This window comes from Ursus americanus, chromosome 33 (genome assembly GCF_024610735.1).
Source record: "Ursus americanus isolate L20-20 chromosome 33, mUrsAme1.1.p, whole genome shotgun sequence".
In the NCBI taxonomy this organism is placed as follows: domain Eukaryota; kingdom Metazoa; phylum Chordata; class Mammalia; order Carnivora; family Ursidae; genus Ursus; species Ursus americanus.
Window position 1 is genome coordinate 9,018,329 of NC_142159.1, and position 565,365 is coordinate 9,583,693.

The 565,365-nt window shown below is 47.2% G+C and overlaps 7 protein-coding genes, 2 non-coding genes and 1 pseudogene across 24 annotated transcripts; 5 read left to right on the forward strand and 5 right to left on the reverse strand.

Annotated features, from left to right (window-relative positions):
* Nucleotides 1-107,304: 107,304 nt before the first annotated feature.
* Nucleotides 107,305-184,508, reverse strand: PTPRU (protein tyrosine phosphatase receptor type U). 4 transcript variants are annotated; one of them, XM_087858608.1, is made up of 31 exons: nt 184,331-184,508; nt 168,842-168,973; nt 165,711-165,982; nt 165,124-165,205; nt 164,905-165,020; nt 164,318-164,492; nt 163,489-163,782; nt 153,797-154,105; nt 149,282-149,391; nt 148,745-148,946; nt 148,280-148,382; nt 145,513-145,786; nt 144,811-144,847; nt 143,905-144,043; nt 137,580-137,737; nt 127,176-127,366; nt 126,357-126,432; nt 125,785-125,861; nt 124,092-124,109; nt 120,076-120,112; nt 119,370-119,458; nt 119,160-119,276; nt 118,241-118,395; nt 116,008-116,143; nt 115,366-115,515; nt 113,724-113,897; nt 112,724-112,864; nt 110,555-110,680; nt 110,247-110,404; nt 108,786-108,921; nt 107,305-108,523 (listed from the first exon to the last, which is right to left on the reverse strand). In XM_087858608.1, exons 1-31 carry the CDS (start codon nt 184,401-184,403, stop codon nt 108,461-108,463), a joined length of 4,320 nt encoding a protein of 1,439 aa, XP_087714734.1. In that variant the 5' UTR covers nt 184,404-184,508; the 3' UTR covers nt 107,305-108,460. The 4 variants fall into 4 exon arrangements, with proteins under 4 accessions (XP_087714734.1, XP_087714733.1, XP_045638183.1 ...); XM_087858607.1 differs by having other exon boundaries at nt 119,361-119,458; XM_045782227.2 differs by lacking the exon at nt 124,092-124,109.
* Nucleotides 184,509-191,439: 6,931 nt separating this feature from the next.
* On the forward strand, nt 191,440-225,234 carry MECR (mitochondrial trans-2-enoyl-CoA reductase). 2 transcript variants are annotated; one of them, XM_045782243.2, is made up of 10 exons: nt 191,440-191,660; nt 203,765-203,862; nt 204,319-204,450; nt 209,990-210,133; nt 212,788-212,890; nt 213,961-214,063; nt 215,032-215,105; nt 217,395-217,455; nt 217,608-217,680; nt 219,064-225,234. In XM_045782243.2, exons 1-10 carry the CDS (start codon nt 191,485-191,487, stop codon nt 219,222-219,224), a joined length of 1,125 nt encoding a protein of 374 aa, XP_045638199.1. In that variant the 5' UTR covers nt 191,440-191,484; the 3' UTR covers nt 219,225-225,234. The 2 variants fall into 2 exon arrangements, with proteins under 2 accessions (XP_045638199.1, XP_087714505.1); XM_087858379.1 differs by lacking the exons at nt 213,961-214,063; nt 215,032-215,105.
* LOC123782504 (U6 spliceosomal RNA) lies at nt 193,539-193,645 on the forward strand. Its single transcript, XR_006776998.1, has one exon. It is a non-coding gene; the product is annotated as a U6 spliceosomal RNA (small nuclear RNA).
* Nucleotides 225,235-226,361: 1,127 nt separating the features above from the next.
* SRSF4 (serine and arginine rich splicing factor 4) lies at nt 226,362-266,206 on the forward strand. Its single transcript, XM_045782680.2, has 7 exons — nt 226,362-226,659; nt 243,060-243,202; nt 244,105-244,217; nt 247,671-247,885; nt 251,076-251,165; nt 251,430-254,482; nt 265,456-266,206. Exons 1-6 carry the CDS (start codon nt 226,553-226,555, stop codon nt 252,253-252,255), a joined length of 1,494 nt encoding a protein of 497 aa, XP_045638636.1. The 5' UTR covers nt 226,362-226,552; the 3' UTR covers nt 252,256-254,482; nt 265,456-266,206.
* LOC123782464 (uncharacterized) lies at nt 247,623-286,969 on the reverse strand. Its single transcript, XM_087858711.1, has 4 exons — nt 286,569-286,969; nt 284,768-286,369; nt 255,296-255,428; nt 247,623-255,119 (listed from the first exon to the last, which is right to left on the reverse strand). The coding sequence occupies exons 1-2, from the start codon at nt 286,967-286,969 to the stop codon at nt 286,285-286,287; spliced, it is 486 nt and encodes a 161-aa protein (XP_087714837.1). The 3' UTR covers nt 247,623-255,119; nt 255,296-255,428; nt 284,768-286,284.
* On the reverse strand, nt 268,327-277,907 carry LOC123782462 (DNA helicase MCM8-like; annotated as a pseudogene).
* TMEM200B (transmembrane protein 200B) lies at nt 284,879-288,626 on the forward strand. Of its 2 annotated transcripts, none has more exons than XM_045782682.2 (2): nt 284,879-284,992; nt 286,948-288,626. In XM_045782682.2, exon 2 carries the CDS (start codon nt 286,968-286,970, stop codon nt 287,889-287,891), a length of 924 nt encoding a protein of 307 aa, XP_045638638.1. In that variant the 5' UTR covers nt 284,879-284,992; nt 286,948-286,967; the 3' UTR covers nt 287,892-288,626. The 2 variants fall into 2 exon arrangements, with proteins under 2 accessions (XP_045638638.1, XP_045638637.1); XM_045782681.2 differs by lacking the exon at nt 284,879-284,992 and adding an exon at nt 286,563-286,675.
* A 148-nt stretch (nt 288,627-288,774) lies between these two features.
* On the reverse strand, nt 288,775-478,617 carry EPB41 (erythrocyte membrane protein band 4.1). Of its 11 annotated transcripts, XM_087858376.1 has the most exons (25): nt 464,232-464,527; nt 393,477-393,954; nt 387,686-387,898; nt 385,289-385,393; nt 373,819-373,861; nt 366,734-366,809; nt 363,990-364,208; nt 356,301-356,388; nt 353,076-353,228; nt 350,916-351,013; nt 348,387-348,559; nt 338,346-338,515; nt 334,809-334,865; nt 334,595-334,636; nt 333,554-333,616; nt 328,536-328,712; nt 326,714-326,764; nt 325,221-325,386; nt 321,443-321,522; nt 304,636-305,085; nt 303,290-303,418; nt 296,330-296,431; nt 295,102-295,182; nt 292,293-292,397; nt 288,775-291,808 (listed from the first exon to the last, which is right to left on the reverse strand). In XM_087858376.1, the coding sequence occupies exons 2-24, from the start codon at nt 393,945-393,947 to the stop codon at nt 292,299-292,301; spliced, it is 3,306 nt and encodes a 1,101-aa protein (XP_087714502.1). In that variant the 5' UTR covers nt 393,948-393,954; nt 464,232-464,527; the 3' UTR covers nt 288,775-291,808; nt 292,293-292,298. The 11 variants fall into 11 exon arrangements, with proteins under 11 accessions (XP_087714502.1, XP_045638624.1, XP_045638618.1 ...); XM_045782668.2 differs by lacking the exons at nt 304,636-305,085; nt 464,232-464,527 and adding an exon at nt 478,371-478,616; XM_045782662.2 differs by lacking the exons at nt 321,443-321,522; nt 325,221-325,386; nt 326,714-326,764; nt 464,232-464,527 and adding an exon at nt 478,371-478,617.
* LOC123782502 (U6 spliceosomal RNA) lies at nt 378,151-378,257 on the forward strand. The gene has a single exon (XR_006776996.1). It is a non-coding gene; the product is annotated as a U6 spliceosomal RNA (small nuclear RNA).
* A 20,010-nt stretch (nt 478,618-498,627) lies between the features above and the next one.
* OPRD1 (opioid receptor delta 1) lies at nt 498,628-530,680 on the reverse strand. The gene is made up of 3 exons (XM_045782341.2): nt 530,454-530,680; nt 501,644-501,993; nt 498,628-499,252 (listed from the first exon to the last, which is right to left on the reverse strand). Exons 1-3 carry the CDS (start codon nt 530,678-530,680, stop codon nt 498,711-498,713), a joined length of 1,119 nt encoding a protein of 372 aa, XP_045638297.1. The 3' UTR covers nt 498,628-498,710.
* Between the last annotated feature and the right edge of the window lie 34,685 nt (nt 530,681-565,365).

Sequence of the window (565,365 nt, forward strand, 5' to 3'; positions counted from 1 at the left end):
AACTCCATCATCATACCGCAGGTGACGGGAAAGACTCCACATGAATAAAGTTGGTGTGGTGTTTTTTTGTGTGTGTGTGGTTTGCATTTTTTAAGTAGATAACTTTGACAAGAAACACTGTCTACATTTAAGGTATACATCTTGTTGCTTTGACACATTTATATATTGTAATATGGTTGCCATTGTAATGATACTTATCACACTTCATATTTATGGTATGATATTGTTGTCTGTGTTCAAAAAACTGTACATGAAATCTCTGGCTATTTTAGTAACTCATTATGGTTTTGTAACCGTAAACACCATCCACGCTGGACCCGCAGCCCCAAGCCCCAGGAGCCACCATTTCACTCCCTGCTCTTGTTCTGGTTTTCACGTTTGATTTTTTTTCTTTTTTCTTTTCTTTTTTTTTTTTTTTTTTTATTTCAAATATAAGTGATACCGTTCAGTACTTGGCTATCTATCTCTGGCTTATCTCCCATAAACATAATGTGCTCAGGTCCATCCACGTGGCCGCAAGGGGCACACAGCCTCCTTTCTCGCGGCTGATTAATATTCCTCCGCGCATCTGTACCGCGTCTTTTGTAGCCATTACCCCCCCGCCCCCCGCCCCGGCCACTGGGTGTTCGGGCTACTTCCCCAGCTCGGCTATTGTGAATAACGCTGCGATAACCGTGGGGGGCGCGTACTGCTCGTCGGATTCCTGTCTTCATTCTCTTTGGGTACATTCCCAGAAGGGGAATTGCTGGATCATATGTATGGTAGATCTATTTTTAATTTTTTTTTTTTTTTTTTTGAGAAAACTCCATATTGTTTTCCATGGTGGTGGGACTGATTTGCATTCCCACCAACAGTACACGAGGGCTCCCTTTGCTCCACAGCCTGGCCAACCTTAGGTATTTCTCATCTTTTTGCTACTGGCCATTCTGACGGGTGGGAGGTGCGATCTCGCGGTGGTTTTGGTTTTCCTTTCCTCCACCGATGGTAACAGGTGTTGAGCCTCTTCTGTGGAACACCACCTGTTGACCCTGGTGATGTCCTTTTTGGGAAAATGTGCAGAACTCCTTAAAACCCCTCCGCTGGGGCAGGGTTGGTCCTGGCACCTGGATCTATCTGGTCATACAGATGGGGGTCAGGTGGCCACAGCGGCACAGAGAAGGGGGGAACACAGAGCAGCAAGGCAGGGTCCCTTGAAAGGACCAGGATGGGGAGTTCAAACTTTTAAGGGGGTGCTCACTCTCAGGGCATGCAAGGGCCAGCCTGCTTCTCATTGTCACCCCTCTGTAGGCTCTCCAGTAACCCACCAGGGATTCCAGGCCCCCTGGCTGTAGACTTGCCTGTCCCCTTTCTCCAAACTGTCTCCAGGACCTATCTGTAGCCACAGGACAGGATTAACCTGTCTTTAGGCTTCGGGTTCCAGACCTTCTTTTCTCTCGCCTTCCTGGGCTGGTCCCCCTCACCAGCGAATTTTTCAGAGAAATACTAAAGGAACAGATGCAGAGGGTGGTCATTGATCCCAGGTGGTGGGAGGGCCAGGCCTGGCTCCAGGCCTGGCTCTGGATGGTAAATCCCATCGCTTGGAGAAGGTCATGACTTTTCCCACAGATGTGTCCCAGCGTGAGAGCAGAGCGCGCTCGTGCGTCTGTGTGCGCGCATGCAGGGGCAGTAAAGCGCGCTCGTGCGTCTGTGTGCACGCGCGTCTGTGTGCGCGCATGCAGGGGCAGTAAAGCCCTGAGCTCGCAGACCCGGACTCTGTCTCAGGCTCTGTCCTGGGGCTCCTAGGGTGAGCGGCCAGTTTGCTGATGAAGGCTAATCATGACTGACAGCTTATGACCCCACTCTGTGCTGCCCCTGGGTGAGAGAGAGAGAGATGAAAGAGAAAATTAAACCCCAAGATGCCACAGGCAGAAGGGTCCCAAAGAAACAGAATCTAACTCCCTTGTTCAGATGGGGAAAGTGAAGGCGCCCAGATATTTGCACATCTGGGCAGTGCTGGGATTAGCACGCAGGGCTCCTGAGTGTCGGTGCATCTGTGTGGGATGGTGTGCGTGCGCGTGCACACGTGGCTGCCCTCTGCGTGTGTGTTCAGGCTTTATTAGACATGTGCGTGTACTGTCTCAAGTTGTGTGTATGTGACAGTGTCTAGGTACACGTGTGTGGGTCACTAACAAGGATGTGTGTGCACTGGTGTCGGGGTGTGTTACACATGAGCATGACGGTGTGAGCAAGAGGCAGGACCGTGCGGTCCCTGCAGTGAAAGTGTGGTCTCGGGATAGCAAGACTCTTTCGGAGCATGTGGGTGCTTGTCTCAGCGGGGCCGCACAGAGTGGGATGCAGTGAGCATTTGCAGGACGCTGGGAAAACTACAAGGGGGAGATCAGTGACAGTGCGTGTAAGCTGCCTGGCACGGAGGCCGAAGCCCCAAGTCCAGGACTTGGTGCTGAGCCGCAGGGGTGCAGCTGACCCCCACCCTCTCCTGCTACCCAGAGCCTATTCAGGGCTTGGACATTGAGCCTCCAAGTGGGGCCAAGTGACCCCAGCTCTAGTGAGGTCGGGGACCAGCCTGCCGAGCTCAGGGGGAAGCAGCTCAAATGGCTCAGGTGGTGACCAACATGCCCAGAGGCAGATCGCAGGTGCCCAGGGTGAGTGGGAGCAAGGGCCAGGTGCCTCCCGGCATCTCTCTCAGTTCCTTGGCCAGCAACTCCGCAGCACTCTTGCACTCTCCCTGGCATTTTGCCTTCTCTGGTTTCCTAGGATCATTCCCCATCCTTGTGTGTGGTGAAAGGGACTCGGTGATTTAGGACATAGACGGGACCCACCATCAGAGAGATGTGAGGAAGGGTTTGTCCAGGAGACCAGCACAGGGAGGCCTAACCTGACCCCAGCTCTGAACGCCTCCCTGGGACCCGTGATGCTGGGGAGGGTACAGCCCACTGATCCCAAACCCAGGAGGGAAGAAAAGGGCAGATGGTCTAGGTGAGACCAATAGTGTGATGGTTAAGAGTTAGGGTTCCAGAATCAGACCCGGGTTCAACTTGCTTATGGTGTGACCTTGGGCAAGTCCCTCCACCACTCAGAGGACAGACATCGTATCTGAGCAGCACCCCCCCACCAGGCTCTGGGGCATTGGGGCTGTTCCATTCACATTCCCAGAGAAAAGAAATTATTCTCCATCTAATTAATCTAATTAGAAGTAATCAAGTTCTGGAGACGTGTGCAGCAGGGTAAGTGATTAGGAAAAATTACCTCCCTGCAAACAGTTTAAATGTAATTTTTTTGGTTCCACAATCTAAAAACCAAATAAAGAAGAATAAGCTCTCTGTCCCAAAACCCTCTGGCAGAGAGCTCCCTGAGTGGAAGCACCAGCCCAGGGAGAGGGCGAAGTTACCACCAGATTGGCAGGGGGCGTGTTAGACCAGCTGAGACAGTCCCCCACACCCTCTGGAAGAGCTGTACCATCTTAAGACCACCACCCACACCTTTGGGGACAACCCCAGTCACGCCTCAGGTCAGGCCTCTCCCATACACCCAGTCATGTTCATACACACTCATATCCTGAGACAAATGACACTTTTGTCCTTGAGTTTCAAAGTATTGTTATATTCTACTTCAAACCAGAATTCTTAGGAGCCAGAGAGAGATGGTTATATCATGTGTGTGTGTGTGTGTGTGTGTGTGTGTGTGTGTGTGTGTGTGTGTGTGTTGGGGGAAGAATTGCATTAACTTTACTGCCTCCTGTCTCTGTTGGGTTTTTCTCAGATGGAACAAAGTGTGTAGGCAGCAGTACCAGTGGCCTTCATCAGAAGAAGCTGGGGACAGCAGCCTGAGGGACGACACCAGGGTAGGGCAATGCTTAATCCAAAGGGGTAACTCCCTGACAGTGGGCAGTGCCTTTAAGGGTCCCTTAAATCACACTGCCTCCTTCTCCTTCTTCACTAAGGAGTAAGTCCTCAGGTTACTTCAGGACTCGGGACCTCTTTACTGAGAGCAGCACCCTGTCCTGGCCATCCATCACTTAGGGAAGAGCAGAGCCTAGAGATAATTATTTTTAGCCCTGCTGAGTCAGGTAGACTGGCCCTTCCATCCACACCTTTCTCAACCTGCCCCAATCTACATAGGGAACCTCATTAGGAGCAGACAAACTGGGAAGAGGACTGTAGAGCAGGGTGGGAAGGGGGGGGTTCTCTTGGCCAGTTGTCTTTTGGTGGGGAGAGGGAGACAACAACATTCTTCAGAGGAGCTGGAAGGATGTCAGGACCTCGTCTTCCCCAACGTGTGCCTTTGGGTTTAAAGAAGAATAATCATGACAGTACTAAGAACCATAAAGCCCAGAACCCAGAATCCAGAAATATATAAATCAGAACCAAGACTGTAGAATCCTAGACCCCAGAGCTACAGATTGTAAAACCTAGAACCACAGAACCTAGAGGCAGAGATCCCAGATTCACAGAATTCTAAACCCAGAAATTTAGAACCTAGAGTCACAGAATCCAAAGCCATGGAATCCAGAATCACAGAACCCATGGCCCAGAATCACAGACCCTAGAGCACTAGAACTAGGACTTTTATTCTCTCTAAAATGCTCTCTGCATCCAGTACCATCTAAAATTCTTCAGTGCCCCACTCAAATTCTCTTTCCCATGGGAAGCCTCTCTAGTGCCCTCAGCTTTGGCAGGTCCTCCTTCCTCTGAGTTGTCCAGGCCTCTCTGATCCTGTGATGCCATCCTTGCCTATCCTTTCCTCAGGTCTGATTCTGCTCTGCATCCATTCCATCCCTACACTGGATCTGACCCCACTCCTGGCTCATGGTAGACACTCTAGGCATGTTTGTGGAAAGAGTGAATTCTTGAACCACTTGGCCTGAACTCCCTCATGTTCCAGAGGAAATGCCTGAAGCCCAGAGAGAATATATTTTCCCGTGGTCACTATATTTGGGAAATCCCAGGGAAGATCCTAGTTTTCTTCATTCTAAGCCTAGGACTCCTTCTCTTCCCCAGATTGGATCTAAAGGACTGGAGTGTTGGCATGGAATTCCACCATATTTAATTGCTTTTTAATATCCCACTGTTGTTAGTTTCACCCTCAAAAGTTTAGGATAAACTACTTAGTCTAGTGGAGGTGGCGATGGTGGTAGGGATGACAGTAGGCTTCCTGGAGGAGGTGGCACCTGAGCTCAGCAAGCATGTGGGAAACTATGCCCGTCAAAGAGCAGTATGTGAAAAGGTCCAGTGGTGGGAGATGCATCCTGTGCTCAGAGACTATATGTGGAAAGCAGTCACAGAAACAAAAAGTCTTGTTAAAGGAGACACTGTAGGGTTGTCTGCCATCCTAGGATGTTTAGGCCTTACCTAATGTATATCTTATATACATTATATCCCTAGATTGCCTATGGCTCCTTGAGGGCAGGAACTTCTTCCCTAAAGCCCAAGCATAAACACAGATTTGACCAAGAGAAAAAAGCAAAAACCGTTGTAGCTTGGGAATACCACTTGCCTAAGGTTCAGCTTGGCAGCTTATAAGAAAAGGAATGAACCAAGTTAAACCAAGTGGGTGTAATCAAGAATAGCCTGAACATGCTGGAGAGTGGGAGATGAGTCAGAGAGTGAGAGAAGGTGGGTGGAGGTCAGGAGAGTGAACAGAAGGTGAAGAAGAGTCCCATATCTGTTATTTTCCACATACGCTTCAGAACCACGGACAGGTCCCAGGGCAGCTAGATGGCTTTTCTCTTCAGACTCCTGGGATCACTTACCTCTGTCTTTTAGAGGGAATTATCTGGATTGCTACCAAGAACAAAGGGATGGGCTCTAGAGCCAAACTGCCTGAATTCATATCATGGTCTGCCCCTTGCTAATTAGATAATCTTGGACAATTTTCTTAACTTCTCTGGGCCATGGCTGCCTTATCTGTCAAATAAGGATAATATGGTACCTACCTCATAGGGCTGTGGTGAAGAATAAATAAAAAATAATGAAAGTAATAGCTTCGCATTGTGGTTGGACATAGGTGGTGCTAAAAGAAATGTGTCACTATTATCCTAAGATATCTCAGCACAAGATGGGGATTCTTGGACTTGGTTTCCATTCTTTAAAATGAGGCCATTTGCTTCATCCGTATTATTAGACTTTTTTACCATAATGATATATTTTTACATTATTTGGTCAATTATTTAAAATAAAACAATATAAGGATACTGGACTAAGAAGTACTTATGTTCCATAACTGTCCAGTCATAATGGTCCCTGGGTCTTTGATTCATGACTTCCCAAGTGGATAAAGAGTTGAGCATGAGCCATAATGAGAAGTGAAGCCTTCGGAACAGGTCATGGGGTACACCAGTTGTAAAGAATTAGAAGTTCTTACTAATATTTTTAGCCTCTACATTGTCCCTCTCCACTTTCCTCAGTGTATGCTCAGGTTTCTTGGCACTCTGAGCCATGATATGTACGTGTTCACCACTCTCCCCTCACATACCACACTTCAGTCCCACTGGCATTCTTTGGATTTCTTGAATAGACTGTGACCCTTCTCTCCTCTAAGGCTTCTCACATGCTTTTTCCTTTGTCAGGAAGCTGTGCAAAATATACAGGATTCTTTGCAAGTCGCAAAACCCCAATTCAAACTCAACTCAGCCTGGCTTCAACAAACTAACAAAAAAGGGAAATTAATTAGGACATTTCCCTGAAAACTCCAGGAATTGATGGCTTCAGGCATAGCTGGATCCAGGAACTTAAATGATGTCATCAGGATGTTGTATTTCTACCAACTGCATTGGTGTCATTCACAATCACGCTTTCCACTCTAAGTGAGAAATGAGAATTGTTAGCATTAGAATTACATGACACTATTTTAACGTCTCTCCTGATTAGCAGAAGTTCCTATATGATTCTCATTGGTCTGGTTTAGGTCATCTTCCCATGACTGAAGTGATTATTACAACCAGGAAGTAAAATTAACTTAGTGGCCGGGCCTTAGTAGCAGGAGTCAGGAGATGGGTCAGCCCCACCTGGATGGGCTGAAAGCAACACTGGGGAGTTGTCCTACCAGAAGAGGAATGAGCTCTAGACAGGCAAAAAAAGGGGGGGGCTATTACCACATTGTCTCCTTCTTCTTGACATATAGATCACCTTTCAGATCTCAGCTTAAGACACATCCCTTCAGAAAAGACTGTCCTGACCCCTGAGCTAAACCACAGCCATCCAATCCTTTGCTTTACTTTTTAGCTCTTTTATATTCAAAGTTGGAATTTTTTAAGTACTGTCAGAGAACCAGAGCCAAACACAAAGTGGTACAGACAGATGTTATTCAGAAACTACAGCAATAGGGAAAAAGAGACTTCACTATAGAACTGAGCACAATTCCAAAGACAACCAGGACAGGTGGGGATTTATATAGCCAAGGAGCTGGGTGAGGGTGTCGTGGAGACACCAACCTTAGGGGAATTTTTGCTAAACTGACCGAATAAGATTCTTACTGATCAGATATCAAGGATGAGAGATGCTCTCGAAACTGACTTAGCAGGATTCTTGCTAAAATTGAACTTGGGGAGGATGAATATGCAAGTTCAAGGTCAAGATCTGGTGAGAAGAGGGCTTAGAGAAACCTGTCCAAAGTTCAGTCAAGGGGAATCTGTCATTACTTCCTAGGCACCAAGCACTTTCTAAGTGATTTAGACACATTACCTAATTTAATCCTCTCAACTTCCCTATGAAATACATACCCTAATCTCCATTTTAAAAATGAGGAAACTGAGGCCCAGAGGTTAAGTAACTTGCTCAAGCTCCCACAGTCAGAATGTGACAAGGCTGGGATGCAAACCCGGCCATTCGTTCTTCAGAGCCCACTTCCTCAACTACTCCGCCACAGTCCTTCTTCTAAACATAGTCACGCAAATAATCACAAGCTCAACAGTCCTTCCATGTATTCTTGATGTGATTATTTACTGTTTAATCCACTAGACTGGGAACCCCACAGAGGAAGAGACATTATCTGCCTTGTCCATTTTTGGATCCTGACCGAATTGTCCATCTCCTAACACAGTGTGTAATACATAGGAGAACTCTGGTGTCCTCACTTTTCCAGTGGGAATCATGAGCCCACCCAATGTTCTCCTCCCTACAAGGGGGATTTGGAGAGTCAAATCCAAACTGAGATCCCATCTTGCCTCTTCCCCCTTCTTAGCTTACCCCTTTCCTTCCCTCACCCTCTTCCCTCTTTTCTGCCTTACCTCATCCTCTCTGCCCCTCCCCTACACCTGTCTCCCAGACCCTCAAGTTCTCCCCTTCCTCTGTCTTTGTCCCATACTTTCTCCTCCCTCTCCTCATTGCTGCCCCCAGCTAGTTAAATAATACTGTGGAATGTGTTTCATTTGCATTTGGCTCTGGGGCCTATGAGGAGGGTGGGCAGCCATGTGTTCATTAAGCAACTGTGTAGAGGAGTGTGATGTACCAGTTTTACTGAAACTGTTGTCTCATCTTGGCTTATCCTATGAGACAACTACATATCCATTGGGGGGTAGAGGACCCACAAACCTCAGCCATGACTTGGGAATGAACTGAGGAGAGGAGGGCCCAGCTGTGAATCCAGGAAGGATTCACCAGCTTGCAGGGCAGAGTGGGGGAGGGATGCAGGGGAGGAGACTAAGCTGGACCCAGAAGACTCCCAAACTTGTTATTGCAACACTGTCATCACTAAGCAGGTCAGAGATCCCCCTTGGCTTTGACTTGATCCAGGTCAAAATGTAGTTATTAAATTCCTGGGGGTGGTTATTGCAAGGTGTCCCCAAATCCATCTGTTGTGTACCTACCACCCAACAGCACCAAGCACTGCATGTACATGGAATACATGGCTTAGCACACAGCAAACCACATATTTTATTGTACTGTGTGCTACTGCTATTATAGTAATGGAGAAATTCATGGAAAGCATTTCTGAATTCCTGGTAGCTTTTGCGCATTCTGCATTCCCTCAGTCACTGGTATTGAACAGTAGCAGTTGTAGTGGTGACAAAGGCAGCCACCATCTATTGAGCACTTAGTGAATACAGGCATTGGCCTTAGTGATTTAGTAGACTATCTCATTTATCCCCACAGCCTGGTTGGGGGGGGGGTAGTTATTGTTATCATTCCCCTTTTGTGGTTAAGTAAACTGAGGCTCAGCAGTAAAGTACCAAGACGAAAATGATGAACATTAGACAATGGAAGACAGTGATCCCTGAGAGATGGGGCACAAAACGGTGAGACCAGGGAGTCCCCAGCTTCCCATCTAGAGAGAATTCTAGGCCATGATGGAGGAGAAGGAACCAGGTGGAGCTAAGGTGAAGAGACAGAGATGAGAAAACAGGAAGAACAAATAAGACAGAGTTCATACGACAGAGTGGCAAGAGGAGAGAGAGGAAAACAGAAAGAACTCTGAAGATCTGCAGAGGGTCCCTCTCAAGTATTCAGCTGAGTAGTGATGAATGCCCCCATTTCAGGAAACTGTCAATACTGGGGAAAGAACCACCTAAAAGGATGAAGTTAAGACTGCCAACATGCACATAGCGCTGGAAATAGAGTCTGTTCCCACTAGCCAGACTGGAAAACCTCACGGTTCACAGGGCTTTGAGAAAAGTACACAGAAGGGTCTTTGCCTAGACAATGGGCAGTAAATAGCCCTAGATTAAAGACTACTTCAGTTCCTCCTTGCTTTTAATTCTTTAAAAGCAAGACCTGAAAAGATCAAAACTGTTAACGAATAACGACACCCCAAAATATAGCTTGAGAAATTTTATAGAAATACGAAACTATCCAGCATCCAGCAAGGTAGAAGTCGAGATGCCTTGGATTCAAATACAAATTAGCAGGCATTCAAAGAAGTGGGGAAATGTAACCCATAATGAGGAGATAAATGAATCAATCAAAACCAACTCAGAAGTGACACAGATAATAGAATTTGCAGACGAGTTATTATAATTGTATTCCATATGTTTGCAAAATGAAGTAGAGACATGGAAGATATTAAAAAGATCAAGTGGAACATTGAGAGGTGAAAACTATAATGTGTGAAATGGAATACACACTGGATGGAATTGATAGCAGATTAGAAATTGCAGAAGAAAAGATTAATGAACTTGACACCATAGTGGTCGAAACTGCTCACACTGAAGCAGAAGAAAAGAATTTTTTTTTTTAAATGAACAGAGCAGCGGTGAGTTGTGGAACAAATTCAAACTCTCTAATGTACATATAGAATTGGGTCCCCAAAGGAGGGCAGGGGGAGGCAAAATATTCGAAACAATAATAGCAGAAAATTTTCCAAATTTAATGAGAACTATAATCCCACAGATCAAAGGAGTGCCACAAAACTAAGCACCAGAATTATGAAGAAAGCTATAGGCTTTTTTGTAGAAATTGACAAATCGATTCTGAAATTCATAGGGAAACAAAAAGAATCTATAATAACTAAAACAACCTTGAAAAAAAAGAACAACATTAGAGGATTAACACTCCGTGATGTCGAGACTTATCATAAAACAACAGTAATTAGGACAATGCGCTGTTGGCATAAAAAGAAATAAAAAATAGATCAGTGGAACAGAATGAAAAAGTCCAGAAATAGATCCACAAACATACAAAGACAATTGATCTTTGACAAAAGAGCAAAGGCAATTCAGTGGAGAATGGACAGTCTTTTCATCAAAGGGTGCTGGAGCAACTCAATGTCTACACGCAAAAAAACAAACTTCAATCCATATCTCACACCGTACATAAAAATTAACTTTAAATGGACCATAGACCTAAATGTAAAACCCGAAACTATAGAACTTCCTTAAGAAAACATACGAGAAAACTTCCGTGATCTTGGCTTAGGCAAAATATTTCTTAGATGTAACATCAAAAGCAAAATCTATCAAAGAACTAATTGATAAGTTGACCAACAACATTACGCATTTCTGCTTTTCAAAAGACCCTGGTAAGAGAATAAAAAGACAAGCCACTTCTGGGAGAGAATATTTGTAAATCATACTCTGATAAAGATTATATAGAACTCTTATAACTCCATAATTCAAAGAACCCAATTTATAAATAGGCAAAATACAAAAAAAAAAAAAAGACATTTATCCAATGATATACAAATGGCCAGTAAATACAGGAAAAGATGCTCAACACCATTAGTCATTAGGTAAATGGGAAACGCAGACCAAAACCACAATGAGCTATCATCCCGCACCTATTAGGAGGACAAAAAGTCAAAAGACTGACCTTAACAAGTGTTGCAAGAGTGTAGGGGAACAGGGGCTCTCACACTGCTGATGGAGTGTGAAATGGTGCACGCACTTGGAAAACAATTTCCGAGCATCTGTTAAGCATACGATCCAGCCATTCCACGCCTAGGAATTTGCCGAGAGAAATGAAAATCTATGTCTATGCAAAGACTTGTACACAGATGTCCATAGCAGCTTTATATGGAATACCCCAAAACCGGGAACAACCCAAATGTCCATCCACAGGTGACTGCATTAACAAATTCTGCTATATCCATACAGAATACGCCCCAGCAGTAAAAACGAATGAACTACTGTACTGATACAGGCAACACCATGGAAGAATCTCGAGATAATTACATAGAGTGAAAGAGGGCAGACAAAAACAAGTAAATACTATGTGTTTCCATTTACATACAAATCTAGAAGATTTTTGGCAACATCAAGCAGATCAGTTGTTGCTTGAGGATAGAGCAGGGAGTGTGAGGATGGGTTGGGAGGGAAGGATTAAAAAGGGGCACAAGAGAACTTTTGGGGTGATGGGTATGTTCTTTATCTTGATTTTGATGAAGGTGGTATGCACATGTCGACTCATCAAAATACACATTTTAAGTACAGTTGACCCTTGAGCAACATGGCTTTGAACAGGACGGGTCCGCTTACATGTGGATTTTTTTTCCCGATATATACAGTACTGTAAATGTACTTTCTCTTCCCTATGATTTTCTCAAGAATATTTTCTTTTCCCTAGCTTACTTTATTGTAAAAATTCAGTATATATCACATATAACATACAAAATATGTGTTACTCAACTGTTTACGTTGTTGGTAAGACTTCCCATCAATAGTAGGCTTTAGTAAGGTTTGGGGGAGTCAAACATTATATGCAGATTTTTCACTGGGCCAGGGATTGGTGCCCCTCACCTCTGTGATGTTCAAGGGTCGAGTGTATATGAAGCTTACTATAGGTCAATTATACTTCATTAAAGCTGTTAAAAAAAAAAGATAGCTGATAGCACATTAGGTCCCATATTTTTTTGTTCATGATAAAAGAAATTTTAAACAGCTGTCCTCATACTCAAAATGTCCTGGTGATAAGTGGTCATTTCTGCAGAAGGCTCACCTTCCTCTCCAGGATTAACTTGGAATGAGCTAAAAAGCATCTGAGTTGATTGAGACAATAAACATGAATGTGTATAAAAAAGAGGACATTTGAGGGTCAGGCACCTTGTTTTGGAATCTGATAGTTACAGAAAATCAGCTGAGGCTAGAAGATGTAGGTCTGAGCCCAGGCTTTGCCTCCAACTCACAGAATGACAGCAAATTCAACATGTAGCCAAAGCTTATCGGTCACGTGCCATGTGCCAAACACTATTCTGGACACAGAGGACACTTCGGTGGACCCGGACAAGCAGTTCCTGCCCTGGAGAAGCTGACATTCCAGTGTGGGCAGAGGACATTCCCTGGCCATATGTGGCCTCATTTTACTCATCTGTACAGAGACCAGGCCAGGGTCTCTGGGGCTCAGTCACACACTAAAATGTCATCAGGTACCAAGCAGGTAATGAGCATGACTCACATCGGCCAGCGGGGACCCCAGAGACCCTGGGCCCCCAGCTACGGGGGCAGTTGCTCCTAGCGCCTGCTGATTTCTTTGTGAATGCCAACCCAGTATCTACACTGACTTCCAAGGCAAACCAGAAGTCCGGATTTTTTTTTTATGAAAGCTTCAAATTGTTAGCTATTCACAACTAGTTCAAAATTTTTAGGGGACGCCTGGGTGGCTCAGTCGTTAAGCGTCTGCCTTCGGCTCAGGGCGTGATCCCAGCGTTCTGGGATCAAGCCCCACATCAGGCTCCTCTGCTGGGAGCCTGCTTCTTCCTCTCCCACTCCCTCTGCTTGTCCCTCTCTCACTGGCTGTCTCTCTCACTGGCTGTCTCTGTGTCAAACAAATAAATAAAATCTTAAAAAAAAAATTTTTTTAAAGCCACCATGAATCCCCTCTCCCTTAAGGGCTGGATGCCCTTCGCCGCAGGTCCAAATTCAGTGAAAAGATGAGGAAGCTCCAGGAGAGATGCGCCAGGGGGAGAACCTGCCCCCCCACGCCCCTGTGGATGCCCACGCTGCTGTGAGAATGGGTGCCCTGGCCTGAAGAGGGAGAGGGGCCTCCCTGTACTTTGTCAATGGGATGAACTTGAAAGACAGAGTCCTGGGCCCCCTGAGTCATGTGGTTGAGGGACAGGTATGTGCGCGCACACGGCTAAGAGGCTGGACGGTGACCATTGTCAACACAGCAACCAGACCCTTGACCTGGTGCTGATTTGTGCCCAGCTCTGTCCCAAACTATCTCATTTATTCCTCACAAAGATACTGAGGAGGGTATATTATTATCCTATTTTACGGATGAGGAAACTGAGGCAGGGAAAGACGAGGCCCCTTCCTGAAATGCCAGCACCGGTACAGGCCAGGCAGGGATGGAAGCCAGCGGTTGGACTCCCGAGTCCACACCGGCCCCCCTTCCATGGAGTGGGATATGGCTGCACCCTCATCACGGCTGTCCTCCGTGGAGGACCTACTATAGGTCAACGTCTGTACTCACATGACTTCCTCTGCATGCCCTCGTTACAGCCCCCCACTTCCTGACACTGTACCCCACAGGCTGCAATAGCAACTTTGAGAATGGAAGCCGTGTTTTGGGGTCCCTGGAGATCCCTTCAGAGCGAGTGGAGCTGCCTTCACACCTACCATCTCCAGGGGTCCAACCCCCACCCTGTCAGACCCTGGGTCCTCGGCCCTAATAAGGCCAGTGCCGCCCCTCCCTCCTTCCTGCTCAGAATTCAGACCAGCTAACAAATTCTGCTGACCCCTTAGATCAGCAGAACTTTGGACCCCGGAGGCCCCTTACTCTGCCGAGGGCCCTCTCCAGACAAGATTTGTTAACTCATTAGCAAGGAAACAGCCGCACCACTAATAATCCCAGGACATTGGAACCATCTGTGCCTGGCGCCCTGGCACGGGGCCAGTGCAGTCCTGCCAGTAGGACTGTGTTCTTCTCTCTCCTGAGCCACACGGAGGCAGAACCGGCCAAACTGACAGGGCCTGCTCTCCCTGAGGGCAGAGTCTGCTGGCGGGGTACTTAGAGGAAATCTAGGTGGGAGACCCAGAGGAGGTGATCTAGGCAGGAAAAGGGAGACCTCGAGTGGGCTAGAGGGGAGAATTCAACTTTTCTGAGCACGTACTACGTGCCAGGTATTTATCCAAACCTCCTCACCTTGGGGGCAGATGTCACCAACCCTACTATGTGATTATGCCCGTTTTGCAGATAAGAACATAGAGGGCCAGAGAACTTAAGTGACCTGCCCAAGACACACAGCTTAACCATGGAGAGACAGGGCCCTGGTGACTCCTAAGTTCCATCTTCTCCCTCCTACCCACCATCTAGGTTTGCTCTTCACTGCACGGGGCTCCCCTGGGCTCCTCTACCTCTGTGGCCTCACCAAAGCCTCCTGGGGAAGAGAAGCCTTCAAAGAGGAGGGGCCAAGAAGATCCCTCCTGAGAAGCAAACATTTCCCGGCAGAGTAAATCACCGGGTGCAGCAGCCTCCCTCCCTCCGTCCCCAGCAAGTTTGTAAATCAAACCTTAGACCTGGGTTTGCAGCCTCTGCTTCTGGGAAGTGAGGCCGGAAGCAGGGGGAGAAATGTAGGGAGAAGAGCAGAGCCTCTAGTCAGGCCCTGGGGGGTTTCTGGGCTGGAGGGAGATGCACAGCGTGGCCAGTGAGGGACCATTGCCCTTACCTGTGCCCCAGGGGAATGGACCAGATACCTCCTGGGGCCCCTGCCAGCCCCGACATTCTGTGGGTCCCTGACCCTCTGTCAGGGGCAGCAGGAGCAAAGGGTCTGGGCTCAGGGATAAGGCTGGTCAGGGCACGTGGGGTCAACGGCATCACTGAGCTAAGCCCTGGGTGGGGGCGATTGGGAAGAGGGGGCTGGTGACCGCTGAGGACAGGCCCAGGGGTTGGTGTACCCATCTGGGGTCCTGGGCCAGGGCAGCAGGAAGGAAGCCAGAGGGGCAGGACTCCGCACCCTGGGGCGGGAGTCAGAGCCTGGGTCGGTTCTGGTTCTGGGGCTGACCCATTGTGTGACCTTGAGCAAGTCACATGGCCTCTCTGGGCCTCAGCTGCCTCACCTGCACAGTGGAGATGACTATTCCTGCCCTGGATGAGGGGCGCTGTGGGGACGGACGGAGGTTCCTGGAGGGAAGAGCCAGTCGGGAAGGTCCCTCGTGAGCACATGGGGCCAGGCCCGGCCCTGCTCTACCTGCCTCTGCTCCCAGCCTCCTGGTGATTGGCCAGGCCCTGGAGTCCCCCCCCCCCTCCGTCCCTGAGCGCCCAGCTGATTGGAGGAGGCGGAGCCTTTACGCAAAAGAGGCTGCTCCCTCCCTGCTCCCGTCTCTCCCCCAAGGCCACCACCACTGGGACCTAACACGCGCTGGCTTGACTCCCCAAGAATGGCCAGACCCTGGTAAAATGGTGGCTTTATTGTCTAAATGCAGGATTTCTCTGGCTGTGTTTCCCCAGGACCCATGCTGCTCCCCACCCCCTGCCCCACCATCACCCTCCCCTCCTCTCCCGACCTCCTCACCAGCCCTGTGACTTTGGGCAAGTCCTTCCTGTCTCTGAGCCTCAGTCTCCTCCTCTGTTGAATGGGGATATGCACGCCCACCCCATGGATTTGTGCTGGGCATGGACACAGCCCTGTGGTCCTTAAACACACGTTCCTCTGGAGCCTCCTGGACGCCAGGTCCTGTTCTGGGCGCTGAGGACAGGGAGGGGGGCAGTGGAGTTGAGGCTCTGCTGTCAGAGCTTCCATCATGGTGGGTTGGCAGGAGGCGGTGGGGAGGAGCTGGCCAGGAAATTGTCTGTAGGTGGCCAAGAGCCGGGGCCATGCAGGGTGGGAGGGTGACACACCCAGAGTCACAGGGTGGGTCATGGGCAGAGCCCAGGCCAGGCTGGCAGCAGAGCAGACAGGTGACTCACCCCTGGCAGGGGCCCCGCAGGTGGATTTCCAGACCCGCAACCCAGTGAGGACGCCCCCTAGTGCAGGGACAGCCGGGTCCCAGGGCAAGCATCAGCTCAGGGTGGAGGCTGAGAGGCCTGGGTCCCCTTGCCTCCTCCAGTCCAGACACGGGCTCTCAGGCCGTACAGGGGAGGGTTGTCTGGTCATGTGGGTCCCCCTGGAAGAATGACCCACAGCTTCCCCTTCCTGAACTCTGTCACCCTGTCCAGTAGCACCAGAATGTCCAGCAGTCTTATCTTGGGACTTGAGGAGGTTTGGAACTGGATCTTTTTTTTTTTTAATTTATTCGACAGAGATAGAGACAGCCAGCGAGAGAGGGAACACAAGCAGGGGGAGTGGGAGAGGAAGAAGCAGGCTCCCAGCGGAGGAGCCTGATGTGGGGCTCGATCTCATAATGCCAGGATCATGCCCTGAGCCTAAGGCAGACGCTTAACCGCTATGCCACCCAGGCGCCCCATGGAACTGGATCTTACCAGAACATTCTGCCAGATCATCAAGCCGCAGCTGGCTGTGCGGGCAGCACCTTCCTCCCCACCAACGACAACAGATTTTTTAATTATTATAATTATCACTTGAAATATTGCTTTGTTGGCACTGATAAATGAAATGGAATTTGGCTCCTCTGCCTCTCTCTCTCTTCCTCTTTAAATCTGATGGAGAGTTTCATAACATACCCAGAAACAGGGCTTGGTAAAAGGAGGTTCCTGAGGGGACTTCATGCAGGAAGGAGTCCGGGGTAAGCGGGTGTGAATGTGGACATGGAGACACCTCTGGAGGGGGAGGGGGAGCTCGTGCGTGTGTGAGCGTGCACAAGTGTGCGTGCAAGCATGTGTTCGTGTGCATGGGCACCAATGGGGGGGCCACAAGGGGCAGGAGGCACCTCCCTGGGGGCAGGGCATGGGGAGCGGGGTCAGCTGAAGGTACTGGGGGGGCCAGTGACCAGGCAGGTGCAGGTCTGTGCCTGGGGGTGACAGCCAGGGCCCTGGAGGCACGTGGACCCATGCGCCTGCCCCCTCCTCATTTACCTCCTCTCTGCTCCCCGCTTTTCCTCATCTCCAGCCAGGCACACAGCCGGCTCCTCCCGCGTCGGACCATTAGCTGTCAGAGTTAAGTGTGAGGGGCGCCTGTGTGGCTCAGACGGTTAAGCGTCCAACTCTTGATCTCAGCTCAGGTCTTGATCTCAGGGTCCTGGGTTCAAGCCCCACATTGGGTTCCATGCTGGGAGTGGAGCCTACTTAAAAAATAAAGAAAAGAATGAAATGCGCTCAGTGCACACAGGATGAGTGCTCAGGGAGGGGTAGTTGTATTTCAGGCAGGGTGCAGGGACAGGTGGTGACGGCACAGGTGACAGGGAGTGACCATGGGCAATGAGGACTCAGGTCCGAGGGTCCAGGCGGCAGGGCCCAGGCAGCAGGCTTGCCTTGGTCGGAGACCCAGCTGCCCTCTCTAGAGAGACCTGTCCATCCTCCCAAGAGGTGGCTGGCGGGCTATGGTGGCTTGCAGCCCAGCCTCTTCTCCTGCCCCCAGCATCCCCCAGTGGGAGCTTAGGACCCCACTGAGGGGACCATGAGGCCCCAGTGCTGGGCTCTGCCAGAGCCTCAGTCTCGAGGGGGGGATGGGAAGGCACAGCCATCCCTGAGCACCTACTGTGGGCTAAACTCCTGTGCCTGCCTCGGCCTCCATCTTCCCAACAAGCTGTCACTGCCCCCATTTTACAGAGGAGGAAACTGAGGCCTAGAGCAGCTGAGTGACTGGCCCAGGGCCACAAGCCACTGAGTGGCCAAGGAGGAACAGGAGCCTAGGTCTGCCAGAGAACAGAAACCCACTGCTCTCCCAGGGCTCCCCCCACTCAGGTGGAACCCTGAGCACCCTCTCCCTCTAGGGCTGGAGCGGTAGAGAGACTGCAAAGAGGGCAGGTACCCCTTCCCCATCCGGGGGACTTTCCAGCGTGACCTGGGGTGGGTCCTTCCCCTCCTCTTAGCCTGGATCTCCTCACCTGTCCCACAAGGATGAGGACCCCCACCCTGGGGGACAGAGGGGGCTCCTCGGACACCATAGAGTGCAGTGCTTACCGCCAACAGCCTGGTCTCAGAGCCGGCCCTCAGCACCTGTGGGTAAATTGCTTAACCACACAATTCTCTTGTCCAGAAAGTAGGAGGACCATAATAAAATCATAGACGTCTCGCAGCAGTGTCACGAGGATCAGATCGTCTGGGGGCTTTAGGAAAGCTACAGCAGCGCCCGGCGCAAGGTAAAAGCTCAATGAATGGGAGCCATTTTAATTTGATGCTGGACGATGGTGGAGAGGAAGCATAAAGGTAACAGCAAACACGTAAATAGCATTTGCAAAAGATACCATGCGGGCGAGCATTGTATGCAGAACGAACTCAGTGACTGTCACTGTCGCTGTCACTCCCTGCCCACCTCTGCTGACCTCCTGGCCTCCACGCAGCCCACCCACCAAGCCCGTCACAGGATCCCACCCACACGCCCAGGCTGAAGCTCCGTCCTCCTCCTCCGGGGCCCCACACCCCGAATCCTGGAAACAAGCACCTTTCAGTGTAATCTGCTCTCCAGCCCCACGCGCGTCCCAGAGGTCTAATTACTCAGAACTTCAGGGTTCCTACCGCCTATGGACGGCCGCTCTGCAGCATCTCTGAGCCCTGCGGCGCAGCGGCTGAGGGCTGAGCTTCCTCTCCAGGGCTGACTCCTCTCCCACTGCACAGCCCCCATCAAGGGGGGCGGGGGAGGCCCTGGCTCCCAGAGATGGAATGTTTGCTTTAGAATGAAGCATCTTAGGTGACTGAATTCAGCCCCCACTCGCCTTCCCATTTTTCAGATGGGGAAACTGAGGCCCAGAGAGGGCAAGAAACTCCCCACTCTAAATCAGCTGAAAGCAGAAACCAGAACTCTGGTTCCCTCTCCAGCCAGAGCTCTTCAGACCACTCTGAGAGGGATTAAAAGACTTGTTTAAGGGGGAACAAACAGATCAGTTTGCTGCTGTATGGGGAAGATGACTAGGAAGGGAGGCTTCTAATGTCAGGGCGAGAACATTGGACTGGGTTACGTAGGCAACGGGGAGCCATGGGGGGTTCTTGAGCGGGATAGTGACACAGTCAGAGCTTGCTTTAGGAAGCTGTCTCTGGAAGCACTATTGGAGATGATGAGACTAGAAGCAGGAAGACTGGCAAAGAGCCTGGAACAGTGTCAGGAGGGTAGTGACGAGGTGTGTGATGTCACACGAGCCACCATATATTGAACACTTAGGGAATCCCAGGAAATTCACATGTTCCATCTTATTCAGTCTTCAAAACCGTCCCATCATGATTCCACTTTTCAGAACCTGAAGCTCAGAGAGGTAAGGTTAGTCCCTGAGAGTCACACGTCGATAAAGTGTTGTGCGTAGGCTTGAGTCCAGCACCGCCGGCTCCACAGGGGGCTGGCATGTCTGGGACTGTGGTGGTGGGTGTGGGGAGGAGGGACACTCGCACAGAAAATTGAGATGACAAACTGACAGGGGAGGGAAGTAGCAAAGTTGGATGCAAGTTGGAGAATCAGCCTGGGAGTCTGAGCTTTTGAGGGGATGTTGGGTTGGAGCCTGAGTTTGGGGAGAAGGTAGTGAGCCTGCTGGACTGTGTATAGCAGGAGGCAGAGACCATGAGAGCCATGTGTCTCCCTTCTCTCTCTCACAGTGTCTTCTAATCTGAAGGGGTTTTACATCAATGACTGATGACCCCCAGAATTCCATAAGCACTCCTCTGAGTTCCAGACTCTGAGCTTTTATCAGTCAGGTTAGGCGAGGCTCTGCTGTGTAACAGATATTCCCCTAAATCTCAGGCACTTCTTTTTTTTTTTTTTTAAGATTTTATTTATTTATTTATTTGACAGAGAGACAATGAGAGAGGGAACAAGCGTGAGAGAGAGAAGCAGGCTTCCCGCTGAGCAAGGAGCCCGATGCAGGGCTCGATCCCAGGACCCCGGGATCATGACCTGAGCTGAAGGCAAATGCCTAATGACTGAGCCACCCAGGCTCAGTCTTCCTTGCTCACGCTACCTGTCTTTCTTGTTGGCTGGGCCCTCTGGTCCACATTATTCTCTCTCTCCAAGCTTCAGGCTCATGGGTCCGAATGGGTCTGGTGGGTCTGGCCATTCGGGCAGAGAGAAAAAGGAGCCAAAGGGGAATCCTGCACAGACTCCTAATTCAGTCTGCCCACGTTACTTCCACTCACACTTCACTGAGCAAAGCACTTGCTTGATCCAATTTCGGGTGGGCAGAGAAGTGCAATCCACCACAGGTCTGGGAGGTAAAAAGGAAAATTTGGTGCACAGAACAAGTGTCGATGGCACTTCCATATCCCCAGGTATGCCCCCCGAGAGGCGGCTGAAACTTAGCATATCCAGAAGAGAACTTCCTCTTCCTCAAACCTACCTGCTCCAAGCCTTTCCTGTGCCTACAAATGGCACCTCCCTCTATCCGGTCAATCAATCTGAGCACCCAGAGTCATTCTTGACTCTCCCCTTCTCCCACCACATCAAAGCCACCACCAAGTTCCTTCGATTCAACCACCATCGTGTGTCTGCCTTTCATCTGCTTCTTTCCACCTGCTTGCCCGCACCCTGGTCCTGGCCACCCACTCTCCCTTGGACACCTGCCGTGGCTCCTGCCAGGTCCCCCTGCTCCTTCTTGCCCCTGCACACTCCATTACCCGCAGCAGCAAGTGTGACTTTTAGAAACATACACAAAGGTCACTTTTCTGCTCAAAACCTTCCAGGGGTTCCCGCTGCTCCCAGAATAAACCACAGAGTCCTCACCATGGCCACGGGGTTGTGTGTGAGCCCACAGCCGTCTCCAGCCATGTCTACACCCTCCTCCTGTCCCACAGTCCCTCGGGTACCCTGGCTCACCGCCCCCCCCCCCGGCATTTTGGAACATCCCTAGATCGTGCCGAGGACTTCATATTCACCATCCCGATGCCTGGGATGACCATCTCATCCACAGACCTCAGCCTGGAGTCAAAGCCCTCCCAGACCCCCTGGCAGAAGGACCCCAGCCCCGGGACCCTTCACCTCCTCATCGTGCATTATCTCCGTCACAGCATCTACCACTTTCGGAAATGATCCCTTCACTGGTGGGTTCTGATCCGTCACCCCCAGGAGGCTGCAAGCTCCATGGGATGGGGACCTTGTCTGTGCCGTGCCCTGCTGTGTCCCCAGTGCCCTGCACGGGGCCAGGCACTTAGTCGGTGCTCACCACACTTGTTGGCTGGATGGATGGATGATGGATGGATGATGGATGGATGATGGATGGATGGATGGATGGATAGATGGATGGATGATGGATGATGGATGATGGATGGAGGAGCGAGCTGGACTGGAGCCCAGACTTCCTGCCTCTGGGGCTGGGCTCTCCCTGTTCCACACTTATCTGGAAGAAGGGGTGTAAGCATGGTGAGGGGTGTTCCTGGCCCTGCCTGGTCCATCCTAGGCTGGACAACACAGTGGGGTCCTGTCCACATGATCCCTGAGCCCTAGTCCTCCTGACAAAGACCTTCCCTGTATCCAAAGGGTTTGAGAGTCAGTATGTGGCCCCCCTCCATCTCCAGCTTCCTGCCTATCCCCCCTCCGCAGAGCCAGCCAGCCCAGTGGGGCTTGCCCGGACTGCCCACCCCAGCCCTGTGAAGAGGCCGAGGAGAGGGTGTGCAATGGGGGAGGCCTCAGGCTGGTAGGGGAGGGGCCGTCCTGACTTTAGGTGACCCTAGTCTAGGGAGGGGACACACTCTGTTCTTGGAGAGAAATTTGGAGCCCCCCGTCTAGTGAGGGGAGTCCTGCCCTCAGTCCTGCCTCGACATTCAGTCAAATGGGGGAGTCTTGTTTCTGATGAGAGTCAAGAGCTGTCCTACTAGGAAGCCCCTAGTCCCTGCAGACTCACAGAGGCGTGAGCTCACATTGTATTGACAGAGACCACTGGTAAGTGGCCCCTCGTAGGTAGACACCCCACCCCTGTCCCGAGGCAGAGGAACAGCCTGGGGGCAGACAGAGGCCACCCTCCCCAGATGAGTGGACCCTGGGGCAGAGCTGACAAGAGCATCCCTCTCCTGGGAGGCCAAACTCCCACATCCCCTAGCCTGGTGGAGGGAGGAGAGAGGCTGGACCACAGCCCCATGTGCCCCCAGAAGCCTGTGTCACCATGGACAGGCCCCTGCCCCTCCCCAGGCCCATCTTCTCTTCTGTGACCCGGGCTGGGCCGGGTGACACTGGACGCCGCCTCCACCTCCACGCGGGAATCTCTCTCCTCTCCTCGTTTCGCGTCTCACGTCCCCTTGCACCCAGCCCTCTCACCCCATCTTCCCCGGCTCCTGATCCTGCGACTGTGGGACCACAACTTGGCCAATTTCTGGGGCCCGCGAATTGCCCAATGGGGAGGCCAGTGGGCGGCCCCACTTCCAGTCCATCACCCACACTAATGCATCGTCCAACACTTTCAATTTATTTTTCAATTCCTTTACCATCAGAAGTGACGATTAAATTTCCAGCGTAAATACTGCTTTACCAAACTGAATTAATCACGGGTGAGGAGGGGCAGACAGGCTCCAGCAGCCATGAGAGCAGCTCAGACTTTAACCCTCGGTCCTCACCGAGGCCCTGCAGGGAGGGCCGAGTCTGCCGCGCAGACCTCACTGGGGTCACCTGACCCGGACCCCTCTGCCCTCTTGCAGCCTGTCTCCTGCGGGCAGTCTGGGAGACGAGTCTTGCCCAAGGTCACCTTTCCCATCAGGGCAGAGTCAGGGGACGCCCACCCCTCATCCCCCAGACCTGCTCCTTCCTGAGCCGCCTCCAGCCCGAGCCGGATGGGGCCGCACGGCTGAGCAAGGGCATGACGTGGGGAGGGTCCAGGGCTTGGGATTCTCCAGGCCACCTGTGAGGCGGGGCTCCTGCAGGCATGAGGGTGGGGACCTCAGATGACCGCAGAACCTGGGCTGACAGGGGTCGTGGGGGATGGGGGTGGGGCAGCTTCCAATCCCCTCGCCCACAAACTTCACCATCGCGCCCCTACGATGTGGCCACTGATACCAGCCCAACCAACAGCTGCGTTGACATCCATCTCCCCCTGTCCTCCATCTCCCGACCCCGACCACGGTCTCCTCACTGGCCTCCCCACTTCCACGGCTGCCCCCAAGTCACTCCCCATCCACGGGCAGAGTCATGGTCTCAAAGCGCAAATGTTGCCCCATCGTTTCCTGACCTGGAGCCCTTCTGCACAGCCCTCTGCTCTCGGGTCAGGCCCCCGCCCTCCGTGGCCACCGGGACCAGGAGGACCAGGCTCCTTCCCCCTCAGATGGTCCTCCCACCTGAAGGGTCCCCTCCCTTCCTGACACCAAATTAGATGTCATCACCTCAGATAACCCTCTCTGGCCATCGCTCCCCAATCCAAGTTAGTTTCTACCTCCTACAATTCTTTCTTGAGGTGTCTATTTCCTTCCTTCAGAGCACTTAACACAAATGATAATTAGGTATTTATTTATGGTTTAGTTGTTTAATAGACTCTTCAGTGAAAGGATGCAGTCTGACTCAATGAATGCTGCAGCTGAAGCCCCAGGAACAGGACCTGGAATGTGGCAGGTGCTTGGTGCGGGTGAAATCCCTCCTGCTGGCAGGCTGAGCTCTGATGCTGAGGTGGGCATAACCTCAGCGCTTGCACTCCTCACTGCCTTACAGGCTGTCAAGCATGTAACGACAGCCCAGCCCTGGGGATGCTGATGAGGGCTTCAAAGAGAACCTAAAACCTCACTGGGCTCTGAGGGATGAGTAGGAGTTTGCTTAGCACTGAGGTCATGGAAGGGCATTTCTGGTTAAGGGAACAGAAGAGGCAAAGGGCAGGATTGTTTGGAGAGTAATGGGTTGAGTGAAGCTGAACATTAGGTGGTATGTGGGGGCAGGATAGCGGTCAAGGGTGGCCCCTTCCGTGGTGCTAGAGGGGCTGCAGGGGCCGGACCTAGAAGGACCTGGAGCACCAGGCTGAGGTATGCAGATTCTACCCTGAGGGTGATGGAAGGGGAGAGGTTCTTGGGAGAGTTTTCAACCGGGAAATAGTCAGACAGTGCAGGTGCAATGAATGGTTGTGATAGTCAAGACTACAGATGCAAATGCCTAAAATAGCACCTGACAGAGCAGGGCATCAGGGAATAGCAGCTTCCCCAAATGATGTGCAAGAGGCCATCCCGGCAACTCTAAAGCCCTCAGACACACTCTGCCCCACCTCCGGGCCTTTGCACATGCAGTTCCCTCTGCCTGGAATACTCCTCCCTCCTTATAGCCTTGCTAATGTCTTCGCATATTTCAGGTCCCAGCTCTGCTGTCACGTCCCCAGGAAATCTCTCCTCCATCCCTCCTCCCTGTGACTCCTCTCCCTGCATCCTCTCTATTTCTTGGTGGGCAATGATCTACTTGGGTGATAGTTTCATTCACATCCATCCCCTGCTGGATTCTGACCTCCAGGAGGGCTGTGGTGGTGTCTGCTCTGCTGTCCACACTGTCCAGCACCCAGCACAGTGCCTGGAACACAGAAAAAGATGGTCAGTAAGTATTGGTCCAGTGAGTGGAGCAGAGAGATCAAGAAGCTCCCTTGAGAAAGGGAGGTTCCCAAAGAGCATTGACACACACACACCCCACCCCAGCCAAGGCGGTGAGCAGACCCCAACTCCTGGCTCCTACTGGCACTGCCTCCCACTCCCCATTTGCACACAACTGGCCCTGCTAAGTGACCAGCTGACGCAGGAGTTAATGGCCCAAGTCGCCAGATGCATTCCGAGGGGCCTGCCTGGTGGGCTGAGCCCTGTAATGCATTCTGTGGAGGGCCGGAGCGAGCCTCTTTCCTCCAGGAGCCCCAGCACTGGCACCAAGCGCCCCCTCCTCCCTTGCCTGCCTGCAGCGGGCGTTGGGCTGTTCTGCTCGTGTGCACACATGAAGGCCCAGGGAGGGGAGGTTGCAGGCCGGAGGTCCTGCAGCTGCTTGGTGGTGGAGGTGGGACCAGGTCCTGTTCTCTGAGTCATACTGCATGTTTCACCTTCCCCCCCTACCCAGCACTGCTGGTGGTTGAACCCCGTGATTTCAAGCACTTCCCCCATCCTCCCCACCGCCCTCCAGGGCACCCTGCCTGCCAGTCCCCCAGTCCGCTTCCCAAACTGAACAGCTCATCCCCAGGCCCCACTCCCCGCTCCCCAAAGATTCCTCTAAGAGCTGTCACCTCAGCAAAGCCCCTAGAGAGGAGACATAACTCCTGTCCCAGTTCCTCCACTCAGTAACTTTCGTTAATTCATTCCCATGACTGCCCACCCACCCCCATCCTCCCGCCCTCCCATCACTCGATGGCCAGCTACTCTGGGCACTGCTCGAGGCACAGGAGGGGCAGGCAGTGGACAGAAGACACCCAGCCCCTCCTCACGGCCCACGCGGTCCTGGGGAGAGGTGACAGGCACCCAATGACTGACCAACTCCATGACAGGCCAGCTGGTGAGGAGAGTGTGGGGAGGACTCTGACGGAGAAGAGCCCTGTGGACAGGACGGGGACATGGAATAGTGTGGGGGTCACTGCGTGGCCGGAGGGGCCACGACCTCAGGGAGAGGTCAGGGGGGCCTGGGGGCGGGGCACTGAGCTGAGATGGGAAGTGGAGGAGCCAACCTGCCCGGGAGCCTGGGGCAGTGAGGGGGCATGGGGGTGTCATTATTGACAGAGCCCCTCGCTCTCCCAAGTGTCCCAGGTATGACATAAGTCAGGAGGTCACCTTTGCCAATAGGGTTAGCCGAGCTCATGTGCACAAATTGGACCCTGGGATGGCACGCGGCCAGTTTATGTCAGGACATGAATCTGTGACGTCCTCACTGCTGTCACCGCCACACCTTGCTTCCATCTGTCTGAACACACACGGGCTTCCGGGCCACCTTCTGTTTCAAAGTCTCAGAAACCGGCAACAAGGGGTGTTTGGGGTGAGCACTGCCTCCCCTGGACCGAGCTGCCCCCACCCCGGGCTGTGGGGGAAGCCTGAGCGCCCCGAGCTCCCACCCGCGGGGGTGCCCCCAGGTGCGCGGGGTCCGTCCCCGTCCCCATCCCCGCAGACCAGGCAGGTGGCTCCTGCTGACACACCATCCTGTCGGGAATCTGGGGACGGGCTAATTAATTATGATCACTGACACCTTCGCCAGATGTCTACCATGTGACGCCTGCCCTGATGGTAGAAGGTTCGGGTAATTGTTTGAACAGCACTTTCCAAGAAATACGCTTTCACTCAGCTCGCCAGGAAACTGGGTTTATTTTTGAGGACACTGCCTGGGGTGGGCTGGCCGGCCACTTGCTCACCTCCTAGAGGGGTCAGAGGGTGCCTGGGCATCTGATCTGTCTCACTCAGGGCACAGGGATGTCTGCTGGGAGAAGCACGTTCTGCCCAGGACCTCCGAGCAGCTCAGCTCGGGAACTCTCCCATCTCCCCTCTGCCTTGTTTTTCTCTGGTCTGCAAAATCACGTACCGTGGGGCGGACTTCACCAGCTTTCAACCCCTTTCCTCCGTCCCTTGCCCCCCATCACATGGATCTTGGTCTCTTTTGTTCCTGATGTGCCCCCAAGCTCCTGGAACAGGGCCTGGCACATAGTAGGTGCTCAATCAATGAGCACAACCTTCATAATGACGGCACAGGTGCCCAAGGCTTGCTAGGTTACTAGTCGGGGCTACGTGCTGGCATTTCCATTCGAAGTTCTAAGCACTTCTAATGGATTGACCACATAATCCTCACAAAGCCCCATGGGCAGGGTGCTATGATCAGCTTCCATTCTATACATGAGTTAAGTCCCTTGACCAAAGCCGCATGGCTGCAGAGTGGCAGAGCTGAACCTTGAACGTGATGTCCTCTGGACATGCCGGAGACCGCCTCTGCCCAGCGTGCTGTGTTACTGCCACATTCTACAGATGGAACCCAAGACTCAGTGTTCTGATTCTCTACCACTGTGAAACAACCCACTCTAAGACCTGGTGGCTATAAATAGCCCATTATATTACATTTTGCTCATATCTTCCGAGTTAGGATTTTGGCACATGGAGGACAGTTTGTGTCTGCTCCACAGTGACAGGCCTTAGCAGGGTGGCCCACAGGACTGGCACGGTGATGGCACAATGGGGCCATTTGTTTGGGTCTCAGTTCTAGTTGTTAGCTGGCTCCTGGGTCCTTCCCCCGTCACACCTGCTGGGGCTGTGATGTCCCTCCCATGCATGCCCCCTGGGCTGGCTCAGCTGTCACCACAGCGGTTAGTGGGCATTGCTCTCCCCGTGGCGTCTTGGCTTCCTCGAGGCCAGACAATCTTACCTGTTCCACTGGCCTCCCCCGGGAGACTGGAAGGGGGGGCTGCCACTAGTTGAACTCCCGTCCCCAGAAACCCGCACACCATCATTGCCACCACCTTCTATTGGCCAAAGCCAAAGACCGCCCCCTCCAGATGCAAGGGGACAGACCACGGGACTGCAGCCATGAAAACATGCACCCTGAAGTCCATGCGAATTCTGAGGGACAGACACGACCCAGAGGCAGGTCCCATGTGTCCCCAGAGTCTTGAACACCCATGCTGTCCCATCTGCCTTTCCAATAAAGCCCTCTTCTCCCCACTCTGTGAAATTTCCACACCTTCACCGGTCACCTGCCTTGGTCCTTGGCCACTCAGTGTCCTCCAATTCCAGCCCTAGGCCTGAGATGACCCTCGGGGCCCCCAAAGTGTGGTTGACCGCCTCCTGAATGGGGGAGGGGCTTGTTAACATGCTGACCCCCAGAACCCTCCCCAGACCCCAGAACTAGGACCCTGGAGGCAGGGGGGCGGGGATCTGTATTCAACCTCCTCCCCGGGGAGTCTGATGCTCTCCAGCATCTGGAACCATTGTCTGAGTTTGCTGCCTCCTTGCCCACCTCCCCCCGACCCCCCTGCACCTGTGCCAGGTCCAGGCTGACCTCTGCCCCACGCTGGCCCACACCATCCCCCCAGCAGCGCTGGGCCCAAACCACCACGCCCTTCTGTAGGGTGTCAGATGGGGCTCAGGGCAGAAGGACCCATCCAGTCTCTGCCCTTGGCTCCAGCCCCATCACCCTGTCCCTCCTCCTAGAACTCCAACCCCCAGGCCCGAGGGCACAGGTGGGTGCAGCTTCTGGGGGCCCTGGGTGGGGAGGCCCTGCCAGCTCTCACATCGGCTCCCCAGGAGCCCACCCGGCGCCTCTTCCTCCCATTGTCTCTCCCAGATCTCACTTCAGGCTCCGGATTTGCAGTTCAGTGAGAGACAAAGTTAACTGTCCTATTTGCCTCCGCACTGTCTGCTACCAGAAGACTGGGGTCTCATGGAAAGATCTGGAACTCTTGAGTTTGAGATCCCTGAAAGCTGGCTTTGTGCCAGGTACACAGACTTCCTCTGCCTCCCCTCACCCAACTGTCACAACCACCCCCCCACCCCGGGTATTGCTACCTGCCCACGCTGTAGATGAGGAAACTGAGGCAGGAGAGGTCTGGATCCTGGCATCCCGCCAGCAGGCCCTGGCTCCCGCCCCCCCAGCGCCACCCCGGTGCCACCTCCTCTGTGGGCCTGGAGCCACCAGATCCAGGGCAGTGACTTCAGGGCTCCATCTGGAGCACACCTGCGAACGAGAGATCACGTCCAACAGCCCCATGCAGATGTGACTGCACCTGGGGTCCTGGCGCCGGACAAGCTCGGGTGAACGTCATTTCCGACAGAGCCACTAACTGGGATCCATGAGCGCTGGTCCGAACCGGTAACTTACTCTAAGGCTGAGTCCGGCCCATGGTGTGCTCTGTGAATGTTGAGCGGCCTTTGGCCAAAAGCAATAAAATTCCGACCTAGAAACATGAAAAGGACCTTGAAGTTATGAGCCCCGAGCCAGGACCTGCGGTCTGGCTGAGAACAGGATGAGGTCACAGAAGGGAAAGCAGAAAAGTGTACAGTGATTTCCCCTGTGCTCCTCCCTCCCGGCTTCCAGGAACCTCTGGAATGGAGAACAAAGTAAAGGGCCGCTCAGGAGGGCGCCCACCACGGGGAGGGGCCTGCGCTGGGTCACCTTGCCCTTGAGGACTTCCAGGCCCCTCCAGTGGGGCAGCCCAGGGAGGAGGAGCAAAGGGGCTGCTGTGACCTTGCCAAAGTCACTGTGCCTCCTACACTCTTGGATAGAATTTTCTAGCTTACGCTCAAAGCTGAGATGGGGCCTCCTACTCCAGTCTTATATGAGTTTTGAGATTGGCTCACCTCTGGCTGACCTTAAGGAGGAAAGCATTTCAAGAAGGGAAACAGAGAGCCATAGGGCCGAGCTTGCAGTCTCTGGCCTAACTCGCCCACCCAGTGGTTTTTTTGGACAAAGTGAGAAAGAAGAGGCAAGTCCTGTCTGCATGTGCCCACAATGCAGAAAATGTTAGGGTTTGGAGCCCACAGCCAAGAAAGAATTCTTCAGATGTCTTTGGTGCAAAAAGGTGGTCTTATTAAAGCATGGGGACAGGACCCGTGGGCGGACAGGGCTGCACTGGGCTTGTGACGGGTGACTGACTATATACTTTCAAGTTGGGAGGGGGTCGGGGAGAACAAGCCTCCCAGGTATTTTGCAAACAAGGTTTCCAGGACCTGGAGGGGCTAGTTATTGTTAGGGAAAGGTCATTCATCACTGTCTGGTCCCACCCTAGTCACGGGACCCTTCAGAAGTATATCGGTGGGTCCTATGCTTGGAGGACAATTACCAACATGTATCTTGGGGGTAGAGATAAAGGAAGTTTCCGAAGGAATTTTTATATGTTAAAGACGACTTCCACTTCCGAGATCCTGGAGGTAGGGATAATGTTAAGCTAAGACTGCCTTTAGCCTTTAGCAAACTATTAACATCGAGGTAGCTGAGTTCCTAGAGGAATGTCACTCTTCCCGTTTCAAGGACTTGTCAGTGGGCTGTAAGTAGTAAGGAAATTTAATTTTTTCTTTTGCTTTTGTTTCCCACATCACTGACCGCATGTCAGTGGCAGAAAGCATAGGAGAAAGCCTGTACGGGCTCCGGCCTTATAGCACAGTGACCCTGGCCCCCAGTAACCACGGCTCTGATAAATTAGTTCAGAGTTCCTCCTCCTTTGGGGGCTGGGGCCCGGGAGGGGGGGCGGGGCAGGAAGGCAGAGGTGGGCAAGGTGGGAAACAAGGGAGAAGGCTCCCTCTCCCTCTGTCAATCATACACATGGCAGATACTGTCCAGGTCCCAGGCATAGCACCCCCCCAACACTCCCCATCCCAGACCGTGCCACTAGAATATTCCAGCAAGTGCCCGTGAGTCTCCATCTGAGGCCTCCTTTTGGGCTGCAGGCCGTACAGACAGCCTTCAGCCAATGATGGGGAAGGACCCAGTAAGGACCTGCGGGACACCTACCACAGCTCCCTGGCCCATTGGTGGAATAGCTGGGAGGGGTTTTCTAGAAAGTCTCCTAGCATTCCCCACTGGGAGTGAGCCCCAGTTGCCCTCAGTGGTAAGTGTTCAAAAAACGCACTTTGGCAGGCTGACTTGGAACCCTTCCTCGCTGGGTGGCCTTAGGTCTGTCACCTCAAGTCCTGACTTCAATTTCCTCCTCTGTGAGGTGCTCGCCTACCCGGCAGTTGCTAGGGAGATTTGTGACCATCGGGGTCAGGTGCTCAGACCAGCATCTGTGTGCAGTAGGTGCTCCATCCAGCATGTGTAGTCTGGGGGTTCTTTGCCTCCCCAGTACCCATGTCCTCTTATTTCAGCAACAGCCCTTGATTTGGGAAAGGATCAAAGAAAGATACCCCCAACTCTTCCACCCCTTGTCTGTGGTTCTGGGTGAGGCTTTAGCCCAAGCCCCAGCTAGGCAAGGCATGACATTAACCTGGCCATGGTTACTGGCTCAGGGACGGTCACATAGCCCAATAAGAACAAACAAGGTACAATGAAACACTGGCCGGGAAAGCTGGGACTGAGGTATATACACTTTGCCTCCGGAATTGAACCTGAGGGGACAAAAAGCCTGCAGGTAACCTCTTCCCAGCACGCAGTATCTGAGGATGGAGCCAATGGAACAGAACCAAAGCAAAGAATGAGAGAGACTCAGATCCGGGGACATTGTCTTAGCTCCTTCCTGAACAAGCCATTCCTGAAGCCCCACTCTTCGACTTTTCAGTCACCTAGGCCAATACCTCCCCTTTGCACCAAAGCCAGTTTGATGTGGATTTTCTTCTTATCACCTGCAACTGAAAGTATTGACGTAGACAGTTATTATTACTAATATTATTGTTGCCATCATTTACGGTCAGGCCTGTTTCCCCATCAGGCTGAGCCTGATGACATCCTAGAATCCAGCTCTGACATGCTGGGGTTCTAAGGAACCTGAGGGCCTGACAAGGCTTGGAGCTCCCAGAGGCACGAATGGATTTTCTTTGCTCAGTCTACGGGGAGGACAGCGAGCAGCGGGAGGGATATTGATGAAGACAAGTCAATCATAGCTTTCACTTACTCCCCCGCTGGGGGATATGGTTCAAGAAAAATGCTGTCAGGGAGGGAAGAAGAGCTTCTTGCTGGGTCCCAGGATTGCTAGAAAACAGGAGGAGGCCCTGGTGACAATGATACCCACAGGCTCACCATAGCCTCCCCCACCTCTCCCGTTTGTAAAATGTGTCCATGTCCGTTTGAACCTTCTCATTGCCTCAGAGTCCAGGAGAAAAACGCAGCTCAGAGAGGTTAAGTGGCTTGCCTGAGGTCACACATCCCTCAGAGGGCTAAGGCTTGAACCCATCTCCACATGCTCAGTCCTCAGTCTCCCCAGACAGCTCTACGGCCCCCTGACGCGGGTGTCCAAGTGTGGCTAAGCTGACCGTGGACACTTCCAGCTGACCACACACAGCTGCTGGGTGGACGCTTCCTGCTGTCACTGTATGACCCCCCAGGGGCTTGTTAGGTGGGAGGAGGCAGGAAGAGGGTGACGGTGGTGGCCTTTGCATGCAACAGCGCGGTGGCTTCCTGAGGCTAAGAACTTAGGCATTGGAACCACAGAGATCCTGGCTCCACCACTCAGAACAATAGCACCCAGGACCCGTGACTTACCCTCTCCATACCTTATGCCCCTCCCCTGTAAAGTGGGCACTAAGAAGAGTCCCCACCTAATCAGTTAGCTCGTATGTACAGAGGGGCTCGGTGGCGCCAGGCCCACGGTGGGTGCTATGTCAGGGTCCATGAGTGACCTATTTGTAGAGAGAACGGGCCCCAGGACAGATAAGTCCCCTCGGGGCTCAGTCATCATCTAAAACCTTGGCCCTGACTCTGAAGCCCCCTCCCTACTCTCGAATACTCTGCACAGCCCAGATGGAAAACAACCTTCTTTTCTCTTGGCCTTTGTACCTGTGCTTGGCTCAGCCCTCAGGTCTGGCCTCCTTTCTCACCAAGCCCCATCCTTCCGGTCCTCTTCAGCCAGCCGCTGGGCCTGCCTCTTTAAGGGAGCCCTCCCTGATTCACCCCTGAGCCTGAGTCCCTTCCTTCAGCTTCTCTCCAGTGTTCAGGAGCTCTGAGGCCAAGCCTCCAGTCCTGCCTCCACCATTAGACCCCCCCTACACACACTGGCTCCAGTTAAGTCACTGCCCCTCTCTGGGCCTCAGTTTCTTCATCTGACCAGTGAACATGACCGTCGCTGCCTGACTCATCTTACAGGATTTGAATGAAAAACAAATGAACGAGTGGCTGGGCGGGAAACTGCTCCGAAATGCCAGGAACATGTGGGGACTGTGGTCGCGGTAAGTTCTTGTGGGGCTGAGGGTCCTGGGAGCAGACCCGCCCCATGGTCAAGGCTGGGTGAGCTTCAGGCTGGTCTGGGGTGCATCTGGCCTCTGGGCTGCAAGACGCTGGGTGAGTCACATCCGTTGCCTCTGAGAGATCATTTCTCATCTGTGCGAGAGGGAGAGGCTGTCACCCGTCTCTCGGGGGAGGTCCAGGGGTGGGGAATGAGGGGAAGTCTGTACTGAACCCATGGAGGGGGACAGGGAAGGGCCTGGGCCGAGCGGCAGAGCAGTGGCATGGGGAGTGTTTGAGGTTTCTGCAGCCAGTCTGGCTGTAGCCAGCACTGTGGGAAGAGAAGCAGGGCCAGAGAGGAAGGTTTAAGTCTGGTTACTCAAGCTCTGAGTGCCAGGACAAGGCATTCGGGCCTGGAGCAGGAAACCGGGAGCCTGGGAAGGGAGCTTTCTGGCACGTTCACTCCATACTCCACCCTGTCCTCCCTCTCCATCTAGGGCAGGAGAGGCAAAGCTGAGGTCAGGGACTAGTGCAATGCAAAGATTTTCATCCAGCTAGCCACCTAGCACCCCTGCGTCTGTGCAAAAGTGACGCGGCTGTCAAGGAGGACATTCCCAGGAGTGCTGGGGACATGTGTTTCTCCCCAGGGCTCCCCACATTTCTGCTTCTCAGGACAGCGCGGCCCCAACTTCCATCTGCCACGGCCTGGGATGGAGGAGGGCCCAGGAGCCGGCTGCCTGGCCTGGATGTGCCAGAGAACATACGGGAAGGTGTGAGGGTGTGCTAGAACCTGCCTGGCCCTGCAGCACCTCAGCACCTCCCACTCACCCGGCTCCGGCCTCCTCTCCAGCCTCCCACCTCCCTCCTCCACCAGGTGGCCAGGGCAATGTCTGAAAACATAGATCAGATCACATCCCTCCCCGCCGCCCCCCCGCCCCCCCCCCCCCCCGGCTCAAAACCCTCCCATGGCTTCTGGCCGCACTTGGGGAAAAAATTGGCCACTTCCGCCTGTCTGCCAGCAGTCTAGAATGCCCTTCCCCAACTCTCCTGCCACTGGCTTGCCCCCATCTTTGATGTCTCCACTGAACTGGAGTCAGCCCCCACGGGGCACCCACTGTTCTCCACCTGTGCCGCTGGGATCTGGCTCCCTGGCTCCCTGGGGGGACAGGGACTCTGTCTACCAGGGAATCTCTGGTGCCCACTGCAGGGCTTAGTGGGTGTTTGATAAAGATTTATTTAATATGCAAGTGAAGGAATGAGTCAAGGGATCCATGCACCAGAGCAATCCTGTTTTACGGAGCCGGCCTTACGGGCCGTCACGGGACGGGGACTCAAATTCCTGTCTCCCAGGCCAGCCTCTGACTCGCAGTTGCTCCTACTTTCACTAGGAACACTGGGGACAGGGTGGTGAGAAAGAGAGGGGCCAGAAGAGAGACACCCAATCCACCGATCTCTTCCTAGGTGAAGCTCCCCCAGCCCAGCCCTCTCCAGCATAAGAAGAGTGGAAGGCCGTCAGACAGATGGAGGGTGGGAGACATGCTGGGGATCTTGGTCTTTGATAAGTAAGCCCACAGCCTCTGGAGCCAGCTGACCAGGTTCAAATGCCTTGTCTTCCAGTTACTAGCTGTGTGACCTGGGGCAAGTCACCCAACCTCTCTGTTAGACTGAGAGCAAGAGGAGCCCAGGGAAGGTCTTCAGCAGGTAGGAGCAGACTGATACAACTGGCTTACAAAGGAATGAACGGGAAGGAGCAAGGTGGATGGAAGGAGCCCAGTTGCCATCAGTAATAATAGTCCAGACCCAAATGGACCTGTAGGGAATGACAGCTAAGTTGGAGTCCGAGAGTCCCATCCCTCGTCCCATACCTGGATGGCCAAGATGGGGGTGTTAGGGCACCCTGCACCCTGCCCTGTTCCTCCCCTCTAAACAACATTTGCTACTCATCCCAGAGGTCCCATCACAGCTTTTCCTCCTTGCGACCCTCTGATATCATCCTGTATTTTTTTGCAAAGATAGCCCCCAGCACCCCACTTTCATCAAAATCCAGATTGGGGCTCATTGAACAAGACACGATCTGAGATCTGACTGACACCACTGAAATAATTTAAAAATAATGAATTTTAATTTTGTAAAAATGAATTTTAGTTTTGTAAAAAATGGCAAATGTGTAGTGTAAAATATTCAAGCAATGCTGAATGTTACCAAGAAAAAGTTCAATATTTGGTGAATCTCATTCTAGGCACCTCTCCACGCACATATGTAGCATAGAAGGAAAGATAGACGAGGAAAAATGAAATTATACATGCTATTTTTAATTAAAAAGTATTGGAAGTAATTTTACTTAAATTTCACAGGATTAAAAATTACAGTGAAATAAAATATTAACTTCAGATAAATGTATTTCCACAAGAGATTTTTTTCTTAAAAAATATAGTTAAGAAGAAAGCTTGTAAAATATTAAGTGTTGTGGTTATGCTTTTAAAAAAAACTGGTTTTATTATTATGTTTTACTTCTAGATTGAATGTATTGACTCCTTGGTAATAAGGTTGGAAATTAGCACACTTACACTGTTCCTTAAAGCATTATTATTACCTTGTCAGGGTTCATAACACTTCATGCTGTTCTGGAAGCACAATTATCATGGCAACTTAGAGCGAGCTCTGCATTTAACGAGAATCCATTCTCACCCCTAGTCCTTCCTTTCTTCTGATTTATCTTAACTTTTAACCTTACCTTTCCCTTTCCTTTGTTCTTTTTTCATTTCAAATTTTTGTTAATAGAATTTTTTTCCCCAAAGACTCATCAGTGTTGTTTCCTGAGCTCTGTACACTTGTGAATGTCTCTGTTGCCTTTTCACTTGAAAGACAACTTGGCTGGGTATAAAATTCAGGGTTGTACTTTCTTTGCTTTGGAACTTTGCAGACATTGTTCCACTGTCTCCTAGCATTACCATGGAGATATTTGTGCCAGCCTGATTTTCTCGTATGTTGTGATTTCAACTTTTTAACCTGGACAACCAGATGAATCTTTTCTTTTTGAAGCCCAGTGATTTCATTCAGACTTGTCACAGAGCTGATACTTCTTTGGCAATTTTTCCTGCAGGACCATGTGCACTTTAGACCTAGAAATTCATATCTTTATATCAAGGCTTTTGTTTTAGTGTGTCTTTGAATATTTTTAGGCCGTTTGTCCCAGACAAGGTTGGCTTGTTGGATAACCTTTGTTTGTCTTTTATGCCTCTCGTCATTCTTATCTTTGACCCAAAAAAAGGTCTTCTTTTCTATGTAATGTTGTATCACTTTCTCTAGCTTATCCACGATGTTCCTTATTGTAGCTTTAGCCCTACTCATTTTATTTGTTGGTTTTTCTAACGTGGTTTTAATCTCTTCTGTTTCTTTTCTCTCTCTGTCTCTCTGTTTCATTCATAAGGACAGCCAGCTTGATTTTCATCTCATGATGGTATTTTATAATCACTTCTTTCAATCCTCTTACTTCTTGTTTGAGTCTTTTTAAAGAAACACTATGTCCTTTGAAATTAAAGAAAAAGGCATTTTCCCCCATTTCTTTGGGCAACTCCTCTTGTGATGTATTTTCTCATCTGCCTTTGCTTATGTTCCCTTTCTCCTTTCCTGCAACATCCATGCACAGTTCCTGTGTCGGTTTCTTCTTAGCTTATTTTGGATGGGACCAGCTTTTTGTGGAAGGGTAGCATGGGAAGGGGTGGGAGGACAGCCTCAAGAAGACTGCAGCTTCCCTTTGGGTTTGTTGTCTTAGACTCTCCCTCACAGTAGCCTGTGTTGTGGGAACACAGCTCAGTGTTTGACACCCAGCAGTCAGTGTGACCCCAGAAAAGCCCCTGGGGAGGCTGTGTCTGCATCTCAGTGCTCTAAGCCAAGGATTTCTGGATAAAGTTCTCAGGTCTGGAATACTTCCTTTGGGATGTGTCCCATAAAGCCTCAACTTTTCCAGTCTACAAAACACACTGGGGAAATTTGCATGGATTCTCAGTTTCCTCTGTGTGCTGGCCTAGATTTCACAGTATTGGGGCAGAAAGCCTTTAGGGTTCATGTTTTGGGGCTGTGATAATTTCTGATTTCAATAAAAATTCAGGGGAAAAAACAGCTTCCCCTATCTACCATTTGTTGTTGGTGACTTTCATGGATTTCAAGAGAGGAATGGGATTCAAATGTCCTTATGTCATCATTTTTACCTGGAAACTAAATATTTTCTCATCCATTCTCTTTCTCAGTCCTGACACCAGCCCTAAGAGGTGAGCAATGCTGTGTCACTCTGGGCTGGATAGCGGTGGCAGCTGGACTGATAGCTAGAGGACCCAGGGCTCAAGCATAAAGCAAGCACGCATGGTCATTTTAGGTAAGAGCAGATGGTGCTCACCATCACCCTGCTCTGCCTCGGTGACAAATCTTGATATGTTAGCCAAAATTCTCTCATACTTTAGGTCTTGGTAGACTCAAGATCTACATGGTAAATGGATAGCACTCACTATGCTGCTCCCACATTCACCACAGATGGCAGACATCACTAATCAACCACAGTACTCTTTTTTGTTCCCCTGCATCTTTTCAGCACCACATTACAAGCAGACATTACCAAGTGAAATAAAACCTATTTGCCACTCCCGTATTAGAGATTCATCAGCCACATGAAACATTGACAGAAAGTCAGAAAGACATGGGTTGAATATTAGCTCTGTGACCTAAGCAAGGTGACCTCAAGCAAGGCTTTACTTCTCTGAGTCTCAGCTTTCCCATCTGTAAAATAGAGAGCCTTGTTATCACATAAAATTACTGAAGTGGGGGCGCCTGGGTGGCTGTCAGTTGAGCATCCAACTCTTGGTTTCTGCTCAGGTCATGATCTCATGGGTGATGGAATCAAGCCCCACAACAGGCTCCAGGCTCCATGCTTGGTGGGGAGTCTGCTTGAGATTCTCTCCCTCTGCCCCTCTTTCCCTAAAATAAATAATTTTTTTACATGATTGAAAGGAATACATTAGCTGTATTAGTCATGGCTGCATTAAAAAAAAAAAACAAAACCTCCAAAAGCTAGCATCTTAAAACCATATGCACTTATTTGGTTCATGAGTCTGCAACATAGCTGGGGGATTCTTTTGGTCTCGACAGACTTGGCTCATCTCACCTGGACTTACTCACCTGTCTGTGGTCAGCTGGCAGGTCAGCTGGCATTGGCCAATCTTTGATGGCCTTACTCAAATGAATGACAGTTCTTTGGCTGTCCTCTGGGGTGATGGAAGTGATTACACCACAGTCTCTCATCTTCCATCAGGCTAGCCCAGGCTTATTCCCAGAGCAGTGGTGGCATTCCATGGGATCAGGTAGAAGAATGCAGGGTCTCTTGGGGCCCAGGCTCTACACTGTCATACTATCAGTTCCATTCTGCTCTATTGGACAAAGGAAGTCACAAAGCCAGCCCAGGTATGGGAAGTAAGGGACAGGAAACAAATTCCACCACTTAATGAAAGGAGCTGCAAAGTCATATTGCAAAGGACTTGATTACCAGACGTGGTGAGGATTGTGGCCATTCTTGTAACAAGTCTGGCGTGGCACTTTTACACACTAACAGCCATGGCTGATACTCCATAGTGGGTTTTAGGAAAAAATTAAAAGTCACAAATTGCCTACTTTTTCTCTTGGTTGATGGAGCTTGTAAAGACTAAGAATGGCAAATAGTTTTCATCTCATGAATTAACTCCAGTATTGAATGAGATGGCAAGGTCCACTCTTGGTGGGAACCGTGCTGAAATCAATCCAGTCTGCCATCAGTCTGTGATGGGGTGTGGTGATAAGTGTGCCACTGTGTGCATGCTGGACAGTGAGACAAGAACTTCGAGGAGCCAGGCCCTGCCTCATCACGCCCTCCCCACTGCTTCTCATGGATCACACAGCACGTGAAAAGACAGATCTTCTTTTGATAACAGAGCATTTTTTGGCGATCCTATGACAATCTGGTTCCCCACATTTTTTTTCACCAAAGCTGATAAGGACCAGGATTAATTCATGCAATGGGAAGGTCACTGAACATAGCATCAGAAAGACTGGATTCTGGTCCTGGGCTGCCAGGGAGCAGCTATGTGATGTCAGGCAAGTCTCTTCCTTCCTGGGGGTGGAAGTAGTAGGGAAGGGATGGTGAGAAGATATGTTGTCTGATCTGGAAAATGAGGTTCACCCAGATGAACTCTGAGATGTATAGAATCAGTTTGTTAAAGAGAAGCTGCCCCCAAATCACCATACTTGGCCTTCACCCCTTCACCTTCTTCTTGGTCTCCTAAACAGACCCCAGAAGGTCGCTGTCTGTCCCCATGCAGTTAATGGGCACAGACCTGCCTCCTAATTTCGTGCAAATCCCAGCCCACCTTATCGTGCAGGGGTTTCGGTTCATCTGTACTTTCTTGGTGACACAATCCATCCCTGTCTCCAGCCGAGTCTCTAATCCCTGCAATTTCCATGGTGCTAGTAATTAGGAAAAAAGTCTGAAGTGCAGAAATTTTTCACCCTGTCTATGAGATTACACACTTTAATGGAGTTTATTAAATTTATTTTGCAGTTACTCAGGAGATTAAGCTCACTGTGGAGCTCCAGAGGGCAAAGCTAGGACCGTTGGGAGAATCTTCCAGGGTGTAGACTAGAATTCAAAGGGAAGAAGCACTTTCTGATGTCAGAGCCAGTTGGCTGCAAGTGAATTGTCCCCAGAAGGCTAGGGACCAAGCCAGCAGGGTAGAGAGCCTGGTGTGGTCAGTGTGGGGGACAGTGAAGGAGAGCAGTGGGTCATATCTGGGTCCATTTCCCAACTTGCCCCTCTCAAGGGTTTGGACCAGTGAGTTCACTTTTCTAAGCCCTGGCTCCCCGTTTCCTCCTCTGTGAGCTGGTGCAGGCGTTCCTAGCACAGGGCGAGGCTCAGCATGTGGTCATGCCATGATTTCGATATTTAGAGTTGGGAGTGGTCTTCTTTCTACTCCAAGTTTCCCTGTTAACAGTTGTGGAAACTGAGGCAGAGAGAGGTTAGGTAAATTACCAAAGGTCACACAGCCATTAAGTGGTGGAACAGGGATTTGAACCGGGCACTCAGGTTCTGGAATCCTAAGTGTCTGTAGCCATTCCACTGTTCTTCAGAGACAGAGCGGTGGGTCACTTGACTTTAGAAAGAGTCCTCTACTGGCTAGTCTAGGAGGTTAATTCAGAGACACAAAACATGAGCGTGGTGATAGATTTAGAAGCATATGACCATCATCCAGTGAAGAATGACCCAGTGACACTGATCACATCTACTGGATTGGGACTAGCTCTGGAGCATTTGCTTGGCACCATCTCAGGACTCACATCAATGTGTCCAATGTCCATACTGGCCTTAGATCAAACTACTGGAGAAATTGGCATGGAAAACCCCCAAGCCAGTGGTTAGTGACAGATAGGTCACAGGGGACCAATGTGCTCCTCGGGACCGCTGTTGACAAAGACTCAGATTTAGGGCAAATGCTAGAAAGGCCTATGTTAGAGGGAAGTGACATCAGGAGACAGAGTAGTATGAGCAGAAGCAGCACGACTCTCAGAAGCGAGGACACATGGAACCTGAGCCAGACAAGAAGAAAGGTAATGGAGACCTTCCTTGGAGGCAGAGCTCAGTGAAGGATTGTCACTGGTTGCCTAGTGAGGAAACATCGGAAATCCGAAGACTTCATCCCGTCATTCATCAGAGAATTCTTTAGCAGCATCTGCACGTTCCTTATGTGCTGATGTCACAGGGGCGAACAAGACAAGACCTTGCCCACAGAGGGTCCAGAGCTTCCATCGTCACGGTAATGAATGCTGGCCGCTGCCATAGACACACCCCAAAATCTCAATGGCTTAACGGAGTAAAAACTTCCTTCTCACTCACATCACAGTCTGATGTGGGTCTTTGGCTCTTCTCCATCTTGTAGCTAAGCTGTCTGGAACACGTGGGCCCTGAGGTTCCCTGAGTGGGAAGAGAAAGATGGAAGAGTCACGTTAGCTCTTCGTCCCTCAGTGACACCTGCTACTTCTGCTCATGATCCCTTGGTCAGAATGAGTCGCGTGGTGTGACCTCAACCACACGGGAGGCTGGGAAATGTAGGACAGCACACAGACTATTTGGTGAATAATGTCTTGGCCACAGGCTCCACTGAGATCATTCAAGTTACATTTCGTCTTAAATCCCCTATACAATGATTGCCAATAGCTCTCTTCTTATAGGTTGATAAGAAGGAATGTTCTCAAGGAAATATCCAGTCAACATCCTAAAGCTGTGAGTCTAGGAGCTTCTGCAGGCAATGCCACACAGCCCAGTGGATGGGGATAGTCCCACAGGACAAGTCAAGGGCCAAGCCAGAAAGACTGCCCCTTAGAGAATTTCCCCTCTGCAAGGCTTAGCATGTCCTCCGGCTAACAGACAACGTGAACGCCACCTTTCTCTGGGATGTGACAGGAAGGGAAAGAGAAACAAGATTGGGGTGAGGACTGGAGTCCCTGAGAAGAGCCTCATTCATGGGAGGGATCCAGGAGCCGGCTCTGAGTGGGAAGTTCGATGACAGTGACTGAGGAGCTAGGCTCAGAGCCTGAGTCAAACGTGACAGCAAACAAACCAAGAGACACAGCCCCTTCATCATGTCCCCTGACGTGCGGGGTGTTCATGTTTCTGAGAGACCAGAGCCACCTTCCCAGGAGGCTTCTGGGCCTGACGGACACCAGAACAGTGGCCCATCCAGGCTCCTCATCTCAACAACGGCCCCCGACTATGCTGTGCTCTCACATTCATTACATCAGGAACCTATGTCAAGGACAAAGGGGTTGGCAGTGGTGGGGTGAGGGGTGGGGTTAGCTCTTGTTGTCCTCACATGTCAGAAGCAAAAACTGAGCCACAGAAAGGGCAGTGCCCAGTCTCAGGCCACATATCTGGTGTGTGGAAGAATGGGCTGTGGCAACCAGGTTCTGTGGGCCTCCACATTGCCATATTCCTCTCCAGGAACCAGAGAAGCGACGAGGCCTGAATTCAAACAGCCACAGCGATTTTGAGGTTGACACGAGAAGAAAGCCTGAGGCCTGAGGTTATTGAACACAACACCAGCACAGACACTGCTCGGGAGAACAAGGAAAGGCTGGGCCCACTGCTCACAGCCCACTAAGGCCCATCTACGGGGCTGGAGGCCTGTGGGGCCAAGCTGTACTGAACACACTCATTAACAAAGATCTAAAGAGAAAGTGTAGGCAGACAAGCCTGGGGACCTACTAAAGCCAAGTGCAGACATCGACCCGAGGAAACAAGGGGAGTCATCTAAACCGGGCAGCAGCCAGAGGGAACGTTCACCAGGACTCACTGGAATAGCCAGAGCAATTGCTGCAATGCAGAAACGTGTCCTTATTGGTTGGTATGGTTTGCCAACCTGAGCTCCAGGTGTTACCACACTGCGTCAGCCCCTCTCCCCATACCCTCCCACCTCCTCAATGTCCAGCCCAGCGGGGGCCTCTGGGGCTCTGCCCACCTCCAACCTGATTGGTTAGTGCCCTTGGTGCACTGGTAGGTAAATATTTTCAGTCCTACCCCTGCTCAAGAGACTATCTTACCCGCTTGAAACCCATATCCTCTTTCACTAGAATACCATCTCCTCCATTTTTCTTTGAAGACCCACCACCACCACCTCCTAGGACCTCAGTGCTTTGGGTTCCAGAAGATGGGCTCATGACATTGGTCTGGTCGATTAGTAATTGGAAATACTGCACATAACGTCTGGCCATAGTAATTAGCTAAAGGATGAGCATATAACTCAGAATTGACCAATGAAATTCTATCCTGAGACTTTTTCTGGAATTACTGGACCAGTGAAGCTGTTTCTTCTGTTGGAACTTCTAGGAGCTTCCAAGAAGAAAGAAGCCATGTAGTAGAGAAGTGAGAAGGAGAAAAACAAAAACCATGTGACTGGGAGAGAAGGATTCCTGAAGATCTCATCTGATCACCTGGATCCGGCCATACCTGAAATTCTCCCAGACTTTGCACTTAACAAACCTATATTCCCTCTTTTGCATTCCTTTCCCTTATAATAAAAAGGGTCCTGACTAACACAATTATTATTCCCATGAAATACTGTTCCCATAACGTAACTTATCTAGTCACACACCTGGTCAAGCACAGGGATTCAAGCCCAAATCCAGTTGTCTCTAACAGCAAAGGTCTTTGAGGAAAGCATTAAGACTTGAAGCCAACGGAAGCAAAGAAACAAGCTCTGTTCAGGATGCAATTTGCAGAGTCTGAAACCACTCAGCAAGGCAATCTAATTTGAGGTGGTCCAAATTGCAGGCAATCTCCACAATTTCCTGGAATTCTCACTGCTTACCTCCCAGGGCCGGGCTATCCACAGACCATGACAGTTCTGTTATCAGGCTTGGCAGGACACAAGCTGTCGCTGTGACTACCAGTCCAAAGAGGTAGTGAGGTGCAGTAGAAAGTAATTTTCCTCCCTCTCCCTTGCTGGGGAGCAGCTCCTCAGTGACCATCAAGACAGTCTGGTGGGGGTTGGGAGAGTCTCCAGGAGGCCAAGGGCTCAAATGAACCTTGACAGGTAATCATTCCCCAGAGTAGCAAGTGAATCGTGATTAGCACTCCTGACAAGAGAAAGAAGTGGCCTTGTCTCCACCAGCTCCCTAGGACTCCAGCCCGGAAGTTGTTCAAACCAGTGCAGCTTGAAGCCTCCAGGTGCTGTGGGAAACTCTTTCTGTTATAGTTCAATATCCACCACCAAAAAAGCCCTTCTCGATTGCTCTCTGCTTGTGGACTGGGGGTTAAAAGTCAAATGAAGCATAGACCATGATCCCTGAATGGTCCCATCACTTCTATACGGTGATGCCCTTGAAGATGGGAAGGGTCCCATGTGCCACCGTTGGCTCACCAAGCCCTGGCATGGTGGCAGCACCTTGAACAGCTTTGTTATCTGTTTGTTGAATGGTCAAGAAATGAAAACATAACTGAACTGAACTGAGCTCACAGCTGGGGAAACCGAGGCCCACAGAGAACTCATAGCTCATTTGTGGTCTGGACTTTGGAGCAGCCACCCCTGGCTAAGAAGCCAACGGGTAGGGTCACCTTATGCCCCACTTTGCCTAGGATGGTACGGTTTATGCCTTTTTCCCTAGTATCATCACTAATAGTACTTCCTCTAGTCTCAGAGGTGTCCCCATTTGGATGATTTTTCAGGATGACCAGGGGGTGGTCTCTGGAGACAAAGGGGAACCACCATCAACTAGTAACCAACAAACATTGACTGGGCTCACCTTCCGTCAGTTAGTCCTCACAACCAGCCTCCACTCTCTGTGGCTCTCCCCACAGCGTGAGCTTTCAGGCATTAATAGTTGCTCCATGACGAGGATGTCTTATGACCACGTAAGTTTTGGAAAGCCTGAGTTAAACAGCAATAAAATGGTTTCCTCACCACAGCGTTCGTCGTGCCCTTGCTATGCTAATAAGAGCAGCAGCAAGAAAGAAAAGTCTCCCCCAACACCACAACTCCAGGAAGGAACTGGTGTGGGATAAATCTTTATACTTTTTCCCTCTGGTTTATTCCTTTACCCAGACAGATAGTTTACTGTGCTTCAGAGTGTTATTGAGTTAACAGGAAGAAAAAAAATATACGCAAGTATTTTATGATGCTAAAGAGAAGCTCAGAATGATGCTTTTTGTTCAGTCAAGCAAGGCAAGGGGTTTAGATTATGCAAACATGAGCTCTAAGCTTAGTGTGGAGAGGTAGAGGAGAGGAGAATGGGCATAGGAAGGCGATGGATAAATTTAGCAGGAAAAGGAAACCAGAAGAAGCAGCAATCAGGAGACCCTCAGACCTGGGGAATTTGTGGATCCCTTAGGAGTCCCCTGGACTTTGCACAGGGCATGGGATGGGGCTCCAGCCAGTTTACAAGACACTAAAGGGGAGGGTGACACCAGTCATCCAGAGGACTTGGGCCAATCCAGCTGGAGCTCTCGGAGGTGTGGGTGTTCTGTGATTCTGAGTCTGCAGTGTTACAATGGTAGGTTGGGTTTTTGTTCCCAACCCTTCACTCCCTTCTGCCTTTGCCATGTGGCCTTGCAGAGCACTGGAACAGGTAGAATGTGTTTGCCAGCCTCACTGATCTTGGGCTCGCCCATACGACTTGCTTTGGCCAACGGAACATGGGTGGCAATGGGAGTGGCAGTTGCAAACTGAGGCCTTAAGAAGTAAGGGGACTCCTGGGAGTCAGAGAGTACAGGAGAAAAGCAGAGGGAAAGGGGAGCTTGAGCCATTCAACAAAGCTGTGAATGAAGTCCTGGACACATCCCCAAGCTGTGCATGTATGACACTGACCCAAAACAACATACTAAAGGCTTTGAGAACTGAATCACAATGGTGTGTGTCTTGGGGAATATTCTAATAGGACTGCAAAGTCTTTGAAAATTTCACTGAAACTGAAACCACAGTCCACAGAAGATGGAAGAACACTTGTGGCCCAGGCCTTACCAAGCTGGCTGCCTACTTAAAGAAAAAAAAAATCTCCACAAAATTTCAAAAGAACCCAAAGTTTCAAAACGCTTAGGATATAATCCAAAATTACTCAATATAAAAAGAGTCAGGAAAATTTCAACAACTTGCAAGAGAAAAGACTATCACTAGATGCCAACTCCAAGATAACAGATATGTTGAAATTATCAAAGATTTTTAAAGCAGCTATGGTAACAATGTTCCATGAAATAAGGGAAAATAATCTTAAAACAAATGGAAAGATAGAAATTCTCAGCAGAGAAATAGAAGCTATAAAAAGAACCAAATTATATTGGCCTTAAAAAGGAAGAAAATTCTGACATATCTACAACATGGATGGACCCTAAGGACTTATGCTAAGCAAGATAAACCAGTCACAAAGAGACAAATACTGTCAATCCACTTACATGGGGTACTTAGAGTAGTTGATATCATAGAGACAGAAAGTAAAATGCTAGGGGCTGGGGGGAGGGAGAAGTGAGCAATTATTATGTAGTGTACAGAGTTCTACAAGATGAAAACAGTTACAGAGGTAGGTGGTGGGGACAGTTCCACAACCTTGTAAGTGTATTTAATTCCACTGATGTACATTTTAAAATGTTACGAGGGTAAATATTAGGTTATGTGTGCTATACAATAAGAAAAATGGGGAGAAAAATAACCAAAGGGCAATTTTAGGAAAAGGGTAACAAGACACAAATTACTGATAATAAATGAAAGCAGGGGCTTCACTACTGGAATAAATAAATACTGCAAACAACTCTATGCCCATAGATGAAATGGACCAATTTCTTGAAAGGGACTACCAAAGCTCACTCAAGAGGAAGTCAACAACCTGAGTAGCCCTACATCTATTAAGAAATGAAATTTGTAGTCAGAAAACCTTCCAAAAAGGAAAATTCCAGGCACAGATGGTTTCACTAGCATATTCTACCAACGTTTAAGGGACATAATAATAACACTTCTACATAATCTTTTCCACAACATAGAATAGGAGGGAATGCTTCCTAACACACTTTATGAGTCAGCATTGCCACAAAAACAGAACCAGATAAAGACCATATAAGAAAACAGAAAATTAATATTCCTTGTGAATATAGATGCAAAAATCCTCAACAATTCAAATCCAAACATATATAATAAAAATAATACATCATGTCCAGTTTTGTTTATTCCAGGGATGTAAGACTGACTGAAATTTGAGAATCAATCAATGGAATCCACTATATCAACAGACTAAAGAAGAAAAAACAATATGATCAGATCAATCTATGTGGAAAAGACATTTCACAAAATTCAATATCTTCTCATGTTTAGAAAGAAAAACTGTTGACAAACTGGGAATAAAAAAGGAACTGCCCTAACTTGGTCAAAGGGCATCTGCAGAAAATGTACAAACTAACATCATACCTGATGGTTAAACACTGATGGCGTTTCTGCTAAGATGCGGAACGAGACAGGGATGTCCTCCCTCACTGGTTTTATTCAGCAACATACCAAAAGCCCTCGCCAGGGCAATAAGAAAAAGGGAAGACACGGGGCGCCTGGGTGGCACAGCGGTTGAGCATCTGCCTTCGGCTCAGGGCGTGATCCCTGCGTTCTGGGATCGAGTCCCACATCAGGCTCCTCCGTTATGAGCCTGCTTCTTCCTCTCCCATTCCCCCTGCTTGTGTTCCCTCTCTCGCTGGCTGTCTCTCTCTCTGTCAAATAAATAAATAAATAAAATCTTTAAAAAAAAAAAAGAAAAGAAAAAGGGAAGACACACAGATTGCATAATTTCACGAGGTATACATATATCAAAGCTTCAGGCAGTACACTTTTAATATACACAATTTCGGTTTGCCAATTATACCTCAATAGAGCTTTAAAAAAGATAAAATTATGCCTATCACAGGTGACATTGCCTATGTTGAAAATCCCAAAGAATCTATAAAAATTGGCTCCTAGAACAAACAAGTTCTATGAAAGCCGTAGGATAGAAAGTCAACATACACAAATCTCTACAAATTACCCTGAACGGCTGGAAATCAAAATCTTAAAAACAGTAAAAAAATAAAATTTACAAAACCTCAAAAAAAATTAAAAATATTTAAGTATAGATGTAACAAAGTATGTATGGGATATATATGCTGAAAACTACCTCCCCCCCCCCAAAAAAAACAGTGAAAGAAATCAAAGAAGACTTAATGAAATGGAAAGACAGATCATACTCATGATGGGAAGGTACTCAACTGTTACCATGTCGATGCTCCCCAAATTAATCTACAGACTTAACACAACTACAATCAGAATTGTAACAAATATGTTGTCAGATATAGACAAAGCAATTCTAAAAGTTACATGAAAAGACAAATGCACTGGAGTAGTCAAAACAACTTTGTAAAGTAAGAACAAAATTCTTAAGGATCCAACCTTGCTGATTTTAAGACTTACTATAAAAGTACAGTAATCGACACTGTGCTCTTGGTGAGAGGATAAGCATCAGATCAATGGAACAGAAGAGACAGTCCAAAAATACACCCACACAAATATGGTCAATTGATTTTTTGACAAAAGTGCAAAGGCGATTCAATGGCTAAAGGATCATCTTTTTAATAAAGGACGCTGGAACAATTAGACATCATGTGCAAAAAAACAAAAAAACGCAAAAAACAAAAAAACCTTAAAAGGTACCTCACACTTTACATAAAAATTAACTCAAAATGCCTCATACACTTACATGTAAAATGTAAACCTATAAACTTTAAAAAAAGACATAAGAGAAAATCTTTGTGAACTTGAATTAGGCAGCGTTCTTAGATGTAACATCAAAAGCACGGTCCCTCAAAGAAAACGTTAATAAATTGGACTTCATCCGGATGAAAAACTCCTGCTCAGAGCCAACGAAGAACCCTGCAAACACAACAGTGTGAAAACCAACAACCCAAAGAAAAAACAGGCAAAGGATTGGAACAGATGCTTCTCCGAGGAAGGCGTAGGGGTGGAAGAGCAGCCCAGGCGCCACGTCCTCAGCCCCTTACTGCAGCGTCCTTAGGGAAATGCGTCCTACACGCACAACAGAGCAGCACCACCCATCTATTAGAACGGCTGTTCACTTTTTAAATCGTGGTACTATCGGGTGCTGACAAGCACGTAGAGCAACCGGACCTCCCCTACAATTCCAGGTGGAATCCAAGTAAATGGAATGCAAAGTGGTTGGAACGCAAAGGGGAAAATAGCTACGCAGGTGTTTCTGGAGTTACACATCCCCTTAGCATGTGACCCAGCAACCCAGCAAAGTGATGCTTTACGTCACTGGCCACGTAAAGACTTGGCTTCACGCAAAACCTGTCTACGACGTCTACGACAGCGTGATTTACAACAGCCCCAAACTGGAAACAACCCAAATGTCCTTCAACAGGTGAGTGGATAGAAAGCCCAGTAGAGGGGCTCCTGGGTGGCACAGCGGTTAAGCGTCTGCCTTCGGCTCAGGGCGTGATCCCGGCGTTATGGGATCGAGCCCCACATCAGGCTCCTCTGCTATGAGCCTGCTTCTTCCTCTCCCACTCCCCCTGCTTGTGTTCCCTCTCTCGCTGGCTGTCTCTATCTCTGTCGAATAAATAAATAAAAAAAAAATCTTTAAAAAAAAAAAGAAAGCCCTGTAGAACCAGTCAGTGGCACAGCGCTCAGGAAGACCAAACCCCTGACCCACGCTCGCCGTGGGTACGGGTCGGACTATGATGAGGGGAAGAAGCCAGACGCAAAGGGCTTCCTGCTGTGTGTGTCCGTGTGAGTGACATGGACAGCAGGCCAGCGGCTGGCAGGCTTAGAGCTGGGACAAGAGGGTGACCACAGAGCGGGGCACAAGGGCGTTTGGGGATGATGGGAGTGTTTTGTCCTGATCATGGTGGTAGGGACATGAATCCCACAGGGATCACACCTCAGAAAGCTGTATACCACAGAAAGGTGGATTTCACTGTATGAAAATTTAAATGAATTTTTAAGACAAAGTGATATTTAAAACAGAGGCATTGAGTTCCTCTTATGCTGTTGTCATTGGTCATGGAAGAGCACGTCCCGGGGGAGCTGCTGGCTCAAGGGGAGATCTGAGGACAGACCCCCTCCCTGAAGAAGGGCTCCCTCACCTGCCACGAGCAAGAAAAATATGTTTGCTATCATAATGAGTTTGAGTTTGAGATGACTAATTATGTAGCAAGAAAACTGACTAATACAGTTATACAATCTGATTTGATTACGGAAAACACCTGTTAGCATCTCTTGGCGCACCGCGTCCCTCGCAGCCGGCTGCTCTGCGAAGAAGAGATTCTTCTTCTGGAATCAGAATGTCTCCGAGCGAGACATAAAGGGGCCTGGTTAACGTCAGATGACATCCCCTCACCCCCCTGAGGAGCCCAGACCCTCACTCCCTGCTCAGGTCTCTCCCATTATCTGTGAGCATCTAGGGGCGCGGGACTCACGCTCAGGCCTCCGTTCACCCTCAGCCGTCCACACTGCCCTCTTCGTGGACCGCCAACTCCTCCAGGCCTTCAGGGGGGCCTGCCAACCCTGCCGCCGATGCCCAGGGCTCTCCCTGTCAGAGAGCGAGGGACCCCAGAAGGCCCAGCCGGTGCTGGATCGGTGGCTTGCTCTGGGGAGAAGTCCCCATCTCTGCCCTGGATGTGACCTGGGCCCCTACGCAGCAGTGCCTGGGTGCTGGGCCTCACACAACGTCTCCCGACACAGCCAGGCTCCGTTCTCACCCTTCTGTCCAGGGGATCGGAACCCTGTCCCGAGGATGGGAAGGGAAAGAGCATGATGCAGACATCCCCGCCCCCATCAGTTCCCTCTTTCCACCCAGGCATCTGCCTCCTGAAATAATCTCCTCTCTCCTTTCATCCCAACCATTTAACTCAGACCAACAAATACTCAGGAGGTTGCCTAACTACGCGCCGAGAGAACCGGGGGCCAGTCCTCTCCACCCAGAACACCTCTGCCCACTTAACAGATGGAGAAACTGATGCTCAGGGAGGTGCCCCAGTTGCCCAAGGCTGCACAGCTGCTGAGGGGTAGAGACCGGGGTGAGCCCCTGCCCCTGAGCTTCCAAAGATCTTTTCCACATGGAAAGCCCAGGGGGTGAGGTCAAGAGGTAGGGGCAGAGCCTAGTGAATCAGGGGCAAGTGGAAAGTCCTTTGCACTCAGGTGTTTATCTTAAAAATGCATGTGACTCCATGATATCTCTATCTTGGTTTTAATAAAAAGTATTTTATATTTGCCATAAAGATAAGTTAGGGTTTATATCTGCTCATTCGTGTTCCTCTCTCACGGTACAGATCCTCAGAGGGGAGCCTCCCCAGAGTACATACCCAACACCCTACCATCCCCCTCTGGGGATGAGGGAGAATGTGCCAGGGGCAGGGGGTGGGGGGCAACTGACCTGCTGTTAGAGGCTCGGGAGGAGGAGGCTTAGGGGGAAGGGAGAGTGTCAGGGTGTCCCCTGCCAGCACCAGGGGCAGAGACCCGGAAATTCAACCTAAAAAAACAAGGAACATATCCTGGATTCTGATGCCTCCATTTTCTAGATGAAGAAACTGAGCCTGAAGGGGGGGGTGACCTGCTCAGTCACCCAGAGAAGTGGCACTTGAATGTGGGCCCGAGTCTTGTCTCCTCATGCCCCCTCCAGGAATCCCGAGTCCACAGAGTCCAGAGTGTGGAAGCCACCCTCCCTTGGCCCCCAGCCCCTGCCCTGTGCCTCGGTGGCCTCGCTGGTGCTGGTGTTGACCCGAGGTGGATGGGTACAGGCTCTGTTCCCCAGGAGCCCGCGGGTGAGGGGCGTGAGGGAGGGGACTGGGCCACTTCCCCAGGCCCTACTCAGCCACCTCCAGGCTGTGTGACCATGGGCAGCAACGACCTCTCTGAGCCTGGGTCGCATCAGCTCTGACACAGGGACAGCAAAAGACGTGTATGGTGAGGAGTGAGTGAGATGAGCCAGAAGGGCCCTGAGCACGGTGCCCAGGGGAGTGACCGCTCTGCCTAGGTCACCCCTTATTTTCCTTCTGATCATGACTGTTGTCATCACGGTCATTCCTGGAGCCAGATTTGGGCTGCAGGGTGTTCCGAACAGAGCTTCAGAGGCAGGCAAGCTCACCTGCTGGGAGCCCGGGGGGCTGTGTCTGAGGCAGGTCCCGGAGCACCGGGGGCAGGAACAGAATCTCAGCGCCAAGGGCAGAGGGGCCCAGCGTGGGCTTTGAACGTGGCAGGCTGGGAACAGACACAGCCAGGGAACCGGCAAAGATGCCGACGTGACCCGGTATGGATACGGGTCCAGCACCTGTCATGTGCAGGCCATGATCCCGCTCCCTGCTGAGAGCAGCTCCTTGAGGCAAGGGTCACATGTGAGAAAACTGAGGCTTCGAGAGGGGAAGTCCATGTATAAACTTGAGCTTGCGTCTGTTTGCCTCCAAATCTTGGCCCTCTCTCTTTGCCCAGAGATTGCAAATCAGCAGCCTTGAGCAGAATCCTGCTCCCAGATGGAATTTGTTTGACACCTACAGTGTAATAAAAATCTGGAAATTTCATAGAAAAAAGAAATCTCTGATTTTTCTTGAAAAAGCAGGAAATCGGGACACTGCATTCCAAAGTCCCAGATGGCAACCATTACTGGGAGCCAAGCTCAGCTTCAAGAATAGCTCAGGCTTTGGAGCCAGAGGCCTGAGTGGCCTTGGGCAAGTGACAACCAGCCTGAGGCCCCAGTAGCATCATCTGTATGATGGGTGTTTCCCTAGCACCTACCTCGAGGGTCACAACAAGCAACAGAAGAGTCTGACACACGTCAAGTACATAGAGCCCCCAGCAAGGGCTATCATTGCATTCGCTCTGGTTCTCCTCTGGAAGCTGCCCTCCCCTGCTGCCCACGGCTTCCTCCTCTGCCTACTATCTGGCCTGCCTTCGCCCACCCCAGCCATTAAAGCTTCTGACCCCTGAACTCCAAGATTTGGGCTGGAAAGGAACAGGACTCAGTTGTGAGTCACAAGTATCCAGAAAATTCTCAATGTGAGTTCCAACCTGGATTCTGCCCTCACTGTGCATATATGAAACTGTCCACCCACCTGCATCCATAGGATGCTGCCCTCACCAGCCCATAAATGTATCCACAGGTGGCATGGAGGCTCCCAGGGCAATGGGATACAGAGAAGAGTCTGAAAGGGGCAGAGACCCTGGAGGACCCACCAGTATCCTGGAGTGACATCAATGTGACCACAAGGACAAATGTATGTCCCCTCCCATGTGCTCCCACTGAGCACCTCTGGGGCTCCCGGCTGCTCTCCCCAAGCAATAGCCAGGCCTTCCCTGAGCTCCCAGCAGGAGCTCCAGGCCAGTGGAGGAAGAAGACCCACCCCTGCTCCACTGTCCTGAAAAACACCTGTCACCACCGACAGGACGGCCTGAACGTTCCATCGGCTCCCACGGACACTGTCAGTGGAGCCAAGCAGGGCGCCTGGGTGAACTTGGAGGCAGAGAGAGAGATTGATTTTCAGATTATCTCCCAATCCATAGTTGTCAAGGAAGAAAAAAGACCTAAACAATCGTGAAATTAAATCAAATGAGTTTCTAGATTCTCTTGCCCGCCCACAGACGCCTTCTACGTGTCCCCAGGGAGGGGACGATGAACGGGTTCACTCTGTGTTTGTTCCCCCAGCAGTCTCTCTGACCATCTATGCATCACTGCGGTCAGCAGGGACTTATTGTGCTCCTACTGTGTGCCCAGCCCTGCTCTTGGTGCCAAGAATCGGGGGTTGAACAGGCAAACAGAGCCCCTTCTTCATGGACCCACTGACCAGGGAGCAGGCAGACCCTCAAAGAGCAGTTACCACCCAGGACTAAGTGCTGTGCTGGGGGGAGCACAGGGTTCTGTGGAACGCTCCAAACTGGCAGGGTTGGGGTGGGTGCAAAGGCAAGGAGAACTTCCTGGAGGAGGCTGAGCTCCGCACTTTGAATGACAGCAAGCCGGGTCAAGGCAGGGCCAGATATTAGGCGGCTCCATTTAGCAATTTATCAAGACTTGGGACTTCGTTCTAAGGGCAGTGGAGGATCGTGGGAAGTTTTAATCAGCCAAGTGACACCTGAGCAGATTCGTGTCAAATCTTCACTCCGGCTGCTGTGAGGAGGATGGATTGGAGGGGAGAGGTGCAGGGGTGGGGGGTCAGACGGGACAGTCTGCATCCTTCAGCCTCGAGGAGATGGAGGCCTGTGTTCACGTGGCAGCGAAGAGTCGCCACGTAGCCAGAAGTGCTCCCTCTCTTCCTGCGAGCGTGCCCCCCAGTCTCGCAGTGAGCCTGCCCCGACCACCCCACTTCACACTGCAGCCCCTCCCCCGGCTCTTCTGACCCTCCCCCTTATCTTTGCTCTTATCATCTTTGAACATATGGTATCATTTCCTTGCTCGTGAACGGTTTGTTGTCTGTAACACACACACACACACACGAATGTAAGCTCTGGGGCAACAAAGCCTTTGCTGGGACTTCTCGGACGCCTCCCCTGCACCACCATGGTGCCTGGCACATAGGAGGGCTCAGTAAATGATTGTTGAATGAATAAATGATCACGGACCTAGACCCCGTTTTTTTTTTAAGATTTTATTTATTTATTTGACAGAGAGAGACAGCCAGCGAGAGAGGGAACACAGGCAAGGGGAGTGGAAGAGGAAGCAGCAGGCTTCCAGGGGAACAGGGAGCCCGATGTGGGGCTCCATCCCAGGACCCTGGGATCGCGCCCTGAGCCGAAGGCAGACGCTTCACGACTGAGCCACCCAGGCGCCCCTAGACCCCATTATTGTTCCCCACCAGCACCATGACAGCCCTGAGACCGGTGGCCTGAGCTCAGCCCAGAAGTGGGTGCCACCTTTCTCAGTTGCCACTGGGGGTCAGTGGTGGATGGAGTTTGCAGCTGCGGGGGGTGGGGGTGAAACCGCAGTGCCAATGCATTAGAATGAGGGTGGGGTGACCCTGGGGCAGAGGTGGAAGAGGAGAGCCCACGTGCTGCACCTGGGGCTCTTGGTCTGTTAGCCCCAGCGTCTTGGAAGCCACAAGGCCAGGATGTTGAAAGGTCTTAGAAGCCACCAAGTCAGGATTTGTGCCCCCGGGGCTTCTAACATGTAACGTCTCTATCACTGCTCTTGCCCCCAGCTCACTTCTAACTCACTGCCTCCTCCATCAGGTCTCCAACAGGTGCTGGCCACGGGCTCCAAACAGCATCCTCGGGCCGCAGATGCTTTAAGTATCATCAGCTCTGTTGTATCATAAAGCCAAAGGCCGAGAGCAGTTTGCACTCAGCCCGGGGTTACTGCAGACCTCTCTTCCTAGGTTCCCACTCAAAGCTGGCAGCTTCACGGGTGACCCTGCTGTTGGGTGGAATTGGACCAGGGTGACGTTTTGTGGCTTGTCAAGGCAGCCGCAACTACATTACGAGTGGTTACGAGCAGGAGACTAGCCATGCCCCTTCGGTAAGATTCTGACAGCATAGTCGGCCCTGCCAGGTCACAGAAAACTGCCTCTGGCAGTCCCTACAAAATTGGTTTAGAGAAAAAGGCACCGGCCAGGTCCCGTTGCCAGGGACCATATTGATTTGCTCCGGTGAAAAGAATACCTCTGGAAAAACAGCTGCAATTGGAGTGAGCACCCGACTGTTCGCAGTAATCCAGTCATTCTCGGAGATCCATCTAACTTCCGGACAATTCATCGGGTTGGCTAGCTGCCCATCTGGAAGCACCCTTGTTGGGGCGCCTGGGGGGCGCAGTCGTGAAGCGTCTGCCTTCGGCTCAGGGCGCAATCCCAGGGTCCCGGGATCGAGCCCCACATCGGGCTCCCTGCTCAGTGGGGAGCCTGCTTCTCCCTCTGCCTCTGCCTGCTGCTCCCCCTGCTTGTGCTCTCTCTCTGTGTCAAATAAACCTTTAAAAATAAGATCTTCAAAAAAAAAAGACGCACCCTTGTTTCTCTCAAGTTTTGATGGTGGCATTAATCCTTATAATCCCCCCCACACACATACACAAATATACCCTTACAAGGAATCATTATCACATTGGCTTCATCACCTTACCAGGGAGGGGGGATTCCAGGGACTTCTCCTTCGCCCTCCCGGGGCCAGAGAGCCCAAGTGGGAATCCTACCAGCTGCTCTTTACGCCCACGCCAATTATACTTTCGGAGCTAGGGAAATAACACGTGGCTCACTGCAAGATGATCCTGAAATAAGACTCCATCTATCCCCTGGCCACGATAGAGCCCCACGTTGGTGGGCCACAGTGGGGTGTTGGGTCCCCAGGATTTTGCATCCATTCATAGCTGGTATCCGGTAGTCTCTACAAGGTCTGGGTCTGGCCTCTTCTCCAGCAGACAGTCCCTCTAGTACAGGGATTGGCAAGCTAGGACCTGTGGGCCAAGTCTGGCCCATGGCCTGTCTCTGCACGGCCCACGAGCTAAAAATGGTTTTTAGATTTTGAAAGGCTGTTCAAAAGAAAATACCATCTTCACTGGCCTCTATCCTGGGACCGGTTCCGGGACCCATTCTCTATCAGCCAGGATCTAGACAGAAAATAGGATCACAGAGTAGTTTTAGCAGGAAAGGTTGACATAAAGAAGGATTGGCTGGTCATGGGATGAACGGCTAAGAAGTAAAGAGAACGTCTAAATTCAACAGAAATCGCTCATATATGGAGTTGAGACGACATACCCTCAGGGAGTAAACAATCGAAAGAGCCGCTGGCCCTTCTGCAGAGATTCAGACCTCGTTGGAGAGGGTGTGGCTGGATGGTTTGGTGGGAAGTCCGCTGGGGTCCCACGGGCTGGGGAAGCAGCAAACAGCCTGCCTTAGGGCCAAACCAACTCGCCAGGCATCTGCTCTCGGAGATGCTACCCAGCCTCGCTGGGAAATCCGCCTCCTAAGCGAGAGGGAGATGAGAGTCAACAAGCTGGTATGTACGGAAATCCTAAAACAGGTGGTGTTCCTCCTCTACGTGTACTGAAGTGTCGGGCAGCCCCCAGGAAGTGTCCGTCCTCACACCGTCACCAGCGTCCATCACCATCATCATCGGCATTACCTTTGTGACCCCTATGCCCGCGGGGAGGAAACTGACCTTCAGAAGTGACTGCCTGAGGCCACCCCAGGACACAGTCACAGCTCTGCATTGGCTACATGGAGAAACAGGTGCAGAGAGGAGAAGGCACGTGGCTGGAGTCCCGCAGCGAGAAGGGCCAGAATCAGGCCCAAGCGCCCCTCAGCCTTCTCTGGGCAGAAGCCAGGTGGCAGCAGTAACTGGGCTCACCTGCACAAACATGCACCCCCTCGGCTAGCATTTCCTGCAGCTCCTGTCCCTCCCCCTCCTCCTCTCTGAAGCTGCTTTAACCTGTGGTTTTATGCTTAATCGTCTCATAGTAAATCTCTGTCTTAATCTCCCATGGGCCACCCAAGCTGTCTTTTTATTAGGAAATAGCGCAGGCAGTCCGAGACACACTGCGGCCAACACAGGGAGCTCGGCAGTGGGAGAAGAGGCTGTGCGAGTCTGGAGGAGCCTGGGGGCCCTGGAGACAAAGAGAATATGAGAATAATTACAAGACGGTAGGTGTGTGGGCATGGTTTGCGCAAGACACAAAAGCTGTAATAAAATCGGCTTTGGCTCCAAAGCTCTAGGTGAGGTTTTAAATGAGGACCCGGTCAGGGGTGCTGGCTTGGGCTTGGACAGTCTTCGCCTTAAGTCCCTGCACTGTCGCTTCCGTGCTGTGCTACCTGAGGCCAGCCGGGACCTCTCTGGGCTTCAGCCTCCGTGTCCCGGGGGGTGACCCAGCCACGGTAAGAATGGCCCACCTTGGAAGGAAGGCTCCACCCACAGAGCCCTGGGCTTCCTCTCTCAGGGCCTGAGATACTGTGATTGATAAGAAATATACTTTTGGTCTTTATCCACTGTTTCTGGCACAAGGCTACAAAAACCTTTGGAGTTTCCGACTTTGAAAGCAACCGGGGTGTCTTTTGCTGTGTTAATGAGTTGACTTTCAGAAAGCCCCTCGGTTAACCCAAGGACAGGGCTGGTTGCCAGGAGAAGCAATCTTGTGATTACAGGGTTAGAACTTCCAGTCCCTTTCCCAGCCAACCTCCCGGGAGGGGAGAGGGGTGGGGGAGGCAGTGCCGGAATCGAGTTAATTTCTCGGTGATGTGGAAAAACCCCACACCATCGGAGGGCCTCATCTGTCAAAGAGGAATATGCTGGACACCCGTGTTCTTTCCAATGCCCCCGGTTTTGGAGATCTGCCCCAGGCTGGTCCACTCACTCCATGGGAGGAAGGTATGGGGGCCCTGGATGGGGCCTCTCTGCCCAGCTGCCTGCCACCTCACCCCTGCTGCTGCGGCTCCTCCTCCACGCCCCTCCTCTTCCTTCTCTTCTCTCTGGGGGCCCCCATATGGCGCCGTCCTCATTCCTGCTCCCCAGATGCCGATGGAAATATTTCAGTGTGTCTCAGTCGGATGCAGAGAACGGAGTCTCTCCCTCCAGATGGCGATGTCCTCTCCTGCTCCAAGCCCTAAACTTAGCGGTGTTAAAGATGAAAAACAGAGGCTCTAACAACTCCTTCCCATCGCTGTCATCCTGCAAACTGTGCTCCAAAGAGCAGTGCCATCAAAGAACCAAAAGCGGGGTCTGGAAGAAATATCTGCACACCCATGTTCAGAGCAGCATTATCTGCAAGAGCTAAAACGTGGACGCAAGCCAAACATCTATTGACGGATGAATGGATAAGCAAGATGCAGGGTAGACACACCTTGGAATATGATTCAGCCTTATAAGGAAGGAAATTCTGACACACGCTACAGCCTGGATGGACCTTGAAGACATGCTAAGTGAAGTAAGCCAGCCACACCAAGACAAAGAGTGAATGGTTCCACTTAGATGGGCTGCTTAGAGTAGCCATAGTCATAGAGACAAAACGTAGGATGGGGGTTGCCAGGCCTGGGGAGATGCTGTGTAATGGGGATCGAGTTTTGTTTAATGAATGGTTTACCAGATGGTGGTGGTGATGGTTGCAGAACAATAAAAATGTATTCATCACCACTGAATTGTACACTTAAAAATGGTCAAGACGGCAAATATTGTATGTATTGTAGGGGAGGAAAACTTTTCCCTTCCTGCCTTCTAGGTTCTTCCCTTCACTGGTCTAATAACCAAATTAACAGAAGAGAGATTAACAGAAGAAAAACATATTTAATTTCATACGTATAGGAGCCTATAAAAATACAAGACACGAAGATGTGACCAAAGCAGACAGTTTTTATACCTTTTAGACAAAGAAATAATAAATTTGTGAAGGATGGACGAGACAAAGGGTTTGGGCTCGAGTAGCAGATTAGTGAGGGAGGAACAAGTTTTGTTTCCACAGCCTTCTCTGCCTTAAAGTCTCTATTTCTGGTGATAAGGGAAGGCACCTTTCACCTGCAAGATTTATTTCCTGCTTTCGAGGAGGTCAGAGAGTCCTTCTTACGCCAGCTGTTTCTTAAGGAACTTTAATTCAAAATAATCAGTATGCCAAAGTGGCACATTTTGAGATGGCACATTCTGCTCCCCTTCAGTATGTTACCACAATTTTAAAAATTGAAAAGAAAAAGCAGCACCAAATAATAACAGCTTCTACTCTGTTGATTAGTGAACACTTACCCGTAAGTACCAGGCACCGCTTTAAGCTATTCACGTGTGGGAATTCATCTACCACCACTCTCAACAAGCCTCTGAGAAACGATTACCCCCATTTTCCAGATGTGGAAACTGAGGCACAGAGAAGCTAAGTAACTTGTCCAAGGTCACACAGCTGGTAATGGTGAAGCCAGAACTGGACTAGACACACTGGTCTTTGAATGTTCAACACTGTTACACCAAACTGGGTTCACCTCTTGGGGGGTGTGGAGCCAGAAGACGCACCCAAGCCAGAAACAATAGGAGAAGGAAGGGTTTTACTTGCAACAAGTAATAGAGAACACCGGGTGTATTGCCCAAAGCGGTGTCTCCGCAAACAACAAAGCTGGGGGAGTTTGAAGCTAAGGGGGCACACATACTAACGACAGGGCTTGCACAATGGGGATACAGGGTGGAATCAGGGCAGGAGTCACCTTGAGGTGACAGAGCCCAGGTCGACATCACGAGGGTGGCAAGGGTCAGCACCAGGAATTCTCTGGCTTTAGTTGGCCCAGGATCTGAGTGCTCAGATGGAGTTTAAATCCTACGAAGATAACTCACCACAAATGGGCAGCAGGTCAGTCTTTATGTTTGAACCGGCACTGGGAGTTTTACCGCTGATTTGTCGTCCCTGATATGAGGAGGCTGCCTCCTGGCCCCAGAGCAGCTCTTCGTTCTTACCTGCTTTCACAAGGGGCCCAGGGCCCAAGATGACTTTTCTTATGTCAAGAAAGCTACATCCGTCTTTCTTTTCTGGGGACCCCTCTTTCTGCTTACAATAATGACCCATGTGACAGGTCTTATTAGGCCCGATTTCCTGGACTTTTGATGGACTTGCCCAATGAGACCCCAGAGGAAGTCTCTGGGGAGGCCGGGGTTAGCCGAGAGTTCCACTGGAGGGCAAGGACTGTCCCCCATCGGCCCCTTCTGTGCAGACCCCAGAGCCTCCAGAAGGCCATCCCTATGAAGAATGAGCCACACTCGGCCCTTGGGGAGCCACCAGGCCTCCTGCAGTGGGTGCTGGGCTCATCCACGGGTGTAGAAGTGCGTTCTGAACCAGGGGTGGGAGGGCTGGACCAGGAGCAGACTGAAGACTCTGTGACCCCTTGTTACCGAACCGGGCCCTTGGGCTCTCAAGCGATAGAAGTTGACAGGAGGTCGAACGGGAGGTTTGGGCAAGGCTTTACTGGGGCTTATGCTCACACACAAAGGAGACAGCACAAGAGAAAGCATCCTCAAGCTGATGCCCCGTGGAGAAGTCGGGAGAGTTTCTTCAAGAAACTTGAGCGGGGAAAGGGGGACACGTGCCGATGTAGAGGCGAATGTATTAGCACCTGCCCACTTAAAGGTCCTGCTTCTGCATGTGCCACACGTCTAATTGGCAATTAAATCTCCCCCCGCCCCGGCACATGACTGTTAGTAGTTAATGAGGGGGGAAGTGGGGGAAAGGTCAGCCCTGGGGTCCATCATGGCGCAGACTGGTTGGTCTTTACCAGTCTTCCTCCTCCAGTCCCTCCTGTGGGTAAGCATCCTGCCCCCACATTCCCGCCACTCAAGGGCATAGAGTTTTAGCTTTTTTTTTCCTTAGGGAGGCAACCAAAGAATGCTGGACTTTGTGGTCAGGGTAGAGGGGACCCAAGTCCAGTCCCTGCTCTGTCTCACACTGAGAAGCAAAATCACTGAGAGATTCAGAAATTTCCTACTCTCAGCAAAGGGAGCAGCCAGGACTGTCTGGGTAAGAGAAAGTTCTAGAGTTTGCTCACCCTCCAGGAGGCTGGAAACAGCTCTGGCTGAGCCCACGGAAGGCAGAGGTCCACTCTTTATCTTGCCTGTCTTCCTTAGGCGGGTCATGACCCCAGAGCTAGTCACTACCACCTTCCAGAAGTGACCATGGCAGGGACTGGCTGCCTTCCCTGTGCCTGGCTGGTCCCCTGGGGATCTCCCCAACTAGCTTCACAAATTAGCACTGTCCTAAAAGATCAAAAAATGTAGAGCTGATTTTGGAGCTGTCAAGGGACGAAGGGGAAAGAGGATGGGCTGGGGGACAGGCAAGTGTGGGGCACTTATGGGTACAATGCACTTGTGCCCTCACACAATTCACCAGCCACCTCAGAGCCTTGGTTCTCTTGGCAGTAAATGGGGACAATGACCTGAACTCACAGGCCTCTCAGGAGGATTAAGTGTGATTACGTTGGTGGGGTTTGACACTCACAACTGTTCCATCACCTCTTTGCTCTTGATGGAATGGCTTTTCTTTCTGTCCTTGTTGAACTGTCTTTTCTCTGTGCTCTTGATGGAATGTCTTTTAAGTGACCTGGGAAGGGAGGGAGGTACCAGCCAGCGAGAGGGAACAAGAAGACATCTAAAAGTAAAACATTCAGCAAGCCTAAGCTTTGAAAATCAGACCTTCCCTCCAGGCTCAGGCCCAGCCCCTCCTGCTGGGTCCTGCTCTGAGCCCCCTCTTCCCGCCTTCAGGGGCTCCCATTCGGCTTCTGCGCCTGGGCCAGAGCGAAACCGACACCCCGGCAGTCATCCTCAGAGCTGCTGCCCAGAGAAGGGCCCTGAGCCCAGGCAGCGGGAAGGAGCTGGGAGAGAGGCCAGAAGCCAGGGGGGAAGGGAAAGAGAGAGGGAAGGAGGGTGGGAGGGAGGGGGAGAGAGAGAGAGAAAGAGAGAGAGGGAGAGAGAGAGAGTCAGAGATAGGAGGGTGTGCGTCAAAGAGAAAGAAACAGGGAGAGAGACGAGAAGGAAAATGAGCTGTGTGAATCCCTTTGCCTGGAACCCTTCCTCTTCCCCATCGCCTTTGTTCCCTGTCCCTACCGCCCACCCCACCTCTTCTGTGACTCTGCTGCTCTCCAGTAAACGGAGGCTGTGTGATCACAGCCCGGCCCCAGGGGACTCAGTGAGTCTGCACAGTGAAAGCTGGCTCCTACATCCCCTACTCTCAGGGAAAGTTTGATCAGAAGGAACGTGGTCTGTGCCCAGTGGGGCCTGAGGGAAGCATCCAGAGGAATCAGGGTCCATCTGACAGCTCCATCAGCTCATCCAGAAAACCGGGACTGCTTTCAGTTGTAATTTCTTATAAACATTTTGATGTTTCATTTATGAAATAGGGTTTTCCCGAGGCCTTTTGAAATACAGAGACCGGAGTGAAGAAGTTAATGAGGACTCAGGCCTGTGGTTCCTGAACAGCACTAAGGACCCTGTGCCCCGGAAGCTGTGTCTGCTCTCAGAGCAGGAATCCCACTCCCGCAGGTCACAGAGGGGAGGGACGGCCCTCAGCTGTGGGATGGGAGCAGGGGTCACGGCCTCACGGCACAGGAGGGCAACGTGAAGTTGCCCCAACGTATATAAACACACACAATAGCTGGAATGGGGATGATCGTTCAGACTTTTCAAAGCGCTTAGTAGGTACGTTATGAAGATTTATGGAATGAATGAAGGACATTCCCTTCACAGATATGACTTGGTGGCAGGGATGGTGAAGGTGATGGTGGTAAGAATGAGGATGAAGATGATGATGATGATGACATTACGATGATGGCGGGGGACAGTGGTGACGATGATGGTGAGGATGAGGATGGCGACAATGACCATGGAGGTGGTGGTGGCGATGGTGAGGACGGTGACGGTGACCGCAGTAGTGCGGACAGCAGCGAGGACGACTGTATCAGGCAGTGACACAGCATGTCCAGGCGGTGTTTGCAGCACTCTACAAACATTAATGCATTCACTCTTCCCAACAACTCTAAAAAGTTGGTAGCAATATTATCCCCATTTTGTAGATGAGAAAACTGAGGCCTTGAGAGGTTAAGTAACCTGCCCAAGGTCATGTGGTTGGTAAGCGATGGTGTTGGGATTCCAACCAATCTGGCTCAAGTCTACATGTTTACCCTCAGCGCTATGGTAATAACGAGAGTAGAGTAAGGGCGTTAGCAAGAGCGCCCAATCACTAGCAGATGCTGACAATGTACCCAGAGCTGTTCTCAGCACTTAGCATCATCTCATTTGATTTTCACTATATTCCTGCAACAAAGATAATATGTCATGACAGATGGAAAATTGAGGCTCAGAGAGGCAAAATAAGTGGTCCAGGGACCCAGCGATGGAGCTGGGACTTGACCATAGCTCTGTCGGACTCCAGAGCCTGTGCTTTTAATAATTGGAGAAGGCATAGGGTGCAGTGGGGCATCCTTCCCTGGATTTGGGACTTGGGATCAGGCTCAGCTTTGCTCCTCACTCACTGTGTGACCTTGGGCCAGCTGCTTGCCCTCTCTGATCCCCATCCCATCCCTCCCAATTGGCACTCTCCCACTTTACAGCTGCCATGTGGATTCTCTCCCCTCCCACTCCCCCATATGCCACAGGTCCCTCGAACCCACTCATCCAAAGCCAACTCCCTGGATGCTTACCCCCACCCCCACTCCAGGAAACTGTCTACCTGAGTCCTCAGGTCCTCAGGTCTTGTGAAACATCCAGCCTCCCTCCCAGTAATCAGAGTAGAAACCATGGTACTGGTACCAGGCCTGCCTTTTTCTCTCTTGTCCTCCCCCGCCCCATATACACAATCATTGAGCCAATTCTTCCAGCATAGCAGAGACCGGAAGCACGGGCGCTGGATAGTAGCAGACCCAGCCTTGAGACTCTCAGCTTTGCTGCTTTCTGCGTGACCTTGGACAAGTTTCTTCACCTCTCTGAGCCTCAGAAATATGCCTACCCATTGTGGATAGCAACACTACCAAACTCATGGAGTGGCTGTAAGGATTAAGTATAATAATGTAGGATGAAGTGCCAGAGTGGGAGAAACTCCCGGTTAATGCTGTCTATAGCATAATTATTGTCTGCCCCTCCGCCACATTCAGCCACCCCCACCCTGGTTCAGGCTCCCATCTCAACTCTGTCCTCGCCTAACGACATGACCCAGGGCCTCTGCCTGAGATGACCCTCCCACCCCGCCCTCTCTTTGTCTGTCTTGCTCAGTGCTGACCTTCCTCTGCTTCAAGACCCAGGGCTCCCACTGCAAAGACTTAACCCGGCGTTTGAGGCCCTGCCTCTTTGCCCCGCCAGCTCCCACCAGCCACGGCTCACATCAATCCTCTCCTGGCCACCAGTGCTCCAAGGGACCATGGCCCCACGATCCCTCACGGGGCTTTCCCACTGCCAACCCTTTGCTCAGCATGTTTCCTGGGCTGAGAATGCTCTTGTCTTATCTCCACAGCCCATGTCAATTTCAAGAGCCAGCTTGAGTCTCCTCCAGGAAGTCTGCTCGGATTTCCTACCTTACTCCTGAGCCCTACCACATTCTCTCACTGAGTCAGAGTCCTTCCTTCCTCGGTTTCCCCATTCCGATGCCCAGAACAATTGCCTGGCCTGTGCTCATTTATAGTAATTATCACAGTCTGTTCAGATTTTCAGTTTATATGCACGCGCTGTATTATTCTCTGCTTCAGATGTCCTTCCAGCAGGACGGGGGCCCTGTGCTCCATCCCCTTGAACGTGGAGTGGCCTGTCCGTGCCTCGACTGTGGAGCATGGCCGAGGTGACGCCATGCCAGTTTAGAGCTGAGCCTGGGAGGGGTCTGGCAGCTTCTGCGCTGGTCTCGTGGAGCCCTGAGCCCCCGTGTCGGAGCTCCGACTAGCGGGATGCCGCCATCCCGGGAGGAAGCCCCGGCGTGTGGAGAGGTTCTGGAGGGGAAGGTGCCGTGGGAGAGAGAAGAGCCGAGAGCACCAGCATGCCAGCCAGGCGGGGAAGAGGCCAGCTGGGAAGGAATGCTGCTACCCAGCAGACACCTAGTGGCCCAGCTGAGTCCTCTCAAATTCCTGACCCACAAGATGGCCAGCAAAGTAAAATGGTTGTTTTAAGCACTAAGTTTTGTGGTAGTCTGTTACGCAGCAATAAAAGCTAGGACAGAATTCTCCTTCCCGCTCAGAAGAGCTCAGCTCCTTCTCATCCTTCACACGCTCATCTCCAACATCACCTCCTCAGGGAAGCCCACCTTGACTTCCAGGTGAGGGCAGACCCAGGGTTCTGTGCGCTCCTCATCCAACTCCTCCCTCATGGTGGGCAGTCACCCACGTGCCCTGTGTGTGTTTGAATCACCTCCGGCTCCCCCTCTAGGCTGAGCTGCCCTGCTGCATCGTGGGGCTGGCACACATCAAGGATCAGTAAATGCTTGTGAAGGGAATGAGCCTGCCTGTCGGAGAGGTGGTGCCCTCTGTCCCAGCCCCACATGCAGGGTGTGGGCAGGATAATGGGCCCAGCCCTGCCTCCCTGTTCCCTCCTAATGACGGCATTCAAGTGGCTTGGTCCCTCTGCCAGCCCTAAGGCTCCACCTCCAGAGCCTGGGGGTGGCCTTTCCGGGGGAGGGCACTGGCGGGACTGGGCTGCCGAGGCTTCAACCTCCAGATGCCCTCCCCGCCAGCCCCCGTTGACTCCGTACCGTCTCCTGGAAGCCTGAGGGCCTTTGAATCTTGCCTCCTGCCCTGTTTATTGTGCCCCCCACGTGCCCTAGGCTTTCAGTTCTACAGCAACTAACTCGTTTCATCTTTGCAACGGCCCCGTTTTACTAATGGGGAAACAGAGGGTCAGAGAGGTTGAGTGACTCACCCAAGGTCACACAAGAAGTTAAAGAGGCAGGACTGAGCCTTGGTCCTCTGGCTCTGGGTCCAGTGTTTCTCCTGTTACAACGAGCAAGGTGACCCAGGGTCCCCCTTGGATTCGCAACATGTCCCATCCCCAAGGATCAGCTGGGAGCTGCCTTCCTGCCAGAAAACTGATTTATCCTTCCTCAGAACTTGGGGACCCCAGATCTGAGTCTCCCTGATCCCCGTGTTGGTATCAGCAGCAAATATGGGGTGGAGGGGAGTGAGCGAGTTTGAGAAATAGAGACTGAGACATCGAGACAGCCTTGGCGAACACGCGGCCAGCAGTCCCGCACACACACAAGCACACGTATGCTCGCAGAAGGAAAGAGAGATGCACACGCACGGTGGGAGATGGGGCGTGGAGACGAGATGGAGAGAGAAAGGAGAGAGGGGAAAGAAAAAGGAAGGTGAAGCAAATTCACACAGAGAAGGAAAAACAAAGAACCAGAAATATCCAGAGGGAGATAAGACAGAAAAATACAGAAACAGACTGAAAGACACAAAATCACACACGTGTACAAAGACCCAGGGAGACAGGCGCATGAAGAGAGCCATAGTGAGAGGGGGTGAAATTCAGAAAGAGACAGAGGCTCAGAGAGAGAGAGTTAGAGACGCACACGCCCTGGAGACAGCAAAGGCCGAAGCCAGACGGAGGCGGGGTGGGGGCGGGGAGAAGAGAGAGAGCGAGGGCGACAGGCCACGAGAGAGAGCCGCAGAGACTGGGGCTCGCACCCCTCTCCTCCCACCCCCGCCGCACCCCGCTTTCCTCCACCACCTGCTGACCCGGCTGACGTGCCAGCCCCAGGAGAGGCGAGGGGTCCCAGGCCCAGCCCTCCAGCCGCGGTCCGCCCTCCACCCCGGCGCCCCTGACGCAGAGCGTGTTGAGGCGTCATCTGCACTGAGCGGGGCTGCTTCACCTTGAACCCGACACACGGATGGAAGGAGAGACACCCGCCCACCGCTGATCACCCGACCCAGGCCTCAGAGCCGCTTGGTTCTCCCCACTGACTTCTGAGCCACGGCGGCTGGAGGTGGGCACAACCCGCAAGCCCTCAGCGGGCCTCCGCCAGACACCCCCTGCCCCAGGGAGTACCCACCTGGGAGGCAGGCAGGCCGCCCCCCGCCCCCGCTCAGATGCCCCTTCCTGGCTGCGTGGCTGTGGTGAGTCACCCGGCCTCTCTAAGCCTCAACGTTCACCTCTGTGAAATGGGGATAATCGTGCGTACCTCTCAGGTTGACGAGAAAATAAAAAATGGGTGCTGGTAAAACTTTACACCTGACACAAAATCTGACTACGGAACATGCTCAACAACCACGGGCTTTCTCGCAGTGGGAAAGCCTGCGAAAGACAGAGATAGAGGCAGAAAGTGAGGCCCAGCCAGCAGGGGTCAGAGGGCGTGGGAAGGGCGAGGGCCTTCCAGCTGCATCGGGGCAGACTTTGGGGGCTTTGGAGGAGCACAGGGCGTACTTAGAAGTAGAGACAGAGATGGGCGGAGGGGGCGGGCACTCCTGGCAGCGGGAATGGCACGCGCCAAGGCAGGGAGGCAGGGATTGCCTCCAGAGTAGAGACCCACTCCGCTCGGCCCAAGTGTGGGACATGGGTGGGGCATGGCACGATCGCCTGGTGCAGTACTCACATTTCACAGATGGGGAAACCGAGGCTACCAAGGTTAGGTGACCTCTCTAAGCTCACATAGCTGGTGAGTGACAGACCCAGCATGTGACACCAGGCCTGGGCAACTCGGGAATTCTCCCTTTGCCAGGACACAGGTCAGCCCCGTGCAGGTGAAAGCAGAGACTTGGCTGAGGACATCTTAGGGCTTCAGGAGGTCGGTGTCTTCCTACCAGCTGAAGTCCCCAAAACCAAACCTCAGGTAGGAGAGTAAGTTCCCAACTACAAGGGTCCATGTCCGCTGGAGAAACAGGTGGAAGTCATAGTGAAAAGCCCAAGATTTGGCTGTCAATGTCACTGGGGTGGGTAAGGGGGTCCCATCAGGCCTGGGGGCTTGAGGGTGAGGCCCAGCCCGTGACTGTGAAATCCTCTCCGTGTCCTGCAGGAGGCATGTGGGAGGTCCTGGGAAATCCCAGAGCCCTGGGGAATCATCTGGCCTTAGAGCTGGCGTTATTAACCTCCGGTTTGAGAATGAGAGGGTGAGGCTTAGGAGACCAACCCCCCCTGAAATTTGGTCAAACTTAACACAACAAATACAGACACAGACAATTCCAAACTCTATAACCCTAATTATGTACCCATGTGCCACCTACAGGGGGTAGATGCTGATAAACCAGGGGCTCCAGTCTCCTGACCAGCTGGCTGCGTTTGGACCCACACAGGCGGGGCAGAAGCAGGGAGCTGGATTGTTCTGCCTGAGGAAGAGAGAACTGGAGGCTGCCAACAGCCACCAGTGAAGGGGGGCAGGGGAAAGCAGGAGGGATAGGAGGGGAAGGCCGCCACTGTCACAAATCAGGTCACAGAGCATGCCACGGGCAGGGACTTGAGCCAATCGTTTGTAGAGCTGAGGGGGAAAACGGGACCCTGGAAAGGTAGCCCAAATCTTGTAATTATACAAGTGTACATTTTCCTAAGGAGAAAATCCATAATTTCGAGCAGATTCTCAAAGGGGTCTGCATTCGTCAGGATAGGCTAGAAGGATGCTTAGTAACAAACATCCCCAAATCTCTCCAGCTAGGAGTTTCTCTCTGTCTCTTTATCTCTCACAAACTGCACTGAGGGCCAGACGACGCCAACACCACCGTCTCCCATGTGTTGCCCTACACTGGTCCAGGCTGCTTGGAGCCTATGTCTCAACCATCTCGACGTGCTGCCTCCATGATCTCCGACAAAGAAGAAAGAGCTGGAAAATCTTGCAGGGGCTCTTCACTGCTGCGGCCCGCAAGTGACACACATCACTTCCACTGACCGTTCACCAGCCATAAACAGTTGTGTGGTGCGCTTACCCGTGAGGAAAGCTGGGAAGCCTTCCACATGCCCAGAAAGGGGAGGAGAACTGGCTATTGATGAGTCCCAGTCATGTTGGGGAGCCCCCAAAATGTTAGAACATCAGGATTAGAGCAGTGAGTCCCAAACTCTGATTTATAGACCCCCTTTATCAGCTCTCTCCTGAAAGCTTTCGGGAAATGCAGATCCCGGACCACCATCTCAGTTACATTCTAGTGTCCCAGAATCTGTATTTTTAACAAATCTCACAGGTACAGAACAGGTGCAGAACGGGTTTGGTAATGCCTGCAGTGGAGGGTCTTCTGACCACAGGGCTGGGCGTTGCCTCCGAGGTCACCCCAATTTGCATCTTAAAAAACCTCCAGCAGGGGTGCCTGGGTGGCTCAGTCATTGGGCGTCTGCCTTCGGCTCAGGGCGTGATCCCGGAGTCCTGGGATCGAGCCCCACATCGGGCTCCTCCACTGGGAGCCTGCTTCTCCCTCTCCCACTCCCCCTGCCTGTGTTCCCTCTTTTGCTGGCTGTCTCTCTGTCAAATAAATAAATAAAATCTTTAAAAAAAAAAAAAAAACCTCCAGCTGACTTGCTTTCCTCTCTCTACATCCTTCATCCTGCCATGGAATTACAAAATGGAATTACAAAGCTCTCTGCAAGGATGACACCAGCTATCACTTGAAATTCCAGAACCTAGGCCTACGTTCCTCCTACCAACACTAGGATTGGGCCCATTTTATTGGTGGGACAACTGAGGCACAGAATGCTGTACTAGGCCTGAGATTGGCTGACTCTCATCCATGTCTGGTTGAAGGAAGAAGCAAATCTCTTGCCCTGAATGCCCCGAAGTCCATCCCCAGGAGATCTGTTTGCCTGGTATTTTCCAGGGCGGTGGTCCTTTAAGACAGAGGTGCTCAAAAGCTCTCAAATATCCCCTATTCTGGCTGGTCCTCTCTTTGCGGTTGTTGTTTAATTCCTCTGGAGAACAAGATTGGAAAGACAGTGCTAATTTAATTTCCCAGAATGAATAAAGATAAGACAGTAACAGAGGGTGATGAAGCCCTGGGAGCACGTAATTCACATCCCGAGACCAGGCTCCTCGCATCACGACGGCCCTCCCCGCGCTGGAGCTGATTAAGCCGGAATGACTGCAGCTAATTATCTTCCTCTGTCTCCAAGGGAGGCTGGCTTCCCCTCCTCGCAGTGGGCATGAGCGGGTTAGTTTGCAACTGGGTGAATGAGGTTAAGGGAAGGAGGGAGCCGGGGTTTGTAGACCCCTCCGGGGTTCACAGATCACCATCAGGGTGGGGGTGCAGGTGGGCATATGGAGAACACGTTCATTAGTCCATGGGTCACCAATGAACCTCCACCACTTGGCATCCAGTATTCCTGGAGGTTGTTTATGGGTCTCCCTGAAAGTGGGTTCACCACTGAGCCCAACGAGAGGCCATCAGGCTGGGCTGGATCCAGACAGCAGGCAGCAATATCTGCTGTGTTCACAGGACAGCATCACTGTGCACGTGGGGGCATTCATCTCCCTGAGCACAGGAGGCTTTCATGCCTGCACACAGGAAAGTCACCCATCAGCAAAGCGAGGAGTCTTTCCATGATACCTGTTGGGGTACACGCTGGTGGAGGGGCATGCGGGAATACTTAGGGGCTGGTTTAGCTCTATACACATGGGTGTGACGTAGTTCGAAGCACCCATATTCATACAGCCCAGGGGGTAATTCCCTGCCCCACAGCTAACTAGTTGTGTGACCTTGACAAAGTTTCTTCTCTAAGGGGGACAGTAATAGCGCCCCCGTTAGAGAGTTCTGGTGAGGACTTGACAGATAGTGCCTGGAAAGAGCCCAGCCAGGCCCCCCGGCCCACAGGAAGGGCTCCCTGATCACGAACTGCTATCAACGTCAATACGGTGAGGATCCCACGGCTCCCTCCCGGGCGAACACAGGGGGTGCCTTTACCCACGATCGCAGAGAGTGGGCTCACGGTGCCGGTTCATCACCACAGCGGCATCTGCGGCCACAGGGAGAGACCTTTCTGTTGCATCCCAGGCCCCGTCCCACCTCCCTTTGTGGCCCCAACGATGAGGACTCGGTCTCTGGCCGGGAGGGAGGGAAAGCAGGTGGAAAGCTGCTCCTCCAGGGCCAGAGACTCTGGACGTTTTGCAAAGCCAGAGACACTTTGCTGGAACTGAGAATGGTTTGTGACAACAGGAAAGGAGGCATCAGGGAGAGAGCAGGAGTCCCAGCACTGACGGGGGCTGACGGTGGAAAGTGATTGAAAGGCAGCCGAAGCCTGAACACACCTGCCGGGGAGCGGGCTGCCCTTCTCACAGATGAAGAATCTGCTGGCGGGGAGGGAGGCAAGTCCCCACCGTCCTGAGACGTCCTGGCTGGCTTTTAATGTCCTTTTTTGTGGAGACTAAAATGAAGACAGCTGGTCTGGGGGCCTGGAAGGGAGGGATCCCGGGCTCTGGGTCATACAGAGCTGGAATTTTTCTGGGGGTGAGGGAAAGGATGGAATCACGAAGATGAAAAGGATTTGGGGCTAGGAAGGCTGGACCAGGTTTGGGCTCAAGAAGTGACCTTGGCCATGAGGGGGGGGTTTCGGGGAGCAGGAGCAGGTGGGACTGAGGAGAGCAAGGTGGTGCTAAGCAAAGGCTCAGGGTCAGACTATGAACAGGGGACAGTGGAAGGTGGTGCAACCGTGTGAGGGGCCCAACCCCAGGGTCACTGTTGGGTTCCATGGCCCCTCGGAAGTCTGGGCAGTTCTGGATTGAGGAGATGGGATGAAAATGTACCGTCTCGGAGTCAGAGAATCACAGAGAGTTGGGGATGAGAAAGGTCCTGAGAAGAGCCAGCCCCATCAGTGGATAGAAGGATTCCCAGGTCTAAAGACGGGAGTGATGGGCCCAACACCTCTTGAACCGTTGGATTCTTTCCAGCAAATATTCGCAGACCTCAGTCCTTAGGCAGAGTGCCGTTCTCCACCCCGCTGATGTAAAGCTTGGCCACGTGGCTTGTGCTGGCCAAGACAGTGAGAGGGGACATGACGTCACTGAGTCTGAGCCAAGTCCTTAAGAAGGCGTCCTGTGCTTCTGCTTACCCTCTTGTGTTTGTGCCATTTTGGATAAGAGCGCGTCTCAGGAGCCACCGATCCACGGAGGATGAGAGACACATGGAGCAGACCGGAGCCCCACCCAAGCACATCCGACTCGTGCCCTGGAACAGGCTGCTCCACTGAGTCCCCAGGCCCAAGAATAGGACAGACAACCGCCTGGTGCTCTAAGTGACTGCACTTCGGGTGGTTGCACATGTCATCACGCTGGCGATAGCTGTGGGGTATTTTGATTTATGATGTATATCTTTTTGGTCTTCAGCCCCATTCCTGGCACAAAACTCCTAAAACTCTTGAAATCGCATAAGCAAAAGATAAATGTGACTTTTGTTATGCTTCAGGTGACTTTGGGAACACATCTCAGGATGGGGGCTGGTGGCCAAGAGAGCCAACCACGTGACGAGAGGATTGACACTGTCAGTCCCACCCTCCTGACCTCTGCGAGTAAAGAGGGCCTGAAGGTTGAGTCAGTCGCCCATGATTTAATCAAGTATGCCTAGATCGTGAAGGCTCCGTGAAAACCCGGAAGAACAGGCTCTGGAGAGCTTCCAGGTTGGTGAACGCCCTGACAGCTGGGGACAGGGCGTGGAAGCTCCGTGTCCTTCCCACACACCTTGCTCTCTGCGTCTCTTCCAGCCGGCTGTCCCTGAGTTATATCCTCTTACGATAAGCCAGGACTCGAGTAGTACGATGTTTCCGATGAGTTCTGCGAGCCGCTCTAGCAGATGAAGTGAACCCGCAGAGGGGGTCACGGGAAGCTCTAATCTACAGCAGTTTGGCCAGAAGCTCAGGTGACAACCTGTACTTGAGACAGCATCGGAGGTGGGGGGCGGGGAGCAGGGCTGTGGACGCCATGTCCAGATAAAGCCGAGTTGCAGGACATCCGGCAGGTATTGGGGAATTGCTTACAGTGGGGACAACACCACACGCGTCGGAACGGGGAGCAGAAGCTGACAGACAGCTCGCGCAGCAAGGCAGGGGCTGAGCTGGACCAAACCGCAGGCCCCCCACAGGAACAAAGGACACCTCTGACACCTCGGTCCCACCAGGACATTAGCCTCTGACAACATCATAGCTCAGGTCTCACCCCTAAGAGGCGGTGTTGGCCAATCATGTGAGGTGTGTCGTCTCAGGAGGCCCCCGCTGAAGGCTCAGTGCTCCCTGGAAGGGTGTGTGCTGGCCGCTCCCCATTAGCCCCTGTGGGAGTCCCGCTCAGACCCGGGGCCGCGACCTTGCATGACGGTGGCAGGGCCAGCAGGCCACTGGGAGGCAGTGCAAGCCCGGGGGGAGGGCTGGGCAGCAGCACGGGATGAGGGGCGCCCGAGGGCTGGTAGGTCACGTGAGCGAGAGAGGGGCAGGTGTGTGGTGGCCACTGCCCCCTCAGGACCACTCCTCTGCGGGGACAAGCTCTGATGTAGAGTGAGCAGTGGGAACCGCTCTGCTGCACGCACACTTCTCCGTGACCCCGGGCGGGTTGTCTCACTGCTCTGAGCCGGGGAGAGTGACACGGCTCCCAGGGCCGCAGTGCGGAGGGACACCGCCTGAATCATGCCCCGTGCCTGGCCCAGAGCCTGGCGTATGAAGGTCCCAGGTAGACGGGGCTCCCTCCTGCCCTCCCTCCACCCCAGGCCCAGACACCCCAGACCAGGAACAGGGGCTCCACAGTCACATTCGTGTTCTGCTCCACTGCCCCCTGTCTATGGGACCCTGGGCAAGCCCCTGCCTTCCCCCGGACCTCAGTTTCCCCATCAGCAAAGTGAGGATAATCACAGCACCCCCTTCCAAATCAAGGTGAAGACAGAAAATCCTCATGAAGTCCCTGGCACAGGGATCGAAGACTGCATCAGAGGGAGCAGGCGTCACCCCGAGCTGGGGGGTCTGCAGGGGCCCTTTAAACAGTGAAGCCCTGAACCCACGAAAGGGCTGTTATTCCCACAACTATGGTTCACCCCAAGTGCCCCCTCCAGAATTTCACATGGGAGGTTTGTGGCTGCCCAGCTCCTGCCGCTGACACCGTCTCTCTCCCACCTCATCCAGCTTTGACAGAGCGGGTCTAGCTCTCTGTGGAAATGGATTCTCTGCTCATACAAAAATCTCATGGAAAACAGTAGTATCTTCAACCTGATTAATGACAAAAACCAAAAAACTTCAGTATTCTTCCACTGTGTCTTTGCAAACAAGCTGTCCCTCTGTGTAAGAAGCTCATTAAAAACTATTTGGCAAGGGGCAGCCGGGTGGCTCAGTGGGTCGAGCATCTGACTCTTGATCTCAACTCAAGTCTTGGTCTTGGGGTGGTGAGTTCAAGCCCCTGCTCTGGGTGTGGAGCCTGCTTTAATAAACAAAACAAAACTGTTTGGCAACACGTCTCCTCCTTTTAAGCCACATTATGTTAAAAGCAGTTTCCTCTCCGCTACCTGTTACCTTCTGCCTTTCTCTTCTTTTAAATGAGAGAAGAGAGACACCCGGCTCTCTTCGGGGGTAAAGTCTCTGGTCCTTTGCTCTGCAAGCTGGGGGCTAGCGTCTTTCTCCCCACGAGCACACACACACACACACACACACACACCTGTGGCACAGATGTGGCGGCAGCCCTCAGAAGTCCTGCAGGGAGACACAGGAAACAAGATGGCCCGGGAGCCAAGGACCTGGAAGTGGGGCTTTCAGGATGAGAGTCCCGGTACCCAGCGGCCTCCATCTCTGCTCTGAGCAGAAGCAGGTGCTGGCATCCCCGCTTGTCTGGTGGTCAGGCTTGGCTCATGGCTGTAGAGTTGGAAGCAGCTGAGAGGCATTGGCTGGGAGGCATGGCTTTTAGCTCCTCCCCGCTCCCCTGAGGTCTGACATCTTAAAATTCATGGCATCCCAGCATCTCAGGGCTGCTGGGACTTCCCTAGGCACTTACCGATAACCTGCCGTGGCAGGAACAGGATTTATTACGGTGTGTGTACTTGCGACCATTCACACACACACACACACACACACACACACACACACACACGAGAATGTTATCTTTACCCAGCCAGCTTCTCCCCTTCCCCTGCCCTCCAAACAAGAATGTTCTCTGTGCGAGACGGTTTCTGATGTGTGTGTACACGCGTGTGCATGACGCCCCGTCAGGAGAATCGGCAACGGAGAGAGAAACAAAGGGGAAACCAAGAAGACTGTAGTGATCGTTCCCATAATGAAATCGGGGTGGCGACAGGGAGCAGAACACAGGGCACGGCTCCGCAAGTCTGTGGTCCGGGGAGATTTGTGCGAGGCTCCGCAGCACCCTGATGCCGGGGGACAGGGTCCCGATGCCCGGGGACGGGCCCTGAGAAACTATTGTGCGCGATGCACACGGCGTCTCCGTCTGTTCTTTTCAGCCAATGGAAGCAAAACATGAATTCCTTTTTAAATGACTGCTGGTTACCGGACCGTTGGTTTGGCGACGCCCCTGAGTTGAGACTGGGCCGCCCAGAACCCCTTAGCCCTCTATGAGGTCATGAACGATCCAGAGCTTTCCCCAAGTGCGCGTTGGGGCTGGGTGCTGGATGTGTCACCCCGGTGCCCAGGACCTGGCCTGTGCAGTTGGGGGAGGGGGAGGGGGAGGGGGCCACTCAGCCAGGAATCGCCCAACAAACGGAGAAAGGGGAACAAAGAAGAGTCTACTTTTAGGAGTTCATTTTCTAGTCGGAGAGTGTGGGGGACAGAAGTGATGAATAAAAGACGGTCCTGAGGGGAGTGAGCAAGTTCACGCTCCCTGGGCGCCGCACCGACAGCCTGGCCTGAAGAGGACTCGCTCCACCTCCATTTTGACCTCAGACTTTCTAACTGACTCAAGTTCTTGCCAGCCCATCTTTTAACTCCGGGGGGGGGGGGGATGACAACCCCGCAGGCAAAGCATCCTGTGAAGGGAACCGAAACTCCCCCCTAGAGCAATAAGGATGAGCCTGACCCCCGCAAGACCCCACGTGACTGACCCCAAGCCAGTGAACAACTTGACCTTGACTGTCCACCGGCTCGGACCCACTGGCCTCTGTCCCACGTTCGCCTAATATAAACCTGGAGGCCTTCTCAGCACTTTGGAGACAGTCTTTGGGACACTAGTCCCCTGTCCTCCCAGTGTCGGCCTCACTGAAATAAATCCCTCTCTTGTCCCACCACCGCTTGTCCCTCTGCCTTTGGATTTTGTCAGCGGCGAGTGGCCAAACCTGGTCTGTTTGGGACCCTGGAGCCACCCTTGGGCCACAGTTACGTGGCTGCAGTCTGGTCAGTGGATGTCACCTCCCCCACCCCACAAATGAAAAAACAGACTCACCCAAGGTCACGCAGCCAGGCAGGCTGGAGCGGGGGTGCGCACTCCACCGGCTCTACAGCCAGGTCTCTCTACCCACCCTTGGGGGCAGAGGACGGAGAGGTAATGTCCAGCTCCGGGGGGTCTGGGCAGGCTTGACGGGAAGGTCACATGAGCTGAACTTGGAAGGAAGCTAAGGATTCTGACAGGCAGAGGTGACAGGACTCAGGTCATAGGGGAGGGAGGGACATTCCAGGTGGAAGAAGCCAGGAAGTGAGGAAGCCTAGAGCGGCTTGGGGCATAGACAGGATCGGCTTGGCAGGGTCAGCAAGGGGAGACTTAACTGGAAAAGCAGGGAGGGGACAAGTCCCTCCAAGGTCAAGGCCCTACACAACTCCCCGCCTTAGTCAAATGTACTGACTCAGTTTGAATCTGAATGCTCAGATCTGTCCTTTCAGCCCTTCAGACTCTAGTTACTTCCCCTGCTCTGTCAACTAGTAACCAACTCTAGGCTCTCCCCTGGGGCCCTGACTTCTCCTCTAGGCCCCGAAACGGGCACATCCAACCTTCGCAGGCCCTGCAGACTCCACCTGGGCCTCCCTTAAGCCTATCACTCAGCCTCCTCTGGCTCTGCGCCCTGGACTGCTCTGAGCCAAGGCAGGGCTGGGGTCAGTGACAACAGTGGCTATTTTCAATTTTTTTTTCATTTTTTCAAATATTTTTTTTAAAGATTTTATTTATTTATTTGACAGAGAGACAGCCAGCAGCAGGGGAGTGGGAGAGGAAGTAGCAGGCTCCCAGCAGAGGAGCCCGATGTGGGACTTGATCCCGGTATGCCGGGATCACACCCTGAGCCAAAGGCAGACGCTTAACGACTGCGCTACCCAGGCACCCCAAGAGTGGCTATTTTCAGATGCTCACCCCTCCTGCCCATTGTCCAGATTAAAGCCACATCTTCCCACACACCAACAGAACGAGTCACTTCCCTGCTCCCCATCCACCAACGGCTTGCCATCCCACCATCCGCGGCCAGCAAAGCTGTCCATGCTTCCCTACCGCCCACCACCACCACGTCTCTCCTGGCATTTCCACCACAGGAAGAAACACAGTTCAAGCTGTGTGGGCGTTGACCTACCACGCCTAAGCTACCCACCAGCCCCCACCACTGGGCACAGGCTGAGGCTGCAAACAAACCTGGGCATGTCCTCATCTGCTCCCCCAGCCACAGCCCGTGTCGCCGTCATTTGCTCGCAGCCTACGCTCTCTCATGGAAGTAGGGCCTCGTGCTTTCCTTTAGAGCACCCACTGGGCATGACCAGTACTCCCGCTCTGAGACCCAGCTCAGGGCACTCCATCTCTGTCTGTGCCTGAGTGAGAGGGAGCACCCATGTCCGTGAGGGGGCACGCTCAGCACGTCTGGGAGGAGGAGGGCGGTTTCCGGCTGGCTGGCAGCCAGCACCGGCCAGACGCCTGGGTTTCCACCATGAGCCCGCTGAGCCGTGGGGTCAGCATTGCCCTGGGCAGAGCAGCGCTTCTGGAATGGAGATCCCCGTGAAAGGAAGCACATCGTGCTTCCAACATTCTCCAGTTTCCTTCCCAATCACCTGGGGGTGCTGAGCCCTGGCCTCAGGCCTTGTCACCGGGCTCAGGTGCTGACGTTACACACCGCACAGACTCCGGATCCAGAGGGGCCTGAGTTCAAGTCCTGTCTCTGCCACTCACACCCTGAGTGAGCTGGAGCACGTCCTTGATCGCTCTGGACCTCGGCCTCCCACGTGTTCCTGGGGCAAAAGACGGGAGCGAAAAACGGTCTCCTGGGAGGGAGAAGAGGATTCAGCTACTGTTTCCTGAGGGCCTACTATGTGCCAGGCACTGTGATAAAGGCTTTCTGTGCATCCTCTTATTTCCGTCTCACTAGAGAGGGAGCCCAGCGCTACGATGGGCCTCAATCTGCAGATGAACAAGGGGGTCAGATAGTGGCGCGGAGGAGAGGAGTCAGGCTCCATAGTCAGGCTGACATGCAGCTGGAATCCCTGCTCCGGCCCTGGACAGTTGCGAGGGTCCAAGTGAGTTCTTCAGTCGCTCAGAGGCTTGGTTTCCTCATTTATAAAATGGGGAGTAGCGATCTTGCCGAGCTCTTCTGAGAATCCCAAGAACAAATGGGTCGGTGTCTGGCATATAGTAACTACCCAGCAAGTGGTGGCCTTGGTTATCCACGGTCTCAAGGGTTAAGCATTATTCCTACATCATTTCCTTGCCCTGTGCTGTGGAGAGCCATGGAGCCGAAACCAGCCAGAAAAAGAGCCCTGGGGTCCTCATGAACTTCAGGTGGTTACAGAGAGTCAAGACTTCCCCGCCGAGGGTCAACCCACAGACACATGGTCACAGTCACATACACACACATGCACATACTTTCCCTCCTGCCGGAAGAGGTGAGGTGCGAGCTCTTTGCCAACGGTCACACACCCAGGTTCCTGGTGTGTTGCTCTGTCTGGGCATGGGACCCTATTTGCTGGCACTGGGAAGAGGGCGCATGAAGCCTGGGCAGGCAGGGGGTCCTCACTCAGCCTGAGAGGCCTGCCTGGCTATAGCCTCCTCTTCCTGTTCTTCTGGCCTCCACTCCAGCCCATTCTCACCCTGACAGCTAAGAACCCTCTCAGCACAGGGCCTGGCACGAAGGGGACATGCAGAAGTACTTACTGAACGAATGTACAGATACAAAGATTCTGTCATTCTAGGTGTCTAAGACTGTGAATTCTAAGATTCCATGGCTCAGCAATTCGAGAATCTTAAGCTGCTATTACTTTTAACCAGGGTCGCCATCCTGAATGCCCACAGAGGCCAGGCAGGGAACGTGCGTGAGTGACCAGAGCCGGATGTAATGTAAACACACACACCGTGTGAGTGGGACAGGCTAGGAGGGCCTGGGGGCCCAACCCCCATCACATCTGCGGCCTGTTCAGAGCCCAATGTGGCCGAATCTTCAAGTTTTCAGGACATGACGGATATCTAGATTTTTTTTTTACTTTCTTTTTTTTCTTTCTTTCTTTTCCTTCTTTTTTTCTTTCTTTCTTTCTTTTAATTGTTGTTGAATGCCTTCATTTTTAAAAACGGGCATATTTTTTAAAGATTTATTTATTTTAGAGAGAGAGAGCATGGGCAAGCAGGGGGGGGGGGGGAGGGACAGGAAGAGAGAGAATTTCAAGCAGACTCTCGCTGAGCATGGAGCCTGACTCAGGGCTGGATCTCACGACCCGGAGATCATGACCTGAGCCTAAGTCAAGAGTCTGATACTTAGCCGACTGAGCCACTCCGGTGTCCCAAAGCTGGCATGTTTTTAGAAATAATAATAGGGAAAACTATATGTGGGGTTTATGGGAACTTTCTGGACCATCTTTGCAATTTTCTGCAGATCTAATTCTCTTTTAAAATAAAAATTTTTGGTAAAGAAAAAAACCCACTAGGGCCAAAGAAAGAGAAAGGAGCTCAATCGGCATAGCGGGCAGCTGTTCGCAAGCTCTGTTCTCAATCCCATAGACACTAAGGCTGCGCACAGCCAATGCCCAGGGTCTGAGCACCTGCTCCCTCACACTTCCTGGTCCAGCGGGTGGAGGAGGGGCCCACGCCTGGAGGCGGGGCTGCAGAAGACCGAGGGGGAAAGCAGAGCAGAGCAGAAGTGCCGTGGTGTGCAGCAGGGTGGTTCTGGGCAGACATGCTAGGTTGACTGGCTTACAGACTAGGAGAAACAGGAGCCCCAGTACACTATACATGGGAATGTAAATTGGTTCAGCAGTCACTGAAAACAGGATGGACGGGCATCTGGGTGGCTCAGTTGGTTAAGTGTCCAACTTTTGGTTTTGGCTCCGGTCATGATCTCAGAGTCATGAGATCCAGCCCTGCCTCAGGCTCTGTGCTCATCGGGGAGTCTGCCCTTCCCCCCACCCATACTCTCTCTCTCTCTCTCAAATAAGTAAATAAATCTTTAAAAGAAAGGAAGAAAGAAAGCAAATAAGCAGGATGGAGTTTCCTCAACAACTTAAAAATAGAGCTACCCTACGATCCAGCCATCCTACCTCTGGGTGTATGTCTGAAGGAAATAAAATCGCTATCTTCAAGAGCTCTCTGCACACCCATGTTCGCAGCAGCATTCTTCACAATAGCCAAGACAAAAACACCACCTACGTGTCCACGAATGGTTGAATGGATAAAGAAAATGGGGTATATATATATCACAAGGCATATAACGAATATTATTCAGCTATAAAAATTTTAAAAAAGGAAATCCTGCCCTTTGCAACAATATGGATGGACCTTGAGGACATTATGCTAAGTGAAATAAGTCAGACAGAGACAAAGACTGTATGATCTCATTTATGAGTAGAATCTAAAAAGAAACAAACAAACCAAACTCATCGCAATAGAGTAACATTGTGGTTGCCAGGGGGTGGGGGGTGCAGGAATGGGGAGATGTTGGCCAAAGTGTACAGACTTCTACTTAGGAGATGAGTAAGTCTGGGGATCTAAGGTACCCACCCGGTGACTATAGTTAATTATATGCTTGAAAGTTGAGAGGAGAATAGATCTTAAATATTCTCACTGTGCAGGCAAAAAAAAAAAAACAAAACAAAACACCCTGTAATTATGTGAGGTGATGGACGTGTTAACTAACCTTATTGTGGTAATCATTTTGAAATACATATGGTTTATCAAATCATCCCATTGTACACCTTAAGGTTACACGGTGTTACATGTCAATTGCATCTCAATGAAGCTGGGGGGGGCGGTGGGGACAGAAGGTTGAGGCCTATCGGGCATCCAAGTGGAGAAGTACAGTTGGCAGTTGGTGTATGAGCTGTGTCCAGGGGAGAGGGGCTATTCAGGGAGTCGTCAAAGTGTACGTGGTATTTCTATGGGACTGGATGGTCTCCCTTTAGCGGAAACATCGACAGAGGGGAGCAAAGGGCAAAGCGGAGCCCTGGGCTCTCCGTTATTGAGAGGACAGGAAGGTAGGAAGGATCCAGCTAAGGAGAATTAAAAAGGACAAGTCGGAGGGGTAGTGGGGAAGCCCAGGGTGTGTGCCCTGGACACACAGGTGACGGTGTGGGGTAGATTTTGCCATCCTGGGACCCTCTTTTATCAGATGAGCACGAATTCTGAGATTATTCTGAGTCTCTGACTCCAGAGACTAGAGAGCAATGATTAGGGCCTTGGGCTTAGAGTCAGACACATCCTGACTCTGCCCCTTTCATAAGCTGTGTGACTTCAGGAAAATCACTTCCCCTCTTTAGAGCTCAGTTTCCTGATCTGTGAGGTAATAATTACTTTGCCTCACCTCACGGACCCCAGAATCTACCTGGTCCCCGTCACGTCAGGACAGAGGGCACACGGCATCTCTGACTCCAGCCCTGCGGACAGCCAGCTGCCCTCAGCGGGGACACGACCCACATTACGGGCGGCTCAGCTCTGCGGCTTCTCTGCTTCTCGGTTCCGGGCCTGGCTTCCCTTCTGCCGTTTGATTCTGCCCCTTGGTTGCAGCTCGTTGTGGGCAGAACGTTTTACTGCAAGGAGCAGAACACAGATAGTTAAAGCAAAAGGTATAATGACTTGTTGGCCCACATAACTGGGAAATCAAGTGGGCGGACTGACTTCAGGGATGGCTGGAGGCAGAGGCTCAAACCGTCCTCCCCAGGATAGATCTTCTTCCTCCTTCTCTTAGCTCTGCATCCCTCTGTTGACGCCCTTCACAGGCTGGCTTTCTCCTCACTGTGGGGAAGATGGCCACCAGCAACTCCAGGTTTAGATGATCCTTATAGCTTTCCACGCCAGAGAAAGAAGGCCTATCTCTCTCCCAGGGTCCATACGAATAATCAGAAGGCTGTGTTAATAAAAGAGAAGGGGAGGGTCTGGACAAACACCTCAGAGGTCCCCTAGGTGACCTGATGCCCCCTTTACCTCATAGGCCCCTGGGAGAACAAGGGTCTCTCCCTGGTGTGACTGTAGCCCCACACAGAACGTGAGAGTGACGTCCGTGGGGTCAGCAAGGCAGGGTGGGGCTACATCAAAAGGCTTAGAAGACACACTGGAAAATTCAAGCAAGCACAAATCTGCTCCTGGGCTGTCTGGTCGGAAGCAGAAGAGATGGGAAGACAGCAAGGACTCGACCCCTTATCACAGTCCCCACTGTCCCCACACTCCCCAAGGCCTTGTTAGAGGCCAGGCTGCCAGTGTTCTCCGGTGTTCTCCGAGGCTGTGGGCCTGGCCAAGCTGCCTCCTGCAGCTGGGGGCAGAGTGAATAAACAACATGGAAGCGGATGCCTTAGAACACGGCAACAGGGCGGAGAAAAGTATTCATCAAGGAAGCAAATCACAAGAGGAACCAATCAGCAGGACCTTCACTCAGCTGGACCAATCAGCAGGGACCCCCAGTGAGGAGGACTAATTAGATGAATTCATCTGTTCGGCCAATCACGTGTTGACTGCTGCTATGGGCTCCTATTAAACGACAGGTGGGCTGGCATTGCCTCCAGGCTCCCAAAGACCTAGGACTTCCGGGGGCGTCTCCCCACCTCCCCCAGCAGGGGGCACACCCTTCCCCCCACAGGAAGGGAAAAAAACGGCCTCGGACTGGGTGGCCGCCTTTAGAGACATGGAGGGAGGGGGACTCTCGCCTGACACTCAGTGACGTGTGGATACCCTGGCATCTCCAGGCTCCTGAAGATGTCACAATGTTATGATCTTCCTGGGAGAAGTAATGAGCGGAACCAGGTGGAAGTAAATATAAGCCTGACTGGAGAGATGGGCTGCTAAATATGTCGCCATGGTGACCGCATCCCTGCTGTCTTCTCTACTCACCAAGGGGGACAGCAGCAGTTAGAGGAGAAGGTGCCTGCCTGGTCCTCCTGGGGGGCCCACTCCCCAATTTCGGTCTCATTCAGGAGACTGAAGACCTTCAACTCTGTTCATTCGTTCCCTCCCTCATCCCATATATTTACCCAGCATTGTTCTGCTTTGAACGTCAGGGGACGTTCCCTGTCCTCAGAGAGCTTAAAGTCGAGGGGAGGAGGGAGACATAAAGAAACAATTGAATATAATTTGAAGTCAGGATGCTTATTGTGAAGCGAAAGAATGAGAAAACACGAGGGAGGAGAAAAAAAAGAGGACACGATTTGGGGGTCCAGGGAGGTTCCCCTGATGAACCATTTGAACCAAGACCAGAGGCGTCAGGAGCCAATCAGGCTAAAAGGAAGGAGAGGAGCTTTCTCCGTGGCAGGAACTGCCCGTGCAGAGGCCCTGAGGCAGGAAGGAGCTTGGGCCTCCCAGGAGCAGAGGCTACTGGCGTGGCTAGAGGGAAGCTAGAAACGGACAAGGACCCAGTCAGGTGGGACCCCGCGGCTGTACCAAGGTCTAGTGGCTTATCCCAGGGCGGTAGGGACCGTGGGAGAGATTTAAGTGGGTTGTGATGCCACTGGCAAGTTTATTTTTTTTTTTTAAAGATTTTATTTATTTATTCGACAGAGATAGAGACAGCCAGCGAGAGAGGGAACACAAGCAGGGCGAGTGGGAGAGGAAGAAGCAGGCTCATAGCGGAGGAGCCTGATGTGGGGCTCGATCCCATAACGCCGGGATCACGCCCTGAGCCGAAGGCAGACGCTTAACCGCTATGCCACCCAGGCGCCCCGACTGGCAAGTTTTTAAAGCTCTTTTGTCTGCACTGTGGGGAGTGGACTGGGGGAGGAGAAGGAAGGGAGAAGAACGTTCTAAGAAGGAGGAGAAGCTCAAAAGTAGACCAGACCTCAAGAACCAGACATGTTCTAGGAACTGCCAGAAACTGGTGGCAGGCAGCATGGAGGGAGGGAGAGATGCTGAAGATGAGGGTGGGGATTTGGGGCATGATGGCCGCAGCTCTGTCCTTCCCAGCTATGTGGCCTTGGGGAGCTCCTGAACCTCTCTGAGCCTCAGAGCTCCAAAGAAGGGAAGTGACTCTCCCAAGTGTGGCAGATGGTGGCGGCACACGGCACCTGGGAGACTGAGAGCTGAGGATGGTGGGCATGAGGGTTGGCGCTCTCTGGAGCCCCATGGGCATGGGTTCGAATCCCATCTCCCACTCATCAGCTGGGTGCCTTGGTCAGGCAGCCTAACCTCCCTGGGCCTCCTGTCACCCCATCTGTAAAACAGGGTTGTCCTCACCCTGCCTCCCTCGTGGGGTCACTGTGAGAGTTGCGGCAGATGGTACTGGTGAGGCCGCATTGTTTCTGGCACCTTCATTTCGTGCTCAGTAAATGGTGATGGTGGCGCTGGAATCTGGGACTTTCTCGGCCAGGCAGTGGGTTTGGAGTGACTGAGCCCACCCCACGTGTGGAGTCCAGGACTGCACAGATGCTGCTTAATGAACTGGCCGAAAAGAAGAGCATTAGGGCAAGATGGTGAGGCACTACCTGGGGAGAATCACTGCCTCTCTGACTTCATCCCCTTCCTTGCCCAACTCACAAAGCAACAACCACAGTGACCTCCTGCCATTCCTCAAACAAGCTATGCCTATCCCAGCCTCAGGACCTTTGCACGTGCTATTCCCTCTGCTTCTGCTTCTCTCAGCTGTAACTAGGTTCTTCCCTTCATTTCACTCAAGTCTCAGCTTAGACATCCTCCCAGCATTACCCACCCCAGCCTATCACTCTCTGACCCCCTGAATTTGTCCCCCCAAAATTCATGTGTGGAAACCCAAATCTCCAGTACCTCAGAATGTGACTATATTTGGAGATAGTGTCTTCAAAGAGGTAAGAAAATTAAAATGAGGCTATTAAGTGGCCCAAACCCAATCTGATGGGTGTCCTTTTAAGAAGAGGAGATGAGGACACGGAGAGACCCCAGGGTATGCACATGCAGAGAAAAGTCCTTTGAGGACACAGCAGGATGGCAGTCGTCTGCACGCCAAGGAGACAGGCCTCAAAGAAACCACATCTGCCAGCACTGTGATCTTGGATTTCTAGCCTCCAGAACTGTGAGAAACATGATGCTTGAGGTTTAGTGGGGGAGACAGACCAGGGGATCCGTAACTAAGGGTCACGGGCTTCCCAGAAAAATGGATGTTGGCTGGTGTCTCCTGGCTCATGCCCATGCTCCACATGGCTGGTGCAGAGCTGAGTTTGGATCATGACTTAAGGACACTGTGAAGCCTGGGAAGGGTTTCTTGGGTGAAGAGGGGTGGGGGGACCCAACCAGTTTTGTGCTACTTAGGATCATTCCGGGGCAGAGTGGTGAGTGGGCTGGAAGGGACTGGCTTGAGAATAGAGAGGCTGATGGTGCATTGAGCTGGGGCACTGCAGGGCTCGGCCAGAGGACCAGGGCAGGACCCAGTGGTCAGGACAGGCCCCAGGTCAGCTTAGAAGAACCAGCCAGGTGAGTAGGCTTGACATGGAAATGTCTGAGCTTCGCAGTGGGTTTCCACTGCCATGCAGAGCAGACCTGATGGGTAGGCCTTGGTGGCTGTGGGGTCAGAGAGCTGAAGAGGGTCAATCAAGGCATCATTTTCACAATTCACAAAGATGTCAGGAAGGAGTGTTCTGTCAACCAGAACCAGGGCAGAAAACCTGACAGGACTAGAGACGTTTCCTCCCACCTGAAAGCCAAAGAGAAACACATTTGTTTCCATGACACACTTACGTTTTCAGGAGACCACATGATTGTTTTTGCACTGGAAAGCTGTGAATGGAAAATTCCACTTGCCGTTCCTCCTCCAGGCGCTAAACAATGGAGGAAGTTTCTGTCCCCAGTTTACTGGTGCCTGAAATTTTACCACTGGAGCTTCATTCCTATGGCTTGAGGCTTTGTCCTTTATTTAAATGCAAACAACTGCACGGAAGTCATGTCTGCAACACAGACTTATTTTCATTAATTCAACAAATATTTATCGACTCTTTGGTCTAAACCAGGCAGTACCTAGAGGCTGGAAATAAAGAGATTAATTAAGGCTTGTCCAGTTTTTTACCTTTGTTTAAAAATGATTATAAAGAGGACAATTTAGGTGATACAAACTTTATTTAACACTTCATGAAGCAGGGAGTCTCTGTTCCCAAGGGTCCACAGAACTGCAAAATAGGGCAGAAGGCAGGAAGCTTTTATAGGATCAAGGATAAGGAATAAGAAAAAGAAAAAACAAAAAGTGAATAAGGAACAAGAAAATGAATGTAGAGCCCAGAGATGACTTGGCATTTGAGGCTTGGCTGACTGAACATACTGTATTTCCAGTCAAGGAAAGCTCTTACAGGCACATGAAAGTTTTCTGAGTTTCTGTTTGCTGACCTGGCATCCTGGTCTGGAACAGCTCCATCTTGGACCTGGAAATTCATTTCGACACCTTCAAGGAACTGGCAAACTCTGTGTATGGGGGCCGGGGTGGAGGATAATAGGAACCTTGACCTTGACAGTAATGGGGCAGTGCATGATGGTGTTGGGAGCCAGGTGCTGTGGGAGCCCCCAGCACAGGTGACCCAGTTCATTGTTGCAAAAGGTGGAGCTTGAGCTGCAATCTAACGGATGGAGGGCGGGTTGGGGGTGATTAAGAATCCCAGCGGAAGGGCACAGCCAGGGCAAATGAATAGGGTCATGAGCCAGTACGGTGGGGTACGGGGACTACGTGCCATTCAGCAGGCTTGGACATAAGGTAGGACATGGCAGGTGGGACCGGAGTGGCAGGGAGGGCTTCTCATTGATTGGATGCTACTTGTCATCTCAGGGGTGGCCTCTGTCACAACACTTTGCTGCCACCTCCGCTTCCCCCTCACCTCCTCCCACTAAGCCCACCAGACTCTCCTTTGGGGAACTGCCCTGTGCCCCTCTCAGTCACATATTCCGAATGACCCACTCCCAGCTCTAGGGGCGGGGCCTGATTGGTTTAAGTAGTCAGCCTACTCCCATCCTGCTGCTACCTGATTGGTTAAGGAAAGGGCACGTGGCCCAGCTCAGGCCAATGAAAGGCCAGATGTTTGCCAGGGGTTCTGGGAAAGGGATCCTCCCCTCTCCTTCAAGGGAGCTCCCAGATAACACTTGCACTTTTCGTCTGGCTCCGTGGAGCGAGGTGTTGGAGGCCAGGGGTTGAAGGTGACATGGGAGGAGGGCAGAAAGGAGAGAATGTCAAGAAATGGGGTCTGGGTAGACCTACCCCTGCTGTTCTCAGCTGAGCCAGCAAATTCCCATTTGCTCAGCCCATTTGTTGTTACTTTCAAGTGGAAAGTTCCTCACTGGTGCAGGGCCTTTCTGGGGGACTCTAGCACTGGGCGGAGCTGGAAAAGGAGCAGCCAGCAGATCCCTGGCCCTGGATGGAGCGGGGCTGGCCTGATACCTTTCCTGTGGATTCCACCTCCATGTACAGTTCTTATCACGAGGGAAGATCTTCCCCCAGGAAACATCTCCTGACCCCTAACACTGGCGTGACATTGGATGCAAGTCCCAGGTGGACAGCCCAGCGTTAGAGATCCTGTGTTCTATCCTAACCCAGCCCCCATCTGACTGTAAGGCCCAGAGGAATCACACACCCTTTCTGAGCCTCCGTTGGTGATCCACCCACCAGCCCCCAAACTGCGTTCCCCCAGGGCAGGGGTGATGACCATGCCAGCCCTGCAGCCCCAGAATCCAGGACAGGCCTGGCACAGAGCAAGTGTAGTAAGGCTGTTGACCAATTAATGCAGGAACTGTACCTTCCTGCCCTAACCTCCTATGGTCAGGACCATTTGTGATGCTGACAGGGACAAGCTGCTATCCACCCCAAGGGCCTCCTGGAGACCCGGCTCCATGTTCGTGCAGTAGGAGGAAGATATTTAGCATTTGGGGTGCATGGTGGAGGCCTCAGCTCACACAGAATCTCTAGTGCTTTTGAAGGTTCACTAAGCCACAATTATACTGCAGGGTAAGAAAAAAATTCCCCCCAAAGCTCAACTCTACTTTCCAACTGCAGCTGATCTGGACAGTCATGCTCTCCTCAGTCTGCTCATCACAAGCAATGATGAAGAGCCCATGCCTGAAGATAAGACTCAAAGAATAAAATAAATCAATTGGGGCCAGCCCAGGTTTAGTCCTTAAAATCAGCAGAGCCAGTGCCCTGCCGTGCTGGCTGGCATGAGCTGGCATGGGCTTCATCTCAGAGTGCAGGACACATGTCTGCATTCACAAGTAGAATCAGGGAAGGCAGTGGCTGAGGGACTCACCTCCCATGGAGATATGATACAACCCAGCGCACTGAAGGGTGAATCAAGGGCTCAGAAGGATGTATGTGTGGGATGTGTGTATATGTGTGTAGTTCTTGTGTGAGATGTAAGGTGGGTCAGCAGTGAAAGTGGGGAAGGAAAAGGGGGAAATGGATGATTATATGAATTCCAAGCTAAAGATTTGAACTTCGCCCCGTTGGCAGGGTACCCCACTGCACGCACCCGCAAACACACACACACACACACACACACACACACACACACACACACATCCCAGAGGAAACTGGCAGTGTGCCTAGCAGTACAAGAAGCCATATAATAGGCATAAAGCTTCCGTCCTCTGTGCCAATTTTACTCCAAAAACATGGAAAATATCTATTATTTTGTATTTCATGGATATATGATAGAAGACAAAATATGCATGGATTTGAAATATTAAATTGAAAAATTCAAAGAACTTGTGAACTTGTGGCCAGCGTTTAGATGAAGCATTGTCTGGATTCAGGTCGTTAGGTAACTTGGGTGTCCCCATGTCCTGACGCCATTAGCAGGAAGCTCCCATTTCTCCTTCCCTTTTTAAAAAAATTTTTATTTAAATTCAATTTAGTTAGCATATACTATACTATTAGTTTCAGGGGTAGAATTTAGTGATTTATCAGTTGCATATAACACCCAGTGCTCATTACATCAAGTGCCCTCCTTAATGCCCATCACCCAATTACCCCATCCCCCTACCCACCTCCCTTCCAGCAGCCCTCAGTTTGTTTCCTAGAGTTAAGAGTCTCTTATGATTTGTCTCCCTCTCTGTTTTCGTCTTATTTTATTTTTCCTTCCCTTCCTAAACTTACCAAAATCAAACTTGAGGCTCTTCCAAGATTGGATGTGCTCTGTCCGTGGTGCTGAACTAGGACAAAATCATCTCAACAGGTGAGTTCAGACCCTAGTGTTTCTATTCTGTCCCCATCTCTTGGGAGGATATGAAAGAGGTAGGCTCAGAGAAGACCCCAAGAAGCTAAGCACCTAAGAGTCAGGAGTGAATATTCCTTATTAGCTCCTCTTCAGTTCACGAGACAGAATCCTCTGGGCAGTCGGTTAAGCGTCTGCTTTTGGCTCAGGTCATGATCCCCAGGTCCTGGGATCGAATCCTATATCAGGTTCCCTGCTCAGCGGGGAGCCTGCTTCTCCTTCTGCCCCTCCCCCCCACTTGTGCACGCTCTTTCTCTCTCTCTCAAAAATAAATAAATAAGTACAATCTTTTAAAAAAATAGCCTCCCTTTGTGAGCATGTGTGTGTGTGTGTGTGTGTGTGTGCCTATGCATGCAATAGATTCTGTGGGTGATAATACGTCTCTCATATTTAAAAAACTATCATCTCATAATTCAATTACTCAAGAGGGAAAATCTAGGACAAATATTTAGCTGGCATTCTATCCCACTTCAAAAAGGTGTGCGTCCTAAGTTATTTCATCTCCACCCACAGCTCTGTGGTCAGAGCCACCGGGGCAAATATGTGAAGAAAAGAAACCTCTGGCATCCATGTGGAGGGGCTGTGCCCCTACTGAGGGTAACTGAGGGGAAACCTGCAAGGATTTCATAATCCCAGAGAGCTAGAAAGCCCATAGCTTGGCGCATCCATCCATCTGGCCTTACAGACATGGTCTATGGTTATACTTCCTATCCAGCCCACCAGGGCTGCAGGGAAGGTTTCCTCACCTCAGTCATGAAACTCCTCAGTTTATGGCTGCTCTGTCTCCCAATTCTGCTGGGCCACTTTCAAAGGTCTGGTAAGGTCCCGTCCAAAGACAGGGTGTTGGCCAACTTTGATGGCTGGTCAGAGCCTCAGCTTTAGACAGCTGGGTTGGAGTCTGGGCTCCATTCACCCATTGAGTGATTTGGGGGATGTTATTTCACCTGCTGTGCCCCATTTGATATCAGTTACCAATCCCAGTGAGCACCCCAGAGTGGCTGCTCACAGTCAGTGCCCCATCACTCCCTCTCCATCTCTCTAATGCCACACCCATTGCTTATACGCATGACAGTCACTTGATCATGGTTCTCCACTGACATTTCTTTGCAATTGATCTAGTGACATGAAGTTTGCCTTAATATTTTTTTTAAGTAGGCCCCACACCCAGCGTGGAGCTCAAAGTGAGGCTTGAGCTCACGATCCTGAGATCAAGACCTGCACTGAGATCAAGTGTAGGATGCTTAACCAACTGAGCGACCCAGGCACCCCTGGGTACCTTATTATTATAATCAATTTAACCACCATTAGCATGTGAATTGTGTACCTCACTAGCATAATTGCTGTTAGCCAGATAAGAATAATTTCTACTATAATCAACATAATAAAAATTTGTTAACTCTGTTCCTTTGTGTGATCTAAGTTTCCATGCCTCTCCAGGCTTCTCTCAACTTGGACAAACCCACCTTCTCTTCTGCATGAATAAGCCATCCCCCTCTAGATGTTCTTTCACCTCTTCCTTGTCCTGCTCTTCCTTTTCTTCCCCTCCCCTCACCCTCCTTTTTTTCCTCTCCATCCCCTTGTAAATCACCTCCTTCTCCCCTTCGCTCCCTCGGCTCTTACCCACAGCCTAGCTCTGCCAAGGTCCCTTCAGACAGGCAGCCTGAGATTTGACATTCCATGTCACTTGCTGGGACTGAAAGGGAGATATGGCTTCAGAGACACCCTCCCTTATGCGAAGGAAGTTCAGGATCTCTAGACTTAAACCTACCCTGAGACCCCTCCCCTGGCTCCAAAGTCACTTGGCTAGGAGATGACACACTGGTTTTCCCTTTACTCAAATATGCACGTAGGGCAACCCTGAGCATCACCTCGCTGCAGAGGCGTGAGCGATGACAACACTGTTTGCGGGGTAACTTTCACGGTTGTACCAAGGAGCATCTTTGGCCCTCACGTGACCCTCAGGGCATCATGAGAAGTAGAGCATTAGGCCCCTTGAATGGGGAAAGAGTCTCAGAGTGATTTTTGAAGCCAAAGGACGCTAGAGATCCTTCCTCCTCTCACTTACAGATAAAGAAGCTGAAACCCAGAGAGCAGAGCCCAGTGAGCACATGGCAGAACCAGTCCCCGATCCCAGGGACCCTCGTTCCCAGCCTGCAGCCTACACAGAATGGCAGGCACGACCCGCGAGTCAGTCTGGGATGTTGGTGATTTTTTATTTGGTTTTGTTTTTAGCTTGGGCACAGTTCCCAGTCTGCGAGCTCTTCTGAGAAGTTGGAGGGGTGGGGGCAGACCTGTCGGATTCCGCTCCAGGTCCGCCACGGCCTCGGGCTGTGTGACCTTGGGCAGCCCCTCCTTTGCCCCCACAGGCCGTGGTTTCCGGTCCGTGAAACCTCTCACAGAAGCAGGGAGCTGAGTTTGCGTCACTGGCGTCCTGGATGGGCCCTGAGCCTCCCGTTCCCCCAGGGCTTTCAAAGCTGGACGTGATCGACACAACTGCTTGGCTTGACAGCGACTGCCTCACTTCCCCAGCCATGAGTTTAATTCCTCCTGCTGGAAACTTTGGCTCTGCACACTTGGGCTGAATAAGTTGATTTGTAGAAATTACCATTTCCTGAGCTGCTCACCTCGGAAGCAGCAGGTGGGTGCGCCGAGTGCTTCTGAATGAGCCCCGGAGTCCAGCTGGGACAAATCTATCCCTCCAAAGCGACATCTGCTGGAAGGTGGCATTGAATTATGTCACATGGTAAAAGCATTTCACTCGGTTCCGGTAAGCTCTCTTTAACTGAAGGCGGATCTCCCCTCGAGAGGCCCACTCTCCTGTCTGGGCACTTTTCCTGGTAGAAGGGGTCCTGGGAGCCCTCGGGGTTAGAGGGGACAGAATGGGGGAGGATGGCAGTGAGGGGCCTCAGAGTGAGGGCAGGGAGCAGGGACTGGCTGAGAGGGCCACGCCGATGGGATGACGGGCTTTGCCGGGCCTGTCACCCAGTGTAGACACCCTGGAGATTGCTTGTTCTTCATGCATTCACTTCTTCACACACACACTCAACAAACACTTGTTGGCCAGGCATGGGCCAAGGACTGTGCCAGGTGAAGGGGATACAGAGGTGAATAAAACCTGGATTTTACCTTCAAGAGATTCACAGTCTGACACAAAAGACAGACTCTGTGTCAAGAACTACAATAACAGACACCAGGGCGCAGGAGGAAGGAGCATGAATTCCCTCGGGGCAGGAGTGGTGCAAGTGTGGGGCAGGTGGGACAGGTGTGAGGTACATGGGAAAGGTGTGGGGCAGGTGTGGGGCAGAAGGGAAAGGAGTGGGGCAGGTGGGAAAGGTGTAGGACAGGTAGGGAAGGCATGCACCTGAAGGTGGGTACCGAAAAGCAGACCCTGAGATGAGGGCTCTGGGGCTATAGTTTATCTGGGAGCTGAGCCCAGGGGAGGGCATGGAGAGACTGAGCAGGGAAGAGAGAAAAGCCAACAACACCTGGATCAATGAGTGAGTCAGAGCACTGGACAATTGGGCCTCAGTCCTGCTGGGGATGCTCTGAGGGCCATGTGGAAGACGATTCAGAACCAGCCTCCTGGATGAGGGGAAATGGCATTTATCCCCTGGGTCAGGGTATTAACTCCTCCTGTCCCCTGTACTTCTAGGTGGGACCTACTACACACACCTGTCACCCAGAAGAGCAAGTTCTCCAGGTGCTAGAGAAGGAAGAAAAGAAATGCAGGCATGTGAGGTGGGGAGCTGTCCGCATGCCCCGAGTCATCTGTAGTTATAGGAAAACTCAGAAAGTTGAGGGCAGATGGGGTAGGACATGAAAGCATCTGCTGTAGCATCTTAGAAAAGCTGACATTTGAGCTGGGTTGAAAAGTGGGTAGGAGTTTTCTAGCTGCAGTGGGCATGGGGATGGGCTAACCCAGGCAATTGGAACAGTATATGGACAGGAGGGGAAGAAAGGAAAGTGGCTCAAAGGGCCCAAGGATTTCGAGAAAATAATTTCGTTTAGAATTAATTAGCGGGGGGGCGCCTGGGTGGCACAGTCGTTAAGCGTCTGCCTTCGGCTCAGGGCGTGATCCCGGCGTTCTGGGATCGAGCCTCACATCAGGCTCCTCTGCTGGGAGCCTGCTTCTTCCTCTCCCACTCCCCCTGCTTGTGTTCCCTCTCTCGCTGGCTGTCTCTGTCAAATAAATAAATAAAATCTTTAAAAAAAAAAAAAAAGAATTAATTAGCGGGGAGATTTGAGCAGCCTTTATGCAGGGAAATCTTAGGTGGTAGAGTTGGAGGAGCTGACAAGTGGAAGAGAGATTGAGAGACAGAAAGAGAGAGAGAGAGGGTACTCATTAGGGACAGACCCCTGGACAGGCAGAAAGGAGTGGATCCAGAGGACAGGAAGAAGTTGGCCTTCCACCAGGAGAGAAGAATTCTATTCCTGAGCTGGTTGACGAGAGGTTTAACTGTAGGAGAAAAGGGAGTACTCAAGGAAATCAGTTACCTATTGAGAGTGAAGGAGTTGATGGTTGGTGGGAGAGGGCTTGGGGAGGGTGGAGGACTGGAATAGTCCTTGAAGGCAAGGGGAGAGGGAGCAGACTGCGGGAAGGTCAGAGGAAGGATGGACGATGGTGGAGACAGCTTAGGTTGGCACTTACTCCTTGGCAGTGCTGCCAGGACTCACTGAGCGCAGTGTTCTCAGCGGCTTCCCAGCAGCTCAGAACAGGAGTTGAGAAAGCAGATGGTTGTATTGGGAAATGGCCGGGGTTTGGCAGGACAGGTGTGGCAAGAGGAGAATGCCGTCCGCCTGCCAGCACAGTATTTCTGGGGGCAGGAAGCCTCATTGGCTTCCTCTCTCTTTTCTTACCCTTGCACCAGGGAGAAGAATGAGTGAGGGTAAGAGTTGAAAAGACCCCATCCCCGAGTTAAGGGACCTAGGCTCTCATCCAAGCTCTGATGCTCACTTTCTGTGTAACCCTGGGCAAGTCACTTCTGTCTTGCCCTTCTCTCTAAACCTACGAATTCAGGATGGCTCAACCACAGCGCTGCTGGTATCTGGAGCCAGATAATTCTCTAGTGTGGGGAGCTGCCCTGGGCAGTTTAGGGCATTTAGCAGCATGCCTGGCCTCTACCCACTAAATGCTAGTAGCACATAGACACACCCATTATGACAACCAAATGACCCCCAAGAAGCAAAATTGCTCCAAGCCAAGAACCACTGTATTAATTGGAATAATAGTAAGAAGCAGACCTACCCAGCCAACCCGGGAGAAAAAGGGGTCTCATGAGGAACGCATAAAAGAATGGGAACTAAGGCAGAGGGGACATTTGACCGCTGATTAGAGCAGTTTGGATATGAGTAGTTATTAATCACAACTTCTCTTCCATTTTCCCACTTGTAAAATACATGGGTCAGTGGCTGAGCGGGGTCTAGAATCCAGGCACCTGCTCTCAAGGTGCAGGCTCTTTCCACTCTACAAGCTTCATGAAATCCCAACTTTTTGCAAGACATCCTGAGAGGATGCCCCATCCTTGTCTTTGCCCAGTAACTGGATTGTTCCCAAGATGGATCTGAAGAGCAGAGGTGAGGAGAAAGGTCAAGATGAGAAGAACAAGAGGGAGCCCAAATCTTCCAAGCAAAAAGATGGAGTCTACAAAGGAGCCCAGACATCAATATGGAGAGTACTGAGTCAGGGTCCACTCAGGAAACAGCACACCAGTAAGTTGACCGTGGAACACTTAATATAAAGAAGTGATCATTAATAAAAAGGGGGTTAATTACTAAAGGGAGTAAAAGAGGACTCTAAAAAACACAAGAATAGCAAACGAAGGGAAAACTCACAACCCCTAGATATGCCTGAGGTTGTGGCTGAAGCTGGTCTGTAAAAGTGGCCGCTAGGTGAGGAGGGAATAGCCAGAGGGTACAGCAGAGCTTGTCCCTGATGGCTGCAGAGCTGAATGTCACTGGACAGCTCCCACACTGAATAAAAGAAAACAGGAGGTCCAACACCAGAAAGAAATGTGCCTTACGAGGCTTATCACCTTGCAGTATCCCTCCGGTGCCCTCTGTTGACAGATATCAACATTGCACCAGCTGGTGAGGAAGAAATGTTTGCAGGGTCCAGCTCCAGTATGGCTAAGCAAGGCAAAGAAGGGTAGACTGCGAGCTGAGAGACAATGAAGTGACAGTCGCCACAGTCCTTGCCTTTGGCTAATCAGCTTCCACGTACACCTTCTACACACTTTTGAACTTCCATTCACAACACAGCAACTCTAGTTTCCACCTGACAAGACACAGTTGTCCTTTGTACAAATAAAGAAGCTCTTGCACTTGCCTCGAAACGAGATACGTAGTTCCAACATCACTGTATCCATCACTGGCTATGTGAATGACTCCTCAAGTTCAGTAAAGTCAGGCTGACTATCTTGTCTACAAAGTTAACCTCGAATAACCTGTATATAAATAATAATGGGAAGGAGGACAGAGAAGAAAATGGTGAACATACAAATATAAATTTAAGAACGTAACAGAGAAAATATGCGAAGCTACTATAGTCCTCACTTCTGTAATTGGTCACAAAGCCGTTATTTCTATCTATGGCTTCCTTCCTCCACTCCCCATTCCACATTTCCCCCACTCTCAACCAGAGCCTCAGCTAGTTGGGGTTGTTTTGTTTTGTTTTGTTTTTTTTAACCAGGAACAGTGAGCCAAACCTTTACTCCTGAATCACACGAATCATCAACTATCCTGCTTTGTTGGGTTGCTGAAGTTTTCCACTAACCTTTACGATTGGACATGGAAGCACTAAGAGGTGCCCCAAAGAATCCTAAGTTCTAAACAAAGTCCTCTGGGCCCGCATTGTGCAGAAGCAGCCCAATTTCCCCTTGGCAAATCAGAGTCAATCATTCCATCCAGTAGAGTAACCCTTTTTTTCAGCTTCAATGTTTGTTCAATGAGACAGGGGCCTTAAATGACTAGATGGTAGTCTCATCCTTCCATTCATTGGAACCATCGTTGTGTCCTCTCATATGCCCCCCTTGGGAACAAAGGTCTCCAAGACAGCAGAGCTCAAATTTACTGAGACAAGAAGCTGAAATTCTGCAAGTGGGTGATAGAGAACAATAATGAGAGGGGCTTATGCCGTTTGTCATCTCTTGCTTCCCAGCTCCAAGCCCACCCTGCAGGGCCTGCTCGTGGTCCTGGAACATTTTTCCCTTGCAAGCTTGATGCTAATCTTTGTCAGTAGGTGGCAGTGGTGGACACTCGAGCTGATTCCAGAGTCCTTCTCTTCTGGCTCCTGCATTACTAGGTGTGTGCAGGGCACTCGGTGGAGCACACAGCTGGCTTCCCAAAGACAAGATCCTTGGGAGCCCTGGCTTCCTTCCAAGCATCTTCCGTATGAGGTCCCCTAGTCCCTGCCCTCCCCCCAACTCGGTGAGAAACTTCTTGAAGCCAGTACTCCAGCTGGCTTCCCAGAAAGTTCAACAGCAACCCCCTGAGCAGTTCCTGAATCTAATCGGCTCCTCGGCAGTTCTCTGCCCACTGACCTTGACCATCTCTGGCCTGGACAACCTAGTGAATTTCTCTGCCAGCCAATAGGCTGCACCCACACCCTCTCCAATGTTCTGTATCTCAACCATGGGGAGGATCCCCGCCTCCCATCCATGTCTCATTTCTTGCATACTCTCCTTCAATTCGTGGTATGCTTGAGAGTTCTCTTTTATTCCCCTCTAGTTGAGTTGATGTGGTTTTTGTCTACTGGTTGGACCTTGACTGACACAGAACCACTCCCATTTCCACATTTTGATTATTGAACCCATGCATTCTAATAATGAGGGAAAGAGCACTATACAATGGTGTCTGAGTCAAGCATATATTGCTAATATAGGGGTTTGTCTTCCAACTGGCACAATAAGGCTTTCCACCTTAAAATAGCCATCCATTTCCAGATAATGTGGTAAAACCAGTTAATTCCATAGCAATGAGCCCACTGCTGCACTTCTTTTGTTATGAAATTAGTTCTTTGAGAAGAGACAATTCTGGGTAAGATACCATAATGGTGGGTGAGGCATTCTGTAAATACATGGATGGTGGAATGGACGAAAGCGTTGCAGGTAGTAATAGCTAATCCATACTCAGAAGATGATTCTATCCCATAAAGGAAGAATCTCTGCCCCGTGCTTGTTGGAAGAGGTACAACGAACTCAACCAGCCACCGGGTAGATGTCTGGTCCATCCAGGGAACGGAGCCATATTGTAGGCTCATGTTGATCTTGTCTGTTGGAAGATTGGGCACCCAGCAGTGGTGGTATCCAAGGAAGCTCTTGGTAAGGGGAAATTCATGTTACTGAGCCCATGACTATCCTGCATCTTCACCACTATGGCCACTTTATTCATGGACCCATTGGATAAACACAAGGACAGCTGGGTGAAGAGGCTAACTGATAACCACAAAGCATGTCATATTGTTCACCTGATTATTGAAAGCCTGCACTGCAAGTGATTCCCTTTAGTGAGCATTCACATGGAACACAAGTCTTCACAGTCTATGATCATTCTGAAGAGTCCATCCACATACCTTTACCCAGACGTCCTTGTCACCAATCTTCTAATTATGTTTCCTTCAATTCCCTAACAATCTAGCCAAACCATCCCATTAATAACTGCTCATAAATAAGCATTGATCCATACTTTTGGCCATCTCTAATTCCAAAATGGACAACCAAATAGACTGCTTAAAATTTGGCCCACTGAAAAGATGTGTCTTTACCATTGTCCTTCAAGGTCACCCCTGATGGGGTTGTAATGCTGCAGTCTTCGATCTGGGGTAGTACTAGCACGTCACGCAGCACCATCTGTAAACCAGGCTTGAGTTTTTATTCCTCAGTCACCTGGTCATAAGGAACTCCTCATGAAGCCACAGGCATGATTTGAGAAATTGAAGGCAGTGAAGCAGGAGTGGCTCAGACAATTTACTCATACCTTCCGGACTTGCCCAAGCATGTTTTCTTTTCTACCACTCCCACCTGATGAGAGACTGCTGCTGCACCAAGATAAATTTATGGCCAGTGGTGTCAAGGGACTCCTAAGTGAAAATCTCAGGCTGCGTGGTCACCTGATGTCCTATAGTTAGGCATTCAGTCTCTACCACAGTCCAATAGCAAGCTAGAAACTGTTTCTCAGGGGGGGAAAGCGTTATCTGCATAAGAAGGAACATATTTACTCCAAAATCCTAGAGGTCTCCACTGTGGTGCCCCTTTGGGGTCTTGTCTGAGACTCTATACAACATTTCTATTTGCTATGAAACCTTCAAGAACCATTGGATCTACTGGATTGTAAGGACCATGTGGTAGGAGTTGTACTGAAACCTTTACTTGCTGCAGAGCCTTCTGGTGCTATGGTCCCCACTCCAAATTGACAGTCTTGTGGAGACTTTGCCAATGGATCAAAGTAGCACACACACAAATGTGAAGTTTCCTCCAAAATTCAAAAAATACCGAACAAGGGTTGTACTTCTTTTTTCAAGGTGGGTAATATACGGTGCAACGACTTGACTTTCCCCTTGAAGGGGATATCTCAACGTGTTCCATACCCTTGAGCCCTCAGAAACTTCACTGGGACAATAGATATGAGATTTTCTGGGATTTATTTCCCACTTCCTTGTTCCCATGTGTTGTAGTTGCTACTTTCTATCCATCAGATGCAATCAGCTTGTCATCATGGAGTACACCAGTGTGGTGCTGTGTAGAATGGCAAGACGATCACGTTATCTGTGGACGCTATAATGGCAGAAAGCAAGAGAACAGATTTAGCTCTGGAGCAAGACTCTGATGGTATACTGTTAGTCCTTCCAGGTAAAAGCAAACTGCTTTTGGTGATCTTTTGGGGTGGAGGCAACGGCAGCAGCTAGGTCAATGGCTACATACCAAGTCCTATACTAGGTTGCTTTGCTAAGGGTGCCATATTTGGGACAGCAGCTGCAACTGGAGTCACCACCTAGTGAGACATACGGTAATCTAGTCATTCCCCAAAGCCCATCCAACCTCTGCACAGGCCAGACAGGTAAACTAAATGAGAATGGGATAGGAATCATCACTTCTGTATACTGCAGCTTTCATCAATATCTGAAATGTCCTCACAGATAGAGAAGTGCTGGTTTACTATCGTGGTAGACAGAGAAAGTTTCAGGAACTTCCATTTAGTGCTTCCTTCCATAATTGTTTTCACTTTGAGAGCCAGAGATGCCAAATGGGGATTCTTCAGGTTGCCAAGTACGTCTCTTTCAATTATGTGTCCAGAAACAGGGTGAATGACCCACTGGACACACTTGGGCTAAATATCTATCCCCTGAATACCTAAGTCATCACTTTGACTGGCGGGCCATGGTGTTATTTTGCATCCCCAAGAATGATCATAAATTCAGAGCAGTGTCTAGTAATCTCCAAAGGTCTGGGTACCTTTTTTCCCCAAGGGCAGTCACTCTAGTAAATAGCCATGGGTCCCTTTGGTGAGGCTTCGAAGAATTTGTGGTGCATACTTACAGCACTGCTGCAGGAAACATCTTCAAGAGGCCTGGCCTCCTCTTCAACCAAGGGGCTCTGATCTGAGAATTGGCTTAGATCTGGAGACTGAAGAGAGGCCACAACTCTCCAGGTCTTGGCCACCGATCCCAGAGGTTGGTTGGTTGGTTGGTTTTTCTGCTCTATAGATCAAGCAATACTCTAGGAGGCTATCCACCTATTTCCTTCCTAGAAACACACTGATCAATTAGTCACCACTAAAGATTCCTATGAGCCAAAGCATTCTGATTTCTAGTACATCCCTGCGGCGTTTATGATACATGCACTCTCCTTGTCTTTGGCTATTAAGTACTGCCACTTAGCCTCTACCACTCCAGGATCCTATCATCCCCATAAAATCAGGGAGCCCATCTTAATGACAACATGCCCTTGGCAATACCTGGGCTACAAAGCTGAACATTAACAGAATATGTTAAGTATGTAATTTCTCATCTCACTAATGTATTTCTCAACACCTTAGTTAGGAAAGTGTCTGCTGGGAATTTTCATGGAACATAGTTTGGGGGGTGGCTGTGCAGGTCACATATGATAAATCCACTCCAATATACTATATGCTCCAGCCTTTGGGTTCCCTCTACCACATTATTCCATAGACGTTCTGGTATCTCCATTCATTAAACAAAAGCCACCTTCAGGTCCAAGTTTCAGTCAACCAACCAAGTAAACTGTTGGATCCACCTTCAGGTGCACAAGCTAACACATTAAATCCCAAATCCACGTCCATGAATTCAAAATAGTCTAGTATTATGTTCCACCCTCAGAATCAACTTCCATATACATTCCCCAGGATTATGTCAAAACTTGCCATTAGCAAAAAACCTTGCCATTCTTCTATTTGCATAAACTATCTCCTGGGTCACAGTGCATACGTGACCTCGTGGAACATGTTGAGATTTGACCTTTGCTATGGGTCTAACAGCAACACAGGGTGCTTGTGGCATGTCTCGAGGACCATGGTCATCCCCTTCAAGACACCTGCCCCATGGAAGGTTATCACAGGGTTTTCAAACAAAAGAAAACTAGTCTCCTCAGATACAAGAGGGAAAATTCTTTCCACGGATAAAAGGAGGCTCAGAGGGATTCTCCATTTCCTCTGACTCCAACCAAATGTCTCTAACTCAAGTTTCAGGATCCCATTCTTTCCTAATTTGTGCCCAAACTCTCGTGGGAGCAGATTGGTGATGCTGTAAACTTAACTGATGTTTAAATTCTGTGACCCACACATTTAAAATTTATGTTTGATTTTTGGCAATATCAGACCTGCAGCTACATGAAATGAGAGATTCTTGTAAGGATGCCGTGGAAGTTCCGTGGTTCTCAAACCATGATTTGAGCTAAGAATTAAGTGACCCGAACTTACCATTTTCTTCCTAGTAAGTGCTCCAGTACATTCAAGAATCCATCCCATGCTGCAGTCCTTGCAGGCATACTTACTGATGTGGTGGTCACCTGGGCCCCCAAGACAGTTGCTGCAGTGGGCGTTGCATCAAAATCCATCACAGGGGATAATATAATTATGATGCCACCATGCCGTGGATTACTAGCATCCCATGTCCAATTGACAAGGAGCTCAGCCCTATGTTCAAGCCCAAGGGCACACCAAGACCAATCAAAATCCTACATTCGAGAGTCTGCTTCCTGGGACTACCCCTACTTAGAATTCTATATCAATTATGACCCAGTCAGGAGAATTCATAATGCATACTTTGAACATGAAAATTTTAATATAAGTAATCGTCAACTAGCAAAGGGTAGTTAAGTACAATCTAAGGGACCCCCAAAGCAGCAAGAAAAGAAGCATCCAGAAGAATGTTCTGGGAGGGGGAGGAGGGACACAGCTACGTCTAGGCTGAGGGAGAGTGAATAACAAACGCACTAAAGACTGAGGAGAAGGTCTCCCCCAAGACTGACATTCAGACCTTTTCAATGAGGGAGTGGTGCCCACAAGAACATTCAGCCTCTAAGTAGCCAAGAAACTTGCCAAAGAGTGGGGGCTAGCGCTGGTCTATAGAAATGGAGAGTGGGGTCTGAGGGTACATCTGGTGCTGGGCCACGAGGGCCACTAAGGTCTTGGCTCTTGAGCTGAGGTTTTTGGGTTTCTGTTTTTTTTTTTTTAAAGAAGGAAGGAGGACCAGAGCTTGGAAGGGAAGGAATCACCTTACAGTGTCCCTCTAGCACCCTCTACTGACAAAGTCTAGCATTGCTCCAGCTGGCAAGAGAACTGTTTACAGGGTCCAGCTCCAGTATCACAAAGCAGGGCAAAGAAGGGCGTGTGTGGAGCTCAGAGACAATACGTCAGTAATTGCCATGGGCGCAAGGCAAGGGAACGAAGGGTTTGTTAGGGAAAGCAGCTAGAGGAGCAGGGGCTTCTCTGTCTGTTGTAGGGGTGGGGTGAGGGCAGGGACTGGAGCCCTGGAGCCCTGGAGAGAGAGATCTGTCCTCAGCTGTCTTCAGAAAGAGAATGCAGTCACATAAATAAACACAGCTCAAGAAAGCCCCATTGTTCAGCATTCAAATGAACAGAAAATAAAATTCCTGGGCAGGTTCCCTCTTCCCACCTCTGGGAATAAGTAGGAAGTGAGTTGAGATGCATTTCATTGTTCTCCAAGAGGCTTTCTCAACTCAGTGGCTCCCTCTGACTCAGGCCACCCCCCCCCCAGATTCAACAGATACTTAAACACTCGTTCAACAGCATTTTCTGCAGACCTACTAGGTGCCTGCCACTAAGTCTGGGAGGCTGTTTGACTGTGGGCCTCCGCCAAGCCAGTCTGCAGCTCTCTGTGGTTGAGCCAGGCGCAGTGTTAGGAAGGCAGACTGATCCACGGACAAGATAAGAGCTGATGTGGTTCAGAGTTGCCAGGATTTCTGTGATGATTAAGGAGCAAAGGCTTTGGAGTCAAGTGACACGGGTTCTAATCTTGTCTTGGTTCTATTCTAGCTGTGTGACCTTAAGCAATTTGCCTCACCTCTCTGAGCCTGTTTCCTCGTATCAAATGGTCTTGGTAATACCTACCTCTTGAGATTGCTGGGAAGATAAGGACAATGTCTACACTAAGTATAATGCAGGAACCTTCCAGCATAGGTGCCCAGACTCATCAGACTAAAGCCCAAACCACACCCAAGCTTTCACCAGACTCAGAGAGTGGAGCCTGGCACCCCTGAGCCATGTCAGCTCCAACATCACTGATGTGGGACTAATGGTGCCCCCTTAGGATGGGCTCTTAGAGAGCAACTAGTCCCTCGTCCTCACTGGACAGATCAGAAGACTGAACTCAGAGAGGGCAGAAGTTTGCTGAAGGCCACACAGCACAGTGAGGCTGAGCCAGGGTTGGAACCTGACTCCATGGCATTGAACCATTTGACCATCTGGAAGACTAAAAATAATATGCTAAGAGTATGGGCTTTGGAGGAAGACAGTTTGAGTGCTGGCTCTGCACCTGTCATTCACTCAACAAATAGTCACTGAATGCCCGGCATGCGAGGCACTGTCTCAGCGCAGGGGACCCAGGGCGACCAGATGCACATGGCCCCCGCCCTCTCACAGGCTGGCAGGGAACAACCCGCCAATGAAGAGCCAGCTAGTCACCCTCGGCGAGAAGGCCACAAGGGGCCTATACGGGGCAGGGCCCTGAGAGTGACACGGACAGTGGGGCGGGAGGCCACCTCAGCGCATTCAGGGAGGGCCTCTCGAGGACACGCCATCTGAGCTGGACCTGGACACCCAGAAGGACCAGCCACACAGAGAGTGGCAAAGGGCATTCAGACAGAGAGCCCGGATGGCTGAGAAGAAATGAGGCCAGCGCGGGGCGCCTGGGTAGCGCAGTCGTTAAGCGTCTGCCTTCGGCTCAGGGTGTGATCCCGGCGTTCCGGGATCGAGTCCCACATTGGGCTCCTCTGCTGGGAGCCTGCTGCTTCCTCTCCCACTCCCCTGCTGTGTTCCCTCTCTGGCTGGCTGTCTCTCTGTCAAATAAATAAATAAAATCTTATAAAAAAAAAAAAAAAAAGAAATGAGGCCAGCGCGAGCAAAGGAGCAGGCAGGAGAGCCACGGGCAGAGGCAGGGCCGGGGCCACGTCGGGCAGGGCCTTGCAGGTCATGACCAGGCGCTCAGCCTTTACTTACAGAGCAATAGGTCACCAGAGGGTGAGTGATCTGGCTTATCTTTTCCCAAATGGTCGTTGTGGCTGCTGCAGTTTGTGTGACACTTGGTGGCTCTGTGACTTTGGGCAAGTCATAGGCTCCCTGAGCCTCAAGTCTCTTCATCTGTAAAATGGGGATGACAGTACCTACCTCACCGGCTTCATTGGAAGCTGAGTCGTGACAGTCCACACGGAGCTCTCGGCAACGCGCCCCAGGCCTGGTGAGTACCCTCACCCTGTCCGAAGCCCCGGTCCGCCACCCCCGGGATGTAGCCCAGCCGACACCCATGGAAACCGTAGCTCCCTGCCCCCGTCCACGCCACCCAGCCTCCCTGGCCCTGGAAGCACCACAGTCCGTGGCTTTTTCTTCTCCCACATCTCAGGTGAGGCACGGAGGCCCCCCAAAGTCAGGACGGCCCCCGTGTCCCCGCGAAGTGGAGACCCTCAGGCCCAGGCCTCAGATGCCAGACCCCTGCTCCCTGCACCATGTGGCAAAGCGGGCTCTGTCCCAGCACTGACACCAGGATTCCGGCCCGACCCTGGGCCCCGGTGCGTCTGCTGAGCTCCAGCGCATCAGAAGAAGTCGGCGGGGGCCATGACGGGCGGCTCTCAGGGAGGGCCTGGCGGTCACCTTCACATCCATCAAAGCCATGGCTCCGTCTCCCCGGCGCCCGGGATGTATAGCATCTTCCAATCAGCGGCCGCCGCAGAGGTCGTGAGAAATAATCATTGCTCGGCCGGCTCGGACAGCTGGATTTACAACGATCCAAGAAGCAAATTCAGCCTCTGGTCTTAGTAGACGGCCGGCCCGTCTGCACTTCTAGAAACCCTTTCTGCGGGGATCTGGGGTGGGGGGTTCTACTGTCCACCGCAAGGCCAGCGGCCCCGGGCAGAGCCAGGCTGGGCCATCCGTCTTCTCCTGCCACGGGTCACCTTGTCTAAGAGGCCACCCACCCTGACATGTTTCTGAGCATTTGAAAATCAGTGTCCAGGCCACAGATTAGCCATTTGGGGCTGCATCAAGGGATCCTCCAGCTTCCAACACCACCCAGGCCTGCCACGGAGCAGAGCAGTGAGAGGGCATGCTTTGGAGTCAGCCTAACGTGGGGCCAAGCTGGAGCCCCAGCTCAGCTGTATAATAGCTGTGACCCTGAATGAGTCCAGTGCCTTCCTGGGCCTCCATTTCCTAGTCCTGGAAGCTCTTGCATGGTTTAAGGAGGAGGTCAGGGTGCTGAATGAAAGGTCAAGCCGGCCGTGTTTATTAGCTGGGAACTTCAGTATCACGTGATCGCATGTACTGAGGGCGAGTCAGGTCGGCACCGGAATATGCTAGTTCTTTTAAACATTTTATCTCTAGACTTCCTACAAGTAGGTATCATTAGGTTGATTTTCTAGACTAGGAAACTGAGCCTGCGGTGGTCCTGAACAGGTGCAAGGTCACCAGCTGGTGGCTATGCAGAGCCGGAGGTGAGACCTTGGCTCATCCTGGAGCTGGCCTTCCTCTAATACACGGTCTGCCTTCCCAGTTCCTCTGAAAAGCCATGTAAGGCCAATGATCAGACAAACAGACCCACACTTTCTCCTTCCTCCCCTCTCTCATGCCAACATTTCCAGAGCACCAGCTACAAGACCAGCCCTTGGCTGGGCAACGCATACAAGAGGATGAATGCAGAAACACTTCCCACCCTTTAGGAGCTCAGTACTTGATGGGGCAAAGAGTAAAGCTGCATCCACACCACCCAGAACATATATGTATCAGTTTGCTTTCACTGCATAAGAAACAATCCTAAAACTTTGGTTTAAAAGAAAGAACTTATCATCTCTTCCAGTTCTGGGGTTGGTTGGGCTGTTTTTGCTAAGCTCAGTCATATGGCTGTACTCACCTGAGAGGTCCGCCAGGCTGGAAGGCCCAAGATGGCCCCATTCGCAGGGCTGGTAGTTGGTATTGCCATTCATAGGATGTGTTCTTTTGGTTCTTCCATGTGCCCTCAAATCTTCCAGTAGGCTAGATAGGCTTCCTTACATGGCAGAGTTCCAAGAGGACAAAAGCAAAAGCCACAATGCCCCTTGAGGCTTAAGATCCAGAACTCACTTGACATCACTTCTGCCATTTTGTGTTGGTCAAAGCAAGTCACATTCTATTGCTTAGCCAGTATCTGACATACACTTGTGATCCATCAGGTAAGGATTAGTAGTCAATGCAGACTGAGTGTGTGGGGTGGGGGGGTCATCATATATCATAATAAGTTTTTAATTCAGATTAAAAGATGTTAGATCCTGAAGTCCTTGGAATAGGTTGTATTCTCTTGCCAATGGAGAAACTGAGGCACAGGAGTCCGCCAGTGTGAGAACAGAATCAGTACATCAAGGGGCCAGCTTCCATATGAAGAAACTGAGGCCCAGAAACACGACTTTTCTTGCCCAAGATGACACAAGTTTATGATAGCCAGGAGTGACTGGGATCCCTACCAGCTAGCCCACTCCTCCTCCCCTCCACCCCTAGCAGAAGCCCGAGGCTGGCAATGGCTGGGCTGACCGACCATCACAGAGACAGGGTGTGTCTCTGTTGTGTTTGTAAACGAAGCCCTTTCAGCACACCTGGTACCATGCAAGGCCCTTAATCATGACCTCTTCTGATCCTACCAGGGTCATCCCCATTTTACAGATGGGAACCGAGGTCCAGAGAGGTTGCTGACTTACCCAGGGTCTCACAGCTGGTGAGGCCCATCCGCCTGATTCCAAAGCCTGAGCCTCCCATGCTGTCCCCAAAAGAGCTCAACCCAGATCCAGGCTCCTGGGGGTGAGAAGCGGCTCTGTGGACCTCAGGGGTCTCAGGATGAAGCCCACTGCCTGAGAAGCTGCTTCAGAGGCCCGGGTGGAGGCAGCAATAGACAGAGTTCTCTAGAATCTGCCCCCGCAAGAAGGCATCTGAGCAATGCTCTGGTCCGCACCCGACCATTTTCTGAGTGGGAAAACCAAGGCCTGACTGGACCCAGGCCTCTGCCTCCCAGCCCAGAGCCCTCCCACTGCACTAAGAGGCTGGGGGCAGGCGGGCAGGCCCTACTCAGGGTGGTCACACACACACACAGGCTGCTCTGTGGCATTCAGAGAGCACATTTATTTACAAAGCGCTTTACAAACATCAGCTTATGCCTCCCCACAGCCCCCTGCGAGGTAGGTCAGTAGTCATATCTACAGTTTACAGATGGGGAAATTGAGGCACGGAATGGGGGTGTGGCCTGCCCCATTTTAAAGAGATTTTCCCACCCACCCATCAAAAAAATCATAAAATTAACAAAAAAAGAATTGCTCCTCCAACCCCAAAATACATGTTCTTCCTCTGAACTGTGGAAGTTGCAAGCACCCCTGATGTAGCAGTGCCCCGTCCCCGGGGAGCAGCCTGACCAGGAGCCACAGAGACCTCAACCCCAAGGGCTGTTGTTCAACCTTGCAGATTGTCACTGGCCTAGGCTGAGCAGGACCCACCAGTGAGGCCTGAAAAGTACAGGAAGAGGGGCTCAGGTGCCTTCACTCTGCAGACATTGGGTCAGGCAGGGAAGAAGCCCCACAGAGAACAGGGCAAGGGATGGGCAGATCCCGCTTCAAGGAAGCTCAGAGCACACATCAAAGAAGTAATAGTGGGAGGGGTCATGAGCAAAATATCCCTGGGGCTGGGGGGGGCAGCAAGGTGGAGGAGGGGGCCATAGCCCCCTCTGGGGAGGACCAGTCTGATGTGCCCAGTCTCCCCAGGATCCTCAGGGGCCAGGCCAGGTGGGATTCCAGATGCCAAGCCCCAGTGCACCCTCTATCCGTGTCAAGAGGAAGCCACACGGGGTGGAAACCTTGGCCAGCCACAGGCTCTGCAGGGGCTCACTCATCCCCGCCCAGGGCTGGGACAGAGTCCGGGGCTTGAGCCTGGAGTCAAGGAGCTTGAGCCTGGGTCCTCCCGAGCTGGCAGTCCTGAGCCCCTGTCACTCCGCCAGGCAGTGCCAGACTCCCAGCTCAGACTTGCAGGACCTGGTGGAGGGGGGCTGGGCTGCCGTCTTGCTAAGCTCCTCCTTGGCCCACAGCCTGCCCGGCAGACAGGGTGAGAGGCCCCGGCCACAGTGGAAGGGGCACCAAGATGGCCCGGCGCCCACTCTAGTGCTTCCCCTGCAGGAGCTGTAGCGGAGCTGAGTCAGGGACCCAGGTCTTCCTCATCCGCGCCGGGCCTGGCCCTGAGTGCACAACGCGTGCCCCAGGCCAGGGGCCCCGCTATCTTGACTCCAGCCCCTCCAGGTACTCCAGCACCACATCATAGCAAAAGTGGTACTGATCCTGGGGAGAGGGAGAGAAGGAATCATGAGCCTGGTCCCTCTCTAGTACCGGGGACGGGGAGAATGGGGCGCCAGAGGGCAAGCATGGGCCCTGGGACATCTCTGGGGGGAAAGGGGCAAACGGATATAACTACCTTGGCACCACCGGATCAGAACCCGAAGCCCAACGGGAGAAAGCAGTTAGAGCACAGTGGTGTGGAGGGACCTGGCCGGGCGTGGCCTGGGACGCTGGAAGTGTTGGGCAGGGGGATGTGGCCTCTCACCAGGGTTTCCACCATATTGGGCTTGTAGTTCCTAAGCGTTTTGGCAGCAAAGAAAACATCCACCAGGCTGTGGCAGCGGATCATCTCCAGGACTGTGGCACAGGCGCAGAAGGTGCCACTGCGGCCGCCCCCGTTCCTAAATGAGACACACAGAAGGTTTGGGGTGGGGCTCAAGAGGGGGAGGCCTGGGGCTGGAACACCGAAAGTGACCGGCAGGACCAGGGAACCAACAGGGAGGAGGGTCACGGCCTGGGAGCCCACAGAAGAGGGGCGGAGCCAGGGAACCCCAGCAGGGAGGGACGGGGCTTAGGGAACCCAGGAGGGAGGGGTCTGGGAGCTCAGAAGGGCGGGGCTTAGGGGGACCCAGGAGGGAGGGGTCTGGGAGTTCAGAAGGGCGGGGCTTAGGGAACCCAGGAGGGAGGGGTCTGGGAGCTCAAAAGGGCGGGGCTTAGGGGACCCAGGAGGGAGGGGTCTGGGAGCTCAGAAGGGCGGGGCTTAGGGAACCCAGGAGGGAGGGGCTGGGAGCTCAGATGCCAAGACTGGCATCCCAAGCCTGTAGGGAACTAGGGAGACAGCCTCCAGGAGGAAGACAGCAGGTTCTGAGGGAAAGCAGGCTAGACACACTCCAAGAGAAAGCCACCGAGACAAAGACAGAGACGGAGGAGGGCAGCAGAGCAGCAAGCAAACCCCAGGCAGCAGGATGGAAAATGAACACTGAGAGCACCAGTCACCCCCAGCAACACAGACACGTGGCGAAAACACACACATACACGCCCACACTCCGAGGCAAACCTGCAGCCAAACACAGAGACGCTTCCTATCCCCTGTCCTCTCCCTCCTCTGTCCCCTGCAACATCGGGGTGTGGGGCTCCCCTGGGGAGGTGGGGGATGGACTAGGCCCTCAGCCCCCATTTGAGGGGTCTCTCCCACTAGAACCAAAGGCCCCGGAGGGCCAGGCCCTGCCCAACTCAACTCCGTATCCCTGTACCCGGAATGGCTAGGGGGGCACTGGAAGGGTCAGTAAGCGCTGAGAGCATGAGAAAGTGGGGGTCAAAGGAGGGACTACACCCAGACAGGAGTGAATACATGCATTTAGGAACGGGGGCATGTGAAGGAACGAATGACAAAAGTTGCATGCGTGCATGCATGAACAAAGACTGGAATTCTTTTGGCTTAAAGTGTGCTGCGGCCTCACGCAGTAAACAATTCTGACAGGACTGTAATTAAATTGGCAAAGTCAGACAGCACACAGAGGGTGCTGGGCAGTTGCCCAGGGTTGAGGCCACACCCTGGAAACGGACTGGGTTCCTCCAGGGAAGATGGGGCCATCCTTGCTTGGCCGTGCAGGGTCCAGGCCACGGCCATCCACAAGCCCCAGGGGGTTTTAGTCTCAGCCTGGGCCACCGCCTCTGGCCCCGAGACTCCCAGACCCTCTCCCCCGGCAGCAGGGCCCGTACTCACAGGCAGTGCACGACAGTGCGCCCGTCCCCACTCTCTGCCTGCCACTTGTCCACCTCGGCCAGCAGGTGCAGGAAGGCCTTCTTGGAGTCAGGCGTGTCCCGGTAAGCAGACCAGCGCAGGAACTGGAAATGCCGCACCAGCAGGTGCCCCTCCTGCAGCTGAGGGCACAGGCGGCCAGCGGCGGGGGGCGGGGGGTGGGGACATGAACCTTGGGGTAACCAGGCCTTGGGGTGACCTCAAGGGGGTCTCATGAGGTTGCCTCCCAGTCATCACCCAGGTTCTCACCATTGGGCACCCAGGTCACTCACCCGTGAGATGTTCTGCACCCGGAAGACACGGGCCACCAAGTCTTCGTCCACAGAGCCTGACACAAACTCCACCTCCATGAGGCCGTACTGCTGCCGGCCCGGCTCTGGCCAGTACTGCAGACAGGGCTAGGGATGCAGACACGGAGGGGAGCGCTGAGCTGAGCCAGGTTGCGGGGGCGGGGGGGACCTGCTGTTCTGCCCATCCCGGACCTCCACTCTGGCCCTGGGGCTCCCACACATCCTGACCCACTCACTCCCAGTCCACCTGCAGAGTCCCCCGAGCCGCCGCCACTCACCCGTCAGAGTGCAGCGCACACCCACCCCAACGTCTTCTGCACTGACCCGCTCAGCTCAGCAGAGACAAACCCTTCACAGGTGCACTGACAATCCTGGCTGGGCAGCTCCACAGCCACACCTAACACGCTCACACACACACACACACACACACACACACACACACACACACAGCCCTGCATGAGGCCACCTTCTTCTAGGGATAGGCCTCGGATCACCCCCACGCACCCCATCACCCCCGCCCCCTGGCCTTCTCTCTCACTGCCTTGCTCTCCAGCATCAGCTCACAGAGGTAGGGTGCCCCTGAAGCTGCAACACAGCTCAGAACCCCCACTCCTGCCCTAGGACCCAACCATGGAGTCAGGGTCCCACGTGCAGCCTCCCCTCCAGGCCAGACTGGAGACAGCGGAGGGATGAAGGGGGTGTCTCCCCCCGACACACACACAGACACACGTCCTCCAGGCCAGTAGGTCCGGAGCCCCAGCTTCTAGCCTCAGCTCTGCCTGGAGTCCAGGCAAAGCTCTTCTCCTCTGGGCCCCCGTTTCTGCATGTGTGAAATGGTCCCCAAGCTCCTCCCAGATGATTCCATGCTCCATTGGCTTCCCTCTCTGACCACGCCCACAAAGAGGGCACTACCTTCCTCTTCTCGCCTGGGGTCCCGGCAATTCCTTGTGTTCAGGCCTTCGCACATGCTGCCCCCTCTCCATGGATCATGCATCCTCCCCCGTCTTCACCTTCCTAGCTCTACCCTCCCTATACAGCTCAGCTCAGATACCACCTCCTCCAGAAGCCCTCCCTGATACACTATCCCCAGGCTTCTCTGCGTCCCAGCGCCAGCTCCATGACAGCCCCTTCCCTCTGTGCTGTCACTGTCGGGTGTTGTACCCTGCTTCCCCCTGGACCACGAGATCTGAGAGGGGTGCTGTGTTGCTTCCTCTGTCCCCCCACCTGCCTACTGCAGGGCCTGGCAGGGAGTGGCCAGTGGAGAAAGTGGCTGAATGACATCTCTGTGAGCCTCCCTCTGGGTCCCCCCCTCCCCCCGCCTTAGCAAGGGCAGGTTCTTCCCACACGGGACTCCTGCCCACATCCCGGGCAAGAGCCCACTACGCCGCAGTCCTTGGTCGTGTATGCCACATGCCTGCCTCGTAAAGGGCCCCGTGAGCAAGTCTTCTCAGCCTTTAAGAGACCATCAGGCTCATTTTACAGCAACTCTTCCCGGCCGCCAAGGACAGGGAAGTGCAGAGAGGCCCAGATCTGGGGGATATGGCCACGAGGGGCTGGAAGGCTGAACCCCTGCACTTCCTGGGAGCGCCAGCTTTGCGGGCCTCAAAAGGAAACGGGGCAGCCCCCAGGCGGAGGTCACTGAGCCAGTGTCCTGACCCACCTCAGGAGCAACTGCATCGTCTTCATCCCCGCCACACACTTAGCCTACTACGTGCTGGGCAGGGGGGAAACTGAGGCTCCAAGAGGCGAATGAACTTACCCAAAATCAGTCAAAAACTAAGGAGGCTGGAATTTTGCTCAGCCTCAAAGGCCCCCATGGTGGGCAGCTGAATCCACCCACAGGCTCTGGAAGAAGGCAGCCTGGGGGAGGGGCACAGCTCTGCCACTTGCCTGCTTTCCAGGTCTTAATCTTTTCACCCGAAGCCCGTGAGTGCAAAGCAGCGTCCTGGGCATACAGCAGGTGCTCAGGAAAAAGCACCTATTTCCCTCCAATCTGACAGCTTCCTTCTTATGGACGAGGAAACCAAGGCTCTGGGAGGGAGTGGGACCCATCTCAGGTCACTCGACAGACAGGGGGCACAGCTGGGATCCAGCCCTGGGCTTCGGGGACATGCCCTGGAGCACACGAGGCCCCGGACAGCGGGGCCTCACCCAGGCGGTGTTGGACTGGTGCAGCTGGTTGAGCATGACGATGGAGGTGCAGCCGTAGTCGTAGACGAGCCGCCAGAAGTCAGGCGTGGTGCTCTGCAGCGGGTGCAAGGTCACGATGAAGGCTGCGCTCCGTGTGTAGCTCTGCGGGGAAACCAGGCCTCAGCGAGGCCCGCGCACCGCCCGACAGGGCTGGAGCTCCCGCCACGGGCCGTCCCCCGCTCTGCCCACCCTGAGCGAGACAGCTCTCCCCTCAGGGCCGGGCTGCCTGCGGGGGTCCACTTCAGAGCTTGGTGGCACACGGAGGCCTGAGTTGGTAGGGGGAGCCCCCCTCCCCAGGCCCATGGTGCCCAAGCCCATGGCCCCTGGGACAAAACACGAAAGGTTCCCAAATGTATGGCTATGGGAAATTGGGCATGGTAGGTAGAGGCTCGCTAAGCTTGCTCCCTGCCTCAGGGCCTTAGCACCTGCTAGTCCTCTTGCCTAGAACAAATTTCCAAACGTTTACACAGTCCTGCCCCTCACTTCTTTCTGCTCTTGGACAGTCACCTCCTCCAAGGGGCCCTCCTTACCACCTCATCAAAAATAGCCACATACACACACTCCAAAGCCCACATTATATATTCCTCCTGCCTGGTCGCTTTCTGTAGAAATTACCAGCGTCTGACATACCACTGTATCGTTGTGTACTGACTGTCCCAACCCGTCACCCACATACAAGGTTCAGGAGAGCAGAGATTTGGGGATATGGCCTGTGCCCAGCACACGGTAGGGGTTCAATAAATATTTGTGAATAAATGCATCTCTCAGTCCCTTCCAGCTCCACAGAGGAAGGGTCTGAGAGCCCAGCCCAGGTCCCAGAGCAGTGACAGACACTGACTCTGCTCCCCGGTCCCAACCTTGTCCCAACCAGAGCCCTCGGCTCTGCCCTCCAGCTCCTGAGCCTTCCCGGATACTGCTGGCTGAGGGAATCCCCGAGCCCAGAGCCGCCCCAAGCCCTCACGTCCGTCAGGGCCGCGTTGATGTAGTTGTTAGGGTCCCCGTCGGTAGAGATGAGGAAAGGCAGGCAGCGGTCGGGCGGCAGGACGTCCATGCTGCGGTTCTTGTCCCGGTTCCGGGGTAGCAGGGCAATGCTGCACTCTTCCACATCCAGGGGCGGTGTGACTGAGTTCAGCGTCTACAGGGAGCAGAAGGAGCAATGGGATGGGGGGTGGGGGTGAGTGTGGACCTCCAGTGTTTGCTGGGTGGGCCTCCTCACGGCCCCATGAAGGACACTGAGCTGGGTTGTTAACCCCATTTCATGGATGGAGAACTGAGGTCCAGAAAGAAGGGGGTGAGGACAGGGACCCCAGGCTCCCTGTCTCCAGATCACACAGGTTCTGAACAGAGCTCTGGAGACTCAAGTCTGCCTCCTCACTCCCTGTGTAACCTTAGACAAGCCACTGTATCTCTCAGCATTATTCTTCTCAACTGTAAGGTGGGAGAATGAGACATCTGGCTCGAGGGGCTATTGGGAGGATTGAGTGAGATACTGCCAAAGTCCGAGCACTGCGCCTGACGCATGCAAGGCTCCATACATAAAACGCACAATGAGGATCCTTACTAACTTATCAGGTGTGTTCAGGCAGACAAGCCCTGAAGCCCCACATTGTCCACAAAGTGGACTCCGGGGGCCTGTGGAGGCGGTCAGCCCTGTCTGAAGAGAATGCAAGTCCAGGGCACGGTCACACCACAAGCCTGGGACTCTGGCCTATCTCCTCCTCCACCTCATGCCTCCTACAGCCTGATCCATGGGGTCTCAGCTTCCTTCTCTTGACCTGGCAGGAACCTGGAGTGTAGAGGACATCTGGAGCCTCTGTCTGCCCTCGGACCACTCTGGGACTTCTCTGGAGAACCAGCCTTCCCCCATCTCCGTCATGTGACATGCGGAGAGCAGCTCCACCCTCAGAACCAAGCCTGGGCTGGTTGATGTGTTCCTACTCTCTGGCCCCCGGGACTGGCTTGAGGATGGTACAGGATGATCTGGTCTAGGACTTCTGTTGGAGCTGCAGGGAGTCCTTTCTCCAGTCTCCTGACAGTAGGGATGACATGAGCCTGGCACTGCTGGGGGCCAGGGTATGGGTCTGAGAAAGATGCCAAAAACAGGAGAGCAGAACCAAAACGACAGAGACTACGTCTTGGCATCATCGTTTAAGCCCCTGGATCCAGCCATAACTGAAGCTGCACCATTCTTGGACTTTTCAGTTACAAGAGTCATTGAGCTGGATTTTTGTCACTTGTGACCCAAAGAATCCCGATGAATACAAACACTACAAGGGCAATATTGACTTTCCTTCCTGGATAAGAAACCCGAAGCTGGGGGAGGTAATGTGAGTGCTCAAGGCTACTCACAGCTCTTCACTGAGCCAGGACTTGACTCCGGGCTTCCTTGACTTCAAAGCATGGGCTCTCAGCCACTTGGAGGGACCACCTCCTCCACTGTCTCCAAGTCCTTCCCAGTAGCCCTACTCTGTCCCTGTGTCTTGACTCTCAATGACTCCTCTAGCACTGAGGACTTCCCAAGACACACACACACACACACACACACACACACACACACTCACAAACCACACCCACACACCTAGACACATGCATTCCTGCCCCACCTGGAACTCTTCCCGCAGCTGGGAGGAATTACTCTGAGGATCAATGCGGATCATCTCCTTGTAGGTGGCCTTGAACTCGCTGACAGGGATGGTGGTCTCCCCACACAGGCAGGCCTCCAGGATTGCATCATGAATGAAGATGTACTGCTCCTAGAACCGGAGGAGAGAATATGAGGAACCAGAAGGGGACTAGAACCTAGAGATTTCAGGGTGATGGCCACAGGAAGCAAGCCCAAAGTTGAGGCAGGGACGCTAGAGTCCAGCTAGGTATTAGTACAGGTCAGACCAACACCACTTGAAACAACCTTCACAGGTATGTTCACATACCTCACGTTTCATCCCTCTAATACCCTGTAAGAAGCTCTGAAGGTGAGGGGAGAGCCCAGGGTCACACATCTAATGAGGATACCAACACCAGTGGATCTTAACCTGCAAAACCTATGACTTTGGCCCCTTGGCTCTTTGACCTCCCCCAACGGAACACAGTGCAGCTGACTTTGGGGAGACCCTCAGAGGTTGGCAGGCCAAGTTCAGGGATCTCAGCTCTAAGGATGCCCCTCGGACACACTCCACCAGCTTTGAGTTCCTCCATGAGGGACCCAAGTCCCGGAGCGGGCAGGGAGGGAGGGCTGCGTCCCCCACCTCCGTCTGGATCATGTTGACGCGCCGGGAGCAGAGGGTCTTCACGCAGTTGTAAATGTCCACGACGCCCTCGCACTCCGCCATGTCCAGCATCACATCCAGAACAATGTAACAGCCTGTGCGGCCAGTGCCCGCGCTGGGGAGAGAGCAGCCAGGGGCCCCATCAGAGCCTGGGGAGGGAGCCCCGGGCCAAGAAAAAGGGAAGAGGGGGCCTGGGGTGCCTGGCCATGTCTACATCACACAGGGGCTGGGGGATGGAGAGATACCCCACCCCAGCGGCGAGGAGGAGCTGGGGAGAAGTCTGCAGCAGGAACTGTGGGAACGTGATGCAAGACCGAGCTGGGGATGGGCCTCGGGAAGGAGAGGTGGGCAAGGGTGACAAGTGAGCTGGGCGGAGGACAAAGGTGATGCTCAGAGCTTCACCCAAGAATGCTCTTGCCTCCTGGGTAGCCCCAAATCCACACAGCCTTCAAAGGCCCCCACACTCATACCTGCTCACATCCTCAGGGGAGCCTCCCGAGCCCTCCCAGCAGATGTCATTCTTCTGAGCTCCCAGAGGAATCCGGGCAGGCTCTTATCAAACACTCTTCCTGCTACATGATCACTGTTCATGTGGCTGTCTCCCTGACCCGACTGGGAGCTCGACCAGAGCTGGGCTGTGTTGGACCCACCTCTGGAACGCTCACGCTCAGCCCCAGGGTGAGCAGGGTCAAGGGGCAGAGAGAGGACCAAAAGGACTCCAAGGTTTCAAGCTTGAAAATGGTGGCAAGAAAGCGTAGTAGCGGGTCTCCCGCCCACCCCTGCCGGGCACTGGAATTACTACCACCACTCGGGGAGACTGGCAGCACCCGCCAAAGCTGGACGTGGTCCGGGCAGCCCTTCCACCCCTCTGTACACACCCCCCAGAAATGCACACACACGTGGCCCACAGACATGCCTTCGAACGTTCTTAGCAGCTCTATTCGTAACAGCTCAAAACTGGACAGAAGCCAAATACCTACCAATAGCAGGACGGATAAACATGCCGTGGTTGACGCATCAGTAGGTTATGGATGGGTCTTACAAACATAAGGTGGAGCGGAAGACACCCCCGCCAAGGAGTGCACGCTGTGTGACTCCGTTTACACAAAGTCCAAAACCACACAAAATGAACTCATGCTTTAGAAGTCAGGGTGGAGATTGCTCGGGGGGCAAGGAGGTGGGTACAGCCTGGAAGGGGGCTCAAGGGGCTTCTGGACGCTGTTCATGTTCTGTTTCTTGATCGGAGCAGTGTTGGTTATTTCACGGGTGTGTTTAATTTATGAAAATTGATAAAGTTCTATATATAGTTATTATGTGTGCACGCTGCTTTATGCATGTCATACCTCAATAAAATCTTATTTTAAAGACAGTATCTTAGGGGCAGCCTGCCTTCAGCTCAGATCATGATCCCAGGATCCTGGCATCGAGCCCCGCATCAGGCTCCCTGCTCAGTGGGAAGCCTGCTTCTCCCTCTCCCTCTGCTCTGCTCATGCTCTCTCTCGCTCTCTCTCTCAAATAAATCAATAAAATCTTTATTAAAAAATAAATAAAGACAGCATCTTAAAGAAGCCTAAAGAAACCAAAGAGAAGTGGTGGGGGAGGGGGCGGCGAGGGAGGGAGGGAGTCTGCCATGCGGCCTTTGGGAAGCTGAGAGGAATCCAAGCAGAGGAGCCAGGACCAGATACAGAAGCCAAGGACTTGTGGGCCCAGGGGAGTCAGTGAAACCCCGGGGTCAGAGGGAAGCTCCCCAGGAGAAGTGGGGGCAGGAACAGGACAGGGCCCTTCAGAGGCAAGAGAAAGCTGTGGAGACAGACAGGAAGGGCAAGTGGGGTTGCAGGAGCCCACCAAGGCAGCACTTGGCAGAGAAAGGGGTGACGGTCAGGAGCTGCTCGCGGTATGAAGGCCACACAGTGAGGAAAGCCCCTGGGTTGGGAGAAGGGAAGGCAAAATCCTTCCCAGCACCCGGGCCGAGCCCAGCACGCAGGGGTGCCATGCACACTTGCTGAACGGAAGCAAATGGAACCCAACCTGCCTGGAGCCTTGCCAACCCCCTCGCCCCCTCTGCCTCCAGTGCCTCCTCGAAGGGCCCTTGGGGGTCAGTCTCTCCTGTCCTCTGGGTCTGAGTAGGATGAACCCAAGCCTCCTCTCCTTCAGGGACCTGGAACCAGCCCCACGCCCAGTCTTCCTCCCCTTGGTATTCCCAGCGCCTCACCTGCAGTGGATGACAACGGGCCCGGCGTCAGGTGGGGTAGAGGCCTTTACGCGCCGGATGAAGGCCAGCAGCCCTGTGGCGTGGTAGGGGACGCCGTGCTCCGGCCACGCGGTGAAGTGGAACTGACGGACCTCGTGCCGGGCAGAGTACCCTCTCTGGGGAGACAGTCAGAGTCACTGCTGGCATCCCTAGACACCTGCAGGGTGCCAAGCAGCCGTGGGGAGGACCTCTTCGCGGGATTTCAATCAATTAATCCCAATCATAAACTGAGGGATGGCTATTAATGACTCATGGCACCTGCAAGAAAACCAGGGCCCAAACAGGAGAAACTGTGGGTCCGAGGTTAGACGAGACAAATACAACAGAGGAGTCGGCCGGGGCCCACCTGACACCTAACCCCGTCTGCCAATCACCTGCTTCTGCCTCCACGAGGCTGTGCAAGCCGAGATCACTGTGACTCTCTGATCTTAGCCTAAAGGGGCAAAGTGTCTCCTTCGAGGATTTTTACAGAGCATCAGATGGGATCACAGACAGGAGGACTGGGCCCGGCCCCAGCCATGTGGCCCCGGCCATGTGGCCTCGTGCGTGATGCCGCCACTCCACCTCGCTTTCTTTATTTGTACAACGGGACCAACAGAAACACCTAATCCCAGCACTTCCCAGGGCTTAACCGACACGTGCCACGGGCCCGGCACAGATGCAGGACTGGCACCGCCAGCCACCGTCTTCCTCTCCACCGTCTCGACGTCCTCTTGGAGTCACCAGCAAAGGCTATCCCCGTCCCATCCTCCCACAGCGCTCCGTGCAGTGATGGAGCCGCTGCCCTGCTGGGGAGGACAGCGGAGGCCTCCTCGCCCCTCCTGCTCCTGCCCTGGCCTCTTCAGGCACCCCTGCAGGGACCAGGTGACAGGAGACTCACCCGCTCCAGGGCGAAGGTGCGCACGACATACTCAGCTAGAGTCTCCGTCTTCACCAGCGTGATCTTGATGTCCCCGTACATGTCTGAGTCCTCCGGCCAGTACCGCGAGCATTTCACCTGGAGTCCCCACGGGCGGGCTCAGTGGGCTCTTTGCTGCCCCCCGTGGCCCGCCTTACCCCCTCACCCCAAGGCCCTGCTTACCCTGCCCACCTCCACCAGCTTGGTGATCATGACAATGCTGGAACAGTGCTCCTGCCACACCATGCGCCAGAAGTCGTAGACCATCTCGGGCTTCGGCCCTGGGGCGCAGAGGGTGCTAGTCTCTGAGGCCAGGTCTCCACCCAGGGCCAGCACACCTGCTGCCCAGCACCCCCACCCCAGGCCAGGAGGCTCCTAAGCCCAGATGAAGTCACCATGCTCACCCCGCACACACCCCACCCAATGCCAACTTGTGCCTGGAGGGCCCCGGGGGTGGGCAGGATCAGAGAGGGCCCAGCTGGAGACCCCAATCATCCCGAGTGGAACCCGGGAGGCACAGAGGGCTAGATCCTCAGTCTATGGCACCAGTCTCCCAGAGGAATGGACACATGAACGGCTGGGGCCAAAGACAGCCAGAGGGACCCAGGGAGCCCCCAGGCCCAGAGGCACAGTCCACACTTGGCAGGACCGAGCCTGCCTCCCCTCCTGCATGCACCACCTCAGAGACAGACAGATGGCCGAGGGAACCACAGACGCACTGAGCACATCGGGGAGACACGAACACAAAGACAGGCAGAGACTGGTGGCCAGATTCCAGACCAGCCAGACAATGGGAGAGAGACACCGGGGAAGCAGAGAGGGAGTCAAGCAGGTGAGAGGGAAGGCGGAGGGCGGACGGCATTCAGCAGCGGGCACACAGGGGCAAAGGTGCAAGTACCTTGAGTGGCTATGAAGTGGTTTGACCTGTGGTAACCCTGGAACAGGAGAAGAGGACTCGGTGAGACCCCAGGAGCGGCCCCTCGCTCCCTCTGATCTCACCTCCTCTGCCCTCCTCTCCCAGGCGCAGCACCCACCCCCACGGCCAGCTGCCCACCCTCTTCCCTGGGGCCTCCTAACCAGGGCGCCCCTGTCCTCCCAGTCCCCCAGTTAGGACGGAAGAGCAGCCGGGACACCAGTATCTCGGGTCCAAACCCATCTTTGCCGTGTGACCCCAGAGAAGACACGACTCCTATATGGGCCTAAAGGGTCTCCCCACCCATAAACTGGGGGGGATTAGACACAATCAGCTTACAGCCCAGCTGTTCGGATACAAATAAAGTCCACAGTGATCCTGCCCAGGTTACCAGGATGTCCCCGGACCCCAGACTGGGTCTCATCAGCCATCCCAGCCCCCTCGGGGCAACCAGGGGGCAGTACCCCCTCCCCACTACATGTCACCCAGAGCTTGGGGGACCCAAGGACCCAGATGAAGGCTTCAGGTTGGAAGCAAGTGAACACACGGGTTACTCACGGCCCTCAGATAAAATGGTTTTTAAATAATAATAATATTTTGAGACCCTATTATGATCCCATACTGTGCTAAGCACTTTACCTGCACCATCTCCCACAAAAGAGAGGGCAAGATCTACTTCACCCTCCATCCCCAGAGCCCTCAGGCTGCGAGGAGGACCCAGCCAGCCCCAACTCCCCCCCCCGGGGCCACAGCCAGGCCTGCCGTCCTGCCCGCACATGACACCCCTGCGGGCACCGCGGCCGGGGTCAAACGCGCTGCAGTACTGACGCAGGATAGAACCATCAAGTTCACGGCCGCAACCCAGCTCCCCACGCCTCGGTCACACTGCCAGGGTTCAAGTCCCAGCTCTACCTCTTGCTAGCCGTGCGCCCTCAGGCAGATTCCTTCATTTCTCTAGGCCTCGATTTTCACATCTACAAAATGGGAACGATGACGGTATTCACCTCCTCGGGCTGTTGTGAGGAGTCAACAAAGTAACACACCGTCAAGGGTCTGTCGCCACGGCCGGCACAGAGTCGGCACCTGATCAATGGTACCTATGATTACTGCTACCACGTTCAAGTTCAAAGAGCAGCCTCCAAGATTCAAACAGTGTGGCTGGCAAGAATTCCTAGGGCAGAGGTGGAGTTCGAGGGCTGAAGAATCCGAGCCTGGGGAGGCAGGTGGATGGGGGCTCCTATCGCAGCTCTACAGAGCAGCTAAGTGACTCCGGCCATGAAACGGGCACTCCTCAGTCTCTCATGTACACCCGCAGCTGCTAGGGATCTTGTTAAAAGGGAGATTCAGACTCAGAAGGTCTGGCGTGGGGCCCAGATTGCGCCTTTCCAACCAGCTCCCGGGAGGGACCAATGCTGGATCTGAAAACACACTGGATTGGCCAGACTCAGCCTCCCGGAGCCTCTGCTCCCTTCTGCAATGGGGGGAGAACAGCGAGAGACACAGACCTGGCAAGTGTGCTGTATACCCGCGTACAATGCCCAAAACCCAGTTCCAGTTACCAGCAGTGACGGGCGTCCCAGAGCCACTGGCCCCTCACTGGCGGAACTACTGCGGGGCTGGCCTAACTCCCCAGCCGCCGTCTCTGCCTCAAGTCCTCAGCTGAACTGCTGGGTGAATGCGGTCCCAGGGGAAGGCCCAGCAAAGGCACTGCCAGGGCGACCCTCCCACCTCCAGCGCCGGTGAAGCCGGGAACGGGCTCCTCCACCTAAAACCAGCTGGCCTGAGAATCCCACGTGAGAACAAGAGTCTCTTCGGATTCATCCAGCTCTGTCCCTCCGGTGCCGGCCCAGGGCCAGCACCCAAGCTAGTCAGCAAGTACAGTCCACCGCTGAACGAGTTTTTGACAGATCACCCTCCCTATCTGCGTATTAACTTCTTCGTGCATAGGGGCGTTCCTGCACAATCAGAGAACACTACAACGGAAAGTGTAACATGGCCAGGTGTTAAAGGAAGGTAAGCAGACCGATCACCTTGACCACACCCGTTTTAGGGCATCTAAGAGCGCACTGGTCCTCACCCCCCGGGCATCGGCTTGTCCCGGGCACCCTATCCTGGGGCACATCCCACATCTGCCTGGAGCCTCCCCTTGGCTGGCACTGGGGGACTGACCACTTGCATCATGGGTGAGCACCCCAGGGCCTCCTGATGCCCCCTACAGGGAGAGAGCCAGAGTCTAGGATGAGGGTCAAGGGCTCACGTGGGGCTTGAGGCCCATCTCCATGCAGCCACGAGCAAGTCACTGAACTTTCCTAAGGCTCCGTCGTCTCATCTGACAAATGCCGGTGCCTGCCTCTTGGAGAATGGGAGGGATGAAATGATGTGCTTAACATGTTGGCACAGAGCCGGGCACCCAGCCAATGACACTTTTGTTAACTGGCATTCGAAGACAGATTAAAGCCAAGTCTTCTATGGGCATCGAAGAGTGCTGACAATGAACCAAGTGGGTGGGATTATACATTGTATGGAGACTGGTATAAAGAAATATACCTGTATTCATCACCTCCTCGTGGGGGCACCAGGGCTGCGTGTATCCACCCATTTCATAGGCTTATTATTCCATTCAAATTTGGGAACTTTACAAACTGTTGAAGCACACTCAAAATAAGGGGGTGGTGATATCTGGGAGCACATCTGGGACAACCAGTCGTCTCCAGCAGCTGTGACTGTGGGGACCTTTCACTTCGTATATAGAGATGTGTATATTTCTGTATTGTCTGAAAGTTTGATAATGAACTGTATTTTTGCAATCTTTAAAAAACAAGAAATACATTGTTTTTTTAAAAAAGGAGATAAAATAGAAAGGAACCCACAAAATAGCAAACAATCCCATCAGACATCAAGTATTATAAAAATAATTTGCAGTACACCCTTGAATAACATGGGAGTTTGGGGTGCTGACCCGCTGGGGAAGTTGAAAATCCACACATAATTTTTGACTCCCCAAAAACGTAACTACTACTAATAGCCTGGTTAACTAGAAGCCTTACCGATAACGTGAGCAGTCAAGTAACACATATTTTCTATGTTATGTGGTATTATATATTGTATTCGCATAACAAAGTGAGCTAGAGAAAATATTATTTATTAAGAAAACCATAAGAGAAAATACAAATATAACTTATAAATAAAAAATAAATTAAATATAAATATAAAAACTATAAATTAAAAAATAAATTTAATAAAATAAAAAATAAATTTATTTTTTAAAAAATCCACAAGAAAGTGGACAGTGCAGTTCAAACCCATGCTGTTCAAACGTCGAATGTATATTAAAAACCAAATTAAAGGATCACTAGATGAATAGGACTTTTTAAAATATTCCTAGAAGGCCCAGGGATGGCACAATTTTAAGAAATAGAATACCCAAACTGCTCCCCCAAAATTAAACATTCAAAGTAGGGCTAAACTGAGGATAAAGTAGTTAGGGTTGAGTTTCAAGCAAACTGAGCACGAAGGGATTTGAACCCCAGAGAAACTAGTTTTCAGGGGACTGGCAGGGCCGTCATTGCTTCCTTGAAGACCCTGACCCCCAAGCAGCAGAGATGGGGACACCCAGAGCAGCTTCTCCCACCCACCCCTCCCCGCGCCCCCCAGAAGGTATGGCTAGTGAGACTCACTGGGCATGGGGAGCTGGGGGACAAAAGTGACAGAAGGTGGTGGCCGGTGAAGGGGGCCTATGGAAGCACCCCAACCCTGATGCCCCATCTCAGGGCAGTGGAGGACAGGAAGGAATTGTTTACAACAGGGGTCGTGTCAAATCTGCAGCCCCGGGTGGCCCCTGGCCAGGCTGCTGAAATGGACAGTTGGCAGTGGGCGCACGAGTGGAGGGGACGGAGGACAGAGACAGAGAGAGAAAGACAGCCAGAGACTATGAGAGAGTCTGAGATACAGCTGGTGAGAAGACAGGAGGAGGAGGAGGAGACGGGGAGAGAGATACTTACTTCACGGTTTATCCGAATCTTAATGATGCCAGTGAGGGAACAGTACAAAGCAAAAGAGACAGATATTAGGCCAGAGGCTGATGGAGGTGGACGGAGCATAGGAGTGGCCAGGATGGGCGATGTGAGGAGGGGAGGCAGAGCAGAGACGGGGGCCGGGCTGGGCCAGAAAGCAGGGAGTGGCATGAGCCTGCTGGGGCCCATGGGGAAGCCAACTGGGACACTGAGGAGACCCAGAAGAGGCCCCTGTCGTCGAAGTTGCCCGAGTCTGAGAGGCCAGGCCCAGCCCGTACCCCAGTCAAGGGAGAGCATGGGAGGTCGGGGAGAAGGTAAGGAATTCTGGAAAATATGGGGTAGCGTATTTTCTCGCCCCCAGGAGGTGAAGAAGGGGGACAGGAGAGGTCTCCTGAGTCCCTGACTATCCCACCTCCCAAGTACACACCTTCCTCCTCCTTCACTCCTGCTGCTCCCTACTATCCCCCCTTTCCTCTCCGGCCACACAAAGCCAGCTCAAGCCCCCGCCTCCACGCAGCCTGCCGCGGCTAAGCCTGGCCGTACCACTAACTTGCTGTGTGACACTGGCAAAGTCAGTCCTCGTTTCTGGCCTGTGCTTTCCCAGCTCATCTGAAATGATCTTACTTGTAGATACGTTTATGTGTCTCCCCGACTAGAATCCATACATTCAAGGAAGGCAGGGATGGTGTCTATGTCGTTCTTTGCTCTATCTCTGGTACCCAGCCTGGCACATGGTAGATGCTCGAAACAGATCCGATGAAGGGATAAATGATTCTCTCCCAAACTTGGCTTGCTGTCAGGGTGGGCGAGTCTGACCGGGGTCCCGGGGCCCGTCCCCTCTCGCCCTCCCTCACACCTGGGAAGCAGGTGATTCGCCACCTCTTCACGCCCCAGCCCGGGCCTCCTGGCTGCCTGCCCTGTCCCTAGCCCCCTCCTCGGCCCATCCGGACCCAGCTGCTGCACTGGCTGGCAGGAGAGCCCTGTGGTTAGCAACAAAGGCTCTGGAGACACAGACAAGCGGAGATCTGAGTCCCTTTGTGCCCACTCGCTAGCTCTGCGGCCTTGGACGAGCAGCTCCCCCTCTCTGAGTCTGCTGCCTCACCTGTAAAGTGAGGTGGCCGTGCTAACTACCTCGCAGCACGATTTCAGGGATTATAGAAGATGAAATCTTTGATATAAAGTGCTTAGCACAGCGCTTGGCACACAGTATCTGCTCAATAAACATGAGCTGTTATTCTTCAAGTACCACTCTGATCACGGTCCAAACACTCGTAGCAACTCCCCGGGACCCCTAGGGAAAAGCCCCACCTCCTCGGCCTGCCATCGGAGGCCTTCGCAGTCCAGCCCCTGCCTGCCTGCAGCCTTCCCGTGAGTCATGTGAATCCCAGCTCCAAGCCTCTTGGGCCCTCAGTGAGAGGGGCTCCTTCCTCAACTCCAGGCCTAGCTGTCTGCCCACTCCCCTTCTTTCTGCTTCACGGAAGCCCCCCATCTGTCCATCCCGCAGGAACTTTTCCTGACAGCTGTCGTCTGCCCTCCCCTCCTCTGAGCTCCCTGGCACTGACTGAAGGAGGTAGGGGCACCGTGAACCCCCACGTATTCCCTGTCAGGTTGCTGGCCTGCCTGGGCAGTGCACCTAGAGCGGGCAGGGCGAGGCCAGCAGAGATGACGGCGAGGCACTCACGTCTATGTAGTTGGCGTTAATGTAGTCGGCATCGGGGCCTCCCATCATCGGGGGCAGTTTCACTCGGTGCCGATCATCTGCAAACACAAAGCAGGGGGCCATGGGGTGGGCAGGCACTGAGCTGGGGAGCGCAGAGCTAGGGCAATGAGGGGAAGCTTCCAGAAGGCCAGAGATACGACACAGGCAGGAGAGCCAGGGAACCTCGAGGCTCAGGGCTGACCAGGAGGCTCTCCGCACCAGAGGGGGCAGGACAGGCCAGGGGTTAGAACTGGGCTGCTGCATCAAGGAGGCCCAAGGTCATGTGCTACTCAGGCGAGTATGAGCTGTGTGATATTGAGCAGGAAGTAAGCTCCCTCCCAAGCCTCAGCTTCCTTATCTGTAAAGTGGGGGTTATAATACATCCCACATCACTGGGCTATTGAGAGGAGTAAGTAAAATAATGGGCGTAATAATGAGCGCATGGCTTGGCACGTGGGAGGCCCTCAATAGGGGGCTCACTCCATCTGTTTTCCAACCCCACCCACGTTCCTCCCACCCACGGCCCCAGACCCAGACCCTTCCCCAGGACTCACAGGCAGGCATGGGCTCTTGCCGGCTGCCCTTGACCTTGTCTTTCTTCTTTGTGGCATCCCAGCCTTCAAAGAAACTCTGCCAGAAGGGAAAGTAAAGGGGTAGTCAGTGAGGGAGGGCAACCCCTCCCCTCATAAGACCCTGTCCCCTAACAGGATGGGAGTGGGACCACAGATAAGGGCTAGATTCAGGGTTCAACTTGGAGCCTGGGATCAAGTCACCATATATCCCTTTATCAGCAAGGGACTAAGTTCAAAACCAAGCAATGTGAGGGGAAGGAAGAGAGAAAAGCAGGGGGGTGGGTGTCAGAGTTCACAGACACTTCAGAGCAAGGGTCAGGTTTAGGGTAAACCCAGGTTTGAGTTGGAAAGAAAGCAAAAGCGAAGGTCAAATTAAGATTAGAATAAGGTGGAGTCAGAGTCCAGATGGACGGGGGATGGAATTCGAATCAGAGTTCCAGTGGAATTTAGAATGAGAGGCAGGGTCAAAGTCAAGACTGGGTGTTAGGGTAGAGGTCAGTGTCACTCTTGGTGGTCAGAGTCATATTAGGGAGAGGACGAGGATCACGATCAGGCTCTAGACGGAGACTGAGAGGAGACTTAAGGTCAGATTTCAAGTCAGGACCAGGAGGAGTGTGAGAAACCAGGTCAATCTGAGATGGGGTCAAAGTCAAGGCCAAAAACAAATTAGGTTGAGTTAGGGACTGTCAGAGCAAAGGTCCATCTAGGGCGAGGCTGAGGGTTGACCGGGGACAGGGTTCACAGCAAGCAGGAGCCAGGCGAGGCGCTGGCGAGGGGTCCTGGCCGGACGGGGCCCCGTACCTCGTACTCCTGCTTGAAGCCATAGCCCTCGGCCGTCTTCATCTGGCTGATGTGCTGCAGGAGGTCAGCCACGCGCACCGCGGGATGCAGCTGCCCCGTGTGATATGGGGAGCCCTTCCGGCCACAGGGACGCCGCGGTGAGCCCCCCAGCAGGCTGCTGGCCTCGGTGACCCCACCACTGCGCTGGTCTCCTGCAGTCAGAGAGAGGAAAGGGGGTTCCTGACGCACACCACCCCCCAGTCTGGGGCGTACCAGACGGACTGGGCCGGAGGGGGAGGGGAGCATGGCCAACAGGGGGGTTGTTCCCTGGACCCAAGCAGCCTGGCTGGGCCCACCTGGTGCACCCCTGGGCAAGTCCCTTCCCTTCTGCATCTGTTTTTCCATCTGTAACACGAACCAGTTGGGTCACGTGGTCTCTGAGGGCCCTTCCGGCCCAGCCCTTCTGGCCCTGCTGTGATCCTGGGGTCCCCTGACTCCATCCTGTTGCTCCCCAGCCTGGACCACCCCTTTGTAACTTTGCCGCACTGCCTGCAGGGGGCAGCGCTCAGCAGAGCCCATGAGAGCCGCTCCCCCTTCTCCCTCTCTTCCAGAGAACAATCTGGAACAATTGGCAACTCCCAGTAATTACCCCCATTCAAAGACAAGCAAATCCCGAAATTAGCTGCTGCCACCACCCCCTCCACAGATTAACGGGAGGCACCTGAATAGTAGCGTTTCTCCTGCGCAAGCATTTCCATTGTCAGCCCGTGCGGCGCCTCAGCCAATGGGGGAGCAGGTCGAGAGGTTCACAGTGACACACACACACACACACACACACACACACACACACACACACACACACGGAAAACTAGCCCCTCCCTCCAGGCGCACCTGCTCCCTGCTCCCCGCTCTTCTGGTCAGCATCCCCACCCTGGTCCCCCAGATCAGGCCCTGGGACAGAGCAAAGTGCCCCACCCAGTCACACCCGCCTCTGGACACTCGCCCTCACACACTTAACACTCATTTCTCTCCTCCTGTCCTGGGTACGATGCAGGGGCTCAGTCAAGGCCAGCCCTCCACATTTCTCAGGGCTCTTCTCTGCCCAGGTCCGAGCTGGCAGGGGCAGGGGGGAAACCCCCAATGGGACCCAGGTGCCAGCCCCCTCCCTTCCACCACCTCCAACACCCTTCTCTTTCTGTGTTTGCCTGGTGAACTCCTATCCATCCTTCAGACCTCAGCTGGAATGAGCCTTCTTAGGGAAACTTCTCCAGTGCCTGGCCTCTGACTCCTACTCATGGCTGACAGAATGAATTCATGACACCAGGACAGACTCCTGTGCTGCTCAACTCCCCAGGACTCCAAGCCCTGGCTCTTCCAATCAGGGGGACTTCTGTACCCTGCTTGGGTTCCCTGTGCCACAGTTTGAAAACCACCTCCAGGCAGACAGGCAGTGCAATGGCACAGCCCACCTCATCTGTTCCTCTTCTCTTGGGAATCAGTCCTGAGCTACCTGTTACCCAAAGTCTGAAGACAGTTCCTTCACAGTTGATCCAGATTTTCTAGTTTCTGACAGCTGGAGGGCCAGTCACGTGTCAGTTACACCACTGTGGCCAGATACCCCAAGCCCTTAATTCTTCACATGGAGAAACTGAGGCCCAAAGAAGAGAGACTTGCCTAATGTAGTGGTTGAGAACGTGCATTCCAGAAAACACCAATCATGACAGATGACTAAGTGCTATTCCATTAAAAAGGAGAAGAGAAGGAAGATGAGGAGGGGTTCTCTGTTTTAAAGGAATCTGTGAAATTCTGGTTGAAACCAAAAGAAGTATGTTTTTTCCCTATTAGACCTCCCAGGGCTTCCTACAAATTAGTGTGCATTTTCAATCTCCAAGAGTTGAGTAGAAACAGCAATGTTTCACCACCGTCTCTCAGCACGGAGAGCTTTTTTCGTTTGTTTCCTGAAACATCCTCAGGGGAAAACAGGGATGATTGTGGTGATTAAGACACAGGCTCTGGAGTCAGACAGGCCTGAGATCAAATCTCAGCTCTGCATGGGACGCTGGGGATGTTACTTACTCTCCCTAAACCTCCCTCTTCATGTGTCAAGGGAAGACAAAAACTGTTATTCTCCCATGTGATGATACAAACATTAAATAAGATAATGTATATAAAGCACCCAGCCCGGTGCCCGGCCCGTGGCGAGCACCTGCAGATGGGGCTGTGGACGTCACCAGTCCCAGAGAGCCAGGGCAGCTGGCTGACCCGAGGGGGCCTTCCTTCCTTGGTCCTTCTCCACTGCAGGATCCTGGTTCAGGACCTGACAATTCTGAAGAACGTGTACAAGAAATGCACAAGCACAAGGGTTTCAACACAGAGGCTATCTGCTGGCTCGACACACTGGGCGACGCAGGGGTCCCAGCGCTCTTTGTGGAAGCCACGCCGACAGCTCCCTGGAGGGCCCTCCACGTGGAGAAAGGGGCAAGGGAGGGTATGGGGAATCCAACAGCCCATCGCTGAGGACCTGAAGGGTCAGCCCTGAGGCAGCCTCACAGTACACACGGAATCAGCTTGCAATGGCTGAACACAAGCAAAAAATCCCACCTGGTCGGGGTCCTGATGGCAAGCCACAGCCGAATCCTGGGCTTCTGTCTGAGCCCAAGAAGGACATAAGATGTTCCACAAAGACCACCGGGAGGGGCCCCTGGGTGGCTCAGTCGGTTAAGTGTCTGCCTTCAGCGCAGGTCACAGTCCTGGGTTCCTGGGATTAAGCCCTGTGTCGGGCTCCCTGCTTGATGGGGAGTCTGCTTCTCCCTCTCCCTCTGCTCCCCTGTACAACACCCCCCCCCCCCGCTCTCTCTCTCTCTAGCGCTCTCTCTCTCAAGTAAGTAAATAAAATCTTTAAAAAAAAAAACCAAAGACCACCAGAAGACAACAGGGTGATGAGCAATGATGTTGCCAAGAGGCTCTTCCACTTCCTGGGCCCAGAGAAGACAGGTCTCTACTCTCCTTGTGCGTGAATTCCCCTGTGGGATGTGAGACACAGCCTCGCCCCCTCCCACGCCCCACCCCCACCCCAAGGACCAGCTTGGAGGAAGAGAGGAAGGAAGGTGAGAGCCAGCTCTCAGCTTCAAGGTTGCCACCTGGGGCTTCTTCCAGACTCTCCCCAGCTCCATCATGATTGTGGGACATCTTCTGCAACCACTGGACAGCTATAGTTTTGGGAGGGAGGGCTGAGGCCCAGAGGGGGGGAAAAGTAACACTGGGTCTGGGGTCAGAGAGACCTGAATTCAAATTCTGAGTCAAGTCACTTGACCTCTCTGGGCCTCAGTTTCCCCATCTGAAAATGAAAATCTTCAGACCTTCCTCAAAGATGGGCCCTTTTCCCAATTCCCATCCACCTCAGATGAAAACAGGCCCCCAGTTATATGATCTAGTAGCACTCCAGACTTTTCCTTCCCCAGTGCAATTAGGAAATTACTTTAAAGAAACATAGCTTGTAATAATAGCTAATAATATCTTACATATCAAGCACTTTCCTATGCGGGGCATGATACTTAGGTCACTTAATCCTTAGACTATTCCTATGATGTAAGCACTGGCCCATCGGACTCTGGGGCCCTGTTGTCTACCCTACCTTCCCTGTATCTTTCTTCCTGATAAAGGAGAAGTTGAGTAGAGGAAAAGAACCTGGCAGTTATTTGACAAACCATTTGGCAGGCGGAACCCACTGGCACCCCCAGGGGTCAAGAGCTCCAGATGGACAGGGCTCAGAAGGGGTTGAGGGTTTTCACAGGCAGAATTTCAGACACAACGGGGGCCCCTTCCCACATGCTGGGAACATCCCAGCCGTCTTCCTCGAGGCCAGCCTGCCACCATTTACTCAGCATGATAAGTCCCCGGTGTAAAATTCGTGGCTTTCTGTTCCCCACCACAAAAATCTGGGCTCCTCTGTTTGGAAAGCAACAAAGGAAGTGGAAGCTGGACCAGCGTGGGGCGTGGGGGGAGATAAAAGGGGCTGACCCGTGGCCCCAGTCTCCTGACCACACCTTCGCCGTACCCCACAGTGTGCCCGTGGTTCCCACTCCCTCCTCACCAGCGCCACATCTTGTCCAGCGCAGCCCAAACCCTGACCGCCTCTGCCCAAAGGCGCATCTTCTCGAACCTCTGGCAGCATTCATTGCTCCCACCATCCCCATGGCAATTAGCCTGGGCCTATCTTCCCTAGGCCATGTCTCCCCAGCTGTCAGCAACTGGGGTAGAGCCCATGCATCCTGCCTCTCTGGATCTTTCCAGACGACTCAGCAGCAGGGCATGCGCCCACACTGTCCCCACCTCCCACTCTCCCCACCGCCCACTGGAGTTTCCCGCCCAATTCACCTGCACAGGCTGTTCCCTCGCCCGTGCATGCCCTTCCTTTCCCATCTCTGCCTGTCCAAATCCTGCCCATGCCTCCCTGGAGGCCTAGCATGAGACAGTAGAAACAGCTGTTTGCAACTCAGTAAGACCTGCCTTTAAGTCTTGGCTCTGCCACTTTCTGCCTGTTTGACAAGTGACTTCCCCTCTCTGAGCCTCTCTGTTTCCTCTCTGCTTCCTCATTTGTAAGATGAGTTGATAATAGCTACCCTGTAGGCGGGGGAGATTATTTAATGAGGGAGGGGAGAAAATTTAATGAGGGAGATCACGAAGATCATGATAAATAAGGGCATGTCGGTGAATTTGAAAACCTAAATGAAACGGACAAATTCCTAGACAACAAATAACTTACTACAAATGGCTTGAAAAAAATTGGAAAGTCTCAATAGTCCTTTACTCTTTTAAGTAAACTGAATTACAAGTTTAAAATTTTTCCATCAAGAAAACAACAGAAAGAGATTGTTTTACAGGTGAATTCCACCAAACTCTCAAGGTGTCAATTATTCCAATCTATCATAATAAGGAAAAAAGAGAAGAGACCTCATTGATACCAGAAACCAGACAAGGATAGCACAAAAAAAGAAAAAATCATGGGCCAATCCCGCTCTTGAACACAGCTTTGAAATCTTGAACAATATTATACCTACACTGAGTCCAACAAGACATAAAAAATATACTGCATCATGACCAAGCTGAATTTACCCCAGGCACTGAAGGTTATTTTAACTTTAGAAAATCTGAAAATGTCACTCACCTTGTTGACAACAACTATATATTAAGTTTAATGCTCATTTAAATAAAACCTCTTAGCAAACTAAAAACTGAAAAGAACTTTGTTAACCAGATAAAACATTTCTACCAAAAACTGTAGCAAACTTCATTCTCAGTGTTTAATGTTAGAAGCATTCCTTTTAAAACCAGGAAAACAAGACAAGGATTTTTGCTATTACCACTTCCATCCAACCCAGTGCTGGAGGTCCGAGCCGGTGCCACGCAGAAAGACAAGGAAAAAAAAAAAAGGGAAATGAAACAGAAGAAACAGAACTGTCCGTATTTATAGATCCTCTGATCATACTTAGAAAACCTGAAAGATTCTACAAACAAACGAAAATTAATAAATAAGGTTATCAAGGACTAGGGATATAAGATCAAAATATACACAAAAAAATCAACTATATTTCTCAATATAAGCAATAATTAGAAATGCAATATTTTAAAAGTGTACCATTTGTGTTGGGAAAACTGGACATCCACATGCAAAAAAATGGAGTTGGACCCTTACCTCACACCATACACAAAAGTTAACTCAATCCAGATCAACGACCTCGATGTAAGACCTAACACTCTAAAACTCTTCGAAGAGGGGCACCTGGGTGGCTCAGTTGGTTGAGTGTCCGTCCAACTCTTGATTTCGGCTCAGGTCATGATCTCAGGGTCATGAGAACGAGCCCCATGTCGGGCTCTGCACTGAGCATGGAGCCTGCTTGAGATTCTCTCTCCCTCTCCCACTGCCCCTCCACCACCCTCACTCACGTGCTCTCTATCTCTAAAAAAATAATAATTGTTTTTAAAAATTAATTTAAAAAAACTTTTAGAAGAAAACACAGGGCAAAAACTCCATGACATAGGATTTGACAGTGATTTCTTGGCTATGATGCCAAAAACACAAGCAACAAGAGAAAAAAATAGACAAATGGGGCCTCATGAAAATTTTTAAAATTTTGTGCATCAAAAGACACAACCCACAGAGTAAAAAGGCAATCCGTAGAAGAGGAGAAAATATTTGCAAATCATGTATCTGATAAGAGATTAATATCTAGAGTCGAGAGAGAACTTCTAAAACTCTACAGCAAAAAACAAAAAAACCAATTCAAAAATGGGCAAAGGGCTTGAATAGATACTTCTCCAAAGACGATACACAAATGGCACCTGGCCAACGTGACATCATTCATCATTAGAGAAATGCAGACCAAACCTTCAGTGAGAGACTCCCTCACGCCCACTGAAATGTTTCCTATCAAAAACAAAAACAAAACAAACAGAAAATAACCACTGTTACAAGGATATCCATGCACTGTTGGAGGGACTGTCAGGCGGTACGGCCACTGTGGAAAACAGTCCGGTGGTTGCTCAAAAGATTAAAAATAGAATTAGCATATGATGCAGCAATTCCACTTATCAGTGTGTACCCAAAAGAACTGAATCAGGGTCTCGAACAGATGTGTGTGCACCCATGTTCACAACAGCATTCTTCACAATAACTAAAACACGGAAGCCACCTATGCGTCCGTGGGTGAATGTATGAATAAGCAAAACGCGGTACATACATGCCATGGAATATTCATCAGCCTTAAAAAGGAAGAAAATTCTGAAAGATGCTCGAGGATGAAAGAAGCTTGAAAATATTCAGCTAAGTGACATAAGCCAGTCACAGAAAGACAAATGCTCTGTGATTCCATGTATATGAGATAATTAGAGTAGTTGAATTCACAGACACGGCAAGGAGAACGGTGGTTGCCAGGGGCTGGGAAGAGGCAGGGATGGGGAGTTACTGCTCTGTGGGACAGAGTTTCAGTTTCGCAAGGGGAACAGCTATGGGGTTGGATGATGGTGATGGTCGCCTGTTATGCATGTGTTTAATACCCCCCCCCACTGCACACTTAAGAACAGTTTAGATGGTAAATTCTACATTACGTGTATTTTACCACACACACCCACACAACGTACCATTTGCAATGGAAATCAAAAATACAAGGGACCCGAGGGTACACCTAACAAAAGATGTGCAAAATTTTATGGAGAAATTTACTGAAAGACACTCAAGACCTAAATACATAGGGTGATAGACATCCCCCCGGGGATGCGAAGACAATTCCTAAGATGTCAGTTCTCCCCAAATTGATCTAAACATTTAATACAAATCCACCCAAAAAGTTTTCCGAGTAACTTGAAAAGATGATTCTGAAATGTATGAGAGAGAGGGGCACCGGGGTGGCTCAGTCGGTTAAGCATCCAACTCTTGATTTTGGCTCAGGTCATGATCTCAGGGTGGTGAGATCAAGCCCCACATCAGGCTCCACGCTGAGCATGGAGCCTGCTTAAGATTCTCTTTCCCGGATTAAGAAGTTGTGGTCCAAATATACAACGGAATATTACTCAGCTATCAGAAAGAACGAGTTCTCAACATTTGCTGCAACATGGACGGCACTGGAGGAGATAATGCTAAGTGAAATAAGTCAAGCAGAGAAAGACAACTATTATATGATTTCTCTCATCTATGGAACATAAGAACTAGGATGATCGGTAGGAGAAGAAAGGGATAAAGAAAGGGGGGGTAATCAGAAGGGGGAATGAAACATGAGAGACTATGGACTATGAGAAACAAACTGAGGGCCTCAGAGGGGAGGGGGAGGGGGGAATGGGATAGACCGGTGATGGGTAGTAAGGAGGGCACGTATTGCATGGTGCACTGGGTGTTATACGCAACTAATGAATCATCGAGCCTTACATCGGAAACCAGGATGTACTGTATGGTGACTAACATAATATAATAAAAAATCATTAATAAAAAAAAAAAAAGATTCTCTTTCCCGGGGCACCTGGGAGGCTCAGTCGGTTGAGCATCTGTCTTCAGCTCAGGTCATGATCTCAGGGTCCTGGGGTCGAGCCCCACATCGGGCCCCCTGCTCAGTGGAGAGCCTGCTTCTCCCTCTGCCCCTTACCCCGCTCATACTCTCTCTCTCTCTCTCAAATACATAAATAAAATCTTAAAAAAAAAAATCCTCTCTTTCCCTGTCCATCTACCCTTTCCCCGCCCCGCTTGCACGCAATCTCTCTCTCTCTAAATAAATAGATAAAATGAAATGAAATAAATGAAATGAAATGAAATGAAATGCATGAGAAGGACAAATACAGTCAAGACACCCCTGAAGAGGAGCAAAGCCGGAAGAACTTGATGTACCAGATACAAGATTTAGATAACTCTACTAATGAGGCAATCAGGTATGGACAGACATCGGAATCACCAAAGTGGCCAATCAAAGAGAACAAGGAGCCAAAAGACAATCCCCAAATAAATGGAAGCATGATCTCTGATGAGGGTGGGTCCACAATCAGTGGTGAAAATACAAACTGTAACAGAAGCTGGGACAGGAGTTACTACAGAAAAAATTTTAAAAAGAAAAGAAAATATAAAAAAAGAAAATCCTTCATTCCCATGACACACAAAAATCAATCACAGACGGGTGAAGATTGAAATGTGCAATGCAAAATATAAAAAGGCTTAGAAAAAAGTAAAAAATATTTTATGACCCTGCAAAGGAAGCATTCTCGAAGAAAACACAAAAAGTAGAAATCAGAAAGGAAAAGACTGATGAACTTGACTAAATTAAAATAAAAACTTGTTCCTTCAAAGACACTAAAAATAACCTGCAGAGATGAGCCAGAAATTGAGAGAAGATATTTGCAATTCATAAGTGAAAAGTGATTATCATCCTAAATATATAAAGAACTCCTAAAAACCACTAAGAAAGCAACAGAAAACCTAATAGAAAATTAGGTAAAAGGCATGAACAGGCATTTCATGGAAGAAGAACGCTGAATGGCCAATAATGATTCGAAAATATGCTCAACCTCATTAGTAATCAGAGAAATGCAAATTAAGACTCTAGAGAATTACCATTTTATACAAACTAGTTTGGCAAAAGTGAAGAAGCCTGGCAAATTCTGAGCTTGCCGGGGAGAGCAGAAGCTCGCACTCGCTGCTGCTGGCCGTGAGCACAGGCAAAGCCACTCTGGGACACAGCTCGTCACTGTCTTCCAAAGGGGAGCAGGCTCGCTCCGCAACCCGGCTGCTCTCCGTCTCTGATCTGCTGTGCGGATGCAGCTGGAGATCCATTCCAGAACATTCAGAGCAGCCTCGTTTGTAATAACCAGAAAAGTGGAAGCAAATCAGATGTCGCTGGATGGCAGGAGGAGAAATCAATCGCGATACATTCATATAACGGAAAACGACAAGTCAGAGAAAACAAAAGAAAACAGCGAACCATCCACCTGGGCAAAGATGAGAAACACAGCGCGGAGCGGAGGAACCGTGTGACCGCATTTGTATAAAGCTCAGACACGAGCCAAGTGACAGAACGCACTGTGTGGGGCTGCATGGACACAGGGTAAAACTACGCCCCGAACGGTAAGGAAATTACAGACACAAATTTCAGGGGGGTGTTGATGCATAAGAGGGGTGCAGGGCATATTCTTTGGGAGGGACACCCAGACAGCATCCCGGTGTTTGTTGTATTATCACTGCATGACTTCCAGAAACACTACATACTTTGTCTTGTACAAATCATCACTAAAGAGAATAAAAAGATGAGTGAGGCAGTGATTTATGACAAGCTCCGAGTACATTCGGCTGATCCACCGCCTTCTGCCGGCATGCGGGCCACGGCACTGACGACACGCATACACGTAATAGCCAACCTAGTCTTCCAGCAGACCTACCAGCAGAGATGATCACTAGCCCCATTTTGTACCTGAGGAAGCAGACATCCAGAGAGGTTAAGCAGCTTGCCCCAGCTCACACAGCTAAGGGGAAACTGAGATGCAAACCCAGGTCTGTCTGACTCCAGAGCCATCCTTCTTAGCCACCGGTCCCCTGCCTCTCCCACAGCAGCTGCTCAACCGGCTGGAGATGGATCTGGTCCCCTCTGATCACACAGCGTCACTCTTTTCTCTGAGTCCCCGGAGCCCTTCCCACAATCAACATGGGACGTCGCATGCCTCCACTATGAGTCTCTGTCGAAGTCCTCCATTTTCCTAAAGGTCCCCCAGGGCAAAAGTAATACCCATGCCTCTCCGGCATTGCCAGCGCCAGGGCTGGCACCCAGCGGGAGCATGACCGATGTTTCGTTTTGGCTCTAGGGTGCTACAGAACTCATCGGAGGGGCTCAGTCCTCCTGGCTCAGGTGTGGAATCCCAGAGCCACGGGGAAGGGCGGGCAGGCCAGGCACTCACCTCGGGGGCTATAGCCATGGGTGTCCATGAAGGAGAGGCCCAGCCGCTCGTCCTCCTGCAGGGTGCTCTGGTCCGTGAAGCTCCGGTCCACGGCACTCATCATGTGGGTCTTCTCCTGGCGGTAGTTGACAGTAGCCTTGGTCATGTTCACCGGCTTCCTGCAGAGAGGGGTCGACAAGAGACATGGATGCTGAGCTGGGCAGGACAATGCCCAGGGGTGGGTGGGGAGGCCCCACCATCAGGGGGCCTTGAGGCCAGGAGGCATTCTAGAAGCATCTCTAAATACTGAGAGGGCTCTGCCTCTATCCTTTGCTCAGCAAACCCAGAGCTGCAGCCTCCCCCACAAGGGACTGGGCAGAGTCCCTGTCCTGGGGACCTTTGCTGAGAACAAGGGATGAAGTCCAGTGGCCTCAGGCTGGGCCCTGGCCCCCGTCACTGGCCTGGAGGGCTCAGGAAATGGGAATGATAGTCGCTCTGGGACTATTTGGGTATCACAGGAGTCACCCCATCCAAACGAGGAAGATGACTGCCCCAGCTCCAGCCCCAGCTCGCCCTCCTCCTTTCCCCCATCCCCCAGAGCCATCCTCCCTTCCCCCGTCCTCACCGAACATATGACCTGAGAACCCCTTTTCCCTACAATGGGGGTGCACTACGCTTCTCCTTCATGGCAGAGAGTCTGGCCGCTGCTCAGCCAGTGCTCTGGAGTCTTCCTCTAGGCAGGGAACGAGCTCCAACTGGCTTCTTCCTATCCGCAGAACCCCCAGATGGTCCCACCATGGGCCACATGAGACGTGTAAAGAGATCCATACAAGGTCCATATTCCTGCCAAGACCCACCAGTCCATCCAGCCACTGGAAGCAGCGGAGGCAGAAAGCAAGAGGCCCAGTCCCTCCTGAGAGGCCTTGGGAAAAGGCCCCTAGACAAGGGCCCTGCACAGCCCAGGCCTCCAGCCCAGCTCTACAGAGGAGGATGGCAGTTTGTGACCCCAGAAGATTTGGAGAGAAGGGGGAAGAAGAGGGGGGACAGCTCCATGACTGAGGGGCTGAGCGAAAGGCAGAGGGAATGACTTGGGACCTGTTTTGAGACGGAAGCAGAGCCAGGGCCCCAATCACAGGGAGGAGGGCTCAGGATAATTTAGTCATTCACCCTGCGGGGCCCTACAGCATGCAGGATGTGGGGTAGTCTCAAGAGAGGACTTGCAGGTTAAGAGGGCTCAGGAACTTTGACCATCGGTGGAGATAAAGAGGCTAAGGAAGGGATCGTCCCAGACTGGCAAATTCTAATCAGTCCGTCCTAGTTCAAGAACTGTCTGGGGCAGGGGAAGACGGGGTGACCCCTACCGCCAAGCTCTGGGCATCACCCTCACCATGGCCCAGGGCACAGCCAAGGACTGCTTTGTGGGCCCATGAAAAGAAGCCTCTGTGGCTGTGGGCTTGACCATCAACATAAGAAAGAAGGGAGGGGGCAGGAGGAAGGAGAGGGAGGTGAGGAGGGAACAAGGGAATCAGGAAGATAAGAGAAGGAGGACAGGGAGAAGGAGAGACAATAAAGGGACCATGACAAGGAGAGATGGGGAAGGGGACAGAGAGGGAGGGACAGGCAGACACCAGCAAGCCACAGAGAGGACAGACAGAGGGCCGTGGACAGAGGACAGCAGTCACGCTGTGCCTAGAAGGCGGTCTCCAGGGGTGCACCCCAGGACTCCGCTCCCTGCCCAGGCCTCCCGGTTCACTTGGAAGAAGAACCACAAACAGCAGCGCCCCAGCTCCACAGAAGACAGAAGCCGGAGGGACGGCGAGCACCGCCGGCCGCCAGCGGACCTCAGGGTGAGAGTCGGCAGACAGCGTGTGAGCGGACACTTGGACAAGTTCTGCATTTAGGGTCAAACATGAACTGCACAGTAGAGAGGGCGGGACAACTGTCTTGTCCACGATTCCTGGAAAAGTCCTGCTGGAGGCCCCCCCTGAGCTGACGGGGGCGCGGTTGCTGGAAAAGCCGGTGCGACACTGGATGACGTGGATGCAAGTAGAGGGTCCAGGAGGACGAGGTGAGAGACCCCCGTCCTCGGGCTGTCCTGGGGCCACCTGAGCCTGGTCTGCGAGGAGGGAGAACGGGCACAGGTGCAGGGAATGTTCTGGAAGGCTTGTAGAATCAGAGAAGGCAGAGGCGGAACACAGAGTACCATCAGGAGACCAGGGAGTCAGACGGGGCCTGGGTGGTAACCCCAGCTCTGGACTTCCTGTGACCTCTGACCAGTCCCTTCACCTCTCTGAGCCTCCGTCTCCTCGTCAGTAACACGGGAGGGATCACAGTGCGTGTTTCTCAGGGTCTGAGCCCAGAGGAAGTGCCCAGAAATGGTGGGTCTGAAAAGCCTGGGGCCGCCCAGCCAGAGAAGGGGCTCCTGCTGACCTGAGAGCTGTATGCACCCGGGGGACAGCTGCCAGGGTGGGGACGGGCCCGCCCCTGACACGCACACACAGTGCACGGCTGTGGACCCCAGAGAGGGTCCTGCGCAAGGTCCTCCACACGAGGAGGACGACACAGGGCCCAAGGGGCTAGGCCGGGGCTACTTACGGGTAGTAGGAGTAGGCGTAGTGGTCCCTCCTGGCAGCGTGCAAAGAGAACAGCACAGTTGGGCCCGTGGTCCTGCCACAAGGTGGGCCGAGGGCAGCACCCAGCCGGCAGGGAGGGGCCTGCTGCTTTCTGTGCTGGGGAGGGCGCTGGCCAGGGGCTGGACAGGTCAGGAGGACCTTCCTTGTCCCAAGGGCTGGCTAGGCTCAGTCGTTGAAAACCAAGACCCGAGGCCCCTTCCAGAACCTTCCCCAAGCCTGCTGCTGGAGGGAGGAGGAGGTGGGGAAAGGGCCTGGGGAAGCAGAGCTTTCGAACAGTCACACACACACACACGGAGAGAGACATACACACACTTGCACATTCACACACAGACACACACGTGTGGATACACACTCACACACAGACACCCTCCCTCACATGCTCACAAGTGACTCGCTCTCCCCTACAGCTCCACCCCCTCAGTCCCAATGCCACTCACCCCTGCAGGCCCCTCTGCCCCTGAGGGGTCAGCCCTCTGCGTACACCTGTGCCTGGGAGGGGACCCTGGCTGGGGGTTGGGGGTGGGGGAGGTGGAGAGGGCTCCAGCTGGACTCCAGGGCAAAGGGGAGGCCTGCCCGCCCCGTCCCAGACTGCCCCCAAGTGTGGGGTCCATCAAAGGAGCCGGGCCACCCCCTCCGGGCACCCAAAGCATAGCTTGAGTCTGACCCCACTTCGCAGGTGGGGAAGCTGAGTCCCAGAGAGTCGTCTCTGCCCCCCACCCCAGCAACCTGTTCTTTTCATAATCTGTAATTACCCATTTGTCCTGTTTCTGGTTTAATGCCAGGCTCCACACTACCTACAAAGGGCAGTATTCTTGTCTCCTTTGCCTCCTGCCGGTTCCCAGGGCCCAGGACAGCGCCCAAGACATGGCAATCCCCCAATAAATATTTCATTGAATTGAGTAATCAATAAAGAGGGAAAATAAATAAAAGAACTCCAGCTCTATGAGCGTCCATATCCTCCTCCAAACGGGTGAGTAATAATGACCCCGCCCAAGGGGCCACTGTCAGCCCAGCTCCACCCTGCCTGCCTCCCCCTGCGGAGCTGGGAGCCGGGGGAGGGGGAGGTGCGGGAGGACCCCACTCCACGGGGCCAGGGCCTGGGGATGCACAGCCAACAGGACAGCAGGGAAGAAAAACAATTGAGCCAAGCACTCCAAGTAAGTAAAAGTGCAGGGAGAAGAAAGTACTACAAAGGAGAAGGATGGGAGTCTGGAAGCAGAACCAGAGCTACACCCGGCCCGGGGGGCCTGGGGGGCCTGGGAGTTCCCCCAGCGCAGAAGCATCCAGGCTCATTGTCCACCCTGGCAAGGCAGGATGGGAAGCCTGACTGCCCTCCGCCTGGCCTGGCCCCCACCCAGCGTCTCCCACAACCGCTCCCGCCCCAGGCCACCTCCTTCCTCCGACAAGGATGCATCGGGTGGCCACTGGGTATCAGCGTCCCTCAGCAACCTCCTGACCTGCCCATGACCTCCATCACTGCCAGACCTGCTCTGTCCCCTAAACCCCGCAATGCAGACCAGGGGAGCCCTGAGGAGCACAGTGGACCCTGAAGGCCAGAACAGGATTTAGGGGGATGCAATGAGGCGCTAGAGAATGGGACTGAATGGCTTTTAGAGGAAGGAAGGAAGGAAGGAAGGAAGGAAGGAAGGAAGGAAGGAAGGAAGGAAGGAAGGAAGGAAGGAAGGAAGGAAGGGAGGGAATGGGTGAGCCTGGGGGGATCCTGGGGGCTTCAGGTTAGCCTGGAAGGGTTTATGGGGTAGCAGTTGTGTAGACTGCAGGCTTTCCTAGCGAGGCTCCAGCAGCATCTCTGGTCCATCTTCTCCTGGGCCCAGTGCTCCCTGCAGAGGTGAGACCCTCCGCTTGGCCAATCCTCTCTCCTTGAGGGCAGATTTCTAAGGCCTCAAATACTACCTGCAACCCCCCAAAATCTGACCACTCCCCTACAGCCCTCACCATCTGCCTCACTCCCCACCCCACCCCATCCCACCCCAGAGTTAACTTCCAGGTCCCCCGCAGGGGAGGAGGACAGGAACTTGCTAATTCTGGGTACTTCCTGTGCGATAGCCGTGGTGAGGCCCTTCACATCCCCAGCCCTAAGGAGCACGGGTTTTGTAGTCAGGACTGGATTCAAACCAGCCCCTGTCACTTACCAGCAGAGTGACATGGTCAAGCCGCTCAGTTACAGTTTCCTCATCTGTGAGAAAAGGCTCAGACCTGCTTCATGGGTCAGGATCCAAGAAGGAAATGTTCGCTGGTGTACCCTGACTGCTAGAACAGTGCCTGGCACACAGTAGGTGCTCAATAACTAATGATCTAATGGATGGTGTGTGTAAAGCCCTGGGCACACAGTAATACTCGTTAAATGATGCAGTTTATCTCAAGTTGTGTGGGGACTAAAGAAGGGAAAAATCAGCTTCATGCCCTGGACAGGCCAACCCCACCTGGCTGGCACATCCTATCCCCAGACCCTCTGGGAGAGTCTCTCTCTGCCAGTGCCTGGCCTCAGGAAAGGCAGCCCTGGCCAGTTCTCTTCATCCCCCTTGATCCTACTTATCTGCTCCTGGCAGCCCTGAGATCCAGCACCAGCCCAGAAGCAGCTGTGCAGAGCCCAGGCAGGGACAGGGCAGGTGCGGACAGGGCTCCCTGGGTGACCTCGGGCAGGTCCATACGCCCCTTGGGGCCTCAACATCTCCATCCTTCAGTTAATGTGCTTGGACCAGTGTCCTGGGGCTGCCCGGTGGGGAATGAAGGGAGGGGGAGGGGAAGAAGGCGTGTGGGGAGCCAGCGTGGTCTCAGAAGCCTCCACCCCTGCTCTAACCAGAGGCTCGGCCTTCGTCTGCTCCATGTGCTGGGCCTCCCAGGGGAGGTTTATTTGGTGTTTTGAAAACAGGTTCTGTTGCTTTAAGACGATTTGAAAACCACTAGACTAGATGCCCTTGAACTACCAGGCAGCTCTCACCTTCTGGGCTCTGAGCCTCTACAATTCTAAACTCTGAGATTCTCAAATCCTGAATTTCTGAAACTCTGAAATTCTAAGTTCTGGATTCTAAGAGGTGCCAGGACGCATGCTGCTCACTGCAAAATGCCCTAGGAAAGGCACCCCTCAGAAACACGCCAGACCTTGGAGGCCAGGGGGGTGGGAGGGGCAGGAGCGAGGTCTCCTCTGAGTCATAGGCCCAGGAGGACTCCACACGGATCAACAGTAACAGGGTCCAGGGCCAGCTGAGCCCCAGGGAAGACAGGGCCCAGGAAGAACCATGGTTCAGGGTCCTTGGCGTGAAGGGGAGTGAGCACCACCCCACTGCTCAGGGTCAGCACCACGACCCCGTGGTCAGGGCAGACAAGTTGGCAGAAGGTCCGCAGGGGGCTGGAGGTTCAAAGTCAGGTTACCTCCACACCCTCCCCCTTGGAACAGCCCAGCAGACGCAGGAGGGCAGTGCCCACTTCCAGCACAGCTCCTTGGCAGCAGGCACGGAGCGCCCTTCCCTGGACAGTGGAACCTGGCACCAGCCAAGCCGCTCCAGCCCAGGTTCATTTGCAGAGGCTCTGGCTTCCCGTTGCCTGGCTTGGGCCCATGCTCAGGCCAGATGCCCAGGCTGGCAGCCCTCCACACTCACCAGGCAGCCGCCCTCCCAGGCCCCAGCCACTGCTCCTCTGTGCCCACCAGGCTTCGGAGGGAGCCTTGGGTGAGTCACGGCACCGGCCTCACTCACCCCTTACGGATGATGATAATGATGGCCCCCAGGAGAAGGATGAGGACAGCAAGTCCCCCCGCACAGATGCCCAGGATGAGCCCCATCTCCTCCGATCTCTGGGACACCTCCAGGGGTCGCTTGCTTTCCTTACAGGCAGCTGGGGAGAATAAAGCGGGACAAACGGTCAGAGGGGAGATAGGGACCACCTACCCACTGCCTGCAAGGGTCTGAGTCCCTAGGAATACACTAACACATGTGCACAAAGACAACGACCCCCACCCCGTCCTCAGCTCAGAGGCAGCCTTTCAGTCTCATCTGCCCCCTCACCATCCTTATAACTTCTGCACCCCCGTGGATCCCACCAGGAAGAGCTCCCCTTTCCTCTCTACTTTCTCAGATCCTCCCATCCTTCAGTGGACAGGGGATGGAGGATGCCTAGGGCCTTCAGACTCACCCTCCTGCCCTCCTGAGAGGCAATGGGGGGAGAGAAGCACACACCTAGGGCCCGCTGAGGGCATCTCAGGATGGGGGACCAACCACACTCCCTATCTACACTGCAGTCCAGCTCTCCCCCACCACAACAAAGGGGGCAGATACAGAACCCAGAACCAGCGCCCAGTGCCATCAGCCCCATGACCCAACCATAATGGCTCGCCCTCCACAGACCTGTCCCAGGCCCCTGCCAAAGCCACTTCTGTGACCATGACAAGAGAAAAAGAGGTTAGCTCTACTGTCCAGGCCGGGAGAAGGAGCCTTTCAGGTGGGACAAGTGGGGACCAGGAAAAGAAATGCTTCCTGACCCCAGGTCTGCCGGACCACCCTCCTCTGCTCCCACAGCTCTGGGAGCTCAGGGCCCACCCCCCAAGTGCCCAGAGGGGAGAAACCCACCGCTGAAGGCCAGGAAGGAACCCAGGGGGGGCTTACCTTTCCTAGCGATGCGGATGCAATTCAGCCGGGTCTCCTGGAGGCAAAGATGGGGGCTCTCAGCACCACCGCAGCCCTGACCTAACCCTCCCCAGGGGCATCCTTGGGGAGCTTGTCTTGGGCCTAGTCAGGGCTTGTCCGGTGCTCTCAGTAACTAGAGACACCCCTCCCGCAGGAAGGCCTAAAGGGGAAGCAGGGAGGGGAGGGAGGGGCCTGCAAAGAGGGCAATGACTTAGGAAAGGGGAATGAGTTCGGGAGAGCAGGGAAAGAAACAGTGTGGGAGGGGGTGGCCAAGGGGCTCACTAAGAGGGGAGCCGGGGGAGGAGAGAGCCCCCCCAAGGGAGGAGCTGGAGAAGGGCAGGGCTTCCAGGAGGAGGTGGGTGGTGGGCCTCAAGGTCTGGGGAAAGCAGAATGGGGAGATGGACCCCTGGGGAGAGAGGAGCCTGACACAGACTCTAGGGCTCAGGGAGGGGGCAGGGATAGATGGGGGGGTGCTTAGATGTCAGAGAGTATGGGGAAAAGGCTCAGAAAGGGAGATGCCCTAAGAGAAGGAACCTGAGGTCAGGAGGCTCAGGGAAGGAGGGTGGGGGTTCTGGAGAGGGGGCGGGGCCAGGGGAGGGTCTCTAGCCTCCGCTGGGGCTGCTCAGATGGCTCCGAGGTGTCCCCCGCCTATCCCCATCACAACCCCGGCCAGTCCCTCACCCCCTTCAGGTGGCTTGCTGCCTGGAAGTAGATGAGGTAGGACTTCCTGGGCTCAAGCGGCGGGTTCCAGAAGCCGCGATAGGTCTGGTTGTCACCCACAGTGAAGGGCATGGCTTCGGGCAGACTGCTGGCCGCCAGTTCTGCCCCGAAGTAGTGCACCAGGCCGCGGGCCAGCGCAGCGTCAAAGGTCAAGGGCACGGGGAAGCAGTCCTGGCTGCCCGGCTCCCGACGCAGCCTCCGCCCTCGCTCCTCCTCCACGATCACCTGGTACACACTGCACGAGGAGGGGACAGAGCGGTGACCCCCGGGCCAGGGACAGGGAGAGCCACCTGGTGGCCAAGGGCATGGGCTTGGGGGTCAGGCCTGGCCTGGGACTAATCACGGCTCTGTCTCGTACTCACTGGGCAACTCTCTTAACCTCCCTGAGCCTCAGTTTCCTCCTCTGTAAAGCAAGCATGATCACAGGACGGTTCCACCAGCTAAATGTAAGCAAGGAGGCAGGTTTCCGAAGCAGCCAGTGCCTTTCAGCTGTTAGGACTGTGACTAAGGCGGAAAGAACGTGGGCCCTGCTCAGTGGCACCAAGCCCTAGAGCCCCACCCGACTCTCCTCAACCCGAGCTCCTGTGCTTGCCACAGGACCTGGGGCCCCGAAGCCTCGGGCTCCACCCCGGCTACCTAAGGCTCCCTTTGGGCCTCCAGGAATGAGGGTCAGACACAAGGTGTTCATTCATTCATTCAGAAAGGGCGTGAGCGCAGACGCTGGGCCCGTGCCACACAGGCACCTGGGGATCCAGGCTTCCTGGAACTGACCTCCAGTGGGGGAGACAGTCACTGAGCAAGCAAGCGAGGCCACAGGAACCCTGCATCCGGGTACCCTCCCAACCTGGAGGTAGCCTCGAGTCTGCAACTCGGAGCCTGTCATCTCCGGGTCCTGACAGCTGATTTGCGCTCCCTCGTCTGCATTCCCTCTGATGTGTCTCCCGGTCCCGACTTGTGTGTTTTATTTATTTTTATCAGTTTACTGAATGGCCTTTTGCTGTGAGCTCCGCCAAACCCTCGGTGGAACAAAGCCGAGAGTAAATAAACGAGTGCTGACAAATTCAAATATTTCTAGTCACAGCCTCGGTCACGTCTTGGCGTGTGACACCCATCCTGACAGCTGCACTCTGGGAAGTAGAGATGCCTTTTCCCGGCTCTCCAGCTGTTTCTTTCGAGCTTCGGAGCTGTGGGGGAATCACCCCAGTGCCCAGGGATTGGGGCCACAGAGGTTCATCCCCTGTCACTAGTGCACTGCAAACACCAGCCCAGGCCCCTCTCGGCCTCCATCTCCCAGGCCAAGGTCAGGCCTCCGCTGGCCCCACGCCCCGCTGGGAGGTGATGACAATCAACACTGAATCTTGACTGGAAGGGTCCCCCTTATGCAGACAAGGAAAAGGAGAGATAAAGGGACATGCCCAAGGTCACACAGCCACTATGCCTTCCCCCTCTCACCATGTTCCAGCCCCCACCTTGTCATCATCATCCCTGAGGGACACTAAATGGGCCTGCTCACAGGATCTCTCAAGAGGACCGGGACAGGAGAAGGCGCTGCTGGGTTTCCCAGCTCCCAGACTCAGCTGCACACGGGCCCTGAGGCTCCTGGAAATGCAAAAGGCCCCTCAAACACCCTGACTTTGTCCTGGGTCTCCCCAGAGAGTCTGGGAAGCAGCCCGGGACAGGCTCTGCCGTAGCAAATACAGGGGAGGCAAAGCAGGAGAAGGGGGGTGGGGACGTGAGGGGGTGTCAAGGGCACATGGGCAACCCACTACCTTCTCAGAGGTTTAGCAGGATCTTCCCACACCCGAATACAGCCGTCACCCTCTCCCGGTGCACACATCTTTGTGGGAGGATGGGATGGACCAGAGGGGCAGGGAGGCTGGCTCTGTGGCTTCAAGAAAAGACACAGGCTGTGCAGCCAGACCTGGGTTCCAAACCCCAGCTCTGTCACCTTCCAGCTGTGTGACCTTGGGGGCAAGGGACTTAAGGCTGCTGAGCCTGTTTCCCAATGTGTGAAATAAGGGTAACTGTCCCCCCGCCACAGGCCACCATGAGGATAAAACGACTCGTGCGGGTGAAGTCAAACACAGCAACTGGCTGATAGCAGGCACGTACACACATCCCACAAACACCCTCACGCTCTCTCACATACACACACTCACACCTCCACACCACACATCGCACGTATGCAGTATGTGTCACACACACACACACACACACACACACCAGCTTGTCTCCAGCACCTTCTCTCCAGCAGAGGCAGCCCCAGCTTCATCTCGGGAGAAGAAAGTGGAGAAGCCAAGCTCTGGGCCCCTCCAGAGAGATGGCCCTGTCTGGTGGCTGCCCCAGCCTTCTAGAAGGCTGTGTCTCCCTGGTCAGGACCTTCTGGGGGAAAAGCTGGGAAGAAATAAGGCCCCAGAGTTTCACTTTTCCAAGATGTCTGAGGGAAGACCCTCAGGAGAGGCCTGGACAGTCACACCTCTCCAGGCTGGACACCGTCCAAGGATCTCATGGCAATCACATCAGACACCCATGGCTTCAGAGGCAAGTGGCTGCAGGCTTTCCACCTGCCCAGGATCACAGAACTCCCTCCTCCAGACACTCTGAGCCCTGAGTGGGAAACTGAGGGAGGATGAGGCTGAGCTGGCCCACGGTGGGGGGGCCCTGGATCAGAGGAGGGGCTTCTTCCCTATGGCCCTGACCTCCCACCTCTCCAACTAGACTTTCCCACCTGATGGGCGCGCCGCGGCCCTGTGCCGGCCTCAGCAGAACGGTGATGGTGTTCTCAGACTCGCCCAGGGGTGACGGCATGTCGGCATAATCAAAGCTGGGAGCTGGGAAAGGGGACAGGGACATAATCACAGAGCCTGGCCACTACACCAGAAAGGTTGGGCCCCTAGCCTCCTTGCCTCCTGTCCTCAGATCTCTTCCCCTTCAGGCTTGTTCCCTCTGACCTGAGCTTCCCCGACTCCTGATTCCTGAACTCCGCCCTCAGATTCCACAGTCTCCTGAACCCTCTGACTTAATCCTCCCTGACCCCTGAACTTAATTCCTAAATGGTACATGCATCTCAGCGGGGGCCCTCTATAAACACCCCTGGGGAGGGCCCCCACCCCTGCCATGCCCCCTCTGCCCACAGAACCCTGGGACTGGGGGCCACCTCTAAAGGGGTCAGGCCAGGGCCAGGTGGGCTTACCTGAGATGTTGGTGGTGATCTCGGTGAGTGCTGCCTGGCCAAAGCCTTTGCCTGTGCGGGCCCGCACGGAGAACAGGTAGGTGGTGCCTGGGTGCAAGTTGGAGAAGACGTGGTAGGTCTCATTGCGGAGCTTGGAGATAGTACGTCGTGGGCCCGGCACGTTCACCGCCGGGTCTGAGGACTCGATGCTCTGGTAGCTGATCTGGGGGCAGGACGGGCAGGAAGGCGGGCACAGGGATGGGGAAGGTCATCACTGGCCCCAGAGCCTCCCACCCATCACAGTTCAGGAGAGCGAGGGAGAAGGCTGGGCAAAGGGGACAGGTTCGGTGGGACTGTGGATGCCCATTAGCCCAGACCTCTGGGCATTTTCACCTCTCTTCTTTTGGGGCCCCTGTCCCCATAACCCACAGGGCACAGACCCTGACCAGTAGAAGGAACCTCAATGATCACTTGTGTCCCCCCATCATGCACCTCCCTCTCCGAGCTGTGTGTCCACCTGCCACCAGGGACCCCCACTGTAATGAAGCCCAAACCCACCTCATACTGAGTGATGAGGCCATTGGGTTCCTGGGGCTCCTCCCACTTGAGGAAGATCATGTCCTCCAGGGGAGTGAAGGTCAGGGACTCGGCCGCAATCCCGCCAGGCACTGCGAGGGGAAGGTGGCACAGGGCAGGGGAAAGGCAGCTTTAGAGCCAGGCACCTGAATTCAGATTCCAACCTTGCTATTTCCTAGCTGGCCTGCTCGGACCACTCACCCTCTCTTAGCCTCGGTTTCCTCGCCTGTGCCATGGGGATGAAAACAGCCCCTCCCTCACCAGAATTAAATGATGTGATGCACATAAAGCCCCAAGGTAAATATCAGGAATTTCCATTTGATTCCACCTGTTCGTTCCTAAGAACTCAAAAGGGGTAGCTGGCATTTTCATTATACTGTGCAGGCTGCATTCAGCCGAGAATGTTCCTATTTTGTTCCAGTTGAGTGGTTTTCAGGAAATATAGACCTTTGTCAGAGAAATGGAAACAATTGCGTTACACTGGCGGGATTATGGGTAGGAAACGTTTTCTTGCCTAAAAATTTCTGATTACACAAAAACGACGTTCAGTGTAGAAAATCGAAACGGGCGCCTACAACTCCATCCCCGGGAGACACCATTCACATTTTAGCATAAACCCTTTCAGGTCTGGCTTTGTTTGGCTCTGTTCTAATGCACCATCTTAACGGCAGTCACCAGGAATTTCCTCTAGGAAGAGAAGGGTCTTTGGGAAAACACCTTGATGAACCATTGGGGGGAAGCCGACATCCTAAGGCAGGGAAAAGCAGAGCCCCAAGGCGACCCTCGATGAGGCTAACGCGCTCTGGGTTAACATGAACAGTTCACAAGACAAGCCCGCCATCCATCTGCCGAACTGATAAAATGAAAAAGACAATTCCAAGTGTTGGTGAGGGTGCAGCGTCACTGAAATTTTCACACACTGCTAGTGGGCGTGTAAACTGTCACGAGCGCTTGGGGAAAACTTTCCGGATAGATCTACTTACCGTGAACACGCATCCTATAACCTCACCATTCTACTCCCAGGCGTTAGCCGATCAGAAATGTGTATATCTACATACCCCCCCCAAAAAAAAGAATCTACAAGGATTTTTCTTTGCAGCGCAATTTAAAAGAGGAAAAATAAACGTGGTAGATTCACGCAATGGACAACTCAGTAGTAAGAATGAATCCCCTGGAACTGTACGCACAACATGGCTAGCTCTCTCAAGCACAGGCAAGAGAAAGAAGCCAGTCATAAAAAGAACACACACTGTATGACCCCATTGACAGAAGGTTCAAGACCAAGCAGAAAAATGGGGCGCCTGGGTGGTACAGTGGTTAAGCGTCTGCCTTCGGCTCAGGGCGTGATCCCGGCGTTCTGGGATCGAGCCCCACATCAGGCTCTTCTGCTATGAGCCTGCTTCGTCCTCTCTCACTGTCCCTGCTTGTGTTCCCTCTCTCGCTGGCTGTCTCTATCTCTGTCAAATAAATAAATAAAATCTTTAAAAAAAAAAAAGAAATTAACATACTGCATTACAGGTTGGGGTAATGGTTACTCTTGGGAGGTTGTGAGAGGGAAGGTACATGAAGGGGGCTTCTGGGGAGCTGCTACTGCTATTTCGTGATCTGCGCAGGGGTTACCCGGGCGTGTCCAGTCTGTGAGAATTCACTGAGCTGCCCGCCCCAGGTAAGCGCGCTTCCTAGAAGAATTATACAAATGCTTCCATGAAAAATTTCAAAAATTTAGTCATGAACAGTTATTGGAGGAAGGAGGAGAGGGACAGAGAAAGAAGGCCAAGGAGCCCAAGCGAGGCCAGGTCAGAGAGGGACAAAGCAGCCACAACAACATACCTGGGGTGGGGGGTGGCAGGGACAGAAGTCACCAGACTTTAACAATGGAGGGCTCTGATGTTGAACTTGAGGCTGACTGTGAAGGGTAGTAGAAAAGGTCACCCCAAAATATACCACTTTGGCATAAGGATTATTTTGAGCTGAATTAAGAAGAAGCAGATACAAGAAAAGTTCTCTGCCCTCCCCATTTGCCTAAAAGCAGGACAGAAGTTTGTAAAAGTGCCCCTCTCCCCTTGCTACCAGGAAGGAAAGAAGGTAAGCACCAAGTCAATGCTAGACCCTTAGCAGCCCGGAAGAATCTACACAAACTTCATGAACTAGCCCTTACCTACCACTGGCTTCCCCATATATTTGCCTTCCCATAATCTGCTGTCCCTAGAATCTCTAAGTCCTTTTCCCGCCATGTTGCTTCCCTACAGATTCATTGTTCTTTTGTTGAGACACTACATAAGCCCACCTCCAGCCACTCCTTTGAGTTACTCATCACTGAGTACTCCCGTGTGTGTGTGTGTGTGTGTGTGTGTGTGTGTGTGTGTGACACACATGGTAATAAATTCCTATCTGTTTTTCTCTTGTTAATGTCTTTTCACAGGCTAATTTATAGAGCCCCAACAAATGAACCTAAGACAAGTAGAAGGGAAAAGATTAAGTTTTCCCCTCTCTGCATTTGCAATGCTTCAGGGTAAATCCAGCCAGTCCTCACTCCCACCCCCAGCAAAACCTCAGCACATCAGCACGGGGCATAGGGCAGACATACTGCCATGGGTAAGGGGGGCTTTGTGGAAATCAAGGAAGGAGCTGAATTTTGTGTCTGGGCCTCTGCTGTGCAGAACAGAAAAGTCCACATGTAGGGAGTCAAGAAAAATTATCAACCAAGGAGCCTAGAGTACCTGGAAATCTTCAGGAATCTGGGGGAAGGCTTTGGACCTGTGCTGGCATTACAGCACTGCTGTTAAGAATGAAAACTCTGAAGCAGATAGCCAGGTCTGAAATCCAGTTCGGCTGCCTATCTCCTAGCTATGTGACCTCACCTATAAAATGGGGATAGTATATAGTCGCCTACCACCTAGGCTTGTCATGGGGATTACAGGAAAAGCATTCACAATAGTCCTTGGCGTGAAACAAGTGCATAATCAGTATTGGTTTGACATAAGTAGAACACTGCCCCCAACAATAACCAAACACAATTTTTTCAGTTACACATGGAACATTTCCCAAAATTTAACCATATGCCGGGCCATAAAACAAGGATCAAATTTCAAAAGGCCAAAATCAGAGTATGTACTCTGACCACAGAGGAATTAAGCTAGAAATCCATCACAAAGAGATAATTATGGAAGTCTTAAAAATCAGGCAATGTGATTCTAACACTTGAGTCAAGAAATGACAACAGAAATTAGAAAATATTTTGAACTGAATAATAACAAAGACAGAACATATCAAATGAACCTAAAGGATGGTTCCCTTAGGAACCATGGGATGCAGCTAAAGCAGGGCTTCAAAGGAAATTTATAGCTTTAAATGCATATATAAGAAATGAAGAAAGGCTCAAAAATCAATGATCTTATAAGCTTCCATCTCAAAAAGCTAAAAGAACAGCTGAACAAATCTAAAGAAAGCATAAAAAAGGAAATAAAGAAAATAAATATACAATAAAGCAAATCAACTAAACCAAAAGTTGGCTGTTTGGGAAGATTAAAAATGTATACACCCCTAGCAAGAAAACAGTGAGAAGATACAAATCACCAAAATCAGGAAAGAAAAGGGGGACATACACTATTGATCCTACAGAAATTAAATAAATATAATCAGAGATTATTATAACCAACTTTATGTCAAGAAATGTGACAATTTAGGTGAAATGATCAAATTCCTTAAAGCCCAGCACACCAAACAGATACTAGAAGAGAAAATCTTAATATTGGGGCGCCTGGGTGGCTCAGTTGGTTAAGCATCTGCCTTCGGCTCAGGTCATGATCCCAGGGTCCTGGGATTGAGCCCCACATCAGGCTCCCTGCTCAGTGGGGAGTCTGCTTCTCTCTCTCCCTCTGCTGCCCCCCCCGCTTGAGCTTTCTCACTCTGTCTGTCAAATAAATAAATAAAATCTTCAAAAATAAATATCTTAAAAAAAAAAAGAAAATTTAATACTGTAATACCTATTTTAAAAAGTAAAACCGTGACTAAAAATCATAGCCACGAAGAAAACTCCAAGTCCAAATGACTTCATTGCTGAATTCTTTCAAACATATAAGGAAGAAATATACCAATCTAACCCAAAGTCTTCCAGAGAATAAATATTACCCATCATTACTTGTTGTTATAGTTGTTTTAATTGTAAGCAAAAAACTTTCCTATAAAAATTTTAGCCTGGGGGCGCCTGCATGGCTCAGTCGGTTGGGTGTCCGCCTCTTGACTTTGGCTCAGGTGGTGATCTTGGGGTTGTGAGATCGACCCCCGAGTTGGGCTCTGCACTGAGTGGGGAGTCTGCTTCAGATTCACTCTCTCCCTCTGCCTCTGCCCCTCCCCACCCCATGCTCTCTGCCCCCCCCCAACTTTCCCTCTCGAAAAAAATAAATAAATAAAATATTTTTAAAAAACATCTCAGCCTCACATAGGGCATCTGTGGGAGGCACTGAGTACGCCAGGAACCAGGGCTGGGACTCTTACCATCCTCGTCGGTCTGGAAAGTGACCTCCTTGCCCTCCTTGCGCCCCTCGGGGTTAGTGAGGATGAGCCGCACGTGAACGTTCCGGTAGGGCAGCAGGTCCTTGATGGTGTAGCGGCTGATGCCCCGCTCCATCTTCACACACTCCCGGACGGTCTGGTTGTGGCTGCTGCCCAGCGTGTAGTGATAACACAGAGACACCGCATACGTGTGGCAACGTGTCACGTTGTAGCCCAGAGGTTCCCACTGCAGGGTCAGCTGGCGGGCCTGGATCTCAGCGAAAGCCAGGCCTTTGGGGGCCCTCATGGGTTCTGAGGAACCCAGGAACCAAAGGGCAGAAGGTAGAGGCAACAGGAAGGGAAGAAGTGGGACAGGACAGAAAATATCAGTCAGCTGCTGAAATCCTCCCTCCTTTGTCCTCAAGGGTTCAAGAGACCACCCAGAACGTTGAACAGGGAGTAGAAGTGCGTGCGCTGGAGTCAGACGGGGCCACATCTGAATCCGAGCTCTGCCCCTTGCCGCTGGCAACCACTGGCTGAGTCCCTTTGCCCCTCGAGCCTTCGTGTCCTCCCCCACAAAATGGGATAATATGCTCTGCCTCACAGGATGGTTGTGAAGTTAAAGGTAATGTGTGCAAAGCACATATGACAATGGCTGATACACAACAGGCCCTCAAAAAAAAAAAAAAATGTTAGCTACAGTTTTTTTTTAAATAACATAGTTCACCTCCTATTTCAAGATCATCCCGGAGGGCATCGGGATAGTCTGAAACAACCAAATACTCTGTTTTTCCTAATTTATTAATGCCAACTTGTTCTAAAACAGCTTATAGTAATATATACAATACGGTAAGATATAGAAATCAGGATGATGGGGGAAATGACAACCAAATAAATAAGGCCAGAAAATGTTAGGGAAACAGAGTGCATTAGGTCCCATGCAGGTCTAAAGATAAGGTTCAGACTGGGTGGTGAGTTCCCTGGCTGCCAAAGCAAAAAGAGAAATACAATCTGTTATAGAAGGGTAATAATAATAGTGGCAGGGGGGCGCCTGGGTGGGTCAGTCAGTTAAGTGTCTGACTCTTGATTTCAGTTCAGGTTGTGATCTCAAGGTCATGGGACTGACTGCAGAGCCTGCTTGAGATTCTCTGTCTCTCCCTCTTCCTCTGCCCCTCCCCCCTGCACGCACTCCCTCTCTCCCTCTCTCTCTCTCTCTCTCTCTCTCAAATAAATAAATAAATCTTAAAATGATAATAACAACAACGACGACGACGACGACGACGGCAGTTAACACTGGGCGCTTTGTATGTGCCAAGCATTGCTCTGGAGGCTTGAAAACGCTTTACCTCATTGAAGCCGCACTGTAATTCCATAGACAGGTGCCATCGTTAGCCCGTGTCAAATAGATGCAGAAAAGGAGGCACAGAGAGATTAAGTTAAGTTGCCTCGAGTCAGTGACACAGTCGCGTGGAGAAGCTGGGGTGCAAACTTGGACAGGCTGGCTCCAAAATCCACACCCTTAACCACCACTACCCACCTCCCCATGCACAAGTGTCCAACAACAATCCCAAAACCACGCCAGTGCCTCAGGAGGGACAGCTCCCCCAACACGAGGGAGGAGCGTGCTGCCGCACTGTACAGATGCTTGATGAGCCTGTGAAGCCACTTACAAAACGGTAAAGAGCCCGAGGCTTCTGCAGCAAAGGCAGGATGGAGCCCAGGTGCTCAGCCTCCAGTCCTACATCTGCACTGACCAGCTGTGTGACCTTCCCATCTCTGGGCCTCAATTTCCTCATCTAGGAAATGAAGGAAGAAGCCAAGATTACTGACGATCTTCTCCTTCTCGTACCCTAACTCTGTGAGATGCAGTTTCATTACCCTCAAGTTCCATGAGCACCTGCAAGGCGTCCCCAGTTAGAGACTCTCAGGACACGCGTTAGGGAACAGACGAGAACGCACTGCAGCTTGGCTCCTTGAGATGATTAAGTATGACCCTATTCTCATTTCTATGTGATTCATTTGCAGGATGCTCTTTACAAAGAAAACGCAAAGGGACACCCCAGCCCAGGCTGCTCTGGACTGGGGACAACGCCGGCCCAAGCACAGCACAATACGAGGTTCATTTCCACCGGAGCTTTCCTTTCTTCCCCGAGCCACGGGCAAGTGGCAGCCTCCAGTCATACAGCAGGCCACCAAAGAGATATGTCAGCACCTGCTAGGAGCAAGGCCCACCTCTTGACTTCTTGCAGAGTCTGGCTCCCTTCTCCCCACAAGCAAGGCAGACCCGATCCCCACCCGCCAAGAACGGTGAGGGTCTGGTCCCATTGCTCACTGCAGTCCGAGGGCTGCTGGCTGCAAGCCCATTTACCACGCTTATGTTTCCTCTCCCACTCCTGGCCCCCAGAGATCTTCCTCGTGCTTCTCTATGTGGTTTTGTTTTAACCCACATTCTTAGGTGTTTGAAGTGGAGGGGGCGGATTTTGTGTGCACGCACTCTGCCATCTTGTTCAGAGATCCTTCCTTTATTCCCTGACTTCCAGGCCCTGGTCCTGGCTGCCCATGTGTACTGTCTGTCCCAGGGTGTCTACGGAGCCAAATGCCACTGCTTTATTTGTTGCCGGCAGCTCTGCTCACATCCCCGCCCCTGGGGACACTAGCCCCTTTCCATCCTTGCTGGGTTGGCTGGCGTGCGCGGCTTCCTTTGCCCTCCTATAGCGTTTAGAGAAAGGCACAAGAAGTTACGTGTCAACTGGGGACACAGGCTGGGCTGGGACTATGACCAACAGGACAGTAAGTGTCCCATCCAAAAGGGACAGCTGCTCCTCAGCTCCAGGCAATGTTCCCATGAAGGACTATAGACTCGGGATGGCCAGATCCTCCCTTTTTTTTTTTTTAAAGATTCTATTTTTAAGTAATCTCTACACCCAATGTGGGGCTCAAACCCACAACCTGGAGATCAAGAGTTGTACACTCCACCGACAGAGCCAATCGGGCGCCCGAGATCCTCCCATTTTTTAAGAAAAGCCAGGAATTCAGATTTTTATGTGAAACCTCCAGATTTTTAAATACTGGCAACCGACTCAGGTTTTGGTAAAAATCACTTCCTGTGGCACAAAATAACAACCTCTAACCTGGAGGATGAAACTGCCACCCTCACACTTGGGTACCTCACCCTTCAAAGCCACGTTAGCCCCCATCGACCTCACTGGATTGAGGGGTCTTTGAAAAGAAAGCTCACTTTCCTCTTCTCTGCCCCCCCCCCCCCGCAACCGATCAAATCTGGGCAGATCTAGAGGCTCAAATAGTTTGTTGACTACAGACTGATATGTTGATTGAGGGGTGTGAATTCATGAGTCTCTCTGTTTCCAAAAACCATCTGGCACCCAGACGTACTCTCTTCAGCTGCCAGCACACACTGGCAAAACAGGACTTGGGGACCTTGAAGGCCCATCCCTCTAAATTCCATAGGGCTGCCAGGCCACTCAGAGATCAAAGGTCAAAATGGGGGGGGAGACATGCGAACAAGGAGGCTCATAGTTAACACCAGTTAGATTACACCAAAATGTGTTGCTTTTAATAATTCTAATAGGATGCAATAACCCTGAACCATTCACCTGTTTCTCCTGGAAGGGGCTTTGGAGTAGGGTCGGGTGCCCCAAAGTTCAAATCCGATGGGCTCTCCAAAGTGCAGATTCTATACAACCATTTGGTAAAGCAATATATGTCAAAGCCCTTTCTTAAGCCGCTCCTGACTATCCTCAAGAAATTACTCAGAGGGGGAAGAAACACTATAAGCACTAAGTTTTTCAATGTAGTCTTACTTATAGTAATAAGGATCTGGAAACATAATAGTTCAGCAATATGGAGACACCCCCTGGACTTCCATAAGCCAATACACATAATTATAAACAACACAACACATGGGACACCACAAAGCAGAGGAAGGAGACTACAGAATGCTTTCTACATCCCAATGACAAGAGTGTAAAATTGTGAACCGAAGGCATATGGGCAGAGATTCGAAGACGGAAAAACTGGGCGAGGATGCAAGGTTTAGAGTGATTTTTTAAAATGCCTTTTCCTGACATTATATTACTGATCTTACAGTAAATCATATTGCAGGAAGGGAGTTTCGGGGAGATGGGGGAGAGGACAACACAACTGGCCAAGAGCAAAACTGCTAGCCAAGGCCCCTAAGCAGGGTGCTGGGGACGGGGCGGGGTACATCAACGAACCAAGAGAAGCATGTTGTTAGGACGGGCAGGAGAAGTCGTTTGGGTTTTGTCTGTCTGGTCCCGGGCACCAGCTTCCATCCTCGCCAGCCTGTGTGAAGTGTTCAGCAATGCCTGGCACAACGTGGCCACATCACCCCATGATGGCACCTGCTGTCCCCGTGGCTGCTGTGGTTTCAAACACTTCCCGGGAAATCGGGATCATCAAACTTTGGTTCTGACTGCTATGGACTCACCGGGTAGATGTGGGCAAGTGACTAACTCTAAATCTCAGTTGACTCATCTGTAAAATGGGAGTTAGCTACCGCTGTTGCCATGTAGCCTGCGGTCCTGACCCACTCTACCATCCCAGGCAAGTGCCTTCCCCATCCGTCCACTCAGAAGAGGAGAAGAGAGATTGTCTGTGGACGCCCCGGCTCCGATTTCTTTTATTCTGAATACCTAAGCAGAACTGGCTTTGAAGAGTTAAAAACACCGTAATAATGACAACTGTCATTTGCTACGTGCTTACTGTATGTCAGGCCCCACCTGCACATGTATTCAGTACGTTTATAGGCCATTATTTGCATTAAACCTGAAACACTGGAAGGCCCGGGGCTGCAGGCCTCACACCTCCTCTCTGTTCCATGTTCACTTATTCCCTAAAATCTCAGGACTGAATCCAGGGTTCTGAACCCTGGCACTAGTAACATTTTGGACTAGATGATTCTCTGTTGTGGGGGCTGTCTGTGCACTGCAGGAAGTTTAGCAGTTTCCCTGGCTTCCTCTACCCTTCAGATGCCATTATCACTCCACCCCCAGTTGTAATAACCCATGTCTCCAGACACTGCAAATGTCTCCCAGGAGACAAAATCACCCCCAGTTGAGAACCACCAGGGTAAAAGATCTCAACTAGTCTCGTGGCTTTAAATACCATCCATGTCTATACTGATGACTTTCGAATTTATATCTGCAGCCCAAACCTCTTCCCTGAGCTCCACTCGTAAATCCATCTGCCTGATGGATATCTCCACTTGAACGTCTAATAGGCATCTCAAAGTCAACTCTTCCAGCACAGAACTCCTGATCTATGGCACCCCGTCACACCTGCCCCTCTGCAGTCGGCTTCTTTCCAGTAAATGACAACTCCATCCTTCCAGCTGCTCAAGCAAAACCCCTTGGAGCCATCCCTGACTTCTCTCTACTTCCCTCTCGCGTATTGCACAGCCGGTCCGTCAGCAAATGCAGTCAGCTCGACCTTCACCATAAACCCGGAAGCGAACCACTTTTCACCACCTCCACCACTTCCTCCAGCTGCCAGCCTCCACATCTCTCAGCCACACTGTTAAAGCAGCCTCCTCACTGATCTGCCCTTCTTGGCCCCTCGCCCTCATTAGAATCTATTCTTTGCAAAAGGGCCAGAGTCATCCTTTTAAACAAAGTAGGTGATGTCACCCTGCTTCCCCCAGCAATTTCTCCAGCTTCCTGCACGGCTCAGTCCTTCACTTCCTTCAGGTCTTGCTCAAAAGTCACCTTCTCAGTAAAACGGTCCCTTGAGTCTTTCTAAAATAACAATCCTCCTACCCTCACGCCCAATCTGCCCCCCCCCCACGGCCTGCCCTGCTTTATTCTTCACAGGCTTAGCATCATCTGACAAACTATATATCTCATTCATTTTACTGTCTCCTCCCACCAGTGTGTGAGTTCCATGCAGAGTTCCCGCAGGGCAGGAGGAACTCACATGTCAATGGCCTTGGTCTGTTGTGGTCACAGTCCTATATCCCTAACCACTACAATAGTGCCTGACACACAACAGGCACTCAATAAACACTGGTGGAACGAACCTTAACACCAACCCTGCGTGGTAAGGATTCATATTCTTCTCATCCTGTAAAACAAGGGGGAAAAAGCTCCAAGAGGTTAAGTAACCTAACCCAGATCCCTCGCTTAGAAAGTAATTCTCACTGGCACACTCCGACCCACCACCCAGGGTCTCTTCCAATATGACATCCAACTGGATTTTTGATGGCTCCCCAGATCAGCTTTTAAAAACACTTAAGAGTATAGACTGGCAAAAAAAAATAAAAACCTTGTAACTTAACAAAAAATGAACTCAAAATGGATTAGAGGTTCAAATGTAAAATGTAAAACTATAACACTTCTAGGAAAAAAAGAACAGGAGAAAATCTTTGAGATCTAAGGCTAGGCAAGGAAGTCTTAAACTTGACACCAAAAGCACAACTCATAAAAGGAAATGTTGACAAACTGGCCCTCATCAAAATTAAAAATGGTTGTTCTATAAAAGCCCAGGTGAAGAGTATGAAAAGATGAGCTAAAGCAAGACGAAAATATTTATACACTGCCTACCCAACAGAGGACTAGTACCTAGAACGTGTAAAGAACTCTCAAAACTCAGAAGGAAAGAATGAATAATCCAATTAGAAAACGAGCAAAGACATGAAGAGTTCACTGAACAGGATGTACAGATGGCAAATAGCACATGGACAGATGTTCAACAACATTAGGCATTAAGGAAATGCAAATTAAGACCAAGATGGGATATCACGACACACCTCTCAGAATGACTAAAAAAAATAACGACCATTCCAAATGTGGACAAGGATACAGAAAATTGGATCACTCATACATTGCTGGTGAGAATGTAAAACAATACAGCCATTTTGACAGTTTCTGATAAAATTAAACATGCAATTATTGTATGACTCATGAGTCGCACCCTTGGGCATTTATCCCAGAAAAACGAAAACTCATGTTCATGCAAAAATCTATACACAAATGTTCACAGCAGCTTTACTTGTAATAGCCCCAAATAGGAGCCAGTTCAGATGTCCCTCAACAGGTGAATAACCATTTACGTGTTAAACAAATTGCAGTGTATCCACACCATGGAATACTACTCAGCAATAAAAAGGAATGACTGATGTACATAACAACTTGGATGAGTCTCCAGGGAATTATCTGAGCAAGATCGCCAGTCTTAGTGCCAAGACAATTCAATGGGAAAAGAATACTCTTTACAACAAATGGTGGTGGGACAACTGGACATCCACATGCAAAAGAATGAGTTTGGTCCCCAAAAACCAACTCAAAACGGATCAAGGGCCTAAATGTAAGAATTAAAACTAAAATAAAAGTCTTAGAAAAAATAGGGATAAATCTTCGTGACTTTGGATTGGGCACTGGTCTCCTAATATGACATCAAAATCAAAAACAACAAAAGAAAAACAAACTGGACTGCCTCGAGATGAAAAACTGTTGTGTTACAAAGGACACTGTTAAGAAAATTAAAAGACAACCCACATAATCAAAGAAAATGTTTGCAAATATACCTGATAAGGGTCTAGTATCCAGAATATATAAAGAACTCTTACAATTCAATAATACAAAGACAAATAACCCAACTTAAAAATGGGTAAAAAATCTGAGAAGACATTTCTCACGGAAGACATACAAATGACCGATGAGCACATAAAAAACTGCTCAATATCATTAACCATCAGTGAAATGCAAGTCAAAATCCCACTAAGATACGATCTCACGCCCACTATGAGGGTTATAATCAAAAGACAGGTAATAACCACTGTTGGTGAGAATGTAGAGAAATCGGAACCTTCATACACTGCTGATGGGAATGTAAACAATGCAATATTGTTCAGCAGTAAAAAAGGATAACGAAAAAAACATGCCGCAACATAGATACACCTTGAAAACATGAGCTAAGTGAAAGGAGCTGGCCAAGAAGACTATCAATTGTATGATTCCATTTATACAAAATGTCCAGAAAGAGGGCAAATCTACAGAGACAGAAAGGAGGGCTGGAGGTGGTAGGAGGAAATGTGAGGAGCAGACTGCTAAAGAGTACAAGCTTTCCTTTAGGAGTGATGAAAATGTTCTAAAACGGATTGCGGTGACGGACGCACAACTCTGAATATACTATAAATCACTGAATCGTACGCTCTAATGAGTGAACTTATGAGACGCGAATTATATCTCAATCACCCTGTAACCAAATTTTTGAAAACTCATTTCAAAAGGTGATATACTATATGATTTCACATTTATATAACATTTTTGAAATGGCAAAATTTTAGAAATGACGGGCAGATTTAGTGGTTACCAGGAGCGGAGGTGGGAGGGAGGGAGGGAGGTGAAAGTAGATAAAAAGAGCCACAGGAAGGAGTCTTAAATTGACTGAACAGCATCTTGACTGCAGCGATAAACACACAAACCTATACATGTGATAAACTGGATAGCACTAAATACACACATGCACACACACAAATGGGGACAAGTGAAATTGGGGAACTCTGAAGAAGATCTGTGGATTATATAAATGTCAATACCTTGGCTGTGATATCACACGACAGGTTTGCAAAATGTTACCATTGCAGGAAACAGGGTAAAAAGTCTGTGGGCAATCTCTGTATCTTTTCCTTTCTTTTTTTTTTTAGGTACTCTCTAAATCCGGGGCGCCTGGGTGGCACAGCGGTTAAGCGTCTGCCTTCGGCTCAGGGCGTGATCCCAGCGTTCTGGGATCGAGCCCCACATCAGGCTCCTCCGCTAGGAGCCTGCTTCTTCCTCTCCCACTCCCCCTGCTTGTGTTCCCTCTCTCGCTGGCTGTCTCTATCTCTGTCAAATAAATAAATGGAATCTTTAAAAAAAAAAAAAAGTACTCTCTAAATCCAACTTGCAGCTGGAACTCATGACCCCGAGATCACAAGTCACATGCTCCATCAACTGAGCCAGCCAGGCCCCCTGCAGTTTTTCTTACAATTGCATGTGAATTTATAATTATCTCAATAAAGTTTCCAATTAAAGAAATACACTGAAATCTGTTCTGTTCTCAGTTTCTCTTCAGATTAAACAAGAGTGTCCTTTGCTGTAGCAGCACCATAGCTCCTAACAGCTGCTTATACCCTTTCGAACAAAGAAGAGCAGACCTCAGGCTCAAAAGACCCCACCAGAGAATCCAGCTGAAATTTAACAACACGCTTTTATTTTACAGTATGTAGTCATTTCTCTAGATCAATGGAGACAATGTAGAGTTAAGAACACAAATTCTGGACCCAGCCAGTCAAGGATGCCAATGCCAGCTCTGCCACTTACTACTATGTGACCTTGTGCCAGTCACATAGTAACATATCTGTACCTCAGATTCCTCCTCTGTAGAATGGGTACGACAATAGTACCTAGATCCTAGTGATGTGAGTTTTAAATCAATGTCTGTGTGTGTGCACGTGTGCTTATACACATACGTGTAAGTGTCTGGCACAAAGTATTAGCGATCATTACTACCTTTACCATAACAAGAACTGGGGGGAAATCACAATGTTTTAGAAAGTTTTAGAGGCACAAGTGCAGGCCATACTACCTTGTGTAATGTGCCCCCTTGGTCCATCCCTGCGTAGCCCTGAGCCCATACCCAGGTGTCCCAAGGGCAGAACTGTGCCAGGAGGCACCCACCTGCGCACTTGGTGCGGCTGATGAGGGGCGGCCCAGGGCGGCCAGTGCCACCGTCTCCAGGGCGCGTGAGCAGCACGCTGATCTCGTACTCGGTGTCCGGGTCAAGATGCCACAGCTTGTAGGTCTGCAGGCTGACGGCGTGCACCTCGGCCCACGGGCCGCGCGACATGCGGTACTCAATCTCCTTGCGCACGATCGGCCCGTCGCCAATGATGGAGTTGGTGTTGAGCTGGATGATGAGGTAGGTGGGCCCCGCGCGCAGCAGCTGTGGGGGCGCGATGGGGGTGGGGGGCTCTGGGAGGGCGTGAGGGAGAGGCGGAGCCGAAAGATGCGCTGTGAGACCCTGCCCCCAACTCTGAATGGCAGCATATCCAAATCCCCAGTAGCCCTCCCTGTCCTCCCAGGACCCTGATGAAAACCCCAGATCCTCAACTAGACTTTCTTGCCCACACCGACTAAATCCCCAGGCCCTAAGGGGCACCTGCTCCAAAGGCTGATCCCACACTTAGCCCTAAGCCTACACCTGTCCCTCATTCCCCTCTGAACCCCCAAGTCCTAGCGTTCAGGGGCTGACCGCATGCAGGTCGGGTCAACCCCAGGTCCCCACAGCCATACCCCGCCTCGCGTAGCTCACACCATAACAGGGGCTACCCGCCCGCCAGCCTCTCAGGCCCGCCCCCTCGATCAGACCTCCTTCCAGGCCCCGCCCCCGGTCGCACCCCGCAGGCCCCACCTTTCTTCGGGTCCCGCCCCCCGACCCGGCCCCGCCCCTCGGAGGGGGCAGCCCCAGCACCCACCCCCCTACGTGAGCGTGCGTAAGCAGGCTGACCCTTGACGATGAGCTCTGCGAAGTTGGAGACGCCCGCGCCTCGCGGGGCCTGGGACACGCAACGGTACAGGTCCTGCTCCGAGCGGCTCACTGAGGCCAGCACGAAGGTAGCCAGGAAGCGCCGGTGGCTGATGTGCCGCACGCCAGCGGCGGGCACCAGCGCCCCGCTCTGCCGCTGCGCAGGGGTAAGGTGGACAGGGTCAGGAGCGCCGGAGAAGGAGGGTCACGATATCGCTCTGACCCGGGAGAGGGGAGTAGTATATGTCCTGGCCCCATTTAGCTGTCCCTAGTACACAGGGGACGTATGGGGTTCCTGGAACTAGCTACGACGCCACAGAAAGGTGCGGGTAAGAAGCTGATTAAGGGAATGTGGTCTCTGCCTCTGATGGAGAGTGGTCTGGGGATCCTGGAGCCACCCTCTGTCCTGGGAGTATAAGGGCACCCAAGAGGGCTGAGCAGAGCCTAGGTGAGGGCAGGGAGGCATGAGTATGGGTGCTGGAATATGCAGGAACGACTCAGCACCCCACAAGGAACCCAGGTCCCAGAAGAAGCCTCCCCCACCCTGATAAGGTCCTTGCCCCCCTCACCTGCAGGAGAAAGCGCTCCGCCTCTGCTGCTCTGCCCGCTGCCATGCACTGGAAGGAGGCGTTCTGGCCAGCGTTGACCTCCACATCGCCCAGGCGGGAGAAGTGTGGGGCCTTCGCTGTGGGAATAGAGCCTCCATGTGAGCTGGGCCTGTGCCCCCCACAGGCAGAAGCCACGGCCACCATACCCCTCACCCTTTACCCCCATGGGCTGGGACTCACCGCAGGGGTAGCTGAGAAGCAGGACGTCATCTAGGCCCATGTAGCCCCTGCGGTCTGGGGAGATGAGGGCCTCAAACAGCACCTGGGGGAGGCGGGAGGGTCCCTGTCATATCCCTCCAGCCCTACCTGGGGAGGTGCCCACAAGGGACCCCTTTAGCTCTGCTCGAGTCCAGGCTCCTCAACCAGCAGAGTTCAGCCCAACTCACAGTGACCTTCCCTACCAAACCAGCTAGTTGTGGGAGGGGGTGTCAGCAGCCAGAGCTACCAAGGTCAAGGCCAGAGGTTCCATCCCAGTCCTGGACAGTTACCTTCAAGCAGGAAAACTTTCCCCAGCCAGACAGGGTTTCCAGGTCAGCACTGTTCCAACTCACGCCTGACTCCAGCCACAGACTATTTCTACTGACAGTGATCTCTGATGCCGAATCTGGACCACAGCAGGCTGACCCCTGACCTTGACCCCATATTGACACCTGATGCTGAACACAGACTAATTTCAACCTCGGTCACTAGCTTACTCTGACCTCAGGCCGACACCTCTCTATCCCCACTCCTAAGCACAGGCTGACCACAGACCAAACCCAGCCTACCTGATATTCATTGGGCCAGAAGGTGCTGACAGCCAGCTCAGCCTGGTGCCACTGACGGCCATGCGATCCAGACATATTCCAGACGGCACTGCCCAGGGGACCCCCATTGACACGCACGTAGATGCCCAAGGTGCCCGGGCTGTGCCCATCCCGGCTGTACAGGAAGTAGCTGAACTGCACGCAGTGGGTATCATTCTCACTCAGGCTCTGGAAGATGACATGGGCCCTCTGGCCTGGAGCATGCTGGGAAGCATTGACCATCAAGTAGGAGCCTAGAAAGAGAGGAGGAAGAGGCAGGAGCTGAGGAGGCTCCGGGAGGACCAAGGTCAGGTAGGCAGAGGAGGGGGGCAGAAACAAAGGACTCCAGGCATTTGGACCCACTGGGAGTCAAGGGTTCTGAGTTCTGGTCCCAGCTCTGACTCACCAGGTTGAGTCCCTTCACCTCCCTGCATCTGCTTCCCAGAGGAGAGAAGTGGAGAAGCAAAAAACACACAAAAGTGACTCTCTTCAAAACCCTTTATGGCCCCTCACCACCTACGATCACAGTCCAAGCTCATGCTGACCCACGACTTTCCCCATGTTCTGAGCTGCCCTTGGAGGCAGGGACTAACTAGGTTATTCATCCTGGAGTCAAGAGTCTGGTACATGACAGGCCCTCAAAAGCTACCTTTTCTGAAGCCCTCCCTCCCTGTCTCTCTACAGGCTTCTCTCCTGGCCCTTGGATCATTAATAAAGTGTAGGTCTGTCTCCCCAGCAGCCTGTGATGCCTCCAGAGCTCCACTGGGTCCCCAGCACAGGTCTGAACCCAAGCTGAATGAGTGTGTAGAACAGAGACTGAATGAAAGGACATTAACTTCCCTTCCAGCCCCCACCCTGGGTCTAAATGCCTGGGATACAATTCTCTTGATTTCCAACATGGAGAAAGGCAGCACTCTCTTTCCCCAGATCCAGATCTGGGCTGTGCACGGGCAGAATGGAGGGGGGCTGGCAGGGGGAGAGTGGGCTGGACTCCTCAGACCTGGCTGGAGGATTACTGCCTTCCCTTTTGTGGGGCAAAGGCCCCACCAGCTGCCAAGAGGGTGCCCACAGCCACCCAGTGCTGCCTCCTCCTGGGCTTGGCTATCAGCCAACACAAGCTCATTCAGATCCCAAAACACGAGGCTCCCTGCTCTGGGAGGGCTCCCCAGGGGACTCCACTGGAGGGGATCTCATTCATCTCTGAGCCAGAGGCCTGTGAAGGCACCTTCTGGATCAGTCCTGGCAGGGTAGTAAACAGAACCCCCAAGTCCCTATCCCCACCCAGAAAGGGGCACATCCTCGCCCCCAACAGTGCCTCCTGTCCCACTCCTCTTCTCTCCTCTCTCCTCTCTCTGTGAGCAGCTGCGTGTCTCTCTCCCCCTTTCAGTCTGACACTTTGTTCTTGCCTCTTCCTCTAGCTTCCTCTGCCCCTCTCCTCTCCTCTTTTTCCCTACTTGGTCCTCACTCTGCATCCCTCTCCTTCTCTTTCATGTCCTCCCTTCATTCCATTGGCTCGTTCTTCTCTTCTCTGTCTCTGAATCTCCCTCCTACCTTCTCCCTCCATCCCCAACTCCCTTCCCTAGAATGTTTAAACCAAGCGAGAAGTGGCCCTCTTACCGACTACTGCAGCCCCAGGATCCAGCACAAGGCCCACACTAAATACTAAATTTCTCTCTCCCCTGTCTCGGCAGGTGTGAGAGAGAGAGAGGCAGAGCCCACACAGGGTCCCTGCCACGGTGGGCACCTTATAGATCACAGTCATACAGGTGAGACTCTGATACCCATTAGCACAGAGGTCAAACAAGTAGCTGAGGACCATTTGCGCAAAGGCACAGAGGAACGCCCCAGGGAGGGCACAGCGTGAGCAAAGGCACAGAAGGGGGAGGCAGGGAGGCCTCCAGGAGGTAAAGTGAGCAGTAGGAGGTGAACCTAAAGGCTGCCTGTGTCAGGCTGTGCAAGGCCCCTCTAGTTGCTTCAAGTCTTGGCCTCACCACTGGGAACTTTTGCTGCCCCTCCCTGAACTCTTGACAGCAGGTGCAACTGCAGCCATATTGTGAGCTGAGTAGCAAAGGGCCTGGCCCACTACTATGACAGGGCAAAGGGGAGGAGGTCCCAAAGCTGTCTACTTCTGGGGTTCCCTCAGCAAGCCCATTTGTTCTCACACTGTGCTATGTCTTCCAACCGAAGCTAATAAAGTTGATAATTTGGCCTCCATCTGTCTTATCCTTTTCTGAACGCCCAGTTGATTCTGTACCCAGTAAAGGGGGTGCTGGTAATTGAGTCCCCTCAGATACCTCCAACGATAGCAACTAAACATTAATTGAACACCTACATGCCATTCCCATGTTATGCACCTTGTAGACAGTATCTAATAACCCTATGAAATGGTTTATTGTGCTCTCCACTTTACAGTTAAGACTGTGGAAGCTCAGAGAAGTTAAGTGACTTGCCCAAAGTCACACAGCTGGTAAAGTGATGAGGCCAGGATTTGAAGCCCAGTCTTCATGATTCTGGAACCAGTACACTAGGGGGCCATCATCAAAGTAGGAGGCCAGTACTACAGTCCACGTAATTAGACTCCTGACTCCCGCTCCAGTGCTCATGATGCCATTTAAGTGTCTCATCCTGAAACAGGGCAGAGCAAGGCAGAAATTGGGAAGGTTCTGGGACTTCCAGGAAGAAGGGGGCAGAGGAAGGAAGATTTTACACACATCCAGCCCCCAGTGCTACTGCTCCATCAGCACCTTCAAGTTCTGAGAGACAAGGATGCAGAGGCTCTCAGGGAGAAGACAGCTTCCCTGAAGGTGAAGGACTTAGGAACACCTGATGGGAGTAGGGTGGACCCCGAACTAAGCTGTAGGGGAAATAACAGGAAGTGGGTTTTAACTTACAGCTGTAAGTGTCTTTGATTGCTTGAACCCGCACCCATTTTGCAGGTAAAACTACCTGATATACACAACTGGACAGTGTCCACAGAGCCCCACATTCACAGTATCATGTATGTCATTACAGATGCAAAAGCAGATGAGACCCAGAGACGTTAAGGAACGTGCCCGAGGTCACACAGCAGGCGGCTAGAACTAGAAGGAGAGAAAGGGGAATGGTAGGCTCACCGTGGGGCAGGTCCGCTGGAGACCGGGTACCAGGGTGGACGTGCACTTCCTCCCACTGGAAGTCGTCATACTGGGCCTGGCTGTACTCGCAGGGCACTGCCGGGTCACTCACCTCCTCGAAAGTGCAGCCGGCTGTGAGGGCAGGGCCTGGTTAGCCAGGGCTAGGGCAGGGCTGCTGGCCAGAGGACTCCTGGGGCTGCCCTCCAGGCGCCCCCGCTGCCCCCTCCCCCCCAGCCCACCCTCCTTCCCTCCCTCTTCAAGGCCTCTCCCCACTGCTCCCTCCCTCCAACAAAACTCTCCGTCCTCCAACCCTTTCCCTCTTTTTACTGTCTCCACACAATACCAAGACCTCCCCACCGCACCCACCCCCCAGAACTCGCCAGGACCCCACACTGCTCAACCACCCACCAAAGACCCTCCCCCAGGAAAACTAGCGAACATCATCACTACATCATTCGAGCCTCACAACTCATGAGATCAGGTCTAGAACTACCCCTCATTTTACGTATGAGGAAACTAAGGCCTTACGGGCACACAGCTCAGGACTGAACCTCGTGAATGCACGAAGCCAGCCCCGATGGTCTCTACAGTAACAACAATGGCCACCAACCATTTCGGGCTTACCACAAGCCCTGCAAGGCTCAAGCGACCCGCTCTCGGCGTGGCATCTCATTCAGGCCTCATGTCCTGAAGCAGGGACCCCTATGATTCCTGCCCAACAGGTGAGCCTGGGGCATTCACTCATCACCCAGTCGCCTAGCCAGGTCTCTGCCTGTGGGCACAGGACGGGCAAAAGCACAGTCCTGCGTGGACGGGCCACACGTACGACTAGTGAAGCAGCGGCCCATGATCCGGACCCAGTATTGACAGTGGAAAGGAAAAGAGGAGGGGGGAAAGAAGGTGGGGCAGAAAGGGATGTAAGTCCTGTACCCGGTAATGAGGTCCATGTTTCTCAGTAGCTCATTGGAGCCCTGAGTCGAGCGCCTAGTAAAGTCCGAACACCACTGATGGGGGAAGAAACTGCAAACTGGGCCCTACTCTCACTCCCAAACCGCGGTGCTGGCGGCCCCGTCGCGGGCAGTCCAAGGCATCAGGGACCCGGGAGAAGGCCTGGCCAAGTGGTGAGGAAGCAGGGACACGTCGGGCCAGGCCCGGTGCAGGGTACCTGCCAGCCACCCCATCTGACAGGGCTCCGTGCACAGTAGCACATGGTGGAGACGTGAGCGGGCTTTGGCATTAGATGGCCTTGAGATTGAATCTTGACTCTGCAATTTTCCACCCATGTTCGAGACCGTAGCCAAGTCACTTCTCCTGTTCCCGAGCCTCAGTTTCCACCTCTGCACAGAGGGTTGTCGGGGATGCTACTCGGGGGTCCACCTATCACCTGGCCTAGCATGTGCAAGCTCTCAGGAAACGGCCCCTCACAGGCGCCACTGGAGCCCACCTGAGCCACAGAATGGGACTCGAACCCGCACCAGCCGGATACGGGAGCCCGTGTTGCCTTCACGATGAGAAGGAGCACAACCGAGCTGCTTTGCAGGCTCAAGAAAAGGAAGGACGAGAAATAAAGAAGAGAAACTCGAGACTGAGGGCCATGTGCCGGGCAGGCACCTGCACCGCAGCAGGGACTCCACTCTGGGGGGCTCTGCTGTGTCACCTGCTGCAAGGACCGCTCTAGGTCGTCATGCAGAGCACATGAAGTAGCCTAGGGAGACACGCCCGGCAGAGTCGGGCATGCAGGGGCTCGCCACAGTTGGGGGGTCTCCCGTTCCTCTTCCTGCACCCCATCGGAGTAGAAAACAATGAGATGTGGGCATGAGGCTGGCACTGAGTGGATGCGATGAAACAACAGAAGCCTCACTCCAGAGCTGGAGCAGGACCTGGGCTGCGCTCTTTGCCTCTTTGTGTGAAAAGCCCAAGTCAGCATCATGCTCTGTGGCCTGTGGGAGGGAAATTTTAACCCAAACTGTGCTGGGGAGGCCTCAAGTCTCCCTCTAGAAAATGACCCACAGCACAGAGGGAGGCCGTGGCCAGTAGGGATGGTCAGGGAGGGCTTCCTGTAGGAGGGGACAGCTGACTTCATTCAGCCTGAGCTGAGTCTGTAGTCTGCTCCCGAGGTTCTTAGCCAAGGCTTCCCTAAGGCAGAGGGATTGCCAGAAAGGGAAGCCCAGGATCTAGAGCCTGGATGGGGCTCAGGCCCTTCCTAGTCCTTTACGAGGCAGGTCCAAGTACAAGGCAGCTGCCCAAGGATGTCTCATCCATGGCCCTGGGACAAGCCTGGGAGTGCCAGCTCTTTGGCTTCCCCCTGTCCATCCTCAGCCAGGCCATGTGAGCTATTAGGACTCCCAGACTGACCTGGTCAGATGGGCCCTAAAGACCATGTGACCTCAGCCAAAGTAACTCCCAGACTGACTGACCTGGGTCAGTGGCCCCCAGACAGACTGACCTCACCCAGAGTGGCCCCCAGCTGATTATCCCTGGCCATAGCGGCCCCAACACCATCCAGACCATCTGACTTCAACCAGAATGACCACCAGATTGCCTGACTGACCCCAGACCAGCTAACCCTGACCTCTGCCAAATGACTCCTACAACTGATCTCAGCCAGGGTAACTCCCCCCTCCACAGTGTCCCCTTAGGTACAATGACTGCCTCTCCCTGGTCCATGTCCACCCTCAGCCCTGTGCCTCTCTGGGCCAGGCCCAATTCCAACCACAACCCTTAGGGGATATCATCTCTGGGTCCAGGCTCCTCAGTGAGAGCCCCATCACCACATTCTCCCCAGCTTACTCCGGGGTGGGAACAATCAGGCCTCCTAGGTCCTGGGGAAAACCCTATCCCCTCCAGTCTGGATGGTTCAGGATCCACAGCCCCAAAGCCAAGCCCCAGCTCCTGCTAGAGACCCAGCTCCTGCAGGAGGCCACCAGCCTCTGTAGGAGGCCACCAGCCTGGGGGGAGGGGAGTGGTTCGATGAGACTTTGGATTCAGAGCAAGCCTGGTAGCAGGGAATCCGTCTTGACTCCATCAGCACAGACCTGGGCCACAGACATGCACACACCCGTCAACACCACCAGGAGACGGCTGCCCCTTGCCATCATGTCCACCTATGCCCATGAAACTCCACAGTAATTCATAAGGTAGGTACTATTATTATTCCTGTTTTACACATGGAAGCTGAGACACAGAGAGATGAGGTGGCTTGCCCAAGGCCACACTCTAAGTCCCAGAAGCTGGGATTTAAGTCACCTATCTTTATTCAAGGAGATCAGGTCCGGACAAAATAAGGCCCTGGTGTCCTGCTAGCCACAGGTGATAATTCAGTTCCATTCCCAGGAAATCTTTCCACTGAAAGTCCAAAGCAGGTCCCAGGCTGATAGTATTGAAGGCACAGGGATGATTAAGATTCTGCCCTGCCCTCAGGGACCTCCCAGTCTGCGTGAGGATGACAGTAAGACAAAGCAGAGAAGGGTCAAGGCCACAAGGGGGATCCAGGAGAAAGACTTTCTGGAGATGGGTGCGTCTGAGCAGAGCCTGGAAAGATGGTTATCATTCTGGCCAGAAGAGATGGGCGGAAGGATATCTCAGGCAAAGGCCCAGCAGAAGCGAAGGAGGGCAGGGAATAAACACACAGTCAGCCCAGAGCACAGAGGGGGGCGCAGACTGACCCAAGCCACGGGAGAGAAGGCTGGAGAAAGGAAGGCTGGGGCCGGAGCAGGGAGGGCCTTACGTGTCCAGGTGAGAAGTCTGGCCTCATTTAGAATTGGGAAGCCAAGTAGGTGTTCGGGCAGGCTGCCGGTGAGACCATGATACACCCTCTGCGCCAGGAGGAGGGCAGGCGGGTTCTCCTGAGGGCACACAGGCTCAGGAGGGAGCTAGCTCAGGGGGACAAGCCCCATGGGGTCCACAGTCAGATGTCAGGAAGGCAAGGAGCCTCCGGTTCCCCTCCTAGATGCAAACGGCACACACTCTAGTCACACCCGGAGAAATGCACAACACGCAGACACCCAGCCCCATGCTCCCTTCCCCCAGCCGAGTCCAAACCTCAGGGACACAGTCTCAGCCAGGCTGGGGCCAGGGAGAACACCAGAGCCCGCCATGGCTACCCCATCTCTGCCCTGGCCTCCCAGAGAGGGTGGGCTCAATCAGCCCAGGACCCCCACCGGTTCCCCCAGCCTCAGCTCAAACTGGCCCAGCTACATTCCTCAGCTAATCTCCCCAATCTGGCAGGCGGTTGCTGAGGCAACCGTCAGCCACAATTTGGGAAGGCAGGAGGATGGCTTATCCACATCCGGCTGGGCTCCGGATGGGGCGATGTAAGGGGCAAAGCAACCTCAGCGGGAAGAGTCAGAGTGTGGGAAAGGGGTCTCCCCAGCATGAGGGTCTCCGCCTCTCCATGTGCATGTGTTTCCATATGTCGAAGTGTGTGTGTGTGTGTGTGTGTGTGTGTGTGTGTGTGCGCGCGCGCGCGCATACATGGCTGTGACGGTGATAGCCTGGTACCGACTCCTGGGCACTCAGCTGGGAGGCAGGAGACCTGGATCTAACTCCTGCTGAGCCTCTAACCCCTGTGGAACCTGCAGCAGGCGACTTGCCCTCTCTGAATCTCTGCTTCACCTATGAAATGAGAATGGGGACCCAGGTGACCTCTACGGCCACTTCCACCTCTAGAATTCTGGTTCCATTTGGGTGATATGCACATGAGCAAGAATAACGAGAGGGCAGAGAGACACTATGGGGCAGAAGCACGTGAGGATGGGCATGGGTCTCCAAGGGTGGGTCCCCCAGGCAGTGTGCTGTGAAGTTGGGGGTGTGGGGGTGTAGATTCCCGTGCAGAGGTATATGGGGATACTCAGTGATGAGCATGTGCCTACAGGGGAGGTGAGTATACACGCTGGGGTGGCAGGGAGTTGTGCGTGTGTGTGCGTGTGTGTGTGTGTGTGTGTGTGGGCACCAGACTCCTCCCCACCAGACAGGGAATGGTGCTCTGTGCCAAGTGTGGCTGCCAGCCACCACCGGTGCTTTCTGAAGGACCCTAGGTAAACAGAATTTGTTTGCAATGAGATCTTTGTTCTCTTTGGTTTGTCAGTAGAGCATCCAGTTCCCAAGGGTGGCCCCAGGAGAAACAAAACTTCTCCCGACAGACTGCAAGCTTGGGGGCTGGGATCATAGCCAATTATAGGCACAGCCCCAACCCTGGCCCAGGGAAACCAAATACAGCCCCAGTGATAGCCCTGGTCTATTGCATCATCTGAAGCCACATCCCTATTCTAGGTAGCCCAGCCCAACCCTGGAACCAACAGTGACCTCACCAGTGGACATGCTTGTCCCACCCAGCCCTATCCTGTGTTCTCCGCCCACACTACAGCTCCATGTCAGGTCCGTCCAACCCCACCTTCTCCTTTCCTAGGGTCAGAGAGACTGGCCTCCGAACCCCATCCCCAAGCCCTGTGTATGGTAGATGGCCAACAGTGGCTAGACTTATCAACCCCCTGATCCCAACTAGGCTGACCCCAACCAACCCTACACAGGCTCAAGCACCATGACTCCAACCCAGACACCTGGCCCAGCCCATTTCACTGCTTTACTTGCCCAGATCGATACATCCAACCTCAGCCCAGGTTTCCTGGAGCTGTTCTCCAGAGCCCTGGATAACCAATGAGTAATTAATTAAGGGCAAGGGGCACCATCTTCTAATCACCCAGGATTCAGCATGACTGCAGCCAGGAAGATCACTCAGGGCAGGACCACAGACCGAAAAAGCTGAGCTGGTACCCCCTCCAGGAGCCAACACGGGGCCCAGCGATGTCAACATCCTTCCACCTTCACTGAGGATAGAAGGAAGCCAACTACAGCAGGGGAAACTTAGGCCAGACGCACTCCCGTCTCCCTGATCACTATGCACGGCAAATCCCAAGGTTCCTGGTAGGGCCACCATGTTGGTGGGAGGAGGGGAAGGCACGGGGCAGGGCCTGGCCCCTGAGAGAGGCAAAGGGCTGAATGGGGAGCTGCACCGCGCAGAGGCACAGGGGGCAAAGAGAACACAGACCCCTGCAGTGCAGATGCTCTGTGCCATATCAAAACAGAATGCGGCCGAGCAGAGAGGCGGAGGGCCACGCACAAACCCAGGTGGTGTGCAAATCTGTCCTTTCATTGCGGTCCATGGAGACAGAGGACTACGTGGTGCCACGGTGTGCTGTGCTGGGGGCGCAGTGCAGCAGCTCTGCACGGTACAGAGGCGGAATGCACTCATACGCCATAGGGGAGCAGAGCACACGGCGTGCCCGGACCCCGGTACTAACCCCCGGAGCGGCACGGTGGAAGCAGCGCAGAGATGCCACATCCATCGTGGGCCGGACCCAGGGCTGCGCGGAGGCCCAGCGCACCAGGCCAGCGCATCCAATGGCACACGGGGCTGGTGCTCGGTGCTATGTGACCGGTGCACGGAAGAATGCCAGGGGCCAAGTTCAAACCCTACCGGTTCTTCTCCCTCTCCAGACACCAGCGCAGGGCCAGGCACATGGCTGGTGCTCCGTGACCTCACCACAAGCATGTGTCCGCTGTAGGCACACAGCACAGAGGCACAGGGGTGGGAAGGGTGTGGTGTGGCACGGAAGGAACCACTGGGTATGGAAGCCTAGTCCAGAATACAAGCTCAATATAGTCCCCAGGAGCGGAGCAGGTGTTGACTCAAGGGTAGGGGTAGAAAGTGGCACAGAAATGCTGGGCAAGAACAGTGAATTCAATGCAAGGGCTCTGGGCTGCTAAAATCCAGTGGAGTGCACAGAACCCAACCGTGAGCACGTGCAGTGCAGGTAAAGGCTCAGCAGTAACCCGTGCTGTGCACAGACATGCAGGTGCAATGCTGGGTACGGCGCAGAGGCACTACCCGCAAAAACCCAAGCCGGTCCCAGAGCCCAACAAAGCAGCTCCAAGCCACAGTGTGAGTCCAGACTCCCTGAGCAGTGTGCAATGCTGGGTACGGCGCAGAGGCACTACCCGCAAAAACCCAAGCCGGTCCCAGAGCCCAACAAAGCGGCTCCAAGCCACAGTGTGAGTCCAGACTCCCTGAGCAGTGTGCAATGTAGGGGAGAGGTGCATGCAGGGCAGGCGCTCGAGGCAAAGATGTTGCTCAACTGTGGCTGCCAGCAGAAACCTGGGGGAAAGGGCACTAGCAGAACTCTGCAGCGGGAATCCCAAGAAAGGCTGAGACGCCATAAGGGGCAGCATGGTGGTGGCCATGGTGCAGCGGCGTGTGAAAGGCTTAGCCAGAGGGCACCTATCCAGCGCGCGCCATGCAGTAAAGCGGGACTGAAGCGCCACGTGAGGCAAAGGGGCGCTGTGTTAGTAGAGTGCCGAGCAGCTGTACCCAGAGACTGGGAAAGGCCACATACCCAGCGCAGTGCAGAGCCATGCCGAGACACCACGTGACGCAGAGGGCCAGTGTGGCGGCTGCATGCCATCTGTTGGCACAGCGCAGTGGTGGAATGCTAGCAGTGAGCCCCAAATCCCCAGAGAGTCCACAAGCCCAGCACCACGCACCCTGCCCCATGAGACAGCGCAGCGCAGAACAGAAATGCTCTACGAGACAAACATGCAGTGTGGCCACAGAAAGCCAAGTGTGGGCTCCAGGCCATGGGGCAGTGTGAGGGGCTCTACCAGAAACTCAGGACAGTCCACCTTCCTGGTGCCACAGTGACATCTGGTAGAGTGATCCAGCACAGACAAGAGTCGCAAAGACACAAATGGCAGGACATGTGCGGGATGGCGGTGCAGGACAAGGGGACGAGGCCGAGGGGGAGCGCACAGACCCACAGGAGGGTTCGCACAGCCAGTGCAATGCAGAATCCCAGCATGGTCTTGCAGGGCAGGGCTGAGATGCGGGGTAGGGCCAGGACGCGATGCGGGGGCCCGGTCCTGAGGTGCTGGGCCCAGGAACCCCGGAGAGCATATGCCCGCAGCAGACCAGCGCCGTGATGCAGAGTAGTTACGAACGTAAGACAAAGACGCGGCACACAGCCAACGCCACGCAGGGAGGTCGCGCCCACTGTGATGCACTGGACAGCAGGGACGCCCAGACTCCTGGAAAACGCTGTGCCTCCAGCGCTGCCGGTCTGGGCTGGCTAATCCACGGGTTGGAGACGAGACCTCGTCTGCCCTGTGGACTTCCCTCCACCCCGTCCCCCAAACCCTAGCATCTTCCGCCCCAGTGACTCTCCAAGGGCACAGGATGAAGCCAGTGCTGTCCATGGGCTGGGCAGCCAGAACTGAGCACATTGTCCAGGTATTTCTATCTGAGCAGGGCCCCGCGTGCTGGCAGGCAGACAATGAATTCTGATTCTGCTGAAAAGCTTTTGGGCAATCAAAGCACATCCCCTGGCCCCCAGCCCAGGGCAGGGCGGTGCGGGGCAGGACAGGGCAGAGACGGAGAGGGAGATCTATTGGACTAGCCCTGGTACAGGGTGAGCAGGAAGTGGGATGAAGAACAGCACGGAGGATGTGAGAGGCGAGCCAGATCCAACCAACCTGGCTTGGTCACCGCAGCCCTCCCCACCACCACCCCCTCCGGGGCCCAGACTTCATCAGAAGCCAGAAACAAACTTTTCTGAGCACACAGGATGCCTGCACACTTACACACACGGGCTTAATAACTGTTAGCACTTACATTCTTACTAGGTGGCAGGTCTGTTCTAACTATACACCTACGTATATAAAATATGTCCTCACGGCAACTCCATGCACTGCATTCTATAACTACCCCAGTGTCACAGATGAAAACACTAAAGACCCAGAAAGGTCAAGTAACTTGCCCGGGTATTAGACAGCTAGTGGTGGAGCTGGAATTAGAACCCAGAGCCCGTGCTCTTAACCACACTGGAGGTAAAACACATGTTTACACACATGTGTGACCCAAGGGTGCACACGTCCACACATGCAGACACATTCTGAGCAACGTATCCCCCACTCTCTCAGCTGAGACCCATCTATCCTTGTCACCCACATAGCTTTCTGACACCTCCCAGTCGTCACCTCTTTTTTTTTTGAAGGAGAAAAAAAAGAGTGCGCATGTGTGCAACCCGGGGTGGGGGGGGTGGTGGCAGGGGAGGAGCAGAGGGAGAGAGAATCTTAAACATGTTCCACACTCAGTGCAGAGACCCACACAGGGCTCGATCTCATGATCCTGAGATCCTAACCTGAGCCAAAATCAAGAGTCGGATGCTCAACCGACTGAGCCACCCAGGTGCCCCCAGTTGTCACCCCTTATCCCTCAACTGCCCCAGGCCCCCCTGTTCTCTCCATCCTCCATCTGTCCCCCAACCTTCAGCTGTCCCCCCAATTCCACCTGTCCCCTCGGCCCCAGCTGTCCCCAGCCTCCAGATATATCTTCATCGCTCATTATCTCCCATCCCCAGTTGTCCCCCATCCCCCAGCTGTTACTCTGCCCCCAACTGTGATCTTGGTCATCAAATATCCCCAGCCACACCCCTTCCCAATTTCCCCATCCCAGTCCTTCCACCCAGCTTCTGTACTCCACTCCAAAACCTCAGGGACCCTTCTGAGTTCCTGGTCTCCACGTCCCTTCTGATTCGCCACTAGGTCCTGGGATCTGCACCCTGGGACTCTGCCCAAGACTTCCTGAGCCGGCCAACAGCCTCTTTTGAGTCGTCCACCTCAGGAGCCCTCCCCCAGCCATTCTGCAGGCACTGGCTGCAATGCCCTGAGCAAGCCCACGGAGCACACTGGCCCCCATCTGTGACAGCCCTCCAGAGCCCAGCTCCATCCTCCACCTGCTCCAGGCCTTCCCTGTGTACCCTGGGTTCACAGCAGTGCAAACACGGAGAGAGCACCAGCCATATACAAACCCCTGGGGACAGGAAATGACAAAGACCCAGCCCAGCCTTCAGGGGGCTTTCTGCCTGGTGGGCAAAGAAAATGGAAAACAACTCAGCAAGCCGTCCTGCCCTATGTGCCTTATGGGAGAAATCTGAAAAACCGTGCAAGGGGGTGGGGAAGTGGGGAGCATCCCTGGAGGAGTGACAGAGCTGGACTCTGAGGCTGGGCCAGTCAGCAGGCCCCCATGAGGTGAGAAGGGCGGGAGAGGCATTCTGGGCAGAAGGCACAGCATGTGCAAGGGCAGAGGGGTGTGAAAGGGCCTGGCGGGTTCTGGGACCAGCACTGGCCTGGTGATCCTGGATCATAAGGTGGACAAGGGGGAGCACGGTCAAGGCAGAACATGCATAAACATGAAGCTGTTTCGGAAAGTGAGGTGCGCATCCTATAGGGTTTGGGTTTTGGGTGCTGGAGAGCCTTGGGCTTGGGGCAAGGGAGTGGCAGCATCCCAGGTCTGCCCTCGAGAGCGCATTCAGGTCACAGGTGCTGGAAGTGCTGCGGAGTTGACGGCAGAGTGGAGACCAAGGAGGGCTACTGCAATGGTCCAGGCAAGAAATGATGGGCTGGGAGGAAGGGGACATGGATTCGACAACACCTTCTTCAGTGGCTGCTGAGTGATAGTTCAATGAGCCCACTTCCACCCCTTGAGGTATCCGGGCCTCACACCTCCAGGACAGCCCTGTCCATAGGATTTCTGCCCAGATCCAAACGTCCGCTACCTGCACCCACCAACACAGCCACTGGCGACACGAGATTCTTGAGGACTTGAGATGTGGCAAGTGTGACTGAGGGACTGGTTTGTATTTTCATGAATTTTAATCAACTTAAATGTAATAATCACACGTGAATCAGTGACCCTATATTGGAAAAATATTTCCATCGTTGTGAGTTCTATTGGTAGGAAGTTCTATCGAGAGTCAGCACTAGACTGGCTAACCATGGAGCAGCAGAACCACTGGGGCCTTCCACAGAGGCTCCTGGCCTTGGGGTCTGAAGGGAGATCGGGAGACAACCCCCCAGGGAAGGGGGCATCAGAAGCTGAGTGGCAGAGGCCCTGGTACGTAGCTGCACACAGTCACCGGACACTCCCTACCCGACACATGCACACCCTAGAGACAGAAACCCCCACCCCAGGGCACCACACACCCAGACTCACACACACCTGGATACTCTAATGCATGGAGACCCTGTTGCTGGATACAGATACCTCCACACTCTGATATCCAGACACTGGGGAACCCCACACCCAGACACCCAAGTACTCAGCCCCACACGTGGACACAACACAGAAACACTCCTGTACTTGTACACCCATGAACCCGAGGACTGCCAGACACCTGGGTACACCCACCTCCGGATCCAGAGACACTAGGCCATCCTTAGGCTGGCACACCCTGAGCCTCCCACAGCCTGGTCCTGGGACACCCACACCTAGTTACTGAGATGCCACCCACCCAAACAGGTCTGCACTCAAACTCCAGGAATTTGACCCTTAGATACCAAGACACCCTAGCAGCAGGCTCCCCAGGGATCCAAACAGCTGGTCACCTCCCTATTCCAGACTCAGATCCTGCCACGCAGGGTAACCAGATGGCCAGACACCCTGACAAGCCACACATATGTCCTGTGCCCCAGGCTACAATCATACAATCACTCTCACACACACACACACACACACACACACACACACACACCCCTCACCCCATTCTGACTGCCCAGATGCCAGGATCACACCGGCACACACCTCAGCCAGCCTCCCACAACCCCACCTGCAGCGGTCACTACAGGGAGCCGCTCCCCTCCCCTCCCTGGAGCTCACAAGCAGTCAGCACCCAGGTTGTGACCCCACCTGCCTACTCCAAGATCTGGGACACAGAACTGAGGGAGTCTCCCCCTCCCAATGCAGGGCCTGCCCTCCCTCCTCCCAAGACGCTCAGCTCAAACTGACGGTTGGGACTGGATGCCTCTCACCACCTGCTGAGGCCTCCAGCACAAAGGCTGAGCCTGGGGGCAGGACAGGCCCTGCCAGCTGCTGGGGGGTCGGGGGTTGGAGGCAGAGGGGAAGCTGGGGTGGGGGAGGGGATGACAGGCAGGAGACCACTCCCTTCAGTCTCCGCCAGGGACTCAACCTCCCCAACTCCTAGCTCAGAGATTACTCTGTACATGGCCTTTTCACACAACACCATCCCCCGGAAGAATTTTCCAGATTCCTGGAGGGAAAACCGAATTCTTTAATCTCTACTTTCAATGGAGTCAGTGCGCCCCCATCTGGCTTCTCAAGCTCAGAACTTGACCCACTGGACCTCATTCATTCTTTCTTGCCACATTTATTCAGCAGCAGTGGGCCAGGACTTGTACCTGACACTAAGGATTCAGACGTGACCTAAATACCCAGTCTCTGTCCTCACAGAGCTCATAGTTTTTAAGGGAGAAAGGACCAATAAACTGTAATTACAATAATTACAACGCTATGAAAAAATCCAATCAACCCCCACTCTCCCTTCCTGAACTAGAACAGGGAGTAACCAAGGAAGGCTTCAAGGAGGAGGTAATGCCAAAGCTGAGACTTGAAGGAAGAACAGGAGTTCACCAGGAGAAGAGGTGGAATTAGAGAGTTCTGGGAAGAAAGTACAGCTTGGAGGATGGAAGGGGGCTGTGGGAGGAAGGGAGGGCACAACGCACCCCTAGCAACTCTAGCTAACGGAGCCCTGCATGAAAAGGCCACCCCCAAAAGTCTGCCTTAGCAGATGACGGCATGGAAGGATGGCAGCATGCCTCAAGCAAGCAGGTGTCCGCCCTGAATTTTCTCTGACACTTGAGCTGGGCAGGGGGCCACCAAGGAGCTCAGCACCCCCATCTGGGCCACTCTCACCACCTCCTGCCGAGTCTCCTCCCCCTGCCCCGGGGAGAAGGGCCAGCTGCTCAGACAAGCCTTTATTGCCCAACCTGAAACCACTGGGCAGCCTCTCCCTCATTCCTGTTGTCCACAGCCCCAGCAACCAAAAGGACAAAATGAGCTAGAACACAGAAGAATAAATTATTACCAGATTTGCATGACTGCAAGACATCGCACACCCACCCTTGGTGGGGCAGGGGACTCAAGAGGCATTCAGGGAGCCGGGCTGATTTTACCCAGATTGGGGGCAAGGATAGATCATACCCCTTCTACAAAGAATTTATTTATGAATGAAGCCCCAAAGATAATAGCTACAAGGGCGCCAGGAACTTTAGAAGTGAAGGGACTTGCCCAAGGTCACAAGGACAGCAAGTGGCAGAGGTAGAATTTGAACCCAGGTCCTCCTGGCTTCAAATCACGGTTTCAGGGGCTCTGTAATAGTCCTCAAAACCATCTTTTGTTCCCTGGCACTCACAGATAGAGCCTTACTTTATAATCTACCAAGTACTATGCACCATTATTATGATGCCCATAAGGCGTATGAGGAAACCGAGACCCCAAAAACGGAAGTAACTTGCTCAGGGTCTCACTCCCATCCCAAACCTCAGTTCTTGACAATCCCCCTGCCGGCAGGAGGTGAAGCACAGGAAGGTTCTCCGAATCAAGGGGCGGGGGTGTATAGTACCCCTCCTGTTTGATCTCAGGGTGGGGGAGGGGACAAAGTTGCTGGGGGAGGGGTTGAGCGGGAGAGGAAGCCAGGCCCCAGCTCCCAGCCAACAGCAGGAGCGACTGCGGGAGCAGGAGAGGAGCCCTGCCTGAGAGGCCCGAAGGGGCGGTGGGGCAGCGAACTCGACTCCGGGGAGGCCAGTTCTCCGAGGCCCGCGGCCAGAAGTCTCTCCCGGGCCGAGGTGGCCCGGCACGTGCCTTGGCTCTGATCTCTGCTTGGGGCGTCTCCCCGTTACTCAGCGCCCTGGGTACCAGGCTGCAGCCACCCAAACGGTGGGGATTGAGAGGATGAGGCTGCGGGAGGGGACCGGGCCACCCCTGCCCCAGGGGACGGGTCGGGCACAACTCTGCTGGAGGCGGCCACAGTCTGGGATCCCAGGCCCCAGGCAAGGATGGGGGGGGGGAGTCAGACACACGCACACAGCCGACACACGGTCCACAGCACACACGGACACACAGACACAAGCTCCCGATACGCACATTCAGATACGCGAACACACACACAGCGCGATCACACAGCAGACAGAAACACGGGGACACACGCTCACACACGTACACACTCGCACACACCGCGGTCCCGGCCGGCAGGGAGGCGGCACAAAGTTGCGGAGTCGACCGAGGGAGTGTCCCGGGAGACCCCGGTGTCCGCGGCGCCTCCTGCCCGCCACGGGAGGGGGCGCCGACCGGCGGCCGAGGGCCAGGCCCTGCCCGCGCCGGGACGTCGCAGCCCCGCCCGGCCACAGCGTCCGCCGCGCGCCCCCCTCCACCGCCCGCCCGGTGCAGCCCTGGCGGAGCCCCGCAGGAGCGCCCGCCCGCCCGGCCCCCGCGCGCCCCGCGCGGCCCCCGGCGACCGCCTCCGGCGCCCGGCCCTCCCCGCCACCGGCCCCGGGCGCCCCGCGGCCCCGGCGCCGCCTCGGAGCAGCCGGCCGCCAGCGCCGCGCAGAACTTGCGAAACAACAAACAGCCCGACATGTCGGAGTCCGCGGCCGCGGGGCCCCCTTTCTCCCTCCCGAGCCTCAGGCCCGGCCCGACCCGGGAGGGGAGGGGGCGCCGCCGCGACAACTTGTTCCGGGCCCGCGCGCCACACACAAACACACGCGGGGCGCACACACATACACACACACACAACCCTGACACCGCCCCCTCGGGCGGCCCCAGGGCCCCCGGGCACACACTCGGCCACCGCCCAGGCGCGCACCACACTCGCAACATTCCTGGACACGCAGCCAGCACGCACGGACACACTCACACACTCACATCCGCTCCAGACACGCTCCTACACACGCATTCCCGGCACACTTGGCATTCACTCGGACCCACGCAACCCCCGGCGGCGCACACCACCAACCCCAGACACTCCCACACGTACACATCGCGCACACAGCGCACGGACACACACGTTCCGGACCCGTTCCCACGCCTTCACACACGTACACGGACCTCACAAGCACACACACCACACACGCGTTCCCCGATCCACACGCGGGCAGAATCCACAGAGCACTCCCGGTCACACGCATAACACAAACACACAGCACATTCGCGGACACACAACAGGCAGCACTCCCTGCCACGACATACAAAATGCAAACAAATGCAACACATTCGCAGATACAACTCCGGCCACACAACCAAACTCAGATGCACACACACACACCCTACTTGGCCGCACAAACACTACACACTGGCAGGCGCACAAGACAGTGCACACCCAATGCCTCGATGCACACAACATTCACCCCAACACACTCGGAGACGCACAACACACACAGCACCTTTTCATGCACACATAACTCATGGACACACAACATTCGCAGACACACAACACCCTGAGCACCGCTCGCACATCTAACACTCGGTCACACACAGGAGGCAGGCTCGGAACGCCCGGCCACCTAATACTTACACTTTCTTGAGAGCTACGCCACGGGCCCCGGGGGCTCCGCGGGGCAAGCTTGGTCCGACCGACGCGCGCTTACCTGCCGGAGTCTCGGTCTCTGGCGCGCAGAGCTGGAAGGTGAGCGCCAGGACCAGAGCCTGGGCGCGGACCATGGTGCGCCGCCGCCTGCCCCGGGGCCGGGCGCAGGGGGTGCCGCCGCCAGAGCCCGAGCCGAGCCCAGCCCGAGGCGAGCCAGAGCCGGAGCGAAGCGGCGCGGCGCTGAGCGGGACTGGCGCCGAGTCCAGAGCGGGAGCCCAAGCAAGCGGGGCGCTGACGTCAGGCCCGGCCGCGGGTTCTGCGGTCTCGTGGCGCCCCCTGCTGGCAGCCGCGCGCGCTGCAGCCGGTCCGATCTCCGACTGCCCGGGCGCGCCCCTCCCCCACTCCTGCACACCCTCTAAGGGGTCCCGGGCGGGGCCTTGAGGCCCACCTGCCTCTACATTCACCCAGCACCGACATTCTCAAGCCAGCACGCTCACTGCCCACACTTAACTCTGGCACAGCACTCTCGGGGACAGAGACCCAAAGACATCCTGCTTCTCTGTCGCCTTCGCTGCTTGAATCCCCTCCTTCCTAGGTCCCTCCAAATACAGTCATGCATACCTCCAAGGACAGAGTGCTCATCACTTACCAAAGCCAAATGGTTGGGTCTTTGGAAACCCTGGGTTTTAAAGTTGTTCATAATATTCCTTTATTGTCCTTTTAATATCCATGGGATCTGTAGTGATGGCCCCTCTTTTATTTCTGCTATTAGTAATTTATGTCTTCTCTCCTTTTCTTAGCCTGATGAGAGGCTTATTGATTTATTGATGTTTTCAAAGAACCAGCTTTTGGTGGAGTTGATTTTTCTCTTCTGATTTCCTGTTTTCAATTCCACTGATTTCTGCTCTAATTTTTTCTTTCTTTTGCTTCCTTTGGATTTAATTTGCTTTCTTTTTTCTAGTTTCCTAAGGTAGAAGCTTAGCTGATTGATTTTAGATATTTCTTCCTTTCTAATATATGCATTCACTGCTATAAATTTCCCTCTAAGCACTGCTTTTGCTGCATCCCATAAATTTTTATAAGTTTTATTTTCATTTTCATTGAGTTTTAAATGTTTTTTTATTTCTCAACATTTTTTCTTTGATCTAGGTGTTATTTTTTAAAACTTTATTTATTTATTTATTTATTTATTTATTTATTTATTTATCTGAGAGAGAGAGAAAGGGTGCACTTGCGGGGGGAGCGACAGAAGGAAAGGAAGGGAGAGAACCCCAAGCACACTCCATACTAAGTGCAGAGCCTAATGAGGGGCTTGATCTCACAACCCTAAAATCATGACCTGAGCCAAAACCAAGAGTCAGACACTCAACCAACTGAGACACGCAGGTGCCCCTGATCCATGTGTTATTTAATCTCTGAGTCATTTGGGGTTTTACAGCTACCTTTCTGTTATAGAGTTCTAGTTTAATTCTACTGGGGTCTGAGGGCAAACATTGTACAAGTTCTAGTCTTTTAAAGTTAAGATGTGTCTTATGGCCAGAATGTGGTCTCTCTTGGTGAATAGCCCACATAAGCTTGAGAGGAATGTGTATTCTGCTGTCGTCGGATGGCATAGTCTACGGGTGTCTATGATTGATGGTGTTGTTGAGTTCAGCTATGTCCCTACTTATTTTCCACCGATTCTGTCTATTTCTGACAGAGGAGTGTTGAAATCTTTAACTATGATAGTGAATTCATGCTGGCTTTTAGAAAATTATTCCTTTTCATGCCACAAAGTCTGCCTTTGTCACTAATTCTCCTCGGTCCTTGGCTACCTCTGGCTACACAGGTTAAGTATATCTGGGCCTCTACCCAATACCGGCCCTTGTACAATGATGTTAAACTTGTTGTCCATTACTATGTCCAGACGCTTTCTATGTGTTTACTCACATGGACTCCTTTAAGCCTCACCACTATTATTTATTACTCCCATTACACAGTTGAGGAAATTGAGGTACAGAGAGGTGACTTTTCCAAGGTTGTGCATTAGTATGTAGTGGTACCAGGTTTTGAGTCAAGGCCATCTGGCTTTACGTGAATGGAGGCTGAGACTGCCTCCCATCTGGAGCAAATTAACAAATACCAGATGGTGATTCATTCATTCAATCATTCCTCTAAGCCAAGGTAGAAATATAAAACAGACCAAAATTCCTACCTTCATGGAGCTTACGTTCCAGTGGGAAAACAAGAACAATAAACAGCCATACAAGCAAATTCTCTGGTACATGAGACAGTGATAAATCACGGCTTCTGTTACCTGGGACAGAGATATGCCAGAGAAATGGAGGGAGAAACAGTGAGGGGTGGGGAAGAGATTATTGCAGTTTTATTTATTTGTTTTGGGTTTTTTTAAGATTTTATTTATTTTTGCGAGAGAAAGCGAGAGAGAATGAGCATGAGCAGAGGGAGAGGCAGAATCCCCTCTGAGCAGGGAGCCCGATAAGGAACTCAATCCCAGGACTCTGGGATCATGACCTGAGCAGAAAGCAGACGCTTAACTGACTGAGCCACCCAGAGGCTTTAAAACAGAGCACCTACCATGTGACATAGTCATTATTTTTCTTACCCACCCACCCAGAACATGGGTTCCCTAAGGGCAAGGATTTCGTCTTGTATCCCAGAGCTTGGTGTCTCACATGTAGTTGATGCTCAAAAAATACCGAATGGATAAATGAATGAATCCAGATAGACACGGTCTTTGCCCTGATGAGGCTTACAGTCTCAGGGAAAAGACCAACAGCAAACATGCAAAATATGTCATATACAACCTGAGTTGTATATGACAGTCTAAAGAAAATGGAAGGAATGTTGTGATAAATAATTAGGGGGGGATCCTACTCAAGTTAAGGAGATCCAGGAGGGATTTCCTGAGTAAGTGATGTGGTATATTTGAGCTGGGACCCGAAGTAAGAGAAGGAGCCAGCAAATCAGTGGGGAGGGACGCTGCGGCCAGAGGGGACAGCCTGTGCAAAAGCAGGAGCTGGTGCTTTTGAGGAACAGCCAGGCCAGGGTGGCTGGAATGGAGTGAGGAGTAAAGGGAAGCCAGGTGCAACCGGAGAGGCCAGCAGGATTTGCAGGGCATGCAAGACACTATGGGGCTTTGGGTTAAACCCTAAGGGCAGAAAGAAGCTATTGGAGTATTAAACAGAAGAGTAAAATCCCTTTTTTTTTTTAAGTCTTCAGATGAGCCAAGTGGAGAACAGACTGTGGAAACAGAGGGACCCATGGGCAGATGGATCTAACTAGTGGCCAGTGACACCGGACAGAGCCTGGGGGGTCCAGGTCTATCTAGGTCCTCCCTGTGCACTGCATCCCTTGCAGGCTGCCCCCTCACCAAGGGTGGCACCCGTGAGGTTGGCCCGTGCCTGGAGGGGGCAGGGTGGAGGGCTTCTGGACTCTTGGTCCTCTCTCTTGTGAGCCCTGATGGGCAACATGCTGAGCTGGGGAAGGGCCAAGGAGACAGAGAATTAGAGTGAGAATCACAGGGAGAAAGTCAGAAGCAAGAAAAAAGGTGATGGAGAAGAAACAGATGTTGGAGAGGGAAAAGACAGGAAGGACCAGCCAGAATAAGAAACTCAAGGAGAGAAATCCAGTGAACAGAAGAAACAACCCAGGGTGATGCTGTTTGCAGACAACTCCTGTGAGAGCTTCCTGACAGTTTACCATTGATTCCATTTTTTGGTATGTGGACACTGGGGCTCAGAATGTGTGCAGCACTTGTCCACTTACCCACAAAACTAGTAAAGGGTGGGCCCAGGATTCAAACCTAGACCTGACCAACTCTACACCCCCTTTGTTCTTTGTGCAGGAGAAGACTACAGGGCAGAGCCGGTCATGGAGGGAGAAGGAGAACACGTGCAACAGGTGCGCAGATGAACAGAGACTGTTCTGCTTCACTTGAAAAAGATCACAGAGTTCTAGTAGCCTTGAGTGGCCTGGAGTGACCCGCCCAAATCTAGGGGGAAAGGAGACAGCACCGCAGACAGGGCCAGGCCGTGAGGAAATTCAATTACTTTCAACTCATGGAATATTTATGACACCTACCCTGGGCCAGGCCCCATATTGGGTGCTGGTGTCATGGAGATGTGCCAAACGTGACCCACTCTTGTCCCAGGGAGGGGGGGGAATTGGACATGTAAATAAATAAGGAACCGTGTCCTAAAGGCCATAACACCAATTCAGAGAAAACACAAAGGCAGCAAAGGTTGACTCAGCCCAGGGAGCTGGAAAACAATATCAAAGAAATGATATCTGAACCTGGAGTTTCCCAGGCAGGCAAGGCTGGAAGAACATTTCAGACAGAAGAAGCAATGTGAATAAAGGCACAAGACGGAATTGCTCGGAAAGGTATCAGGTGCTATTGGATCATGGGCTATGCACAGTCTCATAGCAGGAGATAAAAACAGTGTGGGACTCAGAATACAAGGCCACGAAAACTGGACTTGAACCCCTCAACCAGTCGTTCTCCAACAACGCCCCTGGGGAAACCCGGGTGCTTCTCAAGCGAAGCTGAGGGGTTCTGCCACTGGATTAAAACTACAGCCATCTTTTTCTAACTTGCAAGAAGGTAACTTAATTACACTGAATAGAATTTTCTTTGTTTTAAGGTGCTTTTCCTCCATACACTTTTAGCATGTGGCAGTTGTGCAAGAGAATGGTAAAGTTAGTATAGAATCAGTTTAATTTTGTTTTGTTTTGTTTTTTACACTTTTAAATTTAACACGTCAATAGTTCATGGTGTTCTACAAAGAACTGTGACTACTGGATCTAAGTATTGGAGAGTCACAGAAGGACTTTAAGCAAGGACAAGACAAAATCTGATCTTTCTGTTTAAAAAAAATCATTCTGGAGGTGTCTGGGTGACTTAGTTGGTAAAACATGTGACTCTTGATCTTAAGGTTATAAGTTCCAGCCCCATGTTGAGTATACAGCTTACTTAAAAATAAAATATTTTTTTAAAAAAATCATTCTGGGGGGCGCCTGGGTGGCACAGCGGTTAATCGTCTGCCTTCGGCTCAGGGCGTGATCCCGGCTTTACGGGATCGAGTCCCACATCAGGCTCTTCCGCTATGAGCCTGCTTCTTCCTCTCCCACTCCCCCTGCTTGTGTTCCCTCTCTCGCTGGCTGTCTCTCTCTGTCGAATAAATAAATAAAATCTTTTTTAAAAAAATCATTCTGGAGGCCTGAGAAAGAAGGGAACAGGAGGGAAAGAGAGGGGAGAGGATTTCAGTTAGGAAGAAGGCTGCTAACACAGTTGATATCCTGGACTGAAAGTGGGGGCTATTGGGATGAACAGGGGACTAAGTCCAGCCTCCAGGAGGAACACCTATAAGATGATTCTCCAGGCTTTCCAGCCAGCCTGTCCAGGGACTTCAGAAGAGCCAATTTGGTAGAGAAGATAATGTCAACATCTCAGTGTCACCTAGAGAGTCTTCAACAGAAGTAGATCTGTGTGTCAGAAGGTAAGCAAAACTGGGTAGTGTGTGTGCGTGTGTGTGTGTGTGCACATGCACACGGGCACTCACATCAAGTGTGGGACCAAGTCTTTCCGCCATTGTGGGACATCTACTTTCTCTAATAATAAAAACAGGTATAAACATTTTTTTGAGCACATAGTACGAGCCAGACCCTAGTCTGAGTGTTTTACATATGATATTTCCCATCTAATCATCACAATAACCTAATATTTATCAAATGCTTTCACGTGCCAAGCATTGTGCTAAATGCTTCAAGTGAATAATAGCTCACTTGATTTTCACAACAGCTTTGAAACAAATACCATTATTTCCTTCATTTTAAGGATAAGGAAATGAAGACACAGAGAGTCTGTGACTTGTCCGAAATTAGATGGCTGGAAAATGGCAGAGCCAAGGCTCAAAGCCAGTTTTGCCAAAATCCAACCACCTGCAGCTTTCGTCACAGCACTTTGCTTTCTTCTCTTCCTCAGAGAAAAGGCTTTGAGCTGGCAGGCTTTGGGTCAATAAAATCTAGAGAAAGGAACTCTTCCTTATTCTTCAAAGTCCTGGCTCAGTGTTTATCTAAGCCTGTTTCCTGGGCCACCTGCATTAGAATATTCCTGAAAGCGTGTAGGAATTGTAGATTCCTGGACCTGTCCCCCAAATTCTAATTCAGTAGGCTCGAGATGGGACCTCAGGTGATTTTTATGCACACCGAAGATTTTGAGTGGGGCAGCCTCCAATAGTACCTCCTGCAAGAACCCCCGTCTCCACCCTGGCTCCTTCCAGAGCACCTTTCTCCTTCAGACTCCAACAGTGCCCTCTGTCCTACTCTACCAACTAGGGTTTTAGCTATGTTCATGTCTCACCTCCACTAAAAATATGATCTAGTGTCTTTACTGGGCTACATCTTCTTACAAAGCACTTCCATTGTCCCACTAAATCCCTTCTACACTGTAAACATTTTGAGAGGGGGCCCTCCTCGTGATCCCTCCTTTATATCTGAACATACTTAGCATTTTACAATGTGCTCTTCTGTCCACAACGTTATTCTATTGTTTCATCCAATCCTCGCCACAATTTTGAAGGAGGTATATTGTCCCCCACTGTCCCCATGAGAACAGAGCTTGAAGCTTCAGACACTAGCCCAAGGTGGCCAAGCTAGAAAGCAGCAAGACTAGGAGTTGAACCTAAATCTTCTAGCTCCAAGCCCGGTACTCTTGCCTCCACATCAACTTAAATCTACTCTATTCAGTGGTAGGGAAGTAAACTTTGCTTCCCTATGCTGTTAACAGGATAGCAGGGAATAAATGAGGTGATGTCTTAAAAGGTCTTGCACAGTGAGCATTCAATAAACGGTGGGGAGAAGAAAAAACTGAGGTCAGGGAACGGTAAATGACTTCCCCCAAATCAAACACCAAATCGTAGACTGTAGACACAGCTCTAGCCCGGTCTCAAACGCTCCTACTTGGAAGAACAACTTGACCCGTTCGGATTTTCCGAGACTCCCTCCGGTACTTCCAACTTCCCCATCTCACGCCCCGCCCCGCGCAGTCTCCCGAAGCGCCACCGCGCGGGCAGCGGAGGAAGGGGACGACCTTTTAAAAAGAGCAAGGGGCGTGGTCACGCGACGGGGCGGGGAGGGAGGCGGGGCGCAGGCGCGCGGACGCAGGCCGATGACGTAGGCGCGCTGTCCGGCTCGGAGCTGTCTGGGGGAAGCATGTGGGGCTGCGGCGTGCTGGTGAGGGCGCGAACCCGGTCGCGGCTGCGGCGCGAGCTGTTCCCCGCTTGGGACCGCGGCGGGTTTGCCGCCGCCCCCTACTCCGCATCTGCCGAGCGCTCCCGGGTGCGGGCGCTGGTCTATGGGCACCACGGGGACCCAGCCAAGGTCGTCGAGTAAGAGACGGCGCCGAAACGGGGCCAAGGGCCAGGGGTTCCTGGAGGGGGTTAAAACGCGCTGTTGAGGAAGGGGTCTGATGAAGGAGGGAGCGGGTGGAGGAAGAAGGCAGAGAATAACGAGACCCAAACTGAGCCCAGGGCGCGTTGGGTAGCTTAGAAAGTCGGTACTTCAGGTAGTAAAAGCCGGGGAGGCACAATTATGACGGTAATAGTCGCTAACCTTTTTTTTTTTTTTTTTGAGATACAGTTGACATACAATATTATATTAGATTTAGGTATACAACATGATGAGTCGATATTTGTATATATTGCGAAATGATTGCCACAGTAAGTCCAGTTAATATCTGTCACCACCATACATAGATACAGAATTATTTTTTCTCCTGATGAGAACTTTCCAGATATACTCTCTTAGCAACTCTCAAACATGCAGTACAGTATTACTAACTGTAATTGCCAAGCTGTACGTTAGGTCCCCATGATTTGCTTATTTTATGAAAGGAAGTTTGTACTTTTTGACTCCTTCACCCATTTGGCACCTACGCCGAAACACACACACACAGAGACGCGCACACACACACCCTGTTTGTTTAGATTACACATGGAAGTGAGATCATTCAGTATTGGTCTTTATTTGTCAGACTTACGTAAGGTAGAATAATGCCCTCAGCATCCATCCATGTTGTCTCAAGTGGCAAGATTTCATTCTTTTTTATGGCTGAATAATATTCCATTATTTTATATATCTAATATATAACTTTATTATGGACATTATTCCACTACTTTATATATATACAGGCCACTATACATGTGTATACCACATTTTCTTTATCCATTTATCCCTCAATGACTTTTATTGACCGGGTATTATGTGAGGCACATAATGGATATGTCCAAATGGATGTTCTCATTTAATCATCACTTTTGGGGAATGTACTTGATTTAGCCCCATTTTGCCAATGAGAAAACTGAGGTGTAAGAGAGGTAAGATCACTTGCCCAGGGTTATACAGGCAGTTAGTGGCAGAGTTGAAATTTAAACCCAGGTCTTACTGATTTGCCAGAGTTCCTAGGCTCTATTATTATTATTATTACTATTATTTGGAGAGTATTTTCTGAATGCTTTTATGTCCATTTGAACCTTCACTTCACCAGAAAGTAGGTGGGAGACCATTGTTTTCAGTTTGCAGAAGACGAGAAGGGACTTGTCCAAAGTGATATAGCTAATAAGGATTGGAACAGGGATAGGAATCCATAGTTTCTTCACCTATTTTATGTGATTTCCTCTCTATCACACTACATATATCTTTAGCCAGTTAAAATAGTTCCTGTTTTGGAGCCTTACTAAGATCAAATACAGACTCCAGCTCTTAGTAGCTCTTTGATCTTAGACAAGTCACTCAGCCCCTCTGAGCCCTCATTACTTCTATGAATATTTTCTCCTAAAATTCTGTCGGATCTTAATCCATGATTTTTGCGTGTGGTTGATAAAAACAGTATGTGAATTGTCAACCATTATAAATCTGCACATAAGTGACTGTAACCATTCAGAAGGGCTAGTGGGGTCACTCTATTGGAGCTAAGGCAAAAGCACTAGTCTGGGAATCAGACTTGGAGTCCAGTCCTTACCCCGTCCTAGCTCTCCGTGTTTGGCAAGTTACTGAAGTTCTCTGAGCCTCAGTTATATCATCTTTAAACATGGACACAGTATAGTGCTAAATAGCTGAGATCAATCTAATGCTCTCTACCAAAAAGCACCTGCATACTCTCCCACAGTCCCTTGTTTACACCTCTCTGATTCCCAGCAAATGGTTTGATTGTTTTGCAAAGGATAGGCAAACATGGAATTATTTTTATGGCTGAAATACAGGCCAGAGTGCTCTCTTCAGCAACACATACGCTAAAAGTAGAACAATACAGAGAAGATTAGCATGATCCCTGCTCAGGGATGACATGCAAATTCATGAGGCATTCCATATTTTTCCTTAAAAAAAAAAATTTCAAGCCAGCTGTTTTGACAGCTGGAGGAGATAAGCCTCAGTTAAATTCAGGGTCATGCACTCACCCTAGCCACATCCACTGCGAGAAAATATCGAGAAGACACATCAGTCAGTAACCCTCAACTTGTATGTTAATCATAGGTAATGATCACTGTGTTGGGAAGACCTGTCCCTGAGGACTGTGCTGTAATGAGTTGGTAAAGCTCTGATGAACACCGTTTTCCAGGAATGCACCCCAAATGGGAATGACGTGGTGCCACTCTCAGAGGCTTCTAGTTGATTGGTACAGGAACTGCCACAAAACAAGTGCTCCAAAAATGTTAATTATGAATCTAATTTCTATAAGAAGTGGTTTTTTTTTAATTATTGAGTTCTGTGGTGATGAGGATGGGACCCTTTGGAAAGGCCTGGGAAGGTTAGGCAGCTGAGTGCAGTTGCCTCCTGATTGGTTCCCTCCTCTTGGAGAGCCAGGGAATCTGGAACAGACTGGTATGGTAGCAGATGCCACTTAGGGAAAAAAGAGAGCTCTCTTGTCTCTTTATGTGGAACCCTAGTAATTTCCCAGAAGTTCAAAACATGATACCTTCATGCAGCATTCCTCAACCTTGACTTTACGCCGTGGTCACCTATGGCACTTTTACTCCATATTCCCAGGCACTTCCCCTGCGGTATTTAGTAGGTCTAGGATGGCCCTGAACATCTGTGTTTTTTCAAACTCCCCAAGAGATTCTGATGCCCTGACCAGGGTTGAGAACCATTGCCCTTGTGGATACAGACTGTTAGGCAGGCAGTAATTCTCCCTCTGCCCCAGAAGAGTGGCTTTCCCTCCTGACCCAGATTCAGGCAACTTGACTTGTTTGTGTATGGACTGAAGCCAGAGGCTGGGATTCTCTTTGTACTCATGTCTTCGGAGGTTTAGCGTAACCATGTTCTCACAGAAAGAATCAGGTGTCCTTTAAATATGCCAGTGACTGGGTGTGTGGATCAGGTTACACCAGGCAGGGTCATGGAACCACTCGGAGTCTGAGCAGAGTGTTCCCCAAACTGGCATAGTTTGTGGTACTTGCACTGTGAACAGCAGGGAGGGAACGAGGAACGGTCTGCTCGGGTCTGAGGGGTTGCAGAACTCCTCAGAATGAGACTTCCAGGGATCTCTGAATGTCCTTCTCTTCATTCCTGTTGGCCCCCAAACATTTCAGCTAGTCTCTCTCCTAAACCTTGTTCCCCCATTCCCTAGAGTTTTTTTCTCTTCCCCCCAAAATGAACTCTCCAAATAAGCACTTAGGCCTTTTTCATTTAAAGGATTGAACTACTGATCTAAATGAAGTAGGCCTGCAGGAGAAAACGACAAACTTGGGAGACTTACAAACTAGAAATTTCAGAGGTCCCCATGCCCCTACCCCTTGTGCAGAGTTCTGGATTCTCTATCAGGTAGTTCCTGGAAACTCCAATGGCTTCTTTCCTTTTGTTCCTGGAAGTCCCCTTTGCCATTCTCTGGGTCTTATGGTAAACACAGCTTTCATTTACTGTGCCCCTATTATGTGGCAGGCATTTGGCCAAGTTCTCCACATATATTATGGAATTTAAAAATCACAAAAATCCAGTTTGGTCATTATTATCCCCATTTTACAGATAAGGGAACTGAGGCTTAATAAGCTTGGAAGTCACTTGCCCAAGATCATATAACTAGGAAGTCCCTTCTTTAATAAAAGTCCTTGCTATAGACCTGAAGAAACAATGACAATTATCTCAAATGTTTTTTGAGAATGAGATAGCATATAAAATGGGGAAGAAGATAGGTCAAAAGGAAAGGGAAAATTATAAGCCATTCAGGTGACCCCAAGTCTTTACCCTTCTTAGGAAGGGCAGCCCCACCCTGGGTAAGATGGTAGGAATGTTATTCTCTGTCCGATCCCCTTTTCAAGATCCTGAAGCTTTGATAAAATAGCACCTGGTCATCACGGCTTTCTCACCTGCCTGCTTCTAGCACAAAGTGGAATGAAGCTGTGAAACCCTGGGAGAACCGCATTCTGTCTTAAACAGATGGAATTTGGGAGAGCAGGTAGTGAGGACCCAGGTGGTGTGGGTTGTGAGTCCTCACTGTAGGACACTGTTTACTCTCAGGGGACTTCTTTTTACAGTTGATGTCAGTGTTTACAACCAAAACCCTATGCAGGTGACTTGGTTTTTAAACCAGAATTATTATACTTGAAAAAAAAAAACACAGGATTTTTGTTTGGCACTCTGTTGAGAACTTGGATTTTGTTCATTTGTCTCCTGGAGCCCTTCATTGTGGTCATTAATTGAAGGAGGAGGGAATGGAACTCATTGATTTAGTAAGTTAGCCAGGAGTTATTCTTCGAGGGCCTACTATGTGCAAGGCAGGACTGGGGATGCAGAGGTGAGTAATATGTGGTCTTTGCCCTTAAGGAACTCACACCCACGTCCAGGAGATGGGTGACCATAGCCCAGTGAGACAAGTGCCATATTAGGATATGTTTAGACTGCTTTGGACACCCAGAAGAAGGGTACCTAAACCCCTCAGAGCAGTCAGAATGCTTTCGCTGAAGGCACGAGGTCTAGGTTGAGTCCTCCAGGAGATCAGGTGGGCAGTATATGAGGAAAGTGAGAAATGTTCCAAGCAGAGACCCCTACATGTGTAAAAGCCCAGAGGGAAGAGAAAACCTGGTGTGTCTGATTAGCAAATATTTATCGAGTGCCTACCATGCACTCAGTATGTGATCCTTGAGGGAGGTGTCAGCTGCATCAGGCTCCAAGGGGACTAGCTTGAGATCACATGACTCAAACTCAAGCTGGACTCCACATCCTGTAACATCTGTATGTTACCTTCCCTGTGGACTTCACACTAGGCTGCAGACTTACCCAAAACCTGAGGGTGATACTCTGAGGTATCATACAGCAGATAGGAGTTTCCCCTATGTTGGTAGTGTGTGGGAGGAGAGCTACACCACCCCCCTGAACCAGTGCAACCCCCAGGTTATTATACTTGTCTGGCCCTCCTAGCAGCTGCTGCAGTTCTCTGATGTGACTCCAGACCCTGTCCACTCTGGAGGGAGTGAGAAAGGAAAGCGCAGATGCCATGAGGTTACTCTGTGGCTCGGGATGTGTCACTGAGGACCCACCCACAAGGGCACTGGCCTGGGTTCTGGTCCCCACTCTGCCATTCATTGTTAGAGTGAGGAAATCACTCCAGTCTCCAGTCTTTTCAGTTACTCTTTGAGAAAATGAAGGAGTTGACCAAAGTCAGCAGTGATAAAGATGGGCACACATGCTGTCTCTCCCCCCAACCTGTCTTCTGTGCCAATGACAGATCATCTGGCTTCATTTTCTATATAACTCAAAACCCATACACCTCTTTACCCCATTCTCCCCAAGCGACACTTTTTCCTGCCGAGACAAGGTGAGGCCTTAACATCCTTCTCCACATAATCCTGCAGCCACAGGAGTGGATATGAGACTGAATGCTCTTTGATCTAGCAGTTGTCCAGCTCTGACAGCTGTGAAACTAAGTAGACATTGGACTGCCTGCCTGCCACTGGTGGTTTTAGCTAACTCCAGGGAGCAGTGCTGCGACTAGAAATCAGGGGTCCTGGGTACAAAATTTCACCAAGGGCCCCCTTTGCTCCTGGTTGGTATCATAATTATCAGCCCACCAGGCAGGGGATGCATGGTCATCTTTGCACTTGTCAAAGAGACAAAAGCAGCTGCAGACAGGGACTCGATCCCCCTGCTGTGGCCCAGTCTTGTTCTGTGGATCAACAAGGTTAGGTCTCAGCAAACGAAGCAGCAGACTCTTCAGCTCCCTTCAGGCAAGTTTCCTGCTGTCAGCAGCTGCAGAATATTATAGGGCTTACAAGCTTACTGGTAATCTTAATTGAGAGAAAGCAGGGGATTGAGAATGTAGAGAGAGGGTTTCTTTGCCAACCCTATGTAGAAACTTCCAGAAGTTCCTCTAAGTCTCTAATTCCTTTCTTCAAAATGATTGTACTGAAGTGCCAGCAGTCCTGAATGGTGAGAGGGCAAGATTACTTTGAGGCAGGGAAGCCAGAAGAGGCACAGGGAGGCAAGTGAGTGTGCCTAGCACACCAAGAGACATGGAGTGTTGGAGCTTGGCTTGGGAAAAGGAGCTTTCCCTGAGAGCCCAGGACTCCTTTAGAACCCCACCAACTGAGGCTGCCAACCACCCCTGCTGGGGGGTGAGCTATTACAAAGCTGTGAGCCAAAGAACTTCATTCTTCCACAATTCCCAGTGTGCCCTGCTTATTAATTATTAATCAAATCTCTGGACAATGTACCCAGCACAGGAGGCATTTCACCAAACCACAGAATGAAGCTTGTTCGTGACCATGGGGATTGCAGACAGACTGGAGAGAGCCACATAAGAAGTAGGATACCTTCACCCAGTGCCCTGTGGTGGACACATTCTTGACTCTCTGTAATGAGCAGGGTGAGAAAGTCTCTGTGGCCCATGACAGTCTCTCCCTGCCTGTTCTTTCTGCTCAAAATGGTATTGATCAGTTTGAGGTGATTGAGTGGAAGATGCAAGATAAGTACAAATGGTGGCTAATTAAATACGGAAGGTGGGAAGGAGATCTTCGCAGAGTTGGCTAGTGCCTGCCTTACACAGCAAATAGAATTGAGCCAGTCCCCAGAGTACTGGCCTCTTTTTCCCCCATCTCAAAAGGCTCTTTCTTCTGCCTGCTTTTGTCTCCCTTGTAGTTCATATGGCATCACAGGTGTACAGCCTTGGCCTCAAAGGAGCCATTGTGACCTTATCCAGTCTGGGATCTGTTGAGTGAAGACAGTGGCATCCCTCTGAGTTGCATGGCGCCATTACACTCACAGGGGAAGCCCATGAACAGTCCCGGGGAAGTGACTTGTGATCTAGCCAGACTGTGTTTGGGTGCCTCATTTGCATTCCAGAACACAGCCACCAGTTCCTTTGGTGAGTTTTAAAAAAAAACAAAAACAAGGAAGAAATTGCTATCTTACACCAGAGGTCCAACTCCTGGAATTCAGACTTGGCCCCCGTTTTCCTTCCTGTCTCGGCAGAATGGTATCCTTGACGACGCCTTTAGAACTATGTGCAGGAACAGCAGTGTCTGTGGTGTTAATGGCATTCCACAGGGCAGGCTGGGGCTGGTCTCCCTGGTGAGATGCAGCTGGACCAACACACCTCCCGCCGGGCAAGCAGCATGTGTCAGGGCTGCCCCTGCCTTCTCCCACCTGTATTTGCAGCTTCAGCTTTCCATCTCCTACACCCTCGTCCCTGCCCCACTCTCCTTCCCTCCCACTGCTGTGAATTTCAGCCAGCACGGAGCAGCTAGGCTACCCAGAGGACAGAGAAGAGAACTGGGAGCAGGTTGTAGCCCAGTGCGGCGCTTAAACTGCTGTTTGGAGGCAGGCGTGTATTCAGTGTGCCATGAAAAGTGTTCCCAGCTGAGTGAACTCGAAGCTCTGGATTACACAGAGTCACATGGGCTTTTTCCAGGATGACTTCTCCCAGCCTTTGTGACTCCGATGTACAGTCTGAATCTTAGGAGGGGCAATTAGTAGGCAGCATTTCTCAAACGTATTTTGCCCCAGGGAAATACCTAATATTATCTCTCAGGATGGGAATCACACAAACAGCGTAAAGGAGGCCAGCTTTAGTGTTCAGCTGTCTGAGCTTCAGAGTCAAGCTTAAGATCGAGTTTTGCCACTTACTAACAGTCTTACCTTAGGCAAGTTATTTCTCTGAGCTTCAGTTTCCTGTCTGTAAATTGGGGTGATAACACCCTCCTGATAGGTGTTTTGAGGACTGAACAGCATCATGTATATGAAATGTTAAGCACAATGTCTGGAGCTTAGTAAGCGATCAATATTAGTTGTCGTTTAATTGTTCAGCCAGATCACACGAAGTAAGATGATTTGCCAGCCCAGACTCCAGCTACACACAGCTGACTCACAGCTCTGGATGTCCAGCCTGGAGTGCCTTCTGCCCCATACCATACTGCAGGGTGCCTGCTTCAAGCTCCAAATATAACATCTTCCTCCCCACTCGAAACCACTGTTCCTTCCTCCCTATGTCAGCATCCAGTTGCCCACACCAGAAGCCCGGGAGCCATCAAAGACTTCACCTCCCCCCACATGGAGTTGGTCACCAAATGACATCAATGGCATTTCTCGTTTAAGAGATTCCAGGTTATAAAAATGTCTCTATTCCCGTGGCTTCTTTCTAGACTGCACCTACTGTCTGGCCAGTTACCAAGTCAGATTCTTTGCCATTCTCTCTAGCAAGAAAGCCTGCCTGCCTCCCTCAGTCCACCCAGTAAACTGCTTATCCTTCAAGCCCCAGCTAAGGTACCATTCTTCCAAAGCCCAACTGCTAATCCTGCATTTTCTCCCTCGAGCCACTTAAACACTGGCAGTTAGGGATAGCACCACAGGCGTGCCTCTCACAGTGACCACATCAAGACCGCGGGCAGATTTTATTTTCTCTTTAAACCTCTTGGCAGAGTACCTGACACTGAGTAGGACTGTCAGTAAATATTCGTTGAGTTAAATTGACGAGTTTTACAAAAAGTTACTATCTTCCTTTCAGTGATTCGTGGTTCTATTCAAAGGGACAGGCAGCTAATTGTTCCAAAGGATTCCTTGGATATTTTGCCACTGATAACAGCTGCCATCTTTTCAGCATCTGCTGTGTGTCAGGTACTCTAGTAAATGCTTCGTTTACATTAACTCATTTAATCCTGTGAGCTGGGTTCTAGTATTCTCCCCATTTCACAGATGAGTATTTTGAGGTTTATCTAATTGGTAAATGACCAAGGCAGGATTCAAACCCATGCTTCCCCCTTCATCTGTGAACTGAGGTCCACCAATATGCCCGTCTTGACCATAGTCATGTAGATTTTTAAAGTGTGATTTACTGCAAACCTGATCTGCACTGATATGCCACATTTTCTCAGTAGGGAGGAGAATTGGGTACTTTCATTAGGAAGCATTCTTGAGCGCTGCTTTGGTCCCAGGCACTGTGCTAAACACTGAGTTAACACTAAGAGTTCTCTGCCTTCCAGGAGTTCATAGCCAAGTGGGGAGACAATACACATGCACATTCTGGCTATAAAACTAAGGGTTAGGTAAAAAGAGCCCTGAACTGAGTCCGAAAGACCTGGATCCAAATCCAAATTGGAATCTGCAACTCCAAAATCCGGAAGGTTCTATAAACTGACAGTTCTGTTTTGATTTCTTTTGTTTCACAACTCATTTGGAGGGAAAACCTGATCTGTGAAGTTTTTATTTGGTCATTATTCATCCCACTTAGTGTGAATATTCATACATTTTGCTATAGAAACAATGTGTCTGATCACAGAGTGCTGCCCCAACGCCCACAGGGGGTTGTAGATAATACGGGGTTCTGAACTCTGACATACATCTCACCCACAGAGTTTTGGAAAAGGAATGTGAACTTAGGCCTGTTGTGATCAGTTGAAAGAAATGTATGAAAAGACTTCATAAACTAAACCACGAAAAACTCAACGTAAGTCGGTCTTAAATGGTATAGTCACCCCTTGTGAGTAACGAGAGCACTGAAGATGGAGCAAGTGTTTTTTTTCAGGACCAAGAGGGTCAGAAGATGTCTTAAAGGGTGAACTGAATTTCTCGCTTCGCGGAGAAGCAGTGGAAAATTCTGGGCTGAGGAAAGAGCATGTAGAAAATGTGCATAAAAAAATGTCTTTTAAGTACCTTAAGCACACGGACTGTGTCAGTTTGTAGAAAAACGGATTATTTGTCAGAATGTCAGAGGAAAGCAGTACAGATAATATAAAGGGGCAGCTAGTCTACAGTTCATTTGCTCTGGGCAGGATTTTTCTTTCAAGTGCAGATTTACACATGCGTTCACAGAGACATCACTGTCGGGCTGATGGCTCCCTGCCCCACCTGCTGGGGAGATTGGGGAGCTGCTAACCCCTCTCCAGCTCCCCAGGCAGGTGCAGCAAGGATCACGGCCGCACACCACTCCAGGCTGGTGCTCAGCTTTCCACCCTCTGCTTCGTCTGCTTATCCCCTTACCAGCTGGCTTCTGTGGCGTCAGAGCACCAGGTCCAAATCAGATCAGCCACTTACTGCTTCTGGTGGCCTTCAACAAGTTATTTACCTCTTCTGTGCCTTTGTTCCTCAGCCATAAAATCAGAATAATGGCAGAAAGCTGGCACAGAAAGCACTTCAGCAGAGTGCCTCAGTGGTAAGCACTCAAACAGTAGTTATTATGATTATTGTTATTACAAGGACTCCCCTCCTCCAGCTGTGTCTAAATACATAAATTCCTTAATAGTTACCCAAACAAGAAGGGCCCTTCCTTTATTCTCTCTGCCTTGGTCATAACTCCTTCCGAGTCAACTGTTTTCTGTACAGAGTGTTTCTATTTCAGTTTTTTGCAGCTGTTTCTCAGTCGTGGTGAGGCATGGCCTCCCTTACTTTGGTCATGATCCAGTCCAGGGATTCCCACACTGGGGCCCTGAGATCCCCAGGGGTCCTTGGAGGCAGTCGGGGGGATTCCCAGACTAACCTCAGGTTGCTCGTGCAGAGAGCGGTAAATTAGAGTGCCAGCTTGGAAAGCAGGGAAGCCCTGCCACTGAGCAGTTTTCTTACCCTGCGCAAGTTTCATAATCTCAAGGAGCCTCCATTTCCTACTTGACAGAATGGGATTATCAGTACTTTCCTCACAAGAGAGTTAACAGCTTAGGTCAGAACATGTATTTAAAGCCCTTAGCACAGGACCTGATGTATGACAAATACCTCATAAATACCTGCCACTGTTGTCACTATTAATACAAGACATTTCCTGAAAATCACACTTTTACCCCAAATGGAGCCCCAGGTATAATTAAAAGGTCAGATTTCTGCCAGAAGTGGGTAGAATTACATCAGTTTAGTTCACTGACACTGTGGCCTGATGCTAAGAACCCCTGTGTGGCACTTAAATGTGCCTTTGGTAACTAAAAATGAGGAGAGTTATTACTTAACAAGTACATTTGGGCAGAGGGAAACACTGCACACATGAAGTCTTGGTGTAGAAAAAGACAGGAAAGGAGTCTCTGGTAATTAAAAAGGCAAGAGGACCACAGGTCTGGTATAGCAATCAGTACTTTCTGTTTGGAAGGTCTCCTTTTATAAAAATAACAACGACAACACATAGACTTGTCACCAGGGCTCCCTCAAAAGCCTTCAGCAGGCTTAACCCATTAACCAGAGTTCTAGTGCATAAAGACGTTAGTCCCACGGTGTTTAGGGCCCACTGTGAGCAGAGCCTTACCACATAGAAATCCCACCTGAAATGGGAGAGGCTCTTGGCAATGAGCAAGTCCAAACGACCACCACGGCCCGCCATTTTACAAGTGGGGAAACAGGCCTAGAGCTGGGAAGAAACTTGCCCATGGCAACACAGCCATCGTGTGGTGGGGCTTCACACCTAAGACTCAGCGGTCCCTCCGGCATCCCTTCTGACAGACCAGCATTCTCACCCAGAAGGGGCATCCCCCCAGCGGGCAAATCAGAATCACCGAGGGAGTTCTTTCTGAACTACGTGGGGTGTCTATTTCCCTCACCGGCTCTGCAACGAACAGATACGTAAATAAAATTAAAAAGTGGAGAACAAATAAGCTAGCCCAGGGTGCCCCAGTTATGGCGGTCTGTACCAACTACTTGGGCTGCCCCTTATCTTGAGATTCAGGTTCAGTAGGTCAGAGCTGGGACCTGAGAATCTGCATTAGTAAGCACACCAGGTGATGGTGATAAGCAAGTTTTGGAAACCACAAGGCGAATCCAGGCCAGCAGGTTTCCTAGTTCCTGTCTTAGAATGGGCAGGGGCGTTGCAAGGGCGCTGGAGATTGTCCACATGCAGGTAATGAGAGCGTTAACCCATAGCCTGTGCTAATTCCCTACAGCACCTTTCTCTCGCCTAACAACCCTAATTCCTGGGCACACAGTGGCAACTCAAAAATGCTGCTGCCTGACCTACTTTGGGGAGATGATTTGAGCAAAAGATGCCCTGTCTAGCCTGGGTGACATTAACATCTCTCTTTGGCTTTGTGCTTAGACTGAAGAACCAGGAGCTAGCTGCTGTGGGCGGATCAGACGTCCATGTGAAGATGCTGGCGGCCCCTATCAATCCATCTGACATAAATATGATCCAAGGTAACCTTGGTTTCTGTGGCTTATGTTAATTGGCTTTTTTGCTTAGCCGCCACCTCGTTTTCATCCTTCCTCAGGTGTGGGTGTGAAATTCCTGTGATTAGCAGCAGCTGCTCTCCAGATGAGCCATCTGCAGACTACCAGCCCTCTCTGGCCTCCCCTCTCTGGAATGTGAGGCTTTTCGAGAGCTAGAAAGATTGCAGTGGGGAGTAAACCAACCACTGTGAGTGCCTGCGATATGCTGGGCTCATTTCATACATTATCTAATCCCCATAATAACCATGAACGCTAAAAAATATTCTCCCCTTTACAGATGAAGAAGCTAAGGCTCAGAGAGTCTGGTCCGTTACACAGCAGGTCAAAGGCGGAGCCCAGATCAGGCTTAGATCCGACTCCAAAGTTCATGCTCTTTCACTGCCCAAACTTCAAGGGGTGACCCTCTGCACTCTTCTCCCTTAGGAAATTATGGCCTCCTTCCCAAGCTGCCTGCTGTTGGAGGGAACGAAGGCGTTGGACAGGTGGTAGCAGTGGGCGGCAGTGTGACTGGGGTGAAGCCAGGAGACTGGGTGATTCCAGCCAACGCCGGTTTGGGTGAGTTTCTCCAGGTGTCTGCAGCCTCTCTGTTCCAGATTGTATTTCACTCACACTGGAAATGTTTGCTCATTGGCTCAGTGTGACTAAGCAAGGCAGGGTTTGTTACTGAGTTCATGTACCCACCACCAGTAGCCGTGGGAGCGGAACAGGAGAGCAGAAATTGTGTCTCTTCTGCTCTGGAGGTGGTGGACCTGCTCTCTCATCTCTTTGGGCCTATGTTGATTGGAGCTATGAATCTCTGAATCCCTACATCCCTAAATCCCTGCTGTAAGATACAGTGGGAAACCCAAATAAGACAGCCCCTGCCCTCCAGAAGGTTAAAATCTAATTGAAGAAATCTCCAAACTAGTAACCTTAGTAAAGGATGTGTTACAAGTTCGCAGGAAGCAGAGGGCACTTCTGGCTCCTCTGTGTGCAAATGCAAATGTGTGTGTGTGTGAGAGAGAGAGAGAGAGAGATAGTCTTAAGGAAGGATGAGGGCTTCATGGAGGAGGCTTCTTTGGAATGGACCTTTGGTAGATGGATTATGTTAGATGGTGGTGAGCCAGAAATCCTTGCATTTGGAGAAAACGAAATGAGCAAAGACACAAAGGTGAGTTTGGGAAATGGTGAGAAATCCAGTGTTACACATAGGAGAGGATTGCTTAAATGATAGGAAGGTTACAAAGGTAGTGAGGCCACATGGGGGAGGCCTGCAAAAGCCAAGCTAAGGAACTAGGGTTCTACCTGATATATAGTAAGGAGTCATTGATGAGTTTTGTTCTTTAGCGCTTCAGTTTCTGAGGCACAAACATTATACAAAGGATCCTGACAGCAACCACGAGAGGGGAGCAGGGAAGACAATATCCACCTCTTCAGACATCTAAGGGACTGAAGCTTGGGAAGAAGCCTTTGCCCAAACTCAAACAACAAACTGAAAGAGAGCCCACCAAAAATCTTGTCGCCACTGTTTTTCCTGCTACACTACAGTATCAGGATTCTTTGGGTTATCGCTTACAGAGAGTTGACTCAAACTTGGTTTATAAAAAAAGAAGTTAAAAAAAAAAGAAGTTAGTTGGTTTCTGGAACTGGGAAGTACAAGAGATGGAGGGCTTCAGGCACCACTGGATCCAGGAACCCCATTGATATCAGAACTCATTCTCTTATTCTCACTAGTTCTCAGATGGAATCTCCCCACATAGTGATGTAATAACATCAACAAATATTTATTGTCTACTCCCTTTGCACCAGGCACTGTTCCTAGCACTTTGTATATATTTAACTCAATTATTCCCACAATAGGAGGTAGATATGAGACAAACGTAAAATATTAAGCAACTTGCCCAAGATCACCCAGCCAGTAAGTGGTAGAGCTGAGATTCAAACTGACCTTTCATAGGTGGCCACCAGCATCCTGAGGTTTGCGTCATCCTAAAAACAAACAGATGAACACAATCTGTCCAGCACAGCCATATCCATCTGCTAGCAGGACTCTGACCGACCCTGCCTGGTACTTGCTCATCCACGATCCCCATCATGTCCAGCACTGTCACTGCAGGCATCTTTACTGCAAGCATTTTCGTGGCATGACTAATTGGCCATAAGGCAACTTTGCTATAAAAGATAAAATCGTAAAAAATGAAAGAGGGATGTTTATTAAAAAGGACATCATGAAACATGAAAAATAAGTAACAAAATTAAAGACTTTTGCAAAATACAAAATGTGGGAATACATTCAAAATGTATAGTGTAGATTCATGGCAATACTGCACAAATACTGATTTTATTTCGTGATCCACAAAATGTACCTAAGTGCTTGCCTTTGAAGTCTTTTATTCCTAGTATCATACAATTTTTTGTGCTTGTTGATTCATCTCCCGAATTTGTATCATGCTTTTTTTTTTTTTTTTGCTAAAATTTCTTTCTTGATTAAGAGAAGTATCAGTTTCCAAATGCTAGGATGCACATTTGTAACTGAGCTTTGTATTGTGTTGTGAAAGCCTTTTGTACTGTTGTCTGGTTTTGGCATATTGTCACATTTCTATTGATAGACGTTCCAAAGTTCTCTGGGAAATGTGGGCTCAAAACTCTGTGCTACTGTATAGACCATTATGAGGGCTAAGGTATATACAGTATAAAACAGAAGGACTGTGTCAATGGAGAAATGAAACCAAACTGTCAACCAGAAGATGAAACCAACAAACTGTCAAACCAAACTGTCAACTGTTATTTTTTTACCTTTTTATGGCAAAATTGCATTATGGCTAATGAACTATATAGCAAAAATGCTTGTGGCAAAGATGCTTATGGCCTAAAACCACCAGAGGTGTGGGGTTGGGCCATTCCAGTTGCCCCAGCTGAGTCTCTTGCCCACCCCTGTGGTTCAGAGGATGAAGCTTTGTGATTCATAGCTTCTGAGGTTAGGAGGAACAGTTCTAGAAAGAAAAAGATACCAGGCAGGAAAAAACAGTAAAAGCAGTCTACTAGAAGCTCTTTTCTTCTCTGAGATCAGAAAAGCTGCCAAGAAGGGCGCCTGGGTGGCTCAGTCAGTTAAGCATCCAACTCTTGATTTCGGCTCAGGTTATGATCTCAGGGTGGTGAGATCCAGCCCTGTGTCAGGCTTCGAGCTGGGCATGGAGCCTGCTTGGGATTCCTCTCTCCCTCTCCCTCTGCCCCTCCCCCCCCCAAAAGAAAAGAAAAGCTGCCAAGAATGGCCCCACTCTCCCCTGCAGCCCCACCTGGCAGTGGAAGAGCCTAGCCATCTGAGCAGAGAGCTGCAGGATTCACTGTATTGAGAGGGAGTGGTGCTTTGTGCCAGCCCCTGTCAGACAGTCTCTGCCCTCAAAGTGTTCTTGTCTGGGGATGGGGAACCCAGGAATGGCAAAACAACACTTCACACAATATAAGCTAGTAAGCGCTGTGAAGAGAGGGTGGACACAAAGGCAAGAGTCCCCCATCTTGGGAAGCATGAGGAGAGGCTTAGTGGTGCTTGAGCTCAGTCTAGAAGACTGAGTAGAAGCACAGCCAGTGGGCTAGGTGAGGAAGGGCTTCCAGGCAGGGAGTGCAGTGTGTGCAAAGGTGCGGCGGTGGGAGAAGGCATGGCACTGTCAGAACTGCAGGGTGTGGCTGGGTCCTGGCTGGCCCGAGGGAGACACCAGATGAGGCTGTAGAGGTGGGGGGGCCCTACTCATGGAGGCTCACATCTATGGTCAGAGAGAGCCCAAGGAAGAGTTCAGAAGTGTGAGTGGACCAGACTTGGGCACTGCAGAGAATGTTCTGGAAAGGCAGAGGGTGGAGGCAGGAAGCCAGTAAGGAGGTGGCTAAACAGTTCAGGCTTCACATGAGAAGGGTCTGAACAAGGCAGTGCCATAGAGCCTGAGAAGACAGGATGGAATTAGGGACTAAAGGAACAGAAGTCGGTCACTAGATTTGGAGAGAAGAATGAGGGGTGTCTGCCAGAGGTGCAGGTAATCTTATGGGTGGAGGAGGTGGGTGTCAGCCAGAACGGGGATTTCTCCCTGAACAAAAGGTCAGTCTTTCCCACCAGGTGCCAAAGAGCATGAGGATTTTATAATGGCTGGGACTATAATCGACTCCATTTAGTCAGCAAGCATTTCGTGAGCCTTTGCCGTGTGCGGGGCTCTGGCAGACAGCAGTGAACAGACGTGGTCTTTCTTCTGGTGAAGGCTGCAGGTTAGTAAGAGTGACTGTCATTAAACAGAGCAGTCCTCAACTGGCCAGACCTTGGCCATCCTTCATGGTACTGAGCTATGCCCATAGCCAGCATTTCTCCCACAGGCAGCCAGTCCCCAGGGAGACTGAGCCAGAGAATGTGCGGACTGACTTACTCATTGGAAACGCTCAAAACCCTCCCGAGGCAGCAGTGGCCTGGGAATCCCGTTCCACTGCCATAGGTGACCTTGTTGAAGCCACAGCTACTTTGAGCCTCAGTTTTCTCATCTCTACAATGCAGCTAACAGTCGTTGCTTGGCATATCCCAACTCAATCGTGCAGCTCAACTGAGGGAAGACACAACAATTTTGACAAACTAAGTTTCTGTACGCATTAGATCAGGGTCAGCAAACTTTTTTTTGTGAGGGCCAGTTGTAAATTTTTTAGGGTTTGCAGGCCATACTGCCTCTACTTAGCTCTGCCATCCTAAACAGCCATGGACAATACCTAAGAAGTGAGCATGACTATGATCTGATAAAACTTGGTTTACAAAAACACGTGGTGAACCAGGTTGGGCCCATGGCGGTAGTTTGCCAACCCCTGCATTGGATGGTAGAGATGGTTAAGGGCCAGTTGCGCAAGAGTGAGGAACGGAAGTCCTGAGAACTAGGGCGTGGGACTTAGGATCAGTAAAGAAAACCACGGGACATTCCACATCTATGTACTAGGCACAGTGATCATCTGTACAAATGTCATTGCGTTTAACCTTCACACTATGACATGAGTGTCAAAAAAGGTGCAGTGATAATTCTAAGTTGCACAAATCGTTAATGGCAGAGCTGGGATTTTAAAACAGGTTCCCCACTCCTAAGGTCTAAGGGTTTCTACTTTAAAACCCTGAAAGCCCTTGGTTCTGACCATGGGCACTCCCCTCATCCCACCCAGCTTCTCTTAAGAAGAGGATTAGGGTCTGCCAAGCCCCAGAAATTCATGTCAAGGCTAGATTTCCATTGTCGTGCCATCAAGGGGAATTAGAAAACATGATTTCATGCATAGGGGACCCTACAGTAAGCATCTAGTGCAGAGTAGATACCGTACGTGTTGGCAAGATAAATGGGGGCCATGGTTATGAAGATGGCAATGAAGATTTGAAAACCAGGCTGGGTGGAGAGATTGCCCAGGTACCTCCTAGATTCTAAAGGAACCCTTCAGTTTTCCAGTGTCTTGTCTTCTCAGCCACAGATCTACTCTGGGACTGACGTAACCCTTAACAAAGTGTGTTCCTGCCTCCTTTCTCCACTGCCTGGTCCCTGAAGCCCACATTCTCTCCCTCCCTCCTACAACACAATTACTAGTCACCTAGGCTGTCCCCTCCTCTCCACACCTGACCATGTGGTGCCAGGGTACTGGCACTGCTAGGCGAATCCTAGCAACTGGGTGGGTGCACACACTCCAGAGCTTTGGAGGCATAGGCCAAGGACCCCTGAGGCCCACAGCCACCAGACACTGAGCCAGCAAGGCTCCAAATAGTTTCTCTAAGGTGACCTAATGAGTATGTGGTGGAGCCAAGGCTTGAATCTGTGTCTGTCTGACTCCAGGTCTGTCCTCCTCAGAGCCTCTGTTACTCAGAGTCTGGTAGTTTCAGATCCTTAGGCACCTGCTGGGCAGCATGAGCTACGTCTAATGGTAACTAATGTGGGAAATCTACCTTACGTAACTATCATGAGGACTCACAGAGATTCAAAAGGACTTCACGACCTTCCTTTTTCTCTAAGTGGTACTTGAAAGCTGACATCTTAGGCACCCGTTTACTGAGGAGGGTGACTTGGGGCCAGGTGTGGAGAGGGATCCTGTCTTACTAGCCTGGACTCATCCCCTGACTCAGGAACCTGGAGGACCGAGGCTGTGTTCAGTGAGGAAGCACTGATCAGCGTTCCGAGTGACCTCCCTCTTCAGAGTGCTGCCACCCTGAGCGTCAATCCCTGCACGGCCTACAGGATGTTGATGGACTTTGAGCAGCTGCAGCCAGGTAGGAGCCCACAGGTGCTGGGAGCAGGCTGGGATCTCCTGACTGGGAGGGGACCCAAATCCTGACCCAGAGACCGTGGGGACTTAACCTGTAAGGGGCTGAGAGGAAGCCAGGCCCCCAACCCGAGTGAGTGTGTAGTTGTTGCTTTTGCTTTGTTAGCTTGGTTCCTAGAAAACATGCTGAAACCTCATGAGGAGAACACTCTGGATAACCGCTGAAGGATCGCATTCCCTAGAGCTTGGGATGGAATTCTGTCGTTCAGCAAAAACATGGAGCTTTGCTAAGCTCTGGGATACAAAGCCAGACAAGATAGACACAGTGCCTGTGTTTCCAGTAAAATGCTGAACTTAGTAATTCCACTCAGCATTCATATGACACTTTCCAGTTCACATAAGTGCCTTTACATGCATTAAACCTTCAAAGCAGTGCAGTGAGGTTGGTATGATTGCTAGAGAGCTCGGGCCCCAGGCAGAAAACCTGGGTCTGAACCCCAGCTTCACCTCTCACTGTGAACTGACCTCTCAGATCATCACATGTGTCACCCATAAGATGGAGAGTAAGGGGTTGTGAGGGTTAACGGAGACACTGCAGTGTGACACTCAGCGCAGCGCCTGGCTCACAGCACGGTAACTCTGCACTATTTTAGTATTCTTCCTGTTCAGAAACGAGGAGACTGAGGTCCAGAGAAGGAAATTGCTTACATGAGATCACTCAGCAAGGAAACGACAAAGCCAAGTGTTCTATTCGGGGTTGCCTGAAAGCAGAGCCTGAGACAAGGACTGAGGGTGGACAGTTTGCAGGGGGAGGTGATCCCAGGAAGCAGAAGTGAGGGGATGGGGAGAGCGAGATGGAAGGAGGAAAAGTCAGAGAAGGCTGATTACTACTGTGGGCGAGCAGGGCTCAGTCTTGCTGGGAGGGGGCCTCTCAGGACCTTCATGGAACCCACCTCACAATTAGCCTCCTATTGACAGGAGGCTGGGCTCATCCCCATCGTTGGAGGGTCACCCTGCACACTGTGCATGTCCAGGGGCTAGAGAAATCGCCTGGTCTAGCTCTGCCATGTGGATGACGACACTGGGGCGGAGATGCTGGAGCACGATAAGCTTAGGTAGCCACTGCTACTCGAGGCAAAACCAGTCCAGCTTCCCGCGAAGAGAAGTGCAGGTCCTCACAGCTGTGCCAGCTGTCGTGGGAGCCTTTGGTGGAAAAAGCGAGCAGGTGACCAGGGACCTTTGCCCAGGTCCTGGTGCAGGAGGCTTTTTGGTCACCTGCATCTCATCCTGTCAGGCCTCCTCTGCTTTGGACCGCAGCTGGACATCAGGGCATTCTGACAGCTCCCCACCTCAGCAGCCCGTGGTGCATCTCTCCACTTGCCTGCCTCCGGGCAGGTGTGGCCTGGGCTAGATCCGTGTTTTCTAAGTTGTCATACCGAGCCATAGTGAGAATTACAGCTTACACTGTAATCCAGTACATAGATACATGTGAGTATGTATATGATGGAAACCAAAGTTTCATGGAGCAGTATTTACCCTTATTGTGTGTGGTGCACTATGTTCTTTCTAATTCTATTTTCTGGAATTTTAACCAAAAAAAAAAAAAATGCTGTTTGCAAACCACTGGGTTGATTTCATAACCCACTAATGGGTGACAGTCTATGTACTGACTCCTGGCTACAGAGAATGGGCATTCTTCCAGGAACTTCCCCGTGTCTGCAGCACCGGATCCCTGCATTTCAGATCACATTTCAGGCATAACAGAGCACCTTCCTGGACGCAATGGCCTCTGACTAATGAGGAGCATCCTGATGGGTGCTCCCAGGACTCCTGTCTCATGGGGAGTAAACTGAGGTCATGACCTGTCCCATGTTACGGTCAGTTACAGTCAGTGAGGGGAGCTGGGACTCACACCAGGTCCGTCTCATTTCAGAGCCCACGTTTTCCCCAGTATGCCATGCTGCCTCCCCCATTGGCTACTTCCAAAGCCAGGCCTGAGCTTTGACCACAGACTACCTTTAGGACCCTGTTTCTGGAGGTGCGGGTTTCTCCAGCACAGTTCTAAACCCATTTCAAGGCAGTGTGCCTGTACTAAGCAGCACAAAGGGGGGATATAGCGTGGCCGTGCCCTCAGGAAGCTGCAGGCTGCAGGCTCTCGCCAGAAATGGACCTATGCACCACCAAGTGTAAGCCAGGGCACACCACCTGCAGAGTGCCGGGGGAACACACACAGGGAAGATGGGAAGGAAGCCACGCCTGAGCTGTGCTTCAAAGGGTATGTGGGATTTCAAAACGAAGGAAGAGAGAAATAGGGAAACATTGCAAACCATGGAAATAGCTTAAGCAGAGATATGAGGACCTAAAAATTAGGAGGATGATGAACGATATAAAATCATTTACACAGTGGGGTCTAAATTATATACAGTGTGGACTCTGAATTGTCAAGCCCTGGGAGGCACCGTGGGTGTTGTGGAATTTTGGGGGGCATTGGGAGAAGAGTAAGCAAGACTCCAAGGTCTGAGAAGGCTCAGCAGCCAGGTCCTGGGTCATTTTGAGCCTGAGGACTCCCCTCTCTTGCCCTACAATAGGATCCCAGGCAGGAAGCGCTTGACCTGTTACAGGTCTCCCAGGCTTGACTTGGGTCTCTTCCTGGCTCCACAGGAGACTGTGTCATCCAGAATGCGTCCAACAGTGGAGTGGGGCAAGCAGTCATACAGATCGCCGCGGCCCTGGGCCTGAGGACCGTCAATGTGGTCCGAGACAGGTGTGTGGGGAGACCTGATCCCAGTGCAAGCGACTTGGGCCTTCCGCCCCACCGCCGCCCCCCTCCCGGCCCCCGCATCCCTGCAGGTGCCCCCATCTCCACCAGAGGGCGCCCGTGCATAAGCAGTCCGCCGCCACCGCCTGCCCGAAAGGAGGCCCAGGCGGCCTCTGGCTGTAGGATGAGCAAACATCCCAAATGTAAAGGGAGAGCAGGAAGGAGGTGAAGCCCGCCCTTGCTGAAGACTTTTTGAGAGTTTTTGACACTCTTGTGATAACCCATGATCTCAAAGCCATAGTTCGTATTTGGGAATCCCTGAAGCTGTTATTCCTACTGTGAACTGTCTAACCCAGGGCCCTTTCTTCCCTTGCATCTGTGCGGCACTTTGAACGGCTCTAACTAGGGATGTGAAGGAGATGGGGCAGGCTTGTCATGTCTGTTTTACGGTGAGGAAACAAGTTTCAGAGAAAGGAAGACACAGCAAGTCAGTAAAGGACTTCGCTCCCTGGCTCATGCTCTTTTCCGCCATAGCATCCAGTTGACTTTAGCCTCACTGTCAATGAACGTGGCTGTGTCTGTCATGGAAGTCCAGTCTTAGGAGGAGAATCGACGCTCACTTCCCTTCCCTGTCCCCTCAGTTGTGTTAACAAAAATTACTGTTTGTCTTGGCGAAAGAGGCCCGGAGCCACTCCTGGGCTGGAGTGTGTTTGCACAACACCCTGAAGAGCCCCTTGAAAAGCGTGGGGGAAAGGAAATGAAGTTTCTTGTTTCGGTAGGCAAAGTCAGGAAGTGAAATGGCTTCTCCCTGAGCCAGATAGTTTCTCGCACCTTTGAGCTGGCGAGGGCTATAGAAATCACCCCGCAATGCCAGTGAGGGAACTGAGGCCTGGAGGTACTGGGATGTAATGAAATCAGGTAGCCAGCCCCTCCATAAGGCCTGGCTTACACTCAATCCCAGCTTTCCACAAAAAGAAACTCGTGTTCTCACAGCTGTGTTGGAGGAGTCCTAGGAGCCTATGGTAGAGAAAGCTAGCAGGTGTGACCAAGGGCCATGGATTGTGTTTGGTTTCCAGACCTGACCTCCAGAAGCTGACTGACAGACTGAAGAGTCTGGGAGCCGAGCATGTTCTCACAGAAGAAGAGCTAAGAAAGCATGAGATGAAAAACTTCTTTAAGGTACCTAGGATGAGGGGCATTGTTCCTTCAATCCATGCTCATCTCCCTGGAGAAAGCTGACCTGCTAGAAAGGCTGGGACTGGCCCCGTTGCTCCTCTCCAAATCCTCCCTTTGTCTCTGTGGAAGGGTAAAGCCCATTCCCTCAGCCAGGGGACGGAATGCATTAAGGGCCCGGGTGCTGTGAGGGAGGCAGGAGAGACAAAGTTCAAGAAACCCTGGATGGTGTATAGGTTTGAATGTTTGTAGTGCGACACCTCAGCCCTCACAGCCAGTGTGAATCTCCGAGCTGGGAGAGGACCTGGGGAAGCCGAGGCACAGGGAGGGAAGAGAAAGGAAAGCATTTCCGAAGCACCCTCCTTACATTGTATCTGATAATCCTCACAAAAGCTCTGCAAAGTAGGTGCTGTCTCTTTTCTAGGTGAGAAAACCAAGACTCAGATGAAGGATTCTACCAAGGCAGACAGTTACAAGTCGTGGAGTCAGGGCTCTCTGAACTCACAGCCCCTTAACTTTCCAGAACTTCCACCCCCAGCACACCCAATAGGTGATCAGACCACATCTCAGCCTCCTTCCTCTGAGCCCTGGAGTGACCAAACACACACACTCTCAAGAACACATGCCTCTTAACGTTTCTGAAGCAGGAGATCAACACCTCCCACATAAACTGAGTTGTAAGTGCAGACAAGAGGCGCACTCGGGCGAACTGAAGTCCTTCGAAAAGGAATGTAGACGCCCTCCATCTGTTCTTTCCCGGAGAGGACTTTTGAACAAAATTCCAAAACAGATAACAGGATTAAGTTGATAAAGCAAAGGTCCTCCTTGGGCAGAGTTTGAAGGCATGAACGTCCCATTTTCTTCGCACCCTCCCTCTGACACGGCACTTGGGCCAGGGAAGTGCTGTTTGTAGCGAGCTTCAAAGCCCGCGCTTACAGCAGCAGCTCCCTCACTGCAGCCTCCTTATTTTCCAGGACATGCCCCAGCCACGGCTTGCTCTCAACTGTGTTGGCGGGAAAAGCTCCACAGAGCTGCTGCGACACTTAGCGTAAGTCCCTCAGCCCTGCAGGTGCACTTGGCCAGAGCTCTCCAGGCCTTTAGCTGGGAAGACTGTTAAGTGACCAAGTCCCAGTGGCCAGTGCGAGCCAAGGCCAAGTCAGCATAACCCTGAGCAGGAAACTGGGACCACAGTCCTGTCCTAGTTATCCAGGCACTTCCTTTCTCAGCCGCCTCCTTTACCAATGACCAAGAGACCCCGGAAGGAGATGGCTAAGCTTTCTGTGAAAGGGAAACAGTTAAGGATTCATAACTAGGGGAATCTTAAAAAGTCCCTTAGTCTTTGTTAGCTTTTGAATTTTTTATTAGCTTTTAAAAATAGATTCTAATTTTAGAGGTAAAATGATGCTCTTAAAACATTTTGAAAGCATGTAAGGATGCAAAGGATGGGGCGCCTGGCTGGCTCAGTTGGTGGAGCATGCCACTCTTGATCTTAGGGTTGTATGTTCAAGCCCCACGTGGGGTGTGGAGGTTACTTAAAAAATAAAATCTTAAAAAGAAAAGTACAAAGAAAAAATTAAGCACAAAGGGTCCCTATCATCCCACAACCAAGGGAGAGAAGCATTGTTGACAATATTAACAGTGCATGTCCTTCCCTTGTTTTTTCTGTTAACATAAACTTCTTGAGCTGAGGGGCGCCTGCAAGGATACTTTCCAACTAAAGCGGGAATCCCCGCAACATTAGTTGATACACACTTGCTAGCACTCACTAGCTACTGGGTACAGAAATGGCTGAGACACTGAGGGAACTCTCTAGAATTCACGGGCTAGATGGGAAGATAGGTCATGTGGTCAAAGAGCTGTTCTAGCCATCACTAAGCGCTTCCCCATGCACCAGACTGTGCAGAGTGCTTGGCTTACCCCCCCCCCCATGACCACCCAAGCGAGGGATACTATTCCCATCCCCATTTACACAAGGCCCCGAAAGGGTAATTACCTCGCCCCAAGTTCTGGGAAGTGAGAGGGCCAGGCTTAACGGCAAGTTACTGTGACTGCTGAGCACACCCCTTCCGCCCAAGTTCGGGGGACTCCGGGGCAGCCTGCCATCCCCACAGCACTCGCTCACTGTAGGAGGAGGCCTTGAGCGGGCGTTCCCAGTGAAGGCCCTGGAGGCACCAAGCCCCAGCTGTGCTACTTACTAGCTGTGGGCCTGTGGAAAGTTAGACAATACATGAAAAATGGTCCAGGCCTCCGTCTCCTCGTACAGGTTAGTCAGAAGGTTAGTCCAAGGACACCGAGGTGATGCACAAATTGCTACACAGGTGAGAGGTGGCCTTCAGTTTTCTCACTGTAAAGCCGGAGTGATAAAAGTGCGCCTCTGCGGTTACGGGAGGCTTCACCAAGCCAGTGCACGTGGAAACGCTCAGACCTGTGCCCGGCGCCCAGAAAACGCCTAGTGAACGTGAGCCGTTCTGATTAGAACAAGTGCAGTGCAGGGGGATATGGGGGGAGGCTTGATCCCCCCAGAAGCTACTTTCTGGAACAGGTGTCAGCTAAAGGGAATTTAAGACCAAACTACCCCCCAGCCTCCCAAAGAATCAGCTGCGTCCCACAGCAGCTTCTTCCATTTTGTAGATCACAAAGCACCCCCTCACCTGCCATCATCCTCCAACAAAACTCCGAAAAGAGCCCGGGAGTGGGGAGGGGAACACAGGTTAAGTCGAGCTTGGGAAGTCCTAGCTTACTTTTTTTAAAAAACCATTTGAGCCTCTCCTTTGATGGCTGGGGCGGGTGCGGGTGAGAGACAGCAGGTCCTGGCGGGCCCCGCCTACCACGAGAGGGCAGCCGCCCGCCGTCCTCTGCCCCTCCCACACCATTCCCAATGTGTGTAGCCACCTCATCTCACTGCTCCTTTGAGTCGGCGCGGACAGGTGAAGGGGCGGGGGGGTCTGCGCCAGTGTCTGCGCACTGCCCAAGGCCGCACATCTAGGAGTGGAGGGGAGCCAGGACTAATCTCACGTGGCCTGGGCTTTTCTCAGCAGAGCACGCTTCTTTGCAACACTTCATCCAAGCCCGACCGGGTGGTGAGACCAGTGAGTTCCCAACTCTGGCTCAACATAGTGTCATCTGGCGGGGGTGTTTGTCGGTCAACTTGAATAGAGATCCTTGCTTCCTGATTCATTAGCTCTGGGTTGGACCTCAGAGTCTGCAGTTTTTGAAACCTTCCCAAGGATTCTGAGAGCCAGGTTCAGGGGCCAGGGTTGGAATAGAAGTGTTCTGGCAGGACTGAGTAGGGCTCTATCTCCGCCTACACCCACTCTGTTCTCTCTGGACTCTTCAGGCCTGGGGGAACCATGGTGACCTACGGGGGAATGGCCAAGCAGCCCGTCATAGCCTCTGTGGTAAGCTGGTGGGGGAGGCAGGCGTGGACACAGGCCTGGATGCCGCAGTTGTCCAGACCCACAGGTGCCCTTGTCCCTGGAGGGAGTCTACCTCAAGCAGCATCTGAAGTGCTTGCCCTCAGAGCCCCAGGTCATCCTTCTTGTGTCCACAGAGCCAGCTCATTTTTAAGGATCTCAAACTTCGAGGCTTTTGGTTGTCCCAGTGGAAGAAGGACCACAGTCCAGGTGAGTGGATGCTGGCCCCATCACCAGGGGTCACACGAGAGGGCAGTGCCAACTGCAGAAGTGACCCGCCATCCCGAGGCCTGGACAGGTGACGAGTTCCCCAGCGCCACAACAGGTTGAAGGAAAATAGCCTCTAGCTACAGCTGCGGTCAGCAAATAGGTACTGGGCTCGACGGGGCTGGTCCCAGGGGTGGCAGCAGTGAACAAGGCAGACACTGTCCCCATCCTGAGCAGCTGCCAGTGGGGAAGAGACTGCTGTGGAAGACAGCCATGTGCAGAGAACAGACCCTGGAGCCAGCCGGCCTGGGTTCAAATCCTGCTCCCACCACTGGGAGCCACTAGGGATAGGTTTACCCAGCCTAGCCGTGGGACCTGGACAAGTTCCTTAACTTCTGTCTCACTTTAAATATCATAGTTGTCTAGATATTGTTAGCCTTTGGAGGAGGAAACTGAGGTTCAGAGTGGTTAGGTAGCTTGCCCAGTCTCCCCACGTAAGGAGTGGTGCAACCACAATGTAAACTCGTCTCTTTGACTCCAGAACCTAAGCCAGTACGCCATCTCTAGTGGACGACTGGCTGCCCAGAGTGTGTCCGCCCCACACACACACACTGAGAATGAAGAATCACGTGGAGTTTTCCAAGTGAAGGGGAGGAAAGTGGTGGCATCAGTGGCTTGTTTCAGGCTGGAAAAGTAGCCTGTGGAAAAGCCCATCGCAGGGAGTGGGGACCTAAACAGATAGGTTGTGACCAGATTATGAAAGGCTTTACAACCCTTCTTAAGGAGCTGAGACTCCATCTCAAAGGCAAATGAATAGCCACCGAAGTGTTCTAAACAGGGGACATGATTAGATTTGAATATTGCATGAATTGATGTCTATGAAAAACCACTTCTCAGCTGAGGCCTTCACTTCTCATCTTCCTGAAGGCCCTGGGAAGGGATGCTGGGGACCTCAACTTGTGGGGTTCTAAGGGAGTCTGGGCTCTCAGGGAAAGCTCCTTTCTCTGAGCAAAGCTCATCTGTTCCACATCGGCGGCATGCCAGGCACACCCACCCCCTCCCTGTGCCTCTTCTAGCCGCCCTGCCTCAGAGTACTCCTGCCCCTCCCACCATTCAGGACTCTCGGTTCCTCCCCAGTCAGGTTCTGTGGGTCTGAGCCCTCATCGCCACCACTCTGCCTGACCACCAGCTCCTGGGGCCACTCCCCATGTTCCTGTCCTACCCCACCAGGGATCAGGCTGCCTCCACAGCCTCCCTATCCCTGGTCAAGCCTGGGCTCTCGAGGCTTTCCTAGAGTTGAGCGCCCGCTCCTGCCACCGGAGGCAGCCCATGCTCTGTCTTGACGTGCCCTGCCACTGCACCTCTGACTTCCTCAACTTCCCACAGCCCAGTTCAAGGAGCTGATCCTCACGCTGTGCGGTCTCATCGGCCGAGGCCAGCTCACAGCCCCTGCCTGCTCCGAGGTCCCCCTGCAGGACTACCACCGTGCCTTGGAAGCCTCAATGCAGCCGTTTGTGTCTTCAAAGCAGATTCTCACCATGTGCTAATGGCAGAGGAGCCAGAGTGAGGTGGGAGGGAAGACAGATCGGCAGGACTGGTTTCTGGCGCCTGGGTCAGGGCCCTCTCAGCCTTTCCCAGGCTGCCCTGTCCTCACCTCACCGTCACTTCTGACCAAGAGGGTTGTGAAGCCAGCCAAGGCTTTCCCCAGGTCCAGCCCCAGGGTATCTAATAAAGTCAACTTCCTAAAAACAAACACATACAAACCCATAGAAGTCATCCCTGTCAAGAAGGCCCCTCATTGTGCACCTGCCATCCCCCAGCACTAAGAAGCACCCTTGCCCATCCTCCACTTGTCCCCCAGCGATGATTTCCTGGCCACCCTGAAACAAAGCAAGGGTGGGCACTGGCAGGTGCAAGAGCCAGTAGGACGCAGTCTCCTCCCCCCGGCTCTCCGCAGAGGAGCAAAAAGGAACGTCTGACTCACTCTGGGTGGTGTGTGGCTCAGTCGGGCAGGAGGAAGGTGATCTACACGGGAGAATGAATGGCAGGCTGAGGAGCCAAGGAAATGGGGTCTCAGGTGGCTGGACCACCCTACAGAATGCCCGTTCTCACTGGGAGATGTTTGTTATACCAGTGCTTCTCAGCCTGAAGTCATTTTACCCCCAGGGGACGTTTGACTGTCTGGAGACATTTGTAGTCATAGTCGGGAGAGTGCCGTTGGCATCCAGTGGGTAGAGGTCGGTGGTGCTGCTCAAACCTGTGGTGCACAGAACATTCTTCCCCAACGAGCGGTTACCCAGCCCGGCATGCTGTGGTTGAGAAACCCAGCATTAAGCCAAGAGCCCACAGCAACTGCCATGGTGATGCGTGCGCTAAACCTGTGCGAAGTACTGTGAGACCATCACTGAGGGCTTGTCCTAGGCCTGTGGTCAGGGAGCTTTCCTGACACGAAGCTTAAAATGGGCTCTGAAAATGAACAGCTTTATTCAGACAAAGAGAAGAGTTTGACATTCTGTGACTTTTTGGTGTTTGCCTTCTGATCCACTCACACAGAGCAAAAAAACAAGAGACTTTGGAATGTATTTACTGGATACCTAGTATGTGCTTGAGGCTAGGGATGCCGGTGATGAGGGAGGGGCCTGGCCCTCTCCGTGCTTAGCCCAGAGCAGGGGACAGACCTTCCCAGTATACTAATGAGGCCACTGACTCGGGTGTTCGGAGGGCCATGGGAACACAGCCGCTCTGCCGGAGGCTTGAAGGAAGGCTTCGTGGAGGTGTCATCCACAGTAAATCTTGAAGGCCAGGCAGGAAAACATGTACCAAGCAAAACCAACAGCACATGTGAGAGTTTGGAGGGCTGGGAGCCTGGCTCTGCCACCTGAGGCGGGGAAGTGTGAGGATTGAGGTGAGAACTGTGAACAGAGGTCAGAGCAAGAAGGTTTGAGAAGTCAGCACTTACCTCTCAGAGCAGGGGAGGCACAGAGGGATTTTCAGCAGCAGAGTGATGGGGAAAACTGGCTCAGGAGGCCAGAATACACTCAGGCTTAGTCGCACGCAAACATGTATGCAGCCCCCAGCATAATGCTCTTGCCTTTGGGAGCATCTTCTCTGTCCTCTGGAGAAAAGGACTTAGCTTCAGCCCAGGGTTGGGGAAGGTCTGCAGGTGTCCTCTGGATAAGAGTTGCTACCTTGTGCACCCAGTCTCAGAATCAGCCCAAATCTGCCTGAGTCCCTCCTGTCCCCTGTCCTCTATCCTTGAGGTTAGTGGGATAGCTGACTTGTACAGATGGTCAACATGGGCAAGTGAAAAAAGGCTGAGAGGGTGGGAGAGGCTGCCCAAAGATACAGGAAACAGTTAAGATGAGGTTCTTAGGGGGCCGGGCGGGGGGGGGGGGGAAGGGAGTCCACCATGTTGGGCTTAGGGGGAGTGATGAGCCTGCAGCCATGGGGAGAGTGCAGCCCCTGGTACAGACTCAGAGGAGGCAGACAGGGAGGAGGAAGGTTCATAACACCATGGTTAGAGACCCCGTGGAGGGATGTGCAAAATGTCCTGAGAACAGTAGCTCTAGGGTTCTGGAGATGACATTTGGGCTGCGCTTTAAAGGATGATTATAGTTTTCTCAGGCCGGGAAGGGAGACAAGCATAAACTAAGGGACCAGACTAAGCTGTTATAGAGGCAGGACATTTATGTTAGAATCTTCTCATTTCCCCCAAATATCCATTCTCTTCCTGAGAATTAATGCTGAAACTTTTAGGTCGGCACAGGGTAGGCTGGAATAAACAGGTTTCCCGCCTTCCTTGCAGCAAGACAGGTCTGTCCCTTGTCGTGCAAACAGAGGTGGTAGGTGTCGATTGCTTAAGAACCTCTTTAAAGTAGAGCTGGCATCCATCCTGTACCTTTTCCTTCCCTTTCCACCTTCCACCTGGCTGGGACACAGACCCGATTCCTGGAATTTGCACAGCCATCTTTGACCATGTTAAGAATGGGTCAGCGACAAGACCCAAGAAGCCTGGGCCCCAGGCACCCAGAAGCCCCAACTGCCCACCTCAGGATTTGTTTTACATGAGAAACAAGCTTCTATGTTATTTAAGTCCCTAGTATTTGGGCTTTTCTCTGAACCTAATTATAACTGATGGATATTCTCGGATTTAATTTGTATTGAAATCATTCAGTCTGAAGCTGAAAAAGTGAATTGTGGCAGTTTATGATTTTCCGCTACAGAATTTGAACTTTATCCTATTGGCAGTAGGGAACAAAAGATTTCTGAGCCAGAAGATGAGAACTGTGCTTTGGGGAAAAAAAAAAAAATTCTTCTGGCAGCAGGTTAGGGGACAGTTGGGAGAAGGGAGGCACTAAGAGATAACATCAGAAATTCCCAGGCTTCTGAATTTCAAACAAGGAAAATCCCCTGAAACTTCAAAGACCAAGATGGGGATTACCAACATTTCAGAGGCCAGCACAGAGAGGAGACTGACAAGAGACCATAGAAAGAATCGAACTTCAAATGGATCTTCTTGCTCACTTACAAGTACGGGAGGCTATTTTTCATTTTCAGCCTGAATAATTTCTCTGTGGAGTGGGGACAGCTCTTCAGGCCCACTAAGTAAACAGAATCCTTTTTAAATGACTGGAGGTGGAAACTTGGGCTCCAGGAGACTGAAAGAAGACAAACAGGCATTACCTCCTAAACTAAAGCTTGGGCACACCTGGTGGCCTGAGGCTTCCTGACCCTGGCGCTCCCTGCTTGGTATCTTCTGGGAGCATCCATCCTGCAACTACCTACAGCCACTGCCATAATATTGGTGACTGCTTTGTGACTTGGGAGATGAGATAAGTAAGCCTGCTTTCCTCTGGGAAAGACTTGAGGCCCAGAAGAAGGTTCTTGCATTCATCTGTGAGTGGCAGGCATGCCTGTCCTTGCGCCTGGAAGCTCTTGGCTGCACCTACCAGCCTCATACTTGTTGGTAGCCACTGGGCCCTGGGTAGGACACTGGGCCCAGCCAGAGCAGCTGGAAGTGGTAAAGAAGAGAGACTCAGGCCTGCGACAGCAACTGCCTGCATTTGCAGGCAGGAAAATCCTGGGAAGACAAGAGCTGACCTAAAGGTAAGGAGATGCTCGCACACCCTGAAAGAAAAGCAAGCTTTCTCTATGCCCCTAACCCTTTGCAGTGTATAAGCCCTTTTACCCATATTCCATTTGATTTTTACAACTTCCCTGTATCATTGAGATTTTAGTTAATATCATAACTTTACAGAAGAGGAGGACACCATGAGAGGCGAAGTGAGTTGCTCAGGGTCACGCAGCAGGCAGCAGATTTGGCACCAGGAGCCAGCTCCCCTGACCCTGTCTGGTCACCATACCAGTCAATCCTGATTTTTTTGGACCCACAATTGGCCTTGTGTGCCCTCTTTTCTCTGGACTCCTTGATTTTGTTCAGTGATAATTAGCATGTCAATCAGAAGAGAGTTCAAATTTCTCTGCGTCTGTGTCTCATGGGGAGGCAGGAAAAAGGAGAATCAGGAGGCCATTGAAGTAATTCAGGTAAGAGATCATTTGTTTATTCACTTAATAAACATTTTGAACACCCACTATGTGAAAAGGACTGTTATAGGTGTTAGGGATACAGTAGGAGACAAAAAACACAGCCCCTGATACCAGGTAGCTTACCTTCTAGTAGGAGAGAAAGACCATGAACAAGTGAAGAAATAATCAAGGCAACTACAGAGTATGGTAGATGCTGTGAAAGAAACAATACAATGATATCATCGTGATGGGATACTTGAGATGAGGGTAAGGAAGGTCTGAGGCCTAAATAAGGAGTCAGCCATATTGCAGACAGAGGGAACAGCATGGTTAAAAGCCCTGAGGTATGAACAATATGACAAGGCCTGCACTAGCTTAGTCAATGGGAGTGAAGTGGATGGATTCGGCAACATTTAGAAAGAAGAATCAACAGGACAGACTAGATGTGGCGGTTGAAGGTTGAACTTTAGCACTTTGCTGGATGGAAGGTGCCACTCCCTGAATTAGGAAACTCTGGAGGAGGAGCAGGGTTTAGAGACAGGCATTTCCCTTATGTGGGGCTCTCATCCCCATCTGTTTAACAGGTTGATCAGACTACATGACAACGAAGGTTAGAACCAGTTCTTAAGGATTTTATGATCCTCATACTACTAAATTCCAAATGGATCAAAGACTGCAATATACAAATAAGTCCTAAAAATAACAATAAACGATGGGAGGTGTTTTTCTTTTTAAACCTCAAGAAACCTGAGAAAAACTACAACACAAAATCCAGAATCAAAGAAAAAGGATGGAAAAATTTGACCCCATAAATATCTTATGTTTTTGCATAGCAGAAAACACTCTGGGCAAAGTCAAAAGTCAACAAACTGGGGGAAAGTATTTGTAACTCATCTAACAAAGAACTGATTTCCCTAATATATAGTGAACTCCTATGAATCAATAAGAAAATGGGCAAAGGGGGAGCCTGGATGGCTCAGTCAAACATCCAACTCCTGGTAACAGCTCAGATCATGATCTCAGGTAGTGAGATCAAGCTGAGCCTTGCATCAGGCTCTGTGCTCAGCAGGGAGCCTGCTTGAGATTCTCTCCCTCTGCCCCTTGCCTCCTCCCCCCCATCGGCTCTTGCATTGTGTCTCAAATAAATAAACCAAAAAGGTGGGGGGGGGGGTGCTGGGTCACTCAATCAGTTGAGTGGCTGACTCTGGATTTCCGCTCAGGGTTGTGGGATCAAGCCCAGGTTCTGTGCTCGGTGGGGAGTCTGCTTGAGAATTCTCTCTCCCTCTCCAAGCCCACCTCACACGTGCTCTCTCTCTCTCTCAAATAAATATATCTTTTTAAAAATTAAAAAAAAAAAAATAGGGTCACCTGGGTGGCTCAGCAGTTGGGCGTCTGCCTTTGGCCCAGGTCGTGATCCCAGGGGATCCAGCCCCGCATCGGGCTCTCCGCTCAGTGGGGAATGTGCTTCTCTCTCTGCCCCTGGCCCTGCTTGTGCTCTCTCTCACTCTCTCTCTCTCTCTCAAATAAATAAAATCTTAAAAAATAATAAAATTAAAATTAAAAAAAAAACAAGGATATAAGCAGACACAGAAAGGAAAGTATGTCTCTTAAACAGAATGAGGTTCAGTCCACTCAAAATAAGATAAATGCAAATTAAACTACCCCAAGATAGCATTTTTTCAGCTACAAGATGACAAAAGATCATAAAATTTGATAACATGGTATTGATGAGATGCAGAAACCGGTACTTATGGAAGAGAATTGAGCAATATCTATCCAAACTATACTTGCCCACACCCTTTGAGCCAACTATCCTACTTCTAGGAATAGATCCTACATATATGTATATACAAAGTTACTCATTGCAGCAGTTATAACAAATGGTTTGAACCTATCAATGTCCTTCACTAGGGCACTGATTAAATAAATTACTGTGTATAATGGTATTTTATAAGCCATAAAAATACTCCTGAGGAAGCTCCTTTTGTATTGATGGAAGGACTTTCAAAATAAAGTAAGCACAGAACTGTTCTTATAGTACACTATTGCTTTGTTTGTGTAAAATACCTCCCGAAGGACATTTAAGAAACTGATTACATTGTTTGCCTCTGGGGAGGGAAGGGAGGTGGCCAGAGGACAGAGATGGGAAGACTTTTCACTGTATTATATGAACCAGTTAATGAATTATCCTTTCAAAATATAATTTCAAGGGCCGTCTGGGTGGCTCAGTCGGTTAAGGATCTGCCTTCTGCTCAGGTCATGATCTCGGCGTCCTGGGATGGAGCCCTGTCTTGGGCTCCCTGCTCAGCGGGGAGTCTGTTTCCTCCCTCTACCCCTTCCCCTGCTTGTGCTCTCAAACTCCTTTGTGATTCTAGGTAAATTGAGTTAGTGAGAAGGGAACCAATATTTGAGTTACTACCTCGGTCCAGATGCTGTTCCAAGCAGTATATTCTTCCATATATACTACCCCATTTAGTTACCCAGCCAGTCCATTGAGATGGGATAAATTATTCTAATTTTACAATTGAAAATAAACTGGCCAAGTAATTTAGTCAGTGCCAAGCCTAATCTAGTTCCCAAACTCCAGACTTCCCTACTTCCCTCACTGCTTCTATTGCAGCCACTTGTCCTATTTTTTAAAATATTACCGGTTATTTACTGGGCACTTGTGATGTGCGGGGAACAGTACTAAGTGCTTGACGTATCTATTATATATAATTCTCCAGCCAACTCTGGAAGGTTGCAATTTCTATCCCCCTCATACAGAGAAGACAAACGGGGCTTAGAGACGTGGCGCGTAACGGGCCCAAGGTCACGGATACAAAGACGGTTAGAATCCAGACTTAACTCCAAAGCTGCTCAGAAGTCGAAACCACTCCCGGTTCAAAGGACAAAAGCAGGAACGCTCGCTGGGCGGGGACAGTTGCAGGCACTTCCGGGGGGAGGAGCGAAGCCAACGGGCTGCGAAAGCGGCGCAGGCCCGGCCACAGCGACCTCGCGAGAGGATGTAAAGAGCGGGAGGGGGAAGACTGCCCCCGCGCCGCAAGCACCGCCTGTCGATCACCTGGCCCCGCCCCACGCCGGCGCGCCCCTGAGCAAGCCCCGCCCCCACTCCGGCCGGGCGGGAAGCGAACGCGCGCTCCCTCCCGTTACCCTCCGCCTGCGGGGAGGGCGGGGAAGGCGGGAGGCGCGCGCTCGCGTGCTGCGTGCTCGCGTACGTCGCTGGGGTTCGGCTGCGTCCGTCCCGCCGCTCGCCCGTTGCCGCCGCCGCCGTCGCCGCGCTCTCGCTTCGCCGGCCGCCGCCTAAGGGGGGCTGGGGCCGGGCCAAGCCGCCGCCGCTGTTGCCGGGATGCCGCGGGTGTACATCGGCCGCCTGAGCTACCAGGCCCGGGAGCGCGATGTGGAGCGCTTCTTTAAGGGCTACGGGAAGATCCTGGAGGTGGATCTGAAGAACGGGTGAGGAGGGCAGAAGAGGAGTCGGCCGGGTGGGGACAGGGCCCCAGCGGTGGTGGGGAGGTCGTGGGGACGGGAGAGGGACGCCTACCCGGCGCGGAACTGCTACCGGCCTGCTCCGGCTCCGCCATAGTCGCGGCGCCTCGGGGGCGCGGGTAGGCCCTGGTTCCCACTGCGCCTGCGCGGGTGGGGGTGGTGGAGGGATAATGGGAACGATGGTGAGGATCTGAGTGGGACGGGGAGAAAGACAACCCGAGTGGGATTGGGGCTACGGGCGGGAGGGTAGGGCTCCAGGGCGCCGGGGAGAGGCCTGGGTTTTTCCTTCCCGGCCCCGGCAGTGGGGCCTGGTTCGTCTCCGGTTAGAGACCGACCTTTCCCGCTCTTAGGGCTGCTGGAAATAAACAGGATTTCCTGCTCCCTTTTCACCTCTTGCCCAGTCTAATGGATCAGACAGTCACCACGCATCTTTACCGAATCCAGGAGCTCCGGAGGGAGGCCTTTTTTGACTTGCATGTGTCACACTTTTTTGGGCGGGAGACTCGGGTTTGAGTGAGTAGTCTAGTGACAGTTTCGAAAGTATCGTCTTGCCGCGCTGAAAGCCTTGACCGTTCCCTCTGCAAGGGTAATTTAAAGTCTTGATTCGTTATCTTTCCACCTCCGTATAGAGTTTCCATGCTGTGGTTTCCGTTCTACAACTTGCCAAAAAATTGCTTTGTCGTTGTAGAATTTGTTAGTGAATCGTGGCCACCCTGGCTAGTATCTGCGGCAACTAGTTAATGAGACGGAGATTCACAGCTCGAAATTGCTAACTTACTGCCTCCCCGGGTTTGGTCTGTTACTTGTATTCCTGATCTACGTTGGCAGAGCAGGGCTAGCAGGGGCTACACGTTTCAGGGCAAAGAGATGAGTCCGGCTTGGAGAAGGTACTCAATGGGGAAAACTATGAGAACCAGGAAATGTTAGGTAGGACTTCAAAGAGATAGATATAAAAATTAAAAGGAGTAGGGGGAACATTTTAGGGTACTAAACCTTGAGTGTTGGAGGAACTCTTGGCTTATTTGAAAAATAAAATGAAAGACATTTGCAACAGGTTTGATATGGCTACAGGTTACTCTCCTTTGTAATACCAGCAACTAACACTTGAGAAGTTATGAAAAATAAGTATAAGTTGCATATTTGAGACAAATTGGCAGCTTCCATTTACTCACATTGTTGATTGGGTTTAAAAGTCATTTCAAAGTGATTGTTAGGAAGAATCACCTTCTTACTAAGGAAAATGTCCTCCATAAAAGTGTTTATTATGGGGCGCCTGGCTGGCTCAGTCGGTGGAGCATGCAACTCTTGATATCCAGGTTATAAGTTCGAGTCCCATGTTGGTTGCAGAGATTAGCTAAAAGGATAAAATCTTTTTTTTTTAAGTGTTTACTATGAATACTGATTTAGAGTAAAAGGGTTAGGAAATTACTCATTTGGTACAATAGAGCTTTCGGTTCTTGAGGAATTTACTAGATAAAGTGGGTTTTTATTATTGTTGCTGTGATACAGATGTGAAAGATGAAGTGAAAACTCCCAGTTTTCTTCAGAGGCCAACTAAGTTGACAGAGTAAATTTTGTGGGGAAAGCGTGGTTTTTGAAGCCAGACAGGCTTGGGTCAGATCCTAACTTTACCACTTAACTCTCTGTGGGCAGGTTACTTCTGTGACTGTTTTCTCATCTACAAGGAAAAGGAGCATTAGAGATCATTGTAAAGCATTTGGCTCATAGCTGTAAATGGTAGCTGTAATCAGATGGTTTTGACTGTGATCATTAGGAGACAGCTTCAGTGTTTGATAACATGAAGCGTATTTGGTGCTGTCTGTTTTCTAAAGTTACTCAAGTGATAGCAGGAAATGATGTTGATGTTAATGGTAAAGTGGTTAATGGAATAAATACGTTGATAACCCACCAACAAGATGCCTGCTACTGTGCTAAATGGTTTGGAAAGAAAAACAGTTCTGCTCTTGAGTAAATTAAATGTTGACAGTTACAGTGTGTACACTTTGAGTTAAGAAATGCTTGCTCTCGCTTTAAACTCAAGTAAAACTTGGAATGGTTTGTTTGAAGAGATTTGTTTGAAATGGGCTTTGAAGAATGAATTGAGTGGGGCTTGAAATAAAGGTGTCTGGGAATAATGTGTGTCATAACCGGTGATGAGGAGGTGGTCCAATAAGGAACACTTTTGAGAAATAATGAGCAATCAAGCTTGGATTGAGTCTCATGAGGGATTTAGAAATTAAACGACATGAACCAGAAACATCAACTATAAGATTTTACACTGACCATCCAAAATCTATAGATAGGAATTGAAAGTCTCTGTAGGGAATAATTGAGCAATCTGGGAAATGGCAAGAAAGGACAGATCCTTGCTGAACCCTAAAATACCTGGGTGTCTTTGGGGGAACTATTCTCTTAGCAGATCTGCTGCTAAACCATGATATGTGTGAAACCTGTGATTGAAACTGAAGGTTGAAATGAGGAATGGGAAGTCATTGCAGGGATTCAAAGGCAGGTGAGACAATTATACTGGCACACGTGGCAGCATTCAGGAATGCCTGCAGAGGAAAGTGACTGCTGAGCAAAGGACCAATGGTATAGATGGATTCCAAGCAAGAATTGACGGGACTAGATTGCAAAAGTGCAGAGGAGTCTGAACGCAAGGAGGAGGTACAAAAGGAAAAGGTGGTGTAATTTAGCAACATGTAAGCTTACGGTTCTGGACACTGACTGAGGATAGTAGGTCTCCTTCAGGAGCATTTTTTAACATACCTGGCTTGTAATTATTAGTAATCAAAACACTAAAGCAGATTTTGGGTGGAGAGGATTTTGATGAATTGCTGAAGCGTTCACACTTGTATGTAGAAGTGAGATATATCAGTAGACAGTAGATATGTTCAGAATTAATTAAATAGGCATAAAGTACTGGTATAACTGGAGGTTGACCGAATGAGGAAGCAGATGAGCTCTCCAAAGGAGATTTAATGTCCAGGAGAGGATTTTATGGATCCTCTTGGGATTTCAAAAAGTGTGTATGCAGTAGTTCATTGCCTGCCATTTTATTATTCCAGGGGACCCTAATCTAGATTGCCTTTATTTTAGAGAATTCCTATAAAGGTGGTTCATTTGGGACCACAACATGATGTAGATCTCCCGGGACCCTGTAGACCGCTCCAGGTCCCCTAGAATCTCCTACGTTCAAACCTGCCACACTGACTCCAGCAAGAGCCACTGTGGGACCAGGAGTCAAGGAAACAACAGCCTTAGCAGTAACTGTCTATATAGCCTTCCAGCTCTGGTAACTTTTGTTGCCTTTGATTATTTGTGAATTCTGTGGGCTTTCTTTTTTATTAATAAATCATGTGAAATGTAGAAGGTTTTTAATACAGTAGTTTCTCTTGCCACAGAATCTTGTGGTTACGGTCATAGATCTTTATATCTCAGTTTTTCCATATCTTAGTTTAATAAATTTATTTTATCACACCCTGAGATTATTTTACTTGCCTAGGACCTGGACAGGTAAACCTCCAAATCATTGAGGTTTCTTTGTTTTGTTGGTTTTATTTTTAAGTTGGCTAAAGACATGAATTAAAACTCTCCAGAGAAACTTGGCTATATATTTCACACCTGTGCTTCATATTACAGTGAAATTGTGAATATCTGGAATTTTCAGGGGTGTTCTTGTCTAATTGGATTTGCACAACTTCTTAAGTATTAGCAGGAAGGTTTTGTTTTCACCCTCCTTGAAAATCCCTTCAAGTAGAACGTACCTTAATTTTTTTTAATATGTTAAGACTTTCAGTGAGTCAAAATTACTGGTTTTGTCCCTGATCACTGTAGAGCATTGTTAGATTTTAGTTACTGAGATGAATCCGTGCCAACCCCAGACCCCACACAGGGATTTTCTCTGAGTCCTTGATGGGAGCTTGTTTTGTTTAGTTTCTTGTCTTTTTGTTTTAAAGGGCCAATAACGGAAATACAATTAGTTGAATGTTCCAGGTTTTTGGTTTCTGGTTAATTGAACTGTGGGAAATTATCTTCACCTACCACCAAATAGTGATAAATGCTATATAATTTTTATGATAATAGTACAGCTAATGAGCGCCAGGAATGACAAAGAAAAGGCAAACACTCTCCCTTTAAAAAGACCCCACCACCTTTTTGTCCACAGGCAGTTCTGCCCCCAAAAATAATGACACATTTGAATCTTTGGGGTCCAAGGCTTTGAATCTTTCTGTCAAGTAAGGCATTTGGTTCTGGAGTAATTTTATGATTATATAAGAAAAGATTAAAACAGTTTCGTTTAAAGGACAACTTTGTTTATACATAGTTAAAATTAAAGACCCATTTTTAATTCCTGTAGTGTTTCAAAATAGCATGTCTTTATTTCTGATTGTAAAATTTTTACATACATGTTGTAAATTTTTTTTAAATTTAGAGGACAAAAAATAATCATCCAAAGATAACACTGTCTGCATTTTGAGACTTTTTTTTCATACACCCATGCTTTTCTTATGCCTCCCCATCTTTTCCACAGACTTGGGTCATATTATATGTCCTGTTTGTTTCTACCGAATAGCCTGATCCTTTGTCATTAAGTGTTCTCTGACAACTTCATTCTTAATGGATTCATAGTATTCCCACGTATCAGTGTTACTTATTGTACATAATTAAAACCATGTTGCAAGACATTTAGGTTGTCTTTGGTTTTTTGCTAATTTATGCTTTTACAGCACTGTGGTAAATATCCTTTATATAAATCTTGGGGTAGATTCCTGAGTGGATTTTTGGAGTCAAAGCATATATACACCTTTAAGGCTTTTGCTGCCTATTGGTTTCCATTACTCTCTAGACAAAGAGTATTTATATTTTTACCTGTTGTGTTTAAGAGTTCCTATTTTTCTGAACCCTCAATTAGCCTTCATTACAATTTTTTAATATTACGATTTTTAATGAGAATGTTTAAAATTGTATATGAGGAAATTATCTTGCCACCTTTAAGGCTCATCCATTTAGCCTACCAAGCATAACAGATTCAAGAACTTTTTTTAAAAAGAACACTTGTTTAGAAAATAAATACAAAATCCTCTTAACATAAGGTCTTTTTTAAAAGATTTTATTTATTAAGAGAGAGAGCCAGCGCTCGAGCAGGGGGAGGGACAAAGGGAGAGGGAGAAGCAGACTCCCCACTGGGCCAGGAGCCCTGTGCCTGCTGGATCTCAGAACCCTGCAATCATGACCTGAGCTGAAGGCAGACGCTTAACCGACTGAGCCACCCAGACGCCCCTAACATAAGGTCTTATGTGCAATTTTACGTCCCACTTTTTCTACCTAATTTATCTCATGTATTTTTTCTGTTACATAAAAATCTTACATACATCATTTTAATGCCTGCAGAAAATTCATTGTATGCCTGAATCATGATTTACCCAACCATTCTTAGGTCATCTCTAAATTCTGGTTGTTAAAATGATGCTGTGAGGAGTATCACATGCATAAAATTTCGTATTTTTATCATTCCTTAAGACAGATCCTATGAAGTAAAATTCACGTGTCACAGCAGGAAAGAACGTTGTCAAGGCTCTTGATGCATGTCATGCCAAATGACTTTCAGAAAAGCTGTGTACCAGTTCCTCTTGTACCAGCAGTGTATGGCGCCTGTCACGGCAGCCTCACCAGCATCGGGCATACGTGTTGTTTCAAATCTTGGCTAATTTCACAGGTGCAAGTGGTCTTAAGTGTCTTCACCAAGAACTTTTTCTTAAATGAGTAAGAAATAATGAGACACAGGGCTATGAATTTAGTAGCATAACCATTACAGATGTGACCAAGTTGGTTTTTGTACTGCACTCTTGTTGAAATCAGCCTACATCCAAAATTTTTAAGTTTCTGTCATTTTGAAAAATCAGTGCCAAGAGACAATACCGTACTGCAGTTTTGACCAAATGTTGCTAGCATAAATTCCCTGGCTTGAGTCTTCCACTCTGTGGTTCTGGTTCCCCAGTCAGTTTGTGATAAGAATAAACATTGGCTGTAAATATTCGGCCAAGTCATTTTAAACCCCTGTTCCTCAGTTTAATGTCTTGCTCCTCCCTTCCTTATTGAGGGAGCATATGAATAGAAAGGGCCATGTGAAGTATTTGTCCCTTTTAAAAGGTGAGCATAGGATGTAGGCTAGATCAAATATGATTTGGGTTCCCAGTATTTCTGGATGCTTCCAAGTAACTTAAACAGAAAATTGTACTTTGAGCTTCTCTAGGAAAGATGCTCCTAGTATGTGAGACAATACTGTTGGGGGGGGGGTCTTTATAAATTTGTAAATTTGTAAGCTAACGCTGAAATTTCAAAATTTAAAAAAAACATTAACAGCATGCACTTGTGTGATTTATTTTTCAACTGCATACACCAAAGTGCTTTACTAACAAGTGTTGTTGTCTCTAGTTTGTACTGATCGGGAAACTGAGGCATTGGGGCAATTAAGTGCCTGGCACAAGGTTACAGAATGAGTTATTGACAACTCTGGAAGCTGGAGCGCTTTCTTATTCCCGTACCAAATACAGCAGGAGCAGTGGCAGTCAAAGCCTCTCGTGCTTTCCTTCCAGATGGTTCCATCCTATTGTTCTGGCACTTGCCTCCAAGGATGAGAAGGTAGTTAGGTTCCACAGCCTGTTCAGTCTTTAGTCTCTCTACAGAGTCTTCAACAAGCTAAAAAGTTACTGCCAGCAGTGAGACAGGTGGTAGTTTTTGTGATGCTGGCCCTAGACAGAAACTCTAGTGAAACTTTCAGGCTATTCTTTGAAGATCTGTAAGATGGTGTCAGCTTTGTCCTGGCTGACTGGGGTAGGATTTGTGCGAGCAGATGCAGTGAAGTGATCTCTGTCGCATTATTGCCAGGGCTGTCTGGTCTTGGAGTAACCTGAAGGCGAAGGCTCAGGCTGTGCTCTGGATTTGCATGCCCGTATTTTGAGGAAATGCCCTACATGACTGTCCTGCGTGTTGAGATCAAGGTCTGGTTGTCCCGGAACTGCAGATGATGCCTGAAGAAGCACCCAAATGACGCTTGTAATCCTTCTGTCAAGTGCCCCAGCCACACCTGTAGGCCTGGATGCCAGAATGGGGGGCATTCGTAAACAGAGACCTCCAAGGCCTAGAGAAGGTGGGGAGACCAAAGGAGGAAAGGAGGGAGGTCTGAATCCGGCCTTCAGGAATGGAAGAGGTGAGCAGAAGGCTCGGGCACGGGAGTCAGGAACCACACACCAGAAGCACTGAACTTTGAGAAAAGTCATTTCATGTGAATGAAAAGAAACTGTTGATCCATTAATGGTAAAAGAATTTGAAAATGTTAAAATACTAAATGAATTAAATGACTGATTTCAAGGGAAGGGCATCCCCTAAGAAATAGCATAGGAAGTGGCGTCTTTAACCAAAAAGGAAAAGAAACTGACTGCAACCCAGGGACTGTGGAGTGGTTATGAGGGATTTGGGAACAGCCAAGATGGTCCCAGAGGTGTAACTTCTAAGAGGCTTTAACACCTGTTACCCACTCATAGTGCCATTTTAGAGGTAAGTACGAACTGGTTTTGTTTGTGGCTTTTGTGTGGAATCAAGTAGTGCTGTCTGCTGAGTGTAAACTTTTAGTTCGCTAAGGTATGAATTACAGATACCGGATTCCTATCTAATATCCCAAGAGGTTTTTTTTTTTTTCCCCTAAGTTGGTAATATGACGTTCATCTCTTGAGGGTTTTTTTTAATACACATATTTTTTTAAATCTTTGATTGTCTTCATGAACTGTAGTTGTCATCAGGGAATAGCTGACCCCTTTTCTTGTGGGATCTCTTCATTTACTCTCAGTGTTGATAAGTGTCGGAAAATGGAAAAGTACAGAGGTGTGATTGTTCGCCCCTTACCCCCTTTGAAGAAAGCAGCCACGTTGAGTTTAAAATATGGGTGAAATACATTTGGTTGTGACGGGGGTTATGGTTGTAATGGTGATCCACAAACTATGCAGGAGTATGTTGCTTTCTGGGAGTAGTCCCGTTTCATGGGGTGGAAATATGGTGGTAGCCTAATGAAAGTGCAATTGCTTAGCAACCTTACGTTCATTTTGAAGTGGTTTTGGATAGTTGAAAGGAATTGGCAGATAGGCCCACAGAATGGTTACAAAGTAAGGCTAAATTTGAACTTGATACAGATTCCTACCTCCTACTATTCTGGAGGAATTTTGTTTTACTGCTTTAGGTACTGATTGCTTCTGTTATATTTTCTTCACCCCGATATGTGAGCATTCCTTTAGAGACGGGCTGGCATTCCCTTAATGATGTTACCATTTTCTGTTTTCCTAGACTGGTGCTAAAATTTTGATGACCTATAAAATTTGGTAATTTTGATAGGTTTGGTTCCACGAATAACTTAGAGAATAAGTGTTCACAACTTATTGGTGTCAGTACCTATCAGCTGCAGAGATGGTATTTCTTACCATTTAGTATTTGTCATGAGATGCTAATATTCATGTGGGCATTTCTCTTCCACAGCACATAATTTGATAAAACTGATTTTCTGTGCTTCTAGAGCTTGCATTTCTCAAACTGTGTCTGCTCTTTGGACCGCATCTTCCGCTACTGTGTGGGAGGCAGTAGCACGTGATAGTGAGTGCTGACTTCGGGCTAGGAATGACTCCAGGTGTTGGGTAGCCTCAGCAAGTTCCTTCCCTGCTCTGAGTCTTACTGTCTTCGTCTGTGAGCTAACACTAAACCTCAGAGTTGTGAAAATTATTACAAAGGAATTTGAAGAAGGAAGGAATTCTGGTGGGCTGGAGTAGTCATGTTAATAGTAGTTTGGAATTAAACAAAATTAAATCAGATCTTAGATGCCTGTCATCTGCAAAGTACTTTCCTGGTCGCTGCTATAATCCTGGTGTAGTTGGAAGTCGTAAACCTTACAGCATTCTTTGATTTCTGGTCCATTTTTTTTCCATACCATTCATGCTTATATTTTTTGGTCCCAGTCACCATTCCTTACAAAACTAATTAAGTGCATTCTTAAATACATAATTTTGTCAATATCCATTCACGTCTACCACCTCTAGGCCCGACTCTCTGTCATCTCTATGCTGGTCTAATTTTTGCTGAGCCTTAAAACCAAAGGCAGATTCCAGGGGTTGTTGCGGGACCTCCAGAATGGGGATTGCACAGAATAATCTTATTTTTCCTCTATTCTTCTAGTCTGTTATGTTCTGAACCCACACATGTTTTCGGAAGGACCAGATGGCTGACACTGGCTAATGGGAACCAAAAGACAAGAGTGAAAGTAACCTGGTTGTCACATACCCCAAGCTTAGAGGTGCCTCACCTTGCCCCAGGATCAATTTCTTTTTCTCTCTGGAGATTTTACCCCCACTTACCAAAAACTTGAATACAGCCTGACTTACCTGAAGTTAGATTATCAAGTCAAGCAGCAGCATTTGTTAAATGAAAAGGGTTGTACTCAGGACCGTGGGAGAGAAGAAGCATCTGCCTTTACAAAGGCAGCGTGTAACCAGGTAGTTTAGAGCTTGAGTCTGGAGTCGGATGGATCTGGGTTCAGATCCAGCCACACCACTTATGAGCTCCTTGACAGTGAACAGTAGCTTAGCCTCTCCAAGCCTCAGTCTTCTCATTTGTGAAATGGGAATAATCATAATAATAGTACATTCTTCACATACAATATGAGGAATGAATGGAATATTACAGATGAATTGTTTATTATGTGCCAGGCACTACACTAAATATTAGTCTTTGTTAACAAAGAGCACATAATCAAATGAGAGGGTCAGCACAAAGAAAAAAGAGCAAGGCCTTGAAAGGCCGTAGAAACATTGTCATGTAAAACAAAATGGAATAGAAGTGCCAACGCTAAAGGAGGTGCTCGGATGATTAGTCAGGCAGGTGTGTGGGACTTCGTAAGAGAGAGAGAATTCTCAAGTCTATGGAAGAAGATTATTTTGCTTCACCTTGTGTAATCAAGGCACTCAGGTTTGGAGAATGATCGAAACAAAGATATATAGGAGTACAGACCTCTGAGCAAAAGAATGATCTAGGAGCTGGTTTTCCCTGCTACACCCAGAGACAAGGTGACTAGTAAGAATAGCCATATTCTGGAATTAAGTAAGCGGATCAGACAGGAAGAAGACGGCCTTGGGCGCCCGGCAAATGCGAGAACTAGGGCCAGGCTGAACGGGCAGCAGAGAGGAGTCGTCAGGGGTGATTCCGAGTGCTGGGAGGAGATGAGTGGTCAGGGGCTCCAGGAGAGAGAAATCATGAGGTAGGTTTTCTTCTTTGAAGGTGGGGAAAGATCAAGTGCAGACTGAGCTGTGGCCAGCGCTTACAGACCAGGAATCCACACTAGCTCTAATCAGAGAGCTCTTGGTGTGCGGGAACTGCCAGTTTGCCGACGTGAAAAGAGCCCCAGACTGGGTACTGGTGAGCCCTGAAGTCGCACCCCAGCTCTGCCACTCAGTGAGCACGGGTAAGTCATCCACCTTCTCCGGGCGGCCTTGATGGCCATCCCTCCTCTGAGGCTAAAGAAAGGGAGGCCAGAATGCCCAGAGCAGCCTCCTTCCTGTGTCAGGATAGGAAAGGGTCTCAGGAACCTCCTTCATGTGGTAGGAGTCCTAGTTGTGGGTCATAAGCAATCCTTTGTGACTGGAAAAGTCAAACTGCAGCCATAATCAGTGACCCAGAGCAGTGAATGTGACATGGGTAATTCTGCTTTGAGGGCCTACCCACTGCTTCCCTGGAAGGGTGCAGACCTCTGGAGTTGGGGCAGTGACCGTTCTTACTTGCAGGCTTTTCTGAGTCGGCCTCACCTGAGCAATAGAGAACAGCTGCAGAAGTGTCTTTCTGCACTTTTCCAAGCACTTTATGCAGACAGCGAGGAGTACTGCTGTTATTACTATCCTGTCAATATGTCCTAATTTTTTTCACCTCATAGGACCAAGTTGACCGAAGCGTAGGACCAACACTGAGTACTTTGAAAGAAAGCTGTTTGATTCCTGTTCACTGAATGCCATTTCTTTCAGGGTAGATTTAAGGGCTCTGCCCTTAAAGAACAGTGCTATTGACCCTAGTTTGAGGGTTCAAGCCACCCCATGGGTTAACTTCAACAGATGAAAATTTTTCCTTGGCTACAGCAACATCCCTAATCCTGACCAGCCATGGAGAGGTTCGGTTCTTACAAGGAAAATGAGTGAATGTGGGAATGGCTCACCACATTGGGAAAACAAAACTCACATCCTGCTGATGGTTGGCTGAGGACTGTCATGTCCACATACAAAGAAAAGCATGTGGCACAGTTGTAGGACAAAGGTGAGCAGAGATCTACCGTGGAAAGGGGCACATTTTTCTTATAGAGAGAACCACCAAGGCATGCCCCTCGGTAAGCAGTGTTGGTGGGTGATGGCAGGCACACGCATGGAGGCTTGCTTTCCCTCGCTCCTCATGTCACTCCCCCTCGGTTAGCCAGCGCTGAGCACCCCCTTGGTCCCGCCCTGCCTGGTTAGCTTGGTCAGCATGCCTCCAGAGCAAGTCCTGCTCCTCATTTTTCAGAAGGGACTTTTCTCCAGTCTCCCTATTCAGTGAAGGTGTCTGGAAGACAGGGATGACCCTAAGTCGTTCTGAAGAGGGTGGGTCGGGAGCACATCCTCTTCAGTGAGCCATGCAGAGGGGCATTTGGGACCATCCGTAGAGATGATTAGGATCAGGGAAAGCCCCTTCGGCAACAACACGGGCTCAGATGATACTTCTTGGGTGAAAAGTGTGATTAACATTTCTAAAAGCGGAAAGCTTAGAGTAGTTTGAAAACCATGTCATTCCAGTTCCAGCATCTCCGAGTTCTGACTGATAGCCTGAGCAGTAGGGCAGCTGTTGAACGAGGGCCACCAGAGCCGGCCGCGCTGGGAGCCTGCGCTCAAGTGTAGAGCGCCCACACAACTCCAGGTGGCTTTGGTCGTGCTCTCCACATACCTGTCCATACTTGCTAAGGATCACGGTCCCCGCTTTTTTAGGGAGAAAATGACAGGCACTCCCCTCCTGTTCTGTTTTGTTTTGTTTTTTTGGCTAAGTCTGTCAGGATAAAATGTGACCGAGAGGAAAAGAGTTAGGGAAAAGGCAATAGCAGAGGAATGGTGAAGAAAGAAGTTTTCTTTTAATTGAAAAACGGTGTGTATTTAATAGGCCACGCTTTTTGTTCTTTCCCCTAGGCGCGGGGGGGGGGGGGCAGGGCGGGGGAGGGGGGAGTGAATGACATGACATCTGGGAGTAAAGCAGAAAGAAGCACCTGGGAAGGTTTTTGTTTTAGTTTTACCAAGCCCTGCCATGGAGGGATTTTTTAAATTCGTCTTAGATTCATTCCCCTGAATTCCTTCATCTTCTTTATTCTCATACTGGAATTACTGGAAGGTGGTGGGTTTTACCAGTAGAAGAGGAAGGGTGTCTGCATCTAGAAAGAAACGTCAGGTTGTGTTTGTGGGGCTTACTCACAGGTCACACCAGAGACGTATATGCATAGACAGACACACGCCAATACATACAACATGTATGCGTGCATGTGTGCCTTTTATATGCCCCCTTATTTTGACAAAGGGTTCAAAAGGAGAGTACTTTTGGGGAGATTAGTTTCATGTTATTTGCTGCAAAGCACGTAGGGACATTAAGATCAATGTAGAAAGATCCTCTGATATTAGTTACCAGGGAGAGCTTTATTTTCTTGAAGGACTAAAATTAATTCAGAGATAGTTTTAAAATTTGAAAATTGGGACCCATACAATAGTTTTTAAAAGGTACTTGAGATGACAAAGATTAAATTTATTCTTGTCCATCTGTCACTGTGGTATTCCTCTGATGCTACCAGATTAGTTGAAATTCTCCCATTTTAACATTTACCTATCATACTTTTGACATTAGGAGAAACCTTAGGGATATGTAGTATAGCTCCTTTATTTCACAGATAAACTAAGACCCAGGAAAATAAGATGATTTAAATCCACTTGTCAGAGTTGGTTGATAGCACAACCAGGACTAGAAACCAGGCCAGTTCTTGCTGCTGCAGGCTATTGAATAGTTCCGAGTTTGCCTTCTGGAGGCCTACCACAGGTTTTGAATGCCAGCTCTGCTGTTTTCTCAGGCAGGTTACTTAACACTGTGTGTCTCTGTTTCCTCATCTGTAAAATGGGGATAGTAGTACCTGGCTCTTGGGTATTGTGCATATAAGATAACATTGTCTAGTATGTGGAGATTACTTCATAAATGTTAAGTAACACTTTATTGTTACTGCGTAGTCTTCCTGCCTTATTTGGGGAACCCATTCACTGCCTAGTGAATGAAACAAAGTCAGTCTGTCAGTAAAGCCGATCTGTATAAACAGTAACGTGGTAGAAGCAACCACACTGATTCGGTCTTTACTTGGCTCAGAACAGGAGTCCCTGTCAGGTCCGGTTTGTGGTGCAAGGGGGTATTTGGTTTAATCTTCCAAACCCACCCAGCATGCCCGTGGCCAAGAGAGGTGACAGTCACATGCCTGATTTAATCCTTGGACTGGACTTTGACCTAAACACTTCGTAAATAGGGGGTCTGGCTGGCTGGGTCAGTAGAGCACACCACTCCTGATCTCAGGGTCTTGAGTTTGAGCTCCACGTTGGGCATAGAGTTTACTAAAAAATAATAATAATTAAAATGAAATTTCCCAAATAGATTTTGTGGCTTTTCACAGAACAGCCAGATTTCTTCTGTAAAGCAAAATAAATTTGATCTCAAGGTAGCTATTTTAATAAGTGACTTGGATATCCCAGACATGTCTACTAAGTGACCCACTTAGAAGTCAGTATTAGAATTTACTTACTAGAAATTTTAGAAGTAAATATTAAGGAAGGACTGACTATAAGGGCTGTTTTCCTCTAATAACACAAATTGGTCCCTACAACACAGGGAAGAATTTTATTGGCAGGGTATGCCTTGCTTCAGCCGCAGCTGCAGAGAAAGATTGGTCTGTCTGAGCATTAGTTTTTTGTTTGTTTTTGGGGGTCTTTTTTAGATCATTGTGTCTCCATTTAACGGACTGTCATTACTTCCTTCCAAGGTCAGAATAGGTTCCGCATGTAAGCCTCGGAACAGAGTGAGCACGCGCAGGGCACCTGGAGTCTTGGAGAATGCATTACCACATAGGTCTGACCGAAGCATCACCTCTTAGTAACAGAAGTTGGGCTTTCTAGTTCATACCATTGGCAGAGCTTAGGGTCTTGCATTCTCTGACCCTCGAATAGTTGAAAACCCCTGATTATTTTGAAGAAAACCATTTGGGTATATCCGTGATTCGTTCAGTCTTTAGGAGTCATTGTTGCCCTTCGGACATCACGTTAGACGCATTCGGGGCAGCATTTGGCGCTGAGCCCGCATGCCACTCTTCAGAGGGGCACCGGGGCATTTCCTCACGCCCGGGGTGAAGGTGTTCTCACATCGCTCTTTACTTGGCATCAGGCTCTCACCCATAGGATGCCAAGAGCAGCGATGCTGTGGGCAAAGCAGACCTGTGACCAGTCTTGACAACTGAATGAAGGCAGGCACTTTTGGGGGCAGGGGAGTATTTTATGATCTATCAAGAAATAAACCTAAGTAGAAAGTAGATTTGATTTATCTGCTTTTTTATTTAATTTTGTCTCTAAAAATGATAGTACAGTTTTCCCGCTATCCCACTCTACTTAGGAAAGGGAAAGGCAGCTGCAATATATTATCAGTGATAGATTTTTAGTGACTGTAAAGCACTTTTTAATGTAGTAAGTCAGTGATTGGGAGAGGCTTTACTTGCTTTGTCAAATATGACATCATGTTCAGAATCACTCTTACTACGCTGCATAGCAATTCTAGCCTTCTGGAAGCATCAAACCATGTTTTAGGCTTCATAGCCCACAAATTGAGCCAGGTGGCTTCTGAATGGTGTTACTGCAAAACATTTCCCATTGAACAGATGAATGTGTCTGTGTTCCATTTTTTTAATGGAGTTGAGATTCAGTGACTTTAAAGTTTGAATGCCTCTCAGACTTCTCAGTGTAAAGAACCCTCCAAGGTTTGTCAGCCATACAGTCACCTCTGGAGGCTCTGGTTGGAAGGGAACTCTTCAGTAAAGGGAAAATCCCGCAATTCCAAGTTTCTCTCCCTTAACATGTTGCTGAATGCGGCATTACGTGCTAAGAAAACTGGAATAATGTCGGTCAGGCCGGATGAACTCCTGGCAAGCCTTTTAACCTTTTTTTGGTTCCAGTCCGTTTAGACAGCGGAACACTGGTCAGCGTTTGCCTGTGTACGCAGCTTTGTTACAGACACTGCTTGTAACCTTCCTTTGTGATTAGGTACGATCATTAAGATGGTTTTGGTTTTTAAATATAGGCAGTGGTCACAGAGCTAGACTTCACAGCCGTGTTGTTAGACCAAACTGGAAGTTTATTGATAACGTAGCTTATAAGGTGTTTGTTTAACCTTACTTATGAATACCTTACACATTTTGTTGTTCAGTTTTGTAAGTTGTGTTCTTTAACAGGCATGAATAGGATTCAGGGGGGAGGGGGCTTGCTTTCAGATATGTGAAAACCAGCAGACCTCTTTGTTGGGAAGTTCCTCGCAATGCTGTATAAAGAAGTTTGCACAGTCATATATAGTTTTTAGAAAATTCCAGCCTACCTAAAACCTCCTGGAAATGAATTTGCAAAATCATGAGGAAGTGAATAGATCTGATTTTTTTTTCCACTAGGAATTTCTAGAACAGTTAATTCATTTGTGATTAATTTGCTTAGGTAGAAGAACAGGAACTTTAAAAATTTTTTTTTCCTTTAACTGAGATTTGAGGTACTGTGAGTTTTTTACTTGGTATGTTATTCCAAACTTGACTTAACAGTTAAGACACGGTGCCTGAATGTAGGTCTAGTTGTTCTTGAAGCTCTCATTTTGGGCTAAAGCTTACAAAAAAAAAAAAAGTTTTTATGTGATTTAAAAGGGCAAATACTCAGTGTTAAAGAGTCACATATTTTGATCCTTCATACCAAGCAGCCCTCTGGAGGTCTCTGCAGCTGCCACCAACTACTTGGGGAACAAAAGAAATGGTCTCTGTTTTTAGCCAGAGTCCTGCTAGAAAGACAGGAGTCTACCTTGAGAAGTCTCCCTATCCTCTTGCAGTGCCTGTTGGCACAAAGCAAAGTGGTTTCAGCCAAAGGGAAGAGAAAGCCGATCCTTAGTTTGCAAAACCCACCTAACCTTTGCTAAGCATGACCCTCATTGCTTTCTCTTTAATGACGGTGGAGCTGGCTGTCACAGTGGTGCCAACCAGGGTTTCGTTTGCTCTCTCCTAGATATGGGTTTGTGGAGTTTGATGATCTGCGCGATGCAGATGATGCTGTGTATGAGCTAAATGGCAAAGACCTTTGTGGTGAGCGAGTAATTGTTGAGCATGCCCGCGGCCCCCGTCGAGATGGCAGTTACGGTTCTGGACGCAGTAAGCATTGAAAAGGGCATTCGTATCAATGCCCTACATGCCTTTGTTGTTGAATGTTAATTTTTTAAGTAATTGATTAATTAATTAATGTTACACTGAAATGTATTGCTATTTAAGCTATTTGTTTTATAAATTATGTATCTTTTTAAATGTAAAATTGCAAATAAACATCTTTGATACTGTTTAATTTTAATTTAATTAATGACAAAGTACTTGTTTTAATACTTCATAAATATGTTTAATGATGTGTGTTTGTGTTGTTTTTTTTTCTCTGTAATGCAATTGTTTAACATAGATTTAACAAAGACCTCAATGTTTTAATTAAAAGAATCCTTTGAGGCTAAGATGACTGCCTGTTCCATTTGCTGACCTTGGGTTACCTTTCCATGCGTGGCTCTTTGAACCATTGTGGCCCTTGGCTGACCAAAACAGGAAGCCATGTGACGACCGCAACCTTTCCCCATTAGACCTGGGTGGTGAGGATCCCAAGGGTTAGACACAGATGAGATTAAACTGAAATAGGTGCCTGAAACTCTTTTTTTCGTATAAAATATTCACAAAAACTTTAATCACTGTGAGTAACACCAGTAACTGATTTAGTAATTTGGTTACTTATTTCTAAATTGATACATTGTTAATAGTTTTAATTTATGCATGTTAATTTTAAATATAATATTAATGAATATATATACTTACCACTTTGTAAATTAAATTAAATTTCATGTTTAGTTGATTGCTTTTTTTTAAAAAACCAATCTAGTTTTAGAATTACGGGGCGGGGACTGAGCTAAAATAGCTGTGCTGTTGTGGGGTGGGGTGAGTGGTACACTCGGGGGTATGTGTTGTGTCCCTTCTTCCTCTTCCTCCACTGAAGTAATGTTACCTGTTTGAACCTTCCAAAGGTGGATATGGTTATAGAAGAAGTGGCCGAGATAAATATGGCCCTCCTACCCGTACAGAATACAGACTTATTGTGGAGAATTTGTCAAGTCGGTGCAGCTGGCAAGACCTAAAGGTTTGGGCCTCGTTTACCTTCTGGGATAAGGTTGGGGAGCAGTTCAGCTCGGGAAAGAGATCATTTTGTGCAGACCCATGCGAACACAGAGTGCAGTGGTATTATGTGTTTGAATGTTTTCCCAAAGCCTGGAAAATTCTCTAAAGGTTCCAGGGGCTCCTGGCGGGCTCAGTCAGTGGAGCATCTAACTCATGATCTCGAGGCTGTAGGTTCAAGCCCCGTGTTTGGTGTAGAGATTGCTTAAAACCAGTCTTTTTAAAACGTAAAAATAAAAACTTTAAAAGCTTCCATAGGAGTACAAAAGACATCAGAATCTCGCTATTACTGTACATCAGGGGACCATCACTCTAGAGACAAGCTATGTTAAATTTTCCACTGTGTCGAGGGTGTTGTAGAGAGAGATGCCATTGTAGTTCCTCACCAACCAAAGAAGAAGTCGCAACCACCACTCTTCCCTGCGACACTAGCTGTAATATGCACGTTTGTGTCAGCTTCCAGTGGAGCTCCTCATGGGTGAAAACGACTGTCTGACTCATGTTCTTTCATAAGGTTTTGTTGTGGTGTTGCCCACACCACAAGGTGGTGACCATCCCTTGCACTGATCCCAGCTTATCTTCTGACAACTGTTTTTAAGCTCTGTAGGGAAGAGAGGCTGGGGTGTCTTAACCTGAATGGTGGAAGGACAAAAGAAAAGGATAGTGTGACTTTCCACTCTCACTTCTCGTTTTGAGTCCATCAGGAAACAGGCGCGCGGGCAGAACGAGCGAGTGAGTCTGTTTAGGTTCAGCAGAAAGTAGTTAGGGATCTTACCTTCATGTGGTTTTAACTCATCAAAGCAGTTTTGTATCCTTTTTCCCTTTTTGAAGTTGCTCCCAGTAGTCTTTAGATGGTTTGGTCTTAGCACAAGAGGCAAGAGCAGGACCTACGCTGGCGTTTTCTTCTGGCACTCGGTGCTGTTGTCAGCAGTGGAGGAGGCCCTCACGGAGTGTCTGCTAGCGGGCCTGTGCTCACTGCAGGAATGGCTCCAGTGCTCCGAGAGTTCACGGTTGAGTGCTGTGGGGAGAAACTGGGGAAGGCTTTCAGACTTTCGGTTAAAATGAAGCTTTGCCAGTGTCTTCAGTTGATTTCATCCTTCTGTACCTTTGGTAGTTTCACTGTCTGGAAAGGAGAGTAATAGAGCAAGCAGGTGCCTTGTAAGTCAGAGCAGACTTAACAGGGTTCTGGAGCCCACCTGTCTGCAGTGAATCCCAGCTCGGCCACCTGTCAGTTATTTTACCAAGTTACGTTCCTCTTGTGCCTCGTATTTTTCAGCTATAAAAATGGCATTAATACTCATTTTTACTCAAAGTTATTGTGCAAATCAAATGCAATTTAATATAAAAAGCCCAAGAACAGTTCCTGGCACAATAAATGCTAACTGTTAGTCGAAGAAATGCAAAAGTAAATTTCAGGGCTATTGGTTGTTTCTAAAATGTATAAATTTCATAACACCCGATGATGTTGAGATGAAATTTATATAGTAGTCTACCTCCAGAGGCATTGAGACTTGGTAGTTTGACCCATCGGGTGGGGTAAGTAGTATTAATTCAGATTCTGAAGTCTGTCTCCTTAAAGTCTTATGTTCTACTTTTCTGTTCTGCAAAATGGGGGAAATAATTGTATCTGTCTCACGTTAGGAGTTTAATTAAATCGTATAAACATTTAATAGCTGCTATTACTAATAATTTGGAAGTATGGTGGAAGTATAAAACAAAAGTAGTGGCATTCTCTAAGCCCTTTTACCAGAGTTAGCATACATCTCAACCTGTCCAAGACAGTCGCAGTCTTGGCATAACTTAACGGCATCTTCATTCAGTCTCAGAGGTGTCCAAATTTGGGTGATAAATTATATGGACACCCTGTTTTTTACCCAGAACCCCCACTCCTGCAAATAATTCAGTTGAGAGAATTTGCAAAGATGTTCCTTTGCTGGATTATGAGTAATAGCCAGAGACTGTATAACCTGAAATTCGCAACAGTTGGGGAATCCTCGGAAATAGTATCGGGCACACTAATTATGAAGATTATATGTTAAGACATGTAAACATTTTATGATGCAATGAGCAGAGAAGGTATTGAATGGCATGTGTTCAGAGGAAAGCAGTAACAAAAATTAACTGTTGAGCATTTATACAGCCCACAAATGTTCATTAAGTATCTACTGCATACAAAGAAGTGTGGGGAAATGAGCCAGAAGGCTTTAAGTTCTGAATTTATCTAAATGTCATGGTCTTTTCAAACACTAATCTGATCTCATCTTATTTATACATCACTTTTATTTTATTTTTTTTAAACATTTATTTGTTTATTTCTTTTAGAGAGAGAGAGCAGGGGGAGGGGAAGAAAGAAAATCTCAAGCAGCCTCCCCACTGAGTGTGGAGCCTGACATGGGGCTCAATCTTATGACCCTGAGAACATGACCTGATCCAAGATCAAGAGTCAAACGCTTAACCGTCTGAGCCACACAAGGCACCCCCACTTTATTACTTTTTTTAGTGTTTGTTTATTAATCTCTACACCCCGTGTAGGGCTTAAACTCACGACCCCAAAATCAAGAGCCAGTGCTCTTCCAACAGAGCCAGCCAGGCACCCCTTAGACATCACTTTAGTATTTATCTAGCATGTTAGTTGTATTCTCCCACTGGATTGTATTAACTCCTCAGAGAGAACGAGCAAAGAGGCTTACAGTAGTGAAAGGACTGAAGGGACATGGGTCGTCCTTGAACCTTTGAAGCCAGAGCTTCACAGTACCGTTTTGTTTCCTTTCTATCTTTGTTTTGAAGAAATGCTATAACAGTAATTTCATTTTTTTTAAGTTTAATTTATTTAAGTCATCTCTACACCCAACGTGGGGCTCAAACTCATGACCCTGAGATCAAGAGTCGCATGCTTTTCCGACTGAGCCAGCCAGGCACCCCTACCAACAATTTTAAGTAAAACTGAGGTGCTAATCTCATAATCCCTTTATGGATATGTTTATATGTTACCCTGGATAGTTGTCAACATTTATACGTGTTTTCAAACAAGGATTTATAATGAAATGTGAAAGACCTAACTTTGACATTTACTCACGTGGTAACATGAGTATCTAAAGCTGTTATACGCAAACAGCTTGCCACGATACAATTTAGAAAATGATAGTTAAAAAATGTTCCTATTCACACATAACTGTTTAAAGGAATAAATATTTATTGTCTCTGCCACTCACCGGATGCTGTAGAGAATGGTTGGTATGTAGGTGGAGGTATTTTAAAGAGTAAACTTCATTCTGAAGAAAGCTAGTTTTTCTTCCCAAAGGAAAGGGAAAACTTTTGTTATAATTGCATTAGACATTTTAACAAAATGTATCATAACCTATTGAGTGACTTTCCTTTTTTCTTTTTTTTTTTCTTTTTTCTTTTTTCTTTTGTTAAGGATTATATGCGTCAGGCAGGAGAAGTGACCTATGCAGATGCGCACAAGGGACGCAAAAATGAAGGAGTGATTGAATTTGTGTCTTATTCCGATATGAAAAGAGCTTTGGAAAAGTTAGATGGAACTGAAGTCAATGGCAGAAAAATCAGATTAGTTGAAGACAAGCCGGGTTCTCGACGACGCCGGTCCTACTCCAGGAGCCGGAGCCACTCGAGGTACTGCTGGTGTCTGCGTGTCGGCGCTTGCTGTCAGTTCGTTAACGAGTACTTAGATGGATAATCCACTTCCATTCTCCTGTTGAATTCTGAGTGCATGGTTCCGTCTGGTTCAGTAACTCCGAACTTTGAACTGAACGGTTATTTGCAAGACTCTTGAACTCTTACATCATGAGTACAAATCGAAATTCTTTCTCTGAGGCAGATACGGGTGACATATTTTCATATTTTTTTCTTTGGTACCCCGGATCCTACCCTTACTGGGGACAGACATGGCGAGTAGACCCTTAGCTTACTTTCCCAAACACCACCTACTCAAGAGTGGCGACTTTCTTCTGCAGCCACTGCTCTGCACTAGGCCAGGCACCTGTGAACGAGACAAATACAGTCCGTGCCCTCATGAGACTCAGCCTAGTGGAGAAAACAGGCATTGAGCAAATAATGACCATCACGATAAGTGTATGGCAAAGGAAATGTACACAGCTCTAGTTTGGAGAACTGACAGGGGCTTCTCTAAGGACGCGTCATAGAGGCTGAGCTCTAAAGGAGAAGCTGGAGGTGGCAGGGGGAGAGGTTATTAGTGCCATTCTGCCTCTAGCAGAGGGCAGCAGCACGAGAGCGGCTCGAGATGAGGCAGTGAAGGGCCGGATCCTGCCCACCCACGGGCCAGGATGAGGATTGAAGAGCAGTGGGAAGTCACTAGGGACTCCTCTAAGCTCTTCAGGTTTGGCTTTGTTTCTAATTTTTTTCTTAAGGAAATTTTCAAATACATAAAGCATTAGAGAAAATAGGTTGGTGAGCCCTGAATTCCCTTATGCCTGTCCCCCATCCAGCTGTGTTACTTGTTACTTTGCCAGTCTTTTCTCCCCACCCCTCCCATTGCCTCGTTTAAGGCAAGTCTGGGCATCCTGTCATTCTACCTGTAATTATTTCAGTATGTACGTCTAAAATCTAACACCATGATGCCATATTACAGCTAGCCACTTTGTGCTCGGGTTTCCCCAATTGTCTCAAATGCGTGTTTTTGCGTTTGGTTCATATTAGGACCCCAGCCAGGTCTGCACGTGGCCGTTAGATGGCATGTCTCTTCATCCTTTTTTAATCACTCGTATGTCCTCCTTTGTCCTTTTTTTATTCTCCATGCATTCAGTTGAAGAAACAGTTGCATTCTTTGAAGACCTTCTCCTAGTGGAGATTCTTCTGATGGCATCTCGTGGTGATATTTATCATGTTCCTTTATTCTACCTCCGATATTTCCTATAAACTCCTCGTTAGGTGTTGAGGCATTTAGAGTAAGGCCAGTATTTCAGCAGGTGACCTTCATAAGTCGTACTTTATACTTCCTGTCGCTACTCACGTGGTGCCCGGCTGTCCCGCTGTGCATGATGGGGAAGCGCATCCGTGTATCCGGGGCTGAGCCTAGGCCGTGCGTCACAGAGTCTGCAACAGTCCGCCTGACAGTCCTAGCGTCTGTTGAGCCTCCCTCCCTGGAGCCGTTCAGTCACTGTGGCCAAGTGATGACTTTCTAACTTCGTTATTCTTTTTGCATTTAAAGGCTATAATTCTGTCGATTATTTCCATTTTTGTTGGTCTCAAATACAATTTTAATAGGAAATTGAAAATGAAAGTTTAACACCTTTGTTTACCAACTTTTAGAATTTTTAATGTGCCCCAGGGTTTCCCAAAGGTAATGATGAGAGTGGTGGTTTAGTATTAGTATCCTTTTGAAGGAATTCTCAGGTGCGGATACGTATATAACGTTTCATCTGCTGCAGTCCACATTTTTTATGCTCAGATCGTTCTGTCTTGGCCATTGGGAGCCCTTCAAGTTGGTTCCTGTATCTTCAGTATCTTGGTTTTCATATGAATATGCTTCACTATGTATTTTCTCTTTTTATTCCGATCATTTTCAGACATCAACGAACAGTTCATGAGCACCCGTGTCCTCTCCTTCCAGCTTCAGTTGTTAGCATTTTGCCCCCTTTGTCTTCCTCTGTGTGTGTGTGTTTATGCACGCGCCCTGTACGTGTACTTGGCTGTAGCATCTTCAGGGAAGTTGAGGCCCTGATGCTTCACCCCTGAATACTTTGCATGTGTCTCCGTGAATGAGGATCACCGCATTTATATTTTCTTACCTAAGAACCTCAACAGCGATTCCCTGAAGCCCTCTTCTGTCCAGGCCGTTTTCAGATTTCTCCAGTGGTTCCACAGAGGTCTTTGTGTTTCCTGACCAGAATCCAGTCTGGTCTTGCATCGTAAGAGGTCGTGTCAGAGCTCTCTGGTCTGAAGCAGCTCCCTCCCCCCACCCTCCCGGCGGCATTGACTTTTTATGTATGTGTTTTTTTAAGTAGTATCCCACACTCTGACTTTTCTGTTTCCTCTTGGCATTGATGAACTTGTACTTTATCCCCTGCTTCCCTGAAACTGGAGTCGGGTCTAGAGAGGTGTGATGGAGATACAGGTTAAATGTATGTGGCAAAAGTCCTTTCGTAGATGGTGGTGCTCAGCAGTCTTTGAACGTTTCCCTCTTTCTGCCCTGATGAGATGTTCTAGACCCATCTTGTATATTCCCTGCCCTACTCTTGGAATCAGCCTTTTCCCCAGGAGCCCTGGTTACTGTGGAAGTAAAGCAGAGTTCACAGTCTTGGCCTTTTAAAGATTTTTTTAGAGCTTGAGTGTGTTTTTAAAACGGCTCTCTGGTCACAGTAAGTGAATTGATAGGTCAAGGGCAAAAGTGTTCACAGGAAGGCTAGTAAAGAAGCTTGAGGGAGCGAGACTGATGGGGATGGTGTGGTCGGGGGCAGCAGCAGTGGCGGGTAGCTGCAGATGAACAGGCAGAATCATTAGTACAGAAGAGGACGAGGGGAGAGGAAAGAGTCCAGGTGGCTCTGGTTTCTGGTATGAGGAACTGGGTAAGTAACAGTGGCATCGGCGGAAGAAAGGCAGGAACCCAGCAAAAAGAGTGGGCATGGGGGAAAGAGGCTCAGGATTAGAGGTGCTGAGTTTCAGGGAACCATGCAGGTGGAATGTTTGCAAGTACTGGATCCTTGGACCTACAACAGTGGACAGGGTTCTCTTTCAACTTGGAGTCTGGGCACAGCCAATGCCAGACATGTTTTTCAATTTAAAAATGTCTTACTATTCAACTAGCCTTTTGTCAGCAACTACTAAAGAATATTCTCTACCCCAGGTCTCGTTCCCGAAGCAGACATTCTCGAAAGAGCAGAAGCCGAAGCGGCAGCAGCAAAAGCAGCCATTCTAAGAGCAGATCTCGGTCCAGGTGGGTCTTCCCTGGTGTGAGCAGAGGCGGTCCGCAGGGCACACCTGGACCGTGTCCCACTTCGGTCTTCGTCATGCTGCCAGTCTTCCCTCACGTGACCCAGGTTTTCCGGCTTGGGACCGCAGTCGGGGTGCAGAAAGCGGTCCTGGGCCAGTGCCCGCCGCGCATTGTACAGTGGGGCAGCGCGCCCACACTTCCCTCTAGTCGTCTGTCCTCACGGGCGGTGTGAGGCCGCGTGTGACCCCGATGCCTGTGTCTCCTCAGGTCAGGCTCCCATTCCCGGAGCAAGAGCCGCAGCCGCAGCCAGAGCCGCAGCCGCAGCAAGAAGGAGAAGAGCCGGAGCCCCAGCAAGGACAAGAGCCGCAGCCGCAGCCACAGCGCCGACAAGCGCCGCAGCAAGAGCAAAGACCAGGCCGAAGAGAAGATCCAGAACAGCGACAGCGCCGGGAAGTCCAAGAGCCGGAGTCCCAGTCGGCATAAAAGCAAGAGTAAGAGCCGAAGCAGGAGTCAGGAGAGGCGAGCGGAGGAGAAGCGAGCGAGCGTGAGCAGGAGCAGAAGCAAGGAGAAGAGCCGGAGCCAGGAGAAGGGCCCCCACAAGAGCCGCAGCCGCAGCCGCAGCCAAGGGGGCAGCCGCAGCCGCAGCCGCAGCAAAGACAAGCGGAAGGGAAGGAAGAGGAGCCGCGAGGAGAGCCGCAGCCGCAGCCGCAGCCACAGCCACAGCAAGAGCGAGCGGAGCAGAAAGCGGGGCGGCAAGCGAGACAGCAAGTCCGGCAGCAGCAAGAAGAAGAAGAAGGAGGACGCCGAGCGCTCGCAGTCCAGGTCGCGGTCCCGCTCGGCGTCCAAGGAGCGGGAGCACGCCAAGGCCGAGTCCGGCCAGAGGGAGGGCCGAGGGGAGAGTGCTGATGCCGGCCCCCATCAGGAGACCCGGTCCAGGTCGAGGTCCAATTCCAAGTCCAAACCCAACCCTCCGTCAGAATCACGCTCCAGATCAAAGTCTGCTTCAAAAACCCGGTCTCGGTCCAAGTCCAGATCCAGGTCTGCGTCCAGATCGCCGTCTCGGTCTAGATCCAGGTCCCACTCGCGGTCCTAACTGGCTACGACCACAGCTGGAACTCCCCGAGAAGTCTTTTGTACATGTTCGGTAGCCGTAGCACACGTGATCCAGTAGAACATATGTCACTGCTGTACATTTTTAACTCCCCTAATGGTGTGTCTACAATTGTTCAATCTAAGTGCTTCCTCTCCGTAAAGCCTCCTGGCACCAGGCCTTCCTGCTCGACTGAAAACAATCTTCTCTTTGAAAACCCCCTTGACTCATGGCCCCCAGTAGACTGTCCAAACCGCCGCGGCCCTCAGCCTGGCCTTTCCTACAGGGAGCTCAGTACCTGGACGGCTTTCAGGCTGGAACGCTGACATAGGTAGGTACGGTGAGTTCAGCCATTTTTGCCCTCGAATTGATGCCCTTTGATGTTTGCCATTTAGTGAAAGTGCGAAGTCTTAAGTTTCCTACCACTTTGGTTTCATACTTTTGGACTTAACAAAGTTGTGAATAGCACAGTCGAGGAAAATTGATACCCACAGTAACCCGTAGGAGATAAACTGTAGGGTTCCATAGTCTGGTATTGTGATTATATTGTTTTATATTAAAAAAGAAAAGAAAAGAATTTTTTTTAATTTTATTTTTCCCCGTCTTGCAAAGTATAGTGACCCCTGTTTCCATTAAATTTGAATAAAGACTATTTTTGCTTGACAAAATTTCACGGTGTTTGAATCCAAGTTGCATCTCCTGATCTGTCTCGGTATTCCTTCCCTTAGCGTAGAAAGTTCAGAGTGTCACGTTCCCGGAGGTCACCCGTGAGTGGGTAGGGAGCCAGCCTTGATTCCTACAGGATTTTTCTCACCCAGCAGAATAAAGGCAGATTTCTTAGGCATTTACGGTCCTTCCTCTCAAGAATCTTAATGGCCAAGCTAATGAGAGAGAAATGGATCAGTTTGGGAACTCAGCACCACCAGATGAGTTCTTCTCGAACAGAGAACTTTTTCCTCCGTGCTGTTGTATTTCTTGCCATGGAGCTGACGTAGCGAACCGCATCACCTTCGGGTTTGGACTAACCGAAAGCCAGGAAGAAAAACAATGTTGGATTACCTCTGTTCACTCCTTCTCTGTGTTGCTTGTCTGGCCTAGCTCTGAAGAAAGGACCAGAGGTACGGTGGTTCCAGTCGGGTCTCCACCCCCTGAGGGAGTGTTGAGAGGCGTCAAGAGCAGGGAGGAAGCTTGAGGGCCTGCATTGCATGCTGTGGCAAGCTTGGGAGGGGAGGTCACTTCACGGACTGCTGCCTAGGAATGTGCTGGCGGCTGTTCCTTGGAGTAAAATAATATTCTCTCACCTGCTGTAGACCGTACCTTGTATGGGAAGACAAAGTCAGTGTTTCTTGCCCCTCCTGGGGTTCGTGGTCTGGTTGCAAATGAGAAATGTCGCTAGGGTCAAAAGTGGGCATTCAGAGGAGGGACTTGTAACTTCCTCTGGGTTCAGGGACCTCTTGAGGAGACAGTACTTGGGCTGAACCTCTAGAGATGTGGGGCTGGAAGGCAGTCCTTTAGAGAGAAAAAAAAACAACCCACCTGTGTCAGAGCCGTGGAGTTGGGGAAGCGCGGGGCAAGATGCCCAGGGAGCGTGGAGTGTGACGCTGGGGATTGAGAAGCAAGTTCGGCACATGGATTGGGTCACAGCGCTTCGAATGCTGGGAGGAGGAATTTGGCCTTGGCCCCGTAAGCCCTGGGAACGTGGGAAATACTTAAACAGGAGGGTACGGGTTGTAGCGCCAGGCACTGCCAGGTCGAGCTGACAGAATGTGGGAGACTGGAGGCTCCAAAAGCAGCAGCAGTCCGGGGAACGCAGTACACTTGACCCTCGGACGACACGGGTTTGACGGTGCAGGGCCACGGATACCTGTTTTCTGATACAGAACTGTAAGTTTTTTCCTTACGATCTTCTTGACATTCTCTGTCCTCTCGCCGTATCGTAAGGACACCGTATCTGTAGAGCGTACACAGTGTGTATTCAGTGACTTCCAGTCAACAGGCTAGTAGTAGTTAGGTTTGGAGAGGGTCGAGTTACATGCAGATTTTTGACTGGAAGGGGGACAGCGCCCCTAAACCTTGTGTGAAGGGCCGACTGTCATTGCAGATGCTGTGGGGCCTGAGCAAAGGCAGTGACAGGAGGGAACAGAAGAGGGTTCAGTAGGTGACCAGGGGAAAGGAGCTGTCAGAGGTGATCCAAGATGCTCCTGAAGCCTGAGGAATGGCGAAGACGAAGGTGAGTTCAGTTTTGGGAACATGGGGTTTCAGGGACTGGAACCTCGCTCAGACTCCCTGAAGCTTTCCCCCCATCGTGACAAGATGAGGGCTCCAGCCAGGAGAATTCCCACTGCCTCACATCTCATGTTGGTCTCCAGTAGGTGATGAGAACCCAACATTTCCTAATTTTATAAGGATGGGGACATTTCTTTGGGCATATTTTTTCCTTTCACAAGTTTAAAATAATTAAAAATTCAACTTCATTTTACTGTCTAACAGCAGCTCTTCCCAAATTCCCTTCCAAGCTTTTTCCGTTCATCCATATTCTAAACATAATTCATCATGTTTGTATAATTTAACGCTGTCATTTAACTACATGAGCATTGAGAAGTTCTCACTTAAATGTTGAAGGCCCGTAAGCTCTAACCAAATGAATTTGTTAGCACATGCAAAGAGTATAAAGGACAGAAATGCCACTTGTACATAGAAGGGATTGGCAGTCGTTTTTCCCCAGCAGCTTTAAATTCATTTATGTTTGATTCTGAACAAAAAGTTAAAAGATCAAGAGAAAATGGAAACTCACCTGTTGGGAGTTGCAGGCATGCACCAGAGACCAGTACTGTCCCATCCATTCTTCATCCCGCTGTCACACCACCCTGGGGTAAGTATTGTTAGGTTCAGCTGCAGCCGAAGAGACCGCAGCACGCTGTCCACCCATCCCCAACAATGCTAGGTTCCTGTTTGAGTGCCTTTTGTATGCCGAGCACTGGTCTAAGGCACCGGGAATAGTGTATGAAAAGTCAGAGAAGGCCCCTCTTCTCATGGAACATACCTGCTGCTTATGGACTGGGGTCACAGGGCTTGCCTCGTGATGGTGTCAGTACTGAGTGTCAGTACTGGTGTCAGATGCTGGGCCAGTCAGCAGTCACCGGCAAATCACTGCAAGGCCTTCTGTCTCGCCAGCCCTTAGAAAAGGTGAAATACAGTGTTTGTTCTAGGCTGTACTGTTTCTTCTAGATAACTCTGGCCAGAAGACAGCAATAATACTTGAGGGTAAAGTGGGGTCCTGCCTGTACCTCCCTGCCCCCCAGCAGCCCAAGGGAAGAAAGACCTTGGGAAGCTGAAGAGGAAGGCTCTAAATCTGAGTCATTGGCCTACCTGCATCTACTACGAGCTAGGTGCTTTTATGTACATCAGTACCTAGTCCCTTTTTTAAAGGCAAAGACAAAAGCTCAGAGAGGTGAAGTGATTTTCCCAATGTAACACAGCTAGTGACAAAGCTAGATTAATTTTTAAATATCTCTGGTTCTCCTCCCTTGTAAAATTTCATCACTTGATATGATTACAGGAAGGTATCTAAAGTCACAACAGCTAGGATTTGAGCTCAGGTTCAAGTCACACAGGGTTCCTACAAGACAGTCTGCTTTCCTAGAACAACTTCTAAGTTGCTGCAAGACAATGCCACGGACCCCCTGCTGTGAATAAACTGTAATTGCCCCATCATTTGATCAAGACTCAAAGTCTTGCCTGGGTGCCCATTTGTCCAAGCCCAGGCCATCATCCCACATTGTACATGCCAAGGAGTGAAGAGAAGGAGGGTGGCTCATTTCAGCTTCTGCAATGGGAAATGTGCATTGATGTCCACAAAAAATGACTCAATAGGGAATTTCCCCAAAGTAGGAGACAGCCAAAGAAATACAGACTCCTCTGCGACCTCTTTGGATGCTCAAAATCCACACACGCCCTTTTCTAGACTTAATCTCCTGCTGCCCCTCCCCACCCAAAAAGAGTGGAAGACAAAAATGAGAACAAAAAGGGTGAGGAATAGAAAACAGTAACAAATGTGGTAGATAATAAACGATCAATAATTACTTCACAGGTGAATCCTACCAAACTTTTTTTAAAGATTTTATTTTTTTGAGAAAGCCAGCTCTTGAGCGAGCACGGGGGGGGGGGGGGGGGGCAGAGGAAGAAGGAGAAGCAGGCTCCACTCCCCCACCAGAGCAGGGAGCCTGCTTCTCCCTCTGCCTCTGCCGCTCCCCCTGCTCGTGATCTCTCTCTCTCACTCTCAAATTAAGTAAATAAAATCTTAAAAAAAAAAAAAAGACCACCAAAAAACTACTAGAACTGATTAATATAGTAAATTCACAGGATGCAAAGTTGATGTACAGAAATCTGGCACATTCCTATACACTGATAATGAAGCAACAGAAAGTGAAATTAAGAAACCAATCACATTTACAGTTGCACCAAAAACAGTAAAATATCTAGGAATAAACCGAAGAGGTGAAAGACTTGTACTCTGAAAACTATAAAACACTGATGAAAGAAATTGAAGATATGGCCAAAAAAAAAAAAAAAGGAAAGACATTCCATGCACGTGGGTTGGAAGAACAAATACTGTTCAAGTGTCTTTTATACTCGAGGCAATCTACAGATTTAATGCAATTCTTATCAGAATAAACAACAGCATTTTTCACAGAACTAGAACAAATAATCCTAAAATTTGTATGGAACCACAAAAGACCTTGGAGAGCCAAAGCAGTCGTGAAAACGAGAAACAAAACAGGAGGTATCATGATTCCAGATTTCAAGTTATGACAAAGCAGTAATTAAAACAGCATGGTGCTGGCATAAAAATAGACACATTGATCAATAAAATAGAATGGAAAGCCCAGAAATAAACCCACAATTGTATGGCCAATTAATCTTTGACAAAAGAGAAAGGATTATAAAATGGGAAGACGACAGTCTCTTCAACAATGGTGTTGGGAGAACTGGACAGCCACATTTGGGAGAACTGGACAGCCACATGTAAAAGAATGATGGAGCACTTTATTTCACTGGACACAAAAAATATACTCAAAATGGATTAAAGACCTAAATGTGAGACCTGAAATGATAAAAATCCTAGAAGAGAGCACAGGCAGTAATTTCTCTGACGTCAGCCATAGCAATATCTTTCTAGATAGTTTCCTGAGGCAAGGGAAATAAAAGCAAAACTATTAGAACTACATTTAAAAAGTTTCTGTACAACAAAGGAAATGATCAACAGAAGGCAACCTACTGAATGTGAGAAGATATTTGCAAATGACATACCTGATAAAGGTTAGTATCCAAAATATATAAAGAACTGATACAAGTCAATACACACACACACACACAAATCCAATTTAAAAATAGGCAGAAGACATGAACAGACCTTTCTCCAAAGAAGACATCCAAACGGCCAAAGACACAGGAAAAGATGCTCAAAGTCACTCATCAGGGAAATGCAAATCGAAACCACAATGAAATATCACCTCACACCTGTCAGAATAGCTAAAATCAAAAACACAAACAAGTGCTGGCAAGGATGTGCAGAAAAAGGAGCCTGTGCACACTGCTGGTGGGGATCCAAACTGGTGCAGCCGCTATGGAAAACAGTATGGAGTTTCCTCCAAAAAAAAAAAAAAAAAGACCTACCCTATGATCCAGTAATTGCACTCCTGGATATTTATCCAAAAAATACAAAAACACTCATTAAAAGGGATACATGCACCCCTATGTTTACTGCAGCATTATCTACAATAGCCAAATTATGGCAGCAGCCCAAGTGTCCATCGACAGATGACTGGATAAAGATGAGGTGTATGTATACACACACACACACACACACACACACACACACACACACTTTTTAGCCATAGAAAAAAACGAAATCTTGCCATTTGCAATAACATGGACAGAGCTAGAGAGTATAATGCTAAGCAAAATAAAGCAGAGAAAGAGAAATATGATCTCACTTGTAGATAGAATTTAAGAAACAAAAAGAAAAAAAAGACAAACTAAGAAACAGACTCTTAACTATAGAGAACAAACTGATGTTTACCAGATATGGGGGGGGGAGCTGTAGGGAAAATACTGGAAGGGGATTAAAGAGTACATTTATCATGATGAAAAATAAAATGATTTTTGAAGACAAACCCCCCCATACTGAAAAAATAATACTTCAAATAGCAACGATGAAATAAAAAAGACTGTTCAAGTAGATTTAAAAACAAGACCCAACTATATGTTGTGCACAAGAGACCCATTTTATTTACAGAGAAACATTAAAAATAAAAGGAGAGGGGCACCAGGGTGGCTCAGTCAGTTAAACAGCTGATTTTTTTTTTTGTAAGATTTTATTTTATTTGACAGACAGCCAGTGAGAGAGGGAACACAAGCAGGAGGAGTTGGAGAGACTGAAGCAGGCTCCCAGCGGAGCAGGGAGCCCAATATGGGGCTCGATCCCAGGACCCTGGGATCATGACCTGAGCCAAAGGCAGACACTTAATGACTGAGCCACCCAGGCATCCCTAAACAGCTGATTCTTGATTTCAGTTCAGGTGATGATCTTGGGGCCTTGGGATCAAGACCCACACTGGGCTCTGTGCTTGGTGAGGAGTCTGCTTTTCTGCCTCTGCCCCTCCCCCTGCTCATGTGCATGCTCTCTCTCTCCCTAAAATAGATAAATCTTTATTTAAAAAAAAGTAAAAGAATAGAGAAAGATACAACATGGTAACTGAAATCAAAAGAAAGCTTGAGTAGCTATATTAATTTTAGATAAAGCACACTTCAGAGCAAGGAAAACTACCAGAGATGAAGAGGGACATTACATAATGATAAAGAGGTCGCTTCTCTAAGAAGATGTAAAAATTCTTCATGTATATGCACCTAACAAATATTGAATACATGGGGTAAAAACTCCTAGAACTGCAAGAAGGAAAAGACAAATCCACTATCACAGTTGAAGACTTCAACATCCCCCTTGGTAGGTGACAGATCCAGCTGGCAGCAAATCAGTAGGGACAGCCAGTTGAACTGAACAGTGTCCTCATGAACTAAATCTAATTGACATTTATAAAATACTTCATCTAACAACAGAATACATATTCCTCTCAAGCCTATATGGAACGTTCACCAAAATAGACCACATTCTAGGCCATTAACAAAGCTTAGCAAATTTAAAAGAATGAAATCATGTTAAGTATGCTCTCAGACCACAATGGAATTAACTAGAAATCAACAACAGAAAGATAGCTGGAAAATCCTCCCAATACTTGGAGATTAAACAACATGCTTCTAAATAACACAAGTCTCGAGACTTCTCGAGAAATACTTTGAAGTAAATAAAAATGCAACCTAAAATTTGTGGAATGCAGCAAAAGCAGTCCTTTGAGGAAAATTTATAGCATTAAAAATGCACCTATTAGGGAAAAAAAGGGGTGCGGGGCGCCTGGGTGCCTCGGTCACTCAAGTGTCTGCCTTCAGCTCAAGTCATGATCCCAGGGTCCTGGGAAGGAGCCCCAGCATCAGGCTCTGCACTCAGTGGGGAGTCTGCCCCTCCCTCTCCTTCTGCCCCCCCCCCCCCGCTCATGCTGTCTCTCTCAAAGAAATAAAATCTTAAAAAAATAAAAAATAGGGCACCTGGGTAGCTCAGTTGGTTAAACATCTGCCTTTGGCTCAGGTCATAATCCCAGGGTCCTGGAATTGAGTCCCACAATAGGCTCCCTGTTCAGCAAGGAGTCTGATTCTCTCTCTGGCAAAAATAAATAAATAAAATCTTTAAAAAAAAAAAAGAAGAAAAAGAAGAAGAAAAGAAGAGTGCCAACTGGCTCAGTTGGTGGAATGTATGACTCTTGATCTCAGGGTCACAGCCTCAAGCCCTACAGTGGGTGTGGACCTAGCGAAAAGAAGAAACAGAAAAGATCTAAAATCTGTAATCTAAGCTTCTGCCTTAGGAAACTAGAAAAAGAGCGAAGTAATCCAAAGTAAGCAGAGGGCAAGAAATAATAAAATCATGCAGAAATCAATGAAATTGAAAACAGGAAATCAGTAGAGAAAAAAAATCAATGAAATCAAAGAATGATTTTTTTAAATTAATAAACTTCTAGTTAGGCTAACAAATAAAATAAGACACAAATTATTAATATCAGACACGAAAAGTCTATCACTACTAATCCTGTGAACGTTAAAAGGATAATAAAGGAATATTATGAACAACTCTCCATCTCCACAAATCTGATAATCTAGAAAAACACAATCTACCAAAACTGACATAAAAATAATCTGAGGGGCGCCTGGGTAGCGCAGTGGTTAAAGCATCTGCCTTCGGCTCAGGGCGTGATCCCGGCGTTCTGGGTTCGAGCCCCACATCAGGCTCCTCCACTGTAAGCCTGCTTCTTCCTCTCCCGCTCACCCTGCTTGTGTTCCCTCTCTCACTGGCTGTCTCTCTCTGTCAAGTAAATAAATAAAAATCTTTAAAGAAAAATAATAATCTGAGTAGGCCTATATCTGTTAAAGAAATTGAATCAATAATTAATAACCTTCCAAAACAGCACCAGGGCCAGATGGCTCACTGGGGGAGTCTATCAAACATTTAAGAAAGAAATCATACCAATTCTCAATCTCTTCTAGAAGACATGCTGAGGAAATGCTCCCTAACTCATTTTATGAGACCAACATTATCCCAATATCAAAACCAGACAAAACATTACAAGAAAGGAAAACTATAGACCAATATTCATGAACACAGATACAAAAATCCTCAACAAAATAGTAGCAAATAAAATCCAATGTTGTATTGAAAGAATGATATACCACAACCAGCATTCCATGTATGCCAGGCTAATTCGATATTCAAAATTCAATTGAAGTAATCCATCACATGACAGGCTAAAGAAGAAAAATGACATGAGCATACCAAGAGGTGCAGAAAAAGCATTTAAGAAAATTTAATACTCATTCATGACAAAAACTCACAGCAAACTAGGAAAAGAAGAGTACCTCCTCAACTTGATAAATCTACAAAAGACCTCCAGTTGACATCATACTTAACGGTGAGAAACTAGATGCTTTCCCCCTAGGATCAGCAACAAGGCAAGGATATCCCCTCGCACCACTCCTAGTTAACATCATACTAAAAGTCCTAAGGAATGCTGTAAGACAAGAAAAGGAAATAAAAGATACAAATTGAAAAGGAAGAAATAAAACTGTCTTTATTCACAAATGATATCATCTTTGCAGAAAAACCTAAAGAATTGACATAAAAACTCCTGCTACTAAAGCAGGTTGTTTTCAGGATACAAGAACATTGTACAAAAGCCAATTGCAGGGGTGCCCAGGTGGCTCAGTCAGTTTAGTGTCTGCCTTCAGCTCGGGTCATGATCCCAGAGTCCTGGGATGAGCCCCACATGAGGCTCCCTGCTCACCAGAGAGTCTGCTTCTCCCTCTCCCTCTGCCCTTCACTCCCCTCATGCACGCTCACTCTCTCAAGTAAATCTTAAAAAAAAAAAAAAAATCAATTGCAGGGGTGCCTGGGTGGCACAATCAGTTAAAGTGTCCGACTCTTGGTTTTGCTCAGGCCCTGATCTCAGGGTTGTGAGATCCAGCCCTCCAACGGGCTCCACACTCACCAAAGATTCTGCTTAGGACTCGCTTTCCCTCTCCCTCTGTCCCTCCCCACCCCATCTCAAATAAATAAATAAATATTTTTTTAAAAGTCAATTGCAATGAACAATTTGAAATTTTAAAAAAATACCATTTACATTAGCCCACCCCTCCCAATGGAATACTTATGTATAAATCTAACAGAATATGTACGAGCTCTCTGGTGGAAGAAATCAAAGATCTAAAATGGAGAGGTATTCCATGTTCATGGACTGAAAGACTCAATACTGTTAAAATGTCAGGTTTTTTTTCAATTTAGCCACAGATTCAGTGCAAACCCAATCAAAATCCCAGCAAATTATTTTGTGGATATCAACAAACTGATTTTAAAATTTATATGGAAAGGGGAAAAAAAAAGAATAGCCAACACGATATTGAGGGAGAAGAATGAAGGCAGAGGACTGAGCCTACCTAACTTCAAAACTGACTATAAGCTTTAGTAATCATGACTTAGTTGTACTAGCGAAACAAAAACCAGAAACAAAAACAAAAAAACAAACATAAAACTGATCAATGGAAGAGAACAGCCTAGAAATAGACCCACACAAATATAGTCAACTGATATTTGGCAAAGGAGCAAAGGCAATGCAATACAGAAAGGACAGCCTTTTCAACAGATGGTGCTGGAACAAATGGGCATCTACGTGGACAAAAATGGATCTAGACATAGAGCTTTACACCTTTCACAAAAAACTAGCTCAAATTGGATTACAGACCTAACCATAAAACACAAAGCTGCTGCAAGCTAGGAAAAAAATCTACGTGACCTTGCATTTAGCAATGATTTTTTATTTGTTTTATTCTCATTTAAGCAATCTCTATAGCCAACGTGGGGCTCAAACTCACCACCCCAAGATCAAGAGCCACATGCTCTTCTGACTGAGCCAGCCAGGCGCCCCTTGGCTATGACTTTTTAGATATAACACTAATAGCACAATCCATGAAAAAAAATTGGCAAGCTGGACTTTATTAAAATTAACAACTTCTGCTCTGTGAGAGGCACTGCTCAAAGAATGAAAAGACAAGTGACAAACCAGAATTAAATATTTGCAAACTACACACAGATCCAACACAGGACTTGTATCCAAAACACACAGCTCTGAAAACAGTCAGAAAACAAACACCCAATTAAAAAATAAGCAAAAGATCTGAACAGACACCTCACTGAAGAATGGCAAAGAAGCAAATGGAAGGACGCTGCACGTCCTAGGTCACCAGGGAAATGCAAAGTGCAACAGTAATGAGATACCACCGCACGCCTCATGGAACAGCCACGGTCCAATGCGCCACAACACCAATGCGGACGAGGACACAGAACAACAGGAAGTCACTGCTGCAGGGAGCGCGAGATGCTGCAGCCGCCTCGCAGCGACTCACGAAGCTGAACGTCCCCTGACCAGCCAGCCGCCGCGCTCCTGGGCATTTACCCAAAGGCGCTGAAAATGTAGGTCCGCACAAAAGCCTGCACGGGAACGCTTACAGCGGCTCTCTTCGTAACTGTCAAAACTAGGAGCCGCCAGGCGCGCCTAGCTGGCTCAGTCGGTAGAACCCGCGAGCTTGATCTCGGGGTGGTGAGTTCGAGCCCCATGTTCGGTGTGGAGCCTACTTAAAAAATAAACAAATTTTTAAAAAACCTGGAAGCCATCAAGATATCATTCCAGAGGTGAAAGAGCAGATAAATTGTGGTGCAACCATACAGCGAATGTTACTTGGCGATAAGAAGTGAGCTCTCAGGCCCCTACAAGGCAAGGAGCAGCCTCAAATGTTATCACTAAGTGAAAGATGCTGATTGCCATGTCCACATAGGGTGAGATCCCAACTCTAGGACATTCTAGGAAAAGGCAAAACTGTGCAGACAGTGGAAAGATCGGTGGTTGCCAGGGGTTCAGGAAAAGGGAGGGAGGGACTCCATGGGGCACAGGGGCCTTGTTAGGGCAGTGAAACTATTGTCCGGGAGACAATACGCACTGACGCACGTATGACACCATGCATTTGTCAAAGCCCATTGGACGCACAACTTCGCCAACCCTGCCGTGAAGTGCGGGCGTCAGGGAACAGCACTGCGTCAGGACCGGGTCCGCGGCCGGAACACACGCACAGGCGCTTCTAGGCGTTTTAGCTGCCCCTTCTTCATATTCCGCAGCCTATGGACTAAAGTAAGGTCAGCGAAAACCAGCCTGTGCCTTACTCCAGCCTGTGCCTATGCTCATATGGCCCACGGCTAAGAATTCATTTTACATTTTCAAATGGTTGAAAAAAACTATTTCATGATACATGGAAGTTATACAAATATGAGCTATATTGCCCACCCTGGGTGCCCGGCCCTGTTTGTTTGTGCAACACGCAATAGCTCGCAAATGTTCACTGTGTGGCTCATTTTGGGGTGGAGAATATTTATACTTTTGTGTGTCTCCTTACAGAAAGTTTGCTGACTCCCATACAAAATGGTAAATTTAACCACAGCCTACATATGATAATGAGGAAAAAGGGAAGGAAGACTATTAAAAATATACACATGGAGGGGCGCCTGGGTGGCTCAGTCAGTTAGGTGGCCAGCTCTTGATTTCAGCTCAGGTCATGATGTCAAGGTCCTGGGATCGAGCCCCGCATTGGGCTCCCTGCTCAGCAGGGAGTCGGCTTGAAGGTTCTCTCTCACTCTGTCCCTCCCCCCTCAAATAAATCTTTATATGTATATTTTATATATATCATATATATGATATATATATGATATGTATATTTTATATATATATATATATATGAATGGATCTATGCTGTATGTAAAAAGTAAAAACAGGCGTAAATACAGGTATGGTTCTATTTTATTATAACCAGTCAGAAGGCCTTGGCTGACCTTATTCTTCCCTCCTTCGTGGGTGAATTTCAGTGACGTAAATAATACCTCAGCAAAGCTGAGGCTTTAAAAGAAAGCTCTGCAGGCCACCCATCATCAAGCTACAGGACAATCATTATGTCCCTGGTGTGACTGAACTCATCAAGTTCATCTGCCCAACACACAGCAAAGCCAATCACAGGAACACCGAGTGTGCGGCAAGAAAAGGGTTTATTCGAGAGGCAGCCCAACGGGAGACAGGAGGCAAGGCTCAAATCCGCCTCCCTGGAGCGGAAGCGTGAGGGGTATTTAAGGCCGACAGAAAAGGCCGGGTAAAAAGTTGCAGCCGCACTTCTTAGTCCTACTGGTCACCGGTTTCGATCCCCACCGCCTTCTGTTCATTCCTCACTCACAAGGGAATTGGGACAACGGCCACTCTAGTTCCTTCCTGCTGAAATGGGGTTAGATCGGGGTTAGATGAATGGAAACTTTATGTATTGGGAAGTATTCTTTGATTTCTTGGGACCAGCTCTCCAAAATAGTAATTTCAGGTCCTTCAGCGGCTCGCTAGTCCGAGCAGGGTTCCTTCTGATGTTCTCCTTGACAGGGTGCTGGGAACCTGAGGGTTCTTGGGGAACCAGCTCAATGTGGTGCTGAATCCACAGCTTAATTCTCTTCCGTCTCACCAGAGAATGGCTGGTCAACAGCACCTCGGAAGAAGTCCTGACCTGTGAGGTCGGAGTGGTCCTCCAGGTGCCTGCTCTTCTGGGTCTTCGGGACACCACGTCTCCAGCGTTCAGACAGGGGTAAGGGCACATCGGTGGCGTTCATCGACCTGCCGGAGCAAACTTCAAGTATTTCCCAAAGACTGAATGTACCTGATGGCATCCAATTCCCTAACGTGAGCCCCATCGGGAACGCCTAAGTCATGAAAAGAGCATGGAAGGCGTCTTCCATATACTGGTTCGGAGGGGCTGAAACCATGCCTGCTCCTAGAGGCCACTCGCCCAAAGCAGGGCAACCAGCAAGGCTTTTTTCCAAGTTGGTTTCACGGCAAATTTTTTGCCAGAGTTATTTTAAGTAGATGGTTCCCTTTTCCAAGAAGCATGTCATTTCCCGTGAATGCCCAAGACACTGGACACTTAGTGTGACTTTCAGCACAAACGCCACTCCCTTGTCACTCTGAATTGCTAGCAGCAATCCAAATGTAGGAATTATTTTAAAGTGTTTTGGGGCACCTGGGTGGCTCAGTTGTTAAGCGTCTGCCTTCGGCCCAGGGCGTGATCCCGGCGTTATGGGATTGAGCCCCACATCAGGCTCCTCCGCTGGGAGCCTGCTTCTTCCTCCCCAACTCTCCCTGCTTGTGTTCCCTCTCTCGCTGGCTGTCTCTCTGTCAAATAAATAAATAAAATCTTAAAAAAAAAAAAACACTAAAAAAAATGAAGTGTTCTGACAACTTCTGAGGCCTTCTCAGAATGCATGGAAAAGCTGCAATCCAATGCATACAGGAATCTACAGAAACTAGCAAATATCAAAAATGACCGGTTGGTTTTGGCACCGCGGTAAACTCTACCTGCCAGGCTTCTCCAGGTTTGGTGCCTCCAAGTTGTTCTAGAGCTCTGGCTTGGAGCCCCTTCAGGTGGAGTTGGGGGCAGGCAGCAGCAACTGGGTAGACGTCCCCAGTCTGCAACTTGAAGGTCTCCGGTGATCTTTCACCGGACCGGAGTGGCCCACAGAGCAACGGGCTTGTAAACTCCTCTCTTCTCAAGGTCCCCAAAATATCCTGAGGTTCCTGCAGCTGCCAGGAAATGACCTTCCCTACTCACCTGATAAGGCTGCTGGAAACTAAGCAAGCTACCAGGCCAGCTTCCCAGGGGCCACTGGTCCCATAAAGTCAACCTTAGTTCCCAAAAGCCGTCTGGTCGTGTCTGAGTCAGTACTTGTCTCTCTCAAATATGACAGACATTCCAGTCGAAGGCTTGTCCCATGATGTTTCCAATTGTGTCACTGTTATTGTTATTATTATTATTATATTATTATAGTTCTGCTTTACTACAGTAAGATTTGAAAACACACAAGATATCCAGGGAGAAAAGCAAAGCAGTAGGAAGTACTGAGAGCACAACTGTGCTTTAACTTGGGTCTTCGGCTTCTAATTGTTTCTAATCAGACTTCCCAACAGCATCCGCCAGTGCTACCAACACGTCAGATGCTAACGTTAGAGCGATACACTTCACACTGGGCTTGTCAAATACCCACTCCATGAATTCACCCTGGGTTTCATCTGGGTTTTTCATAAGGAAAGAGGCATATCTGTGATTCACAATCAGAGTCAGTTCTGAAGACTTAGATACGAAATATTGCCTGTCAATTTTTAAACTGAATTAAAAAAAAAAACAGTATAGGGGCGCCTGGGTGGTTCAGTTGGTTAAGCCTCTGCCTTCGGCTCAGGTCATGACCCTGGGGTCCTGGATGAGCCCCACATCGGGCCCCCTGCTCAACAGGGAGCCTGCTTCTCCCTCACTCTCTGCCTGCTTCTTGTCCTGCTTGTGCTTTATTTCTCTGCCATATAAATAAATAAAATCCTTTTTTAAAAAAAAAACAGTATAATTTCTTCTTTAAAGCAATTTTATAGACATGGGCAGTCTAGTCAATTTCATAGTGATGTTGGTTGAATGTGATACAAAGGAGATACAGGTCTTTTCCAGGACGATAGGGTAGATAAAGGAAGCTTTAAGAATTCATGAGGGGGGAAAAAGGTGATAAAAGCTAGACTTCTTTTTCAGATGTCTTAAAATTTCTCTTTTTTTAAAGATTTTATTTATTTATTTGAGAGAGAGAGAGACAGAGATAGCAAGAAGAGAGCATGAGCAGGGAGGAGAGGGAGATGCAGACTCCCCACTGAGCAGGGAGCCCGATGTGGGGCTCGATCCCAGGACCCTGAGATCATGACCTGAGCCAAAGGCAGATGCTTAACCAACTGAGCCACCCAGGTGTCCCACAGATGTTTTAAAATTTCTATAAAACTTATTGTTCTAAAATTAATCATTTAACTGCGGTACATAAAATACACAGAATGCATTGCCTGACATCAAGATGGGAAACCGTCTCTTTTATATAATAAAATCCTTTTCTGGTCCATCTTGACCCAAGTCCTGGGTGTCCGATGGCCGATTTCTCTTGAGAGGCCTAAAGTTGTAATAAAAAGCATTGTTTTCATTGACTGCTTGGTATTCCCGTTCAATTTCAGTGAAGAAGCCACTTCTAGATCCTGATCCAGAGCCAGAGCGGGATCCAAAATAGCTCTCAGAAAGAGGGAAGACACCATTCAAGTTCTGGGACCTTGTCATTGAGGCAGGGTCGGTCCTTGGAGGAAGGATTCTGTTGGATTCACCGGGAAGTAGGCTGAATGTCAGTCCCTTCTCCTCAATGAAGTTTGCAGAATTACCGTCAGGACTGCGGCCTAGCCACTGGTACCCAGCTCTCCGCACAGGACAACCTTGAACTGAAGAATCCAAACCCAGGAGGAGGGCAAGAGCCAGGAGCAGCTGCATGCTGACCAGCTCGCCTCGGTGCCGCTGCCTGCACACCGGCCTCGCAGTTAGGAAATGCCGCAGCGTGCACTCTGTCCCTTGTAGAAAAAGTTCCAAAACCTCAGACCCTGCCCACAACACATGTCACAGTTTCCTCTCTCTGCTCCTGTCCCTGGCTGTGTCCTGGCCCAAGCTGCACAGCCTCCAACTGGGTCTTGTCACAGGGAGAATAGATCCTTTCTGAACTTATGGAAATCCATAGGCTGCCAAAAGAATATGAGAATACTCGCTGAGAGTTTCTGAATCTTGCAGGGATGGAGTAGGGACGAAAGATAAATGTTTTATATGTGTTTACATAGGAATGTTTTACCAAACTTCTAAAAGTCCAAGACAGCTTAAGAGAGAAAATGTTCTTAAATCTGGAAGAGCAGACATCAGGGAACCAGCAACGTTTCAAACAAGAATCATTAAAATATATATAAAATCAACACCTTTCCTATTACTACTTTTGGGATATCGTCTTCCAGAAGTTTGGGCATTGTTTTTTCCATATTCTTTAATAATCCCAGGAGGTCCCAGGTAGTCGTTCAGCATAGTTTACTAGTTTGAAAGTGGTAAACCTCTGGGCCTTTTTGCAAGAGGTAACCTTGGTCATTTAGTGATCCAACAAAATTTTCAAAATCAGCATCCTGAAATGTTTACGGCTTTTCGGCGATCTGCGGACGGTGATGAAATTGACATCCTCAGCATCTCTGTTGGCTGCTTCCTCCCTCCACTCCAACCTTGTCTGGGCCTCTGTTAGACAAACGAGAGATCCCAGTAGTGACTGGTGGGCCATCTCACCACTGGCTCTGTTTCCAGAGCTCAGGGTAAAAATCTTGAGGAATGTGAGCACTTCCGTGGGTAGCCATGGACGGACGTACTGCCAAGCATCACCAGCGTACTTTCTCAGTCGCTGCTGGGGGTCCGATCTCGGGTTTCTCCAGGAACCGCCTTTACTCTTTCTCCTAATGTTTCATCAGAAACCACTTCCAGTACAGAAGTATTTGAATCTTGACAATTCGTATGAGCTGCCACGGTTCTCCGCATTCCAGCTCTTCATGCAATCCCACGTTCAGACGATAAGTGGTCATGCTTCACCTTGGGAGTGCCCCAGGCTAGAGACCAAGTCAACCCTGGACAGCAAGGCGCTCCCCCTTTTTCAATTCTCAGAAGCCGTTTGTCTTTACAGTCGTGCCCCCCAATTGGACTTGGAGCAGCAAGCCTGGACGTTCCCTCAGGAAGGCGCAGAACCACGCCAGCCTCAACGCTTCGCTGCTGCGTTACTTCTAACAAGACGTCGCGTGGATTATCCATCTTCTCGGTTTCGTCTAGTCCACACCTACTGGGATCACCAAGCAGTAGGGCACCAGCTTCCAAAGCGAAATCTCCGGAAGAACTAGCTTCCGAACGAGTGACCGTCAAGCCAGAGGTGTGGTCTCACCACAAACACACGCCCCATGGAGCAACGTGCTCGCTGCTGTAAGCTCCGACTCGTTCCCGAGCCTGCAGCTCCGACTGCAAAGACACGGGGTCTCCTCAAATCGGAATTCTGTTCTTGTCACCTGCCTGTTTTTGGCTTCCCCCAAAGAGTGCTACTGCCGAACCTGCTTTAACCAGTTCATGAGCAGGGGCCCTGGCTGGCTCCGTCAGAAGAGCATGCGACTCTCGATCCTGGGTGGTGAGTTCGAGCCCACGCTGGGTGTAGAGATTATTTAAAAGACTAAAACTTGAAAAAAAAAGTTCATAAGCAAAAATGACAAGGCAAAGCAGGCTGACAATGAGTTTAAACAGGGTTTCAGGGGTGTCTGGGTGGCTCAGTTGTTAAGCGTCTGCCTTCGGCTCAGGGCGTGATCCTGGCGTTATGGGATCGAGCCCCACATCAGGCTTCTCCACTAGGAGCCTGCTTCTTCCTCTCCCACTCCCCCTGCTTGTGTTCCCTCTCTCGCTGGCTGTCTCTCTCTGTCAAATAAATAAATAAAATATTTTTTAAAAAATAAACAGGGTTTCAGCCTCAATCTCTCGGAGGGCATCAAGGTCTTTAAGTCAGAACCCCATCAACGCTCCACGCTTACACCCATCCTCGGAAGCCTTTGTTTTCTGTCTTTTGCTCTTGCTAACAAAATCTCCTCCAGGGTACAAAAGGAACTGCCTTTGTCATTATTCCGAGAACCTTCTTTGGCATTTGAGACTTTGACAGCTCAACTTCCTCAATGCATCCAGTCCCGTGTTATCAAATCTTACTCTGTTTGAATGCAGTCTTCCCATTAGTTCCAGAAATTATCAGAACCCCGTATTTGTCCAAGTCTTCTCCATGAATCTTCTTAAAACTGAGACACATTTGCAAGAGTGTCAGAGTAAAGCACCAACAGCAAATGACGAAAAAACTCAAAACCAGCTGTTGTTGAAGATCTGGTTAGATTTCGTTACAATGCAATCAACAAGGAAATTGGTTATTTTGTGACACATAACACTTTCATAATTAGAATTATAAGTGGTGACATTATACCAGGACATATCAACTCCTGAAGAATTCTGGAACACTGACATCTACTCTCCAATGCTTCCCATGTAGCTGGACACAGCAAATAAACCCAATTAGAAACAAAACAAAACACTCCATTTACAAGTTGAATTTTGGGAAGTTTGTCAGAAATCCCAGAACATTTTAAAGCACATGACTAAAAAGGATCACAAGTCATTACAAAACTGAATACTTAATGATCCATCCCACTGAAGTGACAATAAGAGATTCTAAAGGCAAATACAGAGGGTTATATAGTTGTTAGCAAAACTTAGCTCTTTTAATAGCGAGAAGATTCAATTTTAAGTAATCAAAGACCTAACAAGGACAAAACATGGAAACTTTGTTTTTCTAGGAAGATTACATGAAAGATAAAGAAAAACCTTTGTTCACAATTTCTTATTAAGACCAATAACTAAGAAAACCAACCTTTTTTTTTTTAAGATTTTATTTTTAAGTAATCTCTACACCCAATGTGGGGCTCGAACTCACAACCCCAAAATCAAGAGTCTCATGCTCCACCAACGGAGCCAGCCAGGTGTCCCCGAATATCATTTTAACAGAGAGAAAAACCAAATTCCAGTCTTATACTGGTTTACTTCTGATACCAAACTCACTCATTCCAAAGAGATGAATTTTTGTTTATTTGGGTTTTGGGAGAAGGCGAGAGAGAATCCCAAGCAGGCTCCATGACCAGTGTGGAGCCCAGCATGCGGCTCAATGTCATAACCCTGAGATCATGACCTGAGCCAAAATTAAGGTCAGACACTCAAGTAACTGAGCCATCCAAGCATCCCAGTTTGTTTTTTTCAAGATTCTATTTATTTATATGAGAGAGAGAGAGAGCACAAGCAGGGAGGAAGGGCAGAGGGAGAGGAAGAAGCAGACTCCCCACTGAGCAGGGGGCCCCAAGCAGGACTCCATCCCAGGACCCTGGGATCATGACCTGAGATGAAGGCAGGCACTTAACCGACAGCCATTTTAAAGTAAGCTTTAAGTAAAAGTGGGGTTTGAACTCATAACCCCGAGATCAAGAGTTACATGTTACACCAACTGAACCAGCCAGGTGCCCCAATAATAAGATGAATTTTTTCTTTAATTATGCAGTCCCTTCTTTTTCCTTCCCTGTCATCTCCCACGTCGATACGTACTTTTTTTTTTAAAGATCTGTTTATTTTTAAGATTTATTTATTTATTTGCCAGAGAGAGACAGCGCACAAGCAGGGGGAGGGCAGACAGGAGAAGCAGACTCCCTGCTGAGCAAAGAACCCAACATAGGAATCAATCCCAGGACCCTGGGATCCTGACCTGAGCTGAAGGCAGACGCTTAACTGACTGAGCCACCCAGGTGTCCCTTGTTCATCAATTTTAGAGAGAGAGCGTGCACAGTGGGAAGGGGCAGAGGGAGAGAGAATCTGAAGCAGACTCTGCACTGAGCACGAAGTCCCACGCGGGGCTCAGTCCCACGACCCCCGAGATCGTGACCTGAAACAACACCAAGAGTCGGGCACTGTATCAAGGTGCCACCCAGGCGCCCCGATACACACTTGGGATAAGAACACGCAGGGCGTTGCGTGGATCTGAGTCCGTGTGGGTGCTGGGAGGCGTCGACCAGAATCCCCACCAGGAATGAAGGGCTCTCAGCTGTGGGGAAGCCGCCAGCAATCCTCCCCGCTCGGAGGCCATCGGGCACGGCCCTGACTGAAGACAGCGGCCTTGTCAAGGTCACGCCCTCTTCCCAGGTGCTCACATCCAATGACTATTCATTAGGAGGGTATGAAAGTCCAGCCCGTCGCCCCAGTTTCCGATGGTTCTGAAGGGTACTCTAACTTTCGGAACCCCAGAGAATCAGCTAAGGCTTCTGTGGGTCCACGTCTGCCGGGTCTGGCTCCTCCCCACCTTTCCCTTCCCGGCGCTGATCCCTCCTTAACAAGCTTGTACTAATCTCCGTCATCTTCCTCCGTCCCGACCACAACAAATTCCCTCCCGAAGATGCCGTCTCCCAAACCGACAGCTCTGCTTTTCTCAGATTTCGTCCTACACTCTCCCTCTTTAAATAACCGGTCTCACTTTCTTTGCATCGAGCTGTTTCTTTTATTAGTTCTAGTAGCCGTGATTACATTTATTCTTAGCTCCTAAAAACCTTCGTTTGTACTGAGAAGTAGTCATTGTGAGCCGTTTGTTGCGCTGGTGTTTCCGTAGCAGGAGCCGAGCGGATAAGCCTATGCTCGGTCATCAGTTACATCTGTTTATTCTCCACAAGGATGTGTAGTTTGCCCGTAAAACTATGAGACATTAGACAAAGTTGTAAGGTTTTTTCCCGTCCTAGCGAATGTTGCAGGAGAGGCGACCCGACTGCGGCAAACACAGCGAACAGAAGTTCCCCATCTACGGCTGACAACTCTACACACATGCTCATTCCCATTCAAGCAACGCCCTTAAATTAGGTTCAATGTCAAATCTTCTCCCAGATGATGGGCACCTGAGTTTCAGAATGCCCAATCCTTACAAGTACTTGCCTTTAAAGCAACTAAACGGGGCTCGTTCACAAATCAACTTTAGCAACACCCTCCAGAGGCAGAGAAGACAGCTCACCGTCACAACGTGCTCGGACACACAAACACGCCACCAAGATGCAAACATGATCCTAAAGCCCCCATTTCCAAATACATTACCATCTATGGATCCATTCATTGGTCATTTTTCTCCAGAGTCTAATGAACATTGTGGCCAAGCTTGGCGGCAAAAAGAGGTTGCCCGATTTTGGAGAACACGGCCCCAAGGGCTGCATTCCGGAATCAAACTGTCATTTCCCCACTTCCAGTTAGAACACGGCCAGTTTTATCCAAAGATCCCAAAAGTTGCAGCAGCAGACAGACCAGCCGAAGCCCCGAGCCCCCGGGGCCGCCCCCGCTGAACCAAACGGCTCCCTAGGCTGCGTGGTCTTCAGCAAGAAACGGAGGTGAAGAGGACCCAAACCCCCTCATTACAGGCCACCAAAGGGGAGGCGGCCATCTAGGAGAGCTGGACCAAATGAGAGGCAGGAAAAGATGAGGGGCCGTCCCCCAAGACGTGCTCACCGAGGCAAGTCTGTCCCAACCGGCGCCCCAAACCGCGCGTCCTTGCCGCAGGCGTGGAGTTCGGCGCTGAAAGCGGGGGACCCCCGCCGGGGTGGGGCCCTGGGGACGGTCCCCACGACAGAGGCGAGGCGGCCCGGCTGGCCCCCAGCGGCCTCCCTGGAGGAGCGGCAGCGGCGTCTGCGGGCAGGGGGGAAGGTCATGCGCGCAAAGCTGCGGCGGCGCCGCTGAGCCCCCGGGGCCTCTGCTTCCCGGGCTCGGCCGCGCGCGGGGGAAGCAGGGGGGCCTGCCGGCCCACGAGCAGGAACCCAAGCGAACGGGGAGGGCCGGGCCTAGATCCCGCAGCCCCAGCGCAGGGGGGCGGCACCGCCTCCCCCCAGACGCCACCTGGTCTGTCCCGTCTTGAGGAGGATTTAAAGAGAACCAGACACGGACCGGTAGCTTCAGCAAGTTGCAAGAGAGCTTCACTGTCAACGCTGGCGTCCAAAGAAACTTAAGTCGATCCAAGCTCGGTCCAGGACCACAGAGAGAAACCAGGCGAGGCAACAGGCCCGGGTGTGGCACAGAAAGTTCCGGGCGCCCCGAGGCTGCTCCCCGGTGGTGCACTGGCCAGAAGCGTGCGGGCCGCGCGGGGCGCCAGGCGACGCCGACAAGAGGGCCCTTCGCGGCTGTCTTTGTAACAGCCCCAAACTAGAAGTGCCCCCAAAGTCGGCCCCACGGTGACGTGGAGAAGCCGGGGCGCGTCTCTGGCACCGAGGACCCCGCAGGTGGGGCGAGCAGATCACAGTGAGCGAGGCAACAGGGAGACCGCACAGACAAGACAGCCCGACACATGTGAGCACAAGCTTTAATTCCACATATATAAGCTTTTCAAACAGGCCACACTAAACCGTAGCTGCTTGAAAAATCTACATTATGCTATTAGAGGTTGTGTGTGCTTTCGGCCTAAGGGAAGGGGGCCCGGGCGCCTCTGGGCGCGCTGGCCCTGGTCTGCTTCTTGACCGGTGGCCAGGACAGGGGACGAGGCCTCCTGCAAGTTGACTGAGCCAACAGTCAGGTGTCACGGCTTTCCCAGAGGTGTATTATACTCCCGGTGCAAGAGTCTCACCGCTAGGGGTGCCTGGGTGGCACAGCCGTTAAAGCGTCTGCCTTTGGCTCAGGGCGTGATCCCGGCGTTATGGGATCGAGCCCCACATCAGGCTCCTCTGCTATGAGCCTGTTTCTTCCTCTCCCACTCCCCTGCTTGTGTTCCCTCTCTCGCTGGCTGTCTCTATCTCTGTCAAATAAATAAATAAAATCTTAAAAAAAGTCTCACCGCTAGGCAAGTGGGGATTTAATCCGATCCTATCAGAAGCCAAATCTCTTTCTTCCTGAGATGGAATACTTATCCTCAAGTCCCACTTTCCAGGAACGCAGGGTGTTTCTTAGAGAGTCTCTTCAAAACCTCCGGGAGGTTCCTACAGAAATGCAAATTAGAACCCCCATAACCTTGTGTGTTACACCCGGCCTTCAACAGGGAACCTGTGGCCAGAAAGCTCCAGAAGGGAGAGGGAAGTCTGGGGGCTGCAGGGCTTGGACTCCCGACTGCTGTCCTCCTGAGGGGACAACACAAAGGAACGAGCTCCAAGCACAAAGGTGTTTACCCGGTCGGTCGGCAGTGTTTAGAACAGGACGCACAGCGACAGCTGCCCTCGCCCACAGGAGACCCACTTGAGCCAGCCTCCGAAGTCCGCTGGGGTCGCTCTGCAGTCCCCACGTGGATGTACAGTCCCCTCCCCTGTTCTGGAATTTATTTCCATGAGAAGTCTTACAAAGGCTTGCATATTAAATATCATTTACTGATTCACCTTCATTGGGAAGACTCGAATTAATGGAAAAGAAAAATTCATGACCACACACATCAGTAACTACGACGTGGTGTTATTTCTGTCCTTCAGCTGCCTTTAAGTCGACTGTAGATTCTTGCAATGATCCTTCAGGCCTCCGAATGTTTTCTCTCCAGCGTCTCTTGGCAAGAGATTTGAGGAGCCTCCGGCAGCATCCCCAGCGGTTCTTCCAAGCCAGAAATCTGTGCTGGACCCGACAGCGCGCCTGGTGCCTGGCAGCTCCCGCAGGGCCACCTCGGCTTAGTGACTGGGGGCGCTAGGGTCCCTGTGAAGAAACTGCCAGGACCTGCGACCGTCCGAGGACGTTTTCTCCTTGTCTTTTGGGCTACTCCTTCTTACTGGAATATCTCTTTGTACCGGAATAAGACATGAGGTTCCTGCAAAATGTCAGTAGGAGGCCAAGTGACTGAGCAAATACTGACCCAGCACCGACTGCACACCTGGCCCCTCGGAGGGGGCTTACACCTGTCAAGTTACCCGGCCTCACCACACCCTCGTGAGGGCAGCGCACTGTCCCAATCTTAGAGGAGGCCATGGGAGATTCTAGGCAGGATAGGACCCTTTCTACCTTCTTGCTGTGTGACCTTGGACAAGTTACTTAATCCTGGGTCGTGGGTTCCCATCTGTAAAATAAGGACAGTAATTCATATCCCTATCTCCCAATTCCGTGGGGAGGCTCAGGAGTCGGAGACCTGGCCTGGAGCCCTGCCACAGGGAGGGAGGCACCTGCTGGGGCCCACTGCGGCCAGGCCACCTGGGGTCCCTAGCATGAGCTGATGCGGATGCCACGGAGTCTGGCTGCTCCCTGGGCCTCTGGTCCCCTTAGCGGTGGTGAGATAGGTCATCGCAAACATCCCAGGATTGTGGCCTGTCTGATAAAAAAGCGAACTTCTACAGGCCTGGGCTGGATGCCCAAGCTAGGGGCTGGGCTAGGCGAGTTTGGTGGGTGGGGCGGGCACCGCAGAGCCCCGAGGCAGGAAATTCAGGGCCAGAGTCTGGATTTAGATCAAGCAGTCCCGGGGCCCAGCCCAGTTCTGTCACTTACCATTTTGGGTTTCTGTGTCTGAGTTTCCTGTGCTGCGGATACGGGAGGCCGTGTTCCAGCAGCGCCTCGAAGAGGCTCCCACGCGTGGTAAATCTGACTCCACCCTCCACCCCCCTACCCCTCACCGGGTTTCGTCCGGTTCGGCTCCGCCACAGAGTTTTGTGTCCTCCCTCCCCACGCCGAGTCCTTTCTCTCGGAGGCCCGTGACCTAGGATGAGGCCCCGGGGAGCACACGTGCGCTCTCAGGATCTCGGGTGGGGTCCGGGCCCCGCTTCTCCGTTGCAAACACGGCGGCACTCGGCACCGGGACGCGAGGCGCGCGGGGCGGGGGCTGCGCGGGGGCTGCGCGGGGGCTGCGCGGGGGCTGCGCGGGGGCTGCGCGGGGGCTGCGCGGGGGCTGCGCGGGCGCAGGTGCAGGGCCTCGCCGCCAGGTGGCGCCGATGCTGGCCTCGGCCGGGACCCGCCTGCCTGCGGCGTCCAGGCTTCCGCGAGGGCCCCCCACCGGCGCCCCCCGCTCCACCGCGGTGTCTCGGGCTTACTCCCGCCGCCCCCAGCCCTAGGTCTGGCTACCAAGCCCTGGAACCGTAGTCCTGTCTCACCGAGAGGGGGAAAAGCGAATCGGGGCGACCTGACACATGATCGAGCTGTGTGACCTTGGGGCATGTCACACACCCTCCGCGGGCCTTCTTACTTTGACTTTACAAAGTACTTTATTCAAGATCCGGACCCCGTGATATCAACAGAACTGGGACCGGCCCAGGGTGGCAGTGTCGGGGTGGGAGAAACGACCAAATGGTCTGAGAGCCTGAGCGTTGCTCTCTGCGGGGCCGGCTGAAGGACAGGTAGAGGGACGGCGCTCCCAGGGGGCCCCGGCTGCTCTTGGCACAAAGGGCGGAAGACGGCTGGCCCGCATGCTGCCAACTCTGGAGCTCCCTTGCCCCCACGGACCTGCCCTGGAGGATTCTCACCTTGAACCGCAGGCTCCAGAGGGCCAGCCTCTGCTCCCCCACTGCCTCATCAGCAGTGTGATCTGTCATCAAACGGAGGAGCCACATCCCTGTGGTACCCAGCATGCACTTCTAGTTGTCTCCCAATATCCATTTCCCAGCGTCCCTTGGGGCTGGGTGTGGCCCCCGACCTTGTTCTGACCAATGGGAAGGGAGCATTCTGGACGTGTGCGTTGGCGGCTGTGCCTTTGCAAAGAGCCAGGAGCACAGTCCCGTTTCCCAGCCCCATTCTCCCTGGCTGGTCCCCAGACTCAGGGAGGGGGACTAGCGAGCATCTTCAACCTCAAAGACGAGGTGGGTGCCACACCTGGGGAATGGCAGAGCCACAAGATGGAAGGAGCCTGGGTCCTTCACGTGGGGCGGGGGGGAGGGGCTCCCTGTTGACTCTAGACCACTCGTGCTCCAGCTAGAAAGTAAAGGAGAAATTTTCTATCTTGCTTCAAGTCACTTGAAGTTCTTCAGTTCTCTGCTAACATCAGCCAGGTCCATCGTTCTGTCACTGAGCTGAACAGTCATTCCGGTAGCTCCTATCGAGCAGGGCCTTCCTCCATGCCAGCCGTGTTGGTGGCTGTCCCGGGCTGTCTACACGGCATGACACACCGCGCCAAGCTCAGTGGCTCACCCCAAACACAGATTCCTTGTCAGTGTTACGTGTCACCACTGCGGGCTGGCTGCCGCCCTGCTGCGTCCCAGGCACATTTCTCTGCACTCCGGTGCTGTTTTCCTACTTTACAGGAAACATGGGGACATAATTCTCTCCGCTGAGGTTTTTCTTATCCCGTGGTTCCTGCTGTGAGCGCTTCCAGACAAAAGGGGGAAGCAGATCTCCACAGGTAAACCTGGGCTTCAGTCTCTTGCTGGACACATGTGTCGTGGCTGAGGCTATGGGGGGCAGGCATGTGCCCCAGTCACATTCCTGGCCCCCAGCCCTCCTCTAAGCTTCTGGTAGATCACCCAACTCCCAAGGTCCTATCCCCACACTCCCCAAGGCTGGCAGTCACTTGTAGGGACCTGTCACCCTCTCCCAGGCATCTGAGAGAATCTACACTTCCTGCCCCTTCCCCTTTGGACTGCCTGAGAGTGGCTTCTCCCTCGAGCTCCCTGATCCCAGCTGAGCCAATCAGAATGTTCAAGAAATTGAAAAAGAACACAGAGATGAAGCAAAACATCAGAGCTAAGCTAAGAGCAGTATCGGTAACAGTGACGGCAAAGGCAGCCGGGGTTTACTGGGCACTCGTGCACAGGCCCGGGAGTGCTTGGCAAGCACGGAAGCCTGGCAACCCCGTGACACAGGCCACTGGCCTGCAGTCAGATGAAGACACGGAGGCTCAGAGGCCAGGTGACCATCCTGAAGTTACTTGGGCATGCGTCTCCTTTGGAATTAACCCCTTGAACCGGGCATTCAGTCCTCTCCTGCCTCATCTCCTGCCATCCCCACTGCCCTTCCTCCACACGACTCCCTAATTCTCTCCCTGTGCCCCTCCGGGTCACTGCCCGCCGGGCAATGTCTGCCCGACATTCTTTCCAAGCCTCACCCAAATGGCCCCTCTTCTGGGAAGCATCACTGTCCCTCCTCCGTGGTGCCCTGGGCCCCCAACCCATGGCACAGCCTGGAGATCACATGTGGCGCCCCCTCTTCCATGCAGATCAGCTTCGCTAGGGTAGGAGCAGCCTCAGGGGGGCACCCCGGAATCTGTGCTGGGCCCTCTCATGTGCTACCCCCACTTCATGTTCCCAACGCTTCTGGGAGCAGGGGGCCTCCAGCACCCCTCCGTTCTACAGAGCATGAAAAGGAGTGCTCGGGAAGACAGAGCGATCTTCCCCGGGTCACACAGCCCGTAAGGGGCCAGGCCACAGGTCAAGCCTGAATCACCGACTCCTAAGTCTGCGCTCTTCTCAAAATCACTTCCTTCCTTCCTGCCCCAGGGCCCCAGAGGATGGGGCAAAGCGAGAGAGAGGGGGAAGGGTCAGGGTGGGAGGGGGCCAGAGCAGCTGGCTTCAGGGAAGGAACCAGAGGACCTGGGAGGCAGTGGCCAGCTGCTTCACGCTGCTCTGCAGGGGGCAGGCCTCCCCAGGGCCACACCTGCTCCCAGGTGGGCCTGGGGCTCCGTGTCCCCACCTTCTCTCCACGCTCTCAGAGAAATATTACAGGTGCCATGTTCACAGTTTGTCAAGTCCTTCCCCAGGCACATTAGATCAGGCTACTCCCCTGCTTTAAAACCTCCCATGGCTCCCAGTGCCAGAGGGCTGAGCCCTATATCCAGAGCCTGGTGTTCGAGGAGCTCTGCAGTCAGGCCCTGAGCCCTTCATCCCATTCCCTGCTCCCTCTCCAGCACCTGACCCCCACCCCCACCTCCAGGCTGTCCTCCTGCTGTTCCTGCTCCCTGGAATAGCCTCCCGGGGCTGCAGCCTGGGTAACTCTTCTGACCCTGAGACCCAGGAGGAAGGCCCCCTCGTCCCTGAAGTCCTCCCTGCTGCCTGCCCCTGACATGGAGTCGGCTGTCGCTTCCTCAACTTTTGGTGGATGGTCTATTCACCTCACCGCCTGAGGTATCAGGATGAGGCCCTGGGGCTGGCTCCTCGCTGGTCCCCAGAAGAGGGGGCTGAAGAGATACAATCACTGGCCTCACATTCACATTTCATGGGAGAGGAAACTGATCAGAGGCCAGAAAAGCTCCAGGGCTGCCGTGTTTCCTGTGACGTTCCCTCCTCCTGATAGGCCTTTGCATGCCTTGCTACCATTCGCCACTGTTCTGCAGAGGGGGAAACAGAGACACAGGGGTGAACTGACTTGGCCACGGTCACAGGGCTCGTGGGACGTAGTGTAGCGTTGCCTGGGTGACAAGGGGTGATCGTGTCACCTCCCTCTCAGGGTTGTCTTGCACACTTAAGAAGGTAACAGGTATGAAGGGGCTGGTAGCCAGGGGGAGCTTGACAAGATGGTGCCATCCTACTGTCATCCCTCCCCGAGGGACTCAGGCAGGAGGCTGGCTTTGCCCTGTCCCCCAGGAGGGTCTCATCTCCTTGGCCTTCCCAGTGTCACCCAGGCTCTGCTCCTTCTCTTTTCTGGGCTTGGGAGAGCAATGGAGAGGGGGAGCTCATTCTTCCCAAGAGCTTTGCCAGTGGCACAGAGACACCAGGGAAGAAGCCCATCGCCCAGCTCAGAGCTTCCATGGGTGGGGTGATGGACTTGGGGTTCCCATCCCAGCAACCCCTGAAGCCTGAGCCCGGGGTGCGAACCTTTCACTGCGGAGCCTGAAGCACCGCTCTGCCATTCACTGGCTGGGTCACCCAGGTCCCATCACTGTGTCTCTCTAGGCATTGATTTCTGCCCCTATAAAATGAGGCATTGGGACTGGGACTCTCGATTCCACTTGCCAATTGTTTCTTATTGAATCGGCCCATCCGTTCTTCCTGGGAAGGACCCATTCCAGAGGCAGGAGCGCCAAGGGACTCTGGCGATGTGCCTGAGGTCACCCAGTGAATAAGCAGTAGAATCAAAACCGGGTCTCAGAGCCGTGCTCTCTCCCCTGCACCGGCTCCGGGCTTCTCAGCTGAGGCTGTGGTCCGGCTGGACTGGAGCCACAGGGCGTTCAGCTGTGTGCTCTAAGTGCTTCCGGGGCGGCCAGAGACAAGGATGGCTTTAGAAACCCCTGGGACTGAGGCAGGAAATCCAGGGCAGCCCCGACCCAGCCAGCAGGGCTGCTCCGGAACTGGAGAGAGGAAGGAGTTCCCAGGCCCTGCTCCGCTGTGGCCTCAGGTGGGGCCGTGACATGCGGGGGATGACAGCTGCTCCCTCCCCAGCGTGGCTTTTGGAGAGGACATGGAGCCTCAAGTTGGCAGGGACCTCAGGGTCCCTGTGTCTGGTTCGCTGCCTTCCTGGAGAAGCCTGGGGGAGAAATGTCGACCACCTTGACCCCAGGGGACACCTCGTCCAGGCCCCTCCTGGTGCAGAAGTTAAGGAGTCCCGGTCACACAGAGACAGATCCAGGAGGGAACTGATGTCCCAATATTAAGGCCCCTGGCTTCCCACACACCTGCGCGTCCATAGGGCCAAACCAAGCAGGCCGCATGGAGCTCCCTCTGTGGAGGGGGAGACACCCACCAGCCTGGCTGTGTGTCTGCCCCCAGATCTCGGCCTCTCTGAGCCACTTGCCTCCTCTGTAAACTGGGCCTGTCCCTGGCCTCTCAGAGCTCTTGAGAGAATCAAGTGGGGTTATATTGAGGAAAAGAGACCCCTTTTCTCACCACCACCCCAAATGACCCCAGGGGAGGTTTCTGTAACTCCCAAATACTGTCTTCTGTGCCCCAAACCCCAGGGTCAGAGGAGGGACTGGCTGTCCCGTGGGCAGTCGCTTGCTCCAGATACTCAACATCTGTGTTCTTACTCAAGCTTCGAAATGACACTGGGAGGTAAGTATTCTTACCCCCTTTTTGTGCAGAAGGGGAAACTGAGTCCTTTCCTGCTGTCTGGGCTGGAGTCCCAGGGGTGCAGATTAGGAGAGACCCCCAGGCACAGGCCAGTGGAGGGCCAGGGCTCAGGGAGGGGCAGGACAGACCAGTCCTCCCCTCAGAGCTCAACACCGGGGGACACAGGACCCAGGCTCGAATCCCAAACACCGATCTCAGTTCTGTGAGCAGTGCCCCGAAGGAGAGGCTCAGGGGAGGGTGTATAATGGAGGGGTCAGTGAGGGGTGAGGTGGACCAGCCCTGGGGGCCCACAGAAGGCGCAGAGAAGGTCTGAAGGACGGGAAGGAACCGAGGGGATGATCGGGAGTGGGAGTTCCTGGCAGGAGTCAAGGCAGGGGCCAAGCCCCAAGGCCAGAGCACAGATATGGGGATGGGAACAAGTTCAGCTACCAGGGAGGGAGGAAGGTGAGGGCCAGGAGCCAGTCTGTGCAGATGAGAAAGGATTTTAAACTCCATTCGGACAACACTGGGGAGCCACTGAGGGTTTTAAGCAGAGTGATTGGTTTAGATCCACGGTAGAAAGATGGCTGGCGCCCCTGTGCAGAACAGTGGCCCTGGGGCAGGCAGAAGGCAGCTGATTGGGGATCCAAAGAGGAGGGTCCACAGCACTTGAAGGATTGGGGAGGATGAGGAAGAGGAGGGAGCCTAAGGTGACCACTGGGCCTCTAGTGGGCAGTGGGGCCCTTTACAGAGTGGGGAACAGGAGGAGTAGGAATGGGCCATGATCACTGGGAGCAGGGAAACTTCTGGGGAGGTGTCTGGTTGCTGAAAGTGAGGCTGGGCGTGTGGGCCCAGGCCGGTGGAGCCCCAACATCAGGGGAGGGCAGAGGAGGCCCAGAGGAAGAAGAGTCGGGAGAGGCAGACAGGAAGAACACATGGTAAATGCCAGGGCAGGTGGAGTCGCAAGGACAAGGACTGGAGACTGTCCGAGAGTTGGTGTCCCCAGGAAAAGCAGCCACGGAGGGACAGGGCCGCAGATGATGTTGGACGGGGCGTCGAGTGAGCGGCAGGTGGCACTGCTGGAGGGCCGGGTGGGGGGCGTATGTGGGGGCGTATGAGGGGTCGATGTGAGGGAATGGAGGAAGCGCAGAGTCGACTGGGGTTCTCGAGCAAAGGCAGTGGCAGGAAGGAGGCCACCGCCTCAGTGGAACGTGGGTCACAGCCCAGGCGCAGAGCGGAGGGAGATCTCTCCAGGGCTCGGGCTGCAGAAGCCTTCAGCCCCACGCGGCGGCAGGAAGGCGACCCCAGCCTGGCTCTGCGACACTACCCTGGCTCGGCCCCATCCGCTCCGCCCCCAGGGCTGGCCTCGGGCGCTCCCAGGGACGCCTGCCCCGGGGCGCTGAGGCCACCCCCAGACTCCTCGGCCGGCCGAGCTGGGTTCGAGGCCTAGCCGTGCTGTGTGGCGCCCCGCGTGGTGGGGTGGCCCAGGCCGGCGACTTCCTTCAGCTCCCCCTCCCCGCCCGGGGCGCACAGCCGGGTCTCATTACCGCCCCTCCCCCTCCCCCGCGCCCCGCGGGCCGGGGGGTCTCGGCGGCCGGGGGAGGGGCGGGTTATAATCAATCCCAGGCCGGAAATTCCTCCCGTGGGGCCGGGCCGGGCTGCCGGGGCTGGGGGCGGAGGGGGGGGGTGCGGCTCGGGGCCTGGCCGGCCGCCCGCGCCACCCCTCCTCCTCCTCCGAGCCCGCCCCCCGCATCATGGAAACTGGGCCGCCAGCCGACCCCCTCGCTCCGCTCCGCATTCCTGCCTCGGGGGGCGGGCGGGCTCGAGAGCTGGGCGGCTCTGTCAGGCCCGCGGCGGGGGGCGCCCGCAGTGCCTCGGAGTTGGGGGCCGGCGCATCTTCTCAGGGGGCTTAGGGAGGCCGGCGGGACCCGTGACACTCCGTTAGACTTACTCAGCTCGGAGAGCCGGCTCAGCCCCGCCGCCTCCACCCCTGCCCCGGGTTCCTAGTCACTGAGCGCTCGCGGGGTTACCGGGGCTGCGCCCCGTGTCGTGTGCCCGCCCCCAACGCTGGATTTTCGCCTCTCAGCACCTTGCGAGGCGGACACCATTAAGCCCATTTTCCAGGTGAAGGCAATGAGGTTCAAGGAGAGGAAAGGCTGGGGGGCGGGCGGAGCAGGAACTGGGCCGCCTCCTCCGGGGAGTTCCCTGGACGGCGCGGGGCAGCAGTGGGCTCTTAGACGCCCCCGCGAGTCCTCTCCCGGGCGCCTGGAATGAGGGGCTCAACACAGGCGCGGGAGGGCTTGCAGGCTTCGAAAGTCCTGTCTGCGCGCTCGCTGCGGACCCGGGCAGGGCTCTCCAGCTCTGGGTCTCAGTTTACCCACGTGGGAAGAGGGGGCCCTCCCAGGCCTCTGAGAACGACCTAAGCCGGAGACTCGGGCTCCCGGATCCTCCGAGTCACCAGGCGAGCACACGGCGCTTACCTGCGACCCTCAGACCTGAGCTGCTGCCTGCTTCCAGCGGTGGGGCCTGGCGGGGTGCTGGCCAGCCAGTCCCTGGGGCTCCTGGAGGGCGGGGCTTGGGCGTTGCCGGGCGGTGCCAGAGAAGGGGGCGGGGCCAGGGGCCAAGACTCCGTGGAGAAGGAGGCAGTGCCGGGATCCGCGGCGCGCGGACTCGGACCAGGACCCGCCCGGGCGCGGGGGCTCCAGGTGAGCAAAACTAGGGCCCAGGTTTCACCCTCCACTTTCCTCAACTTTTTGTTTGGCCCCTCCTTCCGGAAAGGCCCTGGGGGGCGGGAGCCGGGTCCGCCCTTTCCCCGGGGCGGAGTGTGCGCGCGGGCGGAGGCGGGACCCCAGAGTTCGAGGGACCCGGCCCAGAGCAACTTCTCGCGGCCTGAGACCTTCCGACTCTGGCACCAAGTTTCTGCCTCTCTAGGGTCCCCAGCGTAGACTCACGCCCTCCAGAGTCTCGGGGTCCCTCCGCACGCCTCCGCCTCCCTCCCCGCAGGGACGCGCGGGGGCTCCGGGCGACCTTTCCGGAGTTGGGGCTGGGGCACCAGCTCTGGCCTGGGGCGCGGTGGTCACTTCTGCGGTTTCGGGCTGGGGAAAAGGCTCCACACTCAGAGACGGCCGGGGACCGACCCTTGCCTCCTCCCAGGACGCTCCCGTGGCTGTGCAGGGAAGCGCACAGCGTTGGCTAGGGTCCGGAGGCCCGGCGTCGGGTCCCGGAGGGGCCCCCTCCTCGTGTGACCCCGGCAGGCTCCTCTGCCTCTCTGGGCCGCAATTTCTGGCTGTGAAAATCAGGCTTTGGACGCGGTAGACTCTGCGGCTCCGTGCTAGGCCCTGGGCCTTCGGTACTCCTGTCGGAGGCAGGAATGGGGTGTCGTGTCTTGAGCTTCGGGGATGCGGATGGGGAGAGAGTGGGGTGGCAAGGCCTCCTTCCTGGGGCCTCAGCGCGGGTTTCATTGCTGAAGCTGTTTAGAAACCAGACTGGGGGAGTGAAGACGCACCACTGGACAGCGAGGTCCTAGCCCTCCTCCCCTGCGGCCCAGGGCGCCTGGGCGGGGGCCCCGTTTCCTCCCACACCCTCCCTTCCGTGGGGGCTACACCACACACAGCCCAGCTACTCCTTACCCGGCCCGGCTTCAGTTCTTAGGCCACAGGCCGGGAAGGGCTGAAGCCAGGCGGCCCAAACTGGGGCGGCCTGAGGTGCTGGGGCGGTGCTGCTCCGTCCGGGACGCGGGCCACTGAGGCCTCGGGTGGAGGAGGCCGGAAAGGAGGACAGGCGGCGGGAAAGGGGGATGATTCATCCCGAGGAGCTCGAATTGGAAACGCTGCAACCTGGGAACAGTCTTGCCCGGGCCGACGGGAGAGCTTGGGGGGGGGGGGATGCTCTCCCGGTAGAGCCCCGCGCCCAGCACCTGCAGCCTCCTGCTCGCTGCCCGGCCGCTGGGGGAGGGGAGGCCTCTTCTACGAGGAGTTTAAAGCCTTCCTGGGCAAAGTCAGCCGCTGGTGTTGGTCAGATCGGTCTTCCCGGAGTCTAGCTCAAGTCTCTCCTGCTGCAGCTTCAGTGCAGGCTGAGGAGGTCTGAAAGGAGGGGGCGGGCAGGAAGAGGCTGGAGTCGGTGACACCCCCTCCTTCCTACGCTGCGGTATGTAAAGCGCCGTAGGGGGGAGGTGGGGCCCGCGAGCGACCCCAGAGGACCCGGGCGGTCTGAGCGCCCCCTCCCTCCTTTACTACGGTGCACCCACGTGCAGGGGTGAGGTCGACCCCGGGCGGGACTTACCCTGGAGACGCCACTGCCGGGGGCCCGCGCGCCTCCCGAGGCCCGGGGTCCGCGGGCTGGCGAAGAGGGTGCAGGCGGCCGGAGCCCCGCAGCCGAGGATGCGCCAGGTAGCAGTCCGCGCCCCCCTCCCTCCTCTCCGCCCGCGGGTCCGGCCAACTCCGGCTTCTGCCGCGAGTCCCTGGCTCGGAGCTCCGCTGCGGAAAACCCGAGCGGGGGCGGCTCCCCGCCTCGCGGCCCGGGAAAATCCGGGGGTGGCCGCCAGGGATCTCCAAGCGGCCTGGGCGAGGCAGCCCGATCTTGCCTCCCGGATTTGGGCGCCCAATTTGGCGCTCCGACCCTAGGCCCGTCGGTTCAGTCCTTGCCTCCCATCTCTCCGCAGAGCGCCCAGACGACGGCGACATGACGGCCGGGAGCCCCGGAGACTGCGGGGAGGTGCGGAGGAGCCCCGAGGGCCGCGTCTCTCGCCTGGGCCGCCGCCTGGGCCGCCGCCGGCGCCCGCGCTCCCCGCCCGAGCCTCTGCGGGTGCGGGCACGGCTGCGGCTGCGCTCGCCGTCGGGGGCGTTCGCGGCGCTGGGGGCGCTCGTGGTACTGGTGGGCATGGGCATCGCCGTGGCCGGCTACTGGCCGCACCGCGCCGGGTCCCCGGGGCCACGCGCTGCCAATGCCAGCGCGCCCCCCCTGAGCGAGCTGCGACGCGAGGGTCGCGGCGCCGGCCGGGGCCACGGCCCGCACGAGCGGCTGCGGCTCCTTGGGCCCGTGGTCATGGGCGTCGGCCTGTTCGTGTTCATCTGCGCCAACACGCTGCTCTACGAGAACCGCGACCTGGAGACGCGACGGCTTCGCCAGGGCGTGCTGCGGGCTCAGGCGCTCCGTCCCCCTGACGGACCCGGCTGGGACTGCGCCCTCCTCCCCAGCCCCGGACCCAGGACTCCTGGAGCCATAGGCTGCACGGAGCCAGAAAGTTGGGACCTGTCCCCGCGTCGGGGTACCTCACCCGTCCCATCAGTGCGGAGTCTGCGTTCAGAGCCTGCTAATCCTCGCTTGGGGTTACCTGCCCTACTCAACAGTTACCCGCTGAAGGGCCCGGGGCTGCCCCCACCCTGGGGTCCACGGACCCAGACTGGCCATGTGATTATCACCGTGCAGCCCTCCGGTTCCTGCATTGAACATTCCAAGTCTCTGGATCTGGGTCTCGGGGAGCTCCTGCTTGGGGCCCCAGCAGCTCGAGACTGTGCTCACCGGAGCTGGCCACGGCTGGACCGCCTCAGTCTGGGGGGTTATGCCAAGTTGGAAGGAGGAGGGGACTTGGGAGCCCGGGTTTGAAGAGCAGGGGACAGCCGGCTAGGAGGCTGCAGCATGGACCGTGGGAACAGGCCCAGAAGCCCCAGTGTCTCCTAGATGCATCAGCCGATTCCCAGACTGGAGATGGATGCTCGGGCCCCAGCAGCTGCTAAGGCATCTTGACTTGCACGTCGGCGGAGAAATGCCAACTGCACAAGGGTTCGATCAGCTGCAGAGAGCGTGTTTTCAGGTGGAGTCTGGAGACCAGCATGACTCGGCCTTGGGAACTCTTTGAGCCTCCAAAAGTGGCCTTAGCCTTGGACTGGTACCTGAGGGGGCCGGAGGTCCAGGTCAGGGTGATTGGGAGATGCAGCTGGTGTCTCGGCCGACCCAAAGTGGTGGGCAAGGACCCCTAAGACTTGGAAGGTAGGTTGGCTGGGATGTGACAGGCTGGGCCAGGCTCCCTCCGTGGTGGCACTGGTTGTGGGGTTGGGGGAGATGGGCAATGGGGTAGAGCTGAGACTGTCCACTGCCATCTGGGATGGGGACTGAGGCTCTAACTCCCACCACCTCAGCCCCTCTCTCCCCTCAGCCATGCAGGGAACACCCCACTAGGGCTACACTACTGCCAAAGCCTTCCTCCGGAGGGTCCGGCCCCTCCCTAAACAGGTCTGAGAAGCCGCCTTCTCTCCTTTGTTATGGCCTGTGCTGCAAAATCTCCCCCCAGCTGGCAAAAAGCATCTGCCAGTTCTCCTTTCATACAGCGTTGAAGCTGCATTTTGGCCAATGTGGGTAGCTTACTTGAGAAAAGGGTCTTTTCTAGGGTCAAAAATTTGGGTCTCCCTTACCCCATGTTGAATTTTTCCCAGATTGCTGGTAGAAGACAACTTTAAAAGTTGATCAATTCTCACAGATTCAGTCCTGATTTTTTGTTTTTTTTTTTGTTTTTTTTAGTTTATTGAAAAATGCAATACACGAAGCAAGACCAAACACGTAACTAAACACTACAGCACTTCTCTTACTACAAAAGGCCAAAACAGCAGACCTAATTATTGCCTTTTTAATCTAAGGATTTTGCCAATTTGATTCTGCTGCCATAGTTCCTATTTTGTCAAGAAATGTAAACAACTACTTGATAGGATTCATAATTTTAAAAAATTTACAAAGCTCCTTCATTTTCGTCACCAAAATAATACATTTGAGAGAGATTTGTAAAAACATCCAGCCTGGGACTGAGATCCTGGGCAGACCTTTCCCACGAGCATTCCTTGGTGTGGGTCAGGCCGGAGCTCTGGTGCACTTCCCAGGGCCGACACGTGTCCCTCCCCCTCGGCTGCCCTGCAGAACATGCCATGGGGGGGCCTGGGCAGGCGGGCCCCAAAAGGTCCCTGCAGCCAGGTTCCGTGGGCCCTTGGCTTAGAAATTTAGGTCCTGCTTTGTGGGTGGGTGGGTGGGCGGGTGGCAGAGACCTCGTGTGGCTTGGAGGAAGTCTTCACTTCTCAAGTGAAATAAAAATAAAATTGCAGTGAGAGTTGTTACTGCGGTGTGTCTGAGTCACTTCAGGAAAACTGCTGCCAAGTCTCTGACCCTGGAAATGAAGCTCTCTCCTCCCCTCTTCACCATTTCCACCTGGACAGAATCTGTTTTTCTTCACACACACACACACACACACACAAATGCACACACAACTGCAGGAAGAAAAAAATCCAAACAATTGTCAAACCCCCAAATCTGTTCCCAGAGAGGGAGGACAGGGGAAGAGGCTTGGAAGGACACCCTTTTCCTAGCTCTTCCAAATCGAGGCTTCTCAGCGCTGGAAGGGTATTTGAGATCTTCTGGTCCAATTTACAGTCAAGGAAGCAGAGAGGAGAAGCACCGTGAGCTGATGACAGAGCCGGGGAGGGGAGGCTTGCAGGCCCCCGTCAGCGGTGTGGACAGCGGAGAACTCAGTGGGCCTGGTTTCTGATGCTCACGCTGTGCCCTCTTCCTCACCCCCCCCCCCTTCATTCCACAGCTGTCAGCTTCGGGAGCGGGTAGCTCTTTCGGCAGGACAGCTGGCCACTGGAAAGCGAGCTCACGTTACAGGCTGTTTGATGTGAGCTGGATTCCTGACCTCACCACTCCTGGCAGCACAGCCCTGGCCTAGGCACCAACGAGCAAGCCCCATCCTTTCAGACCCTATGCCCACAGGCCGGAAGTGTGCTCCTGAGACAGGACCATCCCTTCCCCCAGGCCCGTCCCGCGTCCCACCTGAGCTCTTCCCGTCCCTCTCCAGAGAGAGCTGCCTCATGGTTAGTAACAGACTCACCTAAGTACTAAGTGAAAAATGCACACATCTGAAATCAGTTCAAACCAACCGAGTGTGTCTAAAACAAGACTCAGCCAGTAGAGGCTTTGGACACATGTGCTGGCTCTGGGGAGCAGGGGTTTTAGACTTCTCTCTTTCACTCACAGCTCTGGAGCCCCTGAGACTGCTGACTGTGAGCCACTGTCGATCTCATGAAGTTCACTTCTGTCCCACCATAGATTCTAAGAACTTTCAGGCAGATGTGTTTGGGGGACGCCAGTTGGAAGGTCAGGAAGCACTACTGAATAAAAATGCCCCCAGATCTACCAGGAATGGTGGAATTGGGCCCATCAGTCAGTCCCATTTTCAAAACCAAGCAAAAAAAATTAAAAAAAAAAAAAAGTAAAATAAACCCACAACCCACCACAAAAAACAAGCCTACAACCCCTGAAAGACCTCAGATGGCGAGCGGGAATGAGCGAGCTGGTGTCTGTGCTCCCTGTCGTGTGGGGTTCTGTGGGAAGGATGGCCCCTCAAAGTCAATTCCCTTGCTCCAGAAGGGTGTCTGCAGGCAGGTACCGGTCAGGAGAAGAAAGGTCAAGGAACGTAACCTCCTCTCTGAGCCACATTTCTGATCATCCCAGGATTAAAGAAAAAGGCCCAGGGCTGGTCACCTGGAAATACTTCTCAGCGGGATCTGACTGACGTAAACTCCACCATTCCCCTGGGTGAAGTACGCGTTCCCAGAACTAAAAACCTTTTTTTTTTTAAAAAAACCTCATCAACTTTCCTTGCCCAAATCACCACTAAAAATGTGCCATTAGAGCTTTTGGCCAAAAGTGCCTGTTTTTCTGTGAGTTTTGGTCTCCTGAGATGGGAGGCGGGGGGGGCCCTTAGCAGAACCCCTGCTTCTGATGAGGTAAAAGGGGAGGGAGGGCAGGAAGGTGAAGGCCACGGATTTGTTCAAACATTCACAGTATCAGATATATCTGAAACAACTTCTTATGTCTTTGATCTAAAGAAGCTCCAAAAAGAAAGAACAGGAGGAAAGAAGGAAAAACAATACTACATTCTTAGCAAAGATCCCTGCCTCCCCAAAACCACCCTCGACAAAGGACAGGGATGTTTCCCTGGGGTGTGTGGATCAGGACGGCTGCCCTGCCTCACATGGTAAAGTCACAACACTGGCTCTGAGAAAGGGCTGGCTCATGAAGTTTCTGCTGACATCAAAAGGGTATAAAACTAGGGGAGGGGCAGGGAAGCCCCGTTAAGCTGGCTTTGGCCCCCAACACAGCCGACAGTGTCTTTGGAGGATTTCCCCAAGAATTCTGTAGACCCGTCAGTATCTGGGTTGGAAATAAATGGGAAGAGGCTTAGGTTGAAGGGGTTCCAAACCACCCCATAAAAAAACAAAAAGCTCTTTAAAAACAGTCCATAGAGTGAAAAGTTGAACAATTTCTGGTATCACAATATAGAAAAAGATATTAAAAGAATCAGTGATGTCTAGAAGACTCTCTCGGTATAAACTCCAAATAGAAAACAAAATTAATTTTCTGGTGGTTTAGAGTAATTTTGAAAGCCTGACGTCTGACTATTGCAGGAAGCTTCTTTTATCATTTTGCTGGTTTTCTCGTGGATGGGAGACAGGCAGGGAGTTGGGGTGGGATGGTTCCTAGAGGAAAGAAAGCAAACTTTTTAAATCCTGCAAAAAGAAGACAGCCACCCAGTCCCAGTGCCAAGTGCTTGTGGTCCCAGGTGCCAAGCAGGGCCCGAGCAGTTTTACTGAGGAGCCCAGTCCTCCCTGGTGATTGATGCCTTTTTTGAGTCACTTGTAAACTACTTCTAGGCGTAAATTTATCTGGACTCCTGGCTCCCCAAAAGTAGCTACCCTGCCTCCAATTCTCGAGTCTGGCCTCCGAGCTTCAGCCCTCTCTCCCCTATCCCCCGAGCCCTCATTTCTAGACAGCCAGGTCCTGCTTTTCTTGGTTTTGTTCTCCTCCTCGGCCCTCTCAGGTTTAGACTCAGAGATACCTGTGACAGCAGAGAGCCTTCACGTTAGTAAGTCCCAGTGTGGACGCCTCTGGGGCTGTTCCTGTTCAGGGCTCTCTGAGGCTGGGAACGTGAACACCTTCCACACCACTAAGAAAAGCCCATACCTGAGCTCATTCCTCAGAGATTTCGGTCTCCTGATGGACGACCACCTTGGTCACTGACATGTCTGGGTGCTGCTCCTTTGCCTCCTTGATGGCCTGGACGAGGACCTGAGAAAGACAGAAACCGTGCCCGTGAGGCAGAAAGCAGCCTGACTGGTGAAGGAAGGCAGGGCTCTCAGGATATCATTTTCTGGCAAATGCAATTTTTCTGTCCCCAGTCCCGGGGCCGCATTTAGGCTGAGCGAGTTGGTAACAGCCTTCCCTCCTCTGTCCTGCGGAGGGAGGCTCCTGGACTGCAAACACGGAGATGGGGGAGGCTAGAGCTGTCTTTAAGGGATCACAAAGGGATTTCAGGGGTGACGGCGGTACCTGCTGGGCGGGTCTGGGAGGAGTCACACAAGGAGTGAGTATGAAGGACAAAGCAAAATCTGTGTTCACTGCAGGGTCACCCTGCAGGCTTCCATTCAGAACGGAAGAGGGAAACAGAGAAGCACGCTACAAAAAGGAAGAGATCTCTTTGGCTAATGGAGAGGGAAGTAAGTAAGGAAGAGTGAGACGGCCTATTACATGCCATGCACTGGCCTAAGCACATTATTATTACTATTATTATTATTATTATTTACTTAATCTTCAGAACAACTCAATGAATTAGGGTAGTAGCATTGTTTCCATTTTTTTTTTTTTTTAAGTAAGCTGCACCCAACATGGGGCTCAAACTCATAACCCTGAGATCAAGAATCACAGGCTCCACCGATTGAGCCAGCCGGGCCCTCCTCATTGTTTCCATTTTATAGATAAGGAAACTGAGGTTCCGTGGGTAAATAAGTGGCTAATGTTTCACAGCTAGTAAGTAATGCAGCAGGGATTTTAACTGCAATCTCTAAGGCTTTCTTCTTCACTACCCTGTCCTTTAGTTTTGGGGAGACCCTGTATTAGCATCTGGAGGAGTTTCGGTCATTTTAGAAGAGCTAAATGATGCCGAGGGAAGTCAGAGCAACGACACCACTTCTCTCATTGGGCGGCAGGTCTCTGAGCCTCAGGCTCCCAGCACCAAGGTGGAAGAGCCTCTGGGGAATGGTGACATGCGGATTCTCAAGAGACATGCCCTCCACCAAAAAGGACTCTAGCTAGATCTGACCACCTGACTGTTGACCCTGGCTCCTAAGAACTACCTCCAGGAGGAACAAGGGAAGAAAGGAAATTCCTCTTTTGCTCTCCTGACTCCACGAAAGCCATTCTTAGAACTGCCACCTCTATAGGCCCCTGGTCATTCTCCCCAATCCTTTTTGCCCAACCCACCTACTCGTGTGTCAAGGCCCAGCCCAAGCCCTCTCTTGATTACTCTGCCTACACGGATCTCTCAAGGAAAGCCTGCACCACACTACCTCTTAAAGTGCCTCCCACCCACCCGGAGTACGCCACATCTTAGCCCTTCCAGCACCCTCATACCCCGGACAACGGCGGACATAGGAGCATCTCTCTGAGCGATCAAGTGTGTGTGTCACAACAACCCTGAAAGAAATCTATGATTATCTTAATCTTACAGGTGGCAAAACTACAGCTCAGAGAAGTAAAATAACTTGCTCGAGGGCACACAACCAGTAAGTTGCGGAATCAAGAGTCAACCCACGGCTGTCTCACTCCAAACCCCACACCTTCCGGCCCCACGGTTCTGGCTGTCCAGCACCAACTGAGCACACAGCAGGGGTCAACCAGACCAAGGAGGTGGGTGCAGGCTGGTAGCACAGCAGGATCTAATGAGCTGGGGGCGAACAGGCTGCAAGGCCTACCCGCTGGGGTTTGCAGCCTTGTTGCCGGGACCCTGAGCCTGTGTTCTCAGCTGAGAGTCTCAACCCTGCTACCAAGGGAACTGCCAGCAGTGCGGCTCAGGTTTTCCTTTTTTTTTTAAGGCACTCAACATATCAGCATAAAGGCCACGGAATCATTGCTTCAGCACTGCTGTCAATGATTCCAGAAGCATTTGCATGCAGTCCCTTCCACCCCCTCTTCTCTGCAGCTTCACTGTTCTAACCTCACCCAGCAGAGAACTGGGAGCATTAATCCCGACCTTATTATTCGTTAATTGCTTGCGGCACAAAATTAGCACCTAATTAATATAGAACCATAGAATTTTAGTGCTCAGAAGGGCCCAGAAATTATCTAGATCACCCTACTCTCTTTTAGGAGACAAAAAAGAATCAGAGGTAGCGTGGTTTGCCCAAGGTCGCACAGTTAGCAACAATCTAGGACAGACTTGAAGTCAAGGCTCCTGTGTGCAGTCTACCTCACTCTGCTTCCCTCGCCGCCTCTGTGGGCAAGGCTCACCCCCTCCTTTGGTCTTGCTCTCTTCTTCTGTCTCCAGCACAGGTTTAGGTACACACTATCCCCTGAACAGCAACGGCTCCACCCACCCAGAGCCCACCATGTACCTCACACCATATATACCACACCCCATGATTCTCACAACAGCCTTGAGAGGAAGCTGCCATACGCCCATCTTAAAGATGGGGAAATGGAGGCCTAGGAAGTTAAGAGCTAGAATATGGGGAGACCTAGGATTTGAACCCAAGCCTTTTGAGTCTAAGACCCACGTTCTTTCTATTACACTTCACGCTCCCCCCGCTTGCAGCCCCCATCCCACAGGCCTCCGTGGTCTGATTCCCTTCACCCTTCTCATTTAGGCACTAGAGTAGCCCAGGGGGCTCCTGGGGATGAAGCCGGCAGAGGTGTCTTCTGAAAGCCAACTCCTGGATCCATCCATTTTTCCACCCAGACACCTCTTCCGTGCCCAGAATCTCTTCAGCAGTCCCACCTGATCATGGTCAATATCGGCATCTCCTGTGATCACAATTCTCTTCTCAATCCGGGTCTCTGAAATCCCACCTTTTACGGTCTGAAACCAAAGAGAGGTGGTCACATGAGAAAGAAAGGAAAGGAGGAAGGGGGAAACAAACAGTAAAAGATTATTCTGAAAGCTCTACTTCAAAAATTCATCTGCTGCTGGGTACCGCGCAGAATAGCTTTCTTACCCACTTGTCCAAACTCTTGGCTGCACCTGCTAAAACGAGCACACCTCTAGTCCTGTGGATTGCTAACATCTTTAACAAGCAAAACGGAGAGTCACACATCTCTATTTATTTTTCCCTTTCTCTTCCTCCCAAACATCACAGAAATTCAGTGAGTAAACAAACCAGACAGGTGTTTCTTTTTGCTCTTTTCCTGTACATTTTGATTATTTTCAAGAGGAAACTCAGGAGACTATGAACAAAAATGTCACGCAGCTTGAAACTGGGCTTTTTATTTTCAAGCACTTTTGTATCGTTGATATCAAAAGATCCTCAAATAATCCCCTCAGAGTGGGCTGGTTTCCCTAACTGACAGATGAGGATGGCCAAGGTCTAGACACATTAAGTAACTAGCTTCCAGTCCTCCGTATATTGATAACCGAGCTTGGTCAGAAATCTGGATTTCTTACGTACAAGAAAATATATTTTCCTCTAGTGCTGCAACAAACATGGACTATCTCTGATTTTCAGGGAGTAGTTCTAATATTAGATAATTTTTCCTGCTCGCCCCCATAAACAATATTCTAATAATTCTAATATTTCAGCATGCAAACTATAGTTCCCATGGCCTTGAAGCTGGACATGATATAAAAACTCTTTGTTGGGCCCTGAGTTCTGATTTTTGACTTGGAAAATATGGTTGCATAATAATACCAATGACACCTGTCCTTAAACTGACTTTTTACATTTACCTCCACAGCCAGATAGGAGAGTGACCAGAGAGACAGCTGGTTGTGTAAAGACAACCACCACAGGTGACTTTATGAGACTACTAACGAGGCAAGGATGCCCTCAGGGCCCCCCTAGCTTTACTGCTGGGGAAGAAGCAGGGCCTTTCTACCTGTGACACTTGGAATCATTTGGCTCAGTAGGGAGGAGCTGAAAACCCTTGCTTCTAGACCAGGGTCCTCGCAGAGAGGCAGCAAGTGTGGCCTGCCCCTGAATTCCAGAAGGAAATTTTAACTGGTTTGTTACCTTGGTAATCTGAGTTGTGGTTGTGCTGCTTGTGGTCTCAGATGTGATGGTCTGAGCTGTCAGCAAGACTCCTGGGTCCAAGTCCCCATTGCTGTCATCAGTCTGCAGGAAAAAAAACACAACTCATCATCATGCCTCTCAGGAAGCCTGTGGGCAAATGTGGCAGGAGGTAGCTTTTCTCTTCGGCTGTACATCCGAGAGGAAAAACCCGATTCGCTTACAGTGACCACTTCATAAAGAAAACAATCCCCTGGCAGCAAGGCTCCTCCTAAGAACGCTGGATGGGTCCGTTTCCCTAGCGCGGGGTCAGTGACAGGAGTGGGTCAGAAAGAGGAGGCAGGTCGCTAGCCGCAGGTCCAACAGGAGCGGCAATGACTGCACCCACGTGTACTACATTTTAGAGTTCACAAAGGGCTTTTTTGATGCCCACACAAGCCCTGTGAAATCAACAGTGAGGGCAGGGACTGATTAGCACTCCCACGTAAGAAAACTCAGGCCCAGAGAAGGCGGATGATTTGCTCAAGGACTCAAAACTTGTAAGTGGAAGTTGTCCTCTCTACAAACCGGAAGCTCTTTGCACATCACCCGAGGCAGGAAAAGTACAAACTCTTGTGTGCTAAGGTGTGGGTAGGTTCTGAATCACAGGGCGGAACTTTCCGGAAAGGACTGGGAAAGGTCCTTGTCAGGGCTCAAGGAGCTGGGGAATCTCAGGTTATCTTCTTTGAAGACTGAGATGGAAACCTGGAACCAATGCAGTAGGTAATGGGAGGAAACCTACAGGACGTCGCAATGACATTCCTGACAACGACACTATTATTGAAATGGACCCTCCTGATTAGGGAGGGTTTAAAAGTATTTAGAATGCTGGGCTATGCAACTAATCTATACAGAGAACAAGGGCTGGGGTGACTTTTCGTTTCTCTAGAGCTCGCCATATTATGACCAAACCAAATGTATTATGATCAGGCTATGAAAGGACACCAGCAAAAAGGAAGAGAGATGGTTATCTGTAGTCACTGGGCTGGTAGCAGGACTCAGAGCTGCCAACAGTCCTGTGACTGGGAGGGAAACGAATGAGACTTAGGCGGATGGGGGCTGCCTAGAGCCAACACGCTGTCCAGAAAATAATGACCAGTTGGTTCTGGTATTGTACACGGGCTCAGAGGAAATTTAGAGAATTGCAGTTCTTTTCAAAAAGAACCCTGCAGTAAGAAAAAGTGTTACGTTACTATCTTTTCCTGCCCCCTTTATAGAAGTCATCTGTATCATAAGCAGAGGCCTCCAACTTTTTTCTTTTCTTTTTTTTTTTTTAAAGTTTGGTGTTCTTTTTGTTTTATTTTTTTTAAGATTTTATTTATTTATTCGACAGAGATAGAAACAGCCAGCGAGAGAGGGAACACAAGCAGGGGAGTGGGAGAGGAAGAAACAGGCTCATAGCAGAGGAGCCTGATGTGGGGCTCAATCCCAGAACGCTGGGATCACGCCCTGAGCCGAAGGCAGACGCTTAACCACTGTGCCACCCAGGCGCCCCCCTCCAACTTTTTTCTAAGCAGAACCACATTTCGCTGAGGCAAAACATTGAGATACGGGGGGGTGGGAGACAGGAGGAGGAGAAGAGAATTAGGAAGAAGAGTCTCTGGCTGAGTTCCCTTCCAGGTAAGAATCTAGACCAAACGAAGAGAGGGGACATGACTGTGACACCTAAATGTTACATGCACGCCAGCATCACGCTAGCTAGAGGACTGCTAGTTCACTAACACTTCCTGCAGCCAAGACCCACCTACCTACCTTCGATTCAAACTCAGCGAATATTTACTGTACTCCTACTATGTGCCAAACACAGATGCAAACTGTTTCCTCAATTCCACCTCCCAAAATCCGAAGTGGGTACTATTATTAGCCTCGCTGTGCAGTTGGCCCAGAGAAGTTACATAATTTGTCAAGGTTCTCTAGCTAATCAGTGTTTGAACTAGAACTTAGGGCAAGAAATTTTGTGTCTGAAGACTGAGGTTTGGGTCCCAGCTCAGACATAACTAGCGATGGGATGTCGGGCAAGTTATTCTGACGTCTCTGAGCTTTAGTTTTCTCATTTGCAATAGGCAGTACTGTCAGCTGGCTCTGCCCCGACCTTGGCATTGTTGTGAAGACCTAGAGATTGCGGAAGTCAAAGTACTTTCTACATTATTATAAGAATGTAAATTTGTGTGCCAGGAGGGCTACACTACTTTTTGAAGAGCTCCCCCTCTACTAAGTCGGTGACTCTTACCGTATTTTCCTACCTCCCACTACTCCCTCCCTCCCTGCTTTCTGTCTCTGAAGAAGTGGAAGATGGAGGACACACTGTTATGATTTCTGACTTACACTCTTCCCACATGTGGACTCTTTTCTGTGACCCTGTAACCAATGTTTCCTCAAAATGGTGGGGCGGCTTTGACAGTTGTTTATGAAGTTAAACATCCATTTATCCTATGATCCAGCAATTCCACTCTTAGGTGTTTACCCAGGATAAGTAAAAACATATGTCTACACAATGACTTGCACATGAATGTTCACAGAAGCTTTATTCACATTTGCTCCAAACTGGAATCAAACTCGAATGTCCATCAACAAAGGGAAGGATAAACAATTGTGCTACACTCATACAGTGGGATACCATTCGACAATAAAAAACAGTAAACTGCAGATTCTTATAATTTTGATGAATCTAAAAAAACATGTTCAGACACAAAAGTGTACTCCTGGATACTTCCATTTACATGGAGTCCAAGAACAGGCACAATAAGCTACGGTTACGGAAATCGAAGCAGCGGCTGCCTCGAGGGGCAGGTAGCAAGTACAAGAGGCTCTGAAGGAAGTTTCAGGATCAGTGTAAGTGTTCGGAATCCCAAATGTGTCTTGGTTACACAGGTACATACATTCGTCAAAATCAACCAAATGGGGGCGCCTGGGTGGCTCAGTCAGTGAAGCGTCTGCCTCCGGCTCAGGTCATGATCCCGGGGTCCTGGGATCGAATCCTGCATGGAGATCCCTGCTCAGGGGGGAGCCTGCTTCTCCCTCTGCCTGCTGCTCCCCCTGCTTGTGTGCTCTCTCTAATAAATAAGAAACTAAAATCTTTAAAAAAATAAAAGATAGGCATCATTAAAAAAAATCAATCAAACGGAACACTTAAAAAGGGTACACTTCCCTGTATATAGATAGCCTTAACCTCAAGCATGCACACACGCACGTAAAACCTGTTCTGGTTCCCCATCTCCTCGCACCACATTCCCCAAAGTGTGGGACTGGTAGAATAATTAAAAAAAAAAAAAAAAAAGGTTCCTGGGCTAACTTGTTTGGCAAGATAGTTAAAACAGAAGCAGAAATAGTTACAGTAAATAAGTAAGAACAATAGCAAATAGTTACCTGGCGTTTATTATGTGCCAGGAACATTTTTCTAGATATTATTTACACCGTGTTGCGCTCTGCCTTTTCATTTACCAGTTTATCATATCGATTATTTCCATCAGAGGCTTTTAAGGGCCGCATAGAATTACCTTAATTGGATGTACCACAATTTATTTAACTTGTTCCCTATTGATGGACATCTAGGTTTTCTCCATCGTGGTGACAACTTAATTTGAAATGCACATTAGTTTATTCCTTGCAACAACCCAGGAAGTGGAACTATTACTAGCCCATTTTACAAATGAGGAAAATGAGGTACGGGGTGATTAACCTGACCGCACATTAGAAAGCGACCGAGTGGGTTCAAACCCAGGAAATTTGACTCCAAAGTCAGTACTTTCCCCACTATACTCCACTGTCTAGCACGAATAAGAAGTCATGTGTATTTTGGTTGACTGTCTTAAGCCTGGTTAAAATGAAATAAAGATAGATATGTAACAATATAATATAGTCATAGCTACCATTTTTTAAATACCTACTATATATGCCAGGCAAATACTATCTTTATTTTATTAATCTTATAAAGTTATTTTTCAGAAGAGAAAACTAAGGCTCAAAGAGTTTAAGTGACTTGCCAAAGGTCACAAAACTAGCAAGTGTTGGAATTAAGATCCAGGTCTAACTCCAAAGCCCACATGCTTTACCTAGCACGTCAAGCTGCCTCTCCACTTCTCTTACACGTGAGTATATTTTTAAATGACTGCTTCCTTTTCCCTTTGTCATAGGGGCTACACTCAAATCGTGTGGGCTTTTGAGGGTAGGCTGGTCCTAACAACTTTTGCGCATATGGTACAAAATTCACTTCAAGGGGCGCCTGGGTGGCGCAGTCGTTAAGCGTCTGCCTTCAGCTCAGGGTGTGATCCCGGTGCTCTGGGATCGAGCCCCATATCAGGCTCCTCCGCTAGGAGCCTGCTTCTTCCTCTCCCACTCCCCCTGCTTGTGTTCCCTCTCTCGCTGGCTGTCTCTGTCAAATAAATAAATAAAATCTTTAAAAAACAAAAACAAACAAAAAAAATTCACTTCAAAACGGAACATGGTGAAATGTCAGTCTCGCTCCCACTCCTAACCACAGTCCTGCAGTCCCAGTCCCCTTCATGAGAGGCCACCACTGCTTTGTGGGTTTTCTTTTTGCGTTCCCATTCGGAGATAATACATTCACATACAAGACTCCTCTTTCCCTCCTATAAACAGCATATTATTACACCATATTCCACCATGCTTTTTTTTAAGGCTTTATTTATTTTAGAAAGAGAGAGAGAGAGTGGGGGTGGGGGTGGGCAGAAGGAGAGGGAGGAAAAGAATCTCAAGCAGACTCCCCACTGAGCGCAGAGCCTGACGCAGGGCTCGATCTCACAACCCTGAGATCACGACCTGAGCCAAAGCCAAGAGTTGGACGCCTATCTGACTGAGCCACTCAGGCGCCCCCCACCGTGCTTTTTTATCTATTAATTTATCACACAGATTAATCCCATCAGAAGCTTTTTTCAATAGCTGCGCAGAATTATACTAATTGGATATAGCATAATTTATTTAACCTATTCCCAACTGATGGCTAGTTAGGTTGTTTCCATGGCAGTAACAATTTAAAGAGTTTCCTACCATATGAAAGTAATTCTTACATCCTCTGGTTAATGACGTGCACAATCTTAAAGTAATTTCCTATTCCTTCCTTCTTCAATCCCCTGTACTGCCAAGTCCTATTCACTCATTTCTGTCTCTCTTGACACAGCTCTTTCTTCTCATTTCCTCCAGCTATACCTCAGTTCTTTATAAGGATCTCCCCAGACTTGCTCTAGTCATATCCCTGTCTCCAGGCATCCCCCTACTTTAAAATATTCAGCACACAGCCTGAGGAATCATCTTCCAATGATGCTGCTTTATCCCCACTGCTAAAACACTTTAAGCAACCTCTCATTATTTACCAAATTCCACGCTCTAGACCACAAGACAGGAGAAGCATACTAACAGTCACTGAGCCTCTGTGAATGCACCGAACACTGTACAGACATCATTTCACTTAATCCTCCCCCAAATCTTGTAATGGAAGATGATACTTGCCCCATTTTACAGCCAAAGAAATAGAGGGGGTGAGAGATTAGGGATTTGTTTAATGTTATCCAGCTAGTATGTGGCTGAGCTAGGATTTGTCCGTTCGTCTAATTGCAAAGCACATGCTTTTAATTGGCAAGGGACGCCGTTTCCTGAAAGGGATATCGTCCTCCATTTCATGGTGTGAGGATTAGCCGTAAGGATTTAGGTGCAATCACTCAGCCAGAGCTTCACACGGCTGCCTTGTTCCTGCCACACAGGCCTCAGCCAAAATGCGGCCTCCGCAGAGAGGATTTTCCTGACTCTGCCAGCCTCGGAGGAACAACCTTTCATACAATCTCATATTGTCTAACTCTTTATCCGATTTTAGTTTCTTTGGCCTAACACATATAAAGGGTCAACAAATACCTGTTTATATTTACTTATCAATTTATAGGGGGGAAACTTTCTCCAACTTTTGGCTTCTATGAATTAAAAAAAAAGGAAAAAAGCAATTCAACATAAAGTGACTCTTTGCTCATTCAAATTACCAATAACGAAGGAGAAATTTTACTAAAAGTCAACAAAATTTTTATTTAAACAAAAATTTTAAATACCTAAATTCTTGTGTGATTTTAAATTTAATTGTAATAAATTATAATAATTTTTTTAAGATTTTATTTTTAAGTAATCTCTATACCCAACGTGGGGCTTGAACTCACAACCCCAAGATCAAGAGTTGCACGCTCCTCCCACGGAGCCAGCCAGGTGCCCCATAAATTATATTGTAGGTGTTACTTATTTACACTTTCAGGCATGATGCTCAATCCAGTCCATACAGCGTCATTATCTTATATAATCTTCATAATAAAATCACGAGGCAGGGGCGCCTGGGTGGTTCAGTCGGTTAAGCGTCTGCCTTTGGCTCAGGTCATGATCTCAGGGTCCTGGGCTTGAACACTGCTGCGTCAGGCTCCCTGCTCGGTGGAGAGTCTGCTGCTCCCTCTGCCTCTCCCTCTGCTCATGCGCTCTCTCTCTCTCAAAAAAATAAAATCTTTAAAAAAATTTTTTAAAAAATAAAATCATGAGGCAGATACTAACATCATGGATGGGGGCAGCAGAGGTGATGGTGGGGGGGGGCAGCAATGAAGGCTCAGAGACATTCAATTACTTGTAGTAATTGGAGTGAGTGGAGGAGCCAGAACCTGAGCTCAGGTTTGTGGGACCCAAAGCCCACGTTCTGAACCCATTACATTAGACTGCCTTCCCTAATAGCATTGGGTGGATATAAGCCATCAGATGCAAGACAACGCTGCTTTCAATGAAGTACTTTGGGACATCCCTAGATCAGTAATCTCTTCTAAAAAGAATTACCCCAGAAAAGTCTAGCATTATCTGCAGCAAATGATTAGAGACTCTGTAAAGAAAGAAGGTTATTTATTGTATTTACTCCAGTCTCTGCGACTGAAACAGCACATCATGTCCCACCTGGGCAGCCTCGTAAGTGATGGTCTTGGTCTCAGTGTGAACAATAGGGACATCTTTGGTTGGGATTTCACTTTTCACAGCGTTGGCAGTATCTGAGATGGTGACGGTCTGAGTCTTCACCAGGGGAGGCTGTGAAGCAGTAAAGAAACAGAGTTACCAGAGTCTTCGGAAGGCTGTGGCGACCTAATCTTCTGACATTGATCTGATCAAAGTGATAGCTCTAATCGAGCGAAGGGCTAGGTCGTCTCTGCCCAAGACTTGGACGCTATTCCGAGTCGCCTTGACGAGGTGTCAGATCATGAGGGATAGTAAAAAACAGCATTACTGTAATCATTTTCATATCCTTAATGGAAAGCTATAAGATCAGATGGTTATAGTGATACAAAACACTTTAGACTGACCTTCAGAATTTGAATATAAAACTGTTTGCCAAATAGCCGTCACTTTTGTGTGTCCTTGTGACTGTGCCATTATAATTAAGAAAATCAGTCACATTTCCTCCACTAACTACAAATGGGACGTGAAACGGCGACGGCATTGGAACACTTTATCCTGGAATTCATTCACTTCTTTCAAATCAATGTCAGACATTCACACTGGATTTATTGAGAAGGAACAGTATTTGGGAAACTGGAAAGAAATCATCACTTCTACCACCACCTGGTGATTAATCTCAGAATTCAGAAGAATGCACATTAGCGGAGTATCAAAGGCTTCTTGTCCATCAGCTCACCTTGCCAAAGACTATAAATCACCCTAAAACTACCATTCGATTGTGACAAAGTTAAGTGGCCATACACCTTAGCATAGGAGATTAGTGCCTGTGAGCATGGAAGCCCTTGTGAGTGGGGTCAGTGGGAGTGGTGGGTTGTACTATGTGGCCGCAATACAGAAATAATTATTTGGGTTTGAAATCTTAAAAAAAAAAAAAAAGAAAGAAAGAAAAACCAGTTGCCTCTTTTAATGAACAGTATTTGAATTTTTTGAGCATGGCCTTGGAACACTAATGGCTCCTCATTATAGAAGTCTCAGAAACTCATCTCTTTACATAGCCCATACGTGAGCAAGGAAAGAGGAACCCACTCACACCAGCTTCATAAAGATAAGCAGCTGGAATTCACCCTCAAGAGTTTTAAGTCACCAGGGGAGAAAGCGTTTCTAGTCATGGAGTTAATTTCTCTGAATAAATTTATTTGTAGTAATCAAGGGCTTCGATTTTATTCTGTGATTCTGAAAAAAGCAGAGCGGCGACTGCCCTCACCACCACCAGCACCTCCTCCACAGCGCGGATTCTGGCCCTCTCCCAAAGTGAGTCATTACACCTGAATCATTGAATCGGTTACTACCTGGAAACTTCGAATGAGGCTGGGGAACTGGTTACCCACACGAGAGTCATGAAATGATCCATTTTGCTTTCCAGGTGGCTCTCCTGGTGTAACACGTTCTTCACTACTCTCTGCCTTTTTTTCACCAAGTTGCAGCTGAGAGGAAGCTGGCGATACTGAGAACTTTACAGCACTGGCCTGTTCCTCCACTCCTATACATTCCCCACTTGAGCCTCTTGGCATTTCCTTAATATCAAGATAGCCAGCTGCCCCCTGCTCCTTCTCTTCTGTCTCCTTGCTGCTTACGGAGAGGGAGCCAAACTCAAAGTTTTGCGGAGACTCCGACGGGGTGGTCATTTGGCTCTTACTAGGAATTACTGAGTGCTTGGGACCATCCCATTCAGAGTCAGGGTTGGTAGATGGCCCCTTTGTCACGGCAGCCGCCTCCTCTGTGCGAATGCCATTTATATTCTACAAATGAATGAACACATACAAAAGCAAGAAGATTAGGAATCACGGGGAATATAGTGAACTCTGAGAATCAACAATGATTTTTAAGAGGTCTCAAAAACATTAGTATCAATATAAACCACGAATCTTAGCTCCTGAGGTAGCCAAAAGGAACAACGGCTGTTCACTAAATATATCAGTGGCTTAAGCAGTTCCAACCTTATTTTGGCCATATTTCCATAACCCTGTTAACCTGAGAAATAATTCTGATGTGCCTTACACAGTACCAAGCACTTGGTGTTACTACGATCTACGCTGTATAACATACACTCTTCACACTTAAAGGGCTGACTTTGCCATTCCTAAATACCTAACTCATTACTATGCGCAGGAGACCATGCAATTTATGAGCCAATCAAAACATTCTCCAGAAGCCTGATCAGGTTGAAAAATGTTTCGTATCTCCAAGCCATAAATATCATCATCATACTAGCCCCTGATGGAGAAGCTAAAATCTCAACTTTGGATGGCAGGGATTAAAACATTGACTACATCCAGAACAAACTTAATCCAACCATTGTCATGAAATCAAACATCAAAAATAGTGAAGTATTTCTTTGTACACATAATAAAAGTGACCCAGCAGCTGAGATACATTTTTAAATTTTTTTTATTTTTTAATTTTTTAAAAAAGATTTTATTTATTTATTTGACAGAGAGAGAGAGAGCCAGCAAGAGAGGGAACACAAGCAGGGGGGAGTGGGAGAGAAAGAAGCAGGCTCCCAGCGGAAGAGCCTGATGCGGTGCTCGATCCCAGAATGCTGGGATAACGCCCTGAGCTGAAGGCAGACGCTTAATGACTGAGCCACCCAGGTGGCCCTGAGATACATTTTTTAAAAAGATTTTTTATTTACTATTTGAGATAGAGCTCACAAGCAGAGGGGAGGGGCAGAGAGAGAGGGAGAAGCAGACTCCCCGCTGAGCAGAGAGCCTGATGCAGGACTTGATCCCACGACTCCGAGATCATGACCTGAGCTGAAGGCAGACGCTTAACCGACTGAGCCACCCAGGCGCCCCGAGATATATTTCTTCATAGATGAATGATCGATCTCCACCCCTAAGAAGTAAGTCCTGGAAACAGTTCTGTCCTGGGCCAGGTGCCTCACAGCACAGGAAAAACAGACCTAAAATAAGTACTTCCAACGGAATGTGGATGACAAGAAAACATCACCAATGGATGGACATTATCCTAAAGTTTAAAGAAAGGTGCTATAGGTAGAAGGGAAGGAATTCACACAAGTAAAAAAAGAATATGAGCCATTTGAAAAACGAACAGGCTGAGTGAAGCCAAATGTCAGGAAAAGTAAACATGTGGATGCACTCCCCAGAAAGCCATGTAGGCCTGAAATTTTGGAAGATCAACTTCCCATATTACATACCACCTAGCTAGTAAGTTGCTAACAGAAAAGGACTCTTTTAAAAAGGTATTCCTGCAGTCAATGACACATGCTTGGATCAGCTTACACATGTTAGTCCTCAAATCATGTCACATACATTAGATTTTTAAAAAAATCGTTGCACTCCTGAACTTGTAAACCAACCTACATTGTGATGAATATACACCAGTGCCCTATTACGGCAAGGAAAGATGCGCCCCACTCAAGAATTCCAGGCCAACTTTACTTCTAAGCCATCTTGAAACTGTCAACTCCAGAGCATCTCGGACTGGTACAAGCTGAATTTGGATCAGGCAGGTATTTCACGGACTGATTGCGAAGATTACATAGGGCGTGAAAAATGAGATTGAGAAAGGACAACAGAAACTGTCTCTGTAGACGAATCAGAGATACATCAAATATTCTTGCTAAGGGTATGTGAGTTTCCTCATATTTAAAACGAGAATAATACCTGGTTTAACTCATGGGGTTCTAAGGATCAAAACAAAAATAATAATACATGGGAAAGCACTTCGTAAATTCTAAAGTACCATATACAGTCACTTCATTCAACCAACATTCTGAGCACCTATAATACACTAGGGCCTTATTTACTTCAAGAAAATTAGTTGTTATTATTTACATACTGTATCACTTTCTAGGGCACTTTTCTCACCATTTCTTTTGAGTCAGACAAGCTGTTAGAGCTGTCCAAAAATAGATCAGCTGGTAATTAACAAATAGACTTTCTCAGCTTGCTGTATGCTAGCTCTAGCCCTGTGAATAGCACATCCGAACCCACTCACGTGGAGAAATACTTCGCGGCTTTTCCAACCAATTTTGTCACAATTGAGAAGATTGATTTATAACCAGGAAAACACCAAAGAAAATCAAGTTAGAGCCAATTTTACACCAGTCTGCTCCAGTGATACGTAGTGGTCTCTTATCAAGAAGCCATTTGTGAATCAGACATCGTTTAGGCCAGCAACACCTGGCCCAAAGCTGCCTACTGTTGAGTAAAACTAGATCAAGCATGATTTTTTTTTCAAACCACGTATAGAGGAGACCACTGATAAAAGCCGCAGCTACAGTAACATCAATTCAACAAATATTTACTGACCACTTAACATGTGTTAGTCACTGGAGATACAGGGAAAATTAATAATAGTTGGGTTAGATGACCACTTAGAGCATTCTCACATATGGTCAAATCAACCTCCCCAGTTGGCTCTGTTGTCCAGATCTGGACACAGCCAATGACGTACTGGACATCTTCCCAGCCATATGGAATGCAATATGCCCCAAACTAAGCTCATCTCTGCTGCTGCCTGGACCTGCCACCCCTACTTCCTCGTTTCTGTGATATTGGTAAATGGCACCATCATCCAGCCAGTCTTCCATGCCAGAATCCCTGAAATCATCTTCAATGCCGTCCTTACACTCACCCACCAACCCCCGTAAATTACTGCAAGTCATTTCCATTGCATTTTAGTATTGCCCTTATCTGTTTCTATTCCCACGTTTACTACTTTCATTCAGGCTCGTGTAATGCCTCACTTCGCTTACTTAACTAATGCCCTAAATAGTGTTTCTTCTTTGCTTTTTTCCTTCCTTCTTTGTCATCTCAAACCTTCCTCTACCCTGCGGCTAAAGAGTTTAGAGAGAGCGCAAGCCGGGGGAGGGGCAGAGGGGCAGAGGGCAGAGGGAGAAGCAGACTCCCCGCTGAACGGGGAGCCCTGCTCCGGGCTCATTACCAATCCCAGGACTCCCTAAAGTGTTTATTTCTAAACTGAAACATTGAGAACTCCATTTTGCAGCTTAAAACTCTTTAGTGGTTCTTCACTGCCTCCGGTTAAAGTTCAGACCATTTGGTAAGACACAGAGAAGACTTTAAAATATGACTCCAACCGATAATGCTAAGTGAAATAAGTCAAGCAGAGAAAGACAACTATCATATGATTTCTCTCATCTATGGAACATAAGAAATAGGATGATCGGTAGGGGAAGAAAGGGATAAAGAAAGGGGGGGTAATCAGAAGGAGGAATGAAGCATGAGAGACTACGGACTCTGAGAAACAAACTGAGGGCCTCAGAGGGGAGGGGAGTGGGGGAATGGGATAGACTGGTGATGGGTAGTAAGGAGGGCACGTATTGCATGGTGCACTGGGTGTTATACGCAACCAATGAATCATCGAGCTTTACATCGGAAACCGGGGATGTACTGTATGGTGACTAACATAATATAATAAAAAAACATTAAAATAAATAAATAAATAAAATAAAATAAACTATGACTCCAACCTCTCTCTCCAGCTTCACCCTGTTGTACCTCCACAGACACCCTTCTTTCCATTAATTCAAAACTATTTGCAGTTCCTAGAACAGAGCATGCTTTCTTTTGCCTCCCTGCCTTTGTAAGTATTGTCAATATTGTTCCTTCCGCCTGGAAGTCCGTGCTCAGCTCAAGTGTCAGTTCTGGAAGTTTTCCCGAGCACCTGAAGTATGTAGATACTATTTCTCTTTTGTTCCTATTGCACCTTGTCATTCCTGGTTTAGTAATCTGTCTTTCCTTTGTGAGTTCCTTAGAGGGTGGTGGTGGTGGTGGTGGTGGTGGTGGTGGTGGTGGAGATAAGGATTTCCTGTTACTTAGCCCTGTTTCTCTCTTGTTTAGTTTCTGGCACATAACAGATGTTCAGTAAAAACTTGTTGAAAGTATATTCAGTAAGTCCAGGTGACTTGAGAACTTCTGCTTGGCCTTGTGCTATTTAAAAACTGAAAAGGCATGTGTAGAAAGAACTTAAAAAGTGGGACGCCTGGGTGGCTCAGTTGGTTAAGCATCCGACTCTTGATTTCGGCTCACATCATGACCTCAGCGTTGTGAGATCGAACCTGACGTCAGCTGGGTGCGATGTCTGCTTAAGATTCTCTCCCTGTGCACCCCCTCCCACACACATACTTAAAAAAAAGGAAAGAACATAAAGAGTGGCCCACTTGACCAGACCCACTGTCCCATCCAGCATTTTATCTCCTACATCAGTAAAATGAGAGGAAAACTGACAGTACTCATGTTCACAACATGCCAGATAGTGCACTAGTCACTTTAATATGTTTCCTCACTTAATTTTTCACAACCTCACTACGAAGTAGTCACTATCTCTACTTTAGAGATATAGATGAAGAAACAGGGAGGTTAAGCAACTCCGAGCTAGTTAAGTGAGGGAGCTAGGGTTTAAACTCAAGTTGGTTTCTGGTTCTAAAGCCCATTTCTTCCATGGCAACAAAGTATTTCAAGTAAGACCAGAGGACATGTCCTTTTATGCTCAAAAGAATGTGCATCAAACGTGACCGTACTTTCGAGAAGTACCAAGATTGTCCAGAGTCCTCTTAGCACAGTCTGATTTCAGTGTCCAACACTATACTTTTAAAAATAAGGAGACGGCTGAAAAGCCAGAAGAAAAGATGGAGACAAAAAGAAGATATAAAATCTCCGTGACATGACTCCCAAACTTGGGCGTGCAACATGAGTGAGGAATGTTAACTGACAGCGTTGTGCCTTTAGCTGTGGCCGTGAGCAAGGGCCACTGGATTGTATAAGACTGTGCCCAAGAGCATATCCCAAATTGGCCTGGAAACTTTAAAGGAATCTTGTCAGGGTAGGAACAAGTATAGGACTGTATCTGAACCTCCCACAGTAACTGACAAAATTGAGACGTAAAGTGATTCAAAGGTGCTAATTCAGACGTTGCTTATCTGGACTGATGGGGGGGTCTAGAAGAACGATGTTACAATAGTAAGACCAGCTGCCTCTACAAAGTACAGCCAGGCTATCTAGTTGGTTTCAAGACTAGGAGAAGCAAGAATGTTAGACAAATATTTAATTGAGAACACTATTTGAAATGTTTCAATTTTATTTAAAAAGTGGATGGTTCCTGCTAAGTATGATAATTCAGTATTTTCTTTGGGGATTAAAAAAACAAAGGTTGTTTTTCTTTTTTTTTTTTCCCTAAAGGTTTTCTCTTGAAAAGTATTCATTTAGAAGGATTATGTCTCAGGATCACCAAACCCTGTGTAGGTATGTGCCCGTGTAAGTTATAAATTACCTCTCCCTTGACTTAAAGATCCCAGACATCATGAAGAGCAGGAGATGGCTGCTTTACAGGCATTTTGTTGCCACTCCATTAAATGCAATGCAGAGATTTTTCTTTTCAGGTTATTTCTGAAGCAAGGTATTTATACATTAGAAAGAATATTTATACATGAAAGAACCACAGTTATGCTCACAAGACCATCTTATCCTATAAGCATCACAATGAAAATAAATCCGGAAAACTTTCCTAAAATTTTGCCACATAAGAAAAAAGCCATAGTTTTTTTTCTGGAGGGACCGTGTAGCCATTTCTCCCCACACACTTGATCACCTGTCTCTGCTCTTTAGTGAAGACCGAATAAGGACCCACGTGACGAACAGCAGTATCACCGCCGACTTGCCATGTGATTTCAGGGAACTACTTTCACCTCAGGATCATCCTTAAATGTTGGAATGAGGGAAGAAGGCAAAAATGCTGACTTCAAAAAGACTAAACCCTTCTCTTGGTAATGTGCGAGGCTTTATTTCTTACCCATTTAAAAATAGTATTTTCCTGTGTGTAACTATACACATGAAAAAGACTTCAGGGCATATTAAAATATCAGTAGTAGTAGCAGAACTGCAAATAATTTTTTTTTTTAAGTAAACTCTGTGCCCAACGTAGGACTTGAACTCACGACCCTGAGACCAAGAGTCACATGCTGTACCGACGGAGCCAGCCAGGCACCCCAAGAACTGCAAATAATGTAATTTCTTTGTGTTTTTCTGTATTTCCTAACCTTTCTAAAATGAATATGCATTACTTTTGTTATAAAAAAATGTTATTTAATTATTTTCTTATGCAAGTTTTTGTATCTGGTTTCATAATGAGACAGTATGCAAAGCCTGAAGATTCTGGTAAACAATTTATGAAGTGCTGATAAATCCTCAAGGTCCTCCAACCATTTAAAAAGTTAAAAATAGGGGCGCCAGCATGGGTCAGTTTGTTAAGCATCTGCCTTCGGCCCCGGTCATGATCCCAGGGTCCTGGGGTCAGGCGCCATGTTGAGCCCCTCATGGAGCTCCCTGCTTCTCCCTCTCCTCCCCACTTGTGCTCTATCTCTCATTCTCTCAAATAAGTAAATAAAATCTTAAAAAAAAAAGTTAAAAGAGTTTCCTAAAAGAAAAAGTAGTTAATAGAAAGAATGGTAAGTAATGTAAGCAACTGGTAACTAATATAAACATTCTCTTTTATAAGGAGAATATAAAACCTTAGTAATTTAGCAAGTGGATTTTGAAAGTCAAAGGCAATAATTGTGGACCTAAGGTATCTGGGTGGAAAAGAAACAGCTCAGCTTTAAGGTGTAGCTTCATTATATTTTGTTTAATGTTTTCTGATTTAAAGATGGCAGGGCTGGGGCGCCTGGGTGGCTCAGCCGTTGGGCGTCTGCCTTCGGCTCAGGGCGTGATCCCGGCGTTCTGGGATCGAGCCCCACATCAGGCTCCTCCGCTATGAGCCTGCTTCTTCCTCTCCCACTCCCCCTACTTGTGTTCCCTCTCTCGCTGGCTGTCTCTCTCTGTCAAATAAATAAATAAAATCTTTAAAAAATAATAATAAAGACGGCAGGGTTATTCTCAGGAATGTGAATGAAAATATGGTTCTATCTGTGACTTAATTCCTTAGTAGACTTTCTTATTAGATAACCTGCCTCTGAAACCAGTAAAGACATGCAAAGAAAATTATCATTCTCTTGCCAGTCATGATAGCAACTGGGAATATAAAATATTAAAGATCAAAGAACCCTAAAACTTGATCTGAGCAGTAACTCTAGATTAAGTGATATATGCTACGAATCAACACTATCACTTCAATCAGAATGATTTATACTTTTTTTTTTTTTTTGCCCGAGTGCCCTGCACCTCAGGTTTAAATCTTGTTTTATTGGAATCAAGTATAAAACATCGGAATGACTGCACAAATTCAATAAACGGTTGTTTAATTGCCATCTCACAAGAGAAACGTCTTTTAGGTGATTTGGGGACAGATGAAAGAAAGAAGCGATCCAATCCTAGGGTACTTAGATTTAGTTGAAGATATTGACAAAGATACGTACAGATGGCAGTTAAATATATTTACACAAGAAAAATGTATCTGGTGGTGGTGGCGATGATGGTGGAACCTTGGGGGAGAAGGCAACTTTTATCAGAGATGGTCTCAAGTTTAATTACAGTGTCTTGTTAATTTTTTGGTGCATTCTCAGTATGATACTGTTTACATGAAGCACCAAAATAAGCCAGTTAGTGATGTTACTGAGTCCACACAAGCAGAATTTGTTAACAGAACACTTTTGAAAGAAAGAAGAAAACAATCATGTCAGTTATAAAGCTAACTCCTAATGAGATCCCGGGAATCAATATATGCTGAATTTTGAGTTTGCAAAAAAATGCCTTTCCCTAGTACTTTATTCAATGTTTCCAAAGATCTAACTTTAGAATACCTGTGAAAAATGTATCTTCATATATGTCCATGTTCAAATGGATAGTATAGACAAACATGAATAAATATGGGTGTTCTTACTTGCTAAAAACAAGACAAATTTTGAGAGGGCCATTAACATGCTAGGGTGACATTTTACTTTATCGAATGAATGAAATTGACAAGTAGGGAACACAAATAATAACTGCAAAAAAATGTTCATAGTCCAGCCAGACCAAAATACAAACTGTGTCACTAAATTGCATGAATATCCTGACCTAACCCACTTTACCAACATCATCTTAAACCGTCTGAAACACTCTCCTCCAAATCAGCAAGGGTTTCACTCTGACATAAACACACTGAGGGACTAGGCACAGAATACCAAAAATACTTTTTCTGATGAAGCTCGAATAATTCTTAGAGATACAAAGCGTCATTTGGTTTGACAATGAGGTATTTTTGGTTTGTTTCCTTCTGGATATCCACCTAGTTTTCTTTTGACATAGTGTGTGAGGTTTGATTTAATTAATGGGAATTTAAGCTATTGATCTAAATATCTCCAATAAACATGTAAAGGAAACTACTAATTATTTTCTTCTAAAAAGTTCAATTTCTTTAATTGAATGCTTTTTATTTTATTATTTTTAATAATAAATATATTTTATATGTTTATGAAATATATAAACCTGGGGCTTGAACTCACAACCCTGAGATCAAGACCCGAGCTGAGATCAAGAGTCGGACCCTTAACCGACTGTGCCGCCCAGGCACCCCTATTGAATGATTTTAATACCAGAAACCAGGTCATCCCCAGGGCCAAACAAAAGCCCTGACACCTCTGTCTCAACCACAGGCAAGGCCTCATTTCTCATCCTTATCTTCTGGTTCCTATACACTGAGAGAGATCGTATTTCAGGTTCTGGGACATTCTGTAGGACTCAACCTGGGAGACTTAAAGGGAGTCCAGCATTAATAAATCGGTGGCTTCAGGATCTTAGAGAACCATTTTCTTTTCTGAAAGCCATTTTTAATACCCAGTTTCATAAATCATTAGGGTCTCACAAAGTCCAACCTTCTCCTTAATTCACACTCTGTAACTTTTACCATATTTCATTTGGGGACTGAGTGACTTAGGAGACAGCTGTGGCATGACAGAATGTCACCGGGCTGAAACATCGAAGACCTGGGTTCCAGTGCCAGTTCTTTCACTAAAAACTGCTTGTTCTTGGGCAGACCTCTCAACCTCTGAGACTCTGTTTTATCAGATGAAGCAAGAACAGCACTTTTACGGTTATTATGAGGGTTCACTGTACAGGTGTGCACAATGAAGTGATAGGCAAATACTAGATACTATATGTCTTTGTACTCTATTCCTTAACATTTTACTTTTTGCAAAGAAACATGAACCAGAGCAATAGACACCTAGTCTCTACTTGGAAGTGTTTCCCGAGCACCCAAAGTGGGCCAATCCTATAGATTTAACTAAGGCTGGTCTTCCTTTCGGCTTAGCAAGTTCTCAGCCAGACAGAAATTTGAAGAAGGAAATTGTGGCAGAATATAAGAATTAAAATAGGCACTCTATGAGAATATTTAATAAAGACTCCTGAGCCAACATCCTCATGTAAAACACTAGACAGGCCACTTCAAATAGTTTTGAGATGTATACTGTCTATTAAGAAAGAAAATTAGGAAAAACAGTTCTGATTAGTCACAAAATTTACAACCATTTTAAAGTTCAATAGATTTACTGCTTTTTCTAAGCCCAAATCATATCAATGTTACTATCACAGATTTTGCTTCCTGAAATTATTAAATTTTCTATAAAAAGAGTTTAAGATTTAGCATATTAACCTCTATACTTACTTTCCGCAATGGAATCCTAAATCTACCACATCTATTAAACTACCATTGGTTTTTACATTCTCTTCATTCTAGTTTACCGTTCTTTTAGGTAATCTCTACACCCAATGTGGCGCTTGAACTCACAACCCTGAGATCAAGAAACACATGCTCCCTCGACTGAGCCAGCCAGGCGCTCCTGGATTTTACCAGAGACCTAGGACTGGCCCTACACGTACTGCTCAAGGATACAATCAGCTCCGTAATGTTATCATGTTTGCAATGACTTTGTGGCCTGTTCAAATGCAAATACCTCAGGGAAAGTTAATACATTGAACGGTTATCAGTGTTTCTGTATGTCACAAAAAGGGGATCTGGGTATTCGTTAGACTTTTTAACAAGATTTACATAATTAAAAAAATAAATTTGATAAGAAAAAGGGAGTGAGCAGAAGGTGGCAAAGGGACTGAGGGACAGAGTTGTGCACAGACACACATACACCCACAGAGCACATTACCCTTGCTTTGCAAACCCAGTAAGAAATGTTCTGCACCGCAAATGCCCACAGAACCAGCAGGATTCGAGGTTATCTTGCTAAGCACAGAATGAAGATACCCAGCAGTAGTGTCCAGCTCCTGGTTCTTTACTAAAGCAAACGATAAATATTACAGTCACTTAACTTATCAACAGTCTGTTTAAATAATACCCCCAAACGGTCTGCAACATGCAAGCTAAAAAATGTAGGATCCAATCCTGATTAGATCAGTTAATTGCGAGTGCTTTGTTTCTACATTCTTCTCTTTAACAAAACATGGCAAGTTTATGTTTCAGCAAAGAACGGCTTTAAATGCCTTGGGGAAGAGCTCTAAAAAAACCCAAAACATATGTCTTTATACATTAATTTAGTATCAACATTTAATCTTATTCCTATTTTGAAAATTAATAATATTGGTGTTTCCTGTATTTGTATAATATTCAGTAGGAACATCAAGCTGGTGATTTAAAAAATTTCGTTAAATGCTTTTATATGGGCACTTGCAATAAAAGATAAATCAGATGTGGTAATAGCTTCTTTTGTAAAAGCCATGTATAAACAGCACATAAAGATGACAAGTCAAGCAGCAGTAGCCCATTCTTCAGCCAAAAAAGGAAACGGATGAAGAAAGAACAAAAAATCACCAAAAAGAAAATCATTCCCTGGCCCCCCCCTACCCCCCAAAGCCTCATAAATAATAGTTTTGGTACACTTTCAGTGGAAAACTCAGGCCAGCTGACAGTTTGAAAAAGGACATTAGAATGGCAAACACTCAGGATGGGGATAAACTAACAACAGAGTAACCATGTGGCTAGCAAAGATGATTTAAAAATTCTATCTTTCCTCTCTAGTGTGCCATTCTGTATCTTGCAATACATTTCCCTTCATTCTAAATTTTCTCTCTTGGCTACATCCACCCCCACTTTTTTTTAAAAATAAAGTTAGTATGCTATTGGACCCTAGCTAGAAACACATCCTTGTAGTGCTCACTAGCTTCTCCACAAAACTTGAGTCATTTTCCTGGTTGATTGCTATTCTCTGGCATATAAAGATTACATCTGGATAAAGGAGCTTACTTAGATGTTGGCCTTCATTAAATTACAGTTGGTAAAACTGCTTATTATAAGAAAATCACTCCATAATGCAGCCTCTCACAAATGCCAGCAAATGAAATTCGCCAATGACAATTATCCTTCAAACATAGTTTTTATACTTTCCTTAATAGTGCTGTTATTAGATTATCCCCAGAAAAGGTGACTGTAAAAGCAAACAGCTTCGAAATCAGTGCCTGGTGCAAAATTTTATCTATTAGGTAATAGAAAATTTTGCCTTAACAGTGCACTCACCAGCAAGGACTCCACAGATCATATGAGTGTTCTCAAACCTGAATAGAGCTATAGAAGTCAAAGTTTTCAGCAAATATTAAAAGTTATACTAAACATGTCTAGGAGAGCAGAAGCCTTTGGTTGGTCGATTTTATTTCAAGATACTAAGAAGGTCTGAGATAGAGAAATGGAGATGAAGAGGAAGGAATTATAACCAGTACAAAAACTCTGATCACTTAGTATGGAACACAATTAAATATATTCGGCAGGATTTCTCAGAAGTCCCAATTCCAAAAATGATTATAGACATAATAAGTACTTAAAAAAATATTACGGCCCAATTTATTATCTAGAAAATAGCATCTTGATTCCACAGAACTAAGTACAACAGGAAACTATTATTGGATACTAACTAGCTGTGTCTCCTCTTCCTGAAAAATCCTGTAACAATGAAAATGACTTTCCATGTTAACATTTTCAACAAGTTCTTAAAAAGAACACGGCTTTGAAGAAACTCTTCAAAATTTTATACTACTCAGACATGGCCACGAAGTACATACTTTGAGCTCGTAAACAGACCACTTCAAAATGTGGAGTGTTGGTTTTAAGTGATTACCTGGGTAATACAATAGAATCTAGAGCTGGGAAAGTAACATAAGAGATAAGGGTTACCCAAGGTGAAGTGAAAGATAAAGTGGTATACCTTCTGTTGGTTCTACATTACAGGAGCACGCTCTCCTCACACCCACATAGCCACACCCACTGCATTCTTCTCTCTTCGCTATGATCACAGTGGCAATACTGGATGGTTAATAACCACTAATTTGTAGAGTGCTTTTTAAAAAAAAACAAAAGACAAACTCAGCATATTAAAAATGCTTCTAACAGATGCGACAATTACATGTGTTGTAGTGACTAATTAAGATGGTTAGAAAAACGTTATTTATAACACTTGGTGTAAGTAAGTCAAATGAGTTCCAATCTGACTTTAAAACATTAATATTCTAAGAACTGAACACATGTCAAGGTTATCTCTGCTTTAGGACTGAGCAAAAGACAACTATTGGGACACAGAGAACAGTGAAAATATGGAAAAACAAGGAAACTTTTCTGGAAAGACTGGCTAACAATATTTCTTGCTAATCCCCCCAAGCAGGTTTTTTTTCCTTTTTTTTTTTTTTTTAAGTGGGTCTATATACTGCATTGCTGGCTCCTACTTCCTTAATGACTACTATCAACCAGAATCAGATTTTCAGTAAGATTTATTCATGATAAATTTACATATTAACAGTAAATAACGTGAGAAAAATATCGAAGAAAATGTTCCAAAAGAGAATTTCTTAGCAGATTTCTTTAGGGTTAAATACCTTGCTGAACTGCTAAGGGACAAACAATGTATTCAGCCTAGTGTTAGATCTGAAGCATCCTGGACCAGGGACCAGAAAGGAACATAGGTTTACAGACTTATTAGAAAGCACCTCCCAAAGCTAAACACAGACCAAAGGAATCCTCCGGAACACAATCACGTCCACGTCAACTAGGAAGCAAAGACACTTGCGAAAGAACATCAATTTATTTTATTCTGACTTATTGGTAAATACCGCCCCAACAGGTCCTGAACGGGGGGGAATTCCTCTTAGGGAAATCTCTTTATTTAGAAAGAGGAACCCTTCTAAAATGTTTTCCTTAGATTCCCAACCTTAAATTTATACAACTGCTCCAGACACTAGGGCATACCGAAACTTCAGAGTAAAAAGCATTTCACTTCCTTTACCGTGTTTGTTAGCTATCTCTAAAACCTATCTAAACAGAAAGTGAATCTGGGAATTGTTTCTTTATTCCTTAGGGGAAAACGAAGGCAGACCCTTGAAAACCAAACCAAACCAAACCAAACCAAACCAAGGGGCTAGCCGAATTCATCACAAAGTATGTTAAGAGCACGGTTAACATCGAACCATCTGGAAAACTGACGAAGGCAGGGGTGTTGCGGTGGTTACAGATATGTTAGATTACAGTTCTGGTGCACCCCAACTGCTAAATAAATAGAAACAAATGCCTTGTGTTTTGTTTTCCAATTCTAGTCATAAATAAGACCACAAATACTTCAGCACTGAACAAAGATGCAAAGAGCTTCTACAGCTCTTCAAGTAGTAGGAAGGCAGAAAGAGTAAATTAATCAGTTCTCTGATTCTCTGGACCCCTATCAGGGGTTAGCAAAGTACAGCCAACAGTCCAAATCCAGCCCACTCCTTGTTTTTGTATTGCTATGAGCTAAAAATGGCTCTATGTTTGTTAATGGTTTGGAAAACACAGAATGATATTTAGTGACCATAAAAATGATATGAAATTCAAATTTCAGTGTCCATAAATAAAGTCTGAATTGGAATACGTTCATGTTCATTGTTTTATTGTCTGTGCTGCTTTCACTATACGATGGCAAAGTTGAGTGGTTACACCAGTGACCGTAAGGCCTGCAAAGCCTAAAATATGTATTATCTGGACCTTTATAGAAAAAGTTTGCCAACTCCTGGTCTATCTGATATACAAAACCCTTGATATCACAAGAGTTTGATACATTGGATGCTTTTATACTATGTGAAACACAAGAAAAAAGAAACTCTTCTCTGCAATGTATTTTAGATAAACACAAATTGTCAAATATCAGGTTCCCTTTATGGCATCACACTCCGAGATGAATTTATTCATACAAACAAGCCCCCAGTCTCAATAATACCTTCCATAGGGAAAACAGTTGATTGTTACCTTTGGTAAATGGATAAGAGCTTTTAATTGAACCAAATTACGAGGCATTCACAAGAGAGACTGACACCTACCACAGTAAATTCTTCGAAGAAACCACGGACCATACGACAGAATTAATAAGAGAAATAGTGGCTTCTGGCTCATATATGGGTTTTTCGGGCTACTCGCATATACTGATTAGGCGTATGGTGACTAATTTGGCACAAATTTGTGTTCCAATAAAAGAGATTCTACGTGAAAAGTTCGAGTTTATCCATTACCATCTGTGACTGATCATTCAATCCAATTTAACAAATTTCAATTATTTGTTACATATCTGGGATACAAAGGTGACGGACTGGCAAACAAAGATGAATAAAACAAAGCCTCTCACCTTTGAGAATCTCACAGTTTTGAGGAGACAGGTACAAGCTAAAAGAGATGGACTAACAACATTTCAAATTTTTAATACCACTTTTTCTGGTGGGGATCTAAGCCATAACCAGAATGTTAAACAGGAAGTAAGTTTCCATAAGTTTATCATATCACAATGATATAAATTAAATCACGTGGGTGCTAAAGTATGTAAAGATTAGTCAGTCAGAGAAGGCAAGCAAACTCAGAATGCAGGCTGTGGCGGTATGCTTCTTCAAAATAGAATAGCGATTCTGTCTTGTCAACAGATTCTGGGCTACAAGAAGTTCCCCAAGCTACAGAACTATCCCACCTCCACTCTTTCATCTAAAGAAAAAAAAAAAAAATCCCACGTGCCTGTGTCATCTATGAAGAAGCTTGAGGATTTCCAGGAATATCAAGATGTTCTTTTTAAGAGAGAGGGCAAGTCAATGGGTAAGAACATAAGATGAATAAACCATTGGCAAGCAACCCATGGGCAACGGAGCCAAAGAGAAAAAGAGCTGATAAAATAAGGACAGCTAGAAAAAGAAAGAAGAAAGAGGATAACATGCTGGGGCGAAGACTGGGGCAGATCTGGACATCACATGGTAAGTTATCTGAGGGCAAGAGCTATGACTAATTCCAACATGGGAGTTATAGTTAATTATGTGAAGAGCTTATAATATGGAAGACAGGAAATTCTTCAGAAGGCCTCCAATCAGGACCAAGAATTGAAATCTATAGGGAAACAGATTTTGAGTTAATATAAGAATTATTTATATGCAAAAATCAGAGATGTCCAAAGATGTAGTGTGCTATATCTTGGGAGGCTAGAGACCACTTAGTCTATAAATGGTTTTAAATCACTAAATGATATTGTACAGAAGAGTCAAGCGTTGGAGTGGAGAAGAGTTGGATTAGGGGCTTATCCAAACCTAAAATTCTGATAACGCTGCCTCTCTGAACTCTGCAATACATTGCCCTAGTGGGCAATGAGTAAATGCATAGCAGTAACCATGGTTTCCCCTTAATTCTTAGTCTCTGTGTTTTATTGAGACAGGATCCTGCACATATGAAGACTCTTCTTTAAGGAGACAGGAGAGGAGAAAATGAGAGACTAAACTGCACCCTTTAATGATTGGGGGGGGGGGTACCTGAAGAGATAGTTGGGATCCATGCTTCTCCTGCCCTCTAATCTTTGAAATGTTAGATTTATTTTATTATTTACTGCAAACAGGATTCTTACTATCATAAAGGGGAACGCTACCCTCTAGGACATCAATCACAAAAGATTAGAAAAGCATTCCTAAAGCATACACTTCCTCAACGACCTGTCACCCACACATTTAGTTAGGCAATGACTGAAGTTATTTAGCTTTTAGCCTGTATTTCTGATCTGTGGGAGTAACAAACTACTTCTTTTTGTCTTTCAAGTTCTAGTGTGATAAGAATTTCATTTATGAAGTGAAATACTCTACGAATTTGTAATTGTTTGTCACAGCCACCTCTGATCGCCTTCTGGTCTAACCTTACATGGCTTCCTCACTCTAACAGTCATACCTTCTTAACCGTTTCTGGTGCCCAATCCCAGGTCCACACCAATGTTTGTATCATGCTCTGCTTCAGTAAAGAAGGAGATCCTAAGGCATGAGGGGTAACAGAAACAGAAATGAGAGCAGACTCATTGATCCACTATCCACTATAATGCGGAGGAGGCCGATACAGTTATCCCACATGCCATGCATAATGGAGAATAGAACAAGGACTCTTCTCCATTTCTAGTACCAAAATTACAAACAACAGGGTTAGTTTGAGTGCAATGAAAACAAGCGACATTTTTTTCTCAGTGTGGTACAGAACGCTGTAAAGAAGTTTGGGATTTAACAATTTCTGTGAAGAATACAAGGGAAGGAAACTGTAGAGAAATTCTATATATCTCTACTATACTCAATACTTTTCGGGGAATAAAAAGCCATCAACAATGCGAAAGTGTCTCATACTATTTTTTAATTTTGTCTTCCTTTTGTAAATACGTGATCACTAGGTAAAGCCCAAGTATAAATTTTGCTTGCTAATGCCTTCTAAAAAATAACCAAACCTCTTATGCCTGGTGTATTCTCCATGCTTATCTGTAGGAAATATTACAAAAGTAACTTAGGAATGTAGGAGACAGTAAATTGGCTTATATCCACAGAAAATTCAGACAAAAAAATTTACAACATTTACTAGAAAGAAATGTACTAGGATCTAGGATGACTGGAAATCTAATCCACAGAAAATCCCCAATCTAATATTTGTCAACAGAGTCAGCATCTTCTCCCTCACAAGTTTTATCAGAGACGTAAACAAGTTGTAAAACTGGATCCATGTGAACTGAATCTCCTTCATATTCTAAGTGTCAGCATAAGAAAATGGCTAAAGGATTGATGCTGGGTTTATTTTCAAGTTTGGGCCACTGTAAGAATACCATAAGGATAAGATGAATTGCTTAAGAGTATGATGACTTTGGAAAGACATTTCTACCTTCAGTAGTTTTAAGTGCTTGGTCAAATACCAGTAAGAAGCAGATGGAAATCAACACAACTATTTCACTGCTTGCTTTCATATGAAAAATTCCAAGAAATTAATGTCTGTTTTTAAGTTTTCATCTTCCCAGTCCCCAAAAGACCAAGAAATGAACAACAACCAACACGTTACAGATTCATTCTCATGAGGTAGGTTTGTCTCTATGTTACTAGGTGGAAATCTGGGCACCAAGTAGTTAAGTGAACTTCTCAGAGTCACCCTGAAAATGATTAATAGCAAAAACCAAGGCAATATAAACCCAAGACTTTTTACTGGTCTGTATTGATATCTTTAGTCCAAATTGGTTTTTTTTGTTTTGTTTTGTTTTGTTTTGTTTTTTTTACTTATCAACCAGCCATTAAGAAGCTGAACCAGGATAAAACCAATACACAGTGATTTGGCTCTGTCTCTGGCATTCAGAACGGAATGAGATATGAGAAGGAAACTAAGACTATTTACAGCTTTGTTACAAATCTCAGCAGTATTAATGTTAGTTAATACAAAGCTGTAATGTCTACTATTTTTCCTCTGACAACTGTGATGGGTATATCTTTGAACCTGCACTGACCAGCTTAATCCAATACAAAGGCTTGGCCCTTCTCCTCTCAACCATTCTTATCCTATTAATCAAAGAAAGGGCCTCTCCGTTAACTATCAGTAAGGATCTCTGAGGATTCCTGCTGCACTTCAAAAAAATGAAAAATTTCATTGGCTTATGCTAGACTTTTAAGGGACTTGGAATAACTCTAATACAAAGGGAAACAAATCCAAGGTGAAGTTTACAATAACAATTAATAAAAAGCTGTGTACCAGGATGAAAACTGGAAATATAATCGTAAACAGTTATAAAAGTATCAATAAAATCCTGATTATTTCCTTTTCGGTTCCCTGAAAAAATTTTAAAAGACTCTAACCAATATAGTTTTGTTATTTCATATGGAAAGCTCTTACATTTCTATTTCAAAGATAAAGGGGAGTACTTCTGATGATCACTTTCTGTGTCAGAGGACAGCTTTGCAATGTGTCAGGCTGACTGAAGTCTCTCTTTCCTAATTATGAGTGAACCAAGAAATAGGCTTAGTTACAAAATATGTGTTATAAACAGACATAGCCTGTGACATGAAAGATAACACCCATAACAGATTTTAAAATTCAACCCGCCCCTTACTTCTTTTCCCATTTTTTGGGAAAGCCTAAGATGACAGAAGAGCAGTTTTCAGGAAATACCAGAGAATTATTTCTACATGTCTCCAGAGAAAATAGAATCGTGGTGGGTGTTGAAGGACAAAAGATTCTTGGCATTAGTGTTCTCGCTCTCTCTCTCTCCCTCTTTTTTTTTCTGTAAGAAGCCATCATTTAAAAAACAAAAAGTCTTGTTTAGAAGTTTCATCAACTAAAAAGCATTGAGAAGTAAAAGTGCAAAAATCTCAGTTTGATAACCCCGTGAACTCAGATTTCAAAACAAATATTTGAGACAACATTAACCAAATCATCCATATTGGTACATTCAAGTGCCATAAAAAGTAAGCTACATGCAAGATGTCATTAATACTGAGGTAAAAAACCACAGGTTAGGCGTCGGAGTTGTGTTGTGAAGACAGAGCACACTCGCATTTACTTCAGGGAAGCCTTAAAAATCAACATGCAAACAGAGGGACATATACTTGTCACGACAGAACCTTAGCTCACAAGGCCATCAATTAAAAACAATTAATTTCAACACAAATGTAAGAATAAACAGGTCTGAAGTCTATCAGGAAAACAGAATATATCAATATATATATTAAGCTTGTGATAATGGCTAAACATTGCTTCTAGCAATATAATTACTTAAGTCATAAAGAAGTAACAGTATTAATTCAGAGAAGGGTATATTTATGTACAGATCTTAAATAAACCTGTATTCTAGGACTTTTAAAGATGGGTACAGTGGTCTGGAAATTCAGCCCTGGCTGGAGGCTAAGGGGCACCAGCACCATTTTCCTTAAACCATCAACATTCTACTTGTGAAAAGTTGGCATTTAACCTTTGCAGATCCCTTCTATACACCAGGCAGGATAAAGGTGTTTTTCCCTGTACATTTCAGAAATACACATAAGAAGGCCACAGAAGTCAAAAGCCCTTTTCCAAAAAAGGCCTTTGTATACACTGGTTTGATATCTCAAGAAAAGGAGTGGTTATGGATTCATAGATTCAAACGTATCATTTTAAGGCTTTTGAAAAATTAGCAAGTTGAATTTTTTTTCTTAAACTACAGAGCCCATGCCACACAAATGACTATAGAAGATTAGGAAATATTCCATCAAATATTTCTACAGAGTATCCTGCTTTGCGTGTAACACTGGAGAGGAGGACACAACAGCAGTGAACAATACAAACATGCAGGATAAGAGTTAAACCTCTTGGGGAAAATACCAACTGTCGTATGCTTAAATCTGATTTGTCTGAACTTGTTCAACGTCAGCGAGGAAAGCTGGCTTGGGCAATCCATTGCTACTCCTTTGGACCCCACAATACACACTCTACAAAGAGTAACACTTTATTGACAGAAAAATGATCACAAAGAGCTTCCCCAGGACAGTGAACTATCAAGATCAGAGGGTATCATACAGGAGATAACACAGAAGTAAATGACAAAAGTTCAATGGTTTTAGTCTTGACATTTCAGATGAGCACCCTGTTCCCGATCACAGAAAGACCAACCACCAAACAGCCAACGCAAGAATCACGAGAAAAGACATCATGAAAGGAATACGAGGAGATGGAAAAGTACTAGAGTAGAGGCGGCACTTTTTGAGAGACTTGTGATCCTCAGGGATTGGAATAGAAACCTTGGGAAGAATTTCTTCATTGTCTTGCTGGGGCAAGGCTCTCTCAGTAGATCTCTCTTGCCTTTTAATTTTCTCTTCATCCTGCACTAACAGAGCACGTTCCTGTGTCTGCTTTCACGGTAGAAGATCAAGAAAGACAGAGAAAGATGAACAAAATGACAGATGGAAAAATGCTCAAAAATGATACTTGGGGATGTGCAAAGGCTTTGGGAAGATCTTTGGGGCCACTCTTTATTTCACCTTACTTTGGCAATTTATCCCAGCAAAGTTTCTATAACACAGTAGTGTATTCAATAGGTAATTTTTTGAATGAATGAACATTAGAAGTCCTGAGAGTTCAAGCAATTACTTGACTTCCTTAGTTGTAGTATTTGTTCCTCCTTCAAGGATACTCACAGATGAGTTTTGGGTCATTTGTCATTGTTTTAGTGCTGCCAATTTTTCTTAGGTCACTTGGGCAAAGCCAATAATGAAGCATTCTTCTCGCCATTGGAAAAGTTACTTTTATTACAAATAGAATGGCAGAATATAAAAAGTTATCCTCATATCCCTTCATATAGACTTAAAAAACTGCTCATTCAGTATGGCAATTAGCTTTTGCTCAAGGGAATAAAAATCTTAATCCCATACATTTGAAAGATCGCAAAAGAAAAACAAAAGTATAAAAGTTTCTATGTGCCTCCAAGGTCTACCAAAAACAAACAAAAAACCCCCCACAAATCTCAACAACTATAAACTCCCTCCCCCTCTTGCAGAATCATGATTAAAAATAATAGTAATAACAACCATCATGAAGATTTATGTATCACATTAAGCAAGAACTTTTGACACTTTTAAGGTAAGTTGTCTTTTCCAATTGTCCAATTGAGTTTTTCTCCCCCGACAATTTCTATGCTCTGCCATCTAGTCAAGACAGATGTTATCTATGAAAGGAAAAACTTGGCTCTAAGTTCTCTCAGTTGGGCCAGCCTTCTCTGGTCAGTTTGGAATTTCGACACAGGTTCTTTGCACACCCCTAAGTGATATGTATCAGGGAGAAAGTAGCTGGGGGACTGGTCAGCAAAAAAGAAAAAAGGAAAAGAAAGGATGCAAAATTATAATGATTTTTAAAAGAATATAAAGAGGGAGAAGAAAGACAACATAAAAAGAACAGGGTACAATTAAATTCATTTTCTCTCTGAATACATATTTACATCTTCATGCAGCTTTTCAACCAGCCATGCGCCGAAATAAGCAAATTTGAAAGCTGCAAAAGCTGCAGCAGTGGAAATGTTATGTGTTAGGTCAAAAGGCAGTGGGGTGTGAATTAACTAGTAGAGCCAAAAGAAAAAAAATTACTCAGCAGCTGCTGTTCAGTTCTGGGGGGATTATCTGCTTAGTGCCATGACAAGAGCAAATTTGGATTAAGAAGCACAAGTCATAACAGCAGCTTTACCTCTGGCCCACCAACCTTTCTTTCCGAGGGAAGGACAGAGGTTTTCTTCACCTGGTCATACACAAATTATATAAAATTCAGTAGCCTTGAAATGCAACAACAATGCTGCCAAAGACGGAAGCGGTAATCCCAGAGAACAGAAATATTGCCCTAATTATTAAAGAAAAAGTAAAATACGCCAGAAAGTGGAGTTATCCTTTATAAAAGGTTAGCATAGGACAGTTCTTCTTATTTATTCTGCTATTCGTTTCGAGGAATAATATACAGAAGCATGGAGCTAAAGCGGCTCAAGTACTCCCTACTAATCTAATTTATAAAAAGTTCTTTCTTTAAAGTCCACAGAATGACATACCCATTTCCAACCAGCCCTGAGATGATTTCTGGAAGGTTTCTATTAAGATATAAGAGATTTTCTGGAAATGGAGATGGATTCAAATTAACCAAACTTCATCCAAAAGAGTATTAAGTTACTTTTTCAAAGTAATTGAGCCTCTTTAATTACTTCCATGGAGTCAAAAAGAAAACTTCTAGAAAATATGCAGTTACGGTTTACAGAGAGGGTTAACCAGTCAAGATAGCAACAAGGCCTGTCTCCTGAATTCTAGATTTATAGAAAGCAGAGTCACTGTCCCAGTTCAGGCTACATTATCTGCATTTAGAATACAAAACTGATGTCCATTTACATCGGGGAATGGAGGCTGAAGAGGACAGTGAAAAAGAACAATTGTATGCTATCACCCCCAGTAACTAGCTACTATCATTCAGGAATTCTCCAGTCTTACTTGGTGAAACTCGTCCGACTCTACTTAGAGAATTCTCAGCCAATTTCAATTGCATTTTGAAAAATATAAAAAGTACCCATTGTGAGTCAACTTTTATCATCTTCTCCAGTTCCAGAAACTAAACAAAGTTGAATAGTTTACCATGAATTCTGAATATAAAAACAAAGGTTTTTTTTAAGTTATTAAGACATCACTACCTTTCTTGACTAGAATTGCTATTGCTATTAGTGAAAAACAGGCACATAATTTTAAAAATTATTATCATCACTCATTAAGTCATTGTGACTACTTATATAAATATTAACCTGTATAGGCTAAAGAGTAAGTAAAGAATTTTTAAATATATGCTTAAGGTAACTTTTAAGATATTCCATCACACAGATTCATTTAGGCAGATGTAGGATTTCTACAACAGGTCATGACAACAACACATAAAAAGCAGCCTCTGAAAGGTATTTCTGACTTCTTCTAAAACAACATGTTAAAAGTTTGATGCTACTTATAAAGATGAATCATCAATAATTTTTCTAAAATTGAAACACAACCATTAATAGGTGGTGTCCTGCATTCTCTGGCTTAGAGGCCTCCTTGGTTTATTATATAATTGTGGTCAACCATTCCAGACATTTCTAAGTTGCGCAAATGTTCAAATAAAGTTTTTAAAAAATGTTTATCCTGTTCCAATTTTGACCTTACTAAATTTAGTAAACTCTCTGGTCCTTGGAGGCACAGTTTGAACATAAAGTTCCACTGGCTTATGGTCAATTTGTAAACACACACTAGCCAGAAGGAGGCAGTTCTCAAGAGTCGAGTCTTCTAATGGTAGCTAGTAATGGCTCCTGTAATTGGACTGGGTAGCCCACGTGACTTAAAAAATAGGTGTTTGATTAGGAATGCCTTAAAGCTGCCTAAAACCTGTGAGGAACCAAAGCTCAATTTTAGCTCTAAACTTACTCATTTTACTTATATACATAACATTAATATACAGTAACACTTATTTCATTCATTCTCACAAGTGGTCACATGGACAAAGTACTCACTCCTTCTCCTGTGGGAAGCTGCCCATTGATGTTAAGTGTTCGGAATGGGGAGTGAGTGGATAAGCGTTTATCCCATTCACTAGGCCGTGGTTCTGGTACAGACTCCATGAAGTTCTTTTTCAGCTCACTGATGCTGGCATGATGTTTTTTAATCTCTTCTTGACTTTTGTCTAAATCCTATAGTTGAAAGGACAAAGATGCAAAATAATGAATACTCAGAGGAAAAAAACACATCAAGGGAAGCCCACCAGACTATGGGCAGTGGTAGAAAACACACCACATCCAGGGCAGATGCTACGAATCTATAAACTGCATTCAAATTTTAAATATATGGCATGGTATATTCGCTTGCTTTTTTTTTTTTTTTAAATGAGGTGCTTTTCTTGGAAGCAGTGCAGCACCATAACCCCACAGCTCTTAGCAGTTATGTAACCCATAGACCGCACTCCTTAATTTTGCAACTTTTCTTCCCATTATGACACAGCGCTAGATCTCCAGCTCCTCATCCCAAGAGGGTAATCTCACAGCTCAATTAGCCTCGGCTTGATATGAACTGATTGAGGCTCAGCTCAGGCAGGATGGAGACAGCAATAGATAAGGAGCAACTATTAAGCAAAGGACGTGATAAAAGATGCAACTGCCACCACTGGCTGCTTGGCTTTGGTGAGTTGCAATCATACAGCATCCCTCTATTTCTACCTGGAGATAAGTTTTGCTTCCTTATTACCAGGCGGATATTACTGGTTTTGATAAACAGGAATAGCCCTTTCTTGTTATAAGAATTTATTACTAGAATTCCTGTCTCAAGCCTTGAGAGCAAATTGTTACTACCTAGGAAAAATCACTCAGGTATGTAATATAATGGCTGTTTTTTCTTTACCAATATTATTCATGCAAACTAAAAGCCTTGTGCCTTCCAGGGCGCCTGGGAGGCTCAGTCGGTTAAGCGTCTGCCTTTGGCTCAGGTCATGATCCCAGGCTCCTGGGACTGAGCTCTGGATCCGGCAACCTGATCAGTGGGGGTCTTCTTCTCTCTCTCCCTTTGTGCTCTCTCTCTCTCTCGAGTAAATAAATAAAATACTAAAAAAAAAAAAAAAAAAGCCTTATGCCTTCCAGCTTCTGACAGCTTTACTTCATCCCTTAGTAGAATTCAAAATAGGGACCTTCTTCCAGTAACTTTCAATGGATTGGAAGTAATTTAACAAGAATTCATCAAATACCTTATATTTCTCCTTGACAATTTAAAGTATCCCAACTGTTCCAGCAGATCTGGATACTGGACAACTAGGTTTAATATTCACTTCAGGGAGAAAGGATCAAAGCTAAGGTTAATAAAGCTAAAAATAGCATTCAGCTTTATGTAACAGGAGGCATATAAAACTTTCAAAAGGTAGACCTGGCCAGAAATAAAATGGGAAATACAACTTAAAGACAAAAACTGAAATGTTCTTTGTCTAACACACTTCTCCAAAAAAGCTCAGAAGATCTATGCTTGAAATCAAGATGTGTGGGAGCCTGTCACTTGATGAATGCTAAAAATTCTGTGTTTATTATATATCACGGCAGCTCTGTATCCAAGAAAAGCATAATATTAAATATATCTTTTAATATGCTATGTAAATTTTGAGATTAGCCTGTCTTTCTTTCTTTGTGGAAATGCACCACATTTGGGGGGAAAAAATTAGAACTCATTTAAATAAAAAATTGCTTGAAAAATCTTTTCAGGAGCAATGTATGCTTTAAATAAAAATTTTTCAAAAGCAATGTCAAAGGGAAAATAGCATAGGAAAAAGAACTTTTGAGGCACACCACATAATTTTGATTCTGGAGATATTCATTCAGAAAACTCACTTACTAGTCCATTCTTTTTATTTTTGCAAGACTAAACCATGTATATTTGCTCTGAGATCAAAGAGAAAACTAACCCAAAAAGGGCAATCCTGTAGCTTCCCCCGTAAAATTACCTCTTGCTTGTTGGGATACAATGTGAGTATAGCCCATGAATATGGGCTTCACCATGGGGAAACAACAGTGTGCACTTTTATTCTAGCTGAAAGCAAGAAAAGCATGTTTACTAGCTAAAGAAAAGCATGAACAAGCTTGGTCAAAGACTCAGTAGTAGGATGAGCAACCGAGACCCACAAGGCATGTAAGGCCCTGTGACCCAGCTCCTAACTGGAAGTTAAATCTGCTTGGTCCGAGAACAACTTAACCCAATTGGGAGAATTACAAGTATGAATGGAGCAAAACAAAAATGGGCAAGAGATGCTACGGTAAAACCATAACTCTCTGGGATAGCCTCTTAATATGAGAGTGGTGATTTGTTACTCTTCTGCCTAGCTTTTGATTGGCTTGGAACCTGAGAAAATACATGTTTCAATAAAACAGTAGCTTCTGAAGGAGCTTTCTCCATCCTTCTTAGCTGGCTCTGTTAGAAACCTGTGGGGGCACAGAGTAAAATTAAGATCTCAAAGGGACCTGTTCCAAATAGAATTTGTCATAGACACTTGCTACAGGTTCTCTCTGGGAGATGGAGGAGGCGGCGGTAGATCTAAAAATGAACTCGACCTTATTTGGCCAGAACAAAGCATTAGTGGGGGTGGGGTAGGAGAGATGCTTTAAAAAAAAAAAAAACTGCTAGAGTGACAGATAACGAGAGAACATCCTTATGGGGTGGGGGGGCAGGGAGGGAGACTTTTTTTTTTTTTTTTTTTTTTTTTTTTTACCGTAACTAGAGAATGATGGTTAGCCAAATTACTTTGGCTGTTTTTAGGCTAGATACTTTTTGATGCTTATCATCTTATAATTTTAGCATCAGCCAAACCAAACCGTTAAATATAAAATACTCTCAAAAAGTAGTTAGTAGTTTTAATTTTCAAACACGCACTTATTTAGAAACCCCCTCTTGTGGCTATCAATGCAATGCTGGGGGAAAAAACACATCACACACAGGGACTCTGTGAGTCTCAGAAGCCATAACACACCTCGTTGAACACATGACAAATATATGATTGGTACTCCAGGTTCCAGTCAAAAGGAAGCACTAAAGATGGACTAGTGAAGAAAAGGGCATGTTTGGGATTGGGAGATGTTACATGGCCAAGTACAAGGACATCAACTGACTTAATCCTTCCTAATCCCAGAAGCAGAACCATTCACATCTAGTTTCAGTTATGAGCTCGAGCAGAGATCTAGTTGCCGAGTTTGAAATATCCTAGAGCCCAGCCTTAAAAAACCTCATGTTGGGGGGCACCTGGGTGGCACAGTCGTTAAGTGTCTGCCTTCGGCTCAGGGCGTGATCCCAGTGTTCTGGGATCGAGCCCCACATCAGGCTCCTCCACTGGGAACCTGCTTCTTCCTCTCCCACTCCCCCTGCTTGTGTTCCCTCTCTCGCTGGCTGTCTCTATCTCTTCAAATAAATAAAAATAAATAAAATAAAATCTTTAAAAAAAAATTAAAAACCTCATGTTGCAAGAGGTAAATGTACGTAAAGCATTTGGTACTGAGCCCATCGCACAGTACATGATTAATGAAGGCTGGCCATAATTTTTATCACTTCTATTAAAGTACCTTATACATCACAAGCACTCAAAATATATGTTTTGACAAAAAAATAAGACAAGGTTAAGGAAGGAGGAGGCCATTATATTAAACCAGCAATCCATCCAGAAAAGTTTCTCCAGATTTCCAGCTTAATAATATTTAGCACACTTCTTGTATGTTCATCTTTCAGGTCTCAGCTAATATGTTATCTCTCCAGAGACAACTTCCCTGTCCATCTTATTCAGAGTAGATCTTTCTTGGCACAGCATGCAGCTTATTTCCTTCATAGCTTCTATAATAACTTGAAATCATTTTATCGCTATTTTTTCACCTGTTTATTTATTGTCTTTCTCCTCCTTTCTTCTATACATTGTTAAGTTTCCTGAAGGCGAAAACAATGTTTATCATCTTCCTCTATATTTATATTTCCTTCAATTTTAAGTTAAATCCCCAGTATCAGAGTTCCATTCATTTCTTTTGGCTCTGTCTTGTGCAAAATCGTAAGATAATCTGATCAGCTTTTATATGAGTTTTGTGAGGTGTAAACTAACGTAGCCTCAGTGTTTTCCACATAGATAACTCCAGGTGCTTTATGTTTTCCTCACAGAGTTCCCCTACTCTTCTAATTAGTTTTATATTTCCCTATCCAATGTGAAGCCCCAAACTAGAGAAGTATATTAATATAAGTCTGGTAATAATCTCATCATTGTTGAATGTAATGAAAAAATGACCTTACAATTCCTATAGTAGACAGTATGTTGCTATTTCTGAATGGAAAAAGTAGAGTTTAATACAGATAGATAGAGAGACCCTAACTCAAATCCTAGCTTTACCAATTTACTGGCTTTGTGACCACAGGTAAATTAATTTCTCTAAGGCTCAATATTCTTATCTTTAATATAATAATCTTATGCCCATAGACCTGTTTTTGTAACTAGACTATCTTATATCATATTAACTACTGATTAAATACCAGGTCCCCTCTTTCCTTTTTTTTTTTTTTTAATTTTCCTGACCGTCCTGTCATTTTCTGGTATCCCCAATTTTTAAGTCCATTTTGAATTGTGATCATTTCTCCTACTTTTCCACACTCTCTCAGTTCAGAAGATGAAAAAAAAAATAGTACAAATTTGATGCCTGGGACACATAGGAGTTTACACTCTTGGAAAATTCAAGGAGTTTTTAACAGTGATGTAGAATTTTCTACAAGTGGGTAAAACCATGGAACCGCGAGAAGCAGAGGTAGTCCCAATCATATATTTTTTAGATAAGTATGACAGATGGAAACTAAAAAGAGTCAGAAGGAGAGATGGTTGCATATCTTCATGTTTACCAACATGCAAAAGCATTTTAAACCTAAAATTCTTTCATGCAATGGCATGCAAAACCAAACGCAGCATAAAGAAAGGGATGATTGCAAAGGATGCAGAAGGTTATAGGCAACCAACTGAAATAAGCTTCAAGTTCATACAAACCTCCAACATTAAATTGCTATGTCTGATATAAATGTTTTCACCATCTAGTCTCTCTCTCTTTTTCTGTGAAAATGAAAGAGGGAAAAACAGAAAAGCATAAAAAATTAAAATGTTGTTCTTGCGGGAAAAAACTGCAAATTGGCAAACCAAAAAAATTAAACGTCCACAGCGCAGCATATGCCAACATGAAATGGTCACAAAACTACAAGGACACACAGAGAACACATTACCACTAGAAAACGGATGACCCTATTCATGAACGATGGAAGAAAGTGATGACCTTACTTAAACAGACAGTGCTCCTGGCTTCATTGGCTTCTTACATAATAAGCTGTTTTACGCTCATTTTTGAAATTGAACTGTTTGAGGGTTATCTTAAAATACATGACTTTAAGAAGCTTTGAAATTCCATGTTCCATGGCACAGAGAAATGCTTTAAAACATTATTCACCTTTTTGAGACATACTTTATACTTAGTAATACCACAGTATGTGTATCTCTAATATCTTTCGTAAGAAAGATCGAAGGGCACTTTGTACATGATTCGTCAATATTCTCTTCAGTAAGAACTGATACATCCCACTCTATGGTTGGGAAGAACGGGCACAGAGCAGCAAAACACACAGTTACTAACCATACCAGGAGTTGCTGCTATGACGGTTTCCGTACTAAGTACGTATCAAATACTGTCCACGATTCCAAGAGTAGGTGCCACTGACATATTTCTCACAAAGTTTAATTACGAAGGATAGGTTTGGTCTTCACTAGTTATTTCATTGTGTTTGAAAGGATATTTTTGTCCTAGAAAGTTTTTTTTAATGAAAAATGTCAACACATAGTATAGGATTATAATTTCTTCGGTATACGTATGTATGTGAGGGTATGCAAATATATATATGCGCAGATATATATCTGCGATTTGAAAGTAATTTCTGATGAAGAGAAATCAATGAAAAGAATGGATCACTGTCTTTTTAATGCACTGCAGAAGTCAGCATGGGTGGCGGTAATGTAGTTTTGTGAAAGTGAAAAATGGCTGACCTTCCTCATTCTTATCAGATCTTCAGTTTTTTCTGCAAGCTTCTGTTTTGCCATTATTTAAAAAAAAAGAAAGAAAAGAAAAATGATAAAATATTGGCTCATTGAAGTTTGTTTGAACCTTTATTTTGTAATATTTTTTAAGGGAAGGGAGTTGGGGAGAAGAAAAATATTGAGGAGGGAGGAGAAGAGGAACAAGTGGCCGGTTGGCACAAACCTGAGTTTGGTCACCATTTGAGGTGGGTACTGTGACCTCGATGTGGGTTTTTTCCACCTACATTTAAAAAATAAAGTGGTAAGAAACATTTTAGGTTAGTAGGTTTCTACGAGTAGCATTATTTCCAAATAAGCCGCATCTTTAAGCTGGTTGCAAACTAAGCTGATCCGTAATCAACAGGGTGCAGTCTGATGGGGGTGTGACAGGAAAGGACATTACTCTCCACGGTCATCTGTTAGTTCACCATCATATGTTCGAGGCTGAAGAGGTAATATGGACAGCCGAATGATCACAAAAGAAAATTAAGATAATTATCGATGAAGAAAACATTTTTACACTCATTGACAAAAAAATACTTATACAAAAAATAATTTGGGCTTAAATAAGTCATGTGTTTTGGTTTTGGCTTTTTTTAATGATCTAAAAGTACTTTAACATTTAAAAACAAATTTACGAATGAAGATATCAAGGTAGGACATACATGACAAAAAAACAAAAAGAAAATCTTTACAGGCAAAGCACATATATAATAAACCACATATGACACAAGGCGGGTAAATACAAAAAAAAAATGGTTAGTTGATCAATATATTTAAGGAGGCAGTTTCACCCTTGAGTTTATTAGACAACAAAACATCAAAATAAACTCAATCCAAATTGTTACTGATGCATGCAATTACTTCCCAGGCCGATTTATGAATAAGCATACACAGGGCTCAGCGGCAACATTCAGCACTCTGTAATCTCCTCTCCAGGGAGCTGGAGCCCATGTGTTTGGTGGATGAACAAGATTCATCCTTAATAGTAGGAAGAGAATAACTAAGGCCTCCTACCTAGCTTTGAAATTCCTTTAGTAATAGTCATTTTATACACCCAAAATGGCATAAGTATAAATTTAAGAAACCCAGACAGACTATTAAGAGGAAGCATTCTAGAGTGAGCAATGCCTAAAGCTGTAGGTATTTCAAAATTATAAAACGTTTTATTAAGGATCAAATCAATCATTTTGTATCATTAACTTCTTTGTAGAGCCTCACCAATCTGTGGTTTTGACACATTCTTTTTAATCACACTTGGCAGCATTACCTTGGAGTACATGTCACTGTGCTATCTTCCCCAGGACAGAAGGTAGAGAACATAACACCAAACTTTGTGATACTGTCAAATCATAAGCACATCCAGCTACGGTACTTTTAACTACCAGGATAACTGACAATTTGGGTCATTTCTACTATGAATCCCATTGTATCTGCTGTGTGGTCATTAGCAAGTTATTTCACCTCTCTGAGTTTAAGTCTTTTATTGATAAAGTGGAGATAATATATCCACAGAGTTGTGAATGTTTAGCCAATGGTAGTTTTAAATTATTTTGTAAAGCTTAAATTACTTGTTTCAGTGAATAACGACCTTTTGCTTTTTTCTAACAGCAAGAAATTGAGAGCCTCTACTTCAGTCTAAGAGTGGAGGCCAAGTAGCAAAGGTAGTCAGTCATGCCCCTTCAGAGAATATTAAATGAGATAAAGGTGTACATAGGGGCAAGATACAATTCTACACCTGCAAAATCGGTCTTGTCAAATGACTCAAGATGCAAAAAGCTACCCTCTATCTGGCACCAAATTCGTGTTAGGTGATGAAATTTATATAGTGTTACAAGGTTATTTTGTTACTACTATTGCTTTATATAATAATTATGGCTTCAGGTAAATTCCACAATTATTTTCTATTGCCATAAATAAAATCAACTCAGAGTCACCCTTAATTCTGTCACTACTAGTACAGTAATAGAAGGTCATCAGAGGTGGTTTTCGGTCTGATCTCTACACAAGTATCTCAAAACATATACGTACACAGAATTAATCAGCAAGAAAACCACCTACTGGCACTTAAATGGGAAGCATATACCAGGAAGTGATCTCTCCCCTCTGTGAAGGTCCCAAGAGCAATGGGAACCTATTCTTGAAGATACCTGTGTCTGACTTATAGGCTAAAGAACAAGCATGGGGGCACCTGGGTGGCTCAGTCAGTTAAGCATCTGCCTTCGGCTCAGGTCATGATCCCATGATCCTGGGATCGAGCCCCGCGTTGGGCTCCCTGCTCAGTGAGGAGTCTGCTTCTCCCTCTGTCTGCCATTCCCCCTGCTTGTGCTCTCTCTCTCAAATAAATACATAAAATCTTAAAAAAAAAAAAAAAAAAAAGAACAAGTATGTTAGCAGGACACTAAAGGAATGTTAGCCTCTCAAAAAGATTCCTTTGCCAATTCCAGTAATCCAACACTTTCCGGTTAGTACAACAAATGGAGGAATAGTCAAAAGTGCCAGATGAGATATCCTAACATTAAAAACTGGGGTAGTCTAACCTTAAACAGGCACTGTTGATACTGAACATTATGGCCAATGTCATACACATCTGGCTAGGTAAAAAAAAAAAAAAAAAAAAAGGCAAATATCCACCATTTGCTCAATTTTTTTTTCCTCTTTGGACTCAAGATGGTCCCAAAGGACAGTAAAAACAGCATGTCGTGTTGAATAGTTTTGGGTTTTTTTTTTTAAATACAGTCAAAACAAAGCCAAATTGGCCACTGCTCTACAGATAAACTGGATACTGAACTGGGTCCAAAAGAACAGGATTAATCCATCTACCAAGATGAGAGCACTTACTAAGGTCTTACATGGCTTAAAAAATTTTTTTTGGTTTTAAATTTCTTAACAGACATATGTAATTTTTCTTTTAAAAACTGCCTCTATTAATTTCTGTTGCCAATAGTGATACTTGTATTTATGTCAGTAAATGTGAACATCTCAACCCCATCACTACTTAAATGTGTTTAAAAAGCTTATCAACACATAAAAGATCAGTCCAGCTACTGTTAGTCCTGGGAAATCTAATTGGTGATTTTTCGACAAGGCCAGTGGACTGTGGGTACAATCAACTCAGAACTAGAAGCAATTCAGTGGCATAATCGCTCCTACATAAGGATCTTCACCTTTTTGTAAACAATTTGAACAACCACATAGATGTGCTTTATGTAACACTAACCGGGATATTCTCTGGGTATGCTGCATGTTTACTCATCTTAGGAAATCAAATTGTATTTTAATTCTATTAGCAGAGCTTACTCTTAAAAAGGAATGTGGAGATTCCTTCTGGATGAGTAAAAATCATTTTCAAAAGCAGATGATCACAAGCAGATGATCACAGTGCTGATGTGCTTTACCGGCTCTTTTTTTTTTTTTTTTTTTTTAAAGATATAAGTTAGGTAACAGTGTAGGTAGGTCACCTGAAAACTTCTTGGATGGTTTAGTCTTCATGACATAATTCTATGAAAATATCTTTATAGGTTCACGGAGAATACTTTCTTTTAGAAAGAGTAAAGAAGAAATAATATTGTTAGAATTCGACAAGACTCAATGCTTTGAAAACCTTCCTGGCTAAGGAGTTAACACGTCTAAATCAGAAAGCGCTAATTGAATATAAATAAAAAATTAAAAAAAAAAAAAAAACAACCAGAAAGTGACCAGGCCAGATATTTGGACTTACCTTCCACGCTTCTGTGGGCTCTGGCTCAGATTGCTCAGGTGGCACTTCTTCCTTTTGCTCTTCAACCTTCACAGTTTCCTCCTGTGCTTTAGAAACCTCTGTGTCCTCACTCTGAGCAATGGCTGGTGCAGAGGTGGGCCGAGGACTTCGGTCTGCATCAACAGCCGCTGCTACATGAGAAAGGGAAAAAGAAAGAATAAGTGAAGGCCAGAGTCACTATACTACTTCAGAGTCACCAGGTAAACTAATTGTGAATCCAGGACACAGTGTCCAGAGGGCTATCCTACAGAAGGCAAAGAATAAATCATTAGTGCTCTGCCAGGAAACTAATGGCATTAAAAAAGCTAAAACAGAAAAGCTAAACTGTACTATCATGTTCCATAAGGGGGTGGAGGGGCTCAAAATAAGAAATTAAAAATCTTTTTATTAAAAAGTGAGCAAGACTGTTTAACCTTGTACTCTGTTAGTTTCAAGAACCTGCCATGTAGTCTGTGGAGAAAAAAAAGAGAGGTTAATTAAGTCTGACTTCTTTCATGAAGCCATACTGAAATACAGATCCATTTCTACATAGGTGGTTTTTAGGAACCTAAAAAAATATGTTCTGGGAAAAAAAGGATCAAGTCTGATTTCTTCTAGGAAGTCTGCTTGGAACAATTACAAAATAACTTGATAAGTTGATCTTCTAAGATATGTACACTTTTTGATGCTTAAGGGCAAATCTTTGAACCAGATACTTTCCCTTTTAATAAGTCATTTGATTAAAATAACATGAATTCAAAACCTTTGGCCTTTAGCCCTTAAAAAAAAAAAAAAAAAGAAAATCCTCTGGGTTCTGTCCTGCCCTCTCTCAGAATCTTATCCATTTGTATTACAGTCCCTCTTCTCTAATATATCTAGGGCAGTGGTTCTCAACCACGAGTCATTTTGTCCCTCAGAGAATATGGGAATGTCTGGAGACATTTTTGATTGCCGCAACTGGGGAGAGAAGTAGGAGAGGGTACTGGCCAAGGCTGCTGAGATTAAGAAACCTTGACTTAGGGAAAACGCTGTATATAGACTGTTTTAGGGACAATACGCAAAATAGACTTATGACAAAAGCTTGATCTTTTCAGAGTTAATAGTTGTTTTGGTTTGGACTGTTAGGCAGCTAAGTTTCAGATCGCTTACTTCAAAAACAACTACTCATATTCTTTTCATGATTTTTACCTTCACTCTTTCAGGAACTAAAAAATACCATATATATACTTTGTAGTAACCTCACTTACCTGGCAATGTCTAGGAATGCACTGTGTCTCCACATGATTTATTTATTTATTTTTTAAGTAGGCTCCACGCCCAGCATGTAGCCCAACTCGGGGCTTGAACTCACGACCCTGAGATCAAGACCTGAGATGAGATCTAGTTGGATGCTTACCCGACCGAACCACCCATGCGCCCCTCCATGTGATTTAATATTTCTGATAACAGATCAATCATTATCCTTTCCGTACTGAGATGTTTAAATTTTAATTATTTTGTATGGGAATCCCTACAACTTTTACTGCATGCTTTCCTGCCTTCTGAAACTGAATATACTGAATTTATCTTTTTAAAAAAGATTTTGGGGTGTTTTTTTTTTTTTGAGAGACAGAGAGATAATGTGCCCAAGTGGGGGAGGGGCAGAGGGAGAGGGAGAAAGAGAGAATTTTAAGAAGACTCTGCAGAGAATCTTAAGCAGTGCCAGCCCAGCCCAAAGCAAGGCTCCATCTCACAACCCTGAGATCATGACCTGAGCCGAAATCAAGAGTCTGACACGTAACTGAATGAGCCACCAACGCGTCCCCGAATTTATCTTGATAAATTTAGATTTATAAGTAGTAAATATTAGCTAAAACAAAGGAATTCCACGAATTAGAACACAAAAAATTGGAATTTACAACTACTTTGTACATACAAGTCCAAGAAAAAAATGCTTGTTACCCAGTAATGATCTCCAGTGAAAGAAATCATTCCTCAAAGGATACACAGGAAAAACAGGAGAAACACAGGAATCGTCTATCTTCCAATGAAAATTCTGTGGCCTTTTGCAAGTTCTTGCTACTCCTGGGTGCTCTAAGCTACTCAATGCAAGAATGGCAGATGGCAGACCAAATCTAACAACACAGGGGAATGTGACAAAATATTTTGCTCACAGTTGTGTTAAACTATCATTATACATGTGTATTCACACCTCCTCTCAAAGAATTAATTCAACTCTGCCTGGCATCATAGAAACATAGCCCATGCTTTCACCATGTGTTATTTTGCCACTTGCATTTGGTTTTAATCCAATACTAATACTGCAGAGCCAAATGATTTTTGTCTTCAGTATTCCTAGCCCTGGCAATCTGTACTGTCTGTGGAAAAGTAGGTATAAGTGTGGAAACTGGCAGTTAGAAACAGAGGCATAAAGTTTCACCATTTGTAAAATGTAGAAGATATTAACTCTATAGAACAGTTAGGAAGGCATACTCAATGGATATAGAAATACTTTCATAAACCGGAAATATTCATAACTTTTAATGTCAGACCTCTAAGTCCTTGTATTTTTTATGTTATGGGCTAATATCATTTCAACAGTATGCTGGGAAAAAATTATTCATGCACACACTGATATGCAATTCAAGTGAAAGGTTTCACCTGGAACCCTGGAGGGAAGCAAATTTCTTTTCTCAATAAGAAAACTACAAAGTATGGTTCACAACAGAGAATCACGGTGGTGTTGCTTTTTTTAAACATCTTGACTGAGATATAATTCACCCATTTAGATTGTATAATTCAATGCTTTTCAGTATATTTATTGGGGGTAGTGGTTGCTTTTTAAGATGTTTTGGCTCTTCAGTTTTATGAATTTATTTGTTAGCTATCACAAGATTTAGGTGCATATATAGAGAATGCTTAACTTTAAAAATTCAATTATTTCCCAATTCTGAATGTCTAGACAAAGAAGAGTGTTGTGATAATCTTATGGGCCCATTAATTCCAGTGTTATATTGCTCTTGTCTAAAAACAACAGAAATTTTGACACAGTTATATCTTAGAGCAGTGAAGAACAAAACCCAAAACCATCATAATGAGTAAAAGGAGACTTAAATTTTAGGTCTAGCCCTGTTACTTACTAGCACAATCTCTGCTCGTATGGTATGGGCACAATAGGTACACAGTGGATCAGTGGCTCCATTTTTAGAGGGCCCACACAAATCAGCTGCAGATCTTGGAAAAGCAACAACAACAACAGAAAACCCCAGACAGATGAGGTATCTAAAAGTGAAGCTTGGGCACTTGTTTTGTTTTAAAGCTCTGAAGATGACATGGGTATATCCCCTGGCAAGAATCACGTAACCGCTACTCACCAAGTGGCTGAACTGTCTTGTTATGTGACCCTAACAAGTTATATAACTTTTTTGTGCCCCAGTCTCCTCATGATTAAACCAAGAATTCTTAAATGCTTCTTGTTCACTGGGTTGTTGGTACTAAACAGGAATATATGGAACTGGTTTGAAAAGCAAAAAGTGCAACAAAAATATAAGCTGAAAAATCTTTGTCATCGTTATTAGCTATCTTTGTGACTTACCACTCTAACGTATAAACTGGGACCTGAACCCGTTTTAGCTTCTCAGCTGGTGAAGCAGATGCTCTGAGCACCAGAGAGAACAGAAAAGGGAGTGTAAAGTGAGGGCCTTTGTAAGACACTTCTTGCAAAAGTTTCCCTAATATACCATCTCTAGCTTAGCGGCCTATATTTTATATATATATATATAATATATATATATATTATATATATATAAATTGTAAAATGTAGTCTTATATATATATATATAGTCTATATATATATTGTGTAGCAAATATATATATATATATATATATATATATATATATTTTCCCCCCCAAAGACGAGGGCCTAACAAGGGAAAAGTCTCTCTCTCAAGATGAATAGAGAAGGATCTAGGAAAAGGAGGGAAATACAGTTTCCATGGACCTGTTTCTAATTCTTATACCGAAAAGAGAGCACACAGAGAAAAAGAAGATATTTGGAAATGAATGTCTAACTAAAACTAAAAAAAAAAAATGTGTCCTATTCAGTTTATATGTAATTCAGAGGCTTAAAAGATAGTACCACGTGTAAAATATTTAGAACAGTGCCTGAACACACTAAGTACTCAATGAATATCAGTATTTTTTATTCTTCCTCTTCCAGGAAAAAAAAAAAAAAGCCATCATGGTGAAGAGTCTAGGAGAATATGGGTCTAGGAGAACAATGGGTCTAGGAGAACAATCCTAGACTCTACTTCTAGTTGTGTTGCTATGTGACCTTAGTCAAGTCACTTAAATTCTAAGATTAGATTGTAAGAAATAATGAACAAATAATGAATCATGGAACACTACATCAAAAACTAAGGACGTACTGTATGGTGACTAACATAACATAATAAAAAATTATTATAAAAAAAAAGAATTAATGAACAGCGATGGGTATCCATTTCAAGAAATGAAAAACAATAGTTCAATAAAAGTAGAAAGAAAATAATGAAGATATTAGCTGGCATGAATTAAAATATACACCATATGGGGGCGCCTGGGTGGCACAGCGGTTAAGCGTCTGCCTTCGGCTCAGGGCGTGATCCCGGCGTTGTGGGATCAAGCCCCACATCAGGCTTCTCCGATGGGAGCCTGCTTCTTCCTCTCCCACTCCCCCTGCTTGCGTTCCCTCTCTCGCTGGCTGTCTCTATCTCTGTCGAATAAATAAATAAAATCTTTAAAAAAAAAAAAATATACACCATATGAAAAAAACCCCAAAAGTTGGTTCTTTGAAGAGATTAATAAAATTAATAGATTTGTAGCAAGACTATTCAAGAAAAAAAGAAGCACAATATCATGAACACGAAAGGGGACACTGCTAAGTTCTTAGAGATATTAAAAAGATACCCAACGTTATATGAATAAATTTAAAAATTTAGAAGGAGGGGCACATTGGTGGTGCAGTCGGTTAAGCATCCGACTCTTGGTTTTGACTTGGGTTGGGAGATCAAGCCCAGCATCAGCACTGAGGTCGGCATGGAATCTGCTTGGGACTCTCTCTCCCTCTCCCTCTGCCCCTCCCCCCGCTCTCTCTGTCTCTCTCTAAAATAAATAAATAAATCTTTTTAAACAATTTAGATGGAATAGACATTTCCTAGAAAAATACAATTACCAAAACTGAAACAAGAACTAGAACATCTTAACAGTCCTTTATCTAATAAAGATATCGAATCTGAAAGTAAGGAACTCCCACACAACGAGATCCCTAGGACCAGACGGCTTTATCGGCGAATTCTTCCACACAACACCAATCTTACACAAACTCTTCCAGAGAACAGAAAAAGAGGGAATCCTTCTCAGTTTATTTTATGAGATCAGCATACACTTGATGCTAAAACCTGACAACATTACAAGACAGGAAAATGACAGGCCTATCTCTCTTATGAAAATAGTTGACAAAAAAATTATAAAATAATACGTAAGAAAAACATTATAATCAAATTGTGTTGACTCCAAGAATGCAAAGTTGGTTTAACGACTGAAAGTCAGTCAACGTAATCCACCACATAATATAAAAAGAGAAAAAAGTCATATTATTATAGCTGACCCTTGAACAGCCCTGGGGAGAGGGGTGCCAACTCTCTTGCACAGTTGAAAATCTGTATATAACTTCTGACTCCCCAAACACTTAACTCCTAATAGCCTATTGTTGGCTGAAAGCCTTACTGAAAACACAAACCATTGACTAGCACATATTTTGTATGTTAGATATATTATATACTATTTTCTTACAATAAAGTAAACTAGAAAAAAGAAAAATGTTAAGATAATCGTAAGGAAAAGAAAGTACACTGATAGTATTATGTTGTATTTATCAAAAATAATCTGCCAAAAGTGTACCCGGGCAGTTCAAAACCATATTATTCAAAGGCCAACTATATATCCATCAATGAATTAAAAAGCACTGGATAAAAGTCACCATTCATTTATGATAAAAACTTAGGAAACTAGGAATAAAAGAAAACTTCCTTAACTGATAAAAGGTAGCTAACAAAACCTAGAATAAACATCATACTTCGCTATGAAATACTGATGGTTTCTCCCTGAGACTGGGAGTGAGACAAGTATAAAGAATTCTTACAGCACTGCATGTTATATAAGACTGATGAATCACCGACCCGTACCTCTGAAACCAATAATATGTTAATTAACTGAATTTAAATTTTAAAAATCTTTTTTAAAAAAAGAACTCCTACGAACTAATAAGACAGACAACACAATAAAAATATGAGCCAAAGTTTGGAACAGGCACTTCAGAAATGATGACATGCAAATGACCTACAAACTAAGAAAAGGTACTCATTAGTCATCAGGATTTGAATGAGGGTTTGAAAAATTAAACAACAAAAAAGAAGTACTTTTCTCCCAGGCAGAAGAAATTAAAGAGAGGGACAACAGTTGTAATAGGATATTCTAATGCACTTAAAACACCCAATATAAAGTGGAACAGAAAATCCTGCTCACATTCAGCTGACAGGAAAAACAATCTTATTTTCAACATTTATCTATTAAGCACCTACAGTGTAGCAAGAATTATGGTAACTATCAAGACCAGTAAAGATCATACATCTTCAAAAAAATTCTCAGAACGTAAAGATAGGAAGAAGGCATCCTGGAATATATGAAGGTAAAAAGTGACTGATCTAGGTACCAAAAAACGTACAGGATTCTATCCTAAGTTTGAACAGACAGACCATGTTAACTTTGGACAAACTTTTTAAGGCTTTAGGTTTCACTTCTATAAAATTAGGTGGCTGACTCAATGATTTCCAAAAATTTTTTCGAAGTCCCCAAACTCTGATACTAACAGTAAAGCCACCAAAGCTGACTATCTTCCCTTAGAATTGTCTTACATGTTTTAGTTTTGGAATCTCAACCATTACCGTAGCATTTTGAAGACAAATTTTTGGAGATAGACTACAATTTAATAAGAACTAGCTAATACTAGTCAACAGAGACATCAAGATTTTTTAATGTCTTGAATTGTGACATTTCTACAGCTAGAAAAATAGAGACAGTCGGGATATGATTTCTAAAAGTAACATAAATCTCTCTGTAAGTAAAGCTTTCTAATTTGTTTAAGATACCAAAGCTCATTAACATTTGAATCTTTGGTTATTTTTGCTATTAGAAAGAAAGGACACAACGGGCATAGTATCTAAATAATGAAGAATTTCTACATAGTGGAAAAAGCCACGGGATATGGCATCAGACAAAGGTCTAGCTTTGCAACTTACTATCTGTGAGATATTGAACACGTTGCTTAAACTTTCCAACCTCAGTTTCTTACTGAAAATTGACGATAAAAACAATAGTTCCTCAAACCCAAGGTAAACCGAAAGCAGGACACTTAACTGGACAAGGAAGGAGATGGCTGGTGGTGTTATATAAATATGGCAGACATGAGGATTGAGTGACCCCATCTAAAATTTACCTTGTCCGAATCATAAGTCTTGATTTTCTATATCCCCAACGGTGCTTCTCTCTCAGACTTTCCCATCGTACTAAATGATCAAGCCTAGGAATAAACTTCGAATTTTTTTTCCTTACCATCTCCAACACTTAATTTATCAGTAATTCTGTCAGGCCTACCTCCAAAATGTATTTCTGACCACTTTTCCCTGTCTTCATTCCAATACTCAAGTCCCAGCTGTCATCACCTCTCACCCAGATCCTGCAACAGACTTCACCATGCTTCTGCTTTGCTCCTTCAGCGGAGCGTTCAGTGGAGCATTCACCCAGAAGTCAGGGTGGTCTTTTTAAAATGGAAATCAGATCATATCACTCCCTCTAACAGCTTTCCACTGCAACCAAAATAAAATCTAAACTCTTTATAAGGCCTTGTAGGCCGTATACAATCTGGCCCCTCCCACTTCTCCGACCCCACTTATTTTTTTAAATTTTTTTTTATTCCTTTCTCCTCATTCACTAAGATCTAGACCTATGCTACCCAACAGGGGAGCTACCAGCCACATATGGCTATTTAAATTTAAATTGAATTAAAATTCAGTTCCTTAGTTACATAGTCACGTTTCAAGTTCGTAACTGGCCACATGTGGCCACAGCCTACCAAACTGGACATCATCAAACAGATTTCCGTCAGAACACAAAGTTCGAGGGGACGGCACTGATCGAGACCCATGCCAAGCTCATTCCTACCTCCAGATCATCGTACTTGCTACTCCCCCTTTGAGAATGCTCTTCCCCGAATGTTGGGATGGCTTACTCCTTCTCATAATTCAGGTCTCAGTCCAAACATCCTCAGAGGGACCTTCTAAATTTAGATATAGACCACTCAATCTCAAACAGTTCCCCGGTCTCCCCAACACTCTTTACCCATCACTCTGTTTTATTTTCTTCATAGTACTTATCACTGTCTGAAACTGTTTTGTTTTGTATCTGTTTGCCTATAGAATGTAAGCCCTTCGATGGCAGAGACCATGTTTGTATATTCACATCTGTATCTCCAGTGACTAAAACAATACTTGACATGTAGGAAAGGTAAAGTAAGTTGTTGAACAAAGGAATAAGTGAGAAAGTATCTGAAAGAACATGGGTTTTGGAGTTAAACCAACCTGTACTCCAATCCACTTAACAGCTATCATATCTTAAGAAAAGTTATTTAACCTTTGAGCCAAATTCCTAGCATCTTCATGATGATTGAAAAAGACAAAGCCTGTAATCTGCTTTGTCCTCACTATTAAAGCAACCCCTTCAAACTCAGGACAGTAGAGAAACATCAGAAAGACAGAAGCATGACTTGCAATATGAAAGCACAAAAGTTCTACTCCTTGGGTAATCTCTTTTCCAAGTGTGGCTGACTCATTCTGGATTCCTCTTAAACTGAGCAAGGTGTCTCTGATACATGCTCCCATAATGCAACAAACCAAAACATGGCAGCATAATTCTGGATGATACCAAACAAAATAATAATGCTGTGGCTAGAATATTAACAATATCTTACTGATAGCTAATATTCTGGGGTCACTTATTAAGTGTCGGCCATTGTGCTAAGCACCATATATACATCATCTGATTTATTCCTCACGAAAACTCTCTGAGCTATTATTGTTATTATCACCATGCCCATTTTATAAATGAGAAAACCAAGGCACAGAGATTAAGTAAGCTGCCCAAGAAGACAGATCATAAATGCAGGGGTTGAGCTTGGAACCAGGTCTATCTGAGGGTAGAACCCAAACCTTTAACTTCTGTAACATGCAACTTCCTCTTACAGTCGATAGCATAAAGCTGGGCTCTGGTGACTCCCTAATAAATACAATCAACAATACTCTATTTTGGTTACTGCCTTCTGAAATTTTATTTATTAGCCACCTTTTTTTTTTTTAAGTGGCATAAAGAACTGAGTATGGTTTCTTATTTCATTTCAGGAATACTCTCAAGTCCTTGAGACTATGAAAAATTCAGGAATATCTTCTGTTGGTATACACAATCATGAAAATTATCTATTTCCTCCCAATTTTATTTAAACAAAATTTAGAGACTCCAATAACACCACTGCTTGTTTTTTCTATCTCTAATTGTCACAGGGCAAACTTTTTAAATGAATGCTCTAGTGAGCCAAGACCCTTTTCCTCTTTCCTACTTGAAAAAACAACTATTCAAAAACATTGAAGAGTAGGTTTTCGTTCAGTATACGACATGAGGTTTTCACACTGTGGTAGAGATTCTGCATTTGAGTTCTGATTCCAGTGGTGTTTCATCCACTACTACTAAGCAGCAGAACCTTGATCCAGTTACTACTCTCTCAGAACCTCAGTTCTACTTTTCTTAAGATGATTCCACTGAAACAGACAATTAGTAAGATCCATTTCATTTACCACTGAGATTCTTTAATTTGGCTCCCTTATAGACAACTGAACTTCTTTGATCTCTCCCTTAATGAGTTAGGATCACAAGAAATCATTAATATTCAACACAAACCTCCATCCAGGCTCCGGGATGCCCGTTTGCTTGCTGTACGCTCGAAGTGTGGGGCAGGCCTGTCAATCAGAGCACTAGCTTGTCTGGTCTGTGCCTGAGTCCGGCCACTGTATCGAAATTTGGATCCCAGTGCAAGAAATTTGCTTTTAGGAAGGGTGTCTGTAGATGTCAGTCTAGGGGGGAAAAACATAATTATATGTATTATCTCACTCTAATGAGATGGGGAGATTAAAGACAAAAATCACGAATTAATCTCACAGTTTCCTTACAGTTATTAAGACAGAGTCCCAATCAAGCAATCATTATTTTAATTCTACATCATTTCTCGAAGTATAATTTCATTGTAGCCTATATTAATAATATCATCATATATCCCTAGAGGTAGGGCCTTATGGGTTCCAAAATGCTTTTATAGCACTGTAATATTTTCATTACATCCATGTAATATCTTCATCATTTTACAGGTATAAGAAACTGCACTTCCTAGAAGAAGTTAGTGCTTTAAGATCACATAGCTGGTAAAAGATTAGACAATAACAGGGTCCAAGCCCAGAGCACTTTTTCCACTCTATTAAAATAATTTTGTCAAATGCACTCCAAACTCAATTAGTGCCTGTTAACGTATTTACTAGGTTAGGTTAGGAACCCTATCTTCTTTCTACCCTGTAATCTCTTTTGCCACGGCATTTACTGCACTGACCCGAAACAATCTAGGTGGTAGTCTCACTACAAGGCTGTGAGCTCTCTACGGGTAAAGGATAGAGACTATGATTTATTTACCTTTGTGTTTTCACTCCTGGCACAGTGCCTGGCATTAATTTGCCACTCAATAAATGTTTGCTGAATAAATACATAAATTGTTACATCAAATACTACCAAAAAGAGAGTACTTTTTCCCTCTGGGATAGTTTATTTTAATTCAGCAAATATTTACTTTCTTTTGTGTGATGAACATCACACATTAATACAGTCTCTTATTTTGATAAAACAGATTTAAACATGCTGTCCTACAAGTAAATACTTTGGGCTGTAGTTGAAATCTATACCATACATATTAAACATTCAAAAAACTCTTTCTGACCTGTACCCTTTTATTTTTTTTAAAGATTTATTTATTTATTTATTTATTTATTTATTTATTTATTTGAGAGAGAGAGCACAAGCACGTGTAAGTGGAAGGAGGGGCAGAGGAAGAGAATCTCAAGACTTCCTGCTGAGCGTGGAGCCCCCCTATGGGACTCGATCCCACAACCCATGAGATCATGACCTGAGCTGAAACCAAGAGTCAGATGCTCAACCAAATGAGTCACCCAGGTGCCCCGCCCTCCTCCTTTTTAAAAACTCTATTTTCTTAGTTTGATTTTAAAGAAGAGGATGATAAAAACATAAAGAAGTATCTCAATCCCAATAATTAAGATTCTTTAATTGGTTATGAAGTATATCTTTATGTTTATTGTGAAATGAGAACTAAAATGTTATTTTCCCTGACTTTTCTTCCTGTCTACTGTGCTATAGGGCTAAGTATGATGTGAAAATACAAAGAAAAGTAAAAGGTATTATGGTTATCTCTCTTGAGAGCCATTCGTAAAGAGCCAAGTTTATTTACAAATGACATGACATGAGATCTGGGATTTGCTTCAAAATACTCTGGGAAGGAGTGGAAAGGAATGGGTAAGGAAACAGATGAAACAAGACTGGCCTTGGGGTGATATTACTGAAGCTGGGTATAGGTACCGGGTAGTTCATTATACCACCTTCTTACTATTACCATGTATGCAATTATAATAAAGAAAGTTTTCTTTAAAAGGCAAGCTGACAGCAACTAGCTGGTTCTCCTTTCAGTGCGGCGATTACTTGTCTAAAGGCTGTCTCCTCTGCTAGTGTGATTGTTCCCTCAGGACAGGGACTAGAACTATCTTGTGGTACACTCTCAATGCCTGCTACAGTGCCTACACAAAGGGTAAGCACAAAGAAAATGTTTGGTAGATGAATACAAGGAGTTAATGACATGGCCTCTTGAAAACCAAAGCAGATGAAACTTTCTCCTGTCTTCAGATCATCTGATGCAATTGGGCTTCAAAAGATGGTTCTCTGTGCCTCTTTTCTGGGGCTGATCAGAGCCAAGACAACAATCAGCTTCCTACCTTTAACCTTCTAATATAACAGCCGCACAGAAAGTAGTTAAGCATTGCTTCAAGAAATTCCCTGTGGAGGTAAGTCAGGGTACTTCCCCCTCACAGACTGATTTTAGCTCCATTAAGATGATCACAGAGCCCCTAGTGAACACAGATTCCTTTTCCCTCCCTTCTGTTCTTCTTCTACCACCCACAGAAAGGTGCTCTGGGAATGTTAAGGCATATTTTTCAATCCAAGGGAGAACTGGATTTATTTTGTCTTGCTTAAGATGATCTCACCTGAGCTAAATAAAAGAATGCCAGCCATACAAAGAAGGGAATTTCAATAGCAGGTTTAAAATAGAAACATGCATAAATAATTTATCCTTGAAAAATACTGAAGTGAGAACAATACCTGAAAAAAGTGTGATGCTCAACACAGACTTTCCATAACTTCTTAGCTGCTCGGTAACTGGGAAGTTTGAATCCAATGGTACTCTCATATTGTTCTTGCTATAAAAACGCGAATAAACATGAAACATGATTATTTGACTAACGTGATCCGGTACCATAGAAACATGGTGTTACAGAAGAGGATATTACAAATGAAACGAATGTTACTAGTCTAAGAAACTGAAATTTTTTCTTAGTTACTGAAAGAGATCTACTCACTTAAGGTGGCTTTTTCCACAGCAGAGAAACCAGGAGGTGCATCTTATATTTGCATCTTATTTTGTTCAGAACCCACGCCCCCTACAGACACGACACAACACACACACACACACACACACACACGCACACACGCACACACACGCACACACTGCACATTTTCTGAGACATAATTAAGTGACCTTTGGACTGTCCGGACACTACTTTTCCTTGGTCACAGTCTACATTTGGGATACTTGACCACAATATGATCAGGGAATGGGATAACGTGATTCCTCCAATCAATCAGTACTATCACGCAATTGTTTTTAGTAATAGGAGTTAAGATTTTGGCCCAAACCAGATTCCTGAATTATTAAATGTTTTCTCTTTTTTTCCTTTGATTGACCACTAATTTATCTGAAGACCTCTTTGACTGAAGCAAATCATAACCTGCCAAGGATGCGAAAAACTGTTCTGCTAGTCTTTTGCTTCTGTGTTTCTGCCTTACGCATACTTCATAAGATAAAAATAAACTGACATTTATATTTAGTTCCTAGTATTGCCAATAACACTATGATTAGATAGTGTCATCTATATATTTACACATGTAGAAACTAAGATCAGAGAAGCTATTTGTTCAGGCTCATGGCTATCAAGTGGCAGAACCAGATCTTCGTGGTTTCTGCTATACCATGCTACTGCTGTTATCACCCTCTGTAGACAGAACACTGCACTTCTCAAAATCCTACTGTTGTTCCTAATTGTCTTCTTCAATAAGAATTCTGTGTTTCAGTACGTATCGTATAGTTGACATTCAAAAAAACCAAGGAGTTCCTTTATCATAGTTATTTGTGTGTATGTGTGTGCGTGTGTATAAATTTTCTATACTCCTAGATCCTAGAATAGTACCTGGCACAAAGAAAGCCCTCAATCAATAAATACTTGGTGACTGAATGCCTCTTAGATTTGAAACACTTGAGGGAACTCCTCTTTGCTAGGCACAGGTAAATAATGATGGTATTATATAAATGCTTCATTGAGCTTATCCAAGATTCTTAAGGCTGCACATCTAGTATTTCCAAGCTAAAATAATGAGCCATTTTCCACCAGCAGATGGTGATACACACACAAAAAAAGCCACACTGCATTAGTGCAGTGCTTTCTTCTTTAGAGCTTTTACAGCTGTCATCTGATTTGATCTTCATATCAACTGTGACAGAGAAGGTATTATCCCACTTGAATGATAAGGAAGCTGAGCCCTAGATTTGTCCTGGGTATTTTGCTTAGTAGTGGCAGAGGCAGAGTAGGAGCTAGAACTTTTTTTAATTTCGACTTAAATAATTTTCCACTGTGCCATGATGGCTCCTTCATGTACAAGTTAAGTTTGGTCAGCATTAGTATATTCTAAATCCTGAACGCCAACTAATAACGGAGTTGTCTGGTACAAAGTGGAACATCCAATCTATTAAAAATCTAGAACTTGACCTAGAACACATTCTTAGTAACTAGTAGAAGCTACGCATACAAATAAATCTTAATTACATGTGGTAAGGTGTTGGTGGTGCAAAACATGACTATCTTAACCCCACAATATTAAAATCTCCTGCTACTTAATTTTTAAATAGTTACAAATATTTTTCCATCAAGGTTTTACCTGGAGTAAACAAAGAACAAGTTTAGCAATCCAAGATTAACTTCTGGCCATGGTATATTTACTTACATAAAGAGAAATGTCCAGAACATCAGTAGTAAGGAAGACAAGCAGCATTATGGGCTGATTAATTTAGAAAACAGAATTACCAGCTCCTGAACAGTTAGCTACAGACAGATGTCTTAGACGACGTAATAAGAAAAACAAGAATGAAGAGATGTTTTCAACACGGTCCATGCTTGATTCAGGAGGAAAGAAGCATGCATGCTGTACCTCTCCAGGACGGATCTTGATGAAAAAGCTGCTACGTTTGTAAGAAATCTTCAGAACTTTGGGCCAAGGAAAGCGATTAATTCTCAGCTTATCTTTATAAACCAGAAGGCCACTAGAGCAGACACCTAGGATAATATCCACTCCTTCCAAGTCCTGAAAAAGAAAAGTGCTAGCAGTTCAGTCTTCAGCAAAGTGCTTAACACATGGCTGACTATCATTTGATAAACTGAAGATATCGATAACCAAAAACACTTAACAAAGCATACGTTAAAAAGTAAAGCTTAACCTTACAATCCTAATCCATGGGACTATTGAGTTTTATTAAATATTAAATATTTATTAAATATTTAATAAATATTTAATAAATATTAAATGTTACTCTACCACTGTAAGTGAACATCTGCTCTTCACTTGTCCAAGAAACATGGACATATACGAACTGACTCCTAGGAGAAGCAGTGCAGCCATCACTGCCACCCCCAGAGCCATCGTGAAATGTCACTGGGCTTGCACCTCATCTAACTTTCCAACACTTCTCCCATAAAACTGAGCCTGTGTCTTCCAAAAAGGTGTTCCTTAATAATCCCAAAAGAGACGCTCACCTGCATTTACCGTGCCTGTCTGTATATGAAAATTCTAGGGTAAACATTTGTTCTCATTTTGGTCTCCCAGTTCTAAAATACTCAAACCTGTCACTATCAGGTCAGTAAATAATTACTATAGTGGCTATAGTAGCTACCGGTGTCCTATACATGTAGGTTTAAGTCTGTAGACCACATGACTTCTGGAGGCTAGGGCTGAGGGTTATGTCTACTATCGAATATACATGCCCAGTTATGATTTTTTACGATAATGTGGTCATTCATCCAAAAATCATAAGTAAAGGAGTTGACTCTATCCCTGTATAAACTCAGGATGAGAGAATCTCAGACTCTTGTAATTATTGATGTAAAATATATTAAATTATAACTATTATCCCAAAGTCAAGAAGGAACAGCAAGATAAAGGCACATTTCTATGTCTCCTTAGTAATTTTTAAAAATTAAATATATAGGGGCGCCTGGGTAGCGCAGTCGTTAAAGCGTCTGCCTTCGGCTCAGGGCGTGATCCCGGCGTACCGGGATCGAGTCCCACATCGGGCTCCTCCGCTATGAGCCTGCTTCTTCCTCTCCCACTCCCCCTGCTGTGTTCCCTCTCTCGCTGGCTGTCTCTCTGTCACATAAATAAATAAAAAAAAAATCTTTAAAAAAAAAATTAAATATATAACGTTAATCATCTGTGTCTGCTAATAATGAAAATAAATTTCACCTGAGTAAATCTCTACCAACGACTATTTAGATAGGTAATCAAAACCCAGAGTTAAATGTTTCTTGACTATTCTTTTTCCCAAATTGAGTATAGAGAAACATGTTAGTGCCTATACGTGTTATGTACAAACACAACGGAGAAGTAAAAATTATTAACAGCTCTAACTCAATGACTATATAACTGAGAATTTCCCAGAAGACACCCTCTTAAATTCTTAAAGCCTGTGGGGACAACTATATCTCTCTCAATTATATGTTTTGGAGAAACAGTTTGCTTTACAACATTTAGGACAGGAACATGATGCTTGACTTCTTCATCTATTCCTGATCATTACTGCATCGACACCAGCCACAGCAGGAACTGAGAAGCAAAACCAAACAATTTCAGCTCTGATCTTTCTACCACCTACTTTAGAGATTCACAGAAGCATCCAGGCCGAAACAATCCAGAGCAACATTTCAAGAAAAACCACGAACATGCAATGAAATTTTATTAGATTTAACAGAATCTAATAAGGAAGAATCTTCAGGTATCAGCTATTCAGGGTGGGGAAAGCATGAAAGGTCCTGTTAGTCCAATCACACACCAAATGTTTGAATGTCCTTTTTTCTACATTCCTACCAAGTGATTTTTCTACCTATCCTGGAATAGAAGGTAGTGAGCATTCTGTCACTAGAGCTATTCCAGGATAGGTAGAATAACTGCTTGCTGGGAATTTAGAAAGAAGGACATTCAGACACCTGGTGTCTGACTGGACTAACAGGACCTTTCATGCTGTAGGCACGAAATAATTACTATGGTAGCCGGGGGCCCATTCCATCTTAGAAAAGCTCTGACTGTTAGGCAATTTGTCCAACTATGCTGAACGGTATTTCCCTGTAATTTCCATCTTACTAGCTCTAGTTTTGTATCTGGAGCCATAGTAAAATCTCTACTTCACAGAGCAATCATTCAAATACATAAAGACAGGTTTACGTCTTCCCTAAACCTTCTCTTCTATGGGCTAAGTCTCCCCTAATCCTTTGCTTTCTCACTGGACATGGTTTTGAGTGCCCTCATCGTACACCCTAGTTAAGTTCCTCTAAATGAACCTCGCGTCATCCCTTGAGCCCGTTCCCTCACAAACTCCTCGCACACACCCCGCAGCCACCCCCGGCTACTTCAGTAGGTAAAGATGAGGGAAGTCAAGCAACTTCCCTTGAGTTTATTCTCTTAGGTTGTATTAGAACTAGGATTAAAGCTCAAGTTTCCAATTCCCTAACCCAGGAGTTTCCAAATGAACCACTGTGGTTCATCGCATGTGTGTTAGAATCACCTGGAAAAAGTGTGAAATCAGATTGCTGGGCTCCACCTGCAGCATTTCTGCTTCAGTAAGTCTGGGATGGGGCCGGAAATGTGCATTTCTAACAAGTTCCTGGATGCTGCTAAATGCTGGTTAGGAGACCACACTTCGAGAACCACTACCTTAGGCCAATGGTTCTCAGATTCAGGTGTGAATGAGAGTAATTTGACATGTTCATTCAACTTGGAGATCTAGTGCCTTGTCCAAAGTAATTCAGTACATCTGGGAGGACCTTGAGAATCTACATACTTAATAAATGCCCCAGTGTTCTGACGTAGGTGATGTTGGCTGTGAAACATGCCTTGCTGCCCCTCTATATTTTCAAATGCGTCTGCATTTTAGGAAAATATCACTTCTGCTCTAGGTGAAATATCTTTGATCCTTACAGGGGCTTCGATGTGAAATTCCATTCTGACAGGGGGACTGCAAAGGGGCAACTCATACACTTAAAATTCTAACAAGAACTCCCTCTTTTGAATGTTTTATAATACCCCAGATAAAAGTTGGCAGCAAGTATTACATGACCCAGGTCTGATACATGTATATTAATAAAGGCCAAAGATATCATTCGTTACCTTGGCTTTATGAAGGTCAACACCATACATAGACAACTTTTTGGCATTCTCAAGAAATTCCAGGTCAGCTTGAGCTGGAGTCATGGACCTTTGGTAGAATAAAAATTAGAAATTCAGCACCCAATGCCAACTTTTACAATAATCACAATTGTGTATTAGTTACACTTCATATAAATAAACAAATATATATACATATACCAATATGTATATGGATATATTTCATAGTCCTGAAAGTAAAATATTAGGGAAAAGGATTTCTATCACTACCTGTGTCTGAATCGTCGAAGCACGTCTTAGTAAAAAGAGATCTTGGAGAAAAACAAAGTCACCAAAAAACTATTAGAAATAAAAGGTTTTAAGAAATATCCTTAAGGCTGCCTCACACACCATCAGTTCTACCCTTCCCTCTCCTCAGCCTTTTTCTCTAATACACACAAACTCCTCCCACTAATTTCTCTTGCCAAGGAGGTGACCAAATTAAATCCTCTGAGGGCATGGTACAATTTACAATATCCTCTTAGCTGCCTTCTTCTTTCCATACTCTGAATTATTATGGAAATTAAACAGGAGGGCAGCTGAAGTTACTTAACTGGAGGCCCTTAATGGGGGCAGGCTCGATGAAAAGAAATTTTCTGGTAACAGATGGTGTCCTGCCCACTAATCTAAACAAAATAAATTGGTTAATAGAAGCATGTAGATAAGGGGGCTGCTTTCTCTGTTATTAAGATGTCTTCATTACTAGGCATATAATGAATTAGATTTGTTTGAAAACAATCAGTCTCGCTGTCTAATTGCTCATTGTGATGGTCTTGCCTTCTTCTTTATAACTTTCCCCACTCTGGAGAAGTGCTCACGAGCTGTTATGTTGAGCTCTGAAGAAAAAGATATCACTCCTAGTGCTGCACAATTCAGGCCGATCAAATATAACTTCATACTAACAATAATGCTGCCACACCCCCAAAGAAAAACGGTGTAAATGCCTGTTTCCCCAGAGGACTGCCTTAAACTAAACAAAGCAACAGTGGCCTATTCATTTAACAGAAGACACTCTTCTAAACCCATCTGTCTTTACCCTCATTAAAAAGAACAAAGGGCTCCTTGGAACAAGCAAAATCTCAGGAGACACTCTGCAGATTTGTTAATGACTCAGCCTCCCCAAATAAACTTTTTTTCTGCAAGCACTAAATCATCACACCTGAGTTCTATTTAGTAGACACAAAATTGAACACCCACCAAAAAAGGAGAATGGGAAAATTAACACATATGCAAGTCTGTGTATTCAAGTCACTAAAAACATCCCAGGAACAGGGTGCCTGGGTGGCTCAGTTGGTTGTGAGACTGATTCTTGGTTTCAGCTCGGGTCATGATCTCATGGTTGGGGGATCGAGCCCCATGACAGGTTCTGTGCTCAGCGTGGAGTCAGCTTGGGATTCTCACTCTGGCCCTTTTCTCTTTCTCCCTCTCAAATAAATAAAAACTTAAAAAAAAAAAAGCATCTCAGGAAAGTTTCATAGGTTTTTTTTTTTCCATATAAAGTTATATACTTTTCTATTTAAGGTCACTCCCAATCATTCTATAGTTTTTGTTGTTGTTACTATTATCAATGGCTTCAATTTTAGGATTTTGAAGGTGGAATGGAGATTGAAGATTATAGAATCCAACATTTTGATTTTGCTGATGAAGAAATAGGCCCCGAGGGGTCATATAGTCATGGGCAAGTTGTGACTCTTAAGTTTAAGGCAGCAGGCTTCAGTCAGGACTTCAAGTCACATTACTCAAGCCTCCTGCACTTAAGAGTAGTGACCTGGTGTCTCCCTCAATCTCCTTACTTATAAAATAAGATCCATGATAATACCTAATTCCAGAGACTAGGATAGGCAATGACTTTTTTATCTTTGCTGAATGAATGAATGTGACTATGTAGGGTAAAATGAGATAATCGTTGTTAAACTGCTCTGCAAAATATAAATGTTTATTATTATTGCAACTTTAAGTTTCTTTTTTCAAATTTTAAAGATTTATTTATTTGAGAGAGAGAGTGTGTGAGCAGGGAGGGAGGGGCAGAGGGAGAGGAGAGAATCCCAAACAGACTCACTACTGAGTGCGGAGACGACTTGGGGATTGACCCCATGATCCTGAGATCATGACCTGAGCTGAAATCAAGGGTCACCCACTCAACCGACTGAGCCACTCAGGCACCCCAGAAACTTTAAGTTTCTGATGATAGTAACAGTGGGACATCTATACACAATTCGTAATAGAGAAAAATTTTGATCACCTGAACTTGAAGACAAATTTTAAAACATTAAATGAGGCAACCATGATAAAATCTTTTCCATAGTTACTCCTCCAACTCCAAAGGACATTAATGGGGTCAATTTAAACACAGATTTAAGCTTCAAGCTATGTATTTAAATGCTTCTCTACATAAGCACACTTTAAAATTGTATTAAGGGCAGGAGCAACTGACTGGCTCAGTTAGAAGAGCATGCAACTCTTGATCTTGGGGCTGTGAGTTCAACCCCACGTTGGGTGAAGATTACTTAAATAACTATGTACTATAAATAAATAAATAAATAAATAAATAAATAAATAAATAAATAAATAAATAAGATTGTATTAAGGGCAGGTAGTAAGAAGAGATCTTTAACTTTAAAACTATGAAATTCCAGGGCGCCTGGGTGGCTCAGCCATTAAGCGTCTGCCTTTGGCTCAGGTCATGATCCCAGGGTCCTGGGATCGAGCCCCGCATCGCTCTCCCTGCTTGGCGGGAAGCCTGCTTCTCCCTCTCACACTCCCCGTGCTTGTGTTCCCTCTCTCGCTGTCTCTCTCTGTCAAATAAATAAATAAAATCTTAAAAAAAAAACCTATGAATTTCCTTTTTAGTTGAAAATAATGCTTGTATTTGAAGTTTGGCTGATATTTGAAACGCTTAAATGTAGAAGTTACCTACAATGCAAATCATTTTTTCCTCAACTATCTGAGAGCGAACTGTCAACCGAAGGACCCATCACTCCCAACACTTTAATGTGTAATTCCTACAAACAAGGACATTCTCCTATATAACCTCAACACAACTGTCAAAAGCAGGGAATAAATATTAATACATTACTGCTATCTTATCCTCAGACCCCACTCAAGTTTAGCCAGTTGTTTAGAAAATGCTCTGTATAGTAGAAAGGCCCAGATTAGTTAGCATCATGAATTTCATTTAGTTCATGCCTCTGGTCTTCTTCAGTCTGTAACAGTTCCTTAATCTTTCTTTGACTTTCGTCATCTTGACCTTTTGAGGATTACAGGCCAGTTACTCTACAGAATACACCCCAATTTGGGTCTGATGTTTCTCCATGAGCTGATTCAGGTTTTGCATCTTTGACAGGAATAGCACAAAAGTGGCTCCGTGGTCTCACCGCACCCTATCAGGTGGGAGGTGCACAATTTCAATTCGTTCCTTCGTGGATAATGTTCAGTTTGATCACTGATGTCTGCCAGGCTTCTCTTCTGTGCAGTTCCTATTTATCTCTTTGTAATTAATAATCAGATTGTGGGAATGTATTTTTTAAAAGATTTTATTTATTTATTTATTTATTTATTTATTTATTTATTTATTTGAGAGAAAGAATGAGAGAGAGCACAAGCATGGGGAGCAGCAGGCAGAGAGAGAAGCAGGCTCCCCGCTGAGCAGGGAACCTGACGCAGGGCTCAATCTCAGGACCCTGGGATCATGACCTGAGCCAAAGGCAGACACTTAACCGACTGAGCCACCCAGGGATCCCTGTGGGGATATATTCTGAAACCTTTTGAATATCCCATTCCTTATCAAACTTTGAATTTATTCATTTATATCAGCATGGACTCATAGATTCTCAATTTATTCAATGCAATATAATCAATTATTTTCCTTATTTATTTTGGTGCTTAAATTAGCCCAGATTTGGTCAGTGGGAGCCTCTCCGAGCTGGATTCTTTATCCTTCTGATCATTTCTGTCATTTTTTAAGCACTCCTTTCTCAAACAATGTAGTCAGATTATGTTAGTATGCATGTATGTATGTGTATATGTAGGCGTGTGTGCCTACTATCTATCTGTCTATCTATCAGAAATCATGAGTTAGCATTGAAACCTGCAGGGTTTTTCAAAATATTTTTTTTATTATATTATGAAACCTGCAGTTTTAATGCAATACCACAGGGTTTCTCCCTCTTCATAATGTGTATCTCCCTTTACTGACAGTAAGAAACCTGACTACCATTATCATTAATATATTGACTAATTTGATCAACACCTTGCATATAACCAATCTCTCATTGCTGCCACTGACTTCTCCCCTACAGGATGCCCTCCTCACCTTGATTGGACTCTGAACCACCCCCCATGTGGGGCTGCTCCCCACAAAGGGATTCCCTCCTTACCTCACTCAGGTTCTGACTCCTGGTGTTAGGCTACCCCTTTCAAGGACATCTTCTTCACCCGGCTCAGGCTTCAACACCCTGCATTAGGTACCACCCCATGCGACGGCCTCCGCCAATGCAGGCCTTACCCCACATGGATGCTTTTCTCAATCTGCTCTGCCTCTGATAACTACCACCACATTCCACACATGACTACCCTCCTCGTACTGTCTGAGCTCTGACTTCTCATGCCAGGCTGGTCCCCTACTCATGAATACTCTCTCCATCCTGCTTAGACCCCAATACCCCTAGCTAGACTGCCTCTCTGCATGGGTGACTATCTTGCTCTACCCTACCTAATGGCAAAACAAAATTGTTTCAGGAAGCTTTTTCTGATTATAAAAATCATATGAATTCATTGTATAACCACACTGGGGGGGGGGGGAATCTCTCATAATCCCACTACCCACAGAACTGTATATGTAAATACAACACATGTATTTTATAAATTTAATACCACAAGTTAAATTTAAATTACTTTCAACTTAAAATTTTAAAGATCATGATTTCTCCTAGATTTTCCAAGACTCCCGAAATATAATAAACTAGCTGGGAGGAGGCTAGATACCTCTAAGCCATTAAGAATTTATTCAGTACCACCTAATAATTTACTGCTTGAAAGCTTACAAAAGTATCTAACCAGAGAGCTCTGGCACTGGTTAACTCTTGCTCATTAAAAAGAGACATTGAAACAAAGTTTCTCTGTATTTATTTTGAGCAAGTGGGGTCCAGATACAGAGCCATTCAGTAAGTTCCAATGTTATATGACAGCCTTTTAATAATGTTTGTTACATCTCCTAATTAAGGACTGAGATTTCAAATAATTAAGTAGGGGGACAAGTGACAAGTTTACATACTTTCCTACTACCCATAAATGGAGGGCAATTAATTTTAAAGCTTGATTTGCTAGTATAAATTTACAGTGTTAATTATAACTTCAAAGTCTCTATCTGGGCAAAGGGCCACTAACTAAGGGTTCCATGTACATAGGCAGTCTTCTATTTATCTGAGAACAGGGTGATATTTGCTTGTACTTTTCAATGCATAGTAAAATGCTTCTGCCGCAGCAGAAGTTTCTCTGGATTAGTTAAAATGCCATGGTGTTGAACATAATTAAATTTTCCATTTGGCTTTCTGTTTGTAAATGGTGCCAATCTTTCCAAAAAGGAACAAGTAAATTCCAAGGTGTCACACCTCTACATTTTCTAGTCAAGGAGAGCCATCATTGCTTAATTTCTATCCATATACCTAACAGAACATCAACTGGACCATATCCACCAGTGTTTTGAGATCATTTCACTTATTTCGGTTTAAGTTCTGTTAAGTTCCAAAAAGTGGTTCTCTAAACCCAGGTTCACATCCATCACTTGTCAAATGGGGTTAAGAAATACTATCCTAGGGGCGCCTGGGTGGCACAGCAGTTAAGCGTCTGCCTTCGGCTCAGGGCGTGATCCCGGAGTTCTGGGATCGAGCCCCACGTCAGGCTCCTCCGCTATGAGCCTGCTTCTTCCTCTCCCACTCCCCCTGCTTGTGTTCCCTCTCTCACTGCCTGTCTCTATCTCTGTCAAATAAATAAATAAAATCTTTAAAAAAAAAAAAAAAGAAATATTATCCTAGCAAATACTCTCACTACATACTAGTCACTATGAGAAGCACTTCACATTTTTAACAATCACAAATTCATACCATTACCCTTATTTTTCAGATGAGAAAACTGAAGCTTAGAGAGCTTAAGTCATTTACTAAGAGTCAAAAAGTTCATAAGGAATAGAGTCTGAATTCAAAGTACGACAGGCTGATTCCAGAGCTGATGCTTCTATCTCACTCCTAGCTCAGCGGTTCTCAAACTTTTTGACCTTAGGATCCCTTCACTCTCTTAACAATTATTGAGGACTCCAAAGAGCTTTTCTTTATGTGGCTTATGTCTATTAATACTTGCTACATTAGAAATTAAAACTAAGAAAAATTTTAAATACATATTAAGTCTTTCAAGAATAACAATAAGCTCATATTTTAACATTCATAACATTTTCGTGTGAAAAATAACAATAATTTCCCAAAATGTAGTAAAAAAATTACATTGTTCCACATATTTACAAATTTTTTAAATATCTGGTTTAGAAGATAGCTGGATTCTCCTAATTCAGACTAATGTAACTCAGGGTACTACCAACTCAAGGCCAACATCAGATATTCATGTTAATAAGCTAAGGCAGCCTATAAAATTTAGCATTAGGAAGTCACTCAAATAACCATGGGATGTATAGTAGGAAGAAACACAAATTATTCTGGCACTTAAATATTAGCTAACATTTGCTGAATTTTGACAATGAGTAAGACATTGTATTAAGCTTTTCCACGGAGACGCCTGGGTGGCTCAGCTGGTTAAGCATCTGCCTTCGGCTCACATCATGATCCTGGGGTCCTGGGATTGAGACCCACATCGGGCCCTTGCTCATCGGGGAGCCTGCTTCTCCCTCTGCCTGCTGCTCCCCACTGCTTGTGCTCACTCACTCTCTCTCTCTGACAAATAAATAAATAAAATCTTTAAAAAAAAAAGTTCTTCCACATGATACCTTTTCTAATCCTATCCATCACCCTATTTCCTCTGAGCTAATAAGCTCATTCAGACTTATAAGGAACCTGAGGCTCAGAGCGGTTAAGTGAATAACTCAAGGTCACAAGGCCAGGACCAAGCTGAGCCAAGATCCCAACCCAGCTCAGTGTGACCATATGCCCTTGGTTTGGATCACTCTGTTGTGACACCTTCCAACATCACCAATTATTTCCATGGAAAAAAGCACTGAATTCAATAAATACCTCAGGGGTTTCATGGGTCCTCTGAAGTCTATCCATGTACACAGATCCTAAGAACCCTTGCTTTAAGGATCTTAAAGTACCTAATACAGCATAATAAGCTTAAAATCTGAAAAAAAAACAGGTAAGGCAATAATAGCTAACATTTATTGAGCACCTACGATGTGCCAGAAACAGTGCTTAGTGCTTTACACCTATGACCTCATTCAGTTTTTATCCTTCAACACAACACCCGTTACTCTGATGAGAAAACTGAGGTTCGGAAGGCTTACACGACTTGCTCGAAGTGGAACACTGGAGGGGCCCGAGCTGACTCCACAGCACCACATCCCCTCTAAGGCAAACACTGAATCAAAACCAGGCCAACAGTTTAAACTTACTGCCAAAACAAACACAGAAAAAACCCTGGAGACGTATTTACCTGTATGACTTATGCAGTTCCATGACCTTCTCTTCAAGTTCCTTTGTCTGATTTGGGGCCAGTTTAAAATCACTAACATAATCGGCACCGTGAAGTTCTGGGTCATAGTCACCCAGCTCAGACTGGATGGTGTACGAACCTAATAATGCTAAAGTTGCAAAAGAGCAGGGCAGACGTCCTGCCACTATGTCCTGCCGAAGCTGAAGGCATAAATAATATCTATGGCCAAAAGAGAAAAAAATGTCACCATGTCAGCAACAACAAAAACAAGATATAGAGAAAGGGGAAGAAAAGGGGAGTGAGAGGGAGAGAAGGAGGGAGAAAAACAAGAGAGATTAAATAAATATGAGGTAATATTAATAACTGCTCAATCTAGGTAGTGGCTATATGATCGTTCATCATACTATTATTTTTACTTTTCTGTGTGTTTAGAATTTTTCCATGTAAAATGTTGAAAAAGAAACCAACAACAAGGCAATTGTTCCGAAGGCAATTTAAAAAGAGGAAGTTCTACTCTAAGAGAGTAGATCTTAAAAGTTCTCATCACCAGGAAAACCATTTTTGTAATTATATATGGTGACAGTTGTGAACTAGACTTATTGCGGTAATCATTTCATAACATATGCAATTATTGAATCATTATGTTGCACACCTGAAATTAATACAATGGTATATATCAATTGTATCTCAAAAACAAAAAAGGAAGAAAGAAAAGAGGTAAAGTTGGGAAAAGTCTGAAGAAGGTAAATTAATATTTTATTGAGTACATTAAGTACCATATCCACATAAATTATCTCAACTAATTTTCATGAAAAAACTTGCGAAGTGGGTATCATTACCAGATTACAGATAGGGAGGCAGCTTCAAAGACTAAGCTTGCTCAATGTCATACAGTAATAAAGGCTGTTTGGCTCCAAAATTGGACTCTTTCTATCATGCTGCTTTGCCAAACGTGTAGATACTGTCCTTCGTATATAAAGATGACATTATTGACACATTTTTTACTAGGGTATGAACAGTTTCAGTTCTTTTCCCTTCAAGATGGGCTAAGTTGCATGTAGCCTTCCACACGCTATCATCCCGTAAGACTGATTCCACCCATGTGCTAAATTATCAGGGATTCAGACTGGGGTTCAAACTATTCAGTAGAACAAACGGAGTGCCCCTACATCCGTTAGACACTCACCTCTGTCAGCATCCCATTTACACCAATGATCCTGACCTCCTTAGCACTTTTTCTAGCTGAGTTGACCAATACAGACTGTTTTACCAAACAGGAAAGCTGGGAGATATGATGAAACTGAAAATTCCTGCATTGATTAGAATTATGTCCTCGTTTTGACCATAATAAGATGTTGAATAGTGTAGGTATCAAGAATCGCTTTTGAGGGGCGCCTGGGTGGCACAGCGGTTAAGCGTCTGCCTTCGGCTCAGGGCGTGATCCCGGCGTTGTGGGATCGAGCCCCACATCAGGCTCCTCCGCTGGGAGCCTGCTTCTCCCTCTCCCACTCCCCCTGCTTGTGTTCCCTCTCTCGCTGGCTGTTCCTATCTCTGTCAAATAAATAAATAAAATCTTTAAAAAAAAAAAAAAGAATCGCTTTTGCTGTCTACGATTAGTCACTATATACATGTTTTTTTTTTAAAAAGAGAAATGCCAACCAAATCACACGGATCTTAAAGTCCTCTAAAATGTAGGTAATTAGCAAGAACCTAAGGGATTTGTTTTGTTTTATATATAACCTCCATGAAGAAAGAGGAACAAGAAGCAACTCTAAGAGACAAATATTACCTGAGAAAAAGAAATAACCAAAACAATTTTCTTTCAGGCAGAAATGGCATCTCAACTTTAAGCATGTACTAAGGATTAACTAGACAAAGAATAATTTTTTTGAAATTACCGTACTTAACAATCAGACTTAGAGTTTACTTAGGCTACTCCCTTATTTTGAGAGATCTGAAAACTGAGGTACAGAGACTGTATATATGTCCCAAGTCAAACAGTGGACAGGAAAATCAGAATTAGAAAGCAGTTTCTCAGCAACCAACAATTCCATTTAACGAACATTTGCCAAGCACCTACGACGTATAAGAATCCATGCAAGGTGTTATGGATATAAATATGTATAGTAGCATCCTTTACAATATACTGCTTTTCCAATTTCTTTTTTTAAATTAATATTTATACAGAACCCAATAAAGGCCACTTTCCTAAAATCAGGAAGTTGTTTTCAAAGAGTACAAGATTTATTTCATAAATTAAGTGGGCTTAAAAATTACTGGGGAAGATTCAGTTCGTGAGGATTATGGACCTAATCATACACTTTAAAAGAGAGATCAGAAGAAATAATAACACACGCATGAAATAATAATTCAGACTTCAGACCGATACCAGAAAACAAGGTAGGGAAGGAGTATTAAAAAGAGAAAGTAGTAGAGCTATTTTACCACTTATATTTTTGTCTTGCCCTTTGGAGGGCGTGTGGTTTATAGGTGCCCTGTACACAGCTTGGCATCGTACCCATGATAAGCAAGGTTAATTCCCCTGCCAATTTCCTCCAGGCACGTCACAGATATATGAGGCTTTCAGGCTCACTTATTTACAAACTTGCCTTGAAGTGACCAGATGCTTACCTTCCTAAGTTTAATAGCACATCATTTTTCTTCAGTTCTAAATAGAAAAATTCCCAGAGCTCATGCTAATGAGAATTACTTATTATATATTTAACTATTAATAAATTATTTACCTTGTTATATCTTCTGTTAACTGTGCTGGGTCAGGTGGATAAAACTTCACATTAAATGTGAAATTCCAGGGGACACCTGTAAAAGTAAACACAAAAAAGAATTGTATGCTTATACCTAAGTTTCTGGTTGTTAGGAGTACCTAAAATATTCAAAGTTTTCTTTTTCCTGAGGTTTTTAAAATAGTCTCATGCTTTGTGGAAAAATCTGATTTTTATTAAAGAAAGAAAGAGTTATTTAGAACCATTTAAGAGAGTTTGAAAGGGTTTTTTTTCTTTTTGAGCTCTGTGTTAAGTAATTGATATAAAAAGCTTGATAACACCTAGAATTGGTGGGGGAAATAAATAATTATCTATTGCTGATATGAGTGTAAATCGGTACGACACTAAGGAGAACAATTTGACAATATCAAAACATAAAACACATATATTCTTTCACTTCCCAATTCTATTTCCATAAATGTGTCTATATATATGCTTAAATGTGGTCAGAATAGTGTACATATAATATATTGCTTGTAATAGCAAAGGTCTGGAGACAACCTAAATAGAGATTTATTTGGCAAGAGAAGATATATTTCCAAGATACAGTGTTAGGTGAAAAAATATTGAGGTTAAGAACAGTAGATATAGAAAGCAACCATAAGGGGCGCCTGGGTGGCTCAGTCAGTTAAGTGTCCCACTCTTGATTTTGGCTCAGGTCATGATCTTGGGATCACATGAGACAGAGCCCTGCATCAGGCTCCTCATTCAGCATGGAGTTGGCTTGGGATTCTCTCCCTCTCTCTCCCCCTATGCCCCTCCCCTCACTTGTGCTCACTCTCTCTCTCTCTCAAATAAATAAAAATTAAATTAAAATTTAAAAAAGCAACCATGAGCATTGGAGGGCAGAAAGAAATATATGAAATATAAGATATACATGTTAGGGTATATGCCTAGACAATCCTTATAAGGTTATATACTAAACCACTTACAGTAGTTGGGAAACTAGAAAGGGGAACTTCTAGAGAAGAAAATGGAGAAGAAAGGGAAAATAGGATGGAAACCTCTTTTCACTGTATACTCTTTTATACCGTTTGAATTTCGTACATGTACTACTTATTAAATATAAACATATAACTTTTTTAAAGGATAATCTTTGTCTCCTCCCACTAAAATGCAAATTACTGAGCGTAAGAACTTTTTTTCTGTTTTATTTGGTGTGTATCCCTACGGTCCAAAACAGTGCTTGGTAGATCATAGATGCTCAAGAAGTATTTGTTGAGTGAATGAATGAAATAAAGTAACTGATCTCACAGCATTGTTGTGAAGGTCATATAAGGATGCTACAACTCCGGGGCGGGCGAGGTGGAGGGGGGGGGGAGAAGAACTAATGTATTAAAATCATACATTAATACAGATCCACCAATGACCTTATGTTACTAGACCTAATCAAACGAAAACAAACAAAAAACCCCTGTATTCTGGTTGAATGTTTTTCTCCATTTAACCCAAAACAAGGAAGTTTAACTGTATTAGAAATAACCATATCTGGGGCGCCTGTGTGGCTCAGTCAGTTAAGCGTCTGCCTTCGGCTCAGGTCATGATCCCAGGGTCCTAGGCTCGAGTCCTGCATCAGGCTCCTTGCTCCGAGGGGAGTCTCCTTCTCCCTCTGCCCCTTCCCCCAGCTCATGTGCTCTCTCGCTCTCAAAAAAAAAATAAATAATCTTTAAAAAATAATTAAAAAAAAAAAGAAAAGAAATAACCATATCTAAACAGAAATGTCCCAATTAAAGGCGCCTGGGTGGCTCAGTTGTTAATTAAGCATTTGCCTTCGGCTCAGGGCATGATCCCAGGGTCCTGGGATCGAGCCCCACGTCAGGCTCCTCCGCTGGGAGCCTCCTTCTTCCTCTCCCACTCCCCCTGCTTGTGTTCCCTCTCTCGCTGGCTGTCTCTCTCTCTGACAAATGAATAAATAAAATCTTAAAAAAAAAAAAAGAAATGTCCCAATTATTAACTCTTTTACTTTTATTAACAACAATTGTAAGAAGAGGAGCCCAAATTTTCAGTTCCTGTTCTTTTCCATGTTAAGAGATACGAGTCTGGCATTTTGCTAATGAAAATATTCAGGTTCACTGCAAGCTAGCTCAGGATTCAATGCAATAGAGATACTAAAAAAGTTAATCATTTAGAATTTAAAAAAATATTAAAGTTAAGCTTTCGTCAGTGACTCTTTCTAGAATAGGATACATATAATTAGTAATACCTTACGGAGAATATTTAGTGGGGGGGGGAAGGTGGCTAGAAAAGCTCTAAAAAAATCTTAACATTAAAATTTCTGCCTTCTAACTCAGCAGCATTTCAATGACATTCCCACCAAAGCGCATAACCTGAAGACTCACATGCCATGAAGAAAAATCAGACACGTTCAAAGTGACCACCTGTAAAATAACTAGTCTGGACTCTTCAAAACTATCAAGGTTATAAAATACTTTAAAGACTCAGGAACTATTCCAGATCAAAAAAACTAAAGAGATATGCCTACTAAATGTAAAATATCAGTGTAGACTTTCTTTTGCTACAAAGAATATTATTGGGACAACTGATAAGGTCTTGTAGGTTCTCAATGTTAATGCTAATTCTGTGCTTTTAATAACTATTATAGCTACATAAGAAAATTCCTAGGTTTTAGAATATTTTAGGGGTAGAGAGGTATCATGACTGCAACTTAGTTTCCTTTTAATTGAGGTGAAATTCACGTAATAGTAACCATTTTAAAGTATACAATTCAGTATATTTAGTGTACAATTCGGTGGCATTTAGTACATTCATAATTTTGTGCGACCATCATCTCTATCTAGTTTCAAAACAGTTTTGTTTTGTCTCCCAAAGGAGACTCTGTGTATCCATTAAGCATCACTCCCTCACCAAGCCCCACCTCCAACCCTTGGCAACCACTCCTCTGTTTTGTTTCTGCGGAGCTACATATTCTGGATACTTCATATGAAGAGAATCATACATGACGTGTAACATTTGGCTACTTTCACTTGGCATAGTGTTTTCACTGTTCATCTATACAGAAGCGTGTTTCAGTATTTCTTCCCTTTTTTAAGGTTGAGTAATATTCCACTGTGTGTATGTATCATATTTTGCTTACCCATTATCCATTGATGGACGTTGTTTCTCCCTTTTGTCTATTGTGAATAGTGTTGCAATGATGCAACTTTAAAATGGTTCAGGAAAAAAAAACCTCTGTGTATATGTGTGTGTGTGTGTGTGTGTGACTGTATAGATAGAGAAAAGACGACAAAGCCAATGGAGTAAAATATTAACATTTGAGGAATCTGAGGAAAGGATATTCAGGAATTCTTTGTTGCATTCTTTCAACTTTCTGTTAAGTCTGAAATGATGTCAAAAAATATTTTAAATTAATAATTGAAAAAATTCCTGCCTTCTGAGGACACAGGAAACTAGGAATTCTCATTTACTGCTCCTGGTGGAGAGGTAAACTTACAATCAACATAAAGGAGAGCAATTTGGCAATATCTGGTAGAACACACCCTACGATCTAGCACTTCCACTTACAGGTATAAATCCTCAATCGAGTGTTTTTTTAAACTGTGGATCACGATCCATTGAGAAGTCAGCTTAGTAGGTCAAAAACAGCATTTGAAAAAAATGAAATAGAATACAAACCAAAAAAAAAAAAATCAGAGGATAACCCTCATAGTAAAGATTAAGAACTGCTTTGTGAAATTTTCTTTTCAACTGAGATGAAACTCAAAAATTACGTTGAGTAAGAAAAGCAAATCACAAATGATTAACTACTATATAATTAAATTTACATGATGTTCAAAAGGTAAAATAGTATTTTTAGGTATACATTCATAGGTAATAAAAACTATTTCAAAAAACAATGAAATCATTTACACAAAATTCAGGAGAGTTGTGACCCCTGCAGGGAAAGGAGAGGAAGATGTGTTTATAACGGGTACACCTGGACTAGAGAATTTTTTAAACATAATTTGTATAAATTATATATCTGTATTTTTCAGTATATATAGAAGGTATAAGGATTCCTTCCTTCCTCCCTCCCTCTTCTTTCTTCCCTCCCTCCCACCCTTCGTTCCTTCTTTCCTTCCTTCCTTTTCTTTCTTTGAAGGTATAAGGACTTCCTGCTTTTGGTCTGTACTATTCCAGAAAGGGGCAGAGGTGGACAGCCATACTGAGTAGGGGAGATCTCTCTTATTCAGAACCAAGGGAATTAAGCTGGGAGGAGAGAGAGAGATTGATAAACCTCTGAAGAAGGTTCAAATGAATAAATGGGTCTGAGGGAAATTTCAGAAAAACAGACAAGGCAATACTCTCTATGGTATATAGGTATGGATATATAAGAAAAAACATAAAAACATGGACTGAATCACGCCAAATTCATGAAAACAGATTTCTATGGCTAGGGAGAAAAGAGGCTAAGACTAGGAGGAAAACAAAAAAGACAAAAACCTTACCAGTACTGTTCTATTTTAAATTTAAAATGTTAACAGGTTAATTCTGGGTGATGTGTATATGGGCTACTTGTTACATTAGCCTCCATACTTTTCTATATGTTTTTAATACGGAAAAGCCTTTCTAGTGAATATCTATTTCAATTTTAGATATTCATATTTTTTTATTCTACTTCTAGGAACTTACCTACAGGAACATATATATGTATGCGCTTATATAAACATTCACTGCAACTTGTTTGTAAGAGCAAACTATTGAGAATAACCCAAAATGTCCATCAAAAGGACTGCTTACATATATATTGTGCTACAACTATGTAATCAAGAAAATTTTTAAACAAAATAAATTTATATGTGTTGATACGAAGAATACTCCAAATTGTGTTAAATAAAAAATACTGGTTGCATATTTATATTAAATACATATAGAATATACCTATTAAATACATATTTATGTAAAATATACATAGTAAAATATAATATGCATGTAAAATATATATGTATTAAATATATATTTATATTAAAATATGTGTATGTCTATGTACACTCATATGTACTCATGTACATATGAATGTACTCATGTACATTCCGGAAAGAACCCAAGGAATTAAGGGATGGGGTAGAAGGACACTTTACCTTGCATTAGATTCATCTGTATCTTTTAATCTTATTCCACATATTTATATCACCTATTTAAACAAATTTTTAACTATATATAGCATAATACATAATGCATATATAATATAATGCAATACATAAAATATAACAATGTACAATAGTCCCCCCTTAGCCATGGTTTCACTTTCCCATGGTCAACCACGGTCTGGAAGCAGATGACCCTCCTGATGTATGGTCAGAAGATCAATAGCAGCCTAAGACTAGGTTCACAATGCCTGCGTCATTCACCTCCCTGTGTCTCATCGCATAGCATTTTATCACATCACATTATCGTAAGAAGGGTGAGTGCAGTCCAACAAGGTATTTTGAGAGAGAGACCACATTCATATTAACTTTTATTATGGTATATTACTGTAACTGTCTATTTTATTATTAGTTATTGTTGTTAATCTTAACAGTGATTGCATCTAGAGGATAGAATTTAGGGGCCTTTTACTTTCTCCATGATATATTTCCATAATGTTTAAATTTTTCACAATGGGTATATATTATGTGTGTGACGAAAAAAATTTTTTTAAAAAAACAAAATCTTTGCAAGAGATAAAAGTCGATCTTCTCTTTGGCTTAATGAAATGTTTACATTTTGATACCCTATTTAAGTTTGTGCTACAGACAAGGTGTTCCTTTCCCATGTTAAAGGAAGGGTTTTTAATTATTTTGTGATTTTTTTTTTAATGACAAACACTGGTTCTTTATCATAGCAAGGATTTTTTCTATAGCCAGAGATATAACCTACTAGATATTCTTCTCCACTCCATAAATTCTGCTTTAACTTTTCTTCCTAACTAGTCTTCTTGTATAATCATTTGTTGCTGAATAATACTGAATATTAAAAGAATTTTCATTGAAACGGACTTGGAGTTATATTCTTCTTGTCATGCCTCAAATATTCCAAAAATGCATTGTTCTTACTTGCATTTTATTTTATTTTTTACTTATTATTTAGTATTTATTTTATTTTATTTTTTGCTCTGACTTGCATTTTAAAACAACATTTTATAAGCAAAGAACAAATATGGAGAGTTGCTAGTCCAAAGGAGTATCTTGTTTTTCTTTCTCAAGAATATAAATTATAAAAAAGGTCTAAAAGAAAACATTTAACCACAGCAAGATTGTAAGATTGTTTTCTTTTAAGAAACAAATGAAAAATAAAATTTGCTTTCAGGTGATAGAGTTAAAACTTACTAACCGTGATGAAAAATCTCTATTGCAGTTCCTAAAAGTTTCCTTAAAAATAAACTAAACTAAAAGGACATTTAGTCATAAACAAGGAAAAAGAGTCTCTACACCTTAAGCTGGCCCTTTGGGCCTGGAGCTACAAAATACTAATCTACGTTTTATTCGACCTAGAAATATTTATCTCAGGAGAGTAGTCTGAGCAGGGGTACAACAGTAATACATACTAGCGGGCTTGGCGTTAAGAGAAAAGCCACAACGTCAGAGGGTCATTGGCAAGGAATTCTCGTTTTCCTACTAACAGAACAACTGTTTGGAAGAAGATTGTTGGAAATGGACAAAAAGAACTACTGAGAAGAAAGCATGAAGAAGGTTAGAATGCAACAGTCCAGAACAATTTAAAAGGACCAGGACCAGGGACCAAACTCCTTTGAGAACTGACTCCCACATCCTTTTCCTCTTCTCATCTTTGTTCTTCTCAAACTTGTCTTTCTCAATCATTCCAATCTTCCCCAATTTTACCTAGTTGTAAAGAAAAAAATCAAGATCTGCCCTACATCTCAATCGTGTCCACCTCTGCTGTATCTTTCTATCATGGAATCTCCTCCTTCCAGGGGAAGGCTTTATCTCAATTTCAGAGCCACCTGCCATAGCCAGAATTTTAAAGTGACTCATAGCCAGAAAATCGGTGAAAATCCTCTAACCCACTAAAAGAAAGAAAGAACTATAAAAAGGACTATATTCACTTACCACGAACCTGCTTTTTTATTTCTTTGGCAGAATCCAGCCATGTCTGTAAAAAGAAGAAAAGGCATTCACACACAGCTCCAAAACACACAAACCACAGAGTACCAGAGCAGGATTACTGACCATTTTCGAATAGATTCTCTTGGTCAGTCTCCATTTCTGATATTCTCCGCATTAATCTCACACAGCATAGTAAATGTGAGCAGACAAACAGGGGGCCAGACGGTCAGGCTTGAATCCTAGCTCCACTACTTCCTAGCTGAGTGATTTTAGACATCTCTGTATCTGTTTTCTCATCTACTAGAGGAAATTAAAATGAGATACCAGTAGTACTGCCTCACGTATAGACTTATTGTGAAATTTAAATGAGTTAATATATGTCAAGCTTTTAGTAAACAAGAAATGCTAAATAAGCACTTGCTATTTTTATCATTCCATAACGAGCAGTAGAGATATAACCAGGATTAATTAACATCACCCAGATCTTATTTTTCCCTCCAATTCTGACCTCCAATCTCATTTAAGTTTTCTATGTCAACAGCATCTGGTACACGTTTCATGCTCAGTTAATATTTACTGGATGAATGATTATGTCGTTTTCCCTGACTACTCTTGCCCACGCTAACCTTTCCTTTTACTGTTCTCCAACCCCCCTTAGAGTCTACAGACCCATTAGGGCAGGGGTCTTCAATTCATGGTGGACCATGAAAAATAATGGCACTTGGAAAGAGCCTCACCATTAACATCTTTGGCAGGCTCCTTGGGAAATGTTTAAAGACAGAAATTTCTAAATTAAATTGTTCAACATATTTTTATTGATATAAGAGACATACAGAAACATACCTAAAACATCAGTGCATAGATCAATAACTTATCAGAGTGAACACATTAGTTTACCATTGTCAGCACCCAGGAACCCCCGTCCTGCTTCCTCCCAACCCCTCTCCATTCCCTCCTCCAAAAGGTTTAAAACTGAATTTTAGTGATATTTAGAAAAGGAGAGTAAAGTACCCCCTCCTCATCCTCTATCAACAAAGACAAAAGGCACAAGGTTACCGTTCTATCTGCCCTGCCCAAGAAATGAACTTAAATTCCACAATCTTATATTCGATGATCTACTACTTTAACTGTTTTATAAAGTAGTCATCAAAACAGACAATAAGCACAAGAGTGAGGATTAATTTCCTTTTCTCTTCCCTTTCCCCACAATTAACACAGAAGATTAAGAAATGTGTTAAAAATATACCGCTTAATATAAAATTGTTCCTTACACTAAAAACTAAGCACACACTTGTTTAAGCCCTGTCAGAAAGGCAGTAACCCTCATTTCTCATTATGATTAAAGAACTTTAATTTGTTGCAGGTCCAAAGGCAAAAGAAGACTTCAAAAGCACCAATTAATAAGTTTCATGGAACCTCTGAGAATCATCATTTATACCACGCAACCCAGAACTCTTAACGGACTACTTTTTACTACTTTGGAATGAAACATCTTTCACCATAATGAGGCAACTCTATATTTTCCACTATTTTTTAGAGAACTCTCCCAAGATAACCTGAAGCTATCAAGTTTCTTACAGGGATTTTTCAGCCATTCTATGACACATAAGGAGGGCAAACCCAGATTTCTGTCAATCACACGTGACTCCAAGGTGTAAGTGACTTTATAGAACAAATTACTATTGCTTCCGTATCTGGTCCTCCAAATCCAAATATAAAACCATGTGTTCAAAATAATAAAGATCAAGGTATACAAGAATAGGTACTTTTATGCTTGATTTAAATGATTCAATACACAGCATTTTTATTTAGCCACCAAATATTTGAGGAATGCCCCCATGTGCTGGCACTGTAGTTTCAAAAAAGGATTTAAAAATAGCACTCGTCCTCAAGGAGCTGTCAGTCTAATGGAAGAGGTGATGACTATCAAATCAACAATTGATTAGTTTGTTCTAGGTGTTGACAGTAATGTGTGAGAGCGCTCTGATGGAGCATAGGGTGTTCTAGGAGCACAGAGGAGGTGCACCAAAATGGACTGGGGATAAGAGGCAGTTAGGAAATGTTTCTCAAGAGAATGTTTGGGAGACCTAACCTACGTCTTCATGGACTAACAAGAGTTAGCCAGGCAAAACAGAAGAGGGAGTAAATAAAAAGGCAGGGGGTATAAGAGAACATGACACATCACAGTTGCTCCATGTAGGTGAGCATAGCTGGAACACAGAGGTGAGGAGGGGAGATACAAAATGGAAGAGAATGGCAAGGGTCAGATCAGGGGGGACACAGTATTTCACCGCAAGAAACTTGGACTTTATCAAGTTCCAGGCGAGGGGAAGCCATGGAAGGATTTAAAATAAAGGAGTGACATGACTTAGGGGAAGCAAGACTCTATAAAGGGAGACCAAATGAGGGGCTGTTGTTGAGAATGATAATTGTGGTACAGGAGAGGATAATGGTTATGGATACAGGCTTTGAAGTCCGACAGTCTTGAGTTCTAATCCTGTCTCAACCTGTCTACCACTTACTAGCTATGTAACCTTATATAAGATCATCTAAGTCTCAATATTCTTATATATATAATTGGAATGAAACTACCCTCCTCGGGGTGCATGGGTGGGTGACTCAGTCAGTTAAGTGTCCAACTCTTGATTTCAGCTCAGGTCATGACCTCCAGGTCCTGGAATCGAGCTTGAGGATTCTCTCTCTCTTCCTCTGCCCCTCCCTCCACTCTCTCTCTCTAAAATAAATAAGTAAACCTTTTTTTTTTTAAAACCTACTCTCCTCACAGAGTTTTTATGGATTAAATTATTTGATGTACATAAAAAGCACATAACCAGCACTCAATAAATTGTGCTGTTGATCATCAAAAGGGCTTGCTAGGATGAAGTCTATGGGACAGAAAAGATGTGCATTAAAAGACATATACCAAAATGTTCCTAACAGCAGTATCCTTTTTTTTTTTTTAAGATTTTATTTATTTATTTGACAGAGAGAGAGACAGCCAGCGAGAGAGGGAACACAAGCAGAGGGAGTGGGAGAGGAAGAAGCAGGCTCCCAGAGGAGGAGCCTGATATGGGACTCGATTCCAGAACCCCAGGATCACGCCCTGAGCCGAAGGCAGACGCTTAACGACTGCGCCACCCAGGCACCCCCAGCAGCAGGATTCTTAAAAGCCCAAACTATATACAAGACAAACATCCGTCAATAGTAGAATATACAGTGTGGTATAGTCAGACAATGAACTTTTATACAGAAATGAGAATGAATGATCAACTGCTACTCACAACATGTATGAATCTCAAACACACAATACGGAACAAAATAAAAGAAGCCAGACCTAAGAGAACATATGTATGATTTCATTTTTACAATGCAGTTTAAAAACAGGCAAAGCTAACTGATGGTGATAGATGTCAGGAAGACATCTGTTACTTTTAATGGGTGGGGTGGGAGTAACGATTGTTAGGGGATGGAGGTAGCGACTGGGAGGGGGCACAAAAGGGGATTCTGGAGTCCTGGTAATGTTTATTTTCTTAATCTTGGGGGTATTTACACAGATGGGTTCACTTTGTAAAAATTCTTTGAAATATGCATGTATGTTTTACACACTTTCCTGTATTACGATAGACTAATAAGCAGTGAGGAACTAGAGATAGTTATATGTAAACTAATTTCTCAAGAGAATGGTTTTGAAGGAGAGGTGAAAGAGAAGGTTATGGCTAGGGGAAAGAGACAGGAATTAACTTATAAAGTAACAAAATATTGAGAGGACAAAAGTTATAGAACTGTATCTTATTAGGGATCTTTTTTTTAAGATTTTATTTATTTATTTGAGAGAGAGAGCGTGCACACGCACGAGCAGGGAGCCCCATGCAGGACTTGATCCCAGGACTCTGGGATCATGACCTGGGTTGAAGGCAGGCGCTTAACCGACTGCGCCACCCAAGAACCCATCTTATTAGGGATCTTAAGATGCCCCCAAAATACCAATTCTGGATAATCTTCTGGTTTCTATTTGAATACGTTCTGTTGCAAGGATTCCCCCCCCCTTTTTTTTTAAGGATTCCTTTTAAGGGTCCGTTTTGCTGAACATTTTTTGTGTGTTAAATAAATCAACATTTTATTTATTTATTTATTTATTTATTTATTTATTTATTTAATACTTTAAACGGAATTAAAAGTTTGTGCTTTAAAAAGTATCACATTCCTTCTTGAGTTAAAAAAAGTTTCAAAATAATAGAGATGAACAACAGTAATAGGCTGATCTAGATCTCTATTCATTCAGCTGAAGAATTACAGGTCTCGCAGGTAGTCTCCTACTTTAAAACACCTTCTCACATGCTCGCTTTAGCAGCACATATACTAAAATTGGAACGGTACAGAGAAGATTAGCATGGCCCCTGAGCAAGGATGACACGCAAATTGGTGAAACATTCCATATTTTTTCATAAATCCTTACTACTGTCTATGTAAATGTTGCGTGCCACGTCGACATTTTTAAATATTAAAAAATTTCATAGCCTAGGGGCACCTGGGTGGCTCAGCTGGTTAAGCATCTGCCTTGGGCTCAGGTCATGATCCCGGGGTCCTGGGATCGAGCCCCATGTCAGTCTTTGTGCTTAGTGCGGAGTCTACTTCTCCCTCTCCTTTTGCCTCTCCCCCTGCTTATTCTCTCTCTCTGCTTGTCAAATAAATAAAATCTTTTTTAAAAATGTAAAAAAAAAGGGGTGCCTGGGTAGCGCAGTCGTTAAGCGTCTGCCTTCAGCCCAGGGCGTGATCCTGGCGTTCTGGGATCGAGTCCCACATCGGGCTCCTTGGCTGGGAGCCTGCTTCTTCCTCTCCCTCTCCCCTGCTGTGTTCCCTCTCTCACTGGCTGTCTCTCTGTCACATAAATAAATAAAACCTTTAAAAAAAATGTAAAAAAAAAATCAATAAAAAAATAAAACACCTTCTCACATGCTGTCCCTTTCACTTGGAATACCCTACCCCAATTTCTTCATCTGGAAGATTCCTGGCTATCTTTTACAATTCAGACCTTATGTCACTTTCACAGAAAACCCCTTCTATATGGGTGCCCATCTTAACTGCTGCCCCCCTCGTCAGTCTGGGGGCTTCCTGAGCAAAGAGACTATGTCCTTCATAGCTCTGCCTGGCACAAGGTACATGCTGTCTACTCAATAAATGTTTGATGAATAAATGAATAAACAAATGAAAAATGCTACTGAAATAAACCAATATAGAGAAGATGAAGTTTCAACCTAAGGCAATGTCATTTAAGCAAGTAAAATGAATAGGAACTTTTCATATCTTTTGCAGCAATTATAACCTTAGGTCATATTTTAAGAAAAAGCCCTAAGAAAGAATATGCCCTGAGTTGGGCATCAGCTACCTTTATGTGGAGGTCCTAAAACCCTGCACATACATATAAGTGACCTATACAAATCCTTATCTTTTGAGGTAAAAGACTTATCTATAAGCTTCACAAGTCTGTCTTCCTTAATTTGAGGAATAACCATTGTTTATGCTTCTGTTAGTATGTTGACTTCAAATCACTGCTCCAAGATATTTATAGAAATTCTATAGCACAGTAACTCTAGGTCTGACTCTTTAAGTATTAAAAAAGCCACATTTAAATTCACTAGAGATGTCAAACCAAATCTTCGGAGCAAGACACAAGATCCCAAATATAGCCTCCTACTCTACAAGTATGTTTACAAAATTCATTTTAGTCTTTCTGATTTACCAGACAATAATGACACAATCATTATTGGTACTTGCCTTCAAAGATAGTCATGAATCAATTTAAAACAATCCATCCTTTCAGATGACTGGAAGTTAAATGCCTCACACTACTGATTTAATACTCACTCAAGTGGTGTTTGCTATTTGCCTTTGCAAGGTGAAAGAAAGACCCTCCTGGCTATGACTGATGATCTATTCAGAGTTGAAAATTTGACTTCTAAGGTAAGAAAATTCATCCACACAGAAAATGGAAGAAAAGAGAAAGGAGACCATATGCCATTGAATTGAATGAACTCATTTAAAATTCTCAGTATTTACCAAAAGAGCTCAAGATTTTTGCTCAGGGAGGGAATTTGGGGGAAGGAGGGTAGGAATTAATGCGGGTGACATTTCTCCAAGAAAAAAAATCCTTGATTCATTCATAAACCCCTAAGCAGGAATAAAGAGTAGGAAACAACTATTTAACTCATATAACTTTGATTCATAGTAGTAATAAATGTCTCATAGGGCTATAGAAGTTTGCTCCTGACTGCTTTTCCTCTTCTCTAGCCAGACTCAGCCTGATAATAGGCCTGTTATTATGCATTCAGTAGGGAAAGAGAGCAAGCAAGCCATTCCATGTGAGAAAAGTCAATTCAATTAACCTTCCTCCCTGCTGAAGGTACCCCATTGTCTACAAACAAAATGCAAAGATCCAGATGTTCTTAAGGAGGGAACTTACATCTACAAAGGACAAATCTTTACACACAAAAAGAAAACAGACAACAGACTGGGACTGGAAGAGTATAGTCATCTCCGTTTTTATTTTGGTTCACATTTTTTCCCCACGGTTTGAGGAATTAAGTTAAAAAGAAAACCATAAGCCCTTAGGTTAAGGCCCCAAGTCAGGCCCCAAGACTTAATATCTATCTAACTTAACTACAGTTTCAACCACCCAGAAATGTAACCTTTGACTAGTCAACATGGGAATTTCCTGGTCAGCACTAAGATATTTACTAATAGACCCTTTCTGTTCCCCTTGGAAGGTGACCGTGCCTAAAACAGTGGATTCTTTCCTACTAATTTCTTCTTTTCCACTCCCTCTCTACCTTAAAAAACCTTTCCTTTCCTGTAGGCTGTCAAAGCTGCCGTCCACTTGCTAGCTGGAACAATGCCCAATTCATGAAATGATGACTAAGGCCAATTAGATCTTTAAAATTTACTTGGTTGAATTTTTGTAATTTAACAGGAATTAATTCTGTAGGTAGGAAACAAAAACGAAACGTATAAATCAAGGAAAGAGGAATAAGAAGCTGAAGAAGAAAATCATTTAGGAAGGAGCAGGAGGCAAGGCGTTTCAGGAGGGGACAGACTGTGTAGCTGAGAGGAAGCCACTCTGCCTTTATGTTTCAGTTTTCTCATCTCTAAAATGAGGGGACTGAGCCCCAGGAGATTTCATAACTCTAGTAGCCTTTGTGTTTTCAGAATGACAGAAAATTTGGATAAATCACTAACAAACATTAATGGTGTTACACATTTAATCATTTCATGAATCTCTGTATATACTTCTAAAGAGAGCATCTGGAAATCTGTTTGCTGACAGTAGATGTATATAGGTAATGGGAACTAAAATGAAATCTAATAGCGTGACGGGCAGAGCAACTCCACGGTGTCCGAGGGCAGCTCAGCAGCTGCAGCACCCACTGCAGGAGGGGTCTTCCACAGGTCCCCCCTCTACCCTCCAGGCCAGGGATAAAATTTAGCAACAAGAAGGAAGCAGTTCACGCGGCGTCAGTGGTCTGAGACTAAACCAAGGCCAGGGCCCTACAGCCCTATCCCCATCAGCCTGATAATCACCAGCATTGCCTACTTCTGGGCTCCTGGGCCAGCAAGATGTTGCAATGAGACGCACAGTCCACGGCTGGGGACACCCAACCTAGTCCCACTGGCAAGGAACCAGTAACCAAGGGAGGAGCGCCCTCCCCCACCCCCCACCGTGGCTCACCGCAGAAGCCCAGCCAGTGGGTTCCAGGGCCTGCCACTTCTGCAGGGGCACCTTCCCGACCCCACCAGCAGTCTGGCCCCAGTGCCCCGCACCATCGCTGTGACAAGGCCTTCTCTTACCGGTCCAAGCTGGCCATTACCGGCTGCCACATGGTGGCCTCCCCGCCATCCATGCCCCAATCACCCCAAGGCCTTCTGCTACCACTCCAAGCTTGTAGCCCAAGGCCACACGCACCATCACACCGATGCCCACCCCTATCCTTGCCCACACTGCCCCAAGGCTTTTTCATTCCCCTCCAAATTGGCTACCCAAAGCCTGTGTCACGACCCCCTACGGCACCAGGCAACCAGGCCACAGCGGGCCATCACTGCTCCAAGCTGCACCTAGGCCTTTGGCCAAAGACGCATTCTGCTCCTTCATCAATGTAGCCAGCATCAGGCTGACAGCCAGGGGAGCAGGAGTGAGCCCTCCCCTTAGCTCATGGTCCCCTCTGCCACCAGCCTGGGTCAACAAAGAGGTGGCATTTCTAAGTTGGGCTCTTCCAGATAGCTGGCTAGGTGATTGGCTCCACGCTGGGCTAGAACTTACAAGGCTGAGGAACTCTTTCCTTACGTGTTTTGGGGAGGGGAAGATGTCATCCACAAAGAGTTAGCACTGGGCTCCATAAACCATGGATTTGGAGCTGTGGTTCCAAAGCTAGTCCTGGCTCTGGTTTTCCCCTTCTATTGACATGGCAAAACTAAAAAGTCCACTACCATTGTGGTTTGGTGAGGAGTGTGGGGAAACAGGGCCTCTCCTTACTGTTTTTAAGTTAATTGGTACCTCCATTTTGGCCAGGAAGGAAGGTAGACAGTAAGATTCTACTAGCTTAATTCTACAGAGGGAAGGTCACACAAAAGATCACGAATCAGAATGGCTTTGGCCTTCTCAATAGCAACATTGGAAGCTTGAAGACAATGGAGCAATGCCATCAAAATTATGATGGCAAATAATTTCAAGTGTAAAATTCTAGACCCAACCAAACTAACAACCAAATGTGAGGGAAGAATAAAGACATTTTTTTAGACCTATAACATCTCAAAAAGATTACGTCTCATGTGTCATTTCTCAGAAGAAGCACTCTATCAAAACACAAGGAAAAACTAGGACAAAAGAAATAGGAGACACATCACAGGAGTGAGGCAAATCAAATCCCTGGGATGATGGTGATAGGAAATACCAGGGACAGTTATGCATAAGCAGAGAGAGCAATTCATCCATACTGAAGAAGTATGACTCAAGAGATAGAATACTGAAGAAGAATTGTCATCACCAAGATGGCTTTTGCTACGGTATTGGCCTTTTAACCTGCCAATGCTAAGGTAGGTCTTCCCCAAATTCATTTTTGTACAAGATTTGCTTGGCAAGTTTCTGCTTTCCCTTCTATGCCCTACTTCCTGGATCAGCCCAAAGACCTTCATTTTAACCCAAAGAAAAACTCTGCTTTGACCTATTTCACTGAATTTAGAAGCAGAAAACAGAGAACAGTCCATTAGCTCTGACCATGTTCCTGTTGGACAGCCCGTAAAAACCTGGACCCTACTACAGACCTGACAAATGCCCTGAATATGATGAGCCCTATGTTTCCCAGGATTCACTTGCCCACTGACTTCCCCAAAAGGGTCTCTTATAAACTATCAGGGAAGTTGAAACTAGATGATGAATCTGAAACAATAGCTTTTCTCTTCTAGAAATATTTTACCTAAGAGGGGTAATAATGCCTTTTTTTTTACACAGCCGGGTTTATACTTTACTATTCAGCTTTTATATTAGCCACTTTTAATATCACTCTACACTTAAATATTTAAATGACTATAAATAAAGCAACTGAATATTTGCTTGTAAAGATTTTGAGAAGTATTATAAAGGAAATAAAACCTGCCGACAGGACAAGTATGGATGGCGTCAACATGGGTGAAAAGTTATCAATGCAACTCAAAGTTTTGGTAGCAATGTGGGTCCTAGAAGCTCAGCTGCAAGTGGAAAAGAATCTCCTCCGCTGAATGTCTTTAGATGAGCTAGCTTCTCAAAATTTAACTACGCGTGGTTCATAGAAGTTATTTCCAGTTATATTAAGTAAGTATTCAGTGATTTTACCGACCTGCCAAATTCAAGCATTCTCAATTATTCTCAAATCAACCTTCGATCTTTTTCTTTTTTTTTTTTTTCCTTTGCACCCATAGTGTAAAAACATTGAACTTTATCTCACTGAGCTTGTACAACATAAAATAGTTTTCAGAGTATTTTCCTTGATTCATTGGAGAATTTTCTGGCTCACAGCTGCTGAATGTTTTTCACTGTAGTTTGGGGGGGTTTGTTTTGTTTTTTAATTACCTTCAATCTTCTCTTATTAATGGAACTTTGAGGCTTCAGTACACGTTGGTTTGAGCCTTTAAGGACAAAGATTAAGTCCTTCAAGAACAATATTAACCTAGTGCTGGCAGACATAGTTCTTCTGCTTGAACCAACAGTCACTCACATGGAAGGACAAACTGTTGCAAACTACTAGGTAACTACTATGTTCTACAAATAGATTTTATTTAGGCAAAGGGCAATTCCATGTCTTCTAGTTTCCATTATCTAACTCAAATAATCCAGTCTATAGAGTCAGCCGTTGTTAAAGGCTGCTGCCCCTCAACTTTTCTTAATAAATATAAATTACCCTGGAGAAAGAACCAACAAAACCGACTTTTAAATATGTCATATACAAAACTCTCTCTCCATGACCTAGCTCCTGTGTAGCTCTCCAGATTCATCTCTTACTCTGTTCCTCACTTCCTATTAAAGTTTAGCCAGGCTCCTAGCTCCTCCAATGCCACTATCTCAATTCTAGGCCTTTATGCAAGCCATTCTCTCTCTACTTCGCTTGCCCATTTAATCCTTCAGTTCTCGGCTCAGGCATCACCTCCCCTGAGAAGACTTTCCTGGCCCTACCCTGTCATGACATCTCGTATTTCCTTTTGTATAACACTCGTCACACTAAACTCTAAGATCTAGAGGGCAGGGACCATGTCTATCTTATTCACAGCCCTATCCATATCATCTAGGATAGCACCTGCAAAGACTTATTAAACCGGACCAAAGTTTTCATCACTAGATTTTAAGCTATATTTGTAATTTTCAGTAAATTGGCCTAGGAAATAATTCAAGTTTTCTGAAGTAAATACCTGACTTTTAACCTTTCCTTCCTCCTCCATGTTCTCACACTTTCTTTTACTTCTTTCAAAAGTTAACTATTTCCTTTTGGGCTAGAAGAAAATGTCAGCTTCATTGTAGGACTGTTTCAATAATATTGGGACTTTATTCTCTTTTATAACATTACTCTCAAATTATAACTATATATCGTAATTATCCTATAATTATAATATTGATATATCCTCCACTCAACAAATATTTACTATGAAACTATTAGATACAATACTAATTGCATAATATATGAAGTTATTGGTATCTACTTGCTAATCAGGACATCATAGCTCTGTACTTCCCCTGTCCTTTAAAAAGATAGTACAGTAGATACTTTCTCTCAATGATGAAAGAACACATCAGCAATGGCCTTTTCTTTAAAATGTTCTAGAGGGGAAAATCTGAGAAACAAGAATAGGCAAGAATAACTCTTAAAGACACTGTATCTTGGAGAGGCAGGCACAGATACACTCTTAGTGACAATAAAAGAATTTAAATAAATATTTTGACAAGCAGTCTCCTCACCTTAGAGGTTGCATTATCCCAAATGGCTAGACCAAAGTAGTCCTCTTCCAAGAGATTGAGGTGCTCACACACTCGTTTAAGCAAATCTTGTCCCTTAGCATGTTTCTGCAAAGACATACGTATTTTGAGGTTTCCTTTTATTTCTGTATGTATCACCAAATAAAATAAGATGTCACTTCCCAATTTCCTCTTTTATCCTTGGTTACTACCACTTTCAGATGGTTTATACAGTTTAAGTAGAACAATATGGGTTATAAAAATCCTGTTTCTTAATTTGTCATCTGAAATATGCAACACACTTATAGTGGCTTGGAAATAGAGCTAGAATTCAAAGCAAAATTTTACCTTCCCTTCATCGACCATTCCTTACCTCCATCTTACACATCACATTCTTTATTTTTGGTACAGTACTTCCTGAAGCCTGCTATGGGCTGCTGTCATCATGACCACCTAAATTCACTGAATCTAATGTCAACATTGACAGTTAATAGTGACTATGGAAATCATTAGACTTGCAACCATTCTCAGACCAAATGTCCCAAGAGAATGAGCTACGTCTCAGCTCCCTGCTGAAAAAGGAAAAAGTCTAGATACCCTACAGACATTACCTGTTGCAGCAGCTTTTTCAGTTGTGCTACGAATCGTTTTCTTAATGTTTCTTTACCTAGAAAATCAAATCACTGCCAAATTTGGGTACTAATATTCCAACTTAGCCTGACTTAAAGGCTAAGATTATAGTCAAAAGTACTGGCTCCTCCATTTACAAGCTAAATAACCCAGATCAATTCAATTAATAATTCTGAACATTAGCTTTCTCACATGTAAAATGATAAGAATATTTATACCTATCCTATCTACTGGAATTGTTGAAAAAAACCGAACATGCTAATGACCTCTGAGAAATACATTTTTTACAATACTTCAAAAAAAATTAGAACTCATTTTTGACACACACACATCCTCTCAACGAGCACAGTTCTTTTTAATGACTGTTAATAATTCACACAGATGTTAATTCATTTTCAGACTTAACCCATCTATAGTAATCATTTTCTTCATTTTTTCTCTCTTATATTTTCACTCCAAATGACAGAAATGATTTGGGAATTCTTCACATACACATCCCTACTCCCTTATTTATAATTCCAAAATCCAGAAGCTCTAAAAAGTAAAATTTTAGGCTTTTTTGGGGGGGGGGATTCCAAAGTTCATTTGAAGGCAAATCTTGACCTGAACTTTTACGAGGCTATTTACGGTCTTAAGTACCCAACTTAGAATGAATCTTGGTACCCGCCACACACCCTCCTCGGTGTGTTATGAAATACGCAGCATAAGTACTTACTGCCTTTCTAAAACCCAAAATATTCTGAATTCTGAAACACATCTGCCCCCAAATGTTTCAGGTATAAAGAACCCAGATCTGGACCTCGGTCTGAATGGGAAGAATGTGTGGAATAGCTTTTCTCATCTCTCAACTAGGTAGTGGTGAGAAGCAGAAAGAGTAGACTGTAGGTCTCTGGTTACCAGGTATAGCAGCTATTTTCAAAGTGCAATAGTGTATTTTTCTTCATTTCTTTTTTGAAACTTGGAGAGGGACTGTCTATTAATAGATATAGTGTGATATTTTAGACTATTAGTGCTTTGCTATATTTGCATTTGCATATAAATAAATCAATTCATAATTACATACCTAAAATACAAGTATATGTGAATTATATACATCTTATCAATAAAGGCTATTATTGGCAATAATCACAATTCCCTTATATCAAGCATATCATAATTGATAATTACTGCTCTAGTTAAAGAAATGGTTAGTAGATTTTTAAGGATTTTAACTTATCTTTGAGCAAAAGAATAACCAAGTAACTGACATTTTTGTTCAATCCTGACTCGATTACTTATTTTTTCAGAAAATAACAGAGTATTTTAAAAAATGGCATTACTTGATTTAAATTTTTTATATCCTATTTCATAAGGCTAAAGGAATGCATTGAATAAACCAAGGCTTATTAAGGTTTAGATGTGGGACAGCAGAAATAACCACACAGTAACTTTTTTATAAATGTAATTATGGGGATAGCTAGACCTAATATCAGAAATTGAGGCTATCTAGAAAATCTAGTCATGGCAGGTCACTCTATAAATAACAACCAGTTGTTTTTAAACAAAATTGTTTTGGATTATAAAAGTAACACATGCTCAATTCACAAGTTTTGGCAGATACAGAACAAACTGGAGAAGAAAATATGACTCACTCATAATCCTTCCAGACCTCCACTTCCAGAAACTCCCTATTAACATTCAGTCCATAGAAATAGTCACTGGCACTACTTACTCGACCCTACATGAAACAATTTGTAAGAGTCCTGACTATGGAAATTAAAATGCACTCACCTCCACAACACATTCATAAACTGTGTCATCCAACAAAGAAACCTTGCAATGCATGTTTCTGTGTCTTCTGATTGATTTCTGGGAAGCTTTTAATTCTCTTTCTGCTTTTGACTCAGGACTTTCTTCTTTTACTTCTATTTTAGAGCACTCTTCAAGGCCTCCTCCTTCCTTAGTTTCAAAGTCTGGGTCTTCTCTGTGTTCTTCCTGAGCAGGCTGCATATCCATGACATCAAGTCAGTAATAAAGACATTTCACAAAATATGCTGTATACATTTTAATAATTATAATAATGCTACCAATAAATGCAGTGAAGAAAAACTGTTAAAACAAATGTAAGTGATATTAAGATTAAATAAATTATTTATCTATAAAAGATATTATGATCTCCTAAAAGATCTATATACATTGTGCTATCCTCAAAACTTCTTGGGTAGAATCCTATCTTTCAAATCAATAAATGAAGATTTCAGGTAAACTCCAGGACACCAATCTATTGCTCTCAGCATTATATATTCTTCCTGACTATGCCATTATATATTACTTTTTTAAAGATTTTATTTATCTGTCAGAGAGAAAGAGAGCACAAGCAGGGGGAGCGGCAGGCAGAGGGAGAAGCAGGATACCCAATGTGGGACTCGATCCCAGGACCCTGGGATCAGGACCTGAGCTGAAGGCAGACACATAACCAACTGAGCTACCCAGGCATCCCGCCATTATATATATGATTAAAGTTTATGAAAACCTTACCATCTCTGCCCCTTGCTCCTCAATTTTAACAAGGTAGCTTTATGAATTGCAAAATGAGATATGATTTATCACATATTCTAAATCTTATGAATGGCTAAGAGGAAGTCTTGGGACCAATTTAAGAGCATAAAGCAACATATAAACTAGGCTAACAACTGTAACTGCCAGTTAACTCCTTTCTACCATTTATCAATCACGCTCAATGCAAAGAAGATTCAAAGAAGCAAGAGACCTTGAAATCTGGGTTTCCTGGGGTTATCATGAAGTCATCCCAAAGTTATACAGGTAACTGAAACAACATTTTGGCACATACTTTCTTACTTCCAACATAATAAAACTACTGAAAGATTCTTAACTAAACCTCACTAATTCTCTTCTTTTGTAATACATGGTAGACCTAAAGGAAAAAGGACTTAATTATTTAGCTCCTAAATTAGATATCAAAGGTGGTCGAAAAGGCTCCTTCCCATCCTTCATGACCCTTTTAAATGCGACCTCTTCAGAGAGGCCTTCAGTTGGCTATCCTATGTATCCTATCTCCACTCTGCTATTCATGTCAGTACCCCGTTTATTGCCTTCACAACATTTGTCACAATAAATAATTATTTTGTATTTACTACTTGTTTGTCTCTTCCATTAGACTATAAAGTCATCAAGAGTAGGGATTATATTTGTTTTACAGTAATAATAATAACAACAGTTACTATTCTAAAAGCATTACTTACATGAACTCATTTTATCCTCATAATAAACCTATGGGGAGGGGACTATTATTATCCCCACCTGACAGATAAAAACAGAGGCCACAGCTGTAGCAACATTTTTCTAGATGAGGCAAAGGAAACAAAAGCAAAAATAAACTATTGGGACTACATCAAAATAAAAACCTTCCGCACAGCAAAGGAAACAATCAACAAAACTAAAAGATAAACTACTGAATGGGAGAAGATATTTGCAAATGATGTATCTGATAAAAGGTTAGCATCAAAAATATATTTAAAAATTTATATAACTTAGGGGCGCCTGGGTGGCTCAGTCGTTAAGCGTCTGCCTTCAGCTCAGAGCGTGATCCCGGCATTCTGGGATCGAGCCCCACGTCAGGCTCTTCTGTGGGAGCCTGCTTCTTCCTCTCCCACTCCCCCTGCTTGTGCTCCCTCTCTTGCTGGCTGTCTCTCTCTCTGTCAAATAAATAAATAAAATCTTAAAAAAAAAAAAGGTTTAAAAATTTATATAACTTAACACTAAAACCCACAAATAATCCAACTTAAAAAGGGGCAGAAGACATGAAAAGAAATTTCGCCAAAGAAGATGTCCAGATGGCCAATAGACACATGAAAAGATGCTCAATATCACTCATCAGGGAAATGTCAATCAAAACCACAATGAGCTATCACCTTGCACCTATCAGAATGGCTAAAATCAAAAACACGGGGTATCTGGCTGGCTCAGTTGGTGGAGCACTCGACTCTTCATCTTGGGGTCGTGAGTTCAAGCCCCACGTTGGGTGTTTACAAATAAAATCTTTAAAATAAAAAACACAAGAAACAACAAGTGTTGACGAGGATGTGGAGAAAAAGGAACCCTCGTGCAGTGATGGTGGGAATGCAAACTGGTACAGCCACTGTGGAAAACAGGAGGGAGGTTCCTCAAAAAGTTAAAAATAGAACTACACTACGATCCAGTAATTGCGCTACTGGGTATTTACCCAAAGAATATGCACCCCTATGTTTACTGCAGCATTATCTACAATAGCCAAATTATGGAAGCAGCCCAAGTGTCCATCGACAGATGACTGGATAAAGAAGATGTGGTATATATCTACCGTGGAATATTATTCAGCCATAAAAAAGAACGAAACCCTGGCATTTGCAACCACATGGATGGATCTAGAGAATACAATGCTAAGTGAAGTAAATCAGTCAGAGAAAAAGAAATGCCATATGATTTCACTCATATGTGGAATTTAAGAAACAAAACAAACAAAGAGAAAAGAAAAGAGAGACAAACTAAAACAGACTTAACTATAGAGAACAAACAGATGGTTGGTGGGAGTGGGGAATAGTGGGAATAGGGGAAGGGGGATTAAGAGCACACTTATCGTGATGAGCACTAACATGGAATTGCTGAAACATTATATTATACACCTCAAACTAATATAACAGTGCATGTTAACTACACTGGAATTAAAATAAAACTTTAAAAAAAGAAATTAAGTTTATGATATGAAAAAAATTAAAATAACCCAATTGCAAAAAAAAAAATAGGTGAAGGGGATCAAGAACACTTATCATGATGAGCACTGAGTAATGTATAGGACTCTCAATTCACCATATTGTACATCTGAAACTGACAGAACACTGTATGTCAACTATACTGGAATTAAAATTCAAAAAAAAAAAAAAAAAAAAAAGGAAAAGGAAAGAAGCCCGAGCAGTTAAAGTAACTTGTCCAGCATCATTCAGTTAATAAATGACATACCAGTCTGGCTCCAGAATTCATGTCATACTGTACCAATGATACCCAGCTTAGGACCTGGCACACATAGTAGGTTTTCAATACATATTTGTTGAATGAATAAATAAACATTAAAAACTGAAATATGGCTTCTGAAAAATCCAAGGTACCATACATAAGACTGGTACAGTCCTATGATGCAAACTCACTTTTTAAAAACCTGGATAGAAAAGGACCACTCAAGTGAAACTCTATCACACATACAGAAATATGGTTAAACAAATAAACCTTTACCTACAAGGTTCTGATCCACAAGGTTTTGATTATAATTACTAGCTTCTAAAAAGCCCAAAATAGTTTTCTCCTTTAAACAATATCTCCTTGAGGGGCACCTGGGTGGCTCAGTGGTTAAGCATCTGCCTTCGGCTCAGGGCGTGATCCCGGCATTATGGGATCGAGCCCCACATCAGGCTCCTCCGCTATGAGCCTGCTTCTTCCTCTCCCACTCCCCCTGCTTGTGTTCCCTCTCTTGCTGACTGTCTCTCTCTCTGTCAAATAAATAAATAAAATCTTTAAAAAAATAAATAAATAAAATAAACACTATCTCCTTGAAATTTATTAACAGTACTAATTTATTTTCTTTTTCTTTATATATAAACACCTGCATACAATTTATCACGAATATGATTTAATAAAGTTTCAATGAATGAGACTTTAGTTAAATCTAAAATTAACTTTGTCCATCATCCGTTTCAACTTCAGTACAAATGCTATGATGTTTAGATAAAACAGACTAACCCTGATTCAAACGCTAACTAAACCAAAATACGGATTTTTCCCTACATAAAGCAGAGGAGAAAAAAGGCAGTTAAAAACCTCCTCAAAGTACAAGTCTTCCTGAAAGATACTGTAATTTAACTCTTTTGGTATTTCTAAAATAAAATTCAATTAATGATATTAAGATACATAGGGTTTCTTTGCTTTACTGTTCATGCTGATTAACTGAGTAATCATAACTAACATTTAATGAGTGGCAGGAAATGTCTTAAGGGCCTTCCATTTTTATCTTGTTTAATCCTCTAATAGCCAAAGGAAGTGAATTTTATCCTCATTGCATAGAGAAGGAAACTAATAAAACAAAAGTGTCACTCGGCTATGATTTCTAGACTGATTTCACAGCCTGCATGTATGTTTATTTGTTTTTAGAGATTTTATTTATTCATTTGAGAAAGAGGAGGAGAACACAAGTAGGCAGAGTGGCAGGCAGAGGGAGGGAGAGAGGGAGAAGCAGGCTCCCCGCTAAGCAGAGAACCCAATGGAGGGCTCGATCCCAGGACTCTGGGATCACGACCTGAGCCAAAGGCAGACGCTTAACTGACTGAGCCACTCAGGTGCCCCATATAGCCTGCACATTTACTATTACACTATATAGTAAATCTTCTTTTCAACTTATTTCACAAACAGCAAGTATGTAATTACAACTTTATCCTAAATTTTACTGTTAGCACTTTTAATATCCAAGTAATATTTCTAGAAATACATGTAATATTTTTAGAAAGATCTAATAAAATGGTGTAGCCCAAACCTGAGACCTATAACAAAAACATACAGGATTTATACTTTCAACAATGCAAATAATGCTCACATGCTTCAGAAATAAAAACACCTTTAAAATAGCTTTCAATTTGTAGGTATTAAGTCTAAAAGCAAACAGGATGCCTAGAAAATAGTTTGAGTTACAGTACTAATACTTGCGAATGTTTTTTTGGACAGATAAATAAATTCACAACTCATGTTTAGTACATGCTATATATGTGCTTGTTAAACTTTAATGTGCATCAAATTACCCTGCAATCTTTGTTCAAATACAGATTCTGATTCGGCAAGTCTGGGGCAGAGCCTGAGATTCTGCATTTCCAACAATCTCCCAGAGACTGCCAATGCTGCTAACCCAATGACCACTCTGAATAGCAAGACATCACTGAGACACAATTAAGGCCCCAAACTACTGTATATTACAAAGGTGATAAAAGAGCTGGCCTTCCTTATCTATAACTTACACTCTGATAATATGATCTGGTTGGAGAAAACAATAAAAATTAGGCAGGCATGGCTCAAACCTAGCATATACCTCCGGATGGCATGAATCTATTACATGGCTTCTTTGAGGATTTTCATAAAAGGACCACGTTTGCAGATAAACTGTCCCATTCCTAATAATTCCAACAAAAAGAACTTTAAACCACCTCACTTTCCCCGCCCTCATTAAAAATCTTGGACTTGCTCTATTATCACAGCTAACTGATACATAGGCTGAATAAACTCATTTGATAAATACTTTTCTTTCATTTTGTTTTCTTTGATTTATAACATGCAAATATAAAAGTATAGAGTGTTCTTTTAAAAAGTCAAGTTTCCATTGACGACATTAATTTCTTTACAACAGAAATTCCAAAGCTTCATGGGACTTATTCCTATCAATGCCTAAGTCAACTGGTTAGCAGGAAATAACACCAAATGTTACTAAGTGGAAAATAAAGTGTATAACGTGTCTTCATTCCACACCTCCCACACATCTGCACACGCCTACCTGTGTTTCTGCACTGCTTAAAGAATGAAGATCCAAGGATGGGTCTGTTTTGAGTTCAGGTTCAGGAGCTGCAATTGGGGCTTTTAAGATGATCTCTTCATCAAGACTGGTTCCAAATTCTATCTCTTTCTGACCTCCTTCACATTTCTCCTTCGCTGACTCTACGTCTTTACCTTCTTCCTCAGAAACCTGAGACTTAGGCCTTTTGAGAAATGAGGAGAACAGCCGTGACAGGCCCCTATTTTCTGATGTCCGCTCCTTGTTCTTGGTTAAGTCTTCATGTGTCGGAGTATCTCCATTAGATGTTTTCAGCTTCTGCTCACACTGATTATCTCCCTCAGCTGCCTCTTGGGAAGCCTCTTCCAGCTGAGTTTCTTGCTGGCCTGAATTCGTGGCTCCCTCACCTTCTTCCTTCTGTTGTTGGTGCTGTGAATTTTCAGCTTCGGCCACTAAACTCTTCTCTGTTGTCATGATGTTGCTATTAAAAAGACAGAAAAGGGGAGCTCTTATAATCAAAACCGATTGCCGCAGGCAAAACCCTAAATCATGTCAAGTGTGCCAAAATTAATATATTTAGGTATTTAATCACCAATGGACAGTACTTCAGTCCATTAAGCATGAGACTTTCCATTACAGTACAAAATATCTCACCTATACATTCTGAATAAATTATTAATGCTTTGACTTGCTAAATATATGCACATGGAGAAATTACCTTACCCTTGAGGCCAACTTAGTGAAATGCATATTTCAAATCCAAGGCTCTGAACTGTATATAGCAGATACCATTTTATCCTTCCTAAAAAAGATCTTATTTGTATGCTACGTATTGAAGGTATCAATCTAATAAAGGTGCAAAGTTTGCAGGAATTATCCTTTGCAAACGTCTCCACACCCCAAGAAATGATGAGATTAAAAGGTCTCCAACTCTTTATTGTTCTTTTTCTTTATATTTCTTAGAACACATAGACTTCTCTATTAAGAACAGCAAATGCAGAATTCTGATCATTTATCAGATAGTAATGACAAGTATATGATTACCAAAAAATCCTTAAATTTTCATGTTACAATACTAAATTAGCCTCTTGCAGAAGTATCCTACTTCAAGTCCTTTAAGACTTTTTTCCTTCGGAAAAATATGATTTTCAATGCTCAGCATTTTTAAGAGTAGACAGTGAAGTTATTACAATAGAGAAAAATAAAAGAAAAATAAAGAAACAAAACAGAGAAGACAGATTTAGGGGCACCTGGGTGGCTCAGTGGGTTAGGCATTTGCCTTCGGCTCAGGTCTTGATCCCAGGATCCTGGGACTGAGCCCCGCATCGGACTCCCTGCTCAGCAGGGAGTCTGCTTCTCCCTCTCCTCCCAGCTTGTTCGTCTCTCGCTATCTCTCTCTCTCTCTCTCAAATAAATAAATGAATAAAATCTCAAAAAGAAAATAAAGTTTAGAGAACACATATTTAGAAAGCAAATGCTGAAGAGAGAAGCAAAAGAGAGAAGGCAGGCTATAGAGCTCACATATTTCAAACTTGTTGGTTTCTAGCCTCTTGATCTCAAAATCCCAGTATTATTAGTCAGGTCTCACAATCACAGCCGAAGAACATTGTCACATCTAGTTTACTAAAGAATAACCAGGGGTGCCTGGGTGGCTCAGTTAGTTAAGCGTCTGACTTCAGCTCAGATCATGATCTAGGGTCCTGGGATCGAGCCCTGAGCTGGGCTCTGTGCTCAGCATGGAGTCTGCTTGTCCCTCTCCCTCTACTCCCCCCTGCTCATGCTCTTTGTCTCTCTAAAATAAATAAATAAAATCTTAAAAAAAAAAAAAAGAATAACCAACACACAAGAAACTTTTGTGACACCAGGACATACAGTTGACTATTGATGATCTCACACTTTGATTCACTGCTATACTTAAAAGCACTCCACTCAAAACGTAGCATTTACATTCTCTTCACATCTGCTTCACACTATTTAGATGAAGTAATTTTATTTGAATGTTCACAATCCAAATTAATGAACTATATTTAGCTCATTTCCTTCTCAGGCTCTTCGCACTTGCTGTTCTCTCCACCTATGATGTATTTCTCCTGGCAACTATTTTAAGCAACATAAATATTAAAATATTTTAAGCAATAAAAAATTCACCAAAGCACATTTTCTATTCTCATTTACTAAGTCATAAAAATTACTCTGTGCTCATAAAATATGCAATTCAGTCTTTATAAACACTATTTAAAACATTTACCAACCAATCTACATCCTTAATTTGTTACCCTTGAGTGAGGTACACTTGTACTTAAATAAAAACATAAAATTGTCATCAGTTCCTCCTCATATTAGGAGTAGACAACTGACTTTTCCAAAAGTCTTTTTCTTTGATCTCTAAGTAATCAAACAACCAGAAAGAAAACCTGGATATCAAACTTCTTTTTTTTCTTAAGATTTTTTTATTTTATTTATTTGACAGAGATAGAGACAGCCAGCGAGAGAGGGAACACAAGTAGGGGGAGTGGGAGAGGAAGAAGCAGGCTCCTACCAGAGGAGCCTGATGTGGGGCTCGATCCCATAACACCGGGATCACGCCCTGAGCCGAAGGCAGACGCTTAACCGCTGTGCCACCCAGGCGCCCCCTGGATATCAAACTTCTATATAGTCTAGAAGAGTAATGATTTGATTTGAGGGCATCAGTTTACCTCATGCTACCTTTGCAAAAATAAAGAGAGGACAGGATGAGAACTTAGCATTATTTTCCACAGGTTTCAGATATGACTTTATCTAATGCACTCTATGGAAAAGGTACCGAGACCACTTCCCATTAAAACCTTCCCATACAACAGATTTTGCAACAAGGTCTCTCATAAAGACCAACTTTTAAAAATACAAATCTTTTGTGAAAGTTTTAGCAGATATGAAAACCACTTAAGCCCCACTTTTTTTTTTTTTTTAAGATTTTATTTATTTATTTGACAGAGAGACAGCCAGCTATAGAGGGAACACAAGCAGGGGGGGTGGGAGAGAAAGAAGCAGACTCCCAGTGGTGGAGCCCGATGTGGGGCTCGATCCCCCAACGCTGGGATCACGCCCTGAGCTGAAGGCAGACGCTTAACGACAGCGCCACCCAGGCGCCCCTAAGCCCCACTTCTAACGGTCTTTTACTTGCCTCTTTTTGTAAATGAAGAGTATTTACTTACTCCTGTGTTTTACAATTTTTTTCATGAAGTTTTAAAAATAGAAAAGATCGTCTAAGGATATTCCTATCATTGCTTTCACATGAAAGGGAGTCTCTAAGAAAGTAGCTGAATGAGTAAAAGTACTCAATTGTTTAAAAAAAAACACACACAGATGGTAACAATCCATATGCTATATATGTACTTGTTAAATTTTAATGTGCATCGAATCACCTAGCAATCTTGATTCTGATTCAGCAAGTCTGGAATGGAGCCTGAGATTCTGCATTTCTAACAAGCTCCCAGATGTTGCCAACGCTGCTGGCCCAATGGCCACTCTTTGAGTAGCAAGGCATAAAAAAAACACTATTACTTTTGGAACATACTCATGTTCCAATGCCTAAGAAATAAAGATGGTAAAAAGCTACTTTTAGAAAGCAGAATATGAACAGTGAAAAATACTTGACAGAAGAAATGTTCAACAAACACCTGCTGAATTAATGAATGAAGCACAGAATGCAACATACTGTTAAACGTGGAAGCTGAACCATTAACATCTTCCAGAATTCTTTGTGTTGCTTCATCAAAAGTTAATTGAAAATTTTAACTGTAGAGCTAAGGCAATTCCAAATTGTCCAAGAAGTCATGACACTTGCCCAGAGTCAGTGATCTTGGTATCTCCACCGGTATGATCTCTTTGACGCATTTAGGAATGAATGATCAAGGTATATGAACAAAGTGATTCAACAAATTTATACCTTATGTTATGTTCACCACAAGTGTAGCTGTCGTCTGTCTCAATACATCGCCGTTACAATATCACTGATTGTATCCCTTTTACTGTGTCTTTTAAGCCCGTGACTTACTTATTCCAGAACAGGAAGCCTGTATCTCCCTCCCTTTCACCCATTTTGCCCAACCCTCTAACCTCCTCCCCTCTGGCAACCATCAGTTTGTTCTCTGTATTTGTAGGTCTGATTCTGCTTGCTATTTGTTTATTCATTCATTGTTGTTTTGTTATTGTTTTAGATTCCACTTATGAGTGAAATTGTATGGTATTTGTCTTTCTCAGTCTGACTTATTTCACTTAGCATAATACCCTCTAAGTCCATGTCATGTTTAATGACACAAGCTCATCTTTTTATGGCTGCGTAATATTCCATTATATATATTTATATCTTCCTTATCCATTTCTCTACTGATGGACATTTAGGTTGCATCCATATCTTGGTTATTGTAAATAATGGTGCAATAAACATAGGGGTGCATATATCTTTTCAAATTAGTATTTTCATTTCCTTTGGGTAAGCACTCAATAGTGGAATTATTATATAATATTGTATATCAACTATACTCAAACTTTGAAGAATTAGCCACCAAAACACTATCAAATCACCGTATTTTAACTCTCTGCAAAGCACTTATTGTCTAAAATTATCTTGCTTATTTACTTTTCTTTTTTCCTTTTTTCTGAATTGTCTGCCCTCCAAAATAGCATGTACAACACAAGAGGGCAGTGTCTCTGTCTTATCTAGCAGAAACTCACAAATACATAGAAGTGTCTGATAAATATTAAGTGCTCAATAAATATTTTTAAATAAAAAAAGACATGAATAAAGAATTAGAGAGTAACATCTATCAGTGCAAAACTGACACATTTTGCCATATAACTGGACATGTAAAAAACCGAACATAAGTAAAGAACGGCTTAGAGCACAATATAAGGAACAGGCATACAAGCAGAAGGGCAAAAGAATTCTATTGCAAGGAACATACTGAATGGTAATATCATATATTACCATATATTTAGGTAATATCATATATTAAATGCAGGAAAACAATCAGGAAATCAGACAATGTAGTTAGTATTCAGGAGGGATACTACAATTCAGAGTATGCAAGGAAAAATAAAAATAAATTATTAAGGAATGTTTTCATGCATGTTCTTACCAGCCACACACACATGGGTAGCAACACTATTAGTAAGCACCACAAAAGGGGAGGATGAGAGTAGAGAGAATATTAAATGCAAACAATAAACCAGGCAAGTATCTCCAGTTAGCTCTGAGGCTGATTAGAATTAAACAAAAACTAAACGGCAGAAAGAAAATATCCTATGGACCATTTACTAAAAGCTCAAATAAACTCACCCTGACAAATATGTTACACCTGCAGCTAAGTTCTTCCTGTTACAAATGATAAGATGGGTAACCAGAGGAAAAGATATAAAGAAACCAAGCAGCAAAGACAGGATTAATGCTCTACAAACAGGCCCTTCCTGTTTGCAGTAAATGATATTCCTTTCATTCTGGATACAAAATCCAAAAGGAGGTATCTATTTACTTAATGTCAGAAAGAGGTCTTTGATTCAAAAAAAAAAAAAAAAAAGCACTTTAGACAAAGCAATGAGTTCCCATTCCATCTCAATCCTAACCTTCCAAACCCTTGGAATTACACCCCATCTGGTATAAAACAAGATACACTTGTTTTAATAGTGTGCATCTGCTGACTTCAGGCAAATCAGATCTTTGAAAGTCTGATACTGAGCAGATTTGCAAGGGCCAGACAATATCTTTCATCTTTTTTGTGCCTCTCTCTGACATTAGTACAGTCAGTGCTCCATTAATGCTTCTTGGGTGGAAAACTTTGAAAAAACACTACAGTTTGGCACCACTAAGAAAATTCCTTACAATCACAGTTTATGGATGAAGTGTAATGATTTAGGTATTAGTAATACTCTTCAAATTAGTAAACATCTATCAAGGTTTACCGAGTGCGAATCACGTATAAGGTTTGGGTTTACCAACTGAAAGTGACCCAAGAATAATAATATACAATTCTTAGGGAAACAAGACATACAGGGATTCCCCCGCTTTTCAAAAGTTTGAGTTATGCCACTTTGCTTATTTAAAAAAGACCCCCGTTAGTACAGCTCTTCCTCCACTTATGATGCAGTTATGTCCTGATAAGCCCACAGTGAACTGAAATATTCTAAGTTGAGAGTGCACTTAACCCCCAGAACGTCATAGTTTGGCCTACCTTACACGTGCTCAGAACACTGACATTAGCCTACAGTTAGGCAACATCATCTAACACAAAGCCTACCGCATTATAAAGTGTTGAATATCTCATGTAATTTATTGAATGCTGTACTGAAAGTGAAAAACTGGCTGCAGAATGGTGTTAAGTGTATTGGCTGTTTACGCTCATGTTTGTGTGGCTGTGAACTGTGGCTCACTGCCACTGCTTCTCAGCATCACAGGAGTATGGTATTACATACCGCTAGCCCAGGAAAAAACCAAAATTCAAAATTCAAAGTGTAGTTTCCACTGAATGCACTATTGTGAAGTCAGAACAACTGTAACTCAAACCATCATAAACTGGGGACCATCTACGCCTGTTTTCACTAACTGAAAGAAGTCTAAAGAGGATTTGCACTTTTACGAAAAAAAGCAAAAATGGCATTCAGCATTTGTGTTTCTTTCTCTTTTTTTTTTGGAGAAGGTAGGCCATTAATTAATTAATTAATTAATTAATTTTTTAGTAGCCTAGCGTGGAGCCCAATGGGGGGCTTGAACTCACGACCCTGAGATCAAGCCCTGAGCTGAGATCAAGAGTCAGACACTTAACCAACTGAGCCACCCAGGTGGCCCCAGCATCTGTTTTGCAGCAAGCCATTACAGAGGCAGCACACACCCTGAGCAGCGACAGGGTGAACCACCAAGCTCCTTCCCGGGAACTACGCTCGGCATCTCAGCATCAAGTCACCACAGTTTTGAACTGTGTCTATGAGCATCTATCTGTGCTTTGTCTCAACTTATTTTGTGCACCTATTAGCAAGATGTGTCCTAAGATATCAGAAAAGTGGTTATTTTGGGGGTCTGGGAACACTCAAAAATTTTTCCATATAAATGAATGGTAATTGCTTCTTTGCTTTTCACCATTTCGGCTTACAAAAAGGCTTCCTAGGAATATTCTACTTTCAGATAGTAGGGGCAACCTGTATATATAAACAACTAAAACACCGGCAGTACCTGGTGCTTAATCAGACGAGGCCTCATGAGTGGAACCAATTAAGCTTTAGAAAAGTATAAAGTAAGAACTTTCTTTTTTTTTTTTAATTTTATATATTCAAGAGAACGAGAAAGAGAGAGTGCACAAGCAGGGGGAGGGGCAGAGGGAGAGGGAAGCAGGCTCCCTGCTTAGCAGAGAGCCCAACGCAGGGCTCTATTCCAGGTCCCCGGGATCATGACCTGAGGCAAAGACAGATACTTAACCAACTGAGCCGCCCAGGCGCCCCTAAAGTAAGAACTTTCAATTAGAATGATCACAAAAGGCCATGTGGAGAAGACTGTTTTAAGTAGGCTCCACGCCTAGCACGGAGGGCTCCAACTCATGACTACCAGATCAAGACCTGAGCGGATCAAGACTCAGACACTTAACAAACTGAGCCACCCAGGCACCACAGAAAAAGTGGTTTTTAAGTTATACCTTGAAGGGTGAGTATAAGAAACCTGAAGTTTCTTCAATGGAATTGCAGACAAGGGAACTGGCCTGACTAAGAATACTGTAACTATTCAGGAACTAGTGAGTAGTCACTACTGGTTGGAATAAGGCTACAAACGGGAAGTAGAAGGAAGTAAGGTTAGAATAGAGTTACCATAGAAAATTAATTCTAACAGAAATAATAGTAGATAACGTTTACTGAGTAGCTAGTAAATACCACCCACTACCCTACATACGTTATCATGCTTACAACTACTCTACAAGGTAGGTGTTCATTTCCCAGATAAATAGACAGGTTCTGGGAGGTTTAAAAATTCACCTCAGGGGCGCCTGGGTGGCTCAGTCATTAAGTGTCTGCCTTCGGCTCAGGGCGTGATCCCAGAGTCCTGGGATCCAGCCCCACATCAGGCTCCTCTGCTGGGAGCCGCTTCTTCCTCTCCCACTCCCCCTGCTTGTGTTCCCTCTCTCTCTGGCTGTCTCTCTCTGTCAAATAAATAAATAAAATCTTTAAAAAAAAAATTCACCTCAGATCACAGACCCAAGCCATGCTTTAATAAAACTATTAATACACAACAGGGTAGTGATTCTATTGTAAATTCCCAGAATACTATCTCTCTTTCTAAAACTTGGTACTGCAGATGTTTCTTCTTCACTGTTCTCTGCTAAAGAAGCCTCTATCTGTTAATTTATGGACAAGCTACTCAATCTGGCCAAGATCACCTCCATTCCCACCAGTTTCCAATCCCCCGCTCATGTACATATTTCTCTTTCCACAGAGTGTATGTGAAGAGGGAATGGGGAGAAAGTGAAAGAAGAGGAAAGAAGACAGATTATGAAAGACGTGAATAACATGTTTAATAGTTCAGGCTTTAGGGGCACCTGGGTGGCTCAGTTGGTTAAGCGTCTGCCTTCGGCTCAGATCATGATCTCAGGGTCCTGGGATTGGGCCCACCTCAAACCCCACCCCCAAAGGCTCCTGCAAAGGTCCCTGTATCGGGCTCCATGCTCAGCGGGGAATCTGCTTCTCCCTCTCCCTATGCCCTTCCCCCACTGTTCATGCACTTTGTCTCTCTCTGTCAAATAAAAAAATAAAATCTTAAAAAAGAAAAAAAAAGTTCAGACTCTATCCTGAAGGCAGTGGAGAACTACCACAGGTTTTAAAGCAGGGAAGTAGGTAAACAAAGTAGAGACAGGAGAGGCTAGAAGCAGAGAGAAACTCAACACATGATTGGGTAAATTCAGGTTATCAGGGAAAAAATTCACAATGGGGATCCCTAGGGAAGCTGAAACCAACACAGGGCAGAGAAACTTGAAAAGCCTTGCAACCAAAGCTTAAGAACCACCATCCCCCTTAGTTTTTCTAGCTGGTTTCATTAGCATGCTTCTCATTAACCCAGGCAGTCTCCTGTCTCAGTCTGAGGCATTTTAATAATACACCTTCCTTGACCCACTCTGATAAACGGCTTAATAAAAGAGGTATAGCAATAGAACCAAAACAGAAGAGAGAAAGAGGTGACTATCTCATGAACATCTCAATACAACAGGTCCAAAATTAAACTCTTGATCTTTTTCCTATCCCTGGAAAAAGCTTAATCCTACCACCTAATAGCTCAAACCAGAAACCGAAGCTCTACTCTTGTATCAGCCCCTCCACTGCCCTTCCCAGTCCAATCCGTCTGTTTTTCTGTGGAGTCTGCCTCCAAAATGTATTTAGACTCGGTCCATTTTTCTCCTTCTACACTGCTACCACGTTTGTGCAAGGTTCCTTCACTTCTCGCCTGAATTACAGCCCCTTGAATGATCTCAACCACCTCACTTTGTTCCACTTTTCTCCTGTCCTCTGTATCCTGGTCACACTAGCCAAGTGCTTTCCTGACTGAAGATATCTGCGCGTGCAATCTCCTTAGGCTGGAAGACACCCTACCCCCTGCAAAAAGTATGGTGTCTTCTTATAGTTCGAGTTTCAGCTTAAATAATTCCTCCTCAAAACAACCTTCCTTGACTGCCCTAATATCTACAAAGTCTCCCCAAAAGTCCCTTCTCCAGTTCTCTACCCCAAAGCCTACTTGTTTCCTTCACAGTACTTTTCTCAAAGGATAAGAACATACTGGACAATTACTGTTTAATGTCTGTCTTCCCCACTCCACCACCACCAACTACGCTTTAATACCCATGACAGCAGGGCTGTCTTCTCTTCCACAGTATACCTAGCACCTAGCACAGAACTTGTGCTACCCAGCACAGAACTTAGTACTTAGCACAGAATTTGTGCCACCTAGCACAGAACACAGTAGGCACTCAACTTTTGCTCAGTAAATGAATAAACATAAAGAAAGAAGAATAACTTAGGTTTAACCATATATTACACATATACAGGATGGAGGTTACCCAATCTGACAATAGTTCATATGAAAGGACGTTAAGGTCTTGATCGAACGTGCTCCAACAGAGATAAAGTTCTAAAATAGCTAATAATCTTTAGCTGCATTTCTAGATTTACAGTGACCAGAATACTGATTTAACTCCTCAACATACATTTTCTGAAAACATTACAAGGTTCTGGGCAATATGATAAGTTGTGGGGCTACAACAGTGAGAGAGACGAACATAGGTGCCGACATCCTGAGCTTCACTCTCCATGCAGAAGACCATGGAAAGTGACAATCCCTCACTTATCGCTATTTATATTACATCTTTAATCTTACATTCAAATCTGGACAGTTTATTTTTAAAAACCAGAATCTGTCCGAAGGAGAGATAGAAGATGACGGAATTTGAAACCATGTCATCAGGTAAATAACTGAAAGATACTGGAATGGTTGGGAAGCCTGGCTGGCTCAGTTGGTAGACCATGTGACTCTTGACTTTGAGGTCATGAGTTTAAGCCCCACGCTGGGCATACAGTTTACTTAAAAATACACATATATATATTGGGATGCTTAGCCTAGATAAAGAGAATAGAAAGCAGGGAAGTGATTGTTGCTCTCATGAATTTCCAGAGCTGCCAAATTTTATGTGATTTCTAATGGTAGAATTCAGATTAATCTGTGGAAATTATGAAGTTTTCATCTCAATAAAGTAAAAGGAATAAATTCCTAATAATGAGAGATATCAATAATTAAATGAGATGCTTAGGAATCGTGAGCCTATTATCATTGGAAATATTCCATGAGAAGATGAATGACCATCTATTATGGATGCCAGAGAAAAGGTTTTTCCATCAAGCAGGTCCTGACATTAACTGACCTCTAAGTTTCCATCCAATGCTAAGATTTTATAAATAGGAAGGAAGGTAAGGAAGAAAACAAAGGGACATTAGAATAGTGACGTAACTGGGTTATTTTTAAAAGGCTGTATTAGGGGCGCCTGGGTGGCTCAGTCATTAAGTGTCTGCCTTCAGCTCAGGGCGTGATCCTGGTGTTCTGGGATCGAGCCCCACATCAGGCTCCTCCGCTGGAAGCCTGCTTCTTCCTCTCCCACTCCCCCTGCTTGTGTTCCCTCTCTCGCTGGCTGTCTCTATCTCTGTCAAATAAATAAATAAATAAATAAATAAATAAATATCTTTAAAAAAAATAAAATAAAAGGCTATATTATAAAGTCAGAGTTATGATTGGGGTTAGAAGGGGAAAAAAAGATAAAAATAAAGGATAAAAGGCCCATTTGCTTCTCTCATAAGACAACGGAATCCAGTGGCATTCTTGTCGATTGAAAGAAAAAATGTTCAAGTACTGAAGTTTCAAAAAATATACAGAAAATAGTTTCCCAATAAAAATCAATCCCTTCAAAATCACAGGAAAGTATCTTTCCTAGATAACTCATTTAAGGATTCTAATTAGCACTTCTAGAAAAATAGGAATAACCACCTATGTGGTTTTCAGATAAAAATGGTAACTTATAATACACCAAAGTTTCTTTGTGATTCTCTCTCCATCCTCTCGAAATTATTTTGACCTTAAACTACTCCTTATGTAGACTTTTAAAGAATACTTGCCATAATGAGTGAGTCAGAAATGTCACTCAGCATGAACATGCTGTTTTCAACAACTTAATTTTTAATTTAAGACATTTCTGTGCTGACTAACACCATTGAACCAACTCATTCAAAGACATTTTCAAATAAACAAATTTACTCATCTCCTTCTATGAAGACCAAAGAAATGCTCTTCACTTCTCCATAGAATTCAAGCTCATACGTAGACGATATCTAGACATATTCTCAAAGTATACCCCCTGGGCCTCCCAAAAGGATACCCTACCTCCGTGATTACTGGGCATCACTGAGCAACCAGTGAGACCAAAAAATTCATTTTCCAAAGAACTGAGTTTTACTCCCTTTGGGTGTCAAAATGTGTCAGGTTAGCCATTCTGTATGGAAATCTTTTTTTTTTTTTTTTTTTTTAATGTGACAGAGAGACAGCCAGCGAGAGAGGGAACACAGCAGGGGGAGTGGGAGAGGAAGAAGCAGGCTCCCAGTGGAGGAGCCTGATGTGGGACTCGATCCCCGAACACCGGGATCACGCCCTGAGCCGAAGGCAGACGCTTTAACGACTGCGCTACCCAGGCACCCCTCTGTATGGAAATCTTTATAAAGTGGATGTGCTTCCTTGTTTCATCTAAATAACCTACAGAATATAATTAAACCTTTACTGATTTAGTCATCATCATGAACCTCAATTACTATGCAGTGCTAATGTCCTTAAGGGCTACTAAAGTCTGTGGGGACGTTGAGCTCCGCCACAAGAATACATAAGCATTGTGGTTTTTTATTTTTTGTATCTGCCTTTAATGGTTTTCCTATTCATTTGTTTGCAGAATTAACCCAGATTTCTTGCAAATGTCCAGGTAGCCTACCAACAAGTAGCTTCCAACATCTCTTCTTCTAATCTATTTGCTAATCTACCATTGACTAGGAAACTAAAGAGCCAAGTGTATTAAATCGTGTCTAAAATAAGTGCCAAGGAAGAATATGACTAATGCTTCATATTACTAGAATAACTTCAACACATGTATCTTATGAAACATATTTTGGCCCTTCAAATGCCATATAAGCCTACTATGAGGTTCCCATGATATAGTGACTAGTAAGTAGAGGCTATGAATAAACTACACCAACATAAAGACCACTACCTTTCTTTATAAGAAGAGACCAAAAGTCTTTAATGCCATTATTTATATAAGGTGTTATATTCATATAAACTCTTTTGGAAAACAAAAAACAAAGTAATAGTTTAGTCTGAAAGTATAACAGAAAGGAAGAATTTCTTAAAAGCTCAAAAATCTCAAGGTAAATTCAAACAAAACCTGAAAATTTCTAGCTGCAAAGCGGTTTTATCTAAGATTTACGGAACTTTTCTTACACTCTTATTTTCGTTATATCATCTTAGAGCCAATTCAATCTAGCAATACTTAATTAATTTCTAAACTCAAGAAATCCTCTAAGATTTATTATATGGGTAAAATTTCACTCTGACCCAAAGACTACAGTAAATAGTGCACAAGTATGAATCAGAAACTTGCACAGGGTCATGGCTTGTTTGAGGAGCAAACATTCTAAGATTGGAACAGATGCTATGGTTGTCTCCCACCACTGATAATGTGAAAAATATACTACAGACTACCTGAAGGTAAAATGCTTCCTTACCCAGTTTTAACACTGGCACAGAGACAAGATTTAATAACAGTGGAGTATTTCAGGGAGGTGGGAAGAGGGATGGGTGAAATAGGTGGTGAGGATTAAGGAGGGCCCTTGTGATGAGCAGAGGATGATGTAAGAAAGTTTTGAATCACTATATTGTACACCTAAAACTAATATTACACTGTAGGTTAACCAACTGGAATTTAAATAAAAACTTAAAATTTTTAATCAAAAAATTAAAAATAAATAAATATTCTACAGCTATAAATCGAGGAGGTTATGATTTGTTGTCCAATGAAGAATGAATGTCTTCTAAACAACAACAACATACAGAAGTACAAGTTTTCATAATAACAAATAAAAGTACAATAAACTCCTCCATCTTTAAAAGTAATAATAATGGTAGAGTATTTCAAATAACCCACTATCTGCTAAAAGAATTCAATAAAAGCATTGACCAAGCTTGATGACATTTCTCTCTCTCAAAAGAGAAGGGCCCTATTATTGTGTACCTAATTCTGAGCAATAAAGAATAATTTGTTGGTAATATGATCATATCAGGAAACTTGGCAGAAAACAGCAATTTCACAAAGTTTTTTTTTTTTTAAGATTTATTTATTTATTTGAGAGAGAGAGAATGCGGGGGGCAGGGGCAGAGGGAGAGAGAATCTTAAGCAGACTCTGCAAGGAGCATGAAGCCTGTCCTGGGACTCAATCTCACAACCCTGAGATCACGAGCTGAGCCAAAACCAAGAGCTGGATGCCTAACTGACTGTGCCACCCCAGCACCCTTCACAAAGTTTTTATACTGAGAAAAGAGGTAGGTCAGTCAAATGTGTAAGCTTATTGTAAGCAAATTTTAAAACACATGAAAGAAAAGGCATGATGACATGGCCAAGAATTCTACAAAAATACAGAATTTGTAAGGACAAGGCAATTCTAGAAAGTGAAGTTCATTCACTATAGTTCACAGATATATATTAAGTGCCAGGTTCTTTACTAGGCCCTGGGGATACGGCAGTGAAACTGTCTTTATACAACCAGAAATTTTTAGAAAAACATGAAGAAAGTATTAAAGACACAGTCATAAACAGCATGGAGATTATGGGGTTATATGTACAATAATGAAGTTTTTAAAAATAGCATTGCAAAGGAATACTTATAAAAATAATGGCCAAAAGGTTAAGACCACTAAAGGATAGAGAGAAAGAAAGAAAGAAAGAAAGAAAGAAAGAAAGAAAGAAAGAAAGAAAGAAAGAAAGAAAGAAAGAAAGAAAGAAAAAAAAAGAAAAAAAAAGAAAGGAAGGAAGGAAGGAAGGAAGGAAGGAAGGAAGGAAGGAAGGAAGAAAAAGAAGGCTTCTAAAAATGGCAAGGAAGAATGGGAAGGAGGGAGAAAAAAAGGAAAGTCAAATTCAAACTATAGCTTGAAAAATAATAAACTGAATAGTGTTGACATGTGTCAGAAGACAAAATTACCTATGTTCATTAAAACCAAACAATATAAAGAAGAACTTACAGTCAAAGACAGTTTAGGCTAGTGTAAGTAAACTTATACATTAAAATGTGTTTTGTTCTCCAGTCCTAGAAAAGTTGTATTTCAAAGTTCAGAAGTAACTTCCCAATTTAATCTCAGATTCACTAATATACCATGGGTCCGTACCAAATTTGCAGCTATGTGATTGGACCGTAATTCAAAACTATCTCAAGCTGGAGAGACCAAAACCAACAAGGTGGCATTTTAAAGAAATGTAAGGTTTCTGCATTGAGGTTTGAAAAATAATTACAAAGAAAAAAAAAGTGGAAATAAATGGTCATCAATCAGAGAACAGATGAATAAATTAACTGTGAATTAACAGGATGGAAACCACAGCAGTGAAAATGAACTAGAACTACACATATCAACATAGATGAACCTCATGTTTGATGAAAAAAGCAGACTGAAGTATTATATATTTCACGTGATAAATGAAAATGAAAAACAAGCAATACAATTATAGATATATAATGAGAAATAGGAATACTAACTAGACTTAGACTCTAATTAGAAATACATATGTAGGGGCGCCTGAGTGGCACGGCGGTTAAGCGTCTGCCTTCGGCTCAGGGCGTGATCCCGGCGTTACGGGATCGAGCCCCACATCAGGCTCCTCCGCTATGAGCCTGCTTCTTCCTCTCCTACTCCCCCTGCTTGTGTTCCCTCTCTCGCTGGCTGTCTCTCTGTCAAATAAATAAATTAAATCTTTAAAAAAAAAAAGAAAGAAAAAAAGAAATACATATGTAATGAAAGTATAAAGAAATGCATAATCTCAAAATTTAGAATAGTGTTTACCTCCAGGGACAGGGAGGGAAATGTGATTGGAGAGGTACCAGAAGGCTCTCAGCTATATCAGTAATGTTCAGTTTTATAAATTGGGTAATGTTTATCTTTTTCTGTTCCTTAAATATTTGACAATTTTAAAGAATTACATAATTATATTATGAGGAAGACTTAACTTGGTAACATTATTTTTCAAAGATCCATGTGAGCCAAAATTGCAGTGTGGTTTCTAAAAAGATTAACATAACCTTAATAGAAGTGTGGTATCCAGATTACAGGCAATAACTGAGCCACTGTATTCTTTCTCGTTAACCACAGAACACTGTTTCATCCTGAGCATTACATTTTAAGCAGGACATTAACAAAACAGTATATTCAATGACTAGCATGATAGGAGTCTAGAGACCATGACCTCAGATAATCCATCAAAAGAAGTGAGGATAATAAGGACAGAAGGATAATAAGACTAAAGGGAGAAACTAGATAGTTGTCTAAATATAAAAGCAAGAGCAAGATGAATGGATAAAATGTGGAATATATATATGCAATGGAATATATTCAGCCTTTAAAAAGAATGAAATTCTGATACGTACTATAATATGGATGAATCTTAAAAACATTATGCTAAGTGAAGGCATTATGCTAAGGCAGACACCGAAGGACAAATACTGTATGATTCCACTTAGGAGGTACCTAGAATAGTCCATTCATAGAGACAGCATAGAGTAGTAGTAATTCATAGTGGCTACAGGGGGCTGGGAGAAGGATGAATAGGGAGTTATTGTTCATCGGCTAGAGTTTCAGTTTGGGGTGATAAGAAAGTTCTGGATATGGGGGCGCCTGGGTGGCACAGCGGTTAAGCGTCTGCCTTCGGCTCAGGGCGTGATCCTGGCGTTATGGGATCGAGCCCCACATCAGGCTCCTCCGCTATGAGCCTGTTTCTTCCTCTCCCACTCCCCCTGCTTGTGTTCCCTCTCTCGCTGGCTGTCTCTCTCTCTGTCAAATAAATAAATAAAATCTTTAAAAAAAAAAAAGAAAGAAAGTTCTGGATATGGATAGTGGTAATGATTGCATAACAACATGGATACACTTAACGTCACTGAGCAGTACACTTAACATGGTTAAGACAGAAAATTTTATGTTGTGTATATGTTACCACAATTTTTTTAAAAAAAGGGAAAAAACGTTTTCTCTGACATTCCAAATCCTTGTTAAGTAACCCTCCTGTGTACCCCTATAGTTCCGGTATTTTCGTATTTATTACATTGTACTATATTGTAATTGCTTGCTTAAAACGTTCCACAAAGGCAGCAACTCTGACTTGCTAACCTTTACATCTTTTGCATTTATCACAATGGGTGACACTCAAGTATTTGATGAATAAATAAAAACATTTTCTAGATACTTCAGGGGATACAAAAATGAATAAGATAAGTCCCTACCTTCAATGAGCATGCAATTCAGTATAGAAATATATTTTTTGTTTTCTGACTGGTAACCTAGTGTTAAAATGGCTATCCCTTCATTCTAATTTGGTATCACTGTTAAAATCATGTAAATCTACAACGGAAAAAGCCCTTAACTATCAACTATCTAATTCGCTCAAATATGAAGTATATAAGAGAAGTCATTTACCTAAGATCACTCAGCTTATAGTGACCTTAATAACTAATAACTTGAGAAATATTAATTTAGCTAATAACTAAGCCAGCATGGGAGGAACACAGGCATTAGGACCCTCAAGCCACTGCTATTTCCTTTACAACATCATAAAGCCTTATCCCTATGGACCAAATCAGAGTTCCACTGGAGTGGGGTAACACTGCACAAGACAGAGTTAAGGAAGATGAGTCTCTTTTAGCTACAGTGATCTCAAGCTAATACCAAATGCCCTAAAAGATGCTTTTAATTCAAAACCCACAGTCTATGCAAATGAAATGGGAAATCCCAGCCATAGGGCCCATCCTTTTAAATGTCCCACTAATACAATCCTCCACGCACCATCCAATTAATTATTACAGCCAAGCTGGGCTGTCAAGTACCCCATATGTAACAATGGTCCTCTGCAACTTATTCTGCTGAACTGAAAGCTTTTAATACATAATTGTCTATATTTGAAAGGAAAATTGCGAGTGGGTGTACATATCTGTAATAAGATATTTATAACACTCTAGTCTAACATCCTGACAGTTGGCATCATCTAGATCAGCTCCAATCCTAAGAAGTTAGAATCCTGGAAGCTTAAGCATTTTCCATGAAGCATGCATACATATGTATGTGCATGAACGCACACACAACCGACGGACATTTCGACATGATCTCCAAACATCTTTCTTTCTCCCTTCCCAATGAGGCAGTACCTGGGAATCTGGCAACACAAAAAAAGGTGAAAATATAAAAATTTACTCCAACAATGGGTGTTCAAAATTACTGGAACTTGGGGTGCCTGGGTGGCTTAGCCGGTTAAGTGTCTGCCTTCGGCTCAGGTCACGATCCCAGGGTCCTGGGATGGAGCCCCACGTCGGGCTCCCTGCTCAGCTGGGACCCTGCTTCTCCCTCTCCCTTTGCCTGCAGCTCCCCCTGCTTGTGCAGGACCTTGTAAATGACTGCCACCGAATCTTTATAGTTCTAAAATACAAGAGTAAGTTAGAAAAATCTACTCTGAGTTCTTTGAATTATATCCTTAGTCATGAGGGGTTTCATTTGACTTGGTTAAATCCTCCATTTACCAACTCCCAGTGTATTCATTATTTTGCCCAGACACAATTTTCTACACCGATGTCTCCAAATCGGTTTGTATAAATAGAAAGAGATGACTTAATCCTTGTTCTAGAAATACATAATAAGTCCATACGTCCTACGTCATGGGATATGGGTGAAACAGAAATTATCGGTTTATTTCTAAAGATGTAGACCTATCACCCTGAGTCCAACACTGAAACACAACCAGGAAATAAAACATGACCCCACATTTCAGCACGTCTAAAAATATCCTGTTCCTTTTAGGGGAAGAGCAAAAAACTCTTCATTCCTTTCTTCTCTATATCCTTTCAATACGATTCTCCCTGCAGATACTGTTCTCTAGCACAGTATCATGAAATCCCAGACCAACATAATGACCTAGTATTTACCTAGTAGCCATCATGAGGGAGGAATATAAGTTATAATGCTGTTTATATTAAAAATATGAGAAAACATATTTCAAGTGTAGAAATAAGAGCAGTTGGACACAATAGATATTGTGGTATAAGAAAGATATATTTGAGGGGCGCCTGGGTGGCACAGCGGTTAAGTGTCTGCCTTCGGCTCAGGGCGTGATCCCGGCATTATGGGATCGAGCCCCACATCAGGCTCCTCCGCTATGAGCCTGCTTCTTCCTCTCCCACTCCCCCTGCTTGTGTTCCCTCTCTCGCTGGCTGTCTCTATCTCTGTTGAATAAATAAATAAAATCTTAAAAAAAAAAAAAAAGAAAGATATATTTGAAAACAAAGGACCTAAAATTGTCTATAAATGTAATTCAACCACCTGATAAAAAACTCATTGTACAAAGACCACATACTATAAAAATCAGGTTCAAATCATTTTTAAATTGTTTATAAACAGAAACGAAAGCATTTGTGTTTAAAACAACAATTTTCCTATAGTAACTGGAATAGCTCTTTAAAGATGTAGAAGAAACAGCTAAACAATTTGTATACCTAATATCCATTTTACCTTCAATTTATAGCAAGATGAGGGAGGAGCAACTGTCCAAAAATATTACTCCTTCAGTGAAGAAAACAAAAAAACAGCTGAGTTAAAAATCTAAATCCTTTTCATGGTCACAAGTAAAAAGCCTTATTTTTGTTCATATTACATGAAGATTATAAACTCTTAACATGGAAAGGACTTTAGTAAGTTACCTACTCTAACTTTTCATTCAGTGCAGAAACCTTTCTGACCTATTACTGCTAACCAGAGGCAAGCAACGTAGCTCTCGTTTAAACTTTTTTTTTTTTCAGATTTTATTTATTTATTTGAGAGATAGAGAGCATGAGCAGGTGGAGGGGCAGAGGGAGGGGGGGAAACAGACTCCACTCTAAGCAGGGAGTCCGTCGCAGGGCTCAATCCCAGGACCGCAGGGCTCAGTCCCAGGACGCTGAGATCATAACCTGAGCCAAAGGCAGACGCTTAACCAGCTGAGCCATCCAGCCGCCCCTTGTTTAAGCACTTTTGATGGCAGGGACGCTGACTTGACATACTCCATTGTTAGGTAATTCGCTCTAGAAAGATCTTCTCTTACACTGAACCCAAATGTGCCTCTCTATAATTTGCACACATTAGTCCTAATTTGAGCCACTAGATCATCCAAAATAAGCCTACTTCTGATTTCATTCCAGCTTTTCAAATCTTTGAAGACAGTATTAGTTTGAACCAGATGAAATTATTATATCATAGATTAATATATATATTATATATAATATTCAACTTTTTTTACCCTAAAAAAAACCAAACAGCAATTTCATATAGTTCAACCCAATATATTGTTTTTTACCCCTCACACTGCTCCCCTCTGCTTTGGTCTTCTCTTTCTAAGGCTGAATATCCCCAGATCCTTAAACTTTTCCTCATATCTGTATCTGAGGATATTTAGTTCCTCATTATCCTGGCCAACTTCCTCCAAATAGTTGTCCAGAGTATCAGTATCTTTCTTTCAAATGTGGTACTCAGAACTGGACACATTTTCCTAAATGACTGAAATCAGAAAAGTTCTATTTTATAACCTGATGCTGAACTCAAAACTGAACAGCAAACTCTCAAGAGGAGCTAGAATGATCCTGCTAAAATTTATTTTTATTTTTTTTTAAAGATTTTATTTATTTATTCGACAGAGATAGAGACAGCCAGCGAGAGAGGGAACACAAACAGGGGGAGTGAGAGAGGAAGAAGCAGGCTCACAGCAGAAGAGCCTGATGTGGGGCTCGATCCCATAACGCCAGGATCTCGCCCTGAGCCGAAGGCAGGCGCCCAACCACCGCGCCACCGAGGCGCCCCTATTTTTAATTTTTTAATAATAAAATCTGTGGGCGGTTTGGTTTGGTTTGGTTTGAATTTTTATTAAGTAGGCTCCAGGCCCAATGTGGAGCCTAAACTCACGACCCTGAGATCAAGAGTTGGGTACTCTACCAACAGAGCCACCCAGGCACCCCTCTCCCCACTGTTCTTTAAACATGCTAAGCACACTCTCTCTATCTGGGCCTTCACATCTGCTGCGTCCCTCTGCCTGGAAAGCGTTTCCCAGGTAGCCACAAGGCTTACTCCCTTTGGGTCTTTACTGAAATATCACTTTCTCGGTGAGGCTTTCCTCGGCCACCCTACCTAAAACTGGAGCCCCACTGCACTTCTTTTCCTTTTCCTTTCCTGCTTTAGTTTTCTCTGTAGCACTTATTACTCTTTAGTGACATACTATATAGTTTTTGCTTATTGTTTTTGTTTATTGTCTCTCTACCCTAGCATTAAGCTCCATTGGAATAAAGGATATTACCCGTTTTGTTCATTGCTGCATCCCTAGTACTTACAAGTCTGCACCAATAAATATCAGTTGAACAAATGAGCAAATAAATGAAAGAAACTGATCTTGATATCCACAAAGTCCAAGAACTATTTTCCTCATGATGAAAGATGTAGATGAGTCATTTGGTGAAGGGTAAAGAAATAAACAGACTCCAGACATATTCGAGAGGAACACAAAAGGCTTATTTACATTTCCAAGGTACTCAAATACTTCAGATGTGAAAAGGCTGACTCCTTCTTTTAGAATAAACTGATGATGAGAAATAATCAATATCAGAAAATTTGTATTACTCTTCTAAAGATTTTTTTTGAACTTACACAGTAAATACTATTTTTTTAATTTATTTATTTGAGACAGAAAGAGAGCAGAGGGGGGCAGGGGAGAGGGACAGAGAGAGAGAGAATCCTCAAGCAGACTCCCCGCCAGGCACAGAGCCCAATGTGGAGCTCGATCTTATGACCCTGAGATCATGACCTGAGCCAAAACCAAGAGCCAACGTTTAACTGACTGTGTCACCCAGGCGCCCCACTGTAAATATTATTTTAAAGAAAACATCCACTCATAGAAGAATGCTTTTGCAATTTAATTACAAAACAATTAGCTAAATTATTGTGTTGTCTACCAGCAAAGGAAATAAAAATGCCAAGGCCTTGAAACGGCTCAGGTTTATTCCAAATATTTTCTTGTGCAGTCTAGATAGTTTCTAACAAGGTAACACTAAAAGGAAATCAGAGTAATGAGCAACAACGCAAGTGGCAAGGACCTCAGATCCCCTAAGCATATATATTTCTGGGTCAGCTCCCAGGAGTCTGAGTCCAGAGAGAAGCTGGACCAGTCATTACTCTCTAACCTCTAGGTCATTCTTCATTTATATGCATTCTGGAAAAAATGAGGTTTTGTTTCAATGCTGCCTAGAGGATCATGAACCAAACAAGATATCCAGAAACGTCCTTAACTCATTCTGTATCTCTGCATCTGATTCATTCATCCTCTTTCTCTTTGACATAGGCTCCGTCCGACTTACACCTATTCTCTTAAGTAATGTTACCCTATAAGAAAATCTATCAGAAAGTAACTTTCAAAAAATTCTTAAAAAGTTATTATAAAATACTTTCCTGGATCATTTAGGTTCTATGAAAAATTTTAAACAATGTAATAAAATTTTCATTGAAGGCCAATGAGAATTACAATATCAAAAAAACGTTTTTTCCATATTTAAAAACTACATATTTTCCTTTTTTCTCCTTGGAAGAAAAATAAAATTAAAGTTTTACCATAATTACAAGTAATATTTTAAAAATTCACTAATTCAAGGGGCGCCTGGGTGGCTCAGTCATTAAGCGTCTGCCTTCGGCTCAGGGCGTGATCCTGGCGCTCTGGAATCGAGCCCCACATCAGGCTCCTCCGCTAGGAGCCTGCTTCTTCCTCTCCCACTCCCCCTGCTGTGTTCCCTCTCTCGCTGGCTGTCTCTCTCTGTCAAATAAATAAATAAAATCTTTAAAAAAAATTCACTAATTCAAGTAAACCTATGCACTAATTCAATAAACATTTACTGAACATATCCTAATATTCTAGGCACCATGCTGAGAGCCAAGATGTGACTTCTACCCTCAAAGAGTATACAGTCTATTAAAAATACAGGCAAAAGCAAGCAATAATGTAGTAATATATGCAGAAAGTAAGCAGAGCACAGAGAAAAAGCATTTAAACCAGCCACCAGAAAAGTCCTTTTAAAGACAACCTGAGCTAAGTGTTAAAGGATGAGCAGGAGTGAGGTTTGGTTTTGTTTTGTTTTGAACATAGGCTCCACGCCCAATGTGGGGCTTAAACTCACAACCCTCTGATCAAGAGTAGCGTGCTCTACCAACTGAGCCAGCCAGGCGCCCCAGGAGTGAGTTTAGATGAAGCAAAGAACATAAGCACCTCGATGAGCAGGAAAAGAATATGAACACCTGAATGGGAAACAACAAGCAGTTCCCCATCGTTAGAGTGTAAAATATAGGATGACAGAAAATAATAAAGGACAAGACAGGCCTGGGACTAGGTAGAGGTAGTTAAGGAAGACCTTCCTTTGCAACATTCAAGAATTTATACCTTACTCTCTGTAAAATAGGGAGCCATTAAAAGATTTTAAATATGGTATTGCCATTGTAAAATCTGCTTTTAAGAGAATTTTCTTTGGTGAGTGAGTGTAAGAGATGGGAGAATATGGAAACCAAGAGACTAGTAGGGAGCTCTCACAACAGGCTTGATGAAAGACCACTGGAGCCTGAACCATAGTTGTTGAGACTGAAGAAAAGGACTGGATTAAAAAACTACTGAGGAGGGCACCTGGGTGGCTCAGTCGGTTAAGCGTCTGCCTTTGGCTCAGGTCATGATCCAGGGTCCTGAAATCAAGCCCCACGTGGAGCTCCCTGCTCAGTGGGGAGCCTGCTTCTCCCTCTCCTCCCACCTGTGCTCTTTCTCTCTCTCTCTGTCTCTTTCTAAAATAAGTAAATAAAATCTTAAAAAAAAAAAAAACTACTGAGGAAAGACAGTATCACAGAGTAGATTACAAAGCCAGCTTCAGCATAAGAAAAATCACTTAACCATAGGACCTTTGGCAAGTTCCTTAACTTCCCTAAGCCTCAGTTTCTCCATATGTAAAATCTTCCCTATTTCCCAAGGTTTTGAAGGACTAAATGAGAAAATGTAAATCACTTAGGTCAGTAACTGGCACTTGATAAATACTCATTTTATGGTAGCAATTATTATTCATAAGGTAAAGTGACCAGGCCGTAGTGATTGAATGTAAGTCATGAGAGAAAAGAAATCAGGACTGACATGCAGGTTTTTACTAAAGTGATAAATGGATAAGCGCAAATTTAAAAGAAGAAATAGGTTTAAAATGGAAGGTGATTATTTTGGTTTTCGACAGGTTAAGGAGTCTACAGGATACCCAAAATAGTTTAAATGTGCTAGAAGTTATTGAGTTTTCAAAAGCAATGTTGAGTGTAAACACAACAGGTTTACATAACCCTGTATGTGTAAACTCATCTAACCAGGGTTATAATAAAGCATCAGAGAATGCTAAACCTCAATCAGAACTCATAAATCATCTAGTTGAGTGGTTCTCCATCTTTTTGTTGTCATGAACCACACAAGAATTTGATGAAAGCTATAGACCTCCTCCTCAGAAATGTTCAGAAACAAAATTTTGCAACAATGGTTTGAAAACCCTCTGATCCATCCCCCACAAGAGGCACTGAGATATAATTAGGCTGAATTACTGCTAATTAGAAGCAAACCCAAAATCAAAACACAGGCTCTCAATCCATGTTTTTTCTCCACTATTACCAGCAACTTGAAATGACTCTTTCAAATTTACATTTAGTCATTCATGCAGGGTGAAAATCACACACACCCATACACACACACACACACACACACACACACACACACACACACACACAGGATTCAGACTACTGAGGGCAGCTCAGAGCCCTCATCAGGCTTTCCTGATCCAGTGGCATTTCCCAAAAGTCAACTGTGTCCCATTTATGCAAACAGAATCGGCAGTCAAAATACGGAGAAGCATTGGTTTTAAGGTCTTTTCATTTCTTTGTTTTTGGTTTTTCTCTTTTTTTTCAAAGGTTTTATTTATTTACTTGTCAGAGAGCACAAGCAGGGGGAGCAGCAGGCAGAGGGAGAAGCAGGCTCCTCACCGAGCAAGCCCCCCCCCCCCCCCCCCGCCATGAGGGACTTGATCCTAGGACCCCGGGACTATGACCTGAGCCAAAGGCAGACGCCCAACCAACTGAGCCACCCAACCAACTGAGCCACCCAGGCATCCCAGTTTTTCTCATTTTTAAAAATAAAAAGGTACTTTACTTTTTAAAAACTGTCCTTCCTAATGGGAACTGTTTTTTTAAAAATATAAAGAATGCTATTACAATTTAATTCAATAAGCTCTATTGCCACCTACTATGTACAAGGCCCTAAAGATGCAAATACATCTAAGAATCCCCAGGTCATCCATTACAAGTAAAACAAATAAATGCCTAAAAGTTTAAGCAAAGGAAGAGAGAACACCTTTGTGCCAGCATTCATTTAAAATGCCTAATTAGGGACAATCTTTTTTTAAAATGCATCAAATCCTAACACAAAAACTAAAACTATAAAATTCTTAGAAGAAAACATAGGTGTAAATATTCATGACCTTGGATTAGGCAAGGGTTTCTTAGGTAAGACACCTAAAGTACAAGCAACCAAGGAGAAAATAGATACACTGACTTCTTCAAAATTTTTACTTTTGTGCTTCCAAGGCCACCATCAAGAAAGTGAAAAGATAATCCACAGAAGGGATTTGCAAATTACATATCTGATAAGGGTCTAATATCCAGAATATATAAAGAACTCTTACAATTCAACAATGAAAAGACAAATAACCTAATTTTAAAATGAGCACAGGCCTCCTGGGTGGCTCAGTCAGTTGAGCTTCTCTGCCTTCGGTTCTGGTCATGATCCTGGATCTTGGGACTGAGCCCCATGTTGGGCTCCCTGTTCAGTGGGGAGCCTGCTTCTCTCTCTCCCTCTGCCCCTCCACCCCCTGCTCATGCCCTCTCTATCAAATAAATTAATAATAAAATTATTAAAAAATTAAAATAAAAAAAGGATTTACATTTCTCCAAAGAAGATATACAAATGGCCAATAAACACGTGAAAAGATGCTGAACATCATTATTCATTAAAGAAATAAAAACTCAAAACCACAGTGAGATACTGAGACAGGGAAACTGAAGGGACCCCACGAAAAACTGCCTTTTTGCTCTTTTTCCTGCTTCTATTCTTGCTAGGACCTACAACCCCCGCCTTATAGATGCCTTACAGAACAGATAATGTAAAAGGTCAAGGATTTAATGATTTCTTTGGAGTCTTCCAGCACAACAGATAACATCTAAGGAGTGACTGGGTGGGTTCAGCATGAAGTTTTCTAAGACCACTGACTCATCAAGATCCCTAGCTCCAGGTCATAAGTGACTTACAGAGAAAAGCTGAACAGTTTGTTCCTTACTGAGAAGACAAGTGCACCAGACCACCAACCTCAATAAAAACCCCAGGTCCCAAGCAAGGAGACTCACTCTTTCCTTTCGGAGTCTCCTGGGTGCTCTGTCCATATCTACATTCTCTCTGTCTCTTTGATAAACTCTGTTCTCACTTCCTTTCGGCTTGTGTTTGATTTCTATTCTGCACAAAGCCAAAGACCCTCTTGCCTCATCCTGTAGGAACCCCCTCTGAGTCCCTGGACCCAGCCAGCCTGCATCAATACCACTTCACACCTACAGGGATGGCTGTAATATAAACAAACAAACAACAGCAACAAAAACCCAGAAAACAACAAGTGCTGAGGATGTGGAAAAATGTACCCTCATAATTTCTGGTAGGAATGTAAAATGGATCAGCCATTGTTGGGGTGATGACAATGGGCTGGACTAGACAGTAGTGGTGGTTGCACAACTTTTAAACATACTAAAAACCACAAATTATACCCATTAGTATGCAATCGATGTATAATTTATGCTATGTGAATTACAGCTCAGTTTTTAAAAAAACAGAAACAAACAAGCAGAAAACCCCCACTATTATCAACTAGAGAAATCTACTTAAGAGTAAGAGCAAAAAGCAAGTTAAAAATTATCTGTAGGTCTGGGAACTACCACAACACGTACACTGAAATCACCAATGCCAAAAAAGCTACAAACCCATGATAGGTTTCCATACAGAAGTGGAAGCCGTCTGCTCTCCTCCAAAAGAAGAGCAAACCAACCAGAATTTCTTCTGAAGATTTAAAATGTACTCTAAAGCTGTACTGGGCTCCTGGATCTGGATCTGGAAAGGGAGAATCAGACTTGAGTTATGACAGGGATGCCTGGTGGCTCAGTCCATTAAGCATCTGCCTTTGGCTCAGGTCATGATCCCAGGGTCCTGGGGTCAAGTCCCGCATCAGGCTCCTTTCTCAGCGCAGAGGCTGCTACTCCCTCTGCCTGCCGCTCCCCCTGCTTGTGCTCCCTCTCTCTGACAAATAAGTAAATAAAATCTTAAAAAAAAAAAAAAAAAAAACAAGCTATGACAGTAAAATGCATTAAAATTGAATTTTTTAGTTTTCCTTTGTGAGAGTATGAGAGTCTTGTGGTAAGTGTTAATATACATATTCCTGAGAAACGTATTTACATATTAACGCATACATGGAATGACACAATTTGTTCAACAATGTTATCTCACTTTATCTCTGTGAAGCAGATAGAATAGATATTATCTCCATTTTATCAAAAAAGATAATCTCAGGGCAGTAATGTGACCTATTCAAGGTCCTAGGATGGTTGAGCTGGGATTCTAAAGGGGGTATTCCGACTCCTGGTCTAGTTTGTTTTCATTAAATAAAGTTCTCTAGTTTTAGTGTGCTATTTCCTCTTTCATTCAACAAGTCTGTCCCTCAAACACTTAAACACATTGATTATAGGAAAAACAAAACAATCTCCAAGTTATAGTCTTATTAATTCTTATTATAATATATAATATTTATAAACCAGGATATCTGAAAATATAGAAAATAAAGCATACTAACTAGGAATAAAACACCTTATTCATCTAAGACCACTGATCTTAAAATCTTAAATGTCACAGGAGTTAAAATAAACAGCACTATAGGGGCACCTGGGTCGCTCAGTCAGATGAGCCTCTGACTCTTGGTTTCGGCTCTGGTCATGATCTGAGGGTTGTGAGATCAAGCCCCACATTGGGCTCCACACTCATCGGGGAGTCTGCCTAGGATTCTCTCTCTCCCTCTTCCTCTCTCTCTCTGCCCCTCATGCTCATGCTCTGTCTCTCTCTCTCAAAATAAATAAATCTTTAAAAAAATAGACAATGCTACAAAACACACACTTATCACATAGGAAAGCTCCTTTGGGCCATCACTCGGACTCCATTTACCTTTGTTTTAAGTCTAATTCTAACAAGCTTGTTTGCCTAATTTAACAGATGAAAGTAGAAGCAGTTCTGATTCTACTAGCTACACACACTGAAAGTAACAGCACACAACAAGGAAGGAAACACAAAAATCCAAAGGTATAGCAATCCTGACCATTTATTGTAGGGGTAATAAATCCTACATCATTCAAGGTCTTTATTATTGTTCACAATAATCCACAATCACCAATAAAAGAATGACCCAATTCTATATACTTTATTAAAGAAAGCAGGGAAGAATGTAGCTCCTGTTTCCTCAAACTCATAACCTTGGATTCTTCTAGTCCCCTTTTTTGTTCCCAATTAGTTAAATCCAATCAGTTGCCAAATCCTACTGATCCTAAGTCCAACTATACTTTGTTTCCAGTTTACTTTACCCGCTCTAATGCACTGAAGAATACTAGAAATAATCTGCCACTATTTCCAGTCCCTCCTACTACAAAAGTTAAATTCCTAAAATAAAGATTTAGTTAGGTCACTCAAACGCATTCAGTTAAGAAATATTTATTGAAAGATCAACTTATAAAGGCTCTGTAGTTGTTACAGTACAAAATCCAAACTCCTTTTCCACAGCACCTCAGCCTGGCTGTGATTTGTGCTCTCCCTACCATTCTAGTCTCTGTGGGGTGTCCCAGTTGGACAAGAGGGGGGCAAGTGTGGGGTGCTCTGATAAGGTGGAAGCCAACGGCATGGGTGGTAAAAGAGTTCACTCAAGGCAGAACAAAAGAGAAGTTTTTTGAATACACCACAAGGGAGCAGCAGGCAGGACATCAAAGGAGAGACTGTCTGCCAGGAGGTGGTGCGGAGCCACAGTGATAGGGCGGAGCGAGGGAGTATAGCTGGGCACGTGCGAAATTTTCCTTTTGGTAACTGTGCCTGATTGTGAGTAGCTCATTGGTTAGTTACGCCTATGGCTATGTCGAGGGGGATCGTTTAATAAGCCTATTTGAACTCAGCGTGGCGGAGAGCTATGGGCCCTTTTACCTTACTCAAGTTTCTACTGCTCAACCTTGTTGCCTAAAAGCAGCTTCTACAGTCTCTTTTCCCACTGGTCCCATCTGGAACCACTTGCTGTTTCCTAAAACAGCCTGCACGTCCCTGATTCTGCCTTCTGCTTTCTGTAATACACTATGCCTGCATCCCCTACCTACTGAAATTCTAACCGTCCTTCAAGGCCCAGCTCCAATACCATGTTTTCCAGAAAATCTTCTCTAATCCTTGCAGTCAGAACGAATCCCTCCATCTAAGCATATTTATTTACTTAAGATATATTGGACATTTTCCCAAAAACATCCAGCTCATTATTTTTAATAGTTGCACAGTACTCCACTGTATAAGTGCCACAGGTTTTACTTAAAGGCATACAGTTTTTTAAAGCATTAATTTTTTAATGTAAAAAACATAAAAATAATCCTGTCATCCCACTGATCAATTAATACCTGTTGACGCTTTAAAAAATAAATAAATAAAAGTAATATATTCTCAGGGCACCTGGCTGGCTCAGTAGGAAGAGTGCGTGGCTCTTAATCTCGGGGTCATGAGTTCAAGCCCCATGTTGGGTGTAGAGATTACTTACATAAACAAACAAATAAGCTTAAAAAAAAAAGGAAATGTATGCTCGTGGTTAGAAAATTCAAACAGTACAGAAAAGTATGTGCTAGAATTATAATAGTGGCTTCAACTAAGTAAAAGGTGAAGAGAATCAAATTAGAGGAGTATGAAGAGGGTCTGAGGAACTAAGGTAACAGCACAAGTTCAGCTAACTATAAATACTCACTGAAATTGATTCCTATCTCCCCATTTTGCATACTGGGCCATTTTAAAGACTCATTCTTTTTTTTTTTTTTTTTTTTTTTTTGACAGAGAGAGAAAGAGAGCACAAGCAGGGGGACTGGCAGGCAGAGGGAGAAGCAGGCTCCCCGCCAAGCAGGGAGGCTGATGCGCCCCTTAAAGACCCATTCTTTAAAAGAACACCCAGAAGGGATGCCTGGGTGGCTTGCTGGTTAAGCATCTGCCTTCAGCTCAGGTCATGATCCCAGAACCTTGGGATCAAGTCCCACATCAGGATCCTTGCTCAGTGGGGAGCCTGCTTCTCCCTCTGCCTGTTGCTCCCCCTGCTTGTGTGCTCTCTCTCTCTTTGACAAATAAATAAAATTTAAAAAAAAATAAAATAGGGGCGCTTGGGTGGCACAGCGGTTAAGCGTCTGCCTTCGGCTCAGGGCGTGATCCCAGCGTTACGGGATCAAGCCCCACGTCAGGCTCCTCCGCCATGAGCCTGCTTCTTCCTCTCCCACTCCCCGTGCTTGTGTTCCCTTTCTTGCTGGCTGTCTCTATCTCTGTCGAATAAATAAATAAAAAATAAATAAATAAATAAAAATAAAATAAATAAAATAAAACAACATCTGGTTATAAAAACGTTCTCGGGCAGAATGAGCTTCTTTTTTTTTTCTTTCTTTCTTTTTATTTTGATAGTCTTTCCATATAGGGGAGGGAAAATGGTTATCCAGAAGCAATTAGGCATTAGCAAAATCAATGTACATATCCATGAAGACATCTAAAAACTATTTCAAATGTGCTCTAACTGCCCCTGCTAAGTATCCCTGTGTAGTACACAGTCTGGTTCTATCCTGTCAAAACCAGACGACAAGTGTAAGCCATACCTATAGGATACACTGCTTATACCAACCTAAGCTTTAAAGCAAAAGCCTCTGAACAGGGCTGACTTACTCCAGATTCAACCACATTCCTATCCATTCTTCACATTACATACAATCTAGTCTTTTTAAGCAATGCTTTCTTCACGTCTTGCCTATAGAATTCTTATTGTTATTTCCATGCGAAGCTCAAGTTGCAACCCTTCCAGGAAGTCTTCCCTAGCTCAAGCCCTTAGTCATCTTTCTTCCCGTCCTTGGAATTTAGAGAGCTTGTTTATACATTATCCAGCATTTCATTAAATTCTACTTTGTCTTCTATTATTTCACATATACTCATTGACTGCCAGCTCTGTGAAGGCATGGCTTATATCCTAAATGCCCAAATATCCTACAATACCTATTCAGAGGAACTGAATAGTAAGTGCTCAATAAATAATATTTTTAGATGATTCTTACGGTGAAATATAGTCATGTTAGTATTAAACCTTCAAACATAATTCTCTAATCATGGAATTCCTAAAGTTTCTTTGTAGTTATGTGTTACATAAAGGCAATATTGGTAATACTGACTACAACCCAACACAAAGACTAATTCGTCAAGCAACTTTCCAAGAGACAAGTAGCTTAATCTGTGACCGTTCTCTAGCTTCAAGAAAAAGTTCTTGTTCGAGACCTGTATTGTAGATCCGCTGAATGAACTAGCAGTTATTTACTTTCAATTCTCCGAAACTAATTTTTTCATACAGCTGTGTTTACTCACACCATGTCTCATTTATGCAAGAGGTGTAAAATGGCGAAGCCCAGATCTCTTCCTCTCTCTTTATATTTTCTCTTGCCTTTGTTATTTGCCTTTCTGCAGCTTGCTAGCCAAAGCTGTAATTAGTACCCCACAGGGAACTATACTTTTCTAATAAAGAACAGCCTACAGCACAATGACATGTATACACACACAGCCATGTGTGTTTCTAACAAATTAGGACTATTTTACACATGCAAGCATTCAACAGCTAAATGGGAGCATTTTACATGGCAGCTGAAACTGACTCACAACACTGACTGAATATTGATTCAGCCCTTTCTCTGATTGCACACACACCTAATTTCAAGGGAAACAATCCAAGACTGAGTAAAATTATGAATACAAGTCCTAAAGCAGACCTTAGCAGGTAAGCCCCAATTGTCAAGGCAGTATTTTTTCTCAAATACTACAAAAGTTGTGGTGTTTCTTAGATAACAGTTTACTGTGACTTTTCTGTATACAGTCTTCAGCCAAATTGAATAATTAGTGCTTTAGACAGACAATTTATATATGTAGGCTCTGGATCCCGTTCTACATTCCCTTCACCATCCAGCATCCCTGACTCCCATCCAGCATCACTTCGCACTCAATCTTCTTCACAGCTTGTCATTAACCTTGTCAAGGTCCCACCCACACCCATTCAGCAAGGGAGGGTCATGTAGAAGAATAAATCATCATACTGCAAAGATAAAACCAACAACTTATTTCTTAAAAATTTAATTTATAAGTATAATTCAAATACAAAGAAAAGATTTACTGCTTCCCCATTATGGCAATATGAATGAAAATTACTTCACATACTTGCATTAGCAAGTGTTCTTACTAGGAACTAAAATAACCAACTAACTTCACTGAAAATTAAGGCCATGGACCCTTAAGAGCTTTGGAATTTATAACAAGGGGTTCAAAAAGCTGTATGCACCAGTACTGCCTAGAGAGTAAAAAATGGCTTTCATACAGACTACCATTTTTCAATATATAGATGCTGTTATGATTAATAAAATCAAAATATATTTATAATTTATAGGTTTTATGTCTTTTGTTAATCAAGAATTACTAAAATTACAGTTACTATTACATGAAAATCCACTAAAATGTTTTACCTAAAAAGTGAACATAATTAATGTTTATTAATTGACACTGAAAACAAAGGTTGAAAATCTTAAATTCCTAAGGTTGAAAATCACTTCATGAGGCTGGACTCCTTGAACTGGAACTGGGTATAACTTAGTGTTGTTGCCAGTGACACACACGAGTTATTTAATACATGTGCTTAAAGATGGGGACTCTGAAACACCCTTCTGCCTGTTTTTTCAAGTTGGTAAAAGATTTTTAAACCCTAAAACTGGGAAATCTGTGAAGTATAAAGTAAAAATATTAATATATTGCATAAAGTAAGAAATTTTCCTTAGAAAATGTTACTCAAGACCTAACAATTTCTTCCCACACTAACTGGCATGTCTAATCTGTAAGATTCTACTGTAAATGTTGAAATGTCATCACTCATCATTGGCTCACACAACACACTGGTTAATGAAAAGTTCAGAATCTAGCGCTAAACAAAGGGGTTCCCTGCTTTGAGGTCCCTCAGACCAAACCATTTTCAATCTCCCTTTGGGAAATATTAATAATCTTGAAAGAGCACAGATATGCTTTGCAGCAAGCAAGAACATTAATATTGATTTATTGAGGACAGGTGCCAACATCTCTTTGTTGGTTACTACTTTGCCTTCTAGATAATAAATACCACAGTATGAAACATTCACCTCATTCACGACAATATCAAAAGTTTATAACATTTTAAAATGTAAAGTGAGTGCACATTTCTTGGAAAACAATAAAATATGGAGATATAAACTATAAATAATTACAGCAGCGGCTCTCAATCTGGGGTGCACATCGGAATTGTTGTGAAACGTTAAAAAATATAGATGCTCAGACTTTAGCCTAGCATCTTCAAGAGTGTTTGTTTGTTTGTTTTTTACAGCTCCAAAGGTGGTTCTAGTGCAGACCCTTGGTTAAACTTGAGCACCTAAGAGGTTCTCAAAGTGTGGTTCCCCTGATCAGTAGCATCAACATTACCTGGTAACTCGTTAGAAATGCAATTCTCACACTCCACCCTGACATACTGAACCAGAAACTCTGGGGATGACGCCCAGAAACCTGTTTTCACAACACCCCCAAGTGACTGTGATGTATGCTAAAGTTTGAGAACCTTTCCTTGAGACTATGGTGTCCATCCATTCTTCACTAAGTCTTTAAGATGAAAATGAGATTTAATTAATACAAATATACTTAAGGCATTTTTTTTCTAATTGAAAAACATTTTTATTTTTGTCTTAATGAATCATTAAATTAATACTAATGTGACCTATACTGAAAAGGTTCAATTCATCAAGTTCTTGCATCAGGCTTCCTTTTTAAACACAAATGCGCCCAGCATTAGACAAGAGATCCAAAGTTACCATGCCATTTGGTCTATTCATCTGGTCCCTGGGTAGCAGGAGTTTCTCAAGTCAGCTGATTAATTAACACTTGAGTGGGGGGAGGGACAGACCCTGCATGGCTTTTCCTTCTTGATTTTAAGAGTAATTGATGTCTAAATTTAACCAGCAATTTATAGGAAATACAAAGAACAAAGAAACCTGTTAAGCCGTACCATGGAACTGAAATTGGCAAAATCCAGAAATTCTACAGGATAAAAAAAAAGAAATTTTACAAGCTAAATCACCTAATTTCTTACACACACACACACACACACACACACACACACACACACACTATAATAAAAGGAGAGAGAGATAAGGAAGAATTACGGATTAAAGAAACTTAAGAGATATCAATTCCCTGCAATGGATTCTAACTCATATTACAAAAAAATTATATTTAAGACAATGGGAAATTTGAACACTAAGTGGATATTTGATGGTAAATAATTATTGCTCATTTTTTAGGTATAATAATAGTATGGTTATTTTTTAAAGTGTACTTATCTTTAAAGAAATACCAAATAATCACAGATAAAATTATATGTCTTGGATTTGCTTCAGAATAACACAGGAGGAAGAAAAGCAGGTAGATGACAGAGATGAAACAAGGGCGGCCATGCATTAAAAATTGCTGAAGATGGGTGATGGGTATCTGGGTTCATTAATAGTATACTGTCAACTATTCTATTGTACATGTTTAAAATTATCCAGCATTTTTTAGTTTTAAACTAGATGAAGTTAAGAGATTGGCAAAGCTATAACAGCAACATTTGTCCCATATATTACCTGAAATATTGACATCAGGAAAAGATTCAAAATAAGTCTACTTAGCACTTTTAGAGCTTAAATACACAAATCTAAACAGTGTACTTTGCAATTTAAGGAAAGAGACCCCTAGAGTATATTCTTGTGAGCTACTCAGCTTTCCTAAGTTTTTTAATTCTCTAGGAAAACAACTAGATGACCTGTATTTTACCATCCCAGTGTCTAGGTACCTACAGATAATTATGTTGATGACCTCAGCTGCCCAAGGCGTCATTAAATGGTTATAGTGTATATACATATGCTCATTCTTCCCTCGGGACAGCTTTTTCCTAAATGGGATAATGGTGAAATCACAGCTGAGGTCCTGCATGAAATCTGTCACAGTTTCCAGAAAAGACAAGTTAAATTTTTATCTTCATCCTACTTTACACAAGAAATTTATAAAAAATAAAATTTAAATTAAAAAAAAAAGAAATGGGCAAAGGAAGAGAAAAACTTCTAGATAGCAGCCCTTGTCTGGAAATATTTATCTTCCAACACTTACATAATACACATAACTGATAATCTAACATCATCCTTATGGATATAGTATGTCTAAAAATATACCATTGAAGAAATATACCAAAGGTAACAGTGGTTATTTTCCTGTGGAGGGATGTTTTCCTTTCCCCTTTTCTGTATTTTCCGTAATTACTACAATGAGTACATATCACTTGGATAACTGGGGGGAAAAAAAAGTGTCCCTCCACTCCAGGGACAGAAGAAAATTTATTTTACCACATTATGTAGTAAATTATAAGTCCCATTACACAATTCAATTTGGTCCAATTTAATACAAGCTATTTTTTTTTTCTTCTAGAACTACCCTTGCTCATATCCCCAATATGAAGTAGACATCTTTTCTCAGTCCTTTTCAGGAGTGAGGACACAAGGTCATTTACGTTTACTTCTCCATAGGTTAACTTCAAAGGGTAGATAACACTGATCAAGCCACTTCCTAGTTTAAGTATAATATCCTCTAGATCTCCTGATTTCAAGAAATATTCATAAACTAGTATCTTTTTCCTAGACAACTTCTGTCTGCCTCTGCCAAATTCCCTTAGTAGCTATCCCTTTACTTCAAGTCTTCTCTGATTTGTTTTTGCTTCATTACTGTACTCCTTTCACTCTTCTGCTTCATTTCCTCCAACATAAATCAAATCACTTCATTTTTTGATGTCTTTTTTGCTCAATCCCTGCCCTACTTCCAAGCACCAATACAAGGAGATACTGTGAAAATTAAGTAAAATTACATGTGGTTCAACCTAATGTTCAACCTGATTACTAATCACATATCAAGGTAGATTTTCATAAATACATTTTCTCAATAACTGAAAACCAACAACTATAATACCACCCGTAGTAAACTGAAGACGTTTGTATTTCTTCACTTGGCCTTGATATACACGTGCAGAATCTGCTAGGTGCCCGCTCAAGATCTCTCTCCTTTTCTTAGTAAGAAAATTCCCACATAATTAAGGGCAAAATGTGCCCAACCAAAATGCTACTTTTCCCAGCTCTCCTTACAGACAGAGGCAGCCAGTAACATATAAATGGAAGTCATTGCCCTTTTGCCTTCTACCCTTCCCTTTACTCTGCCTTCCTGCCTAGACCACAGATGGCTGAATGGGGTATAGGCAGCCATGTTATGACCTTCAGAAGAAAAGCCATATGTTAAGGTTGGCCAAGCATAAATTTAGAAGGAGACTAGGTCCCAACATCATGGGACCAAGAAAGTTTTTGTTTATGAATATAAACACAGATTTTATTCTCTAAAATAGATCTTAACTTAAACATTCACACTAAAAAGCATCTCAGTCACACTGTATCTAAAACCAGGTTTAGGAGCACTTACCAGAGAGCAGCAAAACACTTGACTGATTAAGAGTCTGGTTCAAAAGTTAGATAAACATGAGTCTGAACTTGTTCAGCCACTTACTATCTATGTGGCTTCTTAGACACCTCTAAACCAGTTTCTTTATTAAACTGTTGATAATCGTGAGTTGTTCTGATTATTAAATTAAATACTAATGCTTCGTTCCATGCCTGGTATTCTCTTGTAAGGCTGAACACGTACATTCTATGACCCAGCAATCCGCTCCTAAGTATCTACCCTAGAACAACTCTGAGGTGGTTCTACATGCCTACACACCAAACACACACATACATACAAGTAGACACATACAAGAATGTTCACTGCAACATTACAAAGTCTATCACCAGGAAAACAGACAAATGAATCGTGGAATAATCACTCCATGGAATACTATACCCCAGGAAAAGTAAATCAACTACTATATAAAGTAACAAATGAATTTTTTTGAAATGTAGAACGGAAAAAGCAAATATGCCATTTTCATAAAGCTCAAAAACAAACAAAAGTAAGTATATATTTTTGAGGATATATAGATATAGATCCACATATAGATTTTTTTTCTAAAGATTTTCTTTTTAAGTAATCTCTACACCCAGCATGGGGCTCGAAGTCATGACCCCAAGATCAAGAGTCGCATGCTCTTCCCACTGAGCCAGCCAGGCGCCCCCACATATGTATCTTTTAAATGGATGTAAACTATAAAATGCAAGCAGCAGTCATCTCAGAGGGAAGGCAGGGGAAAGGACAGGAGAGGTGAACACTGGTAGATTTAATACTACCGATAATGTTCTCGTTTTTAAGTTGGATAATAGGTTTATAGATATTCTTTTTATTATTACCTACATTACATTTTATGTTTCATATATGCTTTTAATATATCAAATTCCACATGATAAGCATATAACATAGTGTGAAAGGATACCAAGTGTTGATTTAAATCATTCAAAGACATTCCATTCTTGCTGCACTTAAATATCTGTGGCTTCAGAGTTGCAATAACCAATCTCACCACTTAGTGCAAGTAAATATAGTACTGTCCTTAGCAGTTTTCCAAGAACTGCTGATTTGCTTTGTTTTCTCTCAGAACATGTGTCAAATTTCTCTAGAAGAAACAAAATCTCCACATGATTTGAGATATATAAAATAAAATTTCTGTAGGATGAGAGTATAAAGGCTAAGATGTGGTAATTTCCACAAGTATTTTTATGACACATCAAAAGGATGTTTTAAGAAAACATGAAAAAAACACCTATGTAATTACTAAATAACTTCAATTTGTAGCAAACCAAATTGCATTCTAATCAGTGGACTAAAATAACTGAAACAATGTAGCTAATTTAAATTAATATGAAATACCCTAAAATTAAATACTAATATGTCCAACCTATTCTGTGGCATATCTAAAATAACTATATTTTTAACGGCATCCAAACACTGGAAGAGTCCCTAGCTGCATCTAACAAAAAGAAGTCCACTCATCCTTGAAGGATTAAGAAGCCTATTTAAGATTCATAATTAAGCCAAGAATTTAAAGTTACACTTACCCATTAACCTGGCCTTCCCATTTGCACATACCCACTGTTGCTCCATTCCCATTCCTGAATAATTTATACACTCTCCCTTGCCTCACATTTTCTTATCCTACCATACTCTGCATATTCTCTCCATACATAGGATCGTTCCTATCAACAGTGATGTAGGCTTCTCCACCTCTTCTCCTTTTGTATGAGTTTACTAACCATTCCACATTAAAAACAAAATACTTGAAGTAGTCACTACACTCTGTTTGCCCTTGTAAACGTCTTTAACACATGAAAGAGCATGACGTAGGCCAGCGAACCTAGGACAGCCCTTTGAGATTTAAAAGCTAGCCATCTTCTTCATTACTTGATTTTTATTGGTCAAAGTTATGAATATTGGAGAGAGGAGGGAGTATAGGCATGAAACAAAATGCAGTTGCTACCTTAATGAAATGATAAATGGAGTCACTATTGCAAGTAAAATTTTAATTAAGTATTTATTAGTCAAGCTGCAATTATTTACACATTACACAAATCCCAAAATTTCATCTAGTGGAAATCAACAAACCAAAATAAAAGTGGGCTCTAAAATATCAAATATCGGGGCACCTGGGTGGCTCAGTCGGTTAAGCATCTACCTTCAGGTCAGGTCATGATCCCAGGATTATGGGATGGAGCCCTACACTGGGCTCCCTGCTCAGCAGAGAGCCTGCTTCTCCCTCTCCCTCTGCCGCTCCACCTACTTGTGCTCTCTCGCTCTGTCAAAAAAATAAAACCTTAGAAAGAAAGAAAGAGAGAGGGAGGGAGGGAGGGAGGGAGGGAGGAAGGAAGGAAGGAAGGAAGGAAGGAAGGAAGGAAGGAAGGAAGGAAGGAAGGAAGGAAAAATAAGATATCAAATATCCAAAATGTTCACATCATGCCTAGTTATCCTGAATAGTTTATGGCCACATTTTGCCAACTTCCACTCCAACAGGCTATGAATAGGTGAGACAGTAGAGATTGCAGTTTTGAATAAGAAGTTGAAATAGATAAATTTTAAGATTCTTTTCAATCATGAAAATATTATATTAGTAAAAAAACAACAAACATTTACTAAAGGAATAAAATATTACCCATTATCAACAACCCAAATCTCTGTCAGTGCCATTTTTATTCTTACATTCATTCACAATATCTGTTTGAAAGACATAAACTCATCTTCTTCAAAAATAGATTTTCCAAAGTGTGCCTTTATTAAGCATTTGATTTTCTGTGTCCTTAAGTACTGCCTAAAGGTAAAGCAAATTTTAAACTGGCAATTACGAAAAAGAACTATTTTAGCTCTTAAGCATTTAGTAGCTCTTAAGCATTAGCAGATTTTGTTAGATTAGGGAGGCCTTACAGACTGACTTGACTTATAGAGGACCCGTCACTCACTGTCAGTGTGGTGTGAGCTTTATTTGCTTAAATACCTTCATTTGTATAGTATGTCTCACTTGAAATTGCTTTGTATACATTTTGTAAAAATATTTGTAAAAAGTTTTGTAAAAAAAAAAAAATAGATTTTCCGTACACCATACGATGTCCATTCTCCTGTCACAGTCAGGACGTTCTGACTGATTCACAAGTATAACAGCAGCCTGAGGCTATCCTGCAAAATTAGATTACATTAAGTAGCACTACTATAATATTTCTGGCAAATCTTGACTAAGTTTAGTTTTCAATCTAATTCAGCCTGCCCAATAAGATTTGTATCACTGAAACTAAATTTATTTTCCAATTTTGCTGCCAAATCTATTTAAGGAACCCCACTAAAACAGACAATTATTAAAATGGGTGATATTCCGCTGTTAACATATAGTATTCTAATGATCTCACAATGCATATCAATCCAATAGCTTTAGCTCATTTTCTAACTTAAAGAAAATAAAAGAAAAAAGAAACATTAAATATCTATACTTAATACATTCTACTGGTCCACAATACGTTTCTTTCAGAGTTACGAAAGTCCTTTTCTTCCTTTAGAGTGATGGTATGTCACAGTATAAAAGATACCTTCTTAGATCTACTCCCATTAACGATATTTTGGATTGGAGATATAGCCCCTTTAAAAATCATCAGTTTAGGGGCACCTGGGTGGCTCAGTTGGTAAAGTGTCTGCCTTCAGCTCAGGTCATGATCCCAGGGTCCTGGGATCCAGTACCTCATAGGGCTCCCTGCTCAGTGGGGAGTCTGCTTCTCCCTCTCCCTCCGCCCTCCACCCCCAACCCCTGCTCATGCTCTCTCTTTCTCTTTCTCAGATGAATTAGAATCCATAAATTTAAAAAAAATCATGAGCTTAAAAATTCTAAACGTCAAACACCAAGTAATCATTATCATACACAAACATTAACTGAACGCCTATCATGTGACAGGCACATCCATAGGGACATACACTCCACTTTTATCAATATGATTTTAAAATAAAATATTAAATTTAAAAAAGATGTCTTATGTTCCAGGTGCAGTTCTCTTCAGGAACACATATTATCCAAGAATTGTCTAAATGTGATTATCACAAGATAACTAACCAAGTAACTAGAGGGATAGTGTGGGCAATTAAGTCAATTAGAGCATAATCAGACCCAATTTAATTCATATCATCACTAGCAAGAACTATTTTTTATTACCTCCAAATTTATAGATTTATAAATAAAACTGTATTCTGGTTTTTCAAATTAGTTTTGAAATCTTTTCTTAGACTCAAAGAAACTTATTATTGAAAGCTTTTGCCAAACTAACATCAGATTTCATTTGTTTGTTTGTTTCAATGAGCAGGGTTAAAATCCATACTCCCAGTATGTAAGTAGAGGAGGAACTTTTTCTTTTCTCTTTTCTTCCAATAAACTGAGTTTCCTATTGTCTAGTTCCTATTAGAACTAGAAGAACAAAGTAAGATTTCCCAATAAAATCAGAGGGAGGGGTTGGAGCTATGAAATCTATAAAGCTTCATATTACCTCATCAAATGAAAAATATAAAAGGTCAGAGAGAAATACTACCAAAATGTTTATAGTATTATCATTATTTAATTAAGATTATGGGTAATTTTTAGTGTTATCTTTATACTTTTCCAAATTTTCCAAAACTCCACAATTATTACTTTTAAAATCAGGAGGAAAAGGCATTTTAATTCATTTATTTTTACGGATCTTCTTTGCAGAAAAACTCTGCTGATAAATTAATACCACAGTTTAGGTAATTTTTGACAAACATTTCTTATAACTCAGTATAAACTCATTAAAAACAGTTCCTCCAAAGAACGCTCATCTAATAAAATCTGCCTATAACCACCTACAACTCATTTTTCCTCATTATCTGACTCCACACTAAATGTTATGATAATCTGGTCAAATACTGCAAAACACATTCTGAAGGCCAAAGTCACCACCTAGTGATTTTCTATGTGCTTTTCATATCCCATACCTCAGGGTAATGGGTAACTGATTAAGACCTGCAGACATGAAAAGTCCCCAGTAAGAAAAGTAAAAGTCATGCTTTCATTTTCTTATCAAGCAACACATTGGAGATCCTAAAATGTATTTCCTGGCATAACACATGTCAGACAGTTGTAAACATTCTCTTTGGTTATACAACATGCAGCCAATCTCTGGAGATTCTGCTTCCCCTACTGAAGACTAGAAAAACCCATGTCAAAATCAGACAAAATCGTAACCAGACCAGAAGAGTTTCCCCAACAGACTTGATTTTCAAAAAAACAAAAACAAACAAACAAAAAAAACACTAATCTTTTTTTTTTTAAGATTTTATTTATTTATTTGACAGAGAGAGAGAGAGAGCCAGCGAGAGAGGGAACACAAGCTGGGGGAGTGTGAGAGGAAGAAGCAGGCTCCCAGTGGAGGAGCCTGATGTGGGGCTCGATCCCGTAACACTGGGATCACGCCCTGAGCCAAAGGCAGATGCTTAACAACTGAGCCACCCAGGCACCCCACTGATCTTTTTTTAAAAAAGATTTTATTTATTTATTTGTCGGGGAGGGGGGAGAGGACAAGCAGGAGGAGCAGCAAGCAGAGGGAGAAGAAGGCTCCCCAGTGAGCAAGGGGCCCAATGTGGGCCTCAATTCCAGGACCCCAGGCCTGTGACCTGGGCTGAAGGCAGACACTTTATACTAACTGAGCCACCCAGGCATCCCAAAAAAACACTAATCTTTGAACCAACCAAACATAACATCAAAACTAGTTATTTCAGTCATCTCCCAGATGATATATTTTAATGTCAGTTGCCTAAGTTTCATCAGGGTGCTTCCAATAATTATTCTGAAAGTAACATCCAAAACAGAAAATGGCAGTTTAAATTCAAGATTTAAGTTCTCCACCTAATTTAACATTTGTTTGAGAGCTATGGAAATTGGGCTACAAAGATATCCACTAACAATTCCTCCTATAAAATGTTAAAGTTACAAAATGAGGCCCAGTCTTCCCAGCCAGCCTCTGAATGATTCAACTATCCCAGTTGTACCACCAGTCATGAAATTAGGGCCATTTTCATCCTCCAGATCCAGCCCAGCCATGGTAACTTACACCACAGGGAGTAGAGAAAAGCTGCACTAGCCCATACCATACGGAGCAGAAACAAACCGTTGTCACAGAGCCTTGCCCAAATTCCTGGCCCACAGAATCACGAACAGCAAAACAGTTATTATTTTAAGTCACTAAGTTTTGAGGCAATTAATTGTGTGACAATAGATAACTGATATGAGGCCTTTTGATTCAAAAATATAAAAAAAAAATTAAGGTCTTGAAAAGCATTTACAGCATAATCCCTGAAAGAAAGAACAGATAAGCCAGATTTCATTAAAATTAAAATTTTCTGCTCTATGAAAAACACAGGTTGAGAGAAAATACTTGCAAAAGACCTATCTGATAAAGGACTGTCATCCAAAATACAAAAAGAATTCTTAAAACTCAAAAATAAGAAAACACTCCAATTAAAACATAAGCAGAAGAGGGGCGCCTGTGTGGCTCCTGATCTCCAGGTAGTGAATTCAAGCCCCACATTGGGCATAGAGCTTACTAAATTAATTAATTAATTAATTAATTAATTAATAAGCAGAAGACCCTAATACATAACCTGACCAAAGAAGATACATGGATGGCAAATAAGCAAATGAAAAGATGGTCCACATGTCACCAAGGAAATTCAAATTAAAACAATAATGAGATGCCACTACCTACCTATTAGAATGGCCAAAATCCAGAATACTAACAGTACGAAATGCTGGGGATGATGTGGAACAACAGGAGCTCCTGCTCATTGCTGGTGGTAATGAGAAACTGCACAGTCTCTTTGGAAGACAGTCTGGTGGTTTCTTATAAAACTAAAGATATTTTTACCAATCGATCCAGCAATCATGCTCTTTAGTATTTATGCAAATAAAAAAAACTTATGTTCACACAAAACCTCCACATGGATGTTTATGGTGGCTTTATTCAAATAATTGCCAAAACTTGGGAGCAGCCAGGATGACCTTCAATAAGTGAATGGATAAAGCAAACCTAGTACATCCAGACAATGAAGTCTTATTCAATCTTAAAAAGAAATGAGCTATCAATCCCTGAAAAGACATAGAGGAAACTTAAATACATATTATCAAGTGTGAGAAGCTAACCTGAAAAGACTACATACTGTATGATTCCATTTATATGACATTCTAGAAAAGGCAAAACTATGGACATAGTAAAAGAATCAGTGAATGCCATGGGGTGCCTGGGTGGCTCAGTCGGTTGAGCACCCAACTCTTGATTTCAGCTCAGGTCATGATCTCAGGGTCGTGAGACTGAGCCCCACATCAGGCTCCAAGCTCAGTATCCTCTGCTTGAGATTCTTTCCCCCTCCCTCCCCCTCCCCATCTGCTTCCTCCCCCTGCTCACGTGCTCTCTCTCTCTAAAATAATTAAATAAAATCTTTAAAAAAGAATGCCAGTGAATGCCAGGTGTTAGGGAAAAGAGGGATAAATAGGTGGGGCACAGAGGATATTTAGGGCAATGAAACTATTCTCTATAGGATACTATGATGGTGGATATATGTCATTATATATACATACAAAAATGCACAAAATATACAACACCAAAAGTGAACTCTAATATAAGTACCGACATTGGATGACAATGATATGTTAATGTAAGTTCATTAGCTGTAAAAACTGTACCACTCTGATGGGGAATGCTGAAAATGGGGGAAGCTATTGTAATGTGGGGACAGGAAACAAATGGGAAATCTCTAGAGCTTCTTCTCAATTCTGCTGTAAATCTAAAACTGCTCAAAAAAAAAAAAGTCCATTGAGGAACAAATCACAGTGGCCACTACATGGAAATGGATTATTAGTGGAAAGGGGAGGAGGGATAGCACTGGCACACAAAAGAAGGTAGTAATATAATAAAGGAACAAAAAAGGCATAAGACAGAGAAAACAAACAGAAAAATGGCAAGATGTAAAGCCTACCTTATCAATAAGTACATTAAATGTAAATAGATTTAAATTCCCCAATTAAAAAGCAGAGATTGACAGAATGGATTAAAAAGCAAGAGCCAATTATCCATTGTCCAGAAGACTTACTTGAAATTCAAAGAATCAATTCAAATTGATTGAAAGTAAAAGGATGGAAAAAGACATACCCCGCAAACACTAAATATCAGTAAACAATAAATATCAGATAGAATAGAATTTAAGCCAGAAACTTATTAAAAACAAAGATATTTCATAATAAAAGGGCTAATCCACCATGAAGATAAAATAATTATAAACATACATGCACCAAATAACAGAGCCCCAAAATACATGAGAAAAAAACTGAGAACTGGAGGGAGAAAGACAATTCAGCATTAATAACTGGAGACTTCATACTTCACTTTCAATAATGGATAGAACAACTAGACAGAAGACCAGCGCAGAAACAGAAAACTTTGAGAACAGAATAAACTGGGGCACCTGGGTGGCTCAGTCGGTTAAGCGAATGACTCTTGATTTTGGCTTAGGTCATGATATCAGAGTCATGAGATCAAGCCCCACGTCAGGCTCTGTGCTGGGCATGGAGCCTGCTTAAGATTCTCTCTCTCCCTCTCCCTCTGCCCTGGCCCCCCACATGCACACACACTCTCTCTCTCAAGGAAAAAAAAAAAAAAAAAAGGAAGAAGAAGGAGAAGGGGAAGGAGAAGAAGAAAAAGAACAAAATAAACCAACTATACCTCACAGACATCTTATAGAAAATACCCCCAACAATAGAAAAATTCCTATTCTTCACTGCACATAAAATATTCTCCAAAATAAACCATAAACTAGACCACAAAACAAGCCTCAATAAATTTTAAATGACAGAAACCATTCAAAGTTGGTTTCCTGATCACAATGGAATGAAATTAGAAATCAAAAACAGAAGGAAATTTGAGGAATTATAAACATGTGAAAATTAAACAATATGTCCCTAAATAACAAATGGATCCAATAAGAAATCACAAGGGAAATTAGGAACACTTTCAGGTGAATGAAAATTTTTTAAAAAACCACACTTACAGAATGCAGAAGAAAAGCTGAGAGGGAATTTATAGCTATAAACACCTACACTAAAAAAGAAGGAAGATATCAAAATCAACAACCTAAACTTCCACCTTAAGAAACTAGAAAAAAGAGCAAACTAAACCCAAAGAAAGAAGAGAAAGAAAAAAAATGATAAAAGTGGAAATAAAGAGACAGAAAAAGATTTTTAAATAGAAAAAATGTTTAAATTGGTTCTCTGAAGAGATCAATAAGATTGATGAGCCTTTGGCTAGACTGACCAAGATAAAAAAGAGAGAAAATTCAAATTACAGAAATCAGGATGAAAAGAAGGGACATTACAACTAACTTTACAGGAAAAAAATAATTACGAGGGAATACTATAAACAACTGTATGCCAACAAATTAGATAATCAAGATGAAATAGAAAATTCCTAGACATGAACTACCAAAACTGAATCAAGAGTAAAACAGAAAATCTGAATAGACCTGTAACAAGTAAAGAGATTAAGATGGCATTAAAAAAAAACCTTGCCACAAAGAAAAGTCTAGGATTACATGGCTTTACTAGTGAATTTTTTCAAATGTTTAAAAAATTAACTCCAGGGGCACCTGGGTGGCACAGCAGTTAAGCGTCTGCCTTTGGCTCAGGGCGTGATCCCGGCATTATGGGATCCAGCCCCACGTCAGGCTCCTCCGCTGGGAGCCTGCTTCTTCCTCTCCCACTCCCCCTGCTTGTGTTCCCTCTCTTGCTGGCTGTCTCTATCTCTGTCAAATAAATAAATAAAATCTTTAAAAAAAAAAAAATTAACTCCAGGGGCACCTGGGTGGCACAGCGGTTAAGCATCTGCCTTTGGCTTAGGGCGTGATCCCGGCGTTCTGGAATCGAGCCCCACATCAGGTTCCTCCGCTATGAGCCTGCTTCTTCCTCTCCCACTCCCCCTGCTTGTGTTCCCTCTCTCGCTGGCTGTCTCTATCTCTGTCAAATAAATAAATAAAATCTTAAAAAAAAAAAAAATTAACTCCAACCCTACACAAACTCTTCCCCAAAAAATAAATAGATAGATAGATAGATAGATAGATAGATAGATAGATAGATAGATAGATAAAGAGAAGGGAAAGGCCAGTATTACTCTGATACCAAAACCAGACAAAAACATCAAAACCAGACAAAAACATATATACAAAAATATAATATAATATTTATGTTAATACACACACACACACAGAGGACAATATCCCTTATAGACATAAAAATCCTCAACAAAATACCAGCAAACCAAATCCAGTAACATATAAAAAGGACTATTCTCCAGGACAATGCAGAATTTATTCCAGGAATGCAAGGTTGGATCAATACAGAAAAGTCAATCAACATATCATCTATGGAGCTATGGAGTAAATGACAAATTCTTCATGATGTAGAAAAAGCATTTAACAAAATCCAACACCCTTTCATGATAAAAACTCAACAAATGTGTCTTGGAAGGAAATTTCCTCAACTTGATAAGCAGAACCTATGAAAAATCAACAGCTAACATCAATAACATCCCATAACACAGAGAAAAAGAATGAAAGATTTCCCTTTAAAATCAAGAAAAAAACTAGAATGCCTGCTCTTACCACTTCTATTCAACACTGTTTTGGAGGTTCTAGACAGCAAATTAAGGCAAGAAAAAGAAATAAAAAGCTGATTAGATGGGAAGAAGTAAAATTATCTCAGTTTCCCGATGACATGATCTTATATATAGAAAATTCTAAGTAATCCACAAAAAACTACTACAACTAATAAGTAAGTTAGCAAGGTTACAAGATATAAGTTCAACAGTCAAAATTCAATTGTATTAGGGCACCTGGGTGGCTCAGTCAGTATCTGACTCTTGGTTTTGTCTCGGGTCATGATCTCAGGTTCGCAAGATCGAGCCCCACATCAGGCTCCACGCTCAGCAGGGAGTCTGCTTCTCTCCTTCTCCCTCTTCCCATGCTCATGTTCTCTCCCTCTCCCCCCCCTAAAATAAATAAGTAAATCTTAAAAAAAAAAAAAAAGTTGTACTGGGGGCCTGGCTGGCTCACTCAGTAGGGCATGAGACTCTTGATCTCAAGGTCCTGAGTTCAAGTCCCACATTGGGTGTAGAGCTCCTTAAAAAAAATTCAATTATATTTCTATATATCAGCAATAAACAATGTGAAAATTATATTAGGAAAATAATTCCATTTATAATATCATCAAACAGAAAAAAATACTTAGACATAAATTTAACAAAAAAGGTATAAGACTTATACTAAAAACTATAACACATCAGGGTCACCTGGGTGGCTCAGTTGTTAAGCGTCTACCTTTGGCTCAGGGCATGATCCCAGAGTCCTGGGATCGAGCCCCATATCAGGCTCCTCCACTGGGAGCCTGCTTCTTCCTCTCCCACTCCCCCTACTTGTGTTCCCTCTCTCATCGGCTGTCTCTCTCTCTGTCAAATAAATAAATAAAATCTTTTATAAATAAATAAATAAATACTATAACACATCAATGAAAAAATTAGAGACCTAAATAGATGGAAAGGCATCCCATGCTCATGGATTACAAGACTTAATAAACAGTGTTAAGATGGCAATATTCCCTAAAATGATCTACAGGTTCAATGCAGTTGCTATCAGAATTCCAACTTCTTTTTTTGAAGAAATGGATAAGCTGACCATAAAACTCATATGGAAATGCAAGGGATAGCAAAAACAATCTTGAAAAGTAAGGGACTCATAGCTTACTACAAAGCTACAGTAATCAAAACACTGTGGTACTAGCATAAGGACACACTTGTAGATCAATGGAATAAAATGGAGAGTCCATAAATAAACCCATACGTCTATGCCAAATTGATTTTCAACAAGGATGCCAAGACAATTCAGTGAAGGAAAGAAAAGGTTTTTCAACAAATGATGCCAGGACAATTGGATAGCCACATGCAAAATAATGAATTTGGACCCCTGCCTCACACCGTATAAAATATTAACTCAAAATGGATCAAAGATATGAATATTAGAGCTAAAACTATAAAACTCTTAAAAGAAATCGTAAGAATAGATATTCATAACCTTGGATAAAGCAACCATTTCTTAGATATGTCACCAAAAGCTCAAGCAACCTAAAAAAATTTTGATAAGCTGAACTTCACCAAAATTAAAAACTTTTGTACTTCCTAGGACATCATCAGGTAAGTGAAAAGATAACTCACAGAACAGAAGAAAATATTTGCAAATCATATCTGATAATGGTCTGATCTAGTGAATATATAAAGAACTCTTATACCTCAATAATAAAAAGACAATCCAATTAAAAAATAGACAAAGGACTTGAAAAGACATTTCAACAGAGAAGATATACAAATAGCTAACAAGTACACTAGAAGATGTTTGACATCACTAGCCATTAGGAAAATGCAAATCAAAACCACAATGATATACCATTTCACACCCACTAGGGTGGCTTTAATTTTTTTTTAAAGGAAAGTAACAACTGTTGGTGTAAAGAAATTGGTACGCTCATACGTTGCTGGTAGAAATGTAAAATGGTGCAGCCGCTGTGGAAAACAGTGTAGCAATTCTTCAAAAAGTTAAACATAGAATTACCATATGATCCAGCAATTTCACTCCTAGGTATATACCCAAGAGAACTGAAAACGGGTATTCAAACAAAAACTTGTACATCAATGTTCACAGCAGCATCATTCATAACAGTCAGAAAGTATAAGCAAGACAATATCCATCGACGAATGGATAAACAAAATGTGGTATGCCCAATAAAAAGGAATGAGGTACTGACACAAATACCACATGGATGAATCCTGAAAACATTATGCTAAGTAAAAGAAGTCAGACACAAAAGCCACATATTTATTATATGATTCCACTTATACAAGGCATCCAGACTATGCAAATCCAAAAAGATAGAAAGTAAAATAATGGTTGCCAAAGGCTGGGGGTTGAGGGAGATAGGGAGTGACTATTAATGTGTAAGAGTTTTCTTGATGGGGTAATGAAAATGTTTTGGAATTAAATAATAACGATATGAATACTAACATGTACTAAATTATACATTTTTTGAATTATACATTTTTAAATGGTAAATTTTATGGTATGTAAATTATATATCCATTTTTTAAAAACAGGATACAGAAATGGGAGAAGCAGTTGCATGGTGAAAAGAATACTGTACAAAGTGAGAAAAAGCCAAGGATCAAGTTCTATCTCTGCCATGAAGGGCTCAAGTCACTCCAGGTGTAGGGGCCACACTTTCCTTATCTCTAAATGTTTCACATCTGGAGCTTCTTCTAGAGACTTGACTTCTAATTTTGACTATTAATTATCAAATATGATAAACATACAAGTCTAACCATTCATAAACATAAAGAACCCAAAGATAAGAATAAGGACAGTGGGAATTAGACTTGGAGTGTTAGAGAAGAAAAGCAAATCATGCCAAGGTTAGAACAGTGTAAGAAGGAAATGAGAAACAAAGAACTCAACAATGAGAGAGATTAGGTAAGGCCACAAAAGATAAATCAATGATATCTGATCAGATAAACAGTACTATGCTACAGTAACTCTTAAGGAGAGAAATTACCTATGCCATAGAAGCTCTATTAAAGGAAGAGGAATATGGCAGGACAAATTGGAAAGGAAAAAGACCCAAGGCAAGAAGATCAACTAAACAGTTAATGTACAGATCTTGGTTCTAACACTGCTCTCCAATAAAAGGAACCAGGGCTCCTTGGAGAAATAACAGATTCTAAAACTGGGGCAGGAAATACACAAAATAAACATGGAAGACCCTATAATGCCAGAAAGTAAGAAAGTGTTAAAATTTGCTTGCTCTCTCCCCCCTCTCTCTCGCGCACCCCCCCTCCCCCATCAAGAGTATGTCAAAGAAACCTAGAGGCTAACTGAAAGAACTCTCAATGCCCAAAGCTGGAATGATTTAAGCAACAAAATAAAGTAGTATTGCATTATAACCCAAAATATAAAATAAATACCCGCATCAGTGCGAATATATTTATACAATATAAATAAATGGTGAATAGATAACTGAAGGAGAACAGAGAGATCTCTGATGCAGAATCTCAAGTAACTGAGGTAGATACTTTGCCCCCAAGGAGGAAGAGCGTAACTTTCACTCCCTAAGTGTAGGCTGTGCATAGTGACTTTCATTCAAACACTGCAGTATGTACAGGAAGGGGAAAGAAAGAGAAAATTTATAGTGCAGAAACCTGACAAACTACCTCAAGTCAAAATCAAGTTTAACATCAACAAAGAAAAGTCATGTGATAGTATGTATTCTTGTTAGAATGCAATGAGAAGGCACCTGACCTCTGTGGTTTCTTCTGAAAACCACATTATCTAAGTCCAATTATGAGAAAAACATAGACAAATCCCAACAGAGGTACACTCTGCAAAATATCTGACCAGTAAATCTCAGAACTGTCAAGGTCATCAAAAATAAGGAAAGGCTGAGAAACTGTCACAACCAAGAGGAGGAGCCTAAGGAGACATGCATGGTTGGCTACTAAATGCAATGAGGTATCTTGGGTGGCATCCTAGAACAGAAAGAAAGACATTTGGAAAAAACTGGAGAAATCTGAATAAAGTCTGGACTTTAGTTAATAATAATATATCAGGGGCGCCTGGGTGGCTCAGTGGGTTGAGTGGTGACTTGATTTCAGCTCAGGTCATGATCTCAGGCTCGTGACATCAAGCCCCACATTCCGCTCTGCACTCAGTGCAGTCTGCTTGAGATTCTCTTTCTCCCTCCCCCTCTGCCCCTCCCCCCCTCGCACGTGCATGCTCTCTCTCTCTTTCTAAAAAAATAAATAAATCTTAAAAAAAAAATTGGGAGCACCTGGGTGGCTCAGTTGGTTAAGCAACCAACTCTTGGTTTCAGTTCAGGTCATGATTTTGGGGTTGCGAGATGGAGCCCCCAGTTGGGCTCTGCACCCAGCACAGAGTCTGCTTGAAATTCTTTCCCCCTCCTTCTCCCCGCCCCTGTTCCCCTCCCCCCATACTCCTGCTCTCTCTCGCTCCCTCAAATAAATAAATAAAATATTTAAATAATAATAATACTGTATCAGTATTGGTTTAATAATTTTAACAAATGTACCATACTAAGATATTAATAAGTAAAACTAGGTATGGGGTATATAGGAACACTGTACAATCTTCACAATAATCCTGCAAATCTAAAACTGCTCTAAAATAAAAGTTCATATACAAAAAGAAGTTAATGCACCAATTTAGCCCTGGTCTGGCTTAGTGCTCTGTGAGCAAGAATGAAAATGAAAGGACAAACCCAAGACATATTAAAATGAAAGACATAACAGAACTTGATGACAAAAAAGACAGTATGATGGATGAAGGATATAAAAAGTAAAATATTAAGTCTGGGAAAGGGAAGACTAATCATTGCCATTATAAAAACCAGTGAGACAGGAAAGACAAGACTAGAAAGGTGAGGCTGGCCTTAGAAATGCCTACTGACTATCTCCCTTAAGCCTCCCCTCCTTGTTTTCCAAAAAGGAATACTTTTTTGATAAGAATCAATTCTCCCTATATTTATCTTTTTTAAAATTTGGATTTTCATAAGTAGAGCTTTCCTAAATAGATTCAGTATGTTTATAATGTAATTACATAAAAATCAGAATAGTGGTTGCTTCTGAAGATTGGAATTAACTGGGAAAGGAAGTGAGGTAACTCCCTGAGATTAAGATAATGTTCTAATCAGTGGTTCCCAAATCCCCAGACCAGCATCACTAGCATCACTGGGGACTTGTTAGAAATGCAAATTCTCAGGCCCCACTTAAGATCTACTAAATTAGAAACTCTGGGAATAAGGCCCAGTAATTGATTTTTTTTTTAAGATTTATTTATTTATTTGAGAGAGAGGGAGAGAGAGCACTTGCAAGAGCAGGGGGAAGGACTAAGGGAGAGGGAGAAAGAGAATCCCAAGCCTACTTCACGCTGAATGCAGAGCCCCATGTGGGGCTCAATCCCAGGACCCTGATATCATGACCTGAGACAAAACCAAGCGTCAGATGCTTAACTGACTGAGCCACTCAGCAGCTCCCCAGTAATTGGTTTTAAAAAGCCCTCCAAAAATAGAAAATCATCATTAGAACACCGTAGTAATAACTACTTCAGGCAAGATCCCTGACAAGGATAAAATCAATCTGTGGGGAAAAAAAAGAGAGAGAAAATCAATCTGTGGAAACTTTAAGGAGAAACATGAAATTTGCATAGCTTCAAGTATTTCCCCCAAAATATTTATTAATTACTCTGGTGGTTTTAACATATATCCACAAATTCTTGCATACTCTCCCCTCCAGGAGATGGGGTTTGATTCCCTCCACCTTGAATGTAGGCTGGACCTACAGACTTGCTTCTTAGAATATGGAAAGCAAAAAAAATAGTAACTTTACAGTGGAGAAACCTGGCAGATACTACCTTAACTAGTAATAATTGATATAACCAATAATAATAATTATTGATATCATACATCCTCTGACATATGATGAGGACACATCACCTGACTCATGGGACTACTGTAAGAATACTAAGCGAAGGGGCACCTGGGTGGCTCAGTTGGTTAAGCATCTGCCTTCTGTTCAGGTCATGATCCCAGGGTCCTGGGATTGAGCCCCATATCCCTGCTCAGCAGGGAGCCTGCTTCTCCCTCTCCCTCTGCCTCTTCCCCTCTAGTACTATTTGTCAAATAAATGAATAAAATCTTTTAAAAAAATAAATAAAATAAAAATTAAAAAATCTAACTGTTTTACACTCTCAATATTTGTTTTTTATTGAATTATAATTGACATACAATATCCTATTAGTTTCAGGTGTGCAACACAATGATTTGATAGTTTTACACATTATAAAATGATCCCCACAATAAGTCTAGTTAACATCTGTCACCACGCAAAGTTATTATTATTGACCATATACCCTCTGTGTTCCCCATATTTAAATTATCAACTGATATATTAAAAATCTAACAAAATGTTTAAATTTTTATGTATGAAACAAGAGTATGTGCTTTGGAAAAAAAGCATTAGTTCTTCTACTGTACTAACTTTTCATATTTGTCTGTGCTATTTGTAAACCACTGACACCCAGAAAGTCACTCCAAAAACCTAAATCGCCAATAATATTAATGATAATAAGGTTATACTGAAATGGAGCAAGTTTACTTCTAAGTGACTTACAGAGTACAGAGTGTTTTAATACTGTACTTGATCTGCACTAATACCAAAAGAAGAGATAAACAGGATTAAAGTTGACATGAAAGAGTAAATGTACTGAGGGCCTGAAAAAATAGACTATTTAGTCTGAAACTGAAAAAAGACATCTCAAGCTGAAAATTACATGGCTATATCAAACTAAGCCGTGGCTTGTTTTTTATCCCCACACTAATACTAACAAACTTTTTGGGAAAGAAAGATACCTGCATTTGGGGTAGGAGGGAGGTGTTTAAAAAAAAAAAAGCCTTTTGCAATCAAAGATGACTAATTAGTACTGCACACTTCTGATAGAAAGTTATAGAAACGTACACCCAAAAAAATGTATAATTGAACATTAAATCAAAAAAAAATAATTATTCACAAGAAGTAATTTATAATAAACAACTGCAATCAATGATTAGAACACAGAACAGGGATATTTCAACCTCTTGGTTAATACCTTAAGATTACTTACTATGCAGAGCGAGATTTACCGTAAAACTAAAGAAGCTTAAGCTTCAGGGCCCTCATTTAAACTGGTCCCTGCCAAAGCCAAGTGATACTTCAAAGCCATAAGATGAAAATCTCTAGAGGAGTATGAAGCCAAAAAATTTTGAAAAGATAAAAAACGTTATGCTATTTTTCTGAATTTTGTGACATTTGTGCTATTTTTCAACTTTTAAAAATATGTAATGTGTCATGATTTATTTTCTCACTCTAAATATCTGTTTTCATCTCTAATTTTGTATTCATAATTTTATATTCTTTTTCTTTAAAAAGCCCCTGTGGTGGGGCGCCTGGGTGGCGTAGTGGGTTAGGCGTCTGCCGTTGGCTCAGGTCATGATCCCAGGGTCCTGCGCTAGGCTCCCTGCTCAGCAGGGGGGTCTGCTTCTCTCTCTTCCTCTCCCTCTGCTCCTGCTCATGTGCTGTCTCTCTCGCTCGCTCTCAAATAATTAAATCATCTTTAAAAAAAAAAAAAGCCCCTGTTGCTAAGCATTTCAAGTACCAATGGAATAATTTAGCCTGCCTCATACTTTTAGTATCACTGTACTAAAGACCTGTTTCAAGATCCCTCCTCTTATCACGGATTTTGAGTTTTCATCACCAGGTATAACATACCAAAGCAGGGACCAAATTTCAGTGGAATTTTACTTAGAACTTTTATTTCTTAAAACCATTTTCAGCCAGAGAGAAATAACAGGTAAAAAAAGGTGACGAAATGGAAAGGAACATCTCATAGATAGTTGATATATGTATAATGCAATGACATTATTGCTTTAGGCAAGATGGGATACAGCTAAACAGTAAGAATGTAATCAAAAATAGTTCAGCAAGCTACTGGAAACTAACAGTGAAGACGGCGGACAGAAAACAGGAGACCGTGAAATCAAAGAGAAAAGAGCAGTTAAAAAACAGCCAAGGACAGTTCTTTAAAATGTCAACCTAGAACTACCACACAACCAGCAATTTCACTCCTAGGTACATACCCAGGAAAAATGAAGACATATGCTCACAGCAGCATTATTCATCACAGTCAAAAAGTGAAAGCCACACAAATGTCTATCAGTTGATGAATGAATAAATAAAATGGGGGGGGAGTGAAAAAGATAAAGAAGCACAAAATTCCACTTATAAAATAAGTCATGGAGATGAAAAGTACAGCATAAGGAATCAATCATATTTCAATAACATTGTATGATGACAAATGGTAATTACACATTGTTGACGAAATGGTTGCACACCTGAAATTAATATAACATTGTATGTTAATTATACTTCAATTTTTAAAAATTGAATAAAAATAAAAAATAAAATGTGGTATATCTGTACAATGTAATATTATCCAGCAAAAAAAAAGGAAGGAGCTATTGATACATGCTACCATGTGGATAAATCCTGAAAATTCTAGGGGCGCCTGGGTGGGTTAAGTGTCTGCCTTCTCCTCAGGGCGTGATCCCGGAATCCTGGGATCGAGCCCTACATCAGGCTCTTTTGCTGGGAGCCTGCTTCTTCCTCTCCCACTCCCCCTGCTTGTGTTCCCTCTCTCGCTGGCTGTCTCTGTCAAATAAATACATGTGCATTTTTCTGATAAATGCAGTACTGTTAATGTATTTTCCCCTTCTTATGACTTTCTTAATAACATTTTCTCTAGCTTATTTTATTATAAGAATTCATATATAATACATACACAAAGTAAGTGTTCATCACCTATGTATCAGTAAGGCTTTTGGTCAACAGCAGGCTATTAGTAGTTAAGTTTTGAAGAATCAAAAGTTATACATGGATTTCTGACTGTGCAGGGGGTCAGTGTTCCTAGTCCCCAATTTGTTCAAAGGTCAACTATTCCTAATCTTTTCAGTAGTTCTAAAAAGTAGGTTTGTGAATGTTAAATGTCGTATAAATTTAACAGATGAAGAAACTGAGAAACAGGAAGGAGAACTTGCCCCATTACACACAGCTAATCAGTATCAGAGCCAGGATTCTAAACTAGGTCTGTGACTCCGAAGGTCTTTGACCCTAATACTCTGGCTATCTTAGAAATAAGCTCAGGAACCTTGTATCGATAGCCTAGTTCCATATCCTCTTCCAGAATTAATAGTCTGTGATACAAAGGCCACTTCCTTTCACATTTAAACTCAGCCTGCTCAGGGCACCAGGTGTTCCATCCTGATCACACCAAGCTATGTTTTCCACCACTGTTTTCAGCCAAACTTGGACCTGATTAAATACTAGAAACTCCTCAAGCAAAACTCTGAGATAAAATTACAACAAACCAAAAGGTAGCTCCTAGGGCATCACATGGTGTTAAGAATTAAAGAGTGGGAAAGGAATATTCATTGAGAGCTATTTTGTGCCAAATTACTAAACTATGATCAGAGATTATACAATCCGAGGTTAATGATTAAAATGAAACCCCCCTCCCACCTTTACCCCGAAATCCCTCTACTGTTTGTGTTTGTCTTCGGTGATTGGTAATTAGATATTCTATGGGTAACTGTGGTCTCCCCTAAGGGCTGTATAGACCTGGTATTGATCACAAGCAAGAAATGGGTCTTCTCTCAGATATAAGCATAGGCTGGCAAGATAGAGAATCCCTTTGTCCTCTGACCCTTCTCCTGTGGGTTTAGAGCAATCCGGAAATGCTCTGGTGGCACTCCCAGGTTGAAGAGCTGGAGATGGCTTCTGCCACTAGAAGACAGGTATACGTGTTAGAGTCAAAAAGAGAGGTATCCCAATGAAAGACCACAAACTGAAAAGAAGTTTTATCTTGTGAGCCAGATTGTATCAAAGCATACTAGTAACTTGTATTTATTTCCCTTTTATATCTCCTAGCCTTTAGTAAAGTACTAAATGTTCCAGACTGGTCTCAGCTGTGTACTTCAGGAGTATTAAGAGAAGACTCACCTTTGGGACAGAAAATTAAAGAGAAAGCAATACTCCCTGAGGTCAGCAAGGCATTCCTCAGGTCAATCTTTGGGAACAAAAGTCCTTGCTGTGAACTCCAATTATTCCACCCCATGTGCAAAATCTCCTTCTAAAGCCAACTTTGGAGGTTCCAGGCTTTTATTTATTAAAATAGAAAGCAGTTTTTTTCCCTATCAGAAACAACCTTACTGTAAACCCTGGTCTGATTCCAAAACTTCTCTCTTTATTGGCTGCTATATCACACTGCCTCCGAAATACTATTAATAGAAAACTGTTCAGCGAGAGTATGGGAGAGAATCATTTAAGAAAGGAGGAAGAAGGAAAAAAGGGAGGGTAGAAGAGGGAAGGAGAAAAAGGGAAAGAGGAAGGGATTTCACCAAAGCCATAAAAACTCATTGTGAACTGAATGTCAAAGATGGAAATATTTACATTTAATATACGCACTTAGTTAGCATATATGGACAGCAGTACCTGTTCTGTAGCTAGCATTTGACATGCGTTAATTCCCTTCCTTAGGAACAAAGACAAGAGCCAACTAGAAAAACGCTGTCTTAAGTTTTGGCTTTTGAAGTTCAAAGTATTGATATTAGAACAGATATTCAACAAAAACAAAAAAACTCTATATTTCCTTACCGAAAAATTATTCCATAGGTAAAAAGAACCCAGAATTCAGGTGATTATAAAGTTATACATCAGTTTGCTGTTCAGACAAAAAGAGGAACACACTCTTTCACTTCTCCAATATGTTTAAATGCAGAAATATATAAAAATTCATGAATTCGTTAAACTGCACAATCATTTGCTTTTTTATTACATTATAACAATAAGGTATTTCTTTTTGTATCTGCTAATAGTCACAAAGATTCAAAGCACTTCAGATTTCAGGTGGCTCGTGTACAAGCTTCCCTGCAAAAAAACCCTCCCAACGAACATCAGCCAAACCCCTTCCTGTTTTTCAACCTCGTATGTTTACTTTCACATCTGCTGCAAAAGATAAAAGCAACAATGGGGCCATCGACCACATGATCGTGTCCTACCAACCCGGAAACGAAGCTATGAAACCAGAGTGGCTGTGAAATGGGTCTTTAGAAAACACACACAGGCTTAAAAATGTTACAGTGTAAGTCCGAATCAAATCCAAAGATCACCACTAGACAAAGCCGTATTTATTTCTGTACAGCTCTATTATAGTTATTTACATATAATAATCATATAGACACATAGATACACAGTTTAAGTACAAAAAAGATATGATCAAGATGCAAAAATTATTCTTCTTAACCATAGATTATTTCCCATCTCCATGAGGCCATATTTTATCAAGGGGAAAAGGGACCTAACACTTACTGAGTATCTGCAGGTAACAGGCACACAGTAAGGTTTGTTTTTCTTTGCCATTACCATGTATTCTGTGTAATGTGGGTATGATCTTCTTTTTACAGAAGAGGAAACTAAGGCATGGAAAAGTACTTTCACAAGAGCACAATCATTAAGAAATCATTAGCTTTAACAGAAGGCCTGTATCCAGATCTCTCCTTCCCCACATGCTCATGGACATACTGAGTGAGCAAAGGTGCAGCCATAAAGAATGTGGTTTTGCAGACAATTTTCACTTGCTAGTTGTGCAACTTTGTACAAGTTACTTAACTTTTTAACTTAAAATGTAAAATGGGATTAATCACACCTGCTATATAGGGATTGTAGTGAGGTTTAAATGCAAAAATAATGGCTAACATTTGTCTAGTGCCAATGTTCTAACTACTCTACATATGTTAGCTCATTTAATCATTATAACAACCTTAAAAGGTACAAATATTTTTATCATCACCATGTTACATAATAAACACTGAGGTACAGAAATTAAGTAATTTGCCCAAGGTCACCAGCTAAAGAGTGACACAACTAGAAATTAAAACCAGGCATTCTAGCCCTGGAGCTCATCCTCTTTTTTTTTTTTTTTTAAGATTTTTTTTATTTATTCATTTGACAGAGATAGAGACAGCCAGCGAGACAGGGAACACAAGCAGAGGGAGTGGGAGAGGGAGAAGCAGGCTTCCAGCGGAGGAGCCTGATGTGGGGCTCGATCCCAGAACGCTGGGATCACGCCCTGAGCCGAAGGCAGACGCTAACGACTGAGCCACCCAGGCGCCCCTGGAGCTCATACTCTTTAACACCTATGTCATATCTATAAAGCACACATCACAGAGCTCAGCTCATAACAGGTCATCAATAAATACTAGCATTATTATTTTAACTCCATATAATACCACCCAGTAAATAGTCACTGAAATGTATTAAACCAAGTAGAAGAGCCAGAATTTTAATCTAGGTTTCGCTCTTTATTTTTCCCCATAACTACATGTCTTTCCATAACACAGCGCCTCTGTTCTTAAATTTTTTGTGCATGTCCATCATTTCTACTAATACTAGATCATTAAACTTCCTTAGGACAGGGGTCACGTCTCCTACATTTTTGTGATCACGGACATCCACAAGGTCCTGTTCGTTGTGGATAATCAATTAATACGCATAAAATGAATGAGCATGCCATTCCTCTGCTCAAAATCCTCCCAAGAACTCCTGTCTCAGAAAAAAATGCAAAGTCTACAGCATAGCCAACAAGGCACTACATGAAATGCTCCTTCTCCTACCTCAACCTTTCTGAACTCAACTCCTACCATCTCCCCTAGATCATTTGATCCCACCCCACTGCCTTACTTAATGTTTCTCATTCACACCAAACATGCTGATTGTTCTTCTGCCTGGAACGCTCTTCTCTAGACAGCATTCAGGACTCTGCTCAAAAGTCGCCTTACCAGAGAGGTCGTCTCTGACCACTTTATCTACTATCTAAAGTATCCACCCCACCTCCCTTACTCTTTGTCCCCTTATTCTGCTTTCCTGTGAAAATCTTTTTCTTTACCCCTGATTTGTATACATGTTTATTATCTGTTCTCTCCCACTAAAATGTAAGCTCTAGAACAGACAATTCTTGTACTTTATTCACTGTGTGTCCCAATACAATTAGGACAGTGCTTTGTAAATAGCAGATGATCAGGGCTCCTGGGTGGCTCAGTCACTTGGGTGACTGACTCTTGATTTCATCTCAGGTCAGGATCTCAGGGTCCTGGGATCGAGCCTCATGTCAGGCTCTGCACTCAGTGGGGAGTCTGCTTGAGGATGCTCTTTCTCCCTCTCCCTCTGCCCCTCCCCCCAAAATAAATAAATAAATCTTTTAAAAAATAGCAGATGAGTGTTGTGATGAGCACTGGGTGTTATACACAACTAAGGAATTGTTGAACACTACATCAAAAACTAATGATGTCCTATATGATGGCTAACTGAACATAATAATAAAAAATTTAAAAAATAGCAGACAATCGATATTTATTAAATTAATAAATGGTAGATGTATTAGCTATCTATTGTTATACAACAAATTACCTCCAAAATGGGGCACCTGGCTGGCTCAGTCAGTGGAACATGAGGCTCTTGATCTTGGGGTTGTAAGTTCGAGCCCCACATTGGGTGTAGAGATTACTTAAAAATAAAATTAAAAAAAAAAAATACCCCCAAACCTTGGTGGCTTCAAACAACAAACATTTATTATTTCAATTTCTGTGGATCAAGAATTCAAGCATGACTTAGCTGGGTGCCTCTGGCTCAGGGTCTCTCATGATGTTGCAGTCAAGTGTCAACCACGTTTGCACTCAACTCAAGGCTCAACTCTCCCTGAAGAATGTACTTCCAAGCTCACTCACATGGCTATTATCAGGCCTCAGAAGATCTGCTTCCAAGCTCACTTACATTGCTGCTGACAGACTTGGTTTCTCACCACGTGGGCCTCTTTATAGGCTACCTGTACATTCTTAGGCTATGGCAGCTGGTGATGCGAGTGACAGGAAGAGAGCCAGAAGTACCCAAGAGGGACCAAGACAAAAGCCACAGCCTTCTGTAACCTAATCTTGGAAGTAACATCCCACCACTTGTGCTGTATTCTATTCATTAGAAGTGAAGTCACCGGGTCCAGGCCACACTCAAGCGGAAGAGATTACTCAAGGGCATGAATACCAGGAGGCGGGAATCACTGGGGACCATCTCAAAGGCTGCCTACCACAGTAGGCATAATAGAAGTCTAAAAACCAAACAAAACAGAAACACCTTGCCCTGTAGCCACCTGACATATTCTTTAGTATATTTTTTTATAAATGATGCTATGATCGCTATGCAATCATTCACCCCACGGCTAGTCTTTTCAGTCCTACAAACACCAGTGTTCATTAATGGTCATATTAGAGACAAACAAGTAGCAAGAATAAGTCAACAAAAATAGCATCTGGAAAAAAGGAATTATTGGATGAATCTTGCTAAGTAGATGACAATAATCTCTCAAAATAGTGATGGGATATGGGGGTGCCTGGGTGGCTTAGTCAGTTGAGCATCCAACACTTGATCACAGCTCACGTCTGGATCTCAGGGTTGTGAGTTCAAGCCCTATGTTGGGCTGCATGACATATATACACGCACACACACACACAATCAACAAATGTATGTTATATATATATTTATACGCCAATATATATACTAGCAACCAATAGCCAATCCATATATATGGATTATGATATTATAGAAATATTGTTCATTTTCTTAGGTATAATAATGGTATTGCAGTTATGTAGGATAATGTCTTTATTTGTAGGATATCCATACCAAAGCGTTTTAGGAATAAAGTGTCATGATATCTGAGATTTACTTTCCAAAAAAATATGACTCACACACACGTACACAGAGAGACGATCAGAAGCAGTCATAATTACAACCCAGATTGTAAATCTTAATTATCCTGGGAAATCATATTCTCGCCATACCTCTATATGTCTAGTGTGTCCCCTATGTTATGTATCTAGCTACTGTACTATACAATATCTGTGTTTGAGGGATGAGGATGAAATGAAAGATGATATTGACCCTCTGCCTTCCAGAAGCTGGCAATCTCACTGGGGAATAGAGTTTCATATACAATATAAAACAACACACAACAGGGCACCTGGGTGGCTCAGTCGGTTAAACGTCTGCCTTTGACTCAGGTCATGATCCCAGGGTCCTGGGACTGAGGTCCGCAGTGGGCTCCCTACTCTGCAGGGAGTCTGCTTCTCCCTCTGCCCCTCCTCCTACTCACACTTTCAATCTCTCTCTCTCTCTCTCTCAAATAAATAAAATCTTTTTTAAAAAAAATTTAAACACACACACAACAAATCTGATATATAACAAATAAATGCTGCAAGAGTTCAGAAAAGGATACCAATAAACCTTCAGAGAATAAATATCTTTGAAACCTCTTTCCTCTAACAGGTTTCTTATTGTTGGCATCCTTTCCCTTAAGTACTTCTCCTTTACTTTATCGACTTGGCAACAACCGACTGATGATTTCCTACCTTTTAACAAAATTATCTGGAGACCATCTAAAAATAAAATACTTGTTTTGCCGGTTTAAAACACAGGATATGATTTTTAAAATAAAATACTATTTACATTTTCACTGGAAAAAAAAACACTAAATATACTATGTGGATTTTCTGGCCTTCAAAAGCAACTATGTTATTTCAAGAGTTGAGGATGCCAGAAAGCTTGAAGATTTAAAAATAACCTCACAAAGAGCTCATTTCCAACACCAGATGGAAAGAAATTACTCTAAAGACACATGTGTGGGAGGACATATATACAACATCATATGACACCATGCGAAAGGTTTATCTAATTACATAATAGCATCAAGATTAGCAGGACGCACAGGTAGTAAGTTAGCAACAGTGTCAATTCTCTTAATCATTAAAAAAGATAAAAGGGCAAGAAACAGCAAGTGGGTGGTAGCAAAAAAAAAAAAAAAAACCCTTCTCTTTAAGAACCCTTTCATGAGTCCCTATTGCATACTGAAATGGTTGACAGGTAAAATTTGAGGACTTGGGGTGCCTGGCTGGCTCAGTTGGTGGAGCATGTAACGCTCGATCTCAGGGGTTGTGGGTTCAAGCCCCATGTTGGGTGTAGAGATTACTTAAAAATAAAAATCTCTTAAAAATAAATAAATAAACAAACATTAAAAATAAATAAATAAAATTTGAGGGCTTAAATCCTTGGAGCTCTTAACAGTTCTGCCTGTGTCTATATGGTCAAAACTAGGCGGAAACATTTATTTCAATAACCTGTCCCAAGTGTATCATCCAAGTGAAACACTTCTCACTTTAATATACGTAGAACTCCGAAGTGGTAAATTAAAATACTTGACATACAGGGGCGCCTGGGTGGCTCAGGCATTAGGCGTCTGCCTTTGGCTCAGGTCATGATCCCAGGGTCCTGGGATTGAGCCCCACATCGGGCTCCCAGCTTGGTGACGAGGAGCCTGCTTCTCCCTCTCCCTCTGCCTGCTGCTCCCCCTACTTGTGCGCCCTCTCTGTCAAATAAATAAAATGTTAAAAAAAAAAAACTTGACATATATATTAAAATGGCAATTCTTTATAAGATGATGTATTCAAACTGTTAAGATCTCATTGTGTTAAAATAATTTTAATAGGGTTATTTAATTTATATAAGCGTTAAGTAATAGCTCAATAGCAATCACAACTCAACCTTGACATAGCACTATATGCTCATAATTACCGAGAGTATGTTTCTACTTTACTTGTGAGTCACAGGCTTAAATTTACCTATGCTTTATGCCCTATGCTTTAATGTTGTTAAATCCCTGACGTAACCCTATGCTTTACTGTTGTTAAGCACTGAGAATTATTCAAAACTTTTGTAACATTTTTATGACTCAATGCATATTATCAAAATAGAATATAAAAGTTTTCTGAATGAATATTAATGTAGAAAGTATTTAAACTTCAGTCTATATTGTATCCAGTGCTACAATTCAGACATATAGTGTGCCTTACCAAAAAAATTGGTTTGGATTAGGATACTTTTTGTAGAGGATGGAAGGCACAAGAAGCAGGTAAGCTGCATTTATAAATCAAAACTAACTTCAGGAGTAAATAGTATATCCTATTTTATTTTATCTTATTATTTCCACTTATTTCCAAAACAATTTGAGGTGTTCCTGTTCCTATTAATAGATAATATTATTAGATAACAGAATTACGGGGGGCGCCTGGGTGGCGCAGTCGTTAAGCGTCTGCCTTCGGTTCAGGGCGTGATCCCAGCGTTCTGAGATTGAGCCCCACATCAGGCTCCTCCGCTGGGAGCCTGCTTCTTCCTCTCCCACTCCCCCTGCTTGTGTTCCCTCTCTTGCTGGCTGTCTCTGTCAAATAAATAAATAAAATCTTAAAAAAAAAAAAAAACAGAATTACACCTATACATTGAATACAGATACAAAAAGAATTAGCTAATACTAATAGAGCATCTACTGCTTCTTCCAATCTTATTTATCAATATAAATATTTAGTCATAGTCCCCACCTATTCCATCAGACGATTTTGCCTCTTCCTACCTACTCTGCCAAGATTTCTTTAACCCTACCCAAAGCTCCACTCCACACAGCTCAGAAACAAATTTATTTTCTGCAAACAGAGATTCTCTTGAGAGCTGAATGACAGAAGACGGCCCAGATTAATCTGGTGGCATTGACCCAAAGAACCCTCAGCCATGAAAGGGAGACAGCAATAAATAATCACAGTTTAATCCATATGGATTTATCCTGGAGATAATCAAGAGATAATTGCAATAGGAGAACTGGTCTTAATACGTGCAATAACAAAATAATAAAAAAACATGATGCCAGAATGGCTCTGGAATTTCATATACAAGGGACTTTTAGGGATAGCATATTTATTTAGGGGGACTTTGGAGGAAGCTGATAAAGATTAGGGGGTAGGATATATTAAAGTCTCTCCAAGTCATTCCTTGAATTATACTGACCACACCCGATATCGGTATTTTGCTTTTCTTTAAAGTCCAAAGAGCTAGCCAATTTATTTTCAAATACTTCAAGGTGGGTACAATCCCATTTAAATAAAATATAATTAACAACTTTAGTATAAACAGACTTTCATCATAATCAGATTCTCTCACTAAACTTTCCTAAAACCAACATGTGAAGTGGTGACAGTGAGGCAGTTAATTCTAAATAAGATCATCAAAATAAAATATCAAAGTTCTCCTTTCTAATGCCTTCAGTTTCTGAATACTGTTCATTGCTATAGCTTCGTTAATCTTTCTCACTGTGTATTCATTAAATAGCAGCAGAGTAAATCAAAATACTAATTTCATCCGGTGTGTACACCAGAGTATTTGTTACACTGCATTTTACTGAACATACCATGAATCTACTCATAAAAAGGACACACAGTAAGCCACCAATGACATAACAACAAGCTTAAATAAAAAGCAAACATTAACACATATATTTAGAATCTGGCTCTTTTTTTTTTTAAGATTTTATTTATTTATTTGACAGAGATAGAGACAGCCAGCGAGAGAGGGAACACAAGCAGGGGGAGTGGGAGAGGAAGAAGCAGGCTCATAGTGGAGGAGCCCGATGTGGGGCTCGATCCCACAACGCCGGGATCACGCCCTGAGCCGAAGGCAGACGCCTAACCGCTGTGCCACCCAGGCGCCCCAGAATCTGGCTCTTTTCTACCTAAAAGCTATTATAAATGCAATAAATCCATCACCTTCCAAAAATTCTGGATTCTCTACATAAATAAGGCTCATAACTAATAAATTCAGAGGCCTCTTTTAAAAGTTTTTAAGTTCCATCATTGGGGGTGTTAGCGAAAAAAGCAAAGTTGTTCATAAGAAAAAAGTTCTTAAATTTATTATTGCTTAGCTCACAAATAAAATAAGGTGCATTCTCAAGCAAGAGAGAAAAAAACAAGTTCTTTAGAGGTAGGGATGAATCTGCATCTGAACATGCCACGTGACCAATCACAAATTTGATAAGACTCGGAAAAATACACTGGCAGCACTTGAGCTGGCCAGCTCCTTAGATAACAGGGAAACAGATTGTGGTCTAAACACGTGCTCCTGTTCATTTCAGAACCAAATTCAGTGCCGCCACCCCCATGGCCATTGAGATACCAAAGTTATAAAATCAGATCACCAATATTAAAATGGATTTGGACATTTAGAAAACAATATATGCAAGCCCTATCACTCACATCACAAATAACAGACCATATATTTTAAATCACAATCTATGATTGTGCATATCAAAATACCTGCAGAGAATTTAAGAATCCTGTGACTTTTAGCCAACACTTCTGACAGACTTAACTCTGAAGCTTTCTTAGCAAAAGTAGGAAGGAAACCAAATAATACTGTAAGCACACCATCTCCCACAATATGAATCTGCTTAAAATTAAGACCATAAAAACGCAAGAATGAGATGGAAGTCTAGCTCTGTAATTTCCAAAAATGTTGAACTCAAGCTGCACACAAGAAAACATCACACTGGCGAACTTTAAATGTAGGGCACAAACCTGACAAAAAAGAATAACAGAAAGATATATAGGTCATACCTCAACAAATGCCACGAACATTTTTTTCAGAGACAGGAATCATTTAAAATCATGTGTTAATTTAGGGGTGCCTGGGCGGCTCAGTTGGTTAACTGTCAGACTCCTGATTTCAGCTCAGGTCGTGATATCAGGGTTGTGAGATCGAGTCTCACGTGGGGCTCTGCCCTGAGTGCAGAGGGAGAATCTTTAGCTGGCTCTGCACTGAGTGCAGCTAAAAGATTGTCCCTCTCCCTTTCCCTCTGCCTCTGCTCTTTCTCTCTAAAATAAAGCAATAAAATCTTCAAAAAAATAAAATAATAAAAAAATAAAATGACTTGTTAATTTAGATATTAGCTCAGAAGGGCTTTTTTGGTGTTCGTTTATTTGTTTGTTTGTTTGTTTTTAAAGATTTTTTTATTTATTTATTCGACAGAGATAGAGACAGCCAGCGAGAGAGGGAACACAAGCAGGGGGAGTGGGAGAGGAAGAAGCAGGCTCATAGCGGAGGAGTCTGATGTGGGACTCGATCCCATAATGCCAGGATCACGCCCTGAGCTGAAGGCAGACGCTTAACCGCTGTGCCACCCAGGCGCCCCTCTTTTGTTTTTTTGATCAGAGAGAGAGAGCAGGGTGCACAAGCAGGGAGAACGGCAAGCAGAGGGAGAAGCAGGCTCCCTTCTGAGCAAGGAGCCCAATGTGGGACAGGATCCCAGGACTCTGGGATCATGACCTGAGCCAAAGGCAGATGCTTAACTGACTGAGGCACCCAGGCGTCCCACCTTATAAGTGTTTCACTGGGAAAAAAGAAAGGGGATAGATGAAAGTACTTTTAAATATGCAGAGGATAATTTGTGTATTACTTTGCTAATACATAAATTATTATATCATGTTATTTTATATTTTATACTGAGGATAAGACTAGTTTAAAACAGGTTTGTTCAACACATCTACTACTTGAAAACAACAAATATGATTTGGGTGTTTAACAAACATTAAGGAAATGATGACCCTTAGACCACCAAGAAAGAGAAGAGATGCATAAAGCAAGCCGACCGACCTAAAAGATGGGTCTATTAGCTTAGATTAGTTTAGTCCATTTCTTTTTTTTTTTTTTTTTTTAAAGATTTTATTTATTTATTCGACAGAGATAGAGACAGCCAGCGAGAGAGGGAACACAAGCAGGGGGAGTGGGAGAGGAAGAAGCAGGCTCATAGCGGAGGAGCCTGACGTGGGGCTCGATCCCATAACGCCGGGATCACGCCCTGAGCCGAAGGCAGACGCTTAACCGCTGTGCCACCCAGGCGCCCCAGTTTAGTCCATTTCTGTTAGCTTAGTCTATCTGCTGACAGCCACAATTTCCAAGCATTAAACTTAAACTCGTCAACTGGTAGAGCTCTTAGCTCTGAATAGAATGGAAGCCTAAGTAGTTTTCTTAATCCACCATAGGCCATCATCTACTACTAAGTATCAACGGGACACTTAGGACCTAAATCCTTTTAACAAACACCAGCTAAAGAAAACTAAACTAGCTGGCCATACAAATGAATCCCTAAGAAAATTCAAAACAAAACAAAAAACTCCATCGAAGTTCCTTCCACATATGGAACTTTTCCCCATACTTCAAATTATTAATCTATGGAGCATTTTTAAGGTAAAAGACCTGAAAACAGTCAGGAAGAGCATATATGGAACTGCATGGCCAAAGAGACAGAGATGGGAAAGCATGAGTTATTACTGGACCATTCTTCTTAGGCGAAAACTACAAGTAATAAGGAGAATAAAGGTAAAAAGGTAGATTGGGGACTTATTATAAGATATTTGGATATAACACTAGTAAACACATTGCGAGTATTTTGGCGAGGCCTAAAAATTAAAAACATTTCTTTTCAAGACTGAATTCAATTACATAAGGAAAAAAAAGTGTGGTTTTGTTACTAGAAGAAAAAGAAATCAGAAGGTTAGCACACTGAGCTTGGGTTTGCCAGTGAGTTCACTTTTAATAGTGGCAAAGATATACCCTACTTCAGTTTCCCCCAGAGATATGAATAACTCTTGTATTTACCTTAATTATAACCTTCTTGTAGAAAGCACTCTGAATTAGCACCTTGATTCCAAGGCAATCTGATGTTGTTATAGCCATTTTTTATCTGTCATTTATTGAGTACTGACTGTGTGCCAGATATCCTGCTACCTACTCTACATGGATTATGTTAATAACACCCCAAGAAACTATTCACAAAACCAAAAATTATACAGCTGGCAAAGAACTTATGATGTTCCCAACTTACAGAAAAGGGAAATGAAGAGTACATCAAGTTTCCATGAAAAATAAGGGCGATATGTATAACTGCTTTGTTAAAAACATAAACCAGGGGCGCCTGGGAGGCTCAGACGGTTAAGCGTCTGCCTTTGGCTCAGGTCATGATCCCAGGGTCCTGGGATGATCGAGCCCCACATGGGCTCCCTGCTCAGCGGGGAGCCTGCTTCTCCCTCTGCCTGCTCCCCCCCTGCTTGAGCGCTCTCTCTCTTTCTCTCTCTGTCAAATAAATAAATAAAATCTATTTTTAAAAAAATTTAAAAAGCGTAAACCACCTAAAATTGTTGCCAGGACTGAGAATACAAAAAACAGTAGTGAGCAAGAGCATATACAGAGAGCATGAATCCACTATAATAATATCCAAGCCACAAGACATAACCATTTCTTGCAATTTTCCCCTAAAAACAGAAAGAACAAAATAGCAGCTGTGAAATCACCCAGACTACTAAAAAAAGGTTTCGGCATCTCTTAAAAACCAAACCAAAACACCTATCTCCTAATCAGCAGCAGGTGCCAAAAAACGACAAGTCCCCACAGACTAGTTATTCATGGTAGGGCACAGTTAGAGGAACAACAGGATGACAGTGGCTATCATGTGGCCAGAAACCAATCCGTCAGCAATTTGTTGCACGTGAGATCACTTTCTCTCCAGAGAACGCGCGTTCCTGGGGCGGAGGGACCTGGTCTGGCAAGCCCCCGCCCGGAACCATCGCCGGGTGGTGCCTCTCGGAGCGCGAGCCTACATCCAGCCTCCCCACAGGTAGAAGCAGCCCAGCAAGCGGGGGGAAATATTTCCAAGCCGACAGATGCAGGAACTGAAAAAGGAGGTCACGATGCTGAGAGAATAGATTTAACCCTTTGGTCACTGGGAACCGCGAAGGCTAAGGGGAGCGCGGCAGAGCCCTCGGGGTCGGAGGACTCTTTCAGTGGGGCGGGTGTCTCTGGCGGGAAGGCCTCAACAGTCCTTCCAGGGCTCCCTCCAGCCCTCAGCCCATGCCGGACTTCTCCAGACAGCCCAGCCACCTCGTCACGGAGAAACTGCTCTGCGGCTGCACCCAACACCTTCGCCGCCCGGAACCCGCAATCCTCCTCCATTTGGTTTCCTTCCAAGGCTCCTGCCCGTGGACAGTGACTGGCAGACCTCGTCAAAAACAGACCCCAAGCCCAACTTTGCAACGCTCCCTCGGCGCAGCCCCCGCCTCTTTCTGCTCAGGCCGGCCGCGTCCCGGCTGCAGCCCCTCAACCTCCGGCGCGCGGAGGCCCCGGAGCCCGCGCCCCCGGCCCGGGGCCTGCGGGGGGCTGCAGACAAAGAGGCTGCGGCGCCGCCGCGGCCGCCAGGACCGTCCCCTCGGGGACAGCTCCGCGCCCCCCAACCCCGCTCGCGCGCCGCAGCCGCCTCGCCTCACCGGTGGCCCCCGGGGCCCGGGCTCCCGAGCCCGCCGCTGCAGCCGCCCGACGAACAATGGCAGGAGAAGGCGCCGGCGCCGAGACTCGGGCCCTCTGCGGCTCGCGGGCCCGCCGGCTGCTGGCGGACTGACTGACTAACCCACCGGCGGAGGGAGGGAGGGAGCGAGCGAGTGAGCGAGTGAGCGAGTGAGCGAGCAAGCGAGCGAGCAGGCGGCCCCGGCGCGCGCCCTCCCGCCTTCCCTCCGTGAGGCGAGGCCGCCGGGCCCGCAGCCAGCCAGCCCGCGCGCGCCCCTCCCCCTCCGTTCGCCACAACATTGTAGTAAATTTCTATTGGACGGAGACTGAGGGAGGGAGGGGGCCGGGCCCGCGGCCCGTCAGCCCATTGGCTGAGGACAAGTTCTGGGCTCCTCTAGTTTCCCCCGTCCTCTAGGCCGGTAAGGGCCGGGGAGGGGAAGGAAAAAGAGGGGAAAAGGCAAGGGGCTGGCCGCGTGTGCGCAAGCGCAAGTCGAACTCGCTCTGGAGTCCGGGTGTTCCCGGCCCCTGCAGCACCCACGTGGGGATTGAGGCAGCTAGTGCCCAGGACCGAGGTGAGGCCCCTTCCGCCGGGAGGAGGCCCAGGTAAGAGGCCGAGATTTGAAAGCCTCAAGGAAAGCCCAGTCTGCTGCCTGCCGACTGCCCACTAATGCACTTCGTGACCTTGGGTAAGTCACTCAGCTTCTCTGGGTCTCAGTTTCCCCATCTACTAACTTGATGGTCTCTAGGCACCATTCACACCCTGACGTTCGTGGAGCCTTACCTCTCTGGCTGCTGTGTAAGGCCCGAAACGGAAGCTGAATGTTGTGGCCACGCCAAGATTTTACTTGTCTTTTGCATTTAAGGGTCTCCTAATTCTACCCTGGCACCCTCAAAATCATAAAAACCTAGCTTCCGAGGTCTGCGCTCCAGCTGAACTTAGGGTTGCACTGATAGTTAGCCTGATGTGCCTTTATTTCCTTTCAGAAGTTTCAGGGGCCCCTTGACCCTTCACACTCCCTGCCAGGCTTAACTCTAAAAAGGCTGGGACCCCACAGAGCAGAATGAAGGCTCATGTTTTAAGCACGGTCCCTACAAGGTAAGACAGGTTCTGGTATTCCCATTCTAGAGATGAAAACACTGAGGCAGAGAGGCTTAGACCTGCCAGGATAAGAAGCCAGGCCAACTGACATCAGAACCTGCCTGTGCCATCTTCACTGTCTCCCGGTATCTGACCACAGCCCCTCTCCCATCCACAGCTCAGCCTCTAGAAACAGACACCTGGGTTCAGTTCTCAGCCTCCAGCCCTCCCTCATTGTGTGGACTTCTCTGTGTCTGTTTCTAACCCCCATAAAAGGGGATAATGATAGTTCTACCTCATAAGAGTTATTGTAAGAATTAAATCAGTTAAAATATGTAAAGGGCTTAGAACAGCGTGTAGCTCATAGTAAGATCTACATAAGTGTTCATTATTACTGCTATTCGGAGACTAAAATATGGACTGAGAGGTGTGGAGCAGGCTGACATAATAACATGTTTGTTAAGCTCTCAATTGTTGTCAGCAGTGAGCTGAGCACATTGCATGAATTATCTGTTTGAAACATCCTAAGTGAGCCACTTGAGGACTACCTGACTACCCTATCTAAAACAGCCTCCACCCACACACCCTTGCCCTGCTTTTTTTTTTTTTTTTTAAGATTTTATTTTTAAGTAATCTCTACACCCAACATGGGGCTCAAACTCACAACCCCAACACCAAGAGTCACATGCTCTACTAACTGAGCAAGCCAGGCACCACCCCCCTTTTATTTTGAGATTTTATTTTCACCTCGCCCTGCTTTAATTTGCTTCATAGTCCTGCTACCTGACTTTCTATATATTTATTTATTGCTCCTCTCAATACAGTGTTGCAGTTTAGATCCCCTAAATGACAAGCTCCAAGAGGACAGGGATTGTGCTCCTCTTATTCATCTTCCAGAACAGTGCATACTCAATAAATATTTGTTGAACAAGTGAACAAATTATCCCCATTTTATATATAAGGAAGCTGAAGCTTAGTAAGGTCAGGTGACTTGGCCGGGGTCATTCTGCGTACTCGAGGTGAAGCACCTACTCTTGAATATTCTGGTCCCCTGCCTCAGGTTCTCAGGTTAAGGCATACATTTGATTCAGGGAGCTCTCTACCCTACCATGTCTGTGCCTCAGAGGCTTCCTCCATATCAGACCTGGAAATCTGGTACCATGAAGGATAAATCCTGAAGATCGATCACCAAATGCCTCGCCATGACCACTATGTTATCCAGCAAATTCAGACTCATAAAAACCAAGAGTCTCTATGCCATGAAGTGCTAGCCAAGACACATCGTATTTAAAAAGGCTTGTTTGGATGAATGGAGTGTGTAGTACTTAGCAGTCATCTCCCTGAAGAAAGGCAGGGGTCTCAGGCTAAGAAAAAAATAGCTAAACGAAGGCAGGTCTAAACCACTCATATTCAGAGTGCTCTGCAACACCACGCCAAAAACTGTTGGCACGGGCTTTAGAATCACAAACACCTGAAGTCCAGTCTTCGCTTGCACTTCATAGCCTGGAGTTGAAAGGGCTTTGTAAACTCTAAAGGACTATCATGCATGACTGGTTTTGTTATCAAGTTATAAGCCATCACCTATTAGGCGAAGTGCTCAACCCCTCAGCGTCGCTGGGCCCACCCCATAGTAGGCAGTCGGGGGATAAGTAATGCCCAGTCTGAAGGCAGAGAAACGACCCAAACTACTCGTAGGCATGTGCCCAGCTGCCCTCTCAGAAGAGGTCTCTGCAAACCAGACATCCAGTGCCAGTTCGCCCTGCAGAGGCAGCTCCTGGGTCCCCAGGGTCAAGGTCCCAAGCACCATCCCTGAGGCTAATTTTCTAGGCAGAAACTCAGCTCCCTGCCTGCCTGCTTCATGCTCACATCTGGGTGGCGGTTGTGCCATACTCCAAGCCCCAGGACGGGGTCTCTAGGGGCCATCTCTAGCCCGCCTGCCAGCTGAGCCCGCCACTGCCTCCTCCACCACCCCTCCTGTTCCTTCCTGGGGAATACAGGCCCTGCTAGCTGCCTGTCAGCCCCTGGAGCGGTCAAGGGCACTAAGAAAAAAAAAAGAAAGAAAGAAAAAAGACGGCTTGAAAGGGTCCTAATCCTTTCCCACTGCAAACTGAGCTCAAACACCAGCTGCACAGAAGAGGGCGAAATGAGGTGGTGAAATTGGGTGGTGACCGGTGGGGAAGGCCAGGGACAGTAGCTGGGGCCTCCGATGACCTGGAAGAAATGAGGTTGGAGACAGTGGGGGTAGAGTGGGGGAAACAGTTGGAGTCTGAACCATTCCCAAATCTGGGACGCGGGTGGATTAGGGACACAGCTGGCCTTACACCCCAGTGATGGGGCTCATGGAAAACATTTGTCTGTTGTGCGGGGTGGCAAGAGATGAAGAGGGTTTTGAAAAGCTGGGCCCGCCAGCAAAGTGTTCTGAATGGTCACTAAAGAATAAAAACCCATCCTGGTAACAAAACTACATGAAGTAGAGTTGTCTTTTCCATCCTGCCCATGGTCATAAAATTGCAGTCATTTCAGACCTTTTAAACACAAATGATAAACAGGCTATGATAAGGAAAATTACTGTTTATATAGTGCTATGCCTTTCTAGGCAATTATTTTTAGTAGTAGTACTTGAATTATTCGTAGAAAATATAGTTAAATAAGGGGCGCCTGGCTGGCTCGGTCAGTGGAGCGTGCGACTCTTGGTCTCAGGGTTGTGAGTTTGAGCCCCGGGTTGGGTGTAGAGATTGCTTAAAAATAAAATCTTTATTAAAAAAAGAAAGAAAGAAAATATAGTTAAATAAGAAGAAAAAAATTTAAATCACCATAAGATCATCAATCAGAAATAGTTACCATCAATATTTTGGTGGTGGACTTCCCTTCTAGTACCTTCTCTTACACATATACTTTTTTTTTATGTATATGAAATTAAGTCATACGAAACTGCTGATTTTATAAGTTAAAAATAGTCAAACAGGGGGCACCTGGGTGGCACAGCGGTTAAGCGTCTGCCTTCGGCTCAGGGCGTGATCCCGGCGTTATGGGTTCAAGCCCCACATCAGGCTCCTCTGCTATGAGCCTGCTTCTTCCTCTCCCACTCCCCCTGCTTGTGTTCCCTCTCTCGCTGGCTGTCTCTATCTCTGTCAAATAAATAAATAAAATCTTTAAAAAAAAAAAAATAGTCAAACAGCAGCTACTGCGTATCGTTCAACCTAATGCTTTTTTTTCAAACTTAAATCATACTGTTTTGGAACTGAGTTTTTCTACCTCATAACATATTGTGACATTTGCATCACCATTTTTAATAGTACCCTCAAATGGATATACCATAATTTGGTTAACCTAGATGTCCAACATTTAGGTTTAATGCCCATCTTTATCTCTTTTACTCAACAAACATCCTTTTATCTAAGCATACCTATGATTATTTTTTTTTAGGATGCATTGACTGCAGCATTTTTTTTTTTTAAATTATTGCATACAAGGCTGCCCTTCTGGTCATTTTTGAGATAAAGGCCAAAGAAATCAGCCTATGCAGTAATTTTATACAATACCTTGTCTTTTGCATTTGAAAACACAGAGCATGCTTTGACCTCTGTGACACAGTACACTTTGCTTGCAAAAATTGCATTAAGCTTGGCCCTAAAGCCCAGTAAGAACAAAAAATGTGACTGAAACACATACATTGGAGTTGGCAAGTTCTGTCCTTTCTGCTGTGAAAACACTCCAAGAAACAAGGGGCCGAAGGGAAGGAAGTTGAAAATGTAAGAGGACCCAGTAGATGGTAGCTAAGACACTCCTCTAGGCTTTTCAATTCACAAAATGTTAGAATTGGATAGGCCCTTAGAGACCATCAAGCCCAAGCTGCTAACTTTTAAACATTGGGAAACGGGTGCAGAAACCGGAAGGACTTGTCCAAAGTCACACAGCACAGATGGCAGAGCCCGAACTTGAAGGCAAGTCTTCTGACCCCTACTACAGGATTCTGTTCCCTGCCTTCCGCCGAGCCCACCTACATTTCCTTTCCAAAGCTGCAGGCCAAGTCATATAAACCTAGGAATGTCGGAGCTGCAAGGGCCCTTAGAGATAACTTGTTAATAAGAATAATGACAACTGCATTTATTAGGTATTTACTAAGTGCAGAGCACATACTAAGTACTTCATATGCATTTATTGCGTTAAGCCTCAGAGCGATCCTACAAAGTAATATTACCCTCAACTGCAGTTGAAAAACCACAGCCCTTGGGGCGCCTGGGTGGCTCAGTCGTTAAGCGTTAAGCGTCTGCCTTCAGTTCAGGGCGTGATTCCCGCATTCTGGGATCGAGCCCCGCATCAGGTTCCTCCGCTGGAAGCCTGCTTCTTCCTCTCCCACTCCCCCTGCTTGTGTTCCCTCTTTTACTGGCTGTCTCTCTCTCTCTCTGTCAAATAAATAAATAAAATCTTTAAAAAGAAAAAAAGAAAAACCACAGCCCAGAAATGTGAGCTATTTTGCCCAACATCACACAGCTTAAACCAGGTCTGTCTGATACCACTGTCCCCTGCTACTTTCACATCACTCTCAGAAAAGCAGTTTGGAAATGACATGAATGAGCAACGCCAACCTCTGTCCCAAGACCCCAGGGAAAGGCTGTTGTGGCTGCTTCTGACTATAGCCCTAGGACATTCAAGGAGGGGACACAAGGATCTGGCCTCCCGTGACCCTCCCCAACCCCCTTGTCTCGCCAGCTGGAGTGGGCCTAATGACCCTGATCCAGCAAAGCCTCCAGCTCACTCAAGCTTAACCCATTAATTCTCTCTCCCCAGGGCCACGTACCCTCTAGGTCTAGAGGGTGTCCCAAGAAACAGGGGGAGAGACTGAGTGCCACCAGCTAGCGGAGCCCCTTCTAGAACTGGTGAAGTCAGCCTGGCCCAACCCTCACGGAGGAGAGGGCAGAGGAGGAGCCACAGGGAAGCAGGCAGGACCGAGCACCTCTTTCGTGTAGGCACTGGGGGTCGCGGAATGAATCAGAAGAGTCCCGAACAATAAGGACAGTGACCATTACCGTCATCCCATAAAAGGGTGATGGCAAGAAGAGGTAAAAGGAGTATGGGCTTTTGAGGCAGGCAGACCTGGGTTCACATCAAAGTTCCACCACTGAGATACTATGGGAGTCTATGCAGTCCCTTCTCCTCTCGGCCTCGTCTATAATATGCAGAAGCGTGTGCCAAACACTGTGTACCAAGTACTTTTATATACAGTACGTCAGTGAACCTTCACAATAGTCCCTGGAGGAAGGCATGACTGTAATTCCCATTTTACAGATGAGGAAGCTCAACACTTATCCAAGATCACCCAGCTAAGAAGTGGCCAAGTTCAGGTTCAAATCCACATCCGGCTGGCTTTACGGCCAGTACTCTTCTTACGGTTTACAGATTGCTCGCATTTCCACCACGGTCAGGGTACTCGTACCAACAAGGATGGAATAAGGTACTCATCAGGTGCCTGCATTCTCTTGGTTAATTTTCACAACCACCCTGTGGAGTGGGTACTATTTTCACCCCATTTTATAGCTTTGGAGCTGAAGTCAGAGCGATGAGGCAGTTTGCCCAGTGTCATGGAGCTAGGAAGGGGCAGAGTTGGGAAACCAAGTTTGTCTGACTCCAGAACCCTATCCTTTGCCCACTCCACTATCCCGCCTCTCTTGCCAGTGAGGCCAAGGAGGTGTCTCTATCTCTGACAGATGAGAAGGCTGAGGCCTAGCAAGAGGTCGTGATGTGTCTATGGTGACCCAAAACCAAGCAGCTAAGCAGGGACTTAAACCCAGGGCCCTGAGTCTTCAACCCAGGGTTACTTCCCCCACCCATAATACTGAGTCCTAAGCACCAGAAAATGCCCCTGTCCACTCGATATTGGGAAACCTTATGCCTAGCTCCCCCAGGGGGGTTGGAGAACCCCTTCCCTACCAGGCCAGGCATAGAGAGCTGAGGGTGTGGAGGAGAATCTTAGCAGGATACTACCTGGGGAAGACAGCGGTTGTCCCGGTTACCCAGCTGCCTGGAGCTTTGGACACCTCTGTCTTGGTCTGCCTAAGCCATGCACCCATAGCTGGGAAGGGGGTAGTTCCAGAGGAAGCTGCACGAGGCCTGGGCTTCCCCGGCTGGCACAGCTCTCTGCTGTGATTGCTGCTAAAAAACAGAAGGCTCAATCCTCTGGGCCTACGTGCTAATTACCGATAATGACATAATAACTAATGTGGGCCCAACAGCCAAACAGCCCCAACTAGAAATTCTGCATAGCTCAGGCTTGGGAACAAAAGATTTGGGCACTCCAACTGAAACTGATCCCCTGGCAGAAAATGTCAGAAGCAAAGGGCTTTAGGGATGACCCAGCCAAAGTATTATCTGGCAAAAATGGAGAGTTTGATGGCCACTCCTACAATTACTTAGTGAGAACTATTTATCTGCATAGCATAATGCCGGACCAGAGAGAAGAGGCTTCATTTTTTTCATTAATTCACTCCACAAATGTTTATTTAGCACCTACTATGAGCCAAACACTCTTCTAGGTGCTGGGGATATAACACTGAACAAGAGAGATAAAAATCACTGTCATCACTGAGCTTACCGTTCCAATAGGGGGAACAAACAATAAAGAAACGTTCGCGAAAATACAGTACGTCAAAGAATGATAAGTGCTATGGAGAGAAAAAAATGGGCCTGGAGGGAAGATAGGGAATGTTCGTGTCGCGGCAGGAAATGGTGTTACCATTTTAAACAAGACAGGAAGGGTCTTACTGAGAAGGTGACATTTAAACAAAAAAAAAAAAAAAATTAAGGACATGAGAGAGCAAGTCATGCAAGTATTTGGAGGTAGAGAGTTCCAGGCCGAGTGAACAGCAAGTGCAAAGGCCCTGGGGTGGAAGTGTGCCTAGAATATTCAAGGACTTGTCTGAGATCATAGACCCAGTGATTAACAGAGCGGAGAGAGGAAAGGAATCATACACGGACTGATCACCCATTGTGTACTTGAACTCTCTTAAGCCTTAGGACAACTCTGGAGGTAAAGATTATGCTCACCATCTCACCATTTCCCAGATGAGGGATCAAGACCCAAAGGAGAGGAGTAACTGACCCACATGGCACAGCTAGAATGGGCAGGTCTACCTGACCCCTCCCTGCTTCTCTTCTCTGTGTCCTCCCCATGCAAATCCTACGTATTTGTTGAGTGAATGAATGAATGATCGAATGAATTTCTCAAGCCCTGCAGACCGGCCTTCTTGTCTCTACTAATCATAGAATAATAACAACAACAACAGTAATTCCAATGTGCTGGCTGTGGACTGAGTATTTTACCTGAATTACCTAATTTAGCCCCCCTTAGGTAATCTTAAGAGAAGGTGCTAATATTTTTCCCATTTTATTAGAGAGAAAACTAAAGCTCACGGAGGAAGAATTCGCTAGAGGTCCCACAGTTGGTAAATGGTGACGCCGGGATTTAAACCGAGGTCTGTCAGCTCGCAAATCCCTTCTTTTAATCCTATAATATTAGTAGAAACCTCTGACATCAATCCGTCGCCTTCCTTTTACAAACCAGAAAACGGAGGCTCAGCGAGGGCAGGTGAAGAGCTGGGGAGGGGTGCAGCCTTCCAGCCCCCGGTCTGGCATCCCTGCTACTCCACCACATGGGGGCTGTGGACCAGCTTTTTTCTTCTAGGCCTGCCTATTTCCCTACCTCTGCAGAAGTCTTCGCGTCACCCCAGCCCCCAGAGGACAGTTCAGGGAGCACACCCTCCATCTCGGGCCCCCCAGCCTAGGCCTGGGTAATCCAAGACCCTTCGACTCTGCTTTCCCAAAGTGCTTGCAGTGGCATTACCCAGAGGCAGGCAGAAGGGAAACTGTCCTCATGTGGCTCCTGGAAGAGAGACGGTGCAGGCTAGGTGCCAGGAGGGCAGGATGGGCCGGGGGCAGGGGCCAAAACCAGGCCTAGGGTGAGGCTAGAGTGTTCCAGCCAACCGAAGAGGGGGAGCGGGGGAGGAGGGTAAAAGATGCTGAGCCTCTGGCTTTGAAACGGGTTCACTGGGTGTCATTTGTTCAACAAGAAACTGTATCAAGTCCCTAGACTGGGAAGAGGCAGGAAGAAGAAGGTTCTTAGAGGCAGCATGCATAATAGCATTAACACTACATACTGACCACTGAACCCTCACAGTGCTCAGCACTGGACTAAGGGCTTTATCCACATCGTTGCCAGTCCTCACAGTAAAATCAGCCCCATTTTACAGCAGAGGAAACTGAGGCTCAGAAAAGTGAAGTGACAGCCAAGGTTCCCATACCACACCCATTCGTAGGGTAGTGCAAAAAGGGTCTGGAGACCTGGGTCCCTGCTGTGTGACCTTGCACCGTCAGCCACCCACTCTGATTTGAGGTTCCTGCATCTGTACGACCAGGGACTTGGTCAGCAGCCTCTACTGTAAACTCCACGAGGCTCAGGGATCCAGTTCTGCCCAGACTGTGGGGCCTCCCATAGATACGGGACATCACACTTACTCTTCTCTCCGTCACCCAGAAAAAAAAAGGGGGGGCCTGGTTATCAGCTTCCAGGGGAAAAAAAATAAAGCCACAGATTTTCAAAATATTTGTCCCTGTTTCAAGGCTGCTGCTGGCTTTGGCCTCCAGCCAGGAAGGGGCCACTGGGGTGGGGAGGTGGGGGGAGCCCAGGCCTCAAGACTGAGAGTCCTTGGGCCTGAGGCCAAGGGGGGCAAGGGGCAGATGGGGGTGAGCTGGGCAGTGGGCCAGGACCCCTCTGGAGATTTGGGCTTGTTTCTTAATCCTTTCCTCCCTTTGTTGGCCAGAGCCAGCTGCCAGGAGAGGCGGGGGAAGTAAGCGGGTGGGACCAAAGAGATTGAGGACTCCAAATACTGAGGACTGAACTGGAGCCCCTTTTTATGGTTGCCCATTGCATGCAGACACTGTGCAAGGCCACTGGTGAGGATTACCTCATTGAAGCCACTGCCCCTCCCTGTGACGAGGGCCTGCCGTCCCCATTTTACTGAGGTGAAAAGTGGCGCAGAGAGGGCAGGTGATGAGGGCCGGCCACATGGCTCATAAGCAGCAGAGCTGGCAGGGAGCCCAGGTTGTTGACTCCCCAGAGAGGCAGCCACTGGGACTGACTAGGGTGGGGGTGGAGGAGATGGGGAAAGAGCGGCGAGTAGGGTGGAAAGGGCCCTAGCAGTCCCAGGAGAGCAGGCAGTTGACGGTGATCACCTCCAAAGTGACCGTCCCCAAAGCCCTGCACGACCTAGGCCCTACTCCGCTGCCCAGCCTCCTCTCCCATCACAGCATCACCTCGCCCTTTCTGTTCCAGCCATACCAAACTACATTGCATACGGGCGTGCCCTGAGCACATTATGTGGATTTAAGCCTTCACACATGCTGTTCCCCATGCTTACAAAGTTGTTCCCTCCACTGCCCACCTAGAGAGCTCTTACTCATGTTTCAAATCCCAGCTCAGATACCTGATGCCTAGAAAGAGTTAACCCCCCACTCAGCTGGGCTCACTCAGAGTGCTTCGTGCTTCCTGAGCGGCAGGAACCCCTCAGAACCCAGCACAAACTCAGTGCTGGATAAATGTTTGTCTCTAGACATTGCGTTTTATCACTGAATCTGTGAGGCAGGCAAAACAGGTTCTCTTGTCCTCTCTCTCAAGGCGCGGAAAAGGAGGGCAAGAGAGAGGGAATGACTTCCAGAAGTCACGCATTCAGTGACACTGGTAGAGCTATAAGCCAGGCCTTCTCTGCACCACGCAGCCTCTGCCTGGCCCCCACCCCAAAGAGTTCTCTCAACCCTGCCAGACCAGACAGGGTCCCCGGAAGTGACCTCCAAGGCAGGAATGGGGGGCATGGGCCCTGGTGGCCTGAGATCTTGCCCAAGCGTCCAGCTCAGGCATTACGGCTGCCTGGAGGAACTGAGGCCGAAGGTGACAAAAACAGACAAGTCGCTTTACCCCCGAACCCAGCTCTGGTTCCTCCTTTTGGACATGTGCCTCAGCCAGAGACCCCAGCAGGCCCCGTCACCCCACAGACCCTAGGCCCTCTCTGTCACCTCTTGCGTCTCCTGCCTGCCCATGGCAGTCCACGATCACATCCTGCTGGCTCGGGTCCTAAATAGACCTCACACCCACCCACCGTGCTCCCCATCTCACGGCTCAGCCCCAGCTGCATCTCAGCGTCTCTCAGCCACACAGCCGCCCCTGCCTCTCCCCTCCCGTTTGTCCTCCGCGTCAAGCGATCCTCCCAAAACAGAAGCCTGACCATGTCGTTCCCCTGTTTCATATCTGATGGCCCCCCACCGCCTCTGGGACAAGTCCCCCTCACTCTCCCGAGCCTGTCTCTCTAGCTGCAGTCCCCCAAACGCAGGTCAGGACTCTGCACCTTGGCAAAACAGCAAAACAGCTCCTTCCACTAGGAATGCCCCTTCTCCCGGTCTCTGCCTGAGGAGATATTCACAGTTCACACTTCAGTGCAGCGATCAAAGGTGGAGGCGGTGGTTCTGTGTCCTTCCCCCCAGCTAGAATCTGAGCTGGCGCAGGGCGGAGAGGCAGAGACCCCACAGATTCCTCTCGGTGCCCCATGCCCAGCACGGGGCCTGGCACAGAGGGGGTATGAGGGAGAGCACATGGCTAGGGAAGGGAGGTACACTCTTACTTCCAAGAGGCCTCCTCTGTCCCTTCACCCTACTGGTGTCTTTCAGAACCTGTCAGACTAGCTTGCTACCTGCCTGTCCCCACCAGGCCCCTCCCAGACCTGGTCTTCCCTGTCCCAAAAAGGCTATCTTTGTAACCCTAAAATAACACTCCAAACTACAGTAATAACAATAATTACTTTCATCGGGTACTCGCCCTGTACCCCACTGCATTACTTAATCCTCATAAGAACTCTAGGAGGTACATAGGTTCTTTTATTATCCCCATTTTACAGATAAGGAAGCTAAGACTCCAAGAGGTTAAATGTCTTGTCCAAGGTCACACAACTAGTAAGCAATAGATAGGGAATTCAAGCCAGGTCTGACTTTCAACCAATATGCATCAGGCCTTCTCCTGCTTCCTGTTTTCCCCCATCTTTGAGACTCTTAGAGCACCGGCCTGAGTGGGGGTACGGGGTGTGTGTGTGTGTGTGTGTGTGTGTGTGTGTGTGTTCAGGAAACAGTCCTGTAGCCCTCACCAGCCCTGTGCTGAGCACTGGACATAGAGCAAACTCAGACACAGTCTCTGCCCCCTTGGGGAAGGAAAGAGAATTTTACACTAAGAATTAGGGCCTTGGGGGCACCTGGGTGGCTCAGTTGATTAGGCATCTGCCTTCGGCTTAGGTTATGATCCCAGGGTCCTGGGATCGAATCCTGCATCAGGGAGCCTACTTCTCCCTCTGCCGCTCGCCCTGCTTGTGTGCTCTCAAGAAGAAGGAGGAGGAGAAGAAAAAGAATTAGGGCCCTGGGGCGAGCAGCCTTGGGGCTGAGCTCCAGGTCTACCCCTAAATAACTATGTGACTCTGGGTAACTCACTTGATTTACTCGGGACCAGTTCCCACACCCGTAAAGCAGGGGCCATAATGCCTGGATGGCCAGGAGGACTAGATGAGCCACTGCATCTGAAATAGCATATAGCCCACCCAGCATCTAAGAAACATCCGATGACAGGAGTACATACGATGACTAGAGACTCCCGGGATCCCGAGGCCAAGCGGACGTGATTCTCCAGGGCCCTCCCTGGGAGCTTCCTCAGCCAGACCCAAAAGTAATAGCGATAATAATGCCTGGTCCACCCATTTGCTCATTGAATAATTCTTCAAGGGACGCGTCTTCAGAACCCTATGTGTAGGTGAGGCAACCGAGGCCCAGAGAAGCCAGGTTACTGAATCAGGTCCCGCAGCAAAAGACTGGGGCCTCCCCTGAGCTATTTCCACGCTGGGTAGAGCCCAGCCCTTAGCCCGGGGCCCTGGCCAGACTGCTGGAGAGTCCGGGGCTCCTGACTCCTGGATTCTAGTCCCAACTGGGTGGGAAGTTAAAATAGCAGAAAGGAGCCAAAAGGAGGGACACTTTACTTGGCCCCCTCCCAGAATGAGCTCAGGACCGGGAGGAAACCAACAATTACCAAGCAGGGCCCTGTGCTGGGCACTTCTCACTGGCTCCTTCCCACACCCATGTGGGGGGAGGGTTATGATATGCATGATGTAGCAGATGAGGTCTCCAAGACAAAGAAGTCAATGACTTGTCCAAGGTCACACGGTAAAGAAAGTGGCAACACTGGGCGGCAGAGTCCCTCCTTACCCCTCCCACCTTCAGCCCCAGATCTGCCCAGCTACCCCCCTCTCCTGGGGAAACCTAGAGGCTCTGTCACTCCCTCCCCAGTTCTAAGCAGAGGCCCTGAGTCTAGATGCTGAGGCCCTCTCTCTGCAGATTGATGGGTGTGGTACTTGGCCCCATCCTTCGTTCAGAGGACCCAGAGTTCACTGAACAGAGCCCTCACCCTAAGGAACTCTCAGTCTAGTGAGCAAAGAGAGAACTGTTCACTGAGCCCCGCGGATGGTAGTCACTTTATATCAATGATCCGTTTAATCCAGCACATAGCATGGTGATGGGGCATAGTGAAAGTGAATGAATAAATACAATCATTCATTCAGAAGTTTCACTGATAGCTACTACACGCCCCTGTATCCTAGGCGCTGGAGATAGAGCAGTGAACAGATACACGAAGATCCCTGCTCCTCTGGGGCTTACATGAAGAAAAGAACAAACGCACTGTGTCGGGGAGATGCTGAGGTTCCCATTTTACAGATGCGAAATGGACCTAGGAAGAGCCACCCGGCTGAATACGGATTCCCGACCAGGCTGGCCCCAAAGACCTTTGCATCGTGTCACATGTCTCAAAAATCACCGTTGTGGTCGGATCCAAACGTCACAGAATGCCCTCCCTCAGTTCGCCCCCCCACCGCCAGGCGCCCTGGACGCTTCCCAGCAGCCTCAGCGCTGCAGGACAGGCATTAGAATCCAGCCCGAGAGGCAGTCATTTGGGCGAACCAGTACTCACCCAGCAGCAGCCGGTGGCGTCATCCAGCCCGTCGGGGAGAAGCCGGGGAGCCATCACCGCAGGGACACGTGGAAGAAAGGACAGCAGTGAGACACAAGCCAACAAAGAGTCTCTTTGGGGCCCTTCTTGGTCCCGCGCAGGGGGAACACCTGCCCCGCCTCTGCCTCCGGGGCTCGGCTAGGGCAGACACCCCCCTGAGTGGGCAATCTGATCACGTGATCGCATACCCAGAGCTCCTCCCAGCCCCAGCCCGTAGACAAATACTCACTCAGCGCCTACTGTGTGCCGGGTGTTGGGATACCGTCTGAAGAAGACAGATGTGGCCCCTGCCCGCACGGCGCACACAGTGCAGTGAGGGGGCAGGCGTGTGACTCCGGAATGACTTACAGCTGTGATGAGTGCTTCACCGAGGAAGCTTACCAACCCGAGTTCAAAGCCTGGCTCTCGCTCACTAGCTTTGTGACATCGGGCCGTCTTCTTAACTTCTCTGTGCCTCAATTAGTCATCTGTAAAATGGGAATAGCATTAGTGCCCACCTCCAGGGATGTTATGAGGATTAAATGAGTTAATATGTAGAAAACGTTTTGCACAATGCTTGGCACACGGTAAACTGTTCATAACTGGTAGCTACTATCATTACAGGGAGCTGTAGGCCTGGGTTTTGGGGGGACCTAGCGTGGGTCAGGCCACCACCTACCTGACAAGGTAGGGATTAAAAGAGACAATAGAGGTGAAGCTCTGGGCCCAGCGCCTGGCACGTGGTGACCTGTTGGTAAATGGTGGTGGTATTCTTAGGGCTGTTCTCCAGCCCGTCCCTGGGGTACAGCCTCTCAGCAGAGGGGGGCTGTCAGAAGTGCCCTCTCCCCACAAACATGAACCCAGAATTACAACTTTGGACTGAAAAATAACCAGCATTCTCACCCAATGCTACAAATATCTCATCTCCTTTGAACTTCGCAATGACCCAGGCAGTGGACAAAGGCAAAATTACTGCTATTCCCATTTTACAGATGAGGACAGTGAGGTGAAGGGACTCCTCTGTGTGTGCTTGGGTGTGTCCCTTCATATCTCCAAGCCTACTGAAGTGGTGGAGCCAGGATTCCAACAGGCATCTGCCTGGATTTTGTTCTGCAGACCTTCCCTTGTTTTTTGCCCCCAGTGTCTGTAATACAGCTGCACAGCCCCAGACAAGACTCAGAACCTCTCCAATGTCCTTTCATCTGAAACGCTTATCAAATGCTCCGCCCAGTATCCGAGCCGCTCCTGACGCCAACTCTTCTTCCACACGCTCAGCCACTGCTACCCTGCCCTTCCCTCTAACCTTTTACCCCGTTACCAACTTCAGCCACAAACCCATGGGCCAAGGAATGTCTGCACTCAACTACTAAAGCCCGTGTTTTATAGATGGAGAAACTGAGGTCCAAAGGTGGGCCATACATCCAAGGTCACCTTTCAGTGCCCAGCTCTTTTACCTGGGCAGAAGTCAGGTGGGGCTGGCCCTCGGAGAAAACCCCCAGTAGAGTCCTGACCTGCAGGTTGCTCCCTCTGCTCTTCCCCACCCCCCCACACACACACTGGGCCCGGTGGGCACCTGCACAGCCTGTCTCCCACCTCCCCAGAAAAAATATCCCAGAGCTCCAAGCTCACCCAGTAAGGGTCAGGTAGGTTCCAGAGGTAAAGACTAGGCCCTGTGGAAGCCTTGGGACCTGCCAGGTGGTGGCTTCCCCTTTCAGCTGAGTCTGGGCTTTGGGGTCAGACAGAGCTTTGTTCAAATCCCAGCCCAGCCACTTCCCAGCTGTGTGACTTGGGTCAAGTAGATTCATCTCCCTAAACTCCTGAGAAATAGGAATAATACTTACTCCCTCGTGGGATTATAAGGATATTAGTTAATGCTGCATATTAAAGGCTTAGCACAGAGCACAGTGCACAGTAAATGTGGCTCTAATTATGCTTAGAGAACACAGGCCAAGAACAGGACAGGAGGGCCCATCACACTCTACCTTGCCCTTCCTCCGTTCTTCCCCCTCCCCTTCATGTGGGTAAACCAGGTCCTGGAGGCTATCATAATGGGTGCTGACTGCCGCCTTCTCATTTCACGGAAAGAGAAACTGAGACCCAGGGAGAAAAGCAATGGGCTCACAGACTGTAGGGGAGTAGAATCCTGCCCCCTTTACTAAACATCAGAATCCCAGGCCCCAAGAAAAATCTGAATGCCCCACCCCCACCAGGGGACTATCGTAAAGATCCATTCTGCAAGCCCTCAACAAATATCAGCCACCATGACCTTTAGGGGGAGCCCTGTGTGGGTATCCTGTTGAGCTCTGTGGCTAGCAGACCTCTATGTGGTGCTCAGGAAGGGCTCAGGGACAAACCCATGCAGTTCCTCTTCGGCTCCACAGAGAAGCTCTGCTCTGGCTCCCCCTCCAGAGGTGTCTCCTTGCATCTCCCTTCCTCATTGCCACCCTGGCCTCTGTCTCACCCAGCAGTCTGGGTCCCAGCGGCTGGGCACAACCCCAGCAAGCAGAGCCCTGGGCCTCTAGAGGCCTATACAGCGTCAGCATCTTCCGGGCCAGGCTGGGATATTCCTGCCCAGCGCAGCCAGCCAGGCTCCTGGCCGGGGTCCACTCTGCAGAGGGGGTGCTGGCCCTGCCCTACCAAGGGCCCCACCCCCACTGGCCTAGCGGGTGCGGCAGCCTGGAAGCCCTGGGAGCCCTGGGAGCTTCTATTGGCACCTGCAACCTACAGGAGGGAGGCCAGCCTAGCCTGGGCCATGCCGGGATAGGCTGAACCGGAGACAGACGGGTGTGGCACCTCTTCACCTCACTGCGTAGCACCCCCCCCCCCCCCATGCAGGTGCTCCAGCTGCCTCACACATTGCTGGGACCTGGCAGGCCCTGCCTGACTCCTAATACACAGAGGAAACCTCAGGGCCTCCTAAAACACCCCCACTGGCCTACTCCCACACCAGCTATCATTCTGGTCCCTGCACACTTAGGACCTCATTTGATTCTTTTAATGTCTGTGAAGTCTGGATTATTGACTAAGGAAGAACCTGGGACTCAGAGAGGGGAAGTGATTCATGCAAGGTCACACAGCAAAGTGGCAGGGCCAAGATTTAAACCCAGTTCTGCTGCATGCAAAGCCTCCCACCTCTTTGCTCCCTAAAGCTTCTGGATCCCCTTCCTCCCAAACCTTCCACCTTTCTCTGCAAAGTCTCTCCTCCACAATCCCAGTCAGAATTAATCTTTTCCCACCTCGTGGCCGCTGTAACAGCTTGTTTACATGCACCCAACAGCAGCAGGGTACAGGAGTTATTTCTGAGGTGTCTGTCTCACTGGCACTCAGAAGGGCCCTGAAGGCAGGGGGTGGCCCCTGTACGTGCTCCTCAGACCTGAAAGTCTGTCACCTCTATCTCCACCGCTCCCCTATCCCATGCAAGAGTCCTCTGACCTCCTGTTGATCCCCTCCCCACCCCCCAGCCTCCTGCCCAGGCCTGTAACTAGGGTGAAGGTAGGGAGCTTGCTGAAACCTCAGGGGCTCTGTGCCAGTGCTCTGCCCCTCCCTCTCCCCTTCAGTAGCCGAGGATCTGACCTGGACCTGACACCAGGCAGCTCTCATAGGGACTCCCAGCTGCCCTAAACACCAGCCCTGGCCAGGCATTCCCCAAGCTTCCTCCTTCTGGAGAAAAGGGCTCCAGAAGCAGAGAAGGGGCTGCCTTCAGCCCTAGTCCATGAACTTGAGGAGTCACATTCACCCACTCCCACCCTGGGGAAGCTGTGGGCCTTGAAATACTCCCCCCCCCCATTAACCCTACAGGAATACTCCTACCCTCCCCTTTCTGGGGCAAGCTTGGGCTGGGGTCTGTCTGGACAAGTCCCCGCCTCCAATTTGCTAGAGGGGAGAACGCTTATTCTACCCCAAAGAGGTGGGGTCTGCCGTAAAGTGTAGGTCAGGACGAGAAAACTCCCGGGGAAAGACTGAGGATAGGGACAGGACTGCAGAGAGAGGAGAGATGAGGGACATGGGGAATCGGGGGATGAGAGCAAGCAGGAATCTGAGACCGACAGAGAGACTGGGGAGACCAAAGACCGAGGAAAGTCCCCCGAGACCAAGCCTGGAAGGGAGCGTGCGGGGCCGGGGCGGCGATAGGAGGGCCATCCTAGCTGGCACCCCAGCTCACGGGTCCCTTAGTCCGGAAACTCAAAGTCAGTTACGTAAGGGCCGGGAGCGGGGTTCCAGGCCCAGGGGCCCCCCTCCCGCTGCGCGCCGCCCGCCCTCCCGCTCCGGCCAGCGCTGCGGCGGGCCCGGCAGGAGCACGCGAGCCGGACAGGGCGGGGCTGGAGGGGGCACCCGGGGCCGCAGCACTCTGCAGAGACCCGCCCGCGGAGACCTAACCCGGGACCCCTGCCCCAGACAGGCCGGGACCACCCGCAAGCGTCCAGCCCCGGACCCGAGAGCTCCCGGACCCCTCTCCTCTCGCCCGCGCCCCTCCCCGCACCCTGAACTTCAAGACCTCCAGGCCCCTGTGGACTCCAGTTCGGACCTTGGAAGCCGGGACCCTAGAGCCCCCCCTCCCCTGACCCTTAGACCCTGGTCTCGCCTCTACCGGCACGGCACGGGCCCTTGGGAATGGGTCCATCTGTCCCTCACCCCGTCCCTCCCGGGGACCCGGGGTCGCCCCCAGACAGTCCAGGCTCACCTGGGCCGGACAGGGCGGGGACCTGACCTGGCCGGGCCGGGCCGGGCCGCGTTCTCTCTCTCCTCCGCTCTCGCCCTTTAAGAGGTTCCTGCCACTTTGCCCCGCCGGGGGCCTCCACCTGCACTGACAGGGCAACTCTGGAGTGAGGCCCCGCCCCCGCCCCGGGAGGCCTCCTGATTGGCGCAGGCAACTGCCAATCGGCAGGGCGGAGAGGAGGACAGTGCCGAGAAGTGCGAGCGTCGCAACCGGGAAAGGGCTGGGACTGCAGGTGCGGTCTGACGGGGACACCGAGCTCTGAGCGGCCCCGTGTTGACCCGAGGGTCACGGGAGGATTGGGTGGGGAGCTCCTGGATTGGGTAGTGTGGTGTCTGACGTCATACGGCAAAAGTATGATGCAATTTGCCACGTGGTGCTTCCCCTAACCTAAGGGCTGGAAGAGTGGTAGGAAGGGAGTTGGTCTTAAGGAACCTAAGGAAGTGACTCTGGTGAGACTCACCTGGATCACCTGTCCTCCCCATTTAGTCCTGTGTGACCTTGAACAAGTCACTTCTCTGAATCTGAGTTTCCTCAACTATAAATTTGACAATACTTTTCTCAGAATTAGTGATATATGTTAAGTGCCAGGCACAGGTTTGGCACACGATAGGTGGCGTTCAGTAAATAGGGCTCTTGTTCCTCTCATCCCCATATTGCCACGCTTGTCAGAGACTTTCCCCCTTCTTATGGTCCATCCCATCAACACTGGAAGGGGCTTACACAGCCCCTGGTCCAAGTCCCCTCTCCTCGTTACCTCATTTTTGGGCAAATGAGGGAAACTGAAGCCCAATAAAGGCAAGCGACTTGCTGGGAGGTCAGTGGTCTTCCTATTAGATGGGCCCTGGCAACAAACTGCCTAGTCTCAATCCCCAGCGCTGCCCTTGATTTGGACAAGCTAGTAACCCTCTCCAAACCAGCTTCCTCCGCTGTGAAATGGAGTCAGTAAAAGTACTTTTGCTCCTGGCACCTGGGTGGCTCAGTCGGTTCAAAGTCTGATTCTTGGTTGCTCTCAGGGTCGTGGGTTTGAGGACGGCATGGAGCCCAGGGTGGAGCTCCCGGTTCCAGGGGAGTCCGCTTGAGATTCTCTCCCTTGCCCTCTGTCCCTCCCCCTGCTCGCGCTGGCGCACGGTGTGCTCTTTCTCAAATAAATAAAATTTTTTAAAACAGTATTTTCCCCAAGAATCGTTGTGAGAATTAAATGAAATGATCCATGTAAAGTATTAAGAACGGTGCCAGTCTCATAAGTATCCAAAAAGTGTTAGCACTTATTATGATTATTGATGTTAATATTATATCAAGGTCATAAATTAATGTATTGCCCCCGCCAAATTCACTGCAGCCTCCAAGTCAGGTCTTGTTTTAGTCTTCAGGGCCCTGGTCTCTGCCTTCAAGAAGCTCACAGTCTAGCAGAGTGTCTGACTGAGCCCCTAGATCTAGGGGACGCTTTCTGATATAGATGGGTGGGCTCCAAAGCACCAGAGAAGCTTTAGTTCCTTTAACCAGAAATCTGGACACTTGAGACCCTTCGGTCCCTAGCCTGTAGACTGCATGGGGAAAGCTGTCACACACATGCAGATTCCCAAGCATATTGACACACCTTTCACCTGCTTACAGCTTCACCTGCCCACCAGATAATAATACCCAGTGCCTAAGCGCTCCGGTTTGGGAAGCCGTTGAGTCTGGGCTCCGGGTTTTACCACTTTGTGCCTTTGGGCATGTCACTTTCCCTGGGGGGTAAAATGGGATTAATAATAGCCCAAACTTTATACAGAGCTGTTGCGAAAATTAAATGAGAGAATGAGAATACATATGCAAATACCCAGTAATGCATCCAGTATTATTTTTTTAATTGCTCCCACATGTATTCAGACAACCCAGGAGAGAGCAGGCTGTGAATGCCTAGATTCAGTCACTGCAAAGGGGTTTCCTCTCTCCCTGCAGGCGCTCGGACGCTCCGCCTCAGCCGAGGGGCGGGGCGAGGAGAATCCCCGCAGAGCCGCAGAGCCGCGGCCCCGCCCCGCCGCAGGCCCCGCCCCTCCCCGGTTGGGGCGGGCTCGCCGCTCCAGCTCCTAGGGCCGTGCTGCCGTGCGGGTGACTCAGCAGCGCCAGCGCCTGCCGCGGCCTGATAAGTGTGTGTGTGAGTGTGTGTGTGCCGGTGAATGTGTGTTGGGTGGTTGGGAAGGGCTCTGTGTTTCCGAGTTTGTGCGTGGGGAGTACATGTGGGGTTGTGTTTGTGATCTTGATTTTTGTGTGTGGCTCTCTTCTCTGTATTTGTACGTGGGGGGGGGGGGAGTCGGGGGGTGCATCTGGGTCACAGTGTGTCCCTGCTGGTGAGTTTGCATAAAGGGTGTGACTGTGTGACCCTCTCTCTTTGTGTCTTAGAAACATGTCCCCCTCCTCCCCTCTCTGTCCCCTCCCCCATCCCCAGGCCCTGGGGACCTAGAGAGCTCTGCCCCTGCTCTAGGGCCGCCCTGCTCCAGGGCCTCTCTGCCTAAGGCAGCCTCTATGATTCTTGTTGAGGTGACTTCTGCACTTGTGTGGGTGAACGTGGGAGATAGAAGGGGTCAAGGTGTTGTCACTGCCTGGACTTCGGTCCAGTACTTCTGCCTGTGCAGCGGCCGCCTCCCTTCCGAGACTGTAGGGAGCAGTTTGTTACCTGAGCTGCTCCCTGTGGGTGAGACCTCCAGGGGACACGACTCCCATTTAGTGATCGCTGTTATTTTATTCTCTCATTTGATCTCGCTGAATCCTTACGGCCAAGAGTGTTGTGAAGAGGGTCTGAGACTTGAGAGAGTGGAAGTGACAACCCTAGGTCATGCAGTTGAAGAGCAATGGAGGGCGTGAATTGACAGGCAGAGGGCAGATCTCCTGCCCAAGCTGAGCACCCAGTTTGCCTGGAGCCTGTGGGGCTCTGATAAGCTTCTGGGGCAGGGGAAGGAACCTGTTTGTGTCCCCCCTCCTCCTCCGAGTTTCCTGGGCCTCCAGCCAATTCCTTATCCAGCCAGCGCCTGAGCAAGGCCACCAGCTTGGATTCGGTGATTGGGTCTTGAGTTGGGTGATAAAGACGCCAGGGGATGGGCTGGGGGCTAGGGCGAGGGGCCGGGGCCAGTGTGGGAGCATCTGTTACTTCAACAAAACTTTACTGAGCACCTTATTACAAACAGGCCGATACCCTGCTCTGTCTAAAAGGGGAAGAGAGTCACAAGGCCAGGCCACAAGGAACGGTGGAGAAGGGCAGGCTCAGGCTTGAGGCAGGGGGTGTGTTTGGGATCTGGTGCCGGTTTCAGTCCTGACTCCACCATGTGAGGGAGGGTGTGGGACCTGGCCAGTCACATTTCTCTCCTAGCCTGTCTCCGTGTCAGTCAAATGAGGTAATGGCGCAACCCTGCCTGCCTTTCCCGACTCCAAGACACTAAAAGGGAAAGCCATTTGTAAACAGAGTTACTCCCCAAACATAATGGACAGTCCTGTTGTGATTCATGGCCTCCCATGAGAAAGGCCTTAAAGAAACAGTATACCTGGAGCCCAGAGAGGAGAAGCGGTCCCAACTGGGGGATGAGGGAAGGCTTTCTGGAGGAGGTGGCCTACCAGCTAGATTTTTAAGGATGAATTTACTATATGGAAATGGAAGGGGGTGTTCCGGGTGGAGAAACAGCATGCATAAGGCCTGGATGATGAAGTTGTGTGCTGGGAACAAAAGCTGGTTTGGTATATTTGGCCCAAAGTGAATGCCAGGTTTAGATGGGGGGCAGGTGGGGGGGGTGGGTACCAGACTTGGGGATAGCCAGGAGGTCTGTGAGGTAAAGACAGCCGTGTGCTGGCTGGGGTGTGGTAGTCCTTTGGGGAGGGCTGAGAGGAGAGGGAAAATTGGCAGGCATTGGTTCAAGGACCCTCCACCCCCACCCCAGGACAGTCCATCTGAAGCCTGGGGCAGATCCCCCGGATGACATCGAGGTGGACACGAGGTGGACACGAGGCTGCAGAGCTCCCTCCAAGAGAAGGATGGAGGGAAAGCCAAGTCAGATGCCGTGGTCCGGAGAGGGACCCAGACATGGACGCAGACGGTGCCCGCCAATGAACACATGAGGGCTCTGGAAGGCCCTGCCGCCTGGGAGTTCCTCTGGGTTTGCTCGAGTGTGGGGAGGGGGCCACTCCCACCGGGAGAACTCCCTCTCAGGGAGGGCACCGTCTCCAGAAGCCCTGTCGAACCAGCCGTGTTTGCTAATGATTAGCTTCTTACGTATCTGCCAGGTGCTTCACTAACCTGTTCCCACGAGATATCCGTATTATATGGTTGAGTAAAACGAAGCTTCGAGAGGTGAAGTGTGTCACGAGCACACAGCCCATAAGTGGCGAGGCCAGGACTCCCTGTTTCCTGAGATGACAGGAAAGAGCTGAAGGAGGTGTTTGGGAACGGCTGAGATTCTGGCTCTGGGGGGCCAGGGAACTGTGGAGGACCCGGCTCCGGGGAGACGGAAACACGGTGTCTGCTGCCACCTCGTGGTCCTAGAGCCACGGGGGCGGAAGCACAGAGCCGAGTGTCCGGGCCTCCCGAGAGGGCGGCCGCTCTGGGCGCATGGAATCAGAGGGGGTTAGTGAAAGGGAGGCGCTCAGGTGGGACTGTCCTGGATCGTGAGACCCTAGGCAAGTCTCTCCTCCTTGCTCCTCGATTCTCAGTGCCTTCAGGAGGACTCAGGGAGATCATCTTTACTCCTGTGGAGACCTTCCACAGCCTTTGCTCTGTCTTTGCAGCTGGGAAAATGAAGGACCCAGTGGGTCCAGGATTGTGGGACCTAAAGCTTATGGGGGGGGCACTTTAACAAAAAGAGTGCCTGGCTGGCTCAGTCAGTAGAGCATGCAACTCTTGATCTCAGGGTTGTGAGTTCAAGCCCCAAACTGGGCATGGAGCCTACTTAAAAAAATTGTTTTTAAATGACTGAATGAAAGGTTAAGAATACAAAATGCCTGTAACCATTCAAGGACACAAGTGGGAAGCAAGGGAGGTGAGAGTGGAAAGATCTCAGCCAATGCACTTTAACATATTTCACTTTTGCAAATTTTACAGAAATGTATGACCTTGTGAACCCGAAGTCAGGCTCCCTCTAGGGCCTATGCTAGTGTGAAGTCTTGACTGATGCCTAGGCCTCACAGTGAGTCTGGGATGAGGTCTCCCACGGGAGATTTGGGGATTCTGAAGCCAGAGCAGGCTCTGGGTTCATGTGTCCCTCCCACCCCCAGACCGCCCCAGGCAGGCCTTTCACCTGGATCTTCCAGAGCTTCTACCTGAAAGGGAGTCCACACTCACCCCACCTTCTCTGTGGCCACATCCTAACAGCTGGGTTGCTCCAGCCAGGACTGCTCAGGGGTCCTCTGCTCCACCCAGTGGAAACTTCCTTTGCTTTCTAGGCATGGAGGTCCAACCCCATAAGTCCCGGGCAGCCTTCCGTGCCTGCCCTTACCTCCTCAGGCAGCGCCAGCCCTGTGTGTGGTCAGTACTGAGCTGTTGGGTGAGTCCCTGCTGTGCTCTCAGTCTGATGTCACCCACGTGTCGTCACTGGGTGGACATATCCCAAGCCCCTCCTCTTATAGCCAGGCCTGCGGGGTGGGAGTGGGGGTGGGTAGACAGCGAGACGACTCAGACCAGTCCCGGCCCTCCTCTAGCTCATCATCTGGGGATCAAGTAAGACAGGGACTGAGTCTTAAAACTTTTAGGCCTAAGAATAACTTAGAGATCAACCAGTCCAAGTGATTGTGGAATTCTCTTAGCCACAGAAGCCCAAAGGGGGAAACGGAGAAGCAGGGCTGTTCTGAGTAAAGCAGTGGGCATGAGGGGATGTGTGGGGTGCCATTTGCTTGTCCTCCTCCCCCCACCCCCCAGCCCTTCTAAGGAACCATGAGCTGGAGCCACTGTTGAGGTTCAAGCTCTTTGCTTTAACTGAGGCCCAAGAGTAAAGAGATTTGACTGAGGTCACAAAACAAGTTCATGGCCTAGGCTCGAGTCAGACGCGGGGCTGCCTGACTGCAGGTTTGAGGCTCTCTTTCCTCCATCTCAGTACCAGACAGTTAGGGTGAACCATCCCTTCCCACCCGGACCCACATCTTCCTGCTGTCACTCTGGGTCCCCCCATCCACTCAGCACAGCCGGCAAAGAGAAGTTCAAAGGGGTCCCAGGGGCCCCGAGGGTGGGAGAGCGAGGAAGGGGCCCTTTTGGAGCTGCCACACTGGAATGAGGGTAGAGACTAGACTTTCCTCTGCTTGTGCACGGCTCGTCCTCAGTCTGAGCCCAGAACCTGCCACGCGGTGAATAAATATTAATTGCATGAATGCATTTGAAGCAATAGCTCAGGGTAGGGGAACCTTCCTGAGTAAGAGAAACCATCCCTCCAGGTCCACCTCATCTACCTCTGGGTGCTTCTCCTGCTCCCCTGGGGGCGGGATCTGAGCTGGGTCTCTCCAGCTTAGTAAAGATTTTCAGCTTTGCTGTATCTTCCTTTTCTTTCTCTTCCGAGCAACAGAGGAAGCTGTTGTGTGACTTTGGGCAAGTCATTTGCCCTGAGCCTCCATCTCCTTATTTGTTAAAAATACCTTACATTAAACAGCCTCCCCTGGAAAAAAAAAATTCGTGTCTTGAATTATTCACTCAAAATAGTTGTTATGACTTTGCACGTGCCAGGCACTGCATAAGGCACAAGGGATTGAGAAAAGGTGATAGTGGTAAAGGACACCAGAGCCTGACACGTAATGGACACTGACAGCCCACACTCACCTAGTGTCTTCCAACAGAATGTCTCCCTCACTCAAGGGCCTCCTTCAGGAACCGGTTCCAGTGCGCAGTTTCCAGGGATGCGGAGGGTTCTGGGGAGGTGGATGGACCACAGCCGTCGGGCAGTCCGGAAAAGGGGTGAACTAAATAAGGGTGCTGGTGCCAGGCATGACCAGTAGGTGGCAGCAGCGTCTGCGAAATGAGCCCGTCCTGCCTCCCTGCCTGGATTTCTCCCAGGACAAACTGGCTGTCTTTGTGCGTAGGAACATTAGGTGTGTACAGGAGTGTGTGCCCCGGTGGGAGGTGTGTGTACAAAGAAGCGTGTGTGTGTGCGCGTGCCTGTGGTATGAACGCACGCGTGCGTGTGTGTGAGTAGTACGTACGTAAGTGCCAGGAGTGAGTCTGTGTGAGAGAAGGAGCGTGTGTATGAGGTTTGTGCAGTCAGGTGTGTGTGTGTGGCCTCCTGGTCTGTGGGTCTGTTCGCTGGTGACTGTGTTGTACGTATGGACCCCCCACTCAGTGAAACACCTCTTAGCTTTTTTGGTCCCAGACTCCCGGGACATCCAGTGACCCCTGCAGCAAGGCGCACGGTGGCACGCAGTGCATATGCCATTTCAGAGAGCTCTGGGGTCACCTGTGGACCCCCCAGGGCTTCCCCTGGGAAAGGAAGAACACTCACATGTCAGTAGAATGGGGAACCATGGGTGATGTTTTTATCTGTTCTTTCCAAACTCATCAGGTTTCTCAGTTTTCATAACGAGCGTTCTGTACTAACCATAAACATGTTTGGGGGGAAAAAAAAAACCCTGTGTTCCTTTTCAGGGGCCTTTCCTCTCGCCTTAGGGAGCGGCAGGGTTTGCATATGTCCAGCAATGCTGTGGGGGCCCCGCAGCCTGCATGAGGTGCCCAGATAGCAGCTGTGGGAGGTCTAAACAGGGCACAGGGTCAGTACAGAGCAATCAGAGAAGGCTTCCTGGAGGCAAAGGGAATGGAGCTGGCACGTGACTGCAGCCTGACCTGCGTGCTGCACTTCTCTGAGAACTGCCCGCCCTTGGGCTGGGCCTCAGCAGTCCTCTTCCTGAAGTGCATCCTTGTCGTCTCCCTCTGAGGGAATTTGAGGTTGCAGGCAGGCAGGATTGAACTTCGATTCCTAGAATCCCCCATGGGGAAGGGGCACGAGAGGTCATCTGGATTTTTCAAGCAACCGGGAGCTATTGAAGGTTAAAGGCAGACTGTGTTTCCCCATCAATAGTACTGTGCCCTGCTTACCATGTACAGCTGTTGTCTCACTGGGTGCTCAGAAGAGTCCTGGTAAGTTAGCTGTAATAATCACGCTATTTTACAAACGAGAATGTGATGCCCAGAGTGGTCGTGCAGATACGCTTTTCTTCAGGGCGGACACAAAGGGGAATAAAAGTCTCCACTGTGCACACTTACATAAAGAGCGAGGTGCTCTCACACATGCTGTACAATCTCTCAATCACACGCACGCGCACGCACGCACACATGCGCACACGCACGCGCGCGCACTTCAGAGCTGTTCTTCCCAGCTTCAGGGGGAGTAAGGTCCGGGCAGAGCCGCCAGACCTCCCGGAAGTCTTCACCTGAGCCCCTCCCTGGGAGTAAGTTGAGGCCAGGCAGTCAAGCCCCCTCCCCACCCCGGGCAGTCAGGCCCCCTGCCCCTGCCCTCGCCCAAACAGTCTGCCCCTGAGAGGGTTGGGATCCCAGTCCGGGTCGGGGCAGCCCACCCGCTCTGGTGCTCAGTACCTTGACACAGCAGGCCCCAGAGTGGGCCGCCCCGGCCGGGAGAGGCCGAGGGTCTCTGAAAGGAGGTTGTGTCAGATGGGGAAGGCAGCTCCAGGCCCTGACGCCCTCTTAAAGACCTGGTCATACCTGGTGGGGATACAGATCCTGGGTCAGGAACTTCCCTTCCAGAGAATTACTTACTAACCATGAGAACCAGCAACCACTGAGGAGGGGAACACAGAGGGGGTGGAGGTCTCTTAAGGCATCCAGCTCCACACCCAGGACTTCCCTGAGTGCACCCAGAGGCAGTTTGGGCCTTCTGTCGCCCAAAGAAGGGCCACTGTGGGGCAGGAGCATGGAATGGCGGTGGGAGTAGGGTGGAGGGGAAAAGGAGGGGGAGTTAATGGGAGCCCCAAGAGGCGCATGGGGTGGGTAGGGCTCTGGAGGACAAGGGACTGAGATTGGGGGTGGCCACAGAGAAGGAGGAGCCAATCTGAAGGGTGGGGGAGAGGGGGCTTCTAGAAGCCGGCTTTGGTTTGGGGCATGCTCTGGGAAGTGGCTACAGCTGCCTTGTGCATGTCTCCCATCAGATGGGTTTGTTTGTTTTTTAAGATCTTATTCTTAAGTAATCTCTACACCCAACACAGGGCTCAGGTTTACAGCCCTGAGATCAGGACTCGCACGCTCCACGGACTGAGCCAGGTGGCGGCCCAGAGAGGATTTTCAGGACAGCGTTGCGTCTCCCTCTGAGACAGTCCCAAAGGTGGGGCTAGACTACCCACCCAGTGCGAGCAGCCAGCTCTGTATCACCCCCAGACTAGCGCCTCCACCATGAGGAGACCACAGAAGGTAAGCAAAGAAACAGCCAGAGATGTGGACACTGAGAATAGTGCTTTTCTTTATTGGGAAAACAGAAGGTTGGTCCTTGGTACCGAGAGAGGACCTGGGATAGGCAAAGAGCCAGGTGTTTGAGTCAAGCTTTGTTTTGACATGCTTGCCTCCCTCATCCCCAAAGTAACGCAGCTCCAATTACAAATACCAGACGCCCAGGCACCCTTTCCTCTGCCTCTGGGCAAATGCCCAGTGGGTCTTACCAGTAGATGTCTGTTTTTGGGATCAAGGAACATGAGGGAAAGTTCTCTGTTCTCTCCCAGGATGGCAGAGCCCTTGGAACTCATCAACCCCTACCTCTGTCCCTTCATTGTGCAGAGGCCCAGAGAGGGACAGAGACCTGCCCCAAGTTCACACAGCAAGGAAGTGGAGAACAGAGTCAAACCCATATTCCATCTCCTGGCTTGGGACTTATTCCAAGAGGAGATTCTGGAAGATGAGCCCCATCAGGTGGATGTCACCTGCATCGTCACCTGCCAAGGGACTCCATCCCCATGACTCAAATGTTCTGGCAGAAGGCCCAGGCCAGTGCCACCCAGGGATCTTTCTTTCCTCCCGGACTGCACCCCTCTCTTGGGTGCCAGGGAGGGCAGACCTGGTGAGGACAAAAGGGGACAGCTATGTATAAAGTACTTGGAGAGAAGACGTCCTCTTGAAAATTCCTTCTCCGATGCCTGTTGTCGCATCTTCTGAAACTCAAGAAGATGGTTAAAAGACAAAGTCCTTTGCTCCTGACCCACCTACAGCATTAAGAGATGCGGGTCGGAGCAGGTATAACCTAAAACGTTCGCTCGCGTTAAAAGCTCCACGTTTTGAGCATTTACTATGCACCAGGCACTTCATCTATCCACTCGGTAGAACAACTACTGTGTGTCAGCTGCAGTGCCGTTTGCTGGGGACGCTGGTGTGACCAAAACAGACAAGGCTTTTCGTAAATCTTCACAACTTCTTGTAAGTGTTGTCATCCACAACTGAGAAAAGGGTCTCCAAGAGCGAAGTGACTCGCCCAAGGTCCTACAGCAAAGTCCTAGCAGGCAGCTGAAAAATTACAGAACGAGCAAGCCTTCCAAGGCAGGGAGAGAATGGAGGGGAGAGGGACCGGCCAAGGTCATGGCAGTTTCTTGGGAGGCTGGCATGCACCTCAGCCGCTACGGTGACGAGGCACAGAACCCAGCCCCGGGAAGGCTCAGTAAGAGATTATGAGCTGGACGTAAGAGTCTCCCAATGCCCTCTGTGTCATCAGTTTCCTCGTGGGAGGCAGGAGAAGGAGAAGGAAGGAGAGCAGAGGAAGTGGACTTGATGGGTCTAAGATGGGATCCTAGCTGGCACAGCCACGGACAAGCCGTCTGGCCTTGGGCAGGCCATTCCCCAGAGCCTCGGGCCCCTCATCTATAAAGTAGGGGTGTTGATTATAACAGTGCCTGCCCCATAGTCATGCTGTGAAGATTAAGTAAATTGCCCGTGTAAAGTGCTTAGAACAAAGAGGGGCGCTGGGTATCACACACTAGTATTACCACACTGGCCTCTCACCAAGGGGGTAGGCGAGCACCCCACACCAGGTGGGATGGGGCTGGAACGTGGGCAACCCCTGGCCTAGCGCTCTACCACGTCAGGATAAGCGAAGGCTCACCCCAGCCCCTCCAGGCCCCATTTTGAACTCCCCAGCCACCTGCCACCAGAACCACACCCCAGTCTTCTAAGTCTCCCAACATCTGTAAGCTCCCTCCCGTTGGGCTCCCTCCCCGGAGCTGCCAGCACTATGTGTTCAGTGCCCAGGAATGAGACAGAGGAATATATAATCACGAATAAATAAATGATAAGAGAAAGTGGTGTATAGTGTTTTGTGTGTGAGTGCTGGGACCATGACCTGGGGGCAGGGGGTGCGGTGGGAGTTACTTCCTAGGGGCTCTGAAGCCTCTGAGCTGGTTCCCAGCCTGGATCTGCAGGAGGTCCAGGTGGGAAGGCAGCCAGAGGCCAGGCTAAGGATCTGCCACTGAAAACAGACAGGCTGGTCTTGGGGCAGAGGCTTAGTGGGGGCCTAGCCTGGCCTGTAGCTCCTCCAAGTCCTGTCCAGACGCGGGTGGCTTCCTCCACCTTTGGGAGCATTTCAAATTCCAAGCTCAGCAAGCCTCCTTAGACAGCTGCCTCTGGCTCCCGACTACTGTCACAGAAAAATTCTGTACTGGGGGCCTACTTTGTACCAGGGACTTTGGTAGGCACCTCGCTTGCCGTATCTCTAGCCTGCAGATGGGACTCTTGGACGTGAAGTGACCTGCCTAAGATCTCACTGCTAGCAAGTGGCCAAGAACCCAGCAAAATCAGGACTCTAGTTCAAAAGATGAAACACCAGAGACTGACCCATTCCCTTGTCTTAGATCTCAGAGAAAACAGCAGCTCAGAGAGGGCAACTGCCTTGCCTAGGTCACACAGCCAGTTAGCTTCCACGCTGAGATTCGAATCCAGATTTGGGCCTTCCCAAGCCATGCAGGAAACCCAACTTGAAGGCTCTTCTTTATTCCCATCACCCTCCTGCCCTCCCCACCTCCAGCCTCTTTTATATGACACTTGACATTATCCATCACTCCCTCCCCCTGGGAACGCCCTCCTCCTCCAGTTTCTATGGCAGCACATTCTTCCCAGCCTCCTCCTGCTCCTCCGGCAGCTTCTCACTCTCCACGCCATGGCTCCTGAGCCTAGAAAGCAGGGGGGATCCCCAGGCTGGGTCCCTGGTCTCCTCTCTCTGCATTGCTGCCCCCGAAAACTCAGCTGCTTTTCCCTCTAGGTCTCCAGCTCTGACCTTGTGCGGCAGCACCACTCCCGAGTAATGACGACTATTTGCCACGTGCTAAGACCTTACCTCAGATCTGGACGCTATCTGTACATTAACTCATTAAGTCCTCACAGCAACCCCATGAAGGAAGTCCGTTCTACAGATGAGGAAACTGAGGCACAGCGAGGGAAAGCCAAAATCTGACTCCAGCTTTCACTGCTACTTCTCTCACCACAAGAAAAGATAGGAAATTGTAGGACATTCTGAAACCAGAGGCAAAACCTTGCCTCCACCTCCTGAAGAGAGAGGAGTGGAGACCTGGGGGAAATCAGACCGACTTCACGGTTTTGAGAGCCCTGTGGTGATCTAGAATTACACTGCCGATCGGGAGCTTTAAAGTGCATCATGCAGCACATTTTGAAATGTGAAGGTTCGGAGAGCTTCAGGAGGAACAAAAGTTCATGGAAAATTGCCCTTTTCCTTCAGTATTTCCATTTGGTTTTAAGTCTTCAGATATCCTCATTCTAGGGTTCCAGCAACTAAGGCTCTTCTGTATCAATGATGCCCGGAATTCACCAGAACTCGGACCCTGGAATCCTACTGACCTGAATTCTGCCGCCACCAACAGGCTCTGTGACTTAGGGGTGAGTGGCTTGACCTCTGAGCCTGTTGTCTAAAACAAGGTAATAGTACTTCCCCGGGCTGTCATGAGGCTCAGATGGGATGATGTGCGGGAAGCGCTTGGCACAGAGCCTGGCACTCAAAAGTGCTCAGTTAAGCCCCATACTCGAGATGCACACAGCTTTTCTCAGGTTTGCCAAGCACCTCAACATTTCCATGCTTTTGCACACAGTTCCCTCTTCTTGGTGGCCAGCTCCTACACATCCTTTAAGGCCCTCTCTTTTCCACCTTTTCTAGAATTGCTACAAATGTGTTTTAGTAAAAAGCTAGAAAAGACACTTCCCTGTAACATCCTCCTTGGGGCTTCCTGTCACTGCATGCATCGCAACTGAGATGCAATGCTCTGTTGATGCCTTGTCTCCCAGCCTGGGCTTGACCTTTCTAAGGGCGGGGCTATATCTGACTTATTTCCGAGTCCCAGTCCCCAGGGTGCATAGCCCGGCATCAAGTTGATTTCGATACAAGTGTGGTCTGGACCCAGCCTCTACTGACCCCAGGACGCATTTATGTACGAGTAGTAATAAAAAGCAGCCAGATCTCTTATAGCCATGGGAAATGGCAGTGGGCAGACCCAGAGCAGCCTCGAGAGAGAGTTGAAGAGGACACATTCCTTGCGAGGAAACTCAACAGCCCTGGATCCAATGTCACCTTCTTCAGAAGTCTTCCCCAGTCCCTAAATTATCCCCTCTCTCTGACATCTCTCCAAGGCATTAGCAGGAGGGGTCCCATGTGATGAGGAGTGTCCAGGAGGGTTCCCCCCCCCCTTGCTGATACACCCCCCTCCCATTCAGACACAAAAGTCTCTATGGGCACTGGGCACTGCCCTACATCTTCCAAAGTGCTACTGAAGCCATTTCCTGGAAGAAGAAAATTCCCAGGTCTGGAGCTTCTGGGGTCCGCACCCCAAGAAGGGGGCTGTGCTTTGTCTACCAACGGCATCCCTACCCCTAAAGTGCCCAATGCCCATCCTGGTGCCTAAGCCCCCAACCTCCTGAATGCTAGTTCAGCCCCTGCTGGAGTGACAGTCTCTCAGACAAGGGAAAGGCTTTTGTTCCAAGGAAATGACTGTCAAAGGCAGAAGAGGTATCTTCTTCTTTTTTTTTTTTTTTTTTTGTTTGAGACAAAGACGTCAGTTTCTCTCCATCTGTCCCAAAAAGGGAAGAAAATTAATTTGTTTCTACAAGGATGTCAGCTCACTGCTTCAATAGGGAGTCAGGGGTGTGTGACTGAGGCAGTGTCTTTCGGTGGGAGGGGGCGGGGAGAGGAGGTGAAGCACGGGGGAGGCACAGGGAACAAGGACAGACCCTGATAGGAAAGCAAAGATCTTGGAAGGCCTGAATAGAACACCAAACACATGAAAAGAAAAAATTCCTTGACTTGCTCCGGGTAGACATGCCCTCAGGGGCTCGAAGGGGGCAGTGGGGGCAGGTGGGGGCCTGAGGGGCATACATGGACGCTAGCATTGCAGTTAGGAAAGCCTTCTTCCTCCCAGTTCCTTCAGAGACAGGCCCCTGTGTGGGCAGTTCCAGCTTGGAAACACTGGACACATTAGGCGCAGCCAAGTGTTGGGAGAAGGAAGAGGATTTCCTGGAGGTTCTTATCAGAGACCCAAGATGGGCAGGAGGAAAAGTCCACACTGGTCCTTCAGATTCCCCCACCCAGTCCCAGTTTCCACTTACCATCCATGGGGCTCTATCTAGCATGGTCCTCTGTCCTCCAGTGTCTGGGCAGAGAGGTCAGGCCCCTGGGGAACCCCAAAAGTGTCTGCCCTCCGGCTTGAGGACCTAATGTCAAAGCAGAAGTTCCCCAGCCTCCCCTCTGCCTCCACCCACCCACCACCCTTGGCACAGAGGCCGATTGGCAGCTCTGGTTTTGGAGCTGCAGGACCTCCCTCCTCTTTCTGAGCCCCGTAGAACCGGGGGCTGGGGACCCTACCCCAACCGAGGCCCTGGCCTGCTATCCTAGCCTGAAGCCGCCGGCCCTGCTCCACTGTCATGTCCCAAGCCCCACTGGCACAAAGCACTGGGGACACTAGTCGATGCTGAGGCCATTCCAAGAAAATGACTGTTTAGGACAGAAAAGGTATATTCTCTCTCCCTCTCGGTTTTATTTTCTCTTTATTTTTAACGACAGTCCAGTTGGACCTGGACCTCAGCAACCTTGCCTCTTGCTACAACTCGGGGCTGGGACTCCACCCCAAGGTTGAGGCCCCCATCCCTTGCACCCAGGCCCTATCCTATCTCGAGGCCCAATCTTGAGATGTCGCCGCCTCACGGACGTGTCCTTCCCTTTCACCCCCAGAACAGAGTCCTCCCCACCACACAGAGACCCAGTCTTGCAGCCCTGTTCCCAAGCCTCGGTCTCCACCAAGGCTCCCTGGGTCCTGGGTCCTTGGCTTTTTCAGGTCCCAGGTCAGCAAGGCCGGCTCTGGCTAGAACCCGAGGCTGTCCCAAGGTTGAAGCTGGCCCGCCACAGAGGTCCCGGTTAGCAGCCCGGTCTCAGAGCCTCAGGCCCCACTCCCCCAGAGTCGCTAGCTCCCGGCACCCAACCCAAAGCCGTCGACCACGCCCTCAGCCCAGAGGCCCCGCCCCAGACCGGAGGTCCACCCCCACAGCACCGGCCCCGCCTCTCGGCTCCCGCCCGACCCCCTTCTCCAAACCCAGGGCCCCGTTTGGCCCCACTCCGCGTCGCGGCCCCGCCCCCTGCGGACCCGGGGTGACAGCAGGGGCGCGCGGCGGGCCAGGCCGGCGCGGTTTAGGCGGCGGCCCCCCCGCCGGGACCGTCGGACGGGGTGCAAGCGGTGACCCGTTCGCGGGCCGTGGTCTCGCGGGCGCGGCTGAAGCTGCCGGGCTCCGGGCGGCCGCAGGGCGTGCGGCAGAGCTGGCGGAAGCAGCGCTTGAAGTTCTCGTCGAGGAAGGCGTAGAGCACGGGGTTGAGGCTGCTGTTGGCGTAGCCGAGCGCGATGCACAGGTGCAGCGCGGCCACCACGAGCGGGTCGCGGCGGTCGATGTCCACCAGCGTCCAGACGATGACGAAGATGTGGATGGGCGCCCAGCACACCACGAAGGCGCCGACCACCACCAGCACCATGCGCGTGATGCGCCGCAGGCTGCGGTCCTTCTCCTTGGAGCCCGACAGCAGGCGCACGCTGCGCAGGCGCAGCAGCATCAGGCCGTAGCACACGGTGATGATGAGGATGGGCACGACGAAGGCGAAGAGGAACACGCAGATCTTGGTCACCGTATCCCAGTACCAGCTGGGGCTGGGGAACTGGAGCATGCACACCACTGCCCCGTCTGCCGGGGAAACAAGGAAAGACAGCAGGTGAGGGGTGTGTGGACCTAAGTGACCCTACCAGCTCGCCACCCTTCTTGGCTTGGTCAGGTCCCACATCCCCTCCTGGCCTTTGTTCAAGGTGATTCTTCTGCCCGGAATGTCCTCCCACACTTCTGTACTTGGTGAACTCCTACTCATTCTTAAAGACCCCAGTGGAATTGGCCCTAATCCTTTCTATATTTTCTTCCAGTCCCTTTAGAAGCCTCTACATCCATGGATGGCAGTAATGATATAATTTAGCACAAACCCACCAAATGTCAGTCATTGTGAGAACTCAAAACACCCTACCCATTTCCAGACTAGCTCCAATGACAACACTGCTCAGACTGATCTCAAGAGTATGATGAGTTTAAGAGCAGAACTCGGGTCCTACTGTGTGGTGTGACCCTGGGCAAATTACTCACTCCCCAGGAGAACTTCCATAACGTGGGACAACTAACAGTACCTAAACCTCACAGGGTTGTGAGGATCCAATGGGCTAAGACATGTGAAACTTTTAGCACAGGGGGGTTCAGCCTCTTGGTGCACTCACAGGGGCAGAAAGGCAGATACATTTAGGAGTCCAGAAGTCAGGGCTAGGGTCAGGGAGATAGATTCCAGCTAAATGGCAAGAAGAACTTCCTTTGCCACATTTGTCCAGAGGCGCACCCAGGATGGAATGAGCTCCTGGACTGTTGGTGTGGGCTGGATGAGCATCTTTGGGATGTTTTAGGACTCAGACACGAGCCTGAAACTGACCTGCGGAACTCCCAAGATCTCTTGGAACTTTAGGTTTTGAGGAACCAGGCAGTGGACTTGGAGTCTGAGAGTTGTAGAAAGGGTACAGAGTGGGTCCACCAGACAGCAGGATGGCAGGACCCCTCGGGATGACTGAGTCCAAGGACTTCATTGTGCAGATGGCTGAACAAGGCTCAGAGAGGAACAGCATTTGTTCACGGTCACACAGCAAGTTACATACAGAACCAACAAGTGCTGAGTGGGGGAGTGTGTGTAGGGGGATGGAGTGTGGAGTGAGGAGACCCATCTGGTCTGGCCCCCAACAGGGCTGCAGTTAATGGCCCATAAACTGCAGGCTGACAGTGAGGAATGGGGCCCAGCTGCTGAGTCAAGACCAACTGCACAGCAGCTGAATGAGGGCGCCAGGCGCACCAGGGGCCCTGTGGGGGTTAAGGGTGGTCCAAAGGCCTCCCACCAAGCTATTCCCCTTCCATCCACAGCACTGACCCTCTGCAAACCTCCACCCCAGGGGCCAACAGGAGTAACAGGCATGAGGGCAGGAGCCTCCGGCTGTAGGCCAAATTCCACCAAACACCTGCCATGTGACCCTAAGTAAACCACGTGACCTCTCTGATTCTGGATGTTCTTACTGTCAAATAGAGGTAGGAGTCCCTGCCATGTGCTAAGTATTTTACACATATAGCCTCCTTTAAACTTCTCAGCACCCCATGATACAGTGTGGCTCAGATAGGGCAGTGACCAGTGTCGTTGGCACCCTGCTAAACTACCTGTCTCACTTCCTTATGTCAAGGTGGGGCCATGTAACCAGGTATCACTAGGAAGGCACGGGCCATAACATTTCAAAGTTGGTATTGCTCTCTCATCACTCCTTCTCCGTGTCCATCTGCTGGCCAAATGTCGGCAGTGGAAGATTCCAAAACCATCATTTGGCGCCCAGGTCCCTGAAGAATTGAGGAATTGAGCTCCTCCTCCTCTGACTCACGTTAGACTGTGACATGAGTGAGAAATACTATACTGTTCAGCACTGGAAACCCGGAGATTGCTTGTTACACCTGCTACCCTGACTGATACAGGTAGCTACTATATTAATTACCATTCTCACTCTGAGGAAATGCACCTGTCATTCTCTGCAGGCTCTTCTCTAGGGCTTGCCTTGGTCATCTGGAGCAGTGGTTTTCACACTGGGGGGAAGGGCATTTGGGATGAGATTGCAGATCTTATGGCCTCCACAGCTCACTGGCCAGTGACACCCTTGCCCCATTGGCCATCCATCTATCTCCCTTGAAGTCCGTCATCCACACACTCATGGCCAGCTGCTACACGCCCACAGCCCAACCCTCCACAATCCCATTCATACATTTCCTTGGACCAGCAACCCATCTGACCACTGATGAGTCATTCATCCTCACAACAGTCAACCATTCACATTCCATCGGCTGACTCCCCACATTCTCACTGGCCAGCCATCCACACTTTTCACTGATCAGTAATCCATACCTCTATTGGTGTGGAGCCACCTACACCCACCTAGCAAGTGGCCTGCAAACCCACAGGGGCCCACATGCTGCCTCCCGTGGTCAGTGGTCTGTACCACAACTCCCGTACTCACTCACCCCGGGGGCGGGTCACAGCCATGACCATGATGGGGACACCCACACCCGAGGCCAGGACCCAGATGCAGATGTTGATCAGCTTGGCCTTGGCGGGTGTGCGGAAGTCCAGAGCCTTGATGGGGTGGCAGACGGCAATATAGCGGTCAACGCTCATCATGGTGAGAGTGAAGATGCTGGTGAACATGTTGTAGTAGTCGATGGAGAGCACAGCCTTGCAGAGCAGCTCCCCGAAGGGCCACGTCTCCATCAGGTACTTGGCACTCTGGAAGGGCAGCGTGCTGGTGGCCAGTGCATCTGCCAGGGCCAGGTTGAAGATGTAGATGTTGGTGGCCGTCTTCATCTTAGTGTACCTTCAAAACAAGTGTGTGTGTAATTGTTCCCATTTCACAGATTTCCATTTCACATGAGACTCAGAGAGGGGAAAATGATTTGCCCAAGGTCACGCAAAAGGTCAGGGGCAGAGGTGGGACTAGAACTCTGAGCCACCTGATTCAGCATCACCCCTTTTCACTAGAACAGATGCAAAATGACTTCTCTGGCTGTGGCTGACTTTGGCAGAAGGTGTTTTAGGAAAAGCCCTTCATCTTCTGAGGGGTACTAAGCAACATGGTTAAAAATAAAACTGGGCTCCAGAGGGAAACAGGTCTAGGTTCTAACCCTGCTTCTACTATTCATTAACTGAGGGACTCTGGGCTAGTAATGTGAACTCTCTAAGCCTCAGTGTCTGTAACTGTAAAAAAAAAGGGGGGGGTGATGCTTTAATCAACTTCATAGGGTTGTTGTGAAATGTAATGGGAGGATACAGCACTTAGCCCTGAGCCCAACGCATGGCAAGTGCTCCATATATGATAGTTACTGTTCTTCATCTATAAAGGGTGAAGCTGGGGGTCAGACCAGAGTGACCTGACCCTCTGGCTTCTGCCACTGACCTTCTGGAAATATGACTGGCCAGCTCTGAGGAAGGGACTCTGCCTAGCAGACTGGCTGGGGCCTTAGACCTTCTGGGGTGCCCTCTGCAGTAGACCAGGGCTCCCAGTCCTTCCTGTGGTCCCATCCAGACCTTCTTATCCCCATGCAGCTGGACTCACCCATACATCCAACCCAGGGCATGAGCTCAGGTATCCAAGCCAGAGGTGTGCAACTGAGCCCCCCTGCACCTGAAACATCCCTCCATGCTCGACACTGCTGTGTGACTATCTGCACCACACCGGCCCCTTGTTCGGCCACCATTTCCGTCATGGCCCTCTCTCTACCAGGGCCTGCGCTGGGCAGCGGACAGCCTGGAGGAGGCTGCCTACACGGAGAAACACCGTCCCAGTGCAGTGTGATCACCACAGAAACACACAGGTATACCGAGGCAGGGATAAGGATTTCTTTCATGCCCCAAGAATGATCTGAGAAACCAGAGAAGGGGTGCATGAGCGACTCCTCAATTTCAGAGCAGGAGGAGCCCTGAGAGATCGAGGAAAAGTGATTTTATGGAAGTATAGTCCAAGACTCCCTTCAGAATTCCTGGAACAGCAGATTCTTAGACCCCACCCCATACCTATGAAATCTTAATCTTTGGCAACCAGGCCTGGGACTCATCACCTTTTTTTAATTTTTAAATTTTTTTATATGTAAGCTCGAGGCCCAACATGGGGCTTGAACTCATGACCCTGAGATCAAGAGTCCCATACTCTACCAACTGAGCCATCCAGGCACCTCGGAAATCTTCATCTTTAACAAGCACCACCCCCAAGTGATTCTTACGAGCTCTGAAGTTTGAGAAACACGATGTGGCCTAAAGCCCATACTGAGAAAAGACAGGGAAACTGAAGCCCAGGGAGGTGGCATGACTCACTCAAGGTCACACGGTGACAGCGGCAGAGCCAAGACAAGAACTTAGACCTCCTTACTCCCAGAACAGTGCTCTCTCTCCACTCTACCCCAGGGTGGAACCACACTGCATGCCTCTACCCCTCTAGAAACCCCCTGCTACCACGCCCAGCCCTGGGCACCTGGGATGTGTGGTGGCACCCGTGAGAGCTGAGGAATGCACACTGAGTGCCCTCAACGTGTTCTGAAGGATGGAATGAACTCCTACCAGCTAAGGCTATTCCTTCATGAAGGGACTGATTTTTTTTGGGGGGGGGGTCTGACTCACTCATTGTCCTCCAGGGCCAGCATCTGTCTCACTCCCTCCCCAAATAGCTGTCATTTGTCCTGCGGCTGGAGAAGCAAAAAGTTTTGCTTGGAGACAGCAGAATTTCAAGTCTCGGGAAGTCTGTCTTCAGGGGGTGTGGGATCACAGCTGTGTGGGAGGCGGTCTCAACCCCACAGCTGACTCGTCTAATTTCGCTTCTTTTACGCAGAACAATTAGAGGCTGTTCTTTGCCTGCTATTTTGATTTGTGAGGATCCTTCAATTCCCAGAGGGGGCTGGGATGCTGGGAAGTGGGTGATGAAGCTGCTGTCGCTGGTCCAGGTGGGCTGAGACGCATCGCACTGACCGCTGGGCAGAGCCCCAGAGGCTCCGGTCCTAACAAACCCGCCCACCTCCTCCCCAGCTAAACGGCTGCCAACCTGGCCCTACTGGCCTCCTCAGACAAATCATGCCACTCTCCTGCTCTCAACCCACCCGTGGCTCCCTGAGGTTCTCTCTGTATTCCATGAACTGGTCCCAGAACTTTCCCCTTGATGGATGTGCCCTGCCACCGCGCCCCCCCGCCACTGGCCTCTTTGCTCTGTGCCTTGGACATACCAAGCCCTTTTCCACCTCAGGTCCCTTCAGACTGCCCTTCTGCCTGGATCCCCACATTTTGCATGGCTTATTCCTTCCCTTAATTTAGGACTCTATTCAAATGTCACCTCCGCAGGAAGGCCACGCCTGGCCACCCTATCTATAAAGTACCCCTCTCCCCACCATCTCTCTGTCTCCTTAAGTTGCTTCATTTTTCTTTACAGCATGAGCCACCACCTGACTTATGTTTTTTTTCTCTCCGTTTGCCTCTCTCACTCATGTATGCTCCCCGAAGGCAGGGGACTCTGTCCATCTTGTTCCCTGCTATACGGCTGGGCATACCGATAGTGCCTGGCAAAGAGCAGGCCCTTGATAGACACTTGTTGTATGCAGGTCTTAGTCCAGGCCTCATCAGCTCTCACGGAGACCACGCAGCCCCCCCTCTTTCCAAGCAAGTCAGGGTGCTCACTACAGAAGATTTGCTCAGGATACTCTACTGCTTACAATTCTTCCATGACTCCCCATTGCCATCTGGATGAAAATCAAACTCCTCAGACTGGCATTCCATCGGGGTGACCTCCTTTCCCACAGCACCTTCCATGTCCAGCCACATCTGTAGTTCCTCAGATGTCCAGTCTAGCATGCCCTCCCTGCTATGGACAGCCACTGTAATGGTTTGGTGGGAATCCTTTCGACACATATATATTTGACAGAGAGAGAGACACAGCAAGCGAGAGAGGGAACACAAACAGGGGGAGTGGGAGAGGAAGAAGCAGGCTCCCAGGAGAGCAGGGAGCCCGATGCAGGCCTCGATCCCAGGACCCTGGGATCACGCCCTGAGCCAAAGGCAGATGCTTAACGACTGAGCCACCCAGGCGCCCCATGAATATTAACTCTTACACTACCCATCTCCATTTCCTTTCTCCATCCTTTCTTATAGTTTTATCACAACTTCTAAATTCTTAAATTAAACTTTGGGGGTTACATTCTTTTAGGGTTTACATTCTTATGACTTTATATTGTCCATTGCTAAACCAAATGGTATACTATAATCACATTTATTTTCTGTACATATTTTTGTTTTTCCTGAAGTTAATAATTGCCTCTTCCTCATTTGCTTAGTTTTATGTACATATTGCTAAATTTCCTCAAACATTCCAGCAGATCTGTAAAATGCTTTTTCCACATAGTTACATAAGCTATCAGCTCCTTTTGTTTTCCTGGTGATCCACCTTTTGAAGCCTTCCTCCTCCATTTCAGTTTGGGACTGGTAGCTTTCTAGACCAGCTGCATACCTGTCCTACTATGCTAAAGAAACTGCTTCCTGGTTTGCAAGTCTTTTCTATCTTGGTCTGCCCTCATTTTGGTGAAACACATCCTCTAGTCACTTCCTAAGAAAGGGCACACAGGAAGTAAAATTTTTATATCTTTGCATGTCTGAGAATGTCTATATTCTCTGCTAACTTCTAATTTCCTTGACTATATATGGAATACTAGGTTGGAAATAATTTTCCACCAGAATTTTGAAGGCATGGCTCCCTTCTCTTTTAGCTTCCAGTGCTGTCACAGAGGTATCTGAAACCATTCTGATTCCTGATGATGTGTATATAACCTGTTCTCCCCACCTCCAAAACTTTTAGGATCTTCTCTTTATCCCTGGTATTCTGACAGTTTGTGATGCTATGCCTTAGGGTGGCTCTTCTTCATTTGTATTGGGCCCTCTCATTCTGAAGATTCATGTCCTTCAGTGTGAAATATCCTCACTTCATTTCTTTGATAACTAACTCCCTCTGCTTTCTCTGGAATCACTAGAAAATTGTCAGTTAGATGTTGGGCCTCTTGATTGATCCTTTAATTTTCTTATCTTTTCCATTTTCCATCTCTTTGTCTTTTTGGTACATCCTCTGGGAAATTTCCTTTTCATTACCTCTCAACCTCTCTATTGACTTTTTTATTTTATTTTGGCTCTCATGTTTTATTTTCCCAGTGTCATTTCTTTTTCTTTTATTATTTCTTTTTTATATAGCATTCATAGCATCTTATTTCACGGATACAATATCTTCTCTTATTTCTCCAAGGATACCAATAATTTTTGCTTTGTATTTTCTTCTGCTTACTGCATTGTCTATTTGCTTCAAACGTTTCTGTTCATTTGTCCACCTGCCCTCCCTCTTGTGTCCTAGTGACTTCCTTCAAATATGTAGTGATATGTGACTAAAGGTTGACCCTTTTTTTAAAGATTTTATTTATTTGAGAGAGAGTGAGAGAGAGAGAGAGAGAGTACAAGAGGGGGAAGGGTCAGAGGGAGAAGCAGACTCCCCACTGAGCAGGGAGCCTGATGCAGGGCTCAATCCCAGGACGCTGGGATCATGACCTGAGCTGAAGGCAGACGTTTAGCCGACTGAGCCACCCAGGTGCCCATAAAGGTTGATCTTTGTGTAAAGCGCTAAATAACTAATTGGCAGCCGTGTGTGTGTGTGTGTGTGTGTGTGTGTGTGTGAGAGAGAGAGAGAGAGACAGACAGACAGACAGAGAGAGAGAGAGAGAAAGAGAGAGACAGAGTGTGTGTGTGCATGTGTGCACACATCAGTGTGGGGGTCCTGTGAACTTGTGGGCCTCACGGTAGGGAAACTAGGCAAAAACTAAGCTTTTATATCGGGGAACATCTAAATATCAGTGTCAGCATGTGTTTTCTCTGGGGCCTTGAAAAAAGAATCCTCCAACCTCCTGCTTGGGGAGCATACTTCTGGCTGTCAGGATTATGGTAGCAGAGCAGAGGAGGTGTCTGTGGACCCCCTCCAACTTTTCATTTGGTATCTCACTCTGACCCTTTCTGTGTCTGCTGGCCCCAAGTTCAGAGTTCTTCCAGGTTAACTTCTCAAGGGAAAAACCCCTAACCTCTTGCACAGTGGAGGGTTAGTCACCTGATTGTGCAGCATACAAGGGGGGGGGGGGCGCCAGGGGCCCCAATGCTCCCTCTATAGATAATCCATCTCCTGCCCCTGTTTTCAGTGCCACACCTCACCCCTGCTCAGCCTGTTACTCCCCTTCAAATTGCTTTTCATCATCCAAACATGTGTTGACATCTCTTAAGGAACATAAACTGAGGCACAGGACATGAAGCAATTTGCCCAAGGTCACATGACCAGTAAGTAGCAGAGCCTGTATTTAATTCAGGCTATCTAGTGCCAACATGTGGTAATGACTGTGCTATACTGCCCCTCAGTGCATGTTACCTTCCTTCCTGTCCCCACTCCATCCCATAGTTAGTGAAAAAGTCAAGGAATGTGAATTTACTACAGGCTGAGACTTGTTCACTCTTCCAGCAGGTATTAATCAAGTATCTGGTATGTGCCAGGCACTGAGTAAGGAATATAGGAGTGAAGATGACAGTCCAGTTTCTTAAAATTTATGGTCTTAGGGGGCGCCTGGGTGGCTCAGTCGTTAAGCGTCCGCCTTCGGCTCAGGGCGTGATCCCGGCGTTCTGGGATCGAGCCCCACATCAGGCTCCTCCGCTGGGAGCCTGCTTCTTCCTCTCCCGCTCCCCCTGCTTGTGTTCCCTCTCTCGCTGGCTGTCTCTCTCTCTGTCACATAAATAAATAAAATCTTTAAAAAAAATTTATGGTCTTAGGAAGGGATCAGACATTGAACAAACTGCTACACTACTTAATATATAGTTACCACTATTCCTGCTCTACCATGAAGGATAAGAACAGGGTATAGTGATGGACACTACCCAGCAGGAGTGTGAGGGAGGTTTATGGAAGGAATCTGGCTTATATCAGAAGGTTGGCAATGGCTTCTCTGAGGATGTGTGCTATGAACTGAGTTATAAGAAGAGATATCTAGGAGCTTGCTCCTCTCTCCCTCTCCCTCCCTCCCTCTCTCCTGGCCAAGTGAGGAAAGAACAAGAAAGCGGCCATCTAGAAGCCAGAAAGAGAGCTCTCATCAGAAACCGGCCATACTGGCACCTTATCTTCTATTTTTAGCCTCCAGAACTGGGAGTAAATAAATTTCTGTTGTTTAAGCCACTCAGTGTATGGTATTTTGTTATGGTAGTTTGAGCTAAGACAAGGTGACATTTCTTTCTTTTTTTTTTTTTTTAAAGATTTTATTTATTTATTCGACAGAGATAGAGACAGCCAGCGAGAGAGGGTACACAAGCAGGGGGAGTGGGAGAGGAAGAAGCAGGCTCATAGCAGAAGAGCCTGATGTGGGGCTCGATCCCATAACGCCAGGATCATGCCCTGAGCTGAAGGCAGACGCTTAACCGCTGTGCCACCCAGGCGCCCCCAAGGTGACATTTCTACCAGGTAGGAAAGAATGAGAAGGAGTCAGCCATGTGAAGATAAGAAGGTAGGTTGTTTCAGGCAGAAAGAACAGCATGTGCAAAGACCCTGTGACAGGAAAGAGCTTAATGAGCTGCAGGAATGGTCAGACATTAAGTGTGACTAAGTGACAGTAAGTCTGAGAAGAAGCAACAGAATGTGCAGCAGGGAGAAGTCAGCAGGGGTCAACTCATGCACAGAAAGAAGGTTGGATTTTATTCTGAGTACAGCAGGAAGCCACTGGAGATTTTAAGCAAGGGAATGATGTGGTTTGATTTATGTGTGTTTCTTAAAAGAACATTGTGACTACTGGGTAGAAGCTAGATGAAGGGAAGAACAAGACTGGGTGAGAGACTGAACTTTCTGGAAAGATAAGTCATTCACTGCCCCACCCCTCAAAACCCTACTGTTGGTCTCTAATTTTTTTTTTTCTATTTCAAAAAGTTGTAGATATGACATTAGATCCTTACCTTATACCATATAAAAGACTAACTCAAAATGGATGAAAGACCTAAATGTAAGAGGTAAAACTATAATGCTCATAGAAGAAAACATAGGAGGAAAAGCTACATGACACTGGATTTGTCAATGATTTCTTGGATATGACACCAAAAGCACAGGTAACAAAAGAAAAACAGATAAACTGTAGCAAAATTAAACAATGGTGGGGTGCCTGGGTGGCTCAGTTAGGCTGAGCAACCAACTCTTGATTTCAGCTCAGGTCATGATCTTGGGGTCCTGGGATTGAGCCCCATGTCGGGCTCAATGCTCAGTAGGGAGACTGCTTCAGGATTCTCTCTCTCCCTCTGCTCCTCCCCTCTAAAATAAATAAATAAAACTTTTTAATTTTTTTAAAATTTTTCTTATTTATTACTTGACAGAGAGAGATAGTACAAGCAGGGCGAGGAGGAGTGGCAGAGGGAGAGGGAGAAGCAGGCTCTCTGCTGAGCAAGGAGCCCAATGTGGGGCTCAATCCGAGGACCCTGGGATCATGACCTGAGCCAAAGGCAGATGCTTAACCAACTGAGCCACCCAGGCACCCCAATAAATCTTTTATTTTTTTAAAGATTTTATTTATTTGACAGAGAGAGACAGCCAGTGAGAGAGGGAACACAAGCAGGGGGAGTGAGAGAGGAAGAAGCAGACTCCTAGCAGAGGAGCCTGATGTGGGGCTCGATCCCAGAACGCTGGGATCACGCCCTGAGCCGAAGGCAGACGCTTAACGACTGCGCCACCCAGGCGCCACCCCAATAAATCTTTTTTAAAAAATTAAATAATTTGGTGCATCAAAGAACACTATCAACAGTTAAAAGGCCACACAGAATGGGAGAAAATATTTGCAAATCACATACCCAATAAGGGGTTAATATGCAGCATATATAAAGAACTTCTACAACTCAATACTAAAAAAAACGAACAACTGTATTTTAAAATGGGCAAAGGACTTGAACAGACCTCTCTCTGAAGATATAAAAATGGCCAATAAGCACATTAAAAGATGCCCAACATCATTAGTCATCAGGAAAATCAAAGCCACAACGAGATACCACTTGACACCTACGAGGATGACAACTATCAAAAAAAAAAAAAAAAAACCCAGAGGGGCACTGGGTGGCTCAGTTGGTTAAGCTTCCGACTCTTGATTTTGGCTCAGGTCATGATCTCGGGGTGGTGGGATTGAGCCCCACGTCAGGCTCCACGCTCAGTGGGGAGTCTGCTTGGGATTTTCTCTCTCCCTCTCCCTCTGCCCCCCCACCATGCTCTCATCCTACCATGTGTGCTCTCTCTAATAAATAAATAAATCTTAAAAAACAAAAAACAAGAAACAGAGGGTGCCTGGGTGGCTCAGTATGTTAAGCGTCTGCCTTTGGCTCAGGTCATGATCCCAGGACCCTGGGATCGAGTCCCGCATCAGGCTCCCTGCTCATTGGGGAGTCTGCTTCTCCCTCTACCCTTCCCCCTGCTCATGATATCTCTCTCTCTCTCTCCTGCTCTATCGCAAGAAAATAAATAAAATCTTTAAAAAAAAAACTAGAAAGTAGGAAGTGTTGGCAAGGATGTAGAGAAATTGGTGCACTGTTGGTGGGAATATAAAATGGTGTAGTCACTGTGGAACACAGCATGGCAATTACTCAAAAAACCGAAAACAGAATGCCACCTGGTCCAGCAATTCCACTTCTGGGTACATACTCAAAAGCATGAAGAGCAGGGTCTCAAAGAGGTATCTGTACACATTCAAACTAGCCCTTTTCATAACAACCAAAAAGGTGGCAGCAACCCAAGTGTCTACTGACAAATGAATGGATAAACAAGATATGGTCTACACATACAACAGAACATTATCTGGCCTTAAAAAGGAAAGAAACTCTGACACACGCTACGACATGCATGAGCCTTGAGGACACTGTACCACGTGAAATAAGCCAGTGACAAAAAGCCAAAAACCTCTGTGATTCCACTTGTAATGAGGTACTTAGAATAGTCCAATTCACAGAGGCAGAAAGTAGAATGGGGGTTATCAGGAGCTGGGGGAAGAGAGAATGGGGAATTATTATTTAATGGGGACAAAGTTTCAGGTGGGGAAGATGAAGAAAATTCTAGAGATGGATGGTGGGGATGGCTGCACAACAGTGTGAATGTGCTTCATGTACTTAAAAACGGTGAAAATGGTAAATTTCATGTTATGTGTATTTTACCACAATAAAAAAAAAAAGATGTGAATAATGTGACATCACTGTGTGTGTTCCCTAAGTTGAAGAGTGTGGTGCGGGAATCCTTTAGAGCCCTTTAGATCTTGGTTCCACAATATACTGGACTGTGTGATCTTGGGTAAATTACTTCACCTCTCTGAACCTGTTTCCTCATTGCCAATTTCGGTGTAATTGACTTTTTTTTTTTTTAAGATTTTATTTATTTATTTGACAGAGAGAGACAGCCAGCGAGAGAGGGAACACAAGCAGGGGGAGTGGGAGAGGAAGAAGCAGGCTCCCAGTGGAGGAGCCTGATGCGGGGCTCGATCCCCGAACGCCGGGATCACGCCCTAAGCCAAAGGCAAATGTTTAACCACTGCACCACCCAGGCGCCCCCGGTGTAATTGACTTTTTAGGAGCAACACATGTGAAAGTATCTAGCTTACTGGCAGGCGTGCAGACAAAAACAGGCAGCCCTTTTAGGTTTTTTCCCCTGATATAGTTCTGCTTTCTTCTTGTAGGGTTCCCATTGGATCCCACCCTGGGGGTGAGGACAGTAAGCCCGGTGAACCTCCATTGACTCTGAGATGCTTTGGGAAATCCTTTGCTTTTTTTCTAAGTCAAAATCCTCCATTAGGTCATGTTGAATTATGCAGCTGGGAATGTGCTGCGAACCACGTGTCTTAGTCCCCAGTGAGGCTTCGTTCCGAAGAAGCACAGAGTGGCCGGCCATGTTCCTGTCCTGACGTCTGTCAGACAAGCCCCACTGGCAGGGAAGATCAGCCCCCCCTCAATCTGATGGAGATAGGGTGTGCTTGCTGTCTGAAGCACGTCAAGTTCCCATGTGCTCCTGGGCCCCTGGAGAGCTGCGCTTCTCAGCTGACAAGTAAGCCCCTGGTAAGAATTTCCACCCCCCAGCGAAGCCAGGGCACTTGGTTAGAGCGGCTGGTGAGTGGCAGGCGCTCAGGCTAAACCATTCCGTCCTTTGTGCAAGGCCTGCCTGGGACTGGTCTGACAGCTTTGGGTGGCTTGTTTGGGTTCTTTAAGCAATATTCTCTGAGTATCTTTTCTTCCGTGGGCCAGGCACTTTGCCAAAAACAGTGAATGCACAATTTCATTTCCTCCCCACTGCGAGCCTGAGTGCTAACACGGTCCTCATCCCACAGAGGGGCCAAGGTAGATGGCGCACCCAAAGACATGCGGCTGGGAAGTGCTGGTGATGGGACACCAACTCAGATCTGGTCTCCAGGGCCCGTGCCTCCCTGCCACCTGCACTAGCTCAGCAAACCGTGGCCATGCAGAGGGGCCTGGTGTGGAGGCCAAGACCAACTGGGGTAAACGTCTGGACGTGCGCTGGTTCCACGGTGTTCTTCTGTTTTTCACACCTTCTTCCACCCTGCTATGGTCCGGGGCGGGGGTGTGGAGACAATGTGCTCACAGTCCAGGTGGGATTAGGGAGAGACAGACCTACAAACATCAGAAAAATAGCACAGGCACCGTGATGAGGCATGAGGAAGAGGTCAATTCAGAACAAAATGTACACCTCTGGTCACAAGGGGGCGCCAAGCGGTATTTATGGACAACAAGCACGTGCTGGGTCTTTCTCAGGCACAGTTCACATACTCCTTACACCGAAGACTTGCCCGGCATAGAGAAAACATTTCCCTTCATTTACTCCTCCCAGCACCTGCACAGGGCAAAGAGAAGTTATGATTCCCAAGTAAGAGGGCGCCGTGAAGCGACTTGCCCAAGGCTGCGGAGTCGGAAGGAGGCTGAGCGGAGATTCGAACGGAGTGCTTTCCCCCGGACCCCAGCACCTTCCTCTTCACTTCCCTTTTGGCTTCTCCCCTGTGGATCCAAAATACCCTGTGCCCCCGCCCCCGCACATACTCTGTTTGACAGTTAACATATGAGCTACCCAAACGCATGGCGTTTGTCTTGCTCCCCACTCGGCACCTAGGGCCAGGTCAGAGCGGACACAGGGTTTACTGGAGGACGCCCAGTGGAACAGAAGAGTTCAGGTGCCTGATCCTTGAAAGTAACCAGCCACAGACTGAAGAGCTCAGACGGGGACAATTCTTCCTCCGCACCCCCCTCCTCCCTTCCATCCTCAACCCAGAACAACACAGGTCTCCTGCAGGGCATCTGAGCCTGACCCTGCTCGCCCTGAATCGGAAGCAACTTAGTTCTGCCGTGGCCAGAAGAAATGTCAAATCATTTATCCAAAAAAGCTCATTTGTTTCTAACTAAGCTGAGGGATATGTTTTCCACTCAGACACCACAGCCCATGGGGATCAAAGTAGGAGCAAGAGACCTGAAAACAAAACCAATAACAGCAGCAAGGTAAGAGCACCAACCCGCAGTCAGACTAACCTTGAGGCGCCTCAGGGACAAATTGAGGAAATGGCTTTGGCTTTGACCAAAACTCATTTGGTTCCAAACAGCATGGGTTGCTGGCGTATTTAGAATTAACTTTGCTCCAAACCCTTTTTGAGATCTCAAAAATAATAGCTGTTCTCTATAAAATGTTCAAACAACATAGAATCATCTAATAAAGAAAATTTAAAACCACTATTAATATTTCAGACCACTGTTACAGATAACATGCAAACACTCATAGCCTGTTTTACATAAACAGGCTCTTGCTTTAATACTGTTATATAACCTGTTTCTCTCTCTCAAAAATACGGTGTGACCATATCTCTATGTTCATAGATACAAATTAATATAATTTTTGGTGACTGCCTGTGATTCTAATCCAGAGATCAACAGACTTTTTCTGTAAAGGGCCAGAGGGTAAATATTTTAGGCTTTCAGGCCACAGAGGATCTCTGGTGCATATCCTCGTTTTCTCTTTTACAACCCTTTCAAAGTACAAAAACTATAGCTCAAGGACCACACAACAACAGACTGCAGGCCAGACCTAGTCTCGCTTGTGGACACTGAAGCTCCTGAATGAAGTTACTTAACAAATCCCCTATTGAAAGATATGTGGGTTGTTTCCACGTTTTCATTATTACAAATAATAATATTTGTATTATTATTTGTGCACATAGATATCTGTTGGTCTCCTGGGGAAATTCCTGGAATCCCAGAGCTAGAAAGCAACTTCACAGTGAAGGCATTCCCTCTAAGGCATTCCAGACAAATGGCTATGCAGTTTCTGCTTGAATATGTCCAGAGATGGGGGACTCACCACCTGCATGCACAATCCACCCTGTTGTTGGGACCACACACAGAGGAAGCCGGTTCTCTCTCTTTTTTTCGAGCCAAGGGCTACCTCTTTCTCACCTGGCACTATTTTTCCTGGTTCTGTTCACGGAATCAGAGTCTAAAACTAAGGCTTCTTCCTTCCACGTGTTGGAAAATGGCAGGTGTTAAGGGTCCCCGCCTCATCCAGCTGTGGTGGGACCAGAGTGAATACAAGGAAGTGCTCAGCGCACATTGGCCGTTGTGGCTGCTTGGTCGGCTGCCTGCTCAGCGCCACGTGGCCATTCCTCGGCGCTCTCATCTTGGGTTGTTCTGGCACAGTCCTGAGTATGATCATCTGAGGACACAGGATACCACCCTCTTGGGTTAACGGAGGGCCAAAGATGATGCAGGTCAACTATGCGGTGGGCACCCAGATGGTGCTCAGGCCTGGCCTTCTCCCATCTCCCCAGGCAAGTGAGTGAAGCCAAATCCATCTTCTGTGGGATCTAGAACCTCAAATCTGTTAGGGGGATATATGCCCCAGCCAACAGGGCTGGTCTCTGTGGACAGGTATCCAGGTTTGTGCCCCATGGCTGGCCCCATCCACCCGTATCCAGATGCGGTCTTCAGTGTTTCTGACCTCACCACTCACTGCCAGTGCAAATACCAGCTGAAACTGCACCCCCCTGTCACACATGTCCCCGAGCTGGTCTCCTCAGCTCACAACTGCATTCATCTCCTTCTCCTTCTAAAATGCCCCAGAAATTCCCCGCCCCCCGCACATCCACCCTGTGGGCCAGGGATTCCACAGATACCATCACCACCAAGCCTTTAATAACTGTGGTGGATTGAGTGGTGGCCCTGAGAAGGACAAGTCACATCCCATCCCCTACTGCCTGTGAATGCACTGACTTTACTTGGAAAAGGGGTCTTTGCAGGGGTATTTAAGTTAAGGATCTTGAGATGAGACCATCCTGGATTGTCTGGGTGGGGTCTAACGCCAGGGACAGGTGTCCTTGTAAAAGACACACAGGCAGAAGAGGAGACGGCCAGGTGAAGACAGAGGCACAGACTGGAGGGGCACAGCCGCACAGCACGACAGGTGTGGAGCCACCTGAAGCTGGAGGAGTCAAGGAAGGCCTCTTCCCACGCACCTGCAGAGGGAGCGTGGCCCTGCAGACACTCTGTGGACTCCTGGCCTCTAGAACGGTGACAGAATACATTTCTGTTACTTTAAGCTCATGCTATGTGTTAGGGCAGCCCTGGGAAACTATTAAAGGTGTGGTCCAGACAGAAGCACAGCCTTTGGCACCAGATACACCTCAATTTAAGCCCCAGCTCTGTCTCTAACTAACTGTACAAACTTGGGCAAGTTCTAACTTTTCCCGAACCTCGGTTTGTTCCTCTGTGAACTGGGTATAATGATCCTACCACATAAAGGTGTGGCGAGAACCAAATGAGTTCCTGCCTACAATGTCCCTAGCACGCTGCTCATATCATAGTGGTTTCTCTTGTCCAGATGAGGAAAAAGGGCCCAGAATGACACCTGCTTGAGCTGTCCTGGGAGTCCCGGGCTCCCTCCTGACTCCTGGGCTGGCCTTTGGTAACCTGCCACCACTGGGGGGGGACCCAGAGCCCTGTGCTGGAACTTGAGCACCGGAAGAGGCTCTGATCTGTAACACTGAGTTCCAATCTCCTCTCCCACTTTACAGATTGGGAAACTGAGGCCCAGAGAGGGAAGGACAGTTGCACAGGGTGACACGGGGTGTCAATTCCCTGACTCCTGAGAGGCCAAGTTCTTTCTTCTCTACTGAGCTGTCCTTCTAGGAGCTAATGCTCAGATGAGGGCCCAAGGCGGCTGAGGCCAAAGGGAAAGGGGGGGCTCCTGTCCAAGGCTTCAGAATTCCTGATGAGGGCCTAGGCTCTTAGTAGATGCTTACATTCTAGGTCCCTGAGTCCAGTGATCAACCAACGTAGGTAGGTCCACGGATGGAACCATCCCTGTCGCCATCATCATCTTCACCATCTCTATCTCAGCAGCTACACTGACTCAGTGCTTACAAGGGCCTGATGTCTTCTATTGAATTCTACCGTGGCATTTACATAGATGAGGCTTATTTAATTACTTCAACGACCCTATGAAATCGCTACTATTATTATCATCCTTATAGAGGGGAGGGAAGTGAGACTTGGGGAGTATCGTGGGTTGAATAGGTGCCCCCAAAATTCATATCGACCTGGAACCTCTGATGTGAACTTTTCTGGAAATAGGGTCTTTGCAGACGTGATTAAGATGAGGTCATACTAGATCAGGGTGAGCCCTAACTCCACGATGACTGGTGTCCCTATAAGAGGAAACACAGAGACATGCACAGAGGGAACACGGCCATGGGAAAACAGAGGCGACAATTGGAGAGATGCACTTGCAAGCCCAAGGGATGTCAGTGACTGCCAGCACCCACCGGAAGCGAGGCGAGGAAGGAGTCTTCCCGAGAGCCTTTGCAGGGAGCCTGCCATGCTTGGTTTCACACTTCTGGCTTCCTGAACTGTGAAGGATACATTTCTGTTGTTGTAAGCCACCCAGTTTATGGTCATTTATGACGGCAGCCCTAAGACACGAATACAGAGGGGTGAAGCATCTTGCCAGCCATGGCCTCAAACAGAGAAGCAATCCAGGTTCAAATCACTCCACTCCTCAGTTCTCCCAATAAAAGGATTTTTTTTTTCCCATCAGGAATATAGATTGTGAGCACTGAAAGGAAAGGAGGCAGGTGAGAGTGTTTACTGAGCACTTCCTCTGTGCTAGCTGTGCTGTTAAATGAGTGCCACCAGTGTGCTCGTATCCCACTGAATCTGCACAGGATGTGAGCTTTAGCCCCATTCTACAGGTGAGGAATGTTGAGGCTTGGAGGGTGGAAGTAACTCACCAAAAGTTCCACAGCTAGAAGTGGCGGGGCTGGGCCTTGGGTCCCTCGGACTCCAGAACCCACTAACCTAACCTCTACCCCATCTTCTTCTCCCTGTATATAAAGCTCAATCCCTTTGTTTCACAAAGGAGGAAGCCGAGGCGCAGCTACAGCAGCGATCACAGAGGCTCTGCCCATGGTGGAGAATAAACAGCTTAAACAAAGCATCTGCCAGCCAGCCTGCTGGGGTCCAGTTGGGGTTCCCTCTATTTGTACACAAAGGGTGGTTGCTCTTCCCACTGGCAAAACAAGCCCGCTGGGCAGCAAGGGCTGCAAATTCCGTCCCTGCCCACCATTTAACAGGAGTGGCAAGTCGCCAGAAATTAATTAGCTGTCTCCGTTTTGGCAAAGGATGAGGAAGAAAAGTGGTTAATTATAACAAGGCGTGTCACGGGAGAAGATTAAAGGCTGGAACATGGAAATAAAGAGCCCTGAGTTGAACATGAGTGAGGGCCGGGGTGGCCAGGTATAAATAAACAGGGCAGATGCCTGTGCCATTCAGCTCAAGAACAACACGCTCATGGAAGCCAGTGAGAAGCTCTTCCCCATCACCCGGGCTCTGCTTCTGGCTTAAGGGTGGCTGGGCCAGGAAATGGGGCAGCCAGACACCACAGACGCCCCAAGAAAGCAGAGTTCCCCAAGTGTAGCATGTCAGCCCACGGTCTCTGGAAATAGGACGTGTCCCTCCTACAAACACCTACTGACCTGCTGCCTGAGTGTCAGAGCCTAGGCTGGGGCTCCAGCTGTGAGCGAAGGCTACTCCCTCCCCCTGCCCCCCACACACACCTGCTCCTCTGAAGAGAGAGGGAGAGATGAGCAATCGAGTGCTTGAAAAAGTATGTGTGGATGGGGGACACATAGGACACTGTGGGAACACGGAGGAGGGGGGGATCTGTTGGCCTGGGGGCGTCAGAAAAGGCCTCTGGGAGGAGAGATTTACTAAGCTGAGAAGCAAAGGGTTACTTTAGAGAGAAGAGAGGCCTGAGGTTCCCACACATCTTCCGTCTTGTCTTGAGGTTGAAGGATTTTTATTATAGATCCCCAGTACTCCATGGAGAGAACCTCATTAACAAAGTGTCAACGAGATATCTAGGAAATACTTAGTGATATCTCCTTCGGGTCAGGGATGGAGCTAGGAAATAGCACGGAACACGAACAGGACACGGATCCCACCCTCTAGGAGCAACCAGTGGAAAAGGGAAGGCGAACCCTGGAACGAGCAATTACAACTAGAAAACACTGATTCATGACCATGACCATCTACTTGTGTGCAGCTCCCCTCGTTCTATGCGAGGCACGGACAAAGCCACTTGATTTACATCGCTGTATTTCATCCTCACAACAAATGACTATGGTAAGCACTATCACCGCATCCGGCAGAGGAGGGGACTGAGGCTCAGAGAGGCTTGCCCAAGGTCACACAGCCTATGGGCTCTAGTACCAGGACTCAAGCCCAGATCTGTCTGACTCTGTGATGATTAGTTTTATGCGTCAACCTGGCTGGGCTCCAGTATCCAGTTATTTAATCAAACACCAATCTCAGGGTTGCTGTGAAGATATTTGGCAGATGTGGTTAATATCTGCAATCAGTTGACTTTAAGGAAGTTATCCTTGGTAATGAGGCTCAACCCTAAGAGCAAAACTGAGGCTTCCCAGGGGAAGAAGAAATTCTGCCTTTTGACCTGCAGCATCAGCTGTTGCCCGAGAGTTTCCAACCAGCCAGCCTCGCCAGACCCCACAACTGCATAAGCTGATTCCTTGAAATACATCCTCCTGGTTCTTTTTGTCTAGTAGGACAGACCTGAAAGGACATAGTCTAGGCTAAGGTGCTGGGAGCCATACACTCTCCTCACCAGAAAAGGGGCAAAGACACCAGCCCCCAGGGAAGTGTTGTAGAGATGAGAGTTTCCAAGCAAGGTCCCCTGTATGAAGCCCTGTAATATCACCAAAGCACACGCTCAGTTTTGTCATAGTCAGATTTGATGGATTCTTGATCATTTGGAGTCCTGCCCATCGCCAAGTAAATGTCCCACGGTTCCATGTAAAAATACTGCGGCAAGTTTGTCATTCTTAGTGACCACAGGGTATACGGGGATGATACGGTTTACCTCTCCTGCCCCCAGTCCCCAAGGAACACTCCTTGAGGACAATGGGCAAGGCCGGCCCTGTGCAGAGCACTTCACATCCATTCTCTCCTTTGACCCACACCCACCATGGGAAGTAGAGACCCATGTATTCCCATTTTGTTTCATCCCAGTTTCAGAAGGAAACTGACCCACGGTCAGAGGTGCTTGTCTAGAAGTACAGAGTGGACGGAACCAGGATCCAAAGTCAGATGTTCCAAAAAATCCACATTTCTCCCCTGTAGGCCTCTGGCCATGCTGGGCCATATCCCTCTGCCTGACACACAAGAGTTTCGCTTTTGTTTTATTTATTAACAATTTATTATTTTAATAACTTTACAACTCAGTCTGCCCTGCTCCACAGCCTCTCCTGATCCCAAGTGCTATAAAAAAGTCATTTTTCACAGTTGGAATCAGACGGTGTCATGAATTCCACCTTCTCGGCCATTGCTTCCCAGTCTCTTTGCACACACGGGCTCTGGGAGTCAGGGGGGCCTCAGTTCACAGGCTGTCACTTACCATTGTGGCCCTGGGGCAAGTGAATTAGCTTCTCTGAGCCTCAGTGTTCTCATCTGTCAAATGGAGAGAAACGTGCTACCAGCCTCAGAGAGTCGGGAGAATTAAATGAGATACTTCGTGGAAGGTGCTCAGCACAGAGCTGGCCACCCTGTCAGCACTCTAGAAAGGTCAGCAGTGCTATTTTTGGTGTGAAGTCCTGTGGAGTCAATATGCCATGCTTTGCTGGCATGACAGGGCCTGAGCAGGTGAAGGGAGTGTCTTAGGGCTACTTGCCCCTCCCGCAGGACAGCCCTCTGGCCACAGGCTGGGCTCCACTTCCCACTAGATGGGGGGGCATTTCCTAGCACTTCAGGACCATGAGTTTTTGTAACCAAGGGAGACAGATTATCTCCATCTGTCCTGCAGGGGCATGTGGGCTGGCCGGGAGAAGTGGTTTTTCTCCCTTGGCTTAATCCTGTCCCAGATTCCCGAATGCTGGGAAATCAGCCAGAAGGCATCATTATCACCAACAACTTCCTGTTCCCGGTCAGGCCCTGAGCTAGGGCCGTACATCACCTCCCTTCCCCTTCCCCTTCTCCGTTCCCCCTAAAACACTTCCTCTCAGAGGCACGCCTCTGCTGGGTTGTCTCCTCCTCCCTGACCTCACCATATACAACTACAGCCCCACCACTCTCTCTCCCCCACTCCTCTTTTAGTTGACCTCATGGTCAACTATAGCCTTGGCCTTACATCTGCTCGTTTACCGTCTATATTTCCCCCCACTAGAATGTCGGCTTCGTGAGGGCAAGGACTGTGTCTTGATCACTGTGACATGCCCAGCCCCCAGAACCGTGCCCGGTATTAGGAGGGGCTGCTGAGTGTATGTTTGCCACAACCCTGCGACGTAGGTGATTTTCTATCACCTACATCTTACAGATGAGAAAACAGAGGCCAGCGAGAAGCAGACCTGGGTTTGAACCCCGATCTCTCTGCATCTGAAGGATGCGGCTGCCTTGCCAGGTGCTGGCTTCGCCCCGGGAACCTTGGACTTCTCGGAGCCTGTGAGACATCAGTGGCCCCCAGGCTGGGTTGCCCTGTACAGGAACCCACTTCCCATACTCCTGGGTAGGGCTATCTCTAGCTACCCTCTGACTCTCCCTTAGCCCAGGTAACCCCAGGAGTGAAAGAGATGCAAGGGGGAACAAAGGGTTAGGAAGGCAAGGTCCAGTCCTGTCTTGGCCACTAACTCAAGAGACACTGAACCTCTCCAAACCTCGGTTCCCTCATTTTTCAGTCAGAGGGGCTGAACTTGACATACAGGCAGAAGACTGGGCAATGGCTAAGAGTGTGGGCTCTGAGATCAGAATGACCCGATTTCAATCTGACTCCGGGACTTGGAGCATGTAACAGAACTTCTCTGTGCCTCAAGTCTCCTCACCTATAAACGCGGGCAACAAACTCAGCCCATAAGGGTCTGTGAGGATGAAATGGGATGATATCTAGATCTCTCTAAGCAGACTGCCTGGCACAAAATAAGTGTTCAGTAAAGAGAATCATCATCCACGGTTCAAAACTCTATGCCTTGGTGAAAAGGTCACCTCGGCAGGGGAGAGGAGTGAGGCCATTTCCGCCTCTCCGTGTGTTGTGTTCATTGGACAGGGCTTTTTGACCTCACAAGACTTTGAAGTTTGAGTTCTTTCAATTTATCAAGACTCAGAAAGCTACAGAAGACAAGAGTCTTCCTGTACACACGCCCCCCGGCCAGAGACAAAGCTGTTGATTTCTGCAGCTGCACTGGGAGCTATAAATCAATAGAACCCAACCCAGACACCCCATCCCACCCCATATCCCCCAGCTGGTAATAGGGCCGCCGCAGCCTGCATGATGGTAAATTGCTAATTTAAGCCAGGCTTTCTGCTCAAGCCCACGATTACCCCTCTTCCTGTGCATGTTATGATGTTCTGGGTAGCCAATTGGATTTAGAGGTCCCAGGACTCTGAGGTTAATGAAATCATGCCTTGCCCTTTGCATAGCCTCCAGACAGGCACCATCTGCCAGGAAGGGGAAAAGGGGAATCTGAGATCACAGCATCTCTGAATCTCGGTGTGGGGAGAGGAGCCTACAATTATGTTTATCTTTTCTCCACGCAAATCTTCAGTGCCATGCCTCCATCCAGTGGTTTTCCAGTGTCCTCTTGCATACCTTCAGAGATGGGAAGCTCCCTACATTACACAGCAGCCCATACCTATTGGGAAAGCTATTTTTTTTTTAAGATTTATTTATTTATTTTAGAGAGAGAGAGAGAGCATGTGCAAGAGCACAGGGGTTGGGGAAGGGCAGAGGGAGAGGGAAAGAAATTTAAGCAGACTCCGTGCTGAGCACAGAGCCCGACGAGGGGCCTGATGTCACAACCCTGAGATCACGACCTGAACTGAAACCAAGTCAGATGCCCAACTGACTGCACCACCCATGCACCCCTGGAGAGCTTTGACTGTTAGAAATTTCCTTGTAGAAATAATAAGAGGTGTGCACAAATATAAGTATTCAAGAATGTTCACAGATGCATTGTTTAGATTGGCATAATATTGGAAATAACATAAGTCCCCCCCAATAGGACACATTCATACAATGCAGCCATCAAAAAATCATGTTTTCAAAGAATGTTTGATAACATGACAACACACTCATGATATAATATCAAGTGAAAAGCAGCTTACAAAGTATTATATATAACATGATCACTATTCTAATATTGTGATCCTGATATCATTAAAACACACACACACAGAGGCAAAAAGAGAGAGATGGGAAAGAAATACAACAAAATGACAAAGCTTTTTTCTTTGTAGTGAGATTATGGGTAATGTATGTCTCTACTTAAACTTCTCCATATTTTCTGAAATAACTGTGTTACCTTTACAGCAAAAGAAAATGTCTAATATTGAGCTAATAAAACTTCCCTATACAATCTACCCAATAATTCCAGTTCCTCTGGGGCTCAATAAATACTGATCGATGGGGCGCCTGGGTGGCTCAGTTGGTTAAGCATTTGCCTTCGGCTCTCGTCATGATCCCAGGGACCTGGAATCGAGCCCCGTCTGGTGTTGGGCTCCCTGATCAGCAGGGAGTCTATTTGTCCCTCTCCTTCTGCTCTCCCCCCCCACCCCCACTGGCCCCACCTCATGCTCTCTCAAATAAATAAAATCTTTTAAAAAAATAAAATAAAATAAAAATAAACTAATCAAAAGAATGAGAAGTAAGCCTTTGAAACAGACATGATGGAAAATGTTTACCGAGGTAAGCCTCGGTGGCTCAGTCAGTTAAGTGCGTGCCTTCAGCTCAGGTCATGATCCTGGGGTCCTGGGATCAAGTCCTGCATTGGGCTCCCTGCTTGGCGAGGAGTCTGCTTCTCCCTCTACCCCTCCCCACTGTTTGTGCTCACTCTCTCTCTGTGCCAAATAAATAAATAAAATCTTAAAAAAAAAAAAAAGAAAGAAAATATTTACTGAAAACTTGCCAAATGCCTGCTTCTGTGCTGAAGTCCTTCATATCATGCCTCATAAACTTCTCAAAACCACCCGGTAAAGCTCTAATGCTACTCCCATTTCACAGATGAGAAAACTGGGGCTCACCCAGGCTTAGTTGGTTAACTAAGTGTATGGCCAAGCTCGCTCTCTCAGTAAACAGCACAGCTGGGCCCCAATCCCAGGCCCCCAAACCGCTGTCAGCCACGCAGAGGCCTCGGAGGGTTGCAGACAGCAATCTGCCTGCTCCTCCCTTCCTCTAACAAGGATGTCATTAACTCTCACTCCGTGTGTCTCATGGACAACAGTGCCAGAGTGAACATGGAGTAGGTTTGCAGTCAGAAAGACCTGAGTTTGCAGCTTTTGGACTGTGAGAGCCGGCTGCTCCCTGAGCCTTCCCGTCTTCATCTATCAATAAAAAACTACAGCCCCATTGCAGGGCCGTTGTGAGGCATGGAGAAGCCTCTGGCACACGGTGGAGGCTCAGGAGAGGCTTCTTGGTGCCCTTGGTGACTCTGGGATCACCCCACACACTCTCTGGGGAGTGGGGCAGGCAAGGGGGCAAGGCCAGGAGATACCATAGGGACACCAGCTGGGGCTTGCTTGTTCTCCCTGCTCAGCCTCCCCAGGGCGGGGGACAGGGGGATCATATGGCCCAGCCTCCTGCCTCTGGAAGGTCTGAAGGCACTCCGTTGTATGTATGTATTTATTTATTTTAAAAAGGACATTGGTTTTTTTGTTTTTAGAGAGGGAGGGGGAGAGAGGCAGAGGGAGAGGGAGACAGAAAGAATCCACGCCCAGCACGGAGCCCAACACAGGGCTCCATTTCACAACCCTGAGATTGTGACCTGAGCCAAAATCAAGAGTTGGACGTTTAACCAACTAAGCCACCCAGGCACCCCAGCACTCCATTTTAGAAAGGGGACAACTGAGGCCAGGGTTCCGGTGACCCATCCAAAGTAGCGCAGCTCTCTCCCATCGCCCTGAGCTAGCCTCTCGGTTTCCCCACATCGAGGCCCCCTCCGTCCCACCCCGTGCCCACCCACACCCAATTCATCCCCTTGAACACCATTCCGCACAGATCGCTTTGAAGTCCTCTTCCCCATGGCCCGTGGCTCAAAGCTCCCTCGTTTCCCAGTACGGTCACCTTACTGTGGGACCCGAGAACCCGCCCGGCCTCGGCTCCCACTGCCCAGATCTGCCACTCCTGCCTCAGTGCAACCTCTGGCCCCTGACATGACCATGCTGGCCTGTCTCGGGCCTCTCCTCCGCCTCACTCCTCCTCCCCGCCAGAGCGGTCCAGCCAAAGCTCCGCACACAGCCGGCATTCCTGACAACCACACCAGGCTGAGGAGGACACCTACTTGCGAGGCGAGTTCTGCTTTTGTCCCTGCACACTTTCCACCTCCACAGCCACCCGGGGCCCCTGACACGCACTCAGCTCTGCCCCTGGTGAAATTCCCTGTCCTCTGCAGCTCTCCGAGATCCTGGGAACCTCTTTTTGCTCATGCTGTTCCCTCTGCTGGGAATGTTCCGCCCGTCTCCAAGTAGCCAACTGTTCCTGCCACTTCACGACAACGCAGCACAATCAGGCGGGACCCCCTCTGGCTGGGTCAGGGGCTGGCCCTGGACTCCCACAACTCCAGGAAGCTGGAGGACCTGGCTGTGTGAGAAGCCAGAGGCCGTGCCGAAGCTTCAACTGAGGGTCTGGGCCATGGGAGCTGAGACTGGACCGGCCTGGCAGGGGTCGGCATCAGCAAACGCTTGTTGAATAAGCAGATGTGCAGACGATGCAGGAAAAAGGCAGAGCCACGCCTGCCACTTGGAGCAGCAGGGGTGTTAGTTAATCATAGCACCTGGCATGCACTGAGGGCCTACTATGTGCTGGGTGCTGTGCTGCAGCCTTTACACACATGAGCTCATCTAATCCTCCCCCAAATCTACCCTGATCACCCCAATTCTACAGATGCAGAAATGAGGCTCGGGGAGGGCAAGCAGTTTGCTCAAAGCCACACCACTAGGACACGGTCGAGCTGAGGTTAAAACCTGGAGCCTCACCGGGATCTCACGTGGCCTGGGGGCCCTGGGTCCACGGACTCCAACCCAGATTAGAGAGGCGAGGGAGACAAGAAGGCAATGGGCTCATTCTGGGCCTCCAAAAAAACAAGGTGGGGACTCAGAGCTTCCAATCCTGCCAAGCTGACCCCTAAGCACCTGCCCCAGCAACCCCTGGCACCTGGACAGTAGAGAGAGGGGACAGCCAGAACTCCTCATTCACCTGTCGTGACCCCGCCCCAGTCCAGGCTGCCCGGGCCAAACTCCCTTCCCCGCTCTGTGCTGCAGGCACTTGGGATGAGAGGGGAACATGCTGCTTTAGCAACGTGGTCTTGTCATCTTCAGGACAAAGATGTTTCTGAGTCAGGTGCTATGACCCACACTTTATAAATGAAGAAACTGAGGTGCAGGGTGGCAATCCAACTCACTAAAGATCTTAGGAGGTGGCAGAGCCCACACCTGATCAGAGGAAAACTCAGAAGAGAGAGAAGCCAAGGGAGAGACCAAGGGCCAGAGAAGCGCAGGGCGTGGAACAGTCGTGAAGAGGCAGGCCGAGGTTGGTTATATGCAGGGGGCAGAATGCGAGACGGAGGGGTGGTCAGAGACACAGCAGGGTACGAGCCTGCTGAAACCAGGACGGGAGGGAGGCAGGGAGACAGGGCAGGCTAGGGAACAGACAGGAGGCCATGTGGAAAAGCATGGACTCCATTCTCCCGCCTGGATTCTGGGGCAGGCAAACCAGGAAGTCCCGGGCCATGCAGAGGGAAGATATACGGGGTCACCTGTCAGAGATGGGGGTCTGCTAAGCCCTTCACACTCTGCCCTACCCAGTGGGCCACCAATGGAACTCTGAAATGCCGGCCCCTCAGGGCACTTACCACCCAGAAAGAGGGGCTGTCAGGCATCTGCTCTGAGGACCCACAGGGTCAGCACACCGGCTGAACTCACACCGTGGGACTTAGTGGTGATGCTCTGCCTGGGGACGAGATGTCCCCAAAAATCCTGCTCGTACTTCACAGAAGCCTCGGGAACCACAGGCTGTTTGTTAAAAGGACAATTCCCAGAGGCCCCTCTCATGCATCCAGATGGATGAGTGGGCTTCTCAAGTGGGTCCATGAAGTAGGGAGAGGGCCAGAGTGTGGGGGAGGCGGGAATGGAGGGTGCTTCATGATGTGGGATTCTGAGGTTTTTTCTCAGCTCCTCATCCAGGTCAGGCTTCTCGTCAGAGGCTCTTCCTTCAGCTTACTTAGCTACCTACCCACTCCTCATCCTTCAGTTCCTCAGAGGGCCTCTCTGAACTCCCTGACCAGGTGAGACCCCCCCACACACACGTCGTGGGCTCCCAAAGTGCCCATCTACTCTTCCATCGCCCTCAGCACAAATACAAGTTTGTTAGATGACTAGCTGATGACCGTCATTTCTCCCACCGTGAGGGCAGAGACCGTCTATTTTTTTCCTTAACACTGTATCTCAGCATCTAGCCCAGTGTATCCATAGAATTTTCTTGAATGAGTTAATTCTTTCCATTCCTTCACAGAGAGCCAATCCTTTTTCTCAGAGGGGGTAAATGGCTCAGCCTACAACGCTATTAATCCTCACCACAGCCCCAGACACGTTGTTGCTATTCCCACCTTACAGGGGAAGAAATGAGCTTCAGAGAGGTAAAGCTAACCCAAACACACAGCAAGTAAGTGGCTTTGAACTCAGGACTTGAACTTAGATATGTCTGGCTTCAGAGCCCCACCTCTGCCACTACATACCACCCCGCTTTCCCACCCCAAGGGTTTCTCTGGATCTTCTTCCCTTGGAAACCTGCCCCCGCCCCCAACTGCGGGAGCTCAGGACTGACAGGCAGAATTCATTCCTTCAACCATTCATTCTTTCATTCAGCCAATCAACTGACTTACTTACTGGCTGTGCCAAGCCCTGCACAGGGTGCCAGGAAACCAGAGAGGTCAGGGGCTTCTCTCCATCCTGGGCTCCCCTCTTTCCACTGCTCTTGGGACTTTGCCAGCAGAAGCAGGGTACCAGGCAGCTGCCCTATCCTTAGTGTCACTGTCAGTGGGGAGGAATTAAGTGCCAGCCCCATCATTACCCCTCCCCCCAGGATAGCAGCCTAAAATACTTGGGCCAAATAATGTGTAGGTTCACAATCCTCCTGTCTCCATTGTTCTCTGATGATCTAAGACACAAGGAAGGACAGAATTCTACCCCCTCCTTCCATGGATTTCTTTGACTGTCCCCTACCCCAGGCAGCTCTGGAAAAAGTTCTAGACTTGGAGTCACTAGACCAGGGTTTTAGCTTCAGATCTGGAACTAGCTGTGGGACCTTTGGAGAATAAGTCACCCTGCCTCTCTCTGAACCACAGATTCCATATCTGCAAAATGGAGGCGATCATATTGAGGATTCTAACGCCTATCCCTCAGGCTTATAGGTGAGGATTAAATCATTCAGACCCAGAGAGACAGTTTTCACATACATGATTGGTCCAGGAAATGTCTTAGCAACATGGGGGCCTATGGGGGCCAGCTATGCTGCTTGCAAGATGCATCTGACAATGGGATTTGTGAAAGGTTGGCTGGGAGCAGCCCTAGCAAGCAGAGGCCAGAGCATTCCCCAAGTGGACCCTCAGAAGTGAGGAGCCTTCCTCTGGCTCACTGGGAGTGGGGGAGCTGTGCTCATCAGCCCAACAGCCAGAGTCCCTGGAGAAGAGGCTGGGAATGGGACTGAACACACTCTTCAGCACCTAGAGCTCCCCAGAGAGGGTACGTGTACAGAATCTGGAACTCAGAACCTTAGCTATCCTCTAGCCCACCTTAGGACAAGGGCCACTTTCACCCTCCCTCTTTTAAAAGGCACTAGATCCTAAGGGATCTGGAAAATTCCTCCTCTTTATCACACAGACAGCTTCCATTTACTGGATCCAGGCACCAGGCCAGCTGCATTTTATATGTTTGCTCACTGACACTTCACAAAACCCCTGTTGAAGAAGGCTCTATTATTACTCCATTCTATAGATGAAGAAACTGAGGCTCAAAGATAAGTGATGTACCCAAGTCACAGAGCCAGTTCATGGCAGGGCTGGAATTCATACTCAGGTTGGCCCCACTCTAAAGCCTGTATTACCTCCAAAGACAAAGTGGGGAGAACCACTGACGAAACGCACAGCAAAGATCAATCCTGCCTGTGCTTGGGGGAATTTTCCCACGGTAGCTGGTAATGAGTCACTGAAAGCACAGGAAATTGTGCCCTCCACTCTTCCTGGGGGAGCAAAGATGCCAGAGCTCCCTCAACACCCACACACCCATGCAGTGCTCCAATGCACAACACTCTGTCCTGCAGAGATCCCAGACTCTGGAATTCAGACTCCCACCTGCGGAGACTGGGTCTCTACTCTTCAGACAGGGAAACTGAGACAGATGGGGCAGATGGTGGGACAGGGGGACTGGGGTGCTTACTGTGATGGGCATCAATGTCTGGGTTGAGACCACAGTTCATAACTGAGTCTGACCTCTGAGTCCACAGTCTGCCCTCTGCTCTGCTGGGTGGCACCACAGCCCAGAGAGGTTTAGGGCTGTGCCCTCGGTCAACCAGCATGGACGACCATTTCCAACTATCAGTAAATACAAGGGCATCTTTGTTGTTATAAGGATAGGAGTTTCCCTTCGATCCTTTTTGCCCATGTCTGAGCTGGCAGAACTGGGTCAGGAGGTTGTTTCCAGGCAAGCGGATGGTGTTTTAGATTCTCTGAGAAAGTCCCAGCACTCTACACAGATACCAGGAAGAGAATTTCGCTTCCTGAGGTGAAAGCACAAACTCCACTCCCGCCCAAACAAACCAGTGCTGACTCTAGCAGAAAGAAAAGCCTGTTAGAGAAGAGGAGAGAGTGAGACGGGGCATTTGCGAGGGGCTGAGACTTCGCTGATTCACATCCAGAGCTCGAGACCAGATGGCCTCGGAGGAGGGAAGCAGATGACTGACTGGCTGGCCACAGCCCTTGCCCACTGTACCCAGGAGCCACGGGCTCCCCCTCAGCAACCGCACACACAGGTGCACAAACACGGGGCTCCATGCTCTCCTCCCCCGCAAATGCCAGGGAGTTGACAAGAAACAACACAGTCACATAGTCACAGTCTCATACGGGGAGAATCACGAACTGACAGTGCGGGACAGGCACACACCAACACAGGAACCCCCTAGAGATGGTCATCAAATGGGTCTTGGTCAATGTCCCCACAGCATGGTGCAGACACCCAAACACTCCCACGTCCCCACACCCCCACGGAGAGCCGGCTCCCCAGAAGCCCGCTCCCAGGAGGCTTTAGGAGGTCCAAACACTCAATACATTTGTACTGTCACCAACACAGAATCATCCACTTGCAAACTGTGACAGACACACTAACTGTCGTCAAACTATCCCACAGAGCCTCACGCAGAAGCAAGGGGATGCGAATAAACGATCCAATGTTATTTAGTCACACACACACACACACACTCTCTCTCTCTCTCTCTCTCTCTCTCTCTCTCTCTCTCTCTCCACACTCTCCACCGTCCTTCCCTCGTGGAAGTGGTCTCCTCGCTGGGCCCCGGGCTCCCCCTGCAGGAAGTGCGGAGGCGCGGAGAGCCCCGGGTCCGAGGTCAGGGTGCCGGGTCCGCGGTCCCCACCCTCGCCCCGGGTGAGGGGGGGGGGGGCCAGGCCGCAGCGGACTCACCGGACGATGCCGAACATGACGAGCACGTTGCCCAGCAGCCCCACGGCGCACACGGCCGAGTAGAGAGCGGTGATGGCGATGGCCAGGGCGAGGGACGAGGCGCTCCGGGCGGCCGGCGGCCCCGACGCATTGGCGCCCGCGCTGGGGAAGGCGCTGGGGAAGGCGTCCGAAGCATTGGCGAGGAGCGGGGGCTGCAGCTCGGCATCGGCGGAGGGGGCCGGCTCCATGGCGGCCGGGCGGCGGGCGCCGCGTCCCTCCCCGCCGTGCGCCCTGGGCGCAGAGACCCGGTGCGAGGGACGCGCGAAGGCCGAGGCTGCAGCCCCGACGCCACGGGCGACAGCGCCCCGGCCGCCCGCCCAGCCCTGCGCCCCCCTCCGCGCGCCCGGCCGCCCGCCCCGCCTGCCCCCCGGCGCCCGCCCGCTCTCCTCGCCCCGAGCGCTCTGAGCCCGAGCCTCTGCGGGCTCCTCGGACGCGCCCGCCGCGCGCACCACGTGGCCCGGAGGCGGCCGCCAGTCTGCGCCCGCGACCGGGGGCGGGCGCTGCACCACCGGCTTGGAGCGGGGCCAGGGAGGCTTCCCACTCCTCCCTGGGGATACTCCACGGGCTTGGGGGCACCCCAACCCCGGCCGGGGGTCACCTCCTCACCCTTTGCCGCTTTGGAATCAGAAGGACCTGGATGTGAATCCCACGTTTCGCCCCTACTCTATTGAACAGAATGACCTTGAGCAAGTCATTTAAGCTCTCTCAACCTCATTTTCCTCAACTGTTAAAATGGGGATCCTCGCCAACACCTCACTCAGAGGGTTGTTGTGGAGATTCAGATGACCCAAGTAAAGAACTCAGCTCGGTGCCAGTCACACAGTAGGTGCTCCCTAAATAACATTATTAGCCGCTTATTTTCTTGCACCCTATTCATTTGCTTAACAGATATTTTCGGGTGCTGAATATACGAGCCAGATACTATTGGGGATCCATCCATTAGTGCATAAACCCAGATGCGGAGCCTGCCTCCTGGGATTTATAGCCCAGTGGCAAATGAATCCTAAAATCACGCTACTGAAGACAAAGTGAAGGAGAGCAAGGCAAGACATTCCTGTGGCAGGGACAGCAAAACCCAGAGGTCAGCATGTGAAGTTTGGGGAGGAACTAACTTAGTGAAGAAACAAGTAAAGGGCATTCCAGACAAAAGAACCACATGTGCAAAGTCCCTGTGGTCATAGGAACTAAAAGGAGGTCAGGAAAAGGAGAAAGCAGGGAGCAAGTGTGGGGAGAATGAGATGATGGAGTAGGCAGGGTCTCAAAGATTACCTTAAGGATTACTCCCGCATAGGAGCGCAGGGAAGGGGGTGGGGGCACTTCCCACACCCTTGCCCTAACCTGACCAGCCCAGACCCAGAGCCATCCTCCTTTTGGGGGCTCCTATCCTTCCCAGAACATTCTCTCTACCAACGATTACTTTGTTCCAGGCACTGTGATACGCACTTTACTCATGCATCAACACTTTGGAGTAGATTCTATTATTAGTGTGCCCATTTTTCAGATGAGAAGACTAGGCTAGGTACTGTTTTATCCCCTATGATAATTATTTCTATCTGAGCTTGTTTCCTCCTTGGGAAGACCAGACCTGATCTATCCCCCTACACCCAGTAGAGGGCTGGGGTCACAGTGGGTGCTCAGGAAATACTGATTAAATGAATAAAAGTCCCAAAGGAGAATGGAATGGGACAACATTGGGGTTCCCAAGCTCTAGACTCTGGGGAGATGCTCTTGGCCCTGTGAGTGGCTGGGCAAGGGCCCTTCACTCATATCACTCTCCAGCTTCAGTCATCCATCTATGTGCAAGGCTCTTACCCTTTCCCAGAAAGAATAAAGCCAGAATTCCCAAGTTCACCCTCCTCTTCATTCTCTTTGCCTCTCTCAGCTGCTGTCCAAGCCCCTCTACCAGCTCCAGCAGACTCTCACCACAAGGCTTTCCCACTCAACCATCTAAGGACTCAGCAGATAGGTCAGTTTTTTAAAGGTTACTTAATTTTTTTTAAGTAAACTCTACACCCAACATGGGGCTTGAACTCACGACCCCAAGATCAAGAGTCACATGCTTGGGATGCCTGGGTGGCTCAGTCACTTAAGCGTCTGCCTTTGGCTCAGGTGGTGATCCCAGTGTCCTGAGATTGAGTCCCGCATCTGGCTCCCCGCTCAGTGGGGAGCCTGTTTCTCTCCCTCTGCCGCCACTCCCCCTGCTTCTGCTCACTCTCTCTGACAAATTGATAAAATCTTTTTTAAAAAATTGTTTTTAAAGAGTCACATGCTCCACCAACTGAACCAGCCAGGTGCCCCCAGATAGGCAATTTTTGCTCTGTGGTCACAAGGGCTGCCAAAACTCTCCTTCATCCCAAAGGGCCTGGTACTCTGGTTCCAAGAGGGAGAAACTGAGACGAAAAGGAGGAGGGCTACTTCTTAGAGTTGTGTCCCCCTCTCTACCACTCCAACAAGCCAAATTTTTTCCTACCTCAGGAGTTCTGCACACTCTATTTCTTCCACTTGGAAGGCTCAGACAATTTTCCAAGCTAAATGCTATCCATCCTTCAAGTTTCAGCTTAGATATCACTTCCTCCACGAAACCTTCACTGACTGACCCCCCCACCACGCTGCCAACTACAGTAGGTGCCCCTGATATTTGTTCTCATGGCATCATGTACCTCTTCTTTACAGAATTTCCACATATTTTTTTGTGTAATCATTGGATTTTTGTGTATGACCTTTACAACAGGTCTTATGCATTTCTGTACCCCCACCTTAGTATAGTCCCTGGTGCTCAATGAGTAACTGAATAGGAAGCTCCAGTCCAACTTTGGTGAGCTCCCATTTTGACGAGGAAGACAGATATTGCTTAACATAGGACCCAGGAATCCTTTTAAGCAACTACCACCCTTTGCATAAATTCTGCAACCACATCTTATTTGGACCTGAAATACTAGTTGCCAGCTCCACCCCTCCATCCCTTGGCTTTTGGCTATCACCAAGTAAGTCTACCCAACTCCTTAGCAGTGCACTCGGGGCCCTCCCAAGTCTGGTCCCAACCAGGGCATAGTGCTTCCCTCTTCGGACTCCCTCCCTAACCCCCCGCCAATGGTGTGCTCCAGCTATACTGGGCTGAAGGGAGTTTTTAAAAATTGCATACCACAATGTTTTTTTAGTTCCTCCCCGGTGCAGAAATGCTATGATGGAAAGCCACAGCTATGGTGGAGGCAAAAGACAGAAAAAGAGTCCCCTTGGGGTGCCTGGGTGGTACAGTGGGTTGACTGTCCAACTCTGGGTTTCGGTTCAGGTCATGATCTCAGGGTCCTGGGACTGAGCCCCGTGTTGGGCTCTGTGCTCAGCGGGGAGTCTGCTTGGGATTCTCTCTTTCTCTCTGCCTCTGCCCCTCCCCTGCTCCCGCTCCTGCTTGCTCTCTCTCTCAAATAAATAAATAAATCTTAAAAAAAAAAAAAGAGTTCCCTTAACCTCTCTGAGCCTTACTTTTCTCATCTATAAAGCAGAGGTACAGGATTGGGGTGAGGGTTTGGAAAAACAGCAGGTGCTCTGCCAACCAAGAAAGGCTACGTGAGCCTGAGTTAGCATGTGCGGCTGAGTTCTCACCAGAACCCAAGCATGCTGACACCCTGATCTCGAACTTCCAGCCTCCAGAAATGTGAGAAATAAATTCCTGTTGTTTATAAGCCACTCTGTCTAGGGTGTTTTGTCAGGGCAGCCCAAACTGACTAAGGCACATGCCAGGTCCACATGAATCGCCCTCACTGAGGACACTGAAAGAATGCGTGGAAACTTCAAGGGCATCTAAAGAGGTGTCCCCGATGGCCTCCCAAAGTGAATAGTTTGAAGAGATCAACTCTTCCTTGAATGTGAGCTTTCTAGTCTATCTATCTTTAACCAGCAGTCTCATTTCCGTGGTCAGAACTCATAAATAATCCTATTGGCTACCATTTCTAGATGCCAAGCACTAGGCCAAGTGCTTTGAGGAGCATCTCATTTAGTCTTTCAGAGCCTTCTAGGTGTGAGGTCCTACCATTAGTATTCCATTTTCCAGAGACTAGGTTAGCTGCCCAAGCCAGAGCTGGGATACCAAGCCAAGTCTGTGTGACTCCAAAAGCCAGTCCCCTGACTACCACCCCTATGCTGCCTCTCAGAGCGAAAACTCAGAAGTCACCCCCCAAAACATAAGAACCCATCAGTCCTGTCTCTGCTTAGCAGAAGTTCCCCACTGTGGAGGGTGATGAGTCACTTGCAGCTTGGGTGATTCTTGAATCCGATCCTGCTCTTGGAGCAGAATAGACACAGCCCTCCATGCCTGGGTCACCAAAGGGTTTGGCTCTGCTTGGGGCTTGTCCCCATCCTTGACTTCAAGGGAAGAAAAACCAAAAAAACAAAAATGGATGGGAAATCCTAGGCCAATCTAGGGCATCAGCAGGTGTCAGCAGTAGAGAAACAGAAATCACTGAAAGAGTTAGAGCAGAAAGGAACTCCCTGGGGAAGCTATTAACAATTTAGTATGTGGGAATGTGGCTCCCACCTGCCAAAGAGACAGATCTGTCTGATGGAAAATACTGTGAGTGAGCGAGTGAGCGGGCAGCTCCCCTGGGCTGCCTTTCACTCTGGCTTCATCTGCGAGCCCCGGGAGGGCGATGACCTTAACCATAACCATGAAATAATAACTATTTGCATTTGCAAAGCACTTCTGACTTTCCAAAGCACTTCCAGATTGATGACTTCATCTTATCTTGACACCATCAGTTACAAGGGGAGCTCAGGTTTCATGATCCTCCGTTTCTAACTAGGAAGACAGGCATCTAGAGAGCCCCGGTAAGATGCCCAAAGATACACAGCAGATCAGTGAAGGAAACAGGGTTGGCACTATCCATCTAGCTGTCCAAGCCAGAAATCTGTGAATCCTTGACTCCTCTCTCTCCTGCCCTCGGAACCGCACCCCTAAGCCATCACCAAGTCCTGTCCATTCCTCCCAGATAAACCCACGGAGCCTGCCATCGTTCCTCATCCTTACTAGCATCTTCCCAGGCTGACACGCTACCATTTCTTGCTGAAACTACCAAAATCGCTTCTGAAACGGCCTCCCTGTATCCGGGCAGTACCTTGGCTGCAGGCATTCCTCACCTTCACCTCTCTCTCTCTCTCTCTCTCACCAGCCCCTTGTACCACCTTCCGCTTCACATGCCATCCTCCAGCCAAAATAAGCTAGTGGTGGTTCTCCAAATAACCTGCTTCTCCCACTTCCAGGTTCATCTTTGTGGTTAAGCAGAAGAGGGCAGTTTGGGGTCAGACTGGTTGAAATCCCAGCTCAGCCACTTACTGGTTGTATGACCTTGGGTGAGTTGTTTAACTTCTTCCATAAGCTTCATAAAACGGGGACAACAAAAGCACCTGCTTTACAGCACCCAGCATGTAGGCAGTGCTCGATATGTGTTAGCTACCGCTGTGACGATGGATCCTCTGCCTGGAACACTCTCCTGCAGGCTCCCCAGCCCCTTTGTCACCTAACCGCCATCACATCTCAGCTGAGATGTCGTTCCCTTCCCTGCTCCCCCAGATTAGTTTATATCACACACCGTCTGTTCCCTGGAGGCACATCTCCCTCCCGGAAGCCATTCAGGTCCTGGGTTCCCAGAAGACCATCCCACCCATACGTTATTGGGGAGGCCTGGGTCTGTTCAGGGGAAGAGGGAATGGAGTGGAAGAGGGAGGGTGGCCACAGCAGGAGAAGACTGGACTCTTCAGAAGGAGAGGAGAGACGAAGTTGTAGGTTCCCTGAGTGAGCACTTTGATGGGTAGTAAGGAAGAGCCTGGAAAATTTCTGCAACAAGTTCAGAGTCAAGGGAGGAGAGATAAAGTTTTCTGCTTTCAAGTGGACCCTGAGGTCTTAAACAAAAGCACCTAAGAGGTGACCTGGATGGACAGGATGCCAAAGGTCTTTGCCTCATATTTCCTGGATCATGCAAACCTCAAGGAAGGAGAAGGCCTAAATCATCCCCCTACCAGGCCCTCTCCTCTCTGACACTGGAATTTTCCCACAACCCTGGTAGATGGGGGCAGGGGTGGAGTTTTATTTATTTATTTATTTTTAAAACTTTTTTTGTAACACTGAATGTCAAGGAGGAAAAGCACATATATGTTAGAAGAAATATCATGAAGCCCAGACCAGGCAACGACAAAAGACAGATGAAAATCACTGTCTTCAGTAGAAGGAAGGTGACAGGGAGAAACTGAAGCTGCAAAACCTCCCGCCGCCTCCTTGCACCTGGGATTAGACCCCTGTCCAGACACTGCCGGCCACCTGCCCAACAACATGTCTTCCCCTTATTCTCTGCAACTGAACTCTGATCAGGGGTAGGCGTGTTCCCTTGATTTTGGGAAAGGGAGCTCCTCCCCTGCCACAGGGGGTGAACTGGCATAAATAAATTATGGTAGTCTGTGGTAGATTGCTAAATGGTCATAATTTTTCATTCCTCTTTGTGTCTATGCTCTTGGCCATGTGGCCTTACAGCTCTTCCGATCAAGCAGTGGAGTCCATTTCCTACCCCTGTACTTGGGCCAGCTTTGCTTTGGACTTGCTTTGCCCAAAAGATGGGATGGAAATGACTGCATGCCAGCTCAGAGTCTGGGATCTCAAGAGGCCTTGCATTCTTCCATCCGATCTCTTGGAACTCTACCGCTGCCATGGAAACAAGCTTGGGCTAGCTTGCTGGATAAGAGACTCATCATCCCTCACCCCATTTGACAACCAGCCAACACTAGGCATGTGAGTAAGTAAGACCATCCTAGACCAGGCAACCCGCAACGGACCCTACAGTTGACGACAGGCACAACAAGTAAGACCAGCCGAGATCAGCTGAGATCAGCCTGGGCTGACTCAGATCACAGAACTACTCAGCTATCCACAGACAGCTGATGGATAATAAATGGTTGTGGTTTCAAGCCACTAGGTTTGGGGATGATTTGTTAAGCAGGAGCCATCATAATACGTACTTCCCTACATTATCCTGCATCCTAGGGTTTGATATGTAACCAATGAGATATAAAAACAATCTGCTGACAGGTTTTCTTTTCCCAGAATGAAAAGCAAAGGCCCATCAGAAGAAAACTGTTTGCCCAAACCCCCCTGGGATGCTGATATGATGCCTGGAGCTGTAGCAGCCATCCTGCAATCATGCAGTAAACATGACAATGAAAAGCCAGTATGGTGAGGTTGTCAGTGGAAAGACAGAACAAGCCTGGGTCTTTGGTGATGTTGCTGAGCTCTAAGTACACCCGCTCTGGACTGCCTGTGTCAAGAACTCTGGTGGGGGGCGCCTGGGTGGCACAGTCGTTAAGCATCTGCCTTCAGCTCAGGGCATGATCCCAGCGTTCTGGGATCGAGTCCCACATCAGGCTCCTCTGCTAGGAGCCTGCTTCTTCCTCTCCCACTCCCCCTGCTTGTGTTCCCTCTCTCACTGGCTGTGTCTGTCAAATAAATAAATAAAATCTTAAAAAAAAAAAAAAAAAAAACCTCTGGTGGAAGCCACTCCTAGTCATGTCTTTTTGTTACTTGCAGCTTGAAGCATTCCTGAAGGATGCATGCATGTGTGGGTAACATTCCAAGAAGAGTGACACAGAAATAAATGAACATGGCTTACTGGCATGAATGCATATTTGTTTTGAAACTGGGAGGCGGAAATCTGTGATTAAGAGAGTGGACTCTGCATTTGAACACTGGGTCTGCCACATGCTAGTTAGGTGACCCTGGATAAGTTTACCAACTTTGCTAAGCCTCCATTTCCTCATCTATTAAGAGGAACTGCTAATAACACATTTTATAGGATTATGAAGAAGATAAATGGGACAATGCAAACAAGGAGCTTGCTGCAGAGCCTGACACAATGGAAACATCTGATAAGCTCCCCTCCTGGCTAGTACTGTTATTACAATAACCTTCCTTTCTCAATGTGAGGCAAAGTGATTCCCAGACCAAGACAGAGCCATCCCTGGGATCTGGCCAGTGTTGGGTCCATGTACTGAACAGTGGGCTGGGTCCTGCCTGGAGTTAATTCACAAGTGTCAAATTGCAAGATTTGCTTGTTTGGGGGGAGGCGGGGATGGATGCTAAGGGGCGGGTTGAAGGGACTTGAGTGAGAGCAGCAGGGAAGGGACAGTGGCTGGGAGGAGAGTGTGTTCCCCAGCCCAGAGCCAACTAGAGCTGCAAGAATAGAGGCCAAGGTGTTACAGAAGATAATGGACCTCTGAGGCATGGGGCTCCAGCAATCCACACAGTTGAGCATGACCTGGTGGGGAGAAGGGCCTTCTGGAGACTTCTACTCGGAGAACATGCACAGTGCCACCGCTGCCTGCCTCCTGGGGGATAGTGAGGGAAGCACAAGATGGCAGAATGAACACGCTCTGTCTCCCGTTTATTCTATCAAGCTGTCATTTTCCTTAGACAACAAATCAGCTCTTGCCTTGCCTTTCTCCACTTTGTTTTCTCTGCTCATTCCCTTCAGCTTCCCACCTCATCCCAAGGCTCCCCCTTCCTCCATCTGGAGTCCCCATTCCCTCCGCTGGAATCCCTAATGCCACCCCGTCTTCCGTCCTCCTCCTTCATCCTCGGTAATTACTCTCTGGAAGCTGCCCGTCTCTCATGTGCACACTCTGATGCTGAGCATTAATACTGCTTTCAGCTGACCCTGTCAGATGGGTACTCCCTACTGGCAAGTCCTAGGCTCCTTCTTCCAAGGTATCCTTCTCCCCCACCCCACCCCGCCACCCCTCCCTGTCCTCCCCAGCCTCTCCCCCCAAAGCCTGGGCAAAACCCTGAACCAGAGAGGGGTGCTGGGGAGCCAGATGAGTGTCCACAGCCCCAGCCCTCGTGGAAAGTTCCTACCCTCAGAAGCATCACTCTCTCCTTCAAGGGCTGTCAGGCTCAGGGTGCTGGCCTCCTGGCTGGGCCCCAGGGCCATTCTGGTAGTGAGGCAGGGGGGTGTGGTGAAACAGACAGATGTAGGGGCCCTGGGACTAGCATTCCATCACCAGATGCACAAAACTGTAGAACTGGAAAAAAAGCTTAGGCATCGTCTACTTCCAACCCTCCTTCACTTTACAGAGAAAGATGCTGAGGTGCAAAGTGGTATAAAGGGACAGACACACAGCAAGTTAGTAGCAGAGTCAAGATCAGAACCCACGTCTCCTGCATCAGGTAACAATGCCCCTTCTCCCACCTTGGGCGGGGTGACCTTGGGCAACAGCATCATTCATATGCCAGGCACTGTGTGAAGCACTTTTATGTATATGACTTGATTTAATCCTTCACATAACTCTTTCAGGGGAGGGAGGGTCACGATCCCGAGTTTACAGATGAGGAATCCAGGGTTCAGAGCAGTTTGCGAGCTTGCTCAATGTCGTGTAGGGGCTGCATTGGAACCCAGGTCTCTCTGAGTCCATAGACCCTCCTGGCCAAGGCACAAAATCTCTCTGTGGAACTCCAAGCACTCTGGGCCTCAGTTTCCTCACCTGTGAAATGGAGCAACTGGACTCCATGGCCCCAGACCCACCTGTGAGGCGCTGAAAGAAATTTTGAGGAGAGGCAGACTATTTGCTAGTTGCCCGCATTAGTGGGAAAATTTCTCTGTTTTCCCCATTTGCTTCAAAACAGCTCGCCCCCAGGTTTACACTGAGAGGAGCCTGGGGAAGGTGCCATGGCAACCACAGAGGCTCCTGAGAGCCAAATTCACCTGACTTGGCCAGCTCGCAAACTGAGTGACCTGAGGCCTACAGCACCCCAGGGGGTCAGCGCAGAGCCCCCGGGGGCAGGGGCTGAGCAGCCTGAGATCCTGGCAGCAGCGGTCTGCAGCCTGAAAACAAGGCTCTGTGGTGGGATCTGTGACACAGAAACTTAGGGATCCTGCGCCAATCACTTCCTCTCTCTGAGCCTCAAGGGTTGTTTTTGTTTTTTGGGTTTTTTTGTCCCTTAGCCCACAGAATATAATGAAAATAAATAGGAGTTGCTATTATTATTACTAATATCCGAAAAAAATTTTAAGATTTTATTTATTTATTTGAGAGAGAGCGTGGGGGGGGGGGCAGAAGAAGAGGGAGAAGCAGACTCGCCGCAGAGCGGGGAGCCCAACACGGGGCTCGATCCCAAAACCCTGGGATCATGACCCGAGCGGAAGGCAGACGCTCAACCGACTGAGGCCCCCACGCGCCGCTAATAGCCAAATTTCGAAGAGCTGGATGCCCGTCAGCTAATGAACTTGAAACTGCTTCACAGACTGCAGCAGCACACACGTGCAAGAGCTCATCGTCACTCCGGAAGAAGAGTCACACTCCCCGGGCTGTGGAGAACCCCTTATTTGCACAGAATAATTGAACCAGGCACTTTCTATACAAAAGACAGGGTAGACACTATGTTTGGGGAGAAGTGCACAGATGAATCATACAGGAATTTTTACAGTCTAGAAGGTGACACGGGAGGAGGGGAGGCGGCGGGAAGTGGTAGGACAGAGGGTCACAGTCGTTGGGAGCTGAAAGGGACCATCGGAAGCCAGCAAAGGAGCTTCGTCTGAAGGGAACAGGAGTGTCTGAGAATTCGTGGCCAGGGATGCGGACTGGCTCTGGGAAGACGCTGGGACCAAGAACAGAATCCGGGACTCACTCTTTCTCGTCCATTCTTCTCTCTCGCACACCGGCCTCCTCTGCTGCTCCGGCCACGGGCTCGGGTCTGAGCTGCCCGCAGCTCCTACCTTCTCGGGGTCAACACGCAGCCTGGCACACAGCAGACAGGGTGGCCAACCAGCCCGGGCGGCCTGCCACGCTCCTAGTTTTACCACAGAACTCTCTCAGTCCTGGGGACCTCGGCACGGTCGGCCACCCTCCCGACAGCTGCCGGAAGCCGTCTGACTGCCTTCATAAATGTTCTAGCGCCTGCCACACGCGAGGGTAGCGCCTGAAGCCCCATCCCGGACTCCCGGGAGGAGGAAACCTGATTGGACCTGTTAAAGTCAGGTGATCCGCCTGGTCCAATCAGCCATGGCCGCCGCAGGAAGGGCTCACGCACCACCAATATGGCTGCCAGGGGCCCGCAGTGCCTGACTGGGAAAGGAGCAGGTAGGGTCCCTCACTCATGGTCCAGGCACATCCCCCAAAAAGTGTCAGCTCTAACTTTGCCTCCCCGCCAAAAGAATGAACACTTCGGAGAAAGGACCATGCCCTATTTATCCTTATATGCACAGAACCTAGCCCCCTGACAAAATATGTAATACACATTCGGTTGGTTTTTTCCTCTGGTCTTCTAACCCATCAAGCTTGCTCAACCCTATGCCTTGGCATCTGCCTCTGCCTAAAACCTTCTTCCCCCAGTCCCCAGGTGGCTGGGGTCTCTCCTCAAACACCAGCCCTGAGCTCCAATCTCCAAGACATCTCTCCCTCACCCTAGTACTATCTTCCACATCAGCTTGTTGCAACCTGTTATTACTTCCTGGCTTTCTTCCCAGTGCTAATCACCACCTGGAATCATCTTGTTCGTTTACTGGCTTGAATTGTGTCTGTTTTCCCAGTACTAGAATGTGAGCTCTGGAAGGGCAGGCACCTTATCTCTCCTATTCATCACTGTGTGTCCAGTGCAAAGATAGCCCCCTTTTAGGTGCTTATGCAATATTTATTGAATGAATGAATGAATGAATGAATGAATGAATGAATGAATAAATAAATAAATAAATAAATGGATGAAATGTAGCGGGCGGTGCATTCTATGTGTGGTAACAGTGCCAGGTGAAACAAGGAGGGGGGAATCGATTCAGGGTCTGCACAGGGAATGGAAAGTTGCTTAATTTGGCTGGCAGGCGGAGAGCACAAAGGCAAGTGGGCAACACTTTGCTGGGTAGGTTACTGGGTTGGGGCCAAATCTCCACACACAGTGCCTAGCTCTTTGCTTATCCATGCCTGCAGGAGATTTTAGGTGAGGCTCTCCTTTTTGTAAAATAATTTTTAAATTGCTTTAGGTAACACAGGTGAGCCTTTCTATTCAAAAGGCCTACTTGGTAATAATCCTAAACAGAAGTGTTTTGTAATGATGCCAGACATGAGCATAAACCTTTGTGGAATGTTGAGAGCTTGCAGGAGAAAGTCTTCTGTCCTCTGCCAAAGGCCCTGGGAACCACACAAGGCTGGCTCTGGTCACTGTTCAGAGAAGCCTTGTGGGGGGGTGGTGAGAACAGCGGCCTGCCTCGAGTTCAGAAGATGTGCACCTTCTTTTTGCCAGCTGTGTGACCGGGACAGGACTCTCACCCTCCTTAAGTTCATTCATTCATTTATTTATTCACTCAGCCACTCATTCAACAAATACTTATCATGTGCCTATTGTGATGGTTAATTTTACATGTCAACTTGGCTGGGCCACACTGCAAAAATATTTGGTGAAACATTATTCCACACATTTCTGTGGGGGCATTTTGGACGAACTGATATATTTTTTAAAGATTTTATTTATTTATTAAAGAGAGAGAGGGAGAGGGAGAGAGAAAGAGAGATCACGAGCAGGGGGGAAGGGTAGAGGGAGAAGCAGACTCCCCACTGAGCAGGGAGCCCAACACAGGACTCGATTCCAGGCTAGGATCATGACCTGAGCCAAAGGCAGACACTTAACCGACTGAGCCACTCAGGCGCCCAAGGGATGAATTAATATTTAAATTGTTGGACTTTGGGTAAAGCAGATTGCCCTCCAAAATGTGGGTGGGCCTTGTCCAATCAGTTAAAGGCCCACATAGAACAAAAGACTTGACCTCCCACGAGCAAGAGGGGATTCGCCAGCTTGACAACCATCAGACTTGAACCACATCATCAGCTCTTCCCTTGAGTGTCTAGCCTGCCAGCCCACCCTGCAGACTCTGGACTGCCAACCTCCATAATCACATGAGTTAATTCCTTAAAATGAGTCCTTCTCTCTATATATGTAACATGCTAACAACTCTGTTTCTTTGGAGAACCCTGAATAATACAGTCTACTAAGTGATTAATTCCAAAGATGGAGCAATGAAAAAATGGACCTAGTCTGTGACCTCACTGAATTTATATTCTAGTGAGAAGAGTAAACAATAAATAAGAAACAAATACAACATTAAACACGCCACTTAGAGGTGTTTACGATTGTGTGGAACCCCAGGGCACAGATCTGTCTGGCCGGAAGACCTAGCTGGGGAAAGATCTGGGCAGAGAGGCTTTTAGGCTAGAGCCAAGGTTTCATTTCAGACTCTTTTTTGTAAAATGGAGAAAAGAAGATCAGTTCTGTTGTCATAGAGAATGTTTAGAATGAGCTCATTTTTGTTTTTAAAAAAAAGACATGTCTAGCAGGAGAGAAGGAATTGTCGCCTTAGCAGATGGCAGCAGGCTCCTTAGAGAAAGAATTGTCTCTCCTTAGGATAACACTTTGATAAACCACTTGAGGGGGGAAGTGGGATGCACCTAAGGGCACCAGCTCTCGCCCCAGCCTAGAAGAGATGTACACCTGGAACCACATGTGGGAGCTGCAAGGAGGAGCACAAAGGAAGGAGGGTGATAGCGCAAGTCCTCACAGAGGACCCAAGGACTTTTCCCAACAGCAGGTCAACCTCAATTTTATTTTCTTCTTTTATGTAAAGTTTTATTTATTTAAGTAATCTCTACACCCAAAGTGGGACCCGAACTCACAACCTGGAGATCAAGAGTCACATTCTCCATTGACTGAACCAGCCAGGCATCCCAGGTCAACCTCAATTTTATTTATTTATTTATTTATTTATTTGAGAGAGAGAGAGAGTGAGCGAGAGAGCATGAATGGGCAGAGGGAGAGGGAGAAGCAGGCTCCTCACTTAGCAGGGAGCCCGATGTGGGGTTCGATCCCAGGACCCCGGGATCACGACCTGAGTGGAAGGCAGACGCTTAACTGACTGAGCCACCCAGGCGCCCCTCACCCTCGATTTTAAATGGTTTGTACTTGTGAGACATAACATCACTCTTTGTCTCTCCGACCTTAAGAATGTTTGCAGTACACACATGGCTTCTTCTGAATGGGGATTTTTCTGGAAATGGAAAAAAAGTGCTAAGATCTGGGTCTCAGTTACTACGAGGCCATGTTGCCCCAGGAGTGAGGCACTAGAACAGCCAAACGGATGCAGACTAAGAATTCAGCGGTTAGCAAACAGGAGCCAGATGTGACTATGCCCCTTTATGCCCCCAGAGAGGCTCAGTTTTGAGGATAGAGTGGAATTTCCACTGGGTACAGAATAGAGTTCAAGCCCATCTTACCTCAATCTTAAGAGCCCAGATGACTTCTGGGTCACAAATGCATAAGAATGCGTAAGAAAACAAAGCGTGGGAAGCTTGACACCAGATGCTTACAGGGTCTATCTCTGGAGGATGGAATGATATACGTGAACTCTCTAAACCTTTTACAATAAGCAGAAAATATCCAAACTATCTTCATTTTTTTACAAGTTAATAAACCTCCTCCCACTGCCAGCCGTGCCCAAGTGGACGACACAGCGGGTCTCTTCTCACCGGGAGGGGACCTGGAGAGAGGCTGGGTCTCCTTCCTCCACTGCATTTGGAAACATGACTCATCCCTCTCTTCAGGCTTCCATGAAGGTGAAAAGAGCTCCGAGGGAGACTTGCAAATTGCTCTCCTCTCTCTCCTCTCTTTCCACAGTGAGAGTGAGAGGAGCCCAACGGTCCTGCTCTTCTCTCCAGACACCTAACTCCCGGGGGTTGCCTGCCAGGCCTCAAGGCTGGGCAAGTTAAGGAGGTGGGAGTGCGTTTCCATTATTTTTCCTCCCAGCTCCATAACATGGTCTGGGTTCCAGAGAAAGCCTCTAGGACCTTCCTGAAGCCCCCCAGAACTTTGCTGCCCCAGGCCCTGATGTCAGACAGAGCCACAGGCCTCAGAGGAAGCCAGACCTCCTCCTTTCCACCTCCCTCCTGGCGACAGTCTCTTTTCTCCCACAGCCCAGGTTACGTAAGAGGCAGGACAAGCCTCCTCCTCAAATTATGGTCCAGGTACATTTGGTTACAAAGGGCATTTCGGGGAACCCCCGGCTGGCTTAGTCGGTAGAGCATGCAACTCTTTTTTTTTTTTTAAGACTTTATTTATTTATTTGGGAGAGAGGGAACGGGCAGGGAGCAGGGAGAGGGGCAGAGGGAGAGAAGCAGACTCCCCGCTGAGCACGGAGCCCAACAGGGCTCCATCCCAGAACACCGAGATCATGACCCAAGCCAAAGTCAGACACTGAACTGACTGAGCTACCCTGGCGCCTGAGCATGCAACTCTTGATATTGGGTTCATGACTTCAAGCCTCACATTGGACACAGAGCTTACTAAAAAAAAAAAAAAAAAAAGACATCCTAAGTCTCCCCCCGCCCCACTCTCTGCCTCATTAATGGGGCCTTCCCAGCTTAGATCAAAGTCCTCTGTCCCTGCCCTATCTTCTCCGTGTCCAAACCTATTTCCTGGATCCTCCAAGGAAGGAAACAAGAACAGCACTTATGACCAAACAGAAGCAACAACCTAGCCACCACCCCACACCCCCCAATCTCAGGGTGCACAGAGCTCAGCTGTGTGTTTTGGTCTCAGCTTCTCCCTTCACATTCATTCCAAAACCTGCTTTGCATAACTGAAAGGCCAAGTAGGTATGTTGTCCCCCAAAAGGCAGTCTTCCACCAAGATGAAGTCTAGCTTAGTCTAGAAAATGCTGCCAAGCAGCCTTTTTTTTTTTTGTAGTTAAATATACATAACAAAATTTACCATTCCAGGCAGCTTTTCTAAGATTTTATTTATTTATTTGTTTGTTTGTTTGTTTATTTGAGAGAGAGTGCAAGCAGGGGGAGCAGCAGGCAGAGGGAGAAGCAGGCTCCCCACTGAGCAAGGAGCCTGATGTGGGACTTAATCCCAGGACCCTGGGATCATGACCTGATCCAGCCAGGCGACCCTCCAGGCAGCTTTTTAAAATAGCTCTTTTCGGGGGGCGCCTGGGTGGCACAGCAGTTAAGCGTCTGCCTTCGGCTCAGGGCGTGATCCCGGCATTATGGGATCGAGCCCCACATCAGGCTCCTCTATGAGCCTGCTTCTTCCTCTCTTCTTCCTTCTTCTTCCCCCTGCTTGTGTTTCCTCTCTCGCTGGCTGTCTCTATCTCTGTCAAATAAATAAATAAAATCTTTTTTAAAAAAATAGCTCTTTTCTGGGTGCCTGGGTGGCTCAGTCAGTTGGGCAGCCAACTCTTGATTTCCACTCGGGTCTCCGTCTCAGGGTCGTGAGTTCAGTCCCTGAGTTGGGCTCCGCGCTGGGCATACAGCCTACTTAAAAATAAATTAATAAATAAAATAGCATTTTTCTTCTTCCCTGGGATGTTATGAATAAAATGGGCAAATGAAGTCTGAGAAGACTATGAATGACAGAGTGGGCAGGGGTTATCATTTTGCCAGGCAAGGGGCCCCAAGTGCCCAGCAGGTGACCTGCACTTCCCCTGAGACCCCCTGAGTCACTGCCTGCCTGCCCAGTGGCCTCCCTGCTAAGAGTGGCCAGTAAGGAGGCTGCCAAGTTGGGTTGAAGCCCTTCTGCCAAGGCCCGAAATGCTACATTTTTATCCAAGGGTAGCCGCTGCAGGTCCTAGAGCGTGATCAGAGCCACGCTCTACTAAGATCCATCTAGTGTGAGGGTGAAGAATAGCCGGGAGGATGGGGGGTATAGGGGGGCACCTGGCTGGCCCAGTCGGTAGAGTGAGCGACTCTTGATCTCAGGGTCCTGAGTTCGAGCCCTACATTGGGTGTAGAGCTTACTTAAAAAAAAGAAAAGACTAGGGGGCGCCTGGGTGGCACAGCGGTTGGGTGTCTGCCTTCGGCTCAGGGCGTGATCCCGGCATCGTGGGATCGAGCCCCACATCAGGCTCTTCTGCTATGAGCCTGCTTCTTCCTCTCCCACTCCCCCTGCTTGTGTTCCCTCTCTCGCTGGCTGTCTCTCTCTCTCTGTCAAATAAATAAATAAAATCTTTAAAAAAAAAAAAAGAAAAGACTAAGCAGGGGAAGAGTCCCAGGGTGGGGAGATGAGTCAGGAAATGGCAAAGGGGTGGTGGCTCCAGGCTCTGGCAGTATAGGGTAAGGAGATAGAACTGAAACCCTCCGATAATCCAGGACCCTCAAAGGACGATCCCCTCAGTGAAGGAGCAGATGAGGGAAACGAGGACACTTGCACATCTCAGCCTGAGTTGGAGTGCGAGGGTGGGTATGTCTGGGGGCATTTAGAATCCAAGCTGAAGTCTGGAGTTGGACCGCACACCACTCACAGCTCTTGAACCACAACTGAAGGGTGAGCATACCACGTGTCCTGGACCACAAGCCTGGTCCCAAGAAACTCCTGTTCAAGGCAGGCCTGTAGAGCCTGGAGGCTTGAATTCTCCTCAGAGGTGAAGGGATCCCTCGAGGGACTTCCAAGGAGCAGAAAGCTGGCTCGGTGCCTTCTGTCTGCATCCTTCCTCCCTATTTTCATGGTTTCCTGCCAGCACTGCCTCTGGGGCTGGGACTGCGCTCTGCACTCTCGGCAGGTCGAGAGGCAGAGCCAGGTGGAGAACCCTGGGCTCCTGACCTACATGACACAGCCTCGTGCAGAGCCCTGGACTCGGTTCTGGAAGAGATGCCACAGACAAGGCAACAGGTGTCACTGGAAGACAACACCAAACGAGGACTTTCAAGTCACAATGGAATACAAACTGGGTGCATGCAAACCGCAGGGCTACAGAGTAAACCAATGAAAGGGCTCAGTCAAGGACAGCTTCTCCGGAGAGACAGGGTGGGAGAGAAGAGTCCTGGGTCGGGCAGTAGGAGCCAGACTTTCGCTATTGGCTCTGCCTCCTCCTGGCTGTGTCCTTGGCAAGCGCCTGCCCCTCCCCAAGCCTCCGCCTTCCCATCTGAGGTCAACTCAGATGCTAAGATGCTATGTCCTGCTGGGGGAACAGAAGGGAGGAGAGAGTTCCAGAGAGAAAGCTCGTGCTCAGGGCAGGGGGTAGCTGAGGAAGGGGATGGGAGCCCAGAAGCTGCTGAGGGCAGTGACAGGCCAGGGCAGGGTGAAGAGATTGGACGCGAGCCCCTGGTTCTCATCTACCTGAAACGCCACGTCGTCGGCACCCACTGAGTCCCTAGCTCTCTGCGACCCTGCCTGGCCCCAGCATGCTCCGGAAACTGCCTTCCTCGTGCTTGCCAGTGCCCCAGGCCCAAAGCCCTTTCTCAGTCCTCCTCCTCAGCCTTTCAGGAGCCGTGGATGCTAGGGCTCACTGTGTCAGCTGGCCGCGGTCCAGGCTTCCTTGCTCCACACGTCCCCTTATGGGTACCAGGTTATTCTTCCTGAAGGACAAATAGAAAATCTCATCTCCTTGCTTGAAAACCTACTTAGACCAGTGGGTCCTTTTGCCCACTGGTGTAAGTACAAACTCATCACCCAGGTATGCAAAGCTCTCCACCGTACCTCAACCTGCCCTCCCAGCTTTACCCCTCCTTCCCTCCTTCCCACACTGACCCCCCCCCCATCCTTTCCTACCTCACTGCCTTTGACACGCAGTGATTCCCTCCCGGACTCTCCTTTCTCTGCAGGTCAAATTACCTTCTGTCATCCCTGTCCCTGCTCCTGCTTTCTGGAAAATCTGTCTTGAACATTCCCAAATGTAACCATAACAGCTAAGCAGCTGAAACAAACAAGCAAAAAGCTCCCAGGGGTTCAAGTAAGTCCTCCCTGATTCCTGCCTGTTTTCTCAGCCTCATTCTCCAGTTTTTCTTTTCATTCTCTGAGCTACTTGATAACTTTCCAGTACATTCCTTCTCTGCTTAAGCTATTCAGGATTGGTTTCTGTTGCTTGCAATCTATAACCATGACTGATAGCCCCGTCTCCCTCCTGGACTGCTGTCGAGTGAGATGCTGTGTGCACGGGTGCTTGTGAAGAGGAAAGCCCCGCAGAATGGGGACTGATCATTCCACTCTGTATTCCCCATCCGTGGCCTCCCATCATCCAGCCGCCTCCGACAGAAGAGAACCAGAAAAACAACTCGCAATCACATTAGCCAAAGGGAATGAAGGGCCAGAAGAGCTAGCAATGGAGCCCAAAAATAGAACACTCATGTTACACTTGATAATTACCTCCCTGAATATGACTTTTGCAATTATATAATCCTAAACTTCTTTTTTTTTGCATTGTAAACAGATAGCGAATAATCTCCAAAACCACTTACTGATGATTCCTGACTCCATTAAGTTAAGTTTAAGTGCTTTGTTTAGATCCTCTGTGACTGAGCCACCAAGAGAGAGAAAGGGGCCATTTCCCCCCTGCAGTTCCTTCTCCAGGCCACGCAGCCTTCACTGTCCACTTAAGCTAGAGGAAATCACTCCCTTTTCTAAACTCTTCTGGCACAATTTTTTTTCCCAAGTATCATTTATATACAGAAAAGTGCACAGATCTTAAGTGTACCTTCGGTTGAATTTTTACATATTTTGCATATGCATATCCGCTACCCGGATGAAGACACAGACATTTCCAGAAGGTTCCCTCATGCTTCCTCCAAGACAGTACCCTAGTAGGAACCCCTCTTCTGACCTCCATCACCTTAGATTGTTTTGCCAGTTCTAGAACTTCATAAAAATTGAATCATGTAATATATACTCTTTTACTTCTAGCTTCTTTCATTCAATAAATTTTTGAGTCTTCTGGCTTTTTTTTTTTTAAATAAAATGTATCACTTGGCACATGAAATCCTCCTTACTTATAGACATGTTTTCTTTCCTCTACTAGACTTGGGAGCGGGATCCACGTCCGATGGCACCTGCTTCAGGAGCCTCCACAAATCAGATGATAAAAAGTTCCCAAATGGGGGCGCCTGGGTGGCACAGCGGTTAAGCGCCTGCCTTCGGCTCAGGGCGTGATCCTGGCGTTATGGGATCGAGCCCCACATCAGGCTCCTCCGCTATGAGCCTGCTTCTTCCTCTCCCACTCCCCCTGCTTGTGTTCCCTCTCTCGCTGGCTGTCTCTATCTCTGTCGAATAAATAAATAAAATCTTTAAAAAAAAAAAAAAAGTTCCCAAATGAATTCGCCGGTGACAATCAGAACCGTGGACCCCATCTCTGCCCCCATCTCTGTCGTGACACTATGCACATACATTGGGTATTTACCACGTGCCAGGCTCTGGGCTGAGTCTTCTATGCACAGTAACTTCAAATCAGTGCCCACCACAACCCTAGATGCAGGTGTGACTCTGTCCCCATTTTCTACATTAGGAAACTGAGGCTCAGATGTTTCGTTACTTCTCCCTTGGCCAGCTGACTCTGAAGTGGCAGAGCCAAGACCCAGACCCTGGTGTCTCCGACCCAGTAGCCAAACTGCTAACCACAAACCCACACTGCCTTGTGGTTAGGAGAAAAGCTAACAAGAGTGGTCCCCTCCCATCAGCCCAGCAATGCACGGATTTTTATGGCCCTGTGCACAGGGAGGAGGGCTGAGGGTCAGAAACATTGAATGACCAGTTCATATAACTACCAAGTGGCCAAACCAGGAGACGAGAATCCCTCTCAGGATGAGGCCTGTGTTCTTTGACATCCATGAGCCACCTTTCTGTGGGACAAACTGACTGAGTGAAAGGGCTTTAGAGGCAAATCTCTGTGCAGGCTGGGTGTTTGCTTTCTTGACCCAGGGAGACGTCACGACCAATAGTCTCCTTCAAAGCACAGCATTTGGAACATGGTGGACTTGACTGTACAAGGCTGACTAGGGGGGCTATGTCCGTGCCAACATTTAAGATGTCATCCTCAAATATTTTGAAAAAGCAGATCCAAATGAAAAAGGCATGTGCTGGGGCACCTGGGTGGCTCAGTCAGTTAAGTGTCTGACTTCAGCTCAGGTCATGATCTCAGGGTCCAGGGATCAAGCCCCGTGATGTCGGGCTCCCCGGCTCATCAGGGAGTCTGCTTCTCCCTCTGCCCCCCCCCAAGCTTGTGCACTCTCTCTTTCTCTCTCAAATAATAAATAAAATCTTAAAACAAAACCAAAAAAAAGACATGTGTTTTTCTTCAAGCAGTGTGTACTGAGTTTGTGATAGGAGCCTAGCACAGTGCCAGGCACTGGTGAACGCAAACGCGGCAGGCCTGGTTCTCTGTCTTTTGGAGCCTCTGGTCCTTCAGGGAAAACAGACATGAGTAATGAAGGACAAGTTCAGAACCGTGGGAATCTACAACAGGGGTTCCTGACTGAGCCGGAGAGGTCCGGGAAAGCTTCAGAGAGGAGATGACATTTAATTTTGGCCTGAATGATGAATTGGAGCTAGAAGGTTAAGGGGAGTAAAGTGTGGACGTTGGAGAAGGGAGTTCAGGCAGAGGGAGCCACATGTGAGAAGAGCCTGAAGCAGGAAGAGAAAACACGGATGCTTTAAGAGGACAAAGCCATTCGCCTTGTTCACACCCAAGTACCTAAGACCACATCTCTCACAAATATTGGTTGCCTGAATGAATGAATGAATGCTTAAGTGAAGTTCGAACTGGTTGAAGTAGTGTGGAGAAAAGAGTGGCATGAGGTGGAGCCCGAAAGGTGGGCATCAGCCAGATCATACAGGGTCTTGAAGGTCATGGTTAAAGGTCTTGGATTTTATATAAGGGAAATGGGAGGGTATTCGAAGAATTTTGATATATAATGTGATCTCATTTGCATTTCTAAAAAGTCACCTTTCAGCTACTGAGGAGAGAATGGCCCCCAGGAGGGGCAGCCCAAGATAATGGCAGTGGGGGGGATGGAGAGCAATGGAAGGTCTCAGGAGGTACTGAGGGGGTGGGAGGATCAAGGCTTGAGGCGAGGATGACTCACACGGGCTTCTGGATGCAGGCATGGGCTGCATGATGCGGGCCATGTGCCATGAGAGGGACCCGGAGCGGGAGCAGGTGGGGAAGATGAGGGGTTTTTATGCATGTCGACATTAAGATGCCTAAGAAACACCCAAGTGAAAAAGTCAAGTTGGCTGTTGGATGTGTGGGCAGATGCTCCGAGAGAGGGCTCCAGAGAGAACTCTGAGGACTGCTGACATCTAGATGGTAATTGAAACCTCGGGAAGAATGAGCTCATCCAGGGAGAGGATAAAGCAGAGGAGGCTAGGGCCCAGAACTCAACCTTTAATGGCTACAGAGAGGAGCCAGAGAAGCTGGCGGATGAAACCAAGAAGAGGAGCGAGGCAGGTGGCAGACAGGAGAGCACGGGTCACACAGGTAGGAGGGAGAGTGTCTGGAGAAAGAAGCAGTCCTCTGGATTAAGTAAAAATGAGGACGGAAATGTATCCAGCAGATTTAGCAACACGGAGGTGATGGATAATATCAGCTATAAAAATATAACTGATGATTACTGTTATCTCATCCGAAAGAAGGCGACTATGTTAGAGGGACAGGATGCCAGGGAGCCACAGGCTATTGTACCCCATCCCCCTTGGTGTCGGGATTTCTTAGAGCATCAGCAAGGACAGGTGATTCAGCAAAGAAACCACCCGAAGTTCCATGATTCATTCATTCAGCATGTTTATTGAGCCTCTACTATTTACCTGACACATAAATCTCAATCTGTTGACTATTTCTTGAGCCCCTACTGTATGCGTTGCATTAGTTAATCTCATAAGCCTTTCATTCTTTAGCCAAAAATGTAAACTCTTGGGACCCCTGGCTGGTTCAGTCAGTAGAACATGTGACTCGGTTTCAGGCCGAGAGTTTGAGTGCCATGTTGGGAGAAGAGTTTACTTAAACAAACAAACAAAAAAACAGAAACAAAACGTAGGGGCGCCTGGGTGGCTCACTTGGCTCTGGTCATGATCCAAGGGTCCTGGGACCGAGTCCTGCATCGGGCTCCCTGCTCAGCAGGGAGTCTGCTTCTCCCTCTGACCCTCCCCCCTCTTATGCTCTCTCTCTCCCTCCCTCTCTCGAATAAATAAATAAAAATCTTCTAAAAAATAGAAATAAAAAAATAAACATTAAAAAAATGTAAACTCTCAGAGCAGAATTTTTTCTTTACCCTTTTATCTCCCAGCAAACTGTGAAAACCCAGCCTTCCTTGTCAATTCGCCATTCTCCCAATTTCCCATGAGTCTATCCCCTCCACTTAGAATGTCCTCCAACTGCATAAATCCTCCTCACTTTTTAAAAACTATGTTATGTATTTATTTTGAGAGAGTGCACGCGAGTGGGGTGAGGGATGAGGGGCAGAGGGAGGGGCGGAGGCAGAGAATCTCCAGCAGACTCTGCACTGAGCACAGACACAGGGCTCGATCATAGGACCCTGAGATCATGGCCTGAGCTGAAAGCAGGAATGGGACACTTAACTGACTGAGCCATTCGGGTGCCCCAATACTCCTCACTTTCAAGGCCCAGTTCAGATGTCACTTCCTCAAATGCCTCAAACCAATTTAAAACGTCCATCTCAAGGCTCCTGAGGGTCAGACTATGTCTTCCTATGTAGTGTTGATTTCTGTGTGGGGCTTCAGGCTCCTTGTTCCAGCTGTGCCTCTTCTTACAGTCCCTGGCGCCTACCGGAGCTCTTAGTAAATTTGTCAAAACTCAGCTACCCTTCCCTTGGTCAAAACACGGCTGCATGTTTCACACAGAAAGGCTCAGGCTAGGGCCCCTGGTGGCTCAGTCAGTTAAGCATCCAGCTCTTGGTTTTGACTAGGGTGGCGATCTCTGGGTCCTGAGATAGAGCTTCATGTCAGGCTCTGCACTAAGGGTGGAGCCTGCTTGGGATTCTCTCTCTCCTTCTCCCTCTGCCCCTCCCCGCTCGTACTCTCTCTCTCTCTCAAATAAATTTAAAAATTTTAAAGAGAGAGAGAAAGAAAGAAAGGAGGGAGGGAAGGAGGGGGGGAGGAAAGGAAGGAAGGGAAGGAGGAAGGGAAAGGAGGGAAGGGAGGGAGGGAGGGAGGGAAAGGAAGAGAGGGAGAAAGGAAGGGAGGGAGGGAGGGATGGAGGAAGGGAGGAAGGGAAGAAGGAAGGGAGAGAGGGAGGGAGGGAAGAAAGAAAAAGGAAGGAAAGAAGAGAGAGAGAGGAAGGAAGGGAGGGAGTGAGGGAGGGAAAGGAAGGGAGGGAGGGAGGGAGGATGGGAGGAAGGAAGAAGGGAGGGAGGGAAGGAAGGAAGGGAGAGAGGAGAAAGGAAGGAAGGAAGGAAGGAGGGAAGGAAGGGAGGGAGAGAGGGAAGGAGGGAAGAAAGAAGAAGGAAGGAAGAGAAAGAGAGGAAGGGAGGGAGGGAGGAGGGAAGGAAAGGCTTAGGAGGAGCTTGATTAAAAAAAACGCTCCTTTAGTGCCACCTGCTGGCTACGTGAGGTATGAGTGCTCCTGATTCCAGGCTTTCTCTCCTTGTTCTCGAAGTCCTCTCATTAAACTTGTATTCTTTCATTCATTCATTCTTTTGTTCATTCTATGCCAGGCTCTGAGTATACTGGCGAGCAAGACAAAGTCAGTTCCTGAGCTCAGGGAGTTGAGAATCCAGTGCAGAAGACAGTCTCATAACTGGAGTGTGCTAGGAGCTGTGATCCTGAAAGTGTTGAGGTGGCAGGAAACGGCCTATTCGCCTGTCCCTGAGGCTGCCAACCCCAGAGGCCATGACTGGGGCATGCTCTGAGCAGGACATTGCCCTCTTGCGGCTACCCGGGCTCTCCCTTGGAAGCACATCTGTGCCAGGCCGGTCCTCCACATCCCACCCTCCACACACTCCTGGTCACTTTTTTTTTTTAAGCTTATTGATCACAACGAAGAAGCACAGTACACCCACCACAGAACAAACCAGTGTCTCTCTCGGTGCCTCTGAATGGCTGGGTCCTGGAGTCCATGTCACAAATTCTCGAAGCCCTAAGATTGGAACCACAACGTTAGAGCTGGGAGAGACCTTCATTCTTTCATTCATTCATCTGTAAATACTTACTGAGGACTAGCAGGTGCCAGGCATGGCTTTAAGTGCCGAGGACAAAATAGTGAACACGAAAGGTCATGTTATACACTCTCATGACCTTTATATTCTCCTCAGGGAGAGAGGAAACAGAGCAAGGACACAACTTTTAAATATTTACTTATTTTTAATAGGTAGTACTTTGCTTGATTCAAAATACAAAAAGATGCAGTGAAGAGCCCCCCACTCCTTCCCTAGCCTACCTAGTCCCCTCCATAGGGGCAAGCAATGTCACCAGTTTCTTTTGCACCCATCAGAGACAACAGATGCAAGTATCTTCTCCCCCTGCCCTTATTACACAGACGGTGGTGTTCTACACGCTCTGCACTGCTTGGGTTTTTTTCACTTAACAATTTATCTTAAGACATCATTCTATATCAATACATAGGTTTCTATCTTTTTTACATTGGGATGGCATCCCACTGTGCGAGTATGGCATTACTGAAAATGTTACATTGTGATGAATGTTAAGATGCAAACAGAAAATAAGTAGCGAGCTGAATTTTAAAGTAACAGGGGAGATCTGGCTTTAGACAAGATGGTCAGGAATGGAAGTTCCCACTTAGGAAATGACATTGCAGCTGAATATTAAGAGGGAATCCACCAGGGGAACATGAGGGAGGAGGAAGAATGTGCACCCAAAACAGAAGACCGTTAAGGCAGGAGTGAGCCTGGTTATTGGAGTGGCTGGAAACCACGGTGGCCGCAGCCCGCTGAGACAGAGGAAGCGCAGACTGGAGGGGGGGGGGGGGCTCAAAGCCAGAGTATGGAGCAGGGGCGGGGGGGTGGGGGGGTTCCAAGTGCAACAGGAAGCCAGTGGAGCTCAAGAGAGAAATGGGCATTTATATTTGTGAAAACGCTTCACGTGGGCAGCGATGTGAAAGGTGGATTCGAGGGAAAGAGCGAACGTTGATCAGTAAGGAGGTGAGGGGGTAGCCCGGGCAGGGGAGAGCAAGAGCGTGGAGAGGGCGGTGGCCGGACTGGCCTGAGAAACACCAACAGCACTGGGCTTATCTTGGCGTAGCGTTCCTGGGATGCGAGGTGGGTGGGAGAGCCTCCTAAGTCGCTGGGCCCAGCTCCTTCCTTTCCCAAGCTGACCAAGCCTAATGCCTGGCTCGCCACACATCACAGAGCTCCTTCGTGACAGGTCCAGGCCGAGATTCCAAGGTTTCTGGCTCCCGGGTCAATGCTCTATCACTCTAGGAAAGCAGGAGTTGGAATTTAAGAATAGAAATTGTATCTTTAGGGGCGCCTGGGTGGCACTGCGGTTAAAGCGTCTGCCTTCGGCTCAGGGCGTGATCCCGGCGTTCCGGGTTCGAGCCCCACATCAGGCTCCTCTGCTAGGAGCCTGCTTCTTCCTCTCCCACTCCCCCTGCTTGTGTTCCCTCTCTCATTGGCTATCTCTATCTCTGTCAAATAAATAAATAAATAATCTTTAAAAAAAAAAAAAAAGAAAGAAATTGTATCTTTAAAATTCTGTTAACCAGAAATTACTGATACATTCAATTTTTAAAACTGCCTGACAATTTTTTATTAGCTTGCCTGCCTTCCTTCCTTCCTTCCTTCCTTCCTTCCTTCCTTCCTTCTTTCCTTCCTTCCTATTAGCTTTCTTGACTCCCCACCTCAGAATGGCAAAAAGACAGATCTGGGGTGGGTGTAATTTCAGGCCCACCGCTGCTTACTGTAAGCCTGGAGCAAGGGAGACAGGCAGTGTGGGAGACAGGGGCAGCAAATGTAAAAAGAGTAGTCAGGAGAGACCTCACTGATAAGACAACCCTGCTGAAAAACCTGAAGGAGGTAAGGAGTGAGTGGGCCTTGCAGATGTATGACGAAAGGTGTTCCAGGTGGAAGACACGGCTGGGCAAAGCCCCTCTGACAGGAACCTAGCATGTTTAAAGGGTCTTGGCCAAGGTGGGTGGAACAGATGAGAAGAGTGCAGATGTAAGCCCGGAGAACAGCGAGATGAATGTGGGAATGGAGGTCAGATGGCATAGGCTTTGTGAGCCACGGAAGGCTCTGGCCTTTACTCTGAGCGACATGGGAGCCACGAGAGGGTGTAAGCTGAGAAGTGGGATGATCTGGTGTACATGCTCACAGGAGTTCTGTGCTGCTGTGTGGAAGACTGTGGAAAGCAAAAGTGGAAGTGAGACCCACTTCAAAACTGCAGCAATCAAGGTGAGAGAGGATAGCGACTTGATCTGTAGATGTGGCAAGAAGTGGTCAACCAATAAGACTTGCTGACAAATATGACACAGGATGTGAGAAAGGGAGTCAAACATTACTCCCAGGATTCGGTCTGAGAAATGGAAGAGACAAATTTGTTACTAAAGGAGATGAGGCAGATGAGGAAGGAAGGGGTTTGGGTTTGGAAGTGTTGGGTTTGAAGTGCTGGTGAGACATCCAGTGGAGAGGCTGAGCTGGCGATGGAATATACCAGAGTTCAGAAGACACATTTGAACTGGTTCTAGTTGGGAGTTGTGGGCACATGGATGATGTTGAGGGCCACCGGACTGGATGAAATCGAGTGAGTGCAGAGGGTCAAGGACTGAGCCCTGGGTTGTTCTGGTATGGAAAGGAAAAAAGCAGAAGAGGAACCAGTCAAGGAGACTAAGTAGGAGCACCCAGTGAAACAGGAGGAAAATCAGAGGAGGTACGCTGTGCTAGAATCCAAGTGAAGAAAGTGTATCAAGGAGGAAACAAGGCCACGTGCTGTTTATAGGTCGTGAGGCCATGAGAACTGAAATTTAACAACGTGAGGTCACTCATGACCTTGACAAGAACAGCTCACTGGGATGAAGAGGATGAAAGCCTGATGGGTGTGGATTAGAGAGAATGGAAACGGAAATGGAGCCAGTGAGTGACACCTCCTCTTTGGGGTTTTGCTGCAAAGAATAGAGAAATGGACGGTAACCGGCGGAAGAAACAGGAGAAACAGCAGCATGTTTGTATGCTGACAGGAATGATCCGATAGAGAGGTAAAACTGGGATATGAAAGAGGGGAGATTTGATGGCGCCATGTTGTTGATGAGAGACAAAGGTCCGGTGCACAGCTGGGGGGATTTTCTAGACAGAAACATGGGTAGCCAAGGGCACTGATTCTCAAACTAGAAGGTTCATCAGAATCGCCTGGAGCACGGATTAAAGCACAGCTTGCTGGGCCCCACCCCCTGAACTTGGGATTCAGTAGGTCTGAGGTGGGGCCCAATCATTAGCCTTTTTGACAAGCTCCCGATGGTGCTGATGCTGCTGGCCCCGAGACCAGGCTTCAAGGAACACGATCTACAATGATGTGTGAGTAGATATAGGGGGTCTGTGATGTTTCATTCTGATTGCTTCATCTTCTTCAGTCAAGTAGGAAGTAAAGTCTTAACTGAGAGTAAATGTGGGATCTGAGGTGCTGGAGGTCTCAGGAAAAGGAGAAGGTATGAAATGATTAATCTCATGAGTAGGAAAGTGAATAGAGGGGAAAATATTCATGATTCCCCTCCTGAGACTGAAGATCATGAATTTAAAATAGGACCTTTGGGGCACCTGGGTGGCTCAGTCGGTTGAGCGGCTGTCTTCGGCTCAGGTCATGATCCCAGGGTCCTGGGATGGAGCCCCACATCGCGCTCCCTGCTCCACTTGGGGCCTGCTTCTCCCTCTCCCTCCCTAGTTGCATGTTTCTCTCCAACCACTTTGAATGGCACAGGAACAGGTGGTGAAGAGTTGTATGTACCCCGGATTGTGGTTTGTCAGTTAAAATCGATGAAGTGAGAGAAAGGGGCAAGGGAGTTGATGGTGAGTACAAGGTGGGGGGGGGGGCCTAGGTGGCTCAGTCATTAAGCGTCTGCCTTCGGCTCAGGGCACGATCCCGGCGTTATGAGATCGAGCCCCACGTCAGGCTCCTCTGCTGGGAGCCTGCTTCTTCCTCTCCCACTCCCCCTGCTTGTGTTCCCTCTCTGGCTGGCTGTCTCTCTCTCTCTCAAATAAATAAATAAAATCTTAAAAAAAAAAAAAAAGGTAGGAGGGGGATTACGGTCAACCGTGGAATGGGAGGCATAAAATGCAAAGGTGAGATAAAATGCAAAGGTGAGATAAAATGCAAAGTGAATACACTTTTCTCAAAAGTGGGTGCTTTCTTCTCCAAGTCTTACCCAATTTGTTTTTCCCTCTCACTTCTCTGGACTTCTGCTGGCATGCTCTTCCAGCCTCAGACGCTTATCTTGTGTTACTTTCTCTAAAGCACTCATCACCTGACAAATTTGTCTCTCCACCAGAATTAAAGTCCCATTGAAGGCAGGAGATTTTCGTTTTTTGCTGCCCCCCCCACCAAGTGCCTAGAACTCTGCCTGGCATATAGCAGCCCTCCCCACGCTATCCTCCCTATTCAGCCCTGGCTGGCTTACTCTTCACCCACCTGATCAGATCATGCCACAGACTTCCCTTGATTTCGAACACCATTTGTCTAAAAATGGAGTGCCTAACTCTTCAAGTTGAAAGGCTTTGGGGAAGAAGAAATCTGGAAACGTTTGGATTCCAGAGGAACAAGTTTAGGACAGGCTTCTGCCAAGTTGCTTTTGATGACAGAGATGTAGGCCCTTGGGGTGCTGCTCACCCAAGGATGCCAGAAGGCCATTCATATTAGATTGTCATAGAAGACCTGTGTCCTTCTTTAGCAGACCAAAACGGAAAATTCATGGAGCTGTGATGGGGGGTGGGAACAAAGGACACTGCAGATGGTCTGGTAGTATTCCATTTTTGTAAAATAATTTAAAATTATGAGGATTCTATATATTTAGGAATACACACATGCTACATATATAGAGTTTTTATATGTCATAAAGCAAGATTTTTTTTAAAGTTTAGAAGGGTAAATAGCAAAGCGCTATACAAGATACACACGTCTTTATGCTATATATGTAACTACCTGAACCGGTTTATTTTCTTTCATCAGAAAAGCACTAGTAGTTAAAATGAATTTAAATCCCTGCAAAAATCATACAACTAGCTAGCTTCCTCTTTCCAACGAGGAAATGTGTGCGGAGCAGTTCCCGGACTTGCCAAACATCCCAGAGCACAGTGCCTCGGGGTGAGAGGTGCCAGCGCGAAGCAAGATGAAGAAGAGGCAAGGGGCTCATGGGGTTTCCACCGAGTAAGAAAAAAGAAAGAAGGGAAATCCAATACAGAAAGGGCAATCTTCTGAGTAGATGCCCCTCTTCTCCTCTTGGAGCACCCTGTATCTCCCACAACTCCAAACAGTATTACGGTGTAATCCTAAAAGTGAATTCTGAGAGGACAAGAATCTTAACTCATTTCCCTTTCCCAGTGCGTAACAACTGCACCCCACAGGGGCTCACAAAATACAGGCTGAATAGATGGGAAAACAAGAGTACACGCAGAGGAAAAACTGGACAAAGCAGCAAAATTGATAGTTTCTTCAAGGAGGTTCCCCTTAAAGAGCAATTCTTTGGGGGGGGGGGCAATTCTTAACTTTTTTTTCTTTTTTGAGCAAGGGAACGGAGCTTATGGCCAGCAGGTGGGTCCAGAGTACTAGCTTTCCAACCTTTAAAAGGTAAAAGTAAACAATAAACCATGCGTGACATTCAAGTCATCTTTGCGCTGTAAACAGGGTAGAGCGAAATCCCATTTCCCCGTCCCTCAGGATACCTAGCTCACCCGTGAAGGTAAGTTTAGCTCAGGGGGACAGACCTTACCTTTAACCCAGTTTCTCGCGGTAAAATAGCCCTTCGGTCAGGGCAGGGGAAGAGCGTACAAAAACGAGGGTATGCAGAGCGGCCCCTCCGGTTGCAGCGGGCTGGAGCGAGCCGGGTCGCGGGAACAAGGAGAATCAGGTTAGCAGGACCTAGGTCGGCCCTCCGGCGGGCTCCAAAGCCCAGGCCAACCACGCAGAGGCGGGCGGCGGCCGGGCCGGGTGGGGCGGGGCAGAGCCGGAGGTCCGGTCCTAAACTCCCGCGTAGGTGGGGCTGCAGAGCCAGTCCCGGAAACCTGGAAGCAGAGCCATGCAGGTTTGTGATTCTCCAATCCACTTAATCTCGCTGTGGATATCTGACCCCACAACTACGTCAGGTTTCCACCTGCAAGCCCAGCAGATGTAATAAATATTACAGTTCTAAAGGGCTTCTCAAAGGTAAGGAGCGTCACCGGCTGCCCAGAAACCACTAGCAGTAAGTGACACACAGTAGTAACGTGGCATTACTTCCTGGGGCGAGAAGGGGGCAGGGGGATCAATTGTAAACAAACCAAAGGTTAAAAAAAAAAAAAAATACAGACACTATTATTCTTCATCAGAAGGGTCCTACATTCATGACACAAACCACACTTCAAATACACATCTTTGACTTATGGGGCTGGGTCCTGATAAACCCATTGGTAAGCTGAAAATATCCTTAAGTTGAAAATGCATTTAATACAAATAACTTGGGGCATCTGGCTGGCTCAGGCTGTACAGCATGCAACTCTTGATCATGGGGTTGAGTTCAAGCCCTACCTTGGGGGTAGCAATAGCTTAAAAAAAATTTTTTTTTAAATATATATATACACATAACCTACCAAACATCATAGTTTTGCCTTGCCTATTTTAAATGTGCTCAGAACACTTACATTAGCCTACAGTTGGGCAAAATCATCCAACATAAAGCCTATAATAAAGTGATGAATACCTCATACAATGTATTCAATACCTTACTGAAAGTGAAAAACAAAGCGGTTGTGTGGACACTAAATGGTTGTAAGTGTATCTGTTGTTTACCCTCCTGATCATGTGATGGGACTGGCAATCGCAGCAGCCCTGCCCAGCATCATGAGAAAATATCTTCGGGCGTATTGCTAGCCTGGGAAAAGATCAAAATTCAAAGTTCGGTTTCTACTGAATGCGTATCACTTGCGCACCAGTGTAAAGTTGAAAAATCTTAAATTGAACCATTGTAAATCAGGGACTGTCTGTAAATCGTTTTTCAAATAAAAGTCAAAATAATTAGCAATATCCAAGTGCTATACTAACTCTAATGAAAATCTGAAAACTTTAGCAGTATATTTTCTTGCAGGTAGAAAAACCTCTGAACCCCTACAATAGTTTAGGTGGGGTGGAAACCAGATCTTCCAACATTCTGGGTCTCTATAAGACTAATTATGGAAGGTCACAAGCCAACCCACATTCATTGGGCCTCTCTGTAACTCCAGAAGATTCATACACAGTGCTTTGAGACAAGAGTATAAGAAATGAAGTGGTTAAGTGTTTGATTAGGCTAAATCATTCTCCACCCACATCAGTAAGAAAAACTCTAATAATCTTGTGCAATTTAAAGAATTACTTTTTTTAAAAAATCAAGGGATGGTTTCTAAATATTCTCCAATAAGAGGAACCTTAAATTCCTTGGAAAAATGGGGCTGGGGCAGAGAAAATATAAGACTAGCTGGGAATATCTACCTAGGTATATTGTACCAGAAAGTAAGGAAGGCTCCAAAAAAACATTGAGGACATGTCAAAAAGACACAAGAGCCAACTTAAAGAAGCTCCCAATTGCCAAAGGTGGGACAATTTGAGCAATAAAAAATAAATGATAGCATTGACCCATGGAATTAAATATCCGAGTCCACACTGATACAAATTTTAAAAAATGGGGAGAAGGCACAGCTCCTCCTTACAACAGGATTCTGATTAGCATAAATATAGAACAGACCTAGCAAATATACATTTGGCAAACGCCACAGTAATATTTGCTGTAGGCAATAACAATCCAGATGTCAAAATCAGCAAACTGAAAGACTGATAGTTTTAAAGTATAGCCTTCCATGAGTTACTTATTAATTACAAAGGGAAAATGAGTAACTATACAGTGGAGAAATCTGGCAGACACTACCTTAACACCAAGTGATCAAAGTCAACATCACCAGTAGTTACGACATATGGACATCATGTAGCCTGATACAATGCAGTGAGAAGGGCCTGGGACTCCTGTGGTATTCTTACCAAAAAAATAACCTCAATCTAATAGAAAATATGAGACAAATCCAATCCAAGGAGCATTCTATAAAATACTTGGCCAATACTCTCCAGAAGTGTTAATCATAAACAGTAACAACAGAAGAACTCACAGGCTAGAGGCCTAAAGACAACTAAATGCAATATGGGATCCTGGATTGGATGCAGAGCCAGAGTTAAAGATTCCTTGAACAACTGGCACAATCCATAGATTAGTTAATAGTACTGTATCAATATTTAGTGTTTTTGATAATTGAACCATGGTTATGTAAAATGTTGACATTTGGGGAAAACGAAGTGAACCAGTGCATGAGAGAACTCCCTGTAGTATTTTCACAAAAGTCTAAAATTATTCCGTTTTAAAAAAATGGAACATGTTAAAAAAAAAAAAAAAGAAAAGAAAGAAACATGTTGGGGAAAATAGCCAATCAAATGTGACTAAGATTAAACTGAGTAAGATTAAGATTTATACATTTTGATCATCTTAAAGGTTTAGAATGCTTTGAATCTACACTGATAGGTGGTGAGACTGTTCAGTTACCCCTCAACAAAGGAAAAAAGTACACAAACATGGTTATCCAAAGTCTTACATTTACAAATGATAGATCAAAAGTATGGAGGGCAAGTAATCAAAAGCCAACAATTCCCACTGGCAAAGCTATCACTGGCAAATACGAGAATTAGTTTTGGCTACATTGGGAGATCTTCACCAAACCAACTTTTGGACCAAACTCTTAAAACATAATCTTAATTTTTTATACTACAAAAATCCTGGGGCGCCTGGGTGGCTCAGTCAGTTAAGTGTCTTGCCTTCAGCTCAGGTCATGATCCCAGGGTCCTGGGATTGAGCCCCACATCAGACTCCCTGCTCAGCGGGGAGCCTGCTTCTCCCTCTCCATCTGTCTGCACACACCCCTGCTTGTTCTCCCCTTCCTTTCTCTGTCAAATAAAATATTTAAAAAATAGTAGTAATAATAATAATAATAATAATACAGAAATCCAACATCCTGATCCCCTCACCACTCAGGGAGAGCTAGATGAACAGCCTTGTTAGGGACTCCAAATTCCTTCCAATTTGCCCCCAAAGCCATACCAGTATTTTCTGTGATGTGAAAAGAAAAACTGGGAAGCACTGACTTTAACATTTCAAATTGCAAAAAAAGCATCTTGAATAATCTCATATCCAACTTGAGAGCTTGTTTGGAGGTTCTAGCAGGGGAGCGCAGCTACTCGTATACCCTTGACCGAAGAACGGTCCTCCTCTATCGGGGAAGGTCGTCCTCTTCGACCGAGCGCGCAGCTTCGGGAGGGACGCACATGGAGCGGTGTCATATCCAACTTGAATACAAGGCAGAAAAATCTAGGAAAAATTGCTTTTGAATTTGCTTTTCTCAGGATGCTTTCCCTTTTGAAGGTGAAAGTTTCTACAAGTCACAGAAGTTTGACTAATACTGAAAACAGTGAATGTTACATTTCTAAATCAGAAACTGAGCATCTTCAAACGATGAAAGTGTAAAGGACTCAATTCGGGGGGGGGGAATTATTTCAAAATGAGCTTGGCAAACAGGAATATCTAGATATATTGTACTGTGCCTCAGGCAGAGAAAAGTTCTCAGCTCGAAGCAACAACTACAACATTACCTACAAATCAGCATTATTTGATTCAGTAGCCTGGGCTATGTTGAATAGCCAAATGAGTAAGTCATTTGAGGACAAAACATCACTAGAACTCATTTTCAAAACCTTTTCTTATAGAAGTTTTCACACATTTAACTAATTCTACAAATTGGGACATCTTAACTAAAAATCTTTTATTTATTTATTTATTTAAAAATAATCTCTGGAGGCACCTGGGTGGCTCAGTCGTTAAGCGGCTGCCTTCAGCCCAGGGCGTGATCCCAGGGTCCTGGGATCGAGCCCCACATT

Bases quoted from the DNA above. Each gene is read 5' to 3' on its own strand.
- MECR (XM_045782243.2), top strand. From the start codon at position 191,485: ATGTGGGGCTGCGGCGTGCTGGTGAGGGCGCGAACCCGGTCGCGGCTG. The intron at 210,134-212,787 runs GTAGGAGCCCAC...CTGGCTCCACAG, and splicing joins CTTTGAGCAGCTGCAGCCAG to GAGACTGTGTCATCCAGAAT. The intron at 212,891-213,960 runs GTGTGTGGGGAG...TTTGGTTTCCAG, and splicing joins GTCAATGTGGTCCGAGACAG to ACCTGACCTCCAGAAGCTGA.
- LOC123782464 (XM_087858711.1), bottom strand. From the start codon at position 286,969: ATGTCGCCGTCGTCTGGGCGCTCTGCGGAGAGATGGGAGGCAAGGACT. The intron at 286,370-286,568 runs GTAAGTCCCGCC...CCCTCCTTTCAG, and splicing joins CCGGCAGTGGCGTCTCCAGG to ACCTCCTCAGCCTGCACTGA.
- EPB41 (XM_087858376.1), bottom strand. From the start codon at position 393,947: ATGACAACAGAGAAGAGTTTAGTGGCCGAAGCTGAAAATTCACAGCAC. The intron at 348,560-350,915 runs GTATTGTTCTCA...TTTCCCCCCTAG, and splicing joins GAGCATCACACTTTTTTCAG to ACTGACATCTACAGACACCC. The intron at 305,086-321,442 runs GTATGACTGTTA...ATTCATTTGTAG, and splicing joins CACCAGAAACGGTTAAGAAG to AATATAAATGGCATTCGCAC.
- OPRD1 (XM_045782341.2), bottom strand. From the start codon at position 530,680: ATGGAGCCGGCCCCCTCCGCCGATGCCGAGCTGCAGCCCCCGCTCCTC. The intron at 501,994-530,453 runs GTGAGTCCGCTG...CTTGTTTTGAAG, and splicing joins GTCATGTTCGGCATCGTCCG to GTACACTAAGATGAAGACGG. The intron at 499,253-501,643 runs GTGAGTGAGTAC...TTTCCCCGGCAG, and splicing joins GGCTGTGACCCGCCCCCGGG to ACGGGGCAGTGGTGTGCATG.
- PTPRU (XM_087858607.1), bottom strand. From the start codon at position 184,403: ATGGTCCGCGCCCAGGCTCTGGTCCTGGCGCTCACCTTCCAGCTCTGC. The intron at 144,848-145,512 runs GTGAGGGACTGG...CTTTGCCTCCAG, and splicing joins CAGCAAGCCACCTGAAGGGG to GAGACCCGGCTGAATTGCAT. The intron at 119,459-120,075 runs GTACTTGCACCT...TCTGCGCCCCAG, and splicing joins CCACTTCATAGCCACTCAAG to GGCCGAAGCCCGAGATGGTC.
- SRSF4 (XM_045782680.2), top strand. From the start codon at position 226,553: ATGCCGCGGGTGTACATCGGCCGCCTGAGCTACCAGGCCCGGGAGCGC. The intron at 244,218-247,670 runs GTTTGGGCCTCG...TCTTTTGTTAAG, and splicing joins GCAGCTGGCAAGACCTAAAG to GATTATATGCGTCAGGCAGG. The intron at 247,886-251,075 runs GTACTGCTGGTG...TCTCTACCCCAG, and splicing joins AGGAGCCGGAGCCACTCGAG to GTCTCGTTCCCGAAGCAGAC.
- TMEM200B (XM_045782682.2), top strand. From the start codon at position 286,968: ATGACGGCCGGGAGCCCCGGAGACTGCGGGGAGGTGCGGAGGAGCCCC.